This window comes from Oenanthe melanoleuca, chromosome 2 (genome assembly GCF_029582105.1).
Source record: "Oenanthe melanoleuca isolate GR-GAL-2019-014 chromosome 2, OMel1.0, whole genome shotgun sequence".
NCBI classification, from domain to species: domain Eukaryota; kingdom Metazoa; phylum Chordata; class Aves; order Passeriformes; family Muscicapidae; genus Oenanthe; species Oenanthe melanoleuca.
Window position 1 is genome coordinate 74,353,588 of NC_079335.1, and position 576,716 is coordinate 74,930,303.

At 35.3% G+C, this 576,716-nt stretch overlaps 1 protein-coding gene across 5 annotated transcripts; it reads right to left on the minus strand.

The window, feature by feature from the left end:
• Nucleotides 1-6,179: 6,179 nt before the first annotated feature.
• On the minus strand, nucleotides 6,180-485,446 carry CDH18 (cadherin 18). 5 transcript variants are annotated; one of them, XM_056485314.1, is made up of 16 exons: nucleotides 485,259-485,446; nucleotides 381,415-381,512; nucleotides 296,048-296,133; nucleotides 197,855-197,941; nucleotides 184,198-184,274; nucleotides 165,191-165,671; nucleotides 133,130-133,424; nucleotides 126,735-126,854; nucleotides 68,585-68,752; nucleotides 57,472-57,659; nucleotides 53,324-53,577; nucleotides 41,065-41,201; nucleotides 29,360-29,481; nucleotides 22,791-22,908; nucleotides 12,050-12,301; nucleotides 6,180-11,037 (listed from the first exon to the last, which is right to left on the minus strand). In XM_056485314.1, the coding sequence occupies exons 6-16, from the start codon at nucleotides 165,416-165,418 to the stop codon at nucleotides 10,547-10,549; spliced, it is 2,373 nt and encodes a 790-aa protein (XP_056341289.1). In that variant the 5' UTR covers nucleotides 165,419-165,671; nucleotides 184,198-184,274; nucleotides 197,855-197,941; nucleotides 296,048-296,133; nucleotides 381,415-381,512; nucleotides 485,259-485,446; the 3' UTR covers nucleotides 6,180-10,546. The 5 variants fall into 5 exon arrangements, with proteins under 5 accessions (XP_056341289.1, XP_056341288.1, XP_056341285.1 ...); XM_056485313.1 differs by lacking the exons at nucleotides 296,048-296,133; nucleotides 381,415-381,512; nucleotides 485,259-485,446 and adding an exon at nucleotides 234,545-234,726 and having other exon boundaries at nucleotides 184,198-184,277; XM_056485310.1 differs by lacking the exons at nucleotides 296,048-296,133; nucleotides 381,415-381,512; nucleotides 485,259-485,446 and adding an exon at nucleotides 234,545-234,726 and having other exon boundaries at nucleotides 6,180-11,049; nucleotides 184,198-184,277.
• Between the last annotated feature and the right edge of the window lie 91,270 nt (nucleotides 485,447-576,716).

Sequence of the window (576,716 nt, forward strand, 5' to 3'; positions counted from 1 at the left end):
GAAGCTCCTGTGTCTTTTGTTTTATCGTCTTCTGCTTAGAGTACATTTACATACGGAGAGGATTGATTTCAAGAAAACATAAATGAACAATGAAGCCTAATTAATTCCAAACTGGAAAAAAATACCTTGCTAATAGGCATATATTAAGGTATTTTCTTAAGAACAGATAGGGAATCAATGACAGAGACTGGAAAAGTATATATGTTTTTTTTTTTATAGATGCATCATCATTTCTTTTTCATGGAACAAAATTTTGCTTTTAAGAAACAAGTTTTCTTTTACTTTACTGTTCTTATATACAAAATATTTGGCCTTGATTCTATATCATTGCATGTACAAAGAGCTTTCTTATCACTAAAGGAACTGAAGTTTCATGTCCATTATTACTGGATCCCATATGGCTATTCTTCTTTCCTGTGTGCATTGTGTAGTTGTCCTTTATCAATTTCAAAAAGGTGCAAGAAGGACTTTTGCTTATACATACATTTTCCATTGCAAATAACTAGATATATCGAGTCACCCAGAAGCATCAAGTTATTTATTTAACTTCTCTCAAAAATGTTTCAATCTTATCTTTTCCTTATTTCATCTGTCTCTTGAACATCAATTATAAAATATCATCTATTATATTTTTATTCATGTTGTTTCTGTTAACATTTGGACAAGAGCGTTTATCAGCCTCTTGTAGATGCTAAGGTTCCTGAGGTAGCAAATCTCAGCTGGTGTTTATTCAGCAGCTAGAAGTTCAGATCCTTATCATCCATAAATTCTTTAGTTCCACTGCAATCTGGGAACGGCAGCAGTGATATAGCAAGGGTGGAAAGTGGAGATGGGATGTTGAGCTGCATACAGACATAATGCTTTTAGCTAAAATTTGGATATGTCTGTTGTAGGATTACTTGTCAAATCCCCATAGTCAAATTAGATTCAGAATATAATTAGGAGCAGACAGGCATATACTGAGTGACTATTTTTGTGGCACTGCCATCATGGGGGCTTTCTGTACCTACACTGAAGGGAGATTAGAAACAAATTTCCTGTAAATAAGTAGTCACTTACTGCTACTCATGTTTGCATTTCACATTTCCATGTCAAATATGAACTTGTGACCTTGAACTGATGTGCTCAGAGTTTCAAGTTAATTTTTTGAGCCAAATACAATTACCACCATACTCTTATTAAAGCACCTATCTAGAATGGGATGCTCTTGAGCAGTAGCAGGGACCATGCAGGCTGCACCATAAACAGGAACTGCCCAAGGTGCAAAAAGACATTGACCATCACAACCTCTCACATTCAGGACAAATCCTTTCAAGCTGTGATAATGTCTGTCACAAAATGCCTCAAAAACAAGGAGAGTCTTTTCACTTTCTGAAGCCAAAAGTTTTCCATAGTAACACATTATAGCAGCATCTTCCTGGCTGTCAGAATCATGTAGAACTCTACAAGACACCAAGTACTCTTTCCACTCACTTGAATTAGGATGTTTCTATCATCTGACCCATTTTATCAAAAGGTGTTCTTCCTTTCTAAAATATAACTTGTGAAGAGATAGTCTGAGTTCAAGTGTAAACTGCTGTCCCAAGTCACTTGTTTTTCAACTGACACACTGCATCTTTGCACGTACACATTAAAACTATTATTATGATGATCTGACAGCTGGGAATCCAGTGTGCTTAAATGTCCAAGACAGCCTTAGATTTTGACCCTTTTTACTCTGTCTTTTTAGGGATAAAGCTTGGATAGGAAGTTACATATAGCATAAGGTCATGTATGGTGCATTTATGTTTTATGTTTCGTGTAATGTCTATATTTTTTGTGGGTTTTTTTGTTTTTTTGTTTTTTTGTTTTTTTTTTTCACAAAAGCTAAACAAAGTGTGAGCAATGAAGTTATATTAGACTCACCTAACCTGAAATTTTTGAAACCTGTGAAAGAAATAGAACAGCATCAGCACTGGTTTTCTTATGCACATCATAACCACAGCTTTCTCCAATGCCTTCTGGGCTCTGACAATATTTTTTGTGGATACAAATCAGGCAAAAATAATAGATTCCTATACGTAGGCACAGAACTATTCTCATCTGCAGCCATTTGGTAGCTTTTGTCACTGTTTCTGCAATCTGTAATCTTTATTAGAAAAATTAAAATTCTGCTCCAGAAGTGTGGAAGTTGCTGCAATTTTTCATTTGAAAAGTACAGTCCAAAACTTCTTGCAAAACAAACTAAATATTTTCAAAATCTATATCAAATTACCAAGACAAAAGCCTCGGCATAATACAAGTGGGAATCTGTGTGTATATGACTGATCCAGAAGTGTGGTTTATTCACAATATCAGCAATAGAAAATAGGATAACCTGAATAATATAAAGAAACAGATAAATAACTTTTAATTACTTCATTTTCCACTGGATTTTTTTCTGGATTTCCTAACCTATCCCCATTACATATCACATACAACTTATGTTTTTATTAACCTGAAGGAGACTATTCATAAAATAATGCAATTTTAATTAATAAAATTTACAATAACGACTGTAATAGCTCACTGAAAAATCTGTCCTGTATCACTATGTACTTTATTTTGTGATGCATTTCTGATCATTTCTGTGTAGTCACATCTGTCCTGTGGTGTTTGTTCTCTATTCTGCTATCCTTCCTTTCCTCCTCATGCTTCCTATAATTCACTTTTCTCCCTTATAAGTCTTTACTTTGTAATACTGAAATTAGAAATCTTGCCTTTAGAGCACGCAATTACTTAGGCAAATAATATAATTTTATCTGTGACCTGAGACACTAGAGTCTTGGACAATATAAATGCTAAAAACCAGCAAGATTTTTTTTAATTTATATGAAAAAGTTATTTGAATTTTGGAACATCCTATAGAGGAAAAAAGTTAAGAAATTCAGCTCTGAAAACGTCCAATTTAAATGTTTGCCCCAGGGTAAAAAATGAAGATTAGTACATCTGGCATCAGATACCACTGAAAAGTATTTCCTTTTTTTCAGAGAGATGAAATATTCCTAGGTTCCCCTGATATTCTTAACCTCAGTTATTATACTCCAGTGCTTCAAGAACCTGGTGCAAAAAGGGGGCCTGTGAGGATAGGGAAAAATTTAAAAAAATAAAGAAAATAAAAAGAAAAGAAAAAAAAAGAGAAAAAGGAACAATAAAGCAGGATACAAAGTCAAAAATGTATGTCATGTTTTCAGGACCCTTCATCCCCACACATCTTGACAGAAGACAAGAATGCTGTTTTACTGAAAAATAATAATTAAGCCGTCAGTAAAAATTCACTAAAACTTCTAATGCGGGATTATAATAAAGAAATATCTGAACTGAGAGATCCCCATGTAACATCCTGCTCTGAAGTCTGTCTTGCACATCCATGATAAAGTGCTTTGATCAGTTAGTTATTAATTAGCCCATGCAGATTTTGGTGAAAAGTTTTAACCTGGTCTTGGTCTAAGAGCTGTCCTGATGCTGTTTCCATAAAATTCAATGGAAGTGATTTCATGATATTGAGGAAATCAAAGGAAGAAATTTTGCAGTGAGTCTCACTGAAAAAATAAAAAAAAAACCACTATTGATAGATATACATGAAATGGTTATTTGGAAAGGACACAATATCAAGTGAGCATTAGAGGCCTTTTTTTATAGCACTACATGGAATGTAATGTGTTTATGAGGTGTCCTGTATTAAAAGATATGCTAAAAAAATGGAAGAAAAAACTGTAATTTTTTTTTTTTTTTGTAACCAACATCATATGCAAGAAACTTGTTTTTCAGAGCCGATAATTCAATTTGTATCATAAAGAAATATATTTTCAAGTTTTCTCCGTTTTAATAGTTGGAGCACCTAGAGATCAAAAAAGATTTTGATCTCTCAATTATTCTTATCCATGTTAGCATTTCTCAGATGAAGATTTATGTAGCACAAAGCATTGAAACTACCTGGAAAATGCAAGTTAGATTTAAGAAAAAAGTTAATATAGTTTTTAAGTAGTACAGATTATGAGCTGTGTTTACTTCCTTTTGAGAAATCCAAAAGTTGTTTATGTGACATAATCAGGATGTGCATACTTTAATACACCTTTTCATTTCAAGCATAGTTTTTAGTCAATATTCCTACATTATCAGGGAAAAAAAAATGGTTTTAGTAAGACAAACACAAGCACCGTTTGATTTTTGCCCAGCCCAAATCCAATAATGAAACTGGTTGTTAGATGTTTGTGTTTGAGACTTCAAAACAGGGTTGAATTTTAATTGTAGGTGCTTTGTACCCAGATCAGTTCCAGAAGATAAAGGGAAGAATTGCTCTTAAACCAAGGATATTAATTCAGATTTAAAGAAAAAATGCATAACCATAAGAATAAGGTCAAGAGCAATCCAATTTGTTTCAAGACAGTTAATGTGGTAGGTAAAGTTGTGTGTTAGAACTGCAGAATGTCTCAGAATTGTGTTGACACTGTGTATGAGGGCAGACCCATTCCTGCCCAGAAGTCTAGCAGAAGATGTGGCAGTTCTGATATTGGAGCAGTTCACTTATTTATATGTATCTGTACTGAGCTTTGCATTGATCCCACCCTGTATTTGGGCATTGAACATGCATGATGACATGGTCCACTATGGTGGGAGTTCCTGTGGACCCTGATTTTATTTGGCTTTGGCTAGGAATCTATAACCTCCCCAGGTCTTTGTGCCCTACGATCCTTTAGGAGTGTTAATCCCAATGTCCATTTTTGCTTTGGGGGTATCTCTGTTGGATAAGTATATTTCTACATGTACTGACTGCCTACCAGCTTTGTTGCATGTACTTCCAGGACAAACCAGATTAAGAGACAGCTAGTGTGGAAATTCTGTTGAAATTCTGTTGAAATTCTGTTGGGTCTTTGGGATTTCCTTGATGGATTTGTGAGGAGTTGCAAGAGCACAAAAATGTTACATGGAATCATGAAGACCACAGAAAAAGTCTGCTAAACTCACAAGCAAAATATTCTGGCTTTTGAGGACTCTCTCTCTGCACCTAAGTATAAACTATATATTTGCCACATATGTAGAAGTAACATGAACTCCAAACAAATTAAAAATCAATTTCAGAAAAATATAAGATAATAGAAAGCTTTGTTCAGACAAAAAAAAAAAAATCTTAAAAATATTGCCTAAAATATTTCTAAAACTTATTTTTAAAGTTTTAACACTTCAACTGAATACTAAAACAAATACCACAAAACCTCTCTGAATTTGCATTCAGATTCAGGCTGACAATATTTATCTCACAAATATTATCTTACCATAATATTTTTTTTGGGTCTGTGGTGAGGCACATGTGAAAATTGCATAGTATGGTGGTACACAATCTAAATTGACTCATGGACAATAAAGTAGAGTAAGTAGGGTTCAACAAGAAAATTCTGCTTTTGTTTCCTGTCCACCCTATCTTTATGTTTGAATTTTATGACAGTCTGGGAAAGACAGCCTTGCTTGCAATGAGTTTGTTGTGAGCTACAGTATCATTATTTTCTGAGATGTCATTTGTTGATAAAGCCTCTTAATTCCTTTGAAAAAGAAAGACTGATTCCTGTGCAATTTCATTACATGTGCCTGAGTTTGAACATTGTAAATGTCCTTGTCTGCTTCTGTCTTCCGTGTCAGCTTAGGATAATAACCATGGGTTTTATCACCAATCTGGATTAATAGATGTGCAATTCCCCAACTCACTCATGTGGATAATGTATTCATCCTATAACGCTGCATTTCAGTTTCAGTGATGGTTGGAGAGGAACAGTTGCCACAAGTAAAAGCAACGAACCATTTAGCAGCTATAGTGCAGTCTGTTGTAAAGTATCTTTTGGTGTCTCTCTCCATCCCTATCCATCTGTAGCAATAATCATGCAAGACAGTCTTTGAAATAGTGGCACAACCAAGGGATTATACCGGGCATTACAGATCCACTTCAAGTTCCATACCATTTCTGACATTGGCCTCATTAATACAACTGTGTCACACCTGAGTCGTAAAGATGGAGCATCTTTAGATGTTCTGGTTCCTTGGTGAGTGTAGAATACAGGAATAAAGACAAGATAACATGGTCTGGATGTGATGAGGAATACAATAACCCATCACCATAGCAAAGATCACATTTTATTTGAAAAATACGAATAAAAGATTTTGTCCCTTTTGTTTATTAAAAGAAAATGTAACATTTTCTATCAGTAACACTTGCATAAGGAGGTATACTTTACATTACTCTTTTGTTAAAAAAAATATATATATTTTTGGAGACTTTGGAAAAATAAGAATGGCCCAAAACTTGCAACACACTTCTAATGTTCCTTAGAATGCACTGTGCCTTTTATATGTACTGCAGGTACAAGGTCTTAGCATTTTATAATCCACAAAGTAATGCTAGGCAGCATAATTTTATATCCTTCCTTGCATTCAGAATATTCCCTTTGTTACCCTTGTGTGAGCTCATGAGTTTGGTTAATTCCAGACTGGTCCAATACTTATATTTTCTAAAGGATGATTTAAAAAATTCTGAGACCACAAAAATTTTGCAATTCCTTTTAAATACCAGAAATAATACTTTCCCATAGACATTTTCTTTTTAAAACTCAAAAATGTTTGCAGTTATTTTAGTTTTCTAAGAGGAATGCAAAAAAATAAAGTGCATAACAGAGTGAAGTTACTTTCAACTTTTACAGCATTCTGTGTGTGTGTAACAAAAGGTAACACCGATAAAAAAATTAATTTGTTTTCAACGTATGAATCAATCTAACGCCAGCTGAATTCAAGATCTTCCTTGTCTTCAAAGTGTACTAAATTACATTTTTGACAGGTTTTAGTTTGACAATTTAGTTTCACATTTCACAATTCTTATACTGACCATTTTTTCAGATTATTTTGACTTGTAAAGAATACAGCATACTGAGTGCCCTCACCATTACAAGAAAGAGGGTTTATTTGAAGGAATGCAAATAATTATTTTGGTAGAAATGTACTATTAGTTGAATGGGTGTTGTAGAAATCAAATTGTAAATTGAAAAGCCCTTAAGTATCACTTTGCATGTGCCATTTAGCTTTACTCAGTATTTCCAGTTTAAGTCAAACTGGCATTTTTCAGCATTCAGTTGTTAAGCAGCAACAGGATTACTATTTAGGCTAATAGGAAAATATTAGAGAATATGACTACACAAAAGATCCATGAAAGCTTTAAGCATAGTCTCTGTAATTTGACTTAACCATAAACTGAGAAAAAATTTCCCACAATACTTTCACTGAATATATACTTTGTTTAAATCAGCAATGCTACAAAATGATTGTGCCATCCAGTGTTAATTTTCTTCCACTTCAATCGAGTCAACATAGAATTTTTCAAATACAGTTTAAATTTGTTTTTAGGACACAAAGGACCAAAGTAAAAAAACGTGAGATTGGGATAATAAAACTGTAAACCTGTTATTTCTGCACTGTGAGGCCTTCTCCTGTGGCCCTGAAGATTTAATATTCTGTTATTTGTCATGCAAACAACACGACACTGTGATGTGCATTTGAACAAAACACAGTAAGCACAGCAAGCATGCAGACACATCGTGGTAGAAAAGCACATTTGGGATCACTGTGGATAGGACCTACTGAACAGGACACACTGCAGCAGCACAGAAGCAGCGTCTCAATAACCCTGCAGGGCTTTAAAGGATTCAGGTTTCCTGGGGGATGATGCAAGTGCTGTATAGTAGCAAAGACAGCACCAGGGGATTGTTATTTCTCTGAGATATCATTAACTTAGACTGACCATTAACGTAAGGAGTGACTATTTGCTTGTGTCACTGCTCTTGTGTTGCCTTTAAGCTTGGACGTTCTGTGATGGAAATAAAAAAAAAAAACAATAGCACAAACACTGCCTTAAACACAAAACACAATTGATTTTCCCTGCTTTGGTGTAGGGCCAGAGGGAATAGACGTAAAGATAACTAATACCTAGTTCTCAAAACTATAATACAACAACGAATGCAATTTTCATGCAGCTGTGATACAAGGTATTATGGTAGTAGTAATGCTGAAACATTTTGTTTTAAACACGCTACTCATACAGTAAAAAAATTTAGATGTTGGCATAAATCAAATGTGATCTAAACAAAAAGGAAATTTCTTCTAATAAAATTGCATACTACTAGTTGCTTTATTTGGGACAAAACTGAAACATATCATGGTTCTACCCCCGAAAAATAAAATAGACAACCATTCTCAGCTCGTGTGTAACTCTTACTGCATCTAACTTCACTCTACAGTAAAAATGCCTCCTTAAAAGATTTTCTAAAAGATTCTGTATTTCATAAAAAAAAAATTTAAAAAATTAACACAAATTATTAAACTGCTTTCAAGCTATAAGCTGAATATCTTAGGGTTCAGGTGTTTTTTCCCTACTAAATTTTCCTGTGGGTTCAGATTCAGAAAGAAGAAACATTACAAATTTTAAACAAAATAGTGTACCAAAAAAAACAGTTCTGGAACTACTGTACAACTAATCATTTTTAGAGTGTAAAAATTGCTTACAAAGCTACTTGCTATTTTTTCCAGAAGGCTGTTTAAACCAAAAGCAGTCAACTATATCTCAGAAAAAAAAAATTTAAAAAAAAAAACCCAAAACCCATAAAAACATTACATTCAAAGTAAACTGATCAGAAATTTCAGCCATATCTAGGACCTATCCAACCATAGAGTAAAGAAAAGAAGGCTTAATTATCTAGTTCACCTGCGTGGCTCACAGCAGATCAGCAATAAATATAGACTCTTCTTTACTAAGCTGAACATAAGTGGCACCTAAAATGCAGAGGGAGGAATGTAGTGCAGCATACAAATCTCTATCACTCTGCACACCAGAGCAGAGAGCAAAAAAAAAAAGATACACAGCTTCTACTCTGGATAGTTTTCCAATAAAATTCATACTGGAAGAAGTCCATTTCTCTAAAGTGGAGCTACAATTAGAAGCAGAGGACTGTTAATAGTGATTGTGAGTATTATAGGTCATAATCTCTCATAGGATATTATGAGTTCCTGGTCTTCTCACAGTATTATCACCAGAAAGACAAAGAAAAGATTAAAATTCCAAACAAAGGAAAAGAAAAATCAGAATCTGATAGATGAAGTGCTAAGCAGGCTTCTATGTAAAGCAGAGCTGTTTAGCAGTTCTGCTAAAAAAAGAAAAAAAAAATAAATTGCTGGATTAGGTGTTAAGCAGCCTGCTATGTTAAAGAGAACTATCATTTCTGCAAGGCTACAAAGTCACTAATGTAAGAAATCAATTTATTTAATCCATAGGAACCACAGTAATGGTATATTTTCTTCACCAACTTAAAATGCTCCTGTTTTCATGATGCTTGAAATAGGGAAAAACCATCCTGTTCTGCTGTGGTGGCAATTACTCTAAAAGAAGTAAATATCAGTACACAGAACTTAAAAGAAAAAGAGCCTTATCATCTTATTCTCCTTGCTTAAATTTTTGCTAACCCAATGTCTTACCAGCAGCTCTATTTTGCTTTTAGTCACACGCAGAAACAGAAAAACATTATGATTAAGAAGCCTGGGTTTTAAACAGACTGTTGTAGCTTCTGGAGTCAGACCAGCAAAAGATTTTAAAAGCTTCAGCTCTTGACATAAGTAAAGCACAGTGAACCAAAAAGCTGCATAGTTTAATGGTGCTGCCATTGTTGTTTTTATTGAAAGAATCTATGCTTCATCTGCTTCGCTGCATAAAGAGTACTTTGGGCCTATTCCATTTCGATGAGTGATGTTCCCATGAAAAGACAAAAAGAAAAACACTGGAAACAACAGTTCCTTCAGCACACAGTAACAGAGCAGGTCTGGGGGTATGGGCTAGAGCTGTGTTTGAGCTACAGATAATGGTGCCCTCCATCTGTTATCTGGTTATGGGTGACAAGATTATGAAGGACATAATGAAATGACAGCTTCTCAATGCAACCTGCTAAGTCAATAAGATTAAATCATCAAAGGACCATTTATTTAAGAGGATAGGTGTGGCTTATCACCTCTGTAAGGGAAACAGACTGGTAGCACTTCTCACACTGATGGTAAACCTCATTGTCTACCTCACCTTGGGATCACAAGGCCTAGAGCACAGCTAGAAACACAACATCACAACCACCTGCAAGAGATTTGATCCTCTCTCAGCTCTCTTCTTAAACAGACATGACCATAAACTTACTGCAGCTTGGAGCTGTTAGGCATATTGCAAAAAAAAAGTCATTTCTTGGCTTTAATTTAGGTATTGTTGCAGATAAGGTACCAGAGACTTTAATAAGCAATTAAAAAAAATACACAAGGGACAATAGATTCTTTTTTCTGTATTTTCCAAAATTTGACTTTCTTCCAATTGGAGAACCCAGTTTCAAATATGAAAAGGGCACTTGTTCTACAGTAACTGCATACAACTTAGTTCCAAGTACTGTATTCACGTTTTTGTTACCATTGTTGCCATTATCTGTCCAGTTGTTTAGGAACTTCTCTGTCCTGGGAATTACAACTAAGTTGTTCTTTCCGGTTCTATTTCCCCATAGAGTTCAGCTAGCTTCTTAAACTCAGGTCCCCAGTCTCCAAGGTAATTATAATCCTGGTCGGAGTGTGTTGTTGCTGAGTCCAGGGAGCTGATAGACCCAGCTTCTGATCTGTGACCCTCATAGGCATATGTCTGCAGGGAGTCATACGGGGGCACGCTGGGGTCGAGATCAGCCTCTGCCAGTCTCTGTTTAATGAACTCCTGGACATCTATACTGTCCAGGCTCGAGGAGAGATGATGCCTGGACAGAGGCTTCACTTCAGGGCGCACATCCCTCCGGTATTTTAGCTCTTCAGCAGCAGATGGATTCCGCAGTGCTGTGATGTCAAATGCTTCTGTGTCTTCCTCTCCACCGCCCTCATCATCATATGTCACAACATTTTCCCGGACATCTTCTTCTGAAATGATCAAAGGCTCCTTCTTGCTACGTCTCAGGGTGATGAAAAGGACCACAATTGCTAAAGAGAAAACTGCAGATATTAGAGTAGGTTTAAAGTTTACATCTGAATATGTTTCAGAAATAAAAGACACTAACTCAAAAATACAGGCAATAATATTTACAGGCCGGTATTTTCAGCACTGGTATTTGGGATCATCTGCTACTTATTTTAATGGGGATTTCATAAAGGAGATAAATGAAGATAACATTCTTGCAGGTAAATGAAAAATGAGTAACTAAAGTTGGCATTTTTCAGAAGAATAATCCAGGGCTTTCAGTGCTTCATTAAAACCAATGTTTAGCATATAAATTGAAATAATATGTAAAAGGTTTAGCTTTTCTCTTATGAATATTCAATTTTGTGTAATAAAACACAAAATTACAAGATAAATATATAACTATATATTTTAAAACAGCCTTCTGACAGGAAAATACTGAAGTAAGATATAAGGAAAGTAGGTCTTAGAAAACGTAGTCTTTGGGAAAAAAAATATTTTGGTTACACTGCAGTTATTATTATTTGTTGCCATCTCTATAACGATGCAGAAAGTCACATGAGTACAGCAGTATGCAACAAGTTGTGTTGCTGACAGGAAAAAAAACCCAAATCAAAACCAACCACAGTATTAACTAATGGGTAATAGTGGAATTGGCCTGGGAAAATAAAAACCTAAAAAGAGTGAACTTGCAATGGCACTAATCTTATGAGTCTGCTTATAGTCTCCCACATGCCTTGTCCCCTGTGGATTATGTTGTGCATTGCTATCAGTTTATTCCACAAAGTTAATTAAGAAATGGCTTTTCTGCAGTGCTAGTGATACTTCTTACAGCATAATGCATATCAAAAATCTTTGCCCCTCTTTTTTCTATATTTTCTCACACTGTTCAAGACATGAAATTAGAGTCAATCTCTTTTTGAAATCTTTCCAAATTACAGAAAAAAAAAAAAAAAAAAAAAAAAAAAAAAAGACCTGCAGTGCTAATTACTCGATAACCTCTGAAAAAAAAAAAAAAAAAAAAAGTGTACTCACCGAGCAGGATGACGATGCAGAGCAGGATGGCGATCAGAGCTCCCGTGCTCAGGCCGGCCGAGGAGAGGAACGCCTCGGCGTGGCAGGTCCTGACTGTGCCGTGGCTGTCGCAGGCGCACACGCGGACCGTGAGCGTGCTGCTGCTGCTGAGCGCGGGCGCGCCGCCGTCCGACACCAGCACCGGCAGGTAGTACGTGTCCTGGGCGGCTCGGCTGTACCTCCTGCGCCTGGTCAGGATGCTGGCCGTGTTATCTGCAGCAGCACAACCACAACGGCGTGAAGTGAAGTTAAAAACGGGGAAAAAAAAATAAAAAAAAAAAAAATAAATAAAAAAAATTACTGTTAGTTTCCCATCAAATGGGAGAACGGCGCGTCTTAAAATTAATGTGTGAAATGCACAACCTACAATCAAAATTTATCAGGAAGTCTTTCTAGCAAACAGAGAAAAAAGAAGAAGTGGAAAGTAACTAACATTATATAAATGAGAGTATTTAAAACTCTTGTATTTTATTGGAATATAAGTGAATTTTGACAAACATTTTGTTTCTCACAATTTACAAGTGTTTTTCATCCCATGTTATGCTGTTGGTAGCACATGGACCCTTGCCAATTTGAATACTTGGAGTTATGAGGATATCTGTTGTGAAATTTTTGCACAACACAAAATCCTCTTGATTCTCAGAAGAATATTAAAATTTCTTTAGTAAAAGCTAAAATAAGGCTTTCATGTTTTAGTGTTTGCAGAAAGGGTTTAAAGTTTAAGTGAGCTTTCAGAAAACATTTGAAAGTACAGTGAGCAAAGATACATGCTTTGGAGTGCTCTGGAGGAAGAGGGAAGGCAAAGGAAGAGGAAAAGAGTGGATATTACATATTATAGACTAATAGAGTTTAAAGATAAATAAGAAAGGGGGAAATAGTTACATAAGATTTTGTCACCCTTCCATTACCTACAGGTCCTAATAGGCATAGACTGACAAGGAAAATCTACTGCTTATTACACACACATTGAAAGAGCATTTGTATGTACTAAGGAGAGTAGGAAGTTGCCACAGATATCCTTTTAAGCCCAAGAAATTAAGAGGCATAAAGAGAATGCAGGGGAGTAAATGCTACCACAATACATAGTTATAGCTAATGTTCGTATGTGTAAAATTTATTTTCCTTTTGTTGCCACTGCTATGAAATTATTAGCCTCTGAAGAAAAGTCCAAGATAAAACAAAAAAAAAAAAGAAAAATTGAAGACAATGAGAATTTGAAACTCAAGCAGTTATGGAGAAAGAGAGATGGGGACTGATAAATGAAAAGAGACATAAAAGAGCTTTCTTCTTGTATTGCTTGTCATGGTTTTCAAATTGTGGGATTATGAAATTGGAATTTTTTAGCAAACAACAAAAGGGTGATAAGTACTAAATATATCTGCCAGGTTTCTCTTCTTATTACAAACAAACAAGAAATTTTCTTATTTTCCCTTACTACAGTATTAATACTACAGTATTAAATGGCTTTATCATAGCCTATGGAAAAATGAAATCCATGTCACTCTGTGAAAATGTTGTGTAACAGTACAGCCAGTGTGCCATGTATTTGCCCATAGGACTGATGCACGCATATTTGAGTGAAAATTTTTTGCTTAAACTGGATAGAAGATCTGTTTCAGATGATTACTTTTTACTCTATACTTTCTATCAAGCTCTGTGAAAATTTTTTAAACATTCATTTAAGCCCACTATTGTCAGCATTTTATTTTGCATCTCATCTGACAGTGATATTTAGAAAAACTGGTAATATCATCCCACATCAGCATAATAACACAAGATAATATATTTGGTAGCAGGTTTCACACAAGGAATAGATATATGAGCTGGGAAGTAATACCATTGCTGCCAAGTCAAGATTTAAGCACTGAGTCCTTTAGCTTTACCTCCTCACATAAGCAACACCCACAACACACCTGCACACCTCTCCACACCTCTCCACACTCCCATTCAGTATTTTGGAAATACTGAGTATCCAGAATGGTGAGTTTGCTATAAATTCTTTAAGTGCTGTTCTTCACGCTTAGAGTGGGCAAGTATATAGGAATTTATTAATTTAATATATGTAGTCCTGCTTCTACAAATTTACTTCTACAAGATTATGTTTTGATGACTGATGACATTAGTCACTTATTATGCTTTTTATATTCATTCAAGTTACAGAACCTTACTGGAACCAGAATGAGGTGAACAGATAATTCTTGAATCTGTAAAAGTTGTGACAAAACATAAGAACATCATGTTGTGGAAATCGTACTTCCAAAAAGAATATAAAATGTCCATGATATAACATACTTTATAAAATTATTTGTTACACATATCCCCTGTTCCTAACTGGGCTAACTAGGACTCTCACATAGTACCCAAGCACAGTCACTGTTATTAACATACACCAGCAACCCATCTCAGGCACTATGGGCAAGAGTGCACCAGGTTTGCTTCCCACCTCAACATTATTTCATCAGTCTGCAGATTCTTAAGCCTAAATAGGCTCATGCATGCACCATGACATACTGTGGCATATAAATTCCTTTTGCAATATGATAACAGTATGCTGTTGAGCTGCAATACAGATTTCACATTATTTTGTAAATTCAAAAGAGGAAAACCCCTTGATAATGAAATCTGGGTGCCATTGGGTTCTACACAGAGTCAAGAGGTGAGTGCTGTGCTTGTTGCCTGTGACATAAATGTTAAAAAGAGTGAATGATCTAGTGCACAGCTCCAGGAGCAGTGATGAAAGTGCTGGCTGACAACAAAAGCATCAGAGAATAAATACAGTGAAGAAAAACTGAGGACCCTTGATCAGGGATCTTGCAGTAATGACAGAATTTTAGCACAGAGACTATTGGAAAAAATATAAAGGAAAGAACATGGAGATGTGAGAAACTATGCTATGAAGGTAAATGTGGAGAGATGGGAGGAAAATTATGAGTAAAAAATATTAAAGCTAAGAGAAAAAAGAAGAGAAAAAATATGAAGAAATGGGGAAATTATACAATTCAATGTTACAGAGAAAAAATGTGAAAAAAGCCAAAGAAGAACAGATATTTTTATACTGTACAGAATAAATACAAATTTTAAAAATAGACTTTTTTTTCTTTTAATGTTGCATTTGTTCATTCAATATTAAATTGCTTTTCATGTTCTGTTAACATTATACAACTAAATATAAGATACAATGAAATATTGGTAAAAGACACACTTAAAGGAAATAAGGAAACCAGTACAAGATTTTTAATTTCAAAGAATTGTCATGGTGAATTTCTCTTGAGTAGTAAGTAAATTTCTGTAGAAACAGATGCTATATGACATACCCAGAAGTTTCTGTAATCCCATTCCCAGTGATAATCATTCTCAATGAAAGAGTGTAAACCATTTCCTTCAATGAAATTTCACAAATTTTAACACAAATAAAAAGTATGACCTTTCAGACATTGGCTTGGAAATTTTCTGTTCTCAATATCATTAGAGGTGTTAGTTCTCATTATTACTCTATCACAGATTTAGATACAGTAACTTAGTGCATTGTGTTTACATATAAGCAAAATACTGGAAAGTATCCGAACACTCACATACTATTTTTTTCTCATTAAATTTCTTAAAATATTTTACAAATAAGATGTCTAACATTTTTTCGAAAAAGGAAAGTCTCTCTGCTTTTCCAAAGGTCACTAATTATCAAGAAAAGCTGAAAATTATCAAAGCCAATCATGTTGCTATAACATAGAAATTACATTTCTGATGCTCTAGTCAGAGCTCTCTTCTTGGGGACAATCATATGCAAAGGTATGCCAAAAGAAAGAATGGATAGAAGAAAGTTCAGCCAAAATACAATATTGACTGCATCTTGACAACTATTCTGGTATTCTGAGCTTTCAAATTTTAATTGATTTTGTTTCTTATCAAAAAACGTTATAGGAACATGTTGAGAGAAGAGCTAGAAAAACAGTAACTTTTAAGACTTTGCACAGAATAAAAAAAATCTCACAATCTCTAAAAGCTATAGGAAGCCACGAATAAAGTCTGACACTGATGATCTAGAAAGGAGTTTATTGAAAAGGGGAAAAAAAGTTATATCAATAGTACTAGTTTGAAAGGGAGCCAGGGAGTTATGTAGTGAGAAATTTATTCGATATCTGCAAAAAAAGATACAGCAAATTTTCAGGGAAAGGAAGGGTATAGGATAGCAGCAACAGCAATAAGATGATGAGAGCTACAGATCTCATTCTTCTACACCTGGAAGGAAAGACTTTTTTATCTCAATAGACTTAAATGGTGAACTTCACCCCTGAGCAGTATGATAAGAACCAGGACTAACTGGAGATTACAGGAATGACTGCTAAGGAAAATTAACAACTCCGAAACAGAGAAATAAATATTTATCTGATACCTCATGTTGTATATTTATCCATTTAATGATCTAAACTTTCTAATGATCTAAACTTACTCCTGTTTGGGCTGTTCTTTGCAAATATGTCAATTAGAAGTTAAGATTGATCTTAAGTGAGTTTGAGGTTACCCATGGGAAATGCTGAATGGCTGTAACATAGCAACTCTTCACACTCTGAAGATGTCATGGTTTACTAAGCCAGGCTGAACACTGTATACAAGGCTGTTATCAGTCTTTTTTTCATAATCTCTGCCTCTTTATATTGAACTTCTGATCTAAATAAAGAAAGGAGGACTCAGAAAAATCAAGGAAGCAGAAATACAATGGTAACCCCATGGAAGGTGACTGCTGGAACACATTAGAGGATGCTCATTTATTATTCACAATTTGAGAATTCCTTTGACACATTATACATTAAAAGCGGAGGCAAGAGAAATAGAAGTAAAAAAAAAAAAATTAAAATCCTGTTTATATCTTAAGGCATGTTTCAATTTCCAGTTCTGCTTGTATCAGCAGTTCAACTACGATAAATTTTCTGAGAAGTCATAAACTAATTAAAACCAAAGAAGATATATTGGAATGATTTGCATTTCTTACATTTCTAAAGTTGGAGCTGTTAATTTGTTTATGTGAACTACATGATAGGCATTTCTGTTTCATTTCTTTATTGATAACTCTTGTAAATATTTTTTTTCATTTTTTGCTGGCTTCAAAGCTATTGCCAGTGGGCAAAAAGCTATTATAAATTTCTAGCTCAGTGGGTAGCAAAAACAGAAAGTAACATAGAACACATTTATGTCCTGAAATATAGTTATTTACTGATGGTTGTTTTTTTATCACCAACAAGTTGCAGCCCAGTAAAGAAATGCAAGATCCTCTACACTATGCACTTTGTGATCAATCTTAGAGTCAACTTTTTTAAATCAAAAAATTTTCAAAGACACTCAGAGGCATTCACAGGCCTGAAGAGGTAAAATGTCCTCCCTCTACAGTAGCTGGTCCTGGTTTTCTGCTATACTCATGGTAGAATTTATTTTTAACTTCCATATGTTGATTCTGCGATAATGCTTACTCGGACATCCAACCCATTTACAGTAAGAGTATTTCTGTGGGCTGTACCTACAGTCATCATGTGTGATGCTAACTTTGCACTTCCTCAGATATCATTTCTCTCCAGTTACAACTTGTCTTCCTTGCAGGATGATATTTTACAGAAGGTCAGCAGTAACTCACAGTGCTACACAACCAGAACAAGCACGACTCTGTGATGTAAATGAAAGTGGGAACTATGTGGGTGCTTTCCCCTTGTGATGGGTTTCAAAGTGGGGGCTTCAATCCAACCAGTTAAAATGACACTTTAGATGCTCTAGAACAACTAAGACGTGGTCTGGTATCTGGCATACTCATTTGCAGCTTGAAAGCTCTGCAGTTAATTTACAGACACATTTTCCAATATGATAGGAAATAAGAAGGGCAGAGTCATAGAGAGAAGGTTCTGCAAGAAATTCACCCTGGGATGGGATCAATTACTCTCTGGAGGTTGTTCTCATTCTAAATAACAGCAATGATAAGTAAAATTGAACTTTATTTTTTTTACTATTTTTTTGATTTGTGACATAGGGAAAGGGTTAATATATATCACAGGCATGGGTGGATGAATACATTAAAAATTCATTTTATACAGATTCCATTGAATTCATTGCTCTCTAGATATTACAGAAAAACCTAACTCCACTTCTGTGGGTGTTAATGGAACTTCTGACACAAAATTAAGGAAATGGAATCTCCAGAATTATAGTATCAGAAAAATGGCATACCTTTATTCCAATTCCAGAATACTCTCCATCACTGGGAAATAATCAAAGGGCAAGATCTTTGAGATAAGTGGGCAGAGGGGAAAAATAAATTTCAAATACTTTTGTGATATGAAACCATTGTCCTGAAGAAATAAAAGAAGAGGAGAACAAATGCTAAGCATCCTCTAGGGATTTGTTCTTCATTGAAAGTAAGCTAAACTTAGTCTGCTACCAGAAGTCAGTAATCTCAATTTACTGATGTAAGAGAATGCACAGATCTTACTGGCAGTGTTGGGTGAATGTGTCAATTATCTGCATAAACCCTTCTTGTCCAGGAAATGTACAATACCACTAAGCATCAATGGCAAACTGTATATCTTGTGTTAAAAAATAGCACCAGCAAAACAGTGCTTTACAGTGCAGAAATTTCTTAAATATTGTAAGTGAACTGTTCTCTGAGGGTTCAACCCTTTTTCATCTCTTGAAAAATACTATGCAAATTCTGAAAGAGAAGTTTATCTACATATTAATGCTTGGAAATATGATAATAATGACATGTTCAGATGCATTTTTCATCAAACTAAAAAACTTTGACAAATATATCCACAGTTTTTTAAGCATCTGGAAAAATATTATTTTTATGGTAAGAAAAAAAAGTACAAGTCTAGAATTCAATACATAAAAAACAAATCTATTGAATAGAACTTCTGTTGTCCTTATTCTGGTTTCCCAACAAAAGATGGTTTTAGCCCCATATTATCCTGGGGAGTTTTTAAGATATGCAAAGATAAGATAAGTTTTGAGATATGCAAAAGTAGATATTTCTGATTAGGCAAAAAGTGTAAATTTGTGATATTAGAAAAAAGGATTACAAAATTATCTATGACAGTATCTTGAAAATGGAAGTGAGGAGAACACAGGCAACAACAAAATGAGTTATGTAGAATCTGATCTACAATATAAAACACAGAGGAAAAAGTGCTTGGCTTCTCAGGTTTTAATAGAAATTGTAACAATTTTCTAGGCAGACTAGATTGTAAACAACATTATTTTGATGAAAAGACCTTCATAAGTACAATTCACAAGCAAGAAAAGAAAGGCTTCTTGTCTTCTTTAGCTTCTCTAAAGCTGCAGAAAATTATTAAAACTTAATGCACTTCCTTTATATAACAAAGAATTTCTTTTCCAGGTCTTGTTCTTCCCAGCTTACATGAGCACAGATACTGCATCATTTTGTTGTCTGTCCTCTTGCTCATACTTGCAAGCCTTTACTCTCTCTGAACAGTGCTTTTAAAGTATGTAATAAAACTTAAATAGCAACAAAGAATCTTGTGTGCCTTTTGAATACAGTAGAGAAAAACTAACATATTCTGTATTTTCTTCTCTTTTTTTTCTTTTAAATGAAAATTGTAGCACAAACACACTACAGAAAGGGATTCAAGGAGCTCTTAATTTTGCTGGAGGTTTTATTTGGTAAAGCCCTGTGACTATCCTGACGTACATTTACCTCAAGGTTTTAAGTCCTGCATTATGAGGGTGAATATTCCACAAATGGAGATTTAAAACTGCGGAAATTTTCATTTAGAAAATTCACAGGTTCAGGTCCAAGAGATGAAAGTTTAACTGGTCAAATGACCAGTTATATTGACTGAGGCTTTAATGCCTTTTTAGTTTGTTGAAGCCATAGAATATTATTGAGCTGGATCATGAGCATGCTGGGATTGTTTATTGCTGCAATCTATACAGGTAGGTAAGAACAAACTGCAGAATCTTATGCTTGTACAAGCCCTAGATTTCAAAGTGCATAGACACAAGCATAAATATTTTAAGATACAGTGCACTACTGTGGAGTATACAGACAATAAATGAATAGGGGTACCTTCATGCAAAAGTCTATTTGGAATCCAAGAATAAAACTGTTGTTTTGGATTATGAAAATGAAGGGAAGAAATATCTACTGATAGTTTTATGAAATTGAACTTTTTTCCTGAAGAAATAAAAGGAGAGGATGACTGAATTAGAAGGTGACTATAAGAGAGATATAGGTCTCTAGAGACAGATACAGCTACTACTGACTACTATTTTCTACGTGAAAACAAGAATTTGGGTTTTATCATTCTGTGAAACATTACAAAAAATTCTCTTAAGGCAATTTTTGTAGTTTTTATCTTTAAAAACATAACAAAAAAAAACAAATTAAAACCTTCCAGAATGCCAGCCTTTATAGAATTTGGAATCCAGAGGTAAAAATAGCAGCTGTCTTCTGTTCAGAGCATTCTGATTATTTTTAATGCCTGATGCTCTAAAACATGAGTTTTCAAAAGTGCAAACTTGTCACAGATATAAGAAGAGCCTGTTCTGCCCACCTCCTTTCTGCTATTTCTAAGAATAGAAAACAATAGAATATCTGTTTTTGAATAGAAATAGATGAGAAATACGAAAGTCATAAATGCTAAATAGCTGCATATTGTGCATGTACTTCATAGATGTTTCACTAATATTTTATATATAGATTGTGTCACAAAGAAAAGGTCCCAATAAAGGACAATGTTTAAACAATAGATTCAAAGTCTTTTGTACAAAATAAATTTGTAACTCTGCATTTGCTTTTAAGATAGATTTCTTGTTATGGTTTGAGTTAAGCAGCCATTTTTTAATTATACGGCCAGTTTGGAAGTTGCATTTTTGGAGCCTCTCTATGTGTGAGAAGTTTTATGCAAGATGCTGTGGGAAGTGCATAATTTTGTTCTTCCTTAGGTGAAATAAAAACATAATGCACAATAGGCTTTTACCTTAAAAGACAATTTTTTCAGTTCCTTCCTCTACTTCCCCCCATAAAATCCAATTTAGAGTAGTCCAAACACTGCCTTCAGCTGTTGATTGCTAAGTCATTGCTCACTGATCTTGGGGAAGTTAATAAAAGCACCAAGTGCTTCTATCCAAAGTTAAATATTTCTATCCAAAACACGAACATGACATTGCTGCATCAAATAGTTTTTAGAAGTTTATGCCCACTTATAAATCTGTGTAGTTAAATATCTTCTGTAGCAATGAACACAGACCCAGCTTTAAATATGTTCATAAAATATCTACTCTACAATTAACCACAACTTCAGTAGAGCTATTAAAAAAAAAAAACAACAACAACTTCTTGATATAAATGTCTTGTACTGAAATGAACATGTGAACATGCACATGATTTCACATGAAATCACAGTCTAATGCTCAATGACTTCATTGGAAATACAGACTAAAATACAGAAATATGTAATGGCACCCCTCCTTCATTCAGAAACAACAATTTGGCTTTTTCTATAATGTTCCATCACAGTCTGAGTGGGATTGATATATTAATCTGGGAAAGTGCTGGAGTTTCACTTAGGGAATATTTGTATATATGAATTTGCCCTTCAATATTTATGATTATTTATTAATATTGATATATATTTATTGATCTGTTTTGGAACTTGAATCTGAAATCTATTTGTGAATTCCAAGTAACTAGCATGATTTTTTTTTTTCTGCTGTAAGTATAGTTAAACACTGGAACAGATTCTTTAGGAAGATTATACAATCTCCTTCCCTGATCAATTTTACAAACAGATAAAAAGTCCATACAGAATTGCTTCAATATCACTGTATGTACCAAATATACCAATGATGGAGTTAATGCATTACAGAGGAATAGAGATCTGTTAGATCTCAGAATGTATTCCACAGCAGCACTACAAATATATAACTGTAAAATAAAGCAAATCCCACTTACTTGCACACAGGCATACAAGGAAAGCCCCACAACACACACATACACAAAATCTCAAGAGGAAAATTTAGACAAACGTTTAAAGTTTACATGAAGTTTCATAAGGTTGCAAAGTGGGGACCACAAGGATATACTTGATCAAGAGCAAAGGTGATTTTGGTTTGGGTTATGGAAAGATTAGACAGTGTTCTCACTTAAGAAATGTTCAGAAACACTTGTTTGGGAGACTGAGGGCTGTCTTCCTTCTGAGTCTATCTGTTGTGAATTCCTGATTGTAATGTTTAGACACACTTTCTTAGGAATGGCATGAAGCAATAGACTATCATCCAGGAACCATAGAAGGACCTGCTCTTGATGTCATATCTGTAAAAGTAAGCACAAACTCCAATTTTGATGCCCCTTCATTTTTTTTCACCTTTAAGCAATAAATGACAATAACTTTGACAATATCAAATCAGTGCTATTTCACCTAAAAGTAGTCCAAATTTACATATTTTTCATTAATCCACTTTTCAAAAACTTTCCTGAAAGTATGAAGTATAAATGCTAAAATAAAGTGGAATATAAATCCAAAATGCAATATCTGATTATTCATAGTTTGCAATATGTTGTGTACACATATCCTTGATACCCAACAGCTCAGTCATGACATATTACAGTTTTCTGCTTCTGTCAGGAAATGCATGGAAATTTTTCTGCTCACCCCAGACAAAACAGAAGTCCATTTCTTTGAGATTTATGTAATTGTTTTACCTTCATTGTTCCTTAGAGTGAAGTTAGGATTCAAAGAAAGCCCTTCATCAAGAGAAAAATGGAACCTTGCACCATTTGCAGAGTTATCTTTGTCAGTAGCAGTGATAGTCTGAATTACCTGAAACAAAAAATTAACAGTGAATGTGTTGAAATTTGAACTTGACCCCTATAGTACCTGACCTCAGCAGGATGCTCAAGTTTACCTTATTTTAATTTTCTACTTGACTGCTGCTGAATTCAACAGATGAAATAACTGGGTCATTAACTCAATTTCTCTAGCAGGAAATATTTTAGGAACCACACTTCAAAGCCAGGTAAAAGCATCTACAGGATCTATACTTTCTGATGTTTTGGTACTGTCAAGACCTGGTATAGAGATTATCACCACCTGCATTGTATCCTGCTGACTTCCTGAATTACAGGTTTAGCTAAATATCTGTTTCTATGGAGGTAAAAGACTGAACCAGGATGGTCTATGTGAAGTGTCATCTGCCTGCTGTCCTAATAATTAAATATACTTCCATATTGGTAAGGAAAAACAATTAACTAAAATATTTCTGCTAACCATATTTCTGCTAAAAAATTTCTGTTAAGAATCAGTTTTAAATTGCCAGAGAACAGAGCAGGAAGAACAGCAGCCACTCCTGGCTTTAGTTTAGTTTGCCCAAAAAGCAATAGAGCTGGATGTAGCCAGAACCATGCCTAAGAAAGGTATTTTTGAAAGGTAGGACCTTTGCCTTAGAAAGCTCTGGTGGTTTTTAAATTTACTTTCAACTAAAATTGATCTAAGCTCTTGGAATGTGGGACCGAACAGTATTTCTACCTCTGCTTTCATTTTCATGCTGGGTCTTGAAACTCAAGTGCTAAAGTGGAATCCAATAAAAGCTGTTCCTGTGATATAGGCAGTGAAGCCCACACAGACTGCTGCAAAGAGCTGATAGATATCCTGAGGGAAACATAAAAGGGGGAGGGAAAGTACTCTTTTCATAAGAATTTTTCTGTTCAGTGTTCAGCTGCAGTCTGTCTGGACTGAACCTGAAACATAAACAGTACAGACTGCAGTGGCTTGGTCTGTTTTAAAACTGAAAGACATCACAGAGTTCTCTACCTCCATTCACATAAGAGAAGGAAAACAAACATATGTTCTGGCTTGGGCTGGGGTAGAGTCAATTTTGTTCACAGTAGCTGGTATGAGGCTGTGGTTTTGATTAGTGCTGGGAAAAGTGTTGGTAAACACAGAGATGTTTCTGTCATTGCTGAGCAGGGCTTGCACAGAGTCAAAGTATTTTCTGTTTCTTGTACCACCCCACTAGCAAGGGCGTGGGGATGCAAGAAAAATTGTGAGGGGACACAGCCAGGACAGTTGTCCCCAACTGACCAAAAGGATTTTCCATACTGTATGATGTCGTGCTCACTTATAAAGCTGGGGGAAGAAGAAAGAAAGGAGGAGAGGTTTGCAGTGACGGTGTTTTTCCTCCAAAGTCAGCATTGCTACATGTGATGTTGCTCTGCTCTCCAGGAGATGGCTGAACACCTGCCTGCCCTTGGGAAATGGTGATTTCCTTGCTTTTCTTTGCTTGCACGTGCAGCTTTGACTATACCTATTACACTGCCTTTACCACAAGCTCTCTCACTTTCCTGATCCATCCTCTTCCCCATCCCACCGGTGGGGGAGTGAACAACTGGCTGTGTGGGGAGGAATTTACAGCTGGAGTTAAACTATGGCAACTCAACAGGGTATAATGTTTATTCCATTTACTATATACAGTCAAGTACATTGCATTGACTGTACACATCTGAGACAATTAATAGTACTTGTTATGGTTGCCAATAATATTTTACTAGTTTGTCATAATATTTTTTCCTGAAGTGGAACAGAGTAAGATCAGTCTGAAAAAATCTGAAATATCCATAATTATGCATATGACTTTTAGTAAAGTCATGGCAATACTGGTTGAAAATTTTGGCAAAAGCTAATTTTTCACTACTGAATTTTGAAAAGATAACAAAACTGTTAGTGAAACTACCATGTAAAACCAGAAATACAGGATTTTCTCAGCTATCTATATATTTAGTTTATAATGTTGAAATGATATTTGGCACAGCAAGGCAAAAATAGGGGTGATAGAAGAATATGTTCCAAAGAATCAATTTCTGTTATTATTCAAATACTAAAAATGCCATTAAGTACCAAACACATTTATAAAAATGTGAGGTAAGACTATAAGAAAAAAATATCATTTTATTAAATATTTTTTTAAATACTCAGAGATGTTTCTCAGTGAAATATAAATCAATTTGTCATGCAGCTTCAGCTTTTATTTGACAGCATGGTGGATAAATTTTCATCCTATTTCACTATGCTACATAAAACATTCAGTGACATTTTACAGAATGCTGCTTCAAGAGCATGTCATTCTGCAACAAAAATACCTTTGATCAAGGCCTCAGTGACACATGACTAGTGTAAATATTATTTGGTTTTAAGTCTAACTTTATAACTCAGAATCTGCTCTCTATATTCCCTGATTTCACACATGTAAATTCAAGTATTCTCTGAATTCATGAATGTATATAGAAAGTATAGCACCTCATGGTATAAAAGTTATGCTTTTTCTCATAGAAAATTAGTATTGTATTTTTAATTGGATAGGTCAAAGCATTTTTAGAGACCTGTTTTGTTTTTAAACAGAAAGTTCACATATTTTCAGAAAAGATCTCTAGGACATTCATACAGCAGTTAGAAACAAATGTATGTATCATCCTGACACCAAAATCTATTATTAACCCTTTTGTAATTAATTGGCCAAGTACTTAATAGCCTATTAGCAGACATTAATGTGTACCTTGCCAAGCCTGATTAAAATAAAAATATTGACACATAATCTGAACTTCAGTAAAGCCCAGCTGACAACACTGATAGGATGAACCTGAAGGTTCATGATATTTTTTTAAAGGCAAGAAATGACAAGAAAAGAGAATTTCAAGATTTGAGGAGAACTAATTGGAGAGGACAGAGAGCAGGTGCTAAATTCTACTCAGAATCATTTTAGAATTGAATCAATAAACGAGCAAATATACACATGACAAACACATAGCAGAGGCATTCCTTGCCAGCTAACATTGATTTCCTTTTTGGAAGATGACAAAATGTCATTTTCCAACATTGGTTAAATTTCACAGTCATTCACAAAATCAGTATACGTTAAGAAGTCAGTATCCTCCTAGTCTGAATGTCATCTAAGATCAAATCAGAGTTACTTCATCTTCTTCAATATATAATATCAGCCAGGCTTCACTTGGAATCTGTTGCAGATACTTAGTCTATCTTCTCAACTATATGATTACTAAGTGACTAAAGCTGTCACTTCAGCATGGAAATGATGATCTCTTCATAATCATTTGCTTTGATATGCTTTAGGTTTGGTCACTTAAGGCTTAAGCATTAAACACTGAAGCCCTTTTTTTGTTTGTTTGTTTTGTTTGTTTATTTTTCCTTTTCTTTTTTTTTTCTTTATTTTTTTTTTTTTTTCCAAAAAATAGAGCAGTGGAGGGAAAAATGACAGGAGACAGGCTCTGCAATTAGATTATACTGTGATTTCACTCCATAGAAAGGTCTTCTGATAATAAACAAGCAAACACAACAAGTCTTTCAATTACTATATCCTGGTTAGTTTATCTCACACATAAAAATTTCAAAATAGATGTGCTGAGGAAAGAAATGATGAATCTTACAGGACAGTGCAACATGGAAGCCTGTCATGCACATGTCCCCAGCAGTACAGAATTTGTCATTTAGGCATAAATCTTACGAAACATAGTCACAGGATGGTGCATAACTCAAAGGTATACTGCCTTTTCAGTGATTCAGAACCACCCAGCTGGAAACCCTTTTTAGCATATGGAATACTTGCATTCTTTTGCAATCAGTTTATTTGCGCCCTCTCTCTAATAGTTGAGCACCCTCTTACTTTTTTCTTTCCTTAGACTAGATGGTAACATGAGCAAAAGATGTGAATTTTCATGGGTTTTTTTGGCTTTTGCTTAGTGTTAGAATTTTTCTGAAAACCTTGCTGTGAAATGCAAATAAAAAATAGTTCATAACACATATGTCAAGGAGCCTGTTAGTTGAAGAATGTAACATGTGAAACAGTAACTCAAGGAAAAGTACAAGGCTGACCTAAACAGTGAGTAAATTCTATTGTATACCTTAAAGACCTTGACCATAAATTATCATTTGTAAAACTACTATTGGAGAATTAAAACTTTGCTAGCAATATTAGCTATATACCAGAAACAACAGCCCCAGCAAAGAACATTTCTGTGATAGCTTCACTGCATGCTTACCTTATTATTGGTTATAATAATGCAACATTTATTGTCAATCTATATAATTTTAGAAATATCAGAAAAAGTTGAAATTATTTGCAACTAATGCTTGAACGAGATTGTTATCTTCTTACATAATTTTTTACAAGTTCTGATTTTTCTATATATTTTCCTTTATTTTTCAGAATATAATTTTTTACTTTAATAATCATTTAATAAGAGATATTCAGCTGACAGACAGACCTACTGGGATTTTCCAGTGTCTCAATAAGAGCACTGAAGAACACTATACAGTCATTAGATAAGAGGGAAGGTCCTTGCACACGTAACTTCTCTAAAGAGAGGAAATAGGATCTCTTCTATAAATTGTATATTACAGAAGGAGAGAAAGCCACAATGATTTCCTGCTTATGCTGGGCCACTTGTTGATCAGTGTCTTAATAATAAATAATTATTGTATATTGTATTATATAATTATAATAAATGTCTTAAAAAGAGTATGATTATCAGCCCACCAAATCTATTTATGATAGTGAATTGTTCAAAGAAGAAAAGACGAAGGGCTGACATTAAAGATCTCCCAATACTCAGCAGCCAGGCAATACAAACACAAATGAAATTCATTGTACATAGTAGTAAAGTCTTAACTTCACACACAATGGTGATCTCTGATCTGACTATTATCTTTAAAGATATTGGTGTTATGACAGGGATAATTTTTTTGCATTCCATGCTTACTAGTGGTTAAAAATCAAAGTCATTCTTAGAAATTGCTATGAAAGTACTAAAGATCAAAGCAGAGAGCATCACATTCTATGAAGCACTTTGTAAGAATTATAAACCACTGCATAACCAACTGCACGTTGAGTCTTGATTCTACCTCAAGGTGAAGAGAGAGGAATTGGAGAAAGTTTAAAGGAGGAAAAGATTAATGATCAAAAGTCTGGAAGGCTTTTATCACCAATTACCCCAGTTAAGTAGGACTGACCCAGTCTGGACAAGAGACAGCTAAGGGACAATGTACAAGAGATTAATGCATGTCATTTATTAATGCAATAATATATAGAGATCCACTGCACTACCTTTTTCTCTCCCAAGGGAACTAGTATTTATTGGTTGAAGACAGTATGGAAAAATTAAAAAAAAAGTTAGGTCTTATTGAAGAATGCAATTAAACTGCAAAATTTCTTGGTGCATGAGGTAGCAGATATAAAAAAGTTATGCTTACTGTAGGAAAAGTTAGACAGGCTCATATGAGATGGTTATTAAAGAATTATTAAAAAATACACAAACCACATTTAGATCAGGAAATGACCTTCAAATGATCTGATACCAGGGAAGTATTTGCAGCATCATACACACTTGCCAGGTTCTTAAACTGTGCTTCAGGTGCCAGTTTTTGGCTACTGGTGGAGTGAAGATAACTTTGACCAGGCTACAGTCAGATGACGTATAGCATTTTTATAGTCTCAGCTTTAAAAACAGAAATATATCACTGTGCATTTGTGTACACTTTTTTTAAGGATTTGATGAAAATAATGCTATTGCTAGTAATATATTCTTCAGGAAAGATATGAGCTCATAACTGAAACATACAACCTGTGCAATAATGCAAAATAAGCACCGTGTTGAGAATAAAACTCAACCTACGCAGAAAAGCAAAAGCACTTGGCAAAATTGTCAAACCCTGGGCTGCAACAATGTGAATTGATCAGAGAAACAGTGGCTGGAGCATGATTCAGCTATTCATTCGCAGTTCTGGCCCTCCCCATGCTCACAATTGTGAAAAACCCATTCAAGATCTTTTAATGACCCTTTATAGACAAGGGCACCACCAAGCAAAGAGTGAGGCTGTGAGCCACGCTCACCAGCCATGGCAGAGAGCTGCCTTGGAAACATTGCTGCTATGTGGCACTCGGATGAGAGGTGTAAAATATGCTTCATTCCCTTGCTCAGGATAGCGGCTCGTCAAATTCTATCCCTCATCTGTCGGGATTGAAGTTTTACCTGTCTTTACAGAAAATAGCTTGAGTATATTTTTTTTGCAGCAACAAGAAAGAGATATTGAACAAATGCCAAAATTTTCTACCTTTTGCATAAAGCAATTAAAATTTCAGTCAAATGCAAAATGCTAAAATGAAATCAGAAAGAATTATGATATGTCCCAAACTTCAGACATATGGTACATTAACAAAGTAATTGTTCTTTATCACTGGAAGAAATATAGCTGTGAGAGTTACCTGACCAGGCTTTGCATTTTCACAGACGATTATATCATAATCTCTGGCAAGCTCAGGAGGATTGTCATTGACATCCAGGATTCTTACACCAACTGGAACGTGGCTCACTAGCCCAGGATTGTCTGCAAAACACACAGGATGCTATTAAGCCTTTTGAAATACTTAATACTGCATGTCATCCTCAATTTAAAAGTGGTTTATTAATACAATAACTGGATGAAAACTGTATTCAGCTCCAGAAATTTGGGTAACAACATGCTAAAAGATGCTTGTCATGCTTCATTAACTGTTTTGAAAAAATAGCAGTTAAAAAGAGTGGGAAGTATGGCATGAGTCTTAAGTCACTTAAATACAAGCTACTCTGGAAATGAAGTGGGAGGAAGCTGCTGGACTTATACTGTCACACTGTATGCTAAGAAATGATCCATTTCTTGGTAATAAATGTTAAACTGTCATCACAGTATTGAATTAAATCTAATACAAAAAATATTAAAGCATTTTTCTTTTTCACAGTTCCTTAAAGAGTTTAGAAAATAAAATGCAAATATAGTAATAAAATGCATAGGTATGTGTAAGCTTTTCCCAAGCTTGAGTTCTGGTTTCTCATAAGTTACTATGGTATTTCACACAACAGTCATTGAGTGAGGCTTTAGCAGAAGAAAAGAAAGAAAATTTAGCAGAAGTGAGTCTGGTTTTTGCACAAAGAAAACAATGTTTAAGTATTAGAGCCTTAAGCTATGATCAGTACTTTCATGAGAGCTCACCCTCAGAAAGATTACACCCTCAAAAAACCACAATAAATAGAATCCTTTCAATAAGAATACACTTTCCATGATAAAATGGAGAAAAAAGCCCCCACAAACAAACTCAATTCCTTTCAGTCCACAACACCCTTGCTCTTACTTCTAAGTTAATTTTATTTTGTTGAAAGAATTATGTATTTAAACTTTTAATAATTATCTAATACATGCCTTCTGGATTCCGTACAAGTACCAATCAGTTAGATGACAAACTTCATCCTACATTCACCAACTAAATGAGACTATCAGTAGAAGACAGTAAGTCAATCTTTTAAATGGAATAAAATGGAAGAATGGAGTATTATAGATTGACATTTTAAAAGTTCATGTCCCTGTATGTTCTCATAAGAAGAAAAAAAAAAATAGAAATATTAGTAGCCCAAGCTTCATTCATGGTGGAACTTCATTCATCATGGTTATTTTGATCAAAATTAATCCCTACCATGTGTCTGTCAAAAAGGGTAATTTGTAAAATGCCTTGTATTTGTCTCACTTTTAATGATCTCTGCTCAGAATTCTGGAAAGCTTTGACTAGACACTAGCTCACAATAAAAGAATATTTGAGAATGTTGAAGTTTATTTGACAAGTGGAGAAATCTCTCTTTCTGTTTCCACATGGGATACAAGCCAAAGCACTTAGGTCTCAGAAGTTCCCTCAGATTTTTCACATTCTGTTTTTTAACTAACATTAATTTTCACACAATGATTTTAATTTGCTTTTGAAACTTAGTCGATCATCCCCACAAAATGTTAATAGAAAGGAAATAAAGTCAACAGAAGACTTAACTAGCAGAGGAATGCTATTCCCAATTACCATTAGCATTAGAACTTAGAAGAACATGCTCAGAAGACATTTATATGCTTGAAAATTCCATTATCTTGCTGAAATTTTGCTTTAGTGGCCTTTTCTTTACAACTTTACAGATTTACACTGAATCTATGAACATCTCCGTAAGAGATGAACTAAGAGACTAAACTGGACTATCTCAACTGTGTTTATGCAAGAATGAGGCTTTCTATTGGTATCTAAAAACACTTTTAGCAAAAAACTTAGAGGCAAGTTAAAATGTTGGAATATATAGTAGTGAAGGAAGAATGACACTTGGCTGCCCACTAAGTATTTGGGAGAAGGGAGCCATTTATCTATCTTTGCTGTTTTTTCTGAAGGAAGCAATCTTCTCTCCAGGACATGTGGAGTATGACTATTAATACAAAAAGATATTTATTCCTTTCCTGGAGGTAGGTCAAAATATTGTACAGAACAGCACAGGCTGTATAGATTTAACATTTCTTACTGCTCACTTAAATGTAGCTTACAACTCATTTAGGTGGTGCCCTCTGTCAATGTAATCAGACAATTGAATTTAAAAAATCCTATTATTACAATTACAGATTATTACATCTATGGCTCAAAAAACCTTTGGTCTTGAGGCTTTGTTGTGGAGGTTTTTGAACATAATTTGTGAGGTGTGTGGACTAGAAAGTGGTATAAATGAAAGGAAGGACCACAATGCACATAAAGAGAGAGCACATAAAGCATAATAATGAGCTAGAAAGCAGGGATTACTGTAAAGGGTTAAAGATTAATAAACTAATTTTTGAGGAGATTCAGAAACTATAACAAAGAATTTTAACACCTTAATACTACAGAAAACCTGATGGAGTTTTATCAAGAGGGCAACAGAAGTTGTAATTATCAGATAATCATAGGATCACTGAAAAATCTTGGTTGAAATGGAGTTCTGGAGGTCATTGGTCCAGTTTCCAGCTCAAAGCACAGCCATCTTCAAAGGTGTAAGGGGGCATAATATGTCTAAGAGGAAGAGAACAAAAAAGCAGAGAGAGCACAGGGCAGTGGGTACCACTGATAAAGGACTGCTGTGTAGGACTGGAATAGTTACTGGGGAAGAAAAAAAAATCACACTTCTTGGTCCAGTGTGTGACAAAAAGAGTTAAATATTTTGTTTCAGTACAGGGCTGCAGACCTCTTTGCCCCACCTTGAATGTGTCCTCTTCTGTGCTTGTCACTACTACCCAGAGCAATCTTAGTCAGGTACATTTGCAGTCATTTTGCAGAGAGATTTTATGAAGATCCAGAAAGTTTATCTTTGTTTCTTCTGCAGCTGTTTTGCAGTAAAAATAATTTATAAATACCTCATCAGTTCGAAAGAGGTCTTTATGCACAATGTAACAATATTAGTAACTCTCTGGAAGCCAGTACCTCATGGGATCACTGAATTTTGCAGGCAAATTTCCATACTGACAGACTACTCAGTACAAAATGCTAATGTACAGTATTAACACCACTTACCAAAACAGTCTTGAACAGTGTGCATACAACATAAATTTGCATGCACAGCGACAGAACAGTTTTAATGAAGAGAATGAGAAGGAATTGAAGGAAATACAAGGATTTTTTCCTTTTTTTAAGGTTTTAATCTTCAGAATCAACATATACTCCAGTCTTTTTCAAGAATACAGTTCACCTTCAATCTCCAAAGTGATCTAATAATTGGCACTTTTAACAGTACAATTTTCTTAATTAGACAAATTTCTTGCATCAGTTTGGCAGATTTCCAATTTTAAGATAATCTGTGTTGACATACATTTCAGGTCTGTGCATTGCAAAATATTCTGTGTCCTATTAGCATTATGCCTCAAGAATATATTTTTTTAAATGAATGCTCTGTGTTTTAAGAGGTAACTGAAGCAGAAACATTGCTCTGTTTCACCTATGCTAGGGACTTACTTTCTTCTGCTTCAGACTTTTCCCAGAATAAATAGTTCTTCTTCCAGAATACTAAACATCTGTAAAGTAAATCAATTTCATTAGCAGATCCTCTATGGACAAGTCCACTCCAAGTATACAGAAGATCCAATTAACAGCCAATGTGAAGCCTTGAATCTCCTCTTCTATTAGTTTCTGTGGGCAAACTTTAAAACCCCTATTTAAGGAGAAAGATTTCTAATACAGTTACTGATGTCTGAGACTTTCTTTTCACACTAACAAAATTCCCATAGACGTTATGAAAAAAAATTCTACCTGAATGACTTTCAGAATAGAAGTCCTGACACCAACAATCTTTCATGGGTTTATTTGTTTTTTGCTTGCTTTGTTTTCTTGGATTTTTTTAATTACTTTTTTTTTAAGTTAACTAAATCTAGACTGGTTCATAACTGTTTACTATAAAAGCCCATTTTGACATCTTCTCAAGACCTTACAATGCAAACCAATATCTAGGAAATTCAACTAGCTGTGTATACCATTATTTTTTAAAGAGAAATACAAAGGACCCATCACAAGAAAAACTAAATTTTCTACGAAGGAGAAAATTATGCAGAAACTAAGAATAAGTGTAAAGTACCAGTCTTTTTTTTTTTAAGAAAGTGGGTACTTCTAAATAATGTCACCTGGAGATGGATAGCAAATGCTTTTATTTTTTTCTTGTAGCAAAATTTACCTTTTTACTGAAGGCACTGCTCATTTCTCTTGTATTACAATAGTAATAATGGCAGCAGAAGCAATAGTAATAATCATAGCACTGCACTAGACCAAAAATATTTAGAGCTTTGAAACTGGAAACCTTCTCTTGCCTAAATGCAAGCAAAATTCTCTCAGACGATGTAGGTGTTGACTGACTGATTAAAACAGGGCACCACAAAACATACTGGTTCTGTGGCCAGAAATGTCCATTTTGAGATTTCTGTCACAAAGCTTCAAATAAATGCCATATGATTCCAAATTCCATCCCTTCTCTGGGGCCCCACCTTGGTAGCTAAGAAGAGCCATATCCTACCCCATTTTCAGATGATAATGTAAGAATATATTCATCTTTGCTTTTCCCAAAGAAACAGAAGAAAATCCAGCATGCCTGGAATCCAACGACTAAACCAATATAAATGGGGAATAAGCATGGAAATTTGAATTAGAAGCATCATTTCTTGAAAAGGATGGAGAAGTAACTGCCTTTCAACTGCTGAATTTTTAAAATAGCTTTTTTGTAGGCTTTCTGTATTGCATTGATAAACACATTTAAAAGAACAGCAGATGCTGCTATATCCACATGATTTTTGAACACTTCCATGAGTTGTTATTCTGCTGCTTCTCTGGGCAGCTTGTTCCAATGCCTGGCCATCCTGTCAGATGGAAATGAAGAAATTTTTCCTAATATCAAGATGAAATTTCCCCTTGTACAACTGTGAACCATTTCCTCTGTCCTCTCAACCCCCACCTTGCTGCAACCTCCTCTCAGGCAGTGATAGAGAGCAATAACATCTTCCCTGAGCCTCCTTTTCTCCTGGCTAAATGGTTGGATTCAATGATCCTAGAAGTCTTTTCCAACATTAGTGGTTATATGATGCTATAAATTCATATTGTTGTGATGCATTAGTAGGCAGCTTGCCAAGCCTGGAAGTAACCAGTGTCATTGGTAGGTTTGGACAGGGTACCAGTACTGTGTCCAGCTCTCACCAGTAAAAAGACAGCAGATATCCAGGTCATTGTCCCTACACCATGACCAATACAGTCTCAAAACTCAGATAGCGTAGTTTTGTTTTTAAAATCTACTTTAATCTCCTTCAGATTCAGGGAAACACTTTTGTGGCAGATTCCGTTGCCTTGAAAAATAAAGTAAATGTTATCTTTACTGAAACTGAGCTAGCAGGCAGAATGCAAGTGGGGTCAAAGATAAAGAATGAATGTGATTTTTTTTTTTTCCTTGTTGAAGGCAGGGTTTCTGGTAACAATTTGATTTCTGTTTCTGCAATATACCTATAGAGATAATCATAAATATACAAAACAATACAAAAGAATATTTCCCTCTCATGATATTTTTTCTTAAAAAGTAGTGAATTTCATTGCTTAAGTCTATTCTCTATCGCTGACAAAAAATATTAGTTTTGAGGAAAAAACTGAGATCGAAAATCACTATGAGGACATTTTATATCATTGTAAGAAAAAACTAATTTCAAATGAAAATTGAGGCACGAATCTAGAAACAAACTTACTGGTATTAAATAATCATCCTGCTGTCCTCCAGATACAAACAGTTAGGAGTTTATCAAACTGCAACAGCATTTTTTCCTGATTTAGATTACTTTCTTAAAGATATTGTAAAGGACACATTTACTAAAAACTAATTATTTGACACAAGCTATTAGAGTTATTCTTGGTTATGTGGAAAAATTTAAAATGAGAAAATAGATTGACACAAATTCTTGTTCTTTTCTTTTAGTGTTGTATGCCAGGAAGCTATTCTTCCCAAGCCTTACTTCCTTCAGGCAATGCATATATTTCTTTCATGTGCTTACAAAATAAACAGAAATTAATTGTGTATTTTTGTCTTTTGATTTCACTTTTTGGAAAATAAATCAGCTTGCCTCTAAATAGCATTAAGAGAAATACTATGTATGCTTTATATCTCCCCTCTAGCTTCAGTTATCCTTCTCCATATGACAGCCTCATGTAGTTTTATCAGGAGTAATATATTTTAATAACCAACCCAAAACTTAGTAATTTCTTTTCAGCAAACATAAAATGTGGAAAAGAACTGACAAATTATTCTCATAACTTGCTGTTTAATGATGGCAATGTGGGTAGTAATATCTCTGTGATTCTATAGAACAGATATAAACACACCTCAATATAACAATACACTTGATCTGTCTATTTAATGTAATTATAGAACTTTCATTACTCAGCATCTCAGGGGGTTTTATATTTCACTGCTGTATATTATTAGCTGTCTCTGTGAACCTGTTTTCCTCTGAATTATGTAATTGTATCTTTCTGTTATTGTTTTTATCAAGATTTATTAAAAACTACTTATGTTCTAATTAGAAAAGGCATTTCAATGCTTTTACACTAAATCTTTTAAAATAACTGTTTCAAACTTTTCTTCTTGTGAGTTATCCTGACTTTCCACATATTTAACTTCTGAGCAGGTTTGCTAGCACTCTATTAAAATGAGTCTAAAAGTTATTCTTTGAGTAGGTTTTGCAATTACTTTTTCCTGGTATCCTTTCCATAGCACAAAGGGTATTGCATAGTTTGTCAATGAAGTACTGCCCTAACTCAACACTTTTGGTATTTTTTGCTCTGAAGTTCTCTAAGGAATACACATAGCAAAATAAATACAGATGTATAAACAGAGAAAAATATATTTGTTTGGTTGGGCTTTGGTTTCGTTTTTTTCAATATCTCATTTTTTAACACCGTGGAGATTTCTGTTTTTTTGTGTTTGTGGGTTTTTTTCTGTTGCATTTTTTTTGTTGGTTTTATTTGTGGGATGTTTTTTGTTTGTTTGTTTTTGTTTTGATTTTTTTTTTTTTAAATCAACTGCATAATGACATCTTTTCAATATTTTGATTTCTAATCCATCATGATTTCAAAGGTCTGTATACACAGTATCCTTTCACGTGGTCATTTTTTGCTGTTTCTTGACAGGATTTCATTAAGTCTGGGGGATCTGACAGAACCTGGTATGAAATACCATTATTTCAGTTTTTCTGTTCTATACAGCCTCTCCACAACTTTTTTTTTTTTTGCTTTTAAAAATCAAATTTCTAATTAGAAGCACAATTATCCATCTAAATGTTGATTATTTTACAAACTCCAATAACCTTTTGATTTACCATCACCTGGAAAACATATCAAGAAACTGGTTAGCTCTGTTTTCTTCTTTTATTTTCTCCTCCACATTAAAAACACAGCTCAAGAATCATTGATTTTGAAGGTGCCTATATAGATCTGCAAGTCCAACTCCTCTGCTCAAAGCTGAATCTACAGTGTTCATTTCTCTGAGTTCTGAATGTCTCCAAGACAGAGAATCCACACTCTCTCAATGTGACCTGTTCCAATTTTTGATCAGTCTCACAGTAAAACTATTTTTCTCATTTGGTTTAAATTGAATTTTCTGTACTTCAATTTGCAGACATTGCCTCCTGTTATTTTACCGGATACTGCTCAGATGAGAGGAAGGACCACCTCTCTCATCCTGCTGACCACAGGTTATTTCATCCAGTGCAGAATGGCATTGGTCTCCTTTGCCAGAAGGGCACATGACTGGCTCATGTCCAGCTTTCACCCACCAGGATCCCCACCACATCCTACTTTCAAAAGCTGCTCACCTGCCTGCATATGAACTGGTGCATAGGTGCATTATTCCTCTCCAAGTGCTGGATTTTGCATTTCCTGTTATTAAACCTCTCTGCATTTCCTGTTCACCCATTTGTCTAGCTTGTTGAGATCCTTCTGGCTGCCAACATGACAGACTGATGTATCAGCCTTTACTCCAGTTTTGTGTAATTTGCAAAGAGAGTGAGAGTGGCTGAGACAACACTCTGCTCCACTTACCACCTCAAGAATGAAGAGATTAAAGAGCATTGCATCCTGCATAAGCCACTGGGAGTACTTCCTAGTGACTGGACTTCAGGCTGCAGTTTGGGCTGCTAGTTACAGCCCTTCAAACCTGCTATTCCAGACAATTTTCAATCCACTTCACCCTTCATTTACCCAGCCCATCCTTCTATGTGTCTTGTTCTAACATGAATCTCTCTCAATCTTCCTTAATTCTTACCAGCTAGGGAGGTAATTTTGGAGTTTGAATCACTGCCTATCATTGTGTGCTACCATTATAATGAATTCTAATTGACAGATTCTACACTAGTCCTTAAAATAGTTCAGCCTTAAGTTTTTCCACTTCCAAAGGGACAGACTGTATTCTCGGTATTACTGTGACTGTATTTCTTTCCTCTAAATTAGTGTTTCACCTGTTATAAAACACTGTGCATTTGCTCTGTACTTTCCTATTCTCATTTCTCTTGTCAAAGACTTGTTCAAAAACCCTTACTAGAGTCAAGCAAATTCTATCTTCTCTCTCTTTCAAATAGACTTTTGTAATTTTTATAAAAGAGTTTCTAAGAAGTCAATTAAATGGTAACAATTCTATGTGAATCTGTATTTTAAAGTATTACTACTGCTATTACTTCTACTATTCATTCCCCTAGCCCTAGATTTGATCTCTATATCCTTCAACATAAAAAATAGTAATACTTTATCATCTTATTCCCTAATACCACAAAGAGACTTTTAGGAAGTGCCAGTAAGGAAACAATCAAAGTAGATACTTCTGGACATGAAAATTCCACTCTTTCTCCCTGCATGCTGCTGTTTAAGAACAATGAATGTTAAAGAAAGAAAAGGATTGCCTATCCATTCTTATAATAATGGTGTGCTTTAAGAAGTAACAGAACAAAACCATTTGATTATTACATCAGCATTACTCCCACAGAGCAAAGGAGTAGGACTTCCTCAGATTTCAGACAGGATATTTGACCAATGCAGAAATTATATATCATATACAGAGATTAAAAGTGGAAGTAAATGTCTTATGAAAGGCTCAGAAAGAATAAGGCTGAAGCATGAGGATATCACCCATTTGGGGTTAGAAATATAATGTCAATTCTAAATTTCATTTATGTAAAACAAGACTGGTTACAAATAGTGGTCAAAAGGATGATAGGTAGAAAGTGAATTCTATCAGGGAAATGCAGCACAAAGTCGAGAGAGGAAAACACTTCAAGAAACTAACTACAATCAATATTTTATACCCACAGAACACTTCCTGCTGTTGAAGAAATACAATGTTTATGGTCCTTGCAGGTTCTGCTCTGTTCTTGGCCAAGTAAATGGTGTCAGAAACAGCAAATGCCTTCTACTATGTCAGATAAATTTGAGGAATACCACACCCACAAATGAATAACACTTTGGTCATATCCTTTGACTGCTATTTCAGCTTTAGTCTTAGTTCTGCAATACCTTGTTCTTGAACTTGAAAGCAAAAGCTGTAAGATTATATATGGGATATGTAGCAGTTAAAAGAAGAGCTTTGGCAATACACAACATATGCTTCTTACTCCACATAGATTCAATTATTAGGTTCACAATGGATTTGGAAGAGAACAACAGTGTTGCAATTTCCAAATTACTGCAGGTAAGAAAATGACTGAGGAAGTAGTCACAAGGAAAGGCTGTCTGTCATTTAGGCTGCCTGTCAGTCTGTGTGTCGTCCATCTCTTCTTCACTACTGTCTCTTCCTTCTTCCATAAATGAATTGTTTTGCCAACTGATACTATAGATTTACTTATTTTTCTAACCTCAGCTTTAACAGTAACAAAGGCCGTGCAAGGGACAAAAAAAATCAGATCTCTGTTTTCCTGTAACAAAATGCACCTGAAACAGAGAATTCTAAGCAGAATATCTAAAAAACAACAACATCAACAACAAAAACAAAGCAAAAAAAAACAAAACAAAACAAAACAAAAAAGAAAAAATATAATACTTATAATTAATTCAATTCTGGTTTAGTTATAAACATAATCCTTTTTCTTCATCCTTAGCATGATATATGCACCAGCATTTTTTTGATTATGTAAAACAAATAATATGGAGAAACCTATGCTTAAGTTTTATGCTATTGAGATTTCTTTCTGGAAAATAATTGCATTTCAATGGTTTACAGAAAAGGACTCATGACTACTCCTTTTTTTTCAGTGTCCCAATGCAGCTTTTAAACCTTTTTTTGAATTAATAGTGTTCACCTGTTTATGATTAGGCTTTAATTATATTTCTTTTCATGCTGAATTGAAATAGCACATTCTATATATGACAACACTGTCAAGCACACAGGAGTGTTAGTGTTTACCTTTTCAAAGAGCTAATCATGAAGTTCTAGATCCTATTATTTACTATAGAAAAGCACTTAGCCCAAAATGTCAATTTAGTTGTGAGTGTAGGTACAATAATAAGAAACAATTTGTTCCCTTTATGAGATACATTCATGCTGTTTATTTTGTAGCATGTGCTAGTGCTGTAGTGGCTGAATAGATTAAATTTTAACCTAGAGATGAAACAGATGAAAGCAGATGAAAGCAGATCAGGCTCAATAATGTCAGTGCAACCTGTTAGAGGTAAAAACTGCAGTTTATAACAAAAAGAGAAAAAAAAAAAAAAAAAAAAAAAAAAAAAGAATAAATGAATATATACAAAAGCATTTTACAGTTTTGGTCAAAATCGCTGCCACTGTAAGATGGTATCACGAACAGTGCTTAGAAGGACTGAATCTATCAGTCCAGGATGGGACTTTTTCTCTCTTCATTTGCCTTGTTGAGTTTTATAAATTTAAAACTTTGATTGTGGAAAAATAAAAGACCCTGTAATAAAAAGGTTAACTGAAAAGCTCTTTAAACTCTCCTTGCCTCAAGTAGAAATATTTGTCTCGGGCTACTCAGCCAGATGATTTTTAATCATTGCAAGGCTTATCAGAGGCAATGGAAGTTCATCAAAGTTAGAGGACTTTCAAATGCACAGGTATTTATTGTATCTTTACTTGGTAATTTGCCTATTAAAAGGCCAGAGACATAATCAGGAGCTACTAGGCATTTGTGAAGTATAAATCAGCATGGGCACACAATTAGCATCCAATTTGCTAAAATGGTTGATAGTAGATACAAGAAGGAAAGATTCATTTCTCAGACAGTACTAAATAGTCTTAACTTCTTAGACATAAGAATTGTGGAACACAAATGGACAAGGTGCTGGTTTTAGGATATTGAATGCTTAGAAATGTTGCTGGGTAAGTTAGCAGCCTTATATCCCACACAGAGAAATGTGGCAGATTTACACAGGTGGAATCACATAGGAATGTGTTCAATTTTGTTCAATTGTTCTGTGGAGTTAGAGTACTCACATACACACAGAAAACTCTCCTTTACCCAGACTAGCTAAAAACCCACTGGTGCTAAAAAGAGCATAACATATTAAGGTAGCCTTTCTTAAAATCTGAGAGTGATTATTTTCCTTTCGAATTTTTATTTTTCATACTACGTGCCAAATAAATTATTTACCTATCTCAGAAGCAGCCACTGTGATGTTGTACCAAGGTGTCTCCTCTCTGTCAAAGATCTTGGCAGTCTTAATGGTCCCAGTACTAGCATCAATCGTGAAATACCTATCTTCTTCTGTGTTATGATCAATGAAATATCTATGAAGAAATATAAAATAAATATATATTTATTATAGCATATATAATCCAAAGTAACAGAAAGCTATATAAGAATATTACTTTAAAGCTTTTAAGATCATAGACATTTCAAAAAAACACCTAAAAAATCTATAATTTGGAGAAACCCAAAGTAACACCATATTTCATTTCTTTCATAATGTTTTATTTTTTTTGATACATGACAATATTTCCACCACAAGTCACAAATATATAAATTGCTAACAGGTGGTATTTGCACAGCAGTATACAACTCTGTCAAAGGTAAGATACAGATGTATTTTGACTAAAAATCATGAAATAGAAAAGCAGAAAAGAAAGCAGATACTAAAACATTATATTTCAGGTTATTTGCCTGTCACTGCAAACCAGTGTGATCAGCCTTGATTCCTGTTTTGAAGCATGCCTTTCTGCCATGAAGTCAATGACAAGATGACACATAAGCCATTTGGAACATAACCTTCACAGAGTATCAGAAACATCTGGTTCCCAGAGCAGCCATTGGCACTACCCTAGAAGCAAAACTAAACTTCCCTACTTTACCTCCCTTGGCTTCCAGGCACTTTGCCTAGCAGGGAAAGTAAAAGCCTTGAAGTGGGTAATGGAAGCACAGGGAAAGAACACAAAAGAAGAGACTGACGAGACGTTTTTCCTCAAAGCTGGAATCATTTACAATGGCTTTTAACAAACGAAGCAATTACAGAACCCTTCCAAGCATTCTTAACTAACTCCAGGGAAAAAAAAAAAAAAAAAAAAAAGAAAAATATTATTTTATATACCATAACTAATGTTCCCAATAATTTGTCATTCCTGCTTTCATTCTGTGAAATTCCATATATATTTAATATATGGAAAGCATATAAAGATCAAAATTATTTATTTGTCCCAACCAATTGCTTTTATTTTTACATCATCAGAAGTGTAATTCCTAGCTAATAAAAAGTGACACTCATAAAAGTTGGCAAACTCAAAACAATTAAAAATGTTTTATTTCTTTCCCAATCCACTTATTTATACCAGTTCTGTAAACAAAAGCAAGCAAACCAACACATATTTAATTGAATGATATATTAAAGGCAGAGATTATGTGAAAAAGTAAAAGAAAGAAAGCACTTAGTAGGGAAAGCAGAAATCTGAGTGAATCACCTTAACTGGTCAAAGGATTGGACACTCAGTGGAAAAGCTAGATGGGATTTGGTGACTTTGGGTAGATCTTTCTTACTGGAGAGAACTTGAACCCACCTCTCCTACCTGCAAAAAGTTTTTACATCTTCCTTACAGTATGCTATCTTGCCTTGTGGAACTCCAAAATTTTTTACCATGCCTCAAGTATTTCCAGCAGCTAAAGAACTATAGTTCAGTCGCTGGAAATCAAAGCAGCCAAAGCTATAATAGAATATATTTCTTTCTGCCTGTTGTCCATCTTTCCTTTCAACATAATGAAGAGTGAGAGCCCTGCTGTATGACTGTGGGAGTTGTTGGAGAGACAGCAGACCTAAGTTGCTGCCCATTTTATGTTTCTCTAGAAAAACAATTGTCCTTGCTGTTTCCCATAAGCTAAGTCAGAACCTCTTGTGCAGTTCATTATTACCAACATTTGAGCATATCTCATTCCTAAATACACTAGAAGTACCCAATAATGACATTTTGGATGTGCAAGATGGCAGCTCAAGTTGCTTCAAACAAGTGGAGTAACAAGATCTTGATTATATAGGTGATGGGGCAATTTTTAAGAGTTTAAGTCAGGAATATTTTTTTCAGAGGACATTATTCACTAACTGAATGGAAAAAAAAAAAAAAAAGCCAACAAAAACAAAAACAGTAATGTTGCCAAAAGAAGGACCAAAAATATTAGTGAATTTATACACAGCAGTCATTGCAGACACACTTCTGAAAGTTGGTGTGGTTCTCTGTGCTTGGTAAACTCAGGAGAGGAATTAAAAGAAATGATGAACATTCATCAGTCACTGATCATGAAATGCGTGATGGCACAGAAACCCAACGACATTTATTTTGCTTTGAGGAATATTGGAATCCTCTGAGGACACATCACAAAAAAGAACAAAAATGGACCACACAGTTATCCTTTTGGCATTATTTTAGGTGGCCCTACTTGTACAAGCTATAATCACCTCTTTAAGACTGTGCCAGTTTCAGTGGAGAAGGTGTATCTCCCACATCCACAGATAGCTTTATCTTTAACTATTTACAAAATCTTGGAGACAGACTGGTCAACCTCTAAAAATCCATAAAGCTGTCCTATTTGCCATAGTCAGCTTACATCTGAACTTTATCCAGAAGATGCATGCTTCAGGTGAAGAAATGCCCCATAACTTACACCTTATGCTTGGCAGTGTAGGAAAACTGAGCTAAGAAATGTAGTTGAAACATTTTTATCATACTACTCTTAACACAGAAATAATGAATGTTTGGTTGTATTGGGCAAGATACATACACAGATACACAAACACCTTTTACAGGAGGAACTAGAAGGTCAAGAGAGAAAGTATGGGAAGCATAGTAGTCCTTCAGTTTTCTCTGAGGTGTTTTACTGGTAGAGCATACATCAGTTATGCAATAGTAAAATTTAATTACTTCTCTCCTAGTATAGCTTTCTTTTTCTTGACTCTAGGAGACTCCATATCAAATCAAATATTCTTTTCTGACCTGTACTTATGGAATATGTACTGCAAATCCATATCAATTTATAATGCAAGAATCTCAGACCTGCAAACATTAATTACTCTGGACACTGTTTTCTTATTACCAACATCAGGCACAGTGACTATTCTGTTAGTCACTATTGCGCTGACCACAGAACCATAAAAAAAGGGCTATGCATTATTTGTAGACCGTATCTTAAAAATAGATTGAATTTTATTTTGGATTTCAGTGAGAAAAATCTTAAAGCAATATGAATACCCAGCTGATTTTTTTTTTGTGTATACAACTTATAAAAAAAATTACCTCTTTCTCTGAGCAAAGTACAGAAAAAAAAATCTGGCCCATAAATGAAGCTTGTGCAGAAAAACTGATATTTGATTTGCCAATGAATTGTGATCATCTAACAGTTCATTTTCATAAACATATTGCAAAAGATTTTTTTTTTCTTTTTAATATGAACATGATTTTCTAAATCAGTTATTAAAGTGTGTTCCACAGAACCTCTAATCTCTCTTTAAAGAACTTAGGCTGGGATTAATAACTTGAATTGCATTTTCTGTCACTAATGAAAACAAAATAATCCTGTAGTAACTTACTCTACTAACACATTTACTTCCAATGATGATAGAATAATAATTTTTTTCTAATCTTTTTTCCTACTGTAGCACTTCAGTTTCATATGCTATCTTTTGCATACAGTTTGAAATATTCACAGATTTACAATTCTTTTCTTCAGCAATTAGTAAATAAGAGAGTGGTACTTTCTTAGGTTTTCCCATAATTAAAATTCTTCCTTAAAGTTGTTTTGTGCATCATATCTAAAGCAGCCATTTGCACTTTTCTGTTCCTAACCTTCATGGATCTGTCAGTAAAACAAGTCACAGAAAATATTCCCACGCAGAAAAAAACCTAGGAATGCTAGCTTTGCTTCCAACTGCTTTAGAAATATTTTGTACAAGAACTCTCTTGGTAGAGAAACTCATTTTTGTCATATGAAAGGGCATTTACAATAAGTCTCATTGTTTTTACAAAATACTGAACAATTTAGACCTTTATAAATATTAGTCACTCATTTATCTACACGCTGAGAAATAGATCTGATATATTTATAAATAGAGGACATTCTAGAGCCAATGATTCTTTACTTAAGCTTCTGAATTTACTTCATCTGTTAAAAAAAATTATTTTCATCTGAGAATAGTGACACAATCATCCACTCCTGCTTCTACCCTTCCCTCCACATCTAATGATCTGCTTTTTGATGCTTTTTCTAGACCACAAAAAGATACAGTGCAAGTTTTGAATTTCAAAGAGTGATTTCAGAAGAGATTTTTCACCCTAACTCAGTTGATGGTTTCTGCCTACTTAGAATGCATTAATTCAAAAATTAATTTAAAATATCCATTTGAGATATTTATTTATAGACATTTACTCATGACAATGCCATGTGACTTAGCACACTTATAACCACTGCACATTAAATTAGCACATCAAAGCTGCATGGCACATGTTAATAAAGAGACTTAATAACAAGACATGCCTAGATAAACAGCTCTCCAAAAACTGTTTACATGCAAACCAGAAATAGAAACCAATCTGAAAGAAACTTCATTTAAAAGTATCATGAATATAGAAAATTTAATAGTCATACTATCAGAAGATAATCTGAAGGAAATTAAATACCAAAACTGAATCCTACTAACACTGGGAAATTCAACATGTGCCACATTTTTATTAGGCAGTGTCAGTGAATGGAAATGCATTCCCAGCTTCATCCATATCCATCTGACCAAAGCAAGCCACTGGCTCCTCTGGCTTTGTTCTTCACTTCCTGACTTTTAGTGATGCAGTGGGACAGTGGTTACAGGTATTCCCATCATTTTTAGTGAAAACTAAAAGCATTTGCATCAATTAGGAAATAAAGAGAAATATATATGAATGATGAGTTTGAGTTTGAACTTTTAAAACAGAATTGAGGTTATAAGTTGTCTGCTTCTGTTTCTAATCAAATCTTTAACTTACCTTTTCATTGTGCTATTTTTCATTTATTACCCTATTTATCAATTGCAAAAATGAACTCTGTTACATATTTCTACCCTGGCTACAAATCTCTTTGATAATAAACTTCCAAAGACAAATTTCAGCCAGATGTGAATCCAAAGATCACAGTACTTCCTTGAACTTCTATTTTGAGACATAAGCAAATAACCAGTTCTCAAACAACAAGTGAAACTAGTTACAAAGAATTACTAAAAAAATTCCATGAGAAGGGAACAAAACCTTGTCCAACCAATTATATCTTTGAAGACTTATCAGTTAAAAGTCAAATGTCATTATAAGGAAGCCAGGTAAAGATTTAAGCAAGAAGCTTTCTCAGAAAAAGGTAGATTTAAAGTACAGAACAATTTTATTTCATTATATAAAATATGTTAGAAAAGGAAGAGCAAGGAACTTCATAGAGTGACAGAAGAAGGTACAATATGACAAAGAGTAGGAAAATCATCCAGCTGCAATTCTCTGTGTTTGACCAGCTGGAGAACAACAAGAAATGGCAAATGCTGGGGCATGCCTTTGATCTTCTCTCTGCCTCCTGACAGCAGCACTCATGAGCCTGGGAACCAGCAGCAAACCCTTGAAGCCAAATGAGATGGTGGGGAGACATTCTGTGGCTGTGACTCTTTTGAACTACACTACCTCCATTCCAGGGCCAATTTATTTCCCTATAGTTCAAACAAATTCAGCCAGGAGAGAAAAGCAATTGTGGAGTGAGTCAGAAGTCATGCCAATCAGCAGGTAACCAATTTTCTCCCTGCAGCATGTCTGGTACATTGAGGAGACATTCGATGTTCCAGAGCTCCTTGGCACAACACTGCTACTGAGAACTACAGCCTTCAACTGTGCCTTCCAGGTGTGAAAATTAAATACATTTGAAGATAGCTTGGAGAAGGTTATCCCTCTTTTACTGCTCCTTTGCTTTCTTTTCAAACAGCCATAGCATAACTTTGACAAAGATACTGTTCCTCTCAACATTTAAAGGAAGTTGATTTGATATGCTGTTCCTACTGAGTTATTTCTGGTGCTGGTGGCCAGCTGACATCCATCAGCTGATCAGCAGTACCTTGTTGTTTCAATACAAGACTCCTGACCTCTCATACTGAAACCTCAGCTCAGCCAGAGTGGCAGCATTCCATGTCCTGGTCCCAGAGATGTGAGCTGTGGGATCCCAGGGGACACAGGGGAGTTGACAGCAATGAACCACTGTCTCCAGAAAAGCCCCTGAGAGGCAGCCACTACTGCTTTGAATTTTATGCAGAAGTCAGCTTCCTGCTCCAGTTCTCATTCCCATCCTCTAGCACACTGCTCACCTTGGACACAGGGCATTTGGAACACTGTTCATTTGAAGGAAATAAGTCCTTTGACAGTCATCATTTCTAGCTGGCAGTTTCTGTCTGCATGTGTTAATCACTGATCATTTTTCCAGCTAATTCTACCAGTCAGGGTAGGCTAAGAACAGGCCACATCCTACAAGGCATAATTCAGAATTCAAAGCAAGATAAAGCTTTGTCTTCTTTTCATGACTTTATGAATTTCTTCAGAGGATTATGTCTGTCCAAAAGCATTTCGGGATGTGCTGATGGCAAAATTATATCTTATTATATGAAACTTTCTTGTTATTCAACTAGATTAACATTCAGATGAAGAAATAAGAAATAAGGTGCAGTGTTACATGAGAAACACTTTTATTTTCCCCTACAAGCTAGCTACAGCTACTTCTCTACAGCTACACCTACTTTTCTACCTACCAATTAAAGAGTATTCTAATTACATACTATCTTTTTCTTTTCTGTACATATTATACACTAAACCAAATAAAACCAAGATTGATAGATAGATTTTTGCCTATTTATTAGAGTTGCATGATCCTATCAAATGACTGCACTCTAGAGAAGCTCAAATATTAAGGCTGACTCTAAAACCATAATAGAATGTTAAGACTTGAGGCATTCTGATGTCAGTGGAAATTACAGAAACATAAAGATGATGTTCTGGCATGAAAAATCAGTCTTTCATGGTCAAAAAGTTGATCTATCTGTGTTTTCTTTCTCAGCTCTCGGGGTTGGAGGTGGTTCTGGTTGATGTGGGATTTTGACCCCTATCCTGAGCTGGATTCTTCCTAGTCAGAAGAGATGTTAGAACACCTTACCAGTTCCTGCTAAAAGGCATGGACATATTTGTTACTGAGAGACCTAGGAAACATAACTTGACAAGAATCAAAACTAATTTAGGCCTCAGGGAACAAAACAGCAACAGACCTCTCACCTCAAAACTATGAGGAAAGGTTTTAAAATGTTTTCTCACTGTGAAGCCAGATGGAGAATTAGTGAAGAAATTGTAGAAAAAACCCCATCTCTCTCCAGCCATTAAAAATAGGGTGTCATTTTTCTGTCTCAGTTTACTGACAGTCTTAGAGAGAATACTGGAGGATTATGATCGTGTTGTGCTTTGAGGAGGGCAGATTTTTCCCTTTGTCTCCAGCAGCACAGGCATGGTTCTTGAAAATCTCACATGTTCCCCCACAGGCATATGAGGGAGGAATGGTCATTCTACATGATCTCAGCAAGCTGCCCTAAGTACAGCCAACAAAGAGTCAATTGTTATAATCATGTGCACCTGTAATTCATTAACTTTGTACTATTCTTTCTGAAAGAAGGAAAGAGAAGGTTGTCAATTTAAATGAAAGTAGGACAAGGGCACTATGTATTTGTTAGAGTCTCTACATGCCAGATGTAGTGCTGGAAAGCAAGTATTAGTATATACATGTATTATAACCATTATGCTATATCATCCATTTTAGGGAAATCACATAAGACCATTGGAAAAGTGGAAATCCAGGATCAAAGCTGAGATTGTACTTTTATTCTTCACCAACTTTAAGCACAAAATTAAAAGTCAATTTTTAGGACAAAATAAATTTTAAAACATATTTTTTAGCACAAAATTTTAAAAAGAAAAAAAAAACCCCAAAACAACAATTTTTTTCTCACTTCTCTTTCCTATGGCTGATCAAACCATGTGAATAAAAAACATTATAGTAAGATATATATTACAGCCTGATTAGGGTCCAACAGAAAATTGACTCGAATTCCAACATATTAATATAACACATCAATACTCCAAGAACCAAAAAAAATACAAAGCTGTTTTTAACTGAGCAATTGTAGACCTTCTAAAAAGGGAAGATGCTTATCTTTCTTATAATTTGAGAGAACTGTCACAGGCAGAGTTCTGATCAGGACCTGTACCTCATTCACCAGAAGTTTTCTGTAAGATATCAGGAAAGGAAAAATTCTTCCCAGAAAGGTAAACAACCTAAATTAAACATAATAAATGGGTGCAAAAACACGACTAGCAGGGGCAGAAGTCCTATCATTAATGCTCAAAACAGTGATTTACCTTCTGTATCACTCATGACAAAGTAGTACTCAAAGAAGTGATCTGATGTTACAGTATTTCTATAGTGGGATGTCTTATTTCTCAAACACTACTCTTAAATGTATAAGGTTAATAAAGGCTTTCAGTTCTTCACAATACATTATCAAACTGGGAAGTTACTCTGGGGGAACTGGTGCATGTCATGGAACTACTTTGACTATTATATCAGAGCTGTAGGCAGTGTCATGATTTTAAAACTACGTCTTAGCTCTTTTCCGAATCACTGCCTTGGAGGTGGCTTGGGGAGCAGCAGCAGCATTATGTTTCTGAAAACCATTCCACTGGCAGCAGACCAGAGGTAGCTGGGAAGCTCCAAGGATCATCTGGAATATGTGCTGTGGCTGGGAGGACTCCCCAGCCGAGGATCACACCTACAGGAAGATGGAAGGGTTTCAAGAGGTGCTGCCCTGCCTTGAGGCAGCACTAAGAGCTGCTCTCAACACACATAAGTGCCTTGCCAATTAAAAATTGTTTCCACCCCTATCTCCATGCATATCTTATGTGAATGATTTCAGGAGGAAAAAAAAACCATAATTTCTAAATAGATATAGAGAGATTTAAAATGAATAATGGCCTAAGAAAAAATTGTAATTAGAGCATTTAATAGTCATGCTTTCTTCTGTATTGTGTGGGAAGAGACCTTTCAAGACCCACTTGCACACAGATATTATTATAAGACGTGACTTAACCCTGACCTTTTCAAGCAACAAAAGATATAAGTATGGAAGGAGAATACTTGACACAAAGCAATGAAAGGGGATTAATTTCTCATAAATGTTCCAACGAAGCAGTAAAGTGAATGAATTACAAATATGGATCTTTTCTGTTGATTTAGAAAACAATTTTTTAGGTAAATTTTTAAGTGATTTTCAAACTACTCAAAAACCCTTTATATTTAAAATTAGTACAATGAAGCTTTAATACATTTATGCTTTCTGTTATATCTTGCTTTCCATATTTCAGTAGAATAATAACTCTATTTTAAATTAGAGTATTTTAAAAAGTTTCCCTGAAAATGGCTTTCTACTTTTGAAAGAAAAAAAAAAAATCAGTCAACTTAAAACAAGAAATCCTTTAGAACAGTCCAAATTGCCAATCACATAAATACTGAATAAAAACACCCCAAAGCTAATAGGCACATTTGTTATTATGGAGGTTGTTCTGCTGAGGTTTAAGGACTAAAACACTAGTAAAAGCACTGGCAAAAAGTCAGTGCCCTCTGAAGACTCAGGAACAAGGTGAAATCACTGCAACGAAATTACAGAGAGGAAATAAGGACAAAACCCACTTTGTCTCCCTCTACTGATAGCAATAGATGCTGCTATTTATTTTTGTGTTCAGCTCAAATAAGTTGAAAATATTTCAGCACTGTTAATTACCTTAACTACACTTCCAGCCATTATTCTGAATACAGGAGTGGTTCTTGCCATCAAAATAAACTGTTACTTAATTGGGCAGTGAACAAATCACAGCACTGTATCTCTTTTCACAGCTGAGCAGCAAAGTGATATGGTTTCAGCTGTGTGTGCCTAAATGCTTCATCAATCTCATATACAGCAGTGAGTGTCCTCATAAAGTGGAAAGGATGCACAAGTGGATTAGGAAAGACTGATAAGCAAATTGCTGCTCTGTATCTTGTCCTGTAACATCACAGTATTTGGAGTTGTAGCTGAGCCGTTTGGATAAGAAGTGCTGTTCTGTTACACCCCTGCTGCACAGTGATCAGAAGGGCAAGTCCTATCTGTACCTATCTTCCCTGGAGATTGTGACCTCTGCCTTCTAAGAAAGCTACACTGAATCTTCCTGGTTACATTTTTATAATCACTATTTTCACTTTCAATTAACTAGGAATTGTGGGGAAACAAAGAAGAGACGTGACCTCATTTCTTCTGACTGTCTTTCAGACTCACCGGGGTTTCTGACAAACAGCAGAGACATTTCCTGCAAAGCAGCACAAAAGGCCATAAGTGCACTGCATGGAGGCTTCTGAGAAGTACAGCCACCTCTGAGTGGCTCCTTTGCTCATCACCCCGAGTGGAGCTCGGGGCAGGACCCTGCCTCCAAGCCGAGCAGCAGCTCAGCCCATGCAGTCTGCCCCACTTCTCAGGTCACACCTCTTCCAACCCATAGCTTCCCAAGCTGCACCAGATCCTGAAACAAAACAAAACCCCTCTGTACTACATCAGCGTTTCTGTGTGATAAGAAAAGGGTATTGGAGCTGTCCATTCCCAGACCTGCATTTTCTTCAAGGAAAACTTGAAGTCACACCAACCCAGCCTGGTGTCTGTTTAGAGTCCCACACAGCAACATGTTAGTTAGGGCCTTAGAGAATCAGCATCTTCATAAAAAGCACACACTCTCAAAAATGACATTCACTGTCAGTTCCACTAAGATGGATAAAGCCTGACTAGAGGGTGGACCCAGTCACAATATAATGCCAAGGATATCTGATCTGTCACTGCCATGCCAAACCCCACCAACCTGCAACTGAGTGAGAACTGGCTCCCTTCAGATCTTCATGGTTTGGTATGCTATGTTGGAGAGACACAGAGATATGGAAGGAACAACTCAAAAATATATGTCAATTGAAAGGAAAACATGATAGACAAAAGTAAGAATTTTTTTTCCCTCAATTATATGAATAATATGGATACTTAACATTCTGTCCTCAATCACTGGTTACAAATTCAGGTTTGGGGAAAAAAAAAAGAGCAAATACAAAAAGCTCAATATTTGGAAATATTTTTCCTTCTGATCCCTCTATATCCAAATTACTGCCTGTTTCACTCAGAAAACCTATTTTTGGCCTTCCCAGCCTTTGTACAAACTGCTGCTGCTTCCCTTTTGCCAGAGTTATCTCATTCTAGACAAAACTGTTATGGGCAGCAGGTAGTTGAATGATGAACCAAGTCAAATCTGCCCTTGCCCTTCCTACTCCAAACTTCCACAACAGTAGTTGGTCTGGCTGTGTTAGCAGCTTCAGAATCATGGTATTAGAGCTTCAGGCATTGGGCAGCTATTTTTAGCAAAATTTTGTTATGCATGTCATGATTTAGGCACAAATACCATAATGGAAATTTTTCAAAGGCAATAACTTGCCACTAAGAAATTCCATATATTGATTCTCTGACACAGAAAATTTTGAATCTTAGCTATTATCACAAAAGAACCATAAAAGCCTGATGGTTTCATTGTTCTGAAAAGATTGTTTCATCTTACTAAGACTATTACACATACCCAGCAGATTTCAACTCAGTCAGGAGACTAAATATACCTAATTAGTTTAAGAAAAACTGCTTTCCAAGGATATAATCATACGATTTCTACAAAGGCTATACCATTATGTCATGGAAAGGAAAAGCATACAAATGTTTTTGTGGATATTTTCTGGAAACTTTTAAAATCTGCTACCATCTTTGACACACAAAGTTTATATACTGTTCCACAAAATTCATTATTATACATATTTGATTCTTTTGATACTCCACTGAAGCTGAAGCATATTACAAAATATTGGGTTCATCCTCAACCAAAGTTTTGCAAAAATGATCCTGCTTGTCTCTATAAGGAAGACGTATGTAAACTCATTGCTATCTGCATAAGAACCTGGGGCAACTGCAGTGCAGCAAGTGTGAAAAGGGCCAATGCAATTCTGACAGACAGGGGGAAAACAGTTCTATGATATTTAACACATTTACAGCAGGATACCACTGGAAAATCAGACCTTTGCTCAAATTACGGGAATTTTAGTGCAAACCAAATAAAGTTTGAAGGTTATGTTACTAAATCTAACCCATACAGACTGATCGTGACATTGCTCCAATCTATGCTTCCCTTTATATACTAAAATAAAGTCTTCATACATTCCAGATCTCATTAACCCTTAAGCTTGTGAAATTCAATGTCACAATTGACTAATTAATCCATGTAATTTGGATTTACTATACCTCACTAAACTGTTTGCAGCATCAGGATCGTGCGCCGTTACGGTGCCAACAGGAGTCCCAATCTTTGCATTTTCATAGACTTCCATGACATAGGAAGGCATAGTGAAGAGTGGGGGCTCATCCACATCACCAACGATGATCTTCAGCATAGTTACATCTTTGAACGGGCCCAAGTGCGAAAAGCGAAAATCCACATGAGTATTTGCTCCTTCTATGTTAAGTGTGTATGATTTCTTTTTTTCATAGTTGAGTGGCTGTTGGCAGAAAAAAAAAATAAATCTCAGAGCCATTCTGTTCTCCAGTTTAGCTTGCTAGAAACTCAACATTTTTTCTGCTTAACTTCAGCATATCTTCATGTTACAGGAAAGGGATGATATTCTTTGGTATTCTGGCAGCCACTGCCATACTTTGTGTGTACAAGGATATAAACAAAGCAGGATGGTTTCAATTTTTCTCTACAACAGAATATTGGAGAGAATACTAGTTTTGGAAATAACCCAGGGTTTAGAATGAGCCTCAGATTCTACTTTCATAATAATGTAGTGTCTGCATTTTGCCACCTTTTGGTTTTAATCACTAAATCCTAAATTCTGAAAAAGGTAGATACATTCAGGATGTATCCTGAATTAAAGTAACTCCATATCTTTAACAAAAAAGTTTCATAGCAAAGGGGACTCGCTGTTTATGAAAATAAAACATGATTGAGCATGTCTTTTATCCTCAACTGAATAGAAGCAACTTCTTTCAAGAAAACAGTCACTGTAAGGGACAAGAACTTTTTTGACCAGGTGGTCCTTCTAGGGAATGAGGGCTAGGCTACAGATATAATCTGTCTATTTCCAACAGTTTTAAAACACAGTAATATCATTAAAATAAGTTGCATATGCCTGGACTTTTTTTTTTTTTGAACCAGAATTTTTATTGCCATTATGGAATGGCAGAATTCCACTGATAACAGAATCATTCTGTGGACATAACAGTCTGTCCAACAAAAAACCTTCATCCAAGTTTAAATTGGTATTTCCTGTCACCCCAAGGAGTGGCAAAGTAGTATGTTAGGCAAGAAATATGAGAAACTCAATATATGCCTTGTCACTGTCAGTGTGTGTTTTGCAGATGAAATGTACAATAAATTTGACTGATAATGCATATGAAAAAATGTCAGGGCATATATAAACTCTATATATTTCTTTGATTTCTCCTCTGTGTGCTTAAGGATGACTAATTTATTCTTTGAACCCTAACAGTATAAGGCTTTTGTGACCCTCACATTCTCTGTTTCCCTTTCCTAAATGTAAAAATAAAAAGTTTTAAAGGCATGGAAATTTACCATAACTTTGCAAATCTATTACTATGCTAGGAAAAGAGCAAGTATGCTACTCATGTCAATTCATAAAGAAATATAGTTTTAATAAATTCTAACTTAGATGTTCATTAATTTTTTTTTTGTTATGAGCAGCAAAATGCTGAATAGTGATTTTCATTTCTCTGCAGCATGTAAACAGTTTTAAAATAGGACTGCATCTTGTATCTTTGATGTCTTTCTGGAAAACTCAGTTTACACTGACAGTGACTGAATTAACTTGTACAGGAAAATTAATTTCTCTCAAAAAACACACTAGGAATGACACAATGTCTTGTAGTAACACAAACTCTTGATTTTATCTAGTTCTTTGATCAGACAATAACACTATTAATTTTTAAGGGAATAATCTATTCAAATAATCAGAAAAAGCTGATATTTCAAATATAGCCAGAGTAGTTTTTTTGCTTTGATTTGTCTTTTTTTGCTTCCTATAACACCTCAATCATTAGCTGTAGATGCAAGGTGAGAGAGACTTGTCTTGTGTCTCTAGATATACATAATTTCTGTATTCAGTTAAAATTATCACAGCACTGAAGATCATTGTCTTCCCCAGAAAGAAAGCAAAACATTTACATTTTAGATGAGTTAAACAGAATTTTTGTTTATGTTTCTTATTTTCCCAATGAATAATGTCTTCCCATGACACTTACCAACATACCTTCAGTATGTATTCACTGGCTGTTATCATTTTAATGTCAAACTGAAAATGCCAAATGTAGCTCAAGTGACCAGTTACAGGGCTAACTGGAAAGTGCTGCTGTGCATTATACTGAGGTTTGAGTTTCTAATATGAGACTCCCAAAAGGAATTACTGTAACTCCCAAACAGAATTTTATGAGAAATAACTATCTTTTTATTCAACATTTCCAGTCTCATTATAGAAAATGGAAGAGACATGAGCTGTTAGACACTTTTTCTGGGAAGCCTGAATGATACTTGCTGACTTGAGGTCGGGAAGTATCTAGCATATTTTCCTGAAAATCATGACTAAGGGAGAGCATGATGGCCATTCTTTTTTTTAAAGGATATAGAGAGTAATAGGTTTTACTGGGCTATTTTGTCTGGGTTTCCTCCAATTTCTTACTCAAACAAGGAAGTGCACGAGGAAAAGTGGAAATGCTTCATCATAGTTTGCAACCAACACTTTGTCGAAGGATCTTTGAGATTGAAGAATGGTTCCACAGGTTTGTCAACAGGAAAGACAATGAAAGTACTGAGTGTTTGGGGTCAGCCCAGAATGACACTAGAAAAGATTCTAACATTCATAGCCTTTGCATACATGTTGAAAAGACTAAATGGAGGCACTGAAAAAATTTATTTTTCCATTAGAATCTCACATAAGGTAAGTTTTAATATTTGATGAGGATTTCATTACATATTTCATTACACAATATTATATATATTTTTGTCTTTTCTGATGTGCCTACTGTAGTTTCTTCTGGAGAAGTGCTAGAGAACAAATCATTCTATTCTACTGTTTTAGAAAGCACTGGTATCTGATACACAAAACCAAAACAATGCCATTCTTAGCTTAGATTATTTATTTTCTGTGGGTTATCAAAAATTCAGCCTGAAATTAAATTAAAAGAAACTACAGCAAACAAAATATAATATATTTATTAAACTGCATACAAGATCTGAGTAAAAAAAGAGAGGAAAAAAAACCAAAGAAAAGCAATATCACTTTTTAAATACCATACAAAGGGATAAGGTATCCGAGGAAATAATGGAAGTATTATACACAAATTTATGCAACTTTTAAGTGCCAAATTTCTGCTCAATTGGAGTATAACATTACCTAAGTAAAATGTACCTCTTCTTATCTTGATATAAAAATTATTTAAATTGTCGTCATGTGTATGTAAAAGAACAAGCAAGATATGCTTTTGTGATATTCTAAATCATAGTGAAAATTTTTGGAAGCCATTCTGCCAAAAACAGTAAGAAAGGCAATTTAGCAGATTTTTATGTGTCTTTCATTTTGTTGCAAATTCTTGCTTTCTGCTTCATGTTTTGAATATGCACAAATGTTGTAGCTAATGCACAATAGCCATGGTGAGAATACAATGCCCATTTTGAAGAAGAAATAACATATTATGGTTTTAATTACAACAAGGCCAACAGGAAATAAATTCAGTGGTATAAAACAGTTTACTTTTATGTGGTTGAAAAAGGTGATTATTACATAGCCTTTACCAAAGACACTGAGTTAAAGCCTTTTAAGATACAGAAAGAGATATTTTAAATACTTATGAATTATAAAAATAATATTTTATTGAGTTAGAAACTAATTTTAATAGCTAATTTTTAAACTTTCTAATATCTAAGATACATATATATAGATATATTTCCAGAAGCAAAATTTAATTTATTCTTTTCTTCCACATTTTCTCAGGATTTCATTTCTCCAACCATTAATCAAGATCAGAATACATATTAGCAATTTTGAATATATACTCAGTTTTAATTGTTAGGATCAATGGATATATATAATTGATATCTACAAGACCCGATAACAACAAGCACACATGAGAACTCTCAACTGACTGGGACAAATATAGGAACTATATACATACAACTGATAACTGTGTGATAGTTTGACCAGTAGCATTTTAAGAATAATGAATAATTTAAATACCATGTGGAAAGTAAATTAAAGAATAAGTCTATGAAAACTGAATTACACATTCATTGCCACAGATAAACTTTCTATGCCAATATTTAAGTACGTTAGGGACAAAAGTAGAATTTTCACCCAAATTTGTCATCTTCTATGGCTTACCTTCTTCAGAGAGAGAATTCCTTCCCTTGTTTCTTTGTCAGTAGATATGGAGAATACCCCAGAGCCATCACCATTTATAATTGTGTACTTCATGTCTGCATTTGAACCAGTGTCTGCATCATTTGCTTTGATTTTGCCAACTGCTGATCCAACTTGAGCTGATTCAGGGACATACAGCTGATAATGTTCTGAGGGGGGAAAAAACAACATAAGAGTTTGGACATTTCCTGGTCAAACTAAATTAGAGAACCATTATCTGCTTGATAGATGTCCGAGTCAATGGAAGAGTATTTACATATTTCTAAAGTGAGAAATAGAGCTATTAATTTATTTAGACCCCTGAAAGAAAAAAAAAAAAAACCCCAAATTTAATTTTGCTCGGGATGTCTTCATTCCCTACTCAAAATCCAAATTACCTAATGTAGGATTTTTGTTTTCACAGTTATTGCTGTACATCACACAATATAGAATTACTTCATACCAGTATTTTTACAAGTTTATATTCTCCATAACCAAAATAAATATATATATTGCCAATTTATAATTAAATGCCTATGCATTATATATTAAATTACCCTATGCACAAAAAATTTAACTGCCATCCACAGTGAATGAAATTTAACATAATGGGTAAAAGAAGTATTGCACATTTTTGTCTAGAAAAATGTTCCTTTACAACTATTACCTCCTTCCAGTGTTTTTGTAGCCTGTTAGGTTAATAATTAGTAAGTGAAATATTTTTTTAAGATAATTTTCTTAACTGTCTCTATGTTTTTGCATGAAATTTTCTAAAAGATAGAAAGTTTTCTGGTGGACGTGAAGCTGCCACAAGGAAATAAAATGGCAAAGAGACATAATGTCATCACATAAACCTCAATCTCTATCTGCAAATAGGCCAGAAAATCAGCTTAAAGAAGATTTCACCAGTAATGCTACCCTTATAATACAGCAGGGTGGTGAAATCTACCAGAACTGAAAAGAATAATTCACATCCAATAGAAGGTGTGCACAGGCCAACAACATCGTCATTTCCCATCTAAAAAGCCTCAAGCCTAACGCCTCCCTAACAGTCTGCAGAGTGTATATCACAGTCCAACCACTAACACAGGAAAAAAAGCTAAATAACCTCTGTCATTACATATCTTTTGAAACTCTACCACGTTCCTTTCATGCTCCTTGAAGGCATTCTTGGCAGAGTGCAATAGTGCAAAACTGAGTGGCAGGATGGTGGACCAGCAGATTTGAAAGTGGACATGTAAAAGTTAACAATTTGTTCTGATTTGCTGGGTTTAAGCCAGGTAGCATGACTGCTGAGGAACCCTTGGTAAGCATGTAGAAAAAGTAAGGCAAAATTTAAATTGGATTCAGAGATTAAACCTGAGGTGTGGCAGAAACCCACTACTGGTTGGATTGACTGAAGAAATTATCAACCTACAGAAGCTTCAGTTGAAAAGGGAATAGATACCATCACTAAAATATAGCTGCATTTACAGACATCTGCTAGAAAACATATTTCATTACAAATTTGTCTAATTCCTTGCACAACAATTCCTAAGCCTATTTTTTGTTTTGATTTTTTTTTCATACTAGCCCATAGTATTAGTAAACAACTAGTAATGTGTTAAGAATGGAATAGTGCACTAATCTTTGTTAGTCTAAAGGAAAAGAGAGGTTTCATAGGAAAACAAACAAAAAACACTATTATTAATTTTGGAAATCTTAAGGAAAATAAGTAATGTCCCACAGAGCAAGAGAAAAGTTACAACTTAACAAATAAAAAATAAAATACCAATACCTATGTAACAATTACTTAATTCAATTAAAACTCATAGTTAATACTTTGATGAAATTCTTTGATATGCATGTAAAAGCCACCTACACAAATTTTCAAATAAATGCCCCACAATGTTTTGTGCTTACAGATGATATCAACTGACATTTTTGTATTGCTGGTTGCTTTATTTCGTACATAAAATTATAGTAATGGGATGAGATTAATTTTGAAATTTACTTAGTGTTTAAAAAAATGCAAAATATGTTTTTTTGACACTTTTGCTCTTCCAAAAAGGAAAAGGTTAAGGCCATTAAGAATATGATATATAATTAAGCCACTTCAGGAACTGGACCTGTTATAACTCATATGATAGGGTGAACTAATTGGAGACTTTCAAATAGTTGAGCTTGGTCAAATATATCTATCTACATGACACTGTGCTCTGCTTTATAATCACATCCCACGTGTTAGCCATCTGTTTCAGAAAATTGTTCTACTGGTACCCGCTTCAGAAACTCTGAAATACTAAAACTTCAAGCAACAAAAAATATATTTGAAATGACTCATGAATTCTGTCAGTTTTTGTAGAACTGAAATGTTTAAAAAATTGATTGAATTAAAAGAAAGCTGATGAAAAAATAAAAACTTTTAGATTAGAAGGTCAGAAATGTCTCCCAAGAAGTATTTAACCATTGCTTCACAGAGAGAGCCTGACAATATCTCATACAGGCATGAGCCAAATAGATAAATACAAAAAATACTATCTAAAAAAACAAAGCACAAGAGAAAATAAAACTCAGCAACATGAAGGTTTAACTATATTACCAACATTTTTTGAGACTAGTGGTGAAACTGGAAATGTTAAACACTAAATCATGGTAAGCTTTACTGTTAGTAAGAGGAACTGATGAAAGGCTCAACTGAGCACTGGAACAGGCTGTCCAGAGAAGTGGTCACAGCACCAAGCTTGCCTGAGTCCAAGATGTGTTTGCACAATGCTCTCAGCGACATGACTCCTTGGGTGTTCTCCTTTGGGACTTAATTACTAAGATGAGTCCCTTTAAACTCAGCATAATCTTTGACTCTGATTCTATCAATGTTTCCTTGGGCACTGGATAGAGAAAGTTTAATAGGACACTGTGAAATACGGGTTGTGCATACTGTGAATTTACAGTTTTGCAAACTATTACTCTGTCAAAACCCTTATGTCAAAACGACTTATGGGGAAGATAGGAGCCCTGAGGATCGGGTATGATCACTCTATAGCAAAACTTTTCCACCAAGTATGACCATGTTGAACAGATTTTTCTAATGCTTCCAGCATTGCAGGCTTTTAGAAGCTCTTGTGAAGGAGAAATCCTTTGGGGATAGTCTAATTTTATCTAGAGGAGCTGGCCTCTTACAGATCAAGAATCTTGGCTGATTCAGTTCTCAGCTTTTATCACATTCACTCACATGCATTCCCTTTGCTCATGATATGAGGAAATTAATACTCTTTTCCAGGTAAGATATTCTATAAGATACCACTTTGGAGGACTTCATGCTAATTGAAACATTTTCCAAATTCAGATATAGGGTATTCATCTTTCAATAAACTTTAAGAATTATCTGTCATTATAGTACAGAAATAATTTATTTATCTTTATTTGTATACTATATACTTTCATTTCAATTAGCCTACAGGCAACCTCCAATCCTGTGTCTTACTCTCAGAAAAGTAATTTCTCTGTCTGAACCTCTCAAAAAAGAAGTGTAACAGTATTTACTGAAAATCAGTAAGCAAATTATTGTAATTATTGTATTTATCAATCTATTCTACTCTGTTGATATTTTCCACTTACTTTTACAGGTTACAATGTCTTCTTGAACAGCAGACTATATTACTATATTTAACAATGAGAGGGTGAAGAAACAATTCTGAACACCAACTTGGGAAAACATGTTTATTACACTGGAGGGCACGGCTGCTGCTCAAATGGACCTGGACATGCTGGAGAAATGTGCTAAAACAAACCTCATGACATTCAGTGATGACTCCAGGGGAGGAGTAATGCCATTCATCAGTACATACTGGGGCCAGCCAGTTGTAAAGCAGTTTTGCAGAAAGGGACCTAAAAATGCTCTTTCAAGGCTTTACTAGACAAGACTCTCAGTAACTTGATCTAACTGAACCAGCTTTAAGCTGGGCTTTGGGTAAGATTACTTTTTCAAGTCCCAAGTGAGCCTATGATCCTGTTGTTTAGGAAGGTATGCCTCATGTTTTACTGCCTTCCATCTCTGATAGAACTAAAGTGGAGCTTCAACTGTGGACTGTGTTCAATCTTCTTTGATGAGTCTCTTTGAGAAAGCTATTCTTCATTCACAGAGCTGCTTGTTTTCATTACATGTAATAGGTTATTCTGGATTTCTCTTTTGAGACTGCTCTCTTTTCAGAAGCCTGTTTGTCACAGTATGTCTTGGACATAAGTCACATATTCCTTTACTATGCTTTTTTTTAATAAATTAAATCCAATTTTAATCCATCATCATTATGAGTACAGAAACTTTTATGATTGCAGAAGTTCAGTCAATTTTATATCTACTAATTTTGATCTGAATATTCTTTTAGATGGCAACATCTCTCATAAAACTAAACTAAGAAAATTTTAAGGGGTAATCTTGTTCTCTGGCAAAAACCCCAATTTATTGCACTTTCTAAATGTATTTGAATTATAAGTGAAGTTGCTTCTTATTTTCAAATATGACAATCAAAAATCTTCAAAACTCAAACCCTTAAAACTTTTGCTCGCCTTGAAAGTGTGAAGAACATAGAAACCTTGGGTCAATTTAGAAAAAAAAAAAACCATCCCAAATGTTCCTCTTTAATGCAAGAGAGTCCTTTGGCTGAGAAAAGACTTGTACATCCCAATGTTCCTGCTTTTAACATCTCAGTGTAAAACATGAGTTATGATTGAGATTAAGAATGTAATCAGTGATGAGTTCATGTTCCAAGGCACTTTGCTTCAGAGATAATAACTAAAAGTTCTCAAAATCTTCCTGACCTCAGAATACTGAACTTCCCATCTTGGAGAACAAAAGCATTCTGACTTCTTGTACAAATTGAGATGTTTATGTTGCACACAGGTAAAAGGAGAAACATAAAGAAAACTGGTTTTCTCCTGGACTTTCAGATTCACTACTTTCCTGTAGGCATTGAATCCCCAAATACGTATTTTCTATGCAAATGGCATGGAAAAAAAAAAAAGATGTACACTCCATAATAATCACTAATGAGGAACCTAATTGTTGGGTGTGATCTGCAGCAGTCTGTAGAGGTTTTGCTCTGTTCAGCATATTTTATACCATTTAAAGGGGGACCATGGCTCCATCAGGCAGTTTGGGTAAAGCAGAGAGCAACAGCAACACTTGCAGAAGGGTTAAACTCCATTTGGTCTGTGTTTGTTTTGTTTTTATGCTTGTTTTTCCCTGGCACTAGCACAGCTAGGATTGTGATCACACTGGGGTTTAACTTCATAAAGGACATGAAAATCAAAGCTTTCCTCAAAATGGAGTGGTCCTGCTCCCAATTCTCCACTCTGAGAGAAAAACAAACAACATTCCCTCATTCCCAAACCCATTACAGTCTTATTCAGAAACCATAGAAAGACAAAAAAATAAACAAACAAAAACCTGCACTTTTGTTTTTCTGTCTAGAGTGTTTTGAAGTTGTTTTGATATGTATGATATATGTAATTCATAATGGATCTGGTACACAAAAATCCTTATGGACAATGCTCAATAAAATGGAATAAGACTCCATGGTTCTGTTACAAGTAAAGTTGATGCACCTAGGTAGCACTAAAACTCAGTATGTAGACCACACATCAATTATGACTTTGGCATAAATATATTTTCCCCCAACAAACTTCCTGTAATATTTGAATTCCATAAACAATGCTGTTACCAAATTTTATTGTCATAAATTTTCATTAAAGGAGAGTTTTACAATAAGATATTTAATACTCCTGAAAAGCATTATATTTATTTAATTAAATTTCAAAATAAAAACTGATTACTGGTATCACCTTATTTTGCTCAGGAAACAGAACATCATGAGATTTCCTACACGATCAAATATTGTTAAATAACTCACATCAGATTTCAGTGATATATGAGAGAATTTGGTAGATTTAGCTTCAAATATTGTGCAAATGTCATAAGACACCATTCTTCTCACAAAAAAAAAGGTCAGGGGCCTTGTGGTAATCCTCTGTAAAAGCAGAAAATCAGTACACTGAACACCAACTGTACTCACAAAGGAAGTGTCACTCACTAGGCATCCACTTTGAAACCTGAGCAATGACTTCCAAACCTGAGCACACAGTTTAAAACCTCAATCAATTCAACATAAATCTACCTTTAAGAACATGTGAGAAGAAAGATATTTTTCAGCACTACAATTATGTTATGCAACTATTACATCAAAATGTAATAGTCACACAGATGGGAAATGATGAGCATTAAATAAGGACAAGATATTAGTCTAATTATAATAAAAAAAAATCTTAATAAATAAGCAACCTTTGAAAGGAAAATAATTTCTGGACTGAAATGCTTCCTAATACTCCCTGGATACTGGATCATTGCTGGACTCATCAACATGTAGAATCATAGACTCATAGAATGGCTTGGGTTGGAAGATACCTTAAAGACAATCTAGTTTTAATTTCTCTACCATGGACAGGGACACCTTTCACTACACCAGGGTGCTCAGAGCCCCATCCAACCTGGTCTTGAACACTTTAAGGGATGGGACATCCAAAGCTTCTCTCAGCAACCTGTGCCAGTGCCTCCTGATACCTAAACTTACTTCTGCTAAAAAATGACCTCCCTTCTGATATCATTACCTGCCCATATAAAAAGTTGCTCTCCATCTTTTTTCAAAGTCCTTTTTACATACTGAAAGGCTGCAATGAGGTCTCTCTAGAAGCTTCTCTTTTCCAGATTGACAACCCGAGCTGTTTCAGACTGTCCTCACCAGTGAGGTGTTCCAGACCTCTGATCACCTTCATGGCCCTCCTCTGGACACACTCTAGCAGGTCCACATCTTTCTTGTACTGAGGACTCCAGACCTGGACACAGCACTCCAAATGGAACCTCACAAGGGCAGAGTGGAAGGGGACAATCACCTCCCTTGACCTGATGGGTGCAACTCTTTTGACACAGCCCAGAATGCAGCTGGCTTTCTGGGCTGCAAGTGCACATTGGCTGTTCATGTCCGACTTTTCACCCTCCAGAATCTCCAAGTCTTTCTCCTCAGCTTTCCCTGACTTCTTCTAGTCTGTTTTCATGCCTAGGATTGCCCTGACCCAGGTGCAGACCTTGCATTTGGACTTCTTGAGCTATATTAGGTTCTTATGGTCCCACTTCTCATGCCCATAAACGGCACAATGAACAGGATCTACATTATACAAAATATGCAAAAAAATCTAATTTAAAAAGGTACAGTTGATCAGATGTCAGCAATCTTAAGAGAAACCAGGTATCACGTCCTTATCTTGTTTTATTTAAAATCTGAGTTTCCTGAGGACACAAAACTTTTGCATTCCTTTTAACTCAATAGTCTCCAGTAATTTTTAACCCTTGTCCAATATCAGACAAATCTAACAGGAGGACAGAGATCTAAAACACAATATGATTTTAAGCAGAAAGATCTCCTGAAAAAGCAATCAGACAAAATTTTGCTTTCCTAATCACCTTTGGCAGGAGCCAAATGGTAAAAGAGAATGCAGACAGCTCTGGACTAGGGCTATCCCCAGCTAGGACACGACAGGCTGCAGCACATGGCAGTGGGGAGTGAGAGGGTGCTGACAGATCATGACAGGAAATCATGAGAATTCCATGTACTACATGGAATGGGGGATTCAGAAAGAACCACACTGGAGTATGAATTTCAAAAGAAAATGAGTAGCAGATACTTTTACACTTAGTTAGTGAATGAGTTATATTAACAGACCAAATAGTGAATACCTTACTAGTACTTAACAGAGTTAATGTCTCTCTGGGATGTGAGTTTACATTTTCAGAACTAACAGGAGCATCTTCATATTACATTCCTATTTAAACATGGCTGTGTACTTTTCATAGAATGATATTGTAAAAACAGAGGGCAAATTAATTATGTATATACATAATTTCACGTTCTGTTTACTATGAAACTATCAAGCCTCAAAAATCAAGCTTCATAAAAATGTTTGAAGTCATGAGCTGTATTTAAAATCTGCTTTATCCTAAGGAACTGAGCTAGACATGTCAAAAATCAAAATCCATTAACTGGAATCTAGACACATCAACTACTATCTTCTACACACTGGCCAGAATGTAACAATTAGCACTTGATATGCAAAGTATGTCAAAAGAAGCCTTTTCCTAGTGTGATGATCTTGATATTATCAGAATCTCTTCATACTAAACAAAGCAAAACACAGAGAATTTATTAATCTTAAGCAATACCAGAGAGAATTAATGAAAGAAAAGTATACAGAATATTCTGATGTAACTCAAGGCTGATAAAAGTGACATTAGAAGACTAATGTCTTCTACCAAATTATGAAATAAATTTATGTCTATGAAATTAGGACCCTTAGCCATCAACCACATGGATCTATCAGTGGCAAATCTAAGAACTAAGAGATGCAAAAATCTTGCCACGTAGATCACTGTCTGTCAGCATACATTGAATAGATAGTTCATTTATTACTTGTCTCTCAAAAGAAAGGAAGTTTATGATGAAAAAGATAAAGAAGTCAGTATTACAAAAGATGCACAAAAAGTAATTGATAATAAAAAAATATGTGAGGTTTCAAGCTATTCTTCTGCTGAATTCACAACCCCTTTCCTACTTTTGAGACATACTACTGTTTTGAAATCAAAATTTTTGAGCTGTGTTTCCTCTACCAGAAACTAGACTGATAAAATTATGCAATCCTGTTTCATATTATTCCTCCTGGAATGTTTTTAATGTATTTTGGAAAACTGTTGCTCTTCTGTTAGGACTTCCTTTGAAAGAAAGCTCTATTTAGAATGAATTCAGAGAAAAACACAATAAACACTTTCAAGCAGATAAATTTACTTTATTTCTAAGTTTTAAGTAGGGGTTTAAAATATTTCTTTAAGGGGAAAAATCCTGCATTTTTCATGACTAATGAACACTGATCTACTCAAGCCAGAAAACTGCCTTCTTTTAAATATACGCAACAGAATATATTTATAAATAAACCAAATAATAACAGCATCAATCAGATGTACTTCCTAGCACATTCTCAAGTAAGATACTCATACAGTTAGATTCAAAACTCACAAGTATGGTAACGGAGAAAAGGAAACTAACCAAAAGAATGTGGTTTAGCTGAGGCTCAGCCTGTCCCAAGGGTTATACACTCGATATAGGCAGTTTTGGTTAGCACTTCCCTTGAATTCAATTCTGAATGTGACAAGCCTCAGCAAGTCTCATTTAGCATTCCGTCTAATAAGGAAATTGAAGAGAAATTTAACTGAAAATCATGGCACACAAAGGAAACAGAGGAAAAATAAACAAGTTACTAATTTTAGTGTAAGACTTGTGTATATAGTTCATGATGGCAAAACGGCCTTTTCTAGATCAGCTGCATTTTCATTCTTTACTACTAACATGTAGCTACTGCTCTTTTGCAAAGAGCCTAAAATATAGTTCTTGAAAAAGAGTAAAGAAATAATGTCACTCATAACTGTGTATAGGAATCTTCTGTAAGGAAAGAAAGCAAATGTTTGTATTCTACAAGACCTGTGCTAGAAACAATATTTTATGTTAAAAAGATTAAATATTAAAATACAATTTTATTCTGCCTTAATAAGTTTTCATTGAATGTGAAATATTTTGTCATTTTCAATGATATTAGAATCCTTTAAAACATATAAATTATAACATGAATATCTTTTATTTCTTTGATTTCTGAGAAAACATTAATACAGATAAATACATATACTAGTGTATATTTCTGCCTGCCAATCAGTTTTCCGTGTAAACCCTTCCATTCAAAATAAAAGAGGGCAGGTTTTGAAACCCAGTAGGTAAGGATTCATTCCTGCATCCATTGATTTGCAGGAAGCTTAGGACAGTCTTTCTTTTTAATTTAGCTCTTGTTCAAAGATAAGCCTTACCTTTTGCCTTTCCAATAGTTAGGAAGTATTAAATAGAATAATGGATGCAATTAAGAATTTGCGGAACATAAAATTGAATACATTTTATTTAAGACTGTGTTTCAAAAGTTTTATGTTTTCAAGTCTTTGTGAGGCACACAGAAGTTACTAATTTCTACAACACCTAAATAAGCCAAACTTACTGTTTGGCCAGATTTTATACCATGTGTATTTGACAGGGAGCTTTGTTTTTCCTTGGAACCTTGTGATGTCTACAATGGTTTCTAAAACTTTTAATTCAAACAGCTTAATGCATTTCCTGGTGGATGTACCTAGAGGTACCAGACCATTATATTTTACAACAATGTCTGAGATCAGATTACAATATTCTTGTTGGTCTTGAGCCAATATGCAAGGAAAATGCATTTAAGTTCCAGAAGATTTTTAAATAAATTGTCAACTGAATTCAGAATTCCTACAAGATCCCAGCTACTGTGTCAGATCAATGTGTACCCAATGAGCTGTATAGAAATTAACTTCTTATTAGTGGTCACATTAAGATATTCTATTCTGGAGTTTACTCTTCATATATTCATGTGATAACATTGTTTGAAATCAACACCAACAATTCATTTAACTATGATAAAGTCAGGCCCCACCGCTGGTCAATAACAGTGAGAAACATCTTAGATTTTGACCATCTGAATTGTAATAATTGATCTTAAAAGTTTAGTTTGGTACAAAAAAATCAGAAGAAAAAAAATTTGATAGATGCATACAGAAGCAGCCAAAGGTGTGTTGGGTTAAATATTTTAATTAATTGCCTTATTGCTGTTGTCTACCATAAGAACACCATAGTTCCCTCATGGAACACAGTTATTGAAATATGCACTTAACAAGGGCTGCAGAAAAACCCCCATATGAGAACACTATAACTTTGTAATCCATCTCAATATTATGCAGTGGTTAGACTGAAATACATTTTTACTGGTTTCAGTGTTTTAGCTGTGCCATCTCTGTGCTTTATCTGGAAATACTGGAAAATTAAACAAATATTGGTGAATCCGAATGCTTCCAAGCTGCCTTTTCCCCACTAATTTGACTACTAACTGCATTTTGCTAATAGCTTCTTACTCCACTGAAAATCAAAGTGATTTCCAAACATGCCGAAATTGTACATACTCTGAGGAAACCTGGGTGGATTGTCGTTGACATCTGTAAGTGTGATATTTACAGTTGTTGACCCTGACAGCCCTCCGACCTGCCCAGCCATATCTTTGGCTTGAATGACAACGGAATAATGCTCTCTGGCTTCCCTGTCCATGTTGTGCAAGGCAGTCCTGATGACTCCTGTGAGGGAAACAAAAGAAAAAAAACAAACAAAATATCAGAATTAGCTTGTTCAAGCAAGAGCAAAGGCTGGGCATAACCTTCCTTTAAAGAAAAGGTGGACCTAAGTTGTTTTCAGTTGTTTGTGTCATTTATATACATATATAAAACAAAACTTCACATGCTCTTAGACAAGAAACCTGCTGGATAATATGAAGAAATTGAGACAACATTCATTAAATAAATTATTATATTATTAAATAATTAATCTTATAACATTCCTGACCCAAAGTTACATTGCCAAAATAACAGTGTTTTCTCATACAAGTCTTTAAATAGCTACTTAATAGAAAAAGTAATGAAATGAAACTCTTACCCCAAGGAATAAGACACAAGGTGTTTTCAAACAAAAGGTAATTTCTTAATTAATATATCACATATTTATTAAAACTACCCCTAAGCTAGATTTTCCTATTTGACAAATCTCAAAAAAATATTTTTGTTTTTGTACATGCCAATCAACATAGATTTTTGTTTAGGCTTGACTTAATTAATAATTGTAAAGTAAAATATAAGATTTTTATTGTTATTATGACAGTGGAGAGAGAAAAGCAAAATGGAATGATCCTAAAATTCTATTTTTAATCCACGATCATTGAAATATTTTTTCACATTAAGTTACCTTTACATGTAGAAGCAAAGATTAAAATAAAACTAGGGACAGACAACTCTGTGGGCACAGCTTCAATTAAGAGACATTTCTCACCCATGATAATAGCCATAAATTAGACCCTGCTAATTTCTTTGATCACAGACTGACAGAAAAATCGTGGAATTCACTAAAGAGAAGTGTCAATTGCATGACAGGGAACCAGTACATGCTGTGGACCGACTAGCTGGGAAGGAGCTTTCAGAAAAGAATCTGGTGTGGTCCTCAAGTCAAACATGAGCCAGTGATGTGTCCTTGCAGCAAACAAGGCCAGCATCTTCCCAGGCTGCATCATTAAATGCACTGCCAGCAGGCTGAGGGAAGGGATCCTTCCCCTGGACTCATCAAATCTGGAATTCCGGGTCCAGTGAGTTCTGGGACTGGAGTGAGTTCCATAGAAATAAATAAAGAAATATGTAAAATGCCCAATTTATTAACATTACATTTTTAAAGAGCTAAAATTTTAGCTTAACTTCTATTAGACTCTGAAAGTGAGCTCTTGCTATAACCAGTAAGTAAATATACCATAGCATCATCAGATGGTGCTTCAGGATAAATTTTAATCATATAATAATTACCAATGCAAAGAGTCTTAAGAAGTAGAGCCTTCAGGAGAAGTTTATGCACAGCATAATTCTCAAGTTTTTTGGTTCCCACAGTTTCAGGTGATGTAACAAATATTTTCCAGAGTATTATCTTTCTTGTATTTTAAAATTACTTTCTTTCCATTTCTTCAATAAAACCATTTAGCCATTGCTACATGCAAAATGGAAAATTTCATGTAGCTTATACCATTGTTTCCATTCTCTTCTGAAAGGGGAGATCTATGCAAAACGAATATTTGTTAAGCATCCATGAAGGTTTAAAATTATTTTAACACTGTTTTGCACTGTAAGTTAGCTTCCATCAGAAGTGTAGATTTGGAAAAAACTGGCTGGAAATAGTATACTAGTCTGGTTTAGTTCATCTGTGCTTTTTTCCTTAAAATGATACCGTTTGAAAGAGAAAAGTTTTTTTCAGAAATTGCAACATGACATATCAAAAATAACCACAACCTATACACATTCTAAATTTAGAAAAGGAAATTTACAGAGCCATTTAGATAAAAGAAACTGAAATTTAAATATGCATTTTCATCAAAATAAATATGATTCACAACAACTGGTGCTGCTGTTCTGAAAAATCATTTTACTGATAAATAGGAATATGGGAATATACTAGAACTGAGAATGTCTTGCTTTGACTTTTCAAATTAATTGTTTTAGTTTTTTTACATTGAAAATAAATGTATCATGCTTATGCATATGCATGTATCCCAAGTATGGGATTTTTTAAAAGAACTTTCCATTTCAACTCGTAACAGACCAAATGTAACATGGTAGAATGTCTTCTACACAATCCCTCTTAGTATTAGCCACTTGAATTTTTAAATTATTTTTATAAACAGAATTTCCCCTGATTTATGCTCATTTCCCTTTGTTTGTTTCAAGAGGTGTGATGCTGAATCAAGGCTTGGAGGTAGTTAATAAGGACTTGTGGATGACTAATCATGACTAATAGTTTCATCTCTCTCACTTGCAGCAGATTCCTCTCCTCTGAAAACTGAGACAATGAAATTGGGCAGGTTCTTAATTTCAAAGCCTTGTATACAAAGTTTAGATTAGAAAACTAGTTTTAAAGTTTTGATGGGCTGAAGGCTGAAGAACTATCAAATGGCAAGAGATTTAGTTCCTTCTTTTTCCTGTGTTCATACACATCCATACATTCTGGAATCATATCACCACTCTGAGGTATGTAACTGCTGAGAGGACCCTAATGCTCTGTCCTTGTCACTAGCAGCACCACCAGCAGTGCAGCACTAAAATCATTCATAATCTCAAGTTTCGCTTTTGATCCCAAAATTTGTAAGGAGAACCTAGTTACCTTTTTTCACTAAGATATTATTAAATGCTCCAGCAACTTCCCTTAAAGTAGAAATTGCCCCTGAGGATCTTCTGTATGTTTGACAAGGGTTGCTATACATCCCACAAGAAGACAGGAAGTTAATCATAAGGAAGATATTTCCCTGACTAAAACATTTACCAAAAAACCTTAAAAAGAAAGCTGTCACAGGTTTTTTAAATTTAAACACAGCCCTAATTTTGCCTCATGGTTTTTAGGTTTCACTGTGACCCTGTTAACCAAGTACTTTTCAGCTATGCCTTCAGTATTTCTCCATATTTGGAAGGATAGGAAAACAAGAAAATTAAAGAAAAAAAAGATGTTGACGTCATTACAGGTACACCCCATACTGTTTCTGGTATTAAGGAAAGAATTTTTATAAAAGTTTGACTGCTATGTAAAAAATCAAACACAACATATGGAAGGGTAAATCTATTGGACTAGAGCTGAGAAGAACACACAGCTTTGGATCTCTGCCCTGTCATACCTACTTCCATCTTAAAATTATAAGAGATTTTTTTTTTCCCATATGGAAGGCTCTCCCAAAAAACATATTTACTTCTAACTCCTTTTCTAAGTTTACTCACCTCTAAAGCACACCAAGTTTGCTAGGCTTTTTAAATTTCAATTTTTTTGGTTTGTGTGCTTCAACAGTTTCAACAGTTTTGAAAAGAACATTTTCCAATTTGAATTTATCGTTCTTGACCATGTACAATGAGAAACCTACTTTCTTTCCAATTAAGATTTTAATACCACCTTTTAAAATTGGGATATTTTTATTTTTCATATGGAATACATTACATTGGTGATTGATCTTTGATTGACTAGTAGACCCCACGGCATTTTCTTCGGTGACGTTTCCAAATTAATGAGACCAGAATTACTGTAGAACCATAGAATTTCTTCCTGTGAATAGCATCAATAAGGATCAAGTTCTAGCCCCTGCTACTCACAGGACTAAATAAAACGAAAAAATATATCTTATAAGCAATTTTAGTCTATAAAGTTATTAAACTTGGTTATTCTTTTCTTGTTCTTGCCCATAACCACATAAGCTTATTTCTCTGTACTGACATTTCTTCACAACCTTTTGCAATCAAGGTATTTCTTCATGATGGTCCAGCATTTATCCTCAAAGTATCAGATAAAACTGAGAAAAAAGAACACTGAGATAAAAGATTGATATATCTACTATTGTGGATATCTCCTTTTCTTTCCTTTTCCCCAACACCTCTGGATTTGAGAAAGCCCTGAAAATAACTTAATTTTTGGCAAGTTTTACTTCCCTCTCAGGTGCTCTAAATTAATTTCTGTCACTGAATAGCAGTCAATACCTTTTTTTCTCCCAAATTTTCTTAAAGATACTTCTGTGCTCTGCAGCATCTGACAATGTTTTATGTTGTCCTTTTTAGCATTCTGTGAAGAGCTATTTAACTTACATAAAAGAAAAGCTGCAACAGAAGGACCTACTGAGACTACTGTAATCGAGACTGAAAAAATCAAGACTTTTTAATTCTAGTGCAGACAAATACTAAGAAAATATCTGCCACAGCAAGGTGCATAGCTATGCATTTACTGAAGTATTTTACTATGTACTTACTATTAGTCTGTTACTTTTGAATTTATCTTATTACTTACACAAAATAAGAACTCATTTAGATCAGTAACCACTGCAGAATTTTAGTCATCTTTATTTTACAGCCTACTCTTGCATGATGTCTGATCTGCTCCAGATAAAGCAGGGTCTTTTTTAATATTTTGAGCTCACAGTTTTTCTGTCTACTGGGGAAAACAAAAGGAAAACAATCACAATACTCTACTTCAATGGCAAAATATTTTGTCATTGGGAAGTATTTTTTTGACTGGAAAATTCCCATTCTGTTATTGGAACATGAGCGTGGTCACTAGAGATTTGCTGAAGGGCCAGTAGCTTACATTTGATCCCTCATATTTTAGTTTCATATATATCTGTCTTGCCATGATCATAGACAATTATGATCCAAATGCAATTTAAAATATCTATTTAATAGCTATCTAAATGTGGGTGTTTACAAGTTACTGAGGGATTTGAAGTGTTGTGGATGGTAATTTCATTAATATTCTTTCTTTTGCAAAAAACCCACTATTTTTATCACTGCTTTTTCTAGGGTATAAATTTAGCCTATTTTATTGCAACTTAATATTCTGAACATATTGTATATATTAAAACACATTTCAAATTCTAATATTATTCTACCTTGAAAAAGAAATACAATTATTTCATTTTAAGACAAATACTAAAAAAGTCAGCAAATACTTTTTTTCCTTAAAAATTTAAAACAAAATTTAGAACTCAATAGATGTTGACTTGAATTTGTGATTTAGTTCAAAAGAGAACCGTAAACAGAAATCTGAAAAAGAAAGTTAGGGTCTTATTCTACATTCTTAATTCTTCTATAACAAAGATGTTTTTTTAATCTAGCCCTTTGAATCAGATCTGCTTTATATAACTAACACTGTTCCTTCACAGGGACACCTACACACTTCATGGATGAAGGTCATAGCACTATAGAAATTACAATTAGTGGTCAATTTTCTTCTCTAAAGAGAAGACTATAGTACTGAAAGACAGTCTATCCTTCCTTAAAGAAAATTGGCATTGAAATGAAATACATGACTCCAAACATTTAAGGACAACGGCCAAAAAATAAAAAGTACTGAAATATAAAAATATTTTTAAAAGAAAATAGTAAACATTTTAAAGAAATAGGCTAGAATAGCCTTCATTTGCTATTAAAAGAAGGGGTGGATTAACCAGACTGATTGTACTACAATGAATAACCCCAGGAGAAAAAAAAAATTAAATAACTATTAATAAAAATAGTCTTCTCTAAAATCTTTATGAGGAACAGACAGAAATTACAAAATGAAGAAAAGTATTTTGCTTATGACTCCTAAATTAAGGAATCTGAAGAAATGTTCACTAACTGAGTGGAAAATTTACCTATTTATGTGGCTGTTGCATGGATACCAAATGTAACCACAGCACCTCCCAGTTGTCATAAAGGGATAACCAAATTAATTAAATTATAAATTTGCTGCCATGACACTTCCAGAAAGCAGACAACAAACTCAAATGTGCAATATGCAAGCTCTGTAATTAAAGGGATATCTATCATAGATATAGTCATCCAAAAATATTGTCAGTGGTATTTTTTTGTTCACTTTTAACCAGCACAGGAAGAAGTTGAATAGAATTGGTCTTACATTGATCCCTGTAGAGCTCTAGAGGAATCTCTTCCTTTCATGACAATTCTGTCTTGATGATAACTTTTTTCCTACCTCCCAGGTAGCCAGTTCATAGCCATTTAATATGTGCTTTGTTGCTACTACTAATTGCTATCTAGTTAACTAGCATGTGGCAGGGCAATTCTCTCTTTAGATACAACCAGCCATTTCATAGAACAAAGAAATCAGATTTGTTTAGCATGAGCTATTTTCTGGAAAAAAACATGGAAGGGCATTATTACTATTCCTATTTTTTTTAATTGGTTAAATTCTTTGTAGCTTCTCTACTTTTTTTTTTTTTTTTTTTCTCTTTGCCTAAATTTGTCAGCCTTATATTGCAAACTGGTTTTGCTTGGCCTTTCAGAAAACTGACACACAGTTAAATTCTGCAGATTTGCTTATCTACTTTACTCAAGGGGAATCTACAACCCTTCTTAGATTTGGGACTGGACAATAATTATAGTTGCCCCATTAATCTAATTCTATTTACAGAATAGTCAACAATTCAGGGTGAAGAAAAGTGGAAATTCTGCCCTTTTTTTTGTGTGCAGATTCTGAAAAGACTTCAAAAAAGGGTTAATTCCTCAGAAACTATTTTTCAATATGTTAAGTCCTGAAAATGTGAAAGTAGTTTCTTTTGAAGTACAAATTGCACATAAGTTCCTATGATTTTTCAGGCATAAAAATATAGTTAAGCATTCTTTCAAGCAAATCTCCTACCTGAGCGGTTTCAACCTCTTCTAAAATTGTTTTTTAAATTTTTGAACACGTATTTTCTCCACACAAAATTGTTGGAGATGTGGTATGGAGAAGCAGAAGGAAGCCTTAAAGACAGAATTAAAAACATTCCTGTGTCTTGACAACCTGCCACTACATAATAATTCTCTGCATAATTGTGCATGATTAAATAATTCAATTTTGATAGAAGACATCTTGTGCTTTTGCACAGACTCATGAGCTCTTTGGAATTGGAACCTGAATTACTGGCATTTCTTTAGTTCTGAAGAAACATGTGGCTAGGAGCCAAAATGGATAAATGGTCAGATCCTCCACCTTGACCAATATAGTGATCAAACTTTGATATGTTCTGCTCATGTAGTAGGCATGTGTGTCAGATAAAGCCCGCAGAAATATGATGTTACTGCTCTGTTGAAAATGTATTTTTCAAGAATTCAGTGAAAGTTATTTAAAAAAACAAAGAAGAATCTGCATTCTAAGGGAGGGGGAACAGAATAATTGTTTGTTCAAAGATGGTAACAAGTGACTGCTGGTTGTATAATGGAATGAAATGTGAGGCCAAGATAGCAATGGAGCCTACCTAGATAGAGATATAGGTGGGTAACACATATCTTAATGCTGTTTAGATATTGAGGCATTTTCTACAACAGTTTACTTGTCAGATATGCAAGCGGAGGAACCAAGCAAATGTGAAGGCTAGGGCAAAGAATGTTGGAAGAGATTAAATTGCTCATTAAATACAATTTCTTTAGGTATAAACTTCTTACAGGTGTATTTAATCTTTTGTGAGGAGGAACAAACTAATGACACATGACGAACAAAACAATTAAGTAAAAAGGGGATGCATTCAGTAACCTCTGAACATAGCAGATGGGAATTAAGTACATGAGTCTTCTCAAAGGAAATCACATTTGACAAGAAAGAGCTTAAAACAACCTCAAAATTAACTACTTATATTCACAAGCTTGGAAATGCTGCTGTCCTAAAATAGAATAGACTGCTAGTATTGAATATTTCTTCATTCCCTTTCTAACCGGTTATCAAATAAATTTATAAATAATAAATTTCTAACATTTCCCTTCATAATAAGTTCAAAAGGGTGTCCAGCTAATTGGAAAAAAACAAACAAACCAACAAAAAAAAACAAAACGAAGCAACTGAATTCAACATATAGTCTTGAAAAGATTCCCACCTGCACAAAATTTCATCTGTTGAATAATTTAATTAAAACTGACTGACAAGGTCAAGGCATGTAACTCATATTATCTGTTAGTAAGAAGGCCTGCTTAGCCAACACACCAAGCATTTACTCATTGGTTCTTCCCTTTTCCCCCTGTGGTACTCCTTACACACCCACGAGCATTCTGCTGAACTGGAGTGCTTCACTGGCCCTTGCACAAGGTGACAAGGACATTACAGCAGTATGGCACAGCATTTAATTTATATATGTCACTTAGGGTGCAACCTTACTGAGCACTTCAGCATGCTTATCTGCAAAATGTGAAAGGAATACACTGAGACTTGTGTCAATATGAGAATGTGAATAATTCTTGCATCTATCCCAGGTACCTGTATTACATTACAAGGAAAACAATTATGTTAATGTTCTATGTCAGCAGCCATGCAAGATAATACCTTAAAAAAACCAAACCAAAATACCAACAAACACTATTAAATTCAATAACCAACAAAATACCATCAATAAAAAATCATTCTTAATTGTGGGGAGTGCTTTAGTGCTAGATTTAGTGTACCAGAGTGTAAATATGTATATATGCATATATGATACAACAACTACCTTAAAATATGAGTAATTGGTTTCCTTAGAGGTCTTTGAAAGAAAAATTCTAGAAAAAAATATTAGCATACTGTTCTCTTGAAAAGCAAAGTTAATGACCAAAAAATTTACAAATTCTTTAAAACTTCTTACTTGTATAAAAATCCCAACCTATTCACACAACAAAAATATTAGTTCGAACTCTGCATAAGAGAAAAAAATATCTAAGAACTGTACTCTGGATAAAAAGAAGGCTGACTAAGGAACCATGGCAGATGACAAATAGATATTTTTGAATACTGAAAATGTGTCTTTGGTAGCTCTAGGTGAACTGCAATTTACAGAATTTTCTTATGGATGCAAAACTGATGGTGATATATAAATAAAATTTAAAGGAATCTTATCGTAAAGAATCTGACACATGTTCACAAATGTTATTTTCTTTCTTAGACCAAACATCCACAAAATCTTTGTGTATTAGGTGACATAGTAGGTAGCTATTAACTTATCTTGAGATTTAATCAGGAATTATTGACCTGAAAGTCAGATAGATCTAGTCAGAGAGAAGACAAATCTCTACCTGGAAGTTCAATAAATCTTACAGTTGGCTGAAAACAGCAGTTTTTGTTGCTCATTTGTTACAGTACATTGCTATTAAGAAAATGATTACTGGATTACTGAATTATGGGTGTAACTTGGTGAAAAGAGGCACACTACAATAAAGTAAAAACTTCAAAATAAGGTCACACAAAACATAAAATATGACACAATTCAATTTTATACAGCTGTTTCTCTTCCTAATTTGAGTGAAAACATTACTCAACAAAGTGCTTAACTTCTGCTATACATATTAGCATTGAATACCTCTTGACTTGAAACAAGTATTGTCTGCATTTGAAATTGTTCTGAATATAGAGAAATCACAAAATTGAAAATATTAGCTCTGACTCTGAAAAAGTCTTACTGGAACAAGGCTTACTTAGGAATAACTCCACATACATATTGTTATTTGTCTTGGAAAAATCATGACTTTGTCCCCCAAAGCGAGGGAAATTATACAACTTCATGCATCAAATCATAAGTACCATAATTTCCAGCACCATATACTACATATTTCCATGCTGGATTCTGTAAGAAAAAAATGAAAAGAAAAAAATTTCTTCTTTCCTTTACTTCTTCCTACTTTAAAATTTAAAATTACTCAAAAATGCAACAGTCTTTGTTTTGTACCTTCAGGTTTTAACTTTCCCTATGAGAAAAGAACAAAACCTAACAACTTAAGACTCAACTTACTTGCTCAGTCATCAATAAGCTTAACAAAGAAAGTGCAAGAAAACAGATCAATAAAAGTGTCAGAGAGGTTTTTTCCTTCACTGGAGTTCTATTGTCCAAATTCTTGCCTTCTGAGGACCTGGAAAGACTTAAAGTGGACCTCAATATCCTCAGCCTATCCTTTCCCTAAGCACATAAAATTTTCAAAAATTATTTTCAATTTGTCCATTTCATGTAAAAAAAATCACAGTAGGACAATACAGATAATAGGCCTACCTTGGTTTAAAGTTTGGTACAAAAGGTCAATGATTGCTCTAAGTGCATGTTCTAAATAATGGCATGAAGCTTCATTGAAACTTATTAAAATGTACTTGTAAACCAATCATTAGAAAATAATCTTGCAATTACAAAAAGCAAAGTGGTCTTCCTTTACATGCTGACTTTGAATTATACTATTACTGCAATTTTTAAATATAAATAAAAAATTTAAAAAAACTTGTTTCCTTAAGATTTTTTTCTTAAAGTTCATAAGGAGGAAGGCTCTGCATTTAAGATCCAATCACTCACTTTGTTTAACTACTCTTGTCAGGCTAAATTATTATTCTTGGCCTAATTGTTCTTGAACACCACACCACAGGCTGCATAAAAATACCCTGTTTCTTATTATAATGACAAAATGAAGCAACAATTCTGAGCAGTATACAAGTTATCATTCTGAATTCTTCTTTTTCATTCAGCATTCTTCTTTAATTGAATGAAACAGAAACATTTTTACCCAGTGTTTTCTTTATATATGTCTGTATAAGAAGTCTGTCCTCTAAATTGAATCTACTATAGTAAGCATTTCTCTGAGTGTGTTGCTCCATTTTCTAAATCTCTACAATGGTCTGAAGTAATATGAAACAGCATACCTAAATAAGTTTACATGTATCTACATTTCTCATACGTAATTAAAAAAAAAATAAATCTCATATACTAGGAAAAAAACATAAAAAATCCATGGTACCAGGATGAATGGGGAGTCCCAAACAAGGTGGACAGGAGTTTTTCTAGTGCAGATATTGCAACTATTATCACCTACCATGTTTGGAATTGTCAAACACTTTTCTTGTCCATCCTCCTTAAGATCTTCTTATAGTACATACCTGATGAGGGTGAGTAGGACCTCATATTGTCAATCTTGATGCAGAATAAATCCAGTTACTTCATATCAAGGTAATGAAGTTATGCTGATTGACACCAGTAAAGAATCTAATCTGTTATTTTTAGGCAAAAAGCTTCTTAGTACGATTAGGACTAAGTTGTCAACCCAGTCATCTAGTGGATGAGTTTTTCTCTCCACAGGTGTTACTACTGATGAAAGCTCATATCAGAGAAGTATCTTCTATGAGCAAGATTGCTGTTACAGTTCCTGAGAATCTGGCTAATAATTACATCTTTTCTATTAAAAAATGTTAACAAAATCACAGGTGAAGAGTAAAATATATATATTTGAATCAATATTATGAGGTCAAGAGCAGGATGCACAGACAGCATACCTGTTTGGGCCATTTGCTTCCTCTTGGGAACAGGCAATTAAATTAAAATCTCTCTACCTCTCCTTCCCATATTACTTCTTACATTTTAGACTCTCCAGAGTCTTCTACCATTTTGTGTTACTGGAGGGAGTTCAGCATGCAAGTGAAGCCCATTATCTGGTACAGAGTCACACTGATGTTCCAATATAGAACATGCAATAATTACAGACAGAAGCTTAGTGAATTGTATACTTATACCAATGAAATTCTCATGGAGAAACTTAGAACTGCATCTTATGAGACAAGATTTAAGTAAAAAAACAGTATGAAATAAAATTCTGACTTCCTAAAACTCAGCTATTGTAAATTCAATCAGATATTGAAAATTAAATAGATCTTAGTCAAGAGATAAGTACAAAGAACTATTTATTTCCTGGATCTAAGACAGTAATTTGAAAAAATTAGTTGTGGTTATCAGGAAACTGAAAATTAAAACAAAGCATGAGTATTTTAAAGAATTTCACATTTGCACAAATGCTATGGGATATTTTTCTGCTGTATTTAAGTAGCTCTGCTGTTTCTGGAGAAGAAAACTTCTAATATATAGTTGGTCATGAATTGAAAATGGTGCACAGTAGCCACTTTAGCGTGAGTAGATGTCACCCATTTGTGTCAACAATAGTTTCTTAATTTTGATTAGAAACTCTTACACTTGTAAAATTCTTTTTTAGTGGCAAACATTCACCTGTGTATGGGAAAATTTACAGCTTCACCTCAGAGGATATACTGTCCTAATACATCATTTTAAGTACTTCCAAAGACATAACAAAAAGTTGCATTCTGATTTTCAGGAGACAAAAATGTAAACCTTAAAATTTTATTTTGACATGCACAAAACTTTCACATGGTGATCCGTAACAGTAACACAATATCATGTAGGGTTTTCTGTGAAATGTATTACAGAAGTCATTTACAGAAAGATTGAAGAACAGACTCTTAGTGCCCTTTTTTAAAGATTTCATTTGTCAAAGGAAAATGACACCTGTATCCTCAGGATCTTAAGATGATTTAATGCCCTATATATGCATAGTTTGGAAAAGACATGACTATATTGCTCTGCTCGTACAAACTGTTTCTCAAAAATGAGATATTTGAGGTTTCTAAAAGTTGTTGCAGAGCATTAAATCTATTTTTGTTCTAATTCTGAAAAAATTAAAGCCCTAGCAAGATAATTTTCTTTATATAGGAAGATAATATAGATGAAAGGTGCAGTTTTCAACTGTAAACACTTTAAAATGGTCATTTAAAAACATGACCTGCAATTAAGCGTGCCCACTTGTCTCTGGGAAATCAGCCCTGACCCTGGACAATGAAATTTCAAATAATCTTCTTCACCTTTAATTTCTTGTATCTATAAAACTGATTTTCAGAAGAATAAAAAGGATTCAGTCTTTCTGTGCAAAGCAGGGGACAGTGATTAGATTAGGGAGAAAGAAGGGTTTGATAATTTATTATGTCCTGGATAATAATAAAATGTATGATTGCTTGAGGGATATTGACCAAATGGCAGAACATTTAGGACCAATGTCCCAATAGTCCATTGTTGGCCAATTATTTGTCAGTCAGTTCATCTTCCCTACCAGTGCCAGGTGAGAATCAAAACTGCCATGTCCTGGCAAATGAATGCATGTCCAGGACAAACCCAGGGCTCCACAGACCAGCACATGAAGTGACTACTTGGGCACACACCACTGACTCACAGCTTCTTCCAATTTTTATCTGCAATACGTATCATGATTGCATTGCAGATATTTAGGGATGATTAGAAAGCAGCCCAGGCCAGCTGGCTCCAGAGCAGCCCCTTTGACCCACAGCAAAAGTCCCATTGTACTTTCCAGTTTCAGAAAGGTGCTGCTCAGAGTATGACTGCTGCATGAAGTACGTATATAATTCAGACATAGATTACCATTCCATTTTGATTTCAGGAAAAGTGCTGTAGTTTAGTGTCCAGAGAGACACAATATCTTCCCTTGCACTGTCTATGATTGCAGCTCTGTGCATTTTGCAAGTTCTCACTATTTATTTGAGCTTTACAAATACAGCACATAGGCAACATTTTTTGAAGTCATTCCAATTCCACATAAGTGGTCTAAGATACATTTTTGAAAGCTATTTCTAGCGAAGAACTGAAGATGTCTGTGTATGACAGTCCTGAATAAACATCATAAATTCTCATAAATCTGTCAAAATGGATTTTTTTTAAATTTCCTTTTTTGAGACTATTGTTATTATAAAGGCATATAAAAAGACTGGCTTGTCACACCAGGGGTTTATGAATTAAATTCATACTCTATAATGGCATAAAGGACATATTGATAATTATATATGTGTTTTATTCAAAGGGACATATTGAGCAAATAGTGAGAAATATATGAAGAACTTAACCTTTTCTCATACCTCAAAAAGTATTTTATTTTTTTATAAACTGCCAGCCCTTGCAATTATGTAGTCTGAAAGCTACACAATGCAATTTTGTATTTGTGCCTCATTATTAAGGCTAAACTTTCTCTGGAGGAAATACAGTCTCTTTGTAGTGGTGCAAAATTGAAAACAAGTATATCAATACACTATACAGATATTTTAATGAGCAATACAAACCAAATGATGATATCTGATGTTCTAAAAGTACTTATGGAAATGCCTATGAATTTCCACCAGCTTTCAGTGTCCTTCAGCTTTACACTGAACAATTCTCAAGGAATATACCACATTTTGAGAAATACTCTGAAATATTCTAAGCACTTTAGTATAGATGTTTTTTTTACATAAGAACTCTTATTAAGGTTATGTAAACACTGCACTACATCATCAACTGTGAGAATTCCTGTACTGTTAAAAGGACCATTTTTCTTTTTTTTTTTTTTTTTTTTTTTTTTTTTTTTTGTTTTGTTTGTTTGTTTTTTTTTTCCTTTACCTATGTTAGTTTGCAACAGGAAGATGTTCCCACTCCTCTGCTTTTAGATGATACAATGAATTTAATACAATAAGCTTTTATAATCAAAAAAGAATATTGGCTATAGCATAGAAATGCAAGAGTTGTCAATAACTTGTCCAACAAGATCTCAAATAAAAAAGAAAGAGGGAAAGAAAATAAAAGAAGGATATTTCATGCTCCTTTCATGCAGTCCATGCACATGTGTGTACCTTCATAACATTCAATTATTCCTCCTTTTGAATTGGAGAAACAAAGCTTATGAAAAGGATACATTTTTCATGTGACAATCTAGCCTCTAATGTTCAAATCTACATAAATTAGAATCTTACACTGTAAACAATGGTGTAAAACTATACAAAAACTTAGACAAAAAAAAGAGACCCAGTTTCTAACCAGTGTTTCTACCCATCCTGGGGTTTTTTTCAAGGTACATTCTGTATAACATGTCCAAAACTTTATTCTGACAGGCTTTAATAATTCTGTGCATTTTCCCCATACACAGCAGATCTAATAAGCTGATACTCCCAGTGAAATATATCCCAGTTTAGATTTACTACTGAGGAACTAAACAGATGATAAGTACCTACACAGCCAGTGCCATGCATCCAGGGAGTAAAGAGATCTTCCACTGTAAATTGAGTCTTTAGATGCTCCATGGTTCAGTGCATCCTGAAAGTAAAGAACTTCCTGACAATGCACAGAGCAACTGCAGTTTGTACATACAGGTGTCTAATACAGATGAATATATACTTCTGGAAGTACCAGACAGAAACAGGAGACTCCTTCCTCCACTGAGTGAGATCTGTGTTTACTGTCTCCTAGTACACCTGTGCTTTGTTTTTTACCTACTTCTCCCAGAAATCCATTCAGCCCATTAATTCAATGATAGCTCAGGAGCAAGTATCTTCTTTCTAGGTTAGGGTAACTCTTGCATTTTGAGAGAATAGTCATTAATCTCTAATCAACCAAACAGCTCTTGGTTGATTTTTGTCTGATATGTTGTAGATTTAAAAAAAAAAAGTTAAAAGTTTGAATTTCACATTTTTAATGAAACATTGACATTTTCCCAGAAAGGAAATCTCAAACAAAATTAGTTGCACTTTTCCTCTGAGATGAGAAATATGCATTTCAGTGTGAAAATCACTCTGGAAGCAATGAAATTATTCTAGTCTTTAACATCCCCCCTCCAATATATTTGGCCAACCTGAATTGATCTTTAATTTCTACATGAATACAATCTACAAGGATATCAGTTTAAAGCTCTAAATCTTACTTCTGTAAATGTATCTGCCCAAGTATAAAGTAAAAGAATCACAGAGAAATGGGACTTCCCCTCCTCATGATGGATCAACTGTATTTGAACCACTATTGGCATATGTTGATCTAAAATGTTTTAAAGACATATTTTAAGAAAGTTGGACTTTCTTAATAGGAAATGCATTCTAGTGCTTCAAAAATCTCATTATAATTTTTCCTAATGACTAGCCTAAATGTGTCTAGTTGCAGTACAAGTACATTGTTTCTTGTTTGATTTTCCTTGAAACTGAAACTCAGTGAGATGCAGATGGGTTAAAATACACATTGCTGATTATAAATATATTTTGTGGGTTTTTTTGTTTAATTATTTATTTTCATTTTTATTTTAAAAGATATTCACAAAGCAGAGCCTAAGTTTAAGATAAATACCTTGCTAGAAAATCTATATATAAGCATACTATCATTAGACAGTATTACCCTCTTTTTTAAAAAAGTTATTTAATGAGAAGAAAAGCTACTTTTATATTAAGCTATTTCTTATTTTACAATGCACTATCTATGGCTATATTTCATCTCATTCATGGCTGTGTTAACTGACAAGAGTTTACTGCACCATACACTACAATGTCATATACAGCTTTTGAGCAACATTGAAATAATTTTCCAGACCATTAGGTGCATTCCCTGCTTAAAAGACTGAGATGCTTATAGCAATGCAGAAATAATTCAAACAAGTACACACAGCTGCAAGCCCATCAAATGGTGAAACACTGGAAGGAAAATGGGTGTTCAGTCATCACTTATAATCCTCTGTTTCAATGCAAAGTTTGTGTTTAGTATACGTATTTCCTCATCAGCTGGCATAACATTGCCTGACAACAATGAAGTATTTGCAAAGCCCAAAGAATGAAATAAAATTCTAGTTAAATAAATTGACTTAGGAAGGAATTTTTGAAGGGAAGTGAAGGAGGAGTCATCACATTTTTTCTAGTCTAAATTATATGTTTTCTCTGTTTTTTTTGGTAAATTGTCAGAATTGCTATGAAATTGCTTTAAATCAGTAAAGAACTGATGATGTTTCTTGAGGAAAAACATGAGCAGAGCCCCTCAGTGATCTCACACAAGGCTCGGACAATTCCTTACATTGGAAGGATGTCTGGGGTGAAGAAGAAATCTCAAAGCCTCTCAGTGAGGTACAGAAGAGCAAGATATCTGTACCAGCCACCAGCCTCACTCTCCCTCACTGGACACCACAAGACTTGTAAATCTGGTCCTTCACGGAGATAAGAATGCTCACAAAGACATTCTGGAGAAGATCAAACAGTCTTTACAGCTGCCTCAGCAGGTAAAGGAGTAACAGTGTCTTTGTTTTACCTTTGAACTATAAATTCTGACTGAAAGTAAATAAGCAAGTAATGAAGACCCCCATTAAGCCCTATTTATGTGACAGTTTTCACAAGAATGCAATTGAAAAGACAAAATACCTTACATTTATAAGTCACAGTCACCAAAACCCCACCTATAGCTTGTGATTGTTCCATCCCTTTGGGAAGGGCCAAAAATTGTAATATAAAAGAAGGCTTTTGGGGTAAAAAGACAGAGAAGGGGAAAAAATAATGTCTGTGTTGGGTCAGTATGAATTGATGGACTCTGTCTCTCCCCCTGTCCTAAAAGAACAACTTTATGTGAGCTTTGTCCCTCCAACTGCGCCGGAAAAGACACAGGATACTTGTCACATACATACATACATTCATGCATATACATATAAATACATACATATATATATCTATATATATGCATGTATAATGCTAATAGATCTGCTACTATATTTTGTCTCAAAACACTCTGTAGTTAGTACATTTATCACCAGCAATAGTCACCCTGCCATTCTGTTGCTTCAATGAACTGCAGCATTTGTGAACCTGGATTCTGTAAGTTCTCATTGAACTTGGACAGACCTATGACATCAGATTGGCAAACAGCACTTTTGTGAATCTGTGAGCACAAAAGATTCCTGTTGTATACAACCACACCAGTAGTGACAAAACTGCAGTATTTGTGAATCTGTGGTTGTGAAAGCTCTGAGACTTACAGTCCTAGATTGGCTATAATCAGAAACTAAGCCCAGCTTCATACAGCCCCTCTGATTCCTGAGAACCAGCTGAAATGCAAAAGGTTTTATTTTCTGCTACATTTCTATACCCTTAATGCAAGAGGTATAAACCATATGGCTATTTTATGTGAATAAATGAATAAGAAAGTAAATAATTTGTTTCATGCACAATTATGGCTTTGTGACATTATCTCCATTCACCTCTGCAGTGATTTAAAACATGAGAAGGAAGTGAAATATCTTGACAGAAATGCTAATGAAGAAACAAAGCAGCAGCACTCAACTTTGAGTATGTCCAAAACGATGAGGAGTAAGAAATGCCCAAAAGTATAACTCTTCTGAAGCTTTCTCAGAGGGAACATGTACTTAAGCTGCTTTAACACTAGGGGATTTACAGATTCCTCTAAATTTCTGAAGATCTAATAATTCATGTGCAAAACATCCTGATTATTAATTTGTAAGAGATACCACAGCAGTTGAAACACTGAAAATGTTAATCAGAAACCTTAATTTATGACTTCCAAAACAATTCCTTAAAAGTTAAAGAAAAAAAGTTTTTAATAACTGTAGCCTTTATTCTCTTGTTTCATGTTATCATTTCTGCTGTGTTCTACAACTACCTGAAAGCAGGTTCTTCCCTAAACCGTAATTTAAAAATACAAATGGAGCTGCCTTCTATTCAATTTAATTATTTCCTGCTTTTTAGGAAAAATGAAAAAAAAAAAAGTTTGCTCCCAGATTTGGAGTACTTTCAGTCTTCCTTTCTTGTAAAACCTTTGTATTAGTTCTCAGTATGCAAGTATGTTTGCATTAAGTCATTAGCTAGATATGTCAGAAGCTGTGAAAACATCAGTTATCCATACTTCAGTTACTGACAACTAATCCTTTGTTCGCATTGAAGAAACATCGGGAAAAAGTGTCTGGCTAAGACTCCTGATGCCCTGTCTGATATATATCAAGTGTATTTTAAAAATGTTTTTCAATGTCTGTCAAAGTGTGAAACAGCAAAATATTTACCCATTCACAGCCAGGTTGTAAATAAAACAGCTTCATAATTCTTTATGAGAAGAAAAAAAGACTAAAGATGACTAATATTGAAGACATTCATTTTAAGTCCTTTTTTTTTTTTTTTTTCAAATTGGATTCCTACTTACGGACATAAAAATAAAATATTACAAAGACCTTAAAAAACCTCAAATAAAAACAACTTCTTCACAGTAAGAGTGATTGGACATCAGAGTGGGCTGCCCAGGGAGGTGCTGGAGTCACTCTCCCTGGATGTGTTTAATAAAAGGCTAGACTTGGCACTTAGTGCCATGGTCTAGTGGACAAAGTAGTGCTAGGTCATTGGTTGGACTCAATCATCTCAAAGTTTTTTTCAAACTAGTTAATTCTGTGACTCTGTAACTGTATGAAATGTTTTGATTTCAGTTATCCAGGCTTTAAAAAAAAATACATATCTTCTAATATAATCATTGTCAACTGTGATGGAAAATTGTACATACCTAAAAGCTTGAAAGGGATTTTTTTCTTTCATAAAATCCTAATTTTTATGACTTTGTGAGGGGGAAAAAAAAAGTGTGTGTGTAACTAAAATGCTTGACTATTGCAATATCCTGCCAGAGGTAACTGTTGGAAACTGTACAAGTTTTTTTATATCTAGTACAGAATATAGCATGCTGCTGTTGTAATTCAGTATTTGAGGTATAAGAAATTATATCAAGGTATCCTGTAACCCCCTTCCTGCAAACCCCAGTTCCTGTCTTCCTTTCCGGTCCTGTGACCTTCCCCTGTGTCCTTGTACCCACTGGGGGGTCGGGTATTCCGGCCCCTGTCCCGTCTGTGTCTTCATCCCATTGGCAGCTAGCCAAGGCCACTCCCATTCCCCTCTCCTGATTACCTGTTCCCCAGAGAAACTCGGCCTCTTTCCGGCCATACCATCGCCCAGGAATAAACTAAGACTGAAAGAGCGTCTTTTGTATCCTTCTCCATCCATGATGCGATACTGTGTCTGATCTTAAGTAATTAGGAAATAGACACAGAATAACAGCATCAGTTGGCGCCCAACGTGGGGCTCTCAGTTTTAGACCCCATTTGGCTAAGAAAGGCCCGTTGAGCTGTTCAACTACCTCTGTGAGTCGGAGCGGCTTTTTGCCAGCCCCGAACATAGGAGGGTGAATCGGATAACTTCTCCGAGATTGGAGGAGCCGGTTCTGGATTGGAGCTTTTGCAGAGTTACGGCGAGACCGCACTCCGTCTGAGGAAGGTAAAAGATCCCTTCGGGGAGGCGGGAACCCCTAACTAGCCCCGAGGTACTGGGGAGGGGGGAGTTTTTAGACGGAGTAGCCCCAAATTCGCGGGGGGAGGTTTGTATCCCGCGGGGGCAGCGGCGGCAGTCCCGCGTGGAGTGGTGAACACGTGGGCGGTGTTGCGCAACCCCGCCGGCATTTTACGTGTTCGGCCGCTCCACCGACGTGTGCTGTGCTATTGGCGTGAGCACGGGCGCGGGGAATTCCCTTAGGAGGATTTCCCCGGGACCGCCCGGTGCTGCCATAGCGGCAGCCGCATGTGGTAACAAAAAGCCCAGTACCCCCACACCTGGGTTTGCAACGGACTGCTAATTTGTAACTTTCTGCAACAGTAAGGGAATCGTGCATTTGTGTTTATAACATCGGAATGGGGGGGAAATTTTCTGCACAACAAAAGAGCATTATTTCTCAGCTTAAAGAAATGTTAGATGCGCAGGATTTTGTAATTTCTAAAAAACAGATTAAGAAATTTGTTAGTTTGTTGTCTCGAGAAGTTATAGAATTTGAAAAGCAAGATGTCACTTCAGTTTTATTTTGGGACAATGTTGGAAATTTATTAACTTCTAAAATACAGAAAGGTGATACCAAGGCTGCTTTATTTTTGCCTATATTTCTAAATATTCACCAACACTTAACGCAATTAGATTCGGAATCTTCTGTCCCTAAATTAAACTCCTCTTTGCCTAATTCGGAATCTTCTGTCCCTGAATTAAAAGAGAAATCAGAAATACCTCAAGAAACTACTAATTCTAACAATCCTCCCAGTTATACAATGTTGCCGCCTGAAAATTCTAATTTAGAAAATCACCTTTCTTCAGTGCAAGGGGGAAAACCTGTACTAACTTCAAACAATATGCCTTTTTCTTCCAATAACCCATTCCTGCATCCAACTCCCATTTCTGCTCCATATCTTCCCAGCTATGTAAACCTATATTTCCAAGCTGCTGTTTCTATATCACCTTGTAACTATCTTTCTAACACGGGAACAGAAAACAATAGTAACTCCGTAAGAGCTGAGACGGGGGGAGGGGCAGCACGTGTTTCAGGAACGCAGGCAGAGACACAGAACCACTTAACCCCTAACTTGCTGACTAACCCTCCTCAGTTCTTTGATGCAGCTCCGGTTAGTTATGTGGGTAGAAGGAATGGTAGGAGAAGCTACGAGCCATTCTCATACCAAGATAAAAAGGAAATTTGTAAGGTGCAAAGGGAATTTGGGAGGCAAAGTGAAATATTTAAAGGGATGCTAAGAACAACTCTTTTGTCTAATGAATTAGTTCCCCAGGATATAAAAGACCTTTTTATGTGTTTGCTAACTCCAGCTGAATATGAATTATGGCTTAATATTTGGAAACGTTCTTTAAGCAGTCTTTTAACAGAGCTTCACAAAAACCCTGAGCATTCCAAAGATTCTGATGATAATGAAATTACATTGGATCATTTATGTGGAGAGGGCGAAATTCACTGCCCTGAAAAACAAATTCGGTTATTATCTAAATTTATTTTGAATAAGGTTAGTGATGCAGCTGAAAAGGCCTTTATCAGTTTGCCAACACCTGAAGTAACTACTAGTTATGTTCATATTAAACAGCATTCTTCTGAGAGTTTTTTAAGTTTTATAGATCGATTAAAGACACAGGTGGAACGCCAGGTGCAAAATCCAGCCATGCATGCAGAACTGATTAAGGAATTAGCAGAGAAGAACGCCAATCAAGCATGTCGCAGAGTCATCTCAAGCTTACCACTCTACCCGGAGCCCAGCCTAGCACAGATGATCGAAGCGTGCACACGCAAAGCAGAACTGTTCAGTGATCCTGAGAGAACCCCGAGTCCAGCACCTCCTAAGCCTCCAGCTCCTCAACCACCACAGATGAAGAAGCAGCACATGTCATCACAGCAGCTAAAGAAGATCACCTGTTTCCAGTGTCAGCAGGAAGGACACTTTGCTAGGGACTGTCCTCAAAACAGGAAACAGAAGAAAATCAGTGGACCAAAAAACTAGAACTGAGGCGCTGGCCTGCCATAAACACCATAGAGCGCCAGGATATAAATTCTGCAGGCCATACTGTAGCAAAAGCCTCTCTCTTAAAAACAAAGGGGGAGGGTGGAAGGGACAATGTGGGGATAACAGATGATATAAATGTTAAATGTTCTCTTAACCAGGTCAGGCAGTCCTGTGGCCGTGTTAGGCTCCAGACTACCAAAGGTTTTCATTTCAGATCTGCTGAGTGGACCATCATTACAGTGGACAACTCAAGCCCCTTAATTGACATGACGGTTTGCCACATGGAGAGTGAGTATTTTGTTGTGGGAGACACTGCACACACACCTTTAGAAATTGAAATAGCTCCTATGATCATGAAGGGGAAAATATCCAGTGTTATAATATTAGCCCGTTGCTCTCAAGCACCTTTCTATTTGTGTGAGGGGCAAGTACTGGCCCAAGCCTTTCCTATTCCAGCAGACATCACAGCAGATGATAACTCACCAGAGGTTTACTGGGCAGAAACAGTAAAGGAGGAAAAACCTTCTCTAGCATGCAACATGACACATGGAACAGATCACCTACACGTACAGGGTGTTCTGGACACGGGATCAGACGTGACCATTATTCCTGAAAAACTTTGGCCTTCACATTGGGAATTGCAACCTGTGGCTGGGCAGCTCCAGGGTATAGGAGGAGTTAAATTGGCAAAAATATCAAAACGCATTGTACAAATTGAAGGACCGGACGGCAAATTAGCCAGTGTTCATCCGTTTGTAATTGATTACAAATGTCCCTTGTGGGGGAGGGACTCCATGTCACAGTGGGGAGTTAAAATGATAATTCCAAAAACCCCTCAGGATTTTTTGGAAGCGGCCACTGTAGACTGCCAGGTCCAGAAACTAACATGGCTAAGTGACACACCTATTTGGACAACACAGTGGCCGCTCAAAAAGGAAAAATTACTGGCACTTGAAAAACTTGTAGAGGAACAATTGGCGAAAAATCATATAGAAGAAACACTTAGTCCCTGGAATTCTCCAATCTTTGTAGTGAAAAAACCAGGGAAAGACAAATGGAGATTGTTGCATGACCTTAGGGAAATAAATAAAGTAATTCAGGACATGGGGTCTCCTCAACTTGGGATGCCTAGTCCTAGCATGTTACCTAGAGACTGGCAATTGGCAGTTTTAGACATCAAAGATTGCTTTTTCCAAATCCCATTACACCCTGAAGATGCTCCCAGGTTTGCATTCTCAGTACCATCATTGAACAGAGAGGCTCCAATGAAGAGATACCACTGGAAAGTGCTTCCACAGGGCATGAAGTGTAGTCCTGCTATCTGTCAGTGGTATGTAGCTTCATTGTTGTCTCCTGTGCGTGCACAAAGCAGGGAAGCTATAATCCTACACTACATGGATGATGTGCTGGTGTGTGCTCCTGACAATTCCATACTCCAACACACGCTTGACCTAGTAGTTAAAGTTTTAACCTCTGCTGGATTTCAATTACAGGAAGACAAAGTTCAAAGGATGCCACCTTGGAAATATTTGGGCCTACAGATTACAGCCAGGACCATTGTTCCACAGAAATTACAAATTAATTGTAACCCTAAAACTCTTGCAGATCTTCACTCTCTGTGTGGGTCATTGAACTGGGTAAGACCTTGGTTAGGCCTCACTAATGAGGACTTACAACCCCTTTTTAATTTATTGAAAGGGGAGAGGGAGCTACTGTCTCCCAGAGAGCTGACACCTGAGGCAAAAGCTGCAATTGAAAAGGTACAGCAAGCTCTGTCTGAAAGGCAGGCTCACCGCTACCAGCCTGAACTACCTTTCAAATTCATTGTTTTGGGAAAACTACCACATTTACATGGGTTAATATTTCAGTGGATTGAGGGGCAGAAGGATTCACTCTTAATCATAGAGTGGGTCTTCCTCTCCCACCAAAGATCCAAAACTATCACACAACCACAGGAGCTTATGGCTCAGTTGATTCAAAAAGCAAGAATGAGGCTGCGTGAACTGTCTGGGTCTGACTTCACATGTATTCACCTGCCAATTAAACTTTCTATGGAGGGAAAAAACTCTCCTGAAAGGCTAACAAAAGAAATGTTTGAGCATTTGTTACAGAGCAATGCCAGCCTCCAGATATCTCTGGATAGCTACACTGGACAGATATCTGTTCACAGCCCAGCTCATAAGTTGTTCAATGAGGAATTCCACCTCATCCCTCGTGAAAAGAGAAGCAGGAGACCGCTTCAGGCACTCACAGTGTTCACAGATGCATCGGGGGCCTCCCATAAGTCGGTGATGACTTGGAGAAATCCTCAGACTCAGCATTGGGAAGCTGATGTTAAGTTTGTGGAGGGGTCACCCCAGATTGCAGAACTGGCTGCAGCTGTGAGAGCCTTTGAGCAGTTTTCAGAGCCTTTCAACCTGGTAACAGATTCAGCTTATGTTGCTGGGATAGTATCCAGGGCGGAGCAGGCAGTGCTCAAAGACATCAATAATGAGCAGCTCTTTAGGCTGCTGTCAAAACTAATCTATTTGATTTCACACAGAGAACATCCTTTCTATGTAATGCATGTGAGGTCACACACAGAACTACCAGGTGAAATCACAGAAGGGAACCGGATGGCAGACACCCTTGCAGCTCCAGCTGAAAAGGCACGTCTTCCTGACATTTTCCAACAGGCAAAACTGAGCCACCAGCAATACCACCAGAATGCAGCAGGTTTGGTCCGTCAGTTCCAGCTAACACGGAGTCAGGCCAAGGCTATTGTAGCCACCTGTCCCAGCTGCCAGCTCCAGGCCATGCCATCGCTGGGTGTAGGGGTTAATCCCCGGGGCCTAGGCAGCTGTGAGGTGTGGCAGACAGACATCACACACATTCCTAGTTTTGGACGCCTCAAATATGTTCATGTGAGTATAGACACATATTCAGGTGCAGTTTATGCATCCGCACATGCAGGGGAAAAGGCTGTACATGTAAAACAACACCTAGTACAAGCCTTCTCAGTGTTGGGGATCCCTAAAGAAATAAAAACAGATAATGGACCAGCATACACATCCAAGGAGTTCCTGGAATTTGTCCAGCAGTGGGGACTGGGACATAAAACAGGCATCCCCCACTCCCCTACAGGCCAAGCAGTGGTTGAACGCACACACCAGACACTCAAACAAGTTCTAGCTAGGCAAAACAGTTCAACTGTGTGGATGTCTCCCCAGCAAAAGCTCTGTAAAGCTCTGTTCACAATCAATTTCTTGAATTGTTCGTTTGAAACCATGACACCTCCTGTGGTCCGTCATTTTAACAGCAGTAAACAGTTTAAATTGTCTCAGCATCCACCTGTTTTGATTAGGGATCCAGAAACATGGGAAACCAGGGGTCCCTATGAGCTAGTAACCTGGGGAAGGGGCTATGCATGTGTGTCAACCCCCTCAGGTCCTCGATGGATTCCCCAAAAGTGGGTTAAACCTTTTGTTCCCAAAACTCCAGCCACAGCAGAAGGAGATGAGAAGCAAGTAACCACTGCTTCGAAAAGAAGACGCCGCAGAGGGAAAGGAAACAAAAACCTCATAAAGGAATACCCTCTGGCAGAAAAGGACTTATAACATGTTCTAAACTGTTTGTTTTTCCTTTTAGAAGAAAGCTACCCTCCAGTTAACCCTGTGTCCTGTTAGCTTTGAACAGTTTGGCAGCAGTGTGGATCATCCCTCAGAAAACATATGCCTGTCCACTGCAGCAGCAACAGACCCTGTGTCCACCTGCCTGGGATGCCAGGAATTTGAAGGACTTTGCTGCATGAACCTGACTGCAAGAGCTCCTAAATGTCCACGCTGCTCTGCAAGAAACAAAGGACTGGCTTAATGGACTGTTCAAGGGCTGGGGGTTTTCTGGGTGGTGGACTTCCACAGTCAAAACCATTATGTAATTTGTTGTTATTCTTTTCCTTGTAGCGATAGCATTTGGTATCCTACGTCATTTAATATTTAAAGCCATTAATGGTATAATTTCTTCTACCTCAGCAGGCAATCATATAGAGATGGCAAATATAAAACAATCTAACTCTCCTGCTTATCACAAATGGTAAGCAAAATCATAAATTCGGACTAGAATTAGTTTAATATCATCCCCCTACTTAAAAAACAAAAAAACGGTGAGATGTTGTAATTCAGTATTTGAGGTATAAGAAATTATATCAAGGTATCCTGTAACCCTCTTCCTGCAAACCCCAGTTCCTGTCTTCCTTTCCGGTCCTGTGACCTTCCCCTGTGTCCTTGTACCCACTGGGGGGTCGGGTATTCCGGCCCCTGTCCCGTCTGTGTCTTCATCCCATTGGCAGCTAGCCAAGGCCACTCCCATTCCCCTCTCCTGATTACCTGTTCCCCAGAGAAACTCGGCCTCTTTCCGGCCATACCATCGCCCAGGAATAAACTAAGACTGAAAGAGCGTCTTTTGTATCCTTCTCCATCCATGATGCGATACTGTGTCTGATCTTAAGTAATTAGGAAATAGACACAGTAATAACAGCATCATGCTGCCTTGAAAAACTGTTCAATTATCATGCCTGTCTTTCAGGCTGACTGCCTAGAATGTGGTAGAATAACTTTATATTGTTCAAGTTATTTTTTGTTAAAAGCCTTTGATAGCATAGCCCCTAGCAATCTGTCATACTTCCTTCTTGAGTCGTGTCCTGAGAAGGAGCTATGCTTATATAAACTTGCTCTCCACAGATTGCAGCTAAATCTCCTACTGTATAACAACAGGTGATTTTATCTGTGCTGACACATTTGCTTAGATTTGTCACTCCTATCAGTTCCACTTCCACTCACCCTTCCTTATCTTACATTTTTTGTTACCAACCACATGTATTTTTTAATTAGCTATCTTTGACACTGAAGTGTCCTGATTGCCAGTTTTGCTTAGCTTTTAAATGGTTTGTTAAAACAGTAGAGTCATTGAAACATTTGGGTTGGAAGGGACATTTTAAAATAATATAGTCCAACCTCTCTTTTGGGCAGGGGATCTTAACATAGATCAGCTTGTTCAGAGCCCTGTCCAAACTAACCATGAATGTTTCCAGAGGTAGAGCATTCACCACTTCTCTGGGCAACATTTTCTGGAGTTTCCCCCCTCTCATTGTAAAAAATTTCTTCTTTATATCCTTACATTCCACATCTACCCTCTTTCAGTTTAAAATCATTGCTACTTGTTGTATTGAAAGAGTATCTTCTAAGACGTTTCTTTCCCTCTTTCTTATCAGCTTTGTTTATGTACTGGAAGGCTGCTATAAGTTTGCCTTAGAGTCTTTTCTTCTCCAGGCTGAACATCCATATCTCAGGCTTTCCTCATTGGAGAGTTGCTCTAGCCCTCTGATCATCTTGAAGGTCCTCCTTTGGACTCATCCTGACAAGCCCATATCCTTCCTGTGCTGGGGATGCCAGAGCTGGATGCAGTACAGCATTTGGAGTCTCACCAGAGCAGAACAGAGTAGCACTGTCACCTCCCTTCATCTGCTTTTTGGGCTGCAAGGGCACACTGCCAGCTCATGTCCAGATTTTCACCCACCAGCACCCCTAGACAGGGATTTGTTGTCAGTAGAAAATATTTTTCTTACTAGAGGTGAGACATAATAGGGGTTGCACTGGAACATACAATATCGGAGAAATATAAATTCATAACCAGAACTTAGCTTTGCAGCTAGATCCTATTACTGTCTCTGATAACAAATACATTTCAAAGCCAGAGGTCCAAGGCACAGTTAAAACCAAGCTGGTGCAATACCTTTCAAAGTGATTCTATCAGGAATAAATTCAGCATAAGTACACAGATGTACAACTATGTAAGCCTGGAAAAATGAAGCAAAATGAAAAATCACAGTCTGCATAAGCTTACTGCTTACTGCAGAACTGGACACGAAGTGCTTTATAAATGCAAAAGAAAAGACTCTTCTCTGATCAACTTAAATACAGTCTGTAGAAATTAAACCATGTACAGGTTTCAAGTGTGAGGGAACAGACCTGCAAAGCCATTTTATCTTGTTTATTCCATTATATAAGTCTAATTTCAGCAACATTTGGCTTTATTTTAACTTTACTCTGCTTTTCTTCCTACGACACTAATGTCTTTACTCTAAAATCCAGTAAGTTAACCAAAGGCAGACACTGGCAGATACATTCATCATACTAATTATGTGTTGCATGCTATGTTTCTCCCATCAACTGCCTCCCACATATTTGACAAAAACCTTTCAAATCAAGAAGAAGAAAAATGAAAATAAGTCTCAAAGCCAAGCTGTGTGATTGAGAAAATCACTTAACCTAGTGTCACTGAACTACAAAATCAATTAATGTCTTCTATCATCTTCAGAAAGTGCTATCTAACAGGCAGCCTGCAACAAATGATACTGGATTTCAATGGAAGTAATTTCTTCCATTTAGGATTAGAATGTATGTAAATTGACTCTTCCTCTATATGTTCACAGCATAAGGAAACAGGTCAGTTTTCTTCTGCAAACCTTTCAAAGAGATTTTGAATGGCATGCTAGAACAAACCAAGGTGTAATTTCAATTCTGGCTCAGGAACCCACAAAGGAATATTTAAAGAAGGCATAATTTCTATGTAAAGTAAATTTCCCTAGATGCATTATTGCTACATATAATTTAGTTGACCTTGCATCTAAATGGATTTAAAGAAAAAGTCAACTCACACAGTGTTGTTTCAAGTAAACAAATCTTCACAGCTATTTCATTACCATATTTAGTATCTCTGTTCTTTTTCTGCTTTGGCTTTGCAGATGTGAACAACCATATTAGTATAAAGTAGATGTCTGATTCCTTTTTCACACCACTTTGCCAAAATTTACCTGACAGGGTATCTTAGCTTCACAGTGCAAACCATATTTTATGGATTATCCCTTGTCCCTTTCCTCCATTAGTTTGGAAATATAGTTCTTTTTAGAGTTAGCAGAAGCAAACTTTCATTATGTCTTTAATGAAAACTGTCTAAAAGTCAGGCAAAAAAAACTTCATTGGACTCTCAATGGTGGTTTGTGTTCAATGCTTAGCTCCAAATTTGATCATGGTTGTACTTCTATTTAAATTCCATTTTTGTTGGAAGTTTTTTTGTTTCTCACTTGTTTCTGAATGGAACTGAAGCAGATAATTTTTAGCTATAACTCCTCACAACAAATGTACAGACCATCTTAAGGAATACCTGCTTTTATGTACTATTTTAATTTGCTAAATTATCTAAGATAGCATTTATTAATTTGAATGAACATCTGAAGTTAAAAACTGGTATCTTTCAGTAGGAGATCTTGACTGAAAGCTATACAAACCAAATGTAGTTTTGCTGATGCATATAAAATGCTGCAAAGCCACTTGACATAACCATTCCAGGTTATCTAAGACACTGATTTCTAATTTATGCTATGAAGACAATATTCTGTTTTGCAAAAGAGAAAATACTTGAGCACTGACTTCTTTGCATTCCTTTCTTCCAAACAGGACCTACAACTTTACTTCTTGCCAAAACCCATTTTCTTTCAGTCACTTCTATATGATAACACTTATGAGATTGCCACTGACAGATTTCATGAATGATGTTCTTCATTCTTCACTCTCTCTTAAATAAGGAGAAAAAAAAATACCATGGCTCCATACCTTATCTTGGTAGGCAGGGCCAGGAATAGAATATGGAATATTTCTTCTCCTGAGTCCTTAAATGCCACACATGGAGATAGCTTTAATATATGATCCACTCACACTGTATATCTTTAAATTCATTGTTAAATATGTAAGTAAACCAGTCGGTCTTGGATTAGTTTTAAAGGGACAGCTACCTCACTTAGATTATCTAAACTGTGAACAGTAAAATTATTTCTAATCATTTCTAATATAATAAATTTGCTAAATATCCTGATACAGCTCAAAATTACATGCAAATAGGTACAAATTTAGCAGACAGAAGGACACAGAAAAGACAGCAGATTTCAGAAACCTTTGTACAATAATTTTGGATATGTTATTTGTGCATTTGGTGTGGGTTCTCCATTGTGAAAACAGGACATTACTATCCCAGGAATGGAATATCAGCAGAGCCAATACAACTTAAAAATTCTGACAGCATTAGATAGTCTTGAAAAATGTCAGAGGGGAGAAAAAAAGAAGACTGTATCCAAAGGAAGTGTAAAAGTGCAATTTTTGGTTTACTTCAAAAATAAGCAATGGTTTATGGAGCTCTGTAATTCCTCCTTCATTCTCCTTTCTTCTGTCCCAGAGGCCCCATATTACTGTGACCACCATCCTAGATAAAAGAACTTTGACACAGCTTCAGGTGTCTGCCAGAAAAGGATGCTTCTGAATGGCACAGAGTATTCCCAAGCTGCAAGGATAGATTTGATTTTTCTGCAGTAGTGAAATTTATATGTTCAAAGGGGATTTGCTGCAGTGGAAGAAGGAGGGAAATACTGCTATGCATTTTTTTTTAAGATTTTTTTATATTCTGTCAAAAATTATATTCAGTAATCTGAATGAATCAGTAAAACAAGTGCATTTCAATTTATACACAAGCTCTGTTCATTCATTTTAGTCCCAATCACTCCTGCATGAAAATCCTGTCATTACATTCCATCCTATTTCAAGCCATTGCATTTATTCTTTACATGCATATATATTTAGACACAAGTCTCAACATACTTCTTTTCCTTCCTTTTGATACTTTTAAGAAGTACCGTCTATAAACCTTTGTAAGTATGGAAGTGTGAAATGGTAACTGCGAAAAAATTATATTAGGATTAAATTTCTTACATTTCTGTGTTTTCTATGAGAACATCTGCAGGTATGCAAAAACAAGGGATATGAAAAGTTATGATTGATTGCTTAACTGTGAAGTGGATGCCACCCACACCAACAGTTGGCAGTAAATTTATTCTTAGTGCAAATAGCTTGTAAGTCACATTTATGTTGGGCTGCTTCCTGTGTAGACAAACACTGTGCTGAGCTGATCTTGTTTACCAAGACCCAGTGCCCCAAAATTTGTTTGTTGTTCACTGTTTGATTTTTGCTTTTGTTGTTTCCATTTGTTTATTTCTTTTCCTTTCATTTTCTAAGCTATGATAAGATACAAAGTGACACAGTGGAAATCTTTATCTTAAGAAAACACTTTTCTTAGTCAGATGAGGCTCCATCTTTTTGAGAATTGGCTACTTGGCACATTCATGGCCAGGAATGAATTCTTTACACACAGGGATATACACTAGAAAAATCAGGCAATAAATCTAATGTTCTCTCTTGATGTAAAGGAGAAACAACTGAGTATTAAAACGCTGGGGATTTTACTTTTGTGTTGTTATTACTGGTAAGCACATGCCTCTTGGATAGATTAGCTCAAGAGAACAGTAGAGCTTACTGGTCCTATTTTTTTGCCAGTGAAGTTCTGGTCTCTAGTAAATAAGCAACAAATTGACAATCTCATGATGTAAAACTACTGGATAGATCTTTCATTTTTCCACCACGCTGATGGAAAACTTATTTTATTACTCTGAACAAATCATCACTGAGAAAACAGAAACAAACATAGATTTATGAACTGTGTTTAAAATGCCCATTGACAGAATACATTCATTTTTCTTAGAAACTATATATTCAAATATTTATGTGGCCATACCATAGAACTGAAATACAGACACAAAATATCTTAAATTTCCCTTCCTGCCCTGCCTTTATTGGTATATGGCAAGGTGTGTAACACTGTAGGCTGGTGGGCTTCAGAGTCTGTTCAGTAGCAGAACTGGCTTCTGCAAGAAAACCCTGAGCAAAGAGACATACACACTCATACTGTGAGCAGGTCAAATACTTATTCCAAGTAAACGTTTCCTGTATTCTTATGGCAGCTCAGATAAGCCTGGAGGAACTATGGCATTACACATATTAGTAGCCTGTTTCTCATTTCTAATGCTGCCATTTCATGTGTTGCCTCATCATTGCTAAAAACACTCCTACTGTCAAGCTATGTAAACTTCATACAATAAATAATGCACTTGTTGAATTTATTTAATTTACTAATCTACTTTCTGTACTATTTTCTGTAATTTTTTTAGAATTTTAATATGTTATTCTCAAATTTGTTCATGAATATTCTTCTTAGTCTGTTTTTCCTATCAATGCTGATATTACTGTCATATTTATTGATAAGTTTAAAAAAGTTTACGTAAATGTCAATTGAAATTACTTCTGTAAAGAGCATGCCACTTTCAGCACAAGGTATTTATATACAGTTCTTCATAGTTTCCCCATTGCAACTATGGGGTTTCTAAAAACTGTAGCAGCGTGCCTCTTAGCTACTCCTTTACTCTACAAGTACTAAAATCATAAAATCATTTTGGTTGGAAAACACTTCTAAGAGCACCATGTTCAACCATGAAGCCAGCACTGCCAAGTCCACCACCAAACCATGTCCCTATGTATCATACCTACACGTTTTTAAAATACATCCAGAGATGGTGACTTGCTTGGTGTCCCTTTCAATGAAGAGATTTTACTTAATGTCCAATCTAAACCTGCCCTCATGCAACTTGACATCATTTCTTTTTGTTCTATTTTTTATTACTTGGAAGAAGAGACTGACTTCTATAACCTTCTTTCAGGTAGTTGTAGAGAGTGACAAGGTCTCCTATCAGCTTTTCTCCAGGATTAACAACTCCAGCTATGTAGCTTGCTCCGCAGTTCCCCCACTAGCATCACTTTGAGCTTGTGTGCTGGTTTTATCTGGGTTCCAAACCCTTTTGAATAATATGGATAGCTTGGATACTGTTTGGCTGAGAGGATTTTCGTTTCCCTGTAAAGCCTAAGTTGTTGCTGTGGCTGGTTTTGAACTTTTGCTTATTTGATTTTTGTTTTGTTTTTGTAGTATGTATGGCTTTTTTTGTTTGTTTGTTTGTTTGTGGGGTTTGCCTCTTTTCAGCTCACAGAGCCATAGAATATCTTGGGTTAGAAGGGACATTTTAAAGGCCATCTAGTCCGAGCCCCATGCAATGAGCAGGGCATCTTCATCCAGATACTGCCCAACCCGACCTTGAACGTTTCCAGAGATGGGGCATCCAGCACCTATCTGTGCAACCTGTGTCAGTGTTCTACCAACCTCATTGTAAAAAAACCCCCAAAAAACAACAAAACAAACAAAAAACAAAACAAACAAAAAACCACCAAACCTTCCTTACAGCTAATCTAAGCAAAGGATGACATTTAATGAAATCTGGCAATCCACATTAATTAAGAGTTCCATATGCAACAGACAGAAAGTAATTTTCATTTTGCTACAGTCATTTTTCGGATATTTGAGGACTCTTATGATTTATTTGCCCAGTCACTTCCTTCTGAACACTTCCTTCTGAAGGCTCTCAATATGTCTTTTCAGGAAATATTTTCCCTGAAATCTTTACTTGTTAGATTGATAGATAATCATACTTGTTAGCTTTAATGGACCCTTATAGCCTCTATAATTTTTTGAGTACCAAGAATCTAGTACAAGATTCAAGCTGAGGATACACCAAGATTATTATAATGTGTCTTCTAGTCATTTAATGAAAGATCTTGGTAGTGGGAGTGTTACTGCTTGTATGTTTGCTTGTCTACTAGGTGTAAATGCTACACTGGTCTCCCAAGAGAGAGCAGGAAGGTGAAGGGGAGGAGCCAGCACTTCATGTTGCTATCAGGGATGTAGAAAAGTGCAGAAGGGATGCTCTGGTGGATTGCTCATGGCTTCACGCCAAGGAAACTCAAGTCCAGGGTCTGCACGGACAACTGCCAGGTTGATATACAAAACCTGAGATACAGGTAGGGATTTATGGTCTCACTAAGTGGACCATAGTGTAGTAAAGGAATAATTTTGTAAACTGGAATTAGGAAATCTTTTGAGACAAGAGAAACCTGGACCGAGCCATCAGTCTATGCTTTCATAGTAATGGAGACAAGCTGCTGGCACTTGAAACTAAAAAGATCACAGAACACCAACTCCTGGAAGAAATTCTGTGAAAACTTACAAAAACCTGGGCAGAAAGATGAAAGATGAGTTTTAGTGCAGAGAAAAGGTACAGTAACACAGTACAGAAAAAACTACCTAAACTCAGCCTATGCATACTTTTGGTTAAAACTAAGGAAAACAAAGATTTTAGTTAATGTTGGAAGTTTTAGATCACAGGAGTAATGGCAGCTGAAAAAGAATGATATGTTCAACATATTTGTATATGTTTTATGAATAGAAGTGAGGATGATATTGTGCCACTCATTAAATTTAATGTGTCCATATTTTGAGTACTGGAAGAAGTTCTGGCCTTCAAGTATAAAAACACACATCTTGCAGTCCAAGCAGAGTTAATTCAGAACAGAAATGAGCCAGTAGATTGATTGTTCAGTGTAAGTACATTACAAGGAGGAACTAGACATTCTTTGATCTATTGACTGAGAACTGCAGGAATATACACTCAAGGTTTATGAATGAAGAAGCTAATGCATTTTGCTGCTAGAAAACTAGGATAGTTAGATGATTTTGTTTGCTTTTTTTATTGTACTATTATTCAGTATTTCTATCAAGAACAAAGGAGTGTTCAGTGAAATCCCAAAGTAAGAAGACAACACTAAGTTCTACTGGGTAATAAAATGTAAGATAAAATAAACACTAAATTGTTGTTCAATAAATTCAACATTATAATTGAAGACAACAAATGAAACTTCTAAGAGAGGCTGGTTTAAAAGAGGTAGAAATGCAGGTAGTGAACTTTTGGAACTTGTTACCACAGAAGAGTATCAAATTCAGAAATGGCCAAAGTTACAGACAACAGATCCATAAAAAGGTATTGTAAAGACTAGGGCCATATGACAAACCCTTACAACCCTAATGCAACATTTGTGGATGCTGGGAAAATTTTATAGGAGAAAAGGTGCCCAAGTTACCCTACTGATACTGTAATCCCTACTGTCAGAGGCAGGACACTGTGCTAGATGGACCACTAACCCAGAAAGCTTTTATAATATCTTGATTAATTAATATTGCTTTGTTCAATAGTTTTTTCTATTTTACATCTTCTCAGTCATGACTGAATTATTCATGCATTCATAGTTCAAGTAAAATAAAATCAAATATATTGAATAAAATACAGGCTTAGGTCTGAGAGGTAAATTCAGTTATAAGAGATTATGGCAACTTTTGCCAAAGGCAAGACTTACATACATTTTCAATTCCACTCACTCAGAAATCAAAAACTCTGTGATGTTTTATAGTAATGTAAAAAAATACTAACAAACTACAAGATAAAGGAATACAAACATACACACCAAAAAGACAATAACTGAAGGTTTAAATGTCACAAGTGGGCAAATAAAGAGCACTAGAATACTAGAATACTAGAAACAGAGGACAATCTATAGAGAAGATTTGATCTAACTGTTTCCCTTGGGTAGCTATTACTTGTGAAGTGATAACCCAGGAACTTTGTTTTCCAGAAGCTGCAGAAGCTGGTACAGAAGCAGTTGAGAATAAAAATGCAGTACAAAATTACAATAAACATAGCAGAGTTATTATATATTACTTAAACACACAAACAGTTATTAATTTTGTTGAATGGATTTTCTTATTTAGTTCACATGTATTTAAGTCTTCCCTCTGTCAATAATCAATGCAAAAGAGAGCACCCGTTTAATCAGAAAGAAATTACTTTAGCTGGGGGTGAAAATCAGAGTGTGAAAGGATATTGAATTCAAAATATAAATGAATTGTACTCTCCTTCTATCCACATTTTTTTGTTTGCATGAATTAGTGCAGTACAATCCTATTATTGGGAACTGAAATTTCAAAATTGTGTTTTTTAAAAAATGTTTTGATTCTAGGGACCACTAAATTCATAACTTGAAGCAGCACAACTTTCATGAAGAAAAATCCTAGGATTTGTCACATTCTGCAGTTCAGAAAGTGGGTTAATGACAGAAGCTAAGAAAAACTGTATTATAAAGAATAAATACTAGTTCAGGATGATTGATTTGCTAGGAAATTACTAATTTATGATGGCTAAGACTTTTTTATGGAGTACTGCATCCAGTTGTGGAGGTCTCAGAACAAGACATGGACCATGCTCCTTTTGGAGCAGGTCTAAACAAAGATCATAAAAAATGTCAGAGGGCTGAAGCACATCTTCTGTGAGGGCAGGCTGAGATCTTACTGTGGCCTTTCTTGAAGGAGGCCTAGCAGAACAGTGAGGATGGGCATTATAGCAAGGGCTGTAGCAGCAGGGCTTACATAGACATGGCAGTTTAACATTTTCACAAATTCAGAAGAGAATAGAATAGACTATTTGAGTTGGAAGGGACTTGTAATGACCTAACTGCCTGTGGTTCAGGGTAGACTAAGTTAGAACCTGTTATTAAGGTCATCATCTAAATGTGCCTTCAATACTGACAGGCTTGGGGCAACGACCACCTCTCCCAGTCTGTCTTTCCACGTCCAGTTTTGAACCATTCCCACACATCCTGTCACTGATTACCAAGGAGAAGAGCTCAGCACCTTCGCCTCCTCAGGAAGATGTAGAGAGCAATGAGGGCACTCCTCACCCTCCTTTTCTGCAAACTAGAAAAATCAAACTCCTCAGCTGCTCCTCGCAGGACATTCCTTCCAGCCCTACCAAATTTCTTGCCTACCTCTGGGCACACTGAAAGACCTCTACATCCTTCTTAAATGGCGAGGCCCAGAAGTCCTTCGATATAAAATATTTCATGAATAGAAAGTGGAAAGGGAATTTGAGTTGGGACTTCCATCTCGTGGGTATATTTCAGTCACCAATTACAGAACATTTTTTGCTTTTAAAACTGTTCTAGTCTGTACGGGAAACTGGTAAGTCAATTTAAATAGCAAATAAAATTTAGTAAACAAACTTTTAGGCAAACTAATTTCAAAATGGAGTTAAAAATTTTCTTTCTAAAGGAATCAAAACAATAATTTTGCACTGTAGAATATTTTCCTTAACTTCTGGCAAAAACAATAATTTCCACTTTATTTCCTGAAAGTGCAGCTAAACAGTAACAGTCTGGTCATTTTAATGATATCCTTAATGTGCAAACATAGGCTCAAATACCCTAGCAAAGGAAAATATGAAACTCTATGTCCTACCTAATTGTCTAGATAAAATGGACAATGAAATCATCATCTTTCTATTGGCAGTAATTCCAGTCCTCAATTTCTCAACTTTATCATGAATGCACCAAAGTTAATTGTATATTTGGTGTCACAGGCACTGAACAAATGACTGAACAAAAACATTTGATGGTTTACTTCCACTGAAGAATGGTGTTGAAAAATAATCAGTTTGACAATAATTTCTTCCATCTATTTCCCAACTAATCCTGCAATAAAACAAAATAAACTTAAATTCCTCAATGTTAAATTATCAACATTGAAAGGACATATTTTTTTTCAGGGTCAACTTCAATGTCCTGACATTTCATTAGTGGTTACACTCACTGCTGATGTAATCTGGATGGGCTAAAGAGAGACACATGATCTATGCAAGTGTAAAAAAATGTAATACATTCTCTTAGAAACAATTGCACAATAAGTAGCTAATTGAAAGAGAGAACAAATAATTATTTGCTTCTATTGACAAAGCAGTCAAACCAACAGCCATCACAGCAGAAAAGCACTTCATAGCTGAGAAAAAAAGGTTTGATTCAGCTCCAGTTTGCACTGCTGTAATACTTCTCAATTAACACATAAGCTAGAGTTTTCTCAGTATGACATCCCACTCCTACCACTTGGGATGCACATCCCAAAATAAAGAGATTTCTTCATCAACATGCAGTGATAGCAGCCAAAATCACTGCTCCACAGAAGAGCAGAAGATTTTCATTATGTTAGTGGTATCAATTCCAAATGTGTTCTCTATTAAATAATTTTGCAGAAGTGCAAACACAACAGCATTTATTATCTTTACATCAGTGAAATAAGAATCAACCAACAGGCAAGCTAAAGGTATTTATATATCTTCATACTGAACTACAAAACCCCTTGAATCATAGAATCATAGGATGTTAAGGCAGTGGAAAGAACCTTAAAGATCATCTAGTCCCAACCCCCGGCGTGGGCAGGGACACCTCCCACTAGACCATTAATAATTAGACCATTTTCTACTTGACACAAAAAAGACCCACAGTAAGTGGGTAAGTAAGAATGATGATGTTCTAATACACCTTCCAAGAAATCAATAATCAGTGTGTTCTTAAAATGTCAGACAAAATCACTACCTGGGTATAACTGATGCAATCTACTGTATGTTTCCAACCATACAGAAACTTTTCCTGACCTTCTAAGATGCAAAAAAAAGTATGCAATTGCTCATAATCAAAGAGAAGTGTATCATGTCCAACTAAGACCATTTCTGAAGATATAAACTTTGAATTAATATTAACAGAAAGGGGGAGCATTTATATAACTTCTTTAGCAAAAAATGTACTGGGATTGTCAACAGTAACACATAAGGCAAGTGTCTGCAATAAAATAATGGATGCTAACACGGGCCTACCCACGTTACACAACCAACATTACAGCGTCCTCTCACACAGCAAGAATGAAAATGGGGTATCTGGATTTTGGCTATGTATTAAGTATACTTCCTGTCATCAGAGAATAAGAATACGTCAGGAAATAAGATACCAGAACATTTAGCACGATTCACAGTCCACTTTATGTCCCTAAGTGATGATACCCAGAAACAAGAAGAAAAACATTTTTGGTGCCAGTGAGATGTTTCTTAGGAATAGGAAAGAATTTTATGAGGCCAAATGTTTTCAAAAACAGAGAATATTAATTTCAAATAAAGATGTTGCTGATATACAGTCCTAAGGTCCTCACAGATGTAAAACTCACACACATTGTAATGAAATCCTGAAAATAATAGCTAACTTTTTCAAAAAGTATTAGATGCTTTTTCCTATCTTCCTATTTCCCAAACACCATTTTATTCTTAAATATGGTCATCTTGTTGCTGGCAACATCTGATATTCCACCCTTTTGAAAGAGCCTTTGCATGCTTTTGTACCTTATGGTTTCTTTATTTTATAAAACTCATTCAAAGTGTTTTATCTCTTACTAGTAGATAAAAAGAAAGAAATTTCTAAGTCTAATGAAAAAAAAAAATCACCTTTCAGTAGAAAGGTATCAAGTCTACATGAGGTGTAGGAGTTCACGTGCATAAGACTACAGATTGAAACAGTTAAAAAATCCATTTGCATTATCTTAATCCATTTCATACACATTAGGGCATTAGCCAATATAAACAAAGGCTATTATTTAAGCTAAGTGTGCATGTAACAGTTTACAAGATCAGAGCTTTATCTTGTAGCTGCAGAAATTAATGCACACAAGGAATAATAGAACAAAAAAAAAATCTACATTTATCAATTCAAATATGTCTGGATTATGAAAGTCATGAACTATGATTGTGTACCAATGATAATCAGAGCTACTGTTTAATATATTTGTTGGTTTATTCTATCATGCTGAGTATAAATGCAAACACACAATCTCATTTGAGAGAGTAGTTCTAGGCAGAGATTTCATAGTAGATCATATAATCACATTATATTGTATTGCACAGTCTCTAGTAAAGCCCTCTGATTACTATCTGTTATTAGCTGTTCAAGTTGGCAGCATCAAAAAAACATAGTCTGAGGGAAATCAAAAGAGAATTCAGGGCTCTGAGATGATTGGTTGAAGAATCAGGAGCACAGATATCCTTTAACAAGGAATAATATTGATAGGAATAGGCAAATCCATCAGGTCAATGTGTAGCTCTGAGGCTGGTGTAGGCAGAAAAATTTGGGCGTTTTTGACCATGGGATGATAGATTCAAAACCAGTCTACTGATAGCATGTGACTTTTTTGGAGGAGGAAAACAGTTCTAGCACAGGAGTAGCAGAGCTTATTGACAGAGCTTGGAAGGGCAAAAGGAAAAATACCAGGCTTGCCAGTGGTGAGCAACAGGATGTTGTGCCAAATCTTGAGGAAATGAGCACTAACAGGATACCTCAATCTGCTGTACAAGGTGTTGTTTACAAAGTACCACACACAGTAATGCACACAGCATGAAGAACAAAGAAGATGAGCTCAAAGCTTTGGCCCAGTCCGAGAGACTTGATATAACTGACATAAGTGAAACCTGTGGGGATGAGTCCAGTGTCTGGAGTGCCCTGCTGGATGGTTACAGGCTCTCCAGGAGAGAGAGAGACAGGGCAGAAGAGGTGGAGGGCTGGCATTATATGTAATAGAAAGGTTAGAGTATAGGGAGCTCACTGTTGGCACTGGCACAATTAAGAGCCTCTAGGTAAGAATCAAGGGGCAAACAAATAATAATTTGGATGTTTTTGTGAGAATCTGCTATAGAATTCTTAGCTAGAACAATGACACTGATGAGTTAATCTTTGAGGAACTAAGGAATGCTTCTGAGTCAACCTCCCTTGTCCTTATGCTGGACTTGAAATCAAGTGGGAGCATCACAGGGCTGGTGCAACCCAGGCCAGAAAATTTTTTAAAAATCTAGGTGACTACTTTTATGGAACAGGTCCTAAGGGAGCCAATTTGGAAAGATGCCCTTCTCGACCTGCTGCTTGTCAACAGAGAGGCCCTTGTGAGTGAAATGATGGTTGGCAGCCATCTTTGCCACAAAGAAAACAAGTTTAAAATCTTTGTTGACAGGAGAAAAAGTGCCAGCAAAAGTTCAGCTCTGGATAAGAGGAAAACTGACTTTAGGCTGATCAGGTAACCAGTGAGTAAAATCCCTGGGAAAATGTTTTTGAAGGTGCTGGATTTTATCAACGCTGGTTACTTTTTAAACATCACCTCCTAAGGGCACAGGATCAGGCTATTCTCAAATGTCAGAAGTCAAGCAGATGAGGCAGAAGGCTGGCTTGGCTGAATAGCAATTTTCTCTTGGAAATTAGATGGAAAAGGAAGGTGTATGTCCAGTGAAAGCAAGGTCAAGTATGGAAAGAATATAGAAATACTGCTTGTCACTGTAGAGAGAAAATTTTTGCAAAAAGCTCAAATGGGACATTAAGATGACCACAAATGTGGGGGGCAATAAGAAAAATTTAACGGTGAAAGGCAGTATAGAAATAACATCTACCCATTACAGGATGAGAATGGTCACCTCACAAATTGGGAGAGGTTTTTAATGCATTTTGCCTCTGTTTTAAACACAGATGACAACCAAGAGCATCTCAGTGCCTTGAGCTGCAGAACCATATTTATTGTGAACATCAGTCACCATGAGCCCAGATGGCCAAGAAGGCCAATAGCATCCTGGCTTGTATCAATAACAGTGTGGCCAGCAGGACCAGGACAGCAATTTTCCCTCTGTACTTTGAATCTTGTCTTCAGTTCTGGCCCCCCCACTACAAAAAAGACACTGAGGTGCTGGAGTGTGTCCAGAGGACAATAAAGATGGTGAAGAGTCTGGAGGTAATATGAGGAGCAGTTGAGGGGACTGGGGATGTTTACACTGGAGAAAAGTAGTCTGAGACCTTATTGCCCTCTACAACTACCTAAAAGGAGGTTGTAGCCATGTGGGTTTTGGTCTCTTCTCCCAGGCAACTAGTGACAAACAAGAGATAATGGCCTTAAGTTGCATCAGGGGGTTTAGGTAGGATATTAGGAAATTTCTTTATGGAAAGGGTCTTCAATCTTGAGAACAGGCTGTTGGTTGAATCACCAAAATAAATGTAGATGCGTCACTTTGGGTCATGGTTTAGTGCTGGACTTGGCAGTGTTATGTTAATGGCTGGACTAGATACTCTTACAGATCTTTTTCAACCTAAAGAAAGGTATTATTCTAAATAATAATAAATATATATAATCAGATATTAGTGTATTTCCTTTTTGGATTTAGGTTTGGATTTTTTTTTCTTTAACATTGGGAGGAGAGTTATTTTGAGCATCTTGCAACTTGAGAAATTTTGTACTGGGTAGAGTCTGTCTAAATTTTTCAGATTTATTTCTAATTTCTAGAGCTGACCTACTGCAGTTTCTGTCATTTTATCCATAAAGGCCTCCAAGAATAGCCTTTTTTAGATCTTCTCAATAGTAAGCCTATAGAAATAACACAATCACCAGACATAACAGTTATATAATAGACCATTTCAGTTTAAATGATCAAATGTATCAAAGACTATTTGCCTCATAGTGGAACTATTACTTAACCTCAACTATAGGTATTGCTATCAGCTCTTTTCAGAATACAGAACAAACAAGCCCAAACATCTGAAAGCTGATCCTTTTTTCCAGTTAGCAGAATTTGTACCTTACATAATTAATTCAGAGTTAACAGCAGTCTAACCTACCACCTGCCACTAGCAGTTTCTAACTTTAAACATGTTACTTCTTATGTTATGTTCTCAGTATTACACCCACATTTCCAACAATCAGAATAGCAAAATTAGATCATTGCATATTACTTCACCAACAGCTACTGAATCATGGAAAATAAACTAAAAATATGTATGAAAATGGATTTTCTATACTGACAAGTAACATAAGAAATATATTCCAAAGTCAAACTATGAGTTTGTCTGAAGGCTTTTGGCAGAAATTATTTTTCAAAAATAAATGCACTTTCTAATACACAAGGGTGCTTTTGTGCTTTTTGTTGGATAGGAAAGCAGGTGGTTGAGTGGAAAAAGTTCTTTCTTCTCCCTTTTCTGCTAGACAGGACTCTCATCCACTCAATGTCTTACACTAAACTATCTAAAAAAACATTCTGACTGCCAATCTTAACAGAAATTTGTGCAAATCAGAGCTTTGATGCTGGATCAGACAAACTATATTTAATTATTTCATAAGTGAGAATTTACACCTGCTAAACACACCACTAACAATTCCATTTTGATTCAGAAAAAAAAAATTTTTTTCACCATTTCTTGTAAATAGTTATTCAAATTATCCTCAGCAATAAATAAATAAAGTTATTTTCAGCTATAATTATAAGGATAAAAAAACCATACCATAATATCTCTTAAAATATGTTATCATATGATATTTACAAAGAGATGGGGAAAAAAATGAAGGCTTTAAAAAAATACCTTTATTCTTTGAATAGACATGACTTTTTTTCTATCTATTGGTATTTCTAATGGCAGTAAGGAAACACTACCAAAACCAAACCACATGTAAAGACAAAAAAGTAGTCAGATCCTGCATTTTATGTCTTAATAATTTCTGATTCAGTACTGAAAGGTAAGACTTCAGAAGCTTAATATGAATATTACTGAATAGCAAAAGAAAATCTCTTTGAAATGAACAGAGTTTAATTAGTTTTCCTACCACTGATTTCTGTTACAACTAAGTCACTGAAGTAGGCCATCAATGGGCAGTGAAAAAGCAGCAATGCCATCGTATTACATTTTGGATTACAGTACAGCCTACTAAGTCATTCTCTCAGAACAGTATCATCCATCTATCTATCTATCTATCTATCTATCTATCTATCTATCTATCTAATCTATCTAATCTATCTATCTATCTATCTATCTATCTATCTATCTATCTATCTATCTATCTATCTATCTATCCATCTATCCATCCATCCATCCATCCATCCATCTATCTATCTATCTATCTATCTATCTATCTATCTATCCATCCATCCATCTATCTATCTATCTATCTATCTATCTATCTATCTATCTATCTATCTATCTATCTATTGCCGTGAAATTAAATCTATATGAAACTGATTTGGTCTGGAAATCAGAAGTGCTTCCTCTGGAACCAGATGACATTACAGTGCTGCACAGGAACTAAGATGATTATCACCAGAGAGGAATGCAGAGAAAATGTACAGTAGATTAAAAAAATCCTAAACTTAACATGAATATAAAACCACTGCTGCTTTTTTACCTATTGCTTTTTATGTTCTTACCACGTAGTACAGCCCTGTTAAAAATGAATTTTTCACTAATAATTTAGGATCTTTTAAGTATAATGGCTGACTTAGGAGAAAATGTAAAGGAAATTTGGTTTTGATATGTTATTCTGCTTCTGCCAGGAATATGTGTCAGCAGCTACACGAATCATTTTTAATTTCAAGGCCTTGAAATTCATCCTGAGGACACCCATCAGAAAGAAAGGATCTTCAGAATGAAAAGAAGAAAAAATTAAAAATACCATAATGTTGTGGCTGCCATTTGACAATGGCTGTTGTATTATAAATTGAAAATTAATCAAGAAGAAAAAATTTTATTAGATTTTGACAGGCAACTTAATGCAGTACTTGATGAATACAGTAGATAACCCACAACAGAGATTTGTGGAGGCTAGGGTGTTCCTAAAGTCTTGCCAGGTGGACAAAACCCCTGTGAATCTAGATTAATCCACTTTCAAATGAAATATATCTGCATGTCTTTCACCTCACCTGGAGGCCATTCCTATGAGAAACAAGACATGTTAAACTCTCCAAAACTTTAAAGAACAATGCAACTGAATAGAAACCATGGATAGTAAATATGTATCACCACATACCATTTTTTTTTTTTTAACAATGTCATTTTACATCTGCTCTTTTCTGAAAAGAAGCAATTCCAGAAACTGATGTTTCAAAATTTATTAAAATTGACAGATGTTGATTTTATGTATATTTGTTTAATTTTTTTCAGCAGTCCAGATTAAAACATCCACTTGCAAGACCTCTATTATGGAAAAATTATCAGCAAAAAAAGAAGATTCTATCTCAAAAAAAAGAAGAAATACAGAATTATAAGAATGATGAATATCCAAAACCTATGTAAAGAAACAGTATTTTAAAAAACTGTTACACACAAGCCAAAATTACTGGTACTACAAATGCTTCATATTACATTGTACTCATACTCACTTTCCTGAATTAACAGGATATTAGCTGAACAAGAAGGTGGTGTCTCAAAATAAATAAATCAGCATGTTAAATACAAAATGGAGCAGTTTCGTACTTTATGTATATTAAAATTTTTGACAATAGCGTAGTGTAACAGTAATCTATCACAATTAGAAAAAAATGCTTTTCCAATACTTATTTTACCCTCTTTCATGAATGAGGCACAAATAGGGCTTTAACATCAGCAATTTATAGCTTTATAATTAATCATTTGCAATGGCAGCAATTACAAAAAATAATTTGAAGATATGTGTTATTGCATTTTTTAATGCATTGTATTATTTCTAATAGCTCAGAATACGTTGCAACTTGTTTTAGCAGAGTATTTTGAAACTCCTGGAGAATGCACTGCAATACACAAATCTGAGGTTAGAAGAAAATAATTTGAGTACTTAAAAAAAAGATGTATGGCATTTTACATTGATTTTTTTCAGAATCAGAAAATGCAATAGTTAATATATATTATCAGGCTAATTGAGAGTCTCTTGGAAACAGTATCACACCCAAAACATATCTATCTAATCTATTTACTAATCAAGAGGATTAGAAGGAAAAATCCAGAAGCATGGTTATATAGGAGAGTAAAGTTCTGTTAGACAACAGGATAAGCTTTGCTTGATTTTCCTAATTTAAAGCACTACTCTTTTTTTTCTCTTCAAAAGGTGAAAGCAAACCAGATATTGACTATAAAGATGTCCACTTTGAAAATGGACGATTCCTCTTTAAAGCACAGAAGAATATTTAAGCGAACACAAAGGGTTACACAAGTAAACAGACTTGTGTGCTCTTTCACTGATGCAGTTATTTTTACAGATGCTTAATCCATTTCACTATGAAAGTAACTTTTAATCAGAACTGATTACAATTAGAATAAAGCCTAGGCTTGGGAAATCCATTCAAGTGGAAGGATCTGCACAGTGGTACCAGCCATTGCCATTTCATGTTGAAGATAAAGAAAATAGAGAAAACCTCATCATAGGAGAGATTTCTGAGGAAGAAACAGCTTCTGAAATCCCTCACTGTATTTTCCTCTTCAAGTAAAGTGAAGTGAAGTCTAACTGGCACGGTGGTTAGATATATAGGGAATTGTTGCATTTTCTGTTTGAACATTTTTAGATGCAATCTATTGATCCAAAATGTATTTCTTGAAAGAACAGCTTTGGAGAGAATAAAATCTCATTTAATCTACCTGCTTCCCTTAGGATTGCTCCCATGACAGCTATATCTGCTTCTGGGACTGCCAACGCTTTACCAAATTCCAGGCAGGATTCTACTCTTGCACCTTTCCTAGTGCTACAGATGGAATTGAACCTTTCCTTGCAAACTTCATAGGCATGCTATGAAAATACTGTGTAACAGAAATACTGAGAACTAGTATTCAGCAACTAGTATGCAACTTTAAAATATTTGAATATTGAATCGTGATCATAAACATAATAAAAAATTTCATGCTGTCATCCTGAAGAATGTACCAAGAGAAAAACAAGACAAAACTGTGTGAAAAGAAAAAAAAAAAAACAAAACAAAAAAAAAAACCAGCTTCCTTTTGGACCTAAATTATAGGCTGCAGAGAGAGCTTCACTCCTCTGCCATGGGTAGTGAACACAGATCTGCTTCTGCCTCTTCTAAGCGTGAGAATTTTCAGGGGTTTTATTTAATGCTTAAAATATTGCATAAGGAATGTACTGACTGCAAGTTTGAAAAGCTCTGGGGTTTTTTTTGACTGAGGGATGGGATTTGCAAATGGTTTTTACAACGTGAAGAAAAACACATTTTACAGCATTTTGTTGACAAGAAGACTTGCAGCACTGTCAGGGCACCAGAGGGGCTGGCAGCTCCTCGGGGCCGGGTGACAGGGGGTCCTAGGATGGTGATGGCAGGGTCTGGCAGCCTCAGCTTGTCCCAGCCCCAGCCAGGGGCACTGGAGCAGCCCCAGTCCCAGGCCTTGACACCTCCTTGGGAGCAAGGGGATGGGGACAGACCACCTCAGCCAGGCTGACACATGCTGACTAATCTAACTCTTGGAAAAAGCCAAACCAACTAACTAACTCTTACTCTCATTCAGAAATCAACTCACAGAATGTATGAGTAAGCAAAGATAAGAAGAAAAAAAAAAAAAAAGAGCAAAACACCAGATCCTCTACTGGAAGTACAGTTACAGGGTCTCATGAGGTCTGGTTATAGTCTCTGCTAAATTTTAAATTTAAAAATATGATCGCAGCTCATGAAGGCAGATATGCAGATATACAAATATATGCTGGTTACTGTTTTTGATCAGCGCCTATCTTCAGCCTTAGAGCTTAGAGAGCAGGGAAAGCCTACTTGTACTGCTACTGCTGCTGCTCCTGGTCCTGACATACTCAGCAAGGGAATGAAAACACTCTGAAGCACATTCAGACCACCTAAGGGAAATGGACTAACTTTATTGTGAGGCTTTGCGTTCCCCACTCACACAGGCACTGATGGTGTGAAGGTGGCAAAGTTGAATATTCAAGAGAAGACAAATCCTGTCATACATTGGCAAATGTTGAATTTCCTGGATAGATCCCAAGTTTCTTGGTGTTTTCTGAAAGTTTTTTTTTTTTTTTCCTTTCTCACCAGATATGAACTAAATTATAGCAGTCCCCAAATATCATTTTGATTGTTATCACTGTAAAACTGGTGTAAAAGTGGTTTATATATATGGTGTTCCTCTTTGTTCACGTAGATGGTCAGTAGATATGGAAGTTGTGTTAATTTTATAAAGTTTTTGTTCATCTTTTCTTGGGTAACATCTCAAGTGGAGATGGATTATTTTTGCTGGCAAGATTTCTTCAGGAGCATTTTCTTTATACATTATATTTTTGGCAAATAATTGCCATCATACTAGTTGTTCTATATGGTTTATTACAAGGCTAGATGTTATCTGACACTTATTCAAATTGTAACTGAAAATGTATGCATTGTTCTAAGAGATGAGACTGATGGAAAACCAGATGCATGAATATTTATTGATCTAATGTAGGTTACTCATGAATTCTGAGAGTAGCTATGTTTTAAAAACACAGTATTTGTGAGTATTACAAAAAATTTAAAAGTATTATAAAAATTATGTAAAAGAAAACAGTATCCTCAATCAGTTGTATATTTGTAATTTCCTTTTCATATGTCTACCACTACTGGTCTTGTCCACTCCAATGTGAATTAGTATAGAATATCAAAATATGAAATGCAAAAACGTGACCTTACTGAAACTTGTCATTAAAGCAATAACATTATTAGCACAATATATCTGAAAAAATAACCAACAAAACCACCCAACAAATAAACAAAAAAAAATTAAAGTAGCATAAACCAGAACTGCAAGAAATTAGGCTCTTTAAAAAACATATAACCAGTGTATCATCAACCATAAGCAGGCATTTTAACATTATCAAACCAGTAGATAACAGCCCCTGGAACAGAGCCTCAATGATTCTTTGCCTCATTTTCACTGTAACTGCAAAATTTGTCACCTTTAACTGCATTTCTAAAATTATTATCCTCAATTATAACAATATCCATAACAGTTTGTGAAAAGGAAAATTTAACTGGAAAAGGGAAATGTGGATCAAGAAGGAGAGAGAAGTATGAATTAGGACACCCTTGAGAAATTCAACTTCGTGCCTCGTTCTATATCTTCATTTCAGTTCCATAGCCAAATTTTTAAGGATATGTGTGGGGACAATTTTTTCAATGTCTTGGTGATTCTTTCTTCTAGAGCTGGAGATAATAATAATCCCTTGTCTAGAAAAAGGACATCTGTTAGCTGAATTAAAGCCAATAAAGTCACCGCTTTATTTCACAACAATAAAGACTGATTTGAAAAAGTATTGTCAGCATGTGGACTGGTCCTTTGGGGTAGAGCCTTTAAACAGTCTAGTGCATTAATCTTTTGAGTCAGTGTCCTGGTTCTCACCCCAGCTGAGCTAAAAATTACAGTAATGTATTATTTGCTTTAGGGTGAAATAATTTTCATTCCCTTTCCCTAAAGCTGAGCACATTCTATCACACATGTAATTTCCATACTTTGTTTGGATGAATAAGCCTTCCTTGTTTAAAAATCAAGAACTTAAATTATTGGTTCATATCTCTCTTGTGTAAAGGTCAAAGACACTGAGATAAATGTGTTCATAAAAATATTTCTACTCTAGAAAACAGACATTTTACAGGCATTTGCAATGTAATGCTTTCCTCATACCAAGATCTTTTTTAGATCAAGATTTAACTTTTCTAATAGATAGAGCATGGCATTTTAGACCTTTAAAATAGCACAAACTCCTTGCAGTCCTCAGTACCTCTGAAAAGATGCAAATGTCTAGAAGTCTGAAAAGCCAAGCTTAACAAACAGTAAGATTAGGAACCTTTTCCAATGTCTAATAGAAATGAAAAGGAAAGACTTTGAACAGAGAGCAATTTTATATCTGAGAGAAAGACTGGAAACATAATCTATCCTATATGATAGTGTATGTCTCACTGTTTTCAAATCAGGACTTTCAGTCTGGTAATACAAAAGAAATTACTGGTACTAATATTGTGGATTGGTCCTAACTGGGATAGATAATTTTCTCCATAGCAGCTCATGCTGTTTTGCATTTGTGACACAAACAGTGCTGATAGCACAGGGATGAATGTTTCAGCCTTGCCAAGTAGTGCTCACAGCAACACAGACTTTTCTGCTCTCACACCACTCCACCACTGAGAAGGCTGGGGGTGCACAAGGAACTTGGAAAGGGCACAGCTGGAAGAGCTGACCAAGGGACATCCCATGTCACATGAAATCACAAAGAAAGGGCACTCAGAGTTATGGCATTTGTTGTCCCTGGTCACTGTAACGTGTGGTGGAGAGCTGCTCTCCTGGGGAGAGCTGAACAATTGTCTGCCCATGGGAAGTGGTGAATTAATTCCTTGCTTTCGTTTACTTGTGTACATGACTTTTAGCTTCCCTGTTAAAATGTCTTTATCTCACTTGTACCACTCCTGTTCTCTCCCCCGTTGCATTGCATGAGGAGTGAGTAAGAGGCTGTGTGTGGCTGAGCTGTCTACTAGGCTTATTAGGATATCATTATGTTTTAAGTTGAAAAATATGTGTATTTACAGATGAAAGGTTAATATATATATACATATATAAATAAAAGCATGTCTACCAACAAAAAAACCACAGTACAGTAGTCCTGGTTAGGAAGCCAAGATGATATTATAATCTGGGAATTTGCCAATTGCCAATTAATGGTGGGGTTTGTTTTTTTTTTGTGGGGGGAAGGGCTTGTCAGGTTTTTTTTCTTATTTGACAACAACTTGTAGATGAAGAGCAGCAAAGATTTTCCACAGTAGTTGTTCACACCACCAGATGGGGAAAGAATAACAAGCACAGAAACAAACAAGGGAGGAAAAACCAAGGAATTGTTTCTTTCCTGCTTCTGAACTCAGTCTCCAAAATACATGGTTCCTCTCATAGGAGAAGAAAAACAAGATTAGAACATCAGGCAATCTTTTTTTTCCTCCCGCTTGTCAGCTTCCTATGCCTGTTCTTTTCAATTATATGATGGATGATGGGAAAGAAAGTGTTGGTAGCTATCAAGCAAAAAAAAAAAAAAAAAATACAGTGTCAGAACACTGTTCCTGATGAGTGACCAACCCATCTTGTGCCCTGCAAAGCCTGCTCCAGCAGGTACACCACAAAGCTTCCTGGAGGTGGATGCTGAAAATAAGGATACATAAGAGGGGTGATGTACCAGCAAATATTAGTCACCCCAAGGGAAACTGAGCTAGGTTGAACAGAACTTTTGGCCCCTCCTCTTTGTACACTTTTTATTAGCAAAGGACTTCCTGCATTGTTTCAATATAATGGAAAACAAGATCTAAGCAACAAGGTTTTTAGTTGTACCAATGCCCTCTTAAGTCCAATGGAATCCCTAGAAATCTAAAAGAAACAGTAAATTTTTCTGCCTGTCTGATGGCCTCAGTTATTCTTTGAATGACTTTTGGGAAAACTTATAGAGTATATCAATATTTTGAACACAAAAGAGAACTGTTAGAAATAAGTCCATTGTTCAAAGAAGTTGTTTTTTTTTTAAGTGTCAAAACTGTAGGTGTAGAAAATCCAATATTTACTTAGAGTTGAAAGCAAAAGACATTACAATATTTACTCTTAGCTGAGAGCTGACAGATGACACTCTCAAACAAGTGTTCATGACAATATTTTTAGAGGAAGCACATATTTCTGTTCCTTCAGGAATGGAGGAGTGCACTGTACAGTACCTGATGGAATTAAAAAAACAAGGAAAAACTTTCAAATTTTGAGTTAGAATTTCTAGTCATCTTCTTGTCAGTGAAGTGCAGACATTGGAAAAGGTCCATACTAGAGATGTAATTTCTGTTACAACATTTCAGATATTCCTTGAGGGAAATCAAACATATGAAAACCTGAATATGAAATACAGTTCTTAAAACTTCAAGATAAAATTTCAGTACCCATACACAAAATCAAGTTATTTCAATCCTACACACATTTAGAAAAATGTATCACTCATTAAAATAACTAAACTTTCAAATTGATTCTTGCTGTGACCTCTACTTGATACTGAGTAGAAACCAATCACATATAATTAACTTGGAGTTTTCACCAATAGCTATAAATAATTATCCTGCAATACAAGCACATGTAATATTCTGAAGTTTCATCACAGATATTTCCTTATCTAGCTCAAGCAGAATATGTCATTGACAACCCTTTTGGTGATGAAATTTTTCCTAATATCTAACCTAAACTTTGCCTGGCCACTTTGTGGCCATTTTCTCTGGTCCTATGACTTGTAGTAACAATTCTACCTCCTTTCAGCCAGCTTTAGAGAGCAATACGGTTTCTTCTGAGTTTCCTTTTCTCCAGACAGGACAACATCATCTCCCTCAACTGTTCCTCATAACACCTGTGCTCCAGAACCTTCACTCACTTCACTGTCCTTTACACACACAGTGTACAATTGCAGTTTAAAAGTCTATGTGCAAAAACTGTGATAGATGAGCTAAAGTTCATTTTAAGACCACTACAGGAACCTGGAAACTATCTGCAGTGTCTTAGTTGTGGATTTTGGGGGTTGTCATGAGGCATTCCTTCAGAGCAGAAGCATTCCATTTACATGAGATACTGTTATAACACTGTAAGATCATTTAAATAATATTGGAGCCTCTGAGCAGAAAGCAGATAGTTAAACATATTTCATTTTCATATTCACTTAGCAGTCCAATAGGGACTAACCTGTAGTTCACCAGGGAATGACTCACCCCAGTAAACATGCTCATTTTAAACAGATTTCACTAAGAAAGATATTTCAACTAAAAAGTAAGAATTCTCAATAGGAAAAATAAGGATGCTTGTTCAAGAAAAGAGGCAGAAATTGATTTCTGAAATATTTTCTTAACTGATATAATTTTCTATGTACACAGGGACATATGGTCATGGCATATCGTTATTTCAATTAGAACAGTAGATTCTTACGAATACCATGACAGGCTGTTCTACTAATGCATGAAAAGACTGCTCTTCTTTTTTGAACTGAAAAGTTTATTCAATTTGTCTTTATATCAATATAAATTTTCTTCTCTATTTTAAGGAGATGCAGTAGGCCTTAATTCAGTAAACTAATAATTACTATCTCACCAATAAAATAACTTTATTTTAAAAGATTAATTACTCAATAAAATTTTAAAATATTCATGTTTATTTAGCAGTGAATAACTTGATAAAAAATATTTTTCTTCTATCGCAGAGTACACATGCAACTTTAAAATTGCAGTCTAATTAATATAATGCCACAAAATCTGCCATTCCCATATGAACTTTTAAAAATGTATGAGAATAGTTACAGATGTGGACATGGTGGTAATTGGTGTTTATGAGGCTCATCTCTATGTTTGGGAGCATCTATTCAGCCATTGGCTATGTTTATTTATAATTTTTATTGTTCTCTAAGTCAGGAATCAAACTAGATAATCAGTGAATTGGTAATTTCTGGTAGGGATTCTTGAAGCTATTGTTGATATCTTGTGAAGACAGAAAGCAGAAGGAGATTGACACTCATCTCACACTTCACAATTAGCCTGGACTAAAAATTTGCAGTGGCATTCTTTGATAAATAGAAATACATATTTCTTTACTATTCAGTATCCTAAAGTAAAACAAAACAAAACAAAACAAAAACAAAACAAAAAAAAACCACAACAAAAAACCCAAACAATCTTATACATGACTAAGATCTTTGTAATATTGTTGCTGCAACAGCAGAATATTATAAATACAAATACAAATATCTGAGGTTTCTTCCACACTCAAATCAATGACAAATGCATGTCCCGTTCTGCCAATGTCTACATTTAAATTCAAAACTGCAATGAATGAAGGTTTTATCTCTTATTTCACAACAGTTGCAGCAGATTTAAAAAGACATATGCCTTGCAGATTACTTAACTGTATATTTGGTATAGAAAGACAGATTTGCCTGGGAAGAGCTGTGTGGAACTAACATACTCCAGATAGCATTTACCATGTAAGCAGTGGAATTAGACTACAGGTTTCACTTCCATTCCCAAAGCATATAGCAATAGAAAGTGGGCTGCTATAGGTGCAACAAAAAGCACATAGTCTCATTTTAGGTTTCCTCAGAAAACAAAAGAGCTCCTGGGGTTGGGTTACCTGTCAAATGTTGGCTGTTGCTGTTTGATGAGCCACACCTGACATAAGCAAAGAACAAGCAAGGGTTGATCCTAGATCAAGTTTGTAGGTCAAAAGACCTCATGGTTTGGGAAAAGTGGAATATTGAATTTGTGGTTCAAACTTCCAGGAAAAGATCTCATGTGTAGTTGGGCATTTCAAAAGATGCCCCAAGTTTGAAGACAGGTAGTAGGGGGATGTATATGTGAAAAGGTGGGAGTAGGAGAAGGGAGAACCATATTAAAACCCTAAGTATCTGAATAAATTATTTGCTCTACTGTTCACTAAAAACCTCACTTTCTGTTTTATTTTCTCTTTACAAACAAGTTAATGTTACTCTAAAAATATAAGTATTTCATGTTTTCTGGGGTTCCCTGAATATTTTATTTAAGAAAATGAACAATCCTATAAGCATAATCTTTGCAAATATACATAAGACCTAGACATTGACTCCTTCCCTCTCTTTTGCCAGCATTCTTAATACATTCTTACTTATAAAATTTCAGTAGAGTGTTTTTATGCAGCTGGGGAGGAAAACAAATAGTAATCAGAAGAGGCTATTGCAGGTAATTATTAATTACATAATTAGTTACTATTACACTCCCCAGCTAATTACCAAAAATAATTAATAAACACAAATACAGAGCAATTCATAGAAAGATGTTTAATATCACAGGATTTTGAAAGTCTTAAAACTTTAGGTTATGCATGGAAAATAGTTTTGACATTCACAGCCAAAATTGCATATTTGCAGCAAATTTCTATGCAGAGAAATAAATTTTTCCCTAGGGGAGAACAAAACAAAACAGAGGTCCTAGAGCCAATCAACTGATAAACTAGATTGTTGGTAGCCTGATGGAGATGAGGCTGCTGCACCTCTCTATTTTTAATCCCTGATTTAGAAGCAATGTGAGGTCAAGCAGAGTTCCCACAAGGCACATACCCAGATGCAACACGCAACGGGTGACACACAAATAGGATGGCTCAGCACTCAAACACAAACAAACAGCCTCCTTCTTCTCCAGCTGACCAGAAGGAAGGATGATTTATATTTGGAAATATGCTCACAAACTCAGCACGGATTGCTCCTGTAATTTGCTGTACTAGGTCTAGCCAGTAGCCAACACCTGGACTTTGCACTTGGTGCCATCTGAACATTAAACTCTGGAGCCTGCAGCAGCCCTCCAGCTCCAGAGACAGACACTCTTTTTATCCTGGACATAGTCACACATCTCCTCTCTACCCAGCACACTTACTGATCCCCCACAGCCTACCACACTGAGTACATCCAGTAACAGTACCTGGATCCCTCGGGCCCTCAACTCCCCATGTCATCCAGCTGGCTCCTGGCTCCCTGGTCTCCCCTTGCCTCATGCACAGAGACACACAGCCACAAACAGGGCTCTCAAGCCACACACCATACAGTTGCTCTACACTGGTCTTGGCTTCTCTAACAGCTGGCTCCTGACCTTTCTGGTCTGGACTTTTGGCCAAATGGACATCCATCACCCAAGCCACTCATCCAGCTTGCTGGCTAATGCAGCCTGAGCCCCTGTAGTAATTCCATACTGGCATAGACACCCTTGTAACACACACACAGTCTGCATTTCCCAGTGTGCTGGCACCAGACACACAGACCCTTTGACTCATTCTCCTGCTCCAGCTGCTGGCACTTCAATCTCCATGCACACATGCACACAAGAGAGACACCTTTTCCTCACAAAATGGAGTTAGAAATAGAGCATCACAAAACACAGAACAGGCTGCTGATCCAGGATGGGGCATGGCCAGATAACAATGCTGAGCAAAGCCTGTTTGCATATGGCTGGCCCCTTTTATCCTTTCACCTCTCCATTTTCGTTTGCTTTTCTCTCCTTCCTCCATCTCAATCATCCCTTTCCTTGTCTATGGTCTTCCCTCTAAATATCCAAGAATAAGTCTACATGATCCCATTCTTATCTACATCTCATAATGTGCCCCATAGCCCTGCAGGCAGTATCTTTCTCAGTATGAAGTGTAATCAGGACATGTCTCCTTTTGATTCCTCACGATGGGTTTCAGCCCTGGCCCATAGGGCAGAGGCTGTCCTGGGTCAACCCTAGGAGGAGCTCAGGCTCCATTCTAATTAGAACAGGGGGTTGTACTCTCCCTGCACTGCACCTCTGCCCCACTTCGAGTGTGCAAAGAGCCTTTTATTAGATAAGCTGAAAAAGTTGTTCTTCTTTCAAGAGCACACTTTTTTCCTACTTTGGAATTTGTAATTTGGTGCTGGTCCCTTATTATACCTTAAATTCATGAATTCTATAGCCTTATTCTATAATCTTGTTCAAACTATTCTAACCTAAGCTTCTAAAAATCCATAACATTAAAGTCTTCAGATATTAAGTTGTTTAAAACCATGTATAGGCAGTATTAAGCTAGAAGTAGCAGACTTCTTGAGTATTCACACTAGAGCTTGACATCTGTTTCTGATAGCTTCAAGAAACTTTACTGATCATGATACAAGATCTTTAGGCTTCATAAACAACATTCAGTTATGAATTTTGGGACCTTTCCCTTTTTCTCTATTTTGGACCTTCTTTGTTGTAAAGGAAGCTTGTGCATGTAAGTGCAAATTCAGAAGACTTTCAGATAAAGTGTAGTGAAGCTGGAATTGAACAATTGAGGTATTAGGAAAAGTAGGTCACAGAAATACGTGCAAATTCAGAAGAGTGGTGTTTTAAAAAATGAGTCTTAAACACAAAAAATACTAAGAGAAATTTCATAGTGAAAAACACTATTCTTCAAGACTTTCCCATCTTTTCCAGTATTCTTCTTCTTCCCATTTTATCATGCCAAAATAAATTAACTGCTATTCTACAGTTATAAAAAGGCAACTCATAAAAGCAAAAAGATTTTTCCTGTTTTTTCACTGTTGCACTCTTTACCTCATTTTCACATTTTCATAGACTATGGTATAAGAATAATTTTCATAATCTAGACATATATCAAAAAGAGTTTAAGTTCATAAAACATTATTAAATCCCTGTCAAAGTCTAAGACTTGAGGAGTGAAAATAACTACCATCTGTTGTTTCATTACAACAATACTGGTTTTTTTGTGTGATAGAGACTTAGTACAGAGAATATCCATTATGACTCTTCACTGAGTGAATAGCAGCTCCAGACTACAAGTTCTACCACTATAAAAATAAAAAATTCAGCTCATTGCCTCAGAGTGCTTAAACAGGTTTAGAAATATGAACTAGGGTTACATTTCTAAGTATCATAAGGGCAAGGGGAGTGGGAGGACTGTACCACTGATTTTCCATTCTAGGCCTTTCTAACATGAGATCACAAATTCATAGAACATTTTAGACTGAGACAGACCTTCCTCTGAGGGTCACAGTCTGGTCTCTTAATCAAAGCAGCACTAACCTCAAAGCTCTCTGAGAGGGAACAGATACACTTCTTTTGTAATGAAAACAGGGTACACCTCCAAGTACCACAGAGAGCAATGTACACAAGCAAAGAGACTTAAATGCAAAAAAAATAAAATGAAAACTATTTACACTATACTTATTTCACTGCAGGACATTAAAAAAGCCATTATTATTCCCTGCAGTTAACTAGGGGAAAATACACTGTTCAGTGTGTTTTATTTTTGCCCCTCAATATTAATGCTTTGATATAGACATGGAAAAAACAGTTTGAAAATATATAATAAAATATATTTTCTTAAACCATATTTAAAAATTATTGAGGACTTCAAATGCATACTGAAATTGTATATATCATCATTGTTAATATCATCATCATAATAATGCTCGTAAAAAAATAACAAACTAGTAACAACTCCCATCCTCAAAAGAGATTTCTCCTCTCTTTAAATAAAACAATTTGGATACATTATACATAACTTACACTTTGTGGAAAAGGAAAAAAAAAGGGTGATGCATTGAATTTAAGCATAAATATTTCAGTTCATTCTACTTCTCAAATCATAGAAAGAATTTTCAGTTAAACAGCAATCCTGCAGTTTTATAAAAACACAAATTATAACAATTTATTTTGGTATATGTATTGAAGCACACATCCAATAATCCTCTCAAGCCTATCTTTCAGGCAAAACAAAGCATTGAAAATCATAATGTGTTAGGCATACTTGAGTCCCTTCCTAAACAGAGGCTTGAAAAGATGAAAGAGTGCTATTTCAGTTTGGCTGAATGGTTCACATCATGGCATGATGCTGAATTAATTCTGTACACAGCAGGCTCATTTTAGTGCTCAGCAAAACATAGCAACTTATAAATTTCATAGTGCCAAAGCAAGAAAGAGCATACAAAAACAATAAGAAAATGAAGTCCACATATCTGCATTGTGTACATTTGCATTTCACCTACCAGACTTAATTAACTGCAACATATTACCTAAATCATATCAACAGAAATACAAAAAACCCACCTGTTTTAGGGTCAACAGAGAAATATGGCTGTCCCTGAAGAATACTGTACACTACTCTGGCACTGTTTCCATATGTGGGGTCATCTGCATCTGTGGCTGTCACCTGTAGAACAGATGTACCTGTATATGCAGGAAAATAAACATTAACTTGCAATAAATAAAATTTTCTGACAAATATTTTCAAATACATTTTAAAAAAACCTCTAAAGTCTTCACAGTCTAAAACTTCTAAAACTGAGAGATTAGTAACATTTTCTTTGTTATCATCATATATTTTTTAAGGAAAAATAGTTAAACTAATTTGAAAAAAATATTCTCTTTATATATGTATTTGGTAATTGATTACATACATACAAACTTAAACAGAAATTACAGAGATGTAAGCATAAATAGTAACTACATGACATGCATATTTATATATGTTCACATACATAGATCCCAAGCTTGGATATTGACTTCTTAGTAACACAGATTTATGGACTTCAGAATTCTCTTCATCCACAATACAAATTAATGTTGAAGTATTTAAAATAACTTGTATTAATGCCCCCAAATGAATAAAAGTTGCCAAATGAATAAAAAAATCCAGCTCTTGGAAGGAATCAAAGATCTGAAAATGAAATAATTACTAGAATCTTGTTGGGGATGCAAATGAGAAAGATGAGTTCAAAAGACAATTATTTTTTTATGCTAGTAATAAAAATCACTAGAAGAATAAAATCACAGTTTCTAGCATATTACTAGGTGGAATAAGTAATGAGCAACCCTTTTGAGAAAATAAAATGCTTAAGTACTGTACAGATAGAAAGGAGATAAGTGATTTTTTCACTTTAGTGTCTTTTTCAAGGCATGTAGTGATGAATCTTTACTATCACTGCCAAGCACTTCCTATAAGGAATCAGTAAGTGTAAGATTGTAAGTTAATAAAGGCTCAGACTTCATTCTATGTGTTAGTCTTTATGCAGACACAGTTTTCCACAGGCTCCTTGGTCCAGCATTAAAATACCATAATAATAACAGAACCGGCTGCTCTCATGTAACTCTGCATCTGAACGCAGATTCTCATCTAAATTAACCACTGAGCTATCCACTCTGGGGCATTCAATTTCACATTTAGTGGAGAGAAGTATGTTTTTAAATTGAAACCCTTGATCTCCTTCACTTGTTGCACTTTGATTTGCCTTACAGAACCGTTTCAGAGCATGCTAACCAGATTTCTTCAGATGCAACTAAACCACGAGCTGTGCTTTAGCAGCGCATCTGATTTATTCTGACTGCTAATAGGCACGTAGTCTCAGAGACCAGGCAAGAGCTAATCTAAAATAAGATTTCCTAAATACATATGCCATGGACATCTGTTTCTCAGTTCCAGTTATTCAGGCTCTTAGATCAATTTCTATTGCACAGAAGCATTTGTTAATGTGCACACCCTCAATGTACACTTGAATTAGAAGGATGTAAATTCATGGAGTCTCACTTCAGCTCCAGCAAACTAACCATGCAAACATTTAAAGATTTGGTTTCTACTCTCTTTGAGAAACTCTTCATTCATTTGTACCATGCTAACTTGGACACCAAAAGCTGATGTTTGTATCTCTACTGGAGACTTAGGAAAACTGTATGCAAAGGTGTCTGCATACTTAAATACAGTGTCATCTAGTCTCTGAAAAGCCCAAAGTGTATAGATCTCAGAGATTAATGTATTAACAAAGCAAGTATAAGAATACCTGGACAACTTTGAAGTTGAATATTGTAATAAAATCAAGCTGGAGCTAGTTGTATATCCAGAATTATTTAGATGTTAATGATGAAAGTAACTAAGCTACTGTATTTGTGCTCATGTGGAAAGGTAAAGAAATGTGAATCAAAGTTTGTGGATTTTTTCTTAAAATGTTCTAGCAATCAGTTCAGCCCTATTTATTTGCTATCTAAACATAGAATAAGAGGCCACTTCCAGGAACAGACATTTCCCACTACTAGTCTGTCACATTGAAATACTGTAATGAGATATTTCTGTAGCCCAGATTGTAAATAATTTCTAGCTTGAGCGGAGCTTGTATGGTTCAACCTTGTGGAATCACTGCAGATTAATAAGTTATAGGTGTACAATGATTTTATTCTATTTTTTAGTTGCGTAAAAAAAACTCATATCCATTCAATTGGTATAGTCAGTCACCTACCAGAGTTTACTATCCAGAATGCTGGACAACCTCTGCACCTTTTTGTCTATAGTTTTTCCTTTTCCCAGGAAAATAGTTACCAACTATTTCCAATAGTTACCAACAATGGGAGTTTCCATTAGCAATTTCCCCCAGAATTCTAGGAAATCAAGGTATGTCTTGAACTTGATAAATATATATTGGCTATTTCAGAAGAAAAAAATAGAAATATTGTGATTTCATAATTCTCTCCTTCGAAGACTTTCTTCTTTCTCCTTATTTTAAAATAATCTTAGTATACTTATAGAACTCATTGATGTGAGAGAAAAAAAAAAAAAAACCAAAAAAAAAAAAACAGAACCAGTGAAAGGCAGCATCTCTCATAAGCAGCTGACAGGTCATTTTAGCCTGAATGGAATGCCATTGTATCCTAAAATTTTCCACAGTGATTTTCTAATGCAACTGCTTCTCTCTCCCAAGAAGCACCTGATAATGGCAATTTAGTATTGAACAGCAGCAAAGTGTTCTCTTTCTACCTAAAAGAACCCTTAGAATCACAGACTTTGACTCAACTCCCACCCTAACTCTCAAACTCTCATTCTGTGGAATGCAGCATTTCAGCAGCTTAACTTCTTCACCATCCCACACAAACACTCAGCATTTCATAAGATATCCCCAAACCAGCCTTTTGCCCGACTCTTGCCTGATTTGCTGAACACCAAGGAAAGGCAGCTTGTGAAAGCTGCAGGTTAGAATGTCTTGCAAAGAAAAAAGGCAAAGAAGGTACTTTTATCTTCCAACTACTCCTTGCAAAGCTAGCATTATTCAGGCTCGTCTGCAAGACAGGCAAATGACAATTCTGGATACATTGGTATCATTTAGACGCAGCATCATTGTTCGTTGTTGAGCTATGTGTAATGAAGGATTTAGATGGACAATTACACAGTACTGCTCACTTGTTTTAAATTTTAAGAAGTAAAAAAAAAAAACCTCAGTTTTGCTATGAAAGAATTTTGTCACTCCAGCAAGGCAATAAAAACTACTTTTTTTTCCCCAACTGGAGTATCTGCTTATTCAGAGTATAACTACCATTTCATGTGCTTTGCCACTACATTTCAGAGATTACATTTTGGGCATTCTCTTTTCTTTGTTAATGCTTTATAAAGAGCTGTAAGACATGTCTGTATGCTCTGAACACCACTTTGTAAGCTTTGTCATTTTTTCTGGTAAAAATAAAAAAATTATTCAACTGGGGAACTAAATTTTATTTTTATTTAAAAATATCTCCACTTGTTTTTTTTCTTTTTTTTTTTTTTCACAGTTTGCAAGAAAATTTTTGTGAAGTTATATCTCAAAGAAAATCTGAAAGTGAATATTGCAATCTGTCTCTCTGATGACAAATTTTTAATGTTTAATGAGGCAGTTCCATAAAATATGTCTGTTGAGAATGCAAATTTTTATGCATGACTTTCCATAATTGTCTGTACTATTAAATCTCAAATGGAACAATATTGAACAAAAAACTTAAAAGAAATTATAAAATAGTTAAGTCTAATAAACACAAGGATAATCTTCCTAACTAAAGTAATTCTTAGTACTGCCTGAAAACACTAACAAGTCAACAAAATGTGATTTAGTTTCCCAACACATGAAGTTAAATAGGCACTTCTAATAAAAATCATCGTTATGAACAACATTGTCTTCCAGGTTATCTGAAATTATTACTACCTCACATTGGAATACTCTCAAAAGAAGTTCAGAAATGTCTACTGTGCCTGTTAATTTCGTAAGTAGAATTTATTTGGAATACTCTTCTTATCAGAGAATCACAGAATGATTATGGTTGGAAGGGAACATTGAGGTGATCTAGTCTCACCTCTAAACGACCTCAGCACTAAAGATTCAACATGGAGTGTTTGTCATTTTGCAGCTAACACATATGGTAGTCTTTTACTGATTGAAAAATTTTCTTATTTTCTTTTAATTTGCATAAATATGACTTTCATAAACCTTAAAAAGACCACAGAGATTTCAATGTAACTGAGTTTTTCATAACACAGAATAAATAATTTCAGATATAAATCTTGGTTCTTGAGCCAAAGTTTAGGAATATGCCTGCCTTCAAGTTTCATTGAAGGCAAGGAATAGGCATTTTCTTTCATCTCTCCCAGAATAGTACCTAAAGCATAAACAGTATGTTTATTTTGTGTCACAGTGAAAACTGTGATCTAATATTTGCCGAAAAAAAATTAATAAAATTTTCCTGTACTTGCTTGTCAGCAACTTGAAAAAAGAAAAGCCTTAAAGATCCTACAGCTTTTACAACTAGATTAAGTTCCAGTTGTGGGGAAAATATCAGCTATTATCTTGAGGAGACAAACAAGAACCTGCTGCTGAAACTAAGCAAAATAAAGGAGATCAAAAATCCACTTAGAATAAGAACTGTTGCAGAGCAACAGGAACTTTAAAAGATTTTTAAATGATAATGCAAAAATCAGAAGGAATATTCAGAGTGCAACCTCCTTAGAAATCCACAGAATAACATCAACAAGCTCAGTTATGTATAGACTTCACTGCTAAATGTCAAAAAAACTGTGCTAATTTTAGAACTAATAAAAGGGACGGAGTTATCTCCATCATTTGACACAAAGAATGTATCCTGTGGAAGTAGTAACAGAATTAGTCTTCCTGAAAGTGCAGACAATAAAAATGCTTTCAGAATGCAACAAATACAAAGAAATCAATAGAAGAAAAAAGAGAATAGAGATAATAAATTTGCAATGAAAATATAATGTATACCTACAACAGAATGCCTGTATGATAGGATATGAAAACTCAGGTTTATTCACACAACACAAAAGCTTTGTGGAATAGTTATTGTAATGATTTGCCTCAAGTACAACCAGTAAAGTGTTTGATTTATAAAACATAAGCATCAATTCTCTATTTTTCCAGTAAAACTTCATTGGTTTACCATCATCCACTCTGTTTTACAACACAAAGTACCATCCCAGATTATTCAAATCATTATTTGGAAAACAGTAACATGTGTGATGCAGTTGAATAGTAATACCAGATCCTAATTACTGCAGAATTATGACTAATATTTATGTAAGAATGCTCAATATTGAGAAGATGAAAGAAAGCAAAAAACTGTCTTTAATATAATACAAATAAAAATTATTGTATTAGCTACTTTTGATTTTGAAGATAATATTGATCTCTTTCCACTATCTTTCCTCCTTATGCAGAAAATAAAATGCCTCTAAAGATGAAGGAAATAATCAATTAAAGTGGTTTCCATTAAAGACAAAGAAAACCAAGAAAGAGAAAGATGGAGTTATGCATTTTTTTTGGAAATGGTAAAGGAAATGAATTACTCATTAAGACAGCCTGCGGTGTAATGGGAGATAACTGAGATAAAAGCTTAGAGGATACTGAAATGAAATGCTACTCTTTCAGTAAAATTTTGTGCTACAGTGAATTATCAAAGACAGCTGAAGAGGTTTTGTGCAGTCACAATATCCTTACTGGAAGCTCTATGCACTCACTACAGTACTTCACACAAACATGTATTGTTTGCATTGTCCTAGATTTATGATATTAGTCACAGAAATACTGTACTTTAGTCCTTGTAAAAAATTCTGTTGGCAATTCCTCTATTAGAAGAAAGCTAAAAACTAATTTCAACACCAGAGAAGTATTAAATAAATAAAACTGAGAGCATAATGCTATCTCAAAGAATAAGAATACCTGAACTATGTAATAGGGAAAACCAAAGATTGATACCTTTTGGAACAGCAGTTCACTATATAAGAAACTTGATAAATATGTCTAAAATAATCTGGGAAACTACTGTTCCTTTGTCTTTAATTCTGTGAATTGTATAGACTGCTCATGTAGACATAAGAGAATGCCATAAAGTGTGCAGTTGAATGAGGATATATGAATACATCTTGTTCCTAGAATGGAAACTACAATTTGCCAAAAAATGTATGTCAAAGTATTCAAGATTAAGAGCGACTCTTCTCTTACAACCAGCATATGTGTGTGCATACTGTTTTCTTACTATGAATGTCACAGGTACCATACGGGTTGTATTTCACCACTTCTCATCTCTTCTTAACTCCAGTGTATTTAACATATACTCAATGATGTGACGATAACTTTGACAAACAGTGTGTGGCATTTGCACTCCTTAAAAGACTCTTGAGTGGCACGGTTTGCCTTCCTTACCCATTTCAGACATCTCTGGCACAGTAACGATGTACGGCCCATCTGTGAATTTGGGCGCGTTGTCGTTGATATCCTGCACCTTGATAATGAACTCGGACTCGGGCTCGAGCGGCTTGTTTGTCCGTCGGTCAATAGCTTGGGCGTGAAGCACATAGTGAGTCTTCTGCTCTCGATCTAGGCTTTTGGTTGAATGGATGTCTCCAGTTGTGTCATCAATAATAAATATAGTCCCCGCCCCTTCTCCAGTAAGAATGTATTTGACTGATCCATCACCTTTGTCGGAATTGGAATGCAACTAGAATAAAAACACATAAAATAATATAAGATTAATTGAATTACATTAAAGGTTATTGCACATAAGATATAAAAACTGTGATATTACTGTCAGCAGCCTTCTGTTTTGTTCTCACCCTTCCCATTTCTTGCCATAATTTCTCATATGCTCTTTCTGGAAACCCAGCCATTTTGTGCAGGGCAATTTTCCACCCAGCATAGTTAATTTCTTAAACTAGGATTTCTTAGGTTATTCATCCACATTAGAAAACTTCCCTAAGTCTAGAAAATTCTAGTAACTATGATTTTTTGTTTTATTTTGTTTTGGATTTATTCTTCCTAGTAGTTATTTTACAGCATTCATTGCTTGAAATCCTGCCCTAACCATTTAACTGGATGCATTCCCACTGAGGATTGTCCACTGCAATGATAGCAATTCAGTCTCACCTACATATTCCTCTGTGGCCTCAAGAACAACATCATTTACTGTGAAAGGAAACGGCACTGTGCCAGTGGTAGAGGTTTGTCCAGAATTACTCTATCCAACAACAAAACATAGGCATTTTATTTGGATTTTGTTTGTTTATTTTTAGATAGAAAGTTATCTAACCTGCTTGTATTTTAATTATTTATAGTTAAGTGATGAAGTTTGACATAGAAATTTCGCATTTTTGTTGTTCATAACACCTTGCCCATTAAATATATTATACTCTTCCTTTAAAAGTTTCAATTTACTGGGGAGTGTTGGGGGGAGGAAGGAAAACCCAGTAAGTAGATTGGTGTGTTAAAAGATAACATGAAACTGCTTCCCACTGCCTCACTGTTCCTAACCTGGCTTTAAAGATTTATGTGTTTAGAATAAAAATGAACATGTGTTCTTTGATCAGAAAGGATGACTTTTATATAAACTGAGAAGTTTTGTGGATTTGTTTTTTTTTTCCCTTTGAAACAACTTTGTGAACATAATGTGTTTATTGAGGAGCACAATAAGAACAAAGTCATAATGCAGAAATGAACAGCCTCAGGTATTGTGCAGTTATACTGTGATGTGAAATCAGAAAGGAAGCTTTCTTATTTTAAGAAGATATTCAGTTTTATCCTTATCCTACTGCTCTGAATATTTTTCAATATCTGCAGTGTCATTACTAAATTTTGATACAGAATCTGAGGAAAGCAGAAAGAGAATGACAGATATTTTGAATCCGTAGGATGCACAATGTTACTTTCTTGTTTTCCTTCTCAGTTTAAAACCCATAAAGGGCTGGATAGAGAGAAAATAAAATCTGTATGATAGAAAACTTTTTTTTTTTTTTTACTTAAAACACAAGATACAGAGGTGATGATATTTTCTCACACACTAGGTGTACCTTTTCTTTCTAGGTCTTTGTCTTGCCTTTAAAACTATCTTCCTTGTTATTTGTAAAAGGAGTAAGTATATGCTGCTTGATGAGATTTTTCATCTTTTCTATGAAATTAATGAAATTATGCTGTTGCACATAATTTATATCTTGTAGGGTAGGGGGCTTGGAAAGGGGAAATTTGATAAACTGAAGGTTTTTAACTAATATAAATTTCAACACAAATTCAGTCAATGCACTTATCTGAGTTACATGAAGGACTAAACAACCAAAAAAAACTGGGTCACTGCTGTGGACCCCTTTTTTTTTCTTTCCCTTAATCAAAGAAAGAAAGAAGGAGCAAAAGGGCCTTCATGCCTTTATAGGGCAGCAGAAGTCTTACACATTTCATTTTAGTAGTCATTGGCAAAATTAGTCGCTTCCTATCCTTAGAGTAACACTGTACTCCATTAACAAAGGAATTCATGCTATGTAAAACATCAAGAATCCAAACTTCCTACAAAGGCAAAATGTTATTTGAAGTGATTTATTAATAAAAAAAGAGTAGTGGGTATTCTGATATTCTAGCATAGGTTTACTGATATTTTATTTCTTTCAAAACCAATTAGAATTGTAGGATCTTTTTTGGGATAAAATGAGCCCTCGATGCTAGTGTTTGCAAATGCTAACAGCAACATTACAAATTTGACAAGTTTAGGATGTTATAAAGAGCTCAAATCTAATCCAAGCTGAAAAAAGACCAGAAAGCTTTCCATCATATTTCTCTCCTTTTGCCTCCACAGGTGTATATGTAAAAGCATATATAAGTATAACAAATAGAGATCACAGCAAAAATCACTGCATCTATAACTGGTATTATGAATGTATAAATCAATTTAAAAATTGCTAGGTAAGAAATACACAGAATAAGGAACTGCTGTAGAATATAAAAAGTAAGATTCTCCAAAACACCATATATCATCAGAGAAGTGCCATTCCAATACAATACTGCAGAAAGGTACATTCACAAATTCATTGTGTTGGCATGAAATGCACAGACCATTTGGAAAATTAGTAATATTAGCTATTTTTTTTATTGCGAAGAAATCACTCTTTGTACATGTCATCAGTGAAGAAAATACAGATGTATTTTGAGTCAGTGGGTTTGTACATCTAAAAGTAAGAGAAGTTTAAAAACTCAAAAGATACTCAGCTGATTTAATGGTCAACAATTTATATGCAATTCCTGCTAAACATGTTATCCAATAAAATACAGGCAAGAATATCATCAGAGGAAAACTATCTGCATATTAATAATCACAGAAAGCCATCCATTTACAGCTGGGCCATTTAAACTGCAGTTGTAAGGCAACAGCTGGAAAGAAGTAGAAGCTAAAAGAAGTTCCTACTTTCTTACTTCCAGATATGTCTTATATTGTTTGAAATATAATACTTTGATTTATGGCTTTTAACTGCTAATGCTGAATTTTAAACTCACAGAGGAGGATTTTGCATAGCAAAATGGAATTTTCTTTGTCAGTTGTTTATACTTTAGTTTTCCTGCAAAGTAAAGATTAAAGAACTGTTTGTCTTCTTTAATTCTTCCTTCTTAGTACAAATTGGTCCAAGTAGAAAAATATCAAGACTTCTCTCAATGCTTATTTGCAATATGTGTTGTGCTGAGAGAGCCCCTGGGAATCCCTACTTAAGACAATCTCTACTAGCTTAACAAGAGATTTATGTCCTTGAGCATGGTGCACTGCTTTCTTTTCTCTCTGTACTATGAAATCATCTCCACAACAAGAGATTTACTCCACAAAAGCATTTCCAATTAGAATAGATGTGATTCACCTCTTAGTTTACAAATGCATGGCTTAGGAGAATGTATTTCTTCAGAGCTGCCTATAATAGTTTCTAAAAGACATTGAGGGAGCAAAATCAAGCTGACAATAGTGGCCTTTCTCTCTGCTTGGGACTGCTATAGCTATTTCTCTTTCAGATGAATTTGGCACAGAAGAGAATGTCACTAAGCAATGAAAATGCAAGCCAATCCATGTTTTGTTCAGATCTAATTCATGTGTCCTGGGGAAGTTATCTCAATTCAGATCCCTAGAAAGGTGTGGACCAGTCATAACCCTCTTGGGGCAGTCTCCAGGGTCCCAGTCCCAGGGAATTCCTCGCTCTGCTGATCTCTGACAGCAACGTCTCCAATTCTCCAAACTGCACTCAGCGCAGGCTTCTGAATTCCCTGTGGAAATGTGGACTCTATTCTAAGTGATGGGCTGGCTGCTGCAAACATTACTGCTAGTTTGGTTATGCTTCCAACAAGAATATATCTGTTTAATATTCTGAATCTGTCAACAACCAGAAGCTGCCAGAAGCATTCAATTTTTATCCTCTTTGGTCACTATTCCTGTCTTTATTTCTCTGATTTTTTTTTAGGGAAATATGAAGCTGAAAACAATAGTGAATGAGCATGTCTTGAACTTCCTCCTTTTCAACTCAGTGGCCTATGCTTTTTGACATATTTAATAGCAAGTTGCATCCAGGAAGATTTATGATGGTTCCTCAATCTTTAACTAGGCTATATCAGCAGTGTATGACTGATTTGGCAGAACAGTTACCAAGGTGTCCCTGTTTTGCTAAGACTTCAACATTTTTCTTCCATCAGTCCATTTAAAAGCTCATTTTCTTTTAGAATTCCTGCAGAAGCTGCAGAAAAGCTACATTAATCAAAGGCATGATTTGCAGATACTTGCAAGTATTTCAGTTAATGAGTTTTCCTTATATTGTTATATTAATTTTGATACTATGAATCTTTAAATCCTTTTTTTGATGCACTAGCATATTAACTGCTATAAAATGAATTCACAGATTGGAGGCTAATTGCCCACTTAGTATAGTGTTGTTACTGTTTGTAACTGAAAGATGATGAAGTGGCTAAAGCCTAAACGCAATCACAAATATCAGGTGGCTGCTGCTGAGATACTGGCCTTATTCACTGCCAATCAGCTCCATACATCTGCATTGTTTTAGCTGATGCTTAGCCACTTCACACATCCAAATATTTGAACATATCTACTTGTCAAGTAACTGACCACAAATAGGCAGAAACTACTGGACACTAGGAAAGAGGCCCAATGGGAAAAAAAAAAAAAAACAATTGGTACTATAAAACCAATCTAAAAATTGAGAAGAAAGCCAACATCCTAATTCTACTGGGAATGTGAAATGTTAACAACTCACAGTGATCACGCTCCCCTGCACTTGCCTCAGGAAAACAAGTTGAAACCAGGAAATCATCCATGACCGGAAGAGAAAAAAGCCTGGATAAGAGGGGCAATTGTAAAGTAGAAGAGTTGTCTATTAGTGATTTAACTGTGTGACTGCTTCTTCCTGCTTGCTTCAGTTGAAAAATCTACATTCTTGGAATGTTGTGTGGGTGGCATTTTAAGTGGATTGCTTATGATTTTTACAGTATTTTTAATTGGACTACCAATAAATTCTTGAATATGAATATGTCTTGTTCTGGAAAAAAAAAAAACATTATGAAGATATTGCCTTATATGAACTAAATCCAAATCCAAGGCTGATTTGAAAAAATCAAGATCATTAGGTTGCACTAACCTAATAAATTTAATCAGATTAGAAGTAGTTATGTACATATACACTTAAAATATTTTGAAATAACTGCTGATAATACAAAATTATTGTTGAAAACTAACAAAAAAGAAAAAATAATTTGCACAGGTTTCCAAAAGCTAAACCTGAATTATGGTAGTGACACTACAATTATGTCTTGAATAAGTACTGTGTTCAGAGAGCACCACATTCTTTCAAGGAAAGCAGCAGAATCTCTCCTTCTTAATTCAGTTGTCACTGTCAATCTGTTTAACTTGACAGGAGGGACCCAGCACAATACTACTGCAGTAGAATCTACCATTGAGTGCCCAACCCAGGGGAATGACAAAATTATGCCCAAACGTGTGAGCTTTGGCAAAACACAGAGGAATGTATTGTTACTTTGCTTTTGTTGCACAGAACAGTTTATTGCCTCACTAAAACATCAAAATGTAGAGAGATATATAAAGAATTAATGGTAGAACACTAAAACACTGAGTAAAAAGTATTTTAATCTTCCCTCTAATAAGAACTGCAATCATACTGACTTCCCTTGATGTTTATGTAGACAAAACATTTAATTTAAAAGAAATGTTACAGTAACTTACTAGTAGTAAAAACTGCATTAAAATTTTTCTTGATGGTGCACACTGCAAAAGCAGAGTCTAGCTGATACTACTGAAATGTTCACTGTGTCTATGCAGTAAAAACATCATCAGATTTGCTGCTGACTTGCTTCCCTTGGTCTGAGCTATAATATATATTTTAATGAAAGACACTGCTCTGGGCAATGTCACACATTTTGATGGAATTTTCAGAGGGAATCATTAGCCCAGGAGATAACCGTACTATCCATGGCAGTGTCCACAAATTGACGAGAAGTTATTCCACACCCTTGTCAAACAGAGGAAGAAAATAGAAAACCGCAATTTCCCCCATCTGCTGAATGAGTTCTCTGAGATAGAAGAAAAATAATTGGATTGCAATCATCCAGGAAAAACACAACTGAAACAGTATTAACTTCACAATATAACAGTATAGCACACAAACATCTGCTCTTGCAAGTGGCTTCTCTGAAGTCTGCTCCTTTGCTGCAGCCATTAGGAAGGCTGTAATGGCAGAAGTATGCAGGTGCATAAGCAATCACATCTGAAACAACATCAGGCACACTAAAGCAGCCACAAGCGGTCAACATTAGCTTCTATTTTCTCTCTATACAAAAGGACTCCAGGGAATGAAAAAGAAAAAGGAAAAACAAAAGAAAAAAGTGATTCTAAAACAACAAAATAAATTTTTATATACAAAACTGTCATTGTGTTTTCAAAGAACAGTATATATTTTTAGAGAAAAATAGAATCCCAAATTATTCTTTCAGTGTGTCCATACTATGCATCTTCCATATGGAAGAAAACTAATTATACTCTAGTAAAGTTTTCATCTGAACTCCCTTCACAGCAGTAAGCTTTCATTTCAGACATCTTTTACTTGAGCAAGTGCTGTGATGGGCATAGAAGATATTCTTTTTTCCCCAGAAAGTAGGATTTACATAGTATATGGGTTTTAGAGGCTTTTCAGAGTTTCACAGACTTGAATAGAAATAAATTACTAAGAAAAAAGAAAAAAAATCATATTTGGTCTTCAGTTTTCAGTGCCTTTTCACAATTACTGTCGCTAAATCTCACTTTAAAATGAATAAATCTGTAATCATGGTGATAACTTAGATTCCTAGATCCATTTAGGAGGACCATAAATTTGACAGTTTGAATCCAAGAGCCTTGATGATAACACTGTTACATATTAGCCCTGACCACACATTGTCTCCATTGTAAGAATAATGTTTTGCTTCTGATCATGTTAATAAATCATAGTAATGTGGCAGCATAAAGCACTTCTAAAAATCTCACCATTCCTATAAATGGGCACAAGCAGGAATGGGAACATAAAAGCTTTTCAGTTCATGGAACTACTCTTGGGCACAGGCCCTGCACCTCTCACTTAGACCACTGAACCTCTGCTTTGTGTGTAAATGCCTCAGCATTCAGCTACACAGTCACAGATGCATTACACCTCAAAACTGTCAAAAGCAGTCCCAGGTACCAGTGTCATAGCCTGCATTACCTGCTTTCATAGGAAAGCCTGATCTCATATGAAAGGATGTTTTCTTAAGACATTGAAAAGGTCAAGGTCAGAAAAATGGTAAGTGCACATGTTCTCTGAAAAGACCCAAGAGATGCAAGAGTTCAGGGCTTGGAAACTCACTGATCCAGTGAAAAGCTACTCTTCATTGAAACATTGCACATTTGTGCCAATGATGGAGTAAAAACGTGTAAAAACAATGTGCTTCCACACACAGATTCTGCAGACTTTCTACAGGTGCTTTTGACCTTCATTTCTGGTGCTTGTTTGGTCAAACTACTCACATTGCACTTTTTTTTTTTTTTTTTTTTTTTTTTTTTTGGTAATGTATACAAACTCTTCTTTTTCTTTCCATTTCCAGTAGAGAAGGTAAAAAGGGAAAACATCCCTTGTAATAGGGTCTCCCGAAAAGAAAAGATGCAGATCTTTTTCTGAACACGAATGCCAACCTAATGATTATTTAGGATTTTTCAATATGTGAAAAAGCTATCAGTTCTCTGAAAGCCTGATCAACGAATTTTGCACTATGTGTGATCTCCAATCTCAGAGCTTCTCCTGATACTGAGAGGGAAAGAAATGGCTCACTGCAGCATAAAGCTGTAAGTGTAATAGCAGTCAAACTCTTTTTGAAAGTACCATTTATTTGTTTGCTTGTTTGTTTGACAGTGCTACAGCTAATACTGTTTACTCTAAGATCTGAGGACAGCACATTAATTTTTAAGCTCTGGGAAAACAACTCTGCTGTGTACTCATGTGATATTCTAAATTACTTCTTTTTACTTTGCTGTCCCTAAGAAATACTGTGAAGAGAAATAATACGTGTGTGATTTTCTGATGAATTTGTGAGCCATGTAAAATCAGCTAGAGGAAATTTCTTGCCAGGGACCTGATTACTTACTCAATTACAGAGTTTGATTAGGAAAAAAAAAATATGTGGAAAAGATCAAGGAGAGATAATTAATTTACCAGCTCCTTTTATCACATCCCTCCAAAAAACTTTCACACATTTTTGAGTTTGATGCCTTTGAAGCTAATTTGCTAAGAAATTTTTAAGACTGTGTAAAGAAAACAGGTTAGCTACTGTCCAATGGCTTCTATTTCAGGTGAAAAAGTTGTTTCATTCTGAAGAAACTGAAAAGAATGCACTACCATGTGTCATTAAGAACTGCACATATAATTGTTTAAAAAGGATATAATCTCCATAGTTTTGTGAACTCCCTATCAAAGCATATTAATGCATTTTCCAGGTAAAATAAATACATGTTTTCATTATTGAGATGATTTTCTTTCTTTTGGTCACTTTATTTGTTAAGATTTTTTTTTTATATACTTCTGAAATATTAGGAAGCAGTGTCATAACACTGAATATCAGAATATTCATTTATTGGGCTAGTGATTCACTGCTTATGCAGTATTAAACCCTTAAAATAATTGTTCTGGTTCTGCATCTGGATTATGATTTCATCTCTTTCATGTGGTCTACAGCTTTTCTTCTTCTTGGATGAAATTTATATTTGCAAAAAACCTGCTTCTGTATAGAGTTTCCATTACAACTCTCACAATTGATTGCCCTTTTTCTGCATCTCTCTTAGAACAGAGTATCATCTTTTTTTCTGATTACAGACATTTTCCTTCTTCCTCAAATGTAGAACTTTGCCTGATTTTTTAGAAACAAAAAGTACATGACACAGTAAAAAGGCTCCTCAACATCATGTTGAGGGAATATTTCCACAATTTTTACCTCAAAATCCATTGATAGTGAAAAATGCCAGCTCTACTACTTTGAACATCTCTGTTGTGTAAGTCAGAAGGTTCATGTTCAGAGCAGAAGCTTATCACCAGCCCTCTTCACAAATATGTCATGTAATGACTGCAATAACAGAGTGACAAAGTGATCCTGACTGTTACAAAGGTGACTATACTTTCACAAGTAGGAAAAAAAAAATGGAAACATATCAATGCCAGTGAATAGGAATTAAACAACCTTCCTTAACTTTATCATACTTTTTATGGGCTGTTACAAAAACTTTCTGGATCTCATATGAATGTAAACTGGAGAAATTTAAGAATCTTTTCTGTGCATTTCCCTACCTCACACAAGCATTCCCAAGAATAAATACAATTTCTGAGCTCAAGGTTTTTAATCAGGTAATTCTTACTTACTAGCATAGTTTGTTCAAAGGGGTACAGTGCTACTGCTTTTGACTTTCTAGATTTACCATGACCCACTGCAGTCCATAAAAACCTGAATTGCCACTAATGCAAGTTTTTAAGACATAACAAACCCCTCATTTTTCACATTTACTTCAGTACAGCTTCCAGACAGATAAAACACAAGCTCTGAAAATGTTTGTACAATAGTTTTACATCACAATTATTGACTGACTGGTGTTTTGAAACAGAACTAGTATAGAGGCCTGGTGTAATGTGTAAAGTTTTGCTGCATTTTGCACCTGACAATATACTTGCAAGTGCTGCGTGATAATTTTTTTCAGCACAGTATGGACAATTTCCATCTTTTCATGGACAACTGCCATTTTTCATTGTGACTGTCAACACACAGTCTAACAATGAGAATAGGAAAATATGCTAGGCTTTTGAAATAGCAACCAAAGAGACCAAGCCATCCAAATTTCCAGAGACTCACTGCTAAATTTGAAATATACTTAATTGTTACTGTGTTTAATCCATGAAATATATGTTTTTAAAAGCAACTGTAGTATATTTTTCTATAATGGGATGTACAAGAAGTATCTGCAAATGATATTGTGATGGAAAATTGTGTAACATTTCGTATTCTAGTATTGCTCTAGTAAAAGCAATAACATTTACATTAAAATTCTCCCAAGTGCAAAAAAACATGGAAAGTGTGCAGAAGAATTTATCTTACATAGATTTAGATAAATGCATATTTTATAATGAAATAATACCTTCTTCTCAAAGTTCTACTTTTCTCACTGAAAAATATTTATGTTCTTTCCTGTCCATTGTAATGTCAAGTATGTTTCAATGCTCAAACTTCATTTTATTTTTCTGTAGGACAGATATATAGGACCATGGAATTATCTTGAATTTAACACAAAAAAGATCTAGTTGAGAACTATTTTTTTCCAGTTGACCTTTGACAGTGTTTAACTGTCAAAAAAAAGCATTTCAACAAAGCAAGTCAGAGGCTTATTGATTTACTAAAATGAACAGTAATGTAATCTGCATGTTACTTTTAACAGAAAAATATGTTTCTTTTCTCATTAAGAAATAACTATGCTATGTTCACTATCATCTAATTCCAATAAGTAGCATCAATATTCTGTTTCTGTACATATAAAGAATCTCAGACATTAAGTTTCCTTTACTGCTATAACTTACTAAAGTAAGGGATGAAAAAAAATCTTTTAAAATTTGATATTTCTCCAGGACCAGTATCCAAACTATATTAAAAGCCAGAAGCATACTATTCACACTTCAAGGCAATATATTCCTCTCCTTGGTGTTTCTTATGGGTATGGTGATACATCAATATAGATGGAATTTACCATGAACATTTTGATGATTTTTCTTTTAGAGATGCTCTGACACCTTCTCCCTTCTCAAAAAATGCTCAGGTAAAAAAGGATTACAATCCCTAAAGCTACTGGTTGCCAAGAAAGAGGTTGATACAAAGGATTCTTTAATACAATATGTGTAAAATGAGAGGGAAAGTAAGATAAAAATAGTTCAGTCAGGGAGGCCATAAAATGACCATTAATGGATGTAGTACTACACATTCTTGGTAGCAGTACAAGACTGAGTCAATACAGAGCACATACAGTCATCCTTGGGTGTATAGTTTATCCATTAACACATTTTTCCATAACAGACTGTTTTCTTTACATTTAAGCACCTCAGGAGGAAGTGCCCATATGTCCCAGCAGAAGATCCAGGGTTATGATTCCCAGCATATTTTTTTCCTAACCTAATACTGTGAAGTCCAAAAATATTTATTATTTTTCAGGAAAATATGAAAATAATAAAAGCATATTGCTTGATATTTCAAACACCCACTGAATACAAGTTTCCACTTAGCCATCCTAAACTGAGTAAATATTACTCATATTGCTAAAATCCTATTTATTCCATGTAAGGAATAATCTAGCAGGTTGCTATGTTCAGTGGTGCTATATAGTCCTAACACAAGAATTCAGGGCAATAAAGATGACTACTGGTTAGGCAGCAAAAAATAAAAATCCTGTTTTGACAAGAAGTCAACTTTTTTATTCCCCCCTGAAAAGACAACTTTAAAATCACTTAATCAATTGGAAATATGTTAATTCCGACCTCAGCACTGCTCTGCTCTTAGAACTAAAGAAAACCCAGACCAATGATGGGAATGTAGTAAATATCACATTCTCTGAAAGCATGCTCATGAAAACTCTGGATAAAACCAGATAAAAACAGGAATGCCTGTTGCTTCCCACCTCTTTTGTTAATATAAACAAAAAATTTGTGCAGACACAAACTCACACTTTGGAGAATTTTGCATGTGCACAAGAGGAGCAAAGTACAGAATAAGTTGTCAACATCACAGCACTGCTGACAGTAGCAGCAAAACAAGAAAGACTGCATCAAAATAGTTCCTCTGTAAATACCAACGATGTATATTTTGTCTTTCCTAAGAAGAATCAATTCTTTGCTTGATCTAACTAGCAGAGAAAAAAAAAATCTACATTCTAAAGAACAGACACTTACCATTTCCTTTAGAGATTAGTAACGCTGGCACTGAAGTAGCTTTACTTTGGAGCAACTTTTTTATCTCTCTGGCTCACAAATAATTCCAAAATAAATTATACTAAAAATATTACATATGTCTTCTATGACTTGTCATAATGTGTAGGAGATCGGCTTCAAAACTACATTTTCTTTCATTACTTAATGCCTGACTTTTTGTACAATGCATAAAATCAGAAAAAAAATGGAAAATTACTGTATTTTGAATATGTTTATTTTTATATAATAAAAATCATACTAAGAACTTATCTGTACAAATATCCTGTGGTCTGAATTACAAAGGTCCTTTTGGCTTGCATAGAAGACAAGAGTTTTTCTAGACCCAGGTTTAGATTCAAATTGCATAAAAATAAACAAAAGGAGATAATGTATCCTATTCTGAAGATGAGGCCCATTGAATCAACATTGAATCAATCAGTATTGTTCCTTCAGCTTCCAACAACATCTGCAGACATCACACAGTCAAAACACTGTTAGGCAATATGTAGTACAAGTCTCCAAAATTTTAATCCACACCAGGTCATGTGTGACAGAGTAAGATGGTTTTCAAAATATTAAATTGCTATTATTTTATTAATTGCTGATTTTATTAATTGCTTGCTCAGGCTCAGCTGTCTGTGTAAGTAAGGTCAGGGCAGAAGCAGTGAGCTCTCAGGCAAGCTGCAGAGTACTCAGCAGTACAGGAGATCAAAGGGTGAAGCTTTCTGAAGACTTTAGATTTTTCAGAGTGGAACTACCTTTTTTTTCCTTTTTTTTTTTTTTATTTTATTTATTTCATAAACTGGAAGTGGACTGTTGTATTGAACCCTTCCTCCAAAGAGGGAAATCCTTATCTGATCAAGCTCTTCTCCTTGGGCTATCTTGCATCCCTCTATCTTTCAAAAAGTTCCATCATGCTTCTTCACTTTCCCTCTCTATGCTCTGTTCTTGTATGCATCTTAGCCTGCAACACTCCTTTTTGCATGCTCCACGTGCACTGCAGTTTCTACAATCCTACCTCCAGCAACATTCACACTGAATGCACTGATAAACTGTCATGTCAAGGACATATGAAACTTAAACATAAGATTTTGGCATTTAAATTTTTTGTTGAAAGATATGAAGAATTTTGGAAGTATGACCAGCTGCAAAACTCTGCAATGAGTAGAGAGTTATAGAAACATATACATATTTTCTAAGTGAAATAAGTCCAAAACTAAAGTTTTTTGTTTTAGAATTAGGGTAACCAAAGTGGAATTTTCATTAAAGTAAGTAATTCAAAGTTAAGGAGGTCTCTGTCTCAGCACCATCTGTCTTTCAGCCTTTCCTAAACATATCCAAAGGCTCCATTGGCAGGCAAAAAATGCATTTTCAGTTTAAAAACACAACCTGCCCCTTCCCACCAAAATATCCACGTTTAGTTTTGTGAAGACAGGTGTACACATATTTATATATACAGCATAGACACAATCTCAGTAAAGTTGAGAAAGAGAGATTAGAAATACAAATATTTTAGAATACTCCACTCACATTTTGCATTTTCTTTGGAATGAGGAATTAAGACATTTTCCACAATTCTACATAAATTTCTAATATAAAGAAGAAAGCTTCCAGCAGTCATCTTAAAGCACATGATGTGGCTGTGATAATAGCTTTGCAGAAAGACACCAAGGACACATTCAGTAAAGCATGAGCTTGCCTGCCATTTATTTCCTCACTGGAAGTGGGGCTTTCAGTATCATGCTGTTATTCAAATTAGCAGGTGAGGGGAATAGTTGCTTGCAAAATTCTGAAAGTGCTCAAGGACAAATGAAGGCTTCTGGAAGCATAATTTAATTAATGATAAAAATCCAGAAAGTGGTTCCACAGCCCACACTTGGGATTAGTACACCTAGTTTCTGATTAATTCCATTTATAGCTCACAGCAGTAATGTTGCTTTACATCTGTCTATGTAGTTTTTACTTCTTACACTGCACACACCTTGTGCTTTGTTTTGTGAATGTTTAAATTTTTTTCCTCCTCATGTAAATAATTATTCTTCAAGTTCCATTTCATCTTAAAACTTGTTCCAGGGAAAATTGAAGGCCTGTGAAATAGGAACAAAACACTACCTGATATTAAATCAGCAAATTTCTTTCTAGTGAATATGAGTTTTTCACACTTACTCCTGACCAGCAGCAAGCACAGCTTACTGTATTGAATACATCTAACAAAAGATTTTTCATCTGGCCTTCAATGTCTGGAATTGTCCAGTATGTATTTAGTAAGCAATGCAAGATTTTTTTCAGACTAGTTCTAGCCATGAAAAATACCAATGCTGGATAATCTTCTACAATATTAATAACAATTTTGACAATAAAAATATTATTCTTTATGATAGAAGAACAAATTTTTTCACATCTCTGCTCCCTTGACTCATGCAAAAGGAGGAGGGAAGTGATATTTCAAAACATTAGCTGGTGAGGTATTTGGACTAGATTATCAAAAATACTTCCTAATAACCAAGTATTTAAAATAAGTTTTTTTCTGACACTCCTATAGGAATTCTCCAAGGAGCCTCAGCATGGAAGAGGTACCTCTCTGGGCAAAAGATACATTGGCTCAGGGGCTCCAGAAAAAAAAAAACAGTGGGCACTGGAATGTCCAGCATGCATGATATCACACCAGAGAATCTTGGGACATTTTCTGATGTCCTAATATTAACTATACACTTAAAAATCATGCTAAGATAGATAAAAGTTTTGATATGATTAGTTCTGGATATGATTCCATTTTAGTTTGCGATGGTTCTGCTTAATCCCCTCAAACATCCCCAACTTGATAATGTTCTTGATATCCAAGTAATTCTGGATTATGGAAAATTGTCTTAGACAAAACAAACAAAAACCAAATTAAAAAAAAAAAAAATCACAAAAAAAAAACCCCAAAAAAACAACAGAACAGCCAAAAGAAGCAAAACCCACGAAACAATAACCCCAAAACTGAGCAAAAAGCAGAACAAAAACCCTAGCAGAACCCCACACCCCCAAAAAAATCCCCCCCTCCTGCACACAAAAATGAAAACATGCAAGAAAATGAATGAACAAATGGATAAAGAAATTAACAAGATGATGCAAAAAAGTACTGATTGAACGAGATAGAATAGAGAAAACTATTAGAAAAGGTTTAGTCATAGCTGGTCCCATAGCAGGATATCATTATGGAATGAATGATCTTTTGGTGCTTCTTCCTGACCTAAAATTCTTCAGCTTTCTAATTTTTAGAAAGCATTTTGGCTATTTCGTGTTTAAATCATCTCATTTCAATCTGTTATCCTTCCTTGATTAGGGAAAGGTAAAGGTTCAATTCTATGAATAAATTATACACCAACTTTTAAAGGTAGCATTTATAAAGGGTAGAAAAAGGGTCCATTTTTTTCAAGGAATCATTATTTCATTACACATCACAAACACTTAATTTATCTTGCAGACAGGAGTGCTGAAATAATACCACAACACTTTTTCTTGAATCAAATAAAATCTGCAAAAAACCACAAGCATAGGAACAAGGCAGGTTGTTTCTTGTTCAAATTTCTAAGGAGGTGTCAGGCTTGAAAAATAACAGATTTATTCACCTTCTTATATTTAGGGTCAGTCCCATATGAATAAGGGGTTAAATACAAAAAGAATGTGTGATCATACCACACATTAGAGAACTTATCATGTGTTAATTATTTGTCTTTCTTAATCATATTTATGTACACATAACAGAGAAATATTCTGCTGTACTCTTCAAACACACAATACAAGGTCATCAGAAGAAATTCATCACTTCTGGAAAAGACAAGAGAAGTTTTTACTGATGTGACAGCTATGAAAGAACTTTTAAATAAAATAGCATATTTTGAACTGATAAATTAAATACTTATTTGTTATATGTGTAATTTTATCTCCTGCCCATCTTTTCAACAAAGTGGTGAGATTTTCCTAAATGCTTGGTCATCCTCCCATTTAGGGAAGTTTCATATTTTCTCATTTTTAAGCAAATAATGACAAAAGTTTCTTTCCCCTTTAAAGCTACAAAGTAGAACAGAAAGGAAAAAATCTAAAGCTCTTGGATACTTGTACACTGCTGGATACGCTAAACCCAGTATTTTAATTTTTTTAACTTTTTGTAAAAAGGCGATGCTAAAACTGTGGAAGATAATGTCAGTCAGTAGAACTACTAAACTAATAGATACTATTGAAAAGGGAACAGTACTGACTCTTATTTAATTAAAAATCCTTTCCATTGTTCTGACAATCCAAAGATCCCAGAGAGGTGAGAGTGTAATTTAAATTAGGATCATTCATTATGGTTCATAATAGCAGTGGGTAACTTAATAGTAAATAAATAGTGAAGCCAAAACTGATTAGAAGCCTTACTGTCCTTTCACAATCCTCATGCTTCCAGTTCTGGCTGTTATTTCCATCTTGTCACATTCTTTTGCACATAATTGTTCCTTGTTCTTTCTACCTGTCTTGTGTAATGACTCACTAGTGATCAATGTGGTGCTGTTCTGGCTGCCCTGAGCTGTGAGAGAATGCACTTGTGCAGTGCTCCTTATGGCAGTCTGAGACCTAAGAGTCTGCTTAGGGACTTAGCAGTACCCTTCAGCAGTTTTCCCTGCTGTTCCACCTCCTGACTCCTTTGCTGCCCCCCTCCACTGCCACCCTGTACTCAGAACACCAAATAAATCCTCAAGGCAGAGGAAAAGGAAAAAATATTAATAGGCAGTTTAACATGATAAGCATTTGTGAAAACAAAAGAGGAAATAATAATAGTAAGCATCCAACATTTAAAGACATTAATCCACAAAATAAAGTATCAGATCCAATGTAAAAATGTCATGTCAGAATCTGACCCATAAAAATATTTTTGACACCTTTAATAGAATGAGACACCTATATAGAATGTGAAACTGGCCTTCGTTTTACACATTTCAGTTTAAGAAGGAAAAGAAAATCTCTCCTCCTAAAATACACATTTAATTTTGCAGTCATATAGTTAAATTCAGAGTTGAACTGGGGCTTATTTCTCCTCCCTCATGTAGAGGTTTATAAATATGTACGAACAAATGTCTTTAGTTCTCAATTTCCCTGCTTGTCAGGAAACTAAGTTCACTATTAAAGGCCATAAATCAAGATGTTTGCACTCTCCTAATCAACAAACATGGTGGTTAATTAATTAATCAAGTTCTATTTGTTGTATGTCTCACATGCACAATTAATCCACCCACATAGCTTCTCAGTGTGTCCTCTGCTGGCATCCCACCTCTGCAGAATGCCTGAGAATTGTTCCTTTGCACTCCTTGAAACTCCCAGTGTATTCAGATATATACATTCTTTTATCCATTAGCTCATCCAGATCCTGCTACTGTCACATAACAAAGACCTATCAAACAAAAGTCAATTCCATATTTAGCTTCTGATTGTCAGTTGAATGTTAACAAAAACCATAAAGCATTTCTTCAATGCTTAGGAAATTTTCTGAAGTTAGGGTTCTGTGAAATTCTCAGAAAGTAGAAATACTGACTTTATGAAGCTCAAAACTTTATTATTTTAATTTCATTTTGTCAGAACTCTAATATCTCAGATTTACAATTCATTTGTTCTAACTTGAAAAGGAACAAGGAAAAAAAAATTATCTTAGTGATCTGCAGATATGGGAACTTCGAAGGAATTGCAAAAATTGTTCTCCATAGATGTTAATACAAGCCATCCATTTTATTCTCGTAGGTAAGCATTTTAATCTGTTTCAAAATTCAGGTATCTAATATAGGTAGCTAATATAAAGCCTAAAGACATCTATGTTTCTGCAAAAGGGACAGAACTTAAAACACTGACCCAAAGCAGGAGGCTTTCAAAAAAGTGATGGAATACCTTAACCAAAGAAGTTCACTGTAATTTCATGCCTGAAATCTGGCTGATCTGAGATCACTCTCTACAGACACACAATAGTGGCCACTTGCACTTTGTCTTGCTCCTGTAAGCTCTGTTATGTATTTCCAATGCATTTATGCTCCACACGTGATATTATTCAATGACTAACAGAAGAGAAACTAAATTCTACATGTCACCTTATAATCCCATATGCTTCCTTAAACCATCTTACTATATGAAGCTAAGTCATGTTTTCCCCTCTGGGAGAGCTTCACACACTAAATTCATTACTGGTTTCTGTCAAAAAGTCATCAGAGGGTGAATGAATCAAACATCAACTAGGACACAGATTTCAATATACAATTACACTGTATACAATTCCCTACAAATATGTCAAAATCATCAAATACAATTTAGAGGAAAAATCCAGTGATTTGCCATTTACATCAGATGAGAAGCCAGTCTGTGAAATTCAGATTATTGTCACATTAGTATGGTTTGCTAGAGTTTTCACAGAAACCCAGTGTAACAGCATAGATTTCTACAATATGTTAATGTTACAGTAGATGTTATTAATTACCATAGGAGATACACCTACTCTCAGGAAAGCTGCAGATCTCCAATACTTTAGTGCTTATGTTCTCTGAACAAGACAATAGAGATACAGATTTCTCTCTGCACAAAATCTGCACAAAGAAGAAGAAAACAAGGAAATGGGAGGTGCAGAGCTCCCTTTTATACTGCATGACTACCTGTTAATTATAGGCTTCAGCGGAGTGATGAACACTTCAGGGTAAAACTCTGCTTGTTAAAGTCCCTTGTTTTGTGTTCTTGGTTTATGCCTTCAGATATATTTGAATAGACACTGGTGGCAAGCCTGCATCTGTCTGATGTAAAATACATTTGTCTGTCGTGACAAAACCCAGGAAAACTGACAGCCACTCTGTGTGTACACATTTTTAATACCTTTTTTTCTTTTAATTAATATATGCTGGAATGGGGAGAAGGAATTTCTTGATATGTGGTGAGCTAATCTTAAAACTAAAATTCAGAAAAATACTGTGAAGGTGAATTAATTGATATCTCCCAAGAATCTTTGGATGCAAGACTGAAGGCAATACAAACCAAAATCATTCACATTTTTCCTATCTTGCTCCCCATTAGCAGTACATGTAGCTGTAATATATTAATGTAAAATACAGTCTTGAAACATACATTATATCCCTATTTAGTATTTTTCAGAATGAAAGAGATTTGCAAAAAGGTGCATTGGATGGCTTTCATTCAGCTTCTAGTGCCTGCATACATAATGCTCACATATTTATATAATCTTTCATAAAGTGCCAGTGGAGCCCAGGTAATGTGAAGATTGAATCCTCTTAGCCTCCAAAGGAACCACAAGAAGGTAGAGCAAGGTGATCTTTTAGAGTTACAGGAGAAACAACAGAAAGAAAGATAAGAAGGAAATGCAGCCAGAGATCACTGGAAATGGAAACTACAGTGTGAGGAATTTCAGGAAGTGAATGGAATCCACCTGAAAAATGAAGACTGAGGAGAAAGCATTCCTGCAGATTATGAACAGATTTTTAAAAGTGTACCTCCACTTCCTTAATAGTACTGATGATGGAGGAGGTATGCAAGTGTTAGAAAATACAGTAACTGACAACAATTCAACAGAGCAGAATACCATGAGAAATTAGGATCATTTCCAACGAGGTTTATTCAAGGTAAATCATATGGGCTGGCAAACTGGAACATTCTCCCACACAGAGATGAATCCTTTTCTGCACTTGGTATTCAAGAGACTGAAACATTACAGATAATTTTTTTGGAATAAGATTATTGTCTTATTATAATTTTATATTCTCAGGTTTTTGTTGTTATTGTGCGTTGTTGTTCTTTGTGTGTGGCGGTTTTTTTTGGGGAGGAGGAGGGGGGAGGATGGGAAGGGTACTTATTATAGATATCAGAAACGGGTATTTCAATTTTCAAAAAACTTTAAGTTAACTTACTACTCAGTATCTACTAGGCCTGAAGGGAAACTTCTACATTCCCTCTGGGATGCCTGTGTGGCTTGATACTAATATCACATTCCTACCTAGGGCTTTTAAAATCATGGTTTGCTACAAAGGGTAGACATAGAAAAATATTTCTACTCAACAGTATGGTTTTTTTTTGGTAATAGAATCAGAAACATTACTCTAATCATCTGATTTCCACTCAAGTACATTTGTATATGCTGTCTAATTAAGTCACATGACTGGGCAATGAGAGGCTGGAGCACAGTGCCATGGAAAGGGGACATGAGGGCCCTGGTCCATGGCAAGTTGACCATGAGCCAGCAGTGCCCTGGCAGCCAGGGGAGCCAACCCTGTCCTGGGGGCATCAGGCACAGCATCACAGCCAGGCAAGGGAGGGGATTGTCCTGCTCTGCTCTGAGCTGGGGCAGCCTCACCTCCAGTGCTGGGGGCTGGATTGGGTGCTGCAATGTAAGAAAGGCATTAAAGTATTAGAGAGCATCCAAAGGAGGGTACAAAGATGGTGAAGGGTGTGGAGGAGAAGCTGCATGAGAAGCAGCTGAGGTCACTTAGATGATCCTAGGGGGTCCCTTCCAACTCAGCATATTCTGTGATTTTATTAACCAATATCCCTATTTAAGTTAGGGAACTACACTTGGCGGATGCAGAGGTGTCACTTTAATAAAAATTATCACTTTCTGCAGTTGATTCTCAAAGAGAAAAGTAATACATAATAGATGAAAGACAACATAGTCCAAGTAAAAGTTAACAGCTCTCTAAGTAAGAAAGTGGCCACAATAAAGAGCAATTACGGAATTTTCACCTAATTTCACCTTTTTACTTTTTAATAAGTACATAGAAGAAACATGGGTGTCACTGGTTTAGGGTTCACACACAGAGGCTTCTCAGTGGGATCTGGTTTGCTGACAGTATCTGGTATCTATACCTTAAAGTCAAAACTGGAAAGAAACAAATTAGACAAGACAACAATATGATTTAATTCCTAAACGGTGCACTAAACTGGAACTAGTATCACTAGCCACTTGTGACACAGAAGAGGTTTTTTGGTTTGGGTTGGATTTTTTTCCCCACAAACTGTAGTCAATATTTAAAGAAATACTACCTTATACTGCACATTTTACAGCTTTTACCTGGAACCTACATTCAAATTTTACATGATTCTTATGATTAAGAATTCAAATAAAAACAAACTTAGAAAGAGTAATTCTAAGTTGCCAGTTTTCTTTAAATATGAAAACTCTTGCTTGTTCTTGGAAAGAATCATATCACTATGTTTCCATGCAATACAGATAGAGACTTGAGAAACTATTTCTTCCAAATAAAGTGTAAAATGAGACTTGCTAGTGCTCTTTTAGATATGTAGAGGAAAGGCTTTCTAAGAAGGGAGTGTGGACTGGATATTCTGAATTCATCACTGATATTCTCTGACACAATCAAGTTTGCAGTAATGTTCAGTACACAACAAACCCTTGTGATATAGGTGTGTGACAGAAAAAGCGATTTTTGTTAACATTTATCTGAGCTGCCTGTATTTGTGGACATACAGCTCTGATTTATTGAATGCATGGCCTTTCTGTCAATACGCCATAGTTTTTACCTGCTGAATTACCTCAATTCATTATTGAGAGGCTAATTAGGAGCACTGATGTGACATTAAATATCAAATAATGCTATACTAAGCAGTTTCACCAATTTCGTACATGAACAACTGCATTGTTTTCTTTGTTTTTGGTTTGTCAACCTTTCTTTTTTAGGTTGGTAATTTTTTTCTGGAGGGGTTATGGTTTTGGCAGCTTTTATGTACAACTCCTACTGCTAGGAGAGAAGGGAAAGAAAGTAAAAAACCATTCCTTGTTCATATTACTCAAAACTATCTAGACCACTGCCCAATCCACTCCTTTTTTTTTTAAGTCAGAAGAGTTCTCTCCTATTCAGGTGTTCATTACACTACTTCCAAAGCCATCCTTTCCCATAAAAAATCCTGTACCCAGAAAGACAACAACTATAAAAGAATATAGAAAAATCCAGAAATTAAGTTGTTAATTGAAAATACGGAGTTTATCAAATAATGTGGCTAATAATCTAGTTATTCACTTCTCATACAGAGACTGTCCTGTACATTGCATCAGCCTAGTAGCTCTTCTCTGAAATATTTCTTTTGCTAGGGAAAGAGATAAGAAAATTGATACATTTTCGTTTGAGATATAGGCACACAGTGATATAGAGATACTATATAGAGATATAGAGATACTAGTTGGGTTTTTTTTCCCATCCCAATGATTTCTAATATTCAATTTGTCCATTGGATTCTTTCCAAGCACTTAGCTGATGGAGTTTTATCTTAGAGATCACAGAACCTCACAGTCCCTACAATGAGTGGCAACTGTCAACACAGTTAAAAGTACTCAACTCCATTGCTGCTCATGTGCCTCATTCATCTTTATTGAATTTCAGTCATTCTTGGAAGATCTTTCTGCTGGACTTCATTATGATTGGTCTTTCCCTTTTTCATCTAGCTTCACATAATTAATAAAATTTGTCACCTAGCTATTCACTCTGCTTCCTACAAATTGTTTAAAACGCTAACACATTAAATGCAAGTTTGGGGGATTTTTTGGAGATTGTTTTTTGTTTGTTCACTGTGTTGCTATAACTGCTCTCTTTGTGGGCAGATACCAAAGTAGTTTTATAGATCTATATACCAAAGTTATTTGGTTAGCTATTTCTTCCTGGATTACTGCAGCAGGTATGTGTGATAATTACTGTTCACTTGTTGATTTGTTTCACAATCTCTCCCACAGTGCCTCAGTTTGAGACTTCACCTTTGATAAAATAACTGTTCAAGATCTCCTGCAGTAAAGAGATCAAAAAGCACTCTTTTAGCATACCTGCAACAGTCTTGTTTTGTTCTGTTTAGACATTTTATGTCCCAGAAGTGTCTTTTGTTACAGCAGCCTGTTTCTGTTACAGATCCTTGTGTTTCTCAAGGATTTTTTATTGCCAGGTTTTTCCTCAAAGTCGTTTTAATAGGTTATTTTGCTGTACAATTAACATTTCAGATTTCTCAATCCTTTCTATTTCTTTATTTGGAAATAGACTTTTATCAAAGGCTCTGCCTTTATTTGCCCTCACTACTGTAGGATTTGGTCAACCCAATCTCCTTTAGCCCTTCATATATTTCTGTTGGATATTTTGCATTTACTTAAGTTTAGATTTAGTCCCTCTTTTTTCCTCCTTTTTTTTCAGATTGATGACTAGATAACTAATGAGGCAGACATTTTTTTTTGCTTATAGCCTTTTGATATTAGGGTTCAAGATCAATGTAAAATTTACCCTGTGCTCCAGGGGGTGAGTGAAGTCTCCCGTCATTGCTGCAATATGCCTGTCTTAGAATCTGCTTGAACACACTCAACACACCATCACCAACTTTGTTATTTCAGTCAGCAGAATAATGATGATGCTCTCATAGTTTTAAAATTGCATCTGAAACATCCATGCAGATTTTAGGTGCTCTTTGATTTGTTGAAAGTTATGTTGCCATGATTTCACCCAAGGTATTTCGACAGAATGTATTAATATACCTAGAGTGTGCAAACATTGCTTCTGTAATACTTCCAAATCAAAAATTATACTTCTTTAGGCTACTGTTGACTTTTACAATTAAGACTTATAATTAATCCTAAATAGTTATATATATGTATGTGTGTGTGTGTATATATATGTATATATGTATATATATATGTGTGTATATATATGTGTATATATATATATATGTGTATATATATATGTGTATATATATAGCATAAACACTTATAAAAAAGCTTACTAAAAAAAAGCAAAAATGCATCATGCATTTCAGTGTGGATTATATTTATATTAGTCACAAACATTTCTATTTGCTTTGCAAACACGTACAGAAACCCTTTCCTGAACAGGCTTTCTTAATGCAAAGGATGGGGTTTGTTGGTTGGAGAGCATCTCTTTTATCAGTATCACAAGAATGTCTCAAGTGGGACCTTTGAATATTATGAAAAGATCTCTTCTTTAGAATTGTAATTGTCAGTATTTATTTCATATTAAGCTTTGAAAAGTTGTCTTTTTTTTATACTGATAGCTTAAGTATCAATTATTATAATTCACAGGAAGACAATAAATAAACACATTTTGGCAACACAGGTTACACAGGTCTGGTTACACATATCTGACAGTAAAACAGACAAGGACATGCAATGATCTCATGCCACACAAAATAATTATACTAAGCCTGACTTAAATCCAAAGTGTAAGTTTATGAATACAAACTATAAACTCCAATGATTGGAATTATTGTTTGTTTGTAATCTGATGAAAATTTTTTAAATATTTTAAGAGGAAAATTGAAGACCTGATACAAATGTTCCAATATAGAACAATTCTTCAGTGCAGACTTAGGACAAGATCTTCTCATAAATTTATTCCCAAAACCCTTTAACAATACCTTTTTGCAGAGACAATTCTGTAACAGTCCTGTCTCCTGTCTTGAACAGCTCCATACAGGCAACCTGTCTTTTAGAAAACTCAATAAATTCTGGAGAGAACAGACTTTTTAGCAAATGGGCCCAAGACAACAGGAATACAAAGATGACTTTAAAATTATTCTGCTCTAATCTCAGATGTAAATATTTATCACTGCTCAGGTTCTTGACTGTAAACCATTGTGCATAATCTGAGTGAGGACATCACCTCTGCACTTTCTTTCCAAACAAAGATGCTTCTGTTCTTCTTATTGTTATTTAAAGTATGTTTAAATTGCAGATGATAAACTTGGGGGAATAACTATTTAAATGAGAACTAACTGCTTGCCAAGAACCATCTAGAGCTAATCCAGCTAGGCAGAAAAACAAACAAACAAACAAAAAATCCCATTCTGAAATAATGCTTTCATGTTTTTACAGGCTGGAGTTTTCCACTACAATAAGGAAAAATCCTTGTGTATTTTAGAAATTAAACATTTACAAATGTATTTCATCTCAGTATTCATCACTATGATTTTAGTTTCATAGACTGTATTATAGGATTAGAAATGACAGAGAACTTTTAGATTTTAACTTGATTTCTTCTGCTTTACTTTTTATTGTCCCACATATTTTTATTGCCATTAAGATATATGCACGTCTTCTAGAACACAAAAAAAAAATAATTTGGGCATTAGATATAAATTTTCTATGAGACTTGAAAGATAACATCTAGCCAGTGTAACTCCTAAGGCACAGAAGCAATTACTGAGAAGGCACCACATTCAAAATCAACAAATCTGAGTAACTATCTTTACAGCTGTACAGAATAGGGTAAACAAATCACCCTTGGCTACTCCCACTGAGTTTAGGAATATTGCAGTCTCATATTCACCTTCTTCTCAGACATTTCGAGAGTAATTAATAAACCACTAGACCTGAAATTCTTATTCTGTTATAGCATCTTCACCTTAGAAAAGCAGGCCAGAAAAGCATGTTTTGCATGGTTTAATTTGTCACACTGGTCTAGATGAAAAAAGACCTAATTTTGATGCTCAATTTATTTCATCTTTTTAAAATTTTGTAACTTGTTATACAGTAAATGGAATTATTTAGACTCTAGTTTGAATCATTCAACAGGAGTGTTCCTGTCAGTGTTTAAACAAGGCATGTCCAGATAGTATTTCATTTTGCAAATAAATCCTGAATTTGTTATCAATCTTGAATAAATTCATAACTTATCTTCAATGTGTTTATCAAATTCATGACCAAAATAAGAAAGAAAAAAAACAAACATAAAGGAGAAAGCAAGGCTAGGTAGGAAGAAGGCTGAATTTCATCTCAAAAAATTACTGCTAAATCCTTTAAGTGAGAAATGGTAGTTCCACACAAAAGATGTTGGTTTAATTGCTGTTGTCATTCAGTGTAAAGAAGATGTGAAAGTATTGGAATTTGGCTGCCAGTGTGGCAAATTCATGAAAGGATAAGGAGTAAAAAATATATTTAAATAAATAAGTAAGTAAGTAAGTAAGTAAATAAATAAATAAATAAATAAATAAAGTTTTGTTCTGAGTTCTTCAGTCCATAATAACTTCAGGTAAGATTAGATCACCTTGACAAAATTATTTTGAACCATTAATTTAAATAACAGTCTCTATCCACATAGAGAGCTAATGTCCTGCAATACAGAACTGACAGACTCTATAAAGCCTCCTTACAAAAACAGTTATTACTTTGACACACTAGATTTAATGTAGCTGTTTTGACATAAAAGAGCCAGTTGCTTTTTGGCGCAGTTTCATGTTGACTTAAATGAAGTTAAACAGGGTAAACACTCTATCCTACATCTTTGGACTAGTACTGAACTTCAAAATGTTCATGCTTTTCTGTTTCTTTGGATGGTCTATCAAGTCCAAATGCTCCTGTCAGTGCTATGCTTCAGGAAACCTCAGATATAGCTGGACACAGTGGAAGGAAGTCAGACTGATTGGGCTGATGAAAACTATCTCTTCTCTTGAATCTGATTTTCCCCCAAATAACCTTTGAATATTTAGAAATTCCACTTAAAAAAAAAAAAAAAAAAAAAAAAAAAAAATTGTAAAGGTCCACAGCATTTTATGACTTGTAGAATTCAAGCAATGTGCCCTCAACTTTTTAATTTGAAGCCAAATAACACTTATCAAATGAAGATAGGAGGCAGCAAAGTTGTCTGTGCAAACAGAACTCGGGACAAAACAAGTACATATGCATACAATTTTATTTGGGAAAGCTTTGGGGTTGGAAAGAATATTGGGTTAGCTTTTTGTAAAAATTACAGTAGAAAAGAAGATGTCTAACATGATATAGGCCCATATAATGTTGTGCTATACTGATCAGGCATATTCCTCACATTGTTCTTGATGGTACATTTTCCTTAGGTATAGAAGAAAATTATTTTATATAAATACATTATTTGTGAAACTAGTAACCTAAAAGGTAGAAAGTGGGATGCATGTTATTTACGAATTGCTTTTGTTGCTGATGCTGCTTGTCTACCTTCTTACAGAGGTGTGAAAATGTCTAATAAATCATGTGCAAAATATTCAGACTATGTCATCTACACTTTCCTTTTAATTTTCTCTACTATAAAATAAAACTCCTTTTTATAAAAAAATTTTGGAAGAAATATGTTTGTGATAAAAATGCTGAAACATCTGACATACTTTGTTTTATGCAAACCCCTAAAATGGAATAAAAGTGCTTTAATTGTTAAACTTCCATTTTGTTTCTTCCTTGGCACTTATTCTAAAACATATATAATTTCCCTTACTGTAATTAAATCAGAGATGGGAAATTCTCTTGACATGGTCAGGGAAGATTAGATTCACTGTCTTGTATTAGAACTAACTTATTGCAATGACATGTCACATATTACTTTGAAAAAATAATTTTGAATGACAAGTCTGTTATGCTCTATTTATGTTTTCAAGAATAAAATGATAAATTAAAAGAATTACTATCTTGTAGATCCAATATAACACCTGGCATTACTTTCCTAATCTAACTTTCAGTACAAACATTTCAAGACATATTAAAAATTGTTACTTTCTTCTCCTCCTCCCTGTATTCTCACTCATTTCCAACTGTTCCATACTTCCTTATCTCCTAAATCAACATAAATCTGAAACTGTTTTTGAATTACAGCTAAAGATGCAAAAACAGAGTAAAGCACCACCCCCAAATTAGGGAAGAAAAAAGCAGTTAAAAACAGATACAGATCTGAATACCTGAAGAGTCATTCCTATTTACTCTTCAGAAGACATCTGAAGTGGATTAAGAGGTATAGGTTTGGTATTTCAGATATCCAAAGGGTTCACAGATAAATTGTCAGTCTTGTGCATCACATTGCTCTGCTATTCAGTTTAACAGCATGACTCAGCCCCAAACCCACAGTGATCTTCGTTTTATTACTGCTTATTTACTTCCCTCTCCAAAGTAAAAAGCACAGCAAATGTGCAGTTATTACTTGTTTCCAGTGCAACTGATTTTTAGAAATATTCTTTTAAGAAGGAGCAGACCCTCTGGAGAAAGAGGTGTGAGGGTTCAAAATGAAGAATGTTATGGACTGAAGCATGTAGTCCACTTCACTTCTTTCCTAAAATTATTTATTTGCTATTTCTTCAAATGTTGAGACATGAGTTACCTAACCTAGAAACATGCAGAAAATGCAAGGGAAATGTAAATTATGCCAGTCATGACAAATGAGAAATGTAAAATCTTACAGAACTAGCCCAAGTTTTTCTAGATTTCCACAGGAAAATCTTCATTCTTCTGAGCTGGTGAAGTAGGTAACTGCCTCATCATAATGCATTTGCTAACCCTGTCCCTTTCTGCACTCATGGCCATTATTTCATTCAAATAATTTACATCAGAGATGCACACAAGACAAGAAGTCTCATATAACTGAAAGCTCAATCTGTGCATTCAAGTTATTTATCTGAGACAAGGATATTTAATCTTCCTTATTCAAATTTTCACAGATTCTGCATTGCAAACACACTCACACGTGCACACACATACTTACACCTGCAGGTGAACAGTCTCTCTGAACTAACATTTCCAGATACCACTGATTATTCAGAAGTTTTACAGAAACCATCCACAGATAATAAAAAAAAAAAAAAATTGGTAAAAGAAGTCACTGTGTTTTTAAACACTTAAAAATACCTTTTTGAATACAAAACTATTTTTTTGGTTCTTTCATCAGTGAAATATATCCTGAAACACTGAAGACTTACCTCAAGTGCAACAGCAGGGAACCAGCTCAAAAATCTGAGAACCACAAACAATATCTGCAAAAGGATCGTTTTTCATTTCTATAATGAACTCATTTTTCCAGGACCTGTGCCTCACCATGTTTCTAGAAAAACCTTGTGAATATGTTTAATAAGGATTAATTCTATACAGATTTCAACTCTCCAAATTACATTTTCTTAGAGAAAAAGAATAATGACTGAGGAATGGGGGTATGCTTGATATTAAAACAATGATAATTTGTGGTCCTAACACTGTTTTTATGATGATGGAAGTGAATTAATCCATCCTCTTGACAGTCATTTCACACTAAGAATGAGGAAGCTCACCATTTTTATTGCAGGCCTACCCTGTTCTTGTTCTCACTATGTATTTCCATGACAATGACTGTGAGCATTATAACATCATTGTACATAATGACTCTGCTTTCTGTGATGTTACTTCCAAATTGGGTGTGAAATATGTGAAAGGACAGATTTCAAATAGCAAAACTCTCACCAGTGAAGCAGAGTAGTCTACAGAATTAATAATTGACAGAATTGACAGCATGCTGCCACCCAACAGAAGCCTGGAATTAAAGGGCACTGACTTCCTTTATAACTGAGGGACTTTGTGTGAAAATTACTTGTCAAATTAAAGGCACGTAAAATGAGACCTTAATAAGGTGTGTACAATTAAATGCAGTATTAGCAAAAAATCTATTTTTCTAAAATATCTGTTTTTTGTGTTAAAGGACCACTACTGAAATTTTGCAAATTACTAATATTATGACAGGTTCATAATGTTATGAGCCTGTCATAATATAACCTCAGCCAGGTCTCCCCCCCGTTCTTTTTTTTTATTATTTAAAAGTATATGCCTGAGCTAATATAATTGATCTTTTCTTCAAATCAGGTCATCAGAATAACCACACCAAATGGAAAATAGAGTACAGTTGCTTTTAAGTTCCACAAAGCTTTTACAAAGATAAGCCTAGTAATGTTGTGAAGTACTCACAGTAGAAAATTATGAGCACCAAAGGGAATTATTTGAGGAAAATGGGAGAAAAATTGGCAAGTGGAGAGGGAGGAATGTCCTCAAACAAGGCATGCAGTCACATTTTGACCACAAAAGATTGAAAGAAATTCTATTCATTGATCTCTGTAAATGTGGCATTAATAGAGTGGTCAGGGGATGAAAGGAAATATATAATAGTATCATAAGAACATAAATTGAAAGGGACCATGCTTTAGCTCACTGAATCCAGGCTTCTGTTCTGGCATGCAAGCATGTCTATAAATGCTTTCATAATGACAATTATGCTGCACTTTCAAAACTCTTCAGCTAATGTTTTCTCTGCTTCTGTTAGTAGCCTCTTTCAGAATCTGACTTATTCTTGTTTTCAATCTAAATTAAATCATGGCCACCAAAATCCTATCTTTTCAAATAAAATTGCAATCAACTTAAATAGCTTTTAGTTTTCATTTCTTCTGAGGTGTATTTATAGAATATTATGTGCCCTCCCCTATTATTTGCGAAAATAATTAATCAAACACAATATTTTATTCTCCATTACTATACCAGTCACAATGTTCAATTCTTCCTGTACAGCTTCACATATAAATCCATTTTTCTCAGCCAAAAAATAACCAGAGTAGCAAACAGGTTAACATTATTTTCCACAATGGCTTCAGTGCTCTTTATCTCTGTTTTTTATATATCAGCTTTTGCAGCTTAGTATCATATTCACCCTCTTTAAGGCATGATATTAGATGTGGTAGACAGATCTTTCTCTTCCTCTTTCAATTACAATAAATCACTAATGTATAACAGAAATTTATTACATTGTTCTGTATTCCCAAGGTTTATTCTTTATTTCTATATCCAAATCATATTAAAAATATCTAGCCTTTCCAGACAATGTTTTGATTCTCCTGCATAGCTTTGCATCAATGATATTTTTGCAAAATTTGTTTCTATTCCAAAATAATTTATGAAAATATTATTCAGTGTAAAGTGGTCTGAATATCTCATCATCCCCATACCCATTTTAAAAGATTCTCTTCTAATGCAAACCACTACCTCCACTTAGAAAGGTCCTTTCTCAGTTTACAATCCCTTCACGTCTCAATAATTTTTGGCATTCTCAAATGCTTAGTATTTTACTAAGTTTGGCATAACAGAATGTTTTTTTCCAGCATTTGAGTTAACAGTCTCTTAAATACAGTTGTTCCACTTCCTATTTTTAGTTCAGATTATACTGCTCAAATTTGGAAGCCCTCACTACCAGGCATCTGTGATTTCAGAAGCTACTGGTTTCCTTGAATATCTTTCTACAATATAATTTTCAGAATTCCCAACTAAAATGAAATCATTCTTTTTCTATGCTCTCTTCCTCATTAACCATCTTCCTCATATTATTCTATGTATTTCTCTGATTTCATCAAGGAAATTAAGACTCATGTAGATTATCTAACAAAACAATTCTATCATAATGCAGTAAGACAGTCTTCAGGGAGAGTAAAACTTCCTCTGTCAAATATAATGGGTTAAAGCTATATACAAAGTTCTGTGTTATTTAATGCAAAGTTAAAACCCAAGCTCTACGGACAGCATTACACATGATGAATCAGACTTCAACTGGCTAGACTTTAGTTCAATTACATTAGTCTGACCTTTATGTCTGTAGCACACTATACATCAGAACAGAAATGCAGGGCTTGTTCTCACTGACTTCTGAGGAACTCTAAAAAGTAACACACCTTGTGTCTGCTTGAATGAAAAGAGACACAGAGGATTTCCTTTTGGAGGAAACCTTTTTCACCCTACACTCAGAGTGGAATGAATACTCTATGGATCTCAGGCTGCATTTGTGATATTCCCTGAAGCAGAACTCAATATAATTCTGAAATAGTCTGGAAAAGCCATTAGCAGTGACCCCATATATTTAGGGTTCTGGAAATTGGTGTAACAGGATCACTCTGTGTTTAGCTGAGCTCAAAAGGAAAATTCTTTTATCACCTTTTAGTATCCTAATCTATACACTTTTATTTATCTTTTTGATAATAAACACAATTTACACAGGCAATTTGCAAGTTCACTGTAAATACATGTAACAATCCAAGATGTGTCTTCCTTTAAAAGAGGAGGTGCCATCCAAGGAGATAAATTATCTGCCTCTTACCAGTGCCACCCTTCAGGAGATGGAAAACACAAACCAAAGCCAAAAGAAAACAACCACCTTACCTTTCCTACATACTGAGGATCTGGTCCCATGTGTTCTTCTAAAACAAAGAACTGATTCCACACCCATCCACGCTTTGGACGATGATGCACTTCTGTTTCGCCTTCTATGTGTTTGGTCTGATTTCTGGTCACCTTGATGGAGCCATGGTGAGCAGCTCCACAACACCTCTGCACAAAACAGAGACAAACTAGGACTGGGCAGATACAAGATGTACTTGTAATTCTCATTGTAGGATAAGATTCCTCTTCAAGGTTCTCTTTCTCTTGTCCTTTTCAGCTGTAATCCTTCAATAAGGTCCCGAGAGAGAAGGTGAAGTCTGCTTCAGAAATACAGTCCAAATTGGGTTTTTCTGCTTGGTCATGGTTTAGCCGCCCATTTGGGAAAGCTCAAAATATATTTACATTATGAAAAGCTGACTGGAAAAATTGGTATTTCTTCTGAGGTCTTCACAATAGAGTTCCACAGCCGACCATTTTCTATCTAATATGAAAAGGAAAGAGAGACACTTACTCATCACTACAACCAGCAATTTTCAGGTTTCTGACCTTAGATTACACTCAGAGGTGTACTAAGCAGTTAGTCAAAGACTGTCATTAGAGCAAAAATTTCTTTTCAATCTTTCCTGGGAAAGCATTTCCTGATTGTTTATGTTAAAATACAGTAAGACTTAGCATGGCTCCCACAAGCTGTGCAAACACTCACATCATTAAAACCTGGATGATTCAGAAGAGGTCCTTTGGCTTTTATCTACTAAACATTGACCTGGTCTGGCAGTAGAACAAAATCACTGCTACAGTGTCACTAAATAATGATCCCTAAATCATTTCACATGAGATTTTGGTGTTCTATACACCACACAGATAAGCAGCAGGATGAAAAATATCTCCTCTATGATGGGTTTTGGAGGAACACCACCAAAATGGGCTTTGAAAATTCTGCGTCAATACTAAAGCATACAGACTGGAATCTTCAGTCAAAATGTTCATTTTTACACCTTGTGCTTTATATAAATTCAGCCAATATTGTCTGGGACATCATAAAATTTTATCACACTGACAGGAAATTCATGTTGTTTTGATATTTTGATATATTTTGAGTATATTGACTAAATATTCTCAGAAAAGGAAAATGTAACCTTTTATACTACAATAGCACAATGTGAATATATGTGGAAGTTGATGTAGAGCTTAAAGCCAAGTACTTTAAAAGTAAAATATTTTTTCAACCTTAGAGAAACAGTTATATTAAGGTAACCATTTCAGTTCAGTTATCTGATGCTGTCAAAGATTATCTCCATATCAGTCAGTCCATCAGGAGTCCAAAAATATACAGTTGAAACTACAAAAATTGGAATCTTCCAATACTGGTTTTCTTTGAGTATCATAAAGCTACATAAACAGAAAAATAAGCTACATAAACAGAAAAAAAATTAAACTAATTTTGTTTCTAGGTTTCATAGGAACCCAACAGAATTCAAAATCCCTAAAGAGAACCAAATGAAAATTTAGAAATCAGACAGAAAAATACTACAGTGGAAGAAAATTTATTAGGTATCTTTTGGCTGCAATTTTTTTGAACTTATGTTTCTCTCAAGTCCATAATAATAATGGAAACCCAAACCTCTTAGCTGAGAACAATTCCTCATCAGAAAAATGAAGAATACTTTAAGACTAATGCACATTAGAACTAAAGGACATATTTTCCATTGCTAGTACTCAGTTCAGGACAGTGAGTTTTGCTGAAGTAAAGAAAGAACTTCAGTCTCTTGTGGCTGGGCAGGAGCTCAGAAATAAACTCTGTATGGCATTTTCAACTGAAGAAATAAATTTTTACACATTAACATTATCCTACTTCTTGCTTCCACAGCACTATAGTCTCCCCTCAATCCCTATGAAGTCCAAGACAGACATCATTCCCTTTAAAATCCGGGTATTCCATCTCAGAAAAGCTTAATACAACAGGAAGAATTATTATCTCTTAGAAGTTCAAATGTGATTTATTAGGTTTTGTGGGGTTTTTTTTGGGTTTTTTTTGGGGTTTTTTTTGGGTTTTTTTGGGTTTGTTTTTTTTTTTTTGTTTGTTTGTTTTTTTTTTTTTTTTTTTTTTTTTTTTTTTGTTTTTTTTTTTTGTTTTTTGGTTTTTGGGTTTTTTTTTGTTTTATTTTTTTGCTTTTTTGTTTTTTTACAGTTAAAGGTGGTATGATGTCTAAGTTAGATTTGGGATACAATTCAGCCTTTCTGGATTTCACATTTGTTTCTGAGTATATTCTGCTTCTTTCTTAGTTTCCTTGCCTTTCTGTATTCTTTGCTAAATCTTGTTAGAAATAATTTTTTTGCCTTGAGGCATGCAGTCTCCATGTATAGATTTCTACATATACAGATAAGCTATTAAAATAGATTAGTCATCATTATACTTCAGATTTACATTAAAACTAAGAAGTATCTAAAAAAAATATTAACACTTTAGTTTTATCCATTCAAGTATTATTTTTCTTCCCTTTGTTTTACATCCTGAGAAATGCCTGGGAGCCATTCACAGAACCACAAGCAGTAGGTAATGACTTAAAAATGGTATGTAAAGTGCATTGAGATTTTTCAGAATAACATATTTAAAATGTATTTCAGATTATTACTGCTAAATTTTCTTTCACAAAAACTGAGAGGATAGTTGTGATGGAAAACTCTTGCCTCATAAAAAAGGGAAATATGAGTGCAGAAGCTACCAACAAATCAAGATTTACTAAACAAAACTTTGTTTCTCTTCCCTCTCAGAAGTCATCCATAGGAAAAAAAACAAACAAACCAATACAACCAAGATGAAGACTGCAAACTGTTATGCAACAGTCACATATAAGCCAGAACAAATATTAATATTATATGTGTATATATATATATGCGTGTGTGTGTATGTGTATAATATAAATAATAAACATTCATATTATAAAATTAAATTTAATATTCAAATATATTAGAACAAGTAAGATAAAAAAGCACAGCAAAATAGGAAGGGCTCTTTCATCTTAAAAATATCTGTTCATCTTAGGAATAACACTAACGAGGAGGCAATACATTTTTATTTAGTAAAACCACTATTTTATTAAATTCAATTAAGATATTTCATTCTAAGCACCTGAACCCAAAATTAAAATTTTAAAATCCTTTATTCTGAACAAACATACTTAGTAGTAATAATAACAACACCAATAATAATACCAATAATAATAATAACAATGACAGCAGCAGGAACAAAACATTACAATGATATCTACTTCCTGTTATAATCATACTTAGAAGTCTATGCCTTCAACAGTTCCTGAATGTTCATGAAGCCTAAAGATTCATTTCCATTAAGTCAAATTTAGCAATTAAAAGAGGAGGGGTTTTAAGTGAAGATTCTTTGAAGTGTTACACCTCTGGTAAGCAGCTTTAAAGCCAAACACTAATTAATGCTCAGTACAAAGATCCTTATTCATCAGTCTCCTATGAAAGGTCTAGAATAAGTGTCTAATGGAAACCTGACACCAACCTCAAAAGAAACCTTAATTCTACCTTGATTATTGCAGTGTGTCTACAGGGGAAAGTTCAAATGGAAACACCTCCCAGTTAACACAGCAGAAACACTAAAAGAAAGACTAGACAAGCAAAGTGTGAACAGAGGAAAAAAAAAAAAAAAAAGAAATTAACTTTCTGCAATCCCTTGAATTGAAGCTAACACACTGAGATGCTGCCTGTTCATTGCTCTTGTCTGCAGCTTCAGTGTAAGTGTCCTGATTTATGGCTTTTGTTATAAGTGTGCATGCAACTGCAGAGTAGAGCTGTGTTATAGCCATCTCCTGGAAGCCCTCATGAAAATGAGTTGTGTAGCTCAAGAGACTGTCAGAGTGAGTTAAAATTAAAATAAATAATTAAATAACATGAGGTGGGAAAGTTCCACCAGCATTGCTGGAAATCATTACAGCACAGTAGTTACTGCTTAGTTTAGGGCACTATCATGAATTCTCAGCAAACTAATAGGAGCCTAGTGATTCAAAATGAGCATGTTTCACCACCATGAGATGCATGCTTTATAACAGGTACTTGCCCTGAATCTCAGTGTCTCCTATCTTCCATCAAATTGACCCACATTTGAATTCTACTGAATGATCAAGTTTTGCAAATGCACATTTAGCACAGTTCAATTTATCTGTAATACTCCCTTTTCACTTCCATGATGACAGAGTGACAATTAGCTATGGAGCTTGTCATAAATTACATTGCTCATATGCTTTCTGACTTCTTTCTCTGCCCTCTGCCCTGTAAATCTCCTCTTATCAAAAATAAACAAAAAAAATATTAACAAACTCTGAACAGCTTCAAATCACTATCATTCTTTACAGGTAAATAATCTCCCAGAAAAAAAAAAAAAAAAAAATCTTACTTCCTGCATTGCCTGTGTTTATTGTTTATTGTCAATGTTATATCCTTCAGCAGTGCAGAAACAATGGTGTATTGACCTGGAGACCAAAGGTAGAACAATGCACTAGTATCAGAAAGGAAAATTGAATGATTTTTCATTATATCCCTTGAATAAGCTTTTGATAGATTGCCAAGAGAATATACAGTATTCCTGAAGATCTCAGGTAACTGGCAGAAAAAAAAGTGACATTTCTAGGTAGATGAAGGAAAGTTGTTCATCTACAGTTGATCTCCATTCTCTTTTCCCAAAGCTAGTAGAGCTGGCCTATGGGAAGTTACAAGATAAACTGATACACCAAGTTCTTCTCATCCTAGGTAATAGAGACACGATGTATAATTAATTGTCTGTCTTCTGCACGTGCTAGTCAATCTGACAGAAGCAGAGACAAAACTATTTTGGAATGCATTTAAAACTGCATTACATATTGTTATCTTCCCTCTGTTGTTTTTAGTTGAAGCTATGTGTTTGAGACTGAAAACTAAGAAAATGCTCTTGAAATAATTTCACACTGATTCCAATAACCAAACATGTTTTGATTGTAGTTCTGTATTGACATATCTTACAGAAATCTTCTGAAATCTTCCCATATCTTCAAGAAAGGGGAAGCTGAACTCTGTTTTTACTTCAATAGCATAAGGAAATTTCCATTAATGGGTAAGAAAATTGCATGAGATATCAAACTCCTAAGTTATTGCTAAATTTATTTGTAGGTATATTACTATTCTGAGACATAGTCTTTACCACTCTGGAACTTGATCAGTTTCCTAAAGAAATAGAGAGAAAAAAGCATTGAATGCCTCTCTCCTTACCTCTTTAAGCCAGCAATTTTAGCTGATGGCTGTACAGTATCAAAGGGTGTTATTTGTTTTACCACTCTTCCCCATTTACACACAGTATTTTGGTAAAGGGCATATCTATTCACAAAACCCCAAAAAGTGTTTATAGTAACTTAGTATCAAGTATTACTTTACATATGAAATTATTATATGTAAACTCCACAAAATAAATGGAAACAACCACAAGAAGAAAAAAAATTAAAGTCATCTCCATCAAAATTAAAGATTGTTCCTTCATATATGGCAATATAAATTCTCTTGTGGGAAGAAAAGGGTGAATAGGGGAATTAAAAAAAAAAAACAAACAAACAATCAGATATTATTAAAAAATAAATAGCATGGGAAAAGATAGAAAAAGATACAAAAGAAATTACTGGAAAACAAATCAAGACAGAGAAGCAGATTGGAAAGTTCAAGTGGAAACAGCTGAAGCTATTAGAATGGATGTAAAAAATCCAGCAGTACAAAGTCTATGAAATGTAAGAAATATATTTAATACAGTTCAAGAGAAAGTTGAATAAAAAAATCATTGGGAATTGGGAACAAAAATCATGAAACAAAATTCTACAAGGAATATAGATTTCTGGGAATTGGTATGCTGAAATTGGCAAGGGAAGTACAAAGCTGGTATATTTTTACCTATAATTTTTATATTCCATTACCCAAAAAGCTCTTCTAACTTCCACATTTTCACATATAACTCATAAATCAAGCCAACAGCTAACATATTTGATATTAAAAAAAATAAAAATATATATTATATAAAGAAATAAAACAGTATAAGGACAACTGTAGAGGCTTAATGATTACAGGTTGTTAGGCAGTATGTGCAAAATGCTCGGACATTCTTAGACTCAATTTACAATCAGAGAAAGACATTATACAAAATTAATTATTTAGACGAGTACATCACTCTTGCTGACACTGCCCAAATGAAAATCAAGAAAAGGAAAAGAAACTCCCCCCTTTTTAGTTTTTTCTGCCCCTTTTTCTCCTATCTACCTACAAGGAAAGGAACAGTTATACCAAAAGCTCAGGAAGAAACAAAAATCAGCAGCCATATCCTGGAATACTATTAAAGAAATGGAAAACACATATTTTTAGGAATTCTAAAACAGCAAAAACAAAACAACAGAGAAATTTTTCACATGGCTTGGCAAGTTAGCTGGTCCTCTGAAAAGAGCTTACATAACAAAAAGACTTTTTTTTTTTTTATTACAGATGTGGGTTTTACATGCCCCAATGTTGTAATTAGATATCAAAAAATCGTCACTGCAAAGGTAAAAATAAGTTTCTCTCCCCACTGGATTTTTCAAAGGTAACAGTGGCATTTAGCTGCAGAGTTAGAATTTAGTCATTTAAAATTATTTCAGATAGCAAAATGTGATGGATTTCTCAACACCATCCTGATTGGCATATATATATCAAAAAATCCATACTTATGAGACTCCATTCCTCCTGCTGGCTTGGAGCTCCACAGAGACAATGTCAGAAGCCTCCATTAATTCTACAGGTTGTAGCATCTAGGATTTCTTCCAGAAGTGCTCACAGTCCAGGCTATTTTTGGAAGTCTAAAACTTTCTCTTTTTCTCTTTCCAATTTTTCTTTAATTTGAGGCAGATACTATTTGCAAATATTCATTTTACCTTTAGTTATATAATTCATAAGAATTATTGATATATTTCTTGTTTCAGTAACTCAGCTCCAGTAGTTTTGAAGGAACAAAAACTGGTATTTTATTATTCTGTAAAGATCACAGAAAATAAAGCTTAGACATCTTTTTGGATTAACAGCTGCTGAATAAGTAAATAGCTTTTAATTATTTCAATAGTTTTCAGAGGGCCAATTGAAAGTTAGTGGGTTTATTCATATTTCTATTATACATTTGGTTTTAGACAGTTTGTACCTAAACCTTTAACCCAGCATAAGTGTGGACTCTTCTTTATTTCTAGCACATAAGGTTAGTCAGATCTTTTCCTTTGTAAAAATATTATATTATGCTAATAATATCTTGAGACTGAAAAATGAAGAAAATAAGACCAGAGATGACTTTCCTTTCAGCATTAACACATTGAGTCTTCTAGGGCTTTTTTTTTTAACTTCTCTTTTGTCAAGATGAAATAGAAAATTTCAAACTTTCCTTTAAAATCCTAGCTGCAGCCCTAGCAATAAATCAGCATTAGTTTAATTCAAATCCTAGATAAAAGTTAAATTTTCTTTTTCTTTTACTTTTATCTCTGGTATAAGAAATAATTACACTATTCAGAGTCTAGACTGCCTGTTAAGTTAGAAAGCATTTAAAAAATTACCTGGTTGGCTGGAACAGGTTGCATCAGCTAAAGCTGGGGTCACAAAAGAAAATAGACATCATATGAATAAGAGGTTTGCAACCTCACTGCTGTCTACAACTTCCTCACTGGGGGAAGCAGAGGGGCAGACACTGATCTCTCCTCTCTGCTGACCTGAGAAAATGACATGTACTTGTGTCAAAGGAGGTTTAGGCTGGATGTTAGGAAAAGGATCTTCACCTAAGGGGTTTTTGGGCACTGGAACAGCCTCCCCAGAGAAGTGGTTGCAGCATCAAGCCTGACAGAGTTCCAAAATCATTTGGACAATGCTCTCAAATACATGGAGTGACACTAGGGGATGTGCAGGGCCAGGAGTTGGAGTTTGATGATCCTTGTGTCCGTTCAAACTCAAGATACTCTGTGATTCTACAATTATTAATAGAAGAGGTGTCACACTCCTTACAGAAGGAGGCATGAACTGCAGTTCCAATTTTGTTATGAAGAGAGCTGTAAGGACAGCCTAGCAGCACCTGCAATTAAAAGAGCATAGAAATGCTGAACTAGTGCAAGTAGTTCTGGCCAAACACCTTCCTGCCTGGTTTAAAGGAGATTAGTTATGTGTTTTATCTAGATGGGCTTCACTGGGAAAAAGCCCCACTGGAATCCTACCTAACTGTTCCATGAGGATGAACACAGTGTGAAAAGCTGAAAGAGGTTTAAAAGATCAAAAGTCACAAAAAAACCCCAAAAAATAAAAAACCCAAAAAAAATTCAAACAAAACGAACAAACGAACAAACAACATTTAAAATGTTTAATGTTGCTTATGGCAAAAGAAACTCCTGAATATTTACTGGGTTAGCATCTGATTTATCATTCCTTTTTTTGAAAAACAAAATAGACTATTGTGTACCAAGGAATTTGAGGAATTTGTAAGAATCAGCTTCTTCTGAAACTGTGCATAGCTTATCACTAAACAGAAGTTTCAGTGGATGTCTGAATGTATAGCATCAACTGAAGCACTGCTCACAAAAAATGAAAACCAGCCACATTACACTAGGTGACTAATCCAGCACCTTATATGGATAAAGTGATTCATACTAAAGGATTCAAATATGGATTCTAGGCACACTGACTCCCAATATGATACAAAATGTAAAAACAAAACAAAACAAAACAAAAAAACTCCTCTATTTTTTAAAAAAATATTATTCAAAGGTTTTGTTTTAATCAACAACAACAATAATTTTTTTTAAAAATTGCAGGGGGGTCTAACCTTTTTTATGTAGAAAAGTATTCAATTTTTATATACAAACCATCAATGCCCCATAACAAAACCCTATCAGCCCTTGAAATTCTCATTAGAACAGGGATTATCATTGCCAGAATACAAAGAGATGTGTCATGTAAGAGCTGCTGAAAATTTATCAGAACCACCATGCAATCAAAATTTTATTGTCATAGCAGGATTTTTAGAAGTTTATCTAACTGATGATTTGGTCAGATGATGTGCAAGATGGGCTGTGTTCTGCTATGATGTCTTTTACACTAAATGTGAGCGTTTAACTCTAGAGATGACTTTAGGCTCTGATATTTGAAAAAAAAAACACTGAAGATGGTTGTTAGAAGATATTCTTATATTAATAAATAAATACAGGAAATTATTAAACACTACAAACCAATAGATTTGGTACTCTGTTGACCAAAGACATTTTATGAAAGAGAGTTAAATGAGTTATGAAACAGATCCTTCTTGAACAAAAAGGGATCTGAAAAGTTTTCAGACAAGAAAAAGTTCTTCATCTGACTGCAGGTACACAGGCAACTAATGCTACAATGAACAGATAGTCTAAACATGACATTAAAACAAGATTAAGGGATTCAGTGCCATCCTCAGTTGGCATACAAAACTATTTTGCCTATGATAAGCAGGGATATGGAGACGACAGGATAAGAGAAATGAAATTACAGAACCAGCGATTGAAGAAATATTTTTGCAACTATACCATATGATTTGCACAGAGAGTGACTGGCAGAAGCACAACACAGTAACAACACAATTAGTCAGATAAAATCCTGCCACTGTTTCTGTAAATATAATTGCACACGTTGTCATGCTAGCCATTACCTGCTGTGAAAGGAACAACTGTGAAACACAGAGAGATGATTCATTAATCTGACTCACGTCTCTCTTTTCCTCAACCAGAGAGCAATCCATCTATATTTATATCTGAGGTCAATGTAGCTAGTCAAGGGTAATACAGGTATGCAAGGCAGTGCAAAGGTGCTTTTATATTCCCAAAGCAGCAGAGGGTTTTCTTCTGTGCTACTTCTCTTCCCAAGGAACTTGCTAGCACAATAAAGATCTCACTGATTTCTTGAGTCATTCCTCCCATATATTAAGGTCAGGTCACCCAATCAAGGAACAAAGCAAATACATGAGACACTGATGAGCAATTACTTAGTTTAAACAGAAAGAACTTGCAGTAGCCCACTTGTGTATAATCCACATGTACTGTTTGTCCTAACGAATTATTTCTCAAAAATGAATAGCAAGAGCTCTCTGAGTAGTATGACAGAAACCTATTGACTAGCAAAAATTAAAGAAATGGAAGAGAGATGTAATGCAAATGTTTGAGGCTTCAGAAGCAGTTAAAGAGATTTACCTCTTGTTCTTTGTTAGCAGTTCAGCTCTGCACTTTTAACTCCTTAAAATTGCATACACTATTAATAATATTATTGTTACAGAAATCTTAATACATAATGTACAGTATTTCTATATTTTTTGGGTTTCTAGGCTGCACACAACTCTTTAACTGCAGAGAAACTTGTTGCCTGAGTTAGGCTAACTGAATAGGTGTTTAAAAACCATCAAATATGGCAAAACAGCAGGCAAAAGAGAAGTTAGAGCTATAAGGAATATCTCAACAGACACCTGTGACAGAAGCAGCTGAATTTCACAGATCATTCCAAAACCATATAGGAGCTCTTTTGGAGGGTGAAGTCCACAAAGTCCATGCTGCCCAGATGATTGAGTACTACTCTTTAAAGCTGAGACTACCTAGGTAGTCTCACTAGGTAGAGACACAGAACTTGGGTACTTGTAGAAAAACAAAGACAAATAAGGAAAAGATAATTATGGGCAGTGATTATCACATCACACTTTAACACAAAGGTGTTTAAGTCTATGATTGCTCCTGTGACATTTCTTTGGCCAAACATACAAGAATCACTGTTAACCACACAACCTTGCCACTCTGATGTCTCCATGCAGATATGCATATTGTATGTGTGTATCTGTATGTATGTATGTATTGTATGTGAACAAAATTTCTACAAGCTCCCATCTTTCAGTAGTTGTACCGGTCTGTTTAAATTTTTAACTAAGTCTTCCCTGATTAATTAATTTTTGACCGGTTTTCCATTTCCAGTACTCAAAGTTACGGACAAACAACCCAAAAAAGCAAACAAAATGTCGACAAAAACAAACAAACAAAACAAGAAACCCCAAACAAACAAACAAAAAAAATTAAATAAATAAATAAACAAATAAATAAATAAATGACAGAACAAACTACCAAAAAATCCCAACAAAACAAACAAACAAACAAAAAAGAAACAAAAACAAAAACAAACAAACAAAAAAAACCAATGCCAAAACAGGAAAAAAACCCCAAACCCCAATCATTAAAATCTCTTTATAGATACTATCAACAAATTTCAAGTCAACAACTGAACTCAATTTTTTTTAATCTTAATAATCTGAATATGAGGAAGAACTTCTTTACTGTGAGGGTGACTGAGCACTGGAATGGATTGCTGTGGAATCTGTTTACTCTTCTTCCCTGGAGATATCCAAGAACCATCTGGACACAATCCTGTGCAATGTGCTCTGGGATGACCCTGCTTGAGGTGGGAGGCTGGACCAGATGATCCAGTGTAGTTCCTTCCAACCTGGCTCAGTCTGTGCCTCTCTAATCTTACATTTTTTCTGTCAGAAAGAATATATGGGTGCTGATTTGCATTGTAGGTGCACATGCATATTTTTTTCTTTCTTTAAGGGGAAAGGAATCCATAAACAGAATGAGTGGAATGTTTTTTTCTGTCTTAAGAAACTGTGCATTACACAACATGATATTTGTAAAACAGGTAAAAATAACCATAAAAATAACAGTGTACTTTGTTAAATAACAATGTTCAGCTATAAGTGCAAGTCAATATTGACATGAGGAAGATGGTTGTATTTTCTTATATTTGTCTCACTATTTCATACCTTGTTTTTTTCTTACGTCTATGTATATTATCACCACTTTTATTGTCAGGATAGCAAAAGGACATCAAAACAACAACAACAAAAAATTCAACTCTTTCAATTTTGATTCAAGTAACAGTATCTTTGAACACATAATATTTCATTATATTAATTAATTAATGTTGGTATATTAAAATACTTTTCAAGAAATTAGTTTTGTGCTAATACTAAAACACACAAAGTCTCACTCATCTTTTCAGAGCAGGAAGACTTATTTTCATGTTTTTATTTCAGATTGTTCTTTACTGTTTTTCCTAAGCTACTTTTCTGAGGAAGTGAGCCTGTCCTTCATTCCAGCCAGGGTAGGCTTTTCTAACTCTTATGTTAATCCTCCTTTTTTTTTTTTTTTTTTTTTTTTGGTCTAGATCTAAGTTACCTCAGTTATTCCTTGAAAAGCTTTCCATTATACTAGAATAGTGATTTCTAATTTAACACTCTAAAGATTAATTTGAGTTACATACAGTGGACAATTTTCACAAACTATAGTTTATTTTAAGGTTTAAATAGAAAACTGTGTTAAATATACTAATCCCACTGAACTGACACAGACTTTGTATATGCAACTTTTTTTCATGCTTGTGAAAATTTTAGCTTTCATTTTTGTCTTGACTTCACAGGAACATATAAACAGGTAGATAAACAGAGATTTAATGTTCAAGCCAGCAAATCCTCAGAAACAGAAGGGGAAGGAGAATCTAGGTTAATCAGTAGGATCTTGTGTGTCTTAGGTTCTGGCTGAGCAAACCAAAAAAGACTTACTTAGCTTTAGGCCTATTAAAGAAAAGCTCATTCACATGAATTGGATTGTCTGACTAAAACTTAGCTTAAAACAGAACATTTTAATATCATGTATTTGGTGTTTTAATGGTGCTAGAAGAACAGCTTCTGTATACAGATAATATCATATGTATAAATTCACCAGGAAAACTTAAGAATGCAGAATTCAAGTTTCAAAATATGCTTGTCTTCCATTATCACAATAATAATCTAATGACAAGTGAAATCTTGTAAGGTAATTTGGTATTGTTCCTAAATAAAAGGTGTGCTATGTTATACAAGACTTTCTTCACTCTGGGATGAAGATTTTCAAGAAATCATTCACCTTGTGCCTAATAGGAAAAAAAAAAGGATTCTTTGCATCCAGAGAGAGTCTTAAACTATGACTTACACATTTTCTGGAGTTAGCTTTGTTTCTACAAGTGAGTAGGATGAGGGTTTAGAGATGTTGAGCATTACTGAAAGAGCATCACAAAAAGAACTGAAGGACTAGCAAAACGGCACTCTCACTTTAAGATGAAAAGCATTTCACAGCAAGGATCCATATCTAAATCAGGACTTGTATCTCATTCTCATTTTGAGCCTTAGACAGTTCTTACACTGTGTTCAGAGTACTCTATTCAAGCAAGTCATGAAAATCGTAGACTAAGATACCTAAATAAACATGAAAATTACCTTTTAACAAATTGGAATAAGTTATATCCTACTTATGAATGCAATCATTCAATAGAGTTACTAGAGAGAGAATAATTTAAGGAGTGATAGAAAAATGAAAAGGAGATTTAAAGTGCAACAGCTTCCAGGTTTGGTTTTTATTTTGTTTTTTGCTTTTTTTTTAAATGAGACTTAGAATATATTATGAAAACAATCAAGATAAATAATAACTAAAATTGTGTACCAGTAATTTAATCTGTAACCTGCTACTTTTGATTAGAGTAAATAAGTATTTCACTGTTAAGAGTAGATGAATTTCCACATATTCTAACATAGAGCTACTGTTACTAGATATAGATTGGGCTGTTTGTGAGACTACTAGCAAAACTTCATCAGCCTTTGAGAACAAAAAGGATGCAGTTATCAACAAGTAAGAATCTTCAGCAGAAAACAGCTCATTATAAAAAAAAACAACCAACCAAACAAACAAAAAAAAAAAAAAATTAAAAAAAAAACCAAACAAGAAACTACCCACAGTGATTGGAAAAGCTTAAAAAGCTAATAAAAGTTCATAATCCTGATCTGATGAAGATATAATAGCATTAAGGAAGCTTTAGACCTCTTTTTTCTTCATAGAGAAATTGTTTGCACAGGAGGCTAAGGCAACTTAGCAAATAGGAGACTAAGAGACCGCTCTTTAACCCCAGCTGATCTTTAATCCCAGCTGATGGTTGATGGAATAAGAGCTTGTATAGCAACATGTTCCATCCCAAACCTCATCCTATACTGGAGAAACAGCAGTGAAATATTTTGTTTGTTTGTTTTCTGAGGTGACATTGCTTTTCAAGGGGCAGATCAAAGCTGCATTTTTATTTTTCATGGTTATGAAATCACCTCCTACACACCATCATCACCATCATCATCATGCAGCTTGCTGTAACTTTAAAACTTGAATGTAATTTTTATTTCTAAAACTCTGAATTGGAGGTGCTGACATATTGGGTTTTTTGCATACCTTGAGACTAAGTAGAGTCTGTGAAAGATACCTGTGTCAGATTTAAGCAACACTGACAGGTGTTAAACACTTGTGCCTGCCCCTTGCATGAACATGAAGGGCTCTTATTATGATTATTGCAATAATGCAGACATATGCATGAGAAGGAAAAGAGACATGAAAAGATACATACACACAACAAAATATCCAGTAAGGGACGTCACATTCAGTGCTTAATCCAACTCAAAGATAATGAAAATAAGAAATACAGTAGAATTAACACAATTCTGAATTGACATTGGTGACTTATTGGAGTCATCACAGTATACCACAGTATTTTGTGGTATTTCCCCTAAATAGCAGAAAGCAAAAAAGACAGTCATCTGTTTTACTATTCCAAAGAGTTAAATATTCTTTGTTTGCAATCTAGAGAACCTATTTATATAAGGTATGAAATTTATAAAATAGTGAATTCTAAGTTGTATAGATTGCATTAGCTTTTGTAACAATTTACCTAACACTTCCTACCACATTTCATGGACCTTGGTTAATTATATAAATAAAGAGAAAATAGTAAAACATAGTTCAATATTGTGCTGCACTACAAACATTACTCTTGGAAAACACTGGGGAAAGGACTGAAATTCATTAAACTGCAGTCTTATCTTCTGCAAATGTTTTCATAATCAATTATGTTCATCAGTTTGGACTCCAAAATTTAAATTAATAAAATGAGTGATCTGTGGATATTTTTTTAGCTTTTATATTTCAAAATCTGAATTTATATTTTGTTGAGAAACATACAAAGCCAAGTTGAATTACATAATGTATATATAATAAAAAAGAAAAAGGGCAAAAAATAAAACAAAGAGGAAAAATGTAATCGAGAACACAAAATGCTTCCAATACAACTTCTTGATGCTTACATTTCTAGTTATTCTGTCTGTAAATGGGAAATATATATCAGAGCAATTCTTTTTGTGAGCAGCATCTCTCCATCTCTGACAGAAAAGGACTGAGCTTGGGCTCCACAGCATGACCAGGCATTTGGGTTAAAGGCCAGGGCTGCCTGCCCAGACACCACATGTACACTCATACATGTGTAAGCCAATTTTCTAAGAACTCATCCCAGGGTATTTGCACTGCACCAGGGATATTGCCAGTCAGGGACATCTCCCTCTGTAAAAAAAGGTCAAGAACAGACCAACTTGTTACCAAGAGGCAGAGTTCAACCCTGTACATTCCAGCATGTGCTCAAACAAATGTCAGAAATATGGCCTGCTATGAGGAAACGAGCTTTAATGCGTGAACAAGGGCGTTTGGTAAGTGGTTTTCTCACTTAAAAGAGATTATTAAAGGATAAAAATATTCTTTATATATGCATTGAGATGTCCTTAACATACCTGGGATAGAAAATCATCAAAATATGCAATCTTCATAGACTACCTAAAGAAAAAATTAACTTATTTCACCTAATAGATAAAAACAAATGCAAAGCTCTGATATGACTCAAAACTATTTGGTCCTAAACACTACCTAGCCACTATTTCTTCTACTAAATATGCCATTAATTTTTACCATACCCTTCAAGTCTTTTGTCTTATACACATGAAATAAAGCCAATTCTCTATCATCAGTAACTAATTTTTGCCAAAACCCCAATTATATTGTAGGGGTGTTTTTCCCCCCTTTTATCCTCTGCCTTTAACTATTTTTATTATGTGGACTGTAACACATCAAAATTTTTTTAATGCAATCTGGTTATGTACACATACCATCTCATTCTAAACACAAGCTTTCTAAATACAGGAAAAAGTCTCTATGCATTTCTAAAATTTGCTTTCTGCTGTGCATCTATCTTTACAGCAAAGAAAAAAAACCAACATTTCTTCATGACCTATATTTTAGAATAAAAAAAGTTATAGACAGGTGGAATTCCATCTCATCCACTACAGCTGCTTCTAGCAATAGTGTTATGAAAGTAACACACTGGAGACCACACTTTTTTCTAATTCATTTTTTACTGCATTTTCACCAGGGAGAAAGGAAATGGGACTCCAGGGAAGCTGACTACACATGCTAGTGGTAAGACACAGCCTACAAGATGCAAATCATTCAATATGTACAAAAATAAATGACTGAAAGCAAACAATTTATGAGACAGTTGTACTTTTATCTATTTTGACACTCGACCATAAAACCCAATGCATCAAAAATTTACCTGTCAAAATAGCATGAACCACCAGAACAACATCAACACTCAAAAAATCCAACTCATTTTAGTTTATCAGTATTTCTTAAATAAACACAGTAACAGCTATGTGCTACTGATGTCAATATACTCCCACTCTGCACAATTACAGACCATTACAACAACTGTTCATCACTGACTGAACACTCTCAGTAATCATGAACCTTCTCATATGCACAGACAAGGCCCTGAACAGCTAATGTCAAAGTAATCAGTCTTTATCCCTGACACAAACTCACTCAAACATGTTGCAGTTGGGCCCAGAAAAACAGTCTTTAGGGAAATACAGGAGAAAATATTCTACAGGCCCATAACACAAGCACTTTGTCCCATCCCTTCAATTAAATTCTTTAAAAAGAGCATGATTAGTGCCAAGTGCATAGAAAAACCCTTAGGTAGCAACCCCTCTGATCTTGCTAGACCAGGTAATATTTTTACAAGTAACCTAGAATCAGAATCTTGTTTCTGAAAATAAGATCATCAGCTATTTACTGACCACAAAATTCAAGTAAAATTATTATAAGTCTTGCAATCTTCATCGTTCTCTCCAACATCTTACTCAAATCTTTTAGTTTTATTTCTATGATATTTGCAATTCAGTGACTGCTGTCTACCACACAGCCTTGACATTGATTACTAATACAGTATTGCAGCTACATCCCCATGGCAACTTGTTTTCAGATAATTTCTCAAGCCATATTTCTACCAGTCACATGAGATGTCCTATAATATCATTCCCAAAATATGTAGTATTTATTAAAAAACAAAGCAAAACAAACCACCTATTATTCCATTAAAACCCCACAACCCTTTTAGTTGTGTAATTTATCAATTTTCTCACTTTTTTAGTTCCGCCCTTCCTCTTTGGCAAACCAGGATTCATTACTCAGGAGCTGAAGTTAGCTTCCACCCAAAACCCAAGGAGACAGCAGAGGAAGGTGTGCAATCCTTTAGAGGCAGGAGTATCGAAACTAAATTTTGTAGATGGAAGAACTTTGTGGCAGTGCAAGACAGATTATTCTCTTCAACACTCCGAAGCTATTGAAATTTGTGGTCCACTTCCTCTGGTTTTCCTCTTATTTCCTGCCATCTCACTTCAATCTAGCTCACTTAATGGACAGAAAACCCTTCATCTTTTTGGCTGAATCAGTCTTTCTCTGGCTATTGTGCTGCATCTGACTTTCCAAGGAAATAAATGTGCATCAGACATGATACAAAAATGAGAAAACATAGCTGAGAGCCATGCATATACTAAGAGTGAAGAAGAAGATTGATTTGACTGGGTCTAATCTGTGTCCTAGGTACAACCCCATAAAAAAAAAAAATACTTTGTGCTCTTTCCAGCTAGTCCTATTCCACTAAAACATGACACAGATCTTTTACTTTCCTACAGTGCTATTTGCTGCTCTAAAAGGATCAATATTCTGTGTATCCGAAAAGCTGCAGAGAGCAGCTTGGTCTACTGTCAGGCAGGTCTTATGGCATTCTCCTTCCCTGAACTTGTGTATAAAAAAAATACACTATATTAAAGCCATTTTCATATTTCCCAAGCTAACAAAAGTACAACCTAGTATTGTGAACTTGTGCCTCAGCTGCTGTAATATTTTAATAGCAAGAAAAGCAAAAAATTCATTTTAAACTAATTTGTTGAAGCAATAAAATTTTTAACATATTATATATTAGGTGCAGAGTTTAAATATTTTCTTGTGTGACTGTCTTTAAACAACAGCTTAAGTGCATAATACACTCATAAATATGTCTAAAAATTTCTAAGGCCAAGCTTCATATATTACTATTCCAGCTCAGCTTCTCGCATCCAAATCTATCCTGTAATATTCATTATTATATAGTGTTTTTTGCTACAGAGATATTTTCTGCTGTGAAGAAAGCAGTTAACACCTGCATTTTGAAATTGAAATTTTAATTTGACATGAATCAAAAAAGCATTAGCATTAACAGACAAGCATGCTGCAAACAAAGCTGACAGTCATTTTTAGTATAAAACAGAGCAGTGTTTTTAATAGCATGCAAATACTGTTGACAGGCATGTCTTTATTCAATTAGTTCCTAGTTTCCAAGGGCAGAGTTGTGTGCACACATCCCAACTGCATTTTCTAATTTTAGAAACTTTGTATATTGAATATTTAAAACTACTTAGTATCCGAATCAATTTAACAGAATGTCACGGAAGGTACTTTTCCGTTTGGGCTCTCAATAATTTACATTGTATACCTCAACAAAGCTCATGACCTGATCCATAATTACATCCAAGCAGATCTCTTGGCCTCCTTTTGGAAGTACTTCAGAGCAGTTATACTTCTAGGTGTGCACACTTTTTTGTGCCTCTCAGAATTATAAAAGTTGCATGCCAATCCATCTGCATATCTTATTTACTTCCTACTTTACTTATGGCTAAAATAGCAGGTAAAGCTGGCACTTACTGTTCAATGGTTACAGGACACTTCTCCACTCCTCCTTTTCCAAATGACTTGCCAAATCAAACCTACTGCCTCTTTAGCTGCTGGGAAACCAAAACAAAAAACCCACACACATATCAGAATTCAAAGAACTAAAGGAGAGGACATTTTACTAAAAAAAAATCTCTTTCAGGGAAAGCAAAGAGCAGTGTAACTGTGGTATTAACACTTCAATTCTTTCTCATAACAGCTAACAAGAATTTCTGAAGAAGAAATCCCTTCTCAGGAGTGCTGTGGTGAGACACAGAGTTAAGATATTTATACAACAAGAACCAAAAAAATACTAGAAAAAATTATATTAAAAATAAAAAAATAAACATAAACCTAGCTCAGTTGTTTGTGTTTTTACCAAACTGTGAACCATCAACAGTCCAACAACAAATTATATTTTCTAATGTATTCTCCACTGGTCAACTCTTTTAAAGGATTAGCCAAGATTTGTCTACCACCATATTAGTTCCCTATTTTTTTTTTTTTTTTTTTTTTTTAATTTGCAAATACAAAGTTTAGCCTTGACACAGAAATAAGCTTACTTGAAAATATTTTTGCTTTATTTATTTATTTATGTATTGAAATATAAAACCTGCAAATTTCCACTGGAGAAAATGCAATTTAAAGAAAAAGGCAACTGTAAGAAACTTATTTTCTGAAGTACGTGAAAGCTGCTGATTGTTTAGCATTCCCTAAAGGTGCCAGTAAGCAATGCAGTGCTAACATTGGCTATTCAACAGAGTTATTAATAGTGGTGATTCTAGTTATAAATAAAATGTTCTGGAATTATTCCTATAACACTAGTGGGATGAAGCACCTACAATTTACAGTAAGCCTCATTTACAAGACACCAGAGAGCATCTTAAAAAATTAAATTTTAAATAGTCCTTTCAAAGTTAATATATATTACACATGCCACTTTGTTGAGCACAATTCAGTTTCCAAGGTATGTAAAATTCATGATGACTAAAACATGAAATATGAACAGTTTGCTTTCTGAAAGTCAGCATCACTCTCACAACTCTTGTCAAGACCAGGCATAGTTTTTAAATGACCACCAACAGCTAGAAAATGTTTTTCTATTCCCAGCAGCTGGTGATGATACTGAGAGAAGACCCCTGTCACACTACAGTCACTCCTTACACCCTGCAAGGAGACAGCCCCTCTACTGCATAGGTGGAAATGCATTATAAAAATTGTTTTTTAAGAGAAAACATTCCTGGATGAAAAGGGCTATTTTTTTCATGTTACAAACAGAAAAATTAGGCATGCCAAATTTCATGAGGTAAATCTACTTGCAGGCAGCACTCAGAGAAAATGAGATCTGAACATCTGCCTACTCTACTTGAGTAACTTTGCACAGGACAGAAACACAGATGAGCTGCTATCAACTTGTTATCCTTGGAAGGCTACAATTAAATTTTTATCATGAAAATATTTTTTTTATTTATTTTCATTGGGGGTAGCATTTTTTTAAACTTCCTGTTATTCACATTTGTATTCTTTCACTGCAGGACACCTGAATTTAGAGATGAGAGATCCTGTTTAAAAAAAAAAAAAAAGCCTCTGAAGATAGAGTACTTAATCAAGGGCTTAATTTTAATTTGCCTTCTTCACCTATTTCAATTTAATGTCATCATTCTCATTTCCAGAATGACACCTGCCAGTACAGCTGTTTTACTTGGCATTTCTGTGTGTGTTCAAGTCCTGCAAAAAGAAAACAGCGTTGTAGTCAGGACACAACAGAGAGGGACAAACCAGGACATTATTGGGGTTGTTCCATCCTCTGATTCCCAAGGCTATTCCAGGAAAAATAGAATATTCTTGCTACAATATTTCAGAACACACCTGGGAAAAAATGTCAAGGAATAGATAGGGAAAAATGCTATCTTCCTTTTTAGAACTCCTACAGAGAAAAAGGTGAAGGGAATTGCAAATCCCTGACAGAAAAGTAAGACCATGGGGCTACCAACCAGTTTTGCCATTAGATCACAGGGAAAAGCACAAGTGAGATATGCTGCAAGACTCCTGTCTTCTACTGTGCATAACACAGGGTGATCATAAGAAAGGTGGTAGCAATTTTTTTTACTAGGGCCTGTTGATATATGACAAGAGATCATGACTATAAACTGAAAGAAGGCAGATTTAAACCAGATGCAAGGAAGAAGCTTTTTACAATGACATGGTGAAACACTGGAACAGGTTGGTCAGAGAGGTTGTCCCACCCCTGAAAACATTCAAAGTCAGGTTGGATGGGAGTCTGAGCAACCTGATTTAGTTGAAGATATCCCTGCTCATTTCATGGAAGTTGGACTAGATGACCTTTAAAGGTTCTTGCTAACTCAAACCATTATAGGATTTTATGATTCCATGATCTCTGTGTTTACCCTTAAGGAAACACTTAGCTAAGGGACTGGATCTGAAAATGCAAAACAAACAAACAAATAAACAAAAAACAACAGGAAAAAAAAAAAAAGAAGAGCCATCAAGAGTTATCAAAGAGATCAGTAGCATGTGAAACAGTATGATATCAGAACAGCTCAACAGATTTAGAGGGCCAAGACATATTGTTTAAATGATAAACTGTAAAAGAACAATCTGAAAAATCTCTCTTCAGCATTTTGGTATTTTCTTCTTGTTTTATATCACCAAATTATGACAACAGAGTGGGCTAAGCAATCTACTCAATAGAATCAAGCTGTTAAAACTCAAACTCCAGTGTCTCTACTGCAGCCACTTACACATCTGCCACCTCCTGTGTTCCAAATAGTGGTGTGTATCTTTTGCAGTAAGAGGGCCTGAATGAAAATTAATAAGCAATCTTTAAACTGTGTAACCTGTTCCTCTTCAGCTTTTCAGCAAAAAACACCACAAGGTTTATTTGGCAAATTATTTTTAAAAAACAATCTAATATTGGAAAAATAGTAATAATTTTAAAAAATTATGTATTTATGTATTATATATTTATGTATTTATGGTCTTGAACTCCAGTAAAATAAAGCATGCCTCATTCAATCAGTTACTGTAACTATGCTTATTTCAGTCAAATAGAGAAACATTCACCTTCTCACAGTGACAGCAAGAGATATGAGTTTATAACTTGGTTTACAAACATTAGGGTAATTCCTGCAGGTTTTTTGGGGTCAGTAATTTATCTGTTCCTTCTAAAATGAGAATGGTCTTCACAATTTCTACTAGACAGTACTGAAACATTAAGCATAGTCTGTCCACTTATTAGAAGAACCCACTAACTTTGCTTATTTCTGTCTGTTCTCCAGCTTGCTTTCCTCATCCTGCATTCTTTCTTTGTTGTGTAAGAGTTTACTGATATTATAATCAAGACTAGAAACTTACACTCCAGAAATGGCTTAGCTTTACCGGTGCAAATTTTATTTTTAATTATATTTAAGAAATAAAAATATTATTAAATGACCAATATACCAATTACTTTATTTGAAAACACCCATGTACAGTGTCTCTTTGAAAATGCTGAATGCTTTGTATTCCTACAGATGTCCTTCATAATCTTGCAATTTGTGTAATTCTTAATGAAGAACATAGTTAGTATGAACTATCCATCTGCTTTAGGTCATTATTAATATTTTTCTCAATTGTTCTGTTGAAAATTACAGTGCAGCATCACAAATCCAGTTAAAATGCACCTAATTATAGTCTCTGCTAACAGAATGATCCTAAATGATCCTCTGGAAGTCTAAAATATTTATCAAATGTGGGCACAGGAGAAAGGAAAATAGTTTAACTAACAGTGCTTGTTAAGGAAAGGCTGTTTATATATTAATCACTCCTGCCAGTGGATGACAGAGGAAACTTTTAGGAATCAACATCTGGGAACCAAATTAAACTGCAGAAATGCTGTTTTTTAAAGGGTTATTTAAATTGCTTCTTAAGTACCTCTCCCACTATACAGAAGTTATTATTACTAGGGAGAAACAAACACTTTATGTGTTTATTCCTTTCATTTATGATTAAAGAAAAAAAGAAGTGTCTGAAAAAATTTAGTACATCTTTTGAGCAAGTGCTGGACCAAATAGGGTGCAATCAAAGCCTTAACTTCAACTGTGAAAGGCTTCATCCCTTGAGTAGCTGCAGTAATTGCAGTGGGCTTACCAGAGAAACAGGCTGAAGCTCATTGTACAGAGCACAACACACAGCACTAAATTTTGTGGTCTGCTACACACCCTTGAGCAGAGAAAGGAGTTATGTTTTAACTCATATTTCAACCATGCCAACAAAACAGCTCCTGGCAGATTAAGAAAAGAAGTAATGTTCAACACTGCCTTCTGTGTCTTGAAGAAAACACAAGCTACAGATAACAATTTAAAATAATAAGACATATATTATCAATTAAGTTTGAAATGAAAAAGACCAGCTTTTTTATTTTTCTCTAATTCTTGCTGAGATACTGCAGCATAAGATCACCAAGATAATTTGCCTTTAGCAAAGCTTAAGGTTGGAAGCTTTCAGGTCTCTGTTAGGTGCATACATCCCCCAGTGTGATGTTCTTGTTTCTATACTTAGCTGGAATCCCACTGAGCAAATGGATTGCATGTGCAAGTGCAGAACAAAATCAGACTTTTAGTGTGACAATTTTTCTCTCTACACAAGCTGGGAAAAAATAAAGGATATTTGAAGTACAAAAGAATAAATATAAATCATCTCAGAATCTATTTACCAGGCAAATGTGGAGCAGGTTTTAGAAAGCAATTATCTAAGGTTTACACATAATCAACAATTAACTGAACACTTACACAACATAAAACCATTAAATTTCAAGAAGTACAGGAAATAAATAAGTCACTTACAAGCTAAGTAACTCACTTAACTCTCTTTTCATTTTATTTAGTCACTGTGAAAACAGAACAAATAAAATTAGCTACCATCTGACATCATTATTTCTAAATTCTCAGAGCAAAAGAAAAAAACAAAGTACATGATGTAAAGTGCACTGTAACCTCCCAAACCTTCAGGCTGTCCTTGAATTCCATGAACAGAAGCACAGGAATCTTAAAACCCAGTGGCACTATGGAGCCTTATGCCCTGACACTGAGACATGAACACATGGTGTAGGCAGACTTCTAACTCCATGGATAAAACACCCACATGGCCTGGACAACCTCTGATTTACAACACTCTAATAGAAATTCAGGTAATGGTCTACAAAAACTCTCTATGAAATGACTCAAAACAAACATGTTTCTGATTAACTGTTTTGTCTTGAGGTACTCAATGACTTCTCCACCTCAGTCTCTTTGGAAAAGTAGTTTTCAGGAATCACAGGCCTCTTTGTCCAGTGGCAAAGTCTGGAGTAAGGAAGATGTTGGTGGAGGAGAATCATATTAGGTAAATTTTAAGTAATCTGAACATACATAAGCCCATGATGCTGGACAGAAAGCACCCACAAGTACTGTGGGAACTGACTGATGTCATTGTGTGGCTATCAGAAGAGGTTCTTGAAGACTGGAAGAAAGCAAATACCACTTCTATAATCAAGAGTGACAAGAGGAAAGATCCAGGAACCTGCAGGTTGATCAACCTCACCTTCACCACTGGGATGGTGATGGAATGTCTAATACTGGAAAATATTTCCAGAAACATGAAAGACAAGAAAATTATAAGGAGCAGTCAGTATGGATTTATGAAGTGGAAATTGTAGGTAATCAACCTGATTCCCCTCAATAATGAGGAGACTAGCTTGGTGGCTGAGGGAGGAGCAGTGGATGTTGGTTACCTCATCCCCAGGGAGGCTTTTGACACTCCTGTAACACCTTCACAGGCAAGCTGATGAAGGATGGGTTATGAAAGTGCAGTGAGTTGGATTGAAAACTGGCTGATGGGTCAGGCAGAGAGAGTTGTGGTAAGCAGTACAAAGTCCAGCTGGAAGCCAGTGCTGTACCCCAGGTGCCAATTTTGGGGCCAGTGCTATTTACTTCTTCATAAATGACCTCAAAAATGGGACACAGTCCACTCCTCTGGGGATTGCAAATGATATAAAACCAGGGGTGGGAGGGGAGTGAGAGATGAACCAGATGGTTGTGCTGCCACTCAGCAGAATGTCAACAGGCAAGAGAAATGGGTAGAGACTAATGTCAGGAATTTCATCAAGAAAAAACACAAAGTCCTGCAACTGGGGAGGAATATGTTCACACAAATGACAGATCATTCACAGAAAAAAATCTTTAATGCCCAATTCCCCCAGGTAGGTGCACAGAAGTGTGATATATGCTAGAAGTATGCTAGATGGTCTCTTGTACAGTCAACTGTTATCATGCTTGAATTCAAACACAGGCAAGTAATCTTGGTTTCTGCTGTTCTCTGATTTTTTTTTTTGTCATATACTGAAAGTTTACAAGTGAGCAAAATCCCTCTGGCAGTGAATGCTAATGAATATAATGATTGATGTAATGACGTGACTTAGTTTTACCCTTCAAGAGCCAGTGCTGCTCAGTCCATGGACCAAGCACATTATCTTGATACAGAAATTGTAACCTAGATGTGCAGCCTAGCAGGGAATTCTGGGGACTTGTCCATGGATAACATCTTCTATATAGCTCTGATGATGCAAACCCTTAGTGAAAAATAGACTATATGGCTGAACTGAATTGATTTCCCTATATCACAGATATTAGACCTTCAAGAAAATGTTGCAACAAGAAAGGGATAGGTGAACAGTTCTGATATTAACAATGGACAGTAGTACAATCAAAATGCTTCAGTTTCTCTTTGTAACATGCAAACATCCCAACACGGTTCAGACAGGCATTTTCAGCAGCAATGCTAATAAATAAGCACAAAATGGTAATTTATCAACTTTTTAGCACATTTTTGTATATCATGAACACTTGGTGCTGTTTCCTGTGCTCCTGTTAGTTAACTTTGGCATTATTTCTAGGGAGGGGTGACCTCAGCATGTAATACATCTGGTCCCAGTGGAATGTTATCATTCAGTTATTCTACAGAGATCTTTGTAGCACACAGTTTTAAAGTACAGGTTGTTATACAGTGTTAACTCATATGTAATGCACTGCAAGAGGCCACCAAGTGTGCTTTGTAAATTAGCTAACAAAACCTTTTGAGGAAATGTAATTTGAAGACAAGAATAATTTAAGACAAGCAGGAACAGTGTAAGCCTGACTGCCATTCTGACAATACAGATATAATTCACCTAAAGGAGTGAGGAACAAATAATTTGATGCAAGGCTTGTGCAGAAAGAATAACTGCAATGCCTCTCACTTTAGCCTAAGAAATGTCTCCAACTGTGTGGTCTAGACTGCTTTGAATGCTATAGACAGACGCTAGCACTTGAATTTTACCTTAACTTTGCTTTAGTTGAGTTTGATTAGCAGCAACTGGATAACAAACTAGCCCTAACCTAGTTATGTCTAAAAATCTGTGAACTGGATCCTGGAACAGCCTAACAAGAACCCTCTGACATAGATTTCTTCATACTTCTCTAGGCTGCAGTGAGGATGGATATAGAAAGTTGATACTACAGGGCCAGTGGAAGCCGGAGCATCTCCTGGTGACTGCTTTTGACCTTGAGGAATCTCTGGGACACAATAAGATTTAAAGCCTCTAGCTTCATAGAAGTATAACTGCAATGGATCTCGCATTGAGGTTTGACATCTAGATGTTTTAGAGCAAATAACAGAATTATAAATGGCAGTAAAGGTTTAAATCAGCTGCAAACATTATTCTTTTACCCTAATCTCTACTTTCCTTAAAAGAAGATTTACTTCAAAGAACTCAGAAAAAGGTAAGCAATGACTTATTAATGGAGAGAGTCAAAGCTGGCTTTCTAAAATCTTTCAATCTCAAATGCACAACTGTTCTGTTTATAGAAGTATTTCTACAAAAAGCAGATCTGACACACAAAAATTAAATATTATCATTCTTGTCTATATAGCACGAAAAAAATATTTTAAAACATTTTTCTTCAGGGGTGTAAAGTTTTCAAAGATCTTTGTGTAAGTCCACAAACCATACACTTACAGTCTCAAAGTTGTTGCATTCCACTTTCACAAAGGCTGCAATGCAGAAAAAAAGGACTATTCATATCAATTCAGGCTTGAAAAAAATAGGGGACAAGCTCTAAAATAATTCAAGATTATTTTAATAAAGATTACTTAAATAGTAACTAAATAATATTATATAAGGTGAAGCTAAAAAAATGCTTTCCTGTTGCTAGAAAAGACCATCTGCAAGGGTAGTTAACTCACAAGAGTAGTTAACTGGGATAGTTAACTAAACACAATTATTCATTAAAGAGGTTAATTTCTCTTAGTCCCACTTTCTTTTTTTCCCTTTTTATTTTATACTGTAGCACATTTTTCCATCAAACTAATTTTCATTAATTTTTCAGTGTTCTCCATGAAGTCTTAAAATCACATGAAAAATAAAAATCTGCAAGGGAGATGGTTCAGTGACTTGACATGGTGTTCTTCAATGGCTGTCACCATTCCAGTCTTGTGGATGTGAAAATTCAAAAGCTCTCATTTTCTGTTAGGAAACTGCCATTTCAAACAACGGATGACATTCCTCATATATTCACTGTATCCTTTCCTTTGCTACGGACATGACACATCCTGCTCCTCTTTAAAGATTGTGCAAGTCAGATGGAGGAACCTGGTAATAAGTTTTCTTTTTAGCTGAACATAGAGTTGCAGTTGGGATGCAAATGAAATATCAGTTTGAATCCACACCTTGGAAGTTAACCCATCCTCCCTCACATTGTATATTCTAATGTAGCAACAGCCCTCAGAAAAAGCACATGCATTTTCCTGAGCAGTTTCCAAAATAAGGATCTTAAGACATAATATCCATAATTTATGATCAAAAAGAAGGGACAAAATGTTGATCAAAGACTTGAATAGCCAGTAACAATATGCATTGGGAAAAGAAAATGCAAAAGAATAAAATAGTTACTTTTTTCCAATACAACTTCTGTGGTGCTTAGAAGAGAGATATCTACATAGGTATCCCTAAAAATTAAAGTACACATAAAAAAAAGAAAACAAATAAAGAAAATAATAAAAACACTACGCTGCAAATAAAATACTCTCTTTAGTATTTTAACTCCATCAACAGTTTACCCCCAAGCCTGAAAAAAATAAAACACACAAAGTTTTCTCCAGTTCTCTTTCAGTCTGGGTGGGTCTCCCCATGAAGTGATTCTCCAGCACTGAAATTCATCACATATTCTATGTCAAGTCCCAGAGACTTATAACTCAAAAGAGTAAAAATATTTTAATCTTAATTTCCTTCATAGGACAGATTCTACATTTCTACCAGAAATGTAATTCTTTCTGAACCTGAAAATCATTCCTTTCCCTCATCTTACATATCCCTCAAAGCCGGACATGCCCTGGAATTGTACAGCCAGATTTTTGCATCTGTAACTGAAATTCCTCAGGAAAAGGACTTGACATACTTTTTGCAAAAGCCAGAGAGGCTGCTGGTTCACACAACATGAAGCTGACTTGAGCATAATGAGAAAATCATCTGCCAGTTTCAAAATCTTCCCAACCATTGACTAACTCCTCCTCTCCACCCCACCCTTAATGATTACTGCAAAGTAGTTCAGTCAATCAATCAAGTTTAGTCTTTGTGAAACCACCATTTTGTAAGAAGTTATTAGAGGATTCTCAGGTACACCACACCCTGATTACCATGTCTGAAAGTCATTAGCCTGCAATGCTTTAAGCAAAATAGTGCAATCTGAAAATTGCAGAATGCATAAGAATAAAATTGTAAAAAATAATTATCACATGCTGCTTCATGTTAGAATAGTCCTTCAATATATATAATTATAAGACTATTTCTTGTTTCATCTATGTTTAAATTATATTCATCTCATGGAGGATATGTTCTAAGAAAATTTCCATTTACTCATGGAACTAAGTTTCATTGGCTTCAAAGTATTTATTTCCTCTCAACTATATCATTACTTTCATGTAGCTGTCAACTGAATATGCTCAAATATGTAATTTTAGGCTGTACTATAAAGAAATCTGTGAATAGGACATCTTCCCAGCAGATTTTAAACTGACAGCTAATGGGAAGTAAAATTATAGCTACAGTCAGATCCTCTGTCCTGTAAAAAGTCTTACAATAAATCTCACAGAAGGGTCACCTCCCTCAGTCCATCTCTAGGTAGAAAACAACACCACCACAGCTATTAATGTGTCTCTGGCTATAATTTTGACAGTCAAGCTTCTAAGGTTTATCAAGATGCTGTTGAAGCTGCAGTTAACAACATATAAAAATTTATGTCTCCACTACTTCAGTATCAAGAATTATCAAGAAATTCCTATAAATACTGCTTTCTTTTAATTGGCATAAATAATGCTTATACTCCCTTACTGACATGATGTAAGTACATATTCATGCCCATGTATTCCAGCCACATTGAAAGAAATCAGGTTTTATTTCTGAAACTGTGAAAGGCTGGAGACTAAGTACAGTACAATCACTACAGTTAAATAGAAACAGTTACATTTTGTTCTTCATTGACAAATAAACCTCTTGTTTTTATTTATGTATTTCCTTAGAGCCCATAATTCTTGGCAAATTAAGAGCAATGGAATATTTTGTCCAGATAAGAGTACTTTACTCAGTTCAATGGATTAAAAAAAAAAAAACCAACAAAAAACACAACAAACCAAACCAAGAAAAAACCTCAATGCATCCATTAAAATCCATGTCAGCCTTAATTACTACTGGGAGTTCATTTATTTATATCCTCAGATATTCAGATATTTTTACTAGAAGCAGAATACACTTTTACTGCTGCTGGAAATATTAGTGACTAATATTGCTTACTTTAAATTCATTTTCAGGTTAACCACGAATATTTTTGTTATTTCTTTCTGTTTAAATAGTGCAGTGAAATGACAAAGTGATATTAAAGTCCTGGCTCTACTTCCAATAAAGTCATAAATTATTTTAATAAGAATGCAGGAAATGGCTTTTACTTAATGATGTTCTGACGTAACAAAAATATTTGCCATACAAAAAGCTGTATTGATCTTTTAGCAACTGTGAAAAATCAAAATATGGTCAAAACCCAGCACTGCATGATTGGGTTTTGTTCCATTTATTTGTGGACCCATCATAAACAATTAACAAATTTTGAATTTTTTTGACAGTAAAGTTCAATTCAGATAAAGTCAGAAGCATCTTCAGTGCTCATCTTAATACTTCTGCATACAGCCTTTTCTAAAAGTCAGAAGGTAAAACTCAGGAGCTCCTTACAAGATCTTTTCCATACACCTTTTATTATTTGTGCCAGAAACAAACTGAGAATGCTGCATTTCAGTTTCTATCTGGTTTCTCAGAAATATAGCTAAGTTTTACATTCAAACAATGTAAACTTCAGGATTAAAAGTTAGTTGTTTTAATATTTATTTTATAGTCATGAAACTTTGTTTTTTTCTTGTTGTTTTTTTTTTTTTTTAATGATCTATCTTATTTTAAGCAGTGATTATAGAGCAGTAGAATTATGTAGTCTCATGGGACCCCCTTTCAAAGTAAGGACAAGGATTTCAGGTTATTCAGGTACTCATCCAGTCAACTTTAGCATGTCTTTAATGTGGAGATCGCACACCACACTGGGAATCCCGTTCCACTATTTGATTGTTCTCATTATATTTATATTCTGTTTTTCTGACCAAAATTTCTCATGCATTAGCTGCACCCATTGTATTTTGCAATATTGTCATGCACCATGAAGAATCCATCTCCATTTTCTCTGTACGCTGTAGCTGAAGAGAGCAGTAAGACCCTCCCTGCATCTTACCTTCTTAGGACTAACAAACCCAGCTCTCTTAACCTCTCATTCATCATGTACTCCAATCCCCTCCACAATCTCACTAGCTTCTTCTGCTTGCTCCAAGACATCAATGTATTTTATGTAAATGGAGTGCTCAGACTGCACACAATACTCCAGATGCAGTCCCACAAGTGCTTAATAGAGGAGGAGGTTTACTCCCCTCAGCCTACTCGCTTCTTTCTTACTAATATTGTGAGAATGTAGTTGGCTTTCTTTCCTTGGCTTTCTTTACCAAGACCTGCTCATGACCTTCTCTGCAAAGATGTTTTCTGCCCTGCTGGCACCAAGCCCCTACTGCTGCATGGCAAATTATTCCAACCTAGATGCAAGACTCAGCATTCACCTTTGTTGAAATTCATGAACTTTCTGTCAGCTTGACCTTTTTCATGTCCTTTGTCATTAAATCCTCTGCCCCACTGAGCAATGGGCTCAGTTTCCCTAGGCTGCCTTTTGCTGCCAATGTTGCCACAAAAGTCATCCTTGTTTCTTTTATAGTTCTTGATCCAACTGAGCTACTGATTTCCTAACCTCACCTCTCCACGCTCGGGCAATGCTTTTGTTGGAAATAACCAGGAAAGCCATCCCAAATCCCACCTCTGTGTACATTCTAGTTTTGATTATCTTCAATCAAGTTCCTGCTGTTCACCATTGTGAGTCTTCTGCAATACCTGTGTGGCTTCTTTCTGCATACTGGCATAGATCACTCTAACAGATGACATTGTCCTTGAAGGTCAATCAACTCCCCGTGGCACTTCTGTTCCCCAGTTCAGACTCCTATGAGAACCTGCCAAGAGTATTCTTGAGCAAGGCAAAGCTCTTTCTGCCCAAGTCCATGTGATTCTATTTGCCTTGCTAATTTTATTTTTTTTTCAGAATTTTAAACTTCAGAGTCTTGTTGTCACTGCAGTTAAGGGACTTTCCTATATTTAAAAATGAATATACATTTATATATGCATATATATATACACACACAGTTCTTCCCTTTTTTCTTGGGTGAATAACAGGTCTGCAGAACATCTGCTCTAACTGGCCTATTGATCACTTGTGTCAAGAAATTGTCTTAAATGCACAACAAGAATATCTTTCTACGCTTGCACTCTCATGTTATGTTCTCCTTCCAGCAGACACCAAAGTTGGTAAGATTACATGATTTTTCCAGTAATTTTCCAGAATTTATCTGCTCTCTCTGGGCATGTGGTTTGCAGCAGATACCTTGCACTATGTAACTGGGGGTGGTCTGTCCCAGGACCATCACTGATGCCATGGGACAGCTCTTTACTGGCTTTTAACTGCACCAAGATGAAGCTCTGTGAAATCAAACCACTCCTTAGCACAGATGATTACAGTGACTGCTGTAAACATAAAATGTCACATGCTCATTCATTATGAAAATAACTATTCCTGCATTAATTAACTTGCCTGAACCTCAAAGACTGTGCTAGATGCCAAGCACTTTTGCAACTCAAACAATTAATTTTAATCCTACAATTCTATGGGAACAGCAACCTCAGGTGCTGGGTTTTTTTCCTTCTTTTTGATCCACAGATTAAATACCATGGTATTACATAGATTTTTTTTTTTCTTGTTTCTCAATGGATAAAAATACCAAAACTTTTAAACCTATTTTACATATCATATGACAAGTAGCATTTTACTCAGAGGTGGGATAAGATTACACACAAGTGACACATTTCTATTCCCTTCCATATATGACTAAAATATACAGAAATATTCATTTAATCTAAATTGGTTTGCTAAATCCTACCAAGTAGATAACTTACCTGAATCGACTGGCTTTATAAAATTTGTTATACCACTTTATTTTCTTTTATTCACTCACTCCCCTCAGGTGGCTTGCAGATGACCACCTAGAGAAATAAAAAAAATAACAGAGATTTAGTTTTGGTGGGGGTTTTTTTGTGGGTTTTGTTCTCTTTTTTTAAAATAAAATATTTTTCAGTATATATATAATTGGGATGACAACTTTGGATTTGTAGAATGCAAGACAATAAATAAAAGGCAATCTAAACAGCAATAAAAAATGCACCATTGTGCCTTTATACTGTCTCATACACTGCATGTGCAGATATTTCTCACAAGAAGTGCACATAAATACTTTTTTTTCCAGCTTATTCCTTTCTGCATACTAATTCAAAAATACTGATGCCTTTTGTCATAAAAATATGGGTTATCAGGATAGTGACTTTTGTTTTGATGCCTCAAATTTTTAGTAATTATTACAGGAGCTAAGCTAAGTGAGAGCACTAAATTATCAGAGGTCAACTTTGGGAGAAAAAAAAAAAAAGAAGACTACTTTTAATTTGGTTTCTGAGACTGACAAGCTCAATGAAATAATGTTTTAGATCTTTCTTGCATGCTAAAGGAAAAATCCTCTGATTTTTTTTTAATTTTTTTTTTTTTTTTTCGTTTAAAATTTGAAGTCTGGAATTTTAAAATAAATTTTTCAGTGCCAGAAACTGGAGCTACAGGGGAAGAAAGCATTTATGGAATGCTTTTCTGTCACACACTTTCAGGAGAAGCTGACTAGCCTACAGGCCAAATGAATCTTCCAGAAAAGATCTTTTAAAATAAAAACAAGAGGAAGGAAGTGGCAGAATGGAAAAAGGCCACAAAAGAAAAAAAAAAAAAAAAAAGTTTGTACAAATGTATAAACACATCAGTTCCTCCTTTCTTCTCATAGTTGCCCCATATTTAATTTGCTGTCCACTCACCTGTGCAGACTGGAACAAGCTGTTTGCTTATGTTCTGCCTTGGATGACCAAGACACCCTGAATATGGACCTGCAGTTTGTTGCCATACAAATATTTGGTCTGTGGACTGGACTTTGCCATTGGACCAAAGATAATGAGCGTGGCCACATTTTAACTGCACCCAAAATAGATGTTTAGAGCAGAGAAGTCTACTCTGAATTCTAGATATGGAATATAAGGTGTATTTAGAGCAACTACAACCCTCCCTGGGGCTCTCCAGCACCTTCAGAGACATTGTCAGTGGATAAGCATGAAGATCACAGCTGGGGAAGCTGGATTGATTCAGCTCGAAAATTTTAACTAGGGAGAGAAGGATCACTACAAGTTAGCTCAAATAAAGCTGGAGCTATACCAAGAATAAAATAAAACATATTTTGTACGTTCTTCAGTGCACTTTTTTACTGTATCTGCTAAAGACATAGCCATAAGCAAATCACCTCAGTCACTTTATTGAGTCTACAGATCATCCTGTCTATTTATAATGAAGGTAACTTGCATGACTTTAAATGTTCAGTAGAAATAAGTGAGCAGTAGAAAGCACACAGAAGGATATAAAATTGTCTCACAAATACATTACTTGATGAAATACATTGACTTTTTCAAATAATAAGGAAGCTACTCAAATGTAAGATTCAAAGTGTAATAACCCTGCAGGGAGGTCAAATAATGTAAGCTTAGCCCTCTGCGTGTTTGTTTCCTTGGACTCACTCTAAATTACAGAAATAAAAATTAATAATTTATTTAACCTATACAGGAATACAAGTTCTCATTCACTAAGCTAGCATGCACTTCTTGTGGTTTTCTTTATTTTGAAAAGGTTTATAAAATATTAACAAAGGCATCAAAAGAAAATATAAAAATACCAGTTTTATTTTTAAATCTTTAATATACTCACTTGAACACTTCACAATAAATAAAGAGTAATGCTAATCATGTTTTCCCTACTCAGAAAAGATCCACAGTGACTTGGGGTATCAGTAAGAAAATTTTTTGACACCATATCAGTAAGAAAATTTTCCCTTACTCTAAAGGCTCGCCAATATGGAAAATTTTAGGAAAAATAGTGTTCAAGGCTTCTTTAAGAACAAATTTCACAATATCCTCCTTTCATAATTCCAGAAACAAGGTATATGTAAAACAAGAAATTTCATTCAAGAGGTAAATAATCTTTTTTTTCTTTATTTTTTCCCCAGATTTCCCCTTTAACAGAAATAAATATTTATTTTGTCATCATGATATCTCTGTATCATCTAAGTCTGCATAACAGCAGAGTAAACAACCAAGCTGCAGGACAACACCCAAAAAAAGATTTTGTTCATGTATTAAATCTAGCTCACAAAACTGAGTTGAAGACAAAAAATACCCTCCATCATATAACCCATCCTCTCTCTGTAGCTTTTCATATGTGCATTCTTCATATATAACTTTAATTTGTGTGATAGCTGCTATGAAATGAGGTTATTGGAGAAACATTCTCAAAAGTGATGCTACTTACTGAGGGAAAACAGTGGAGTTCTTTTGCTTATTTGGACAAAGCAAATTATCCTGTGTGTGTAACAATAATTCACCAACATTACAAAACATAGATATAGATAACTATTTGTTTGGATTATTGTCAATTACTTGAATGGGCTGAAAGAGTCCTTCAGATTTGGCTGTACAGAGAACATTGAATCAAACGAAATCTCTGTACATACAACAGCATCTCTCTCCTTGTTGTATATACACAAAATAGGGGGAAATATGGAACTGGGAGAAGGTCACAACAGAAGGAAAAAGTGCACATTTTAATAAGCCACTTATTTATATCTGAACACACACAAGTTTCTATCCATCTGTGCGTATCCATGATATATTCTACATCAATTTTATTCAGGTTTTGCCTTCAGACTGTATTTATATTCCTGCATACAAATAGCTTTTCTGTGCCTTAAAGTACTATTCTCAGTGGTCTCTCTCCCATTTTTTTCATTCAAATAGAGCAGAAAATATAGGGGCACTCTGCATTTGAATTGGAGGGCTCAGTTACAGGAATATGTAATTGAATTAAAGATACACTCTTTCTAGTTAATTCTGATAAAGTGGTTCAGTTGGGACTGCAGTCGTGTGTCTCATCTACAGTGAACCTTGCTGTACCTTTCTCAACAAAAGAGTCAGGACAAGGTTCCTCCTGCTTCCTCAGAAAGTTGAGTCTTAAGATCAGACCCCTGCATCAATAGAGGTTCCTTCCACTGAGATCCACTATATGTCCTTTGTCAGTCATTTCAGGAAGCTGAATGAGGAACACAGATCCTTAACCAGCTTCAGCAGTGACCCTTTCTATGAGGGTGTGGGAGTTATTGCTGCAAAGGCAGCATGGTGCAGACAGACCTCATCCTTTAGTGCAGGGAAGACTTTTCCAATGTCCTTTTCTCTCCATTAATACAAAGCAAAGCCAGCTGCTTTCACACTAGTTTAAAAATTGAATGGCTTTTGAAATACTATATATTACTACTACAACTTCACCTTTTTTTTTGCCCCTGTGACTTAATATTTTAAGATAATTAAAAAGTTAGGATTCCTTTTCTACAAGTATATATCAAGGTCCAGTAGAAAAAGGTCTTTCTTCTCCTCAGGCCATTCAAACAAACCCTTAATGTTTGAAATGTAAATGGAATCAACAAATTCAAGCATAGGTTCAGTCAGTATCTGACACTGTCCTTCTGACAAAAGGATCTATGTAAATCACATCCTATAAAAATATCTTTGCTGACTTGTGTGCTGAAAGATTTAGGGTTTTTGATTTTTGCTTCTTTAAGTACCAAATCTAAAATACAATCAGATAATCACATAGGTAGCAACTAATTCTTCAGTTTTCCCTGTTTACAAATACACATTGCAGTTTTTCTATAGTCATATAAAAAGTAGCAGAGAGAATAAAAATGGGAAAATGGTGATAAATAAGGGTCTGTGAGACTCAGGTTTCTACACAACATAAAAAAGCCTCTTCATGCCTCAATATCAAAGAATCACAGAATGGGTCAGGTTGAAAAGGAACACATGGGTCATCTGATCCAACCTCACTGCTCAAGCAGGGTCATCCTAGAGCACACAGCACAGGATTGTGTCCAGACACTTCTTGAATATCTCCATAATTTCCATAGTTTCTTGGATGGAGTTGTGGAACTGCAAACTCTGGACAAATAATTAAGGCAAAATAGGGTAAATAGAATCCCAGTGATAGTGCTGCCAAAAGACACAAGCATCTCTTTAATGAAGGGGAAGAGCAATCACAGACAAACTGAGGTGACAGCTGGGGCTCTGATGCCTGTATTACAGGGGAAAAATGCATGTCACATGGTAATCAGTTTGCTTGGTATGATTGGCTTCAGTAACGTTAACTTAACATCCCTGTCTCCTGCAAGTTTTGTTGTTTTCTTCCTCCCTCAAACAAATTCTGAAGAAAGAGCTCATAGCTTTTTAATAAATGGAGCGGAAAACACACATCAGAAAAAAATATGTGACTTGGTTTGTAAAGTCCTTGATTCCTTCGAGAAAAAAAAAGGCATGCAGACAAGGACAACCCCCTACTTTGTGCCAGTAAGTGTGGAAGAAATTTTGTGTGTGAAACTCTGAAAATATGGTATAAGTGCAAATAGCCAGTGAAGCCCTACACATTTCATGGGGATAAAAGGAACAATTTTTGTGATTTCTCACAGTTGAAATCCGTGCTTTCTCTTTCAGTCATGCTCACACTTCCAGGTGGTCTGAGGAGGGAATAGAAGGGAGGGAAAACTCCTTATAGGCAAAAAACCCCATATACAACATGGTTCCTCAAAGTTCTAGGTGAAAGGGAACTGTTCCTGTGATGCCAGAAATCATGGCTGAATGTCCATTGGTCCCAGGAATTTTGGAACTTACTTTTGGTTGACAAATAAAAAGGAGCAAAACTCAAACCCCACTGTAACCAAATGTTCTCTTCATATTAACCAAGATGGAAACCTGCCTATACGTTTTCTTCCATAACAGGTCGTGCAACTACTTTATCACACTATGTGTGATTTCAAAAAAAAGGAGGAAATGTTCAATGGAGCCTACTCTAATGAGCTCAAAGCACTTGCATACAAGTGAGCTGAGCAGATGGAATTTCAGCTCTTGGCTGAAGACAAAATTTCAAATCAACGGTCCTGCGTTCTTCAAATGTTAGTCTACAATATTTACTCTTGTGGTTCCCTGAATTGCAAAGAAGGTAACTAAAAACATAACTCCACAGCATGCATAGAATTTTTGCACACACACATATAACAATAATTCATTACTTTTTAACTGCATTGTACCTTTTCTTTTATCCGCCTTGAAATATTTCTGATTCAATCTGAGTTATAAGGATACAAAATCCAAAAAAGAAGCTCAAAGCATTACTATGTAAAACAGTAAAAAGTACCTACTTTCAAGACAAAAAACTGCTTCATTTTGAATTTCTATTCCCCCTTTCAACTGCCTTATTCCTCACTAACACATCAACACTATTCTAAAATTGAAGACTATGTTTTTACAGAAAGAATAAAAAAAAAAATGGGTGAGGAACACGTTTATATAATTAGCAGTTTTATCATTCTATTATGTTGAAACCTGTCATATTCTCTAATAATAAAAAATTATTTTAGTATTAAGTGGAGGCAACTCTTTCTGTTGTCCACTCATAGCCACAAGCTGAATCAGGTCAGAATGTTTTTGTTGTAAAATGCTTAAATTCTGTAGAAAATTATTGTTATATTCATCTACATGAGAATGTCACTGTCTTATTTTCAATTTTTTTTTCCAAAATATTTAAAAATATATTTTAGTAGTCATATTTTAAGCAAAAAAATCAACCATTTGATGATTTCAATGACTTGAAGCTAAATTTTCCAGAATTTCTCATTTTGTTCTAAAACAATATTTTCCCATTTTGACCATAAAAACAGAAAAAAAATTAAAAATCCAAAGCAAGAAAATTCAGATTATAGATTTGACAAATAATAAAAAGAAAAAAATCAGAAGTATTAAATTATAGCAAAAAAAAAAACCCAAAATCTCCATAGTATTTCAAATCTCTTTTGCTTGGAAAGCTCTTTCTCATTGAAGTCTTATAATACCAAGTAGTTCTTTTGTCACAGAACAGCAGCAAGGTAGTATTTATTTATTCAGTAATGCAGAACAAAGTTCATTATTTTTCAAAAAAAATTGTTCTATTCTGTTTAGACCATTGAAAGTCAAAGAAAAAAAGCAATATATTATTATATGGTGGGAAATACATAGTCCATTGTAGAAAGTTATTGCTGCAAAACAAAACTCTATTACTAGGAGATGAATAGTCAAAGAAAAAAACAAAAAATACTATCTACCTACTTTGTTGTTTGTATTTGAAGCAAATATTTTACAGACATATATAAACTTTGGAAAAGAAATTATCTTCAAATATCTTTTCTATTCAGAGCTGGGATGTAACATTATAAGAAATTTTCCAATCATATTCCTGTTCTGATAAGAGAGAAATTTGGCTTCTATATGAAAATTATGCAGCTGTATATTTTTGTCAGGTTGCAGGAAAACATCTCCTTTTTCCATGAGTGACTCTAGCATTGACATTAGGCCCCTCTACTACAGCTTGGGATTTTGATGGTGTTCAGAGCAACCTACAAGAACCCACACTGCTCCATGCTCCAGAAAAAGTGGCCCAGCTGGACAAGTGCCCAAAGCTTAAGGTATCTGTTTTCTACCTTCATGATTAGTGACAAGGCATAAATTGAATACTTAAAGGACTGCAAATGCTCTCAGACTGACTCTTAGTATGCAAAAATCATCCTACTAAATTATCTTCTTGGCTGACGTGAAATGTGTGATCTGGCAGAAGGTACAGCTCTAGCTTTGCTTAAATGAATGCATCAACTTTCACAATGTTGTAGGGATGGAATTACAATATTCTGTGATGGCTCTGAACATAAAGTGTGTCAGTGTCACCGTGAGTTATTTCACGCACAGGATGAAAAGAAAAGAACAAGGCATTTGTACAAAGTACTCAGTTAAATGCAGAAAAAATCCCACTCCTCAAAATAGGACAGATTATTTAGTATGTTTATTGAGGAGGCAGATCAATTTTACTGCTGTGATATATTTCACATTTTCTCAAATAATAATTTTATGAAGGCATTATGCTTGTTCCCACTGCCCCCATTTTGCTTTGGAAGGATACATATCTGTACAGAACCATGCACTTCCTATGACATACTAACAGTCATAGCAAACAATCAACTCAGCTATGGATAAAATTGAGTTGCACAATGAGTTCCATTAAATGCATAGTCCAAACAATAACTTTGTTTAAACTTGAGAAAAGATTCACAGCTAGCATATATTTACAAATAAATATATACATTAAAAACCAAACCAAAACAAAAGCAACAACAAACAACAGCAGCAACAACAACAACAAAACTAAACCAAATTGAAAACAACAAAGTGAGTAAACCTCTGGGAATCTTGGAGAGTTTGAAATGTTGGCTATTCTCTGCAGACATTGTGGGTGAGAAGCCTTCATAAAAGCCTGAGAGAATGTGGTAAAAGTGACAACTACAAGTTGTCCCCTCATATTTATGAAAGGATGTGATATATATCATTTAAAAAAAAAATCCACACAGAAAAATATCACCTTGTTGATATCCATACTTCACTTAAGAGTTTCCATTGTCACTACAAGGTACACGATGCAGATTACATTTTTGACTTAGTGTTAGCTTGGCTACCCTGTCACTCAGTAGAGCGACAGTAAATTGATGACAGGAGCTTTTCAAAATTTAGTTGAAGTGCTGCAGTGAAGGCAGAGTAGTTGATGATCTTAAAAATGTAGCTGAAACACTTCTTGTACTTAATCTTTCTTTTCTATGTTTGGTACCACATTTCATGTAATACAGGACTAGCACCGTGAACTCTCTCTTGAATCTTCTTTTTTCTCACTTTCAATATCAAGGACAATAACTCATAGAAGCAGGAAAATTTTTCTTTTTCTACAATACTGATAGCATTACAAGAAGTACTGAGAAAATTAATCTGTTTGGAATACAAAAAAATTACATTTTTTTAATAAATGTGCATTTTATAGAAAACCATGTTCATAGCAAGTATTTAGGATATGAGGATTTCTCTTACTTTTCTTTCTTTTCTAAATGAAAAATTTAGTTAAACTCATTTGCAAGTTAAACTCATGAGCTGCTATTACCTAAGACATACTGCAGGTAAACATTTATTTTTATTGGTTGCTATGAAAATTAAGTGGCAGGTTCATTACGTAGTCCTTTCTGTTTGTTTGTTTCTTTTTTTGTTTTTGGTTTTTCTCTTAATAAGTCAATTGGTCATAAATTACAACCATTTTGCAAGCCATATTTTTTTGCATGGTGACAACCTATGGGTGACAGATAGAACCTGCCTATTTGCTTGTTTCAATATGTCCATTTAGTTATGCTGAACAAAAAAAACTCCAGCATATCCAGGACTATTCTCATACTTATTTTTCTGAATACTAATTATTGTCGTTTCCTAGAAAGAAATATCCGACAAGACTAATACTCACACGTATCCTCCTATCATACTCACTTGCTAAGTGAGAAGTTTCTATTTCTCCCCTTTTTCTTACCCATTTCTTTTTCTTTAGTTTACCCATTTATTACCCTACTTACTTCAAAGTAGCTCTCACTAATCTATCTTTAAAATAGTGTGCAAGTACAAATCCAACATCCATTTCTCACTTCCTGAAAACTACTACTCAGTCTGGTTAAGTAGAAATATAAGTTCTTTAATAATGGCAAAGGGAGGAAACTGAGGGCTTTATAATACTTTCAAATGATGAGGAGAAAGATACAGTCCAAGATTTACAAAAAATTACTTTGTTTCCTAAAGAAGTAAGAGTCTCATAAGACCTGTGGTGGCTACAGATACACAAACAATTTGTTGATCAAGGGAAACACTTGCACAAAACTCCTTTTCTGTAATATCTTGCAGTCCATTGCAAATTTGCAGAGTAACTGTGTCAACAGTCTCAATAACAGAAGCTTAAACTTTGTGAGGCATTAAGTTCAGCACTGTAGGATTCAGAAAGTATCCCAAATGTAGATTCAAGTGCAAATGTATTTTGATGAATGATAGCTGGATATGATTCTGAAAGATTGGGAAATCACACATGCATAATAATGCCTAACAGCCATTATGCTGTTTTGTTTATAAATATATACATAAATAAATATGAAAAGCATAGTCACAACAAGTTTTTTCAGGGCCCCTTACATAGCAAACCAAAAATGTAATTTACATAAACCCATTTTCTTTCCTAAGACATAGAATATGAGGATTGAAAGCATGGTAAACTACTAAACCTAAATAATTTTAAAGAGCTTTAAATGTATCTGTTAAACACATCAGTAGGGTGATAATGAGCACTCAGGTAAAACCTCAGTAAGTCTGTCAGACCCTACTGAGACAGATTGGAGCTTTCAATTGAAATGTACCTACTACCAAGAATTCTGTTTATCTTATATTCTCCAAGCACTTGTATCATGTTTGTCAAAGCTATTTAATGTAAATCAACTCTTCAGGAGCCAAAAGCACAACCAGATAAAATCTATAATTGTACAGGCAGCAATAGAGTTACACAGCCACTACCTCAGTATTTGTAATTCAAAGTTGTAATGAAAGACTTAAAAATTAATTTGAAGATATTGTTGTTGCTACATCTGTAGTAAGAAGAAAAATATGGAGCAATAGAGAGATTTGCTGAACAAATAAACCCATGGAAAGCCAAGTTCTTAAGGAAAACCTGAGAGAAAGTATGTTCTGTCCACTGCTTTGTACATTAGACTCATTGTTTTCTCCACAGCAGATGATCCCAATTGCAGAGGCTATTCCACCTTTTACAATGCAGTAAGCTCTTAATGCATAAGGAATAGCACTAATAGGCAGCAGGATTTGATGACCTCTTCTCTCTGTTGTCTGGTGATCCAGTATGAGAGAATGGCATAAAGCTGCATCATGGAATGTTCATACTGGATATCAGGAAAAAGTTCTTTACTGAGATGGTGGTTAAGCACTAGAACAAAGTCCCCAGGAAAGCAGTCATGGCCCCAGGCCTGTAAGTATTTAAAAAAGAGTTGGAAAAACCTTGTAGGTATGTGGTTTAAGTTTTAGGGTGCCAGCAATATTTTCTGTTTAGAGTCAGGAGCTGGACTTAATAGTGTCTTCCAACTCAGGATATATTCTGATTCTGTGAAAGATAATGATTTTAAAATCTTATACTTTCTTCTCTAAAATGCCTCATGTAGTTGATAAAATTTTGTGCTTTTAAGACCTTAGGTTGTTTTTTCCCAGATACACTTTTCATTGAAGACTTTGGAAAATAGTCTTATTTCACATGAGTAGAAAGCAATATATATTCATGTGGTAAAACACCTTAATTATTTATGTAAGCCTCGTGAACAACCAGTGTTGATACATTTGATTAGAACAGATGGTTCAACAATTGTTGTTAAAGCAATATTCTCAAGATGCTAACATGTTTTACCAGTAACTTTTTTTTTGTTGTTTATTTACAAAAACATGCAGTTCAGGACTAGAAAAGAAAGTAGGCAGGTGTTCCATTTCTATTCAGACTGAAGTGATATCATTATGCAAAGGGCTAGTTGGAGATTCTAATGCAAAACATTCTAACATTTTAATGAAAAACAATTCCCAAAACAGAGAAATAAAATAAATTATCACAAGGACATTTTGTATTCAAGGTTTCTGCTTCCTCAAAAACAAACCACTTATAACCAAAGAAAGAAGTAGTTGTTGTCAAGTACAGTGAAAATCAAAATTGATAAGTTTCCAGGTATTTACATACAAAATAAACATCATCTTCACCTTCTGGCTTAGAGAAAGTGCTGGCCTATTGAAGCTAGTTACAACAGAATCAACATCAACTGGCCATTCACCAAAACATCTAAAATTTCATTAGAAAGTATTTCCTGCCTATATAATTTAATTTCAAAATAATGAGTAGCCATGAAATTTTACATTAAATAGGAAACGTTCAAATTTCTACCCTAGTTAGGAAGATAAATAAATTAATAAATAAAAAAATAAACAAATAAATAGCAGTGTTAATACTGGTAAGATTTACATATGTGAAATTAATGGTGGAAGATGTTTTTAAGAATGCAAAAATTAACTAAGTCCTGCTTTCAAAAAGAAAACCAATGGCTAAATTATTCTAAATTATAAGTTCAGAGCTTCAAATTTTTCCAAGGTCTGATACTCTTTACTGCAAGCACAAATTCAGATTAATGCTTTGCAAGTATTTCTACACTGAAAAAAACCCAAAACAAACAAAAAAACAAAATAAAACCCAAGATATTTATAAAATCTTATTTTTACAGCAGAAGTAGAAGAATGCATCATTTGAAGTCCTTTTAATTGCCAACCAACTTAACTTTGAAGACTGTCCCTTTGTGATGCAATTAGCACCTTGTTTCACAGCAGCCCTGGAAAGATCAGAACTACATAGCTATATCATAATATATAGCTAAATCAAAATAACTCAAGTATTTTCCTGATTGTGGGATATTTAGTGGAAGGTGTTATCACACAGCAATCTTTTCTCCTTGAAGCTGTACTTATTTTTGTAAAATTGATAGGATATTTTACATCTTTAAGCCTTCTAGCCATCTGTGAAACTTGGCAAGAAGTGGCCAATGGTTTAAAATGCTGTTAGCAGTGGAGGAGGGCAGGATAACAGACAGACATACAGACAGTATGTATTATTAGATTAGGTGTTAGACCATACCTGAATTAGACCATGTGTGTTAGTGATGGTTTGATTTCTTGAGATTTTTCCATGTCTGTTAGGAATCATCTCCACATGTCAATAAAAAGAAATTTTAACTAAAATATAGATTACATCTCTTGCATCTGACTGTCACTGTATATGTTGTTCCACTCTTTACAGAAGAAGCTCAAAATAAAAGCTGTAAAAGGAATCTAATAATATTAAATTATCTCAGCTCAGGTATGAATCAAACATATGGAGCATGCAGCCACACTGGTTGAACCAAAATTGAGGTTAGGTCTTTCGTATGCATTCCCTGTACTGATAAAACACCCTCCTGTGCACAACTAACTACTGTCTGATCATTACAAGTGCAAAATAATCAGAGTATTGCTAAGAACTGCAATACTCAATGAGCACCAAGGATGTCTGGTACCTAAAGCAGTCTGTTACCTACCCAGTAAAGGACCTAATTATGATTGTTATTATGCACAAGCTGCTTCTAATAAGTGACATTTGGAAGTGGGATTACCTAGGAAATTTATATTCAGATCCTTGCCAAGAAACAGGTTCTGATGCTAGAAGAAACATCATTTGAAATCGTATTTCAATACTGCAAAATAGTCAAACAATCAATAATACTGCCTCACTTTGTTCACTAGCAAGTACAAACCTCATAAATTTTATACAGTTATTTGAGCAATCAGCACACACTATCTCAAGTTATAATTATCCACTAGATATTAGAAGTTTCTCTGTTCCAGGCAATTTAATTGGTTGAATAATGTTGGCTCTCTTGCATAGTAAGGATTCACAAAAGTTCATCAAAATACTTTAAGACAAAGTCTGTTGTTCTTTAATTTCCAGGACAAAATGTAAGAACGTAGTATAAGGGGATTACCATTTTTCTATTTCTTAGGAGTAACATATAGAAACATATTGTACATATTTGACACCATACTACTGACAGCACTTCTTTTTTAACTAAGAAAGAAATCATAAAAGTATAAATTGAATATTTTAGAAGTTATTAAGGGAGGGTTAAGTATGTATGGTTCTCCTCATAATTCAAGTCAATATAAAGATGCACAATTGAGTGACTTGGTATGCCTAACAGAAGTTAGCATTGAGAGAGAAGAAAAAGTGGAAGAAAGACAATCCATACTGTATGGTGCATAACCCCAATACAAATTTACACACACAACTTCACTCCAATAAACTTTTTATGAGCTATGGAAAAGCAGGGCTATAAAAGAAAATAGGTTTTTCAAGGGTGTCGAGCCTTCAAAATTTCTCAATACAAAGATATGTTGAATCCCAAGATTCTGTAGGGGTCAGGAACACTGACTTCAATGAGTATCTGCAAAAGGCATTAAACTTCCCTCTCAAATGCCATTTCAACAATATTTTCTATCTACTCTCAATGAGAAAATATTCTTTGAAATAAACACTGTACAGGGTCATATATAAAAACTTTGCAGAAATAGCAACTACAGCAGAGCTCAGTTAATAAACTGGATGCTCCTCACACTGGAAATGATTTTAAGTTTACACTTTCATTTTCCATTTCTGGAAACTGACATAATTTGCAAATTTCATCTGTGAGAGAGCCTGTGGTGCAACTCTTCATATAGCAGCATTTGTCACAATCACAAGCTTTTCAGGCAAAAAAAAAAAATAAAAATAAAATCCCACCAACAAAAACAAACTCCATTCGGGGTTACAAATAATGGGATATTTCATGTGAAAAATACATTGGAAATCACTTCCTTCTTAGATCTGATGACTCACAGGACACAACACAAAACCTTTTCCCAAGCATAGGGGACCCAGCAAATGGAGAATAACCACTTTGAAAAGGCGCAAATTAAGTGTTTTCATTAAGATCTGCTCATCAGAAGTAGCACACTACTACATAGTAGCATATATTCTGCATATCATTTAATACATACTCAGTGTCTTTTCATAACACACCAATCTCTTTTGGAAGATAACCAAGGATAGGACAAGAGGAAATAGGCTCAGCTGCACCAGGGGTGGTTTAGACTGGATAGTAGGAAAAAGTTCATCACTGAAAGGGTAGTCAGACATTGCAACAGGCTGCCCAGGGAAGTTGTGGAGTCATCATCCCTGGAGGTATAAACAGACCTGTAGATGTGACATTCAGGGAGATGGTTTGGTGGTGGACTTGGCAGTGTTAGGGCAATGGCTGGGCTCAATGACTTTTTGAAGGTCTTTTCCTCCATAAATGACACTTTGACCTTTCAAGCCTTTCTCTCAGAAGCTCCACATGTACTGTCTGTGACCAGAGGCAACACAATGATGAAATATTTTCAATTAAACAAAACAAAAAAGCAAACAACTTTTTTACCATCATCTCAGTTAATTCTCCCATTCACATTACAAAATTCTTTAAGGTCTGTCTTAAGTGGTCAACCCTTTCACAGACACTTTTATCCCCAGATCAGTAAAAGCTAGCCTGATCTTTTCACTTTAATTTTCATTTTAATACTATGTTAAGGATGGTACCTTAAGGTATCATGCTGACAAATACAATTTATTTTCTGTTACTCCTGATTCCGTTGGTAAACATTTGTTTTCCGCACTAACTATTATGCAGGTGATTTGTTCTCACTCATAAATTTTCTTTCAAACTCAGAAGAATTAGAATTTTGATTCATTTGATCTCTGTGCTGTAATTATGGCAATGATATTAAGGCCAAATGAAAGCATTAACAAAAGGAAATGAGTGGAGTTTTAAGTTTTCAGTTGCATTTTATCTTCCCAGCAAAAGAAAAACTAGCAAATGAGGCAACATGGCACACAGGAATTAAATTATCAAGAAGCCAATATATAGCTTTCTGTAAGTCATTTTACAAAGGATGTGTTGGAAACCTGCAGAGTTCTTATTAGCAGTAATGTGGCTGTTTATGAATATTGACATTATAAGCCATTCATTAGTCTCAATACTAGGAGGGTGTGAGATCAAATTGCCTAAACTTACTTAGACTGCAAAATTTTGCTAAGAATTTTGCATTAATTAATTCTAAGTGGTGTCTTTCACAGCTTTATAAAAGAAATTATCTTCTTTCTTAGCTCCATTAAAACATATTTACTGAGTTATGGACTCCACTGCATGAAAAATTTAACTAATTGAGTAAGTTCAAATTACTAACTATTGATTTCTCTTGACTTTGAAAACATGGTGACATCTGTGGGAAGACATTTTCAGCTTGGTAATATTTAAAGTGGCCCTGGAAAAAGAAAGACAAAACTGTAATATTCCATCCCCGTTACAGCTTTGTCAATGTGTTGCCAGTAATGTTGAACGACCTGATCCTTCCTCTCTACAGAACACTGGAGTGACCACACCCAGGCTCCTGCATCCAATTCTGGACTTCTCAGTACAAGAGAGACATGGACATATTGGAGAGAATTCAACAAATGACCAAGAAGATACTGAAGAGACTGGAGCATCTCCCCTACAAGAAAAAAATGAGAGAACTGGAACTGTGTAGCTTAGAGAAGAAAGAAATACTTAGAGAAGAAAATGCTCAGGTTAGATTTTACCAAGGAGTATAAATATGAAGGAAAAGAACGAATAAGAGGGAAACAGATTATTCTGAGTGCAAGAGACAACAGGCACAAAAGGAAAAACAGGAAATTCCAAATGAACACAAGAAAATACATCTTCACTGCAGTAAGGTAGGCTGTCAAGTGAGGTCATAAAGTCTTGTTCTGAAAAAATATTCACCATGCAACTGGACATGTTCCTGGGCAAGATATTGTAGCTGACCATGCTTGAGCTGGGGGAGCAGACTAGATGCTCTCAAGAGGTCCTTCCTACCCACATGAACCTTTGATTTCCTAAATTTAAAACGTCTTCTATCAAAGGTATTTTCAGGCCACCAAGCATAACAACATCCCACTAAGAATTGTATTTGAATAACAGATGTTCTAAAGAACCATGAGACACAGCAATTCCAACAAAGGCATTTTAATTTTAATTCCATCAGTACATTACCCCTCTCCATACATTATACCAGCAAGGGCCTCTAGGTGGTATCACAGTGCAAACAATGTATAAAAGAAAATATTAATGGATAATATTTAAAATATTATTTAAAACCTTAAATTAATGTCTTGGTCAGTTTGCCATCTGCCTGTGAATGTGTAAAGGCAAAAGTGTATGAATGTAAGTTTTTACATTTTGAGTTTTCTAATTTTTTTAAAGAACATCTCCATAAATCTCTAAGCAATAATGATCCAATGATTACCAACATGCAGTACAGTGAAAAGAAAATAATCTTAAAATTTCTTCAGTATTATGAGAATCCAGGTGAGATTTCTGTAAGTTTGGTTGGCACATGTCAGAACTCTTTCAAGCCTCACAGACATGGTTTAGAAGTATACTTCTGCACAATAGTTAACTGTACCACAGATAAAGAAAGCATCAACAACAGCTCCTTACTGTGAGCTCCAGGCAATTAATAAGCCTGTGCCTTTGGTATAATTAGCTCGTTAGACATTGCAGAGCAGTTGCACTAAGACTGATGTATACTATCCCAGCCTAACAGAAAAGGGATAATCATTCTGATAAACCTGACTCTTCAGACAAAAAACATTCCTGAGGTAAAAAAAGGCCTACAGTCCCAAGGAATCTGTACATTAGACAGTTTGACATAAATTTTTTCCCCTTTAATCTCCTAGATTTCAGGCTCACACTTGCAGCTCTCCTCCTACTTCTCTAGAGGAAGACCTAGATTTCATTTTAATCAAGTGACTATCAAATCCTATCTATAGTTTGGGCAGTAAGTGATACAACAAAACAGAACAACGTTTAAAATAAAGTGGGCGCACAGTAAAGATGGTGAGAATTGTCTGAGATGTCTAGATGTGTCTGAGATCTTTTGTGACTAAACAAACTTTTTTTTAGCATAAATATGTCTCTGTACAATGACATTTCCATATTTGAAAATCCATGTAGTCATTGACATAATTTAACACTCTTTTTGTGGTACCAATCAAAAAAGACAAGAGGTTCAGAAGTTGACTCAAGAATCTATGTAAATATTTTACTCTTGAACTGGATAAATTGAATCATCTCAGACATTTCTGATCATGAACAAACCCACTGTTTGTCAATTAAAGTTTTACTAGACAGGAGGGCTAAAAAAAGTCCATATAATTGCCATAACTACACTTTCAATCATGTGAAACTATAATTAAGGTTGTATGTTTATGCAGTTTTATTATAAAGCCACTTCAAACATGAGCAGATTTTCCTCTTTGGTGGGGAAAAAAAAATTAATTAAGTAAAACAGACAACTTACTTAGGTTACCACTTCTACCCACACTTGCACAAAGGCCACTTGCTGAATTATTAGAGTAGTGCAAGATATGTGCTTATTTTCTGTCTTTTTATGTGTACACAAACACTGCAGCTCAGACACCATTTTGTGACAAGAACAGATAAAGGATGACATGAAGTGTCAACAGCTTTCCATATGGTATTTACCAAAAAAAGATATGCTATATATATATATATATATATATATATGGAAAATATATCACATATACACAGACTAGATTGTTCTTCAGCACCAGCAATTAATGGGGCTGAGAAAATCTATGCACTTTATGTGTGTATGCCTTCCTAATCAGTAGTAAGAAAAAGACCTTGCTGACAACATAGAAGATAACCGGGCAACAAGAAGAACGCAAATTGTTTAAAAAAAAAGTTTCAAGGATTAATAAAATGTGCTTCAAAAGTCAGAACATGTAAACAAAAGCAGAGTGATTAACAGAGATTACATTGAACATTGGATATGGACTGCATAATTTTGCACCAACAAGGCTCAAAGCACAAAGTTCTAATCTTAGTTTGTATATTAAAATACACCTTTTTTATCTTACTGTTTATCTAAACTCAAAAACATACTGTTTGCAACTTGAAAAAAACAGGTTTCAGATATAAGAACACATCATTGCACTTTTGAGAAGACATAGTCAATTATGAAACTGTTAATGTGTTCTACAAGTTGGGTAAGAATGTACTAACAAACCACATAAGTGGCAACAGATTGAATTTAGACAGACATCCTTTCCAAGTGTCAACTAGTAAATAACCACAGGATATAATATCTAGTATGTTTTTCACTCAGAAAATGAAAGCAAGGTGCACTTTTGAAAGGTCTGTCTTTGGCTGTACAGCACGTAATTCAAAATAACTATACTTAAGACCTGTTCAAGCAGAGAGGTAGAAAACGCCATAAACTATCACAATTCACAGTAGTATGCATCAAACGTCTGATTAACTTCATTACATAAATGCTGACTGCTTTTCATTCCATATTCTGTTCATTTCCATAATGGAGTACATCCATACAATGAGTAAACACCACATAAGATTACAGAAGTGTTGACATATGCTACTGAATTGCATCAGAGCTAAGTGACACCAACACCTGAGAGTGTTAAACTAGGTGCTTGCCTCCTGTATCTCAGGCTCATCTGGAATATCCGTATCCATATCCATATCCATATCCATATCCTTCCACCGGCTTTACCTTTCCTTTTATACACGAAATAAAAAAATCTAAGAATGTCCACAGCCAATATAATTCATAAGAGGTATTTATTAACCCTCAAGTTAAGATCTCCTGACAATATATGTATGACTTAAAATGCACATCCGAGTTGCAAGTCAAAATGTTGCATTCCATAGTAAAAGGTGTAATTCCTTGTTTAGACGTATCTAAAACATTTAGTATTAAATTCGCCTTCTTTATTATCATAATGATAAATTTTCCAAATTTTTAAAACAGTGGTGGGTTCTAGTTACTCAGAAATATAGTTTGAAGACTTTTGAAAAAAATTATCAAATGGTTGGACTTAATCTCCCAGTTCTAGATTCTATCTAATGCATTTCTAACAGTGAAATGGTCTGACTAACCAGCACAAAAAAAAAAAACAAAGGAAGAGATATTTAAATTAAGGATTATCCTTGTGATATTGAAATGTATAATCAGATCACTTATCATTAATATAAAATATAAAATATGAAATATGATTTTTTTTTTTTTTTTTGTAAACCATTAAGAGTTATTTGGGGGATTTTTCTGTGGTTTTACTTTTGTTAAAAGTAAAGTATAAGAAGTGTTTCACGCAGTTATAAGAAAATAAATCATACATTGGTATTTCCGCTGTAAGGGCCTTGCACAGCAAGTCCTAAGGCCTACTCTAAGACTGTAACTAAAATATTACAATGTCATATCAAAATTTTATTCCTTTTGACGTAGGGCATTTTTGATAAAACAAAAGTAAATCAGAAATATACTGCAGCCAAACCTTGAAATAATTACTGATTTTGCAATACTATGAAAGGAATTCTTCCATGTATTAAATTGCTTTTATGTAGCAGTGAGAGAATACAACAAGGTTCATTTTTCTCCCTTTCCTTTTCTGATTCCTTTGTTGCTCTTACTGATACTGTGTAATATATACTATATTAAGAAAATTTACCAAGAAAATTTTTCTAATTTATTGGTTACTTTACAATTTTGTGACATACTTCTCTTTTTTTGCTCTTTACACAGCATTAAGTTTCAAGAATTTGGGGAATTTGAATTTCCTTCAGTGCTAACCTTAATCAAGACATTTGTTTTTCTTCAAAATATCCTATATCATAAGACAAGGAAAGCATACCCTAGACAACCTATGTCCTAATGCAGTGAGCCACATTCCTTTTTCTTGTCCACTTTGACCAAAAAATTAAGACAATGGAAATGGATATTTGTTTAAACATTCAAAGACTCTATCGAAATGTCAAAACCTCTTCCTAGGTCCTGAATACTCACACAAGTTGTTGCATGTTTTGCACATACTTAAGTAGCCTCTTAATAGTCAGTGCAAGACTTTTTTCCCCTGCTAATGTTTTCATACAAATTCTGAAAGCAGTCTATGTGAAGTCTTTTACCTTTGAAAACTCTAGAGAGATCCTTTCTTATAGTAATCTGCAATCCTGAGCCAGGGCAACACACTCAACAAATCCAGCTTCTTCTTTTTTGGTTTTACTTTTTCAGGTAAAACCAAAACACAACAAACCCAACAAACCAATAACAATAAAACTAATTATAAACATTGTACTTTTAAAAGAAAAAATGCTTAACCTCTTTCTGATGAGGATAAATCTGTACTACAGCTGACTTGCTTTAGGCTCTTCTTACATTGCTGGTTTTATTTGTCAGACAAAACCCTGCTGCTGTATATAAGCACTGCTAGTTTTCACAGCCAAACTGTATTTTCAACTTAGATCCAACAGACCTAATTTCTTTCCGTTTCAATATGTACTCTTGAAAATAGCTCCTAACCTATCCAGAAGACATGCTTGACATCTTGACATTTTTCACTCTTTGGCATTCCTTTGAGCATTGTTTCACCTCTTCAGAAGTGACTTTGTTAGACAAGGTTATCTTACAATAATAATCAGCCACTTCAGGATTTGTGATAATAGAAAATGAAAAGAAAAGCCTTTCTTCTAAAAGATATAACAACAAAAAGATCTCCCACGGTGGAAAAAAAAAAATCAAGGTTTAAAAAAACATTTTTTTCCACAAGTTTTAGTTGCTAAACCACCTATAGTCAAAGAACCATCCTTTTGAGAAGAAAATATGACCTTCCACTCTGTGTCTTTTATCTTGGTCATGCTTTGTGGGTATTTTTATAGATCTAACAACTGAACCTTTCCATTTCATGTCAACTGTGTCACATAAATTGTAAGGAAAGAAGCTACAACATTGAGTCTTAGATGCTCTTTTAGCCTTTGTCACCTACTTGCCAGGAGGTTACCCAATTCTGATTCTCTGCAGGTTTATCCTGATGTCCAGCATTACAGACTCACTTATTCCACCACTGGAGCAGAATTAGACACACTACATAAAGTTAAGAATCCGTGAAAGTAGAGATCAATACCAGATCTTTCTCTCTCTATGATTTTCTGTAAGTCTGTAACACTAAACAAGTATGATCAGTAATCACTTTTACAAAGGAAATCGCTCAGATCTCCTTTTTATCTTCAAAAGTAAGTATGCATTTCTGAAAGATGTGCCAAAGAACATTTAACCATATTGCTACCCCCACAGCAGTGGAAGCAACCATGACCAGTGCCTCATAACTTCCAGGGTAATATTTGACTAGATAATTTTTTGAGGAGAAAAAAAGGTACATCTTTAGACTCAAACAAAATTATTTCAACTGCACTCTGACCTACAGACAAGACAATGATTTTGGAAATGAGACTGAATTTCAGGTAACATCAGGAATTACTGGAAAGAATTTAAAAAAAAAAAAAAGAATTCTGAAGGGAGATTTCTTCCTGAGTTTACAAGCTATTTCAAAGTTGCATTCTATGCAGCTGTTTTGACTTCACTGATGTGGCATCAGGAATTAATCAGCAAAATTTCTGGCTCATTATCTTCAGAGTTAATTTTTGGGAGACCTGTTCATTAAGCAGGGCTCTTTCCTCAGTTCTCTAAATTTATTTAAAATAAAAACTAATATCATATTCAGGCATCACTATCCACTTGCTCAAGGGATAAAAATATAATGTTACAAGGAAGAAAATTCTCATTTGGATACAATCACAGAAAGAAAAAAAGCAAACAAGGAAATCTAGAAAGAAATATTTTTATCATCAATCTATGACATATTTTGCTAGTTTTCCACCCATTTTTTCACACTTCTAGAGCTACACAGTTGTTACTAGCTTTCCTTTTGGCTGACAGTGAGTTGTCAAAAAGCAAAAAGTTACCATTCACATTATGCCCCAGTTGCCATTAGCATCTTCTCATGGTGCTGCTGCCCCTCAGGTCCACTAGCTCAACTTCATGCACAGTCAGAGCTGGTGCTGATCAAAATGTTTAGTGTCAGATTAAACTTTGCTTTCAAGTGAAAGATATTTGACAGACACACAGTAAGGAGAGGTTACAAATGCAACTCTACTGTCAGACAGGTGGCTACAATAATTTCTGGCAGAATGTAGTGAAGAGCAGCTGAGGTATGTTTGGAGCTGTAATCTTTCCACCAAGCTCAGCAACAACCAGATCAGCAATTCATACCACAGCCTCAAAGTTGTGGATGAGAGGAAGAAGTGGCAGATTATCACAGACAGAACATTAAACACTTTTAGAGACTGGCGATGGCTTTAAGAAAAAAAAAAAAAACAACCAAAAATCTCTGTCTTAAGAAGTTAAAAAATGAGAACAAAACTCCTCAGTTTTCTATGCTAGCTTGTGTTTATGTAATAACCAAAACCAGTAAAAATATGAAACCATGAAAATTCTCACAGGGCATGTGGCAGCATGTGATGAAACTATATCCTTACATGATAAATTTTTTTCCAGGCTTGACTACATTAATAGAATGCTACAGGAAGAGGCTGATGTGAAGGGTTTACTGAGCCCAGCAGCATGTAAAATTTACTATGCAATTCTTCCCCTTCCTTGGTCATCTTATGGTTACAAAAGCTCCAGACGCGTTGGGTACATGTAAACCTGTCTCTAGGAATCCAGTTGTTGCTAATTCCCACAGACCCTGGGTAAAAGTTAGGCAGGGGTTCAGCCCCTTTAGATATTTATCTAACCAAGACCAATCATTAAACATAAGTAAATGTTGACTGCTACACAAGCTAAAAATTGCTCTCTTGCAAGTAAGGAAACAGCTTCAGACCCATGGTCTAGCCAAAAGTATGTGCTTCCTCTCTGCTTACTTCAAATAAAATTTATTCTCTGCTCATTTCACAACATTTAGAAATAAAAAAGGAGATCTTACTGAGACAGCATTGGAAACACTCATTTAACATAGTCACTTTCCAGAAACTGGACTGGAGTTGTTTGTATTCTTGTCTCTGAACAAGAGATCATAAATTCCAGATGGGAATATCAAAGGCACTTGTGAAGCAATGTTACTGATGTTAACTCAGTTATATTTTTCAGCCATGTTAACCATGTTAAGTTATGTTATGTTAAGTTATGTTGACTTATGTTAGCCGTGTTTCCTTTCTCCATGGTCAGCAGTCTGTAATAAGTTCAAAAAGATAACCCACTGCTTCCATGGAAAAGAAGAAAAAAGTAAGAGTGAAGCTTTTACTTTTATAATTTCTGTCTGGATAGAATAAACTCTGATTTCTATGCTGGGAAAAAACCCAAAAACCTAATTTACCTTTCTCATTCAAAAAAGTAGTAAAGAAGTCAGGTGTTCCTAAGAGGCACTACAACATCAAAAATCATATACTTTCTGTGCTGCTTCCAAGAAATAGAAACATTTGATTATTTTAAAGTAGCTGGCCAGAGTTGGCAGTTGAACTGAATTATGATTCCAGCAGGTGCCAGCTAATATATTCAATATCATTTGAGAGAAGATGAAATATAGTAGCCCATGCAAATCAGAATGGAAAGTCCTCCCTCTAAGCTGATGGTGAGCTGCACCTTGCCCATGAGTAGGTCGCACATTCAAGATAAAACAATCTAATGCATTAAAGCTAATGATAAAATCAACTTTGCAGAATAGTACTGTTGTTTCAAAAACACACTCCTGCAGAACTTAAAGAAGAAAAACATGTAACATGCTATTATTCTCTTTGTAAAAGGTCACGAGTTATTAAAAATATTATATTAATGCAATGTCTGCATTATTTCTGTGTCCATCTACAAGAGACCTATTTTGTCTACACTATTTAGCATATGCTGGGAAGAGATAATAATAAGGTTGTTTGAGATTTCTCCAAAGGTTGCACAATGCACTACACATGTAACATTTATTCAGGATTATCAAAAGCTGCAGTGAAAATTAGGAAATTATTAAACATATACAGAAATGGAGCAGTAGAGTTGGTCCTTTAGGGTGGCTGATGCTTCCTTATGCTTAATGCCAGCTAGAGCCCAATCCACTGAGAAAAGCACTACAAAAAGATTAGTATTTTCTGCTAGGCCATGCTGTAAATTAACGCTCTTAATTGTACTGGCATGGTGCTCAAGGGGAAAAACTAATTCTAAACTCAGAGAAATCAGAATAAGGGCTTTAATTCTGCTCTACTAAGCAAGAGGGCTATCTTAGAAATTAAGGAAATATTTTAAGCACACAAAGAATGCTTCTGACATCATTATTTTCTAGAATGATCTGTTGTCCATCTGAGCAATTTTGTTTCATAAGTTTAAACTTCTTTCCTTCAGATAGTACTCCAGTGCCAAACAAGTCTTTGGTCCTCCTGGCCATCATTTCCTGGCCATCATTTTCCTTCTGTAGCTTACCCCAAGATGACATAAATATTTTGTTTCACCTTCATAGTTTTGTATTTTCCTTTGGCCTCAAAGATGTAAAACTACAAATCAATTCTGCTCTTGCCATTTTGATATTGTCACATTGTGCCATTGTGTTACTTATCCTTCTTGTGCATCAAGTCTTGAATTTTTTAATTCACTTATGCTCTTGACTCTCCAGAAATACTTATACCTCTCTCAAGACTATATATTTTTTGAAGAATGGTACTTGCTTTAGCAATCAGTGCATGTAAGAAAAATATTCTTTAAAAATGGGTCTGTCTCTCTAACCTGGTTTCTCCAATTACTGAAGTTTGAAGTGGACATTCGCATCCAAAGTGACTAGAAATGAGTACTTAATAGATGCAATACATTCCCAAGTCATCAATATGCACTTTCCCAAGTCAGCTGAAGACTTGGAACTGAATTTATCCCTGTGAAATCATCAGTAGCTCCACAGAATTCGACAGATTGCTATTTCTAAAAAATAGCAAATTAAAAAGTCTACACTGAAAATAGGACTGCAGAGTGAGCAACAAGAGTAAAAATGTAGGTCAGAAGGACTTTTGGGGATCCAAAAAGCCCAGACTCCTCCCAAGGCATGGCTACCATCTAAGTTTTATTGGGTTGCTTTGGCCATGTCCAGATGAATTTTAAAAACTCTAAGTCTGGAGATCTCTCTCTAAGCAACTTGTCCTAGTGCTTAACCTTGCTCCTCTTCAAATCCAACAGGAGTCTCCTTCATGGACACTCGTGGCCACTGTTCCCTGCCCTGCTGCTGTGCACCTTCCAGAGGAGCCTGGCTCTGCCTCTACTGCTGCAGCCAGCTCCCTGCAGTGCCCTTTTCCTTGTCTCCTGGCAATGCAGCCTCCAGAAACCTCAAGGCCTCCCACTCATCACTATATTTTCTTGACCTCCTTCTTGTTTTGGAGAACTGCAAATTTGGCACAGCCGCTGCAGTGCAATGGAAGAGGAGAATTCTGTGTCCCAACCCTGCTGCTGTGCCTGCCCTTCCTGGCTGTAAGGGCACTTTCCACCTGTAATTCATGGCCCACCAGATCCCCAAGCCCCTTTCCACGTGGCTATTGGAAGCCAGGCTGCATCACTGCACTGAGTAATCCCAAATTAGATGCAAAACTTCTGCTGAGCTGTCAGTGTGAAGCATGCTTATACAGAGTTTAAGACAGACACTCCTGTCCTAAGAAACTTAAGCCTAAACTAGGTGAGACAAGTAAATGAGACTGGAAAAAAAACCAACTGCTCAAGAAAGACAAGTCATTACAAAGAAGGCCAGTTAAAAGTTTTGAGATTCAGAGGGACCATGAAGACAAATGCAAATTCAGGAGCTTCTGTTCAAAATATGGGAGACAGATAACTGAGAGACTCAAATGCAGAAATGGGTGAGAGAAATAAATAAAATAATAGTATTAGAAGGCTACCTGACTGAAAGGCATAAGAATACAAGAATGACTGAAAGAAAAATAAGATTAAGTACAACCTTAGGCCTGCTGCTCATGTCTTCATTCAGCTATTTATTTTTTCACTTCTGAGATTCCAATTAGGCAAACATCAAAGATACCATAAGCCACTTCAGGTACAAAAAGGTCTTCAAAAGGAAAAGTAGTACTTCAGTATGTTTATACTACCTGACAAGAAAGAGTTCAATAAATCTCTACTGCACTTGAACAATAAGGAGTGAAAAGTATAACCTTAAAATATAAGTGATGGAAAGAAATAAGCATGTGCCTGAAAGGAAATCTCAAATTCATCAACCTAAGCTTTCAAAGACAAACTTTAAACAAAATAGAGAGAGTTGAAAATACCTATTCATTTTGCTTGTGAGAAAAAACAATCTCTCATGCCTTTAGGCAGTACAGAATTATGTGGTCTTTTGAACTGAAAAAGTGCAAACTGTAGAGGATCAGACTGAAGAAATGTTAAGATACCAGTCTCACAGGGCCTTTGGGGATCTACTCAATAACAATATTTTTGAGATGTCAAACACAGGAATGGTGTATTTGTTGTAGTTATATACAACTTGCAGAGTAGCCAAATAAAAATGAAAGGATGTGTATGCAACAAAGAATAGAGTCAAAGACAAGGGAAATATCTGCATGGGAATGTGTACCATATAAAAAGACCCATCATTTTAAGAAAAATTGTAAAGAAAGAAGGCAAAACAAGCAAAGAAAAAAGTTACAAACAGCCCAAAAAACCCCCACACCAAACTGATAACTTTCAACTGGACTATGCTATAAGAAACACTAAGTGGAAAAACATTAATATCCTTCTAATGTTGAACAGTTGGTCCGGTTAGTAGGGCTCTTTCCTCCAGTTTATGTAAAGATTTGATATTCAGAATTAATTTAGTTCTTATAGAAGGAAGAAATCTCATCATAAAAAAGGCAGGTGCTAGCAACTGGATGAGGAACAGTTTCCTAAATCTGTAAAGTTGATTGCAGCACTACTGTTACAGCTGTTGCAGAGCTGCAGATAGGACAAGAGCTGTATCCTACATCCAAAAATGAAATGCATATATATGTCTGAAGAAGGCTTTTTGTATATGTCCTCATGTTTACCCTGTTGCAAAGACCTGCCTTCCTGAAGACAAATTTTTGGTGAACTTTATTCAGGCTACAAGAATGGTGGCAGCTGTGCAGAAGCCCTTTGATCTCTATGGGAAGGTTAACACCCAGAGAATCCACCTCCATTGCAGAAGTTCCTTCTGTGCTGTAAAGCAGAAGTATCAATAAAAAGCTGAGGCCCTTGGCTGAGGATCTCAGTATATCTCAAGGTTGAGATCCAAGTCAATATGGAAATATATTTTGCCCTGGTAAGCCAAAATTAGGCACACGATAGGTATAATTTTCAATATCTAGTATATTGCTTATAATATCATAAAAACTATTTACAAACCCTGATTAATTGGTCTAAGCCTGTAATCCTCTTTAGGAGGAAGATATCTACTGCTTAAATACCTCCTTGAGAGGGAAAAAATCAACTTCTTTATGTGGAAACCTGTAAAACTAACTACATCTTCTTATGAAAAAAAAGAGATAAGAAGGCATAAAAGGAGCTGACTCTAATTGACACCTTTCCTACAATAATCTGGAACAATATTTCAAGAAGAGCAAAAAACAGGTTTAGTCATGCCCTTCTTTTCTTGTATCATATGCCAAAAAAAGGTTTCAATCTCTTTCTTAAATGACATACTTTTACTTCCTTATTGAATTCTTTATTTTGTCTCTTTTATCCTTTACTTTCTAGCCTTTTTAATCAATTGCTAAAATTGTTCAGCAGAATTGCACATCAGGTACACAACACTTCCTTTCACTGGAATGAGATGGGAAACAGGAGCTCAAAAGGCCAGTCATTATATGCAGTCCATATGCTATCATTTCCTGCAGACAATATACATTCACAGTTATAGCAGGAATGAGGCCAAATTTAGTTTAAACTCTCCATTTGACGTTCCTTGTTTCTGCAATTATTCCAAGTCCATCCTTGTTCCAAATATAATGTTCTCTAATGTTAGGACAAAAATGAAGCAAAGAACTTGGACATTTAATGTAGCTACAGCTAAAATAAAGACAGAAGTGAAAATATAGAGTGGGCAGAAATGAAAAAGTCATTAAAAAGTGTAAAGACATAAGGGAAAAAGTGAGGAACTGGGAAGACAAGAACTCAGCAGGAATAACAACTGCCCCATCCTCAGATGCCATGGAGGTTCACAATTACTTACCTGAGTGGTAGCTCTCTGGTGTTCAGGGACTCAGCAGGATCTCACATTGAAATAATCAGGCATTATAACATTCTACCTGGGAGAGCTTACCTATCTAATGTTTCTATAAGAAAATAAAAAATTGTTGTGTATTCATAAATTGAGTAAATTTCTTCTTTCGAGTCTCTGGGAATGGTAAGAGTTGTTCAAACAAAAGTGACACAGTACAGAAAGAGTATAGAAAAGAAAAGAATGGTTTGATTAAAGAGTTATCTATTTGTTTGAATTTACTAACACTGCAGTTTTTAGAATAAGAAAATGAAGTTGGCCTTCAGGATTTTCAAAAGATAAATAATTTTGCCAATTCAGAAAATCAGTTCATATTTTTAAATCTCAATGTTGATAAAACTGTATTTTTCAAACACCTTCCTCATTTTGAATCTGACTTTTGTGGTAACATCATGAAAGCATAGAGAAGAGCAAAGTGCTTCCCTTAGGGTATGTGGATATTACAGAAATGTCATTACAAAAAGCTTTGGTGTCACTGCAATATCACCAGCAATCTACAAAGATTGACTAGACAGACTGACAGGCTAAAGACCTTGTCTACAAGTCAATTTGTGTGACATTCTTTTTCCAGTTCTCATTTTCCTGAACACAGCGTTGTTGCCATAATGTTGATGATCTTCAGAAGACAAAAAATAATTCTATATTGATGTGTCTCTAATTGCTTTGCAGATGCCATAAACCTACTTAAATATTGACTAAAATTTTTCAAAACACATAAACCTGAATCTAAAAGGTGCAGAGTTAGAGGGATGAGTCAAGTACAAAATGACATTAATTCACGAGCTTTAATTTTAATGAATCCATCAAAGTCCAGAACAAAAAATTTACAAGCTTCCTTTTTAATACAAGAGTATTTTAATGAAACCACTCATCTTTTATCTGGTATAAAATATGAATGCTAAATATATAAGTATTTATGGTTTTAGATTTCTCCAAAGTTAAGAAAAGTAATGTCCTGCTTTCAAAAGCAAAATTATAGCAGTATGTTGCAAAAAAGTATGTGCTCACAAGTCCCAAAACTTGTAACAAATCCACTTAAATTAATCATGTGCATGGAGACACTCTTGAGTTTTGCTCTGCAGGGGAGTCACAATAGTCATTAAAATATATTAAGCTCCACAATAAATACAGCAAGTGCTCATTATAATATAATGAGTAAGTTATCACACAACAGTCCTGTGGAGGAAACTCACTGCATTTCAAGTATGTTATACCTCTTTTTCATTTAAATAAAAGAAAAGAAACAAACAAAAAATCCAAACAAATATAAATGAGGACATCTCCCGTTCAAGTTCAGAACTAGAAAAACTTACAGGTATGCTGGTATGACATAGCAACACTCAACAATAATGTAACAACATAAGCCAAACAGTAGCACAGTAGGCATTAATAGCCTTAGGAAATCAGTCTTCACCTGACCTATATAGTCTGAAAGAGCTCAAGTTCATTAGCCTTCAAGTCACAATGCAAGGCTACATAGTCAATTGTCTTCCTGCTGGCTTTACTTGAGAGGTATTTATAAACCTCCTGAATAGGTTTTCATCTAGGAGGCTACTTTTCAAAGGTTCTTACAAAGGAACATCCCTCTGGTCATCTTTTCCATTCATCTGTCTCATGGCTAAAGAAAGATTATTAAAATAATGGTGCCTTATTTTTCTTTCCTTGCATCCAGCGTGTTGCTCCCCCAAATTCCTCTGCTTTAGATCTGGAACATGACAAAACTTCCTAAAAAATGTCATAGCTCTCTAATCCAGCAGAAAATTAAGCCAGGAAAAAAAAAAAAATAGTCCTAGGGAAAATCAGCAACTTGTTGGCTGAATAATTCTGCATACATTCTCCATAAGGTCCTTTATGCTCTCTGAGGGTCAATTCTCTGGGAACACATATCTATCTAACAACTCCTTCACAGAGCAAGAAGTCTCCAACATGGTGTTTTTTCCTTATAATTTTAAACATGTTTGGTATTAGAGTGATGCAGTTTGAGGGGGATCTGAGAAATAGAAGGGCTTCCCCTGGGAAAATATTCATGTAACACTATCACTCCCCCTAAATCCTGTAAACCTAATGCCCAATTTATAGTGCACAAGTGGCATGCACTGCCAAGCCGATGCATTTATGTCCCAGCAGCAAGTTGGGGACTGAATCACAGCACTTGGTCAGCTCTGGGGATCCACTCCCTATCTTAAAGCTGTGCAAAGTCTGCATGCCCATGATGTGCCTTCTAAACACTGGGGACAATTATGGTGCACCCACTCTGTAAATGCACTGGGAAGGAGCTGCATGCCTTGGAGAGCTGTCCTGAGATACAGGATGACAAATAAATCCGGTTTAGGAAACACTAGACCTTACACAAATCAGCTGTTACTGTGAATACCCTGGCAGTCTTTACCTAACACTGAAAGAAGCTCAGCCAACTGGAAATGTTGAGTTCCACTTGAAAACACGTCAGTTTTCCAAAAACACATGGTTTTCCAAAACCACTTAGAAGGGTTTCTAGTACACAGGATTTCAAAGTGTTCATTGTGAATTCATTGAAAATGAATGAGTATAGGAACAAACATTATACTTTTTCACCAGTTTTCTAGAAGTAGTTTCTGAGAGGGTTCATAACTTAAAAGAAAAAAAAAAAAAAAAAACAAACTAAACATACAATGCTTAATCAACTGATAATTTTACACCTTCCCTCCTGCAAATAGAAAAATATTTAAGATCTCTCTAGTCTGAATAGTCAAGATAATAACTCTGAGCTCAAATTCAGTAATATGAATGCACGAATTCATGCTTTAATGAACAGCAAATATATAACAAATTTTCTTCATCAGTAAAGTGTGTGGAAATTGCATGTAATAAATGATGCGTTAACTTTTTTCTTGATTTTATTACTCCAGTAAGAAAGCTTATTATTTATTGAAAGACCAAATGTAAAACATACAAGAAATAATGGTTGAGGCCTGTAATCCAGACATAAATTATTTTCCCAATATTTTAAAATATTGGCAGTTGCCATGAGCATAATGGCTAACACACTACAATGCTCATGTGCCCCAGTTTTATTTCATCTCTCCTGAAAGCCAAGATTTTACATTTAAAACAGTCAGCACTTCCCAGGTTCTAATACAATACATCAGTGTTAAAAATACCTTTTTACAGTCAAATTAAATCTTTCTCACTATTGAATGAACTAAAGGAGCTACCTCCCTTTTAGCAACTACTCTTTCCTTCAAATATGCACAAACACATGCATATGCACACCAACACCCCGAAAATTAATAGCAGCATTATTAGCCTGATACCATGGCCAACCTATTAATTTTTCACTAGCTGTAGGAAGGTTCTCTACTGAAGGAGCTCTTTTATTTTACATATAGTTCAGGACTACAGTCTCAGACCTGCCTGAGTATCTCAAATTCTTGTCTTGCAATTATAGAAGTTGTATTCATGTTGCTATTTTTCAAAATTGTTTATTTTATCAACTGTCATATAATCAACATCAGAACATGACTGAAAGTTTGACTGAATACAAGCCTGAGAAATTTCACCCCAATATAAAGTGTCATCTTAAGCCTCCTTCATACAGTTGCCTAATACATTAATGTTTACAAGTAAAAGACACATGATTATTTTCTCTGGGCAAATATAATTACTGAAAATGAAAGCAACAATTGTCTCTTGAACCAAAAGGTTTTCCTTCACAGCTTTCATGCCACCTAGCAAAAGCAAGATGTAAAATATACAAAATTCAAATTCAAGTGTATGACTTTCGTAGAACATCTTACTGATTTGCTTAAGTTGACTAATCATAGAATTAAAATAATTTCATATAATAATGAAAATACACATTCCCATCTGTGAATATAAGAGAATTTGGGCCAAAATAATTGCTCAGTCAGTGCCATCAGTAATTTTTACATGCTTTTAGAATACCAAATATTGCATTTTTTCAAGTTTATATTCATTTTTTTTGTATCTTCTCAAAGAAAAGTGTGTATACACATATCATATATGCATCCGTAACTGTGCTGTAAGAGCTTAATGGAAATTAATTACCAAACAACACTGTGCATGATGGAGACACTGGAACAAGGTGCCCAAGGAAGGTGTCAATGTCCTGCAGAGCAGGCTGGATTACATGTTTTTTCAAAGGTCCCTTTCAACCCAAAACATTTCAGGATTCTATGATACACCTGAAAATACCAAAATGAGGAGTCAACCAAATAAAGAGTTGGTTATTTTTTGTAGGAATACTGCACAGGGAGAAGACCTGCTAGGGAGTACTTAGACCACCTGTACTGAAGCATGCACTTCTATATCACTAGCAGGGAGAGGAAGATTTCTCCAAATAATGGTTCAAAGCAATTGAAGTACATGAAAATCTTGAAGATATCTGATGTTCAAGTGTCCAGTTCATTGTCCCCATCTAAGAGAGGACTTGAATGAGGAAATGGCAATTCCCACTTCTCCATCCAAGAGACTGTCCTAAGGAAAAGCCTGCTGGTCCTATCACCTCACTCATCCCATCTGCTAAGTCAAGACTATGTGCTGGATCCCTCTTGTAAAGTAATTTCAGGGTTCAATATTACAGCAGACTGTGCAGTACTACAAAGAACAAAATCCTCACAGATCCTCACTACAGTCCTGTGGTGGAAATGCAGCTGGTACCTCAGCTAGCTTGGGTATTTTTGCACCATGTTTCACAAACAGCCTTGAAATTTTGTCCTTGTAAGCACTGGATAAATTATACTGAAACCTAGGTAAGGTGAAATGAGAATGGTATCATTTGTCTGTGACCTAAATATCCTCCCTTTTGCAAGATCTCTTTAAAAGAAGCAAGCAATTTCACAGGGAGTGGGGAGTAAAATAATGCTTTGTCTTTTCTATGATGACAAACCCAGCTTTAACTCTACTCAGGTTTGAATGAATTCCACAAAAATATAAATGACAATTGCCATCAAGAAAACTATATTTCTCACAGGCCTCAAGCAACTGCTGAATGCATTTTCATTATATAAGGACTGCAGATGTGCAAATGCTACCAACTTGCTTGTCAGTTACTTATAAAGCTGCATGACTATATTATTCTGGTTGTGTTCAATCCACAAAGATATTATTTTTTAAAAAAACCCAACCCCAAATCCAACCCCTGAAGCAAAAACTTTCTCCACATAAACACAACCTCAAAATAGGAGATCAGCCTTATTCACTCCTTTCAAATCTCAAACTGGTTTACTGGTTTATTTGAAATTCTGTTGATTCTCTTTGTGCATATTAAAATCAGTCAAAAAAAAAAAAAAAAAAAAAAAAGTAATGGTACATTTTTAAAGCCTTCTTTTAAATATTACAGTATTAACTGTTTACTGATAAAACCTGGCTTTTGAGGACAAAAATAATCTTACCCTGCCAATCTTTGTTCTCCCTTATATGATACCTGATTTGTTTAGCCCTCAATTCGGAAGTTTCTTAAAAATTCCACTTCCATTCTTTGAATTTCCAAATTTCATGTAGCTTCATTTGCTGGAAATATGAAATTGTGTATAATTCAAAGCTGAAGGAATAGAGTAATAGAGACAATAACACTTCAGTACTAGCTAGGTTCTATGATATTTTTTAAAAAACAGTATCATGCAATATTCATTCTTCATTCTATAATTATTGTGCAATGGTCATGTCACACAGAAAGTTATAGAGTGCTTTAGGACTTGTCCAAGTCTGCCCATAAAGTATATGATGAAGTTTAAGCACTTCACCCTGATTTATCACCAGACTATACACATAGTATTTAAACTGCAGCTCAACTGATCATGGAAAATAAGTTTTCCACTATAATTAATGCTAATATGTCCTCAATTACATAGACCCTTGTAGGCTGTGCTGGGGTTTTCATATGGAGTTTCTTCTTATGACTTTTGCACATGTATCATCTTCCTCTAAGAGAAGATGCATAGAACCTCTTCTATGAATGCAATCACTTTATGCTGTTGCAGGGGTTTGCTATGTACTTTGTCCCCTTCCTGCTCTGTCAGTTGCCACCTTTATTTTGCATTTCATAAGTAATGAAACTGTGCCCCATGGTGTCATGATGGCTGATTTAGGCCCCTTTGCAGGACAGGTCTGCCAAGGCTAACTAGCTGTTAGCTGTCCAAACAGGAGCTCCTGTTCATGTTCATGGAACAGATGACTCACTGGTGTTTAGCTGGTTTTATTCAATCTGATAAGACAGATATTTTTCAGCACTAATTGTATTAACAGAAATGCAGCTTAACCAGGAGCAGGAGCTATAGTTAACAGAATTTTTCATACCTTTCAAGTTTCATTTATCTGACAGAGATAAAGGTTGAAATCAATCTTCCATACAATCTTATTGAGAACTAGTAATTTAATTGCTCATGTTTGTAATGTTTAGAGCTCATATGTTAAATGTTTAGGAGTTCAGAGACAAAATTATTGAAAAAAAAAAAAAAAAAAAAAAAAAGAAGTCACTTTTAAGTACAGATTATTCCCTGAAGGGTATTATGCAAATTTCACACACCACAGGAATGTCAGTTCTGGTGCAGTAACAATTGTGCCTCTCTGGTGGGCACACATGCACCCTCATACACTAATTTTGGATGCTGAAGACATTTATCCCCAGTTGCTTTATAACTTTGCACATGTTCATCAGAATGACTACCATGAATTAGCACAGCATGCACCAACAAAGTGTCTGAGCTACAGTCTCTGCATTGCAGGATAAAAACAATAAACATCATTTTTAATGTAGGTTGTAAAGGACAATGCTCTCAAATTAAGCTACTTGAGGAATTAAACAAGACAAAGTATAAAATCTTTGACTGGAATTTTGTCCTAATAGCAGAAAGTCTTACAGGACCTTCAGTACCTGCAAGTGGAAGGCATTTAGTTTTGGATCTCACCTGTAAATGGTTCAGTCAGCAGCACACTGCCCCCTAAGTCATGCCTGTGCACTAGATTTGCTCCTGTGTAAAGTAAAGTGCTGTCTGACACAATATTTCTCCAGTCCATTTTTAGAAGCAGGTAACAGTGAATGTGTTGATTTGGTTGTTTTCTTGATTTGTTTTGTAGGGGTTTTTTTTGATTGTTTATTTGTTTTCTGTTTGATAGACATTTTCTAAGCAGAAATGACAAGGTTATTTATTGTAGTCCTTAAGTAAGATGATTAGTAACTTTAACTACAAAATAAAATTATTACATTGTTTCCATAGGTGCACATTTTAAATATTTTTAAAAGGGCCACACCTTAATTTGTATTAGGTAACTATACCATACTATGTCTTCTTCAGAAAAGTATGAAATGAAATAAAATATTCTGTCAAAGGCAGTGAAGTAGGTTAGGGAAGCATTTCAGGTATTTCTCTAAATCTTCTTACCTTTACAGTTAGGCAAAATGCCAAACATGTGCCAAACTTTTAAATACAATTTATATTTGCCCTGAAGACAAACATTTACTATCATTCAGTAGAAAGACAATTTATGCAGAAGGCTTCAGTGTTTTCAACAACTGTGTAAGGTTGACTGCAGCACAGAAGTAAAGATTTGAAAGGAAGGAGCTATTCTTAGTGTCTTGGAATGAAAAATGCATTCTGTACCTTGAATATAGGGAGTGATTTTATCACCTGTGCTAACTGAAGTAATAATTTTACCTGTGTTTTCCATTGTATTTCTTTTGATCGTGAAAAACTAATGGGGCATTGATGCACATGAAATTGAATTTATCCCAAGCCCTAATCTGAATGATGAACTACATTAAAATAAAAGAAATGCTCATACTGCTTTACAGAGATCCAGTCAGAGAAATACATGCAGGCATCTACGTTTGCCACGTTTCATTGACTTCTGTACCCTGTCCTCCTTGTATCTTGTCACTCATGTACGCAAAACAGCCTCTCACAGGCACACACACAGACACACACACACACACAGGTTCAGGACTATGCTGTTTTCAAATACACGCATTAGCAAAGTCATCCTAAGGAACTCCTTGCTTGCCAAAACACTCGGTTTCAGACCACTGACAGTTCCATCAGTCAAAATGTGGTGTGAACTACAGGCACACAGTAGTTTCTGTTCATTAGGAAAGGAACTGTTGGGGTGGGCTAGGAGGAAATGAAGACAGGACTTATTTCTGCCTGTGCATTATTTACAGTGCCCTTTACACAAAGTAAAGTTAGGTGACTGCTTAAGCTTCAAAAAGCAGCTAAAGGTAAATCTGCAGGAGGTCAATTTCAATCCTCAGTCATCATATATAATGTTACAAACATGGGGGGGGAAGGAGGGAAGGAACCCAAAACCCTGAAGTTGCTATTCAAATACCAAGCTTAATGTTCTTCACATATATTTCAACATGGCATGCGGTTTTGTTGCATTAAAAGGCTCACATATGTGAGTTGAGGTAAAGAATCAGCCTGCCGTCACCATTAAAATGCATCTGCACATTACCCCCATAAGTTCAGGAGCAGAACTGTAGGTATTACGAACACGGTCACACACAAACACATACACAGAGCGCCGCTGCCTTTCTATGCCTGTATTTTGCAGGTCCCTGTGCAACTGCCTCGGATAAGCAAACACGTTTCTACAGCACCACAAGGGTAAGGCTTGCGTACCAGCGGCAACTTTAACACAGACAAATTACAGGTTGTGCACCCACTACGACAGCATTATTGCACAGAACATTTTGCGCTACTTAGAAGCTTGTGTTAGCGGCACCGCTGTCCAGAAATATCCACGTTGCCACATATTAAAGTGTCATTTTATTTAAGCCTTACCTTGGCTGACTTGCCCTAACTGGTGACAAGGCACTTTAATTTATAAGAAGCAAATGGGGACTTTTCGCAGCGCTGGCGGCACAGCTGCTCGCCGTCCTCAGAGAGGCACCGGGCCCGGCTCCGCATCCCGGGGAGCCCGAGCCCCGCGCCGCGGCTCCTGCAGCGCCGGCACCCGGGCGATTGGCCGCGCCGCCCCCGCCCGCTCCTCCTGCCCGCCCCCGGCTCTCCCTCCCCGCCTTGCTTTCCCCGTCCCCGGCACTTGGGGGACGCGGGCACCCTCCTGCGCGCAATGGCAGACCCGGGCTAGTGCCGGCTCTCGGGCAGATGCGCGATTCATCCATCCGCACACCGATCCATCCATCCATCCACCCACCCATCCGTCCGTCCGTCCGTCCTCCCGTACCGACCTAGCCGGCGCGTTCGGGCACAGGGATATCTTTGTCCGGTAACTGCGCGGCGCTGCGAACCCCCCTGTCGGTGCTGGAGGTGCAGAAGAAGGACGGCCCCAGCCTGGTGACAGCGAGCCCCTGATTTCGGTGCCGGGAAGGGGGGCCGGGAGCCGGGAGGGCTGGGCTGCCGAGCGGGGCGGGAGTGCACAGAAGGGGCGCACCGCCGAAAGCGGGCAGCACGGCACTGCTGTGGCAAGCCGGCGATAAATTTCCCTATTTCTGTGCAAAGTCGTCACAGCCTGCTAAACGTTCCGCTGCCGGCTCGTTCTTCAGCCGTACGCATGGTCCGGCTGTAAGATTCAGACTGAATGATGCCCCTAAATGCCTCCTTCCAATCCTGGTGGGGCACAGGAGGTGTCACATTAGCAACCCGTTCCCTACCCTATCAGCCCCACTCCTTTAAAGATTTCCTGGCCCGTTACACCCCTATATTCATATCACTACACCAGTGACTGTAAGTTGGTGGATAATTGTGCCATTTCAGGCTTGTCTGGATCGAGGCAGGCTGGCTGATGCAAAAGTAATTCAAAAATCTGGACCTTGTATAACATCTTTACTCCAAACACACCTTATTCAGAATTAAGATTAATGGCATTCTCCTGATTCAGGGCTTCAGGAACGGGGCAGCCGTGTCAGACTCTGCTTACTCAACCTGCTAAAGCAGCGTATTAAAAATGTAATTAACATATAAGTGAAAGCCCAGGCACATTTCCTGCTGGTGCAAAGGAACCTTGCTTCCAGCCGGCAGGACATGTACCCTGGAGTGAGCCATGAAACCAGAGCGTGCTTGAGTCCCAAAGCTCCAGCAGGAAATGACAGGATGAAAGAAAAGAAAGCTACTGCTTTTTTTTTTTTTTTTTTTTTTTTTTTTTTAATGTATTATGGGTCAGAAGCAGCATCTGAAGTATAAATGATAGGTACCCCATGTACAAATGATCTAGATTTGAAAAGCAGAGCTGAAAAGAATAATTCTACAATTTAACATAACCAGAAGGGAAGCTGTTACACCAGATTAGATGGAAAGAACAACACTGCTCACTGAGATCACTTGGACTGCTGGATTTTGAGAACTTTTCAAACAAAATTGCTCTGAGCTGCTCAGCGATATACATTAAAAATGATTTTGCTAGCAGGATAGAAGCAGCTAGTTGTTTGAATTTGGGGGATGCAAGCTTGGAGAGAATGAAATAGAAGCTATTTCAATTTGCTATTTCTACGTCCTCTGGCTTGCAGCTGCAGCACATATGAATCAATGCTTTAATACACAGTCTTCAGAGTGTTCTCTCTCATGCAACTTCTGTTAGGTTGTGCATAGCTCCAGATTCAGACAGATCTCATGATCTGGGGGATGGGCTGCTTATATCCAGATGCTTTACTATTTTACTGCACTATGGCAGAAGCAAATTTTTAATCTCCTTGCAGGGAAGTGGTTGTATTAGTAACATGGAGGGGGGAAAAAAAAGGAGGGAAAAAAGGAGTTTCCTTTCTTTCTCCTAAGGTCCAGACAATTTAACGTGAAAACAAATTTATGTCAAAACATCCTCCAATGATTTCCAGTGCATAAAGTGAAAGGGATAAAATATAGGGTTACCTTTCAGCCTATCTACCCTTGGATGAAATGCTGCTTAGGTGTAAAAACCCAGGGATATGGCTGAAAACAAAACACTTTATTTTAAGGTCTTTTCTCAGTAATTTCCAGTGAATAAGACAGAATTATGAATATTCACCATATACTCAGAGAATATGTCATCAAATCATTTGTTTCTGCAATAAGATATTTGACAAGTAGAGGGAAGTCTTGATGCTTCAGAAGAGCATTTAGAAGGTGAAAATCTTAAATTCTTTCTTCTTATAATATAAAATAAATACATGCACATGCATTTGTATTGACATATTTCAGGGACTTCTCACAGGCAGGAGTAAAGAATATCTGTTTAAAGAGATTATATGCAGTATTGTAGGCTAATTTGATATACAATGATCAAAGATTTCTTAAGAATTCAAAATTATGCCATTTCAAGGAAAAAGCTGACAGTTTTAAAAAACTAGCCTCAACGAACTCTGACATTTCTTTTAAGCCTACATTTTAAGACTAAATACTGAGATTTGGTGTTATTGATGCTAGGTCAATCCTTTCATCAGTTTGAATGCTAAATGAATTTGAATTTGTCATGGGGAAATAAAGTCTGATGAAAAGAACCACAAAATGGTTCTGTCTGGGACTGCAGCAGTATTCCCAAAGTAATTCTAGAGAAATTTGGATGTAATCCCTGAAGTCATTGGATGCATGGGTCTTGTCTTAAGGAATCCAGCAAACTTACACAATTCCAGCAGTATATCAAAATACAGAACTTTGTCAATCACACCCATTAAGTTCCCTTCCTAGACTCAAGAGTTTGTGACAATGATTACAGGAGAAGAAGGAAAAAACAGGCCCTTTTTGTCCTTTCTAACTTGTGGACTTGCTATGTTTAAAAGCAATACTGGAAAGGACATAGACTAATTATGTAGGAAATACATAGCTGTACCAAAAGTAAACTAATTTCTACAGTTTACAGAAAAAATACTGTTTTGCTGCTCCAGTTAATAAGTAAGTTACAGAACATGCTCACAAAATCAGTCTCTCTTTGGGGGTGCTTAATATGTTCAACATGGATTGATGGTTTTGCAGTTGACTGCTAGAGAACTAATCACTCAGATAGTATTCAACCAATTAGAAAAACACTAAGTGGTTCATTAATATATAAAGTAATGAAAATTCCAGGTCATTTATAGATTACAAAGTTCCTGTACACAAGACAGATAGATGAGGAATGGCTAAGATCATATTGAGATAAGGATGTTGCCAAGCTTAAGTCCAACTCTTTCTTAGACATGTGTACTCTAGTAGCTGCAGTTGAAGAAAATGAGCTCAGTGGCTGCCAAGAACCTCTGCTCACACACTGAGAGCAATTGCACTGGGAATTTTCATGTTCTGGTTCAAAAGCACCAGGGAATAACATAGTAACCCCTACCTCCAGGGGCAACTTCTCAGTATACAAAAAATTACAAACACCTTCTCTTTTCCCTAGATTTGAAAGAGTGAATACAAAGGATTTTACCATTTCCTGACACAAATTTCACATTCACAAATCTTTATTTTTCTTCTCAGCTGCAGTGCCTAAGAACCAGTCCCAGCCTATGTCTGAAAACATTTGCCACTCCCCACCAATATCTGTTTCTTGCCTTAGTAGATGAACATTTTTATTTGCTGAGTTATTAATAAACATTCTAAACAGCTACCAATTTATGCAGAAATGAATTTTCTTTAAAGTTTGTGTATGATTTACTAATGACAGCTCTTTAGAAATTATCATCCAAAAATATATCAATAAGGCCTACAGCTTAAAAGCATCATATGTCAAGCTGAATATAAAAATAATGTATATAGTTTGATGATGCATCACAATGGGACACAGTTGACTTAGCACACTAATGCCATTTCTTTTTCAAAGAGGACCTAAATGCAGTAAAATATAAAAATGCAAAAATAATTTTGACATCAAATGCGTTTACAATGTTGTTACATTTCTATCTCTAGATAGCTAACAGAAAATCATACCAAAATAAATTATGGCAGTCAAAATTTTCATTTTCTGATATGTAACAGTGGGACAGAAATTTTTAACTTGTCTAGTAAATGAACATACAGCTGAGCTATCTTCATGTTGCTAATGAAGACTCTCTGGAGGTTTCTCATATCATACCTCTATATTTTTATTCTAGTAATGTGAACAAATATTCGGAGGAAATAGGATAAAGTCGATTTATTTTGCATGTGGTCTCTCTGAATATTCTGTAAGGCATGAATTTTCTCTAGAAAATTTAAATAGTTGTTTATGAAAAGTTAATTTTTTATATAGGTTAGCAAATTCTACACTATATTAATTGCAGAGGGAATGGCACTGCTGATACTTCCTTGGCTCTTTCTACACTAAGCATCACTGGAGTATTTTCTAATAAAACAACAACATCTGTTCCTAGATATATGATGCCAGTAACAGTTGCCAGTCACAAAAAACTTGTGATAATATAGTCACTTGCCTTTAGTATTCCATGAAACAGCAGGCAAAATACACTGACAGGACTTGGAAGAAAACAACATAATGCCTGGCATTTTGCTACCTGTTACCATAACACTCTGAGCTAATCAGTCCCTTTCTGAGTGCAGGAAAGATAGGAAAAAAAAATGTATATAAAGGACCATAACAGAATAGCATGGTGTGTCAATCTTTCAGTCTCTGCATGGAAACAGACAAGGAAGAAGACTCAGCTGAAGGCAGTGAAGTGATTAATTTGGACATTAGTAGATCTTTCTGCCCATCCCATGAAATTTCACACTAACATTTATGGTAGATACCATTCAATCAAGAAACTTGCTTAATTGGGGTGTTTCCTAGGAAACTAATACAATTGTGTAATTGAAGATCTTGCACAGACCAGTGTAAAATGGAATACGACCTGGTGACTGTACAGTGTTCATGTGTAATGGGTTGCATTTTTGTAAGTTTAAAACTGCCAATGAAATTATCCTGATGTTTTTGAAATTAATGTAGGCAAAAGTAAACTTTTTTCATACACAGACTGGAATCAAATCTTCACTGCTCAAGGTTCCCTGAATTGTTGCAAATGGTTATTCAGATACTCTGTATAAAATGTCAGATACAAATATGTCAAATTATGAACATTACATATATGTTATGAACATTACTTTATGTTCAAATCAGGAACATTACATTTGATGGAATTTGGCTCCTATAGCTAGTAGTGAGATAGAACCTTCTTTCTGACTGTAACAAGAGCTTTAATAAATTTTTGCTTAGAGGTAGGAAAATGCTAACAAGCAAAAGCTTCTGGGAAAATATAAAGACAGATTTTCATAATATCATCCAAAAGGACATTATTTCTGGGGCATATTATGTATTTTTTCTCTTTACTAGGATAAAGAACTTGCTTCTCTTAGACTCAGCATTCAGTAGGCTAACAGCAGATCAAAAAAAGGGAAATGTAAAATGTCACAAGAGGATGATACAACTTCTACTGAGGCTGGAATATCCTTTCCCTTGAAACCATAATGCTGAACGATGCTGAGGATATGGAAGGAAAAATTGTGTAATTTTTTTATAGAGAACCTTCACTGAAACTTAGCAGTCCTTCTGAACCTTATCCTGTACTCCCTGTACTATAGTTACATGCCTTTCCAGTTGCTCTTTTTTTAGCACTTCTTCCAGTATGAAGATATTTACAGATATTTTTTTGCTCCTTCCAAACAGCTACATGACCAGCAACATATTTAAATATAGCAGTATATGATTATAGCTTCATGCACCACTGAGAGGAGTCTGGTTTCCTCTTCCTTACCTCCCCTACTTCATCAGGTATTTTTACATTTTGGTAAGACCTGCCCAGGACCTTCTTGTCTCCTGGCCAAAGAGCCCCAGCTCTCTGCTTCAGCTGATATGATGGGTGTTCTGATCCATGAATAAGGTACACAACTGTTTGCTGCACTTTCTCTAGTACATGCTCATGTATTGGGTCCTGGGGGAGGCAAGAATGGGACTCAGCACTCCAGATGGGTCTCAGCCAGGCAATGGACAACTTCCCCTAAGCTGCTGGTAATGCTCCTCTAATGCAGCCCAGGATTCTGCTGGCCTTCTTTGTCACAAGGGGAAAAATTTGCACTATATTTTAGTAGTCATGTTTTGTAATTATAACGAGCACTAATATAGGACCAAAGCTGAATTTTGAAATTTGCTGAGCTTTGTAGTAGAGCTCCTAGTTGTTGAATCACCTATAATTTGTGGGACAACAGTGTTTAATACAGGGCTGTACAGTCAGTTAATGTCTAATCCCAGTGGTTTTCTTAACTGGATTAATTTTATTTCCAATTAGAGTAGGAAAAATGATGTTGCTGAAAGAGGAAGAAACTAAGGGGAAGTGAAACAAAGGATAAACTTTTTTCTCCCTTCCAAATTCTGAAAGCCTAGATTGACAGCATTTTTTTAGAAGTGTCAAACGAGAAAACAAGGGTAAAAGCCATATAATGCCATCCACAGTGGCACCCTTCAGCACTGTGTCTGATGGTTGTTCTCCCCCATAAGGGTTAATGTGTAGGCACACCATCCTTCCTATTCTGCAGTGCCTAGCCTTGTATGCCTATACCCCTGCAGTGTGCTTAGCACAAGTAGTAGATCATAGGATTTTATTGAATTTATAAAAGTTCCAGTGGTGGTAATTCTCCTTTATCACCAAGGTAAAAGCCCCTCCCTGCTGTCCCTCTGTTTCATTCCTCTAGCCAGGCAATAAGACAACAGAAGAAATGGAAATAAGAGTCAAGTAAAATGCTGATTCTTGCTCTCGTTATTTTTTCATAAAGAATATTGCAGTTTCACAAGCCAACTACAGTCCTCCATGTAGATAATGTCATGGCTGCCATTTAATTAATAAAACCACCATCTACTGGAATGCTTCTCAGGATGTGCTTTTCTTTTGCCATTTGCTTATTAGTGCCCACTGTAACTAATTTAAATTAAGAAAATTAAATTATTAATTAAGAAAAAGCAAGTTTATGACTAGTATGATCTGTTTAATAGGCCAAATAAGCAACAAGAAATAACCTCATGTTAGATGGTGACAAACAATGAAGCAGAGACATATGTTTGTTCTGTTCCCCAAGCACAAACACAACACAGAGTTTCCCTGACTAATAAATTTACTTTCATTTTAATTAAAATGGAACATTTAGTTACATTTCCTCTGTTCTGTCAAAGAATTAAATAGATAAATGGCTAGCAGGAGAAAAAATGACAACATTTTCTTTAGTGCTCCAACTGCACTCATAAGCGATTACTACCCATCTGTTCAGTAAAGGTGTAGGAAAGGCATATCATATAAAGCCTTATTCCCTTAAAAAGGCTTGCTAAAATATTTTGAGTTTGATCCTATATCTTCCAAAGTGAAAAAAAGATTTTCAAAAAGTAGAATTTGTCTCTTCTGTCTTAGTATAACATTAGATAGATAAGCTGTTGTCATTATTTTAGTCTTCTGATTCCACCATTAAACCAAAGCTCCTGGAGAGTGGCTCCCCTTGAGGAAATTATTGCAATGGCAATTCCATGGATTTTTCTAGCCAAGAAAGAGCCATTAAGTAAACAGTCACATGCAAGACAAAACAGAAGACTCCACTCACTTTGTCTGGTAGTAAGCCTAACTACCAAGGTTTGATTGATGTGTATAGTCCAAGAAGGTTCTAATCTTGCTTTAAGAAAGTGCAGAATTGAATTATCAGCCACTTGGTATTTTTATTTTCTGTTCTTTAACGGCTCTTGTATTTGGTAACTCAATTTACTGGCTTTCAGGAATCTTGAAGAAAATATATTCCATCTAGCAATAAAATGCCTCATTCTTTCAGTCATTTTAGAAATGTGTAGTAAACAGGAGAAATAAAAAATGGTACAGGATACACCCAGCAGTGTTAAGTGGAGTGAATGTCATCATTGGGGAAATACTCCCTGCTACAGAATAACTGAAAGTTTTGAGCTGGATGAGACCTTTAAAGGCCATCTAGTTTAAACCCAACTTCCATGGGCAGGCACACCTTCTGCTAGATCATTTTCCTCAAAGCACCATCCAAAATGGACTTGAACACTCGCAGCAGTAGGCATCCACAACTACCCTGAGGAACCCATGCCAGTGCCTTACCACCCTCCAGGGAAGAATAAATCCAGTCTAAATCTACCCTCTTTTATATTAAAGCCATTGTCCCTTGTCTTACAACATGCCCTTGTCATAATTTGTAGTCATCTTTACATACTGGAAGATTGCAGCAAACCTCTCCTGGCTGAATGACCCCAACTCTCTCAGCCAATCTTGACAGGGGAGGTGCTTCAGCCCTTTGATCACATCCTCTGGACTCACTCCAACAGGCCCATGTCCTTGTTGGTGTGCCCAGAGCTGGACTCGGTATTCCTGGCAGGATCTCACGAGGGCAGAGCAGAGGGGGAGAATCACCTTCCTAAACCTGCTTGTCATGTTTCCTTTGAAGCTGTTCAGGATATGGTTGGCTGTCTGTGCTGCAAGTGTACATTGCTATCTATTAAACAAAGAGAGAAATTCTTTAGCAACCGAAAAATGGCAAATCATGTTCATCTTCCAAAAACAGTAAGAAGAAAGATCCACAGAACCACAAGGCTGGTCAACCTTACTTGCATCCCTGTATAATTTATAGAGCAAGCCATCCCCAAAAAGCTTTACAGGGCAGCAGCCTGTCTTGGATTGAAAAGTACGGATTCACCAAGAGAAAATTTTCCCTGACCAACTTGTCTCCTCTGATGAAACAACAGGATGTAGAGAGCAGGCCAAATACCTTCCCTCAACATGAGTAAAGCTTTTCAACACATTCTCTCCCAGTATCCCCATAGTCATACTAAAGACTTCATTGGTTGGATGGAAGAACATAAGGTAGTGAAAGTCTGGCTGGACTGCAAGACTCTGAGAAACACATATCAAGAGTCTGTATTGGTCTAAATGCTGTTTAGCATCTTTGCCAACATGAACAGTAGGACAGTATGCAAGTTGACAGATGAAACTGCATTGGAGAGTTCTTTGAAACTGCAAAACTATGCTAAATATCTTAAAAACCAGACCAGTACTTCCTTTTCCTTTCCTGTATTGACAATAGCAAAAGTATTTTGCATGTTAGTCACCTATAATAGCTTTGCCTGCCAGTCACCCAATGAACCAGCCAGTTTCATATCTCACGTGATAAGAAATTCTATTCTCAGTTGGCTGTGATAAAGACCAGCAAGTCAAATTCTTATAGATGTATAGAATCTGCAATGAGGAAAAAAAATTGCAGAAATTGTCATGTATTACTAAAAAGGCTGGACTTACCTATACAGATGCAAATAACAGACTATGCAGTAAGAAAACTACTGGTTTTACAATATTCATTTTTAGAACAGCAGAAAAACACATTTAAAATTATGATTGATAAAGAAGAGTTAACCAGTTGTTCCTTAAATAATTTTTAAGATAAGAATATTTAACAAGATTTTCAAAGCTAAAAGTTTATTTACTCTCCCTTCCTAGTCCTTTTTATTATAGGGCTATAGATCACTGATCCTTTCTAATTCTTCTAAATTATTCAATACAAGTCGAGCTTCATTGTTGTAAATGAAAACTCAGTGTACACTATGCATAAATCTATGTATTTAACATTTCACTGCCTGTATTTTAACACTTACCGTATGTGGACTATTGTATATTCAGATGTTTTAAGCTTATACTAGGTAATATTAATTTCATTTAATATTAATTTGATTTTGACCTTACATGCTCTGTTGTACCACATCTAAAAATATTTTTATCAGTGGCATTTAATGGAATCAGTATCACCATACCCTAAATGAATAGGCAAAAATCAATCTCCAGTTCTGTTCTTTTTTGTCCCAATGCAATATCAGTATTAATAAACAGACATTATTAAGTTCCAACACAGACATTATTAAATTTAAGATTTTATTTTCGTGTCCAAGACTTAAGTCCTTTAATAGGCCTTTTAACTATTAATGTATTTTTTAATTTCTTTGTTTCTGCTGAAATGTGTTTTTTTAAGCCTATCTACTGTAAAAAGATTCATAAGTATCCCCAAAGTTGGAAGATAAACCACTCTTTATCTAATGTTAGTCATTAACATGCTTCTGTTAATTTTATGGAAACCTAAGTTCAAAAAGCCTGTTACAGAACATACATTTTCAGAACTAGTTTGGGGACAGCTCAGACTTTTCTGCCTGGAAAGTGTAGATTTTCTCTGAAGTCCTCATATAACTAAGGGGAAAGAAGGAGAATCCTAAGCAGAAACACTGCTTGAGAGCAACTGCAACCTCTCAAGGTTGTCCAAAACCTTCTCCAAGCCCAGAGGGGGAAGCCAGATGAGGTACGAAGAGCATCAGCCATCTGCACTGATGGGATCCCCGGGGGGGAGCTGCACACCTGAGGGCAGCAAGGCATGCAGCAATCACACAAACTGCTGCCACTGCATGCCTTGCACCAACCACCACAGGCTAACCCAGGAGCACATACACAAGGGAAGGACACTTGAATGCCTGTAGCCTGTGTCAATAATGGATAGACTGAAATTTTCTTCTATTTTTTTTTTCTCTTTTTTCTAAACTGGTCACACTTCTACTTCCCGTGAGTAGGCTTAGTTCCTCATTTTTTACAAGGGGAACCAACCCCTTAGAAACCTCTTGCTGAGTTAGATTTACTCAGTGAGTTCAGCAGTAGTACAACAGAACAGGGAAACAAGCAGCCCTTAGCACCTTTAAGGGTGAGCAAGCACTGGGAATAGCTCTGGAGCAGAGAGCACATCAGAAGGCAAAGTCATCTGGCTTTCAGACCAGCAAAAGCCAGCTCCAGAACTGATAGATATAATAACTTTAAACTGCTGATAACAGGGAGAAGCATTCATATAAATGGATGAATTAAAAAATTACGGTCAACTTAAAAAGCCTTGGTAGATCTTTTAGAAGAGTTAGGAAAAGGGAATTTGATTTTTTTTGTCTTTTTCAAAAAATGTCTAATTTCTTTCACTACACTCTTCCATCAAATAAAACCAGTGATATATATAAAGCAAAAAATTCCTAAATAAAACCAAACTCTAGCTATCTTTATATAAGAGATAATAATATTTTATTATTAAAGTTACCATCATTTAAGCATTTAAAACATCTTAAATGCAACTTAAGCAAAGAAATAACTGTATAATAGTTACACATAAACTGGAAAATCAACAAATAAAATGCCCCATTAAATAGTTTTTTAAAAATTACTTGTTTTTCAACAAAAATTCACAGTAATACCTGAAAACCAGGTTTTCTTCCTATCTGTACTTAAGACAAATCTTAGTTGTATTCTGGAAAGAAAGTCAATCATCTGCATACTAAAATTGGTTCTGGTTTTGAATGTCTTGTATGTTATATGGTTTATCAAAATAGGATCCCATGTCTCCACTGCTGTTGTGATCTTGTGAGTTTTCAAAAAAAGTTTCATCAAATAGATCTAACTAAGAAGAGAATGAGAAAGAAGTGATGTTTATTGATGCATAATATGCCAAAATTTAGAGATGTTAAATTGATGACTCATATCAGTCTACTGTGACTAAAAAATGTTAATTGACTTGTAGAGTAGATACTATTTCATAATGTCAAGGAAATACCAAGAACCAGTCATGACTGATTATTTTTAGAAATTCAAATCTTATTAGTGCCTCAAAGATACCAAAATTTTTGTGCACATTGAAGTTTCCTGCCGTGCAGTTCTTAGGTAAACCCAAAACATTTCCTGAAAGACATTTCTGGCATACCCTAAAGTAGATAAAGTGTCTTTGTAATGTGCAGCAGTATCAATATAGTCTGTCTTTTCAGCTAGCACATTTTCTTGAAGACTAGCATGTTGAACTGATGTTTTGCACAAGAGGCTCTTGAGACAAACGAACAAAATGCTCTTCATTCACAGTCTTTTAAAGAACAAAACTGGAATGATTACAGAGATTACAGATTACACTCCTGGCTTGCCTGATGAGTTGGATATAACTGCCAGTATAATAAAGTTTAGTCAGTGTCAATGATGACATCCCCAAAATTGAAGACACTCTCCAGCTTCTTTCATAGCTGCCTGATGAAAGATGCACTATCATCAACAATACACTTTTGCTTTTTGCTATTGAAATAGTCTACAGACGAATTCTGAAATCAATTTATTTCTTTCCTCTGAATAAAGAAGCAGGCAAAACAGATGGAAAAGCCTCCTGTTATGGAATTCTTATTTCTATAGTACCTTTAGTTTCATTATGACCCTCTCCTTATTTTGCCCTTTTCCACTCTTCAGTTTCTCAGAATGTGGGAAAATGTCTGGGAGTAAAATCAGACAAAAGTGAGAAATTATATTCACACTCTAATAGGAGTTATAACAGTACAGAAATTTTAGGGTGAAATGCAGTTGCATCCCAGGATAGGATGTAGTCATCATGCCTGATTTCCCACCACAAGACATGCTAAGGGAAATGAAATGGAGGATGGAGTAGAGTAGAGACCCTGCAGAGAGGCTTTGATAAAATCCTTGCAAGAGAGGGACCTCGGTGGTACCTCGTAGTTGATAATCCCCATAACAGTTGTTAATCAAGGGAGAAAAAAGAAGATATCTTGCTGTTGAACCATGATGAGATCACAGATGTCACACTGATGAACACCTCCATCCCAAAGCTACCTGTCTCCAAGGTTACCACCACCCCTCACAGAGAAGCATTTTATATTTTATTGACTGTATCTTAGAATTTTACACCAATCAGTGACACCTTGACATAAAGAAATAGTATAAAATTAAGAATTTTAAGAAAGTTAGGGAAGACTCCATTGTAATTGTTGGGATGAGACGATGGGCTGAACCTTTCTTCCCCATAGGGACTCATATCAGGTAAGAGCCATACTCTTATGCATGCTGAATGATTATCTCAAGGCAGTTTGTGTTAGGGGTTAGAGCTTGTCAGTGTATTTCTTTGAATACATTTTTTCAGTAACAATCTGCGAACCTTAACCTGTCATAATCTTATTAATAAAGAGTGTTCTGTAAACTTAGTGTGACTCCTTCAGGGGTGCTGGCAGTCACTGTCCGAAGGCAGTGTACTCAAATAAAGATATGGAGACCTGGGAGGGGTCCCAGGGGACCCTGACCAAGTCAGTCCAATCACTCTCTGATCCAGAAGGCTGTTCAGTGTTTGGTGTTCATCCCATAACTGGATGCTGACAGACTGGTTGGGCACAGGATCTCGGCTTTCTTGTGAGGCTGACTGTCTTTATCAACACAGGTTTAAGGAAATCCCTTTTCACATGATACAATGTCTTTGGTATCTCCTGTACACCTTTGCTTAATAGCAAATGAGAGCTTGAATATCAATTTTTTCAGTGGAACACATGGTCATTATTTTATCACTTTGTAGAGTTTTGTATTTTCTTTCTTTATGTTCCACTGAATTCAGTGCTACCATATACCACAAAACTGGTTCTTTATACAATTTTAGTTTTTGTCATCGTTATACTAGATTAGTCCCTGGATTCTAAGAAGATTCATATGCATGACCTAATTATTTTAGAGTGAGCAGCTTCCATGTTTGCAGTGACTTTCCATGTGCTTGCATGATGTCTAAAAGGTTTCTGCTGATCTGCTTCGATAGTACAGTTTTAGAACATTTATATAGTTTAGATTTAGCAAATGTTATCACAAACTTCGCATATCACTATTTCTTAATTAAATAATGTTTTCATATTTATCAGGGATCACTTGTTACAAAACAAAAGTTTTTGTTGGAATCTGTGTATTTCCTACAATGCTAAAATAAAATCTCCAGCAACAAACTGGGGTTCATTTTGTAGTCAACACTAGAGGTACACTAAAATAATTTTTGTTGAATATTTTACAAATTTAAGATCAAGTCCAGTATGTTATTACACTGAGGAAAGCCATAGAACATTCAATTCACTATTAATTTCACTGATTCTACAATAAGTGAGAGCTTGCCAACCCTTTACTTCTCAACCAAGATTTAAATCATCTACTTTGAACTGAGTCAACATGATTAATTACAGAAAGAACTCATTAGTGGGACCTCTTAAAAATACAGAGATTAATGGAATGGGAATTGGGAATTAAATTCTGCTACTGTTAACAAATTTCACTGTTGTTTCCACATGCCATTTACAAAATTACATTATAGTTGCTGGCCATCTAACAGTTGGATCACTATAGAAAGATGCAAATGTGTCAGCAGATTAAAGACAGACAAAATAACACATCTTCAGCATACTAATTGAAGGTAACATAGTCCTACTGTGGGAATTCATTCTCTTTATGTGAAAAGCATTACAATGTTCTACATGTTCTAGGAGTAAACAATTGTCAGACAATGTAGCTCTACCAGGATACGTATGTATACATCTGACTGCCAAATAATGAAAAAGATATTTGAGGACCATACCAGAATAAAACGAAGATATGGGGATGCACTCACAAAAGTGACTCACTGAAATGATTCAAGGTAACTTCTCTTTATATCTGTCAAAGGATCTTATACAATATAAAATATTTAGGGTTTTTTTTCATTATTTCTTTCTTATATCTAGGGTAGGAACAGAGATATATTTGTATTTTATTCCCTTGAAAAAATACCCCATTCATTTCCCTAGCCTTTCTTATACAGGTTACTTTTTGACAGAAATAGTAAAACCTCATTTTTAAGTCTTTTTGTTCCAGCTCTTGCTGGAATTTCAGTGAACTCCGTATGCCTTTAGTATTAGAATTTCATCTTTATCTTTCAGTATTGATGTTTTTAATAGGTGTTGAATAAAGTTAGGTTCAGAGCTTTCAGGTATTATTTTTATTCATACTATATCCTCTTTTCTTGTTTTTAATGTCAATATAAAATTATTATTATTATTTTCTGCTAAATTGCTATTTTTCATTCTTTCCTGTTTGCATTTTTCTCTTTGTTCTCAAACAAACTTGAAAATATTTACTGTTTTTTTTTTTGTTTGTTTTTTTGTTTTGTTTTGGTTTTGTTTTGTTTTGTTTTGTTTTGTTTTTTGTTTGGGTTTTTTTTTTGTTTGTTTTTGTCTTTGTTGTTTTGTGGATATTTCTTTCAATTTCTCTCACATTTTGAAATTCACATAACTTCTTACATGCATTTGTATTACTGGCACATTTTTTACCTTTTTTTTTTTTTTAGGGCTGAGTAAGGTTGCTACAGCATTATGTTATTCCTTGAAGACCAAGAAAAGACCTCTTTTAGCTATAAAAGTTGTGTTGGAATAAAATTAATATTTTGGGCTCCTTACCTATGCTCTTCCTTTTCAAAGGAATAGGTAGATTAAAAAGTTAAAAGAAAAAGATTCTATCCCTTTTCCCTCTTTGTAATTGTTGCTTCAAACAATTGTTGCTGAACACCAAGATTCTTTTAAGTTGGCTGTACTGAAGAGGAGGAGAATGTGATTGACAGCTTTAATCCCCAAACACAATGGCCCATTCTATTGCCAAAGAACAGCAAGTTCTTTGTGGTCTGTGCAGAGCTTTCTTGAGAATTGATGGGGACCATAAAGTGAGCTACTGCTTTTATTACATTGCACTTCAAATGCAAGATGTATTTCTTCAGCCTCATCTTCTCCCATACAAATACCAACCTAAATTTATTTGTGCATCTCTACAAAAACATCACACAACTGCCTGCAAGATAATGAGTGACAAACAGCAAGAATGAGTGCTCTTTTTGGCATAAGTGCAGGCTAATACAAACATAAATGCTTCTGAAATTGGTTTAGGGTGACTGGTCTTTGGGAAATGACCTATCAGAAAGGTATAGAAAAATTTGCATGAATTCAAAACACATTAAACACAATTTTTAAAGGGAAATAATTTACTGATGAGGCAAGAATTATATATCTTTGTTTCACAAGAAAGAACAAAAGTTTTGTTTAGGATCATTTGAAGAGACAGAAACAGATGAAGCCATCCTACAGGAAACATTCTCTAAAAAAACCTAGAAAAAAAAATATCTCCGCCTTCTCCAACATTTTTTTATTGCATCCGTTTTTCCTGAGCCTGACTGACTCCTCAGACTTGAGTATGTGTTGCTCAATTTACAGAGATATAGAACAAGAAAGATAAAAAGTTCACAATACAGGAAACTATTCTAATTTAAATTAAATACTGAGAGATTTGACCTTTGATACTGTGGTATACCATGTTCTTCAAATGAAATTATGCAAATCAGATGTTTTGGATATTTACTATCTCTTATCTCTGGATATAATACTAAAGATCATTGCTTAAAATAAATGGAATGTAAGTATTTCTTTAAAATAAAATTAAAATTCAATTTTAAAGAATTGATGAAAATACATTCACATATTCTCTTTTTAAGAAAGTAAACCTAAGGGAGGAAAAAAGAAGAGAAGGAAAAGTAGTTTACAGGAGGTTCCTTCATCAAAGTGAGTGTTAACTCACAACTAGTTAGACAGAATAGGAGCTGATGAAACAGCAAAATGGTAGAGTGATCATTAACATGATACAGTTGTACTTTTGTAAGTAGATCCCATTTTCTATGTTCCAAAGCACTGGAGCCCAAGGCTGTCTCATCAATATACATACACAGTCTTGAAGGGAGGGTACAAAGAGGAGGGTGTGGTCTGTGTCCTCCTTGTTCTGATATTATCTCCCTCCCTAAAGTGTGAGGCAAATCCTTCAGAAAGTATTCCACAAAAATTGGTAGCTGCTGCTACTTCCTGACACTTCTCAAGTCTTGAGTTTTTCACCACGTTTGTACACCACTGCTGTTTTTTCAGTATTTTTTCTTCTCCTTTTTTTCTTCCTCCATTTCTAGCAGCAATTACCCATCAGTTTCCCTGTAAAATGCCACTGCCCTCTTCCTTTCTTCTCCAGTCATTTAAAAATAATAGGAAAACCCAAAATTTAATCAAATCCGTGTATCTGTTCCCATACTGTAAGTGAAATGCCAATACAGAAGTTATTTTACAGGGGGAATCTATCAAGTAGTGCACTAGTTGCAGCACTGGGGCAAGGAGGGCACAAACAAACAAGGCTCTTCATTTTAAGTCTGAGTAAGCTAAGCAAAAGTTTGAACCCAAATGTTAGAGGTGAAACCCTAATTGTGAGTTTATTCCCCATATTCTGTCCTACTGACCTGACGTTAAAAAACTCTGGCAAAAATTTCTGAGAAAGAAAATTGTTCTTGAAGTTTCACTTTTGTTTCAAGGTGCAGACATTTCCCAGTCTCTCTCCTCAGGATTGCTACAGACAATTGAAGCTGTCAATTACCTTTCAATATTTAAATATAATCTCTGACCTTTTTCATACTTTATGTATCCAATTTTTATAATTTTCAGATATTTTAAACCTAGTTCTATATCTTCTACATTATGATAGAACAAAGATACTATACAAACAGTAAACAAGATTTAGGATAAAAGATTTAAAAGGGATTGCTTATTCACAAAATATTCAATTGCAAACATTCCCTCTCATCCAGCTGTTGAACAATTCACCTGTTGTGAAGTTTACACAGTCTAAAAGGACAAAGCTAATGAGATAAGTATTTAAAGGGGGAAAAAAGGAAAAAATACACGAAACAGACAAACAAAAAACCCACCCAGAACTCTCTCCCAATGCCTCAAATCAACAAAATGTACCAACAAAAGGCTTAAAATTTCTTTTTTTGAAACATGCTTCATCTTTACAGTAGTGATATGCTTTTTATTTTCCTTACCTTTATTAATTGGGTTTCATTAATTTTCCTGACAGCTAGAACCTGTATATTAGTGAAATGGTAATTTTGGACAACTTTCAAACAAGCACATTGTCACACTTTGTCACCAAGGCTGATAAAACCTGTAATTTTTAGCTACCTTGTCCATTGACACTGTTCCTGTGTCTAAAGATCATGCTGGACTAAATTGAACTCTTCAACACTCATTTCAGGGGACTTATTTTTCTCATCTTGGATAATTCTTTTACCTTCTCTTTAGAAGCATCGCATGGCTCTCTTCACATTTTTTGGCAGTAAAATGACCTGAGATATGCATTATATTTTAATAGTGGCCTTTTTCTGTGTGCATATAAATAATATCACTTTCTCCTTTTTTTTAACTTTTTTTTTTTTTTTTTTTGTCCCACTCCTGCACATTTAGGGGCAAATTGAGGTTTTTTTTTTTCCTTTTGTCATATTAGGATATTGAAATTTATTTTTGAGGCAATTTTCTGTGATGATTCATTAGAGTTTTCCAAAGAGAGCAATTTTCAGAAAAAAAGTGTGCCATCATAAGAGAAGACTGGATCATGAAAGAACTTAATTTTGGAGTATTAAATTTCCTTCTGTTGAATTGCTCTGCTTTCATTAGGAGATAGATAAGAGGATCATTCTACTAGCTGTGGCTTGCCTTTCTCATAATTTGCCATATAACCAATATATATTTCACCTCCATGCTCTCCCATTATTTATTTGACCTGCAACTTAGGAATGCAAAATTATGGACAAACCTTAATTACTCAGACTTCTACTAAGCATTATAAAGTTGCCTTGATTCTTAAGTAGATATATTTCTTTCTCCTCAAGTAATCCTGAAGTCACCCTTTTAATGAACAATTTTACAATTTCATTTTACAATTTCATTTTGCAATTTCATTTTTGAATCTGCCTAATATGAGATGACACATAAAACCAATTTTCTTAAAACACTGGTGATAAAGCAGACAATTTAGAGAATTTAAATATGCTGTATACCTAGAGAGGCCAATTGGAAAGGAGGCTAGACAGTATTAAAGGAATAAAGCAGGTATTTATTAAGAGGCCTTTTAAGGATACACCTTGGGCAGTACAAGAGCCTGGCCAAGGCTACACCCAAGATGGATCACACATTTTCACACTTTTATAAGTTTTGGCCCGTTTACATATTGGGGTTAATTGCCCAATTACAGCTCCAGGTTATGAAGACCCATCCTCCCAGATTGCTCTCCTCAATTTGCTGTTATTTATACTTTTGGGGCACGAAGCTGTAACAGTTCTTAGGCTGCAAAGGATTATTTTGTCTAACTAAACTGTGAAGAAAACATGCTAACACTTTATATGAAGTTCAAAGTTACATACTAGTGCAGTACAGAATTTGGAAAATATGAAAGCTAAAACTTAAGGCCACAGATGAACTCAAACCCATGTATCAATTAGATGTTTGACATGGATACCATAATATCTTGTTTGTGAACACATAATTTATTCAACTAAGCTGGGTTCACTTTGATGAAATGCAGAATTGCCTAAGCTGCATTCTAACACTTAAATTATTTCTGAGGCTCTGCATCAGACTAAATAGTCTATACAGATCCCAAAGCTTTTTCTATACTATCCCATCCTCTTCTAAGTATTCATCTTGGTCAAAAAATAATATTAGCAATTTAAAATCATTCAAAACAGTCTTGAAAGACATGTCATCTCAAGTTTCTCATGGATTCCTGTTTGAATACCTTTAATTTCAGCTGATGTTATGTCCTCCCTCACTACAGGTGAAACTCTTCAGTCATTTGAGAAAGAGGGAGTCTGTTCTGTTCACATAGTTTTCTGCCTAAAAGGATGAGCAGGGGAGTAGTCTACTTCTGACTACACTGTCTACATAATGATTGCAAAATCAGAGCAGACTGTGGGTTTCCCTGGGTCTGTCCAGTGCCAGTGTAGCAAAGCAAAAATTAATTCTGGCCTTAAGGCAGGGAAGAAGACCAGCTGTCAGTACAGAGATGGAATAAGCATTTTTAAGTGGGAATCAGTTCCTCTTCTGCTTGAAGAAGGCTGCTGTAAAAATATCCTAGTCAAATATATTTATGTTCCAAGAATATATGGTATAAATTTTAAAAAGAATCATCATATGAAATTGAGAACACGTTTTTTACAAATTTAAGCTGGCAAGAAAATAATGTAATTAGAATATACATTTAGGATAAATTTTATGAATGTTACATTTGTTTTCAAAATATGTTGACACTTTGCACATGCAAATTAAAAATTGAATTATCCATATGTATAAAAGCTACATTTAGGTAAAATATACTTCAATCCAGAATTCACTGAATAAAGTGTTTCTTTCATAGGCTCCTGAAGTAATGCAGATGTAAGAAGCTGAAATGAAATTTACTGACGTCAAAAGTCTTTTCCCCGTGCAAGTAACAGAAAGCAAAATATTTTTAATATGAAGAGTTCTGTCATTTTTTTAAGTAGAATTCAGTTCAGTCTTCAGTCAATCAAATTATGTTTAAAGGCAGGATATGCAGTAATTTTAAAATTATAATTAAGTTCTACCTAATAAAGATTGTATGTACCAATTTTGAAAGAAATTAAGTATTAGTCCTATAGCTACAAAAATGCTACAAAAATTGAATGTGACAGACCAAACTGAGGGTTTGTCTTCTTACTATTTGTCTCCTATAGGCCAATTTCTGCCTGCAATATATATAGCAACCAAATCCAAATAATGATACATGACAGAGATCTCAAGAGGAATGCTGGCTTGCATATTGCTAAGTACAGACTCAGTTCTTAGAGAAACTCAAACTTAAAAAAAGTATGTATAAACTTGGATTTTAGCAACAGCTTTATTTTATTACAGCAATTCTTAAGACCTATTAGTCTCTTCCCATAATTCATTTTCTTCATAATATCTCACATTTTAGCTTCAGAGTTATTTTGCTATTCTGTGTCTTGTAAGGTATAGTTACTTTCAGGCTAATTGGTTTTATACAGTTTATTTGGTAAGATATACCATTAATTGAAAGAAGGATGTGGGTTCCTAATACTAACTCTTCAGTAGCTTGTGAGGTTTCCTTTGGTAGATTCAGCTTTGATTTTTATGATCTGAATTGTCTTTACCTTTAATACCTCTTTGGTGCCAGCATTTTTATTTCTATTTAAGAACAGAAAACACAGCTATACTAGATGACTTTTTAGAGCTCTTAAAACCCTGTACTTTTTATTGCACCAATCTAGTGTCTGAATGTTTATTGTTACTATTATTAATATGAAAATGCAATAGAGGGCAGGCTAATCACCTCTCAGCACAGGTAAGGGTGGTTGTTATATATTGTTAAGCACTAGATGGTAGATGACTTTTATGTTTGTAGCCAAGTGAGAAGCTGTTAGCAGGACTGGTTCGCTAGGAAGCACAAGGTCTGTCTATCACTGCAGCGAATACCTTCAGACAAGAAGTAACACTCTGATTCCAACTTTCCCACTTAGGTGGAAAAGATAAAAGATAAGATGAAATTTCCATAAGGTCTACAGAATGCTTTTACTAAACTGTTCTGACCCAAGCAGAAAGAGATAGGAATAGGATCCAAGTACTGAAATATTGCACACATGGCAGAGCAGTCATAATGCCAATGGGCATGCATCACATCTCACACGTGAACCTCTGCACTACAATCCCATTAGGCTTGCTAACATTCTTAATATAAGTTTAATTCTTCCCTTTTTCTCCCAAATTCCTGGATGCTTTTCCTTCTGTTACCTTGGAAATGTAGAAAGAAGTGAGTAAAGGGTATACCGTGTCATCTCAAAGCAAGAATTGTTGCTAATGTAACAGCAGTAAACACATGGTAGTTTGGAAAAAGACTGGTGTGTGTTGTTTTTGATTGTACTTCTCTGGATTGATTTTGATTGTGTTCTATGTCAAAAAAATGCTGAACAATGGAGCACAGTTTTTTTGGTTTTGATCAGTTAGTTACTAAAATGAAAATGGAGGGCTTTGTTTGATAGCACATTACAATTGTTACTCCCACTTCCTTATTATAAGCAAGATTTTCCTAATTTCCAACATCTCAGCAGATATTCCCTCGGAAACAGTCAGAATCAAAGCAGAGTCAAAGTGAATATGAGTTTAGAAATAAATCCAAACAGAAAATTCTTTTAGACATTCATTTAATCAGAAAACAATGTTCATACTACTTATAGGCAGAGAAACCATATGATTTTTCTAAGTTCTGGCTAGAGACACTACACTGGTAGATACATGAAAAAATGAAAACCAAAACCAAAGACTTTTCAAGTGCTAAAGCTCAGCTAAACAGCAGTAGTTCACAATTAAATAAAACAATTCAGCATATAACCCCAATTATCCAGACATCTGGAAAGACATAAGAAAACTTTAGATAATTGGAGAAGTCTGCTGGCAGGCCTATAAATTCCCTGATCCCAAACACAGAGTTCAAACTTGCTAACAGCCTCTGGTGCTTGCCAAGGCTCAGTGAAGGAAGTTGCATTTGACTCAGGAGTGCGTGTCTTGGATCAAATTCTCATGTAATGACTTAACTCCTCTATGGTCGTGTCTGACTAGTCCAGTCTTATGTTCTGGACTAAAACATGAAAACCTGATTTCCTTCCTACAGATTCTTAACATTTCGTAACATCCTGGAGATTAGGAAGAGGTCAGGAAATTAAAGAGTTTAGGAAAGCAAGAGGGTGCCAACACAATACAGCCAAAATTATTGTGCTTAGTTGGTGTTTGTTCTGACACAATCTCCAGTGAAACTGAGATTCCATTCCTGGCTATTCCTACCATAACTTAACTGCAATAAGATTTCCAGATGTGTCAGATACCCACTCACATCAAACACACTGATATACACATGATCCCTATTTCCATGCACTATCTACTATCCTTGGAGTACTCTATGTACCCTCATTTATGCCAGTCTCTTTCAGCCTACAAAGTTTTGCCTGTTAAATTCAGTATGGAGGGAACTAGATGGCAGAGGAGTGAAGGAAAGCAAGCCCAAGGGTCAAAAATAAAACCTAAGGAGATACTGTTCAATCCCCCAGCAAGCCCACGAGTCACCAGTTTTTAACAGAGACTGCTTAGCACCTCCTAAGGCAGATGGCTGCAGAAATGTTAGCTTAAACTTAAAGTTTTCTTTAAAGTATAACCATCCCAAGCACTAACTTTCTTTCAGTTTGGTAAATTTCCTCTGAGTTTCAAAAAAGCCAGGCTCCTGCTAAAGAACAGAATTCTGCAAGCAAAGGTTTTTCCCCTCCTGAAGAAAAGCCAGGGCTTTAGTGTTCCTCAGCTACTATCCAGAATTGATTTAACCTTAAGCCTCCTTTGCTCTGTCTGAATGATAACTTTTGATTTTACTTAAGTAAAAAAAGAGAAAAAAGAACAAAAAAGGAACAAAATGTGATTGAGTGATTGATAGTTATGTAGGTTATTTCATACCACCAAGTTAGGATGTGACTTTTAATCTTAATGATTTTATTGTATTAAAATACAAGGATGACAAGTTACCATATGCACAGCACGTTCAGTAAATGAAATATCAGTGCATGCTGATCTGTGCCGCTCAGTGATGAGCACATTTTGAGCACAAAATGCCCCCCTTCATATGATGAAGATGCAACCCCTATGCCTTGATACAGTTATGGGCAGCCAAGGAGATAGGCTGCATATGACATTTGGAGTTGAGGAATTTAGAGAAGGCCACTGAACTGTGTTGGGAATAAATGGGCTGATAATGTTTAGCTCAGAGGTAGAAGCAGGAGGCTAAAATCCCTTTAATTCCTTCCTAAATTATCTTGTTCAGTAAAGGTACATCTGCATACAAGATCTCAAACATGAGACAATGAAGAATAAATGAATATCATATTACCTAGGTTTGTTCCTAAACACTCCTGGGATCAAGACCAGACAACTGCCATATCCTTTCCCAAAAGACTAGCAGACTTCAGTAAATCTGTCAAGTACAGCTTAAATCTATGTTCCTTTCTCACAATTTTTTTCTTAAAGTGACTGAAATCCATCAACTATGACTGAATAATGTGATTTTAGTAAGAGTTAAAGAATTTAATAGAATTTTCTATTAATCTGAATCTGAAAATTTGCAAGAATATTTTTCCATCCTCTTGCTATTTTCTTGCTATTTTTATAGTCCTGAAGTTGGTAGAAACAACCCACTTGATGTATTCATTGTGAAGCTCACAGTCAATATACTTGGGTACAACTAATACTAAGAATTACCACTGCCAGAAGATATCAATCAAATAACAAAGAACAGTATGTACAAGATGTGATGTCTTGCTAGCACAGAAACTTCGTCACTGGACTGAGCCTGTTCCTGCTATCACTGGGGGGACCTGAAATTTAACCTGTGCCAAGTACTGGAGAGGACTACTTTAGTTTTTATAAGGCAAACATCAAATATATTTTAAGATGCAAACTGTCTGAATCAAACCAGAAGCAATGATCTTTTTCTTCCTGCTTGACTGGGTCACTGTCAGGGTTAAGTGAATTAAATGCATAATTTATTAAATGGTCTCTCTGAGCACTGAAATCTGTCAGAATTTAAAGAGATTCAGTTTGCCATCATTATATCATGAGGAGAGGATAATTTTAATAATTTTCTTCCTTCTTCTGTTCATCGCTGTCCACAGGATAATTTCTACAGACATCCTTCAACTGCTCTTTTGTGAGTGGAAACTGAAGTGTGTTTATTCCTAGGACACAAGATCCAGGTTTTACAAATCCTACCTCATAAACACTTGAGGCATGAGGTCCCAAACACTTTGTGGGCATCATGTATTGATTGTCTCATTGATAAATGGTTGTATGCTGAAGGATGAGGTTCAGAATTTATCCCAAATCCTTATTCTAGCCAATTCTCAAAATCAAGTGATTGTGCTACTCCAAAACAGAAAAGGAAACTTCAGAGGAAAAACTCTTGCAAATCTATAGGTTTCACACTAAGCACTATTGACAATAACAGTGACAATATTTAAGAAAATGTGAGGATGGCATAATTCACTGAGCCACAAATTGTTTTGATGTAAACACCCCCTCCACGAGACAAGTACTGCTCTTATTCTTAGTAAGAAAATGAAGATAAATGTTTATTACTGGATTTAACTTCTCTGAGATTACTTTCAACTTACTGTCATGTAGGTAGACGTGTCTTCCCAGAGAGGACTCCCTGCAGAGTTGGCATGCTGGGATCAGCTGGCAAGAGAGAAAGAAAGAAGGGAAGCACACTAATTCAATTAGTGGGGGCACCCAGGAGGGCTGACGTTGCTTTCCTTTGCTGAAATATGTTTTTCTTCTGTTGGTCTTTTGCCACCTCATCTGTTGGAAAGCAAAATTATGACCTCAGATCATTCACCTATTTTCTAATGTCTTAAAGGAAGAAATAGACTTTTGATGTTTAATGCAGCTGCTGAAAAAAGGCAGATAGTTTGAAATTAAGTTTTAAGATTCTTAGGAGCAAGTTCTAGCTTGCTCTTAAGCATGGGTATGCATAAACCCATACTATGTTATTTTTAAAGAACAAGAAGGTCCCGTACACATTTCAAGATAAAATTATTCTATATATGAAAAATGCATGTGAAGAGAATAAAAGTGAAGTTAATATTTGGTGTACAGTTGACAGATTACACAGCTGTGTTTTCCTCAGCATATTTTAAAGAAATGGTTTTAAAGGCTGAAAGAACAAAGAGCAGAGGAAGGAAGACCAAGGGCTGAGGAAGGTGCCTTCAGAGGTTGTGTCTTTCTTTCTTTGGGCTTCTATAGAGCCTACTTCCATCATCTGCAACACTTCTAACTGTCCTTATTAATGGGACAGAGCCAGTTCTAGAGTGAGGAAAAATGAACTTTGTAACAGCTGCCTGGTCCTCTGAAGCTCTATAAATCTCTCTTAAGGCCAGCCCTCCATCCAGAGCTTCACAGATAAAAAATTATCCTTGAAGGCATGATGTTTTTATGACTGAAGCAACATTATCTTGCTTTTCCATTTAGAAGAGCCACATATTCTGCTCCTGTTGCAAGAGCCCTACCTTTAATGTTTTGTTCTTCTTAATATGATGAGAATAAAATTTGAAATTTCTTATCATATTATTATCATATTGATTAAAAAAACTATCTACTAGGATTAATGATTAAGAGGAGGCGAGGATAGGAGGAAGGCAGAGTTGTGGGATTTCTTCTCAGTTGTTAAAACTAGAAATATATAGAGCTTTGGAAAAACCCAACAAATTTCACACTTGAAGATGAAAGCATCTCAGCTTTATGACAGCTTGCCAATTATATAGAAAGAGTAAAACAATATCATGAGGTTATATTTAATTGGCTAGCATGTAGTATGTGTGCACAAATAGTAAATAAACCAAAAAATTATATTAAGTGATTTTTCATATAGGCAATTTGTAACTATTTATATCCTATTTAATTCCTCTACAGAGGACAGCATCATATTTTATGATCTTGTAGATCAAATTGAATAAATTTATTTTCAATAGACAAATAAATAACACTTGGCCAACAAAGTATATGTAATAGCTTCTACGAATGAATAGCCATACAAAATGTAACATTTACACAGGACCCAGTCCTCATCTCAATAAGAGTGAAAAAGATGCTTCCTTTTAATACTTTTTTTTGTGATAAGCACTTTTATGCCATTAGGCATTCATCTCTACCACTATTTTTACATTTATGCTCTAGATGCAGGCAAATGCTGTTACAATGCTTAATTAGAACCACAGCTGTAAAGTGATGCAGTAACCAAAAGTACAATTACTGCTAGAGCTAGGGGTTACTGTAGTCCATGAAATTTGCATCCAGACGCTGTAGCTGTTAATGAAGACTCTGATTACCCATATTCTGCTTTGTTTTATTTTATTTTTTTTTGTGAGAAGCTGACTGCAGCAGGAATCACATCTTCGCATGTCTCTTTTGCTCATTTATCCTATCCCAAAGTCCCTTCCTTCCACGCCCTCCAATCCTGTAGGATTCTAAAACAGTAAGCAAATTGTGGTTTTGTTCAAACAAGTTTAACTTTTTAAAAATCTTTTGAGACATAGTGTTACTATGATACTCTTCTGATAGCATTATAGAAATGCAATGCTATTATTCATTTCTACTAAGAGCATCTTGTTGAACGTGAGTAACTTTACAGGTGTTTTTCAGTTTGAAAAAGGAATACTGATTCACAATAGGGTTTAGATATCAGCAGTCTACTTCCAAGATTAATGAGAATATCAAATTAAAGATGAACCAGTTTAATTAAGCAAATCATGCTTGCTGGTTTTCTTCTCCACTTCAGAGGAGAGCACGGTTGTCTTGCTTAATTTAACTACCCTCAACTATCCTCACATGGTATTGTCTCCAGCACACCAAACCATGCTCTGATATCAGGTCCATCATATTACCCAATACAGTACAAAATAATTCTACTGCATTTAGTGATCCTTTAGTAATAGCAGATGTATGAGTATCGATACTACCAGTCCATCAATTTCCACGTCAGACACAGGCCTGCCCTCTCTTCAGATACACAGCCCTGCCCATTGTAGAAGCCAAACTTCCAATTGATTGTTTTAAGACAAAGACCCAGTGCAGTGCTGGTGAAACCACTGAGAAAAATCGACACCGTGGCAGTTGCCTTTGACCATGACTTTTTGAATTTTTAATACTTTAAGCTTAATAGAATTATTTAATTAATGCTAACTTGCTGCCCATCTGCAGGACTACTTTTGCTATCCATTTATACTTCATTGCTGTGAAAACTACAATTCTCTACCTAGGAAAGGTATGTCTACAACATAGACAACAAAATTTAGTATAACTTATGTCAGACATCTGACATGAAAATGAAATTTGAAATAACAAGAATTATTCTAAGAAATCTGCTCAGGAAGCCCTCCAAAAATGAAATAGCACTTTACCACATAATTTGTATGATGGATTAATAAACAATTGGTCCACTCAGTCATCAGATAGCAGGAAATCTGAAAATTAGCCATCAACTATTGAAAGTGAAGAATTATTAAAAAAACAATTAATATAACACAAATGATTCCCTGAACCTTCTGTGGTATTAGCATTAGATGTACACTGACAAACTGAGAAACCATATTAAATGAAGATGAAAAAGTTGGCATGTTGCATAATAAAATTACAGAGTAACTGAATCTCCATCCAATGGATCAGTTTAGCTGTTTTAATCACATTTAAATAAATAAATGAGATTTTTGACCATAAGTCAGTGTTTCTATAAAAAAGGGTCAGAAAAAATTACAAGAAACAAAAAAATTCAGGCAATTATGTATTTCAAAAGTACGGTTTTGCAAAACATCCATTTTTTTAAGGTGGACTGGTTATCTTCTATGTAATATGAATTCCATAGAGGATAAAGACGATATTACACAATCAATTAATTAATTCTCCTTTACATTTTTTTTGCTTGTGTGTTTATTTAACCCAATAAAAATTATTGATGTTTACAAAACTGAATGATAATAAAAATATTTTTAAAATAGTGTATACCCTTTAAGATGCAGCAAAAATTTCCGATATCAAGTAAAGCAATAATACTGGCATGAATTTTCATAGACATTGATTCAAAAAACAGCACCATTCTTCAGTCTGGATATTCTGGATATTTTGGTTATTCTGGATATTCAGCACTACAACTATAAAATTAAGCAGTGGAGGTGTAACAGGCTTTTAAATTTCCACATATTAAACCAATGGAACACTCTTCAGAGATATCAGAATATGAAGCTGTGCCCGGTGAAATTTAAACTTTAAATAAGACTTGAGCAATTTCAATTGCTTAGACTCTAAGGCAGCACCACAGTCAATTAATTTTCAACTCAGAAAACTAAATACCTTTTCCAATCTAAGAAAACACTGAAATAAATTCAAAGCAGCAATTTTGTAATTGAGATAAAATATACTGATTAGCACTCTAAGATTCCATTTGGCAGCTTAACATAAATGGTCAAGATTTTTTAAGGTCCTTTCCTGGCAGTCCATAATCACACAGAGGAATTATTTTGTTGTCAAGGAAATTGTTATCCTTGGATTGTTTCTGCTGTTCTTGGGTGTCTCCTGCTATCCAGTTCTCTCTCTATTTTTGCATAACACTCAACAGACACTATCTGCACCATTGTGACCTAGTCTGCAGAAATAATCAAGGAAAAAAGAGCAAAGGGGAGTGGGAAGGGGTGAGGGAAGGGTAGTAGGTTTTAATCTCTTTTCTGTTCAGCATTTTAAACTATCTCATTGTGGTGCCAGAGGAAAAGAAATGCCAGCATTGAGGAAAGCATCACAAGAGTGAGAAGGAGAATAATAAACCACTCTTTTTCAGCAACATCCCACATTTCGCTCTCAGTTGTACTGTAAAAGTACACCAGAGACTTTTCAAGTACCAAGAGGCACATAGAGAGGAAGTGTGAAGAGCTCTTTCATCTTAATTCCCATGCTTTTAGTATGTCATTTTGCCATAATATGTTGCATATTTCTTTAATTTTTAATTGTCAGACTGCCATATCTTTGCATTGGTAATTTAATTTCAAATAATCACAGTATTAAAAACATAAAATTATCTATATTACTGTTTAATTACTTCATGCTAAGTAAAATTTAAATACTCTGAGTATTAAGACAAGTATAACTGGTTTGAAGATCTTGTATTGCAGTGCTTTATATGAAGTTAGATATGTCAATTTTTCATTTTCCATACTAATTGATTGACATGACATACAAAGAAGAAAAGTTTCATAATAAATCAGGTGCAGCAACTGCATTGTAAGAAAAGAGTTAGCAAGCTATGACTTCAGCTTGCAGGGACTTGAGAAGGGCACAGCCAAGGTTTACTAACTCTTACAGTGGTAAGTTGAACATACAGCTCTTAGTTATGCTATCCTGACAAAAGTACAGTATGCGGTGCCTGAAAAAAACTGTTTGGAGATTGCTTTATGTAAAGAGAAGGATGTGCCACTCTACACAGCAAATACAGAATGACTGAAGTGTGGAAGGGAAGGCTCTGATAGCAAGCTGCATTGGCATTCTCTAAAGAGAATCTGACAGAGCTGGCAGATGAAATCAACAAGTGTTAACAGCAGGAGAGCACTGGCCCACAGGAGGTGGCCAAGTTCACCTCCTTCCCCCTCTTGCCTTTCCAATATCTTCTCCTACCACCACTAGGAGAGCAGTGGTTCAGGAGAACATTTAGGCATTTCCAGCAGTTCATGGTCCCATCCTCAGGAGGCAAAGCTCTGGGATGAAAGGAGCACTGCTCTGACAACTCACAGAAATCCTGCCTTCTCATCTTCTCCTGCAGTGCTTGCCACTGCACTGAATTACTCTTTAACTGTTAGTTTTCCATAATGCTTGAATTTGTAGGTGTGACAGAGCAAAGGCAAAGGTTGCTTCAATTATTTTTAAGTCAAAGAGTAAATTTAAAATTTTCATTGCAAAGTTAAGAGCATTTCTGCATGATATTTTTCCTATTTGCATTTATTTAAGTAGTTTTCTACTTTCATTCATTGATAAGACAGTTATACAGACTGATAAATTATGGACTGTTTTACATTTGTGTTTTTCACTGCAGTGCCATGCCCTGGACTGATATTCTCTTCCACTGCTTTAAAATGAGATAGTTCCTTCTAAAATACAAAACTAGAATACCATTACTGTTTTCAGACAGTTATAATTTACTTATCTTTCAACGCTGATACATATTCTTGTACAGTACCATTAATTTACTACTGGTTTTCTTAAGCCATGATAAAATGGAAAATATTTATAGTTTTACAGAATTGATCTGCCTATTTATGTATGTGGAACTTTTTAATGGAATATTGGCTGTGTTTTTTTTGTGTGACAACATAGACTGTTACTTTCCAGAGTTGGGTACTTTAAAATTAGAGATACCTTTTCACTACTAAATTTAAAATGCCTTTGGAACAGTTGATTTGGTAAATCTCCCAGATGAATTGGTAGGTAATTCTAATTGTTAAAAAGGAATATTTTTGCCTGATAATTTTTGTCCTAGGAGTAATTCAATAAGCACACAAAGATAATGTGTAAGATCCCATTCTGATCCAAGCACATTCTTCCAAATTCCTTCAATCTAAAAACATGGATGTGTCAAATCTTCTTTCCACAGGATAGTTTTCTTGGTCTTCCACAAATACTCAGAGCACTGTTTTCTATAGGCATGTTTTATTTTTCTCAGGTATTTGTCAAAGGTAAACAGAATCGAAAGTTTAAATTGTTAAAAAAAAGAACAAGGTAATCTTCTTAGAAAGATTCTAATATATTTTTGCCACTTAGTTGATCTATGAAATTCTTAGCAAATATAGGATGTATAGTGATTGAAACAGGGCGCTGTTCTGTGAAAGTCACACCAGAAAATGAGTTTAATTCTGACAAAAGAAAAAAAAGACTAGGAAAAGTGAAAGAATTTGTTTAATCATGTTTTATCCTCCAAGTCCTAGTTCCTAAAATACCTGGCCAGAGAGAACACAGCTACATTTTTGTTTCTTAAAAGGAGTCTGCACATTGATTGTCTGCATAATTTTCAATTTATGTTACAAAAGTAAAAATTCTGAAACATTATTTATATTCATTGCAGCAATAGAATGATTGTATTTTTGTGCCATAATTGACTTCTTTGACAATAATTGAAATCTTTAATACAATTTTATAAGGAGCATTTGGCTCAGCAATATGAATGTAGACCAAGCAGGATCATCAGTAGAAGAGGGGGAACTCCAAGAATGTAGTTTCTGTGCTTTCTGAAGTATTTATACATTATGACCACTGAAGGGTGTTTCCCCCCTTACTTATTCCTCAGTGATATTTATAAGGACTATATGTGTCCAAATCTGCATAGCTCAAGGACTCTGCCATAGGTTAAGAATTATTTCTGTAGCTTATCCTTGACTGTTTTAGAGAGTACACTTACATGAGTTGCAAAATGCAAATTTCTATGAAACCATAGAAACTATGACAATCAAACTCTGTCATAAATAGAACTCATGAGATGAATGTCATCACCATAAACGATAGCTGAACATTTGAACCTTCTTTCTGTACATATTTTTTTTTCCCCTGTCTTTGTTCTGCAGTGAATTATAGTACTCAAGAAGATAAGCTGGAAAACCATGAAGCCCAAAGATAAAGTCTAGAAAATATAATTGAAGCAGACATTCTTCCACGTAAGGTTATTCTTCTACATAAGGTTAACCCATATAGAAAATCTGTCTCCTTTGCTCTATGTCCCACAACAACCACAACAGCACCAATAGCTGCACAGTAGAAATGGAGGCATTCATATCTGTCTTGCACCTCCTTAGTCTGCAGGAGAGGGGGAAGGTGGGAAGGGAAAAGAGGGAATGGAGATGCAAAGGAGGGAGCAACACACAGCACATCACAATATATTGAAAAAAACAGTGAAACAAAAATTTACTAGCAGGTTCAGCAACATGACTGACTATACAGCAGATGTGCTGATTTGACTGCACTGATTTTAAACAAAATTAAAAAATAAAATTGCCAAAAGACACTTAGTTATATTCCCGCATGTTTAAAGAAATTTAAAAAACAGGTTTATTACCACCAGTCTCACTGCTTAATAACTATGCTTAAAGATGTCCAAGAAGATTTAAATATTAACATCAAAATGAAGAAGGGCTTTTTATCAACAAATTACCAACAAAATTGCCTCAAACCCCTGCAGACTTCTGGTTCCTTCTAAATAATTAACAAAATACATGCTAGTAATCTCACATAGTTAATGGCATAAAAATATGTTCAAAATTTTATAGCATTTTTCTGAATATTGCAATAAAACTAAGAACACTGATTTCTGATGTACCAGCCAAAGTCTGTTCTTGCTGAGCTCTAAAGGCAAGTATTTGATTTCCATCAGTGTAGTGATTCTGACTATCAAAGAAATTTAAACCACACTAAAGGAGATCAGAAAAACTACTGTCAATGGCATTTCTTTAAACTTGTATTGATGTAACAGGATTAATAAATCCTTGGGGATATGATCATACCAGCCATCTTCCACAAAAAAATATCCTAAGCAAGGCAATAAGCATGAATCTAATACCATCTGAGAGGACTGAATTGTCCATTACTGTCCATTTTCTTCTCGCTCTCCTGCCCAAATCACAAAACTGATTTCTAAGAGATGATTGCTAAAATACAATCTCCTGAAATGACAGTCTATCTCCCATGAAATTATATGAATATGCCAGAAAACAGCATGTGAAAACTGCATGTAAAGCAGTTTGATGCCAGGAGCAATCCATGCCTTCTCTGTCATCTTCTGATTCACAAAGCTCTGTCAGTTCACATCCTGTGATTAAATCTCACCTGTAAATCTATGGCTGGATACACAACATGATCTGTCTGATCAGTTTACATTTCCCCATCATCTTCTTTCTATGGGGATCTCTGTGAAACTGCATTCTCCATCAGAGAACCGACCAAAACATTTCATTGCAATCAGCACAGACACCTGCAGGCACCAACAGTCCTTGATCACCCAGACCTTCCTCACTGGGACCCTCATTTGTGCACATGGCTCTGGGGACATCTGGACCAGGACTGAGCCAGGTGCACTTCTCACAGGTACAACTTTTCCCTGTCCTGCTCCTGGATGTTCCTTCACTGTCAGTAGAATTTTCCAGATTAGCTTCAGGCCTGATTTGCTAACTCAGCTTTTTTTTTTTTTTTTTTTTTTTATTTCTAACTGCTGGATTGTCTTGCCTGTCCACCAGTGGGAATTCACTCTCAGATTCCCCACTCTTGTGGACCAGCCCTAAAACCCATATTGGAGCAACATGAAGGTAGCTGTCCTCCCAGTAAACCAGCCTTATCACCCGTCTCATGAGACCTTTCTTATTTTCAGATCCTTTTTCAACTTTACATGTAAAAAATCTTCCAGGAAAAGAAAGGAAAATGTACATTATTTTCAAATTTGTTAAAATATGGTTTTCATCCTTACTTTACATAAAGTACTGATTATTGTATATGACAGCAAAATATCATACTTAAGTCCTTTGAAATTGCAGAAGATGTTTAAAGTTATTTTTAACATAAATCCAAAATGAAAAGGTATTGTAAATTATTAGTGATCTTGTACAAATGTGCATTAAAACTTTTCGTACAAACTGCATAGATATTACAAAGAATTATACCATCTTAGAACTTTTTTTCATATGAGCATGTTTATGGATAGCTTAAGAATATCTATATTCTACCTTCCAAATTAATTTTTGGAGCAATAAAGTTCTAGTGAAAGAAAGAAAAATCTACTAGTATTTGCTAAACTTGAAAACTGTTCTTGTCCTACTTCCCCTCATTGCAAGTATTTAATGTTACTTTTAACCAAAACTAAGAAAGACAATACAATCCTGTAAAGATATAGAATGAATCAAATTTAACTCTTAACAATTTTTTGCACTAATTTTATATTGTTTACCAGAAACTGAAGGAGAAGGGAAAATATAGATAAAATTGTTGAAGCTTGATGTCATTGCACTCTGTACAAATACTCCTAAAATCCCTGTATGTTTATCTGGGTACTTCTGTTGGAAGCAGAAGGCTGGGACCAATCTTTAGAGAACACTATCTTCAATTGCACAGGGCAGTTTCTTAGTGCAATCAGAATCATAGTAAACTTCCTAATCTTTTATTAGGGACAAACAGAAAGTACCACAGAGTAAAGTTTTTATATCCATAGAAGAAAGAGCATGGACTAAGTAGGTAAAAGAAAATTCACATGAAAAATGAATGCACTTGGATGCTTACATTTCTTGGGAGGATAGAAGTGAAGCATATCTCCTGTTTCTATCAACTAATGAAGGAATACATCTAAAATTCTAGGAAAATATAATGCTATATGGCCAATTTATGTTTTCACAGATGTTCTAAATACCTGAGGGCTTTTTTATAAACATGTTTGCTTAGTATGCTAGGAGCCGTAAAAAATTGGTAAGATTTAATTAGCATTTAAAAACATCCAGACAGTTTATTTGAACTATATTTTACAGGAATGGTAAGGGACATCTCTGAAAGCATAGACAGCAGCTAGGTACCTTGTTCCTATTTACTGCCTTTGTAGATATAATGAGTATTCTAGGGAACTAAAAAAAGAACATCACCCTGCTAGGCTGAAAAATTCAAATTAAGTGATATCTATTACCATCTTATCACAGTCTAGTAGCTTTATTGCTCTTCAATCAGAATTTCAGTACTAATTTTTTTTTAATCTTAACTGAGAATGAGAGAAGTTGAGATGGTCAAAAGTGCCTCAGTAAACAGATTATCCTTTCTCAAGTCTTGCTATAGTTTCATGCTTAAAAAACTCAAATAATAACTCTACATGAAGGTATCACAGGTAACAGAACCTTTGCATAGAGAGCTTTTACTGGAATTTAGGTCAAAAATAAGAATTAGTGAGCTTTGGAAGGAGAAGGAAAATAAGAATACAAGGATGTAATGAAGTTATGCAGGGATAAAACTAATATAGATAAATACCTAAAGGCCCTAAATACAATAAAACAGTTCTGTAAATTCTGTAAATACAGCAGCAACAAAAGGAGAGTTAGGGACAATCTTCATTCTTTAAGGGATGCAGAGGGAAAAATAATGACAAAGAATGAGGAAAAGGCTGCCTTCTTTCCCTCAGTCTTTAAATGTAAAATATTTGCTCTCAGAGTACACAGTCCCCTGAGCTAAAAGACAGAAACAGTGGGCAAAATGAAGCCTCCATAATCCGAGCAGAAATGATCAGCACTCAGACACATATAAGTCTAAAGATCTGGGTGGAATCCCCCCAAGGGTACTCAGGAAGCTGGCAGAAGTGCTTGCAGGGCCATTTCCTATAATTTGCCCTCAGTCTTGTCTAAATGGGGAGGTGCCAGGGGAGTGGAGACTGTCCAGTGTGATGCCCATCCATGAGAAGGGTCAAGAGGAGGGTCTGGAAGCTACAGGCCTGTCAGCCTGACCTCAGTGCCAAGAATACGAGGAATATCACCTAGAGTGTCATCACACGGCATGTGCGGGACAACCAGAGAATAAGGCCTAGGCAGCACGGGTTTGTGAAAAGAAGGTCATCCTTGACCTACCTGTTCTCTTTCTGTGACAAAGTGACTGGATTAGTGGATGATGAAAAAGCCGTGGATGTTTTTTACTTGAACTTAAGCAAAACTTCTGGCACAGTTTCCTGCAGTGTTCTGGAGAAACAGGGTTCTTGTGGCGTGTTAAGGTCTGCCCTTCACTGGGAAAAAAAATACTGGATGGCTGGACCTAGAGTGTGGTGGTGACTGTAATTATGTACAGTTAGCAGCTGGTTAAAATTAGTATTCCCCAGGGCTCAGGTAAGGGGATAGGTATTTTTAATACTTTTACCAATGATCTGGATGAGGGAATTGAGTTCATCCCACGTCAATGTGCAGATGACACTAAGCTGGGCCGGAGTGTCTGTGTGTTGGGGAGCAGGAAGGCTCTGCCCAGGCTGGATTGATGGCTTGAGGTTGTATGAGGTTCAGCAAGGCCAAGTGCTGGGTCCTGCTCTTGGGACACAACAGCTCCAGGCAGCACTGCAGGCTGGAGGAAGGGTAGCCGGAAAACAGTCAATTAAAAAGGGTCTGGGGGTGCTGGTCAATGGCCAGGTGAGCATCAGCCAGTGCGTGCCCAGGTGGCCACGAAGGCCAAAGACATCCTGGCCTGTATCAGCAATAGCGTGGCCAGCATGGCCAGAGCAGTGATTACAGCCCAGTACTCAGCACTGGTGAGGCCATATCTTGAGTCCTGTTTTGAGCTCCTCACTCCAAGAAGGACATTGGGGTGCTGGAGCATGTCCAGAGAAGGGCAGCAAATCTGGTGAAGGGTCTGGAGCACAAGTGTTAAGAGGGGCTGCTGGGGAACTGGGATTGTTTAGCCTAGAGAAAAAGAGGCTTGAGGGAAAACCCTATCTCTCTCTGGAACTACCATAAAGGAGGGTGTAGCCAGGTGGGGGATAGCCACTTCTCCCAGGTAAAAAGAGATAGGATGAAACATCCTCAAATTGCATTGAGGGAGGGTTAGATAATATATTAGAAAAAATAAAATTCTTCACCGAAAGGGTTGTCAGACATTGAAACAGGATGCCAAGGGAAATTGTTGAATCATATCCCTGGAGGTACTTGAAAATTTTTAGATTATGTACTTGGAGACATGGATTAGTGGTGGAGCTGGTAGTGCTCAGTTAACAACTGGACTCAGTTGTTGTTTAAGGCCCTTTCCAATCTGAGCAGCTCTACGAAAAAACACAAGAGAGTGAAACGAAAGTCCTCTTAATCACTCTTTTTTTCTTTGACCTTCAATTTTTTACTACCTTTTAAGCCACACTTTCCTTTCATTTTTAGAATTGTTGAGTAGTTTCTGCAAGATTTTTCCAATACTACCTCCAAGAAAAAGTTGAGAATCAAAGCATGATTTGTTCTGCAAAGTTCTGAATTCTCTAAGTCCTTAACTTAGTCATAGCACTATAAAAGCTGAGAGGTTCTTTCAATTTTTCATCTCCATAGCTTCAAACATCAAAATGACACTGTAGTGCAGCAGTGAATGATCAGCAAGAGACCTTAATGTACCAAAGTCAAGCTGACCAGTAAGTGTCAGAAATAACTTGTGCAGCCATGCAGTCACTGCCACAAATAGCATCTTTATCACCCATTAATGAAAAAGATGCAGGATAAATCAATTAAGCATTCTACCAGTCTGGAAAGCAGGATGTGATTTTCAAATAAACACTAGATACAGATAATCATAAAACAATGCAGGTTGGAAGGGACCTCCTAAAATCCAACCTCCCCACCCTAGCTCTAAGCAATATAAAATGATCACAATTATTAAGAGAAAAAGGGAAAACACATCATTTAAACTCACACCTTGAAAATGCTATGTTCCACTAAAGTAAATAATTGAAATGCAAAATTCGTCTCGCTTATTGAGTTATTAAATTAAACTCCTATCTTTATCTCAATTGGTTACCCCTGAGTGTAAAAGCAGAGTGCACTGCACTCTTCATCTTCAGCAGAACTAAACTAAAGAGTGGATCAGACTCTTCCTTGGAGTGCCAGAGCCAGCTAAACAAAGAAAGATAATCCCAATGGAAATGAAGTAAATTCTTGCTGTACTTGATATTTATGTGCTATTCCCAGTCCAGGCTGCTTTTGATTTCTGATATAGTATCTACTGCTGTTTAACTTAAATTAAATTAAAACATTGTAAGAATTAATGGATAGTTTAATAATGGATATATATTTCTCACTAATTGACAATATTAAAATGCTATGTGGCTATCAACAGTTAAGACACTCCAGTCTAAACTGGAGATTTTGAGACAGCTAGTGCTTCAGTTTCTTCCTTATGTTCTTATTTCTTCATCATTCATTAGATTTCTAAACATGGCATGGGGTGGGACACTGGCTGTCTTACTGGTATCCCTCCAACCTCATTTCACTTACTGAAGAATTGCCTTCTGCTACTTGATAATGCACTTCAAAACAGCATAAAAATAAATTAAAATTCCAATTTTTGATGCAAAATCTTGAAGAAGTTAAGAGGAAAACAATATGATTGTTTAGAAAAAGGTTTTAGATTGCAAACATTCATCGAGCACTATTTGCAATTCTCAGTATAAAGATAATCAGAACACAGAAACTTTCCAGAGATTTGTTTCTTGAAAATATGTCCAATTTCAACTGCATGCAACATGAAAGCAAAATTGGAATGCTGACCATTCCTGGTGGCCCAAACAATATTAGAGAAAATAAGAGATAAAATCCCCAACCACTACCAAAAAAAACCTCACTCAAGAGCACCTTGAAATTTTAATTGTGTGTTAGCAACAGTAGAAATTCAAAACACAATTCAAAATACATTATTATTCTCAGCAAATGAACAATCATCACTTACAGTATAACTTCGTAGTTGCAAATTTATATCAGAATTATATTTTGAAGAGAACAACACACAAGCAATACTTGCAAGCAAATTAAAAATAATAGAACCTCATTGTGAGTTTGAAATTAGTCTCTAGATATTGATAGAAATGCTTGAAGAACTTTTTGCTATTTAATGCAGAAGACTAACCTTGTTAGATCTACTGGTTAATACTATTGATTAAAACTGCCATGGTTACATGACAGAGGGTCATTTTTACTGTAGCACAGATGTGCACATCTCTAGCTGAGGATCACAATTACTTTTTTATCAAGCAGAAGTATCAAAATACAGTTAATCACTCCAAAGACATTTACATCAAGAAGTACACAAGCCTTTTAGTTTTTTTATATGAAATGGTTAAATAAATGAGCAAATCCAGAAAAACTTGGTGCAGACCAATTTTTTACAATGCACTTGCACAATGTCCCTGATGTCCCTGTCTCCAATGTCAGGAAATGATCAAGGTCTACAAAATGTAGTTACCACAACTTGTCTTTTTACAAAACTACATTTCTGTCTTTCTGCTTGAAGCACAATGTCTTATCATGCTCAAATTCCTGTATCCAGGAAACAGAATAAAACTATCTCAAATTACACATACATTGTGATTATAGTGTTCTTTGATGTCTATAAATCAGAACCATTTTCTGCAGCAATTTAGAAATAGGGTGGTTAGGACAAGGAGACAATGTGAGTGTTCGGGCCAATGAAAATCCCCAAGTGTCATAAGAAGGAAATAATCAGCTTTTGAGAGTTTGCAGCTTTATTTACAGACTGCACGCTACATTCTTATGTTCTAAGCTCTCCTGCTTGCAGGGTACACTAGCAGCAACTTCAAATACTGGCTACATTAGTAAGTGGAGTAGGAACAGATTACAGAGAGAAGTTGTCAGTGTTGTGAACTCTGTAACCACAATGCATATTTTTGATGGGACCTACTTCTAATTTCATCCTGTAATGAAGTACCACATAAAAGCTGCAAAATATGGGGCCATGTGTTTCCAGGGAACATCTTCCATTTTATTCTTCTCTAAAATGGAATAACGCTGAAATTGCTCAGTGACACAAAGCAAAAAGTGGCAATTTTTAAAGACAGAACTGTTTCAAACACATTCCCATAGATATTTTGCAAATAAAAAAACCAGGTTAAATTTCAGATTGAACATATGTAAACCTCTTAAATTTCAGAGTCAGCTTCTTTAACCCTTATAAAAATGTATAGGTAGGTAAGAATGGTGCCTTCCTTGACTGGCTCCTGAATGTCTTTAAACAGAGCTCAAATCTCTGAAAAGTAAACCAATGTCTACCTTGAAAAATTTATCTGAAATTAGAAAACTGATGCTAATATTTACTTAAGAACAAAACAATTCCTCTCTAAGAACAGATCAAGGGTTACCAAAAGTATACATGTTCTTAAATTCTTAAATTTAGTCATCTGACCCTGAAATGATGAAATGTTATTTAAAATACTGCATCTTACCAGGTAGAAGGTTTGCAGATTTTCTACTCTGTCCCTGAGAAGAATAATATAATAAGTAAACACTGTCAATTTTTGTAATAAATCCTGGAGAAAGATTATGAAATATTAAGAATTGCTTTCCTGCATTGTGCTTAGGCACAATAATAGATTTATCTGGGTTTTCACAAAAACTGAACATGCAAATGTTGCCTAGAGATCAAAAATATCTACAGTAGGAATTTTTATTTTTAACAATTCTATACAATTTTGTGGGTTGTTTTTTTTCCAATGAAAAGTTTAAAACTACTTTAGAATACAACACTCAAAAAAATAAATTTCTTATGCAACAGAAAATTCTCATTTACTTTATCATATACCTTTTGCTCTTTATAAGCTAACCTTGAAAGAAAAATGTAGAAACTGAGATTATAGCTTATTATGCGTGTCAAAGAAGTTCAAAGAAGATCCAAGGGAAGACAATCATTTCAAAGCTAAATTAAAAATTCTCCAGAATTCTTAGAAAGAGAAGAATAAGTCACAGAGAATTTCATTTCCTGAATTATTCAGTTTTGTCAACAGTAACTTCAGAGGCATTTTCACTTGCCAAAATTATGCATCAGTATATTTTCGCTGGTCAATAATTAAAAAAACCCCAAAACTACCCAGCTTTGCAAACCTGTTTTCACTGCAATTTTACAAAACCACAAAACTTTATGCATTTTATATAAGGTTTTTCACAGTTATTTGTGAAAAATAGGCATTTTCACAAGTGAAACAGTGCCATCTTGTGTATTATAGATTTTTTTGCTTGTCAAAGAAATATTTTTCCCAAGGGGCATTCATGTATTTTTTTATTTCCCCTGAGAATGATACCAAGTCCCAGAGATAAAGTTTGAAATTTACTGATCAAAATAGTTGTTCAAGTTGTTCAGCAAGCCACATTAAAATCATGTCTTCCATTGAAGCCAGAAAAATGAAAACCAGTTTTCAAATAAAACACCACAGGGAAGTTAGATTCATTTCTTCACAAACACATTTTAATCACGTAATTTCTTTGACTGCAGTCTCCCTGCATAATGGTTTAGATTAGGTTTTATTAACAGATTTTAGCTTTTATTTTTATGGAGTGGATCTCCATTTATTTGATGTCCCTGACTACCCATGCAACTCCTTATCATACAATTTTAAAAGTATTTCTGACTATCATTTAAATGTAAAAATAGCAAAAAAATTTCTTATTTTTAGTTTATAGGTACTATTCTAAACTTCTAGGTTTGTAGAAACCTGGAAATACTAAATTGGTACTTTAACAATATATCATATACAAATGAGCAAGTAACAATTTTAATTAATACTTCCTATTTGCATTCCTTTGAATGTCAAAAAAACCTAAACCTCACAAACAAGCCCACTAAGAAAACTGTGTTTAACAAATCCTAATGTGGATTCAGAATAATTAATAACTCTAGAGAAGCTCTTGATGAGTGCTTTCATAATTTTAAAATTGTGTGGTGACATAACTGTCTATAATTTGGGTAGTTGTCTTAACAGTTGACAATTCAATGCTTTTTTAATCCATAAAATTATTAACTGCTGCTGAATAACCTTGTTCAGAAAAGCAAGCTGAAGGACATAGCCATGTATAGTACAAGATATTCAGCAACAATTATAAAATTAATATATCTTTTTAATGGAGCTAAATATGTCACCTATTTCCACAATTTTTGAAATTTCAGTATTTCTTAAACTTCTTGTAAGTTGACACAAATATTAGAAAACTTTCAAAACATAAACACAGTTTTGTAATCACAGATAAACACACTGCATTATCCAGCCACACACCTCAAATAAAAACAACGGTTGTCTGAAAGGAAGATTTCTGGGGAATAAAGCACTAGAAAAATGGCAAGATTGAATGTCATGAGTTAATATGTACCCAAAAGGTAATTATAAACTGAATCATGTTTAGATTAGGAAATAAAAACTGTCTATCACAGGCATAATCTCAGGAGTACTCCATGTCACACTTTTAACTTGCTGTGCTGAAACTGCTAGAAATATAACTAGAAAAATTTGTATTCAAAGACTGAATATAATTTGACACATTGCATATCAAGGAGTTTTACTGAGATTAAGGAACAAAGAATAGAAACTTTTATGTCTTCTGTCTATTTCCCATGCACTGCATAATATGCACATTTCCAAACAAATGAAACTAAGGCAATCAGGACTCATTTTCTGTTCTCACTTTACTTGCAAATCACAGCCCTTAAGATATTCTAAAATTTTCAGACAAGAAATCTAGCATCTCACTAAGGAAAGTAAGCTCTCAAAAGGTTTAAACTGATATTAACACATTTCAAAATATTAAAGATGTCACTCAGCTCCTAGAAGCAATCCTGGTGATGTGAGTCCCAAGCCCCAGAACTACAGAAGAGCCCTGACTAGAGAGATGGGATTTCAGATATTATACCAACTAATTCACTCTTCCCTGGGCACAGGTTGACACAAGGGCTAAAAGGTACTGAAGCAGAGTAACACTGAAATGAACAGTAGTTGCAGTTAATGGGGGAGGGTGCTTGCTGTAGGTACATGAAATTTCTTTGCAAGGAGAAGATTTTGAAAACAAGTGTCCCTACATGAAAACTTAAGTCCCATGGGCTTAGTTATGAGTTTTGCTAAATTTCAAATGTAGAAATACACTTATAAGACCATATGACATTTATGCTTTAAAAAGATGAAGTTTTAAAAGTTGCTTTGCATATCACTAAACCAAATAAAAAAATGATTAAAAGAAACCAAAGCACACCTGTAAGTTTGGTTTTGCTTTTAAATCACATTCCAACAATTTCTGCAAAAGTCATTTTGCTGTTAAAATGCAAAAAGAAATCTTTAAGGATTAAAAGTCAACTAGGTAAACAATATAGATTTTATCTAACTGTACTGCATGTAGTAGAGGTCACTACATGCTGATATACTCCAGCTTCTTTACATAGAATAAAAAAACCCCAAAACACTGAACTTTACAGTCACTCATTGTTTAAAAAAAAAAAAAAGCTTTGCTTATTTATATAAGTTCAATATTAAATTGCATTTAAAATTTAAAATTGCTTGTGTAGTTTGCATGTTACTGTTAGGAAGATGCAGAAATAAGAGTAATTCAATAATCTGATTATCTGTGATGAGTAAGTTGACACACAACAGGCATACATTTGAAAGAAAATAGGTGCTACTCCATAAACATATAGTGACTGTATTCAGATTTCAATCAATCTCCAAGTTATGATTATAACAAACAGTGTTTCTGCATTAGCAACTAAGATCACACCAAATAATAAGCAGTAGACTATATTTTAAGGTTTAAGAAACATGCAAGTGCTACTAGGACCTCAAATGTTTGCATACCTCAGGTATTATCTTAGCTCATATTCAACTTGGTGGTTGTGTACCTGGGATATTTGCAGTGACAGGCATCCTCTTAAAATAAGTAAAATTTTTAAAATGAGTGTACAAGAACTATTAGGAAGTTCAAGATCGGATCTTAGCTTTATAATTGCATTATTTTCCTTTATGTTTGTGTATCAAGACTTCTGACCATATATATTAATTTTGCAGTCAGAGGAATTTGTACATACTTGCATTACCAAGGATGACTTATTAGAAATTCCTAGGTCAATCATTCACATATCTGTCTAATAGTCACAAAAAAAATATTTTTTTTCTAGGATGTCAAAGTTGATTTTAAAAGAGTTGTCAAAACACTGCTACTTATTTCTTTACTTTTCTTTAGCTTTATTTTACATCTTTTAAAACATGATGATGGCCAGAAAATTCAGGAAACTTGGAAATAGCCTGAAATAAGAAGGATGCCTGTCTTTTCTCAAAAGTAACAACAGGACAAGAGGAAATGGGCTCAGATTGCATAAGGATGGTTTAGACTGGACATTAGGAAAAAAATTGTTCCCAAATGAGTTGTCAAGCACTGGAACGGGCTGCCCAGGGAAGTGGTGGAGTCACTGTCCCTGAAGGTATTTAAAAAATGTGTAGATATGACAGTCAGGACCTGGTTTAGTGATGAACTTGCCAATGCTGGGTTAATGGCTAGACTTGATTTTGGAAAATCTAAACAAAATCTAAAAAATTCCATGATTCTATGATACTAAGGTAAGATTAGGCAAACTGCACCCTTTAAAAAATAAGAGTGTGCTGTCTGATTTCTGTAATGTTATCTACTGTATCTCTTCATGCCATCTCATATATCTTATGTGAAGATTCAACACAAGCTGAAAAAGTGTGGCAATAGAGAAGCAAATGAGGCTACACAAGATAATAGATTAAATACTTTGCCTTAATTTGAGTGGCAAATTGTTGGTAGAGTACAATTTAAGTATGAGAACTATCAGGAGAAATTCTTTACTTCCAACTAATTTACTATCTACATACATCCACTGTGTTCATTGCCTAAGGCAGATGGATGCTCTATCACACATTTTCTAGGTCTAATCTCCAGTAAAAACAAATTTTTTAAAAGTAAGATTTGGGCAGGAGGTTATTGGGATGGAATGGTAAAATAATTTTTCCATGTAATGAAAATATGGTCTTTCAGTCACAGCGGGTAAGAGCTTGGTTAACAAAATAATATAGCAGATATTGTGAAACCAGATTTCAGTGCAGGCTGACAATGAGCCACACATTTCAGAGGAAATGGTATAACAACACTGAAAACCACAAGATTTAGAGGAGAGAAATATTGCCTGTAATCTCACCTGCCAGTAGATAAAGAAGTGGGTCATATCCTAGTGTGACTGATTAAAAAGCTTCAGCTTTAACTTTTAGGTTTGGTTAATTATTTACTAATAACATTTCTAATTCTATTATTTGCCAATGTTTTGCATAAACCATGTCTTGAAATGATTTTGTAGCCTGTGAAATGATGGCAACTCACATACTTGTAATAAATAATGCACCTGTAAAAAATCATTCTAAGGAATCTGATTATTGGTTGCTTCAATATTTTGTCAGATACAATAACCATTGAGAGGACTCCTGAAATTGCAATACAACTGGAATCTAGCTTCTCATATATGTTTCTTCAATATTTACTTTTCTTCCCCTTCTTACAGACCATAAAGCACCAAGAAAGAATTAAAATCTTGCATGAAAACCTTATGTGAACTAATACTTTTGACTCAGTAATGATTCTGCTGCACCAGATTATATCAGTTGGCCCCATTTCATTACCCATCCTTAAAATGTGTCACCATCTCACATAAAATCAGATCATTACTCCTTTAAATTTAGCTCACCATTCAGAATTAATGTGGGTTTTTTTAAATTGATAATAGAATCTGATGAGTTGGAAGGAATCCACAAGGATCACTGAGTCCAACTCCTGGCCCTGCACAGGACACCCCAAAAATCCCATGATATGCCTGAGAGCACAGTATGCTCTTGTTGGCCAAGCACTCTGTCAGGCTTGGTGCTGTCAGCACTTCCCTGGGGAGTCTGTTCCAGTGCCCAGCCATCTCTAGGTGAAAAACTTTCTCCTGACATCTAACCTAAACCTCCTCCAACTCAGTTTCATGCTGTTTCCTCGAGTCCCATCACTGGTCACGAGAGTGAAAAGATAGTTCCTGCCCCTCCACTTCCCCTTGTCAGGCTGTTGAAGACTACAGTGAGGTCTATTCTCAGTCTCTTTCAGGCTGAACAGAACAAATGGCCTCAGCCACTCCTTGTAAATCTTCCTCTCCAAGATCTTCACCATCCTCATTGCCCTCCTTTGGAAGCGCCTTAACAGCTTAATGTATTTTGGCACCCAAAACTGCCCACAAAACTCAATGTGAGGATGCCCCAGTGCAGAACAGAGCAGAGAGAGAGGGACCAGTTTTAGATGGCTCTATTCCCAGAAATGGTTCCCAATAATTATTGCTATAATGCCAGTAGAACAAGAACTGTGCTTGAGTTGGAAAAAATTGTACAGACAGTAATAATTCACCTAGAGAAGTACCCAAAACAAACAAACAAACAAACAGACATCCAAACAAACCAAAATTCTAAGAAAACCAACAGAGATATTCTAGTTTGAATGAAAGTTCTGCCTTCAAATTTGCTGCTTTTTCATATAATATTTTCCCTCAGGAATAATGACCAAGTTGTTGTCATAACTCCAGTATAAACCAGTATAAACTTTTTTATCAAAGTAACATATGGAACAAGCTATATGTCCTTGCTGTGTTATTTATCAATGAAGACTAAGTGTGTGAAAAGCAAGTGAACACGACAAATGAATACTGGGAAGACACACTTGAAGAATTATCAGTCATTGTGATATTTAGATTGCAAGAGGGAAAGACTGGCAGCACTTGCAGTACTTTGCTGGTGCAGGGAGATGACTGGGCCTTCCTAAAGAACACTCATCTCAAGTAGTCCACTATGTTTTGGTGAAGAGGACAGTACTGAGTTTAAGATAATGTCAAGATCCTCTTATTTTTGTTAGCCAGTTTTCCACATAAATATCTTTCAAAATGCTGAACAATATGTATGTCAACCTAATTTTCTCTTTTTATCTGTGTTTTGATAACACAATTATCAGCCACTGCTATGGTGCATTGGAGCTGGCATTTTAAGGTGATTCTAATGAGACACAATAAAGCTTAGACACTGCAAATGATAAGCATAACTAAGCCAATATTTCCAATATCCTTATCTACCATTCACTACATATCATGTGCAAAGATGGAACAGTGCTACACATACAAGTGAAGTACTTGAGATCAAATTAGTTCTCAGAACAAACACACATGCAATTAGAACAAATGCACTGATTATTGGAAGAACATCTGGGAAAAGAAAAAAAAAAAAGAAATAAAACTCTAGGAAATTAAATATTTCAAATATTCATGGCAGAGGAAATAGAAAACATAAACACTAAGACCAGCACTGCTGTTGACTTGAAAAATCTTCAACCCAGACTTGTGGGTTATGTCACTGAATATATGTAGAAACAGTATATTATAGTTATTATCATTAACTTTGTATTTCATAAGGAAATTGCTGTTTAGACCTTATAATTAAGATAATGACCTACTTATTTTAGAAACAGAATGAAGAGGGAGTAATCATAGTATTTCTACTCTTACTGCCTAATCTTTGTCTTGTGCAACTATGATACTGGTCCAGTTTATCATGAAATAATATAATCTCATTAAATTAGTTTCTCTACAAACTTAATTCTAGCCCCATCACTCATCACAGCACATTTCCTGAAGAATGGTGCTTGAAGAATATTTTCTCAAAAGGTGTTTTTTTAATGGAAAGACAGAAATATGAAGCACAAAACCTTAAGCAAAGTGTTAAGGGGGAAAAAAAGTGATTCAACTTTTATATTAGAATTAAAGAGACTAGAAGCTCCGAAATATAGACTGCAACAAAAGATGTAAAGAGCTAAATATGCTTCACAGTGACACATTTAAACTACTCTCCTATGACACAATTTTATTCACTAAAGGAAAGTACATTAGAACTCTAGCTGATGTTCAAGTGCACCTTTAAAATGGGATGTATGCAGTGTTGTCATTCACATTTTTGCAAAGGTTCCAATGTCTTGCTCTTCTCACTTTATCCTCTTCACATAGAATTTTTTTTTGTGTGTGTATTTTACTGGACATTGTTAATAACATAGGCTTTTAATATACCCTAATATTCAAGTTCTGAAAACATATTGAAGACCTTCAAAGGTGCCATAACACAAATTATCTGTCCAATTGTTCTACTTAGCAAGTAAAAGGGCTTCAACTATCTCACACAATATAGCAACCCCTTTGGGAGAAGCATTTCTTGATATTTAGCTCTGCATCTCCTATTTCTGCAGTGTGCCTCAGTAGTTAGTGAGACTTTAACATTCCAGGAGTCCTGCATGTTGTAGCCTTTTATTCAAGTTAATTCCTGTTAATAGTCTGCTATCCAAATACAGATGCCTAAAATCAACCTTATTTATATAATTTATGCTTTAGACAAAGGACTGCTGTCACTGGAAACACATAGTAGGTACAGCTTTAATGAGACATGGTGAAACAAGTCCACTCATTCATTAGGATCACTGAAAATCAATTTTACAATTCCCTGAAGTCTCCCAGCATGTAACAGAATACAAAATCCACCACTCTATGTGATGAAGATGGCTTATCCAGAAGATTAGAAAATAAATTCCTCAGACATGTTCTGACATGCTTTATCATAAATATATGTTTAGGTGTAATAATCAGAGTAGAAACACACTGATCAATTTTATGAACTAAGTTCCTGACTAATGGAATCTTTCATAACAGTATTTCAGGATCAGGTAAATTTTGCAAATACAGGCATTATCACCTTTTGAGCTATGCAGCATGTCCTATAGCAACTGTTCCATCTGGGGCACAATCACACACTGAACTTTTGTTTTTTTTGGTATCTCCATCCCCTTTGTGGGTGTTGAAAATCAAGGGTGCCCTGAATGAGACACATTAGTAGCTGAATGGAGTCCCAAGTGCTCAATGCACTCAAATAGTGGTGAAGAGAGCAGTGAAGAAGAGCCTGGCTCATCTCTGTGGGGCCCAGTGACAGGCCAGTAGATAATGGGCGCAGATTAAATTAAAATAAAGTATATTGAAACCTAAGAAATAACAAAATTTTTCATTATAGAGGTTATTAAACACTGTTACAGATTCTGAAAATATCAATATCCTTGGAGATATTCAGAACCTGAGTAGACACAGCCCCTGACAAAACTTAGCTAACCTAGCTCTACACTTTCTACTACAATTTTTTCTCCTCCTTATCCTTTCTGTGTTTTATAGTGACTCAAGAGATTTGGGCACCAGCAAATGTAAAAGAAAAAAATAGTAAAGGAATTCCTTGCATAATATCAACTACTGAAGCAGTAGGTTACCCTTAGCCAGTGTAGTTATGTTGCTAAAGGACATGGTCAAAGTAGTGAAACAATATTTTAGCACTTCTGCACAAAATTTCCAACACTGCTACAACATAATATTCTTCGGATTGAAGAGCTGTAAATTTAGATGGCATAATTCTTGATGACATAATTCTTTGCATACTACAAGTGCTTGTCAGTTAATATTTGCCTTTGATCTTTCTTTTCTCCTTAATACAAGAAATCAAATGTCATTGTTTTGAACCTGAGCTATTAAGAAGGTTTATGAAGAAGGCTATGGCTCAAAGAAAGGTAGAACTTTCTTCCTGAAGACCTTTTTAATTTTCATTATTTTTAGGTTTCAATAATCTATCCTTAATGAGGGATAGCTGAGGGTATGACACCTCTGCTCACCACTGCTTTGAAGACTGGCTAATATTTAAAATGTGAAAAACAGCAATGTATCATGTCAAAAGGACATGTGTGTTGAACACTGCTGAGAGGAGTGCTAGGTCATGTTTTAATTAAATTCCTCATTACTGATCTGAAAAAAAAAGTTTATAAAGACCAGGCTAATGAGAGTCACATATCCAAACTGGAAGGTGCCTTACAAACCAAACAACACGAAAGAGTTTGAAATGTCTCAAAGGAAAATATCTTGTTGATTTGGAATATTTTCTATTTTCTGGCAGATATTTGGAAAATCAAGTGCAGAAATGAAATTTTAACTCAGTGGCTTTGGATTTTCTTTTGTTTTTATTTTATTTTTAACCGATGTTAAAATGACCAAGAAAAAAATGGCAAATGAATAGATAGATAATTGAGATGTAAGAAGAGGGTAAAAAAGTGGATCCTAGATTTAGACTGACATTATTGAACTAAGAAAGTTAATACCAGTCCAAGAGGAACTCTATTACAGATTTTCAAGGTACTTTTTCACTTACAGGAGAAACATCAGTTAATTTAGGAATTAATTCTTTGTTAAAATAGGTTTGAATCCCATAATGAAAAAAAAAACGTTTTGGGAACAGTAAGAAAATTTTCCAGGGTTAAGTGAAAAACATGTTTCTCTCATGCAGATGTATCTAAGTAAATGTTTAAACCAAAACCAAAATATTTTTAAACTTTATGTTAGAAAATAGGCCTTTCATGTTTTCTTATTATCATATTATATTACTCAAATACTACTAAAATTTCTGTTGAATTTCAGCTCTACTGCAGTCGAGGGCAAAGCATGCTGGCTCTTTGATTTCTAAAACTTTCTGAAAGTGACAGTTTAGAGGAAATGTAAAATTTGGCACTAGAAGTGATAAAAGGTTGCCAGTTTTTCCTGAAATACTGGGCAATTATCTTTCAATTTAGTTCACTTTAAGAATTTTCCTTCTAAAAATGAAATTTGAATTAAAGTCCATGGCAGTTTCATAAGTGTTTGCAATCATATTAACTGTTATACCCAAAAAAATAAAATACATTACAAAATGCATGAAAGTTATATTAACTGTATTGATTCATTAAATGCATTTTTTCTTTTGCCATTGGTGTACACAGATGACGAAAATTAATTTTGAATTTTCTTGTCAGTTACAGTTAAAGAAATTGTAACATTCCTTTAAAATTCATGGTAGAGGAATGTGGTAATTTTTGTGCTTGATTTACCTTAAGCCGAGGCTAAATTTCTGTAACCTTTGCAGTTCTGTTGACACTTTTTCCTACTCAGGAATCTTAATGAATTCCTCTTTCTATCACCGAATTACATGGATCTACATTTAATATGAGAGCACATACTAGATGTAATAGAGGATAAATGAACTCTCATTTAACCTTAACACCACTTGAAAACCATAGATGTCAAAGATGAGTAATAAGTGTTTAAAGCTAAAACCTTCTTTCTTTGGAACTGATAGGGCCACTCTATCAAAAAAAACCATAGTTAGACTGGTTGGATTTGGCAGACTATGACCAAGTTACTTCTTGTTCCATAGATCATTGATCATGTAATGTAACAAAATGTAAATTATACAGGCAATTGAAAAGTACCACATCAGAGAGTTTTCAGATCACCTGAGGAAGACCTTGTGGAAGGATAATTTTAATTTGATCCATGAAATGGAAGCCTGGATATTATATGTTAATTAGAAAACTCTCCAGCAAGAGAATAACACAGAATTTTGAAGAAGTGATTTCACTAAGCTGATTTAACCTTCAGAGGCTGTCCTTAGTGCACATGCATTTTCTCTTTTTCTTGCCTTAGCAGTACATAGCAAAAGACAGAATTTAGGAAATTCAAAGTACGCCAGATAAGGCAGAATGAAGCAATGCTGCTGAATACGAGGGTTTTAATTAATTTTGTTTGTTTTATCTTCTTTAAGGTATTTATTGAATTCTGTATCATCTTCTGATTGCAATTTATAGGCATTCCAGTTAAAAAAAAAAAGGAAAAAAAAAGAATGCTGACCAAACCAGACACTCCTGACTTGTTACACAAACAAAAAGTCAAATATCATTGACTGAAGCATCATACTCAAAGTCAATTTCTAAACCAAATGACCTTATAAAGAATTTTTTTCTGAAATATACAGATACTTACAAAAAGCTATTTATATACATAACATTCTATACATTTCAAATTTAATATAAACAAGCATATGACAACATGTTTCCTTCAAATTCTGATCCCTTCTAAATGAAATTCTTCAATTTTCAGGGTGGGGAAATAGGACTAAGGAAGGACTTGGTGTTGTTCCTGGAATGCTACCAAGCTGCATGTTCCCAAACTAAAGGAAAAAAAATCCAAAAACAACAAAAGGAAATGGAGATGTAAATGACACTCTCTTCTCAACCATTACTCTCTGGAAGAAAACTTACCTATATTACATTGTCCCTTTAAAAGAATTAGTTCGATGTTACTTGGAAACGGTGATTAATACATCACCAAAAGATTTCTGGGATGGATGGGTTTTTTCCCCCTTCACATGCTTAACTGCAATGTTCAGTCAGCTGTCAATTACATATTGTTGAAAACATAAGCTAGCTTGATTACAGAAGGAGTTTAGGTATGTTTCAACAGCAAAGTCATGTGCATATAGAGCGTTGAGTGGGTGCTTGCTTGAAAATGTTTACATTCTAGCCTCATCTGCACCAGTGACCTTCTGTTTCCTCAATTAAATATTTCATGTCTATTTTTAAAACCTCTACTAATGTGTTAACTGTCCTTTTTGTTTTTTAAACTCACTCCTTTATTATCTTTTAGAATTAAGATTAGTCTCCCCAAAAATAGTCACTCAGCCTTTCCCCCAGAACAATAACAATTGTAAGATGATATATAAATTGCCTTGGACAATAAATAAAACACATCTGCTTTGCCCATTGATAAGTTGCATTAATTTTATTTTTTTAATTTACTGCAAACTTTCAGAGGAAAAACAATTTTGCATCTCATTAGGAAATATCCAAGAATAATTATGTATTGTGAAATTTAGCAATTCAGATTTACTCTACAGGATCATATCTGCTGCCAATGTTCAGTCTAAATCTATTTAATAGGGATAATACATATCCATCAATTGTTAAACCCTTCATATGTATTCATATAATGTGTTTCTTTTTCAAATTTGGATAATGTATAAGGCTGCTTCCAAAAAAAGCGACTTCTGTGTATCCACTTATTTTCTTATATTGAAACATTAGGTCCAGTTGAATTCAGTGGGACTGAGAAGAGGGGCTAAAAGCTGAGCAGTTGTCTTCTATTTTCCAGGTATCAGAAATTATTTCACTATATGGCATATTTCAGGGAGTCACAAAGCTTCTTAATTCAGACATTTTGAGGAATTTTGAGATCTAAATCACGAAGAGCTAAAATACTCCATATGTTCTGAAAAAGTTTAACATGAATGAAAATAAAAAGCTCCTCACTGCAACTATTTACACAAAGTGTAAACCAAACTGTTCATGAATAGATACCAGATTACCAGATTGCTTAATTCAATTAGAAAAATTATTAAAATATTCAATGAAAATTTTTGCATGTAATTTTTCCAGCATAGAATTCTTCATTGCATCAAGGAGAAATGGATTAACCTATAGACAATACAGAAACTTAATCAAAGCAAAGCCTGAGGTAGTCACATAATTATCTTAAGATAAACTCTTACAAGAAAAAAAGAAAAAAAAAAAAAAAGAAAAATCAATATGAAAAAATAGTCACAACTATTGCAAAGTGGTCTGTCAGTCAAAGGGAGTCGAGAAAAAACAAGGATTTCTAAGAGACTAAAACTCTGTGCTGGGACTTGCTCTTTGGAGAGCAAGTACTGATACCAGCTAAAGTCAGCAATGATGAAAAAACTTTGGGATCCCTTTAAAAAAACTTGGGGCACTGCTGTAGAAAGTGGGTTTAAAAGTGACATGTACAAAGATACACCTAGACTGCAGCAAACCTAAAAGCAACTGGCTGCCTAATTTATTTCTGAAATGTTGGTACAAGTTGTCCTGAATAAAAGGTTTGAAATAGAACAGTAAAACTTGTGTGAGCAGACCAGCAGATATTTACTGGTAGTTGTCAATGATCAATGATTTTTCTCTTAGTTGACACATGCTTCAGGAGTGGAGGAAGGTGAGACTGAGAAATCTCCCATCCACATGTTTTAAAAAATTGAGGAAAAGCATAGAAGTTTCTTTTTTTTTCATTTGCTGTGTTTTGTGTTTGGGGGTGGTAATGTGGTTTTGTTCTTAGATATTGTTTTGGTTGGTTGAGTTTTTTTGTTTGTTGTTTTTGTTAAAGTGATCCTGCATACTTCTGAAAGCGACAGGAATAGAACTAATGATGACACACACCTATCTCTTCATGTGAATATGTCTTCACAGACAGCATAAAATAAAAATGTCCAAATATTTATATTCATCTCATTAGACTGTATGAAGAATCAAGCTTATATCTCTTTTATCCATTCAAACTACTGTATGGCTGGAAATTCTGGGCAGCAGCTGTGTTCACACTCACCACTCAATTTCTGCTCACAGTTTTAACTCTGGAAGCAAATGAGATAAAACCTCTGCCTAATGACTAGTAAGATGACTAGTCAAGGGCTGTTAGTATCCACTACTTTCTTTTTAAAATTATAACAGTGATTTCTAGAGACATATTTTGCACAGAAACACAAGCAATTTTAGAAGAGACTATGTTTTGAAGCATGCGTGTTTACTTAAATTAATTTGTAGATTCTCTCCCTCTACTTGATGAAAATGACAACCTATGAGGTTTGATGCATTCAGACCTATTACTGGCTAACAGACTAACAAAGAATAGAGTCTTATTTGAGATTTGCACTGAGAAGAAGGCACTGTGGAAAAAAATTATTCCGATGATTCTAGCCTTAACAATCAAATGGATGCAGGTATTTCTTTTAAAACTTTGAGATATTCATCATATCTAATTTCTGCTTCTTCCCCTGTCAGATCTGGTGCCAGTAAGCCATTCATCTTGCTCATTACATCTCCTGTATAACTTTGGATTAGAGCTTTCAGACTTGGATTAAGTCTATTCTTAGTGCTTCTAAATCAATGTATTTGATTTTCTTTTTGTCAGGAGCAATGCTGTAGCAGAATTTCATAGGGTATCCCTGCTATTTCCTACATCAAACATGACACTAAGACGTCTCAACAGAAATAACTTCAAAACTAACAACGGTGTTAATTTGTTAGTACATTTTATGACACTCAGAACTTACAAATGGCAAATAGGAGATGAAAACCTGTATGTATGAAACAGCATAAAAATGTTATTTACACAGTGTTTCCTAATTTATTTGAAAGCATATATATATATAAAAGTCCATTTTTACTTCTTACAGATATATGTCTGAGGACTCTTGCAAGATATCAAAAGGAAAAGCAAATTTTTATACGTGCCACTTGTGAGCTAAATTCTTACAATTGTAATAGAAATGTCTGAGATTAAACTAATTTATAAGTATCATCTACCAAAAATTTTACAAATTTTTCGTCTATTCTCACAGCCAGGCATTTATTTTCACCCTGCAGCTTGCTGATACAATCAGGTGTGAGTTCTAACAGCCTTGTCTAACCTTATTCCTTATAGTCCTCTCAAGATTAAAGGTAATTCTATATCAGTAGGCAGCCTCGCTTAAGCACGAATATCTCTTAAGACACAATACTAAGAGAAATATACTTCCTTGCTTTTTTCATTCTTAACAAAAAAATCCTGAAATCTCAATAATCATGTTTTAAATATTTCATCCTATAAATTTAAATCAATGTGGAGTAAATACTGTCTCCAAAAAGTAAAAGAAAGTCAGATAAAGAAGACGCTTCCTAGCAACAAAATAATAAAAAACACTAATGATTGCATCAATCTCTTTCAGCTTCAACATACAGCACCTTAATGATAATACATTTTTTAAGGATAAGTGAAAGGTTCTTGCTGTGTTTTACAGTATTACACAGAGGCATCCTTGTAAGTTCAATTGAAAACACAGCAAATATTTTTAAATTAAGAACCATTCTAATCTGTGTCCTTTGCTGGATTTAGGAGCTTTCTATGTATAAATATATAAGTCACCCATCTCATTATTTCTTTCTGTTGATCTCTTTGAATCACATGCTCTTTGGATCATGATCTCTGTCCATTTGACCATGCATTATAACAGCTGTCTTCTTGCTTAATCTTGAAGCATCTTGCCAGTATTTTGATTTAGCTTTTCTGCGTAAAATTTTTAAATGAACCGTCATTTTACTCACAATGGGTCTTGTTACAGACTAGCTCTAAAACAGTTTCTTTAAATTAGACTCCTTCAGACACATAGACTGCAAGCATGTCTGTTTTTTCATGTGCTCTGTGTTCTTACTTCCTATTAGTCTCCACTTGGAGATATATCTGTGTGGATATATTGGTAAATAATTCAGACAGTGTCAAGTCTATAGCTTATTTAATTAGTTACTTTTCCCAGTCCAGGAAGCAGAATTTTCTATGTGTCCACATCTTAATCTCTATTAGGTAATGAAGAAGAGGGTGATGTCACCTAGGAAACTAAGTGCTGATATCAATCAGCCTTGTGACCTAATTACAGACCCATTAAAACTGACATAGAATACAGAACACAGAGAGATGCTCTGTGTATAGTATATATTTCCTTTCTGGTTTTCCCTCTTTTGCCTCAAGTTAATTGTGTTCTATCTATAGACAGCTGGAACATTATTTCAAGAGCAGGGAGTTAGCAGCCACAGCTATCAAAAATTGATCCATTAAAAATAAATGAAAAGAAAATCCCCAGAGCGTGGGCCAAATCTGGACACTGTGATTTTAGAGTATTAGGAAAAAATAAAGCTAGTCCATATTCCCTTTCAGGCAACCTTACAGCTTAATTTAAACACTATTTTGTGTGAACTTGAATGTCTTTTAGAATTAAACTCACTTCACCATAAGAAACAGAAGGACCAACTACTCTTTCCATTGGAAGAGATTCTTTTTTAACCTGTATTTCAAAAGAGTTGTACTACACTATTTAGCTGTTTCATAAGAAAGCAGCGTAAAACCCCCCAACCATAACTGTAAAAAACAAGTATCAAAAAGCACAAGCAAATATTTGTTGGAAAAAAGACCCCTTCATATTGCTAGCAAACCCATAAAACTGGAACACAGTAATAGTAAAATTCTGGGTAAAAACTGACATTTGTGGATTTGTATATCCTAGAATTCAAGTCCTATTAGTGGCATTTGCTAAACAGCTCCCATGAGTTCTGAAAGAAAAAAAAAAACATATCTGTAATTTTTTCACATCCTGCAATTTCCCTGGAGCAGCTGAAAGCCAATAAACACTTTGAGTTATATAGGTCAAGGGAAAACTGGTAATAGAAGTCTGAATGTCTGTGTCTTTCTGGATCTGTTTAAATAAATTTAAAATAAATTAAATTATTTTAAAAATAGTTTTTAAATAAATTCTTTAAACCAAAGACTGTGAAAGCACAGACAGCAAATTAGCATGTTCCAATAGTGGCCAATTAGAATCATACTCCTGTATACAAGCTGACCCCTGCTGATCAGATCACACCTGGTGCACACTTTACAGGTGAGAAACAAGCCTACCTTTCACTCTCAAGCTGCCTCCAGGGGTACAGCTTTGCAGAAAAGCCCAGTCAAAGCAGTGCCCTATTGCCAGGGGCCAGGATGGGACCCTGGATCACCGCTGGCTGCCCTTGGCAGCTACCTCAGCCCCAGTGTGGTTAGGTTGCACCTCTCTACTTCTGCATGAAGAAACACCTCTTCTACACTGGCAGGTTGACATCCTGGCCCTTTCAGGTTGGAATCTTATGCTACTTCCACCAACTGAAGTGATAAATACAATCAATCCTTCCCCTCCTGCTGTTACATTTCACGTGCAATGCTCATCTAGACTTCTGCAGTGGAAGTACCTGTCACAAATTTACTAAGGAAATAAATTATTTTCTTTATGACTCCAAAAAGGAGCACACAGGCTACTTGAAGCAGTGACTTCACTAAATACCTAGGTTTTGTACTTTTAAACAAGAATGATTGCACATAGGTTCCAAGTAAACCAAAGCCTAGCTCAGTCTAGTCATAGAAATGACTGACTTTTCACTAAGTTTTGATTTAGTGTTTAGAAACTTGCCTTGAAATCCTTCTAATATATTTGGTTGAGATGGTTGAATATCTACTATTTTCATGATTTCACAAGAACACTTGCATATTGTGGTTGTTACACAATCAAATTAATAATATTTTCTGACACACATAAGCAAGCTGAAATAGTCTCAAAATAATTTTTCTTTTCTCATTTCTTACAGTGTGAAAAATTATTTGATTAATCCCTCTGCCTTTTACATTATTATCTCAAATTAAATAAATTATTTTTAAATTAGAGAATAATTTGGATCATTTGATACTGATTTTGAAGCCAGAAATTATTTTGAAGAGCAACAGAAATTTTTTTCATCATAATTTCAGCTTTATATTACTTTCAGAGTGGAAAACCTTGAAAGCTTATATATTCAACATTTAAGTTGACAGGTTTTTGTACGCTTCAGTCAACTTCTTGCTTTAAAATATTTTTCAACTCCATTTCAGAAAACACTCAAAACATTCTGAAATATTTTTGAATTTTCAGGGAAGTGATATACCGATTAGTCTTGCACTAGGCTAAACTCCAAGGTTGACTCAAAGTACACCAGTCTAGGCAATTAGTTTCTTGTTTTATATCTTGAAAAGTAAGACCAACATATAGCAACACTTGTAAGAGCACTGAGTTCCTTTAGCCCCATCATAAATACATATCTGTCACAAGGTAGGTCTGAAACTTTCATTTGCATGTATCAAGTCAGACTTTTACATAGACATGAAGATATAGGCTGCTCCATGTATAAACTATTTTCATGTAGTAATTTTGAAAGGTAAATATATCAAAATAATATAGTATGCATTTGGTGTTTTAGCAAAATTTTACATATGTTTATAACCATATAAAAAGTCAAAGTATGCATAAGAACACTGGGAATATCAGGTAACTTTATTCTAGATCAGAAAAATAAAATTTGATATCTGGGTTTGGAAAAGATAAATCTAATTTAGACAATTAGTCATGGAACAACCTCACATATATATATATTTATATATTTATATATTTATATATTTATATATTTATATATTTATATATTTATATATTTATATATTTATATATTTATATATTTATATATTTATATATTTATATATTATTTATATATTTATATATATATATAAGCTACAAATAGAAATATCACTCATCTGGTAGAGACCCTCTGTGGCATTTGCAAGTTTCTATTTACTTAGTTCATTAAGGTTTATTAAATCAGTAAGGCAGACTCTTTGAAAAGCACCAGCATGAACTCTGTTAGTAGTTCCTTGCATTGCTTGCTCAAGAAGGTCTGTATCACCAGGAAGAGGTTTTGAAGTTCAGCTTCAGATAACTATAAACTCATGCCTTTAACTCCAACATGATATATATGTATACACACGTATGTATATATTTGTATATTTATATGTGTGTTTATGTATATATGTATGTGTATACATACATGTGTTCTCCAATTGTTTGCTACAAAAACTACATCTCCCTTGTTCTGATTATTACACAACAGAAAGGCTCTCGTGTGGGAAAGTCAGTCTTCTCTGCCACCAAGGACTATGTTTACCATTCTATAAAGGGTCAGAAATGTTGAACTGCAGATTAAATAATCCACTCAAAGTCCATCTGAAATCAGATGGCAACCTGTCCATCACATAATAGTCTAAAATGACAGAAATATTAAACTGAGCAATATCTGACAGATGGAAAGAGAAAGGGCAGACATGCTTTGCTTCTTTTGTTTTCCTTCATACCATACAATTTTTGTTTGCAGTTTTACAATTATTTCTCCATAACTCAGAGAAAGTAAAGATTCCATAAAGGCTTAAAAAAATATGAAAACAAACACTGCATTCATGGGAGCACAGAGGGATAAGGCTAGACCAAAATACATCAAAATCACAAATACATCTGAAGCTAAAGCACACTGATTAAAAATGATTAAATATGCTACTTGGTGTCTTGTTTCAGCAAGACCCAGTGAAGTAAGATCTATCTTTTTTACACAATTTTCCTCATGACCCAATATAAAAATATTGCCTCACCATCTTCTGAAAGCTACATGTATTTAACATGGATATGAGGAGCTTCTATCCTTAGACTACAAATCAAATACAATCTGCAAGACAAATTGTGCCCTGAGGAACAAATATGTATCTCAATGAGAGTCAGGAAAAGGCCAAGGAGATTTTTCATTTATTAAAAAACATTTTTGCCAGATGTCACTGGCACATGGGTAGAGTCTCATCAAATTTTCAACAACAGTTTTAAATTCCTTTCTCCAATACAAAATTTAGGTATGCTGACAGATAAAAGAATAAGAGGGTAAAATGTGTGAATATTTGCTGATTTCCCTCTTGTTGTATATTTCAGTACTTCAAATATTGTTTCTCCAGGGAAAAAAACTGACAATAAAAGAGAGGTATTTGTGGTTACAACTGCTAGGAGGCAAAAAATCTGAATCTATTCACTGTGAATGATATTATACAGAGAGTGTACAGAACTCAACTTCTCAATTCCAAAGCCTTATCAACCACGAGATGTTAGTGTCATTAGCCAAACTTTTACATGCCTCTTCTATCAGGTCAAATATGAATAAAATTACAAAGATCTGGTGGGAATGTAGGGAAGACAAGAATGTATGGTGAAATACACTCCTGGCAAAAAGAAGGAAGCTCCAGGTGAGGATTGAAGTAATAAAAGATAGAGGAATTGCAGTTTTACTGTTGTGAGAAAATACCTCCTCTAAGAGAATAAAAAAATCCTTTGAAACTCAAGATATTGAATGAAACAAAGAACCAGGGATGGAAGGCGTTCCAGGAGAGTTAAATTACAGAAAAATATATCCCAAAAGTAATAGAAAAAATGCTTTCCAGGCCCCAGTATTTTTGAATGTAAAAAGACATAATTTGCCGTGTTTAAGCTCCTGAACATGGTAAGTGATAACTAGACCTAAAATGAAATTAACATCAGCTCCATTTCCTTGGTTCCCTACAAGACTTTCTGGTACATTTACAAAAATGGAATCCAATTTACTGAGATCAAACATTTTGTAGCTGAAAAACAGTGTTAAATATACTCTTTTTTTAAACTTGTGAAGAGGCAGTGATGAATTTCTTTAGTTTATCTTCCATAAGTCTGTCTACCTACTGATGACTTTCTATTGTCTCCCTTATGGAGTCATTATTAATTTATTTCTATACATGCTTTTTAATGTCTCACTGATATAAATGCTTATTGTAGTTTTTTAAAACATAGTAATATGCATTTCTTATGAAATGTTTTACAGCTTTTTCCTGAACATTCTTATTTGGAATTTTTTCTCAGCACCTACAGCACATAAGGAAAGTAACAACTGTTAAGTCAGAAAGAAGGTAGAACGCTTCTAGATTTTTAACTGTGCAGGTGGGTATATCTAATTTTATAGGCAGAAAGATAGTGTTGCATAAAACAGAAGCAGATTTACAACTAATTCCCAATACTTATATATATATAAAAAAATTGAGTTCCCTTTCAAATGAACTACATCTGAGAATGCAAAAATAGTCCCTGATGTTCAAAAGCACTCACCATTACTCTCATGCATAGCGTCAAGATTAATAAATAATTAACAACATTTCCAAAACAAACATACCTCAAAGACACCAGTTTCTTAATTCTTCAGGAGAATTACTACCTCAGCTGCCTTTTTGTCTTCTGGTCTTGAATTTGTTTTGTAGCCTAGGAAAAATAAATCTCAGCTTACTTTCAAACTGAAAGCATAAGGCTAGACCCATGGAAAAAAAAAAAACAAAACAAACCAACACTTAATAGCATTGCAGTTAATTCTGCTGTAATCCTACCTCATTATCTTAAGCAAATAAATCTCTAAAAAGGATTACCTTTTTAAAAGCAAATTAGAAAACTGAACGTCATCTGTACAGGGAGACATTCTTTTAAAATGTAATCAGCAAGGAAGCTCATAAATAGGCCACTATATAAAAATATTCCTATCAGGCAATCCTTAGCAGATTTTCAACAGATGTGTATGTAACTATGATTTCACAAATTCCTAAAATAAAATGTGTCGACATCGCTTACCACAAACTTCCAAGAGTCTAAAAAAAATGTACTCATTTAGATTCTAGAGAAAGAACAATATCATAAAGATATGTTCTTTATGTATCTTCAACTGCAAGTGCCCTTGCCACACCACCCATGTCAAGAATGTAAATGCAGGGATTGAGAGAATTAAAGCCCTAAGCCCACTGTAGGAGAGGGTCAGGTTCAAGACTAAGGAATGTCATTGTTCACAAGTCCATGGAAGCCAATTAATTTGCAGGTCCTGAGGGAGCTGCCAGAAAAAGCTGCTAAGTCATTATCCATAATTTTTGAAAAAACATGGCACTCAGATTTGTGCTTACAGCCTAGAAAGCCAATGGAATTCTGGGCTGCATCAAAAGGGATGTTGCCAGTAGACTGAAGGAGGTGATTCTCACCCCCTCCTCTGCTCTTGTGGGACTCCATCTATGGAGATGTGTACAGTTCTGGTGTCCCCACATTATGACAGACATGCAACTGTTACATCAAGTCTAGAGGAGGGCCACCAATTTGATAAGAGGAATGGAGAACCTCCCCTAAAAAGCCAGTGTGAGAAAGTTGAGGCTATTCAGCCTGAAGAACCGAAGATAATGTGGAAACCTCACAGCAACATTCCAGTATCTTTCCATACAATGCAACTGGAGAGCCACTCTTTGTCCAGAACTGTAGTGATGGGATAAGGGGTAATGGGTACAAACTGAGAGAGCTGAAATTTATATTAGCTATTAGGAAGAACTTTACTGTGAGTGGTAAGATGCTGGAACAGGCTGCCCAGAGAGGCTGTGGATGCCGCAACACTGGCAATGTTTAAAGTCCAGCTGGACAAGGCTTTTAGCAGCCTGGTGTCGTGGGTGTTGTTGGGACTTGATGATCTTTAAGGTCCCTTCCCACCCTTTAACACTATATGATTATATGCAAAACATAACAAGAGTAGCTATTTAATTGTCATACTTCCCACTCCTGCACGCCATTATAATTTTTGATTTACTGAAGAGAATTTAAAAAACCCACATAGCAAGTAAAGTTGTTGTGTTTTTAGTTTATTTCAATAATCATATAAAATTCAGGAAACACAGCCCCTAGGTGCCTCTTAACACTCATCACACATTTTTAGAAATGCACATGGAGTATATAAGCAGTGAAGAAGCAACAGATGCTATCAAGAGAAATCAAACTACTGAAGTCATTTTCATTGTTAGAATGTTTTAAATTTCTCAGAGAATTCTTACCAATTTTAAGGACTTTTTGATATATTTAAGTTAAAAATAAAAACCTAAGGTAAGGTTTTCATACACCTGAGGAAAAAAATCAGTACTATTACAATTTTCTTTCTCATTAAGAAACCAATCTGTGATTCTGTGACAGCTTTATTATTAAACTAAAACAACAGACATTAATAAAAAAAAAAAATTTGCATTTTTAGCTTCATTTGTATTGAACTTATCAGTTTCACTTTAAAATATAATCCTAATCATCCTGTGAGTTACTTCTTTCTTCAAATTATTTTATCTGTACCAACACAAACAAGTTATGTTAAATAAAAATAACACAGAAGACAGCTTGCTTGAAGGGAATGCATATATAATAAATGCAAGTGAACTCAGCTTTGGAAGTTGATTGTGGTATATATGGAAGAAGAAACTAATGAAGAAAGTATTTAATGAAAGTAACAAAAGCTACACAAAGCCAAGACAGAAATAAGAAACAACTAAAAAGGGTTAATCAGAGTTTCATTTGTAACCCATAAGACAGCAATGTAGTTAGGCAGTGAGAGAATTATGCACTTCTAATAAATAAATAAATAAACAAACACACTGCTACCATTAAAGCAAATCTTGATGTATAACTATTTTTGTCAGAGTGGCCCGTGACTTGAGGGTTTTGTATTACTTTTTCAACAGCAATGTAATGGAGACTCATACAATTTCTCTTATTTCTCCTTTGTTAACAATTTTTGAGACTTGAAAGTTTCAAGATTAACTGATGTCTCTTCATCCAAAGTCTATTTTCATCTGAGTGCTAGAACATTTTCATGGTACATTGAAAACAAGATAATGGAGTGATAATTGTAAGAATAGGAAGAATATTGCTTGAATATTTTAATCAATATTTAGGTGATAAGTTGTAACAAAGCAGCTATCTTCATACATTTTTCTTTTTATTTTTTAAATACTAAAAGGATTGCTTCATTGAACAAGAGCACACATTTAAAAGTAGTTTCATAGTCTCATAGAAAAGCTTATATCATTGTATTCCTACAGTAGTTGGAGTATTTTCATCTGGTGTGTTTTATGGTGTTTGCTGAGACTTGAGAAAAATTATTTTAGTTCTTTTAGTTTGCTATTTTTTTCCCATTTTATTTTCTCCTGACTTTGGTTGGTGGTTGTTTGTCTGTCTGGGTATTTTAAAGGCTCCCACTAAGTCACCATTTTTGTGCTCATGTATGCGTTGGTTTTGCACTATCAGGTTTTTGGTGGTGGGGGGCAAAGCAGGGGGCTTCAGTCAGAAGCTGCTGGAAGATTCCACCATGTCCAGCAGAGCCAATTCCTGCTGGCTCTGAAGGTGGACATGCTGCTGGCCAGGGCTGGGCCAACTAGAGATGATGATAACACCTCTGTGATGACAAATTTAAGAAGAAAATTTAAAAAAAGTGCACAGAGTTTTTTTTCTTTTTTTTTTTTTTAACCCAGAAAGAGGCGGAGGTGAGAACATGTGAGGGAGACACCATGGAGACACCAAGGTCAGTGGAGAAGGAGGGGCAGGATCTGCTCCAGGCACTGGAGCTGAGGTTCCTCTGCAGGCTGTGGTGAGACCATGGTGAAGCAGCTGTGCCTCTGCAGCCATGGGAATCCACAGGGGATGCAGAGATCCACCACAGCCCATGGGATCCATGGGGATGCAGAGATCCACCCACAGCCCATGGGATCCAGGGGGATGCAGAGATCCACCCACAGCCCATGGGGATCCAGGGGGATGCAGAGATCCACCCACAGCCCATGGAGATTTTTTTCTCCTCAGTCCTGCTGTAGCAGGGAAGGGTAAGTGAGTGGCTTTTGTGAGTGCCTGGTATTTTGCCAGTGTCAAAACACAGCAGAGTATTTGTTCAAAACTGAAACCTGATTTTTTTTCTACTTTGCTGTGCTTTCAAAGATACAACTTCTGCACCACATGCATCTGTACTAGCCAAAAATTTAAAGAAAAGTATAAAGAAATTATTCTTAATTATATTAGATTGAAAGAAACCCATGGATTTAATCTAGTTCCTCTTGACATTTAAAGATCCATATTTACTGTCAGAAACATTTTGCCCTTGCAAACTGACAGTTTTAGTTTCCTTTGTCCAGTCATTTTATTGCAGTAGTGCACAATTTCGTGAAAGATTAAAATAACGAATCACTGATCCATTTGTACTCTAACATTCATAGAACTTGAATTTTAGTGATATCTAGCTCCCCTAAGGGAAATTTCTACCAAATGCACATACTAAGTGCAGTGATTAAAAAAAAAAAAAAAAAAAAAGAAAACACTAAAAACATACAGAACTGAGTTAGTTGTGTTATGAAGTACAGACTCATAATTTCAAGTGTCATTATGGTACTATGTCCTTGTAAATCATCATTTACAGGTTTCAGTAAAAAGAAAAATGAAAATACTTTCTTTTACAAGTTCTCCAATTTCTTGTATCCTGTGAAATGTCAGTTTCTGGCTTCTAAGTTAGAAAAATACTATGAGCAAAACCGGACTGATTAAATTCATAATGAATTTATGTCTACAAAGCAAAAAAAAACCACTTTAAACAACAAAACAGCCAGAAGGTCAGAAGGTAATGTTAATCAGACTATGGGAGTACAGTTAACTTTTTTTATTATCTTGAATTTGTGAGATCTTGCTGGCCTTAGTGTCATCTACCCTTTCATTAAATCTCTGTTTGTTTAAGCATTGTGAATGAGGACTATTAGCTACTATTTTTTTGTGTTGCAGTACACAGATGAAAAGGATATCTGCAAGCTAACAAAAACTAAAAAAGACAACTTTAAAAACTCCACTTTCTCTTGAAGAGATCTCCTAAAGAGATCAAAATCATAAATATCTTGGCATATCTTCACCTGCAGAAAAAAGCAAACTTGGACACAACAGAGACAATGACTAAAGTCTTCAGTTTATATTTTAAGTCTTCAGCTATTTCTTACCTATAATCTAAAATCAATAATCAACTATTTGTTCTCAAAAAATTCAGGGTACAACTAAAACCAAAACAAAATTCAATTTCTGTAGGCAGGAAACTAAATAATTTTGCTGCCAAATTCTTGGTTTGTGACCACCTGGAAAAGGAAAAAGAAGAGCTGAAGAACAGTGTTTGTATGGCGGCGTTGGCATCACTTAGATGTCTATATAACTAAACTAACCAAAAAAAAGGCAAACGTCTTAAAACAGTCTGATGTCGTAAAAGAGACGATGAAATAATAAAAAAGAATTAAATTCCCTTCAAATGTCTTTTGAGCAATGACATATGCTAACCAAGACAATGACAGGTAGAGATGGTTGGGACACTTTCTCAGTCAAAATGCATTTACAGGATAATCTCCTGAATTAGTCTATGTTCAAAACAGTAACCTCACAGATCTGAAGAGGATTTTAAGTTGAAGATGTGAAACGTACAATGGTTGACTATATAAGCATTTTGTTCTTAGTTTCTTAGCTGGAAAAGAAGCCAGTCAGCCCTTTTTTTCTCCAAACTGATCAAGTCCAAAGTCCTCAGCAGTTCCTTTCTTGTAAGGCATTCCTTCCATCCCTTTCACCAGCTTTCTTTGCACTAAATAACCTATAATGTATTTTTAAAATTTTCCTCTTGTTTTAGAAAATTTTATGAAATGGAAATTATAAATAAATATCAAATATAAATTATAAATAATATAATATTTCTGTTATATATGGAAATTTTATTTCTCTTCATAAAATCTTATTTAGATTTTATCATTCAGGACATGCATTTAACAGGGGAAATTCCACATACCTATCATTTGATAAATATCTAATTTATAAGGCATTAACATCTGTGTGGGCATGGAAGCCTTTGAAATGGAGAAACTGACATTGATTCTATTTCTTGACTGAAAAGGAATACAGCATTCAGAATTTTTACTGGGAAGTATTAATGTATTGTTAAATATTCATCACTAAGAAAAACAAATAAAGCAAATAAATACTCTTGTTTTACCATATCTAATCTTTGTATTCACTTCTAAAAAGGCATTCTTAATTTTTTTTTCTTAAGGATGCTTCTGTAAAGATCCATATAAATTCTCATAAAATATGAAAATTAACTCTACCACTACACCAGTTAAGTTTAACTATATGAGATCAGGGCCAAAATGTTGGTGGATATAAATGCAGCTATGTCACTGAAGCAGATATGTGAATATAAAAGGCTCTTGAAAACCACGTATAGAGCAGATCAAGAGAAAAACTGTGTGGGAGTCGAGTGGATAAACAAAATAAAAATATTTTGAGTAGAAATTAGACCTTGAAAGTATTAAAAATATTATTTTTAATGTAATGAATTTAAGGTTATAGAGCCTTATGTACCTATTTATTCACACAAACTAGTTAGAAAAGTGCTACAATACTGAGATGTTCTTTTCAGCTAGATTTTTTAGAACCCAAATCTTTTCTTGGCAAGAACATAACCTTGCTTTCTTCCAATTTTTGATATAATTATTTCTCTTTATATTGTACATATATATGATCTGAATTATTTGGAACCAGTGTAGCATCAAAATCTTCCTAGACTAAAGAGCAGTGCAGTTGTTCAGTGAAAGAAGAGCAAATTATAGCCTGAATTCTGCCTCTGCCACTACTGTGGAGAGGAAAGCAGCATTAATTTTTCTGTTTTGTTCCCATACATGGACTCAAATTTATATTCAGAGGTGTGCAAAGGAGAAAGGACTTGAAGAGTGAAGAGAGCAAATGCAAATGAGTGGTTGAGTCACTGTGCCTGGAGATATTTAAGTAGATATGATACTCAGAGACATGGTTTAGAGGTGCATTTTACACTCCTGGGTTAATGGTAGGACTTGATGATTTTAAAGGTCTTTCCAACATAAATGATTCTGTTAGTCTATGTAAATATTAATTAAACATGACTGTTAAAATGTTTGTCCTTCTGAACAAACATTTTCTTACATTTTTAGTGCTTAGTAGCATTTTACTGTTTACATATTAATTCTAAATATTGAACTTAAAATGTCACCTATAGATTTAAATGCACCTATATTTTGCTTTGTTTATCATTTAATGTGATTTCACGACCTGAATGAAATATGCTAAATCCCACAGTCACTTAAACATTTTCTTAAAAGAAGTTGACCACTGAAGTCTATGCTATCAAAAACAATTTGTCATGGTCTATCTAAACATCCCCTGGAAGTGAAAAACTGGGAGCATAATGTGGGAATAGGCAGCAGTGTTCAGGTGTCTGTAGTGATGACAAAATTTACTAGAATAGTCCTAAGGTTATTTGCACTTGTTCTTACTCATATGCATAATCTGAAAAACAGCATTTAGAGATCGCATTAGAATTCCATTGGAAAAAGTGACCCTTCACTTACTAAAGCATTACATCTAATTTACAAGGAAGCCATACTAAATTAGTTATCTAAATCTCTGGCTGAAACAGATCATAGCTGTGTCTTACCAATTAACCTTTCAATGCACAAAACTCCAAACGGTTTCTAGTGATTTTGTTTCCAATTCATTGTAAACGGAAAATGTTCTCAGACATGCAGTACAACTCAACTACTGATCTCAATTAATTAATAAAAAAAAAAATTCTCCACTTAATGAGATGGAAAGGAGAGAAAACATATTTTACTATTTTAAATAGAATTTCATTCACGCATGTATAAATAATCACCAACAATTTTTATGCACCTTAAGTCCTTAATAACAAAATCAGATAAAAATAAAAACATTCAATACTGGTATGATCAGAACTTTGGACCGCTTCCCAAAACAAAATTTGTTCAAATTCTGTGAAGTTTCCATACACGGTTACATTTTCTCAAATGTATGGATGAATATACTCTGTTGATAAATTCAAGATTTGTTTACTCTCAATTCAGCCTTAGACTTCTGTCTGCAGTGACATTTTAATTTACAGTACCAAAAGGACACAACTGAATATCTAGCATGAACAGAAAACCAGACTCACTAAAAGGCAAAACACAAGAAAATGGAATATAATTGTATTAAGCAGAAATACAACAAAATAGAAAGCAGAGGAACAGCTTTAGATTCACCATAGCAGCTTCATTAATTTTCTTCAGAGAATGGTAGTGAAAGCAAAAACTGGTATGAGTTTATTTTCCTGTCAAGCAATCAAGAGTGATAGAATATATTTTCCCTTGGATATATGGAGGCAAAATCTCTTTTTTCCTTCAGACTGTTTGAAGTCTGATAATGTTCATTGCATGGAAAGAAACATCCCAAGATAAAGGAAGCAAACACTTTTTTTTTTTAAGCCATGACTTCGAAGATAATTTCTGAGCTCACGGGAGGTCTCACAGCATATTTTAAACTACACATTGACATACATCTCATCTTCATAAAGTGTAATTGGGTCTTGGTCTGTTCAGTGAGGTTAAAACACAATTTTTGATTTCCCACAAATTGACTCTATGTTGAAAACAATCTGTAGCTTGAAGGAAAGGAAACAGCTTTGAACTTTGAACTTGAAACAGCTGAAGAATTTATTTAGGGTATGGCGCTGACTGTAGTTGTCTGCATATCAGAGAGCAGAGCAGCCTGTGCCTGTCTAGGAGCAAAAGGAAAGAGATTCAAATACAACAGTCCTTGTACTGGGAAAACATTGAAAAATGTTTTGTTTTCCTCAGGCACATTCTTTATATTTCAAAAATACAGTAAGTAAAACTGTAAAGAAAAAATTAAGAATTCTCTTAAAGAGACAAAATTTTGAGGTGAGAAAACTCAGGGATGAATACCCTGATTAGTCATTTACTGCTGCATGATCATGAGTAGTTTTGGTAGATGTCGTATCAGTTTTCTAATCTATCAAATGTGAATAGCAATTTCTTTTCTTTTGTCTTGTATTCCTTTTTTTTTGTTTGTTTGTTTTTGTTTTTTTTTTTTTTTGTCTCATGAGGTGGACAGACTCTTGCTTGGGGCTTGTACGGGGTGACACTAAAAATCTATCCTTGGAATTTCAGCACACCAGAATCAGAAAGATGTAACAAACAAAAGATGATTGCCTATTGTGACAGATAAAAAGACTCTACTCAAGGCTTAAATGTTTATTAAGTCAAATCTGAAGATTGATTAAAAATAATGTTCTACTTCAATCTGACATATTCAAAGAAGAAAAAAATCTGCAAGCCTGAGGCAAGACATTTTTCCATTAGAGACATCACATAATGCCTAAAAATGTGAGAAAGAGAATCATAACCAGGGAGATTCTTGTATTATATAATAAGCATGCCATCCCACCTATATTGGGAAGTGCTCTTGTCTTATTTGAAAGAAATTCAGGTGAAAGAAAAAGAATTCTGTAGTAAACTATAAATTCACTTATTTTTCTTGGAATTTTCTCTCCTTTACAGCAAACAAGATGCACACTATTCAGAAAATCTGAATGGTCTTGGATGCTATCTGATTTCTGAAGTTTACAAATGCCTCCAATAAACTCACTGAAGAAAACAGACATCTGGGAAGAAAGATTTCTCTCCTTTCTGCTAATATTATTGAACAATTGTACACCTTCATTTCTTCAGCTGACCAAAGAAATGGAAAAGAAAACTCTTTTTTATTGAGACTCTACATTTTCTAGCCTACCTTTTCTCTTTTTATTTTGAGACAGCATATATAAGCATCTGCACTCAAAAAAAATAGACTTTGTCATGAGTTCTTTTCAAAAAAATTACATAGATTGTCAAGAGATCACTTTCAATACCACTATGCACATTTTTGGACAGGGTCAGAAAGATAAAAAGAAATAATTTAATTTTAGGAGACTGATAGTCTCACACAAAAAAGATATGTCTGTACACACAGAAAAAGATATGTCTATATACATAAATGATTAAAACAAAATCTCGTGGATCAATGTAAATTAAAAAAAAAAAATAAACCTCCAAACACAGATAAATATTTTTTTAAGAGAAAAAATTCTTATTCATCTTTAAGACAGTTTTTATTTACTCCTAATGAAACATTCCATTATTGCATGCTTCTGTGATCAATGGAATCTCCTGTTTGTTCCTTTCTCCCAGATAAGCTTTATCTGTTAGCTCTGCATCCTTTCATCTGCTGGCTTTCTATTACTTTATATCTATTATTACACAGTTCTTCATATTGATCTGTTTATTCAGGTTGTCCAAATCTGTTGTGCAAGTTACACAATTTATCTGTAACAACACTGCTAAAGCAGCCCAGGGCACCATCAGCCTTCTTTGTGTTTCCCATTGTGTCCACCAGGTCCCAGAGTTCCTTTCCTTCCAAGCTGCTTTCCAGCTAAACAGCCCCCCCACATTTACTGCCTTGCTACACTGCTGTGGTTTATTCCTCCTCCTGTGCATGACCTCACATTTCCCCTTGTTGAACTCCATGAGGTTCATGCCAGGCCATTTCTCCAGCCTGTCCAGGCTCTTCTGCATGTTATCACAACCTCTGCTCATCCACTCCTCCCTGTGTTGTGACAACAAACCAGCTGAGGTTGCAGTCTGCCCCATCATGCAGAACTTTAAAGAAGATGGTAAGAAGGGCTGAACCTAGTGCTGATCTCTGGGGTACACTGCCAGCTACTGTCAGCTTCTCTATGAGGATCTTACAGGAAAGAGTGTAAAAACCTTGTGGACACCTGGGTAGCCTTACTGACTGCTCACTGCTCAGGATTCATCTACTGAGACTCTCATTTTCTCATGAAAGTTTGTCAGTTTGGTCAAACACCATTTCCCATCACAGTCCATGTACTTATGAATGCCCTGTTTGCTTAAATATTCCCTGACCTGATCATCTTCCACAAGTAAATTTTCCTTGCACCAGGCTTTTCCATGCCTTCAGTAATTAAGATTTCTGAAGAATGGTTTTGCCAGTTAAAACTAAGAGGAATTCAGAGCCTCAGCCTTTTCCATGTCCTGTGTCAGCAGCTTCCCTGCCTCATATTTTCCCTATTCTTTCTTTCATCACCTCTAGACACATAGAAATCCTTCTCATTGTCTTCTGTTATCCCTGAGCAGATTCTGTTCAATCTGGGCTTTGTCCCTCCTAAAACAGCATCTCTGCTCAAATGCTGCCCCAATACTCCTCTCAGATCATCTGTCCCTGCTTCCACATGCTGTATGCTTCCTTTTTGTGTTTGAGTTTGCTCAGGAGATCCTATCTGTGAACTGCTCCTGACATTTTTGGATGTCCTTCTGATGTAGGTCTAGACTGAGAAAAATAAAATCTAAGACAGATAAAGTATTTATCAAATGGTCTACTCAACAGTGTAACCCATGGGTGATAAATTCACAAAACTATGCATACAGCTTTTAATAATATTTAAGTAAGACATCGAGGAAGTCACATAGGCTGAAAGTAGACTCTATACTGGTAGTACCATCCTCCTTTTATTCTAAAGTCACTGTCAGAGCCAAAAAAAAAAAAAAAAAAAAAAAAAGAGTGCAGCTGCTGAAGAGATTAGGAAAATTTAATGTATATATGAAATACATTATTGTTGTATACAATACAATGTTGAAGTGTTGCTTCTTATGTCTTCTGAAAACTTTTATCACGGTACTTCCATGTCACTTTTTACTGAAAAATATTAAAAAGATCTCTCCAAGGACTGATAGAGTCCAACATGTGAGGCTTCAACAGCTGTTGTACCATCATTCGACCCAAACAGCTAAGAGCTTTCAAAAAGTGCATACTGAAAAAGCTCTCTCTTTATTAGTAATTCACCTTTGCTTAAGTGCACAACTTATTGCTTTTCAGACTGCAGGTAGTTAGTTCAATTCCCAATAAAGTGAGACTTTATGTACATTCAAGAAGTACTTAAACTAAAGCAACTGATTTAATGCTGCTGTCTGAATCATTAGTGTGCTAGCAGGGGACTCCCAAATCACTAGTTCAAGAACTGCTACTCAGTCATTAAGGAATTTTTCAAAGTGCTGCACCAGCACTCAGGGAACTTCAAAGCACAAAGAACTTTTTCTGTTCCCAGCAAGCTACTGACACTTTTCAATTACTGTGACATTTTACACGTATTTTGCAAAAATGCGAGAACTGCACAATGTAAGGAAGAAGTAAATATCAAGCTTTCAGCACTCATTGAGTTTTTTTTAAATTATGTATTAAGTGTTGCAAAAACTGCAGTTACCCATATTATTATTCAGTTATGAACCAATTTTTTGATCCCCCACTCAGGGATATGCAATATACCAGTGGAGCGATGGATTATCACCTGGGACAGGGTGACAAATCTGATTTGTGAAGGATATGTGTTCAAGAGGAGCACAGAATACAGCTAGTGACTGGCTTCTGACAGAGAGGACATTTTTCATTTTACTATTTCCTCTCTTGAAACCACATTACAAACATAAACAAGCCAAACAAACTGTTTTCTGTTTACATCCACACACATTTTAAAACATACTCCCACACTACATAGACAGCATGCTCATAATTTTGAATGAAACGGTTGTGTTCTTAGCATTCTTTCATTTCTGTAGGTAGCACGGATTTGGCATCAACCTTTACTAAAAATCTTTTGTAAAATAAAAATCATAAAAGCTTGGGAAAAAAACATGGCAAAAAAATTTATTATCACCACCACCTGCTGCATTGAACTCTCCCATTTAAAAAACATAATGCCTTCAAACAGACATTTAAATTAATAATTATCTAATTACACCTTCTTTGTCCAGAGTTCCAAAGTTATTTGATATTGTTGACATCCCTAATGTCATTTTTGCAGTCTCCCTAAAATTCCTGTGTGCTCTGGAAGCTGGTCATATCTTCTCTGAAATAAGAGCACACAACTTCCAAGCACAAAGATTCTAAATCATTCTGCGAGTAGTATGACTGTAGAGAGAGAACATATTTAGTAATCTTTTTATTGATTAGCAAATCTGAGTTATTGTAAAAACTTCAGTTTAGGATATCTTCTGTCCTTCTACTGTTGTGCTTCTAGAATACCACTAGCAAGTAGGAATAAAAGTTAGGTTAGTTATTAAACGCAATGGTCTTTCTGAAGAACTTCTTAATTTTCTATGGAAGAATATAAAAATTATAAGCCAATAACTTGTTACTGTTTTGCTGTTGTTTTTTTTTTTTTTGTTTTGGTTTTTTTTTTTTTTTTTTTTTTTTTTTTTTTTTTTTTTTTTTTTTTATAATGGAGTAAGAACTTACTGGGATAAATACAGCAATATAGTGTAAATTTCATCTGCATGTAAAGGGGATGCTTTTCACCTTTAGGACTGCCAAGACAGTGGACACCATAAGAAAACGAGTAACATCTGTTCTTCCCTTATCCCACGACTATGAAAACTATCAAAAAATAGAGTTTCAACTGGAAAAGGTAAACAAAAAGTATGAGAGAACTCCAAAAATATCTATTAAGAAAAGCAAGATCAAAGTCTAGATTCATTCTGGTTTTACTAAGGATGTATAACTCCCAGGACACAGTACTGCCTGCAAGCTCACATAACTCAGGATCATAAAGTCTTGTAAGAGTCAGTGTCTCAAAGTTCTCACTGGTACTGAAACAATGGAAAATATCTGTACAAATCTTCACAAAAAAGGAAATTTGAGTGATTTTTTCTGATTCCTCTAGTGATTCATTTTCTTGCCATTATAGCTACTACATTTCATACTGTGTTCATCTTAGCAAGCCATTTCTTAAATATAATCTTACTAAGTACCTGAATTTACCCATGACATTGTTATAAGTATTAGCACATTCAAAAGGTTTGGAAAATAGAATGTGATAGGAGTTATTTTTACACACACACACTTTCAATCACCCTGAAGTAGTTGAATAGATTGAAGAAGGATTAATCTGACAAAATTTAGACCTTTAAAATGTGTCAAGCAGCTAGTCATTGAGACCCTCTTTAGGGTTAGCAGAGGGAAACAGATACCTGTAACAGGTCAGACAAATTGCTTACATCTGTTCATCAAATATAAAGGCTATAGCCAGCCTCTCCAACAAAAATGATTTTTAGGTAAACATTCTAAACATCCTCATGCTGGACCCCGAGCACCTTTTTAACCCGTTAAGCTAAAGTTCTAGCTCTGCCTCCCAGGAATTTACAGAACAATGTTACCCCTACTGGTATTCTGTATTGCTTCACAGTAGATGAAAAGGTTCCAGAATTGCATAGGTGAAGCATATCCTCTTACATGCATTTTACTGCAGCTGAATTCAGTCTTGGAAGGCAAACCAGACATAGATAAATTCCTCCTCCAATATTACCTATCTTCCCTGCCTCCAAATGACACATATTTGTAGAGGTTTTCATTAGGTACTGATTCCCCCTTCTTCAATTTTTCTTTTCCTAGAATTATATTTTTTAATGTACATTTTAGGGTTTTTTAAAAAAATACATCTCATACTAAAAACTTTGCATGAATACTTAAAAGGTATTTCAGAAGAAAATATTGGTCACCTCCCCATTATTTAAGATGGAAATAAAAATTTGCTATGGCATGCTAATTCTGTAGGCCTGTTTTCTTTAAAAATTACATGGTGTGTCCAGTGAAAGCACAGGAGGCTTTTTGATGCCTCTACATTAGCAGACATCACCACAAACACAGCATGAACAAGTTGTTTTACAGAGAAAAAGCATCTAAATTATTCTTCCTACAGATTTGTATTTGTTTTTATGGAAATGACTTCAACTCCCCAATATCCCTACCACATATCCCTTCTGAACAAAAGACTGCACATGCTGTGCCTGCAGCTATTTGTGCACTGAAAGGGTAGTTAGAAAACTACAGCGACTGGTTGATTAGCTGCTACAAATACAATGTGTGATGCTCAGGTCCTGTCCTGTCTGTCCTGCCCTCAAGGGAAGAGCAAAGCTGCTCCCACGTTCAACCCATTAACCAGTTTCCCCACAAGCCAGGAACAAACATAATGACCCTCGACACTTCCTGACTTTGACCTTCGCTACATACTGGCAAATCAATTCAGGAGGGACTGGCAAACAGAAGCAGGCAGCCTTGCTAAACCACATTTAGAAAGGAAGAATAACCTAAGCATGCAGTGAAAATATAGATGAAGGACTCATTTTATATAGAAGTAGTAAAATAGTCGTTATAAGCTGGGGGACAATACACACTGATGGAGCGTAATGGCTCTGCAGATTCTGTTCTGCCACTCTGCCAGGATGGTGTCGATTGACTGAGCCTGGTACAGCACTGAGAACTAGTTGCAAAATCGTTCTTCACACTATGCTTGCCATATGTGCATGCCTTTTGCTTAAATAAGCTATATGAGGTGTCAGTACAATTTTAGCACACTTGAAAACAGAATGCAAATTCAAAGCCTACGATTGCATCCATGTGACCATATGGTCATAACTGTAGAATTTATGGGGGGGTGAATGCAGTAGGTAATCAAAATTTTTCTCCCAGAACTCTAACATTGTTTTAAAAATTAAAGTTAATAATTCCTTACTTGAATTTTTATCATTATCTTTTTTAATGAAATGGCACATGAGTAACATAATAAATCAATACAGTGCCTTAAGTAACAGAAAAAAACCCCTAGAAAACCACCAGGTACAGATCTTACTGTTGCTCAAAGAAAATCTAATAAATCACAAAGGTTTAAAAGAAAAAAAAACCACCTACTTTTCCACTTAAGAAATCATCACGATTCTTTTTAAGGCATCTATTTAAATTTTTTTTTCCCTCTACTGACTGTAGCTGAATTTTATTCTATCATAAACATTTAAAGCAATATAAATTATTTCAAATGATGTAAGATGAATATGTTGGAACACCATTTTCCTCTAAGAATTCAATCTACAAGGTAAGAAATACTTATAAATTAGAAACTTAAAAGATTTTCTTTCACTTGAATAATTTGCAAATTACTTTCCTTATTTAAGCCAATACAAAGTACATTTTTAAGTGACTGCAGGTATACCTGATCTGAAATCCTCAATAATAAATATATAAAATTTTTCTTAACTTTTTTTCCTAGCAGTAAAAAAATGTCTTATATGTTTGATCCATCCTTGTAGAAAAGTTTATAAAATCTAAATGATGGCATTGGAAGCTAAGTTTTTAACTAAAAATAAATAAAGAGAATATATATATATTAACAATATTCAATAATATGTTAATTTATCTAAAGAAGGTAATTATCATCACAAACTTACAATAATAAAAGTGAAACTAAAGAATTGGCTGAGGCTAATTGGCTGACTGAACTAAAATAGAAATCTAGGAAGAAATATCTTGGACAACACATCAGAATATAACATAGAAATGCAAAAATGCAAAAAAAAATACATTTTCAATATATATTGGAAACTTTAAAACAACATGCTTTTTGATACTTCTAAAATAAAAAATACTACTTTTGAGATCGATACAAATATATCATTTTACAGTAGTCAAATTCCAGTTAATTATGAATAACATTTGTAGACTGTGGGAACATCCTAGAGAAACATTTTTAAAATTACATACAATTAAAAATGTACTGATTTATTTATTTTAAAGAGTTTATGTTAATAACAAATAATGGAAATTACTCTTCACAACCACTAAATAATCAGCATTTTTCAGAAAATAGGAAGAACATAGATTTAATTTTTGTGTGATGACAGAAGTCCTACTCAAAAAATATGACAGTTTTGCATTTGCTTGTTCTTGGTCTCATCTCATAAAAGGAAATTTCTCTAAACTGTTTCCCACTTCTTGTTATTAGACCAAAGGTGAAATACTGATTCATTTTCTCCTCCTTTGAGTTTATAGCACTTCCAAAAGATAGCTATTTACCTCACTAGACTGTTTAGTCAATTCATTGAAACAAAGTATCTTAGGTGGTCTTCTGATTCTATAATAAGAAAAATACAGTTTGCCAAACAGTCTTGATTGTCTTGACTTTATCAGCTAAGCAAATTTTCTCTTTCAGTTCCAAACATATTTACATCTATTTTTTAGATGTCACTATTGCAGCATCCTTCAAATTTCAGGTGCTTCTTGGTGAAAGATAATTATCTTTTCTGTTGGGAAGAGTATTTCATACATCATTATCTCACAACCTTAAAATAAATAAGTAACTCACAGTGGTGAAGGGAAAATTAAGTAGAAGAAGGAGCGCAGCTATTAAGAATGACAGAAGGTCAAAAAATAAACCAACATACACAAACCCACAAAGAAAACCCACTTGTATCTTGAAACCAATCCAGAAAACTGAGTAGCATTTTCCCCAGAGACAAGCTATGGTAAGGATAATGAATGCAATTAAACCATCTCATTATCCACCCAAGTACTCAATTTTCCAAGATGTGATACACACGTGCCTATTCAAGTCTAGAATGAACTTCAAATCTATGGCTTAGATAAATAACTGCATTCAAGGTGTGGAAAGCACACCCTCAATTATGCTACAAATGATGCACAGCTGGCAATGGGATTAGTAACAGCTGCAACCAAACTGGTACAGGCCATGGTTTTACTTTATCTTTCAGATGAATCTTACTTATAATCTAACAGCTGCAACAGTTAGATTCTTTATTTTGTACTACACACCACCTAAATTTCAGTTTCTAAAGTTTTCAGTAAAGAGTGTGTGTTCTTGTATGCTTGGCTGAAATTTATCAGCATAAAATACAGCAATAATTAAGTGAGTGAAGCCAGGGTATTAATGTCAATAGCTTGCTTTCTACATACTGTAGTCTCATGAAGGAAACATTAATGATTGTAGTCGGTGAATGACTGGAACTCAAGTAACACCATGGCCTTTGAAAAAGACAAGCAAAACATCCTCAATACCTATGATCCATCTGATTATATATAAGGCTGAGTCAGAGCAGTACTAATGGATCACTTTCCTTGGATAATTAGTTGGCAGAAAGGTAGTGCTGGGCAAGATACTTTTTTATAAAACAAGTTCTTCACTAGAAAACACAATTTAAAAAAAAATTAAAAAACCCCATAAAAGACAAAACCCGAAACTTATTAAGAAATTAAATGGAATAGCATCAAACTCTCCCCTTTTCCTCAATAACAGCAAAAATTGCTTTTGCATTTCTTGCTGTTGCTTTGCTCAGTTCTGATCACTTTAAAATTTAATAATATATCAGTGAAGAGTATTTCTTGAGAATCAGTAATTTATACTTATTTCATTTTATTCCCAATTTTGAGATAAGGTGGGAAAACCATAATGCCAAGTTTTGATAAATACTTCTATTCTTAACTTCAATTAACAGGTTTCACTGGCAGTTTTCAGCCTTTTAGCTGCTTGACTAAACATAGAACTAGTTTGTACACACAGCTGATTATTGTTACTCTAAAGCTCCTCAGGCACAAGATCTGGATGTCTAAAAATTCGTCATATAGTCTTATATAACAAATACTGGCTATTTCACAGATAAATCAATTGATAAATTGTATATTTTACTAATTTATTTGTCCTCTCAGGAAATTAAGAAATAAACAAGCAATCACATGTAGCTTACTGAAATCCCTTGTACCTAAGATGTACTTATTTTTTTTTTTAAATATAATTTCAAACCAGCTTTTGGAACTATTGACTTCAGTTTTCTAATACCTATTTTCCAACTGAAGCTTTGTTTAACATACCTAACTTACCTAAAAAAATTCTTACCCTTCCAGCCAAAATTATGAGGTTTGAAGAAATAACATGGTCCCAAATTTATATCTTTAGTGTCATTAATTTTTCTCTAGTTATAAATATTGCATAGCCTCACAAACACTTACATAAGTTGAAAGATACTGGGAGTCTACATCTCCAAGTTAATTTGAAGACCACGATATCCTGTCCTGTTCATCATAGGTACCAACAGTTATTATAATAAATATCCATAACCCCATCCAGCAAGCAGAAAGCTAACACAGAATTCTTCCAAGGAAAGAAACACTCATTTTTGATGATCTCTATGTAGGATGAAAGGGAGGGGATGTTATAGCAGCTTGTTTTGCTGTCACACAGGACACTGGGGCTGCAGAAGACATGCCAAGGGGAGCCTGCCACCCTACACTGCTCTCTCCAAACTTTCCTCATCTGGGCCACCCACAGGAACTCAGCCTCAAATGCACCTCAAATGTCATTGCACCCAAGCTGCCATCACAGTTAAGTGATCCACAAACTCTACAGCCCCAGGGTTGAAGGCTGTTTGCCCTAGTGTCCCCAAATCTGTAGGTTTTGTGACTCTCTGAACCCAAACCTAGTTCGTTTTAAATTACAGGTTAATTTACATGGCTGCTAAACAATCTTTAAAATAATCTAGAGAATAATTTTTAAAAATAAACAAAAGATAAAACTAAGAAAAAACCTCAACATAACCCATTTTATAAAAAACAAATTCCCTGCCAAGTAAATTAGAAAAATATGTTTTACACATTCATAGATGTTTGAAGACAATAAGAGTGTGAAAAGAAAAAAAAATTCTATAGCCAAAATAAACATGACTTTTCTTCTCCTAATCTTCAAGTAACTCTCACTTCACAGTTTATCACACTTAAAGATCTTTTTCTAAGTATTTTAGGGACCAAAATTTTAAAGCTGTTAAAAGTAACTTGTGAACCAAAACAGGATTAGTTATCATTTGATTAGAAGAAAATTCAAATAATTTCTTTAGATAGTAGCTCACAATTTAATTAATTCTAAATTTACCACCTGTAGACTTTTTGAATATGCCCTAAGCAATCTGTTCAATTCATCAGTCCCCATTTCTCTTCAAAGAGCTGTTTGCTTATTGCAGCTACTTCTTTTTCTGAAGGCAGTGACACTGAAGTTCTTTTAAACCAACAGTGTTTTGCCACACAAATTTCTGGTGGAACAAGCATTCCTCCTCCCACATTTTTGCCTGTCAAATTACAAAGAGTAATCAACTCTTAAGAGAAAGAGAGATGTTACACTTAAACTTTACAATGTTCATGGAACAGAATGACATAGATTTCAAAGGGTCCTGATTGGTTTTCGCAAAAGAAATGCCACTATTGAAAGAAAATTAAAGGTCTGTATTTTATTAAAAAAACTCCACAAAACTACCAAATTGAAACAAAAGGGTACATAACAAAACCAGGACCAAGACTTTGAATGAGTTTATAGGTCAGTTATGTAAACAGGAAAAGAAAAAAAATTGTCTTGCATGACTCTTCTTAACCAAATACAGATTTTTTGGAGTTCATATTCAGTCAGATAAAGTAGTCTAGGAACTTCTGAGAGAAGAGCAAAAATAATAAAAATAGAACTTAAAGCTTTCCACTTCTGCCTATATGAAGAGTTTCAGACATATTTATTCAAACACTTTGGAATATTTAAGTGTTTGTATAAAGTAACATAGGGGTCAGATTAATGAATCCTTTATGGAAATGATTAATCTTCTCTCAAGCCCATTCACATCATTTTGATACACAACAAACTGCCTCTTCCAATCTAGTCTTTTGAGGTTCATATATTGTCCTGGTTGGACCCCCAACACATATGCAAAGCAGTTGCAATGACAACACAGAGCTGTATATCAGCACAACACCAAATCAGTGACCACATTGCTTGCCCTGATGCATAACCTGAAGTCCTGCAGAAATGAGCTGGATAAACAAAAGAAGAGAGACAGACAATTAAGCAGAAACCAGCTACTCCAGTGGAGGCCATTCTTTATTTTCTTTTTCTGATATGAACTGAAAAAACTTACTGAATATCTACTACAAGACATATTTTAGAAATTACTTAGAAGAGAAGTAAAAATGTGTAACTTTCACTGTGTATAAAGTAAAAAGTGTATAAAATGTGCATTAAGGAATAAACACTGATGATTTTTCACCAGTGTTTTGTCTAGAATAACCTCTAATGGTCAATCTGTCCAACACATTTGAACTCAAAGAAGAGCCTAGAATAGCGAGCAGCATTTTAATGGAATTGCAGGGACTTCACATACAAGAAAACGAAAAGAACTTAAGAAAATCAAGGCCAAGAGGGAAATGATTGCCCTTCAGAAATTTGTTAAGTGGTACAGATTTGGGACAGAAGAAAATGACTCAAAGTAAAAGAATTTGAAGATAGTTAAAAGTAATTTTAAAAATAGATTTTAAAACTCCAAATGTCTCACAAACAGAATCTTCCAGAATTCTACACGGACAATTTCTGGCCAGCAGCCATAGTCCTTAATGTCAAGGTATGTCACCATAATGTACACTTCAAGTAATCCACTGGCTAGGTAAACTACTTGGACACGTACAAACAGCATATTAGTGCTCTTCATTAAAGTGATATAGTCCCATATCCACCTGAAGCCACATCTAGTTCAGACTGGAGCATTGACTTCACAGGTTTGGGCAAGGGTTCTCCCTGAGGCCCGTGTCAGTACAATAATGGACTCATTTCCTCAGCATCTCTTCCCTCTCTTCCCACTGGCCTTGGCATACAAACTTTGCTGCTCACTGCCTCCAGCACCACAGTCAGACACCTGCCCTGCCTTTGGGAAAACTGTGGAATCTACCCAGTGTGCTCAAGGCAAGGCCTTGAGCCTCCCCAAGGCTGCCCACGAGAACCTGGACACAAATTGGCAGAAGAGATGAAAGAACGGTAGGTGTTGCTATCACCCTCAAAAAGGGTCAAAAAGAACAATCCATGAAATCTATGGGCTCCTGAACTTCAGTCTCATCCCTGGAAAAAATCACAAAGAGTGTCCTCTTCTTCTGCAGTCCTTCTTCAGCCCTGCAGAGTGACCATTGGGAAACCAAAGGGCAGGGCAAGGACAATGAGAACATCAGAAAAACGGGTACATTCTTGGAAATTTTGTATTTTTCTCATTTTTACAGAATATACTGAGCTGAACCACAAGTTTTAGCATTACCATAACTAGGGTATTATTACTATTATTATTTTTATTATTTTTTATTAATACTACTACTACTACTACTACTACTAATACTAATAATATTTATAATAATTATATCAATAAATATAATATTATTTCAATAATGATAATGATAATAATAATAATATAAAAATTAAATCATAGTACTCAGCAACACTGTCTCCAATTGATGGAAATTGAATGAAGCTAATCTGAAACTCGGATAGGTAACAATTTTATACATATCATTTTCACTTCCCACTCAATTGTCTTCTTACAGAGATAAAAAAATAATTAAACTAAGTAATAACATGACAATGTTGAAATGCTTTATCTATATCTGATAACTTCTACTTTTGTCTTACATTATTTTCCTCTATCAATGCTTCCCTAATGAAGACCCTTTCCTTCTGATAAGCTAAGGACATATTTGATTTGTTATAGCATGTAATAAGCAATTAATTTAAATACTTCTAAAATGTTGATCATTACTAACTGTCTTATCATACAGTCACTCTTGCATATTTGTTCCTATGCTGCTCCAATTGCTTAGGGAACTAAGTATGTGGCTATACTGGGAGGTGGAGAAAGTCAGGGTTCCATTTCAAAACTGGCTCACACAGGGAAAGGGTACTGCTAATAAGCTGAATGACAAAAGCTGAAGCAAAAGCTTGAAAATGGGATAGAGGTATCCAAACATTGATTGCTGTATTCAGAAATCATGAGGACAATGTGCTGCCTAGGGCCACTTCCTGACAGATGCAAGAAATTCTTGGTGGGGTGACTGCATTTCCAGGAACTTTGTGGATGCAACTCCTCCTATTTTTAATAGTCACAATGAGTGAGTTATTTTCCATCACAGAAAGAAATAAAGTCCCACACAGACCAGTTCCCAGTCATGGTTAAAGCAACAACAACAACAATAACAACCAAAACAAACAAACAAAAAATCCAAACCCCAAAACAAGAAAAAAAACCCTCAAAGCAAACTAAAAATCTGGGAAGGATAATATGATCACAGTTCAAATAATGTAAGGATGAATACATACATTTTAAATGCGTAGTCAACTTTCATTTCATCTCTTGTTTTTATATTTTAAAAAGTCAAGTATCAGAGTTCACTGAGACTGAACTTTTTTATCTGGCATCTGGTGTATATTGTTTGGTTTACCTCACAGCTGCATACAAGAACAAAATCTCTCATTTTTTACATTCAGAAGCAATAAGACTACTGTTAAAAAAACCAATTTTTTCTCAATAAATGTCATAATTTTTCACTGGGGGAGATTCCTGTATCTTCATACTAATTAAAAAATCCCAAACTAACTCAGCAATATCTAACAGCAAAAACACCAAACACATTGCTTCAAATGAAATTATGAAAATGCTCATGAATATTTCAGGCAAATTTCAGTGTCAAGGGATAAAAGTTCATAAAATTTCACAGCCTGAAGACATGATTAACTTTTAGAAAATACTCCTCTTTACTAAAACACAAGAGATCAATTCAGTGCTGCAAAGTAAGGACCTTTAACGTGAGAACTGGGCTGTCCAAATTACAGAAAGGTGCCCCTCTGAGATCACTAACAAAGGCAGCTGAAGCCAATGCATGTGTCATGTCAGTAGTTAATCCTTCACTAACAGCAATTATTGAAAGACCCTACTGAGGATACAGGTTTTCAGGTTTTCCACCCTCAATCCCTATCTCTATGGAGAGAAACCCCGATGTTAAGCAGGTGTTTATCTCAAATCCTCTAACACTACTTTCAGAATTTAAGAGGAAAAATATATAAGCAACAGAAAACCATCACACCAAGCCAACACTGAGCTTTAGGTTTATAAGGCAGTGTTAAAGGTTATCATCTTCAAATAGAATTTGTAATGGTTGTGCTCCATATGAACAGGGACACAATGAAATTTCTGCAACCTGCTTTTTTGGCAGCAAATGCTGCAGCCCCTTGAAATAGTGACATGATAAGGAATTTGGCAGCTATGAACTCAGAAAAATCAGACTTTTTCATACTGGAATAAAATTTGCTGGTTTCCTATTTTGAATTGAAAACAGCAACAACAACTGAAAAAAAACAGAGTGAAAAACAACTAATATTTCCTTACATATGCTACTCAATAAAACTCTATATGTCTAAACATCTTCACACCATAATGTTCTTTTTCCATTTGAGGTTGGTCTCTCATCAGAAACTTCAATAAATCTGCAACTAAAGAAATGATCAGTGCCCCTGAAGAACTGTGATTCTTTCACAGTTGAACAAGGCAATTTATTTTATTATATGCATGTGTAGGCATGAGATTTAAAAGCAGTTTGGGTTGCAATGTTGATTTTTTTCCCCTCCCAATAGAAATATATTTCTCCATTTAAGTGTCACACAATTTCTTTTCTTCATGGATGTACTTTCTTCTGTCCTGAGAGATTCTTTTAACAGATTTAAATAATTTGGTTCTAAAGTTTAGATTTTAACTCTAGCTTTAGAATGTGTGTGGAATGTAGAAAGCTAAATTGAGCATGCTCAGGTACGATGTTATTTTTTTTTCTACTTTTGAAGTGTATGCTATATATAGAGAGACTGTATTATTGATTGAAACAGATGGCAGTTAATTTTCCCTTTTTGATGTGTTAATATTTTTATTACAATTATAAAGTAAGACTTGCTAAGTAACTCTTTCAAAGAGAACAAATAATTTTTAGGCACAGAAGTTCACAATTTGTAGGAGCAAACAACAATAAATTTAGCTATTTAAATTATGATAAAATGTTTTTTAACACCCATTACCAGTAAATTATCTGTACATACATTTAAAATAAGTAATTTAATACCTACATGTTTATTATAAAACGATTACTTTTACAATAAAATGTAGCTTTTAGAAAATAAGTCCAAACTTAATTTATTGAGAGAGGTTGTTCTTAGTAAAATCCATGAAAAATCTTTCCTTTTTTTTTTTTTTTTTTTTTTTTTTTGTAAAATTCCATAACTCTTTTAGTTTTACTCCTTGTTCCAAACACTCAGGAATGTGTTTGAGCACCCTAATGGAGTTAGTTAAAAAGGAATATATGCAGTTTTGGGAATTAATCTTTAAAATAGCCTGTCCTGCTTGAAGTGTCGTCATTAATAAGTACTTTTATAGCTAATGATATTCCCATTATTCTCCATTTATGGTTCTATTGAAATAGTAATTTCTTGTGTTTTTTTTCTGTACTGGAAAACAATAGTGCTTATTATATTTTCTCTGCTCCAGAGAAGAGCTATTCTCTGACATGAGCTAATTCAGATGAAATTTCTTTTCTTTATAGTGATTTCATTTTAGATTTTAGGATAATTTAGTATTAGAATCTTTTTTTTTTTTTTTTTTTTTTGGTTGGAAAATATTCAATCAACAACTCTCCATGTTAACATATAACTGCAAAAGTAAAAAGTAAAAGATAAAGAGCACATAAAATGTAGGAAAAATGAAATCTAATTGATGAAAATAACATCCACAGAGTGGCATTACAGCCATTTAATGGCACATATATGATGTTTTAAAACAAATGGAAGGTGAAACACAGCTCAGTTGTGGTGCTGCTGTGTTTGTTTTCTTTTCCTACACACTGACTCACGTTCCACAAGAACTCCAATCCAATATGCAGTGCCAGTACATAAGATGTGAAATCAAAACCCACATTTCACTGAGCTTAAGTATTCTTTTGAGGCTGGGCCAAGATGCTTTTCAGCTTAAATTGATAGAATGCCAAAGACCCTGATGAGAGGTGGACAAAATATTTTTCTACAACAGCAATCATGTGCTTTATATGATGGAATATTTTACATATATTTTGAAAGTTATTTTAATTTAAATATCAATTTAAAAATGTCTTGATGAGGTAAATCTTCCCAAAAAACTCACATTTTGTTGAAGTGAATCTTTTATCTTTCTTTGAACCACTCACTCATTTAAATGGCTTTCCATTTAAAAATGTGATATTCTTTCCTAAAAGTAATAAAATCACGAATTGTTCCAATTCTTTTCTTCTCTTGTTGCAATCTCTAACTAGAATTACAATCTAAGTGTAATAAAAAATGATGATGGTATCCTCCAGGAGCACAAAACACAGCGCTGATCTGTGAAACACTCAGGGAGGAGTAAATGAACATAGGAATGACCACGAGGTCCTAAACAAGTTTTTGATTAATTCCTCCCTGAATTGACAAGATGCATTTTTATGCTTTCTTTGTGTGAGTCCATAAGAAGCTCTCCAAACTCTTTTTTATTTATCTGTTATGATTCAGTATTCAAGAAAGGTGTTTGGTAGAAAACACTATTTAGACAGAAAGACCAGGGATGTGAGCTGATGTATTTCATATGCTTTGTTTGAAATTCAGAGTAGGATAGTGTTACACAAACAGACATTGATGTTCCATGAAAATGTTCCCTTTGCAGAGCCAGGCACCACATTGGGCAGGCTGAGCTGTGTTTCTTCTCTTCACAGTGAGAGCAGATAAGATAAGAATTGGGGTAAGTGCCCTGTTTCCCCATGAAATTCACTATGAAATAAAACTAACCACATCATCATCAGAGGCATTTCAACCTAAAATGCATGTGCCAGACCCATACAGCATACAATTGCTGAATGGCAAAAACAATGCAAGTTTACAAGTTCTTAATTAAAAGACAACGAAAAATTATTTTTAATTTCTCTTCAATATAAAACCTTGAGTAAAAAATAAAGATGGATTCACTTTCATCCAGATTTCTTTCCTCTCTTTTTACCAATGCTTACTTTAAGATGTAAGACCTTTCCATCAGATTCATTTTCATTCAGTAACACCTTTCCAATCATCCAGCATGGAAGTTATGTAATACTCCACCAATTTTCCTCCCTTTTTTTAATACTCATTAAATCTTCATTTCTTAGTTCCCTATAACTATTTGTCTAAAAGCAAAAGAAAGTATATACTACTTTTTTAGGGGCTCATAGAACACACATCAAGAACTAGAAGCAGCACTTTATGAGAATCTAAATTCCTATGTTCTACAGCTGTTATAAAATTATCCCCTTATTGTTTAAATTATTTTTCAACCTCATAAAATTTATTTATTTTATGCTTCTGTTTTATTAAGTATGAAATCCCCCTAAATAACTATGATATTTTATAACACATATGTTAAAACATATATATCAAACCCTGGAATTTATAAAGCATATTTGAGAACCTTGGAAGAACAGATCAATCTCATACTGGGTTTATCCTCGTTATCAAGCTGAAACAATGAAGCTGCTCCAGAAGAAACTGGGTAAATCTGAGGTTGCCAATATAGATCTCATTGCCACAAGATATTGAGGAGGTCAAAAGCATAGATGTGTGCACCTTGACAAGGACAACACTACCTTTATGGGATTGACCTTTTTCATAGAAGCCTAAGAATGTATGAACTACAGAAGTTAGTAGAAGCTGATTAGTAGAAGAAGACACCGTACAAGGACGATCCCTGAGTCCCTGTTCTTTCTTATATTCTTCCATAATCACTACAACTTGTCACTGCCAGAGATGTGGTAGTTGCCCACATGTAATATTAGTTTGACAGTGTCTGAAAAATCTTATGCTGTATTCCTACTCCTGTGCTCGTGTCATGTCATGTCATGTCATGTCATGTCCTGTCATGTCATGTCATGTCATGTCATGTCGTGTCATGTCACTTTCTTACAAATGTTATTCAGCAAAATCACAGCCCCATATACTTATAACTATTCAAATAGAAGACCACCACAGGCACATTTACACTAGTTTATCTCCTCCCCAGGGTAATAAGTTTGTGTATCTCCAGTGTTTCAGAGATCTCTGAAGAAAGCTCACATGCCCAAAACATATTTTAGCTTTGCAGAGAGAGACACACTTTACAGGGAGTCAGATTATGATTCCATCAAGGAATATGTTGGGTTTTTTTCCCCTGAAAAATCCTCTTCAGTGCTCATCAGCAATAGTGAAAAGTTAATCATAATCCAATTCTATAAAAATAGGATTATCAGTCCATAAAAATTGTCAGCCTTAGATATTCTGTGATCGGTAGGTGTCCTCATTTTTAAAGTAACCAAAGTTTTCGGACTAAAGCCACAGATCTTGTCAGCAAAACAGAAAAGTTAATTTTACTGCCAAAATACTCAATCTATGTACTTTAAAACAGACATCCAAAGATGCTTCTAAAACATCCTATTACAAAGAGAAAATAGCAATATTATTTGAAGTTACCAGTCTATATTGTCAGAGCAGTTGGCAATTACAATCAAATTAGATTTGACAATCAGGATTTCAGCTGCAATCTCATTTTGAGTAATTAATATAATTAACAGTCTGAAACACAGAAAACAATGTATTAGCATCATGAACATATTGTTTGCTCAGATGAAGCGTTTTCACAGTGCTGTTTAATTGCTGTGACTTTTGCTTCAGATACACTACAATAACTGTATCATGTTACTGATAGGGCAGAGGGAGGAAAATGTGTCTAGATTACTGTCATTTTTTTAAAGGACAAAAACATAATTAACAGTTATAAACACTCACTGCTCAATAATGTGAAGAGCTACACACAAAGGTTGAGCATCTGCATCTAAAACTCTCTCATTTTGACATGGAAATACCAAAGCTTGATCATATGCCAAACAACATGTGGCACATACAGAATATTTCCACAGGTCTTATTGTAGACAGTAAAGCCTCAAGGATTGGCAAGGATAATCACCCTGTTGCAAAAAAGAACATTTCCTAAGAGAAAGGTTCTTTAAGAGACATAGGATTCAGGAAAATGGAACAAGAACTCTCTTGTATAGAAATGATTACAAAGGCACAATAAAAGTTGTTGCCACTTCATTGCTAGTCAGCACAAACTCAGAGAGTGTGCTAACTTAAAAGTGTAATGCAATATAAAAAAAAAATTAAAATCTGTATTACCATAGCACATTCTTTTTGTTTCCTCAAGAAAGGAACATAAAGTTCTAGGTAAATCATATGAGGAGCACAAGTAAGATTTTCTTCTACAAAGGTCTTCGGCAAACTTTCAAAATACTGTGTCTGTTATCACTACCCCTCACTCCACAAATCATCACTGGGAATAAGTCATTGTCACAACACACTGAACATCTACAGTTCAAGCTAAAGAAGTTATCTCTAGAGATCCAGGATTTTATCATCATAAAGGGCCAGGAGACAACATGATCAGATTAAATTAATTTATTCTGACCAAAACACAGTTTTATTTTCTAGGCAAAGGTCACGCAAAGTACTGGCAGACTATTGGAAGAAAAGGAAATTGCAAAACTGAATGGAAGGTTTTTTCTTCTGAAAGAACAACCTCCAGTATTACTATTTCAGTGGTTCCTAAAAAGCTTAAGTGCTTTTCCCAAACATGGATAAAAAACATTTATGTCAAAACTGTTGATTTTTTTTTCCCTCCTCAATTCTATTATTTAGTTGCCTTGGCTGCTGTAGAAAACATAGACGACAGAAGAAAAATCCAACAAATTAAATTCATTAAATGAATTTTTTTTTTTTTTTTTTTTTTTTTTACAAGGAACTGTGAACACTCTATGTATTTTTCATTAAATTTCAGAGAATACACAATCTTTTATTCTAAATCCAAGTGCACTATAGAAAGCATTTTCAGCCTGGTTAATATATGGAATCTTTCAGAATTTCAGGGATCTTTGTTGCTTTGAAAGAGTATTTCTGTGGGTTTGAGTGTCTAAAAAGCTAACAAACTGTGTCAACACTAACTCAAGAGAACACTGCAATGCTTAAATATGATACTATTATTTTAATGAAATCCTGAATTTAACAATATTTCCGTTTATAGAAGTAATCATGCAAACTATTACAACACACCATCACTCTGCAACAGTCTTTTGGATGGCCTTCATTGGCTTTGAATTCTATTATTATGAACAGGAAGCTGAAATTAGTTATAAATGCAGCTATCTCCTTACAGCTCTACAACGTGTAGCCTGATGCCCTTGGTTGATGGCTCAGCCCCAACATTGTGAAAATCTGTCCTCATTTCATGCAGCAGGAACCCTCCCTTAGGAGGCTGTGCTGGAGCAGCTTACAGGTCCATCTCAATTTCCTTGCAATAGGTATTTGCTATCACAGCCCTCCTTGTCACTGACGTGTTCCACTCACTGCAGAGACCCCTTCTGTGTGCCCAACTAGCTCTGCATATTGATGATGATGACTTCAACCACCCCAGTCTTTGATCTCTGCTCTGATGGCAAATTCCATTTGGAGATTAAATACTTTGCTGGTCTGAGTGAACAGGTACAAAAAGAGCACTTAAAAGCTACTTTGAACTACATGAATTTGAAAGAAACCAGTGCAGGTGAGGCAGGATTCAAGTTGATATAAATGATATAAAATGGTTGATACTTGGAAGACAGCTAGTTTTAGTAGCTGATCATTTGCAGAAAGCAAAAACTAAAAAAAAAAATTAGTAACTTAAAACCAACAACTACAAAACTATTTTTAATTTTCTATAAAACTGGGGATTTGCAGCAACAACAAAATGAAATACCCTACAGGAACTAGAGAGCTGAAACACTAAATTGGCTTTCTCCAATGTTGTCAGAAGCTGATTTTCATCTCTTTATTTTACTGATAAAGAAAGGGTAGAAATGCCTATTGTTTTCCACCCACAGCTTGGAAAACAAGGCAATTTGAGACTGTGAACTCAGTGATTTTTCTTGCTATCACAAATGATCTATAACTTTCATTACTCTATGATCTTTGAATCCTCAGGCAGAAGTTCTGCTACATAAAATAAGCCTCCTAGAAACTGAAACAAAACCAGGCATGCACAGAATTCCAAACAAACACAAACATCTCAATAGAAAGCCTTATTGAATTTTTTTCTACTTATCTGAGCTCTGCCTGTAGAGCTGCTACCCCTTGTCAGCTTGCCAGCAGGTGCTATACTCATACAATTTGTTCATTCTCAAGTGCAAGTACTTTCCTCAAAAGAAAACAAAACAAAACTCAAGCAAAAAAAAAAAAAAAAAAAAAAAAACAAAACCCCAACTCTCCACAGCGAAGAACCAAACAACCCAAACACTTCCCTCTGGCAGTGTAAGCCATTCTATTTTCATTGGCTGATGTGCTGGAAGCTGGTTTTCATGCTCCTCATATGCTTGTTTTCTTGTTTCACTGGAGAGCAGGCACAATGATGCAACTTAATGTAGATTAAGGTAAAAAATCAAATATTTGTTATTCTCATTATTGAAATGTCATCATTAAAAAATGGAAATGTTTAAAATCTTGAGCTGAGCTGATTATTACAAGATACTTTTATTTCACTGAGGCCTCATTCACATGTCACAGTCATGATTAGTAAAGTAGTTAATTTATTGTTCTTTGCTCTCTAGGGATAAATAAAAGAATCCAATAGTTAGAAACACTTAGATTGTAAGTGTAACACCCTATCTAGTGACAGCAGAATCACAAGGAACTGTGATTGCTCCTACACTGATTTTGTTTTCATAGTCTTTGTCAAGTTATACTTTGTGCTAGTAAGAAAAGAACTTCTTTTAAAGGAAAGTATGAGAAGGTAAAAATATTGAGGAGGAAGGGTTCCTAGTAACTCAGATTATAATTTTAGACATATTTCCATCACTAAATGGAAAACCCTCCATGTAGCAAGAGCAATTTTGATAGATAGGAGGAATACTCAAAATAAGCATACAGGGTTTGGTGGGTTTTGTTTTTTTTTTCCTATATCCTGAGGTAGCTCTAAAATTCAAGGCTTTTTTTCCAAAAAGGGAAAAAAGGAAGAGAAGAGAAGAGAAGAGAAGAGAAGAGAAGAGAAGAGAAGAGAAGAGAAGAGAAGAGAAGAGAAGAGAAGAGAAGAGAAGAGAAGAGAAGAGAAGAGAAGAGAAGAGAAGAGAAGAGAAGAGAAGAGAAGAGAAGAGGAGAAGAGAGAAAAAAGAAAAAAAGAAAAGAAAAGAAAAGAAAAGAAAAGAAAAGAAAAGAAAAGAAAAGAAAAGAAAAGAAAAGAAAAGAAAAGAAAAGAAAAGAAAAGAAAAGAAAAGAAAAGAAAAGAAAAGAAAAGAAAAGAAAAGAAAAAGAGCTTCTGAACTTTATATTTGTAAGAAGCACAAAAGTGAAGCAACTCCAAAAACTAGCAGGGTTTTTGGGAGTAAACTGTCCTGCGAGGAACTCTGATTTCAAACAGCTGCCTGCCTCTTTTGATATACCAGATTCCAAAGGCATTTCCATTCCTTTGAGAATTTCTTAATCACTGGAACATAAAGTTACATCTTTTTCCTGATTATTGCTCAGTATAATTATTATAATGCTATACAAAATGAAAAGGCCAGAAGCAAGAACAGTTTGATGGAAAGAGCAGAGTATGAAAATAAGAATATGAAAATGAAAAGTTGGAAAAACCTCAGGTTCTGATCCTCATTCTCTCTGAGTTGGAGTATAGAACTTGAAACTGTCTCTGAAATTCCTGACTTAAACTACTCACTCGTTTTTTGTGTGTGTGATTTCCATCTCCAACCTAAAACATTGTGTCCAACAAAGCCATATTTCTCTCTCTGCTTTTTCATACTTTTAAATAACTTTTCCCATGTATTTATTTTATCTGCCTTTTGCCTACCAATTTTCTTCCTGAAGAAAGGGAAAAAGGAGGAAAAAGGAAAAACAAAAAAGACAACAAAAAATAAAACAAAGCAAACAGCCAATTCTTAGGTATAATGCAAAACAAAGTATTTTTAGGATTTTTTAAGAAAATTTAAATAAGACTTCTTGCAATGAGATATAAATTATAATTCTAAATATCCAAGTGTTCATCTGAAAAACTTAAAAACCCAACCAATCAACCAAGTTTCAAATGACTGTAAACATTGCACTGAATTTTACGACAGTATCTGTACTGCATAAATATTAATCTAGAAATAAACAATGACTACATTACATTCTTTTTTCTACTGATATATAGGAAAGAAAAAGGAACCTGGACACAGATTAGTAAATTAGAATTCTGCCTCTATAGTCTGCTCATAGAGTCTACACAGGACTTAATATCAAATCTAACGCTACTTTCTTATTTTAGCTGCAGATTAAATCAACTGAACTTATGTTTCAGTACTTCTTATTTGAAGGTGGCATTCTCTTGGTCCTCCTCACAATCACTTGAGAAGTTTTCCTTTAACCCTATTATTATCATTTTTCACAAGGCGGTAAAAATCTTAATAATCAGTCATAACAATATACAATTATGACATGAATACAAACCCTCTAATTTAGAAAAAGAAATTGCTTTTCTGTCAAAAGCTTCATGATCACTTTATTCAGGCTTGACATGCTCACTGTGAATATACTGCTCTTTTACTATTACTACATTATAAGAATGGCCAGCAAAAGTTTTTCACAATTGTATTTAAATATTAACACCACAAATTTTTTTAAGTGCTTACATTCATATTTTAAATTATAATTATTTGAAGCCCTGAGTAAAATCCTTTGGAGTCTAATAAACTATTCTGATATTACTTTTATTAGTAAAAGAAGTGAAAATTTAACTCATTTTGTTAAATTTAATAAAATGCACTTATGCAAAGAAGATGCTGGAATAATATTGCATTGTGATTTTGTGAAGCACAAGCATTACTCAGTTTATATTTTAAAAATTAATTCAGAACATAGCACATACTCAAGAATACCTGATAAAATAGTAGAGATAATATTTCCAAAGGTTCATATATATGAAAAATCTTCCTTGGGCAAATGGCATGTATGGATGCCTGGTGCAAGCAACTTGTGGTCCATAGAGACACAGTAATCTTTTGTGAAGTGAGAGCAGCTAACTGCAGAAGTGAGGAAAACCAAGCCCAGCTGCAGAGAGGTGGGCAGGCAGTGCTGGAGAATGAGAGAAACTGTAAATGGACAAGTTCACCTAGAGACACCATAAGGTCAACATACAAAAAACACTTTGTAAGAGCAGAAAAATCTCACAGTAGTGAAAACTGAGCTCTTGGGAGAGCTGTTTCACCAGAAGACAGTCAGGTACACACTGGACATCAAAGATGAACACTTAGAGATTAACTTTCTTCCATTTTTTAAAAGTATTTTTTATTTGTCTACCATTCTACTACTGAATGAAAGAATGAAAAGAGACATGAAAATCAGGCTGTACATCATAGTAGTGAATCTGGAAGAAGTAAGACTTTGCACAAATTTTCAACAGAAATAGTAATAGGATTGAAGCAGAGCACATCTGTATCCATAAACTTGTAATATTTCTCACAATCTCTAATCTATGACTATTCAGTGGAGATTTGAGAACCCAATTTCCAGCCATAAGAGGAACTGCAATCAAGCTTTCTGTACTCAGTACTGCCAGATAGTCCCAAGATTTCACATAGTTGCACACCAAAAAAAGAGATGTCTCAAAAACTGAAGAGTGTAAAATTGAACTACCAAACTATTTATGTCCTCTCCAGTGCATCTTCTACAATTAAAAGAAATCAACTAATCATGTGCCCTGTACAGCTTTAAGTCAGATAAATTAATGATGGGCAGGGAGCTAATCTTTCCAAAACAAATTACCTACAGGCACTTTTGGTAAACTGATCTCCTTTAATTAAGTGTAAACCTCTAATTCACTAAATATCAATCCAATATTCAACTAGTCATCCATTTTGGTAATTTACAAGCATATGACAAGAAGTAAATTCTCGATCTTTTTGAAAATCTTCAAAACAAGAACAAAGACTGATAATATGATGCAGAATTTTTAAATACAAAATATATACTCCACTAATTTTTGTATCACATTGTGTTGAAATCTCATTCCTAGATTTTCTATTGTGACTGGCAATTTGTCAGTTACAGAGCAAAAATGAGCTAATTCTCTTAAAAATGTCTTTATGCTTTACATCTGTGGAAGACTAGGGCAAGGAAATAAACACCATCAGATGTTCAGAGTATGGTTTAGGGGACATTTTCTATTTTGTTTATAAAAACATCAATAAACCAACAGAGCAAGAACCTATTTTATATAAGATATCATCTGGCTCACTCAGTAGTAACACCAATTTTACCACTTATTTACATAATTTCCATAAAAGCTGGGATGTGAGATATGCAGTATAGGAAAGATCAATAATGCATATAGTACTGCAAAAATTAATAATACAGAATAGTTTCAAAAGGTAATGGTAGGGAGGAGTCTGTAATGCATCCAACAGCCACACATATTTCTGCAGCTGTAATCTCTTCCAGATAGCAGTAATGAAGAAATTTATCACTCTCCACACAAAGACTGGCACAAGCTTTTTTGCTTTAACTCAGGCATGTTCTCATATCTAGAAATCTACTAGGTGTTATTACCTGTGACAGTGATCCTCCCCCCAGGTCATTTTACATGCTGCTTAATGAAATATTATCATTCACTTGAAATATGATATATTTATTGGAAATTGCCCCACCAATAAAGTATAAAAAAGGGAACTTGCTTTATGGAGGGTTTTTTTTGGTAACAAGAGATCTTTTGAAACATGGCTATAGCCTCTGTATGAAACCTACAGTATTTGATATTTCAATAATAATTACAGAAGTAATATTTTCTTAATTTTAAAAGTCAGGAAAAAAGAAAAAAGAAAATTACTCCATTTCAAAAAGAGTCTCTGGGCAAATACTTTTCAATGAAAGAATATAACTTCTATTATGTGAATTACTGTTTGAGATATCATTATATCCAAAGTATAATCATCATCTGGGGGCATGTGTCATTATTTTATGGCATTCAATGTTTTCAAAATGATATATCTCCTGAAAAATTTGTAACTGTTTTGGCAGGTAGGGAAAAATTATTGAAAACTTTGGTTACACAACCTTCAAGATCAAATAATGAATTATCTCTATTGAGTATCATAGAAATTGAGCAATTAACTGTAAGCAAATATCTATTATAGTTCTCTGGTAATTTATATATGGAGTAATTTCTTGCAAAGTCAAACATATCAGTTTTATGCTGTGATCACAAATCTTATTCATATTCTCTCTATGCTTTCTTTGCTGGCTTGAAATTTTTAACCTATATTTCAACATAAAATAGTCTTTAATATTTTGGTACGTTTGTAGGAAGCATCAGTGACATGAAACAAAAGTATGCTCTTTTTCAGCCAAATCTGTCCTATTTTTGTAACTAAAAGAGGTGTTAACACTCAGTTGGTAATGCACAAAGCCATTTCTCTCACATCCAGCACCACCAGAAGGCATGTCTTTCCTAGGTAAATGCCAGCAACCAAAACTAGTTGTTTTTCCACCTCAGTCAATCTGTGGATCTGTGACCATGGATCATACTCTTGTATGGCTTAATTGTGTCTGCAGAAGATATCTTATTTTCTGCATTTTCACATTTCTTAGAAACAACTGTAGCTTTCACCATTCTTCTATTTTAAAGACACACCAGAATTATTTTTATTAGCTAAAGTCATCTTATATTCCACAATGCTGACTTCTGGACAAAGCACAGAAAAAGCCTTAAAGAAGCTACTGTTTTCTTAACTGATCTACTTTTTTTTTTTTTTTTTTTTTTTTTTTTTTTTTTTTTGTGGTTTGGTTTGAGTTTGTTTTTTCTTTCTTTTTTTTTGAAGTAAGATTCTCATTGCTACATTTTAAGTGATAAAAGCAGATGAAAGAGTGGAAAAACAGATGGAAAGGAAGATGATATGACCCATTCACATAGAAATGCAACTTAACCAATTAAAAATGGGTAAGTTTTGTACTCAACTTCAGTTTAATATCACAGCAGTAAACATCTTTCATGCTGTAGGATAATACAAAGCATTTGTTTGTGTTCTACCACACAAATACTTATCTGTGAAAAACATGCAGTATAAAATAAAAAGCCTGATCATAAAAAGCAATCCTAATTACTATTCTTCCATATGAAAATTTTTCATTTCATTTAAGGATTGAAAACACTTCTCCTTGAAGTTTCTGATGATACACAGGAATTTTTGGTTTTAAAGCTATTTTGTAAGCATTCTTTGAGGTCTAGGACACAAGGTGATCTAAACATGAGCAAGAAATTCTTAGAGCAAAATGGCTCATTTGTTCAAAAATCCTTCAGAAGGGGTAAAAAATTATAGCACTTTTCTTCTATTTCTTATTTGCTAGTATTCCTATTTCTTTAGATCACCACCTAGCTTTTTTTCAGTTTACAAGCAAAGTGCCCTCTTTAGAGCATGAATCAATCTCCACCAGTTAAGCAGAGAGTCCTTCAACTCATTCTTTGATGCTTTCACCAGTTCTTAAGCTGAAAGCAAGGTAACTTCTTTTCCCAGTTCTACTCTATGGCTTTAACCCCCTCCTACATAAAGAACTCAGAAAACATTCAGATCACGTAACAGGGATACAGGGTAACATCCTTCTGCATTGATATTCTGCTGAGACTGAAAGAAATTTCACAAAGAACTCTGATAAGACCTTCACCTGGAAAATTCCAGGGTCTGCTATGAAGATTTGAGTTGCTACCCACATTTAAAATTCCACTCATGAGCACACTATTCACTGAGCTTAGTGTCTTTATGTAGGAAAGTATTTATTGTTTACATATGAATTAATTTTACAAAAGAATTTTTTTCTGGCATGCCATGTCCTTCTCAGGCAAAATGAAGCACTCAGAGGAAAAAACATTTTAAGAGGCAAAGAATAAAACCTGAAGCCACTGCCATAATTTTATTTGAAACATAAAAATTGGGTTTTTTGGGAATGTTAAATGAGAACATTCTCCTCATTTTTTTCTCTTTGCATTTTGTGAGTTGTATGATTTGTTAACAAGAAGTTACTTCAGACATAATTACATGCAGAAAACCTTTTTCGATCAACAATTACAGTGTTCACTGTCCCTCTTCAAAGACTTGATAATCAATACAGCTTTCCCTTGCTTGTGAAATGGATGAAGTAAGTAAGTTCTGTTTTCTAAAATGAAAGACACCTAACAGAATTGAAGAATTTGACACTCATCTCAGATATCAGGAAGAAAAGTATTGTTTCAGCAGATCTTAGGCCTGGGATGAAAGGAAAAGGCCAGAAGGTGTTCCTCAATTCACTAACAGAAGAAAACAAAAAAAATTTACTAAGCTCTTCAATTTTTCTGCTTTCTCATATATAAAGTCTTATACTGTTGTTCTCATTTAAAAAAATCTACTTAATGAGTTCTCAGTTTTTCTTCTTCCCAGTTCACCCAACTTATTGATGGTATTTAGAGTTCTCTATCATTTCCCAGATACATCAGATGCAACTCATTTTCTGATGTCAGTCTTGTCCAATACAAATACAAATTATTTCTTCCTTTCCAAAGGCCAACAGGCTACATACTCTCACCTCACTATGCCCTGTCTCATTTACATCCATATTCTATTTTATTGATTTTTTTATTCTTTTGTGTGAGCTGGGATTTGACCAGCTTTTTTTTCAGAATATTCTCGCTCCTCAAAAATAAGAGCTGAAAGCTAAATAAAATGTAACTCTTTCAGACCAGATTACTTGTTAAAATTAATATACACAATAACTTTTAAAGCAATGAAAAATTAAATAAAAAGAGAATTTGCGTGTTACAATATTAATTAAATAGTAATTAAAGTAATCATAGAATCTGACAATGGTTTGGATTGGAAGGAGCCTTGAAGATTATCTAGTTCCAGTGGCCCTGCCATGGACAGGGACACCTTCCACTCGACCAGGACATTCAGAGCCACATCCAAGCTGGCATTGAATACTTCCAGGGATGGGACATCCACAACTTCTCCAGTGTAACCTATTCCAGTGACTTGCCACCCTCACATTAAATAATCTATTTCTGATATTTAATTTAAATCTACCCTGTTTCAGTTCAAAGACATTGTCTTTTGTCCTAGCATACACACCTTTGTCAAAAGTCCCTCTTCAGCTCTCTTGTAGAGCTGCTATGGGCACTGGGAGGCTGCAGTAAGGTTTCTTGGAGCCTTCTGTTCTCCAGGCTATAAGAGCCCAGCTCTCTCAGCCTATCCCCATAGGAGGGGTACTCCAGTCCTGTGATCATCTTCATGGCCCTCCTCTGGACTCACTCCAGCAGGTCCACGTCCTTCTTGTGTAATGGTAGGCTATGATACATCTCAATCAATGTGCTCATATTGCTTGCAAAGTTGTTTCAGCCTTTGACTAAAGTATTTTCATAAAACAGAAATAAAATCACTTAGCAAGCCATGAGTATTGCTGAATTCTTTCTCCTTACTTAAAGCAGAGAATTCTGTTCTCATTTGTCACAGCTCATAAACTCATCACTTTCAGGATTAGCTTCTGTCCTCTGTGAAAGTTAGTGAGAATTCATTTCAGCTCAAAGAGTATTAGGACATATTGGAGGACATAATTGTTGCTTGTTCCTTCTGATGTGAACAGTCTTTTGTTATTTATGTATAAAAGCCATTTATAATAGTAGATTCCCAAGTACCTTCTTCCTCATTTGCAAAGCTACAATAGACCATTCAGGTAAACCAGAAAAACCAGGAGAGATCACAAATTGGCAGCTGTCCTATGGACAGCTGGGCAGCACTGCTTCACTCAGCAGATTTCCCAGTGGCTCACAATGGGTTATTCACTCTACTTTCTTTAGAAAAAGATGCTTCTGAAGTTATGTGCTATTCCCAGACAAAAACATTGTAAAAGGCTGGAAGAATTAATAGACTCTGTCATCATTAGTACTGATAAAGATTTAAGAGGCTAAGTTTCGGAGAAAAAGGTAGCAGGGAGTGGAAAAACTGAATAAAACTGTTGTGGTTCCTTCAGTTATTTAATAAAGGGGACAAAATTCTAACTTTGATGGTCATTGAATATATCACAATGCCTAGTATTTATGTTTCTCCTGAATACTTAGTTTTATGCTATATATATATATATATATATATATATATATATATCACTGAATTTAATAGTATTTCAAAGTATTGCCAAAGCTGCAATCAAAATCAATTAGGTATTTTTCTAGCTTGATGCTCTGTGATGGATTGACCTTGGCTAGCTGCTAGGGATTCACACAGTCACTCTCACTACTCCTGCTCAACAGAACAGGAGGAGAAAAAAAGTTGGTTACACTCAAGGTATCAAAAGAGAGAAAATATTTTACCCCTTTGCCATCATTTTTCTAGGCTGGATAATATAAAACTCAACTGGAAAGACAGAAGTTCAATTCATCTGATAATCATTTTACAATTGACTATAGAGATAGTAAAACCTAACTTGGAAAGGAAGGTAAATATTGTATTCCTCTAGCTTTTCTGCTGATACAATTGACTTTTCAAAAATGTGATTTTTTTCTAGTTTCAAAAAGCAGAACTTTTTTTTCCCCTCTTATTCATTACACTGTAATTGTTTCAAATCAAAGGTTATCACTTTTCATATGATATTTAAGACCAGATTTCTAGCCAAAATATTTGAAAATATTATACGAGTGCTTGTTCACATTTCTTGTTTTGGATGCAGTCTTTAAATAAATTATTAACGATCTCCTAAAAAAGGAACAATACTCTTAACTTCATTCCAGAGATGTTATTCTGAAAGCATAACATATTGCCTCACCTTTAGCCACTTCTATCTATTTTTCAACATTATTACAGCATTCTTTTTCTTACAAATTGTTTCCTATGGTACATTGCATGAAGTGCATTGCTGACATAGATTTCTAGAATTTCCTTCTAAGTATCAGAAGTCAACATCGTGTAAATCTTTGCTACATTTAACTTGAAAAAAGATTTTTTGCCAACCAATGCTCCACTTTATTGCTTCCAGTTATATCTGATGTTTTGGTGTATATTCATATATAGGGAAATGTGAAAATTTTTAAATTTATGAAGCACATATTGTGAACAGTTAGAAAATAGTATTTTCTTCCCATTGTCTTTCAAATTTTGTCATAGAAGTACACTGGACTATTAAATATAAATTAAAATATTTTCATACAGAGAATATGACATTTTTAGTAAGAAATGTCTTGACAAGAGCTAAAGTTGCTTTCAGTTCTTTCATAATTGGATCTAACAAGGCATTAAAATTTTTTTCTCTTCATGAGTGTGGTTGTTTTGCAAATGAAACTATCAAATTCAAGTCCAGCTTAATGTTGCATGTTTAATAGCAAAAATTCAGATCTGTAAGTTAACTTTGCCTGCATCACATAAAAGCATATTTGGATTTGACTAAAGAACGTCCAATAGTGATTATTAGACAGCAATTGGGAATTGCATTAAAGTTTGGCACAGACAGAAGGTGCTCAGGAAGAGTCTGAAGAAGTAATAGGTAATTTGTAGGAATATGTATCCATTTGGATTCCCTTAGGAGCTCCACAGTTGATGGTTAAATCATTGAGTTCAGAAACAACATCACTTAAATTGGAAGATCAAAGTAAACAAATATAGTCTGATAGATCAAAGTAAAGTGTCAGTCACTTTAGCTTTTCATCCTTGTTACACTTTACAGATCTTACTGAACAGTAAAGATATGTTATGTTTTGGTGCATTTTTTTAAACAGGCAACATTAAAACACCCTTCTCTTGAACTAGAGTTGAATATATATTTCCAAACAAAACAAAACAAACTAATTAAAATTTGCACGCAAAAGTAATTACTTTTTAATTAGGAATGAATTTGGCTCATTTTTCTCAACTCTGAGAAAACATTTGAATAAGCTTTGGTATAATACTGAGTCAATATTAATTAAGGTATTGCTCTATTAAAAAAACATCCAAACAAACAAAATTAACACAGAACAGGTAGGTTGATGATATCTTTTTTGCCACTGATCCCACCATTACCAGAGAAGCCCAACAAAATAATTATAGTTCTACAAATTAGAAAAAAAAACAAAAACCAAAAACAAAATCTCACTTCCTTGAAGAGTGGCTCACCCATTTATTTTTTGGTCAAAACATTTAAACAAATAACCAAAATTTCTACACTGAGTTGTGAAATGGCCTAATAAAATGTCCAGAGCAAAAAGCTCTAAAATTTTCAATTTAGCAGAATATGATTTGTAAAACATTTTAAACAACACTTTGAGTTTCATAACTGATATTTTTGGCAACGTATGCTGAAATTAACACACTAAGTTGATATAGTGAGATATTTTTGCTTGATTTCACCCCATTGTCTCATAAGCACTGAGAATTCTTCACTTTTTGAATTTCAAAGTGAAGAATTTATCAGAAAATACCACAGCCAGCAGATATAAAGTATTGCCACTCAGAGAATGTAACACTGACAGAGCAGATACACAAGAACAGCATTATAAATATTTCACAAAAAAAAAAAACTCAGCATTAAAACTAACAGTCAAATCCCTGCTAATTAATGATTACCAAGAAAAGAGACATTCATTCAGCACCTGACAGTGTTGGGAGTTGTTTAAAATCAGAACAAGATGCAGTTTTCTCTTAAATCTGCCAAAACAAATTCCATCCAACCAAGACTAGAAAAAATATTGAATTACTTTTAGCAATAGTGGAGACATATAGCTCTATTTGTCTTCCAAGAAAAGGCCCAAACTGCAAAATAGTATGAAAACTAGAATAAAATAAGTTTCATGTACATAATTCAAGTGTAAATGTTATTACTATCTGGAGCTACAAATCATTGTAAAATAACACCAAACCCATGAATTTTGAATTAGTGAAGAGAAATACTTGACTTGAATAAAAATATAATATTGTCAATATTGAGTGGATACAGCTCAAAAGTATGTACTGATGTCTTTATGACAATAAATTACCTTTCCAGTAATTGATTACAGATTTTTCCATATAAAAGTGAAAAAAAATTCAGTGTACAGGAATTCCACAATCTGAAGCAATGGGGACTACCATAGTGCAAGAAAATTCATCTGTCATTAATGACTCCCTGTAGTATTTGCAAAATATGACTTTCATAAAAGATTTAACTACAGGGGAGACTGTAAAGACACTTTTTTTTTTCCTATCATGGACTTAGTATATCAAGGCAGCATTCCAGAAATCAGGCACATCATCTGAATTACTCCTAAATGGGATCTGAATATCTGTTGTCAAATAATGCCTGGAGTCATGAGGACTGCAGTGTTTACAAAGGGTCTTTTTGCTTCTGGTATTTATTAGTATTTATTTCACGTGGTCATGAAAATCTTTCTTAGTACTCCCAATGTGTATTTAATAAATTAGTGGTCCCAATCAATTTGCCCTGTTTGTGGGGTCTACTACTTCTACTGCTTCTATATAACCACAGATATTCTTATCTGCTTGAAAAACATGACATTGGGTCTGCATTTTAACAATTTTAACAGTTTTACAGCTTTTATAGAGCCACTGACCCACTGTGTGGGTCCCTTCTGTGTGTTGCACTCACACTTTGAAATGAAATGTGTGGAATTGACTGTTTCCAGTCATATTTCCATCCTATTCACTATGTGGTCAGCATCATTTTCACTCCTTATTTTCCTATGATTACATGCCAGTCTCAATATTCAAAAAGGCCAATTGATATCATTGTGTACATGTCTATAGATGAAAAAGGAGCACCATTAATCTTTATCTAAAAGACAAAGTAATTTTTTTGTTATATTCCTGCAACCACTACATACTTAATATCAATAAACTCATGCATATAAATGTAGACCCCTATGAACACTTAGTTTTTGGGGTATTATTTGTCTGCTACAAAATTACTGTGTACTTTTATGACATACACTTATTCATATTTTACCTTGATTTAGTAAATGGGGATTTTTTCTATTCTGTTAGTCTGATTCTTATCTATCATCTCCCCATAACATATGGCTAAAAATACACAACAAAATATGAATTCTGACTAAAGTCTTAATTTAAACAAAAAGACACAATTTTGAATTAATGGTGTGGTTTATTTTCAAGGATGGTGAAGGTGTCAGTTTATGCGAGTTTTTAGTTTTTAATAAAATGTGTGTCTTTCCAGGTGAGATACATTGTCCATACGTGCCAGAGATCAATCAATGATTGATCACTGGAATACTTTTTTACTGGAATCTTACAGAATTTCTGAAGAAACAGTCTCTTTTTAATGTATTAAAAAAAAAGCATAAAAGCAATGTATAATTTAAATGCTCATTCATATTCTCTTTATATATTTATCCATATGCATACATTTCTCATTTTTTACCCAATCAATTTTATTTAAACTTGGTACTCCCATTTGTAGAAAGAGATCCTCGGTGTTTATCATAATGGACTCTAAGTGCTAGGAATAATCAGCTTTTATTTTGGATAAAGGCACCCCCAACCACATTCCATAGGAAGGTTTTTAGCCATTTCAGGAATACACACAGAAGATTTCACATTATCAAAGAATCTTGGTTGCACCACAGCATGTCTCAAGAGGTAACACTATCAGGAATAATATTAATACTTATGAGGGGGAGCAAATGTTCAGATAAATAATTAAAAGAGGGGACTTTTGCAGACTAAACAGAGATTTTTTTCTTTTTTATGCTGCACACTGTTTTCCTCCTGTCTTAGAACACAATCTTAATAAAGAAGCACACAATGTGACATGAATTCTGACATTTCTGTGTTGCAGTTTTTTTTTAAAAAGTACCATGAGCAAGACTAAAAAACTAGTGTGTGGGAGTTGATTCATGCTTCTGGTGCAAACTCTATGCAAGCCTGTCTGCCACAGACAGCTACGTGAGAAACGAAAGCTGTGAAAGAAATATTTTTACTTTTTACAGAAGAAGGGGTGATAACTTTCAGTTCACAATTTTATTCTTATATGCTTTAGTTATTTAAACAACATACACAGCATGAAAGGAAGCAAAGCATAAATTAGATTTACTAATACACAAGTATTATGTATTAAAAGAGGTAGTCAGTGACCACTTCTTTCTCACACAGTTGAAACAAAAAAAACCAACCAACCAACCAAAAAAAAACCAAAAAACAAAACAAAAAAAAAACAACAAAACCACAAGAAAACCTTTTAAAGTATTAGAACAACTCTTTCCATGTTGCCACTGTAATTTTATTGGGTCATTGAATGAGAACACTGGATGCTACTGGTAAATTTTTGTGTTCTGCTACTGTATTTATTTTCTCTTGCATTTTAAAAACCACTGTATTTAAACAGATCAGAACATAACAAATGATTTATGCTGCATAGTACCTTTTAGTCCAATAGAAATTAAACAAAGCCATCTACATTAAATAAAGGTCGGTTGAACTTTCTGCAGCAGTAAAAAATAATTCTGGCAAATATAGAAAAGGGAAAAAACTGACTAAGAAGCCAACAAAAGTTCTTTGGAGACGTATTAGTGGGGAAAGTGAAGCCAAAATGCTCAAACATGCATAAATATTGCAGTATTTCACATAATTCTGAAGTTCTGATGCATGTCAAATTACATAATGTTCTACGTAGTTGTGTAATAAACTGCTTGAAAACTTATGTACCAACAGGAAATCCTTGAACAGGCTACCAGCTTCAGGAGTGGACTGCATAACAGCCTGAAAACTCTGAATTTATGAGCAGAATGAACCAGCATGACTTGGAATCATATTACAGATAGCTGAAAAAAACAAAGATTTTCCTTCTTTTTTTTTTCTCAGGCAACTAGAGATCAACACTGGACTGTTTTGAAAATATTACTGCCTCAGGTAGTCTTACCTGTGTTTTCAGGTTGGCTTAATGCAAGACGAGGTTATAGGGGAAGGATAAATTTTGGGTTTTTTTAGGTTCTAGAGGTCTGCAAACTATAAGGAAATTAAAGCATATGAAAGTCTACCACCATGTCTTGGGTTACAGTGCAAGATGTGGCCAAAAGTAGGTATTGTATCACCATCTGTAAAAACCAGTTGGGTCAGTGTTCTTTATCTCTTCCATGACCCATCCCTCATAACTCCCTGTGGAGAGGGTATCTTCTGTCAATGGGCTGTTAATCAAGCCTCACTGCATGGCTGATAAAATTACATCATCCATTGTGAGATGCTCCACCCAGGGGAGGAATTAAACATTCCTGCCTGGATATAATCTGAGGTTTAGAACACCATGGCCAGCCTTATCCACTAAATTGCCAGAGGACAAGTGCTCCATAACCACCACTGGACCTTCAGCAGAAGATCCTTCTACAGGATCACTGCTTCAACTGAACTACATCTGTCACTCCAGAGGGACTGCAGCCACCATTTAATCAGACTCTACCAACACCCTGACCAACAGGGTGTCAGGTTGTATTCTGTCAGTATTTCTGTATTATTGCATTTATTTTAAATTACCTATTAAATTGTTTTTCTAACTTGGGATCTACCATTGATCTCGTTTCAAACTAGTACACACCAGAAATCTATCATAAAATAGTATGAAGAAAAAAAAACAAAAAGAAAAACATTTTAATTGGTTACTTAAATGCTTATCTGACTTGAGTTTTAAATTTATTTTCCAATGACATCTGCTGTCTGTAAGAGAATTATATTGAATTATAACAAAAAATAAATCTAATATTTAAAATACTTTTGCCCATATAACCCTGACACTACTTGTAATCAACTATAAAATTCAGTGAAACTGAGACAAAAGAGATGTATTCATTAAACCCAAAAAAATTCGACTAAAAGGGAATGTGAGCATTGCCATGCTACTTAAGACAAGTGAACCAACTGGGTAAATTTTGATCTCCAGCAAAGAGGATTCCAGACAGCTTCTAGATAATGGGAATGAATGTTCATTATTATCATACTGAAAGTTTTCCCTAATATAAAAATAATTTTTATTTGAAATTTTAGTGTCCTTTTATCAGTAAATATGGAGATTACTGATAATTATTTCTTCTGCACCAGCAGTCCTCAGTAGGTTGCCATGCACCAACATGCTGTGACTGCATGCACATGTACAGGCAACCAGAAACACAAGCAGCAGAAATATTCATTTCATACCTACATTTCAAAACATCCTTATTATGTTCAGCTTTAAAGGATTTTTGCTTTACACTGAACAAATGAAAGTCCTCCAACTTTTTCTTAGCAACTGATAGTTTTTAAATACCATTCTGTGTTCAGCTGAATGATCTCTAAATTGCTCTCAGCTGTTTAAAACATAATGCTCTCTTCATATAAACTTTATGGTCTAATTTTCCTGCATTCTGTAGACTTGTTGCCCTCTGAATTTTGCAGTGTATGTAGGCCAAAGAAACTCTCTTTCAGTGCAAGGCAATAATTTAATAGTAGATGAACTTAAAGACTCTGACCAGCTAACTGGGACCATCCCACATTTAATTACTATTATTATGAAGAAAAGACTTCCATTACATAAAAAGACACTGAAATAATGAGACAGTGACATTGTGAAACTTAATATACAGATACTTCTTTGCATTCCATCCCTCAGCCTTTGATGTTAAGATCATTCTTCCCCTGGCCCTTTTGGAATTATGCAAATGGATTCTTCCTCCTCACTCTAGGAACATCTAGGGATTATTGCTGTATGACTTCCAATGTTCCATACACTTTGATTTCTTCACTGATCCACATTTCCCTATGACATCCAAATGTACATTTTAAAGCATATCTTACACACACTCATTACTTTCCTACGTTACATCTCTGGTTTCCAACTATTTTTTTTCCAAACATTTACATTCTTTAAATTATCCGTAATGATCCACTGGTGAGCTTTTCACAGCCTTGGACACTCATAATTTAATATCTGTGCTCCTTTATCCTGAATTTTTATTCACAGGTGATAGAAAAGATATTCTTAATGAAATAACTTTTGTTACTATTATTTATAAACTACAGAAATCTAACTGGATTATTAACAGGAGATGTTTCACCATATGATCATTTAAGGCTAAGTTAAAAGTGAACAAATTAGGTACAGTTATTTGAGTATTAGACAATATCTAACATAGTTAAACCAATATTCAGGTAAGCCTGAAGCACGTCCAGGCAAAGCAAACCTGCAAGTCCTAGTCTACCTCATAAACTCATAATTGGTAGATTCTTTACTGTTGGAATACACAGGGCTGGACTATAATAATCTGAAATAAAAGTTTAAGTTCAAAAAACTAGTGTTGCTTTGATACTCCTCTTTGAGAGGCACTTACCTAAAGGGGCTAAAAATTCCAACAGGGCTGCTGTCTACATAAATGGAGTTTGAATACAAAAGCATCTTTAGAAGATAATAGGAAAACTATTCATTTAAAAGGAAGGCTGTAATGGGTAAAGTTTTATTCTTATCCAGATAAAATCAAAACAAAACACCTTGAAGAAAAATATATTTCATAAAACATCACAGACTAATTTCCACAGCAGGTGAAAAAAACAAACAATTTACTGACTAATTACTAAAAGGAAGAAGAGACATCCTCCCCTAAGCAATGGAGACTTTGGAGTTTCACAAAATGCCTGGGATATGATTCAAGTCCCAAGTGATCCAGGCCTTTGAGACTTGATATGTCCTGTTACTCAGAGTCAAACAGGTCCAGAAACAGGGGCATTAAATGCTTTTGGAAAGCAGGACCAGGAAAAATGGGGCTATGTGTGACTGTTCATCACTTGATACCAGTAAACTTTTATCACACTGATGAAATTGAAATCACAGAGTGTGGAAAATTTTTCCCGTGATTGGTTAAGTGTTGGAAGACAGCACATACATCAATAACAAATGTAGTTAGCATTTATATGCCCTTTATTTAAAAGTAAACTGTTAAAATGCTGGCAGATAGTAGCATTTTCTTGGCATCTTTATGGGTCCCTCACAATCCTTGGCTATCTAGTAGGAGATTTTCAAAGGAATAAAAGTCCTAAAGCAATGCACACAATTCATCATCTAAATGGGCAGTCATAAAGAAAATACACAGACTAATATTAATATGATCTATGCTTCTGTGTTGTATGTGTGACTGACAATTAATATATTAATTGGTTTAAAGAAAACATTACACTTCCAATGAACATTCAGCTATATAAAAGATAAATTATTTTATTAGAGCTATGTGATTTTCATTATGCTTCTACTACAATATTTGACTGATATTTTGCATGTAAACTGACTACTTCTAAATGGCATTTATTGTCCTCTTTATTATTTCTTCTAATTTTAAATGAATTACAAAACATGTTAATTAAAATTGTCCGCTGTTATGGAGCAGACAGCATAACCATCTCAGAAAAATAACTGAATTGCAGCACTGGAAATAATCATTGTTTTCAACAGGGACAAAATATGCAGGAAACATGAAATGATGAATGTAGTACATTCATTTGTGATACAACAGTGTAATTACTTTACTTAGCAAAACATTTCAAGAAGAAGATTTACTTTTTCCTCCTGAATTAAATGTCCAAATGAAGTTATATTTTCTGTAAGCACTTCATTAATTTTGGTAATTACTTACTTTATTAAATTCCTTCAATACTCTTATTTGATTCCACACGTTCAGTAGTGTTTGCTACTTAAATATCACAGAGTAATAAATCTTAAAGGCCAACTATGAAATAGAAAAACATTAAGACTCTGAAGTGTATTATGCTTGTCACAGACCATAGGCAAAGGTCCCTTAGCTTCATCCTCTACCACGGTGGATATTTGTAGATCAAATGTGTTTCTTCCCTCAAATGAAATTAATGATGGAATATCAAAAGGAGACAGTGATATAAAAACTGATAAAAATTCTATGTTCATTATATTAGGTGCAAAGAAAAAGGATAGAGAAGAATATTTTGTCATTTATATCTGCCATTATGTTCAACAATGTTTCTCAATTTTTTCAGTAGAAAACTCCTCAAATTCCATAATGTTAAGAGAAATCATGAATGATTGATACTGTGAAAAATGTAAAAAAAAAACCCAAAGTTCTACTTTGAGTAGCAAATTGAAGAAGACTAAAACTTTGGACAAACAATGTATAACATTTCTTGAATTTTTTGTGTTCCTCATATGTATTAAATATTACTAATTCCAAATATCTCTGCTAGGTACCAATTGATTATGAATACTCACCAAATACTGTCGTGTAACCATGAATACACACTATTAAATCATGAATAGTGAATTATATCATTTAAGTATGAAGAGCTATGGTTGGTGTGAATTAACTACAAAAATAAAACCCACATTCATCTACCCTCCATGATTATTCTAGTGTTGCAATATGCAGAAGTATTGACAAAGTGTTATAGGTTTTAACAGTAAAGAACTTACTCTTTCAGCTATAGGAGGTACTTCCTATTCCTAAGGAACCTCTCCTAAGAGAAATCTCTCTCTTTTTTTCTCTCTTTTTTCAAGTTCAAAAAGAGCATGAACTTTTCCCCTTTCCTCCTCCTCTCCTCTTCCCATCACATTTTCCTTCATCTCCAGACAGTAAAAGATGTGCTCTGATATTCTCTCCTCTCTCCCTTCCCCTGCTCACCCCCCAGCCCACCCCTGGCTCTGGTGCAGGTTCTGTGTGACATTTTAGTGCTCTACCTCCACCACTAGATTTTTCAGACACAGACCAGAGCAGCACACAATAGTTATGATTTTAAACCACCAAAATCTGAAATAGATGTGAAATGATGTTGCCTCATGCTTCTTTACTCTTCATTGATGATGTTCCACATGTTGTTTCCTTCGTTCCTACTTGATTTAGAATAATCTTCTAGATATATTTTCTCTACTAAGTACTTGAAAAAAATAAAATCTATTATGAAGCTGTTCTGGCCAAAGTATTTTATGTTCTATATGACAACAGACCTAATAAATCATTTAAGTAAAAGATCATGCCATATACTCATTCTACATATATTTTATCTTTATTTTTGTGGTTGTAAATTAAAACTCTTTGTTTGTTACAAATTTAACAAAAAATACTTAAGCAAATTTTTTATGTTGCTACTGGGGTGAAGGTAAATCCTCATCTACTTTTTCCCATATGGAGAAAACATGGTGATTTTAAATAATTCATAGCAAATGAGACCCCATTGATTACTTCCTTTCTGCCCTAAGGAAAAAAAAAAAAAAAAAGAACTATGTATTTAATTACTACATTAATGATTATGCATTTTCTCTCCTCAGTATGGTGCAATGACATAGATGCACGTGATGTCAGTAGCTTTAAATATGTTTTATTTTTAAACCCAAATATTTTTAAAGCTACTGTCAGTCTTCTCTGAACTGTGTATGCCCTCACATTTAACCTTGCAATATCCAAAGTTTTAATCTTTAATTGTATTCAAAGAAACAGGTTTTGACAGTAATCTTAATTTTTAAATACAACCAGAGGCCTTCTAGATAAAAATAAAAGAACAGCAACTTCATGTCTTGTGATCTGCATCTTATTTGCTGATGGAAGGAGGTTCATGTGCACATCTGTTCATGTATTCTAGAAAGGAAACTTGCCTTCTGCTCAACACAACATTGTGGGTATATTCAGCATTACAGCAGCCCCAAGCCTTTGATAAATCTAGCTACTCCTCAATTCATATAGGCAAGGTTGAAGCCATGCTTAGAAACAATAAAAAAACCCCACCCAAAACAGACAAAATAAAAACAAACAAACAAAACAAAAAAACCCAACAAAAACAAACTAGAAATAAGCCCCCCCAAAAAACCCCAATCCTCCCAAAAAAACAATAAACGAATCAAACAAAAAATCCTGAACAAAATAACTCCCAGCACTCCAGTTACTGTAGCATCAGCTCTGCTGTGCAGAAAGCTACCTCTGCTTGACACTAGAAATTGAAACTTTAGCTGTGATTATTATCTTCCAGCTGTATTTTAAAAACCATTTTAGGAAATAGAAGCAAAACCTGGATAGCCAGGTCACCAGTGGTCTATTCCATATATCCTATTTACTTAAATTATTTTAATTCTTGAATATACTATTTGGTACTGATTTGAATGTAAATTTGCCCTTTTCTATGAATTTTCTTTTTCTAGACTTAGCTAGATACTCAAACACGACATTTGCCAGCTTTTAATTTTCCCTTTCTCTGCGGCTCCTACAAACAAGTTGAGAAGATTAATTTAAAAACAGCTGAAAAATTAAGGCAAAACTGCCTTTACGAGAATATTCTGGGCAGGTTTCTTCAGCAAACAACCAAAACCTAATTTTTAAAAGTCCACAGAAGCTGATATTTTTTTATCCTGTAAGACAATTTACATACAACTAATTCCAAAGGTGATTGAAAACAGTATTAACATCATGTCTTCAATGTATATTAGTACACCTTAAAAAGCACTAAAATATTATGGAAGTGTAAAAAGATGCAAAACTAGAAATGAAAGTTCAGACATTATTTCTCTGAGCTCTCTTCATACTCTGCAGTTCTTTACAGTAGAAGCTTGAAAGTAATAATGAAATACCAATCATTTTATCTTCAAAAGCATCATTACTACTGTAGAAAATGCCTCAGATGAAGAGGGGGTTGAAGAAAGGGTTTATATATATATGTAGCTCTGTGTCATATAGCCACAACTATTAACTGATCAGGAATCAGTAATGAAACTGTACTACAATTCAAAGATTCCTCCCACAAATTCTCATAAGTGAACACGTGAATAGTGAGCACATGGTTGTACAATCTGGTCCTGTGTTCTCCACCCCTGACCACATTTATGGCCCCTGGTTCCAGTCTGTCACTCTGCTGGAATTGTACCTGATATGCAAGTTACTGAGGAGTAGGCAGCACCCTGAGGCTGGTGAGAGCTTCTCTCTACCTTAAAATCCTGCATCACTCTGTCACAAGAATTTGGGAGAGGGTGTTCTTCGTGTTGTCATGCTAAGTTAGGTGGGTTCTCCTGCGTGAGGAGAGGACACTGAGGCATCCCAGGAGCTGTCCTGGTCTGAAAGATGCATCACCACACACTTCACAAGCCTGCACTGTCATCTGCTTTCACAGTGGATCAATGTGTCCCGGTGGGCTCATCACACAAAATTCCAAATTGTTTCCATTTGCAGTTTGTGCTTTTTCAGATGCTGAGTTTTGACTTTTTACAATGTACAAGTGAGGGAAAGATAGCATTTATTTGGACATTTTCCCAGAGTCTACTTTTTTTTAAAAGTCATAATCAGTATATGAAGAAACCAGCATTTTAAGCAGCAAATAGATTAAGACATAAGGTTAAACAGCCTTATTTCAGTATAGAAAGATGTCTGAATTAATCCCAGGTGACTCTTGAGGCTAACAAAATTGTACCTGAAAGAACTTCATATTTCATCTCCACTTTTACACCTTCATTTAATTAATTTTTATAGAGTTTTCTTTAACATTTTCAGAATAATGTTTGAGAGAACATTCCAGAACACTGTTAGAATCGTTATGAATAATCCTTTTGCCTTAAAAGAAACCAAACAAAAAACCCCAAGGCAATATATACTCATGTAGATCCTTAATCATAACTGTTTTATTCCACAATATAAAATGTTATAGTTCTTTCAATCCAACAGTCAATGTATTGGAAATCTATTTAAAACAAGAAATCAGATTTGCCAAAGGAAAATTTTATATTTTATTCTGTGGACAATAATGAGGATCATAACAGCAGTTACTATAATCTGACTGGAATCATTACTTGGAAGCAAAAGGTCAAAAAAGCATTTAAAATATAAATTAAGAAGCATAAAGTACTTTTTTCTTTTTGAAACTATTTGCAACCTCAGAAACGCTATTAAAATAGTGTGGTGTTTCCATACTAAGTAAGGTTGTTGCAATATAGAAAACAATAACTGACTCAGAAAATATGTAATTTTTCTTTTGTAAGTGAACCCTTAATGGTGTGGGTATTCAGGTAGGAGCAAGCAAAAAAAAAAGCTTGCTAAACATTTTAATAATTTCCAAAGACTAAGGGGAATGCCTAGTATTGTCCATGAAGCTAAATATATCACAATCCTACAGTAATTAGTCTTGTAAAACTAGGATGCTTGGAGAAAACTAGCAATAAAAAATTAGATAAAATAGGGATGTTTCCTTAAACACAAAAGAAAATGGAAATGGCTGCTGAAGGCTGGTAGTTCCTGGCTTCCAATGTAATGAATACCACAGGGACATGAATGCACACAGTTTCACAATAATTTTTCTGGGAAACAAAAGAATGAGGAGTTCTGCCCTATTAGGAATAGCAGGAAATTTTAACTCTATGCTCCTTATGTCAAAGAGGAGTGCCTCAGGCTTATTAGGAGAGCTGCCCTATTCATTAAGAAAATTGCATGAAGATTTTTTAGAGCTGCCTATTGGGTGTGAGACTCAGAGGCAATCAGACTACTCCCTTCCATATTTTGAATCAGCAAAAACTCTACTTTTTTTAGTTCTTAACTGTCCCTACGGCAGAGGGCACTGTGGCAGCAGAAACAAAAAACCCTTTCTGAATAATAAAAACATATAAAAGTTCAAATCAAATAAACATCAACAATGAAAACTTACTTGAAAGAATTTGGATTCTTAAAAATTTCTACTGCACCATAAAAATCTACTTGCTAGGGAACACCATCATGCACAGTGCAGTAAAGATCTCAGGGACACAGGTACTCCACCATTCAGATTTCTTTTCTTTAGATATACAGCAGGAAATTGTGCACTTGGCAACTTTGTCTTAGAAATCTCCAGAAGTAAAATAATTACATCAGGTTCAAAAACTAAAGCCCCTGGACATCCGGAATAAGAACTAGGGCACGTACTGTGTGCTGGCTATTCACAGGTTGGTGTTGTAGAAAAGCACAGCTCCTGAAAGGCCACTATTTCTCTGAGCCAAGTTAAGTTCAGGATGTTGTTCAGCAGTCTCTACTCCACCTCCTTCCCCAGTCACTATCAAAATAAAGGATCAGGTTTTGGGAATGGCAGTCACTCATTCAGCTGAGCAGTAGTGCTGGTCAGGAAGGAGGCATAAAATCAGTGGGGAGCAGGGAATATCCCTCTTTAGTAGCAGCTTGTGTTTATATTAAAATTTAAACTAGACATAGAAACTTGAAGATGATTTATTTTTAGGCAGTTGAAAGGTAGTCCAAATTCTGCTATATTTAGGATGTTATTATTGGTTGTTCACTACTATAATTTTAACACTTTTCTGGTAAATGTCAGAATGGGAAACCTTTGGAGTTATGCAGAAGTTTGTCAAAGAGTTATCAGGGAACAGAATTTTAAAAAATTTTAGACTGAAATGCTTCATTGATTTTGGTTGATTAATGAGAATCATTTCAGAAAGATTCAAAGAGATTTTAGAAGTTATCTTTTCAGGACATATATGATCCATTTGCAGTTCCTCAGCAGATATATCGATTTCATAAAACTGACATGATTTTATAACAACAAAAAAAATATTTCTTGCAAATAACCTATGTTTTTGCTATTTTTAAATTGCAGTCATAATTTTATTCTGTATTCAATACCTACAGCTATGACCTCTCAAAAATTACAGGACAGCTTTAATTTAAAATATAAGATTTTACACAAAGCTACTTTCTTTCTCTTGAATTGTGTTTTTTCTTAACTAGTATTTGTTCATATTTGCAAGCAGCCATAAACTAAAACCTTTTATCTGAAATACAAGTAAAATGGGCCTAGGATCTGAAATTTTAAGACTGTTATGTTGAGGGACTCATGCTTACTCTTGAAAGTTGAATGAAATGTCAGAATTGCAGAATTAAGATGTGTATTTACTTTGCAATGAACAGCAGAGAAAACTAACCAAGCCAAAACCATTTTACGATTTTCTGTTAACATCTTGTGATGATAAAAGCAAAAAAAAATCCATGCATACGTAATTATAAAGAATCAAAGTGATTTAAAATTGATTGCACAAAAATATGAGTATCTCCATAGCAATTACTACCAAGTTCACTGACATTGCACAGATGGCTCAGAAGAGGGCAAAAAATTATTTTCTTTCCCATGGAAACCAAGAACCTGTAAGACTTATCCACCATTTCACATTAATTGCATGTTTGTGAGACAACCAAGAAAATCTGCAAGAGTTACATGGCTAAAAATCATCCTTCTAAATAACAAATATTAATGTATGATTAATTAATCTATCATGCAATTATAAATGCAGCTAAGAAAATTTGATTAAGCTGTATATCACATGCTTGTAAAAGTCAAATATTTCCTCCTAGGACTGGTGTATTCTCTCAAGAATTTTTTTCCCCCAGCTCAACAGTTGCAATAGGAATGAGAAGGTAAAGATGTCAGTTGAAGATAAATTTTGTAACAATGAAATGGTATCACACACTGTAAAATCAGTGACTGACAACTGAAAAGTAATTACATGTTGCATGGTGCATAACCAGAATCACAGTCTTTTCCACCAATCTTCCTTGACTGGAACAGGGAATAACCACTTGCAATAATAAAAGTAATTTTTGTATCTTAGCTGTTTTACATCTGTGCTTATCAGATGTAAACAGATTTTTAAGTATTTGATACTATGGTGTTCAAATCCTGCTAGTACAGATTTAACAGAGAAAAGCATGGGGAAAAAAGGCTCATTCATTGCAGAAGGCTGTACTTTTTGCACTCAGAATTTGTCATGTGTTATTTGCAGTAATTTAGGAAAGCAAGGTCTGTTCCCAGTGTATATTACCTTAAAAAAAAAACACTGAGCACTGAAAGTTTAAAGAAAAATATCCAAAATGTATTATTCTATGATAAAGAAAATATAAACCATATCACTAAATTACCTAAATTAGTAAATGAGAGAGAAAAGAAAATGCACAACAAAGTGTGGAAGTCTGCTGTTGACACTAAGTTACCCACATAATTAAGACAAGACTTGACTGCAGAGAAATGCAAAAAGACTGTGAAAATCCCCATGATTACCACAGAACCAAAAGTGAATGAGGAGAAATTTAAAGTGCAAGTAAAAAAAAATCAATCCCAGTGTTACAAATAAAATTATGGACCCTGATTTACTCATTAAAAATATAAGACCAAGTTCATGAGTTTTTAATAGAAAACTTTCCAGGAAAAAGTTCTCTTTTTAACAATTATTCACAGTTCTACTTAAACTAAAAAAAAAAAAAAAAAAAAAAAAAAAAAAAAAGGCTACAAAACATTATGATTTCTTCATTCATGGGAATTGTGGATTTTGTAAAACTATAGTGTTCAGTTTTGGTCCCCTATCTTAAAAAGAATGTAGTAGAACAAGAAAGAAATATGAAAAGGATTATTAAATTCTGTAAAACTTTACACAGAAAGAATTAGTTTAGACAGATATGCCATACAGTGAAATATGTGTATAGCTTTTAAAGGATAGATAATGACTGATTATTCAGTCTTTCAAGAAAGAAGGCTTATGAAATGAGTCTTTAAGGACTAGACTCCAAAAATATAAAAGTAGATGCTACATGGAGTTGGCTTAAAAAAAAATGTAAAAAAGAAAAAATGTTAGATTTATAAAATTAACATGAACTTAACAGAGAAAATAGAAGAGAGATATACTGATGGTTACAAGGCACCTGAGTACCACCTCTGAGAACTTGAGGCTGAGAAATATTAGAAAAAGTTTCATTTAGGCTGATCCTATTTATGTATTTCTTCCCTAAGCATTTGCTTGCAGGCAGCTCTGGACACAGAATACTGAGCTCTTGGAACTTTGAGTTGTTGACAGAAGTAAAAACTACAAGAAAAATAATATTTTTCATGTTACAAAGTAACATCTGCTGAACTTTAAGCACACTTACAATTATTACATTCTTTGGCTCTATGCCAAAGGGCAGTCTGGAAAAAAAGATATTCTGCTTGATCTATTTAGTTCAGAATTTATATTACAAAATTTATAATAATCCTGTTCTCCTCAGTAATTGTGATGACTTCCTTAAAGTATTTGTGTAGAAAATATCAGATGTAAAAAATACAAGATATGAATAAGAAATGTCAGAAAAGAGTGTGTCTGCTTTAAAACATAACCTTAATTTGATCCTAAATTTCATTGTATCAAAGCATTTTCACTCATCATCTCTGCAAAAAATTCAGACATAAAGAAGGATGATGCTCTGCAAACTCCTAACCTACTTCATGTGAGAAATATCTGATTTCTCAGCCCAGGTTTTGTTTTGTGTTATCAAGTACCCAGATTTTCTGGTTTTAAACCAAGATACTGCACAAATACATTGATGAAATCAATATATTTCCACAGAACTTTTAAACTTTGTAGAATCAGCTATTCAACATTATAAATAGCCAGAAATTTTCTTCCTAGCCTTTCTCAAGCTATTACCTGGTATGGTTGGATAAATACTTCTGCAGTACATAATTAAATTATTGTAAGATAATACAGACTAACATGATCAATTGAAAGTCATGTAAATACTGAAAATAAATACTTGCCAAGTCTCATGTCCTTCTTAACTTTTTGCACTGTACTTTGGCCAGAATATGAAAAACCTTTATGCTATTAAAAGTCGACACTTGTATGCATATCTAACATTTCTAAATATTTGCTAAGATAAGATTTTTTTGTGGTTCTCTGCTGCAGAAACCTATTCCAAGCCAGTTTTGTCAAAATAGAGACTTCCATCATTTACACCTGGATCTAGTTACTTTTAAAGAATAAGGCTTGATATTTTAATTCAATAATATATAAACAGGTAATAAAACCAAACCAAACCAATCTACTGTAAAATCAACAGTTTCTCAGCATTTCAACAGTTTCCAGGAGAAAGTGGATTAGATGAAAAGTTGGTTTCCACACAGCTCAGAATCATGTATTGTTTAACAGATGACACCCAACCTAAAAATTCAGTTCCTTCTTTCATCATGGTGTCATCGTTACTTTACATTGCATACTTCATAATGAAAATTTTAAATTCAAAATGCTAGTGCATGTACTTTCTATGGAATACCTATATTGTATATGGCATACACTGTGTAATACTTCTAACATGGAAGCCATTTGATCTGTTCAAGGAAAAATTTCTGAAGAATACTTGAGAAGTGAACAGCAAGCACATAGTACTATGAATTTACTATCTTTTTCAACAGATCGTGTTCAGCCACTTTTAGTGACTCTACACATATCAAAATGGCCTTGAAAACGTATGTTCTCTTTACTAGAAAAATTATTAACACTATCAAGGATACCAGTAATATAATAATAAAAAGTCTAAAAAAGACTAACAGGCCTTACATTAAACATACCAGGCCTCCTTCTCTTGCCTTTAAAAAAAGGCAAAAAACTCAAAAGAAGCTAAACATGTTATCTTTAAATGTGTCTACGTTGACATGAGAGAATTTAATTTCATTAATATCTTTAATTATAGATTAGAATCTACCCAATATAATTCAAGTTACACCTTCATGAGCTGTTCTATCATGTTCTCTTCTATCAGCTACAAACTCTCTCCCCACAACTTTTCCCAAACAAGACTTTTTATATATCCCATAACTGAAAAACAAGTAGGACTAATCCTCTTCATAAGAATGGCTAATGAATCATGGTTAGGAAACTGTAGCTAAATCTCCCTTTTTTTAAGAGATTGTTTTTTGTATTATGTATGGTACACATGAGGGAAGCTAATTGACTCAACTCTAATTCTAAGGAAATTATAAGTATAAAAGATCATAGATATTGTAGCCTGCATTATGAAATAATACTACATGCAGCAAAAGTGCTATGGTACAAACAGAAGCTCTGATCTATGCTTAAAGTTGAGTAGAAGTCTTTTAAGGATGACTGTAAAACAAACAAAAAAAATTGATAATATTAATTTATAATTAGAATCTTAATATTGTAATTAGAATAATACCTGTGTTACTGAGGCATGAGTACTGATGATATTTTTAGAAATGTTCCACTGCGTGTAATCAGGGAAAATTCTTTTCTTCATACTTGTTTGCGAATCACAGCCAATTTTTTCATTTGCAGAGACTTACAGGTGCTCCCCAGAAAGAACCACATTTTCAGCATAGTGGTGCCAGTCTCTTTCTCTTACTCTGCCCAGGCCATGTCTGGTGGTCCTTTTGATGCACCTCCACCAATCACTCCTGTCTGGCAGGCAAAGGATGCAGCATTAAGCTGTGACTGAGATGGTTGTACCTGACAGCAGTCCTTCCCCTTCCTCTGGAATACATGTGCATACTCACACACACTGGGGAATGCATGTCCACACTCAGGCTCTCCCCACCTGGCTCAGCACAGCAGAAAGAGAGATTCCAGGAGCATGTAGTGCCAATTCCTTGATAACATCTTACCTGTTCTTCATATCTTTTATGTCATGAGCCAGTGCTTGGAAGCTGGGCAGTGGAAATCAAAGGTCTGAATCACGTAGTTCAGAATCATTAAAATAAAACTTTCTAAAGCTTGTTATGCATTCCTATTTTTTCAGTCTGTGTTGATGTATTATATAATATGAGCCATTAACTGACTGGCACAAAATTTCTCTATTTGGGTTTCCATTAGCAGAAGATGATGATTGAACCATATTGGTCTGCCTCTTCCTCTTTCTCAGTGAATATGTTAAGTAATTTTCATTAAAGATTTTCATTATATCTTTTTGCAAAGAGGCATGTTCTGAACTGTATACATTAAAATCTTTTTCATAAATAAGGCTTGGATAATAACTTTTTATTTTTGCTTTTTTTTCCTATAAACACCCTACACTTAAGAGTTGAAGTGCTCATGAAATATAATTAGCCCATATTTTACAGAGAAACTGGAATGCAATATTGCAGTTAGATCAAATAAAATAAAATATAGAAACATTTTTGCATTCTTAATGTTCAAATCTATTCTGTGCAAAGCAAGTCTTTCCTTTTCATTTCCTAATATTGCATAGAATAAGATGAAAACACTTAATTGCTGCTCTTCTCTTTTTTTCTTTCAACCTTCTTTCCAAGAAAGTCTAAAATGTAACATTGCATGAGCATGCAGATTTTCTAATAAAAGAAAAATCAGAGAAAGTAATGAGAGATATTAATATATATATATTTTAAACAACACTGATAAGCATAAATTTTCATTTGAAACCAACAGCCATTTACATGCAAACTCTACTTGCCACAGAGAAACATTTTGCTGGTTTTCATAGGCAAATATAATTTTGCTGTATAAATACGTTTAGTCTGAAAATCTGAATAAGTATCCAAGCCTTTGTCTTTAAATAAGAGGAAAATGTGAATCCTATAGCTTGGAAGCTATAGCTCATGCAAGAGGGACAAACAAAACCTAATTTACCTAAAATTTAATCTACTCAAAACCCATTTCAATGCATGGCTTTTTCTTTTGTGAGACCTCTCACTTTATAACTGCTTCAAACTAAACCAGATACCCGAGGTTTTAATTAACTCAGAATATTTTATAACAAAGTACTTCAGAAGAAAACAGGTTCTTTTATGAATTAATAAAGCTTAATTATCTATAGATATGTTTTCTACATCTCCACAGTCCCTTCCCTTGCCCAGGTCAGCTCACTCCTGGCAGTTTTCTGGCTCCTCCGAGGAGGCAAGCAGTGCAAGTGGTGGGGCAAGGCAGCTGCTCTGTGTTGGCTGGTTCAGCTGGGTGATTAAATTGGTGACAGTCTGACATGGCATCAGGTTTACTGAAAATGATGTTCCATTCTTGCTGCGTGCCTTTGCTCATCTGGTCTCATGACAGAAATACTGTTAAACATTCAACTACATAAGAATTCCCTGACTGCAGGCACTTAAATAGTCCAAAAGGCATCACTACGTTTGTCTGTCACACTGAGGTTTTGAGTTCATTCTGGAGGGGACAAGAGTGGGGAGAAAAGTCTGAAAATCAGTATTGTTGCAATTTCCTAAGTAGTTTTAGCAAATTGAGGTAAATTGAGATTTGACTATGCCAAAAACTCCAAAAATTACAAAATACACCTACAAAAGCAGAATGGTAAATGTTCTAGCACTAATTTTCATTAAGTGAACTAATCATTGCATATGCATTAAAAAAAACATTTATTGTAAGGGAAGCTAATGTGGGCAGACATCTGAAATATTCACTCAGTATTTTTAGAGTCTGATACACACATAGCGTATATGAATTAAGATTATAAAGAAACACTGAAAACCTAAGCATGCTTAGTTTATATATAGAGTAATTTATCTAAGTTTGCAGAGTAAATGACTGAATAATTTCAGGTAACAAGGACTCATTCATGTTAATGGACACTAAATCAGATACCAATTATGATACTTTAAATGTCAACATCATTAACCTTGTTAATTCTTTCACTGTCAAAGGAAGGGTAAAAACAAGAATGTGTCTTATTAAGAAGAATAACAAAAGCTGCTCTTGCAGGCTGCTCTTTAGGGACAGCTTTTATAGTTGATGGCAGGGCTGAAGAAGCAGGTACAACATTTTAATTACCCATCCTTAATTTTCAAACAGTCTTAAAATATTAATATTGGATTGAAAGTTAAAATAAATTTGTGTCCAGAATTCTAATCAGAAATCTTACAATTGACCTATTAAGGGGATAAGTAGACTCATTCAAGGAAAATCCTGTTTGTCCCAAAGAGAACAACGTGCTTCCCACTGTAAGCAAAGATCAGGTTCATGACCACCTGAGGAACCTGAACATAAATAAATCTATGATGAGATGCATCTCAGAGTCATGATGAAATTGGTGGATGTAGATACCAAGGCACTCTCCAGGTTATTTGGAAAGTCATGGCAGTCAGGTGAAGTTCAGGTGACTAGAAAATGGGAAGATTTGTACCCATCTTTAGAAAGAAGGACCCTGGGAACAAGTCTGGTGATGACTTGTTGATGGTCAGCATCACCTCTGTGCCTGGGAAGATCATGGAACAGATCCTTCTAGAAGCTATGCTGAGACACTTGGAGACAGAGGTAATTCAGGACAGCCAGCATGGCTTCATCAAGGGCAAGTCTTGCCTGCCCAACCCAGTGGCCATCTATGATGGAGTTGACTACCTCAGTGGACAAGAAAAGGTTGACAGATGTCACTTACCTGGACTTCTGTAAAGCCAACAACATCCTTCTCACTGTACTGGCAAGAGATGGGTTTGATGGGTGGCCTGTTTGGTGGATAAGACATTTACAGTCAGTCACCTCCAGAGGGTAGTGGTCAATGGCTCAGAGTTTCAGCAGACATGAGTGACAAATGGTGCTCCACAGGGGCCCATACTGGGACCAGTGTTATTTAATAGCCTAATAGATGACAAACCAGTGGCATCAGGTGCACCCTCAGCAAATCTGCAGATGTCACGAAGCTGAGTGGTGCAGTTGGAACACCTGAAGGACAAGATGGCATCCAGAGGGAGCTGACAAGCTCAAGGTCAAGAACTGAGAGCACAGGAATCTCATGAGGTTGGTCACAGACCAAGTGTGAGGTGCTGCACCTGGGTTGGGACAACCTGCCACTATCAGCTCAGGCTGGGAGATGAGCAGATGGAGACCAGCCCTACTGAGAAGGACCTGGGGGTGCTGGTGGGTGAGAGGCTGGGCATGGCCTGGCAAAATGCACTTCCAGCCCAGAAACCAAACGTGTCCTGGGCTGCATCCAAAGCAGGGTGAGGGAGGGGATTCTGCCCCTCTGCACTACTCTGGTGAGACCCCACTGAGTGCTGCATCCAGCTCTGGGGTGTCCAGGACAGGAATGACATTGACCTGTCTGAGCAAGTCCACAGGAGGGACACCAAGACAATAACAGGGATCTCTCCTGTTATCAATCTCTCCTACAATGAAAGGCTGAGAAAATTGGAATTGTTCTGTCTGGAGAAGAGAAGACTTTGGGGTTACCTGACTGCTGCCCTAAAGTACCTGAAGGTAACCTACAAAAAAGCTGTAAAGGGACTTCTAACAAGAGCATGTAGTGACAGGACAAGGCTTGAGTGTACAGCTGCAAAGATTTATCCTCTGAAATAAGAGTGGAGAAAGCAGAGCTGTCTGTTTCTTTAGATCTTGACCAGTGGACCTAAACAAGACACAATGGAAGACGAATAAAACCAGAAAATACTTGAAAGGCTATAAAAGATGGAATGTGATGAACCCTAGCCTCTCCATGAACAGTATGGACACTGAACAGTGAGGCTCCCAATACATCTCAGCATTCAAATCTGAAAGCCCTACATCCCAAGTAAGCACTTCTCTGGGTAGTTGTCTGGGAGAAGCATGTCATGCTCTGGGTTAACAACAATAAGAGATCAGCTAGAGTGATAACGTTGCAGTGCTGGCCTAAATTACACATAAAAGTTATTTTCAAGTTTTTGAAAGTAACTGAGCCTGTAAAGAGACAACTTCTGTCTGTGAAGAATAAAGAACGACAGGGTACAGTTTTATAAGGGAAAGATAACCCTATTCTCTGTTCCTAATTTTCAGGGAAAAAATGTGTTTTAAAGTATTACAAAGTTGCTCACACTCATAGAACAGATATCTAATGCCTCAATTCTCGGTGCTGACTCTCTATCACTGGGTTTCCTAGTAGGAAAGAAAATAACCTCTCAGGATTCTCAAATCTACTATGATAAAACAGAGGTTTTAAAAAACATATCCTGGTATTCAACCTTGTGATTTCTTCTGCCCCCAAGTTTAATTCTAGTGGTACACTCTTGCAGCAGTTGATTGACCAGATTATACTCCAACGAGGTAGCAAGCACTAGACACTACTGCTGTAATCAGCCAGATATGTAAGTTAAGTGCCTCATTTCTTAGTTTATTTAAATACAAATCTTCTGTGAAATCTTGATTTGTGGTACACATTACAGCTATTGACTGTGGAGCCTTTCAACTTAATCAAGAATCATTTGATCTTCCAGCTCTTCTTAGCTCCATGTCCAAAATTCAAGAAATCTTTTCAATCAAATGGAGAATGGAACTAATCTAAGCCCTCACAGTATTTCTGCTGAACCTCATTGTTTCAGACACAGCACCAGCGCTCAGGCTCTCTGGCAAAGTGGCAAGGAATTCCATGTTCTTCAGTGCCTTTCATGCCTCCACAGGAGACATTCTGATGCTGCAGCACACACCTGGAGCCACCCATATATTGATAACCAATTTACACAGAGACACCCTCCTCTCAATATGTTCCCTCTCTTATGAAGCTGCAATTTATACTGTTGCTGGATATGATTCATAGATAAACTGAGGGATGTCAAAATATAAAAATGGAAGTTTCTGTAGCTGCTTGTAACCCAAACTGCCTGACACAGACAGGGATATGTTGTTTCTGGTATCCTGCTGCACCCTCCTAACCAGGACTTATGGTCCCACTCACGCTATTTCTATGCCAGTGGGAATAACAGTGAGCACAATTCCCCCTACTAAATTCTAGTCTGTGTTACAGCTTAAGAGTGGGAGAGAGAGTGAAAACAAAGCTGCTGAATACATGTGGTTTGTAAACAAGCAGACTGCTGGAAGAGGACAGTTTCTGCTAAGGCAGCTGTTTACTATTTAGAATGTAGAAAACAAAATAATATATCTTGAAACATTCTTTCAGAAAATGTTTTGTTGTTAGACAATTCAAACTGTGCCACAGTACATAATTTCTTCTATTAATTTGTAGCCAAATAAATATTCTTAATATAGCTAAGTTATGCAAAGCTCTCGAAAGGAAGTTCTCCTAGAGGCTGCAAAAGCTGAATCAGGAAATTACTTGTGTAGAGATGATGACATTTTCCACTGAGAAATTGAAGTAATGCAAACATGACAATCAATTCCCTTTCCTATACAGTTCCAGTATTTCAGAATCAGGGAGTGATTTAGGTTGAAAGGAACCTCTGCAGATCATCTGGTCCAACTTTCTGCTCAATTTGACTCACTTGGAGAAGATTTCTTAGCACCACATCCAGTCAGCTTTTGGTTGTTTCTTTCCCAGGATGGAGAATGTACAACCTCTCTGGTCGCCCTTTTCCAGTACTTGGTCACTTTCACAATAAATAAACTTTTTCTTGTGTTCAGACAGAATCCCAGTGAGTAGAAAAATAATGATATGGTAATACATTTTCATAGATTAATTTGAATTTTTTCAGGAGAAAAAAAAAAAAAGACATTGGAAGTTAAACAATTCGCAAATTACATATCATTAAGGAATTTTCCCCAGTAGATCCAAGCTTGATGGCTAGAGGAGATGATAATCTACACTTATGTGATTCACTAAAACTTCCCTTGTATGTATTCAACAATAATGAAATCTAATTAACTATACACAATCCAAGGTTTATTTAAGGTTTAAATTAAACAGAATAATCTTTTCTTCAGCAAGATTTATTTCTGTTGAAATTTATAAATCAAGCTCAGACTACCACAGCATATCCAGACATTGAACAGTAAGAGTTCAAAACTAAAATAGGTTGCAAGAACTCACTTGACATATGAGCAGCTAAAGACTTATCACAAATAGCACCAGGTAAAATTCTGAAGAGCAAGAGCTGTTATCAGGCTTTTCTAATGTGCCCAATATAATCGTGCAGAATGTAGCACACACTGTCCCAGGATGGATCTTCCCTTCAATTCCACATTTGTTACATAGCCACAATTGCTATTTAAGTTTCATGCCAGCTTAAATTAAATGACAAAAAGAATGCCTAATTATTAAAAAGTGTCTCTTCCAATGCCTTAGCTTGACATATGCAACAGAAAAAGGTTTTCTGATCAGAAACACAATAAGTCATTTTTTTTTTCTTCCAGATCTAGAAATAAGACATAACTGAGAAGATTGCTTTTGCATTTAAAACAAAGTAGATATGTTAATGAGGTTCTTGGAATACTATATAAGTTTATCACTCCTATTTGCAAAGGAGAAAAAAAGATTTGGTCTACTACTGTAGCTGCTAGTCATGGCATATTCCTTCAGCACAAAACAAAGCACTGCAAAATAGTAGCATATACCTCATGTATGCTCAGCAAAACTGTAAGATGGAGAGTGGTGAAGGTGAGATATAGTTAGCTTGTGAACAGTAAGAGCTGGCAGTTTTGCAGACTGAAATATTCAATCCACTAAGAGCAGAGTTCCTCCATTAACTGCACCAAGGAAGGTTTCACTAACGCTTGCAATGCAAATAAACACTTTGAAATGTGTGTTTCCTGTTAAAGAGTGGATATGTATCCAAAAGAAATGCTATCCACTAAAATATTCACACTGGTAAAATGGTATCAGCCTACACCTAATATCTGTATGCCTGTATTTCACAGGATAATTTACATATTTCAAGGACACCCATTCCATAACCAATAACTCTGATTAGGAGAAATCAAGTTATTTGAAACCATGTTACAAAGGAAATTGCAACCCATTAATTACATCCAAAATGACCTTGGTATTACAGATATACTCACTATCCTCTGTGACATTCAGATAAAGTTGACTGCACTATACATCAAGGACTGTGATACTCTGAAGTGCAGAGTCATAAATCTGCACCTGTTTATGTATTTACTGACTCATGCTAGAAAACCCAAGTGCTTATTACTTCCAACACTGCTATGCATAAACAGACTCTGATGAGAATGCATTTATGGTGGACTGCATTTAGTCAGTGAGAAGTCACAAAGGAGAAATAAAAGGTTGCCAGAAATCATCCTGTCTGCCTACAGGACATGAAAGTCATTTTCTTGTGGACAAAACAGTATTTTATGTAGACCATATAATCCCTATAAATCCTTTCACAGGGAAAATGTAGTGTTTTATATGCAAGATTCAAAAGTCATTCTACAAGAAGAAAAAAAAACAACACACTGAATTATGTTCTAACAATATAGTGGTAAAGGTTGTTGTTAATTCTGTATTAAAGGCTTATTGGTCCCCTCTGAATTCTTCAAAACAGAGGCAAAAACATGTCAGGAAAAGAAAGACAAGAACAAAGCATAGCAGTGGTAAGACAGTTAAGACAGCAGCAAAGGTAGAAGAAGACTATGACCTTACACAGACTGGACAGCAGGTTCTGAAAAGGCAATATATTACACAGAAAAGCCACCTAAAACAAATAGTGTAACAGTTGAAAGTTATGACACATCTGCATTTATGAATTATTTCTTTGTATTAACTTACAATAGGAAGCCAAGAGGCAGGAAAAAAAAATACAATTATGACGCTAAAAATCCAAAATCCACCTTTTCTGACATAATTTGGTAATGAATATGAATGAAGATCATTGTGCTCCCTTTATGATTCTCCTTAGGATGTAAAACAAAATAAATTTTTCAGCACAACTTTCTGTCTGAAGGCCTAAACTGGTTTAAAAGTGTCACCACCACCATATGGATTAAGAACACAAGAGCTTTATTTGACTTCCACAGACACTAGTGGAGATATTTCCCACACAGCAGAATTCATTAAAGACTACAGCTATTGCACAGTTGTTGACATTGCATTTATTAATTTGAGCAACTGTTTATCTGTAAAAGATTCACAATCAGGCATAGTTTATAAATCTCAGAGCTATTAACTTGCACAAACTACATGTGTATTCCCAGAGAAAATGGTTTATTTTCTAAAGAAAACAGAGTAAAAATTTGTCTATATTTCTGCTAGTTTACTGTTGGAAACAAGGCTGTAGGAACCAGTAGAGTCCTATTTTGGAACTGAAGAAACACCTAAGATTGAGAAGAACTCTTCCATTATGCCCTTCTTTTTGTTTCATCATTACACCACATAATTTCTTCAAATAAACGATTTATACTTCACAGCAAACAACCCAGGTTTTGTGTCACTCATTATTCTAAAAGCTTAATCAAAGTAACAACACAGTGTAGAGGAGTAAATGAATGAAATAAAATAAATGTGTTCAATTTAGAAGTACCAACATATATATTTAAAGAATGAAAATTTACAGCAGATATGGACCAATATCCAGCTCTTCAAATGCATGTGAAAATGTGCATATATGTGTATATACACATGCATGAATGTACACAGACACATATATTTTATATTTATATTTATTTATATTTATTTATATTTATATTTATATTTATATTTATATTTATATTTATATTTATATTTATATTTATATTTATATTTATATTTATATTTATATTTATATTTATATTTATATTGTAAAGGAATGTTTTTCTATTATCAAAAACACCTGAAAAGCAACTTGGCCCTTAGGCTGTTTCCCAACAGCAACCCATGCAGTTGTTTACTGACTATGCTCTGCTGTCATTTATCTTCAGAAAAAAAAAAAAAAAAAAAAAAAAAAAAAAAAAAAAAAAAAAAAAAAAAAAAAAAAAAAAAAAAAAAAAAAAAGCTTGTATTACATAACTCTATACCTTTACCTATTCAGCTAATAATATTTTAGTCCTGTGTTCTACTTCTGTCATTTACCTGATGCTCATCTGACTGTTCTGTTGCTACATGATTGTGGTTGCTCTGTTTCCATTTATCTTGCCATTGTGATTATTCTTTTTTTCCTTCCCTCCCAAGTTCTGCTCTTCCATATGGGTTGTTGGGCAAATTTAAGTAACAGTGCAGTTTTTAGAGCTATTCACATTTATTTTTTCATTGTTTCCAGTCAATAACAACTAACATATTTCCCTACTTTCTGTCTTTTAAAGCTGTAAGTCATCTCCCTCTCTTTCTTCTTCTTACCCTTCCTTTTTTTGCAGTCTAAAATGCAAATCCTTTATCACTCCTTTATTACTTGGACTTGAGAGCTGTTATTGCTTATATTTTTAAGGTTTTTGCCTTGACACTTCTAACTGAAAGTAGTAAACAAAATCAGTACATATTTCTCATGCCTTCAGCAATAATGCTTCTGTCCATATATATATATATATATATATATATATATATAACACAGATTCCCAAAGTTTAAGCTACAACCAAGCTGAGCATGATCAAAGCTACTTTGCTGGAGGGAGATAACTTGCTGTTATTTCCTCAAGGGCAAAGATCTGACACCTGCAGTTCAGAAATTACTGGACTAATCTGCACATGCATAACTTCCAATGTTTTGACACAGAAATAGTACTAGTAATAGTAATAATAAATAAATAAAACACCCAAGAAGTTGCTACAGCATGGCATGCTGCCTTTTAAGCCCTGGCAGCAGCCATATGGCAGAGACAACTCTTCCTCTACTAGCCTGGCTGAGGATTCTTTTACTGACCAACCTCCCTGGGTGCATACTAAAGAAAACACTGAGATCTGATCACTTTTGTAAGCAGAGAGACCCAAACCTTAACTTAACATTAGAGCTTTACTGCTTTTATTAAGCTGTAGCACAAAATTATATTTGTAGCAATCTATTAGAATTATAGAATCATTTGGGTTGGAAAAGACCATTGAGATTTAGTCCAATCATTAACTCAACGCTACCAACCTAGTCTTACAGTTTACTGCTCTTCTGCATTATATAATATTATATATAAATAAAAAAAACCAAAACCCAAAACAAAACCAAACCATGTTCCTTTTTCCTTGTTGTACTTGTAAGATATAACCTTAGCAATTGTCAGGTAATTTTGTTCCTAGCCTTAGAGTAAATTATATCCTCCTCCTGCTATTGAGTTGCATGATCCCTGCAGTGTGGGTGCTTATTCTCTGTTTGCTATTACAATGTACAATATAGAGAAACATTGAGAGAAAGCTTAGGAAATTCAAGCTCTTTTTCAACCAAGTTTATGACATTTTTTAGTGTGGCTGAAAACAGACAGAAATGGGATTTTGCCAGTGTTGAACAGACTGATGTAGGCAATCTGAGATGCCAACCATAACAAAAATTCCAATTTACAGTAAACACACATGAGGAGATCGCATGGGACTCTGGGACACTTAAAAAATGCCATTATTGCACACTATTGGAAGAACAGTTTATTCACTGGACAATAATTTCACTCTTTCTTTACAGCAGATACAAGGCAGTATTGCACATTTATACTAGCAGCTCTGAAATTATAATGCAGCAGCAGGATTGGGTTATTCCCCACAGATTTTTTATTAGTCTGCAGAATAAAAGAATTAAAACTAACTTTAAGTGTTCTTTTTATAGCTAGAAGCACCAATCTTTCCTCAAACATGAAAGCCATCTGTCTTATGCTTGCATTTTTTTCCATTTAGTTGCAAACTTAGTAAAAAAATACATGCATAATACTATCTAAACATTTATTCTTTGAAATTAAGACTAATGTGAGACAAGTAATATGATGAAGTACCTCTGAAAATACCTAGGAGAATCTCTGCTGGCACACTACTGTAAATTCTGACATTTCAATTATCATGCTAAAACGTACATGTCCCCTGGAAAAATTCACTTAAATGAGTATAAGTTTACTTTGAATACATTTAAATATTTAGAACAGAACCATTCTGAGGAGTTTTCTTCTCTTTATTCCCCTAAAGTAGTTCTGATGCAAGTCTTATGACAGTAGCTAGAATATACTACAATTAGATGTAATGAAAGCAGCTGAAGTGGTAGATCAGATAAAGTTCAACTTCTAAGCCACATCATGATTAAAGTGAGGTGGTTAAAGCAGCTGATTGAGTATGAGAGATTACTTTTATCATAGAAAAAAATCATGGAATGGTTTGGGCTGAAAGAGAAGCTTTAAAAATCATCTAGACCAACCCTCCTACCACGATAAGGGACATCTTCAACTAGATCAGGTTGACCTTGAATGTTTCCTGAGATGAAGCATCTGCCACCTTTCTGGACAACCTGTTCCAGTGTTTCAACTCCCTCATCTTAAAAACTTCTTCCTTACATCTAGTCTGAATCTAATCTCTTTTAATTGAAAACAATTAACTCTTGTTCTGTCACAACCAACTCTGCTAAAAGTTAAACTCTGTCTTCCCTATAAGACCCCTTTAGGTACTGGAGGTTGCATTAAATCCTGCCTGAAGTTTTCTCAAGGCTGGACAAATGAAGCTTTCTCAGCCTGTCCTCACAGGAGAGGTGCTCCATCCCCTGTGATTGTTTCTCTGGCCCCATTCCAGCAGGTGCATGTCTCCCTCTTGCTGGGGGTCCCCAAGCTGGATGCAGCGGTCCATGTGGGGTCTCACGAGGGCAGAGTAGACAGCAACAATCTCCTCCCTAGACCTACTGGCCACACTTTGTTTTCTACAGCCCAGGATACTGTTGGCTCTCTGGGCTGAGAGTGCACATGGCCAGCTCATGTTCAGCTTCTCACTCACCAGCCCCTCCAAGCCCCTGCCTGCAGGGCTGCTCTTAAACTGCTCATCCCCAGCCTGCATTAGCAGAGCAGCTTGCTCTGACCTGGGTGCAGCACCTTGTACTTGGCCTTCTTGAACCTTATGAGATTCCCCATTTCTCAGGTTTGTCCAGCCCATGGATGGCATGGACATCTCTGGATGGCACCCATTCCTCAGGCATCTCATATTTCCCACTCAGCTTGGGGTCACTCACCTTGGTTTTCTGCAGGCAAATAAATGCAATAGCTGTTGTTTGCCATTGTATACAACGGTAAACATGGCATACAAATGGGGTTTTTTCCATACATTTTTAACATTTTGCTAACCTTTCATCAAAGCGTCATGTTCTAGTTTAAGTGTGTTGTTCTAAGTGATACTCTAGGTTTCTGTCTGGTTTGAATTCCCCTTACCTCCCCCAGTTTATAATTGGCTCTTTTTTTCCACCTCTGTTGGGTATTTTCTTCTGAAGTTTTCATCAGATATTCAAGGTCACTGTGACAGGTTACCTAATCTGCATCTTCTTTAAACTAAATATTTTATTGTAATCCTTTCTAATCACAGCAAAAGTCAAAGAAAGGAAGCTGAAAAATGAGTAGATTGTCACTACAATCCCTTGAACTAAAGTCTCAACATCTTCAATGGAAAGAAGGAATACCCTGTCATTTTTACACCTGCTTTCATCTGCTCTCTCGGGTTCTTCCTGCTGTGAACACCCTGAAGGCTATTTCTCCTCTGAGTGCATAGATCTCTTTTTAGGCTGCCATCTTATACACTTAACATTCTGTGCACTTGAGTGCACTTACCATTTGCTTTTTGCTGCAGCTATAAGTAATATTAAGAGAATATCAGTGCTGAGGTGTCTTATCCACATACATGCAACGGGATCAGCAGGTTTTACAAAAAAATTATCAACTTAACATTTGGAGTTTTCACTCTGCTTTCATTTGAAAAAGCAAGTGCTGCTACAAATGGTTTTCTCTAGACAAAGTGGTATTCAATTATTCAAATTACTTTAGGCTATAGTAGTTGTACTAAGAATTGTTCATTTTATTAATGGTGAACACTGTTAACATCTTAACAGTGGTACTTTAATTCACTGCCTAGACAAAGATTTGTGAGTAAATACAAGAAAGTAAACAAGAAGATATGGCTAATTTCTTGAACAAATAATATGCATAGCTTGTTAAACTGCTAAAGTCTTACTTGAAGTGAAATAATTATTTTGCAATCTAGACCACACATTGTATAATATAATTAGATGATAGTGATTAAAAACAACAAAAAAAAAAGTAATTGGCAAAACCCTTTTAAAACAAATATTTTCTGTAGGGGAGAGAAGGATATTGCAAGCAGAAGAAGGGAAGAAATCTGAAAGTTAAATCAAAGGTTCTGTGTCTTGCCTAAAATGGATTTTCTATGAATCTGAAGTCATATCCCTCGTACCCTTCAAGACGCCCTGGACTTTTCTGCGAAATTCAAACAATAAACACATTTTTAGTATTGAATCTCAGTTTAGGTTGTGGTAAGCCCTATCTTAAAGCAATCAATGCATTTCTTAAAGTAGTCTAAGTTACCCATGTTTTAGATTTTACCATATATACTCAGATGGTAGTACCTTATGCCCAGATACCTGGCTTCTGAAGTCTACCGATTTCTGCAGAGTCTTTTTAATAGACCCAAAAAACAGCTTTAATTAAATGTTTTGCTTGATGTAATATTTGTAGATCTTTCTGCAATTCAAAATAAAACCAGTCTGTGATTCGAAGGAGACTTTCAAAAAATGCCTCCCATGGATTTCTATAATTTATACAATAGACTAATCGCCTGGCAGGTACCAGGCTTTTTGACTGTCCATTTTATTTCTTGAGTGTTTTGAAAGAATATGAGACTTAAAGAAGCAATGAAATCCCCATTTTCCCAAAAGATTACATTCACACCAGTATAAAGAAGAAATGAAGATGAATAATAGTATACAAGAAATTAGCTGACACTGCCTCCTCTTCCCAAAGGAATGAATGAACACCATATTTTCATTTTTTTCTCCAGATTTTTACCCGTCAAACAGAGGCTTACAGACTTCAATATGTAATCTTCTGAATAAAAATATTAAATATATTTAAGTATATATTTAAAAATTGCCACAAGTCAAGTTGAAAAAGCTCTAAAATACAGAACAGATGATTAGCAAAAATCAAATTGTAGAGAAATATTTCTTTCTATTATATGTGTGCTTATACTAAAAACATGTTAGTAATGCTTTCAATAATGCAGCTAGTCAAATAGTTTATATCCTTGGCTGCAGTAATAACCTGATATTAAATTTCAGTTAATCCTCCTAGCTGTAATTATCCTGTAGTTTCAAGTGTAAGGACTCTAGCCTACTCATTAAAAAATAAAAAGAAAAAACAAACAGACCAAAACAAACAAACCCCAAAAAAACCCCAACCAAAAAGCAATATTCTGCACTCATTCAATCATTATAGTAATTTTCCAACATTTTTCCTGACTGGAGGTGTTTAAGACCACCCATTGATTATTTCACTAAATCAAGATCCTAAGCAGATTTAATATCTGTATTTATTTTGAATCATACAATCAGGTGTAGCTGGTAAAAAAATGTCATTCAAGGACAAGTATCTAGAACAGATTACCCTGCATGTGTTTGCTGATTTTATCAATAGACACAGTGGTATTATGAAATAAATGACAATGAGAAGTGTGTCCCATAAGAAGCAATAGAGGAACAGGCTTTAAGAAGAAAGTCAGTGGTGACATGCAGCAATTTTATCTGTGTGAGGAAGTTCCTTTACAGGAATATAATGATACAGATAAGATTTGTAGAATCGCATAATAAAATAATTTTTCAACCAAAAAAAAAAAAAATATTGTAATTTCTCCAAGTTAGACTACTTAAGGAAATTACTAATAGTAGCATGTTCTCCCAAATCCTGACACAAGAGTTGCATATCCATGAAATTTTAGCCTGGGAAGTCTGCCCTCAGTAAATGTATTTAATGTGTGGACATGGTCTTCTCTATGCTTTCACACATAGCCATCTGCTATGTGGGCACTGTTCCCATTCACTAGTGAATTGGAAATTTTCGTTAGAGTATTCATGGCAACAATAAGCCAAGGCTTTCCACTTCTACCAGAATTACTTTTTTTCTGCTTATAAACCACTGTCATAAAGGTCTTAGAACACTGAGGAAGTGTGTTCCAGAAAATTTCTGAATAGTAGAAAAACATAATGAGAATCAAATTCCTGCTACCAAAAGGTTTTGTTGCAATGGCACTGTAGAAAATAAAAATAACCACTTCTGGTGAGAAAATATATAAATAAGAAAGTATCAATATAATAGGACATTCTCCACAAGTAAAATTCTATGGCAGAAAATAACATTAGAAATAAACTTTGTTCTAGAGATAAGGGACATTCTTCAGAGAACAGGTATGAGTACTAGTGTTTCCATAAATGAATTTGCTATTCTGAACTCCATGTCTGTGTAACTGGATATCTTTAATTAGATAACTGTGTAATTAGACCAGTAAATAGATTCCCAAGCACCTTAGAAAGCAGCATCTCAAAATAAGCTGAGTAAACTAAAACTATGGAAAATAAAATAAGCAGGGATCTGCTTGTGAAGATTTTGGTTCATATGATCACAAACCAATAGCTCTGAATTCACCAGGGAAGTTACAATGAGGGAAGTTGAAGTTTCAGTGGGTATATGATAAAAAAAGGAGCTTATGGGAAAGCAATGTACCTTTCTTCCTCACATAGAAAAATACTTCTATTTTCATCACTGTGGAGTTTTTGATTCTGTAAGAGGATGATGATGACAAATCTTCTAATTTCCATTGCTTCTGTCTTCTAGACAAAATTAATTCAGTTCAGAGAACGAATTATGATTAACTCAAGGGGGCAAAACTGAATCTTCTCTTTTTGGAAAGAATAAAAAAGAGGTTAAATTATCTCTTGGTAATGAAGGAGTACACAACTGAGGCAAAACCAACTTATAAAGGCACAATGATGGCTAGGAAACAAACATTAATATACATACTAAAATGGTGCTGTGGGAATTGGTTCTCCAACAATGATTTGCTGGCACAACATTTTCATTGTCTAAACTACATACTGCCTTCAACACTGTTCCTACTTTATTGAATTTTATATTCAAAAGCCAAGCAACTTAATTCTCATAGCACTGAAGAGGAAAGCATTACTAATGTTAATACTGTGACAGATTATTTAAACCAGTTTCTGCTTCTGGGAGTCAGAATAGGCTCATTGGTTTTGGGAAGCTTTGCATTTCCAAATTGACTCTACCCCACACAGCACTGTATGAAATGAAATGCATCTATGCAAATGGAAAACAAAAGGCTATTATTTCCCTCCTTCCTTCCTTCCTTCCTTCCTTCCTTCCTTCCTTCCTTCCTTCCTTCCTTCCTTCCTTCCTTCCTTCCTTCCTTCCTTCCTTCCTTCCTTCCTTCCTTCCTTCCCTCCCTCCCTCCCTCTCTCCCTCCCTCCCTCTCTCCCTCCCTCTCTTTTCCTTTCACCCTGCCTCTTATATAGATTCTACTGCTTTGGGTTTAAACTATAAGAAAAGGGACTAGCTTATACCAATTTCCACGTTGTGCTTACAATGTATTAATAAAACTTTGTAAGTATTTGTGGAATCTCTGACTTTTGTTGTTGCTTTTTGACTATGGACATCTACAAATCTTGGGTTCTCTTTTCACGTTCAGGGTGGAATGTTGCAGTACCTACTGCTCATTACCATGCAGCATCTCTTAAAGGATAATACTAAAAACACGGGGAAAAAAAGCATTTTAACATGCATTTGGGAGAAACCAAATATAGAAGGTTAATGAAAATATGTTTGAAATTAGGTCACAGCCTTAAAGCTGAATGTTGTGTTCAAAAGACAGTCTCTGCAGAGAAACAGGACTCTGAAGTAAAGCATATATCCAATGAACAGAGGGCTTTGCTTAGGAACTATTCGTACACTTAGGCCTGTGCATGCAGTCTGGAGTGAGTCTCTCTCTTAGTAAATCACATCTCATTTACAAAGTATCTTGCATGTGGTATACATCTCTAAATAAATGCATACCAACATAATGAAATAATTCTGGAACTTCTGTCCATTTTTTTTCTGTCCCATAACTTTTCAAGAACTAGAGTGCTTCTTATTGTAAATCAGAAAAGGGATTTACCAGATATATTTTGCAATTACAGTCCACATAGATAAGTTAGATTATTTCTTCAAATCTTCATACAATGTTTAGACATTGGATGGTACCAATTTATGTTTTGGAAGCATGACATCTTTAATATGCTCTCCTGGAGTGACTTTCTGATGCTGAACTGTATCCCCATTCATCTGTTTGGGCCAGAAATAAGTTTTGTACCTTTAAAACTGGATCTGAGAGTGAAGGGGGGTAGAAGAAGAAGTGCTGGAATGTCTGAGGCAGTTGTTTTCAAACACATAGTGATAAGAGCTTCAGCTTTCCTTCTCCTGGACTGTGCTGTCTGCAGCACAGACAGACAGCAGGAGAGAGCTCTCCTTTGCTTTTAGTTAGGCTTATTTTATCTAGCTGAGGCACAGAAGTTCCCTGGACTGTGGTTTTTCTTTTTCTTGGAACAGATCAGCCCTGGTCTGAACTGAAAACCCAGAGCACTGGGAGTTCACACCTGTGTCCCACTGGGGCTGGGACATGGAATTGTCCAGCACAGGAGGGACTGATAAGGGACTGAGCCAGCTGAGATACATCCCATGAAAGGGACTTTCTGAATTTTCCATCTCTTCAGAACAGAGAGAAGTTTGATTGCTTAATATAAGTTATATTTTAGGCTTGTGAATACTTTGCTTGTGAAATAAACAGTTTTTTCCACTTTTTCTCCAAAGTAATCTTTTCCCAAACCACTTGGGGGAGAGGCCACTAGAATTTGCTTTCTAGAGGGACCCTTTTGGATGTCTCCTCCCAAATACGCCTTAAACCAGGACATATGTATATTTATATATAAGGACTAATTATTTTCTTTGCAAATGTTTAGACAAAGCTAAGCACATATTACAGTGAGCTGTAACAATCTCACAAGAACATTTCGAGCAATTATTATAACTAGATACAGCTCAGGAGTCCATCAAGGGATATTTAATTGGTTTAAAATAATGATCTAATCATAAAGACTGCAAATAATTAATAACAAACAGAATCTGCAAATAGTCAGCTGTATCTCATTAATCAGTACTGTGCAAATAATCTGTATCATCTAGTTATGCAAAAAATTGTGTGAAGAGCCTGAGGAAATGACAAAATTTTACAGTGACTTCTTGTGCTAAGTACTCCTTCAGAAGCATTACTCATTCAGAAGCATTGAAAAAAAATCCATGATGATATAATGGTGGTTAGGAATAGTCCCCATTCAATAGTAGTAAAGGTAGAGTAGTCAAGGTAGAGTAACTTAGCTCACTTCCATACTTGTTGCATTCTTCTTGATTATCCAAAAAATCCAGCCAGCATCAGTGCCAGGAGGGACAACAGTGGCCCTTCTTTACTTGAAATTCTGTAAAACTCTGTCTGGAGCACAGAGACTCACAGGGCCAGAGAAAGAATGAAAAACCAAAGATGTAATGAAAAATATGCTGATTTATATTTGGAGTGATAAATCGAATTTTGTCCTTCTGTGGGTTGTGGGGGTTTTTTGTTTGCTTGGGTTTTTGGGTGATTTTTGTGTTTTTTTTTTTTTTAATATTTCTCATGGATTTAGAGAAAATGAGATCAAAAGAGGCAGATATTCCTTAGATACGCAAAAAAACTACAGGAGCAGATTTTGCACCTTATTCACCTACTTTGCTCCTCTATTTTTTCTAACTCCTGTAATTCCTCTTCTCTTGATTATGCATTCTAGAAGGAACATCCTATTTTTAACTTCACAAAAAAACTAAACAAAACAACCTCTTCAAAAACCCCTAGAAATCTTCTTTCTGCCCTCTAAATGAAAAGGCAATACAGTTATCATGCTTTAATAACCACACAGATTTCTGCTAATCCATTTCTAACAATTGTTTAAAAATATAGAGTATTCTTCACATTCCTGTAGGAATGCATAGCTCAGACAGTATTTTTTGTCAGTAAAGACAGAGGGAATGTTTTAAATAAGCAAGCAGGCTTTTGAAATGCATCATTTCCCCACCCCAATGCACATTATGAATCTATATTCATTCTGTGTTTTTCCCACCACATCCTCTGAACAGTGTTCAAACAATTTTTAATGAATCCTGCACTCTATACTTATTCTCTATGGCTTTCTTTGTATATCAAGAAAGGGACACAAGACTGAAAATTGCAGCAGACAGAAATATAAGGTGTGTTAGGATGAGATAAGTTACTTTCAGAAAAGTAATTTCAGTTATTACTAACAATCTGTGCTGGTGTCACTCTGTAGGCTTCAAAGAGTACTTGTAAGAGCAAAGACAATGTTTTACACACTGTCAGCAACTGTAGCTATGCAGGAATTAGCTGATATGAACCATCACAGAGATGAAAATAGCATTTATAGGGAGTGCAAAAGAAAATGAGATGCTCTGTTACCTAAATTAGTTGAATTAAATTTTCATTGGCCTCACTGAATATTAATCACCCACACAGTTTGTCTTCATATTGCTCCCAAAATCTTCTGTAGTTCTTTTACATATATTTAGAATAGTATATCACAGAATGACAGAGTAAGCTGGGTTGGAAGGAACCCCCAAGAATCATTAAGCTAACTCCTGGCCCTGCACAGCACAAGCCCCAAGAGTCACTCCATGTGCCTGAGAGCATTGTCCAAATGCTTTTTGAGTTCTGTCAGGGTTGGTGCTGTGAACACTACCCTGGGGAGTGCCCTGTTCCAGTGCCCAACCACCCTCTGGGTGAGAAGCTCTTTCTAATATCCAACTTAAACCTGCCTGACACAATTCAGGCCATGCCCTCAGGTCTTGTCACTTGTCACTAGAGTGAAGACCTCTCTTCATCTTCCCCTCCAAAGGAATTTGCAGACTGCAGTGAGGTTTCCCCTCAGTCTCCAGGCTGAACAGACCAAGTGACCTCAGCCACCCCTCACAGGGCTTCCCCTCAAGGCCTTTCAGCATCTTCATTGCCCTCCATTGGATGCTCTCTAGTAGCTCAATATAAACTGCATATATTATTCAAGGTGAGGCTGTCCTGTGCAGAGTAGGGTTTTAGCTTAAACATGATACATTCTAAAGGAAGAAAGAATGATATTATCAAAGGTTAGAGAATACTATAGTATATACCATTGCAATTTACAATTCCAACAGACCTTGCACATTGGAGTTTTACAGAAAATGTTAAACTCTAAGCATGAAAGTGTTTTCCTAAGTGCAAACTTTTTTTCCTTCTGTTTAAGTCAAAAAACCAACACTCAACAAGCCAACCCCTAATTTAAACAGCACATCTTTAGAGCAAAAAAGTTGCAATATCTGAAGAGTGAACCTTATGGTAGAGAAATTCAATGATATTTACTTTTTAAAAATTATTTACTGATAGTTCTTATGAGTTAAAAGGTAGAGTTACCTTCTCAAACACTGTTAACACCACAGAAGGGAGGAATTCATGATAATAAAGAGCTAATTCCAGGCCTAGCAGAGGTCTGGCAGAGATCTTGTTAGCTCATCCTGTTCAAGGCATTCAGAAAAAAATTTCACCCACTAACAGACTGTGAAAAGAAGCAACTGCTCATATGCATGTCAAACAAAGATCCCCCAAGTTATGGGAGAGAAGGCATCTGTGACCACCAATGACCACAACAACCCCCAGACACGCCCCTATGGATACGTGGAACTCTAAATAGAGGTGGTACTGTTGTCCCACTGCTGGCAAGAGAGATTCCATGATCTCAGACCTAGGGGGAGGTTAACAAAGCTTGGAAAGAAGGATATGTGACTGATAATAGGTACAGAGAATGCAAAATTTAGGGGTCATGAGGGCATTTGGCATAATTACCAAGAAAGAAACTAATAAACCAGCTCAGCAACAGTGCTGAAATCACCTCTAGCTGAGTAAAAGGTAATTACAGCAGAGGGAGATTGTAACCACTGAGTAAGGGACCATCGACCTAAGAAACTCATTGACTCAAGAGGAAGACTGAGCATGTGGATTAATTAACATTAGAAATTAGGAAATCATTTAACCAATAGAAGATAAAATACTAGTCAATAAGGAAAGTATGCAACTTGTAGCCAACAATAATTATTTTCTTTTTTTGCTAAAATTTGTGAATAATGAAAAGATTTTATAGTGATGGACTCTGTGGACCCAGCAACACTTTCTGAGCAGAACCTACTGGGAGAAGACTGAACTAAGTCCCCTTCATCACCACCAAGAACCCTAAAGTGATGGAGAACACCTCTCACCTTTCCCTCCCCACTTCTCTTTTTCACACTTCTGTGCCTCCAGCTCTCCTGCTGCCCTTGCTCTCCCCTCCTACCCTGCCAGCTCTTCTGCCTTTCCCTTTCCCCTTTCCCTTTCCCTTTCCCTTTCCCTTTCCCTTTCCCTTTCCCTTTCCCTTTCCCTTTCCCTTTCCCTTTCCCTTTCCCCTTTTCTACTTTTCCGTCTCTCTATCACACATTTATTGTTAAAATAGTCCATATAGTTGACTTTGGCATATGGTCTCATTTGCACCTTAATTTGAGCAGAGGCATCTCCTGCTTGTTGGATTTTAAGATTAGTGAAAAGAAAAATTCACTCTGTCGTTTTCTATACATCTAGGTTTGTAAATGATAATATTTGGCATCTTAGTCAGTTCCTTTATAAACGCTTATAGGCCAAAATCCAAAATTGTACTCATTTTTCTTTATGATTCTTAAGAAAGTGGCAAATTTTAATGGATGTCAAGCATGGAAGTTGCTATCCATTACTTCTGTGGAAGAGATGATATCCAAAAAGTAGTGCATAGGGTTCAAATGTTGATCAGAAACTATGTTAAGTCTTCTTATTTTTTAGCCAACTGGAAAAGTTTAGTGGGTATATTTATTCAAAGCTTAAGCACGCTTTTACTAACCACTTTTCTTCATGACTTCATTTGCTGACTTTGTAAAATCAACTGATGAGTTTTGGGCTGTACCTGGATCTTGCAGTTCATCATCAGAAAGAAGCAAATTAGAAAATCTCTGCCTGCATTCCTTTAATGCTAACTGGTTGTGCGTCTGGGTAGGAGCTAATTGTCTTTTATCTCTGTTACACATATCATTCAATTAAGTCTTCACTATGCTTCTGTGGAACTACTATATTTTTAAAGATACATATTTATTTCTAGACATAAGATTCTTCATCTCATTTGTTTTAATATACAACAAGGTACCAGTCCCTAATGTAGCATCCTATTACACTCCTTTGATGAGTAGAAAACACATATAACAAGTGCTTCCATGTATTTACAAATCACCCCATGCATTTTATTTTTTTTTTTTTTTTAATGCATGTTGCTTTTTGGACCACTTACATTTCTTCAGGAGCAGAGCAGCTGAGCAGCACACCATTCATGGCAAGATGTCTTAAAGAATCTCAAACTATCTGAATCAATACCAAAAAGCCAAGCTGTCTCCAGACCAACTCACCCTTCCTGGTCAGTGGAGGTGCTTCAAACAAAGATAATATAAAATTCTTGTAACCATAACAATTATTCTGATGGTAATGGAAACATACACCATAGAAAGTTGTTTTCACTTCATTCATGGCCCATTGCTTTCAAACTGAAATGAGTGAATGATCACCAATAGTTAATTTTCCTTTAAGTTCAAGAATTTCAAGTTCTGCTGTATTGCAGCTGATGCTTTATTTTCTCACATTTTGTTATAATATTTTACTTAAATGTAAGAATGCTTTTACTAAAACAGCAAATATTTGTAGGAGATGGATTCTTTCTTTCTTTCTTTCCTAAAAGCACAATGGCAGATATTTACTGAGCATGTACAACTTATTTCCAGTTCACTGAGTATCATATCTGTAAAATTCTGTCCTAAAATTAATAACATTAATATAAATTTTAGCACCAACTCAAGTGGAATTTGTTTTGTTGCTTTTGCAACCAGTAATTCAAGGTCACAAATCCAAATGTTCTTTTTTTCATCTAAGTAAAAGGAAAAGATAATATGGACCAAGGACAAAATAGTATCGAGGAGATACTGAAAATTTATGTTAAGTGTTCAGGGACTCAAATAAAGAAAGAAATTTGTAGATGAAAATTAAACTGCTAGGACAATATGAAAGCTTAAACTGATTACTTATTACATGCTTCATTAATTAATTAATCCACTACTTGCCTAAACACACTGTCAGAATACATAGCATGCCATAATGAAGGTGATCATGGTCTGTTTCCCTCAGTAAAAAAGTATGTGAAAGGAAGCCAGCTAAATCTTATCACAGAAAAGCTTGTCTCCTGCCTGACATGAAAGGGAACTGCACAGCTAAAGCTCTTCTAAGCCTTTGAAGATGTACAGCATTGTAAGAGTAGTCAAAGAGACTGTGAATTTGGGAGTGTGTCATCTGATGGGTCCCTTATAACAGAATGCCTTTATTCCACCTCTCTGTATTACTCTTTAACCTACTCAAAGAGATCATGCCAGTGTCACACCACTCAAGCAGCAACATCTCTAACCATGAGTCACTGACATCAATCACTCTTGCTTTTTTAGCACACCAGAAAAAAAACCAAACTGGCTTTGTTCCCTATAAGAGATTTTTCACTTTTATGTTAATGTGATAAAAGAAAATACAAAAGCAAACCAAAATTACTCAACATTTAAAAGAGTGTAAAAAAAAAAATCATGATATTCAATGACATTGAAAAAAACACCTGTAGAATTCACATCTTTAAAATATTCTTCTCTAACTTGGCCGTACATAACTGATAAAATGAACACTGCAGTTACTAAGACACAGTGTGAACAAAATAATGGGATATAGGATGAAAAATTTAATATGATCCATATTACTCTTCCTCATCTATGAGCAGGAGTGACAGAATATGTTTCCTTTTTTGAACATTTAAAGATGGGGCACACGTCAGCATTTTGTGCAACCTTTTGAATGACACAGATGTGCACTCTAATAGAATAATTCTGCACTTGTAAATTGAATTATCTTGTTACGAAACAAGAAAAAATATTTAACTTATAAATCTATATGTTCAGACTTCATTCAGAGCCTTAGAGGCACATAAAAACCCAAGTATCTCAAATTAGTCTAGAGCAAGACAAGCTGTGCAAAATTTTCCAGGCATGGCAGCTGGTTCAAAAACTTAAATTTTATTTCTGTGGTTTCTAGGACTTGAATCCTGTTTCATTTTTCACTGAGTTTAAGTCTAATTTTTCTTCCCAACTTTAGGTTAAATATTGCCTTCTTCTATGACTTCTAACTGAATTAAATATTTGAGTTTCACCATCCTTCCTGACAATTCAATCATTTCAATCAACATCTATTTTTATTAGGCTAAATTCATAAAAGAGCACCAAAATGAGGTTATAATTCTCATTCTCTTATTTTATAAGTTAAACAATATTGAATGACACAGTCAGTCAGAGCTATCAAATTCTAAAATAAACAACCTTGATATTTGTTCCTTACAGAGAAATACATCTTTATTTTTTGATACAGCCAAGTGGTGAAATAAGATTATGCTATTGGACTGACTAATTGGAAATTATTTCCATTGCAAAAATTGAATTTTCTATTTCATCAAAGAGCAAATAAATAAATAATCATTGCTAGTTTTCATGGACTATGATTTTTTAAAGCACAGAATATTTTGTAAATAGATTCAAATACACATTTTTGAGACCAGTTCAAGCATTGCCATTCAGACTGATGCATTTTTTAACTGAAAACTAAAATAACATTTTTACATTCTGTGAAAAAAATAAAAATTAATATCATCACATTTTGATGAGAAGTAACACAAAGACTGCATCAATTCTCTAATCTCCATCAGCATATTTTTTAAAAGGTTAAATCTGTAATCTAAGTAGAATGTGTAAAGTATCATTTAAATGTTACAGCTAGCTTCCCTCTACTTTTCTGTTTTACAGTTTGTGTTTTTTATTATAATTTTCCTATTACAAATGTTCTCCCATCAACCCGATTTTCTTCTTTAAGTTTAGAAACAAAATGAAAGAATAGGTATGAAAAATCAATATGCCAGACATCAGGTATAAGAAGATGACAAAGGGATCTGCTTTAACTGAGTCACTCTTTATCTAATTGAATTAAAAATATTTAAGACTATATTTGTATGAAGAACAAAGTATGTGATATAGTAAGAAAAATGAGATAATCAGAAAATCAGTCAGGTAGATGATAATAACAGAACCTGGCTTTTTGGGTACCATTTAATTGGATTTATCTACTTTAGTAATTGATTCCCAGACACCATTCTTGACCACTTTTACCAGGCTAATGGCACAAGATATTTAGATGATCCCATCAATTCTTAGACCTCCTTAAGCTTCATAGTTGGGGAGCAATACAGGTCACAGAACAGAATTCTAATAGATGGCGAAAAGGAAAACTGAGAAAACTTCCCTTTGTTTCTTGTATTTTTTTTTTTTTTCTAAAATACTTATAAATACTGACTTAAATGGTTATAGACTGCAAAGGAGCACTAAACATTAGAGAAAAATGTTTTCATAGAAAAGAAAGTCAAAATAATGGTGAAGTATTTGTTATTTACCTAAACAATATAAACACTTCATTGGACCTGAATGAAAACTATACAAAAACACAAGAAGATACTTACTTGACGACTAACCAAGACCTTAGAAATATATTTTCCACCACACAGTCTTGCAAGCCTCCACTGAAGATACCAAAAACCTGATAATTCAGTAGCTTTCACTGAAACAGAACAACAAAGTTTTGAACATGGTCAGAGAACACTGTTTTTCTTTGCAGTATACCTAAGCAAACAGCAAACAGCATAGGCATTACTTCCCTTTGCAGAAGAACATGTAGATATTAAGATGTTTACCCTGGTAAATCTATAGAGTCTGTACTACAGTAATGCACAGATTTTTATTTTTAAGCAGGTGCTCAAAACTGGAACTCTAATTTAAATAATTGGATGTACAGCAATGGTGTTTTCAAGGTTTGTAAGTGGCTTGGGAGTAATACATAAATTCATATATCATGCCAAATACAGGAAAATGAGCTAATTTGAAAACCTTTTGAGTACAATCAAATTAAGAGAGAGACATTGATTCTGAAACTTCAGAAATCACTAAAAATACTCAAACAACAAAAATAATCTAATCCTGGTTTTGAAAAATTTAGAGCTAAATTTGTTGTAGAAAATATTTTTCTTTATTTATATAAGTGACTTACCAACCCTTCTCAAATATGCCCTACATAAATATAATCTTATTAAACACTTTTCTTAGTTATTGTCACCTAACTAATCTCACAGTACATCATACTAATAAAAAGGAACACATCATCCAATAAAAAGTTAAATAAAGGTATATTAAATCACCAAAAATTTTTTTGCACTACTTCTGTAAGGACCCTATCAGAATATCCAATGATATGTATGTAAACTTATAGTTAATGTGAATCCATAAAAGGAATCTAGGTATACAATATAAAAACTATAAACTTATTAATTTAGTTTTTTTTTTACTTGGTAAGCTTTAGTATCTATGAATCTATGACCCTGAAACAATCTGCTTTACAAAAGAAGTTAGTTTTAAAAAAGCATGTGAGATAGAGAATTACTCACTGTACTTGTAATTCTACCAGTAAAATATGTGAACTTCCTTTACCAGGAAGCTTTGTTAGCTTTATTGAAATGAGCTACTTGTTTTAAAATACTCATGAATCATGCATAAGACATAGGAAAACTACAGGCAAGCCTAACCCTTGATTTCACACTCAGGTGTTTTGTTTTGCCCCACAACAAAGTATCATTTTTCAAGAAACCTTGCTACTGACAAGCAAGTTCTCACATATACCCTGAACAAATGTTTGGGTCAAGGTATTATCAGAAATTGCAGAAATGGCTCCACAATAATATCACTTTTACTGCCCCTCATTTGCCTCCTTGTAATATAACTGCTAAGTATCAGAAATCTCTAGTAAACCCAGAGAAACTACAAATAGCAACAGCTAGAAAACCAACAGTACCTACATGGCACAGTGTAAGCCATTTATAAATAAAGTGTCAGCTGTTCCAGAACAAGGCTGCTGATTCTTGGTTACAACTGAAATCTGCTATCAGCGACATGGCTTAATTGCACATGGGCCTGTAATTCTTACATTCAACAGAAAAAGTATCAGTTTGGATGAGCTTTTCCTTTTAAAGTACTAGAAGACTCACAGTCTTAATCTGGGTTTGTTCCACATTCTCTTACTCAGAATTTGTAAATTGCTCCATTGCTAAATTCTCTGTTTTAAACTTTGTTATATTTTTCTGCCTTACTTCCACTGATCTCCCCCTTAATATTTCTTTCAATATTTCACCTGGATAATTGATCTCTGGCTAGGGTTAAAATTACAAGGACTGTTATTTATAGCTTTATAAATTATAATTCTATTAAGAATGACAGCTGAGTTGTTCTTTGATCCTGATGTGGTTCCTATGAGTACTGAGGTTCTGATTAAGCACTGAGATATTTAGAAGTCATCATATAATTATTAATAATATATTAAGTTCATTTGATTACCACTGTGATTTTAAGTAAAAAATGTAATAATATTATTTCATTGTTAATATTAATATTAGTAACATTAGTATCATTTTCCATACTAATCATCAATTGCTGTTGTCATTATTAATTGTTTTAGAGCTTGCTTCCTCTAAGCTACAGTATTCACAGTGAGTGGAACCCAATACATTGAGCCATTGTGATGTACTTACTTTGTTACTTTAATTAGTGTGTTTTCTTGATATACCAAATTTGCCCAAGAATTTTTCTTACTCCTCTAGACTGTTTCTGTGAATTCATGGCCAATTTTTTTTCTTGATGTGATGTGTAATTAACTACCTGGTATTGCACTGGTAGTGACTTGCATGAGCCCATTTTTTTTTCTGTGTTCGTAAATGTTCTGCTCAATGGCATAATAAATAAGCTTAATATGCACTATAAATACTGAAAAGTATCATAATATGAAAAAAAAACCAAACTCTTGCTATATTGGAAATTGCAAAATTTTGGTTCAAAGGGCAAATAGACATTAGTGGCCAGCCACCAACTTCTTTTGGACAGACATTCAGAGTGAGAGCACAATGTAGGTGAGACTGGCTAAATATAGATGCCTGATGACATCCAAATGGGACAGTCAGATATAAAACTGGATTCTACAGCTGACCTTTTGAAACGGTCTTTTGGCCATGAGTAAATATCACAAGACATCTAACATGACATTAAGACAGCTAAATCCCACTCAGCTATGTGGTGATGTTTTCAAACCAGATTTGAGATGAGTCCTGAGTATGCCAAGAGCAGTGAAATGAAATCACTGGAGAAATATCCACCTCCAGGAGGTGGAGTGGTACAGACTCTCCAGAGGAGATTAAAAAAATGACGGTGAAATGCTTGAATACAAAAACATTCTGAGACAATGGAAAAAAACCCAAGAAACCTGAAAGAAGTAACCTAAAAACAAAAAAAAAAACAACACCCCCCCCAAAAAAAAAACAAAAAAAACAAAAAACAAAAAAAAAAAAAAAACAAAAAAAAAAAACCACAAACAAACAAAAAAAAAAAACCAAAAAAAAACCCAAACAAACAAAAAAACAAAACAAAACCACCAAAAAGCAACCAAGGAACCTTGGCACAGCAAGCATGCTTTCCCAGAATAATTTCCCCTTGATTACTCAACTGAGTAATATGCTGAGCCCTACTGCTAGCTCTGCACTCTGCCTGCCTAAACCCGGTGAAGAATGCAAATCTCCAGCTTTAGGGTGAGCTGTGCTTGCCTTTTAGAGTATGGGATACAAAAAGACTATCTTAGATATGTCATAGTGCAGTAACATACACAAAAGAACCTGTGACCTGAGAGGATGTATACAACCATAGACTTTGTAAATTCTCCCTCCCCATTCTCTTTGAAGTGCTATATATTTGAAGATATTTTTTCTTCTAGAGTTCTTAATATTAAAGGTGATACTTATCTAGAGAAGACAGCTTAATTACAGAGAACTCATATTCCAGGATTATTTAACATTATTCTAAAAGTAAGTGAGATTAATACTAAAGAACACACAATGGATTTTTTTTTAGTTCTGCAAAACACCTACCAGATTTTTAAAGGAAAATTAGCTCAACACTTACCAGTCGCAAGCAAAGCAATTCTCATTGTTTTGTAAAATTCCTCATCAAGAAACAGCATGTATGTTCAAAAATTGTTAATAAACCAAGGTCATAAAAAGTTATGTAGCGAATTCCTGGTTGCACACTTCAGCCTGTAAAGTTTATTTACCCTTGGTGAGTATTTCCTCTAACCACACTGCCCTGTAATGCAGTGCTGTCATTGCCATTAGGCAGATAACAAGCCATTACCTCTCCACACAGCCTGTGCAGTCTCCATTCCTAATGTTTTTCAAGACCCCATTTTTTTGATGGGCTCAGCCATCTGCTGTCAACCAAGTGATTTGAGAATCCTGTTGGACTACATTTCTTTGATATTAATACAAATAAAATGCATACATATACCAGGCCACATAATATTAATCTTTCTGTATTTACTTATTAGGGATGATAATAACAAAGCTGTAAATATATTACTTTTCCTTGTTTTATGAGTTTTATGGCTGAATTATGAATTCCATGAAACTGGATGGACAAATTCCCCGTGAATTTCATGTGAAGAATTTGTATCCTGTTTGCATTAGACAAAACACAAGTGGAAATCAGGATTCTTAGGTTTTGATCACATAAGTTCATGTGATTGCTTCTGTGATTTTAAGAAAATGTTTCCATAAGCACTAAAGCATGTACAGGCATGCCTAAACTGAAGCATGTCGTGTATCTGAACTTTAGTAAAGCCTTTGAAGTTATCTCCCACAGCATTCTCCTTCAAAACAAATTTGGGAGCAATGGCCAATACCCTAGAGTCCTGTGGAGCCTTTCAGAAGGACCTTGGAAAGTTGGAGAAATGGGCAGAGAAGAGCTCTCTGAAGTTCAACAAAAGCAATTGCAGGGTCCTGCACATGGTGGGGAGAATAATGCCATGGGCCAGGACAGGCTGGGGCCTGACCTGCTGGAAAGCAGCTCTGTGGAGAAGGACCGAGAGTCCTGATGAACAACAAACTGTCCAGGGACCAGCAGTGTGTCTTTATGGCCAAGAAGACCAATGGTATCCTGGTGTGCATTTGGAATAGCAATGCAGATCAAGGAAGATGATCTGCCTTTCTACTCAGCCCTGGTGAAGCCACTTCTGGAGTGCTGTGCCCTGTTCTGGGCTCCTGCATACCAGAGACATGGGGCTCCTGGAGCAGGTCCAGCAGAGGGCTATGAGGAGGAATACAGGATTGGAGCATCTCTGTTATGAGGAAAGGCTGAGGGAACTGGGCCTGTACAGCCACAAGAGGAAATAACAGAGGGGACCATACACGTCTGTATGTATCTGAAGGGAGAATGGAGCCAGGCTCTGCTTGGTGGGGCCAAGCAAAAGGGCAAGAGGCAGAAATGGATGCACAGGAAGTTCCACCAGAATAAGAGGAAAAACTTCTTTATTGTGCAGATGACTGCACACAGGAGCAGATTGCCAAGAGAGGTGGTAGAATGTCCCTCTCTGGAGATCCTCAAGAGCAGTCTGGATGCAACCTTGAGCAATGTGCTCTGGGATCACACTGCTTGAGCAGGGAGGTTGTATGCCACGACCTGTGGTCTTTTCCAACCTGTCTTATTCTGTTGTTCTGTGAAACTGGATACTTGTGGCTCAATTGGGACCACTCATCCCTGGGTAAAAGGCTGAATGTCTGGGAACAGAGAGATGGTGAGTGGAGTTGCATCCAGCTCGTGGTTGATCACAAGAGCTCTGTAGATGAACCAGCTCTGCCTAATATCTTTATTTGTGATCTGAACAAGGAGATTGAGTGCATCCTCAGTTTGCAGATGACACCAAGTTGCACAGGACTGTTGATCTGTGTGAGGGTGGGAAGGTTTTGCAGGTGGATCTGAAGAAAATGGGCTCAAGTTGCATCAGGGGAGATTTAGATTAGATATTAGGAAAAATGTATTCAGTCAAAGATTGGTCAGGACAAGCACTGGCAGGAATAGGCTGCCCAGGAAAGTGGAATCCTCATCCCAGGAAGTGTTCAAAAGATGTGTGGCATTTGGGGAGATGGTTTAATGGTGAACAAAGCAGTGCCTGATCTTAGGGATCTTTTCTAGCCTTAATAACTATGATTCTATATGTAGATGCCTAGCACAAGAGAAGACGTTAATACACTCAGCATTAGCTTTGGGATGAACTTGAATTCAACAGCAAATGATTCAGAAGTTTTATGTTTAAATAAAGTTCATATTAAGAGATTAGCTAGAAAGCAGAGGTGTCACCTTCTGACTCATACCACAGAACATTTCAAATGTTTCTAGTTTCAATTCTGTATCATGTAAAACAATAAAAAGTCAGTACAGACAAAATAAAAACAAAACAAAACAAACAAAAAAAAAACAAAAAAAAAAAAAAAAAAAAAAAAGAGAAGTTATTGGCAGCTATATCTACTAATTCTTTGCTAAGGCTTTTGTTTCTACTGTCTCAAAAGTGAGTCATCTATTAGGTCAACATTAGAACTCAGATCTCATTTGTATATGTCTTTCTTTAAGACTTGAAATCAGAACAGGCCAGTATAAGCTGCCCTATCTGCAGGATATAAGGAATTCTCAGTACGTCTCTAGCATTAACATTTCTCACAAAGCATCTACTGACATCTTACAAATCTTCAGTGCTAAAGGTTTACTAAAGCAAAAACCATAATGGATTTCTACATGCATTAACTTTTAACTCTTCTTCAAGATAATTCTATTATGTGGGCAATACTCTGTGCTTGACATCTTAAATACTGAAGAAATGGTGCAGTGTAGAGCATTTGACAGCTCAACAATCAGAACAGGTCAAAACAGTAATGCTCAGAAAGCTTGCTGAAATAGCTGGATGTGCTGTTGTTTTGTTTGTTTAATTGTTGTTTTAGAAGTCTTATCAGAACAGAGAAAGAAGATTGAGTGACAGAAAAAATGGCCCTAAAAATGGAGGAAATGGCAAAATTAGAATGGGCTTTGTCTATATATCTATGTCTATAATGCATACATTCTCATCCAGGGGAAACCTGATGAATGTTATTTAGGAATGGAATTAAACCTAACAGAGCTTACATACCAGATATGATTACAACAGTTTTTTCAGATAGGTATCCAAGAACTGAGGAGAAGAAAGGAAGAAATTATCGCAAAAAGGTTGGGAAAAATGGCTCCAGCACAGGACAATAACAGTTTAAAAGAAGATCCCTTACAATCATCTGTCTGACAGACTCAGAAAGGAGATGTTGGCAGATTCACAGCAGTTCCCAAAAAAGTAAGTCCTGTTTAAAAGGTAGCAATTGGACAACCTGCAGATTAAATCCAGAAAGCAGAAGGGCACCTGATCTACTAGAAATGTGTAAAGATTAAAAAAAAAAGAAAAAAGTCTAAAAGCTTTAAATTGCCCTATAAATTATAAGTGTATTAAGCAAAAAAAAAAAAAAAAAAAAAAAAAAAAGTGCAGTAAACTGGAAGATACACACAGTGGAGCAATACAAACAACAGTGTATTTATATTTTGCAACATTGTGATAGCATAACCACAAAACAGGAAAGCATTTTGCTCAAGCAACTAATGTGTTAATTAATCAGAAGGAATTTCTTCACGGAAAGGGTTATTGAGCACTGGAAAGGACTGCCCAGGGAGGTGGCGGAGTCACCACCCTGGGAGAGTTAAAGAAATGATTGGACATATCATGTACTGCTTTGGTCTGCTTGGCAAGGTGCTGACCAGTAAAAGGCTGAAATTGATGATCTATACAGCCTTTTCCAGCCATATTGATTCTGTGATTATGTACAACACTGAAATCAAAGATCAATGTGTTTACCTAAATAAGGAGCTAAAGAAGTAAAAGTGACCTTTGATGGCATTCAATAATTCCTATAAACTTGAAGCCACTATATGATAAAGATGCAAAATATAATTTATAGGAGAATATGTAAAATTCATCAAAAGATCAGAAAGCAATCACAAAAAGGGGGCTTTTCCAGACACAGACACTTCTACCAAAGATTGAAACAGGTATGAGTAGTAAGAACATTCAATAAACAGAGATACAAATTTTACCAGAATCTAAAATTATATGAATATTAAATTTTAATCACTAGAACAAGAAAAGGGATCTTAAAAAAACAAACTTAATGGGAAAATAAATGGATCTAGAACTAGATTAACTGCCAGCAGGGAAGACAACATTGCTAGTACAGAAAGAGGGATTTAGGCTACTGGTAAACCTAGGGTAAATATCAAAGTGAATCTCTCTAAGAAAATATATATTGTCAAGAAAAATAACACATAATTTCAAGAGTTGTTTATACCAGCAACTTAGACAATATAATATAAACACTTTAAATATTAATGCAAGACAAACACACACAGAGGCAGAAAAAGAGGAAAGAAGAAAAAATAGCAAGAATATAAATTAAAAAACATGGTGCAACTGCAGTGTTACTACAGCATAGTTATTCAATTACAAATAGATAAGAAAATGAAAACCAAATATAAATAATTATTATGAAATAAGAAAAGATAGTGTGGAAATATGGATTATGAAATTCAGAATAGTTCATATGGACAGAAAAATCAAGCGAATCAAAGTAATTTCAGAAGGAAAAAAGAGAGTTTTATTGGCAGCTGAATTGTTGAAACCCTCCCTGTCCCATTTTTGCTTTGGATGACTGAGTGTTCCCCCCACTCCTTCCTCCTGCGTTGTGTGGGAAGCAGTGCAGCCCCACACAGATGCAGCCATGCACTCTGGAGGCTGAAACAACCACACAGTCATCTTGCCAAAGCAAACAGGGCCCAAGCTTTAGACTTGATTGCAGCTTTAATGGTTACACTGAAAATCAACACAGTTACCTGAATTTTTTCCAGTGATTTTTTCCCAGGAAATGGAATTTCTTGAAATACGTCACAAAGTTCCTTCATCTCTGAAAACACCTAACATTTTATTTACCTGTAAATCACCAAAGTAATGGGAAATATTTTCATAAGTGATTTTGAAGAGGATGCTAAGAAATACTTGAATATAGAAAATATTTCCCCAACTGCCTTGAAAGTTTGAAGGGACTAACATTGTGAGGGACATTGTGAAGGACATAGTCCCAGTGCCTAGGTCAAACATCCTTACATCTCATCGACAACACATTAAAATACGCCAAATATGTGTGTCAAGAGGATTTTTTCAGACTTTTTCAGTGGTGCCCAAGGACAGGACAAGGACTAATGACCATAAATTAAAACACAAAAAGTTTCCCCTAAACATGAGAAAGAACTTTACATTGAGGGTGGCAAAGTACTGCCAGGTTGCCAAGAGAGTTGTGGAGTCTCCCTCTCCTGAGATATTCCAAACGTACCTGGACATGCTCCTGTGTCACCTGCTCAAAGTGACCCTGTCTTGGCAGAGGGTTTGGACTAGATGACTTCCAGAAGTGCCTTCCAACACTAATGATTCTATGATTTTGTGACCTCAAGCAACAGTTTTGTACTTGCAGAGAGAGACACTAAATGAACTAAAGCTTAACTGTGTATCAAATTTGAAAAAAAATCATCCCTGGCATGAGAAACCATAGGTCTAACGTAAGCACTTTCAAAAACAGCGATAAATTTTGCAGCTGAAATAAAAGCAAAAAAAATCAGAGGAAAAACTTGAGCCTCATCAATAATGACAGTAGAGTACCAATTAAAAGCCATCTATGTGCTCCAAAAACTAGATTGCACCTGGTCTGTTTGAATACAATTAATGAAGGAGACTACTATTATCAGCAGGAGCCAGCAGGAACATTGCAAGATGAAATGAGTACTGAAATTACCTAAAAAGGTTCTCCTTTTCTCATTCCAGAATTCTGAAAAAAAAAATACTGTACTAATAAACCCAAAATGGACTGTATTATTTTATCCCAAGTTTCCTTTGATTAGGCAATTGATGTTTTTAGTGGAAGAAGTACAGTTGGTCTCACCTATCTAGATTTTGGTGATTAGTGTGATGAAATGTTGTTAGAAGTTGCTACTTAAATGGAAGATTATGTGTATCACTAAAAGAATTTTAAAATTATTAAGAAAATGGTAAATAGACAATATTGGATTAGTGGTGAAAATTAAGGTTGGGGAAAAATTCCTACTATGCTATCTCAAGGATTTCTATTGGGACTTGTATTTTTCGTTAACCTTGTCTCAAAAATCAGGATTTTTTAATGAAATGCAGTTTTAATGAGAAGTGCAAGCAATATATTTAGGATTTACTGTCAGAGGACTGGAATGTCATACCAGGAGATTTACACAGCTGAAAAAGATATTTCTCATCCTAAAAAACACATTAGGCTTCTTTCTACTACAGATTACTTAGTTTTTTTAATTGTTTTATCTTCAGTTTCACATTTCTGCTTCAGAACAAATAAAAAAAACCTGAAGAACTGCCTTACAATGCATCTACAAATCCTATCTCCATTTTTGGCATATATCCCCAAGAGGTTATTTGCATTTTGTAGTATCTATATCCCAGAACTGTGCTGGGTTTTGTCCAGCAATGAAATTACCTAAGAATTATGACACTTTATCCACAAAACTACACAGACTACAGAAGTACCTAGATAGGTGACATGACAGGTATGTTTTCTTGGGGAGACCTGTCAACAGCATTTTTCACTTCATTTTGCATACCCTTGCAACATTAAACAAATTTTAAAAAGAAAAACCTTCAAAAGGGATACTGTACAAAGATGACATCACTGTTCTACTCAAAATATTCTACCATTCTGTTGCCATTTAACCAACCTGCAAATGAAAACCCAAGATAATTTTAGCAAAGAGGTAATATAAAAACCTTCAGGGGCAGTCATGGAAAAATGTCCACACAAGCTCACCCCCAGGGGTGAGTACATTTTTACAGGTTTTAGGAAATCAGCATAATCGATAAAATGTCCCAGTTTGGGAGGACGAGTGGTGATGCAACTCCTGCTCAGGTCAAGCCCCTTCTCTGCATCCCCCTCAGCACTAGCTGTACTTTCTCCATGAGAATGGATATCCAAGAGTTTTTCTCATCCTTGGTTCCCAGGAATAACCAATACAGCACTGGGGCTTTGTACCACGCAGGGCTTGGAGCTCTGGAATTTGTTTTCTCTTTCTGCCTAGGAAAAAGCTGTGGAAAATTACTGGAAAAACTGGCTACTAATACAATAGGCTACAGAGCTACAAGTATATGTGTGAAGAATACAGAGAACATACTACAGGAAAAAGGCAAAAACCAAATAGCATCAATTTCAGGATTAAATCACTTAGGGAAAACAAACACTTGGTCAATAGTGATGTTTTTATTTTAATATGGCAATGAAATGTTCCTGCTAAAATTATTAATTATGAGTAATGGCAATACTGGCTCATGATAAATTTTCATTACCATAATATTTAGCTGTATGCTATAAAAAATTGTACCTACTTTTATAACTAAAATCAATATTCCTCTCAACTAGAAAGGAACAGCAATAAACACCTGCAGCACTTGCTCAAGGACGAATGAAGCAAATCAAACTTATTTCTTTTAAAATGTTTCAGAGTCTAATTTGTATGGTAAAGCGGCATCAATCTTGCTAGAAAACACATTCTCTGAACAAGTATAGCTGACCCTTCTTAAAAATCTGAGATGGTTTGGAGTTTTTACAGTTCTTGGTCATAATCTCTCACACTGTTATATAAAGACTTTCAGTAGCCAACAAACGCTCATGACGTAAGTTTAAAAATATATTTATGTATGTCTACGTCACCTGAATCTATGTATTTCCATGTACTTGGAAATATTCAGGTATTAGAAAATACCAAGAAGAATTGTGTCCTGAAACATCATACATTTTGCCTCCTTATTAACCAAATGACAAACAAAAAACCCAAACAAAACCAAACACCCACCCCGCAGTATCTAAATAACACAGTAATTTTATTTATTTTATAATTTGTTAGAGAACTTAGTAAAAATTTTCCCTATGAAAAGCTCTTAAAGCAAAAAAAAAAAAAAGGAATCTCATTAATTGGACTATATAAAGAAAGGAAGAAATAGTTAAAAATGTGATGAGGCCCAGTGTTATTCAAAAACAAAAGCACTGTTCTCCAAGAACATTTTTCATTGTATAACTAAATTATTGTTTGCTAGACTGACTAAATAGTAACATATGACAGAATAAGTGCTTTTCAAACTGTTAGTTTATAGAAACAGAGCATTCATGTTGATTCTTACATGTGACACCCACTTATTTACAGAAGAGAGCCAAAGATCAGTTTTCCCCTTATCACTGTTTCTTCTTCTTTCATGGTATGATCACTATAAATTGCTATGCAAAAAGAGAATGGAAATTCAGTTGATATATTTACCAGAAAATTCTGCTTTGTACAAATACTCAGGAGCAGCATCTACTACCAATAGGCAGGTGGATAAACCACAATCCTATTTTTTCCAGGAGTGTAGTAATGAGAGTCTGAGTGAACAGTCCTTGCTCAGACAATGCTCATTTCAGTGGTAATGACAACAGGCCTTATAAAAAGTTAGGTGAATTATATGAGTAGGCTTGAGTCCCTTGTGAATAAATTACTTATGTAATTCACCCATATAGTGAAGCTGAAGCCACCAAAACTGCTGAAGACTGTGGAAGAAGAGAGACTCCTTTCTACTGGAAAGACTATGATCTTTCCTCTGATACACCATCCAAGGAAAATAGCTTTGTGCCAGCGAATTGAAAAACAGAAACTAGCTGCCCTCCATATTTTAACATATAAAGTAGTGTCTGCTGACTAAGCAAATACCAATTGTTCTAAAAGAAAATTGTTCTAAAAGAAAAAGAAAAAGAAAAAATATCTCTCAAATTACATTACCAATATATATCCTTACTCAGTGTCAAGGAAATTTCAAGTTTCCTCTATAATATGGCTCCATGGCCACAAAAATATGGCTTCATTTTACTTCCTTAGGTGCAAACATTTACTTTATAGTTCTTACAAGTTCTTTGTAGCACCAAGAAGAATTGTCATTAATTAATTAAAACATTAGATAGAACAACTCATATAGAATGGCACACAGAATAAAACCCAACCGAACAAAAACATGAATAATATGCAACCTGAGTAATTCTACACATGCAAAGAGAAGAAACCTCTTTATTATTTTACAAATTATCTCCTCCCTGGTGTCTTGGAGAAGGGTCTGGTTACCCTTTTTTTTTCAAAAACAAAGGAGTTGATAAGGAGAAAGGAAAGCAGGTCATGCCCAGACTCCCTTCTCTGATTTGGAAGGCTCAGGATTGCAAGGAAACAAAAGCAATTACTATTTCTTTTATTAGTTAGTGCTATCTTTATAAGAATATATAATAAAATAGCTCATGTTTTTATGAGAAACTTTTTATATAAAAATTAAAATTGTATAGTTAACTAGATTTTTACAAATTATCATTTAATGACACAGGATTTCATTTAAACTGCACAGAGAGTAATGTGAGGCCTTGTTGTTCCTTATTTGTTACCATGCTGGCTATGACAATTATCTTAAGGAGTTTCAGGTCAAGTTCTGGTTCTAACTGGATCTTTAAAATTTTTTTGTTAACCTGCAACTTCCTTTGCAATTTAAATATCTCTAATTGGTAAGGTTTTGATGACTACTTGTTATCTTATTTTCCAAATGATCAATTCACTGCTACATAGTCAGAAAATAGTCTATGTGTAGCAAGTAGTCAAATCTATCAGTATAAAGTATTATAAGCAAAATAATTAAAACACTAAGCTGTAACTATGAAAGTTATTAGAAAATTAGCTTAGGAAGATTGTCCCACAGTACTGATACTATCCTCATGTTAGAAATTTCAGCTGACTTCAGTGGGAACTACAGTCATTGAGTTCCATGTACAATTAGACAAATTAATTTTAAATGCAGCATCAATATTTATTTTAAAATACTTCAGGAAACATATGTTGCACTTTGACAGAGAAAAATGCTAACGCATCTGTGCAACAACTGCAGAGCCATCTGGAAGATCCTGTTGGTGCTGTAAGCATGCACATCTACTGCACTTCCACTGCCTGATCTTTCCTTACATAGAGCTGCAGCTGCTTCACAGCTGCTGAGGCAGCAGCTTCATCAGCACACACAAGGTCCCCAGAGGTCTTCACCTGGTCTCATCCGTGTGGCATGTTTTATTTTAAAGCCTAGGGGGAATGCTGTTGGCACCAAACTCTGTGTCACCCACACAGTGCTTTCAGACTGAATTGGCTTCCACTTTCCATTACAGTGATCAGAATGGGAAACCTCTTGGGCCTTTCTGCTACAAAGCTGTAAAGAAGCCTTTTGATTGCTGGTGCCATAAGCTGCTGATAACAAGGCTTGCAACCTACTAGCAGTCCTCCTGAAATTGCACTGTTTATTCTCCTCCCTGCATCAACATGAACTTTAAAATATGGGATATCTTGAGTGCCTATGCCTAACAACAAGTCTATCAAATGTATTGTGTGTGTTCCTAGTTCCAAAATAAAAAAGAAAAAGGAAGCACAAGCCATTTATTGACATACATACATATAGGGGCTAGGTTTTAATGCAAAGATGAAATGCCTGTTTCTAAACTTGATGGTAAAAGGTCTATGTCCAAACTCTGTAATTTCTTATTGTGCAATGGTCTGTGAAGTCATTGTTTGTTCAATTCTCTTTCAAGTAACTTACAGTAAGATACTCAACACCAATATCAGTGTTTGGATTAAAAATATCACTGGAATAAAATTGTTAAATTTTAATTAGAAATGAAAATCATAATAATCTCATGGATTATTATTATTGTTGTTGTTGTTGTTGTTGTTGTTGTTGTTGTTGTCGTCATAATTATACATTACTTATCAGTTTAGCAAACTACATCATTATATTTTCCCTCTGCTTTTCTGCATTTTATTCCAGGCACAGCACAAAGTATCACCTTTACGTTACTGTTTTGGGATCCATTTTTATGGATCCTATGGATACTACCTAGAGATCTGCAGTATCAGGAAAATACTTCATTGCAATGTATTTTATCACAAATATTTGATTAATTTAAGCTGATGTTTAACAGTTTGACCGTTTTTCTCTTTCCTAGCTCAATCTGGATTTTAGAGTGCTGCCTATGGTGCTCTATCATTTAAGCTGAAGTAATGGAAATATTGGTGATACATATGATAAATCAGACAAAAATTGTGTTTTAGACAAAATTTGTTCCAAAATTGATATGGCAATGTTTTCTCTAATCTTCCTATTAAGTGAAGGAAAAAAACAGCTTAACTCCAGACAGTTAATTCCAATTTACTTCACTAAGCAGTAATGTGAATGAGTAGATTAGCTTACAAAACAAAGAAGTAAAGAAGAAGCCATCAGAAGAGATTAAAGAATAGGAATGTCTCATGGTATCATCATTAGCTTAAATACAGACTGGAATAATGGCATCACAACAACAGTTTAGACTTGATTATACAATGGGAAATTTCAAAGATTCAGAATGAGTTGAATTGCCATGTCAATTTCCTGATTTTATACCATAAAACCTGACTTAATTTAAAAATAAAAAATAGAAAAACTTACAGGCCTTTGAAACTTTAAATATTTAGGTAAATATTAGCATAGAAAGAAGAATACTAAGCCATGGCACAGATTAAGAGACAATTAATGGTTATAAAAATTACTTTTAAATTGAACATGTATAGAAGAAAACATGAAGAAGACTGTATCTAATTCATAAAATAAAATCATACCTCTAGAGTAAAAATAATTGCAGAAGTCTGTTGATAACATAACTTGAAGTTAAGCACAACAAAGACTGCAGTATATTGAAATTAAATCATCAGAAAAAAGTTTAAAAATTTGAAACTTGAGTACTGAAGTCCTAACTAATTATAAAATCTTCTTGTATGACACTGAGGTTTAATACTATACTAATAGCCACAGAATGTTGTACAGCATCAGCCAACAACATGAAGTAAAACATTCCAAAGACTTACTGGAGACCTTTCCAATTTTGCCAACATAACAAATCTGTTCAATCTCTGACCTGACAGATGGTTGATGAGTTATTACTAAAAAAAAATCAAACCTAACAAAAAGCCCAACCCAAACCTAAATACCTACAGAAAACAACACACAAGTGTCAGGAAACAACACAGCACAACCTGCCTAATCAAATAAACCTACTTTCCTGTTAAACTTGATACTTACAGAAGACTGATTCTAGTTACATCAGACAAAATGCAGAGTTTATTCTTTCACAGAATCACAGAACTGACTAGGTTGGAAAAGACCTTTGAGACAATAGAATTCAGCCCATGAACTAACACCATCTTGTCAAACAGACCATGGCTGTGGCGATATCCAGTCCTTTCTTAAACAGCTGCAGGGACAGTGATCCTACCACCTCCCTGAGCAACCCATTCCAGTGCCCAATGACCTTTTCATTGTGAAGAAAACACAGACACAGAGCCCACATAATTGCAGAATTTCCAGAAGCAAAGACAACCAGAAATACTAATGCAATTACAGATTATATGTTGTACATTTCTAAATAAGAGACTACATTCCACAGTGTTCCCTAGTGTTCCCAAATCAGAATCTCTTCCCCATCAACAAAACACAATATCACAGGATATCAACAATTCATCTTTCTAATCTGTGACTTGTCAGCTACAACTAACTTGCCATTAAATTCATTATAAAGATAATGAGAAATGATTTTGGGAACAAACTGCAGGTATATCCAGTGGACAGGTATTCTCTTAGGACAATAGCAAATGAAACATATCTCAGAGATGTACCCAAGACTCAATTCACTGATTTTGCAAAACCAAAAAGCAACTGTGTCAGGTAAATTTATTAACGGTTGAACTGAAAACAATTGTACCTCTTGTACCCAGCCTGCCCATTTACCTGTATACTACAAGAAGCATTCCATAAGAGTGTTCTGCAGAAACCTAAAATCACCTGGTTTTACAACACAGCAAACAATAAAATCTGTGACAGATGAAGAGTGGGAACAGTCTTCTTTCTTATTACTTTCCTGGTCTTCCTTTGAGACAAGGAGACCTTGAATCTCCTTGTGCCTGCCTCTCTTGTGCCTGCCTGAAAGACTATTGCCTTAACTGCTCTTGGCATTGAGTTGAGCTAAAGAGTTCTGAAGTGTCAAGTTTGAAATATTGCAGGGCATTTTCATTGCAAAGACCTTAATAATGTTTCTTCTTGGAGGTATGAATTAGTCTAAATCACTATCTTTTTTCCAATTTATTTTCTTTTATTCTGTAGCATGTAGATAAACCTGACATAATAATTCTTGTAGAGATTAGAAATAAGACATAAGGTACAAGAAAGGCACATTTAATTGCAGGCGCAGTGAACACAAAAAACTGAACCATCAGATTACATGCAGGAACCAAAAAGAAGCATTATGTAAATCTCTGGATAAATAAGGGGCACCAAATAGAGTAGAAAATAACAGACAGTTTATGAAAGCAGTTGGAGCTCTAAAATAAATAAGACAATAAAATTATTGGGAGGACAAGTTACCTTAGAGACAATTCTCTCTTGCTGTGAACCATTTACAAGAAGGTTAAAACTAGGCAAGGTGAAGTAAAAGGCAGAACAAGATCAATTTCATTTCATTTCCACAAAGTGAAGCAACAATTCAAATTGTCATAAACCACTTGTTGTTAATTTCCATTATTGATCACTTTAGGTATGTGGCTGTGTTCCAGATAGTCTCTTCTACTCAGCTGTGCTGTAACAGGAGACATGCTTTGATTCATACATTCTTAAATTGAAACTGAGCCCCACATTTTCAATGTTTATGTACTATACCTAGCCCACAATTAAGGTTTTCTTAGCCCAGCTGTTTAGCTTCTCTCCACCTATCCTGAACAAATGTTACCTTCCCTATTTAGAATAACTCACAGTGAAAACACAAAAAACCACATTCGGTTCTCCCTTTCTTGGGGGCATTTTGAAGCATCCTAAAAATTGATGCCTACAGCAAAAAGAGTTGACAAGTCAGTAATAACATTCATTTAAGAATGCTTTTCTTCATGGAAAGTTGCTTTGAATTTTTTTAATTATTTCACTTATTGATATACAGTGGTAGAACTGGAAGGATACAACATCTTTTTTCTACTTGATCTCTAGAAGCTAAATAGTCTTGGAGATGTCAGAAGTGCTGCACATTTTCATGGTCTTTCTGAATACATTAATACAAAGCTCAGGCAATGCCTGAGTCAAGATCTTTAAGAAATCAGTCTGACCAAAGAGACCATACTGAGTTGAAATTTAGATATGCATGCAAAGCTTAAACATCCAACAAATATCAGGTAAAGTAAACAGAACACGCAAGGCTTTTATGATTAAAGTAAAATTCACACCAAGTATGTTATCATTATGGAGAACATGCTTGTGCAAACAGAGCACATTGCAGTGCTGGTTATGAAGACATTTAAATACATGCTGAGATACTTGGACAGAAATCCTGTCTTGGATTGAAGACAAAAAGCAGGGCAAAACCTATAAAAAGGGGCATTGACACATGAGTAAAGGAACAGCTGCTAGGCGAGGTACACATCCACTAGTAATCTACTATGGTTATAAGAAAAATGCATTCCATTCAGATCTGATTCTGCAAAACAAGACAATGTCACTTGAGCAAGAACTCAACATAACACAAGTTACTGAATATGTTTTTTCCTATGTAAAAGTTAAAAATGAGTGTAATTCTCAGTGGTAAGACTGAAACTACAAAGAAAACAGGAAAAAATCATATATTTCACTAAAAATACTGAGCAATAGGCTGCTCTCTAATTCTAGCATTCTAGAGTATCTGAGGAGTAAAATATACATTTTTGGTTGAGGACTTATAACCATTTTTAACAGTGAAAAAAAATTTCTCCTTCAAATATTTGTGTAAAAATTGTATCATATTTCTCCAAAGTAAAAGAAAACATACACCTGTCACATAAATCTAAGTGTGTAAGATATTTTTATTTTGGGGTGGGTTGACTTCATGGCAAAGTCAGGTATGTTTTGTATATCTTCCCAGAGTAGTAGAAAGCCTTACTAACCCTAACAACATCTCTCTTAAAATTTCTCACAGAGTCATATAGCTGCTGCAGGCTAATAGGTGAAGAAAGATTACAGATGAACACTGACATGCTGGTGTGCAAGGACAGCTTCTACTCTGTGTCTCTACTGAATGGCAAACAGCTCACAGAGCTAAGCTTAAGTTGTAAATTTGTACTCAAATTACCAAAGCTGCTTTTGCCACAAGCAGCTGTACATACCTAAGAGCTCAGTATCTCATCTCCAGCCTAATCTGTAACATACCAGAAGAGGAGAATTTAATCTCATGGTTCCAGATATAACAGAAATGCAAGACTCTGTGAAGCATGAAACCTGACACAATGGAAGGACATCTCTTCAGTAGATTAGGATTTCATGCAGAGGGCTTCATAAGGACTAGATTAAACTACCCATTCTTTGTTAAATTATCCTATTGCCATGCATGGAAACAATACTGTTCAATAAAGGTTATTAGTCTTCATCAGCTTAAAAAACCCCTGAAAATCAAGTAGGGACTTTAAATTTTGAATGTAAATGAATAAAGATTGCTTACAAAGATGTTAGTCCCAATTTATATAAATAATTCTAATCAAGTCCTATGCGAAGCATTTCTTTCTCATCTTTACATCTTTAACATCAAAGACAGTGTGAGAATGTGTACAGATTGTCTTCATCAGGAATCAAAACATACAGATATACCTTCTTCAACCACATTCTTTGCTGTTTAATAACTTGAACTCAAGCTGGCATTTCCTCTTCTGCTTTCACTGTGTCACACAGAAAGCTGTGTATGCAGTGCACAAGCACACAGTGAATCCAACATCTTTAAATCCAATCTGAATCCAGAAGCATTTTATTTTAATTCAGAAATATACTCTGTAGACTAAATGACTGCAGGTGTCTTCTCAAGATCTTCACTTTTTTTTGATTTCTAATGCACAAATAATTTAATTTTTGATAATATTGAGAACAAAATGTCTTTGCTATGTTTGCTTTTCCAGAGTAAAGGAAAATGTTGCCATATCACCAGTATAAATGAGTACATATATTTTGAACTTTCCGATAGCTTCAGAGTTAAGAGAACTCATTGCAACACTGTTACCAGGACACCATTTACATGCGAGGGAAAATGCAGTTTTCAAGTTAGTGTCAAACTGGTTTTAAAATTTAGTCATCTAAATGCAGTTTTCCTCTAGTCTTTTACTGGTAGCAGTGAATTTCAGAGCTTGTTTTGTAGGGTTCGGGTTGGTTTTTTTTTTTTGTTTTTTTTTTTTTTTTTCACATAAAACCAACCATGCCTCCCATTTTAAGAGGAAAATGAATTTTTATTCATTCATCATGTATACGATATTTTTTAAAGTTTTTATTTTTAACGGGGACATATCAATTACCAGACATATAGCTGTAATCCATGTACTGAACTGAATAAGAAATATAAATTTTTCCCTAGTTTCCTGATGTATTACAAGTACTCTTAAGAATTGTTTCATAAAAGGGAAGAACAAGGTTAAATTTCTCATTAAACATTAATTCAAGATTTAGCTCCTGAATGAAATAATTCTTGATTCTTTAGCAAATTTGCACAGTACCCCTGAGGTATCACAGCCCATTTAAACTAGAACAAGCACTAATAGCTTTATGTGTATATCTGCATATCTATATTAATATGTTAAGGTCAAATTATAGTATCTCAAGTGCTGTTAGTAATTAACTGTGGTCCTGATCCAGCTCCTCTGAAGTAAACTCAATTCTTTGGTGATTTAAACAGGAAGTTGAGTGAAATAAAAAGTTTAGGATAGATGTGCACCAATCACACAAACACAAAAATAAAAATCATTGTGCTTGAATGGATATAGAGATAGATTGGTTATAGGGATAGATTGTCATTGTAGTTACTTTGTAGATACTGTATGAGTTTTCCTAAGGTGTATTATTATTCAAATACAAAAGCGTGTACTTTTTATTTTCAAATTAAGAACCAGAACTATCAAAGCTACTATTAATCCCTATTTCATTTTATGGCTGATTACTCAGCCTCAGCTGCAAAACACAGCATAAAACTACTCTTCATGTGCATCCTTATTTAGACTGCCTTGTTCTCTAAGGATGTTGCCCATCTTCCCAATCATCTGGTTTTCCCTTTTATTCTTCAAACCCTGTAGAACAGATAAAGTATCTCTTCATTCAGGAGTGAAAGAGTGACACACTTGTAATTCTCATGACACAGCATAAAACATTAACATGCATAACTTCAGGATGATTTTTCACCTATTACAACTTAAGCAGGTCACAGTGAATTCCATCAATACCTTTGCATAAATATCACCCATTGCCATTTTAGCAGTGGTATGTTCTAACCTCTAGCAAACTCTCTCACATGAATTTCATTATATTCACTCAGCCTGTGGGCATATTAAATGTGGTGGGTGTGTTGCAAATGCACTAATCACTGTCTCACTAAATCACAAATGATAGCAGACAAGTGTGAATGCAGTCAGGTGCTAGTTCTGTCCTTGTGTCAGCAATTTCTACCTTTCTTTGACACTGAAGATGATGGTGAGACAAAACAATGCCTGAAGCCATCATCCACGCACTTTGCAAAGTTCCTGTTCTGGTTCACTCAAATGTTGTTTCACCATCTCTGGGAACACAATACCATAGCAGCAGCACACAAAGTGGGGGATAATGTCAGGCACCCTTACAGGCATCCAGGAAAAGAACAGTTAGCACACTTAGCCTGCTTTTCCAAGTACCAAATCAAGAGCATCCCAGGTCTTCAATGACTTGGAATTATTTCAACCTCTGTAAAGTTACAAGACTGTGCATTGGATTTTTATTAGTAAGCACTCTGAGCAATTGTGCATTTCAGTACTTACAAGTTTACAGAGCTGCAAAGATTCAGGCTCTTAATATAGAAAGTATTTGAGCTCAATTACTAATTTTAGTGTGCTTAGCTTAAGCACAGGTCATTCTGAGAGGTTTGGTGAAGATGGAGAATAGCAGATTTCTAGCCCCAAAACCTGTCCCAGAAGACCCTGAAGTTGTGGGCTTTTTGGTTTAGATTGGTTTTGAGATACAAGCCCTTTTAAACGAAAATTTTGAAATCAAGAAAAAAAAAAAAGAGAAGAAATAGATATCATATTCTACCTCATACTCTATTTTGAAGTGTTTGTGGCTTGTGAGCACCTTTGCTTGTCTGTTGTGAGAATTAAAAACTTTTTGAAGTGTACTGTGTACATGTAAGGGCTTGTTAGCCAGTACCTTGTGAGTCTAAATCAATAGGCTGGCTGATGGGTTAAGGAGACTGTACAATAAGAGCCTGACACATGTCTGGTGTCTTTGTTCAGTCTGAGAAGAATTCATAGTGAACATCACATCCTCTAACGAAGAGTTATGACAAATACTATTGAATCATATAGACTTCCTTATTTCCTTAAACAGAACCAAATTTGCATCTCAGACTAGTGTTCTCTAAGCAATTTATTACAAATAATTTCAGGATCATAAGATTAAAAGATTTCTTTTGGAAAGATTTCTTTTTGCTCTGCATTATATCTTTTACATACCATAAGGGAAGAGTATAGTGGTATTTGTGTGTCTGCAGATATAAAACACTTACATACAGGCTGCAAGAAGTACTGTACCATTTTTTAGCTCAGATTGTGTGCAATACTCCATTCAGAGAGAGAGAGATGACCAAATGTTAGATTCTACACACCAGTGGCAGTGAGGTGCAGGTCTGATTCCAACCCCTCTTCTTGGTCCTTCATAAGGGACCAAGACAGATCAAGCTGTTACAGCATCATAGTTAGATGTGGTGAGTTGGGGGTGGATTTAAAGTCCATTAGAGGAAAAAAAACCCTAATTTTCACCACTGAGATTCTAAATCTTTAAAATAACAAAAAAAAAAAAAAAAACAAAAAAAGGGAAAAAAAAAACAAACAAACAACCAAAACAACAAAACAAAACCCTTTCCTTCCCATTCTCACAGGCATTATAAAAACATGACACTTTATCCTGTTTTCCTTCAACAAAACTCTTAAATTAGGAATGGAAAAAGTTAGTTCAGCTTGCTTATTAGTTCAGCAAACATGACAAACAAGAGTAACTGGATTGCACTGAGTTGAAGCTTATTAAATCCTTAAAATAAACCTAGTTATTACTCATATTGAACAAAGAAGTATAATTAAGCTCATGTTAATACAAGAGGGTAAAATTAATTAATTATATGTTATGGAACAAATTTTTCTTTTTATCTGCTAGAAAACTGTCTATAGCCATAATTTTTGTTAGAGCCTTTTCTCTGCAATAATTTCTTGACCGAAACTCATTTGGAACACTGACTTTTTAATTTAAGGGGCTTTTGTCTGGATAGAAGTCCACACAGGAGGTCTGTTCTCTGAATGAATGATACTAACTCTGAGAATTGCAATCCCAGTGTGACTACTCCAATTTAGAAATGAGAAAATAATTTGTGAGAAAACGTTAAATAATTTCTCTATATTCACTGTGTTTAAAAATAATCGAAACACAACCAAAGCAAAAAATCGAAACAAGCAAAAAAGCAAACCCGAAATATGTTAATGTGCATGGCACATTTTAATTTTAGATCATGTATATGGAACATACACTGTGTCTTATTCTGTTTCTTTAGTTTGTCTCATTGTCTACAGCTTTAGAATACCTTAGGAAAAAATCCAGTTGGATGAAAACAGTCAATAATTTATTAAGGTACCTCAACCCTACACTGTGAATTCCACAAATCCAAAGCAGTGCAAAAAAAAATCCAAAAAACAACCCCAAGACTTGGAAAAATTACTATTTTTTCTTCCCATCAACTGTCTGCATAGAGACTATTTTTTAACAGATATTTTTCATCCGTGTATTGCATGTTGCTCAAAAAATACAGTTCAAGTTCACACTGAACTTTGTGAAACACCTGCATCTGCATAGCCCATTAAAACTACAGTTGAAATGAAGGTACAAAATATCCTTGCTAACAAACAGCTAATATATTGAATTGATCTAATAAGGAAAAAACAGGTGGATATTGGTAGATAGGAACCATGAAAGAGGAAGGAATTAATGTAGTTTTGTGTCAGGAGCATACCACTGCCCCACAGCCAACATCTGACATAGATGGGAGCTTCTCCCATGTCTGGCAGGGCCAATTCCAGCCAGGCTGGGCTCATCAGTGACAGTGGTAATGAAAACATACTTCAGAAGGGGAAGGGAGTAACTGGGCAAAAGCAGTTGCAGCCAGAGAAGAGAGGAGTGAGAACTTGTGAGAGAAGCAACTCTGCAGACAGCAGGGTGAGTGGAGGATGAGGGCAGGACGTGCTCCAGGTGCTGGAGCAGATTGCCCTGAAGCTGCTGGTGAAGTCTGTGGTGAGACTGGCTGTGCTCCTGCAGCCCACAGAGGTCCACAGTGGAGCAGAGATCCACCTCCAGACCCTGGAGGACCCCACACTAGCCCAGATGGATGCCCAAAGAGGCTGTGACCCTGTGAGCAGTGCTAGAGCAGCTCCTGGCAGGACCTGCAGACCAATGGAAAGAGGACCCCACGCTGAAGCAGCTTTGCTGGCAAGACTTCTCCATGGGGTCCCGTGCAGAAGCAGTCTCCTCCTGCAGGACTATACCCTGTGGAAGAGACACATGCTGGAGCAGTTTGGGAAGAGCTGCAGCTCATGGAAAGGACCCATGCTGGAGAAGTAAACAGAGAACTCCCTCCCTCCTGAGGGACCCCTTGCTGGAACTGTTGATTGATGAATTGTTGATGTCCTTGTCTTCTTTGCCAGGAAAGAAAAAAAGAAAAAACAAAAAACAGACACACTCATACTGTTGAACTTTCTCAGAGCTGTTTTGATTGTCAGGTGTTCTCATGATAGTGCTACCTACACATTAAATTTTCAGCTTCATTAGCTACTAACCAAACTCATATAAAATACATTTTCTACCTCAGGACAGTACTCATGAAAAATTTAAAGCATTGGCCTGAGGTAATACCAGCTAAACTATTCTTCATAATTAGAGTTAAAATTGGCTTATACTGTGTAATGTAATACAACAGAACATTTTCACCAACAAATTATTTGATCATGTAATCACAGTGAAAAAAAACCTTACTTTCAATTTGTAAGTGTACATGTGTAAACAAATTGGAAATGTCTCCATTTGATTTTTCAAAAAATTGCTTGCATACTAAATAAAGTGAGGTCTTTATACAGTCAAAGGTAGGCAATCTACTGAAAACCATTAACACTGAAAGGAATAACCTACTGTTATGAATATAGGGTAGTTAAAATTCTGAGTTAAGCACCTCATAAATAACTGCAGTAGCAATGGTGATCCCTCCATAGTAGCACCAGCTTTGGCAGTGACATAGATTTAGACAGGCACAAAAAGCATTACATTACAGCATTCCTTATATAATTTTGGCACCAATGACTGAAAAAATTAGCCACTGCTGGCCTTAGGATAGAGATTATGAGTATGACCCTATCTGTTTCCAAGATGGACAGTTCTTTTTCCTCTGAAGGAAAATGTTGGGTTTAGGTCATTCTGTAATATACAAAATAGTTACAATAATTGAAGATAGTATGCAATTCTGGTAAAACACATTTTAATTTTAAAATATGTTGTTCTTTGTTAAAAAAATATATTTATTTATTTGCAAATGTTTTTGTTCCTGGAGCTTGGAAAAAATGATAATGTTTGCTAAAAGGTTTTTAAAACATTTAAAATAGATATAACTTTGAAAGCAGTCTAGCTTAGCTGAGACTTTTCAGTCAGATCAAGTCATCAGTATTAAAAAATGAGACTGGCGCGAGGATGCTTTGGTAATTATTTTCATATGTATGATATGATGTCAATAATGGCCAGTAATTTCCTTGTGCTCAGTTACAGGACAATGATACCATGTCATTTAATATCAGTACTTGTATAAAAGAACTGGACACCTATTGTACATGTACTAATATTCTGCAAATTAATAGAGAAAAGAGAACATACTGGATAAAAGAACACTTGCATAAAGACTTGAAAACTTATTACCATTATCAGTATTTCATGGGGAGATATCAGATTAGTGCTTTTAAGGAATAGAACCCAAAGGAGAATTTTATTTTACCTCTCTTAGTGTACCTTTCATTGTGTTCAACTGCATTTGTATGTAGTGCCTTATTATTCATGATAATCATGGTCACAGTGTAGCATAAAAAGCTTACAAGTAAATGTAATAATTTCAGATGCAATGAACTGCCAGTGGTCAGGTAAAGGGAAAGTATTGTAAAATGAACTTTGATAAGGATGAGCCGTGGTGATGCCAAAAGTCTTCACTGGTGTGAATGTCTTATCAATGGGTTCCCAGACATTTGGATGGAAAAGCCTTTCTAGAAAACATATATTCTGAAAAGGTAGTTGTGGAATGACTGATAAATTCTGCAGAGTAGCAGCTGAAGCACAGTGCTGCAGAAAGAGCCCTGGGTGTGCTGGTTCATGGCAAGTTGACCATGAGCCAGCAGTGCCCTGGCAGCCAGGAGAGCCAACCCTGTCCTGAGGGCATCAGGCACAGCATCACAGCCAGGCAAGGGAGGGGATTGTCCTGCTCTGCTCTGAGCTGGGGCAGCCTCACCTCCAGGGCTGGGGGCTGGATTGGGTGCTGCAATGAAAGAAAAAAATTAAAATACCAGAGAATGTCCAAAGAAGGGCACTGAGGATGGTGAAGTGCCTCGAGGGAAAGCCATTTAAGGACTGGGTGAGGTCATTTGGTCTGTTCAACCTGGAGAAGAGGAGGCTGAGGGGAGACTTCATTGCAGTCAAAAACTTCCTTGTGAGGGGAAGAGAATGGGCAGACATTGATCTCTGTGGTGGCTGGGGACAGGAATGGCCTGAAGTTTTGTCAAATGAAGTTTAGGCTGGATATTAGGAAAATATTCTTAATCCAGAGGGTTGCTGGGCACAGGAACAGGCTCCCCAGGGAAGTGGTCAGAGCACCAAACCTGACAGAGCTCAAGAACCTTTTGGACAAAGCTGTCATGCAGCTGGCATGACTCTTGGAGCCATCCTATGCAGGAACAGGAGCTGGACTCAATGATCCCTGTGGGGTCCTCACATGGCAGCATATTCTGTGAATCTGTAACTGTTGATTCAATATGTCACAATAATCTAGCACTGATAACCTGCTGAATTCCTAGAGGGCCACAGCACACCCTGTACCAACAGTAGGCTGAGTACCTCAGACCACATTCAGGAGGGTTGTAGCTTCCATATGCACATAAGAATTGCAGGATTCTATATACCTCTGATGAAATAAAGGACTCATTAAGGGCCATTTTGAATATCTACCCCAGAAGCCACTGGTGGCTACTGGGTTCCATCTAGCCTACTTCTGTCCTACAGTTTTCTTCAGAGTATGTAGCTGGGGTTCATCTTCTAGGTAAAGAAAAACATTAACTGATGTGTGAGCAACCATTTTAGAGTGACTGCAGAGTGACTAGTGATGCTATTTTGACAGCTTTATTCCACTGATAGAAGCAGCTTTGCAAATATAAAATGTTCATATAACTATCAGCTGCAATCTCATCTTCCCCAACTACTGCTCCCTAAACCATTAAGGAAATGCAGAAATAATGACAGAATATTATATGTACATATATATACATACGTACATACGTATATGTATATGTATATGTATATGTATATGTATATGTATATGTATATGTATATGTATATTTATATACCTTCTTACAAGTTCTGCAAAGAACTACCTGTGCCTGCCCTATCCCAAAGCTCATTTCAACCACATGTGCAATGTTCAGAGCAAACATCCAGTCTTGATGTCACTGCTCATTTGGAACAATCTTGCTCCCACTGGCTGCTGTTAGAATAGTTAAGTAGTTTTAGAGAATAGGAGATGTTGTTTTTAACTCCAATCTGGGACTGAACTATCTGCCACAATAATTAACAACACATATCTATTTGAGAAGGAATTATGCATTGACTGTGGTTTGGGGAATAAAGTCTAGTTTAATCTCAGGAACACAGAGGTGATAATCTCATTATTTTTTATTCATGGCTTCAGGTGTTTTCTTTAAATTTCAAGTAATTTTTTTTTTTTTATTTAATAATAACCTGACATGCCAAGTTCAACATACAAACTATAACTGGATTGTTTCAAACTTTTAAATATCATGCATATATGTAAAGAGAAAATCATTCCCCTTCAGACCAGTTTAAAACAACAGAAGACAGCACAGACTCACACAGAATCATAGAACAGGCTGCCTTGGAAGGGAATCACAAGGATTATTTAGTTCAACTCCTGGATCTGCATAGGACTACTCAACAGTCCCACCATGTCCCTGAGAGCATTGTTCAAAAGCTTCTTGAGCTCTGTCCGGTTTGGTGCTGTGGCCACTTCCCTGGGGAGCCTGTTCCAGATCCCAATCACCCTCTGGATTAAGAACCTTTTCCTAATATCCAGCCTAAACCTCATTTGACAAAACTTTAGGCCATTCCCTCGGGTTTTGTCACCAGTCAGCACAGAGAAAAGATCAATGCCTGCCCTTCCTGTTCCCCTCATAAGAAAATTATTGATGCAATGAGGTCCCCCTCAGTGTCCTCCAGGTTGAACACACCAAGTGACCTCACCCACTCCTTATATGTCTTCTCCTCAAAGGCCTTCACCTTTTCTGCCTTCCTTTGGATGTTCTCTAATAGTTTAATGTCTTTCTTACATTGCAGCACCTAAAACTGCCCCAGCACTGGAGGTGAGGCTGCCCCAGCTCAGAGCAGAGCAGGACAATCCCCTCCCTTGCCTGGCTGTGATGCTGTGCCTGATGCCCCCAGGACAGGGCTGTCACTCCTGGCTGTCAGGGCACTGCTGGCTCATGGTCAGCTTGCCATCAGTCAGGACCTCCAGGTCCCTTTCTGCAGCATTACTTTCCACCGTCCCATTCCTCGGTCTGTACACACATCCCATTAGTTACCTCATTCTGGGTTCAGAATTTATCACTTTCCTTTGTTGAACTGTCTCACTGATGGCAAGAAGTGAGAGGTGGAGGACAGGATGAAGGGAGAGCATGGAGAAGACAAAATTATTAGCTTTGCTAAATTTTCCAGTTAGCCACAGGCTAAATAAGATGAATTTATGTTAAGCAATATGTTAAGCAATATGTTCCAAAATGTAAGCTGAAGGACAATACTCATTCCCTGTATTAAGGGATAAACTAGAGTCTAAATGGGATCAAATATCTTTGTTGCCAGGTTTGTTTCTCCCTTTTAATCAGGATTATCCTGTTTTATGTATTTTAGTCATTTTCATGACCTCTTCTACTTTGGGACTTGAGAATCTCATAGCAATAAATAAGCCTGTGCAAAAATGATGTAAATGTGGCAGTACTAATAAATGTATTTCACAATTTGAAAACTGTGGTTTATACAATTTCCTATAGACTGTATGCAAGCAGAAAGGAGAACTGACCTCTAAATGCCACATAGATCAGCAGATCACCCATTCTCTGTATATTGTTAGACACACACCTCTAAAGGAATAAATATTTAAAGGCTAGTCTAAAGTGTCAATGAACTGTAGTCACTACCAATCTGATCCTGTGCTTCTCATGTACTTGAAAGGTCCTTAACAGTCCCAGCCCCCTGAGAAAACCCAAATCTTGATTCCTTTCATTCCTGCTTGCATACAGGTCAGACACATCTAACTAGACATACTTTTACCAAGCATACACAGAGCAAGCCTTCAAGCATGGACAATGCATGGACAGCACACAATGCCACGTGTATTTCACCCACAGCCAATTTAATTGTATTACCTTCATTTAAACAGCTTCTAATTAGAAGTAAAGAAAATTGCATCAAGGATGAAAATATCCACAACATTTCATTAGATCTGAATGGGTTGCTAACCTCCATCAAGCATGTCAGAGACACTTCCCATTTATCTTTTATGCAAAATGACTTGCAGGTAATTGCAATCTCTTCAATTAATATAAAAGTATTTTCACTAGAACTACCAATGGTGACAAGGGCATCATGCTGAAAAATTATTTTTGACAGCAATTCAGCATCACTTTGAGAAAGCAAACTTAAAATAATCCAGAGGCACTGGTAGAAAGACAGAGTTAGAAATACTTAATATGAAGCAGTCTAACATTCAACTATGAAGTAAATGCTCAGGAAAGATAATCATGAACAGATACACATCTATTGTTTAAAGCTAGTGACAATTTCTTATTGATTTCAGTGAAAGAAAAGCCAGATCAAAACCAATATCTTCAGTAGAAATTTGTCTGTACTGCACAAAAACAAGTCCCATAAATCAGAAGCTTATACAGAACCAAAAAGAAAGCAACTTTTCAAGCACTGTTGAGAAAGAGGTGATAAAACAAATTCACCCTACTCGAGGGTACCTCCAGTAGGACTCTGGACACAAGAGATTACTTGAGAAACCTCAGTCTTGGCTTCATTTTTCAGAAGGTAGATATTTTGTCAGAACATCTTATCAGTAAATTTCAAAACTGGCCAAAAATGTTTAACAAATATTTAACAAATCCATCATGTAATTTAATTTTTAAGGTCAGTGAAACTATGCCTAGTTTGAAATCCTCTCCAGGTACTGGGAAACAGGGAAAAAGATAATGGAGATAACTTCCACAGACCTATTCTGTGTTAATTCTGCCCCTATTATCCTGTTGCAAATTCTCAGTTTATTAACCCACATTCTCAAGTGTTTTCTGGCCTGTTTTCCTACTGAAGCTTCTCAGCTTTATAACCCTCAGTCTCAGCTTCATACAAGAGGATGGAAATGATGCAATGTTTTTTCTGGTATCTTAGAAAGAGCTGCACCACATAGTGGAAATTAAAAAAAGGTTCATGTGGATTGGGAGAGACAGAATAGGCAAACATTCCTTGCTTTTTTAAAAACAGGGCCAGTGCTAGTGTTCACAAAAATTAAATTACAGCTTTTATTAGATATTTAATAAACCACTAGGTTAAGGTCACTCTTAGAAGACTAAATTTTAAAGTATCTATTAGCCCATTTAAGTTACAGTGAAATCCAGTTGAGGTCAATAGAAATACTCTAATAGATTCCAGTGTCATTTGGCTCAGATTCAAAGCATTTTTCTACTTTCTGAACTATATGCTATTGTTTGGTTAAAATGATTAATTAAATAAATCTTAGTGAAAAGTGGTATGTTTTTCCTCTTTTTATGGAAAGTTTCTTTCTCAATTTTGGTTTCACTGTTAACATATAAAAAGCCTGATTCACACAAAAACAATACTTTTACTGTCACCTTAGGAGAAGGCACAAAGTACAACTACTTACCATGTAATTGTGCGGTTCCAGACTAACAATTCACATACAAAGATACATTGGAAAGCAAATTAAATGGTGAAGCAAAATATATTATAATACTAGGGAAATACTTTTTCAATTCAACTAAATAACCACTGAATACTTTTAAAATATTTCCCTGTTTCACCTGAAGACTCCCTAATTGGTTTTAAGTCAAGATACTGTGGCATTATGTGTGAACAGCTACCTCATCAAAGTGCAGTGGGAGCAGAAGTGCTTGCCTTTCACTCTTCTCAACTGATACCTCGACTGACTTCTATTCCACTTATTTCAAATCTAACACCAACACTTTAGAGGCAAACTTCAAATTAGAATATTCTACTTTTTGAATCCTATGTGCTCAACTATTTCATGTTCTTACACATGGCTCTTTCCACTTTGGTCAGATTATATAGGTTTTAGGGATTTTTTTGGCTGGTTTTTCACTTGGTTGGTTTGGAAGGATTTGTTGAGTCTGGTCTTTGGCAAGGCAACTACAATTTTGCACTTCTTGAAATAATGCAATAATCACAATTTTTTGGAAAAATCCCCATCTTACATGTTTCTAAGATGCAAGTCTATTCTTCTTCTCATGTAGTTTATGAGAGTGAAAATGTTAACATTTTCCAGTAAATAGAAAAAAATGACAGAAGTTGACACCTGTCTAAGCATTTAGGAGATTTTTAGAAAAATGTGAGTTTCATTCTTGTTACATGCATTTTCCTCTTTATTCCAACTTTTTGTTGCATTTTATCTACTCCTAAAGTATGTGATGTTATTCAGAGTGAAGAAATGAAGGTATAACAAAGACTACAGTATGTATCAGTGTTTCCTCATTTTATACTGTACAGAAATTTCTCAGTAGGCAGATTCCTGACTTATTAGAAGAAATAATAGATTCATTTAACTGGAGCTACTAGCACTACTTAATTTAATGAAGCAAATATTGCCCTGGGGGAAAAAAAATCTGTGAGGTTCTTAAGAACAGCCATGCAATATCTTGTACATCCATAATAAATCTGGGTTTCAGGAGAGTTAAATTTAAGCCTTTTGAGGCTCTTCTTGGAAGAATCCCATGGGAACAGGTCCTGCAGGGAAAAGGGATCCAAGAAAGTTTGTTGATATTCAAGGATCACTTCCTCCAGACTCAAGAATGATGTATCCCAATGAGCTCAATACAAGACAGACATGGAGCTCCTGTAATGGGTCCAGTGTAGGGTGACAAAGACATTTAAGAAATTGTAACATCTCTTGTACAAGGAAAGGCTGAGGGAGCTGGGTCTGTTCAGCCCTGAGGAGAGACAACAAAGAGAGGAGCCTATCAATGACTATAGGAATCTGACAACGCAGTGTCAGGAGGATGGAGTCAGCCTCTTGGTGCAGCCAAGCAATAGCATGAGAATCAACAGGCAGAAACTGGCACAGAGGAGATTCCACTGGAATAAGAAAAAGAATTTTACTGTGCAGGTTCCTCTGCACTGGAGCAGACTGCCCAGAGAGGTGTAAAGTCTCCCTCACTGGAGGTGTTCAAGAACCATCTGGACAAAATCCTGTGCCATGTGCTCTAGAATGACCCTGCTTGGGTCAGGAAGTTGGACAAGATGACTCCATGGAGTCCCTTCCAATCTTACCCAGTCTCATCAGAATCTTTTTCCTGAAGTGAGTTTTTCCATATACATGGAAAGATACTTCTTTGACATATTTTACATTCTGAATCTAGCTGTATGTTATGATCATTCATTTAGTAAATGCAAAAATCAGAACTAAACTAACAGAAAAATTTCCTCATTTTTTTCCCCAAGAAAAAAACCAAAACACCAAAAATGTTATTACAGCTTCCAGACTTTTTGGAAGCTTGGATTTTTGCCCTTTTCAGTATTAACACTCGGTATAAAGTATGGCAAAGCACTATGATATTTACTTTTTGAGTTGATGGGAATGGCCAATTTATCTTCAACAAGAAAATTGATGTAAACTTTTTCATAGTAAAAGGAAATCATATAGAAAATAACATAGAGGAGAAGAGAATTCTCCCTTCAGGCAGCTCAGGGTAGAACCATCTACCAGTCTGTTACTGTGACAGAAGAAATACAATTCACTTTTCAGGCTCTGCTTGGATTTTGTAAAGTACTGAATTTCCACCTGGTATACATTTGAATAGAAGACAAAAACAATAATGCCTTGTCTTTAATTTTGGGTTTTTTTTTTACTTTCCTCTCCATAAAACTGGACCAGTTAACTATTCTGATATTACCTGAGGGAGAATAAACACATAAATTTCCAACAGAAATCTTTATTTCTGCTCAAAATCACAGTGTTCTTAGACATAGGTTTTAAATATGCTATCAGACTGAAGATTGAATGAATGCCACTTCCTTGCATTCTCCTCTATTGCATAGTAATGATATCAAACTCATATTTAATGCAGCACTGTATTTTACAGATTTCTTCCCTAAGAAGGGTTCTTTTCTGTTATCATGGAAAATTTTGTAGACTTACCCTTTTTAAGTCAAACATTTCATCTAGGTTCAGTATCAATAACACTGTACATGGTTTTGTCTTGTGACATGGAATTCACTATGGAGACATGCTGTTTTTTGTCATTTTCACCCTTGTAACTAGTGAAATATTTTTAGGAAATATTTGCTAACCTTAAGGATCAACGATGCTTAAAAGAGCATAGATTAAAAATGGGCATTTCAACCCTTTTGTAGAACATCATAACATCCTTTCTGCTCTTCCCAAATACTCACATGAAAAGTCCAACCAATTTGAGAAGTATAAGCTCCACTGTATCTACTTTATCTTCTTGCAGATCTATTTTTGAATTGTAAGAATCAGGAGTTTCCCTATATAGCAGTGCTACTGATTTTAAAATTTGATTTTTGGGAAGAAAGCCCTCTATTATACTTTCCACCTCTTCCAACAAGTAAAAAACTAAAAAGACAAAACAAATGAATAAAGTAAGCCCAACAAATAAAACAAACAAAAAAGTATTTTTCTTTGAAGACAACTATTTAATTTTATGATTGATATTTTGCAGACAGTAGTTTTATCTCATCCTGAATATTTTTTACAAGTCATATATGCTGAATGACCATAAAGGTTTGCATAAGTATTTCAAAAATTTGACTTTTCTATTTCATTCAAAAAAATTTGGAACTGGGAATTCCCAGTAAATGTTGCTTGTAAATCAGTATCACACATAAGTTACCTGGACGTTGTCAGTATAATATTAATACAATGAAAGTTTAACTTTGAAATCCTGCTGAATTCATCTCTTTTGTAATATACTTCTTGAACTGAGTCAGCAGAAGTCAGTTAATTGTAATAATTACATCTCACAGCATAGACTTAGTTGGGTCTCCAGAGAAGGTAAGGAATGAAGAAAAAAAAGAAAGCAGATAACTATCCCTCTGACCTCACATTCCTGAGAATTGTGCTTGTTCAGAAGTTATCATTTTTTATCCTGAAGCATCACTATATGGCAACAGTGAATTGTAAGAATGAATAATTTTATCAACAAACGTATCTTTTGAAGTTCTGATATGAAATCAGCATCCACTGTTTCAAGTCTACTTCATTATTAATTTAGATTCTCCTCCTAATTTTTAAAAACTGCCTAAAACAGATAATTTGGGTTATAAATCAAGTAACCAACACTGGGTTCTTTAATAACAAGAGTATCTTATATTTAATCTGTTTTCATTATCTTTATTTAGGCAGAGTTGTGAAGAAGAAAACTCATTTTGTATTTATTACATTTCATAGTGCCTTCATGCTCCCCCAGGACAATAGCTTCCAGATAAGTGGGAAAGCTACAGTCACCCTAAATATCTTTCTTTTTGAGTAGCAGAGTGGCCATGGCTGGAAGACCATTACACATCAAGGAGTCGTGATCAAGATACCATTTGAGTCATCCCTGGCTCATGCTGTGCTACATGCACAGCCTGAAATTGAGGCCATATCCCATGGGCACAATATAAACTCTAGCTTTGTTGGCAAGAGAGGAATCTGTTCACAGCTCTCTGTTACTACCAGTGGTTCCATTTCCTGATGGGAAGCCCTTTCAAGGCAGCACAAATTAGGGTTACAAGTTCTAAAGGGGTGTAGTATTATTGATACTATTCTGTCTTTATATTTTTATCTCTAATAAAAGAGATTTTAAGCATTTTATGCAATACCTTACAGAGTCATCTCACTTGGATGCTCTCTGGAGATTATCTAGTTCAATTTCCTTGCCAAGGCAGTGTCACTAATATCAGGTTACACAGAGAAGTGTCCAGCTGGGCTTTCAGTGTCTCCAGAGATGGAGATCACATCAAATATCTGTGTGATAATGGTATTGGACATGGTTTGAAGGAGGGAAAAGAAGGGCTAACAGTCCTTTTTATTCCTTCTCTTCATTTAGAACAAGAAAACTCTAAGTATGACAGTTTCATGTATGGGCCAGGTTGTTTCTATTTTTGGAGGCACCTGAAAAAAAATGTCACATGAGAGAAGTCAGAACGATAAAAGATGTACTCATACTAACAATATAATGAGGAATATAATGAGGTTTAAAAAAAAAAAAAAAAAAAAAAAGAAATCTCATGTTACCATGATGTTAATGGTCATTAAGAATGGGATAGTGAAGACAAATATGACTGGAGTTTCAGGATTCCTTAGTAACAACAGAACGGGGGGAAATTGCACCAACAAACACCTCTCGCCTGAACTTTGAAATATAAGATTGATCTTGCCAGTAAAATTCTCATTGCTGTTTGTGTCACACAAGCTCCCTCCTATGAACACAATATCTTATTTCTCGTTACCATTTTTCAAGCAGAAAGCTTAATCCAAGTGCCTTTCCCAGGGGCTGGGATGAGCCCTGCCATGTAGTGTGGCATAAGGCTGTAACAGTCAGTCCCAAGAGCAGACCTCATTGCCCCCAGGCTTTCATCATGTAATCTGGCTACTTAGAGTTTATTTTTAGTGACTAACACAAATGACATCTGATAAAACATTATTCATAAATCATAAATACTACAGTTAATATGCTGAATGAAAAAATTAGGATTAAAATGCAAAACAATCCCAAAAATTCAACATGAATGTGTGCTAAGAAAGTGTTATCAACAAGATCCAACGTGTGTTTTCAACATCAGTGTTCCAAGGAATTTACTAGCTATTATAGTATTGCAAAATATTATAAATGTCTTTTTTTTCTGGCATTTCATAAAGCTGACAAAGTTTTATCATCTGTTTTGGAAAACTACGCATATAACTTTTCTCTTTTACAAAACACAGCAAACATTTGCAAACAAGGTAATTGCAAGTAAAAAACCCCCAAGTAAATTAATTTTTTTTATTCAATAATTGAAATCCTGGATAGAAATTAATTCTTCCAATTATATTTAAATTCAAGATGATTGCAAATACCTGTAGCAAAGCCAATTTCACAGGACATATATTTTCACCTCACAAGCAGGGTGATATTCATAGAACCACTGAATATTGGAATGGCTTAAGTTAATAAAATATTTCTGTCAGGATCCTACATAGCTTATCCATTCACCAGTTCAGATCTTGGTTTTTTGAGAATACCACCCTGCCCTCTTCCTCACTAGCTACCCTGGCTTGAAATTTGTTAGCAGGTGCTATCTCTGCTAGATACAGAATGGAGAACAAGTTTACATAAAAAATATATAGGAAAAAAATAGTAAGAAGGGAAGACAGACTACAGTAGTCAGGCACAGAACTTGGCCTCACAGGCAGACTGAGCAGTAGCTTGTATGCTTATATGCAGCTGGCAGTTTTTCTCTCATGTCCTCTCCTTTTCTTGCCCTTTCTGATCCAGCCTGGTTCCTACTTTTCCCTGCCTTTGACCCTTCTCCTATAGATCCTGTAATAGTTCTCCACATGAACACAATGCTCTCAGAGTATACCTAGAAGTTTTATAAAATCCCACAAACATCCTCAAAATTCCCATAAAAAACCTCTTTTCTTGGAGGCCCAATAATTAACTTGTTTCCCTAGTTTCTTCCTAACTACAAAGTCCTGGTTGAACTTCTTCAAGGTCCAAGGGGTTTCTTCAGCTGTCATTTGAACAGTGACCAGAGATATGATCTTTGTTATTTTCTCTGTTATCTCCTCTCCCTTCAGGTTTACCTGTCTGTATATCTCATTTATTACTTATCCTGTGTCTTGTCCCTGCCTCTTATACTGATGAGCTATCAGCTATGTATTCTGACAAACCCCATATCCTCATGTTATCCTCAACAGACTAAATTAGTCAGCTCCACAGAGTCAGACTTTAACTATAAATATAACTACAAAATTATGTATTGCAAAGTTTTTCTAACAGAAAAAAACAAAATGATAATGATATACACATCAGTTAAGTGCAAATCTGTATGAATCAAATAAGTTTCACTTATGTGAGTATAACATAATACTTCTGCTTCACATAAAACATGCAAATGAAAGGTGCAGTCTATTGCTTTGTCAAATCTTGCTTTACTGGCATGAAAAATTATTAATTAAAGATGAAAAAAATAATCTGACTGTTATTTCTACTGTGTAGCAGTGTGAGAAGGCAGAATGTTATCCTGCTCTTAGACTAGATTCTTAAATACATTAAATATACAGGATTTTTAAGTTACTCAATGTACTTGTCAGAACATCAAAAGACACATGGGGGATTTTGGAGTTGGTACAGCACAGGATAGAGGTGAAATGAAGTTAATTTATACCAAAATAAGTTCAATTGGTTTTGAAGATCACAGAATTCATCTCCAGTTAACAGTCATACTGAGAAAAGACCAAATAAAAGCAACCAAAGAAACATACAACCCAAAGAACCCCATACAAAAGAAACGAAAATATAGTCCACAAAAACCCCAAACCAACCAACCAACAACAACAACAACAAAAAATCCCAGCAAACCAACCTACAAGGAAAAAAAAAAAAAAATTAACACCACAATCTCCCCTCTCTGCCCCCAAAATATTTCTTCCTTTGCACATTTATCTTGAGGGTTTGTCTTAGTTTGTGGGAGGTAGGAAGGGATTTGTTTGTAAATGGTTAAAAATCTCAGTGTAAGTTATTGAGTTGTTTATTAACCACAAATTAGTAAAAGACAACATAATATCCATTTCCATCAACTTCATTATCACTCAGCCTCCAACATTCTGAGAGATAAATCCAAGCATGTAACCCCTCTATGTACATCTACAAAGGCCTTTTTTCTGCAGCATTACAGTCCCCTTACCTTCAACTACAGAAAGGGCAGAGGAAAATAAAATAACAATGTCTTCTTATCATTACAAATACAGTTGTTTCTTCTCTGTATTTGTACTGAGATATGCAAAAGGTGACACAAAAATTCACTTATTATGTAGCTGGCACAATAAAGAATCCATTGTCAGAAATGTCTAAGCGCTAAAGGAATCAAACTTTCATTTTCCTTTTATCACCCGGAAAAAGAAAAAAAGTGTCTGCTGTCATGAAGTATAAAATTCATTGTCTGATATGATCTAGGTCTTTAAAAGACCCAGCAGCACATTTCACAGTACACCACTTGGTTTATTCAGGAAAACCAGAATCAAAATATGTAATATTTGTTTGAGTGCATTCTGTCTCTTTTGCTTACAATGATGAAATGAGATCTAGATCTCAACAACAAATTTCCTTTTCCTGTTTAAACTGCCAATCTTTAATGAATTGTATAAGGCATTGTGCTTGAAAGTAAAGAAACAAATCAGTGTAACTTCTCAAAGTCCACCAAGTTAAGACCCCTAAGGTAAAACATGTCCCCACATGGAATTTTTCAGAAAAAAAGACATTTGAAATAATACAATTTTTTACAGTTCTGCAGTTATATATCCTGAAGCTATATTAGACCAAATTGTGTTTTTAAAAATGGTGGCTTTAGCAGCATTTGAAGATGTTTTAAGGATCATATTCTGCAAGATCTTGAGGTACCTAATAAGGCATTCTCATCTAGGTAGTGAGAATTCTTTGGTAAGGCTTCTATATTTTGGGAATGGGACTATGAAGCATTTTGTTTTGTTTTATGAAGTACACACATATTAAAATATAATACAGTACAGAAATAAAAATAAATTGTGAATTTTTCAGCAGACATTTATTAGGTGATGGATGTTAAGTGGTTGCAGCTATTGTGGCACTGAGTCTAACAGACCTACAGAAGTCCAAATCACCTCATGAGTCACTTTGCTCTGTGTGGATTTATAGCACAAGATTATAGCAATGCCATTTGTAGTTTTGTGACATTTCTCTCGCCAGGCTAACCTCTCTCTCAAGAGGCCTGAGACATGATCCACATGATGTCCTACATATTATATTCCCCTGGCTGGCCTTGTCTAGACAAGCCCTTGCTAGTAATAGTGCCTGTTCACCTGAAGGAGCAGCCACATCAAGACACACCAAAAAACAGTGGTATCTGCTTTATTTATCGACACAAACTTACCCAAATTATGCTATTCTGTAATTAAGCACAGATGCTGTCTGTGCAGAAAGCTGAAATGAAAGTGCACAATAGAAGAAAAATAATGTTGCTTAGCAATTTGCAGCGTTAAAGAGAAAAGTTAACCAGGCAATATAGAAAAATTTCAGCCAAAGCTGCAGGCTACAGTAAAGCTCAGAATGAACAGCACAAATTATCTTCACACAGAAAACAATTTGTATGTAACATCTTCCATGATATGAAATGACCAGCTTCAGAAAATATTAACATGTAATCGGCAAAACATACAACAACAGAAATGTTGATATGTCCTAAAACTGTTATATTTATAAGTTGGAGGAAGTACCAGATTTTGCAGAAAACATTCTTCATTGACTTTCAGTTTCATAGGAGTTCCATTCACACTTTTCAGTCCAATCTCAGTCTCTTGGAACCTCTTTGTAATGGGGTAGTACAGCAACTTAGTTCTGCTCTTTATCTTTCCAAGGAGTCTCTCCCAGGAGAAAAAAAGTGTTGCCTTCCATTTCCTGTATTTTTCTAAGTGAAACAGACTTACATGAGGTTGGACTGGTCTTGCCAGTTACCTGCATGCAGTCTTAGTGCTGCCTGTAGCACTGTGTTATTTTGATGGGTGCTGTGGCACAGACACAACAAAACAATTACAAGGCAGTACCAAAGAAATCCATTACAGCTCACAGAGAGGGACAGTAACTGCATAACTTGTTAAGTTAAAATTGTAAAGCAACTTGAAGCCTGAAGACCATGCCTTGGGCACACAACTCCCAGAGCAGACTGAGAAGACTTCTTTAAAAATACAGTACCACCTTTGAAGGGACATACTGGAAATCAGAGCCTGTAGCAACAAGGGGAGATCAGCAGCTCAGCCTTATGAAGGTGCTGCAGGCAGCAATGGAGGATATCTGTGCATGAGGAAGACAATACCTGCACAGTGACCTGAAACAGAGCATTTTGGCAAATGTCAAGGTGAAGTTTCAGCACAGTAGCAGCACGACTGGGCTCAGCAAGGAGGAAAGATATGGCACACAGAAAAGCACAGTAAGGCACCCTGTCAGTGGTGGGTGATATATTATGCTTAAATGAGTACAGTAAGCAGCAGACCATGCTCTGTAAAGAAGACTCAGTTCTGATGTTTCTACTGTATTTGTAAAGAACCTTGCTTCAATTCCCAGACCTGGCTTACTCTTTCATGCACTTTGACAAAGGCATATAAATGACATATTTTATACAGGATAAATCTGGAGAGAAGAGAAAAAGAATTTTTTCTCATTTTGCCTCTTTCTCCAGACTTCTATTAAAGCTAAGAAAGATATCTTCTTCTGTCTAATTATTTCATATTTGATCTGAGCTGGTTTGGAATAAACTCTAAATATTTAGAAAATAAAAACCTATTCTCTTGCTTTGTCATTCATAAAAATATGAAAATGCTGCAGTAAGTTGGCAGAATCCATTGAATTTGCCTTACTGTGCAGCTATTGAGTGTAGAAGAAATTAGCCAGCCAAAGGAAGTCTACATGCTTTATACAGATAATTAAAAAATTCGGTGAGGAGAACACACAGAATTCTTGCTGGGGAATACCTTCAGTGCAGACAGCTCAGGGTGCAGCTGCAGTGGGATTAGGAAGTTGTGCCCTGGGTGGGCCCCAGGCAAGAAGCCAAGATGTGCTGACCCTCTGCAGAACAGAGGGCACCCATGGCCAGCCAGGGCACTGGACACTCAGAGATGGCAGAAGCCAAGGACACAAAGGATTTCCCACCCTTGGACTGTGAGGGTAGAAAAGCCCAGCGCTTCCTTTGTTCTGGATCCCTCCTCAGAGGTACCAGATCAAGCTGTTATTTCTCTATTTTGTTACTTAGTTATTGGACCAAGATTAAATCATCTGAAAGATCTGGACATCTGAGACTCTGCTATTGGAAACCTGCTGTGCCTCTGAGTGTAGAATGTGTAGCTGTGAAGGGACCTCAGTCCCAGCTCAGGTGCTGTGAGTGTCTGCCAGGATGGCTCCTGAATGGTCAGGCAGAGAAATTTCCTTAACACTTTATCATGTCCTAGCACCAGCGTTTTATGGTCACAATTTCTTTTTAACCCAGGAAAATCTACCTCTTTGGTTTCACACTCAATTTTTTAAGTAGTTACAAATAAAAGTTCAAGGATATTCCATGATATTTTGTGTAAAAGTAAGGATGTAAACTTTGCTTGAGACTTTCAGGAAAAAATATTCCTCCACACATAAAAGCAACCTAACAAACAAAAACCAAAAAAGCCCCAAATGGTGTACTGATTATTATAATTTAATCAAAATTGAAAGAACAGTGTTTTACTGAATATAAAAGCATTTATTTCAAGACCAGTAAACTCCAGCTAGCTAATCTGTCTCAAGTGTGGATACCTTTCTGGCTACACAGAGACAATTATGTCAAAGAGACAGCAGAGACCATTCTGCTGTAATCACTTTAGTGCCCCACAGCAGTGTGTTTTTTGCAGACTGCATGGACTGAATACCAAGTGAGATCTGATGCTCTAGATACCAATGGTGTGGAACAAGAAATGGATTAGAATAACAAAGTAAAACCTTCTGGCATTCAGTACAAAATTTATTTTGCCCACGTGGCCACATATGGTTCTGTCACTGAATAAGAAAGAGAAGTCAATTCAATAGTAATGTTAAAATTATTGTCATGCATGCTACTGATTAGGTAGGAATAATATATCCATTTTAAACTTATGGTGTTTCCTAATCAAATTACTCCTCTTTATTCTAGGACCATTGAAATAATGGACATAAAAATGTAACAAACCTTGCTAGACATACTACCAATTCTGATCAGCACATGCATTATATTGACTAAAACATGTATGCCTTACTAGGTGTGGTACAAGCACACTAAAAGTGAGTGATACACTTATTTCATGCCCAGTACACTGAAATATGGCCTTTACAATGGCTTGTAAGAAGTAAATCACAGATCTGTAAAAGTGTACTGCCAGACTTCACCTTGGGTGAAATTCCTGCTTGGAAGAAACCATTATAAATAATTTCAGTATATTTTTAAATTCCTTTGCAATCCTTGTTAAAGATAAGGGAACAAAAGCATTATCAGTAGGTCAAAGGGGATATTTTAGATTGTCACTTAATAATATAATACATATGAAAAATTTGGAAATAAATGTATTCTTTCGGAAGAACAAGGAGACATATTTCAAGTACTTTTTGGCTATGAATATGATTTTTGGTTGGCAGAGGTAAAATAAAATATTAGGAACAAATTATTTCAGTTGAAATTAATCTAAAGTCATTGTGATTGCACAAGTGTATGCTGGAATGGTAATGCCAGCAATGATTTAAATCCTAGTGCTGAGCTGAAGTTGCTCAAGGACTAAACATTATGATAGTGTGCATCCTCTGAACTTTAAAGATATAACAACTTTGAAGCATATGAGCAAGATAAGATAAGGCTAAAACATAATGTCATGGAATTTTTTGCCGGTTGGATCATGTTTGAGCAAATTTCTCTCTTTTTCAAGGCAGGATTTTTCCTTTACTATTACAGAGAAATGGCAGCAATCATGCTGATAAACACATTATGAAAGATGAGCCCTCCAGAAATGATTGCTAATTTTCGAAAGAGTTCTCCAACTCTCAAGGCTAAGTACTTCTTAAAATATAAAATATTGTGAAATGCCTCTTTTCCTGTTTCACAGAAATTTTTAAAAGTGTTCATGAAAAACTGGAGAAGCCAGAAGAGAAGTGGAGGGGCACAAGAACAGATGAGTGAGGTAAATCCCTGTCAGACTTTGCACTGCTTTTAGGGAACCCCACTGAATAGTCCTCACTTGGTCCAAAACAGTCCTTTTGAAACTTTTCACCTGAAAGAACATGTTGCACAGGCAGAACTGGAGGTTTCTACCACTCCTGTGAGACACCCAGCAATTGATGAAATGCCTACAAAAGGCTACATCATTTGCAAGGAAGATTATAGCCAAAAATATATTTTTTTTTAATGTAAAAATTTTCACAAGTTCAACTTTTCCATCTGCTTTGAGCCCTACACCAAATGAGGTGAGTTAAATAAATCATAGTCTATATTGAATTAAAAAGGGAAAGAGACTTACAAAGTTATTTCTTAAATTAATAAAGGAAATAATCTTAAAAGCACAATTCTGCTCTTTGTTGACTTTGAAGAACAGTATTTAAATACTTGAAATATAATTGAAGTACTAATCGATGTGTTTCTATTCTGAAGTAGACAATGGGTTTGATACAAATAATCTTTTATTATTTATGCCAGACTAAAAAAAAAATACTGAAAAAGTTACATTGTATTTTGAGTTCTCTTTTGACTAAACATGCACATCCTGATTTTATGTTGGACAATTCCTCTCAATTCATATCTTACCAGCTGAGAAATAACACGTCAGACTGCACAGGGAAAGGCATTTTTTAAATTTACAAATATCCAAACATACAGAGAAAAATTAAGTAGATAGAATGGGAACAACATTTGAGACTGAGCAATTTTTCAAGATACTTTTAGAATGAAGAGCAAAGAAAGTTAAGAAAATTGTGCAGTGATTATAAAGTAAAGAGCCTATCTGCCTATCAAAAACCTGGGATAATGAACAGGTCAATGTGAAAATGGTACTACTTGATAAAACAGTGTCAGGAAGAGCAAAGAGCAATCTCTGAAGAAAACTGGCAAGGACACTCTCAGTGTAAAAGTTAACATTATTTTGTTTTACTACTGAAATGTATGGTGCCTCCTGTCTTCAGATATTTATCTTGGAAAAGACCAGGAAAATTAAAAAGATACTTGAAGAAAGATCAATATTGATCATGTAGCCATAGATATTTTTGATTATTGATGTCTGCTGTAAAAACAGCCTTTCTTTGCGATTTTATTTTTACTTAACTTTGAAAAATGGATCTATTGAATTCACTCAGTGATAATTTAATAGATTTATATTTTGAGCTATTATTATCCTGCTAAGTTTTTCTGTACATTTATGTATCATCATTCATTGGAAATAATTTCATTCAATTAAGCACCAATTGAACAACATTCTCATCCAAACTAACAGCCAAAATAGGCACTTATAGTTTTCACTTCAATGACAGGACTGATTAGCTTAAAGTAGTCAAGTCGTTAATTGCTAAATATCCAGCTTTCCATGTAATATAAAGTACATAAATGTACATTTTTTATACATATTATACTGTAATGAATAAAAGGAAGATCTCAAAAAGGTGGCCCTGTTACTGAAGGAGGGTAACCACACAGAGAAGACTGAGGTACTCATTGCCTTCTTTGCCCCCGTTTTCAATGCCACATTTTCCTCAGATCCCTCAGGTTACTACACCAGAACACTGTGTTCCAAGTGTAAAAAAACCATTGAGCAGGCTAGCTAGCATTTTGAGGTTCCTTTCAACCTAGATTATTCTGTCATTGGAAACTTCAGTCATTATAATACACAGGGTTTTAAAGTGTACACCTGAACTGTTGAACAAAATCTGTAACAGTGGTGGCAACCATACACACATTTTCTGTTATAAATGACCACAGTATAAATTGTAGTATTTATTATGAATTAGGAGAGCATCCTTAGTGAAAGAGCTGAGCTTTCATTAATGTTGGTCTGACATTTGCAAAATTGATTTATTTTGACATTTAGAGCACTTCTGTTGTAGTGTGGGCTCATGTCTGACATTAAGCAAACGAAATTATGGTGGTTTTGCTTAAAAGCTTCCCATAAAACACTGTTATTTTACAATAGAGATGGCATCTGTTCTAGCAGAAGCAGTCATGTTTTACAAAAACATAGCAGGTATACTGACTTATGTGGAAACAAAATCCTTAAATGAAGAATACTCAAAGCATTAAATGTTGGCCGCTGAAGATAAATGAGAACTCACACAACTTGTGAGTTAAGTCATAAAACTTGGAATCCAATTAAAAGTTTGCGGTAATACATCAGAAAACTTATCTGCATTTTTACCTTAAGAGAAAAAAAAATGTTTTCATTTTAAGAAGAAATAGAAATTACCTGAGAGAGTATGGAATAGACTAGTTCAGCTATTGGAACTCTTAATTTAGCAGTATGCAGGTCTTTTACTCATATGGTTTATATTTGTCATACATAAACAGATCAAGTTAAAAAGATGTGGCGGATGTCCTTCTGAGAGAAATCATATCTAAATACTCATTGGTTATTAAATTTAATTCTTTTTTTTTTCTGATGCATTATGTTAATTCAAACGTTATTTTGGATTCAGTTTTGTACTACATAACCAAAGTCTATAACAAATCACTTCTGGGACTTATGAATGAAAGGTAGACAACACAGGACCTAAAAGGGTCATCCACAGTGTTATAGGCTTTTTTTTTAAAAAAGATTAAAATTCTATAAACTAAATTCAAGTAATCTTTATCATTAATCATACATGTATGGAATATTCCAACAAAGAAGAACTATTCCAGCATGCCTTCTTTTTTTACACAATTTTTCTCCTCTCATGGTGAAGGTGGATGATGGCAGAGTAGCACGGCTGCTCCTAATAGTAATCACGTGGGAAACCCCTGCCCATCCCAAGCACAGCAGGTTCCTGTTTACTGGGTACCTCAGCGGGGCACTCTCTATCCATATGAAACAAAACCCTCCATCCCACTTTTCTGTCAGCTCAGGAGTGACAACAAACCCCAATGGAGCCTTTCACCTCCTTTCCTTTCAGTATTCCCTCCCACCTAATGGTACTTGGCTTGTTTTCAGTTACCTGGGATTTCCAGATGGACTCACAGGACTCTGCTAGACAGATTTAATATTGCTTAATTTCCATGATCAATTGAAATCAAACCAGTATGGCCAATGTAGATAGAGCACATGCAGATGTTAAATGTCTTCACTTCTTCCTTTCCTAAAATTTTGGCTCAACAATGTCAATACTACGGAACTCCATGAAGAATTGTGCCAAGCTGGAAATGCACTTTGTTCTATTTCTTTCTTTTCAAAGCTAAACGTAGTGAGTGCCTGTGTGTGTGGTTTTCTTTCACATGATGATCTTTTCCAAGTCTCATAAGTTATCTCTGTTACAAAGTGCACTCATTTTATATGTCAAAGTGGGTTTTGACATTAGCATGCTATTCAAGGTGAAGTCCTGTCATCAGCTCCATGACATTTAATTTCACAGCTGCTTTCCAAAAAATGTTGTCTTTAGTGTTTCTTGTCTGCTCCTTTCACTGAACTATCTGCTTTGACATACACCTCTTTTGAGGAATTATTATAATTAAATTTAAGCAAAAATTTATAAATAAATATAATTAACTGAAATTATTTTTTCTGCAGCAAACTGCAAGCTATTTGTCAATCCTATACACTACCACCAGCTTGTTTTCTTTGCTGGATTTTTCTTTTCCCCTAATCTTTTCCAAACTTTTTGAAATCAGTGCACTTTTTTAAAAGTTATGGCTTCTTTCCTCTTAGCCTATTCTCTTTTTGCTTGCAATCTCTTAAAAGGCTATCTAATATTTAGCTTGTGGGAGCACAAGTTTCATGTTTTTTATTCTGATGAACATTTCTGGGACCTAAATTATCTATAGCCTTGCAGCTTTAATACTCTCAGTAAATGAAATAGAAACATTCTAACAGTATATCCTCATCTAGCAGCCTTGCCTTATTTTTATATCAGTTCATTTGCAGGCATGTACTTGCATTTTAAGAATGCATGCACATAAAGATAAAACTTAAAAAAGAAAAAAAAAAGAGGAAAGACTTGTCCTATTAAAAATTGAAGTGAACCCCACAATTAAATTATTTTTCCCTTACCTTTACTTCAACAAAACCATGATTTAAGCTTTAAAATACACATTAAACAAATTATATTTTAAGCACTGTTAAACCTGAAAATCAAACAAGATCAATCAGATTATTCTTAGATGACTGCGTATTGGTTTTAAAACCTGGCAAACTCTTAAGTTTTGATGATGATGGTGATTTATTTTAGGGATCAAATGAAACAGCTCACAGGCTGAAACACATGAATTTGCATTTTAATACATTTCTGCAAATTGATATGTCAAGCAAAGGACCTGGTACGTTTACTCAGGCAGAGTGAACCAACATTTATTTATAAAATTTCAGTTTTAGAGGAAGAGGACTTCTATCAAAGATGTTTTATGTACTGCTCTTAGTTGATATTTGTCACTACTAGTGACATGACAATAACTGAAGTTCAGGGACAGATGAAAACTTGAATCAACATTATTAAATATCATTTGACAACTCTATTAAATTGACAATTAACTGTGTCAACAGTACCTTAATAAAACTTGTTTTTTTCTTTCTAACCTGTACTTTGCATTGCACACTAAAGAAATCATAAGAAATCAGTAGTCTCAGCATCACTTCCAACAGTATTAAATCATTGTCCTTGAGAAAAAAACTATTGTAGCAATTAATATGTGCTTCTACTGATCTGAAAGAGTAATACCACTTATATTTTCTAATCATGCTAAGAAATCCATAAACATTTAACATTTCCCAGATTATGCACTATTGGTTTCCTTGCCATTTTCACTTCCAGTGATTAATGAAAATCAAAAGCAAAGCAATAATTTGAAAGTCCATAGGTAATTACTTGAAAGTAAGCCAAAATATTAGTCTATGACTTTTACACCACTCAGTATATGATTGCCATTGTTATTCAACACCTGTAGTTGATTTTTCACAGAATCAATAAGACTATGCAGTCTATTAAAATGGGAAAATTTTGGTACCCTGATACCATATAAAATATGTATCAGTAATCTAGAAATTACATATAATTTTGTCTAGTGAAGTAGAATATTTATGTGCTGTAGAATAAATGCACAGTATCTTCAGGTTACTGAAACTAACATGCTGGACTGTAGTCATAATTTCATTGTCTATTGTCAATAGATAAATTTGATTTTTTTTCTTTAAAGTTTTGTAAAGAGTGAAATGTTAAAGCCTCTAGATTTTAAAAAGACCCAACCAACCAAAACAAAACCAAAAAACAAAAAGCCAAGAACGAAGGATATTTTAAGTATTTGCCATTCTCTAAATTCAAACACTTCTAGGAAGTGTCTCAAATCTAGTGGTGCAAATACACTTGAAGTGAGCTTCACATCAGCAAAATTTGCAGCAGCTTCCCATAAATGAACACCTGTGGTGCTTCCAGTAAACAAACAAAAGGCTGAGTTTAGCCTTTGTTTGTATTTGCCATCACACTGATCCTGCCTCATAAAGCAATCTTCAGCACAAAAACCTGTTTCAAATGTGTGTATACACTTTCCACATCAAAACCCCATGGGTTTAGGCTCATGTACACTGCATCTACAAGGGCCAAGTGTCAGAAAGAGGCAGAGGTATTATAGTGTGTACCAAACTGCAGATCAACACCATAAGCTAGTGCACAGTTCTGTATTCACCACGGTTACTGCATTAGCTGTAGAAAGTTTTGCCAAGTTTCTAGAGACCAACTGATCTCCACAAGTACAAAGCAACTGAAACAGGCTAAGGAACTTCAGTAACCCTGCCACAGCAACCTTGCCTGGCTCCTTCAGAGCTATCAGAGAAGGACCAACTGGCCCATTGTCCTGCAGGAACACTAGTCACAATGCAAGAGGTTCTTTTCAGACCACTTTTCAAATAAAAGATGGTTTTGCTAGTAATTTTTCTCTTTCCCTTCCCCCACCTCAGGTTTTAAAAATATCAGTATTAATTAAAGAAAATCAACTGACAAATCAACTGACAGGGATACTCATGATAAAATTCCATTTGAAAATGTGTTTCTGTTGAAAAGTAGAAGTTTGAAAAAATGAATTTACCAAATTCAGAGTGTGGGGAAATTTCAATTAGCTTTGACACAAAGGAAAGTTTGCTATTATTCCCTATCGTATGATCATCGTATTAAAGTGTGATATTTTCATTTCTTCATTTTCCCATTACACTTGCCAAAAGCTGTAATGGAATAACTTCCAATCTTCTTGAGCTATTTTCAGCTAAAACATCTCTGTAATCAGATGCCATACTAAATATTGTCTTAGAGGGATTACCACAAGTTAGTAATCTCCAAATGCACAGAGCAGAGGCCCACATGGATCAACACAGGATCCACACATTTATCCTGCTTGAGCTCCTGAACCTCTTGTCAATTTGTTGAAAAGGGGAGGTCAATTGAAATATCTCCAAGTGAAGAATCTGATAAGAAAACAAGCCCCCCCAAATTACTACCAATGCTACAAGTCACAATATTGTCTCTGGAAAATGCTAGTAGGTCTCTCAGTTCTCCACATCCACTGGCAGTATTCATACTAAGTTACTCGTTATCAAATCATAGCTTATTCATAAAATTACAACCTGGTGTCTAAAAGATCATACAGTCAATACAGACAATTTAATATAAAAAAGATGTTCCAAAAATATGATATAAATTAGTTCAGACACATTAATATAATGGGGGAAAAAAAGACAGGCAAGCTCACATTCTCATTGTAAGACCTGGTCATCCATTAAATATATGTATAGATAAAGCAAGAATGTTCAGTTTTATAAAAGCTGAATGCAAATGGGGATGGAATTCAGAAGGATTTCTGAACTCTCCCTTTAGACAGTTTCAAAAATATCAGTTTCACTTAATGGTTCTTCTAAATGTATGATCAGTAACATCTTGTATACCATAGGAAAAGTTAACTACAAAAAAGATAAGAGACATGAGAAATCAGCAACCAGATGTACTCCACAATGATCTATTCTGCTCTGTAGTATGAAACCTAGTCAGGGACTGCAAATCTCAATACAAGAAAAAATATTTTTAAAAAATCTAATTAAAACTCACTTTTGAACAAAATTATATTGTATTCATTGTGATTATTTATCAATAGAAACAAAGGAAATGTGTTTAATTTGCAACAAAACTTATTGATTCTCACATACTTTCCTTTGGCAGCTGTGTGAACCACTAAAATTGTTGCTCAAAATCTTGCAAGAAAAGCTGCCAATTATGATTACTGGGATTTATACAAACACCAGGCATGTATAAATGAAGTTGCATGGAATAAAAAAAAGTAGCCTGAAAAAGATCTTCTGGGATGCCCAGATGAAAAGCAGTGGGAGCAGCTATTTCCAAGACGGTCAGTACAAAATATAACAGGTCCTTCAATAAAAGGAATAGAGAAGCCATAGTTGGCACCTTTCTGAAACCCAGAGGGTTTGGGTTCATTGTCAGCTTTGTAGGGCATGAAGTGCTAATAGACTTCAGGTATAGCTTCTCACAAGCAACAGCTTCTTTTTTTATTGATGGGCTTCAACAACTTAAAGAAGCAAACAAAACCTGCAAAACCACACAAAAGAAGGTAAACAAAGAAACAAACAAAAAAATCACAAAAAAACAATCACCCTGCACATTGCACTACAAGCCAAAATTATTATTCTGCATTTTGATTGCATCAGATAATTTCTGCTTCTTTCTTGGCACGAGAATGGCAATGAAAACAAAATAATCCTATCAACTCCATATAACTAAAGTTCTCCTACTCTGATGTTGAACCTCAGTGTCAGCAAAATCAACACAATGAAGTCCAATTCCCATATTAATTTTATGCTTTTTTTCTCACCTGAAAATGTCTGCTAAGATGACAACTAGTGAGTATCTCATACTGAATTTTATCATAAAGGAAGACACCATTGCTCTAGAGGGTGTCTTAAGAAAAGAGAGAGGTCCTTTTTTACTTGATAGATTTGCATGGAGAAGAAAATAATTATTTTTTCCCTAGAGAAAGAGAGTAGAATAAACCTATATTACAATGGCTGAAACTATTATAATGATTTATAAAATGCTGATACTTTGTACAATTCAGCATTAGAACTGAAAGTTAAATGCTTTACTGAAAAGGAGGATATACTGACTTGTACATAATGTTCTGGAGGGAAATCTTAACCCATATTTAAAATATACACATTCATAGGAATATGGAAAACTGAGTGAAGTAGAAAGTTTTCCAATTACTATGTACATGCAGGATCAAGACCTTTGGAATAAACTGATCTGATTTCAGCCTATGAAGTTTTTCATCCTAATTTAAATCAATCCATTCAAATGCATTTAATTTAATACATGATATTAGAAGAGCACTAAAAATGCTGGTTACTCTGTCAGAAAAACAATGACCAAAACATGTAACTGAGGAGTTGATTCTAATAGATTACTGTGCACTGATGCTGAAATAAAAAAAAATATATGGAAAAAAAATAATGCATACATAGAATCAGGACTGCTTCAAAGCACATGGAAACAGACAAATTACTATTATGGGAATCCTTGTTTGTCCCGTAAGAAATCCACTCTAAGTGCAACTTTTTTCTAATACATTTTCTGAATCAATCAACCTTCTGTAAATCAGCATTGGACTACCGCCAAAATCTCACTTATTTGCTGACTTTTCACACTCAGCACTTCACTCCAACATGATGCCTATTTATATTTGAGGAATTTTAAAAGATGAACAGATATTTTTAAAGTCACTCAAGAAAGTAGCATAGTCTTTCTTTAATGAAAAGTAAGGTTGCTCTAGAGTCAATGTAAAATGACTGACACTAGGGGCCAGATTCAAAGCCCACTGTTGTCAAAGCAAAGATCACTCTTCTAAATCTTGCTTTGCACCTTTTTAAAACTCAAAATACAGATGTCTCAGAATATGATGGATATATAAGATTTTAGTTCACTTACAAAAATCAAAGTGAAATATTTTGATGAAGATGGTTAAGCAGTGAAAAAAAAATCACTTTGGTAAGATTTTTATGCATATAAATTTTAAAAAATAGTTATAGAAACAACTGAAGCATGGTTTTCTAGAGACAGAGGAATGGTTCAGAGAACCAAAGAATCACTAGATTTGTTCCATTTCAGCAAGTGGAAGTCTGACTGACCACTGAGAAAGAAAACAGTCAAGAAAAAACAGTATCCCTTTTAGACCCTTCAGAAAGGCTGCAGATCTGTCTTCTCAGACTCTTAGGAAGATGTGCTTGTTTTTCTCCTCTCACATTCCAAGCCAGCAGCAAGAACACTAGCCAACCCTCTTCTAAAAAAATGTGCACATGGCTACTGAGACATCAAGGCACAGAAAATATAGTTTCTCTTTCAAGTGCAGTAGCATAGCTCTAGTAATCTTCTACATCAGATAAATCTAAGCAAGCATGATAGCTGCTTCCTTTAAGCCAATGGGCACAAAATTCCAAGTATATACAAAGACTGTGATGTAGCTGATATCTCATTATGTACCCGTTTCCTAAGCCAGTACAAACTATTTATTGCTAAGTGTACAACAGACTAGGATTTTGAAAATTCATTTGATTATGAAGTGAAAATTCTTCATCACCAAAGGCAAGCATGCCCTGCACAAAAGGAAACTTCATGCTTTCCTAACAGCTAAACACAAATCATGAAAGCAAGTCTTACAATGCTTCTGAAGTTCATTAAATTGAAACTCCTACAGAGAACAGCCTCTGGGTATGCTGGCTAAACTGTGCAGGTTTTAACTGTGCTTCTTCCTGAAGTGTCACAAGTTCCTTATGTAACACTCCTATTACTTAAAAAAACACCACAAAACAAACTACAAAAAAAAATCACAATCCAAAGAAGCAAATAAAAAATAAAAGCCAAAACATAAACAAAACAGAAAGCCACTGTAGCCTCAGCAGAACAGCTGGCTTTCTTCACCTTCCCTATATGCATGATGCATCCTTGCAGAATAATGCATGCACTTGGAGCTGCTGGTGTTAGGACACATTGTTAACAGTTGCCAATTATCTTCATTTCCACTAGAGGGAATGGGAGTTGAAAGCAGCTGACACTGCAAAAGACTGAAAGTTTAAATTAGGCATAAATTGCAATGCAGTAGGCAGAAACTGCTATCGTAAGAGCCTTAATAAATACTGGCATGTATTGAAGTGCATGCTACCCACTGCCTTCCACAACTGCAAACAGCCTGGCACTCCCTGGTTGTCATGGAAACCACAGGATGCTCCCATTTTAAATTCTGCTGCAGTGCTGAGGCATCATTTCCACTGCACAACGATATGTGTTTATTATCGAAGAATTCTGCTACCACATCATCATACTGCAATGTCACAAAAATAAGCACACAAAAATTTTGTTCAATTCTCAAGTGTCTGCCTTAAACAGACACTAATGTTAGACACATTTTTGTTAGACACATATTTTCTATAAATAGAAAATTTGCCACCAACATTCTAAATAAAAAAAAAAAAAAAAAACAAAACCCACATGCTATTCCTTCTTTGCTTTTCTGTGGGGAAAGAAAATATATTTTCTGGTCTTTAATACATAAGATTTTATGAACTGAAATGTTCTATAGTGCCTGTACAGTGTCATTCTTGCAGACTTGGAAGAAAACCAGCAAGCTAATTCACAAAATACTTTTCAGAAAGTTACTAAAAGTAACATTGCAAAAAAAGAACATATGCTTATTCTTTGAGACCTGTGAAACCCAGGTATGCAATAGCCAACTTGCCACATATTCTGTGGTCATGAACTGCCTGTGAATGCTTTAATAGAAAGGTGGAGCTCCAAGCATAATATCATCTTAACCTACCAAAGCAGAGATCTTTGGTCAGTGTGCCACTTCTTGCCATCCTGTGTACATAATCTTGATGGTGTACACCATTCATCAGCCATCTCAAAATTTATATTATTTTCTTAGCAAATTCAGGCCACATCCAATTGCAGTAGTGATTTTGCATGAAAAAAACCCCATGGTTTTCTCTGGAAGTATTTCTAAAGCACCATGCATTGCTATTTCAAGTCTTACATAACTATAAAATCCACTTCTGCTACTGAGAGCTAAAATCTCCCTTAGTCTTTCAGACAAAAATATAAATATGTGTGAGGATGTGATTATAGCTTTATCAGGGCTTTAAATTACTTGAATGAGTAGACTGCAATATGTACATGAATACAAACTTGGATAATAAATGCACTGCAGCTATTCTTAGTCCTCCTCAACAATTTTATTTTTAAACACTTCAACATACATATTAGATGCATGAAATGCTTATTTACTAACTCTTTCCAATCTATCCCTGCACTTCTAGTGGGATTTTAATTCCCCAAAACAGTATAATTGAGCTCAAAACATCAAACATTACTAATGTTTACCAATTTGACGTTTTTTATCATCCCTGCACTTCCAGGATACCTCAGATACTTGCTGCTTCTTTTGAGTTCATATGATGTCCCATGTTAGAAGTCACTTTGCATTATAACTTTTTGATGATGCTCCTCAGAGATTAGGAAAAAATCTCCAGACATTCTCTACTTAAACCACCTCAATGAAAAAAATCTAATATCAGTCTTTTAAACAAAAATTATTCCTCATAGAAAAAAAAGAAAAAAAAAGATTAAAAAATTGAGAACAAAAAACTGGCAAATTTTTATTACCTTCTTGGTGCAGGAAAATAATTAAATTCCTCAGAAGAGCAATCCAAAAAAAAAAAAACAAACTAAAAGTGGGATGCTACTTTCACATTGCTAATAAAGCATGAAGCAAACAGATGTGAGTCCTAGAACAGCCCCATCTTCAGAAGCTTGTTGCCTCCAAACCCAGACTTAAATCCTCCTTTCTAGAAAGATATTTTAAAATTCATTCAGAAGCTGTTATATATATGGAGATTCAGATGCTTAGTCAAATGGTAAAAATCCTGGATTCGGATTCATTCTTCAAAGAGATTTTAACAAAGTAGATATTCTACTCTCATATCTAAGGGAACATGATATTTGCTATGGAGGGGGTTCTTTTTACTCCATGATTCGTTTCTATGACAGAGGTAGAATTTTTTGAGCAGTACTCACTAAACAGAGGTCTTCCAGAATTCTTACTGTTCATTTGCACAAAGTTAGCCAAAAATCAGGGCAAATCCAAAGAAGACCATCTTTACACAACCAACGATTCACAGCAATTTTAAAAAAAAAAGTTCAGTCTTACCTGTCCCAGTTTCTAAAAAGGTATAAATGCCCAAGCAAAGAAATAAAATCTCCCATCTCCTGTGGAGGTGACTTACAGGACAGAACACTCTATCACAAGTTCAAATATTGGATTTGTTGCTAATCCCTGCAATATATAAGGACTGCCCCAGCTCAATCAAATGCAGTTTGAAATGTCATTGAAACTTCTCCCCCATCAGAGAATGATGCACCAGATGCCAAGGTTCTGAACACCAGTCTGCAATCAGCAAAAGATTAAGTACAAAGATTCACCTCTTATACACACAAGGGTCTCCCAGGATGATTTCTCCCATTTCTCCACACTATCCTCTTCCCAATACACTCCCTCATGCCAAAGAACTCTGGCCATTTGTCAGGTTAAGTGTTAATATCAAGATGGTTTCAGAGTAGAAAAGCTTCACTTATTTCTCCAATGTGGAAGATAGAAAATTATGATACAAAATTGTCCATCTGTATCACTGTGAGACTGACTACTAAAAAATAAGGGTAATTTCTGGCAAAAAGTAACTTAAATAAACATGGAATATTAGCCTCGTAATGCCCTCTAATGCATTCATTTTTGATGAATTATCATATTCTTAGTCTGCTACATTTTTTATTATTAAGAAAAATCTTAGAACCTGAAAAATTGTTCCATCAGTTGTTGTGTTCTGACATCCAAGACACAGAATTTTTCCTGTCATTTTCTAAAGCAAACAACAGTGATTCTGCAGTCACTGCTCATGGGATAATTTCTATAAAAGAACTACTAAAAGATTATGTTTTCTAAGACTGTAAATGTATTTGGTTATGTATGCTCTAATTATTTTTATAATGCTGCCTAGGAATGTGATGTTCACAGCTTTAAATGGGGAAAAAACACTCAAAACTTATTATGCATTCAGTGTTGGCTGTTCACTAAAACAAGAATGTGTCCCTGCTGATCCCAAACTTTGAGTCAAAACTTTCAGAAAGATCTTTGACATGTTATGCAAAACACTCACTGGTACAAAGCTAACATCCCAATTTGTGGCCCCAATTGATCACTGTTTTTATTTTGAGACTTCAAGTGGAAATAATTCACTTAAAGGCTAACTGCAGGTTACCTTTTTCTACATGCTTTTGTCTGTAAGGATAAAATTCAAATAAGTTGAAATAAGTTGAATGCATATAGTGATGCAAAGGCAAAAAATTAAAAAAAAAACAAAAACAGACAACAAAACATGTCTATGAAAGTGAAAATGTCCTACTGAACTACTCGTCCAATGTATATATGCATCCAAGAGTTAGAACACAGTTATCTAATTAGGTAATCACCAATGCAGCAGTTTATCTTAAGGTATCTTAAATTTAATCTTAAGCCTCTTAAATTTACATACCTTCAAGAACTTCCACATATAAAGCACATCATACTTGCAGAGACTCTGCAAATAGCTGCCTGCTAGAAAGATATAAATAAGCACAATTTTGTGTGTGTTTCCAGCTACTTGAGAAACAGCACAATTATTTCAAACACTAGGAATGTCAGAATATATATCTAGCATTTTTTTAGCTAAGACAATAGGCATTATCAAGAATTTTTAGGTTTTATTCCTCTTTTTCAAAAGTACTCATCATCACTCTAGGATTTCTATAGCACCATCATTATCACATCATAGAAAGTAAGTATACTCTGCTCCTTTAAATCACTGCCTCATATATGCTTCTGCAAGACAGGATGAAAGAAGCAGACAAAATGTATTTATTTAGTTTATCCTCAGCTTTTCTCCCAAAGGAAGAGAGTATGTCTATAAAGGTGCCAGATACAGGGAAAATAGGTGCATGCACCAATCCTGCAATGAATGTGGGCCACTGTGGGAGATACCAAGCAGAAGAGACCAAGACAGCTTTCACTTACCTGCCAGCCCTCAGAGCTGTATCAAACACAACAGGCATGTTCATGGACAGAGAGTAAATCTGCAGTAAACTACAACACCTTCAGCTTCTCAATATTAATTCACCTGATTTTAATTCACCAAACCCTGCATGAGCTATCAAAATCTTGGCCATAAAGCTGGCCTGGGATTGGTCAGCTTCAGAGACCCCTTCTGCCCCTGAAACCCGTGCACACTATCTCAATGTAATACTGGCTAGCTGTTCCTCCATGTTACTTTGTCTGCTTTCCTCAACCAAAATATCTCATCTCTACTGTCCAGAAAGAAAGGAAATCTGGGGAAAAAATCCACTTCCTAGAAGATCTTTGATACCCAGGACAAACAGATGGAGATGGAAATCTAGGTGTGAGCTGTACTGATAATTGTAGCAAAGTATTAAGTTTAATTATGCAGAATCTTGCACAGAATTTACAAGTCTCTGTAGATCAAATGGTTTTATAGGAGCTGTACACATATTTCCTCTCACAAAGAAAGAAGTAATCATTCAGTACCTCCTGTTTCCCAGAAGAGAAGATATCTTCCCTCAGCTGCTTCGATGTCCTCAAAGTCAACAACACAAGACAAAAAGTATCATCAGGTCTCAGCTGCATAGTCGCCTCCCACCTGAAGAACTAGCTTAATTTATCCAACAGAACAAAAGTGACTAAACAATTTTCAAATGAGACTTAGATATTACATACATGTGTTGTACATTAACAAGCATTAGTGTGTCCAAAGTAAGTATTTAAATGTCCTATGATGAAAATTACTACATGGAATCAATGGTATACAATAATCCTTTGGAAGAAGCTGGTACTTATTCATTGCCCTATACAACTTATTAAATCATGACCCATCAGAATTCCAAAATAATTTTTTTCTGATTGGGACTAGTGTGAATCTCTATGTCATTCAAGCCAAAGTTATACACAAAGTGAATCTCTTTATTTATTTCTCTTCCTCCTTCTAAAACAATATTTAACTATAACGTGACTTACACATTTTACAAAAATTTGCCTAATATGTACTTAACTTCCCTGAATTATTTTCTAAAAATCACTGTGAAGTAAATACCTGTTTAAAAGACCTTAACACTTAAGCTTCCACAAATAAAACAAAAACCCTATTCTTTGACAAATTTGCATGCAGTTTCTATACAATTATTAAATAACAGGCATTTTTTTCTATTACATATATAAAACAATTGAAAAATCCCATTAAATAATGAGGTAGGTCAGTTTGGATGGTATCAAAACAAAAGTTGTAATATTTATAGGAGTTCATAAATATTTTAAGCATTCCCATTGACTGTCAAGTAAGCAAGAAGCAATGCAATAATTACTAAGTTACAAGAAAGTTAATTTCATAGAGTTTGATGTCAGTTGTAGTAATCATTAGTTATTCACTAAGATACTAAAACAACAAGATTCATATCTGTCGCTTGAAAGTGTAACAACGTGAATTTTTGCAGAACTAAGATTTCCAAGACAACAGTACAATAGCTACAATAAAAAATGTATAAAAAGTAGACTCTGTAATTCCAAATTGCGGACTGCTGATGGAACTAGTTTTGGATGCTGTCAAAAACAAACTACTTTTCCTTGTGAAAATTTCTTCCACACTGTATCACACACTGCATAGTAATAGGCTGAGTTTTAGGTGAGAATGCAGAGATGGAAAAAACAGCTTGAAGTTCTTTTCTAGTCAAAGAAATTGTGATTACTCTAGTAAGGAAGAAAACAAAAGACTGGCAGAATTCATTATAAAAGTCATGCTGCACTGCAAAACCATTTTATGGTGTGCAATCCTTCATATATAGATATCTGTTGTTCAGAATATTTTAAAATACATATACAAAGGGAAAAATAAAATATTTAATAATTTTTAAAATATGCAGTTACGGCCTCAATCTTGCATCTATGCTCAGTAAAAAGGAGAAAGTTGACTTGCAAGTCTGCGTATGATCCATATGATCATAGGGAAATGATCAATAAATAAATTTTGAAAAATAGCAAAACCACCTGGGAGTATGATTCCAAACAAACAGAATGTTTCAGGTCTGTATTTATGGCCAATATCACTGGTAAAGATGTTCATCTGGTTTCCTAGGTTCTTCTCTGACACTATAAAACTCACAGTACAACCATTTCTTCCAGTGGCAAATGTAGATAATAAAAATTCACCAATGCACTTAAATTTTAATTTTAGCAGGATTAATTTAGCATTGGGTTTCTGCTGTAATTTGTTTGAAATTAGACATCTGTGTTCCCACATGCAGCATTAGACACTGCAGTAAGTTTACTTATTGAAACTTCAGGCCAGTGGTGCATTATATCACTGCAGTGCCTGCTTCCCAAATATGAAAAGAAACAGTGTGAATACTCTAGGTAAAGCAAGACACAGGTCAGCACTGCAATACGTGATCTAGCTAGTCAGCAGAATTTTCTTATTTTCTAGAACTGAAGAAAATTCCATACATTATAGTAAAAGCTTTCAAGTTCATACTGTCCTTCTTACCAGTCAGACAGATTTCTCATTTTACTTTCTTTTGCATTTTACCAAATACATGTGTAACTGTTGCATGGTGTACAATCATTCATATATTGCCATCTGTTGTTCAGAATATTTTATAATGCATATGCAAAGAGGAAAAAAATTTTTTTTTTTTTTAACCTCAGCTATTGCCTCAGTCATATTGTTTTGCATCTATGCTCAGTAAAAGAGGGAGAAGGTTTGACTTGCAGTTGTGCATAGGATTAATTTTCTCCAAAAGAAGTTGTAGGGAAGTGATCAATAAATTACATAAGTGGTGCACTTGCGAGTATAATTAGAATCATATTTTAAATGTAATACTGCGGTGGACACTATATATTCAGGAAACAAACAAAACCACTGACACACTTCACAGTTAAAAAAGCAGCATCAGGTTCCAGCACTTCTGCAAAAATATTAGAGAATTCTGATGTAGCTAATTTTTTACAAGCAGTAAAAAATGTACTTCTTATAAAAGTGTACTTATTATAATTTACTACCCTCCTGCTGTTGTCTCCTCTTATACATTTCACTCACATCTTCTTTACAACTCTTTTTCTTCCCCTGTGGCTTATTTTAAGCTATTAGTGTGTCCTACTCTTCCCATATCACCACTGACAGCTCTTGTACAGTCTTCAATTATTACATTATTTTTAAAAGTCTGAAACACTTAACCATAATTTAAAATTTCCTGTTTTAATTATTTATCTGTGATAAACGCAAAAATTATACAAGACATTATACTTCAAGAATGCCAAAAGCTTTTATGCACTACATTTCTTATTTGGAGTTTATCTTAAAGTAAAACTGCCCTTAAGAAGTCTTTTTTACTTCTACTTAACTAACTTAAAAGGCAGTAGAGATATGACATCCAAAATAAAAAATGAAGGAATGATTGACAAACATATGGAAGTTCAAGATCAGGAGGCCATTTTGATCTGTTTCAGGCAGCAGCAAGATGCATCAGCATGCTGGAAGGTGAACACACTTGCCAAAGGGGTTTCAGTATAACAAAATCAGATTTCGGTCTTCCTGAAAACAAACTTGTCATCCGGGTATCCAAAACAAAAAAAAATAAAAAGAACAAACTGAAAAAAACCCCAACAAAACAACAAAAAAACCCCCACAAAACTAAACAAGAAGCCCAGCATTTCACAAAAAAACAAAAAAACAAAAACAAAACAAAACAAAACAAAACAAAAAAACAAAACAAAACAAAACAAAAAAAAGAATAAAAAAATTGAATAAAAAAACACGTGATGTGTTGCATGGGCTCCCATCCCGGCATTGTGTTGATATTACAGAGGTGATTCTGTTATTTCTGAGCAGAGCTTGCACAAAGCCAAGGCATTTTCTGCCCCTCACACCATCCCACCAGCAGGGAGACTTGGGAAGCACAGGCACTTGGGGGAGGGACACAGCCTGGACTGCTGACCCCAAATGACACAAGGGATATTCCAGACCACATTGGTGTCAGGCTGAGTATGTAAACCTGGGGAAAAGAAGGAGGAAGCAAGGGACATTTGGAGTGATGCTGTCAGTCTTGCCCAGTGACTACTACATGTGAGGGGGCCCTGTTCCCCTGGAAATGGCTTCCTGCCCATGGGAAATGATATCCCATGGCTTTTCATTTACTTTTTAAACTGGCTTTAGAAGTGGAAAAACCTGTGGGTTGAGCTACTGTTCTTTTTCTCTCCCTCATCCTGCTCGTGGGGGAGTGAGGAAGCAGCTGCGTGGGGCTTGGTTGCTGTCTGGGGTTAAACCATGATACCTGATCAATTGCCTCATTATTTATTAAAGCTCCCAACTGAACTCAGTGCAATATTTACCTTGAGTTGAACAGGGCTGCTTTTCTCCTGAAAGTCACATGCAAAATTTAACACATATAAAATTTGGGAATAGGAAATCTAAATCCATTGAATCTAATAAGCTATGACCCCACACTTTTGTAGCTAACCTTTTTTGTGCATTTGTAGCTCTGCACAAAAATAGGCCTTTTCTTGCCCAGGGAAGCCTCAGCTAACTTAAACCAAAACAAAAGAAATTAACAAGATGCACATTAATCAGAATCTTGTAACAAAAAATACATAATGATAAACTGCATTGTTCTTTATCATTCTGTGATGAAAATTGCTGTATCCTTATGGGAACTGTTCACAAATCTACAATACAAACAAAGGACAGGCTTTCTGCAGTAAAATAATGAAACATAGACTAATATACTTCAACCTTTATCTTAGTAAAGATCTTTCTTAACTGTTTTGGGTTACAAAAACACCAACACATTCGAAGGCAAGCATCTCTGGGCATTCATCCAGCACATTAGTCCATGACAACCATCAGTATCTTCCATCAGAGGCCCTCATTACTGATGCCTATGTGAAACAGACAATTCAGTTATCCCATCCTATTTCTTGATATATACAACAATCCAGGATCTTCTGAGTGATGGAGGAGACTCCAGAAACTCTGACCACCAGTTGTGGAAGTTTGTCATTATCACCTAAATATAGCATAGTAATTCGCCCTTCTATCTAAAACACTACCAGCTTTTCAATAGAAAAGATTATTCCCTTGAGCTATAGACTATAGTATTTGCTGTTAAAATTTCACTTTTACAAACAGTCACAGTGGTTACCACAGAACTGTACACAAAAATATCCAATTATCCCTCTAGAATGGATCAAATTAAAATTAAATCCTTTACAGACCTTCCACCCTTCAGCTAAATCTTCCAGGTTTAGAATAATTTACATACTTTGTGTGTTTCTTTTTAAGCAGATTCTTCACTTGGGAACGTTTAGGGGAAAAAAGACACATGCACAATGATGACTTGATATGTCTAAACCTTTTTCTCTATTCAGAGAATTCATACTTGACAGCATTAGTGAAACCTCAACAAAAACAAGCAAATCCTAATCCTTGTGCTGAATCAGTGGCTATTGATGGGTTCCAAACCCATTAGAGGACATTATGATATTTCAATACAGCAGGGGCTGAAGTAAGCCTTCCCTAAGTTGTTTTCACTTGGTAATGTTGCACCTGACCTTTTGTGTCCTATCATATAAAAATTTTATTTGGATTCCTTCAAATTCTACAGATTTTTTTTTTTGTTATTAGAGCATTATTAAAATCCTTTTATAGAAAATTTATCCCTTATGGTCATTAAAAATACAGACATTCTTAAAGCACACATCTACCTATGCAATGAGTCATACTTCTGTAAAGTGATTTAGGAAGTGCCCCCAAGGAGTAGAAAATATTTTTTTATTGTGCAAAATCTTTCACTGTATATCCAACTGTATAAGTAATTTCTTTTGAATTGCCATTTCACTATCAAATCTTTATTTTTCATGAGTTACAAAAACATTTGAAGTTATCATTGTTGATGTATATAATCTATTCATTAAGCAGGAAAGTTCAGAAAAAAACAGGGATTCATATTTCATATGAACTGGAAGAAACAGCTTTTTGCATAACATCCTCAGAATTCTGAAAGATCATGACATATGGGTTACTGTCATGTACAATATTAAGAACTGGTAACAAGTTATGTAGTAGCTGCATCTATGTAGAAAATACCTGTTGTTATTTGTCTATGTCTCTAAGCCACCATAATGCAGTTAATCCAAAAAATATATATTCGATATCAAACATTTAACAAAATCTATTTTCTAATATTTACATAATAGATATTTTGATGATTTAAGGCATTTTGTAATATATTATGCTCTAAAAATGTGATAATCTTATTAAATAGTTGAGAAGGAAAAGAAAGTACTGAGCTATAGAGCTTGCATAACTGAGCTTACACAAGTCAAACACTTCCAAACACAGTGTAAGTTCTGATACAGAGTGTATTCAAGTATGACAAGAACAAAAGGTTGTCAGTGATATTTAAAAGAAGCAGATTCCATCACACACAGTACATCCTGTATCTGTATAGATGCTCTTCACTCCTTTCTCTTTCAATCTGTCTGTATGTATATATATATTTGTGCCTTTACTGACTTTGAAAGGAATGAGAAACTCATTCTCATTATAAATTTGAATTGAAGAACAGCTTCCATGACTCCTTTGGACTAACATTGTTTTAGGCACTAAATCACAATGTCTCTAAAAGATTTTCCACATTCTTACCATGAGATTATACCCCTTTCCTTGAAATCATACAGAAGTTATGTTCTTTCCCAATATCAAATTTATTAGTTTCAAATTACAACACAATTTTCTACCCTCACACTTCACTCTTAGGCTACACAATCAATCTGCTGTGTCTCCAAATAAATACGTGGGTACAGTGAGCTGCAATACCTGGGTTCAGCAAGCCATAGAAAAAATGGGTGAGCTAAGACTTCTGCTATTATTGGATTAGATCAATTTGTGTTAAGCTACCATTTTGGCTTTCATGTTAGATGACTGCTTCTTCTGCTGCACTCTAAATATAACACATCTGGTATCAAAACAGAATGAGGTGTAGCATTCTAGAAATACATTAAACAGAAAACTTAAAGCGCATCATTCTCTGATGCAGTCTAATACTTAGCCTATCTCACCACTGTGACAGCTGACTGGTGATCTAGACATTGTTATCAATTTTTGTAATAAGAAGGACCAATTTCATCAAAATTTTTCTTATATATTGCTGTTCATTGTTTCTTGTTCTTGTACCATGATTTAGAAACAAAAGAATTATGCTTTTATTAAATTATGAAAAGACGAGAAGTGCCTTGAAACACAAAATACATCAAAATATTTTTATATTGGGAGGGTTCCAAGTGTCAAGAATTAAGCCATGTTAGATCAGAGTTTAACACATGCACAATAGTTGTTTCACAATCTAAACTTCCTTCTCCAATCACCTCCCTTGAGAAATAAATTGATAAAATAACTAAGCATCAGCTTAATGGGAAGCCTACAGAGTTAATGAATGGGCTGCTTGGTTATCATATCATAAACTCATCTAAATTAATTTTTCCATTCTGACAGGCCAGTGAAGAGCTGATGATGAGGGGTTTGAGGTAGTGCTGAAAGACTAGACTTCTTTGACTGCAGAGAGGGATAGGGCATAATTCCAATTGAGACACATTGCAAAAGTTTTCCCTTCAGTAAAAGAAAACCAAATCCACGAAGAGCGCAAAACAAAAACCCACCTCTCCTGGTGATTCCTGGATTTCAATGAGCTTCAAAAGCAGTATACTGCATTATACTTCCAGATCTCACAGAGTGGAACACCATTATCTTCAAGTAAATGTGAATTTGTTTTCGTTAAGTTCCCACAATTTTATAAGGTATAATGAAACTACATATGAAAACAACTAAAAATTCCTCCAGAAAATTTCAAGAATAAATAAAGGAATCAGTTTACTACCTAGAGACCACAATAGATATCAAATTAAAGAAAAGTTGAGGTATTTGGTAAGCAATATTAACAGGATGTACACAATTTACTGGAGAGTTCTGAAAGAAAACAACACATGCAAAAGACTTTTTTTTTCACTAGCAGATTACTAGGGCTTCCAAAACAGTTCTATACAGAAATATTATTTCATCTTTAATGGGCAAAATCAATTTATTCTGGGTCTTCTATTTTCCTGCCTGTGAAGAGACAGGAAGGTGGCCAATGGGGAAGAAGGGTTGGGAGGAGGCAAATCACTCAGATATAAACAGGTACAAACCACGCTGAAGTTCATGTTTGCTGCCTACCTCTAATTAAAACAACATTTCTTTGAAGACTTTTCTTTCTTCTTGGAGCAAAACCTTTGGAAAGAGACATCAGTTTTGTGCTGGACTGTCATTACAGGTTTGTGGTCTTATTGTCAGCAAAAATTAAACTCAAATCCCAGCTCCCAGTAATGGCATCTTAAATTTGGAGCTGCACCCCACCTCACATGGTAAACTAATTGCTCAGTTTGCAATTATACCGGGCAGGGTCTTGGATTTCAAAGGATTCACATTCTTGGAAAATAATTTAGTCTTATTTCAAACATGAAAAATTGATAGAGAAAATTATCATTTTGTTGCTTTTCTTCCTAGGTATAATAACAAAAAATAGTGGATTCTTCCAGCATGATATAGACTTCATTTCTCTCATCTCTTCTTTCATTCTATTGCTGCTGCTTACAATGAAAATAACTATAATGTAGAAGTGTCTGGAAACTGAAGGATGCACAAACTGCAATCAGATTTTTACAAGTCAAGTTTTTCCCAACTTTCCTTTGTTCAAGTTAATGAATTCACTTACTATGGAAAACAAGATGCAGTGGAATGAAGTGTGCAGGAGAGTAAAAATTATTAAATAACTGGAGAAATTAGTTTTTCATAGCTTACAATGCTTTACCTTAGAAGAGTGCTAGTTTGCTAGTTTCATATTACTGGAAAATACTTCACAACCTCTTTGAAAATAGACAACTATATGTAAAATATTATATCTGTTGTTGCTTAAGAAAAGAAAGATGTTTCATAAGACAGAAATATGACTACTAACACTAAAGACAAAAATCTTTGAGCAGAATGATTAGGCAGGAAATAATGTTTTCCATTTTGGCATATGCAATGATATTCTCTTAAAAATATAACGATGAAACAAATAAATTGATTACTTTGTTCTCCAAGATGGCACTGGCCAGCTAAGTCACAAAAAACACCTCACAGATACATTAGAAACCAAAGACAGTCTTACAATTAAGAATTAAATTAGCTGTCATTGTAAGAAAGTAGAGATAACAGCGAGAAAGTCTCTAACATTGACAAATTGTCCTTGAGATATTTGCTGACAACCTTCAACAGCAAAAAAGTCTCCTTGGTTCTTGAAAAATGTTAACTGCATTTGTATACTTCCTGCCTCCAACCTAATTAACAGTACCACCTGTGATTTATCTGTATGGGGGGTAAACTCAGCCCAAAGGTCCAATTTTCTTTGCTGTGGGGTTCTGCTCTGTTTTTAAAGTGTTTTTAGTTGGGCATAAAAAGATTTTTTGTTGGAGGGGTAAGAGTGTGTTAGGAGTGGTAGTTATCAAATACCATTACGAGCACAGTTTTTTTTATATTTCCATATATATTTAAGGACATATATATATATGTAATTACCTATATCTTTTTCCCTCCAGTATGCACAAAATTCCTTGTAGAAATTCTGCTACACATTGTTGTAATTTCCACATGGTAAAATAATTCTTAGGTCAAAGCTTAATTCAGTTATGTAAGGCAAATTAAAAAAATAAGAACTGCATTCCTTCCACATGAATTAATAACAAGAGCAGAATGGCTTCTGTCATCTGGAGAAAAATATAAAATTCTATTTGCCTTCAAATTTACACATTACATACAAAGAATAATTTATGCAATTTAATAATTTACAGCACAATAATGATTTGTAAAACTAAATCATTGATGAAAGAATGTTAGTCTTTAAAGGAATACTAAATGAGAACATTCGCTCCTGCATACAGCAGTTTCACCTTATTTACAGAATTAATACTAGAATCAAACCTCCTCTTTAAAACAGTAATTACCCCAGGAAAATGGTCTTCTCAATAAATAAGGGACTGTAGCTGCCTGTAAAATAATGTCTACTTACACAACAAAATACATAGTACACAATCTTTGTTTTCCTTTTCCTACTCCCCAGTGCTCACCTCCTTCTGCTGTTACCATTGATGTTTCTTGTTCAGATTTGCTCTTTACACTGCACTCCATGCATTCATACAGCCCCAAATGAAATAATAATTTACCCTACTTTAGAAAAATAAAGTTTTCTTATAGATTACTTGTGATTCAGTTTGCCACAAGATCATATGCATCAGAAACAGCAGAATATAAAAATTCACTTCAGAACATGGACAAAATGTACGTGTTGGCATGTATGGTCATGGCACCATGAATTTTATCTTTGATTAAAAAAAACAGAAAATATGCCTTGTTCTGGAATCACCATCTCTGGGAACATTCAAAAATTTGTGTACATTTGAACTGGGGGATATGATTGGGCTAATGGTTGTACTTAATAATCTTAGAGGTCTTTTCCAACCTTACCAGATATATGGTTCTATGATTCAAAACTAATTTTCTGGTTTGGAAATTTCTTTTAGTTCTTGATATGTAGTCATTTATATGGTTGAGGAAATGGTAACACAATCATGAGCTGATGCATCTCCCCATATCCAAGGAATGGAAAGACATAAGCAAAAAACTCTTTTAGAATAGGATTGCTGGGTGTTTCCTCCATCTTGTCCATTCTGTTTGGTTTTGTTTGTTCATTTGAGAGAAGACTACAAAGGGAAACAACAGCAGTATTCACAGATTTCCCAACACAGTCGAGTCACAAAAAACAAAACAAAACAACAAAATACAAAACAAAGCAAAATAACCAAAACAAAACAAAATTAAAAAACAAAACAAAACAAAAAAAAAAAAAATAAAAACAACAACAACAACAACAACAAAAAAAACCAGAATGTATCAATGTCTGGGTTCACAACATGCTCACAGAAGTACATTAAACTAAATATGTACTGGCCATTTTTTCTGGGATTTTTCAGGAAAGTACGTATGCGCTAATGGAAAGATAAATGAGGGAGTGTGGTAGAATCTGGTTAAAACAATACATAAATGTAAAACTACATTTACTGAATCTTGAACAAGGTTGTAGCAGGAAAGGTGTCTGCAGTCAAGGATGAGCTAATTAAGCATTTAGTTTAAAAATATTCATTAGGTAGATGGTAATATACAAAGGACATTTACTTCCCTTCCCATGTGCTATCACATGGTGCCCAAATATAACAACTAAAAAATAAACCAGATTGCTGAATTCTATTTTATGACTTCACTGAAGTTTTATTTTACCCTCCCACCCTTCTTACTGAGCAAAAATAATCCATCTAAAGAATGGATATGAAAAAATTATCTTCTTGTAATCAAAACTTACATTTATAGTTAACTACAAAAGTCATTCTAAAATGTTTTATATTTTCGTAACTCCACCATTTCTGCTTTTAAAGAAATACATTAATTTCATCTTTAATGCAGCTAGATGAGGATGCTAGCTCCAAATGACTCCTGATTTAATTTTCGTCTGTCCCAGAATAAAAATCCTTAGCAACTGGGCCAGTGGAACATAAACTAAATTATTTGAGTATCCAGAGAATGCACTGCACAGACCACTGAAAATCAGACTGCTTTGAAAACTGACATCAATCAGGCTCTAAAAGGAAGAAGAATCTTTCAGGAAGTTATCACTTGAAGTGACTTGTCCTTCACCATTTGTATTGCCCACCCCTAACATAGCACTGAGGAACTGAGTAGGAATGAAACAAAATTAACACTTGATATAGTCATTATCTCATCATAAGCATCATCCCAAAACTGTCAATGCTAAAACATCTCCACAAAACTGTACTTTCAAATGCATTTTTCTGAGTAAATATTTTCCCACAAAGGATTCTTCACTGAATCAACCAGTTACAGCCAGCCCTACAAAGGGTGAAGTCACAATCTTCCTTTTTTGCTCTCACAACTGCTTTTCCCCTGACACATACAACCCTGAGTGCATCAAGCCCAGGGAAGCAGCACCACACAGCAGCCTGTTAGATCATGTAAACATAAGAAAGCTGATGATTAAACAGCATGCCCTCTAACAATACAATTACATGAAAGAGTAGAGTAAGCATAATATTTTCTCTGCCTGAATGATTTATAATTGGAAGCAAAAGAAAGGGAAACTTCATTTTGTAACCATTATATGGTCGTTTACAGAAATGTCGCACTACACTGGCAAAATTAATCTGCAATTTTCTATGAAAAGACATCTTTCCAAGAGGTCCTGAGCAAGGTGATAATACACAGTATAATGAGGAACAAATGATTTCAGGTACTTCTGGAGGGACGAACACACTTCTCCCTGTTCCTAAGTCAGTCTTTACCATTCAAAGTATATTCAGACCAAAATAGTGTAAGCATACTTTTAGCTGCTGGTTTCATCATGGAGGTGGAGGGTGTACTAGAAGATATTGGTGAATATTAACACATGGATCTGTTATATAATTTTTTTTTAAGTGTAGAACTTATGAAAACATACACTGTGAGCAACGTCTTAACTCTTCAAAAAATCTCTCAACACAAATTCAAAAGTAAAAGGAACTAACCAATTCTGAATACATTTGCAGATTTCAAAGTATTGTAGAATCACAGAAAGTCTTAGATTGGAAGAGATCTTAAAGATTGTCTTCTTCCTACCCCCCTGCCATGGGAAGGGACACCATCCACAAGATCAGATAGCTCAGAGTGACATCTCTGCTGGATGGCACAATTGAGTTGAGAAAGAAAATGAAGACACAAGAGGTGCAGACATAACTGACTCCTCTGATGTTGTCTTCTATAATACATTTAGGTATTCAGGTGCAAGTTTAGTTACTAACCATTTACATACAGAAGTAGATTATGGATGCTCTTAGGAAAGATAATAAACTGAAGTTGCACACAAAACCATTTGGTTAAAGCACAGAGTTTACAATTCTGACATTTTATGAGCTATTTTAACATCCTGTTCTTAAAATTAACACATAAAAGTCTCCTCAAGATGACCAACCAGAGATTTAATTAAGAAGCTAAACATTACAAATTTTGAGACCTGAATCTAAAATATTACAACTATCCTGTCAATTCAACTTCAACCAGGCTTTTTTTTAAAGCAATCTTTATAATCTACAAACAATAATGTCTATATTTTCTTATCATCAATTCCAATGTACAATTGAAGACTCAAAGTCACATGAATTTCCAGATGGCTGGTGATCACACAAAATGAGAGGTGTGACTGCTAGGCCAGAGGTCATGTTGCTGTCCTAAGGGACCTGGACAGGCTAGAGAACTGGGCTGACAGGAACCAAAAGTTCAACAAAAGAAAGTTCAACAAGACATTCATCTGGAGAGGAACCCTACATGCCAGGATAAGCTGGGGGCTGTCCAGCTGGAAAGGAGCTTGGCAGAAAGAGGGACCTGGAGATGCTTTTAGACACGACTAGCAATATGTCCTTTTGGCAAAGCACATCAGTGGCATCTTGGGCTGCATTAGGAAGAAGAATGTTGTCCCCAGGTTGAGGAAGTCAATGCTTCACCTCTACTCTGCACTGGTGATGCTACACCTGGTGTTATGTGTGCGCTTCATAGAACCATACAATATTCTGGGTTAGAAGGGACCTCCAGGTTCTCCCTAGTGCAGCAAGGACACAGACAAACTGGAAAGAATAAAACTAAGGTTCACAGATGACAAAAGGGACTGGAATATCTTACTCATCATAAAGATAAACTGAATGGACTTCCCGAGGTCTTAACTCCAAAAGTTAACTGGTACTGAAAGTAAGCAGCAAATATATTCTACAGGACTTTCAAATTCAGAATCACTGTCGTGGGAGGAGCAGAGGACATCTCTAGAACCATCAAAACTACCAAACACTCCCAAGAGATTTTTTTTTTTTCAACCATCCTATTTTTCAGTGGCCAGGCAAACTTCTACCCAATTTGTATGGAATAGCCTACTCACTCAATAGAAATGTTAGGTGTCTTGAATCTTCATTAGTTACACACACTCTTACCTCCTCTTCAAAAATTTAGAAGGGGTTAGAACAATATGTAGTGATTATGACTAGTAACTTTGCAGACATAAGACTACTAAAAATCATAATAGCAAATATCTTAATATTTAGATGTAAAATAAGCATTAAGTAAATTATAAATATGTATAATAGGCATTCATGCAATTGCAGATATTTACATCTTGATAATACACTCAAAACCTGTATTAAATTCCAGATAATCTTCAAATGTAGCTTAAACTGCCAAAAAAATGGAAAAAACTCTGGTATTGATCTTGTTTCTAACTACAAGTGACTTGTTATTTTGCTCAAAATAGCTTGCCTTGTCTAAAAACACATCAGGTATTCCAGATGCAGACAGCAAGACTGAGTTGATACATTTTGAGGATACATTCTTATTACAGTCCTTAATCTTGAGAAAAGGTGCTGTCATTTCACAATCTATGACTAGCCAAGAGCAGCAGAAAAAATACTCTCCTAGTGCTTCATGGAGAATTGTCTAAATTCATTGTTTTCACATTTCATCTTTTCCTTTAAGATTTGAAACACAAATAACAACTGATCATGGTATGAAACTTACATAAGTAATTTGACATGTTCCTAATAGCTACAATGATATTCCTGAAGTTGCTTCTTAAAGTCCAAGACTACTAATTTGCAAGAGTTCTTTCTCTAAGAGATTCCTTCAAAATACAGAACACATTTAGGTAAATTTTACTCAGTTCGAATGCCACAAATTTCAGTAATCCAAAGCTGCACTGAAAATCAGAATTTATAAGCACTCTTTTTTTATTTCTCCCCTCAGGGGGTAGCCATAGAACTATGGTATTCATGTGTGGTCTTTGATCACAGGATAACAGGAACTGCATACTGTGCTAAGAAAATGCATCAGAAGGAAGCAGTGTGCTGCTTCCTCCAGCTCTTTGATCATTTTGATAGATTTCAGAATTTAAAAAAAAATTATTTGGAAAAAGTCATTGCTGACACCAAACACATTCAACTGACTTCATTAGCAAATAATGACTAAGAAAACACATTGGAAACCTGAACAGCAACAAAAAAGAAAAAAATATATTAAAAAAATGTTGTAAAACCTAGGAAAGACAAAAGAACATTCCTGTTTGCTCGGGTTTTGGATTGTTTTTTTCTTTTTGGTGTCAGGTTTTTTGCTTGTTTTAGCTTGGACTATGGTTTAATACCTTTATCACCTTAGAGTACTGCAATTCATTAGTTCTGTTCATGGTTTAGTTTAATGAATAAAAAATACTGCTGTACAGGAAGAAACAAAGATAACACTACATTAAAATTGTCATCCTTAAGAATTTCTCTTAAGAATTATTGTTCTTTACAAGTTTTCTTTTATCTACTTCAAATGGAAAGACAAACACCTATGTTCCTTTCTTCAAAGCCAGTAATGCAAGGATCTTACTCTTCACATACCCTATCCTAAAACATGTCAGGTCCCAATAGATGAGCAACTTGTGATTAATTAATCCAAACAATTTTTTGATCTATTTCTACATGTACTTTGACACAACAGGTTATTTTATCAGAGACATATATACATGCATTCACACACAAAATATCAGAAAGGTCTCACTGCATATATATGCTTTAAACAGAGAAATATGCACTGCTGCCATTTTTGAAAACAGCAACTTATTTCTAGGTATGTTCACAGTCAACATCTTCATGCAGTTCCCTAAATATTTTATCAAAAACTCTTTTGCTATCACCTCTACCTGCCTGAGTGACTCCTGAGCTTTTTCTTTCTCAGCTCCTCGATTATGGATAAGCTCAAAGAAACAGATTGCTATTCATGCTCTAGATAAAGTCCAGATATGGTTCAAATGTTTACAAAATGTGAGCAATCTTGTGAAAGTCAGTATTTTCTTTTTTATAGTATCCTTTATAGTTTCCTCAAGGAAACTTTAGGCTATTTTTTTTTTCTGAGCCATAATGTACAGCAGCTATAGCAGCTGAATTCAGATGCTTCTGAAGAAAATACCTGTTCTAATATTTCCTGTAATCAAATTAATACTTACAGAATTTAAACCATTTATTTGAGATTCATTGGAGCCTTTGTATTGAAACACTGCACCTCTCATTTCATTGACCTAAAATGAAAAGTCCTAATTTTTACATGAGTTAAGAATATCTTCTTACATAGAAGTCTATCTCAGTGAATGCTATATAAAACAGTTATGTATGAGTTCACAATTCTACTGATATTGTTTTTCACCAACACAAATAAGCAATTATTTAGACTTTATACCTCTCATGCTTGCATCTAACAACAGGCTTGGGAAGTTACTCAAACACTCATATTTACATTTAACCTTAGGTGGTGTCACATTTTCCTCTGAGTACAGGGCATTTTATTTCCTCTACTCTATGTCACCCCAAAACTACATGTTCAAACATCATAGCCTTTGATCCCTTATTTGCTTTCCAGACACCTTTATAAGGCGTCAGCTGGAATTCCTAGGTTTGGTGTTTCTCTTTTCAGCAGTAGGAAAACCTGCTCCCTGGACTTATGCCAGGAGTGTGACCTATAAGTTTTGGTTCTTGTCTAAGTAAATTTGCTGTTGAATAAAACAGAAATTAACCCAGACTCCTACAGTAAAATTCTACAGTGTAAACATTGAATTGCTTAATGTTCTGAAGAAGTAATCTAGTGTTTCCACACTGCTCCTTCTCTTAACTCCTCTAGGAAGATCTCCTGTAATATAATCAAGTTAAATTTCAGTATCATTTTAATATCAGTGCTTATAACATTTGCCACCAAATTTAGTACTTACTGATATTTAGATGTTGGAAAAACAAAGAAAAGATGACTGTCTTTTACTAAAGGCTTTTTATTTCCCTAATTACATTTATTCAAGTACTTTTAATAAGGGAAAAAATCTTTTTTAACTAACCAAAAAAAAAAAAAAAAAAAAAAAGCTCCAGAACTTTCAGTTATAGAGTTTGTGCACAGCAAGTACAAAGACCTAGACTTGTGAATTAGGCATTCTCTGTGACACCATAACTCAGAGTACATATCACATTTCTTTAATAATAAAGCTTGATAACATATGAAATTCACTCTTTTTAGTTTATTTCACAGCCTATTCTTGCTGCCATGGAAATCACAAGACTGGGCTTTAGAAAGGCCAGACAGGCAGAAAGGTATGAGATGAAGAAGATGAAAGTTAAAGGTGGGTAAAAAACAAAAGAAAATAGGATCAGAAAGAGAAGGAAAAAAAAACCAGTGTGGGGGGATGAAGAAATAAGGCCATGCTCATTTGTGGTCTTTATTCTTATACTTTATCTTGTAAACTTTTAGTTATTTATTTTATTTAAAAAAATACTTAGATTGGAACTATTTGCCCCATCTATTACATGTTAAGTAATCTGGTGTGAACTTCAAGTTTGGTTGCTTTATGAGTTTTTGGAGGTTTCGTATTTTTGCTTAGCTTTTTTCTTTTTTGGCACAACATGCAGGTTTCAGGGCAAGTTTTGCTATAGCTAACATAAATTCAAGAGGAACAAAGCAGGATAAATACTTCAGCAAATAGCCACTCACCAAGTATTAACATAATTGACAGGACTGGTGTTGTCTCAAGCCAAAATTAGAACAGGACAGGTGCCAATTAATAATTGTGAGCTAACAAAGTCCCAGTAATCCAATACTTTAGCTTTCCTCCCTGAAAAACATGAAAAGTTGTATCATCCTAATAGTAAACATGATATCTGGAAATTCACAGAGCTTCTATAAAGTGGAAGAAATATTTTCAGTCTTGAAATGTTTTTACTCCTCAAGACCAATTTGATCAAGTACACCTAAGAGATGAAAATGGATTTGGAAATTAAAGCCATAGCTTTATCCCTAGTTCTCTTTGCTGTCATGTCCACTGACACTCACTCACTTTCTTTCGTAGTGAATAGTTTATCAAACACAACCAAATTTGAAAAAGCAATAAAAAAAAATCAAACTGCTTTCACTGACAGCCATTGACTTTGAGCAGTCTAGAGGTTTTGAGGGTGTGAATGATTGTATCATTTAACTTCATTTTCCAGAGTAACAGCAGATTGATAGTATTACAATTTAAAATTGGAAAATTCTGCACTATCATATTTTTCCTTCATATTAAATACTTTATCTTTTCTGCCATGCTTAATATGTGGGGTGTTGCAAATATGAAACCTTTCCCAATCATCACTGAAAACCCTGGCTCATCTGCTTTTTTTAGTCATAAATAATGAGCCAGTTTGCATGATTAATACAGGAAGAAGACTTTGTACAAGCTGCATAGTTTAATTGAAGCATAAATCATGCAGCTGGTTATAACTTAGAACTATTATAATAATAAATGATTATATTTTCTCTACTTGCTTTGCATGCTTAATATAAAACTAAATTAATGCTCGTCTGGTAGCCACTACATAACAGTGGTTGTAATCAGCTGCCAAGATGCTATTAATCTAACTGACAGGTGGTTCAGAAAGTTGAAGTACTTATGCTTTTTAGAAATAATTATTCGTGAAAATCTACAGAGAATCCCATGTTCAGTGAATAATTTCAAATCTGTGGTTAATTCTACACAAAGTACTCCTTTTGTTTCAGCATTGACCCAGACACACACCTAACTCCCTCCCACCATATGCTTAGAACTTATTTAATGGTTTGGCAAAATATACCTATGACTTAGACTTGAAATTTAGTTTTTTGGAATCAGCTATATTCACTTCCAATTGAATTGATCTATTCCAATTGAATTGGATCTATTCTTGATCCAAAATCTACCACAAGGTATGTTTCAAAATAGGCCCTACTTTCTGAGAGTTTAATAGTGCTTTTTTAGCAATTAAAAAAAAAAAGTAACTTAACCACAAACAAACCCATACCAACCTTTCTGCTCTGGGAATTGCTAAAGGAGAAAATTCTTAAAATTCACCCACTGTAGTGCCCAGTGTCTTAGCAATGTTTTTTCTAAATGCAGGCATCTCATATATATCAAAAACCACTGCCTTTACAGAATGAAAAGTTTCCTTCCTTGTACAGCTAAGCTTCCACAGCCATGCAAAAAAATCTTGTTCAGAAATATGTTAAGAACAATTTTTAACTTTTTGAATAATTACATTCAAGTTTCACACTAAAAACCCCAAACCAACAAAATGTTTTCTCCAAAGCATTTTAAGTTTTCATACATGTTCATACATTCATTCATAGTGTGTGCTTGCTGATGCTGCCTTATTGGCTCCTGCAGCCAATCCTGCAAGTTAAGTTTTTGTCTTCATCAAAATAACATCAAAGATTTTGGACAGGAAAAATCTGAGAATTTTAGAAAAATTCCCAAATTTTTCCTCTTTCAAGAGGATAGGTAAGTGAACTAACACTGTGGTATGTTGACCTTAGCTGGACACCAAATGCCCAACAAACCATTATACCTCTCACCTCCTCAGGAGGATGTTATGTGGGAGGTGGAAGAAAATAACATGGAAAAATTCTCTCGTGGATCAAGATAAAGACTTTTTACTAAACAAAACCAATGCTTACATGTATGCAAGGAAAGTGAAAAAAAAAAAAATTCTCTATTTCCCAGCAGAAAGGAATGTTTGTCCACTTGCTGGGAAGCACAGTTTCAGAATGTGTAGCAGGTGATCTGGAAGGCAAATACTGTAAGTATTGAATGCCCCACTTCCTCCTCCTTTCTCTTAACTTTTGTATTTGAACTGACATCACATGCTATGGAATATCCCCTGGACTGACTGGGCCAGCTGACCTGGTTGTGTCCTTTCACAAGATCTTGCCTACCCCCTGGACTACTGGCAAAAAGACAGTGCTGGTGCTGTGCCAGCACTGCTCAGCAGAAGCAAAAACAGTGACATTCATTAAAATATTTCTAGCTATTAACACACAGGATTATGAGGGATCCTGTGTACCAATGTTAGTAATAATACCCAATTGAATTAGAAGTATGAAGTCCTATTTAAATGGCACAGGAAGAAATCTGAAATTCTACAACTGCTAAAAGAAACATTCTACATTAATTTTGAGGACTTGCTCTCCTTTTTTAACATTCAAGTTAGGCTGGACTGCAAAGGTTAAGTAAGACCAATTCACATTTAAACACCATGACTTATTAACTGCATTACAATACAACCACCAAATAACACCTATCTTGATCAGCTGGGCAAAATTTTGCATGATTTCTGCAAAGTTCAGTTTTTGCCCCATGACCATCAAAATAAGCTGAGAAAGAATGGGTGGCTACCCCTACTTTCTAGCTTTTGATTAAGGTACTTCAGACAAAAATTTGCTCTTTTAAAGACAGCATCCTTTTGCTTCAAGAAGCATTAAGAAATGCCAGGAGTTCACCTTAGAATATCTTGCAAGGATTCTGCCGCTAGCTAGGACTGAGTTGTCAAACAATGTGCTGCATATACCTCTCCTGTCAAGGAAAGGAAAATAAAAATTAAGCCCCCAAATCATTAAAAACTTAGAGTATATCTGCTTCACCACATGAATCTCAAGTCAGAGATGAAAAAGGGTTTCCTTCCAATATTTTTAGCATCAAACAAAAGTTTCCCAGTGACATTTCTCACATTTCTGTAAAACTTAAGAGCTTCTGTTACTACTCCTTTTACAGGATCACTAAGAACCATTCACAGGGTAACTGTCCACAACGAGCAAGCAAACCTTTTAACTCTCACTTGGAGACTTCTTTCCTCATAAGCCTAATACATCTTAAATAATTCTAAGCCTAATAAATCTTAAATAAAATAGATTTCATTGACCTTTTCAAGGCCTTTCTAACCCCATCTCCAGGTTATCATTACATGAAAAGTGCTGTCCAGTGAAAGAACTACCTAACTTCAGCTTAGTGAGGGAAGACTACAAAAAAACCCCAGCAATGAAAACAAACAAAAAACCCCAACAGAGTTGTTTATCAAATCTTCCTATGAGTACAGTTCCTTTTATGAAGGATTCTTTGGTAAACCATAAGGACTTGGTTCTACTGATTTTTATTCCTTTTTATCAAAGTTGAATAAAACAATAATATGAAGTAGCTAAAATAATCCAAGACTCAAGAATGAGATAAATAACACTCTACACACAGGTCAAAAATATCTACTATGTCATAAGTTTAACACAATAATTAGATAGAACTAAAATTACTTTGTTAAAGTCACATCCTTCAGATATCAGGATCATAATGCCAACAAGCCACTTTCTAATCACTTTTTCTAATCCAGCTTTTTAAATACAAAGAGAGATAAAGGAATATTTGATGAGTGGACTGCAATAGAAATATCACAGACTTTTTTATGTACTTATAAAACAACCAAAGGGATAATTTTATAAATGAAGTCATTATTATGACTAACTTATTAACTTCTAGAAACACTGAAATTGATGAATGTGGGAAGTTTCCACAACACATTTCCAGAAGATATTACTTTCCACAATTATCTTCAGCTGTAGGGGCAAGAAAATCTAGGACAATCACTTTTGATTTTCATCTTATTTTGTCCAAACTTCCTAATGTTATCTGTCTATTGACTGAATAATATCTAAATTATAATTACAAATTTTCAGCTTTCAATGTCAACTTTTTGAAAACACTCATGGGCATAGTGTCTATTAAATATATATTTTCTCCAAAAAACTAAAAGAATACATGCAAGTTTTAAAGTTATCTGTGACTAGAATACACTTATTTCCAGTTTATGTACATGGAGCTGTACACAGTGCATAACAAACAATGTCCTCATATTCTCAAAACCAAATTTATTGAGCTATGATAAAATTTGTTGAACCTGCAAGTGAATGTTGCATATATAAACCCTCATGTCAGAGTTTTTGTGTATTAACTTTTTAATTTGTTGTCACTTGATACATCCTTCTTAAGGAGTAGTCACAAGAAATATGGCAACATTTTCAAAGCACCTATCACCTTCTCAACTTGCATGTAAGATTCATCCTATCTAGCTATTGGCCAAGTTGTGATATATCTAGAATATCCCCTCACAAAGTAATTAATTTGATTTTAATATTTCCAGAGCCACAGAATTTACTGTAAGTTGTCCCAGTCTTTATTGACACAGGTAGCCCAGATGAACTCCAGGGGCACTGCATGTTATATTGGAACCTACCAAATGCATTAAGTAGAACCAGGCAGGATTCATCACAGTTCAGATTATATTCTAATAATCACAACAATGTGAAACATGCATTCATTATTTCACTCATCGAGTTGTACTGATTGTCTAATCACTTAACACTGTAAACCTGTGCCAAATGCATGTTAACAAATTATTGTCAAAAAGGTCAATCTTGTATAATAAATTAGGTGATATTCCCTATAAGTGGCACTACTTAACCAAATTCACTTGGATGGATATATATTTACAGGCTCCTATATTAGGAAATGAAGTAGTCTCATTTTTATTGAGAGTCCCTAGATGATGACTTGTGCAATCAGACTGCTTCTTTAAGCAATTAAACTTTAATTTGGAAGTTATCTTTTGGAATGTCACTTTGAAACACCCTGGTTTGCATGCAACCACCTTGCTGGGCTTACTCAAATGGACAGGTCATCTGCTAGTAAGAGGAAATGGGATTTTAGATATAGAATTTACCTTTTCAAAAGTTTATCAGTGCTCCTAGCTCTTTTTCTGAGAATGCCAGCATCGGCAACAACCTCTTTTTCTTCTGTGTAACAAGGCCTGAATAATTTCTGCCAAGTAAGTCTCTTCAAATACTGAGTGGTGATCCTAACTTCCAAGAAGAAAGAAAGGGGAGCCAGAATTGCTCAAAAAGTTTTTGCAAAATCTTAGCAAGATGAGGTAGAATTAACTAATGTGAAATAGCTGGGGGGAGGTAGGATGAGAAAAAAGTTTCTCTTATACTATAGAGAAAAAGGAAACAGTAACAAAAGTCAATACAATACAAAAAGTTTTCCTTATCAAAATTAATTCAAGCTTCTCTGAAGCATGTTACATACAATAATGTTGATTAATGAAAGCTCTGAAGCTTTAAGGGCATACTTCAAAAACAAATTCCTACTGGAGGATTAAATCTGCATTCAGTGATACAATAGTTTTTATAAAGTGTCTTCTAAAAGTAAGTGTATTAAAAAAGTAGAAATTATAATAATTCTACTGTTGGATAGTACCTTTGGTCTATTCATTTATATATTAAAAGTCTTAATCAATCCTACATGAAGAGAAAATATAATTTCAAAAACATTGTCTTTAGGTTAAGAGACAAGGCTGTACCAAAACATTACCATCCCCAAACCCCTTTTTCTTCTGAAAAATGGTGGCAGCAATATATTGGAAATAAGGATAGTTCAAGGTATCCTGGAAGAGTTGATAACCTGATTAAAAATACATTAGATCATCTTTTTGAAGTGCAGAAATCAATGCTTACTTTTCAAGGAAAGAGCCTATTTCAGCATAAACCCAAATTTTGTAAAGCAGTAGCTGTAATAGACAACACCTTTTTAATGGAATTGTAAATTGCTTATTTCCCAAAATTTATGCAGGTATTTAAATATTTATTATTTGTATAATTAAAAACACTTTTTGTTTTGTAATAAAAGCTGCAAAAACCCACAGTATTAATAAAATAAAATAATGTAATAATTATAATAACATTGCAAAGAAGGGCAAGAACAAATTTTCCCCATAATTTGATTGTGTAAATAAATTAAATTACCATATAAAATGTACTTGCAGGCAGAACAATTGCATGCCAAAGAAACCAAGGTATTTGGCTGTTGATTGGAGCAATTCTCCTATGAAGAAAGGCTGAGAGAGGTGGAAAAGTTCCATTTGGAAAACAGAAGGCCTCAGGTAGACTTTCAGTACCTAAAAGTGGGGTTTATGATATAGGCACAGACACCTTCTGTCAAGGCTGTAATGACAGCACAAAAGGCAACAGTTCTAATCCATTTATACTGAACATAAGGAAGAAAGCCTTTCAAGATAAAGGTGGTGATAAGCTGGGGAGGTTTCCCAGAGAAACTGTGTTCGAGACCAGGCTGGATGGGGCTCTGAGCAGACTGGTCCAGCAGAAACTGCTCTTTTCCATGGCAGGGAGCTGGAACTTCACAGCCCATTCTGACTCAAATCATTCAACCATTCTATGACTTCTTGTAGTAAAGAAGGGATTATTTTATTTTCCCAGCTAAAGACCGAAAGAACATGAAAAATGAGCTTTCTTAAACAGAGTAACTTAACAGATAGTCTCTTAACCAGTTCCCTATTAAGGAAGCACCAAGGAAATTTGTAACATAAATAAGATTACATATAAGACTTCAGAACTTTTAAGACTTTTTTTTCTTTCTTTAGTCCTAAAACATGATTAATTTAAAAAAAAAGTTAATCATTCTCTAGACATATTCTGTGGCAATTTGTATGTGAATCACAGTTCAGTTTTTCCTGTTAATATGCACTCTGATTTTTGAAAATTAGAAATGTAATAAGCTATAATCAAGGTAAAAGGTTTTATTTCTATTTATGTCTGTGGTGGTGTGACTTTGGCAGACCACCAGGCCCAACCCAACTACTCTCTTATTCTTCCACCTCAACAGAGGATGGGAGAAAATAAAACCAAAAATCTTGTGGTTCAGAATAAAAACAGAAAGATCACCATAACACTCAAAACCAAAGAAACTTGAGGAAAGCTAATTTAATTTACTGACAACTAAAGATAAAGTGGGATGCTGAGAAAAAAAAAAAACAAACCCACAAAAAATGAAATAACATTTTCTCCTCCTTTTCACCCCCCTCTCCCCCAACAAGGCAGAACAAGAAGATTGAAAAAATCTGGATGATTGAAATTGGAAGGGACCTCCTAAGGACCTCCTGAGATCATCTGGTACAGCCCAACTCTGCTCAGACAGGGACACCCATAACAGGATCATGCCAGGCAGCATTGAGCATGTCCAGTGGTTGATGCCACACAACCTCCTCAGGAAACCTGTGTTCAGTCATCCTCATGATAAAAAGTGTTTCCTGACGTTCAGAGAAAACCTTCTGTGTTGTACATTGTGCACAATGCCTCTGGTCACCACTGAAGAAAGAACCAGTCTCTGTTGCCTTTGTCCCATCACTTCAGGTATTTCATGTACCTAAATGAGATCTCGTGCAGTTTTCTTTTCTTCAGCCTCAACAGTCCCAGCTCTCTCAACCTTTCTTTGAGGGCAAGATGTTCCAGTCATTTTATCAATCTTGTGGCCCTTTCCAATTAGTTCATGTCCTTGCTGTTCTTTGGAGCACAGTAGTGAACAAGGAACCCCAGGTGCAGTCCCACCAGTGCTGAGTGGAGGGGAGGATCACCTCCTTTAACCCAGGGGCAGCACCCCTCTTACTTCAGCCCAGGATGCACAAGTTACACATTCAGCATTTAAAGTGCATTTCTGAAAAATACAAAGCTAAAGGTCAACCTTTAGCAAGGTTTTTAGCAAGCCATATGGAAAAAGGCATATGTGCTTAATGTACCATCTTATCTAGAGTAATGACAGAAGAATCATTGGGGCATGAAGCCGTAACCTCTAGAGAGTTAATCACCATCATTAATCACTGCACCACATTCTTTTTTGTTTTCTGCTTTCCAAGATGGAAGTGCTGACAGAAACAGATTTTATTGTTTGTTTACTGCATAAATTAAGTTCAAAACACCATCACACCTAGTTAGTGATGGGGGAAGAAAGTCTAAACAGTTGATTTTACTTAAAGAGTGAATGTTTCACAAATGTGTTTCATGAGATAAAAGAGCATCTCAACTCAAGGTTGCCAGTTGACAGCCAGATTAGACCAGCTAGCACCTAAATTTATCATTATTCCACACTTTGAAAGTAAGACTGGTGATGAATATCCAGGTCATAACAGAAAGATGTTCTAGTTGACAAACACATTCTTTAACTTGCTTAGTATTCTTACTATCAGCAGCAGAGGACAGGAAAGAATAAAAATGGAAACCTTAACATTCCCCTTGACAGGGGTGAACTGACTCTACAGAGACACTAAATTGTCATCAATCTTGCTATCCTGTTTTGCAAATAACAAAATGAATAAACTCCATGCTATCTTCGCATGGTAAAACAAAAAAACAAACACAATTTAAGCTTGCAATTTCTCATCTCTGCCAATAACGACCTAAAACAAAAATTTACTTAAAAAAAAATATGCATGATTCTATATAGTAAGAAGATCTTTGTATAACTAGTTTTAAAAATAATGTCGTTATCATGCTCATGCAGTTTTAAAAATGTGCTCTCTTTAAATTTCAACTTTAAAAGTTTTTATTTTATGCAGCATGCAGTGGAACTTACAAAACAAGAGAAAAGGAGATTTACTTTCTTTTAGGCATAATAAGATTGCTAATTGCATTGCATGAGTTGTGGGAGTTGAAAGCTTCATATGGGCTGTGAACACCTTCAGAAAAGGGGTGTAGGGGTGTGTGCAGGAGTTATGGGGTGTGTTGGGTTTGTGGGGTTTTTTCCTAGACAGTGCACACAGCTAAATAACCATAACCATCTAGATACATTTTATAAGTTAAGAAAATATCTTTGGATAATGGCTTTGCCTAGAAGCATGCCCTCAGTCCACCAGTGTGCCTGTGTTTTGAATAAAAAAATGAATTTCAGGTCAAGCCTAGGAATCAGCAGCACTGCTTTTTTTAAGTCAAGAATGAGATACTGCAATACCCCTTAGATCACTTTTCTTCCTCTCAAACTGTCACAAATATTTCACTCCCAAATTCCTCTTGTCTTGATAAAGCCTTCTGTCTCTATGTTCCCAAAGTTACAGCACCCTTTCTTAGTAGATCAACTTGGTCTATTGTTTTTTTTTACTAAGCAGTATCCCTAAGACAATAGCTGAAGGAGGATTCAAAATAATTTTCCAAACTGAATTTAAGCATTAGTGCTTCTGTTGACAAGTAGCTAGGAAGTAAAACTCCCAGTGTTTAGATGCTTAAAAGTGGGCCTAAAGCTTTTTCCTGTTATGAAAACAAACTGCAGACACTCATCACCACTCCTTTAATATGGTTTAGTAGCTTTTTAGCACTGGACAGCATTTTTCTCCCAGTACATAGCAGTCATTCATGAATTGGCTCAAGAGACTGCAAGATTAAGACGACTGCAGCCCTCATCTTTGTTAGACCTTTCTTAAAGGTCAATAATAAACAGAGGAAGGACAAAACACTTCTTGGAGCTATGGTTTCTATGGAGTTCAACCAATCATATAAATCAATAAAGATTTACACTGCTTAGTATCAAAAGTCATGCATTAATTATGACATCTTCAATATATTTAGCTTTTTGTAATGTTTATATGAGGTCTGAAGAGAGATTACAATTCCACAAACATGTTACATCTATGGCTAATTTTCACTAAATAATTATGATAAAAATCAGATAGTTCCTAACTGGTTCCTCCAGTTCCTTAATTATTGTTTACATTTCTATTTTTTTTTCTTTTTAACTTTAAAAAAAGATTTAACATCCATTCCTCAACAGTGAGTTATACTGCTCCATTTTGATACTGTTTCAGTCTCAGCTGGGGAGTGGGGAAAGGAAGCTAGAAGTGGGAAAGAAAAGCAAATAAAATAATCACAATTCCTGCTACATCACTGAAACCTTAATCTAATTAATGTGTAAAGGATATACAGAGGACAAAATAGGACTTACATAATTAAAGGCAGATTAAATGCAGGCTGTTCAAGATGTCAGTGATGTCTGTTTCCAGTTCTGAAGGACTTCCACAGAAAGAGGAAATCTGATTTTGTTTAAGAACATACATTTGAGTTTTCCAGATGGAAATGTTTATGTCAGTTAAATATTCTTCTGAGCAACAGGTAAACATGAGCTTAACAGAATTGTTTCACACTACATTTCAAATTTAAAAGTGATATCTCTGACATCGAAACACCACATAGTCTGTGAAACATCCAGAATTCTGCAGTGGGTTTCTAAGGACTTTCCACTGACTGCATGTCACAAAGCACAGGTATTTCAGAAGACAAACATGAATATTTGTAAGACAAGTCTCAAGTGACAGGAATTAAAATGTTGTAATTATGAAGGATGTTCATTCTCAAAGGATTGAAAATTGAGTAGGCTACAGTTTCTTAGAAATTATATTAAACATACAGAATACCATTGGACATTTGGAATGGTAGGGCATGGATGTGGGTCCAACACGCAATACATCAATAATTTGAGCTCTAAGAGCTTTTCCAAACCATTTTCCAAACATTTTCCAGATTAGAGCAACTAGAGACCAGATGAGAGCACGCCATTGCAAAAGAAACAATAAACTGCTGCTTAAGTTTATAAATAAACTTTAGAGAATCTGATAAATGTTTGTGATTAAACTTGTCTTCAGATTTACCATAAGGAAGCAATACTCTCCCAAAATCTAACAGTATGTTTTAAGCATTTTCAGTTTTCATCTGTACCACAAATTTCCTGAAATTATCTAAGACTTTTACCCAAGACACACAGGCTACGTTTGAGCTTTGCTGCAAAGTAATACAGCTGCCTTTTACAGTATCTTCCTTTAGCCTTCTAATTTGCTGCAGAGCATTCTGAAATATTCCATGATTTTTCATTAACCCTGTTAGATTGACATCTCTTGCATTCTTGCTTGTGGCACCACAGGACAGGTTGATACAGCAAGGTCCATATGACAGCAAGATGTGACTAAACCTCCAGAGGACTAGTTCATAACAAAGGAAACAAGCCATCTGAGGATTTCCCAGTTTTCTGTGCTCTGTATCCTATGTCAGATCTATGTCAAGCTCTAAGTGATAGATTTTTGAGAAAAACTGACACATTATTTTGTGATTTTTTCATGTTTATATACTTACTAAGGCAGAAGTGTAAAGAAGAAATTATTGCAGAGCTCCTTGCCACTAGAACATTATTAACTGGTATTCACATTAGCCACTTTCAGCCCTCCAGGCACCATCCATGGGGTTCACAGTGACTTGCTTTGACAAATGAAATCCCAGCACCTCAATGCTGATTTTGCAACAAAGAAATTAGTTTCATCAAATTTGTCAATTAAGCACAAAATAGAAATTTTTTTCAGTTTCAGGAAGTTACATTTCATATTTTAGCATCCATTTTCTGCTCTCCTTATTATATAGGATAAGAGGAAGTAACTGCACAGCTCTGCAAGTGGAAGCTGGAAAAGCAGGCTATAAGGTACAGGTCTACTGCACTTTTCATACTCCCTCCCTTCTATTCTCATCTCCTAGCCATGCTAGTCCCTTTCCACACTGTTGCCCTGACACCACAAGTCACCTTTCTATACATGTACGTGTGTATGAAGAATTTATCAACTCTTCCTAGAAAAAAAGATTCCACCTTTAACAAGAGGGGTCAAGATTCACAAACATATGGGAGTAGAGAAAAAACTATTGCAGCTTGTTCTCTGCAGCAATAGAACTCTTTATTTTTTATTTCTTCTCTTGTCTTCCAATTTCCTTTTGTCACCTGGGGTTAATTTTCTTCTAACAATTTTCTGCATTTCCAGAATTTTGATATCTCAAGACTTGTCCCTATGAAAGAAAACCATCTAGGGAATATGTAATCTCAGACTTGTAAAAGCTGCAACTGTTACTTTATGGTGAAGACACAATTTGCTGTACAAAAGTAGTAAAATGTCTTTGAAATGGAAGCAAATAAAACCCATGGAATGAGTCAGGGATCATAAACACAGGGACAGCTTTACTCACACACTGTGTGTGATTAATTTTGTTGAGAACTGACAACATAACCTGAAAAGAAACCTTTTCCCTTTCAACAATTGCTGTAGCATACCTGTTGCATTATAAAAATGCTTGGCTATACATTTATAGTACTTACAGCACAAAGCCATACCAATAATTTTAAGATTTTGTTTCTTTGTGCACAACTCCTCTGCTTGCTCTTAATTACTCCAGGTGGTGCAAGGCTTACAACCATAAGAAATATCAGGAACAAAACACAATATCACATTTATGAATAGGCTGCTGCACTCAAATGCATCTTGCAAGTTTTCCTCCCTGTATTGTCATTTCTGGTGGCATAAACACACTTGAGAGAAAGAAGTGCTTCAAAGAAAGCCAGTTAAGTCTACCAAGAGCATCTGGCACAACTTATGCCCTTCTGCACCCTAAAGATTAATATAGGATATCATCCTATTTTCCTTCTATGTGATTATAAATATGTTTTTTACCTACCTCTTAATGGCCACCTTAATTTTGCCACAACATTCAGGTGAAGTTCATGTCTATCTTATTAGCAAAAAACCCCCATATTTTCTTTTTTGAAAACATATATAAACCATCTACTTCAATGATACATGTCATACAAAGAAGAAAGTAGTTATTTTATGGTGTAGTCTCATCACTTATCTAGATTTGAAAAACTCCTGAAAGACAAAACAGCTTAATATATTTTTTCAGAGCAAAATACTTTTTTCCCCAGTAAATTATGTAATTTTTTTTCTCTCAAATACTTGATATCTGCTAATGCTAAACTCCAAAGAAATATTTTTTAAATTGGAATTTTCCAAAGAAGTCCTTCAAACACCAAGAGACAGTCATATTCTCATTATTTAGAAAAAATATGAATAATTTTTTTTACAAACTACATTAAACAATTCCTTTAAAGAACAAACAAGTCTACTTTGACAAAGGACTCTATGTTCCTGGTTTCCAACTCAGTATAATCTGTCATTCTGCCAATGCAGCTTTGCACATGTCTTCAATTGCCCTCCACCTTCAAGAAAATGGTATGATGTGTTGATATTAGAAGTATATTGCATTACCTACCTTCTATGAAAACAGAACTCATGTGTAACTGAGGAATTACAGGTATGTTTTTACTGTCTACAGAGATATTCAAGGGCTTGTATATTCTAGAATTTTTTTTACAGCTTTACTGAGCTGTATTATTTATCCTTATATCCTATACCCCAACATTTTGTAGTGTTAAATGTTGGCATCAGTACTTGGCACCTCTGGTTGTTTCAAACTGACTGAAACCATCAGCTTATTATCCTGTGGTAAAACCCTGCTTACCTTCTCTCTGTAAGCTTCCCAGGCAGCCCCATGCAGCATTGGCTCCTTCTCTTCTTCCTTCTACCTCCTTCTTCCACATGCATGACTGCCTGACCCTTCTTGTCCCTTATACAACAACCTGACCTTTCCTCCTCACAGCACAATCAGCAAACTCTCCCTTCTCTTCTCTCTCCTCCTAACTCCTTATACCTTTCTTTCTCACATGCATAACAGCTGCATGCCCTTTTACTCTTTTGTAATTGATCAATTCCCATCAGTATTCCATGATACTCACCCCATTAGGGATGAGGTTAGACCACAGCCCCATTCCTAATCTTCTACAATCTATTCTCTTACAGTTAAATGCACAGTGTAGACATTTATGTTTATTTTCTTCACACAGAAAAACAGACATGATAAAAAAAATCAACACTTGACAGAGACTCTGAGCTACCAATCAATTTTGAATCCACACTCAGTCTTCCTGATTTTGAAATGTGTACTTCCTGTGTTGATAATCTGTCTTGTTCCTTTCTTCAGGCCATAAAACACTGACACAAGCAGCTGAACAGTATTAAAATATGTGTGAAAATTTTAATCTGATTCAATGATGCTTTTAAAAAATCCTGACTGACACAGGATGGAGATTAAAATACTATGGCATAAGAAAAAGGCATTAATAATCACAGGATTTAGGAGGAAGACAGCGAAGATCATAATGATTAACTTGACTGATCCTCTTACACAGCATAGAACCAAAAACCTCAAACCAACCAGCCAACCAACCAACCAACTCAGAGGACTTCTTTCTGCACACATTACCCAGTATTTACTTAAACTGTAATATTGAACTTGAAAGGTATTGTCGTGTGATAAATAATCCTTCACCACAGAAAAGTGGCTTAATTTTAAGTAATAATAATTAGTGTTATAGTTCCAGTGTCAATACATGTTTCCATATTTGTATTCTGCACACAACTCAGACAAGGTTTGCTCCTAAAGATTAATCTGACTGTACATTCCACTAATGCTAATACCAGTGACACAATAGTGCAGTTTTGCCTCAGAATCAGTGTTAATTTGCCAAATTTTCAGTCCTCTCTGATAAAGAGAAATTTGGAAATGCAAACCAGCAAATGTTAAAAGCTTGTATCAATATTAATTAAAAACCAGCATCTACTCCAGATCCCCTGATTTATATAGCATAATTCAAAAATTATACTATACTGATATAGATTAGAATTTAAATACTAGGTCTCTTCACCATCTTTGAGTTTGCACCAGATCAGAATAACTCCACTAGTTGTAGGGAATTGTAAGCTATTACTTGATGCATGTGCAATAGAATATTCCATAAGTACAGACAGAAAGTTTCAAGAGCATATAAAAAAAAGGAATCAGATTCACTGAGGTAATTTTTCTAAATAACAGCTGCTCTTCTTCATGCACATTCACACTTCCTACTAACTTGCAAAGAAATCCTTTATCTTCCATAAAGCTTTCTATGCATGCAGTTCAGGATTCTCTTTTGTTGGCTGCCTCTCTGTATCCCAGAGAGGAAAGCAACACCTGCAGAGCAGTGTTACCAAAATATGCTGAGATTTAGCTGGAAAGAAAAAAGGAAGTATTCTACAACACAAACAAGGGCAAGACTTCAGAACAGAAGAAAATTATAAAAATGGGCAACTGTATAAGATAAGACATAATATGGATAAACAACAGCTCCTACACTGACCATGCCTCACTTGCAATTTTGTTGGCAAAGCTCTACATATTCCACCAGCATTTGGAAATCATTCACAAGGTAATTTTAAAAACTGTCATTCGAGTGCTGGGTTATTATATTAAAATCCAGTAGTAAAATTAAATGCTCTTAAGAATAAATTCCTTTATCATTTGGCTCACAAAAACCTCCTAGACTGCTGGCTTTTTGAATTCAGTGAATAGCTGTACATAAGAGCACTTGTTAGTGAAAAAAAATAAAAACAAATCCATACAAATATTTTGACAGCCTGTAAACAATACTACAATGCAGTAAAATTCTGCTCTCACCTGTCAAACAAAAATCAAAGAGCCACAATTTATATTAAAGTTATGGAGCCTTTGCTATATGAAGTTGAACTGAAAAAACATATTCAGAGAGTGGATTTTACATTCAGCCCAAGGTAAGAGATGACACCAGCTCAGAAATTTCAGCTGGTTGTTGGTTTTGGGTATTCTTTCTTTGATTAGGTTTGGGGTTTTTGTCTTTAGAACAAAATAAGGAATTTAGCTTCTTTGATTTACCTAAATCATGGTGCTTTCTACAAATATTGAGTCAATTTGAAATAAAGCAATTATAGAAAGTTATGGATTTGCATGTATACTTGAAGAAACCTACAAAATGCATTTAAATGGCAGCAGAGAGAAGAGATTGTGTTTTTTCTAGAAATCACCTATATATTCTTTCACTGTCCCATCACAGATACTTTTTTTTTTAAACAGAATTCTTTATAAGGCCTTGTTGGAAAAAAAATAATTGGAGAATTTTGGTGATCCAGAAAAAAAAAAAATTAGAGATTTTAAGTCACATATACTTGTAGGTGACTCAATAAAGACAGGAAGCAAGGAGAACTGGAATACATTTTGTGCACCTTTTAAGTGGTTTCATCACTGGTCCATAAATCTCCACTTAGAGGGAAACATGACAAAGCTGTATTTTCCCAATGAAATAATCCTAAATTCCACTGGGAACTAGTTCTGGCTATCTTTTTTTTTCAGTTTAACATTTGATAAAGAGGGTAGATTTGTACTATGTGTGAAAGCTTATGTGCAATATAGGTTTATTTTTTTCAGTTATCACAGTTCAGCTGATGTCACCCAGTATTTTAAACAATCATTTGAATAAAATACAGAACTTAGCTAGTCACTCATGTATGAGTCTTAGGCACTAGATTTAGGGAGTGAGAACATAAAGAATGTTGCTTTCATTCCCATTATACAATTTAGCAAACAGTATTTTCACAACAGTTCAAATGGCATCAGTTATGAGTTCATTAATTCATTATCAGCCTTCCTGGATCCTTCTACCTGAACCTGGGAATTGCAGGAAAGCTCTTTCTCAATGTAACTTTTTTGTGATCATTATTATATTTTGCACTAGAGAAATGGGACAGAAAACTAAAAAAAAATTAAAAAAACTTGAAGTAAAAAAAAAAAAAAAAAAAAAAAAAAATTGGAAACCAAAGACTTCTGAAAAAAGGTGATCATGGATAGTTACCAAAGTGTTATGGGAATTTTCAGCAACAGTAGTTGTCTGGCAACAATGAGGAAGGACATCTTGTTTGAGGGTTACTCTGGCCACTGTCAATGGGATTAAGCAAGGCAAAGGCCAGAGACTCCTCCATCTGCCAGCAGCTTGGCTGAATTAACTCAGCATGAGTCCGTGAAACACGTGTCAGCTGAACATCTCTCTGAGGCTCTCCTGATGTTGTTTCATTTGGATTTGCACACTGAACAAATAGCACTCCAAGTCTGAAACACTCTGAGTAGACAGGTTTCCATTATCCAGAAGTGTCCAAGGTTCAATACAAGCCCTCAAGCCAAGGATCCACAACGTGGCCTTATTTAGCAAATAGGATTGACACCTACACTCTGATGCTACTAGTCTGGTCCTCTAGCACCCCTGCATTCACCACCTCCAGGGTCTGCCTCTGCCTATTTCCCTTTCCTCCTAAATCACTTCTTATCTGAAGCTAACCTTGGTGACTGGCATCTCATCCACCACAAACAGGTCCTGGTTGCAGTTTCTCAGGAAGGTTTCCCTGAGGTTTAACTCCCTGGCTCTGGAGATTGCTCCCACTGCCATGCTGTGGCACAGGACTGCTCTCCATCACCCTGGCCCCTGCCCAGCTGTACTCCCTGGCGCCCAGCTGTCCTGGGCATGGTACCAGTAGCTCCTTCCCTCACTAGCAGCAATTTTCCAGAAGGTTCTATAGGCATCCCCAGCCTCGACCTCCGGCCCCAGCCTCCAGTTCCAGCCCTGGCCCTGACCCTCAGCCATGTCAGGGTGTTACTTGCCCCACAGAGAGCCTTGGCAGGGAGCATGGGTGAGAAGTCCATATTTTGGTCTCTGCTTCAGTAGAATGCTGGCCATCAGTTTGTGCATTGCTTCCAACACATTTAAGGGAAGTTGTTTTCACTAACTTGAAGCCGCCCTAACAGCAGCTTCTCGTATCATTAAACCAATTATGTTATTGATGAACACATCTATCAGAGTCTAGTAGGTTAAAAAGAGATGCTTCTTGTTATTAAGCTGTATTCAAGCACAATCAGCTTCAACTACAGCCTCTCACTTCTCTGTAAGAAGAAAATGTTAGAGAGGCTGCTGTTATAGAGGATTTTCAGTTTGTTTGGTGGATATTTACCAACAGGGGAACAGATTTCCTCAGCTAGAAGAAAAGAGTTCATCTCCTAGTTGGTCCAGAAGGGTGATCATTGTAAATTACCTTATTGACTGATGGCTTTGCACAGCATCTTGTGCTTCAGTGGTCTGAGTAATCAACATGCAGGTGAGGGGGTAATTCACAGCAAAATCTTACTGCTGGACAGGCCAGCCCTTTTATCCTGATGCACATTTTGTTTCCATTTCAGTTTTCTTGGTGGATAAATTTTAATTTTTAGAGTCCTGGGGCATTGGGACTTTTCAATTTTTAGACAGAGTCTTCTGGATTGTGGACATTGATATCTACAACTGCAGATATCTATATGTCATCTTGTGATTATCTGTAAACAAATTGTAGCTGTAATTACCATAGAGGTTATATCTTTTCATGTCAAATGCCGATCTCAGGCTAGATAATGCATAAGAAAATAGGCAAAGTTTAAATTAAGGCATCTAGAAACTTAGTTGAATTTGATTAAGATTTTTTATGCTCACAATATATTAAGGGGACTATTATCTAGATTGTTCTAAAGTTATCCTTCAATAATTCATTCTACAATTGGCAAAATCACTAATGTTCAAAAGAAATTTAAACCAAGTCTTCAGATTTTATATTTAGCAATTTTTAATGTAAGTCACTACATTGAGAAACCAATGCTGCATGATAAAAGTGGATCATAGTTATCCCTACATTATTCCATAGTTCAAATTTAGACCTTGAATATTTTATTGGTGGATTAAATCCATACTTCGTAGTGTGAAATAAATCTTGCATCTCTCATGACATATTATTTCACATCCTGAAACTTTTATGCTATTGTAGAACACCTAATACTTCTAGGACAACTTTCTTCCAGAGAAGAGAATGGGAGAAAGAGGGCAGAAATGTCAATTAATACAAAAGAATAACATGTAGATTTGTTAGAAAATATAACAGAGATTGGAAGATGACATTATATTTCTTTGGTCCTCGGCAAAATTAACAATCCTATGTGTATGATTTGTGTTAAAGAAATTATTTATTTTAAAAAATAATTATTTTAATAGTTTTAATATCAAGCAATTAAAAAAATATAAGGCTTTCTTTACATCTGGCTTTCCATTTCCTAAACAAGGAACTTTATAGAGATATTTTTTTATTATTTGTTAAAACTGTGTACAAAATTGTTAAGACTATACATCTTTTTGAGTCTAATATTGTGAATAATGCATAATGTTAGGTACAAGGAACAGCATCTGTATTCATGATGATAAAAAGACAGTGCAAATACCTCAGTGTGGTACAAAATCACAAAATTAAATTACTGCTGGCTTCAATACTTTAAAATATAATGAACTAAGAATAATTAAAAGTTATGGAAATTATCATGACAAAATATCATCTGACATATAGTGTATTAACCAAAAATTATATGCCTCTTTATGCCAGAAAAGTTTTGCTAGCTCAGAGGAATTACCAACCTGTTTTCTTGGAACACTGGAATCAAATTATGTTTAGGATCTGATTTCAAGACAAGTAGACTGCCTGTGAAAATTAGGGACTTATTTAAGTAATTTAATCAATGACTTTGATTATTCATGATATTTTTTGAAGGATAGGGATGAAATTTCCAGCAAGCTCTGCATTTTATCTGACATAAGAGTGGTGGATTTAATGACTGATCAAGATGGAAATCAAAAGGACTGATCAAAAGGAAATTCTGTAGTGACTCAGTTGTACATACAAAGGCATCTGAAATGAGAGATTTAAAAACCTGCCATGTAAAACAATAGCTCTTTATCTTACTTAGCTGCATGATAGTACTACCAAGACAACATTAATTCTTAAATGTGTTATAGTTTTGTTTACTGCTGTTTTTTTTTTAATTTCAATTTCATATTTTAAGTTGAACATTATAGTCTTCCAGTTCATCCACTAGCTATAGTTTTGAACATAGTTGAGTTTTTTAATTCCCTGAAGTTTATACTTTAATGTCCATAAAACTTCACATACTGTATTTCCAGACAGATATTTCATTACTGAGAGTAGAGAGCATTGTTACACTGAATTTTCCTAATTGACACACATTGAGAAAGTGCAAAAGTGCAGCTAAATCCAGAGTGGTTCATACATAATCTACTATAAAAGCATGCTACAGGGTGACCTAATTATATTTAATTTCATACCCAAGTTGATGATTTATTGAAGGGTGTGGAAATTAAACAAATTCATTATAAAGTAAAGCTTTTTCAAAAGGCAGAACAGCATATTCTGCCCACATGAAATATTTATCTGATCAAAGTGTAGAGCACCTTTAGTGACTAGAGAGTCATCAGCTAAAAAAAACAATAAAAAAAGTCTTAAAATAGCCATCTTAAGCAGACAACACTTGAAACTATGCCATCTAAGAAAATGCCAATTCTCTTCAGCACAAATTCTAGACTTGTAAAATTGTGAAAAATCAATGGCAAAAGTATCAGGGACACATAACCTCTCCAAACACCATGCAGACTAGAATAGTTGATGCTGTCAGTGTCAGGTTGGTTTTTTTTCTGCTTTCAGATATATAGAGATTTACCACATGGAATACTTTCACATACCATACAGTATTTATCTCTGGATTTTAGCATAAATCTAAAACATCTGCAGCTATCTTATGGAAGTGAAGATGATGAATAGTTATAGAAGTAGGAAAGATTGTCATGATATTCCTGAGATATGCATAGATAGTAAGATTGGTCCACGAATCACTGTCTGAAAATGTTCATGACTAAAAATATTCTTTGATTCCTCATTCTAGAGAATGAGTTAATCTATGACAGAGTCAAAGAAAATACATGGTTAAACCAGAATAGAGATTCATAGTATATAATTTATTTCTTGGTAAATGTCTATAGGCATACTCTTATGCCAAGAATTATGCAAAATAATGAAAGACACCTCTCCTTGGTGAAACTGTTTTGCATAATAAAAACTTGTGCACAACTTAATCTTGAGGTTCTGTAAATCTTGACATGCACTCTTCCAGCACTCTAGTGTGGATCAACTACACAAAGTGACAGCATTTATTACAGTAGAGCTTCTCCAAAACTTTTAGGCAGGAACACTTATTTATAAAAACAGGTTAAGAAGTTATTAAGTTTCAGATACATGAATACATATATATGAACATAAAAAAACCTGGTGGAAATCTGGATGCCTGAGAGAATTATAGAATCACCAGAGAAAGGATTTTGGTTTAGATTAATATGTAATATAATTGGACAGGTTTTATGCATACATCTCTCTCTGTGTAGTATAATTTCATTTAATTCTTTAAAATTATTAAGAAGTATGATATGTCCCAGGCATTTTGCATTTGCTGCACTTGGGCAAGACATTGAAAAGATGAGCTAGAGTTGGGAGGAGATTGCACCTTATGTTGGAGGCAGGTATATTTAATTATTTAGTTGTTCCCCTGGAAATAAACCTACTAAATTGTGCCATTTTAGAGTAAAGTACAACTCCAGTTTGAACAATTTTCCTTAACAGTACAAAAATTGTGACAAGAACTACTAACTGCATATCTTCATCATTTTACAGACATTGTCTTCCTGATCCCATGTATCTGAGAGTTAGTCAGGTCAAAGAGCTGGAAGCTGTTTTTCCAAGGTCTTAGAGATGTGGCACTGAAAAAATATATGGGTACAGAGTGCAAGAGAAATATTTTTCCCAGAGTGTTCTCCCTGATCTTCAGAATAATGTCCATATGATACATCTGCTGGATCATGCTCCTGGTCCCGCAATTCAGGGACAATTCTCCATTTTTGATGGACGCTGTAGAGCTTTCACACTTTGCTCCAGCTTTGCTAGTGAAAACCACCTCATAACAGCTGTAATCCTGGGCACTGATATTTGTTTTATTGGCATAAGGTAATTAAACTGCATGTCCTGATGACATAGCATGGTAATTTTGGTAGTTAGAGTCTGTACATGTATACTGATGTATGATAGTGCCTAGAATTAATAGATAAACATCTGAGTCCTTTGAATATCATCAAAGCTTAACTGAAGCTGCTTCAAATTTTCTGTCTCAAAATAGGGCAGGGAACTTGAAAGTATGTTTCCCCATCAGAAGTTCGTCATGATTCCATTTAAGAAAATAGGTTAAAATTCTAGTTCCACATACAGTATAAAAAAGGTATAATCTGTTATAAGTTACATTTTTTAAAAAACTTGAAAGATATGTTTATAGTAGTTAATTCAATTCAATAAAATGCACCAGTAGGAGGAATTTTCAGATGAGTTTGTTTTTATTTACATTTGAAATCTGCAACATTAATTTCAGAACTGCCCTCACACATATCAGTACAGATGTGATGCATAGAATAAGGAACTACTAATGCATTTTAAGAAGCTGGGAAGAACAAAATACTACAGTGTATTTTCAGTAGTTTTTAGAAGCTGGTGAAGTCTATGTACCCCAATGAAAAACAGACTTCTAGAACTGAAATTTATAGAATTTAAAGGAATATCTTATAATTTTACTTTCTGGCAGACAATATTTTCATATGGTCTAAAATATTTATACTGTCATTGTTAAGTATTCTGAGCCACAAAGAGCTTTTACCTTCTGATCATTACATAGTATTAAGAACAAAACTATAGTTTCATTGTGTCCAACAAAAAAATTTATCATGGTTTACTAATTTTTGACAGTTCATTAACAGCTTGGCCAAAAGTGGATTTGACAAGGATATGGTATGGGATATTTTTGGGGTTTTTTTTTTTTTCATTTTGTTTTGGTTGGTTGGTTGGTTTTGTTTTTCTGTTTAATATCTGGTAATTGGAGGGAAGGAACAAAGCCTTCTGTATTATATCCAAAATTAGTCACAAAAAGTTCTGAGGGAAAAAGAGTATATAAATACTCAAGATGTTACCATAGCTTTGTCACTGCTGAAAGCACATTAATTATCAGTGTTACAGATCTGCCAGAGGACAATGAATTGCTTCTCACTATCAGCTGCTCTGCAGAACTTTGTTCACTCACTTTGCACTCCACAGACCAGTGTTAATGGTCGCTGATCAGACCAGGATTTATCCATGTCTTTTTCCAAACCCAAATGTAATCAGTATTATGCAAAGCAACAACATTTTTGGCTCACTTCTAAATATTTTGAAATTCAAGCAAACCCAAAAATTTAAAGAGCTTTTCTCAAATCTGTACTGTGTGTTTTAATGGCATTTTGTTGCATTCTGCTCAACAAAACCTTTCTGTTGTCACATCACAGCATTAAAGCAGATTATGTGAACAAAAAAAAAAAAGTTAAAAACAAGCAAAAGATTCTGCCTTTCATTATATTATGATGTGTATTTTTGATTACATTGTTATTTCATCTCTTTTAAATATTTTGACAGTACGTATAAAAACTGCTTTTACAAACTTCTCTACTTATAAAAGCTAGTCATTGGAATGATTCTCTTAATATATTATAGAAAACATGAAATAAGGGTAAAAATTAAGTATTTCTTATTTGATTATATGTCTGAAGAACTGTTTTTTTCTGTCTTTAGATGATCAGAGTTTATTTGTTCATGCTTAATAAATTACCCCAGACTCTTGCATCTGTCATTTTTTGAAGTGACTTCTGTCAACTTTGAGTGACTTCTGTTTGCCATAATAATACTTTACATTTACACAACAGTTTTCATTCAGAAGTGTTTCAAAGTGCTTTGCATAGTGTGTTTATAAAAGGGATAAATTAACCAACCAGTAAATTAGAGTTACCTCTGGAGTGAAGCTCTGCAAAAACTTTGTGCCAGAATCTTACATGGTTAAGTGTAAGATTTATCTTTTGCATAAAATTTTATTGATTTCAAGGAAGCAAAGCATAAAATTAAATTAAACTGTGTTTTATAGAGGAGAAAAGAGTCTTACTTCTAGGGCACTTGACTCCAACCGAGAAGTGGTCTGTGCTCCTTGCTTCTGCTACACACTTCCTGCCATTCTAGCAATTTACTTGGTCTGATTTGAGCCTTAAATAAAGTCATATGACCATAGAATATCCTGAGTTGGAAGGCAACAAAAGGGATCATTAAAGACCATCTCCTATCCTTGCACAGGACAACCTAAGAATCCCACCATGTGCCTGAGAGCATTGTCCAAGTGCTTCTTGAACTCTGTCAGGGTTGGTGCTGTGACCACTGCCCTGGGGAGCCTGTCCCAGTACCCAGACACCCTCTGGGTGAAAAACCTTTTCCTAATATCCAACCTAAACCTCTCCTGAGAAGGCTTCATGTCATTCCCTCAGGTCTGTCACTGTCACCCCAGAGCAGAGATCAGTGCCTGCCCCTCCTCTTCCCCTCCTGAGGAAGCTGTGACTGCAGTGAGGTCTCCCCTCAGCCTCCTCTCCAGGCTGAACAGACCAAGAGACCTCAGCTGCTCCTCGTATGCCCTCCCCACCCATTCATCTTTCACCATCTTTGTGGCCCTCCTTTGGATGCTCCCTAATGGCTTTATACCTTTTTTTGTACTATGGTACCCAAAGCCGCACACAGGACTCCAGGTAAGACTACCTTGTGCAGAACAGAGTGGAATAATCCCCTCCTTCGATTGCCTGGCAATGCTGTGCCTGATGAACTGCTAACAATAATGCCATCTCAGCTCTGATGACTGTTCATGTGCACATAATTACCTACTTGAAATGCAAGCAAATCATAGTTAACTTTAGCCACCTTTTAGTAATGAATAAGCCCTTTTTTTATGAACAGAAAAATAATTTGTATGATGCTGAATGCAATGTGCAAATAATATACCTAATGAAGATCATCTATAAGTTTGAAGAATCAGTTATCTATCTCAGAAATAATACTTGATTTATTCAATATTTTTAACAATTTCATTATGTTATATGAACCCCTGTCTATGCAGAGTGATAAACAAAATGTCTTGAGGTCCTTGTTGGAATTCCTAGATGCTGTTTAGTAGAATAAAATTCTACATTGATATGTCATAATATAGTAGCTATAGGAGGATGCAAAAATAGAGAGATTATTCAGATGCATAATAAAACCAAGAAATAACATTTTTTTATCTTGATTTTTTTTTAATTTTTTTTTTAATTTCTAGCCATCTTAGCTAGATTATACTCCTTCATCGTGAATTTCAAGCATCACAAAATATGTTAGTCCTTTGTATTTTGTTTTTTTTTTTCTTGAATGGAGTTGGTAGTATTGGAATCTCTCCAAGCTAAACAATATGAAGTAACAAGTTGGTTCAGGGTGGCTAAATAATTTACCAGCCTGGGATTTTTTTTATTTCAAGGATGGCAGGAATAAACAAATTCTTCAAAACTGGAACAGGGGAACAATCATTTTGCTTGTCTTTTGACACCTGTGTTTCTCCTGGCCTCACCTCAGCATGATATTGCAATATTTGCAACTACCTTGCTGTGCTGTACAATGAATTAAATTCTGTTCCTTAATCTGCATTAGACTATTCTATAGTTGTTTCCAAGAAATCCTTCAAGTAATTATATAAAGTTTACAGCCTCACAAGAAATAGTACAAACTTCACACTGATTTCAGGTCCTGTGGTGCAATGAATTTACAGAAGCTAAAGAGCAGAACAAAGATGTTTGAATTTGGCTCACAGTAACTTCAGTGTAGTTGCTCATATAAGTACATGTTTTCAGAATTGAAACTTTTTCATGTTGTGAAATAAAGTGTGATCCAAAAACCCTGGTCACATACTCAGCCCTTCTGAATGCAAGCTGTGTAAGGGAAGAGTATGACACCTCTAGATATTCTAAGCTCTTTTCAGTCCAACATAACAATGCTCAACAGATTATTTTTGGTTTTTTTTTTTTTTTTTTTTTTTGTTTTTGTTTTTTTTAATGCTGGTTGCACCATTATTCACAGTTATTGGAATAAATATGTTTTAATTTCTTGGACATAAGTCATGCTTTATATTCAGGTTGTTAATTAGATTTAATAATCTCAGGCATTACTTCCAAATTTTTGCTGAACGTGTTCCCTGCTTCTCCTTTATGGGACATAAAGTAACTTCTAGACATAACCATTACTTGTCAGTAAAAGTTTTCAATAATGTGCAATAAAAACACCCAAAACAAACAGAACAATATACAAAAGAAAAATAGAGAGATTGTTAGCTGCTCTGTATTATTAAAATGGTCTACACCCAAAATAAATTAATTCAAGAAGAATTTTTTGGTAACAAGTTTAGGAACTAGATGTGTCTTTGTATTGCAACTTGCTATGTGATATCATAGGAGGAAAGAGCCCCCTAATGGCTTTAAGTTAACTAGGAAAATAAAAATAAATTTCACATTCTGTGACTTCAAGTTGAAAAGGAATGAAACATTAATTTCAAAAAGGTCCAATTAATCTTTTGAGGAGAAGGTGACATAACTGAATCAGTTTAAAGTGTTGCAAAAAGTCCAGAATAACACTAAACACATCAAAGACCTGAAAGAAAATGTACAGTTTGTAATATGTAAATTCTTTATTATTTGTGGTTTTTATGTATTTTTTCCTGGATATCACAAAATATAATGCTTAGAATAGTTAATGTGAAAATAAATAACATATCTTATGAGTAGAAAAATATGAGTGTAAGCTTAGCTAATTTTTTGGGTTTCTGATTCTCTTTTGCACTTAAAAAAACAAATTTAAGGGTCAAATGAAATATTCCCTTGCAAAAATAAGTACTTTTTACTATTATTTGGAGTTTCATGGCTTAGATGTAACCTGACTAGTAACAGACACTAATCTGGAGGGAAAAATATTGCTGCCTTTGAAATCACAGAAATGCAATAACTTTTTTTCCTAATCAGAAAATTATAAGGTATATTTAAAGAGCACGAGTATAGTGAGCAAGACTTTTCACAGAGAAAAGAGAGATTAATAAGAGCTATAGGAAAGCTTTTAAGCGTACATAAAGGACTTTTTTGCTAGTCAAACTGCACATGAAATATACTGAGGCAGGCCTTAAGCTTTGTAAGAATAAAAAGTGAATTAGACATTCAATTATCTTAGCTCCTTATAAAATACTGGCTAAGCTTGGTAAATCTAGGTCTCAGTACCCATGTCTTTGTCTTAGTGTTAAAATTTTCAGTCAAGTAATTAAAATATAAAGGGTTTCTTTCCATCATTTATGATTAGATTCTGCACTCTGACTCCATAGTCAATGTATGCAGTACTCATCTTTGGCAGCATTTTATGGAGTAAAATACCACTCAATAAAGATATGATGGCAAAATATACCCCAAGAGAATTTCTGACTACCTGGAAAGAATATCAGAAGGAAATATCAAAATTGCTGACATTTGTATATATGAAATAGCATAAACACTATTCATATGGAAGATACAAGGTATTAAAATAGCACAGATGCTATAGTCTAAGTATGCCTTTAGTTTGGGGTCATCAGTTTAGTTCCTGTTTTGCCAGTGTTTATTAATATGATACATTATAGAAGACAAAGCTTTCTCTTAAGCATTGCATATTGTATTCATATGGTCACTTAGATACTCTCTTCAATCTATTGTTAGTTTGTAAAAAAAATCTCTATATACCCAAGGTCCTCAATTTTTATATGTCTTTTAAAAATTTTGACAACTCCTGTCTTTTGGATTTTTAAGAAGTAATTAATTTTTTTAAGCATGGTATTTTATGGAAATTTATTTAAAATTTCTTGCTAAATGAAAAGAAGGACGTGCTTTTCCGGACTTGTGATTCTTTAGTCATTGGATAAATTGCATTACACATAAGTCCACCTCCTAGGAGCAAGACCTTGCTATAGGCAGTTCCTTAACTGGCCAAAGCATTGTAACACTGTACTTGGCTGGGTCAAAGTCTATTTGAATGCTTGTATTAATAGATTGGTGTCTCTACATCACCCGGAGGGAATAATCACAATATCTAGCATATGAAAAACTCTGCAGTTGGGAACCAGCAGCAGAGTGCACAAACTGATGAGGAAGGTGGTGCATGCTGTCACAGCTGAAAGGAGTGTGCTGCTAATGAAGGAGCTGTCTTAGCATTATGCTCCCGTGGCCTCTAAACTCCCAGTCAATCAATTTCCTGACTTACTTCAAATCAAAAAGCTGGGTTATTTCAGATATAGTCTATCACCTTCAAAATCACATCAATCTATCAGAACCTATCACCTATGACAGCAAAACCACTCAAAACACAGCTGAAGGAAATACATAGAAACTTTATGCAGAGCTCTGCAGTTAGGAGACAGAAGAGTCAATGTCATATCAAAACAGGCAATCACTCCATGGGATGGCTGCTTCCAACACACAGCACGGTGTACCAGAACATCCTAGGTTTCATCTTTCAAGTCATAAGCCTTGATCTTTTCTTTGCAGGCAGAATGCTAGCAATAACTGCTATATCTATAAAAATGGCAGTCTGATGATAAATTATTTAAGACTGACCATATTTGCTCAGCAGTGGCAAGCTTGCAGTCGAAAGACAGATACTATTTCAAACTAGTGGCAAGCACTGAGAAATCCTTCAGGTATATAATCTCTCTACCTGGCTTCACAATATGCACACTAATGGATTATTAATATGGGAGAGCTTGTGTACCATTATTACTCCAGACTGTTTAGCATGTGTGGGACAAGTTACATTAAAACATCATCCAAGTAGTTAGAAATAATCTTTTCTGTTTGTTTCATTCCATTCACCTAAAGGGTTAAGCATGATAAATGCAATGCACAAACCACATCCTGTTAATTCTCTTTAGGTGTGCATAATAATTGATACACATAATTTGTGACTGAAAGAAATACAAGTGCAAAAAATGCATTCTGAGAATAAATGTCAAAGCTTGTATTTAACATGCAAGATCCAAAAAGAATAATGCCTTTTTTAGCTGCTCAGAAAAGCAAATGATAATTTCCTTACCTGGAAAATCAAACTCTGTATATCATCAATAATAAGTGAGGTAAGGGGAGAATGAATTTTTGTCTTCTGTAATAAGCCTTTCTTCGGAGCAGCAGAACATGAGAGATGTGATTGTAAGTGAAACGAACTATTCCAAGATCCAGTCTGTCATCAGTTGCACTGGCTTAGAGCTGGCATCCTCTTGCAATCGAAAAAAGGGTAGCTCAGCAAGTTCTCCACTGAAGGAGCTCGGTGTCAGTGTTACCAGGCACCAGCTGTCACACACTGATGCTACAGTGGGTACAGCCTCCCTCTATTGCGCGCCTTGCCTCGCTTGCTCTCCCTCTCTCTCAGCCTGACGTTCACTCAGCTCCGAATCTGAGCTCCTTCTGCTGCTGTATAATCAATCTAGCCTGTCTCAATCTAATAGGCCTCTCTTTAACCAGCCAATCAATAGCACAGATTCCACTGCTGCTCCCCAGGGTCTTTACCAGGGGTGGTACGAACAATAAGAGTTTGGCCAGCAGTTTAACTAAATATTTTTCATTATTTTATCTCTGTTAAAGAAAAATTGTTTGGAGAGCCCAGGTTCAAAGCTATCTGTCTCTGTGTTTTTCATGCTGGTTATATAAACACACACATTGCACTGCTGTAGCATTCTGTAAAATTTTTACCCATCTAACATGTTTTAGAATGCATATTTAAAAAGAAAATAAACATGCACACAGTCCCCCCACAGCCCAGTCTAGAAATGAGCCCACATGCCAAGCCTCAGGCTTTGTGATCTGAAAAATCCAGTGTGTTTTGTAACTGGAATTGTTTATGGCAATTGTGGAAATTTAACATAAGCCAAGAATCAGGAGAATTGGGCTCCAGAGCCTGTGTTCCTAACCCCTGTCAGTTTGAACTAACTTCTTTCCTATACTGTCTCTCTTTCACTTTGTGTGTCTTATGGGAGTTTATGTGGGTTTTTTCCTTTGTTTGTTTGGGTTTTTTGTTTATTTCTTTGCCTGCTTGGAGGTTTGTTACTGTTTGGGGTTTTTTTAAGAATTTTTATGGAAACATCATAGATTCAGATATAAGAAGTGAAGATAGAATTTCTATTCAGCAAATTCACATGGGACAGGTGGAATAGTGGTCAGATTTAACTGATAGCAGTAAATATCTGCAGTATGCTGCAAGCATGACTTATCTTACTCTGCACTTCACTCCTCACATATGCAAGAAATAGACTGTCCTTTACTAGGTAAAAATAAAATTTCAGGAAGCATATTGTGCAGAGTAAGTATTTTTACTGCAACATACTGGCAGTCTTTTTCCATTTTATAAAATTGAATTTTATTTTATAATTCAGGGACAATGAATCATAAGGACATTGATCCAAGGCCTGCTCATTCTGGTTGCAGGTGAAAATTATGAACCAAATTTCATGCTCAAGCAAACTGTGGTAAAGTACTGACCATCCTCCTAAGTCCAGAAGGTAGGTTGCATCAGTCACAGGTGTTTCTACATGACACAATATTGACACTACTGTATTTCAGTTCTTGATTCAAAACAGCAACTAAAAAACATCATGAGTTCAATAGATTAATTCAGTGGTTTTCTAGAGAACTTACTGTCCTATCTCTGCCCATGTATGATTCTTGCAGAAATTCATCTGAATCCAGAAGCAAAATGACGGCTTGGATTTTCTACCTCTTCAGTGTTTGGACAATCCATCAGTCTAAGGATCTCTTAATAATTTTATTGCATTAAGATCTTGTGACAGAGGCCCTGTCCTGAGAACAGAAAGTTGTAATCCAGCTGTTTCTTCCATGGCTAAAATTACCTTCTTAGAGAGCTAGCATAAGTCAAACCTTTTACCAAATATGAGCAATGTAGTCTAACCTCAGAGTCTGGCACAAGCATAAGCAACTAAGTGTAGTGATAATTACATAAGATTTTCTTGTGACAACCTGGTTGATAGGGATTTCTACTTGGCCCATGGGATTTTTTGTGTAATCTCTTAGAAGTGGTTGAAAAGGGTTGCTCCTTTCCAGTCCCTTTATCAAAAAAATCTCCCACTAAAAAAATTTACAGATTCATATCAAAAATAACCTACCTAGCAGACTATCCAGACTTCTTGGATAAACAAAAGCTGTTGCTACTAAGTCTTCAATTTTATGTGTCTTGAATTACTATCCTGAAAATTCTACTCAAAGACTGACAGGGAAAAACAACAAGAAGAAAAAAACCAGCTATTAAACTGGACTTTGCAATACAAGAAGGAAATATGCAGTGTTCATAAACAATAAGAGGTATCTCTAAGCTCATTCAGAAAAACAGAGATATCAGGAAAAATTTCTGTTTACTCTGAATGTTCGCATAAGAGTAGGTGTAAGGTCATGTGATGACAGAAAATAACATATTTATGCATTTGAATCTCTTTTAATGCACATACAAAAAAATAAAAAAGGAAACAACCAGTGAAGTCGTATTATTCACAGCAAGTTCAACTCATCCATTCTTCATGTGAAAAATCACAGTATCATCTAACAATCTCTGATTTCCCAGATGCATATGGAATACCTCATTAATTGCAGCCCACAAAACACATTTAACAGATGTCTCAAGTGTTTTGAGTGCTCTGGATCAGCTAAGTGATTTTCATGGATAGAGAAAAGATTAACATGAGAAAATAAAAGCGAAGATCAATAGAATTATGGTCAAAGTATTGTGTGAATGTAGAAGCAGTGGTGAAAGTGTGAGAACCTGTACAGGCCTGAAGGGTGGAAAAGGGACAATTAGGGTGTTCTGCCCTTGAGGGAGAGTGGGAGCAGGGATGTGTAAGACAGTGCACAGAGTTTCGCAGATCTCAGAGAAAAGGGCACAATAACACATGATGCAATGAAATAGCTGTTTAAACAGGAGATTATAAAGAGGACTGTAGATAGAGAGTACACTTTGCATCCCTTGTATCCTGACAACCAGGATGCTGCACAGTTTCACACAGCACAGACCAAGGGTAGACTTTTCTAGAGCACCCTGTGCAGATCCCACCTGTGGAGAGATCCTTTTCTCCCTCCCATGCTGTTGTACCCATAACAAAGAGAACCACATACCATCTCCTGACATTTTGTGATGTTATCTCTGTCATAACACCCACCAGCACAGCACAGACTGATGGGGAAATGCCAACAGGGGACATTCTCTTGAAGCAGCTGCTCACACTAACATTTGGGCTGCTCAAGCCCTAACCCTGGGGGCCAACAGAGCAGGCATGGATTCCCCAGAGCCACTGTGTGGAATACAGTGTTATCCACAGATGGGAGGAGCACTGGTGCACATATCAGTGTAGGAGCTCACTTTCCAAGTACCCCTCTGATATTTTTCCTCCTGACTGCTTTCTGCATCTAATCTATCAATTTCATGCAAAGCAAACAGTAGTTATATGTGAGGTACTATCACAAAATTGTGCATTGTACAACTTGATATTTTAGTGTCTGGTTTTTGTTTTCAGGCAAAGGCAGGATTGTCAGAGTCACATTTTTACAGGATGACTGGTAATCTCAGCAACTGAACTTTTATATAAACACTAAATTAACAATTTAAAAGCCATTTAATGAAATATTAATTATATTTTTAGGGTGCAAATGTTATCACAGAGTTGTCTAAAGGTGGCTTTAAATTCTACACACAGTCCATGGAACTTTCATTTGTATTGAATGTACGTGGGAAAATCTCTTTGGCCTTCATGTCTGTAGTGAAGTATGATAAATTGTTTCAAGAATGTATTGATATAACATCACAACATGATGATTTAGAGCTGCATTAATTTATTTTTAGTGGATAAAAGAAATGGTTGTTATCTAGATAAATATATGTTTAATACATAAGGGATTAATGTTGAGACCAGTGTTTAGACTTGAAATACTGAGTAAAATAATATCAAATTTGGAAAAAAGGCACACTTTATAAACTCTGTAAAGAAGCCCTGAGCATCCATATGGTTTTCTTTTTATTTGCCTTGCTTTGGGGAAAATTAAGATGCAATTATGTCATAGAACACTTCACTTTGCAAGCACCATGTTTTTATATGTTATCAAGTGTAATTCTGTATGAGAAATTCTTTTTTCACTATTTCATATTTAATTCACAATGAGGAAATATATGTGGTTCCTACACTATGATTCCAAAAATAACCAAGGTAGTTCTTCTGTATCCAATGATGAAAGGAGAGTCGGAATATGGAATATGCTTCTCCACAAGACTACACCTTGTGAACATCTAATAATGAATAGCAGATCTGCCTATTCATAGAGGTGCCTTTGATAAACTCCCTCAAAGAAAATAAAAAGTCAGGATTCAACAGTTTACACCTTTCCCAGGAAAGAATTAATTAAAGGGGCTTTCTACAGTGCACCTAAACACTGATTCTATTAATTTTACTACTGCTGAGTGCGTCATTCACGTTTCAAGTTCTGGAAAATCTTAACACACACACATTCTAAAAATGCTCAGGCTATTCACAGGCTTGAAATTAAGTATTGCCTGTTTGGCTATTCAATGTAGAAACCTAAAATATTATTTATTTTTACTGATGCTTAAAAAAGTATTTTTTTTTGACAGATGGAGGAAGAAACTAGGTATAAAACTTGTTTTAAATTCTTGAATGTAAATACAAGAATACTGAGGATAGATTTTGTCAATTTCATTTCATATTTCCTTAGAAAAATTCTCTTTCAGATCTGAAAGGGCATGTTTAGTAAAGAAGCTAAGGTACAAGCTCTGAGAGATAAATAATGATATTTAATTTCTTGTATTCTGTATAGTATTTGTCATTATTCCTCAGTAGTGTTAAGCAATAAGACAAGAGACAATGGGCAGAAACTCATGAACAGCAAGTTGCACCTGAACATGAGGACAAATTTCTTCATTGTGAGGGTGATGGAGCACTGGAAAATATTGTCCAGAGAGGTTGTAGAGTCTCTGTAAGTGGAGATATTCAAGAACCATCTGAACACAATCCTGTGCCAGTGCTCTAGAATGCCCCTGCTTGAGCAGGGAGGTCAGACCAGATGACCCTCTGTGGTCCCTTTCTTCATAGAATAGGAAACTATGTTACAATTAAATTAGATTCCTTTTTATATTTCAAGATATAGAAGATAGTATTTAAGTTTTGAAGATACTCAGTTTTGGTAAACACGCTGGAGAAAAAGAGACAGTAAATATCCATCGATTAAAGACTTTGACTTTAATCATGGCAGTTATGTATATGAGCATGATATAATGGAATACATGTCCATAAATCACAATATACCTTATTTTCTATCTGAATGCTTTAGTGAACTTCAGAGTGAACATTGTTATAAAAGTGCAAATCAATTTAAATGAAATTATTTATTGTCATGTAATATTATTGTTTTTTTGGTCAAACAAATAACTCACTAGGAAATGATGCAAAACTAAATAAGGCTATATTGGTTTTGTCTGTGCAAATCCAATCCAAATTTATAAACATTTCTCTGGAAATTTACCAGATCTATTTAAAATTTATGTTTCTCTATGATCTATTTAAGACAAGAATGGGTCTTTTTCACAGAATTCTGAACCTTCAAAGGGCCACACTGATGTTAGTGAATGAAAGAGGCTGTGCTATTCTCCAAGCAGGAAATGAAAAAGCTCATGACCAAAAACCTGGACATTTGTCTTCCTCAGCAAACACCTAAATATTTTTCTTCCTCTGAACATCATGGCCACATCTAGTCCACTTCTTGGAATGTTTGTAATAATTTCTGAATGTTGTGTAAGCATTTTTTGGTAGAGTTAGCCTAGGTCAAGGCTTTCTCAGACTTTCTAGACATTTAAAATACAGGCAATTATTGAATTCACCTGTGCAGGAATTCTTGAGTCCCAGGACAATAGAATTAAATTTCTCTGAGCTTTTCAGTAAAACACAGAAAAACTAATGACTGTATTTAAAAATGAAAGGATCTTCATGAAAATTCACAGTTGCCATAGGGCCTGTAGCTTCGAAGATTAAATATTTGCATGGAGACCCAAATCTCATTGGAAATAGTTTCTCTTCCCTGAAACACTGATAATAGTGAAGTCTGAAAATGACTTATATATAGAGAGAGTAACCTATATACATCACTAAGATACATCTAATCCACTGGTACAATCTTCAGCCACTGACTGAAGTTCCCAGCATAACTGATTTTTGTTTGCACTTTTTTAAAGTTCAGAATGTTGTTAAAGGGCAAGAATTAAATGCACCCTCTTCCTGTCAATCTTTTACCCCATTTCTTGTTATTCCAAGCCTGAATTTTGGACCCTCCTAGGTGTCCACTTCTCTAGGCTCACTTGAACTCTTTTACATCATCCTGGCATAATGTTAGGTCAAAAAGATCTAAGTCTAAACAAAATAACTATTTGAGGCTACTGTGCCTGTAAAACTAAGCTTGTCCTATTTAAAGGTAAGTCAAAGAAATTAGCTGGGGAAAAAAATTCTGCAGTAGTTAGCCTAGTCTAAATAAATCTGAGGTTCAAAGTCACACAAACCTCAGTTCTGAGGAGCAGAAGTTTGATGTGAATTCTGAGATCTGCCTCTAGCAATAGCCACAGTATATGTTGGGACTGCCAATTACAGAATTTATCTCACAACCCATATTCTGTAGTTTTATTTTTCTTGATACTGAAATCTCGCAAATTACAGGTAAATTAAATGTGCTGTTATTGTATTCAACATCATCTCCCCAATGCAAGTGACACACAGTGAAAAACCTTTTTCTAACACAAAGCATGGTGCAGCAGCCTCATAAAACTGTAAACTTCAGGAGGGCAGCAAAGTGTATTTTCACTAAGGGTCAAAAGATGGAGGGTCTTTCTGTGACATTATGCTAAGCAACATTGTCCTGCAAGGCTTAGAAGGACCAAACTGGGAACAACTTTGAAAGGAGAAACGCAACAGTACAAATGTTAAATTTGCTGGGAAAGTTGCTTTTCCTGCAGTAGTATTCACTACTGGACTGTGTCCTACATCATCTTGAGCCATTGATGATGTTTGCCTGCACACACTCAATTCTTCCCTATTATGGGTTTTGTCGTCCAAGAAAGATTATGTATTTTTGATTAAATTATTGTTATTTGGAGCTTGATAAGAACTATTGATTTGTTTTGAGTAGTGTTTTATGCACATTTTCATACCTTTTCACAAAAAATAACAATATATTTGTAGAATACATGGCTGTCAGTGCTTAATTTTTTCTGTTTTTAAAATGCATATCATAGTTTATTCTGCATAATGTATGGAGATTAAATTTCAGAAGAAAATCTATATGGAGGAAAATGCTGCTTTAAATTTCTTTATCTTTTATTATTATTAGTGGCACAGCAGTAATGGTAGTCAGGATGCTATGCACAGTACAATGCTTATTTACAATAAGTCTAAAGTCTAAATGATGATTTTAAGTTGAAAATGTGCTTAGTGCACACTGAGGAGCAAAATGTAGCTAGTGTTATAGCACAAATAATATCCCTCCCTATGCTTCTGTGAAATGTTTATTACAATTTGTCATTGAATTAGTCCTGCAGAATTTTGCCTATGTACATTGAAAAAAACAGATACTCTAAAAGCTTTTTGGTTGGGGTTTCTATTTCTTGCAAACAGGCCTATTGAAAAGATTTAGCTTTAGCCTGTGAGATTCCTGTCATCCAATATTTAAACTCACAATATCCCAATATTTATCTACTGAACAATGGAGACAATAGAAAATTCTCCAGGCACAAAAACAAGAGAAGATGATAAAACACAGCTAATACTCAGAATTGAACTCTCTATTATGTGATCAATTTGAATAGGATGTATGATTTTTCTGGTGTATGCCCAAAAAATCTTAGAGAACCTAAACAGAAGCTATAAACTAATGTAATTCTTTAAAACGGATTTTGAGTTTATTTCTCTGTCTTGCACAGAGAGAGCCCAGGGAAACATTACCCTGAATTGTTAATGGATGGCAGAGTTACACTACTGTTGAAGACAAGGTTTAACATGTGAATGCCACACTTGTAGTGAAGCAAAAAGATAACATGCAGAGAATCCCAGCACATTTCCTACTGCAGGAAATTATGTGTCCTGTGGAACAGAGAAGTCTGTAACCAAATGACACAGGAGAAACTCATCCTCAGCCATGCTTCATTGCAAATACTGACTGACTTCTTTACTTCTTGGAGTCATATTCATAATCTTTATGATTTAAGGCAGTTTAAGTTTTCCTTGGAAGTTCACTGGCAAAAAAACCCCAAAACTACAACAAATAAAAAACCACCACCAAACCAAATCAAATTCAACAAACAGAAAAAGCCTCAAACAAATGTAACATGCTAGTTATCTTCTAAATAGAAATATAAGGTTGCAAATACATCTGAACCGCATCCAGTGACCGCTGTCATTGAACCTGAAATACAATTAAGTGTAGTGAGAATAAGGTTAACAGGGTTTTGATTAGTAGACTAATTTTCAATCTTAATTAGTCATCATGCATATTTATTGTCAAATTTACCTGTATTACATAATCAGGAATATTCAAAACAAGATTAAGAATTGCCCATCAAGAAAACTGGAGTTTGATAGAGTTTCTGAGCTGCCTAGGAGTCTCTCCAGGATCTAAACCCTACTCAGTTATGATGGATTTAGATTTTGACGTAATTAGAAACAAAAATACTTCTTCTTGTGCAGTGAAGAGCAGACTGTTAATCAAACCAGATGAATAACTGGGAATAAAAAAAAAAAAAAATAAGAGAAGTGTAAAATAAATGAACTTCTCTATTTCTTCCTTGGAGACAAAGAAAATAACTAAACTTTCTTTTATTTGATTTTGAGTCTGTCTCACCAAACTCTACTCAGCTACATTTTGCCTTCAGAAGGTTAGGATATGTTTTCTAGGAGAGTTCATTCCTTGTCTGAAGAAACATTATCTTAATGAGAATTCTTATGTTATGTGTTAGGACCTGGAATTCACTTCCCTCCTTCTAAGAATTTAGCTGACTACTAGGTTGTCAAGTAGAAAGTGCTGTTGTGAACAGCTGGAAGAAACCTCAGCAGATGTTCCATTCCACCACCTTTGCCTGGGACCTGCCTGCAAGACCTGCTGAAAGCTGCACTGTGCCTGCTCTGGCAATTCAGATGCTTTTATACAGCCCTGATCCTATCCTGTAGACTTGACTTACTTTCCAGTCTTGACTTTATCTCCTTCCTGTGATCTTACTGAGTGATTGCTGATCCTGCATGTTGTCTCAGAGCTTGCTGGGGCGCTGTGGACTGTGTCCATGCTGGTGAGTGCACTGCCCTGCTGGCTGTGAGAGGGTTCTCTGTGCCTGGCTCACCTTGCTTTGCATCAGCCCCTTCTTATTGCTCTGTGACAGAGAGCTCAGGTGAGAGACAAGAACAAAGACATCAGTTTATAAACAGTGCCTAAAAAAGCAGAGCTGAGGCTCCATTGAGGTTTTTTCTGGCTTTTTGCAACAATTTTAATCAGCAAGTTGATCCTGAGTCCAGCACGGTAATCTTGTAGACAGGGGAAAGTGCACTTCTGGACCTGGCAGTATGTGTTACCTCATCATTTCACTGGAGACAGTAGCAAACAAATACTTTGTTGCCAAGATTATTTTTAAATTCCTTTTTTAAAAAATTTTATTTTATTTTCAGCTTTTTTTACAGTTACAAATTTTCTTTTTCTTCATGGAGGTTACTAAAAGGTTCCTTCTGCTCTCCTAGTCAAGTCACCTTAAATGCATTAAGGTGCCATCCTTGGTGTGTTGTTTTGTTTTGTTTTGTTTTGTTTTGTTTTTGTTTGTTTGTTTGTTACTTTGGTTTGTTTGGCTTGGGCTTTATGTTTTACTCCCAAAATGAGAGAAACAAAAAAACAAGGAACAAAATTACTGTAAGAGTCTTATAATCTCCTTTATTTCCTTCTTGTCCCTCCCCAGCCCTCCAAGGCTCATCCTCTGAAGACAGAGCAGTCCCATCTCTTTCAGCCTCTCATGCAACAGAAGCCTTTAATAATTTTTACACTCCCTTCCCAGACACACTCCAGTATGTCCATGTGTTTTTTCATACTGTGACGTCCAGGAATGGGCCCAGAACTCTAGGTGTGACCCCACCAGTAAAGCAGAATTGTCACCTCCCCTTGACCAGCTGACAGTACTCCTGTAGTACAGTTCCAAATGTTGTTGAGCTTCCTGCTACTGGAAATACCAGTGGAACATGTTAAATCTGTAGTCTTCCAGGACCCCAATGTCATTTTCTTCCAGCCTTTTGTCCTTCAGCATGTACTGCTGCAGGGTCTGAACTGCCCTTGTGAATGGCAGCAAAACCATGGTTCATGAACAGCTCCCTAAAGTTTTGAGTCATCCACAAAGCTGATAGCAACCTAAGTAATGAAAAACAGTATTGTCCCTTTTGTTAGTCCCTGAGCCACATTGCCTCTTCTAACCTAATCCCAGCAAGCTTTGACAATGTCTTTATATTTAGCCTAACTCATGTCCCTGCTTCCATTCCTTATATGCTTTATTTTTACATTTGTGTTTTGTTGAGAGCCCATTATTTATTCATATATGCATTTAGTTTACATAATTGTTGTGAAGGTAAAATCTTGGCCTGACAACTGTGTCTTGTGTTTATTTTTCACGTCTCTTTGGTGGAGATGGTACTGGTAGGAAAGGGACATTTGACAGGGCTGAAATGCATTTTATTTTAGGGTGAAGCAGCTGATCCCAGGGCAAGAGGCAATGTAGTAATTTGGAATTCAGTGAGAAGAGCATAGTGCAAAACATGAATTTACCACATTGCCTGGAGTCTGGAGATAAAAAGTCCATGCCTTAACACTAAAATAGTCTTAGCAAGCTTCAGGGAGGATGAGGGAAAGAGTGCTTGAGGTTCACTTGCAAGACCATGTCTTTTTGCTAAATTGTGATTCTACAGGACCTCATAAAAAAAAGGGCTGTTAAGTCACTCTGTCTGATAACCTGGTCTGTTAAGGAGGGAAAGGGCATGTCTTTGTCTGATATATGCTCAATCTCACAGAATAGTCCCTTTTCTTTATTGCCAATGGTAACTTAATCATTTTCTTTTTTCTTGTCTCACTGTAAAAAACATATAACACACTTCTTGCCCTTCTCCCAGCTCTCTACTTAGATTTCAAGATGATACACAAAAGCAGGGTTAAATGTCTACTATGTGAGGTCCATGAAAATACATTTTTGTTTCAAAAGGGACATCTTTCTTCACAGTATTTCAATTAAATATGAGGAATTGCTAGAAGAAAGACACTTTAAGACACTTCAAAGCTAACTTGTTTCTTCTTTTAGCTAAAGCAGTGATACTCTGCAGTGACTAATATGGTTTAATGTAGATATAGTTGTGAAGCACAAAAATTGGCAGTAAGTCTGCACTGTGAAAGAATTATCAGTCACAGTATGCCTGATGGCTACACTGTATTGTTCTCTAATTCTGTCCTGGGGCTTCTTGGAGTTCCCTGTCAAACATGTCCCTGTGTTATATCAGGTCATATAATACTGAACCTAAACATTAGAGAACACTTTAGAGACAAATTTACAAGAAGACACTCTGGAATGAGTTGTCTCCTCTAAAAGGGTTCCAATAATCCCCTTCCACCAATAGGAAATGAATAACAATGGATGAAAGTGAAAAAACCCCAACAGCCTATTAATAAACAGAACATCCACAAGGAAAGTGGAAAAAAAGTAAATAAATGCTAGATATTAAAAACTGTCAGATATCAAACCTTACCCCCCCACACACAGGAAGAAAACCCCAAAATTCCAGGCAAAACATACCAGCTTATGCCACACGGTGGAAGATGTCACCAGTGTCTGTCTCAGGGGGAAGAGAACCAAACAGGAGCTTCACTCAGCAGTTCTGGCAACAGATGAAAATGTGGTGAGTCTCTGGCATCGATTTCCTCTCCAGATGAAGCAGCTGGGCTGGAGCCTCTGGGTGTGCTTTTTCTCTCCGAGGCATGGGGGTGGAATGGAGTGTCCCCTGTCCTGCTGATCCTGACTGACCCCTCTCCCACAGGTCCCGTTTTCTCTGGTCTTGGACTAACAAACTGTCACCTCAAAAAGTTGCAGAATACCTGCTGCATATTCTCCAGGCCAGGAAAGGGAAAATCTTCTTGCCTGGGCTAACAAAACCAAGCCAGCCAAGCAAATCTCCAACCTCACCTCCTCCCTGATGCCTGGGAGTGAGGTTTTGGGAAGGCAGACAAAGGGTCTAAATCACTCCTCTCCCTGGCCACACCATTTTGGTGCATAGAGCAGAGGATCAGGGAATAGACTAAACATCATAAATCACCCCAGGACGAACATTTAGACAAAGTTGACATCCACAAGTTTATAGGCCTTGAGGGGATGCATCCAGAACTTCAGAGACAGCTGGTGGGCATCATAGATGAGTGACAGTGGTCCTGCAATGTTGTCAGTCAGCCTCCTCAGAGCTGCACCCTTCCTCACCAGCTGCACCCCATCAGGGAACATGGACTTACCTATGTCAAATTTGCCTAAATATTCCCTGACGTGATCTTCCACCAAGGATACACCTTGGCGTTTGGGTGAGAAAGATGCATGATTTTTATGTTTATATTTTTTTTTTTTTTTTATATTTAAGTAATTCTAGCATCTGAGTTGTTTTTGTATTAATATATTTTGGATAAAGAAATTCTACCTGAGGCTTCTTCTTGTCTAATTATTGGATGCAATATGCACTTGTTCTAGCTTTCAGAAATACTTCCAGAATTCTGAAAATCATTGAAAAAATGTCAATATTTTGATATCTTAAGGAAAATGCCTATTTACTTGAGAACCTGTGAAGACCAGGGTCGAAAACTTCAATATTATAAAACATATACCACCATTTCTCTTGGGTGTATCTCTTGAAAGAGAGCTGCATCTTTCAAGATAATTTTTTGAAGTGATTCCATTACTTAAATTTTTTGAAAAAAGCTTGTTGGAGAAATTATTCTGCTCCTATTTACCAGAAATTAAGAGGTAGCAAGGATATTGGCTGTATTATTCACGATTTATGGTACTACTTCTCTATACATTTGACAAGAATAACATCACAGTACTACTAAAATTTTTTCCCTGGCTTTCATGCTCCAGTGTTCATACAACTATTTTTATGCCAGTGTCATTAGATCAGCTTTTTCTCAGCTCAGTTTAGGCTAGTCAAAATTTGTCTTCCTTATTGTCCTTTACTGCAATAATTGTTTTCCCCTTTGGGTCATTTACTTTAGAGTCATATCATATTGCTGATGACATAAAGCACACATACAACAACATCCCAAGTGTTGTTTATTTATTTATTTATTTATTTATTTATTTATTTATTTATTTATTTATTTATTTATGTATTTATTACATTGCATTCATTAATATTATTCTGCCCTACCATTGTGTTGTAATTACTGAGCAGTGTATTTTAAAGTATAAATAGGAGAATTTTTGCAGGTTCTCTCCATGCTTTGCCATTGCCATTTGTATTTTGCAAACATATTCAAACACTTCATATAAGGAGATTTATATTCTCCAGTCTACATTATATAAAAATCCTATTTCTGAAATCAAAGGAAGCAAAGAAAGTGTAAATTGTCTAAACATATTGGAAGAGATGAGAAAAAACTGTGATTTCATTTTTGCTTAGAAAAATCCAGAACATTTTATCTTTGAACACTGTCTTTCAAGGATTATTGAAAATATCAAACTTGTTAGAAATAAAGGTTAGAATTTTATTTTTTTTTAATCTAAAATAACCTTCATACATTAGAAAGATACCAGTTCTTTACTGGAGCAAGAGACCAAGAAACTAAGTGAAGAAGAGGGAGGGAGAGAACAGTCAACTTAAGAATAATAAAAGAATTGTCTGCCTTCAATTTTTACAATGAAAAGGAAAAATAAACAGAAAGAAAGTTAGAGTTTTTGCTATTGAGATGATAATTTTGGATAGTATTACACTAATGGTAGTTTACAATAATTTGAATATGTTTAGGCAGCTGGCGCTTCAAGTGTGAAAGAACCACATGTTACTCAGGTTGGGAAGGATAGAAATCATAACATACTTGAAAAATATTTGAACTATTTCTGTGACTGTGTATCTTAGAAATTACTTATGTCTTGTATTCTCAAGAAAAAAAAAATTCTGAAACGACTTCATCTTAAAATTGGATCAGAATAGCAGCCTTAGAATTGGTCCCTGTTAAATGTTTGCCAAGTGCTTTTACTCACAAGGCAATAATATTGTGCCAGTTTTCAGAGGAGACAGAGACAGTAGCAATGCACAAATTCACACTGCAGAATTCTGTTCTTACAGAAAAAAGGTTAATGCATTTCAATGCTTTTCTCTGGCAAATGTCACAAAGGTAGTGATAGGAATTCATCCTTTTTTTTTCTGAAAAATGTGTGACATGGCAATATCAACGAGAGCTCCTGAAAATATTGTGTCTGTGAGTGGTATGAGGAAAGAAGGAAAGGTGAAAAAATACAGAAGGGAAAGATACTCTGAAAATTGAAAATTATTTTGCAGACTCTCTCTCAGGTGTGGTTAGGATAGTGAGACTTAGTAAGGTTTTTTAAATTTATTGAGGAGTTATTGGATGAGCATAGTTCACATTTTTGTCAGGCAATGTTTTGCGCTACCTACTGCAGGAAGAGGGAATAGCAGAGAGCCTGTAGTGAAAAGACCTTGAGGATATCAAGGATTCTCTCTGAAAATAATAGATATAGAAGGCAGAGTGCTGCTGACATTCCTCACTGGAGTAAATTATCAAAGGACCAGGCACTGTACAAATTGTACCTATCCTCAAAGGTAACAGTAGTGTCAGGATCCTCAACTGGAGAGTTAGAAATGTTCACAGGTTTTTAAGAAAAATGCTGTGAATGGGTTTTGTTGAGATTGTTGTTGTTTAAGAAAAACTTCAGCATGTTGAAGTTTTCCTAATAGCTTCTCTGAGAGAATGATGAACACTAGAGTAGTGCTGATGTACTCCAGCCTGAAAAGTACTTGATATTGGAAAAGAGCATTCTTCTGATTCTTCAGAATTTACCTATTCTGGAGTATATTAGCCTTTCATTTCCTGAACTATCACATCTCATTAAAATGAGTTTTTATTGCCCAGCTTTTCCTGGCCATCAGATAAAACAGTAACTGTGAGAAACAAGACACACTTTTGTGACCTGTCTCCTAGTCATACTCTCATACATAGCACCCCTCCAGGTAACTGAACTGTGGAAATCATGGACTCCACAAATTCAGGAATCATTACCTCATGACATTATTTTCAGTAGGCAGAACGTAACTCGGTCGTAGAAGTGGGTTTGTTACAGATTTTGCAGCAAAGACCATTCAGTAAAAATCTGATTTACATATTTTATTAACACTGTGCAACCTGTTCTGGGGGTAATATTAAATGTAGGCCTATGTGAACTATGCAGTATATATCGCTTTAATGTGGCAGTGGAACTTACCATCTCTCTCTGAATTGCAGTTGCAGTTGAATATTTTTGCTTTTGAATTAATTCTTTTAGTGACTGTAAACACAGGAAGCATATTTCACTTCATACTCTCTGAGAGAATGTGCTTCAAGAGCTTAGCAAAGCAGAGGGATTTACAAAGATTTTTAAATATATTGTGTAGTTTTTAGATAGTGTATCCTCTTCTTGGCTCACTTAAATACTTCTCAGAGTATGACTTCTCACAGTTCTTTGATGGGGCAGTACCAGCTGGAATTTATTGATAAATATTTTGATGTTGATTGATAGAAAAATGGAGCTGAAGAGAAAAACAGCAACTTATTTTCATGAACAAACACTGAAGCAGTTTCTCACATTCTTTGTTCAAGCCTTGCAGAAAAGGCATATGAAGTAGAAATGGGGACAATACAAGTTTTGAGTATCCATAACATATTTGTTCTCAGAAGGAGCCAGGCATAGGTTCTGCAGTATAAAGCTGGCTGAACCCCAGGGTGCAGCTGCTGCACTGCAGAGAGAGGAGTGCAGCAGCAGCAGAGCCTGTAAAAATAAACACATGGGAAGCCTAAGCTGACAAGTGCTCTGAAGATGATTGCAAGTTTTATGTGGCAGATATAACCTTTGCCTTGGAGCTGTTAAAAAAAAGAATGTCTAGCAACATCACATGCCTTAGCAAGCTATTTGGAAGGCCTGAGATGGAACTACAAATAGCAATTTAGATAAATTATTTCCTAGCTGAAATGAATGGAGGCAAAATGCATAATTAGTACATCCTCCTGAGACAAAATATGATCAGAACCCATTGAGACAACTAAAAGCTCTTTTCCTGTCAAATGAAAAACATTGACTTTGATTGCAAGTGTTATTTTCATATTTGTGTACTAAGTCATTAATACTATTTAGCATTTTTTACTGTTTGCTTTTGTCTGGATTTCCAAACACTGGAATGAAAGAATGGCTCTGGAATCCCTTTTTCCTGATAAAGCCACTGAATGATTGTGTGTAGTTTCTTCATCTGTTGTGTGATACAAATTTCTGACAGAAAAGTGAAAAGACACATGCTTTCAGGATGATGTCAATTAAAAAGACACACTTTGGGTATTTTTCTCAAATAATTATTAATTCTTTTTTTAATGTTACCTTGTAGTATTCATGTAGATTTAATTTGATATTTATCAGGGTTTTTTTTAAAGACCAGAATAGAAAGGCAGAAAATTAAAATTTCTGTATGTCAGTAGTACTTTGTTTTTTTACTACTTACCTCTCTAGCTGTCTGGATTTCAAATTACTATACCCCACAAATCAGAGTACCATGAACTTTAAAGAAAATGTCTTTAAACCAGCAATTAATTTGTACATCAGTATGCATTCTAAAAGACTAATTTACACATACAAATAGATTTTAAAAAGGATTCATGCCATTGTTTTCTGAGGGTTTTATAGAACTGTGAAACAATTTTTAAATTAGTCATAATTCTTCATTTTAATCAGAAAAATTTGATTCCAAAAGGAATTTGGAATCTCTGTGACAGCATGTAGACAGATAACTTGGTCTTTAAAGATTTTAGGAATAAGAGCAAAGGTATTTAGTTGCATGGATAGAAATACTGATTATTCTTTCCATCTTCTCAAGGAACAGAGTTTAAATATTGTTGATAATCTACTTGTCAATATGGTATGACTGCAAAAGACATGGCTTTAAGAGGAAAAGGCACCAAAAAAGTAGTCGCTTATATTTATTGTAAAGAACTTATGAGGTTTGTTACAAAATATGGATCAAAGCAGGAACAAGTTAAATTCAAAGAGTCTTCTAAGTTTACAACTTGAAAAATTTGAGTTTAATATCTTCTACAGCAATGCAAATCGAAATAGATTATTTACTTTTCTTTGACTTTAAGAATCCTTCACTAGTCTTAATATTTTTCTCAATGTAAATTTTTCTGCTTAACAGTCAACATGTGTTTGAAGGGTAGCATAAATTCAATGTGAATTTCTCTCTGTTTCTCTGTTTCTGGTAATTGAATGAACATTTTGCAAATTTTAATGAGCATCATAATATCAACAAAATAACCAGAGTGGTTAATAAAAAGCAACTTTTTAGTAGGTCTTAAAGAAATCACCAAGCTTAAGAGTACCTCCAAATTTATGACTATCAAATATAGGAGACTGTATCTGGAAAAAATAGCAAAAAATATAAACTTTGGGTTTTTTTAAAAATTATTCTTTATCATGTGTATCATAGGATTAGAAATGAGTCATGTTTTCAACTGAGAGAAAAAAATACCAATCATCATCCAGTTTCTAGTTACAATCTGAAACTCTGTAGTAATTTTTTAGATGGAGGAAGATATCCTGAGAAATTAAAAATATGCTTTCAGATTTGACGACTCTATTTTGAAATTTCCGACTGATTTTTGGTCGGCATCCTTTTCTACAAAAATTGCAATGCATTAAATTACTGTTAAGAAGAAGAGAGAGATGGGCAATGCCATCTTGTCCATTTGTGGACAATGTTTATAAGACATCAATTTCACCAACAATAGATTAAAAATATGGTCATCTAGTGTAGCATCATGCTTTGGGTCCAAATTCACAGTTATTTCATTATAGATAAATTAGAAATTTTTTTTGTTTTTATCAATCATCATAATGAAAAAAAAACCTCAAACACATGATTATTACAAAACTCAGGCTCTCTACTTGCATATAAACTAAGAATTTTTGGTCCCCATTTTGAAGGCAGCCAGAAGCATGCTGAGCAGCCTTTACAAGAGTATCTGCCAGGCTGGTGCTGCGACCACTTCCCTGGGGATCATGCTCCAGTTCCCAGTCAGTCTGTGTGAAAAAAATTTCCTGATATCTGACCTAAACCTCCCCTGACACAACTTCAGCCCATTCCCTTGTATCCTGTCACCACCACCCCCAGAGAAGAGATCAGCACCTGCTTTTCTTCTTCCCCTCATGAGGAAATTGTGACTTCCATGAGGTCTCCCCTCAGTCTCCTCAGACTGAACAGACCGAGTGACCTCAGCTGCTCCCCATACAGCTTCCCCTCCAGGACCTTCACCATCCTCATTGCCTTCTTTTGCACACTCTCTAGTAGTTTGTCTTTCTTATATTGCAGCACCCAAACCTGCCCCAGCCCTGGAGGTGAGGCTGCCCCAGCTCAGAGCAGAGCAGGACAATCCCCTCCCTTGCCTGGCTGTGATGCTGTGCCTGATGCCCCCAGGACAGGGTTGGCTCTCCTGGCTGCCAGGGCACTGCTGGCTCAGATTCAACTTTCTGTGGAGCAGGACCCCCAGGTCTCTCTCTGCAGGGCTGGTTTCCCCAGTCTTTCATTCCCCAATCTGTCTGTACAGAGTTGCACGGTCCCAGGTGCAGAACTTGTTTTTATTAAACTTCCTATAGTTGGTGATTGCCCAGCCCTCCACTTTGTCCAGCTCTCTCTGCATGGCCTGTCCACATCCAAGAGAGTTCATAGCTCCTCTCAATTTAGTATCACCAGTAGATTTAGTATAAAACTTAGTATAATTACTTATTATATAAATATCGTTTTTATTTTCTACTTTCTTTCCCTCTTGAACTGCAGTTAGTCTGTTCTTAATATAGCAGAATAATGACTAAAACATGCTTGCAAGTTCCATTAAATGATGTTCATACCTTCCCATGGTTTGTTCTGGAGGATAAGTATGTCCAAGTGTTCTTTTTTTTTTCAGCTCCTTTTTTATGTCAGCTATTTTAGAAGTCACATTTCTGTTCGTGGCTTAAAATACCTTTTCTTTAGTTACACATCTCATTAAATTTGTTTCCTTCTTCTCTCCACAGATCTCTTTCTCTCTATCTATCATTCATGGGTGAAAGCCAATTACCTTACTGAGTATTGGCAAGATAAAAACTGTTTCAATACCCTCTGATTCTTTGTCTTTTGTACTGACTTTTGAGTTCCAGAACACACGGTCTTTTTTCATGTTTTAAGAGTGTCAACTGAAATCCTAACTGCATTAAAACCTATGTCACATTGCTCTACAATTTAAAAGATGACAGAGATTTTTCTAATACATTGCAAAAGTACATGCCTTGTGAAATGCCACTTCATTATCCTCTATTGTCCTGAACATTACTCATGACGCCATCTTTTCCCAAAGAGTCCTGCAATCTTTTAAATTCTATTCCCAAGTAAAATTCCTATAATAAGAAATACAATGTGCTACTGGATTTTAAATGCATGTTTATGGTATCTAATAACATTATTTCCAGTCAAAATAAAGTATTGAAGACAATAGTGGTTTACACAATGCTTTTGACAGATTCCTGGTTTTATTGGACCATATCAGATTATTTGTATCCTAAAATACTCAGATGATACCAACATTTCCAGCAGCAAGAAAATATAGGGGAAAAATTTAAATGACCACTCATTATTGAGGTAAAGAAATATGGGAGAACCTGCAGGTTTGCTGTCATGGAAAGCAATGGCTCTACATTTTTCCTTGAGTCACTGATTTGAGGAGCATTCAGCCTCAAAACTCTATGATAGTTTCAGTATCTTTTTTTTTTTTTTTTTACATGGAAATGTTATAAAGAAAAAAAATTAAAAGTTAAGCAATCAAAAGAAATTGATACTGCAGTTAGTCTTGGGTACTCACTGGCGACTGCAGCCTGATAAAGTACATGTTAAATGCCAACTATTAAAAGGAAAGGCTGTGTGTTTTTTGTTTGGTACAATGCCTAAATAAATAAAAAAGTTTGCATTCAGCTTTGCTTTTTGGGACAACTGTTTTATATTCTGTGATGTTATGTTGAAATATCATGAACACAGAAAACTTAATTAAATACAAAAGTAAAATTAAAACAAAAGAAACACTGAGAAAATTTAACAGAAAAGGGAAATACATTCTAAATAATATCAAGTGATCCTAATTTTCTCATGGGTATGTACAGTGCAAGGAGAGATTTGTTGTTTTTTTTGTTTGTTTTTCACTTGCTCTCCAAGTGGAGTCAAGAACAATGGACAAAAACTGAAAACAGTTGACATCACTTTTCTGCTTTGTACCTTTTGATATTTAAGCTTCATGCATTTAATTACATCTACAGGTTGTCCTTGGTTCTAATGTAAAAATACACATTTTCTGTAGGACTAGTTAAAGATGCACATAAGCATTGAATAACAAGCATGTCTCTCAAACCAAATATGAAATATCAGGACTATGTGGAAGACGTGTTTTCTAGATCTAGCTCCCATCAGAATATATTTGCAGGTGTCACTGCAACAACTGATTATCTACTAGATGGGAAATCATTAATGTCTCATTTTCTAATTCATTTCCTGATTTGGATAATTTCTTGCATTTTCATCCACCTCCTGTTTATCTTCCTCGTACTCAGAATTTTAATTTCTGTTTCAAATCAACTTCTGTTGAAGTCAGCACATTCCTAAATAAATATAATTCCTTTAAAAATTGTGTTCCTTCTAGAATCAATTCTGATTTTCCTAAAATATTAAGACAGTAAATTCCTTCATCTGTGTATTTTGTAATGCATTTTTAACTTAAGACTTTTGCTTCAATGTATCGGCAGTATGTAAGGGTCGTTGCTATCCAAAACCAAGAGTAAATTTCATCTTTAAATACTGATACATATTTTTCGCTTTAGATTTTTAAAGTTATTCAAGACAATCTAAACTAGAATGATGTTTTAATAATTATTTTGTGTTTCTTTTCTTTTGAAAAGATTGTTAATAAATTACTAGTTTCTTTTTGCTAACCCAAAAGTTATAATTCAAACTCCCGTTCTAAAGAAGACAGAAAATGTGCCTACATTAACTTTTATTGATACAATTTATTTTTCATTTATTTGCTAAAATATATTCTTAGTTCAATTTAGGATCTCAAAAGTACTTGAACATATCTTCCTTAATGGTATTAGTCAGCAAAATTCTATTTATGACAAGCTTGGATTCTGAAAAAAAAAATTACATTTAGTGCATGTTTTAGATTCCAGGCTTGGTTCTTATTTATTTCTTCTTTTTCTTTTTCTCATCATTAATAATGACATTTGAAATTAAGCCTCATGCAAGGCTTAATTTCAGATGTGTCTGGATGTTTTTTCCTGTTTGCTTTTTGGTGCTTATTTAAAATGCTCATCACACTGCAGAGAAGTTGCAAAAGGAAATGTATGCTCCTCAAAGCTTTGTTTTGTTAAAATGAAAAATGAATCCGTTTTTTTTCAGCATTCTGGTAATGTCATTACAGAAGGAAAACCATGCAAAACTAGATTTTAAGATTAATCCCTATAGATCCACAGTTTTGAAACACCATCCCTCATCGTCTTGCTCCCTAAAATTAAATGGCAGGCTTTCAGCAAATTCAGATCTGTGTTTTGTCATTTTTTGATATTCTGGCATATAACAGGCAAATTAATCAAAATAAGGTTTGCATATACATAAATCTTATCTTTTTCTTCAGCTGCCAATATCAATTGCACTTCAAACTTACCCTCATCTTTTTTGGCACACTGTTAATTTTCTAGTCTTTAAGATGATCATTGTCCTGTGTTACTTTGAGAAATATTTTCAGTGCCTCTAACTGTTTGTACATATCTCAAGTAGGTTTTTATTTGCCAGGTGTTTCATTTTCTATAAATGATAAATGAACATTCACACACTGTGTTCTTTTTAAGACAGACAGCTGTAATTTTCAAAATCTTTTGATGCTACTTTCTCACAGTCTTTGTTTTTACTTGGTGCATTGTGGCTTTTGTGTGCAGTGTCTTGCAATATTTCACAGCCAACTGAATATAAGCCAACTGAAATAGCTGACAATCATATACATTTGTAGATTGTGCTTGTTTTTCCTTTTTTTTTTTAATTAGATATTCTTTGGTTTTTTTTGATTCTCTGTAGCAAGACAATATGTCCTTGATTCCTTGTGGCCTTCATGTCTTCCTCCTCAGTCTACATAAAATAAATAAAAAAAGCAAACATTAGATATTCAGTAAGTCCAAGTCAAATTATTGAGAAAGTCTTGAAGCAACAGCAATGGGAAACCAATTAAAAGTTATTTAACTTTCATGACTCACATTGCTAAGGCTGATTTGTCCTCTTTGGCCTTCCAGCCACAAGGTCAATAGCATCCCCCGGGGTCCCGGCCCTGACTGGTCCCCCCGCCCGGCCCCGGCTCGGTGGGGCTCGGCCGCAGCCTTGGCGTGGCTCGTCCCGGGGGGCCCGGGCCGGCATCTCGGCCCTGCGCGGTTCCCGGCTCTGCGGGGCTCGGCTCGGCTCGGCTTGGCTCCCCTCAGCTCCCCTCTCCACGTGGCGTGGCCGAGCAGGGGAATGAGGGAACCACCAAAGGCTCTCCCTTCCCCACCACCATTCTGAGAGAAGAGGCCTCCAGCTGCACACATGCCTTCTTCACTATCTAGATACAATTTTAACTCTTTTTAATGCCTGGATAAGATTCTCGATCTCCCGAGCTCCCCTGGATGAGAAGAAATAAAGCATGGAGTCTACAGAAGTCAGCAAAATGAAGATAAAGTTCCTGGTGGGAAGAGATTGAAAAGATGCAACTGATAAGTAGCTGAAAACCTTTTTTGTGGGGATCTAAGGGGATTGTGACTACACTAAAATTCCTTTAAACTCTGAAATATACTTGGGGAGGTTTGGATGCTTGAGAAGAAGACTTTTTGCCTCGGGGAAATGAAGCTCTCTGTTTTGGAACTGGAATATGAACAGAGACATTTGACAGAGAAGGAGATGAAGAGAATTTTGTTTTTCAGCAACCTGTCTTTAAAAGTGGTACCTCAAGTGTGTAACATAACCCATAACACAGCTCTGAAGGGACTGTGAAAATGAGAGGAAAGTCATAATCTGCAATATTTTCCCGGGCGGATGTACATTGTGAAGGTGAAGACACCCCCTAAGCCATAACTAAAAAAGGAACTTTTCTCTCTTAAGTGAACTGAAATGATTATTTGGGTGGATAACTGACTGAAGTGTTCTCTGTATGTTGTTGTTAAGGAATGTGGAATGAAGGGAGGAGGGAATAATCTAGAAATCTTATTCTGAATTTTTTTTGTGTTATTAATAATTCTCTTCTTATATCCTTTTAAGTTTTAAGCCTGCGTTGTCTTTACTCCTAAATTCTATCTCTAAAAGAAATTAAATATATTAGAATTGGCAAAACCCAAGTCACACCGTGACATATGTGAAATCAGACATAGGCCTGAACTGCACTGCTTGCATTCAGATTGGAATTATATGAAATAGTGTTAAAGGTTAGGTCTGCACTAGTATGTGAGTTTCTAGTTTTATCATGCATTTTGCTTAGACACATTATCTTGCAATTTTTAGCATTCAAATTATTTGAACTACTGAAAATATATAAAAAGTAAGTATTTCAGTGAATAGATATATTTTCTTTAGTTGAATAAAGATTTTTTTTTATTTTTGAGAACTGCTTACAAGATATCTGAATCTACTTCCTCTGAATTTTTTTTGGGGAAAAAAATAGCATGGCACATAATTCAGCTTTGCACACTCACATAGTGCCTAATGCTAAAGACATTTAGCAGAAGAAGACAGTTTCAGGCTTTTCTCCTGAGCCCACAGAACTGTCAAGGCCAATTGTGCACATAGTAGGATTGCCCTGTGGTATTTCAAAGCACTACTACTTTCTCCTGGTAACCTGACATTGATTTTAAGACACACACACTATTATTTTATCACTTAAAGCAGTGGCAGTAATGGGCTACCAACCAAGGCATTGCTAGTTTAAGCAAAAGATTCATTCATGAGACTGCAGTGTCTCTAATCCTTTCAGATATTTATACTGCTCCCATTTCACTACACTTCAACTTATTTGCAGCATTAATGAAATAATTCTCAAAATATCCACAATGTTAAAAATAACTTACAGTGATATGGCGCAAAAAGAGGACTCAAGATGAAAAGAAATTAAGACTTCCAAAATTTTCTGGCCTAAACAAATAAACAGATCCTTCCTGGGGTGTTTTTGGTGGTTTTTGTTGTTGTTGTTAATATTGTTGGTAGTATTATTTTTTTATTTTGTTTTAATTTGGATTGGGGTTTGTTGTTGTTGTTTTCCTTTTCTTTTTTTTTCTCCTTCAAAGAATCAAAGTTGGCTAGGGACCTAAATATACTTCAGATCTGATTAGCACCTTCATGTCCTCCATAACCACAAGACAATTAACACCAGTGACTTGAATACTCATTGCAAACTCACAGTGCATATTTGCTTGGTATTAATAAACCTGGTGGTGGAGTCTTAAAAATTAATCCCTTGACTGCTAAGAAGAAAATGAATATTTTTCAAACCTGGCTGAGAAATACATGGAAGTGAACAAGAGTATAGGCCTTAAATCTCCTCAATCAACACTGAAAATTTTTAATTGTACCTCATAAATTTCTATTTTAAAGTAGGTCTGCCATAAAGTACAGGACAATATCTAGCTCAGTGTACAAAACTAGGTACAATATATTTAAGCATGCCTGAGCTGAAAGGTATCCAAATCATAGGAATTAGCATAAGAAGGAGGCTAAAGCCGTTGATTCTATGACTTCAAGGGCGGAAGAAATGTGCCCTTATAAGAAACATAACAAAACATGGAAGGCAACTATATTTTCTATGCTGTTTACTGTTACCAAAGCCCCAGAGAAACCACCATTAGCAGCTAGTGATTAGTGGTGATTAGGCAGAGCTGGTAGTGGAACAGAAGTGGCTATTCCTGCAGTGTGGCAAGGTTTTGCTGCTGGGCAAGATCTGGGACGGAGCACAGCAGTATTTAATTTTTTTTAAACAATTCTAAGTAAATTTTGCTGTTGTACATTATGGAATGAGTAATTACGTATTGGTCTGTTCATTTCCCTTTTTATCTTTTCTTCAGTAAAGTTCTGATTTAATCATGCCTGCAAAGACCAGTCTTTGTGATTTATGAGATGAATTAGTAATTGCTAGGTACCATTGCTGTATGCAATAGTGTACTGTGGATTTTCTGGGATGACTATGCTACACTTTATTTGTTAGCTGTCCTGAACAGCTCTGCTCCCAGAACTTAAAGCCTACAGACAGCACCAGAGTATCAAGGTTGATATGGAGCCTCTCTTAAATTTACCTGCCATTGATTTCTCACAGCAAGTGGCCAACACTTAATATTTGTCTGCAACATGAAGGAATTCCTGCTGTTTCATCCAGTAAGTCACTTCATTGGGGTCACAACCCAAGGCCTCTAGGTGAAAGCATGCAGCATGAAGTACAAGTAAAACAAGTTAGAGATGTGCACACGCCTACAGAGCTATGATCTTATTGGCATCACAGAGACATGGTTGGGTGGCTCCTGTTACTGAAGTGCTGGAATGGGAGAACACCAGCTTTTCAGGAAGGACAGGCAGGGATAAAGAGGAGATAGTGTTGCCCTCTCTGTCAATGACCAGCTGGAATGCATGGAGCTCCTCTTGGATGTAGACCAAGGAGCCAGCCTACATCTTATGTATCAGGATTAAAGCAAGAGCAGGGACAGATGCCACTGTGATGGGGAAGCACTACATTCTGTTAGGATGGCTAAATGGATAAGGCCCTCTGTGGAGCAATAGGAGCAGCCTTGGGTTCACCATATGGGGGATTGATACTACCCAAATTATCTGTTGGAGGCACAGTACTGCTGGGCATAAGCAATCTGGGAGGTTCCTGGAATGCACTGAAGATAAATTGCTTTTCCAGATGATAAAGAAACCAATGAGGAAAGGTGCTGGAACACAAGGAGAGACTGGTGGGGAATGTAAAGCTCAAGGACAGTGACCATGAAATGGTCCTAAGATCCTTAGGGCAGCAAAGAGGGTTCACAGTAAGCTCATTGTGCTGAATTTAGGAGCATAGACTGTGGCCTCTTCAGGACTCTGCTTGCTAGAGTACCATGGGATAGAACCCTGGAGGGAAGAAGAGCACAGGGTCTTTAATATTTAAGGACCTTCTCCAAGCTCATGATGAAGAAGTCAAGCCACCAAGAGGCCTGCATGGATATGTAAGCAGCTCCTAGAAAAACTAATAAAGGGAAAGCCTACAGGGGTGGAAGCAAGGACAGGCAGGATGGAAGGAATACAAACAGTCAGGATCTGGTTAGGAAAGCTGATGTCCTGCTAGAATTAAATCTTTCCAGGGACATCAAGGACAACATGAAAAACATCTATCGATACATTAGTGGTAATAAGACTAGAGAAATGTGGCCCTCTTACTGACAGAAGCAGAAAAATTGATTATCTGAGACATGAAGAAGTCTGAGGTAATCAAGTGCTTTTTTTGTCCTTGGCAAGTGCTCCTACCAAGTCCCAGAAGGACTTTCCCAGAAGGAAAAAGCACAGACTGAGAATGAAGAGCTGCCTACTGTAGGAGATCAGTTTCAGGACCATCTAAGGATACAGGAGGTGCACAGGTCCTGGGAACCTCATGAGATGTACTTGCAGGTCATGAGGGAACTAGTAGAGAAAGTGGCTAAGCTACTATGCATCATATCTGAGAAGTTGTGGCAGTTGAGTGAAGTTCCTACCTTGTGGAAAACGAAAACTTCAGTTTTCAAAAAGGGAAAGGAGAAAGACTCATGGAACTACAGGCCTGTAAGTCTCATCTCTGTTCCTGTCAAGACAATGGAAGCAATCCTTCCATGAATTATACTGAGACATAAATGAAATAACAACAGTATCCTGGGCTGCTCAAAAAAAAGTTCAACCAGGAGGTCGAGGGAGATGATTCTCCCCCTCTACTATTCTCTCATGGGATCCCACCTGGAGTATGGCATTGAGGTCTGGTGGTCCCAACAATGGAAGGACATGGACCACAAAGATGATTGAAGGGCTGAAGCATCTCTCTTATGAGGACAGGCTGAAAGATTTGGAGTTTTTCAGCCTGGAGAAAAAAAGGATCCAAGGAGACCTTATAGCAGCTTTAAATTACCTGAAGGGGGCCTACAAGAAAGCTGCAGATGTATTTATAAGAGCATATGATCATATGATAGGGGGAAATGGCTTTAAACTGAAGGAGGGTTGCTTTAGATTAGATGTTAGGAAGAAATTCTTCACTGTGAGGGTGATGGGGCATTGGAAGGAGCTGCCCGGAGAAGCTATGGATGCCCTACCACGGAAGTTTTCAAGGCTGGTTGGATGGCTTCTGAGCACAGAAAGGTGTAGGGAAAGGTGTCCCTGTCCATGGCAGAGGTGTTAGAAGTATATAATCTTGAAAGTCACTTCCAATTCAGGCCTTTCTATGATTCTATCAACTTTTGGCTTAGGCATAGAGAAGGAGTTAATCTACAGCAAATTTAACTGTTTTTGCAACCAGAATTTCTGCCCTAGATAATATTGCTTTTCTGCTTGTAAGTCATGGAGAGTTCTTTCAAATTAAAATCCTATGTGTCAGCATCTATAAAGGGACAAAGCTGCCTCATATGTGCAAAAAATTGTTTCATTTTCAACTTTTGATCAAAAGCTCTGAGATATACTTTTCTTAGTTTACAAGTGTAAAGTTTCCATCTGCTTAATAACAATTGGAGTAAATGACAGGCACAGAAGTCACTATCTACTAAGTGTGTCATCACCATCCCAGTTATTTAATGTACAATAGATTAATTTCAACTCTACCAGAGCTGCAATTAGCATTTATTTGTATTTAGTTTTACACAAATCTGGGCCCAAATTCAGAGTTGTAAGTTAAAGGGGAGTTTCCAGAAGAATAGTATTATGGCTTCATCATGTTTTCCTTAACAGTCTGCTAACAAATGTTAAATCATATTTGATACTTATTTATGGCCAACTCCAATGTAAGTGGACATCTGAAGTGCTGAGATTCTTCTGCTTTGCTTTGTTTCTGCCCCCCATCATCCCAAATTCCATTCCTAAATTCCATTTCATATAATGTCAACTCATTATGGTACTGTATACAAGGGTTGTAACCTGAAGCTTGAGGTGGCAGTGGCATTGTTAGAGGTACAGTATTTAATACCTGAAATTCAGTTTATTGTGGCTGAACATGAGCAACTTGCATTAAAAAGATAACATATTTTAAAACTATGCCTAATGTGGTTCATATGCTTAAATTCTAGTTAAGAGATATGGGAGTCATGTATGCATGATAAACAAAGTGGTAGTTTTTACTGGACAGCTAGGAATTACCTCTATGCAGTCTCTTGTTTGTAAAAAAAAAAAAAAAACAAAACAAAAAAAAATCAAAAACAAAAACAAACAAAAAAAACTTCAAATGATGATATTTCTCATAAAACACTGTTATGCAGCACTTCCTGGAGATTTTGCCATGGATAGAAATGTTATTCTCTATAGTGCTGCTGAACTATGTGGACATATCTCAAGCATATCTCAGCACAAACTGGCAACATGAAAACATTTATCTTTTATCTTTTATCTTTTATTATTTTTTCTAAAAATAATTAAAAATACTACACACTCCCAGTGATGTCTCAGAGACAAATACCTGCACAGGCATCCTTTGTTTTATTGCTTTATGTTTTTAGATCTTGTGGTTTGGTTTGAGGATGATTAACACAACAACTAATGCACAATGAGGTATATATAACCTTTCACATGACAATTATTCCAAATGTCAGTTCCCAGCACTTCCAGTTCAAACACCACACTTATCTGTTTTCGTGGATTTGTGTGTCATAGGTCTCAACAAAAAAAAAATCCATTGTTATATAAAAAAAAGAAAACTATGGACAGAATGATACAGTTAATAATTTAAATGTCTCGAACCTATTTATTTTATCAGCTTTTCCAGCATGCACCAATAGCTGGTTTATACAAAAATAAATAGTGTTTATTTGTTTGTGGATATCTATTAATATTTTTTTTTTTTTTTTTTTTATCATTATTTTGGATTTGCTAGGAAATAGAAGAAAAAGTATTGAAAAAAAACAGCATAGCACTCACAGGCAGAGCAAAGTAACAAAAGATAACTATCGGGAGAAGTACTGTATCAATATTTATCAATAAGATCTAAGAAGGAGGCTTATTTCTTGAACTTGATATACAATGAATCACTTTCTTGAAAATAGTTACTTACATGGCCTCAAACCTTGTTATAATGCATGCCACATATTGCCAGTAACATAACAGCTAAACCCACAGAATAATACAAAGCCTTCCGAATTCACAATGTTTGGCTGTACAGTGAAGCTAAAATACCACAGGAGAAAGGTATGAAGGGAGGACTTAATGCAGGCTGGCAAGCACATGAAGGATTTTAGTATTCTAGCCTTTCAGAATCTTTCCAAGGGACTTGCCTGCATTATATACAAAAAGAATCCATTATACCCAAATAATCTCTGTAGAATACTGCTAATTTAGTAATAAAAAAGAGAAGACAGATTTCTTCCTAGAATACCTTTACTATGTTTCAGATAATTATTTCACAGTTTTGTTTATGTTAACTGTTCTTGGAATTAACTATTTAATCAAGGAATCATAGAATTGTTTGGTTTGGAAGGGACCTTTAAGAGCATCCAGTTGCAACTGCCTTGGCATTGACAGGGATACTTTTCAATGCCCAGAGCTCCATCCAGCTTGGCCTTAGACACCTGGGGATGGAGCATCCACGGCTTCTCTGGGACAGGGTGTTCCTGAGCCTCACCACCCTCACAGTAGAGAACTCCTTCCTAATAACCAATCTAAACCTACTATCTTTCAGTTTAAAGACATTACCCCCTTGTTCTATCACTACATGCCCTTTTAAATAGTTCCTCTCTATCTTTATTTTAGGCCCCATTCAAGAACTGAAAGGCTGCTGTAATGTCTCCCCAGAGCATTCTTTTCTCCGGGCTAAAATATCCCAATTCTCTCAGCTTTTTCTCATAGGAAAGGTGCTCCAACACTCTGATCATCTCCATGGCCCTCCTCTGAGCTCCCTCCAGCAGGTTCCTGCACCACACTAAGGGCTCCAGTCCTGGCTGCAGCACTCCACCTGGAGCCTCACTAGAGCAGAGGGGCAGAATCACCTCCCACACCTTTTGATGCAGTTCAAGATGCAATTAGCTTTCTGGGATGCAGCCACACGTTGATTGCTCATGTCCAAGGCAAGGTGATATTAATTATATTACATTTAGTAAGTTTCTAGTTCATGGGTGCAACAAATCTATGCACTGTCTGCAATCTACATGCATTATCTCTGTCCTCTGTTCCAAACACACTAATTATTTTCCTAAAATTCTGATCAGGATTGATTTTTCTGTAGTGCTTCTCTTTAAATTCTTTTCTAATCCTACTAAAAGCATGTCTTTCATTTGCAAAATCTAGCTTTTATATCTCTATATATATTTCATGGTTTTATGCTTTAATTGCAGTTAGTCTCAAAAGTAGCAGTGACTCCAGTACTTCGCATTTCAGTGTTATATTTTACTAAGGTTCTGAGTGTCAATTATCAATTATTAATTTTATTTTTTTTAATTTACAGGTAATCTTCATAATTATCCTGTGAACTTCAGCAGGTAGTCAATTTTACTGTCATAAACTATTTGTGATAATTCAGGACATCATCTTACACTCCTAAGAATCAAAAGTATTAGACCAACCCCCAGCTTGCTTACAATAACTCAGAATCCAGCCATCTTCACAGAGTTCAATTCCCCAAGGGAATCAGACCTGGCTCACAGACCAGGACCTCATAGTGTCAGAGTTCCTTAGTGCTGTTCTGCACAATTTTTGTAAAACTTTTTATTAATACATAGTTTTTAAACCAGCGAAAATGCTAGTTACAGTTTGATGGATTAGGCTTTGAGGCCACATTCATTAAATGACTGCTAAGTGCTAATTAAAGTCTAACTAAGGTTTTTTCCCATAACACTAGAGATTCGTTGATTTTTTTCTACCTCTCTCATATATGAATAATTTTTAAAGCAAATAGGTTTATACTACTGGTGTTTGAAGAGTAGCTTACTGAATACTAAGTGCTAATTCTGGTATATAGCTAAATATTTCTTCAAAACTCCAGCAGCAGAGAATATTGCTGAACATCTGGCTTCCTCTCAACTGGCAAATAATTTACTACTAAGATCCTGAGCATCCTCCAGTAGAAGAAACTGCAAGTCAAATTTCTTTTCAAATGCTTGGTATTTTAAACATATTTGTAATAAATTGCTTTCAGAAAGAATATTTACTTTAACAAGCTTAACTGAAAATTACAGATGTTCAATTCTGCTTTTTCTGAATCTATATAAATGAAAGCCTTGTAGGAAAGTAAAAATTATATTTTACTTCATACATATTTTGCTATAAATATTTAGCAATAAAAGTAACATGATGACAAAATACACTTTAAAGAATGAAGTTTAATTGAAAATTTTCCTCCTACATAACATACACAGGTATAAGCAGAGAAAGAAATGTTAATTATTTTTTGTAGTGACATTAAATATCCCAAATAAAATTAAATTCTCCCTGTTTCAGATGCATATAATCAGGACAAATTAAAGTCTCTGGCCAGAAACAGATTTTCATTAAGAATATGTAAAAGAGAGATTTTCATAGATCTCAGAATGAAAAAAGACATTGTATTCTGACAAACTACATAGGTGATTACATACAATTTCAAACCTGTATAGAGGCATATTGCAGGCAATAATTTCAGTTGAACATACCAGGTTAGAAGCATTTCACTATCTTGTGACTGATGAGGAAATAGCTTAAATGATTTTCTAAGTTCACATGGTAACAAATCAATAAATGAACACCGGTCTCCTGAACATTTCAGCATTTAAATAATTTTTCTCTAAATATGTAACTTTTGCCTAACTCTATACTATAAATGTAAGTTCTGAAATTGAATTCCTTTTGGCATAAATCAAACAGATGTTGTTTTCTTTTTTTTTTCTTCAGCATCTTAGAAATATGTGCAATGCCTTGGACAGTGTCCACACAAAAATGAAAGCCATATTCTCTTACAGACAAGTTCTATGAACATGAAATACAAAACTTTTAAGAGGTATGTTTTATATGCAATGTTTTACTCCTTTGGAATTGGTTCCTTGTGCAGTATAGGAAGATGTTTGCTGTTGCTGAGATTGATTCTTACTCCTTTCCTATGATAATGACTCAACAATACTTGATGGATAATAGGGGAGTTAAGTGACTTGATGTAGGATTTTTTGTGGGTTGATCCTTTACTTCCAGGTTTTTCTTTAGTCAGCTCAATAATTTCCATAATTTCCCTTTCCAACCTAATTTCCATCTAAACCTGTAGAACCTTCTCTGGAGCCTAGGAGGAATGTTAGCCAAGCTTGGCCATCTGCTGCCCTCAGAAGACTGTGCCTGCAGAAGACTGTGCTAGTATGGAAACTCTCAGATCTTCTGAGACTTTAGTCTTTTTACCAGATATCTGGCCAAGTGCCTTTGACTGAACTTGAGACATCTGACTCCCTTCCTTTAACTGGCAGATCCTGGGACTCCTCGAAATTTCTCTGCTTAGAATAGATTTCCAAACAAATTTTAAAGCAGGGAATGATGTATTTTCCTCTCCTTTCAGGGGCACCACATGACCCAGCACTTTCATAACAAGAATGACCATTTATGACATAAACAGTTGAGGAAAACAATTCTTAAATATATTTTGTTTACTAAGTGGATGATTTCTTGATTTAGAAGTGAAAGAACTGGGTTAATTCATCTTCTGAAAGGCAATATGTGAAGTGTTGTCATCTCAAAGTTAAATTGAAATCTACACAGTACAAAAGGTGGCAGACTCTGAAGCAATACTACACATGCTTCTTTTGCCTCCAGATAAGAAACACATCTTCTGTTTTGAGGTTCAAATGAATTGACAGAATTAGTATGGACAGCATCAATTTCATGCTTGCTCCTTTTTTATTTAGGTGAAGATATTTCTAGTATCATTATGAAAAGCAATTGTCTGAACCAGAATGTTGTGGGGTTTTTGTTTGGTTGTTTTTTTCATTTGTTTTAGTGGGTTTTTTTTGATTGTTCCTATGTGGATTATTCCAAGAAAGATGTTCCTATGTTCTGTGTTGGCTCATAGTAACACAACTTTTGAGGGAACCAAACTGCTTGTGGAAGATGAGTGGGCCCTTAGGCTTCCCCAGAATGATTCTGACCAGTATGGGTTACCAAAGGGCTCTGCAGGGTAAGTCCAGTATTAAGAGGTCAAAAGTGTATTTCCTGTGGGATTTCTGTGAGAAAAAATATTATTTGATGGTATTGTACAGACAGAAACCTCAATAATCTCTGGCTGGTACCACCTAAGATGTGCAATCTAGTTCTAAATAGACTAATTTGGGTGTAAGAATCAGTGCAGCTAAAATGGTTCCTAAATTAAATTTGCTCTTTCAAGAAACAAAAGAAGAAGGTACTTTCTGAGTAAAAGAGAGGGAGGTTTCCTGTCTCTGTGGCCATTAACTCATCATGAGACTAGACTCTGTTGTTATAGATTAACCCCTTAAATAGAGGCTTTGCCTCTAATCTTTTCCTACTACATTTGTGCAATCTGATTTTGAGGTTTTGAGGAATATAGTTAATTGGGAGCCTTGTCCCTGGAATTTCTTTCCCTTCGACAGCAGTAGCCTTTTCAAGAGAGAGATATATTTTGTCTTAGAGCTGGGGAGCCTATGAGTTCTCTTTTAGTTTCACAGTCTTCCATTTGATATGAGATTAATAAAAATACATTACAAAGTCAATTAATGTCAATTTTAGTTTACTCCAAATCAGCTCCATTTATTCAAGTCTCTTGTATTCCATGACCTTAATTTTATTGAACATTCATGGTTTACCAAAATAAGCATAAATAAAATAACATCAATATTTTTGTATTTTATTTTCTGGCAAAGTAATGTTGGTAATCATGCCTAATATTTGACCCTATTACTATACGAATTTCATCCCATATTTTCATCTAAGTTTACAAAGATTTAAAAAATTACATAGTTCTCAGTCTTGTTGAGGGCCAACATATGGTTTTGCTGTGGTTGCCTTTTAAATTTATGGCCCAATTCTAACTTAAAAACATTACCTTGTTGCTTAGTTGTTTTTTTTTCCCTTTCTGAAAATCAATATTTTGTCCATATGTGTGTTTTAATTATGATTTTATTATTTCATCTGATTTCTGATTTGTGATTTATTATTTGTTGATACACTGCATCAGTAACTCTGTTTTATTTAGCCAAGATCCTGGTTTTTACATTTAGAAATTTTATTTCCTTTTTTCCTAATCAGTGCATCTTATTCCCATGAGGATTTAAAATACCATATTATTACCAATTATATCACCTACCTTAGTACTAGATAAGCTGAAATTACCCATTTGTTCACTTCCTTTACCTTTGTGACACATTTTAAGAGAATAGTCCTGCTTACTGTGGATTCAGACCCTTCTATGACTGTCTTCCACTGTATTGAATTTTACCCTTGATCCCTGATAGTGAAGCCTGATGTAACAAGCAGAAATTTAGATGGATTCTTTTCCATTCTTTTGGTTTATTTTTTCCATTTTCACTTTCAGCTTGGATTTCCTAATGTCATGAGGTATGTCTCCATATACCTGCTGTGATACAGGTCTCAAAGTGTTTTTAGTGACTCAGGTTACATAATTATATAGCTGCTAGCAAATTTTGAGGAACACAGAGATCTTTCAGAAGATAATAGGCTTGGGTGATCATGTAGATTCTGCAAATAGTGTCTAGTAACATTATTTTATTTGAAATATGGCTGCAGGCTTAATGTAGATTTGGATTTGGCTGCAGGCTTGATGTATTCTGACTAGTACATAAATTTATTTTTCCCTAAGGGCATACCGGTATAAGTAATTCAATTGCTTTTTCACACTTTGCATTGTTTCCTTTTTTGTTTTGTTTTGTTTTCACTTGTTTTTTTGTTTTCTTGAATTAGTCCAAGTAGAATGACAACTTCTGCAAGATGTTAAACAGAGTTATGCTCTGGCAAACAAACTTCTGTAATCCTGTTGTTTTATTTAGGGCTGAATAAGACCTTTTTAATAGTTTACTTCTAGAATGTTTGGTATTTCTCAAATTTTCAAAGCTAACAAATAGATTCACATTCAGGTGGCCACTTAGGACACCACCAAGCCACAGCTGAAAATGCAAAGAGCAGATTTATTTCTTTGCTTTGCTAATAACACTGGGTCTCAGAGACACATGGGGTCACAGGCTCCATAGGTTTAGTTCATCCTAAAGGCTGGGGCAGGGAAGTCCACTGCCTGCCCCTATATAACAAAAGGCATCTGCAGTTAAACACAAGGTGGTGCTTTTGTGATTTCTCTCTCCAAGCAGAAGGCTCACTCATGTCTGTGAGAGTGCATTGCCCCTACACAGGAATTCTATCTCTCAAAATAGGCAGAGGATGAACAAAATTGGGCATAAGAAATGGAATTTTCCCACACCAATATTATTATTGTTGCCAGCTACAAGGTCATTATGATTAAAACGTCTCCCCTCACCAAATCTTCCGGTTTTAACCCTTTCCTCTCAACAGCATGGAAACAGAGAAAACTGTAGGTTATTTTGGGAAGCAGTGCTGAACTGTGGAGTCATCATAGAGGGACAGATGTAATGAAGAAGACTAATCGACCTAGAAAGCAAAACTATCCCTTGTAACTGGGTGAGAGTCTGTAGATCAGGCTTTAGAAAGCTGCTTCTATGAGAAAGGTTGTCCTATATTTTTCTACCTTGCCTTTTCTTGCAGAAATACAAATCAGAGCTCTTCTTTTTAGGGTTTAAGGGCACATTTACGTCCACAGGGCAAATGCTTCCTAATAGCATACAATCTTCTAAACCTTGAGCTTTACTTAAGCTCTGTTGTGTATGAAGTTGGAGACCTAAACTGACAACAATGACAAAAAATGAGCAGGGATGATGGACTATCAAGTCTGAACAAAGTGAGTGCTCTCTGGTGCTATTATAAACTGAAACAAATCCTTTGTAGGTGTTTGTGTCTTCCAATGCCTAGGGACTGCAGGGCATCCATAGGTCAAAGCAGCAGTCCACTGCTTTTCAAAGCACTTTGCGTTGAAAACTGTTTTATCTGCACTAGAAAGGGAAACTGAAGACAACTGACAGAGGTAGTGTTTCTACAGAGAATACATGTCAACTATAAAATGCACCACTGGTTTAAAATGAAAGCCTATATTGTTCTATATCAATAAATTGATATGTTTATCAGGGACGCCATTCATCACAGATGGGGCAAAAATGATAAAGTGTCTGTCGAACTGTTAAAACTCAGGGCTAGAACAAAAGCAAACACAAAAGGTAACAGCAGAAGAGGTGTGAAAAATAGAAACTCAGAAAAGAAGCACTAAAGTGACTCAGACAATAGAAAATGGGCCCAGTTACTAAGGCTGATGGAAGGCAAAAAAAGAAAATCAGTGTATACCAATTAATGATTAAAGCATGTGAAATCTGAACACTGTAAGAAAAGAATAGTAGTAATTTCTCTGACCACTGGTAACCCTATTTTGTTTTGATAACACTATGTGAAAGAAAGTAAGAAATGCAAAGGGTATAAAGCTGATGTAGCCTGAAGGAGAAGATATGTTCCTGTCTTTATTGTTTAAACTCATAAATTCAACTGCTTTACATTCGCTGTAAATCTGGCAGTTTCCATAAGTTTTAGGGTTTAACACATAATTTTAACACATAAAATTATATATATATATATATATATATATATATATATATATATATATATATATATATACATATATATATATGTATATATATATATGTATGTATATATATATGTATGTATGAAAAATAATTACATCATTATAATTTAGTCAAAGAGAAAAAAATGAAATTTAATTAAAAAGATTTCTAAAATATGTGTTCTGACAAAAAAGACAAATCATTATCTTCTGTAAAGAAATAAAAAGAGCATACCAAGAATCTGAAATATCCAGATTTGATCAAGAATTTTGAAACAAGGAAGATAACTTTCCTACATGCACACAATTTAACCATCAGAACAATGACTATGAAGCAAGAAAGGCCTTACTTGCCCTCTGTTTCAGTAGAAAATAAGCTGCAAGGCTCCAAATGGCTGAAGTACAACCTATGTCATGCTTAAAAATTTAGTTTGACTAGAAAGGAGTAATTAGCTGATACAGTCCATGCATCAAAGAATGAAAACATGCATTTCACTTTAATAGAGCTTTATATGTTTTAAAAACCAGCAAAGAATGTTAGACTCATGTTCACTTCTAAAAGCAATAATACATTCTGTCTTTTGTTCTCTCTATTATTCAGGGAAAATGAAAAGCTGGAAATTGTAAGCAATTCATTCATGCCCCTAGGGAAATAAAAGAAACCAATGTAAATAGGGGTTTTAAATTAGTTTATGTCCTGCTTGACCTTTGCAAAAAAACTCTTACTTAATACTACCAGCAGAGATTATTATCAAATAAATTAGATTTGTCCAAACATAGTTGCACAGTTTTGAGTTCCATGTAATTATAAAAATAAGATTCATTGTTGCTAGTGACTGGTGGTAGTAATGCTTAGTCTAAATCAAATCCTCTACTTTAGGCAAATATGCACCTTATCAAGAGAGCTTTCTTGCCTTGAACTGCTTACAGCCTACATCCCAGAAACACTTATGTGGGAGATTAGCTGCGTGAGTCTGTGTAGTCCCACTGTTCTTCTGATTTTGCACTTGGTTTCATTGTAATCAGATATATTTACATTTACAACATTTGGGTTCACATAGACAGGAAATATAAAGAGCAAGGGGAAAAATATATTTTCCTCCTTATGCAAAGAAGTAGCTGAGAAATCACTCAAGGCATTAGGTTATGGTTTGGCTGTAATAATATTTCCAGTAAATTCTTGGAATAACTGGAAGCCAAATGAAATTATTGCATGTAACAGCCTGCATCTGTTTTGTATATTCGGGTTTCCTTTTTAAGCCTGAAGCAAAAAAATAGCTCTGTCGTGTTTGTTACAGAGAGGGGACCAAGCACCTGATTCCAGGGCACTCAGAAACTACTGGGTATGGTAATTCAAATATTTCCTCTAGTAGCTGAGGAAAGATTATGAGTCACAGCCTCACCAAAATGTCTCTCTGTATTTTGTGTTCTGGTGTTTAGACCCTGGGAATTCAGAAAGTGGATTTAATTATGGAATTTTACAAACAGTAAAATATACACAGTACAGTAATTATTTTCTGTAACTTTTTGGGTTTGGTTTGTGGGGCTTTGTAGTTTTTTAGGGTTTGTTTGTTTTTTTGTTTTTCTTTTCTTTTTCTTTTTCCTTTTTTTAATCTTTAAAAATGTTGCACAAAAAGAAGTACCAACTTAGTAAACTCTGGAGCTGAGAGAAGAGGAATGTGAGGGATCCAATTTAGCTAGTGGAAATCAAATGATGAAAGCTTTGGAAAAGAATGGAATTTTTACCTAAGACAAACTCTCTCCTTAGATATGAAAAAAGGTCATCTTTATGTCTGTTTTATTTGTCTCTAGTAAAAGTAGCAGACAGGCTGTGTTGCATATTGGAGGGAGTTTGGCCTTGGAAAAGCCCTAAGCCCTCCCCTGAAAGCATAATTTAGAGTAGGTGCTTTGCTTCTGGTGGGCTCAGGTTTCTTCAAATCGCTTCATAGGAACTCTAGTGCAATGATGTTAGCACAGCTTTGAGGAAATCGAATAGAAATCAAATCTCTAAGCAGATGTGCACTGAGGTCCAGATTCCACTCCAGCTGCAGTGCCCTTCTATTGACTTGCTTCAGATTTCTAGAAGCATTAAACCAGTAGAAGACTGCTGGAAAAATCCCCAGGTGGAAATGAGGCCATCTGAGTGCACCACAGACTGCAGGTAACTGCATCACAGCTGGTGATTAATTCACTGTCAAAACCCAGCAGCAAACAGAGAAAAAGCATGAGCTTACTGGTAAAGGAGAAAGTGAATGTAGAGAGCACAAAAGATGAAATATTTTCTTTTATCATACTTGCGTGAGGCATATCACTTGCTGAGGAAATATTATTTGGAGCTTTATTTAAGGACATCATGTCCATAATGAATGTTTGTATCCTTTCTACCACCACGGATAAATATTTGGCTCTTTTGTCTCCATTTCATCAGGTAAACACTCAGTGAATAGAAGAAAGAAAGAGAAATATTTTTGCCTTTCCTCTTGGGTGTTTGATATTTCTGTGGTGCACTCACTATTGAGATCTGAGGAACTCCAGGTAAAGAAATTGTGACAAATTTAATTCTAAGGAACAAAAGATACACTTGTAACTAATTCATATAATTTGCCCGTAACCGAACCTGGATATTATCCTTACCTTTTCAATTTTCCTTCATTTTCTAGCATTTCCAGCATTGTTCTTAAGTCTTTGGAAGAATGTGAGTCACTTTTGAAATATTCTAAAACAGAAGTATGAAATCATAGCTCGCAGAATGAAAGCGTTTGGAGGTTTGGAAAATGTTTCCAGAGGTCATCTGTGATTAAAGCTGCACCAATATATAGAGATTTTCTCAGCATCAGCCAATCTCGGTTTTTTTTTTTTTTTTTTTCTTCTTCAAAATACTATTACATATATTTCCTTCTGTCAGAGAGTTTATGGTCACTGCATATAAGAAGAAATGCTAACTGGATATTAATATCAGGAAAAAAGTGAGAGACTGGCTTACCAAATGGAATACAAACCTGTGCATCATCAATATACAAAGAATTATTACAATTCATAGCTGTGTTTCTGAGGCTTGAACAGGGTCTCTGTCCTTTCTGAGATGAAATGTGGGAGGGTGAGAATGGAATACAATAAAGTTTAAACAAATAATAAAACCTGCTAGATTAAACCAGTAATTTTTTTGCAATTACAGGATATACTCGTTCTTCTTTTCACTTTTGTGCTTTAAATTAAGGAATTATTTATAATGTACTGGGGAAAGAGCTGTGGAGAAACAATTTTGTTTCACTTTTAGTCACACTAGTGACTCGATTTAAAAAAATCTTTAATGCTGTGGAATATTACAATCAGATACCTACTTCATCAGGTGAATTGAAACCTTCAACATGAGAATATGTTTGAATGCAGCAATACCATGGCTTTTGATGACTGTCTGATATACACATGGAAAAATAATTGTTTCAAAGGTAAAATATTTTTAGAGAGCATCTGCATTTTGAATGGAAGATAGCAAGGCATGTCACTTCTAAAATGCTTGGCATCTTGCTACCTGTATGTTTCAGTTCCAGCATCAAGGAGGATATAACAAAGCTATAGAGGTAATATGTATAAGGGTATTAAGGAGCTGAATAAATAAGCCGAGAAGACTACCTTAAGGCTGATCCCTTAAATGTAAATTATGAAAACTTTCAGGTTTCTTGTGATCCTAGAGAGTTATCATAGCAGCTGGGAGATAATAAGGTACTGTACAGGTTTTATGTCCCCTACTTTTCACAGTAGAGTAAGTAGTACTTCCTAATCTGCCATAGTTCATGGGCAACCATATTGGAAAGGTATCATACTGGGTGCAATACAATATTTTGGTCCTCATTTTGTTTGAGTTCCTTCTTGTTATTCTTTTTTGGCTGTTGAGTCTAGCTTGTTTATAGTCTTTGAGACTGGGATCACTTTGATCTGGAAGTTATTCTTTTTCTCTACAGTTTCAACTAGATTTGTTGAGATTGGTATCTGTGCTCAGTTATGTCTGCTGGAGGGCAATTATGAAGTAGTGGTGCTGTGCTAAATTGAATCCTACAGCCAAACAGCAGTGACAAAAATCTACCAGTTAATTTAAACTGTCTCTACATACTTAAAAAAAAAAACAACAAAACAAAACAAAAAAAGAAACTCAAACCAAAAAATGGTGGAAAGATAAATATATTTGTCAAGAAATTAAGGTTTCTTCTCAGCTTCCATACAAATTTGTCCTTGTTCCTTGCTTGGTGTCACCTCTTTGCACTGATCTCTGAAAAAACTGCATACTGATTATTTATAAATACATTGGTATGTTATCTATGTGTAAACTGTAGGATGGTTAGTTGTGTAACAACTGTAGGATGTTACATAAATATTTATCAATAATGTACAAACACACTTTAAGGAACACCTTGAATGGTTGCACATTATCCTCTGGAGGTAAATTATTTACTTTAAAATATTTTTCAGCTGGAGAAACAAGACTAACTGCTCACCAACATACAATAATAATTTAGATTTCTCAAACACCACAAACTAATGAGATCTAATTAAGCTACCATTACCCTACAGAAATCTTTTAAAGAGTGTTATGGTTTGACCCTGGTTGGACGTCATGTGCCCACTAAAGCCACTCACACCCATTCTAAATTCCACAGGGGAGAGAAAATATAATGAAAATTTCAGTGATTGAGATAAGGAGATAAGGTTGAAGTGGTTGAGATAAGATCACTCAGCAACTACTGTCATGGGCAAAACAAACTCGAGGAAATTAATTTAACTTATTATCAAGCAAATCAAAGCGGAGAAATTAAGGAGTAAAATCAAATCTTAAAACACTTTCCTCCCATCCTTCCCTTTTCCCTGGGCTCCACTTCACTCCTGACTTCTCTACCGTTATCCCCCAGGTGGCACATGTGCATGGCAAATCAAATTTGTGGTCAGTTCATTACCTGCTGTTTAATCTACTCCTTCTTCCTCATACTCTTCCCATGGTCTTCACCACACACTCTCTTTTGTGTTTGGCAGCTTTGTAAATGTTTTTTGTATTTTCAACAGCTTCTTAATTAAGTCAAGCCATTAAATGCTTCTTTAAATACCCATGTTTTCTGAGCAGCTACAGCCATTTTACAGATGTAAAATGACTGAAAGACAAATAAAAATCTAGTATTGCCCTTAGTTTGAAAAAAACCCCATAATAACTAATCGTGTACCCATCTATTTAAGTTATTGTGAATTCAGTTGCAAAAAGAATTTGGAAGTGTTCGTATTTATGCTGTATGTCAGAAAAGTCTCACTAAAGTGTTTTGAAACACTAAGAGAAATTAAACTAGACATTTCCCACCATTTTGAGGAAGGATTGGAAAGATCGCTTGGAAATTTTAAAATAAGAAAAGAAAAATCTAATTATGATGAAAATGTATGTAGTAGAAAAAGAAGAATAATTTTTTTTGGTATATCCCTGCAAATGACACTAAAGTCTATTTCAATATTTCATAATTGGAATCTTTAACAAAGCTTTTCTCAGTTTTATTGTACCTGATTATATATTCATCACTAACACAGTGCCAAGGTAGCTTACCATGCTTTGCTTTCCCATAAAGGAGACATTCTAATTACTTTAGAATTATCATATTTGTTCCAAAGCTTGTGTATCCCATAGTATCCCATAGACCTCTTTCGTTCTTTGCCTTTAAGGTTTTTAATTCATGCTAGTATTTAAGCTTTTTTTTGAAATGACAATTTGGAAGTTTTTTCTGTACATATAGAAGTTTTGAGATATTTATGCCCAGAATTATATCCATGTTATGCTTAGCATAGAAGAATGGACTTACACTTTAATTTTAAAAAAAATATTTGTGGAACAAGAATTATTATTAATTTATATGAGATAGTTAAAGCACTTTTCCTCAATTTTCAGATGAAATTTCTTCTAAAGATAGTTGACTTTTGAGCAAAAGTAGGCATACTCATTGCTCCAATTTACTCAAGACAAAACAAATGGGTGTAAAACATCACTAAATGTGTTAGGACTTTTGGCTTACTGTTGAAGACCTCTACTGTAATTATATTTTATTACGAAGGGATTTTTTCTACATTTATATGAAGCTAACTAAAGTTGCTAAACTGTGGCAAAAGGTGGTAGAATTCTATTATTCTTGAGCTGCCTCTTAGGTTCACCCATCAAACACAAAGTTAAGAAGGATGTGTTAAAATACTTCTTATTAGGAAAAAAAAACAAAAAAACCCCAAAAAACATAGAGACATGGAAGTTGAAAGATCTTAAAATCCTGTGGGATAGGTATGTCCAGGTGAGGCCCCAAAGAGATTGGTGCTGATTTGAGCCAGTAGGAGACATTTTGGCTGGTGTGGCTGGTCCAAAGCCACTTTTTGCAACAGCATTCAGAGACAAAGTTAAAGTCTCATCTATCTCTGTCTTACAGACACAAATTTAGTGATTTAGTCTGGCTGCTAGGAGGAATAAGGGTTCCTTGTACTTGGTCTAAGCAAACTTTCAGAAATGCAGTGGGATAGTATGCCTTATAAAAAGTAGAATCACTTTAATATACTTCCATGCATATCTCCTATAAGGCAATACACCAGTTGTACAGATTAGTCATATTTAAACCAGTTCAAATTCAAGGAAAGTGGTTTTGGAATGTTACCTGTTTCACTTAATTCCATATATAGAATAACAAGAAAAAGAGAATAACCAACTTAAAAGGTAATTATAGAGAAATGAATCTTTAAGAAAAGTTGTGGTCACTGCAGTCCATGATTTGGTCCTTTCGAAGGCCTGAAGCTTCCATCTGAGTAGCTGTGGTTCATATGCATTATTTTTTTCTTGAAACTAGACTACAAGACCCAAATTGTGATTTTTCTAGACACAGATCCAGGTTTTCTAATTTGTAGCCCTGCAGGCATCTGTCATTGAGAGCCCTATAAAGAATTCAAAACAACATCACCTCAGGGATGTTTCATCTTGAGTAATTTACCTGAATTGGAACTACTTGGCTGTTCTTGCTGGCTCCAACTGCGCTTTTCCTGTTTGCATTCAAGTTGTATAATATCTGAAGTAGAGGCTAAACACCTGTGTGCTTCCATATTAATTATAGACCAGATGAGAAACCTCACAAATCAGCTAGCCTTACAAATCCAGTAAATAGATTAATACTACTGAAAATTAGATTAACACGTAGAAATAGGGGAAGAAGGCAAGCTATTTTCACCACACATGACATGGCCGGTAGAATTTTAAATTTCTAGCAGATTCTTCAGTTCAGTGAAGGCACTGAAAACACTGAAAGTGAATTGCTTGTGTGTATTATGTTCAATACATTTGCAAAAGCACTTCCATAATTTCTACCAAGCTAAAGATCTTTTAAGTATAGCATGTAAGTTTCCTAGCCTTGCAGCAAGGGAAAAAATTGCAAACCAAAGTAAGAGGTTCAGAATCATAGTATAATCCAAGGTGGCCCAAACTGCCCTTCAGACATAATAGCCAAGTGCTAAGCATTCCTTAAAGCTACAGTTCAGCTCTGTGAAATAAACAGTAATAAAAATATTGGCATTCCTTATTACTGTCTTGTGCTAAAAGTCTCTGGAAGTAAAAGTGTATATTTGCCTAAAAAATGTAAATAATAATGTGATTTTGTATTAAGAATTTTTTTCCTGTTTCAAATTTTCATTTTAAATATAATTACTCCCCTTTTATTGTTTAATTGAACTTTGCTTATCCCTACATATTCCCAAATGAGAGTTTCTCATTTGTTGCCATTGAATTGGTGCTATAGCTCTTAGAGCATTGCTGACTTGAGACCTTAAGCTTTACATGGAGCAAACAATACACTATATTTCCAGAAGTCTAGTCATTGATAAATTGATAAAATAGAATATATGATGCTGGAAGCATTTCAGAGTAATGAGAATCTTGGTTCATATTCATGGTATCAAAATAAAATGTGTGTGATGACCTGATGGAACATAATGGATTGTAATAATAAGCGATGAAAACTTCATTTTTTAGAGGTCATGTTTTTTCAAAATAAGCTAAATGTTAGTGCTACATAGTTAAAATTCTAAACCAGTTTTCTCTTTGGAAAGAATGCAATAATGCTCTGGAAATACTCCAAACACATAATAATGCATTTGACTAGTGCACCTGGGAAATGATGCTCAACTACTAGTCAGTGAATATGCTGAGATGAATGCCTTTTCATAAGCTACCTCTGAATGAATTATGATACTTTTATCTAAGCCCATATATTGTATAATTCTAAAGTATATATAAACACATATCAAGAATTGAGAATTTAAAATAACTGTCATGCTTGTATTTGCAATTTGGCCTTTTTACTGCCTTAATTGTTTTGAGCATCACAACACTTTTGCTTCCTGTCTCAGAACCTGTCTGATATCCCACTTATGTCTGTATTGTTAAAGATACATGTATCTAAAGGCTTTTATTGCAAATCCTTGATCTTCAGAGTGATTTAAGCAGATACTGGAAGATTAATAACAAGTATGATCTTAAATGAAATTATCAAGCTGGACCAACACAAGAAAGACTTGGACCTGTTGGAACAAGTCCAGAGGAGGGCCACTAAGCTGATCTTAGGGCTGCAGCACCTCTCCTATAACAGGCTGAAAGTGTTTGGGCTGTTCAGGAAAATAGAAGGCTTCAGAGTGACTTTATAGCAGCCTTCCTACACCTGAAGGGGGTCTACAAGAAATGTAGAGATGGAATTTTTCACAAGGGCATAAGTCATAGAACAGGGGGCAGTGCTTGAAGATGAAGGAGGATAGGTTGAGTTTAGATATTATGCATTGATTTTTCTCTGTAAGGGTGGTGATGCACTGAAGCATTGCCCAGAGAGGTTGTGGACTCCTCATCCCTGGGGGCATTCAAGACTAGGCTGGATGGGGCTGTGAGTAACGTGGTCTAGTGGAAGGCTTTCTGTCTTTGGCAGGGGTTTGGAATGAGATGATTTTTAAGGTCCCTTCCAACACAGACTGTTCTATGATCAGTGATTCTATGATTCTATGATTCTATGATTCTATGATTCCATGATTCTATGATTCCATGATTCTATGATTCTATGATTTTATGATTCTGTGTTTCTCTGATTTATAATTAAAGTTCACATTCAGCCTGTTAGAAGGGAGAAAAATATTGAAGGCTTTCCAGACTTTTGTATAAGTACTAAAAGACTTAAAAAAGAAACTTAAATTTACAGCATGCTGAGGGAGTATTGGACATGGGGAAGGGGCTTATTTCTGAAATACTATTAAAACTTCTTGTTTAATTTTCAATTATGTGTTAGTTTCCACCACCTGAAAAAACCGGTTTCATTGCTTCCAAGAGTTTGAATTTATAATACAGGAAGACTGACATTCAAAAAGAGTACAAGTTATCTTAATATAAACTAATTATGACTTAAACAGGTTTAAATGCATTCAGCTCTATTTTGATCACACGGTGCTTTATTATCTCATGTGTATACTATTCTTGTGTAAAAACCATTTCACCATGGCAGCACTTTTAACTGCTTTATCTTAATGTAGAAATCAGTCTGCTTTCCACTCACTTGGGAATCATTACCAGCAAACTGGTAGCTGCTTAGAAAAATAAGCATTCTCCTAATGAATTGTTGTGCTGTAAACAAGTGAAGAAATTTCCCAATTTGCCTTTTTTAAACATATTTTCAACTTTCCCTGAATCTTTTCATTTTCTCGATAGGTTATTCATTTTTGCTAAATAACTTCACATAATTGTCAGTAATCTTCCTATGCTTAAACAGCAGTATGTTTGTCATATTTTTACGTTTCCTCCTGAAGAAGGGCCTCATCATAGAATCATTGAATGGTTTGGGTTGAAAGTGACTTTAAATATTTCCTAGTTTCACTCCTGCTATGGGCAGAGGCTCCTTCTACTAGACCTGGTTGCTCAAAGCTCCATCTAACCTGTCCTTAAATGCTTCCATGGATGGGGCATTCACAGCTTCTCTGGGCAACTTCTTCCAGTGCTTCATGATGTGAAGCACTAATGTGAATCTACCCTCTTTCAGTCTGAAGCCATTCCCCTTGTCCTATCACTACATGCCTTTGTAAAGTTTCTCTCCATCTGCCTTGTAATCTCTCTTCAGTTACTGGAAGATGATAGGAAGTTTCCCTAGAACCTTCTATCCTCCAGGCTGAATAATCCAAATTCTCTCAGCCTGTCTTCAAAGGAGAGGTGCTCAAGCCTGTTGATCATCTCTGACACCCTCTTCTGGACTCAGCTGAACAGGTCCATGTCCCTCCTGTGTTGGTGATGCCAGAGCTGGATGCAGCACTCCAGGTGGAGTCTCACAGCTACAGAGTAGAGGGGCCATTCCCTCCCTTGCCCTGCTGGTCACACTGCTTTTGGAACAGCTCAGGATGCAGCTGGCTCTCTGGGCTGCAAGTGCACATTGCTATGCCATGTTGAGCTTCTCATCCATGAATATCCCAAAGTATTTCTCCTAGTGTCTGCCCCCCATCCACTTTCTGCCCAGCCTGTATTTGTGCTTGGGATTGTCCTCACCTGGGACTAGAGCCTTACACTTGGCCTTGTTGAACTTTGTGAGATTTTCACAGGCCTACCTCTAGAGCCTGTCAAGGTCCCTCTGGATTTTACATCCCTTCCTTCCACCATGTGGACTGCACCCCACAGCTTGGTGTCATCAGCAAATTTACTGAGAATGCACTCAATCCCACTGTACATCTCACTCACAAAGGTGTTAAATGGTGCTGATCCTAATATCAATGCCCAAGGAGCACCACTTATGGTTGGACTCTACTTGGATATCAAGCCATTGGCTGCAAATCTTTGAGGATGACCATGCTGCTAATTTCTTGTCTCATGTGTGCTGTCCCATCTGTCAAATCCATGTGTCTTCACCTTAGGGACAAGGATGGCAAGCAGGACAACATCAAATGCTTTGCACAAAACCAGATGCATGACTTCAATTTGTCTTTTTGCATCCACCAAGTTTGTCAGTCATGACTTTTCTTTAGTGAAGCCATGCTGAGTGTCCCCAATCACTTCCTTATTTTCCATATGCTTTCATTGTCTGCTGTAATATGTACAAAGCAGTGACAAATCTTCCAAATGCCCATTAAGTAACTCTCTGTCTTAAACTTTGTTCAACTGGGGGCACTGCAGAACTCAGCAGAACTTGTCAATACAGTATAACTGCAGAGACTGGAAATTTAGAGTTCTGTCACTGGAAACCCATTTCCTTTGGGATTTTCAATTAATAGTGAGTGAACTAATTAAGTTTTTGGACATTCTATGCTTGCTAGAAATCTACTCTGATTTAGTAGCACTGACATGAAAGCTAATTTTCAACTTCATATCACAGAGGAAGAGTTATGTTTGCAACATATTTAATGGGGAAACACTGGCAGTATACTTTATCACAGCAGTATTACAGATATTTTTCCCCTTTGGGCCTGACAGAATGTTGTTTTTAATCATGGTCTTATCAAAGTGAATAAGGAAGGATTTGTCATATATTTCAACAAAATTGCATTTGGGTTCTTTTTCTGTCTTTCCTGTGCTGCTGTATCTAGGAGAGATTTCATCCCAGCTATATCAAGAGTAAGAATTTTTTAGAAGTCTTGATGGGTTGAAAGTGTGGACTTTGTAGTAAATATAATTTATGATATCCCATATTTTTTCAATATAAATGAATTTTCCTTGAGGCAAATTATGTTAAGTATCTGGGGAGAGGAATAAGAATTTCTCTTTCCAGTCTTTGATATGACATGCCAAACAGTTCAGCTTTTATTTTCTTTCTTGTGTGTTGATTAGGTAATTGTATCATTCACTGAAAGACATTCCTGTGCAAATTATGATACTTTTCATGCTCTTCCAGTGATGAAATAACCATAACTTCATTTCAATATCAGGTATTTTCATGTACTTTATGAGTACTTCCATAATTTACTTGACTGAAATCTGTTACTACATGCTTTTTAACTAAAATCTCTAGTTTGCTGACCTAACTGAGTCATTCTCATAACACAGCTTCTCTGTGTCATCAGCACAAAATCATTACAGATGTACGGATGTCTGTTGACTCTCTTGCTTTCTCTGTATGAACAATTCTCAGCCTGGAAAGACAGCAGAAACATTTTAACACAATAAAGTAGAGACAAATGGGAAAATAGTACAGCACTTACTACAGAACAGTAAACTGGAGTAATTTTGGTTAGCACTGTTAATGTAAGTGAAAAGCAGTAGGATATGTGATCCAAGAAACACTCTATTGGTACTTGATAAAGTTTATTCACCAAAGTAGGTATCAATATATTAACAGAACTAGGGACAAAACTAGGGGTAGAGAGCTCAAATTAAAAAAAAATAAAGTCTTACTCTGTCTTCATTTTCTGCTGTAATACGTACAGTGCAATCAGTGATAAACCTTTCAAAATGCCCACTAAGGAACCAACAACATATCAATAGTTAAGAGGAAGTGGATGAAATCCACAATATTATGGGATGAAGAATTATATTTTGGTCAGAATAATATTCAGAGCAGCTTCTTCAGAAGGAAAGTATTGCCTAACTGCGGCAAAACATTTGCAAAGTTTCTGTTTCTTCTGCTGGTACACCTCACCCGAACAGGCTGACCTAGATCTATTGAGGTTCTGCTAGAATGTCATTAAATTGCAGTAATTTCCAAATCTGGAAACACATTTCTTCAGCTTTCATGCCATGTTTGCTACTGTGTTACTCTTCTTTATGCCGTTCTCAGCTTTAAATGTTTGTCAAACACAGAATAATTAATATAGTTGCTTAAGAGTGCTTCTATGCTTTATATTTCAAAGCATTTTTCCTTAAGCTTCTTGGAATCTATAAATATTTTGTTAGTCTTGATTATATCTGAATATAAGCTACATTTTAAGTCATTCCATGCCTTCTGTTTTAATTCAATACCATATACTGAAGCTGTATTCAGCATAACTGAAAATATAAGTATTCCTAATAAATATCAGATTTATGAATTTATGCCATGGAATGGAGAATTGATAATTTTGATTTTTTTTCTCTGAATGGCCAAGGGGCTGTTTTGGATTTTTCACAAATGGGAATAAGTGGTCCAAAGGAAATTGTCAATGAGTGATGAAGAAAGTAAACAAACAAACAAACAAACAGCAAACAAACAAAAAGCAAATTCCACCACCAATTAAAAAAAACAACAAACAAACAAACCCTACCTGCTTGTATAGGATTTTATCTTCTCTTTCAAAGTACCCTGAAAAAAATATGAGAAATGTTCTGAAAGTAAATCACAGTAACTCTTCTTGAAATATTGTAATACTGTATCTGGAGATTTTTGTAGTACTACCACCACTCCAAAGATGCACTATATTTTCTTTGAAGGTCTAGGTTTTTGACTCCTTTAAGTACAGGTAAGTATTATCTTTTCTGAGCAGAAATATAATTTTAAAACCTTTTTGCTAGCAGGCAGGGTCATGACCCAAAGCCTTTGATGCAATGGCAACCTTAAATTCCAGAGTTTCTGTAAAAGTTTCTATTAAAAGAACAAACGGTCAGATGGAAAACCTTTATGACTGCACATTAAATAAATTTAAATTAGTGGATTTTTTTAAAAAAATATGGATCAAATCTTCATCCAGAGGTGAAATGTGGTTCCTGAGAGTGAAAAGCAATAAGCAGGATTAACGCTTTGATTTGTCAAAGTATTTCTGACAGCAATCCAAAACCAGCTATTCTAACAACCTTTTTTGGTTTTTTTGTGGCACTCTGGCACTGAATGAAAACCTCAGACAGTTTCCTGGGGATATTAGCAGAGTTAGTATGGAGCAAGGATAATTAACTCAGTTTGTCATATGCAATTTCATTAGTCAGACAGAAGATGAATGGAGTCTGAAGAATGTTATATTTACTCAGGTAGCAAATACATTGAGGTAATGAATGCACTACATAGAGACATTCTTCTGAAATATATTTTAGTCTGACTTCATCTGCAGAGACTCATTTAATTAGCTTGTGGAATTAGCTTCTTTTTGATGTGTTTAGTGACAGTCTGTGTATCCTCTCTCTCTTTAAGAGATCAGTAGGTTATTGCTTCTTGTTTAACAAGCAGCATTTTGTGAATCCTAAGAAGACTCTGAAGGATCATCCTATAGCATGGATAAATAATAAGAGCTTATGTTGTGTATTAAGAAAGCCATATCAGTTCTGGGTACAGAGCTCAAAATTAAAGTAATTAGATGTCCTTTAATGACTTCCCTCTTGCTTCAGTATACTTTTGTACACACATTGTTATGTTTTTTCCTAGAATAATCCATGAAGACATCATACATTCTAACAGGATCCTCGCTTTACTACTTACTGATAACTGCTGCAAGATATTGATCTTTAGTTTTGGCCAATCACTTTGCCTGCATGGCTTTTCCTGGATAAGACACCACTATCATTTTACCATTCTAGAAGTTATTACCACTTCCTAATAAAGCAATTGTCCTGGCTGTAGTAAAAGCAGTACCTTTTAATCTGTCAGAAAGTAACAGAAAATATGGAAAAATAATACCCATTTAATAGATGAAGAGTGAAGGATTGGGCAGGCATGAACAAAGGGTAGGGGGCAGAGGTTCTATAAGCCAGTAGGCAGAGCAAGTTCATAATCTGCTTTGCTAGTGCACAGAGAGTGAAATAAAGACAGGCATGGAAGAAAGAACATATATAACAGGGTCTTATTCCACATTATCACTTTGAGAAATAACAGAGGCATGAAACTTGTCACATTCCCATATAGAGCAAGCTATAATTATTTTACTGTTCTCAGACTACCTTATATTTTAGCAAAGTACTTATAAGTATCTTGGCTAACACTGCCACTTTTGACACTGATACTAAACCTCAGAAGGACTTTAAAGTTAAATTTGGCAATAATTGCTTGCTGAGGCCACAGAGAGCTGTTTTTGTCATAATTTAGAACTTTGTGGTTGCATTAAAAATGTTCATTTTCACATAAAAGCTTCCATTAGGGAAACCTAGACCGTTTTCATGAAATAGAGTGGTCTTTGCAAATAACAGAGAATTTTATCAATTTTACCAGCTTGACATTGGATCAAATACAGTCATGCAAACTACATTCCATGGATCATTTTGCCATATAAGAATGCTTAGTACCTTTCAGTTAAGAATCTCGTAGAGAAACTGTATGGCCTAGGCTTTTATTACCAGGTGATATTAGATCTAGAAGTAGAATCACATTGTGTGATCTGCTGCTCTGCACTGAAATTGCCTTCTGGCTAGTGTGAAACCCAAGAGCATCAGAATTTGAAAGAAACTTCACTGTAATACAATATTTAGATAACAGTATATTCCTCAGTGCTGTAGGCATTTTACAGTGAATTGTAGTCTCAAAAGAGGCAGTAATTTTTTAAAGAAAAAACAAAAATCCCCAAATATTTTTAGCAACAGAATGTATTGCTTCTCTTGAAACTGGCAATGCATTTGAATTCTGTCTGTCCCAATGTGTAAAATAATTTTATTTGCTTGTATATCTCTTTTCATCCAGCTATCATTGAGTGTAGCAGAACCTGGTATATATCTATATATGAGTAAAGGGGAATTAAAAAACAAAACCAACACCAAAACTAAGATCTCTTTTACCAGTGGGCAGTAGATTGAGAAAATAAAATTTTCCTTATTTGCTTGTTTAATCTGTGATTATGCTTTTTAAAAGATGTTTCTGAGGCACAGAATTCTTATTTTCCTATAGCTCCAAGGAGGATGTAAATGCTTGATAATGTCATTCAAGTCTTGGGAGGCAAGACATATTCTAATGTTCAGAGTGAATTGTGCATGTGTAACTGATAGTTCCTTTCTATATGGAAACTTTTTATCTTGGTTTTGCTTTGTTTTTGGGATTTATATTTTCTGATATTTTTTCTTTGTTTTATTTTTATTTCTGGGGTTTATGCTTTATGATTTTTTTTCTTTGTTTTATTTTTATGATGGGGTTAAAGGGAAAAAAGGAATGCATGTTGGGAATGCATTTAAATGCCATGGTGAAAACTGGGGAAATGTAAATCCTATTAATCAGGCTTTTTTGGTTTTGTTCTATTTTTGCTTACATTGATTTTGTTTTTCTGAAACACAGGAGGAAAGGAAGTAAATTCTTCTTAAGAAACATGTAGGGCAAGGCCAAAACATAGATGCATTTAATGAGGTTTTATGCTGGTTTTGACTGCAATAGACTTAATTTTTTTCAAGAGGCTGGTATGGGGCCATGTTTTGGATTTGTGCTGGGAAGAGTATTTATAATTCAAGGCTGTTTTAGATACTGCTTAACAGTGCTTGTACAGCAGCAAGTCCTTTTTTCTTTCCCGTGCTGCAGTACTGGTGAGGAGGCTGGGGTTGTGTGGAAATGTGGGAGGAGACACCTAAAGCACTGTACATAGTTCTGGGCTCCAACATTTCAACACATGTAAAGGTCTGGAAGACAGCAACAAAGATGGTGAAAGGACTGGAAGAAATGTCCTGTGGAAAGCTGTTGAGGAGTTTGGATTCACTCAGTTTGGAGTAAAGGAGGTTGAAGCTTTACCGTATTTCTCTCTACATCTTATTGAGGATGGGATGTGGAGATGGATTGGATGTGCTGATCCACATCATAGCCAGTGACATGTGGAAATGGCTCAAAGGTGTACTAGGCAAGGTTTTGACTGAACCTTAGAAAGCATTTTTTTACTAAGAGGGTGGTCAAACACTGAAGAGTTGACCAATGCCCCAAGAGTGTCAGTGTTGAGCTGGCATTTGGATAATGCCCTTCATAACATGCTCCAGCTTTTGATCAGCCCTGAAATGGCCAGGAAATTGGACTAAATGATCATTTTAGGTCCCTTCCAAATGAAGCCATTGTATTGTATTGCATTCTACTCCTATTCTATTCTATTCTATTCTATTCTATTCTATTCTATTCTATTCTATTCTATTCTATTCTATTCTATTCTATTCTATTCTATTCTATTCTATTCTATTCTATTCTATTCTATTCTATTCTATTCTATTCTATTCTATTCTATTCCATTCCATTCCATTCCATTCCATTCCATTCCATTCCATTCACCATGTTGTTCTCTTCTACAGGACTGGAAACAAGTATTGATGCTTTTATGCTTATATATATTTTTCTCAAAATTTTGTAGGAGAAAAAATTCTAGAATTTCAGTCGTAAATGTTTAGTCTACAGTTCTCGGCATTAATATGACTTGTTAAAAAACTTGAATGCAAAGCCTGTCCTAGGAAACAACATTAAAATCTTTTCTTGGATTGAAACTGAAGGGATCTTGTACTAAATGCTATCCAGGGGAAACCTCAGTGTACTTAGGCATGCAAACTGATTGACCAAACTGAACAGATAATGGTCAGTTATGAGAATAAAATCCTTTCAAATAAATATACAGCACTTGAAATAAAAATGTTTCTGCAAAGCAATACACCAGCTATGAAAATTGAATATATAATTTTTCTTTCTCCATAGGAGATAAAAAATGGTGAGTCAAACCCTCATAAAATGGCACAAGAATCCATATTTACTGGTCAGTGAAACTATTTGTTGCTAAATCCCTTCTTTATTTTCCATGGGTACAAACCAAAATGAGAAAAACTATGTGTCTATTGAAGTTAGGTACTGTGAAGCCAAAGTAGCTCCTCTGATTTTTTTCAAACATCTGATTTTTGAAACAAGTTAGGAGCATATGTTTTTGTTTCTTGCTTTTGTTCCAGGCATAATCTTATCCTGCTTTCACTGCTGTAACCTTTGAGCGGTTTTATACAGTGCATTAAGTGGCAAGAGTAAAGATTTCCCGTATTTGGTTTGATCTTCTCTTATTTTATGACATGTGTTTGTTTCATATGCTCCACAGATGTCACATGATGAAATCCTTTTCCAATTTTCCAGCATTCCATTTCTCAAGACTCCACAGAAATATAGTAGTTTTGAAGATAATTCCATATGGCTATTTTGGATGAGAAGATGATTTCCTTTCTATCTCTCTAAAAACATAATTTAAGAAATACAGAAATATGCCTTTATTTTAATACTGCTGTGTAAATATTTCAGAAACTAGTCACTAAAAATGTTGGGTTTGGTCTTTTGATTTTCAGTGGTGTGAGGTTTTTTTTCACTCGGTTGGTTGGTTGGTTGGTTGGTTGGGGCTTTTGGTTTTTTGGGGGGATTTGGTGTGGGCTTTTTTGGTTTTGTTTTTTAGGTTTTTTTGTTTGTTGTTTGTTTTTTGGAAGCAGATTACAGTGACACAGTCACAAAATCATAAACAGTTCTGATGTTTCTTCCTTTTTTGTTATGCAAATGTAGGTTTTGAGCACTGAAGAGTAATTATAAATTAACCTTAGAAGAGGGAAAAATAGCTTTTTGAAGGTATTGTTGAAAATACCAGTCCCAATAAAATCTTAACACAAACTCTAAGGAATTAGAAGGCCTGTCAAGGCAATTAGCCTTCTCTGAGTGCACCAAATCAGGACTTTATGAAGTCACCACCTCTATCCTGCATGCCTAGTGTGCCTTCATCTCTCCAAAGAAACTTGCAAAATTGTCCTTTACCTTTAGGGAAGGTTTGTCCCCAGGTGAGTGCCTGTGAGTGTTTGAGGCATTTTTCTTTTTGAGTCATCCCCTTGATCCACAGCACACTAATGACTGTGAGAATTAAACTGGACAGTACAGGGTGCTCTTCATGATACATTGAGTTATTGTCTGAGGAAATAAATTTTAAAGCTGAGAAAAATCACTAGATCATTAACCTGTTTTCACAGTGCATCACAAGCATTACATTTTACCCAGCTATCCCCCTAATAGATTTCTGAGATTAAACATTGATAAAAGGCAACGAAGTCCCACTGTTCTAGTTGTGAAGATCTTTTTAATACAGATAGTGTCTGCCTGGTCCTATTCAACTTCTCAGTTAGGAAGACTGTTTTTTACAGCATGGATCGAAGTTCTAGTTCACACAGAGCAGACATCCATAGATGCTAATTAAAAGGTGAACAGACAGTAATAAGCTGACATGTTCTTTAAGCTAGTCACTAGTTTTTTATAAACAATATATTCTAACTCAATTAGAAGTTTTAAAAAGTATTACTAGTGGAACATTTTCTCTGTTATGTGGAATATCCTATTAAATTATCATAATAGTTTCTTTGGCTGTAAAAATAGAAGCAGCTGCAACTTCTGTTTTTGTTTCTAGGACAAATAAATATGTAACTTCTGTTCATTCTCCAGGACAAAAATTTAAATACAGGCTAAATAAGCTGTAATCATTTTTATCTCCTTCAGTAGCAAGCTAGTAATGTTAAACCATATGTTCACAGTTAGTATATTCAGGAAGAAAGTTGCCTTTATCAGCAGCTTGTACATCAGCTGTACTTGTGCCATGTTTTGCCACCTTGCTGGGTGAAGAGGATGAATAAAAAGAAGACTCATCTAAAGACAATGGACAGCTGACTAAGCATCAAGTTTAATGAGAACATTGAGAGCTATCAGCAGCAGTTGGAAGGGGAAAATGGCACAGATGAACTCATCCACTTAGCTCCAAACTAACTGTAACAGTAAATCAAAAATAAAGTTGGGAAATGGTTAGACTATATACCTAGAAACAGAAACAAAAATGAAAAGACTAAAAGACTTCATGGAAGCTAATATTAGACTTTGTTTTGCATTTGTGCTGGAAAGAGTACATATAATTCAGAGATGTTTTTGTTACTGCTGAGCAGGGCTTGCATAGAGCCACAGCCTTTTTTTGCTTCTTGTATTACCCTCCCAGTGTAGAGGCTGGGGCACCACAGAAGGATGGGAGAGGAAACAGCTGGGACAGGTGACTCCAAAGGATCAGAAGGATATTCCATACCATATGGAATCATACTCTGAATATGAACCTGAGGGAAGAAAGAGCAATAAGGAATCATCTGTCATGATGACATTTGTCTTCTGAAGTAATTTTTACCTTTGACAGAGTCCTTGGGTGATGGCTGAATGCCTGCCTGCCAGTGGAAAACAGGGAATGAATCCCTTGTTTTACTTTACGTGTGTGCATGGCTTTTGTTTTCCCTTTAAAACTATCTATATCTCAATCCATGAGTTTTTCCACTTTTCCTCCTCCAATTCCCTTCCTCATAGAACCAGTGGAGGGGAAGCTGTGTGGTGCTTGATTACTAGCTGGGTTTAAAACATTGCACGCTGGTCTGTGTCTGTGGTTATAAATATAGCTTGCATTTAAAAATTAATGAACTTGGGCTAGAATTCTACTTTTTTTTTTTTTTTTTTTCTTTTTTTTTTTTTTTTTTTTTTAATAATTAAGTCTTTTAAAAGCATTTAGTTTCCAGTTTGCTCCTCCTCCTAATGTCCTTCCTTCTATCTTACCTGAAAATTCCATCGCATGGTACACTACTTCTGAAATAGGGGACTAACTGTGCAAAACACTACCATTTGAGTTTGTGAAGTTACAGAGATTTTAGTTTGTTGAGTTTTTGGTTTTCTGTTTTTGGTTTTGGTTTTGTTTTTGTTTTTTTTTTTTTTTACTTCAAGAATGAGAAAGAAAATGTGTGCTGATGAATGTAAGATTCCCTCTATGTTATCTTGATAAGCTCTTTTTCCAAGTGGTTTCCATTTGGTCTCTTTTCATCTGCAGTTCATCCCCAGGCTCATCCTCCTTGCCTCAGTAATTTTCAGACTTTTGTTATTTCATTTTGCTTCCTCCAACTTCTTGTCTGCTTTTTTAACTTGCATAGGTTAGTTTGAGAGTATTTGACATATTTCCCTTCTCCCCCATTCCACACATAATTTCCTTTAAATTTCTCATGTAGTTGTTCTTGATATAGTTTCTACCCTCCTTATTCAGGTCTCATCAAACAAATATTTCCTTTGCTTTCTTCATGTTTTCTTAGCCTGGTTCTTTGTACAGCCAGTCCAGTCCAGCTCCCAGCACTATCTTCTTTTTCCCAGTGATGTGTTCTGATATAGCCTAAGACCTTTTTATCAATTTACCCTTGCCCTCTTTCTTCACATTAATTATTCCATATGCCTTCTTTGGCATGTTCCTTAGTCCTGAGAGAGGAAAGTATTCTTAGTCTTTTTTGAGGTATTTAGACTATTCACAAAATGTACAATTTCAGCATTTAAAAGGAGTTTCTAAGTGGTTATATTCCTGAGCATGTTCTTGTGCAGCAAGTATAAGGCAGAATAGTGTGAAATACAGATAAATTTAGCAAACCATCAGTCTTCCACATGTTTTTTTACTTACCTCTATGCGGTTTGAGACTGTCTTATAATAGGTGGTGGGAGAAAATGTTACATTTTCTAAATCAAAATTAGATAAAACATGTATTACAATTTCTGTGTAGAACATTTCAGTCATATTATGTGGGATTGAAAATTTAAGTCCTGTTTCAAATTTATTTAAAAAATGAAATAATCATATATTTAAAAAGTTGTTTTAAAGTGATGATGTTCAGTAACATCTAATTGGTGTTTAGTTTTTCTTTTCTGTGTTCCCTGTTAATCTTAGTATGGCAATCGATATATTTATAATATCCTGAAAACTATGACTCTGTGTGGATGTGTGTGTGGTGGTGTATACTGGTGCCAACTTGTAAGTGATAGGACAAATTCTTACTAAATTAATTTCAGCTAAACTTGTATCTTATATTCTAACTTAATACTTTCTTATATGGTCTTTATTATGTTTTAGTTCATGAGAGGAATGGAATTATCATTATCAGGGATTAGAAATTAAGAACAATATAAATGATTACCAAGACTGGCTATTTTAGAAGTGGCTAGTGGAAATCAGAAGGCAAAATTAGAAAAGACACAAGTAATCCTCTAAAGTGAACTATGCAAGGCAAGTCAGAAGGATCATTCATGAAATCCTTGTTGTCCTTGTAGTCCTTGTTTGCCTCTTCTTCCAAAAGTGGTAAACTCTCTTTTATTGCTGCGTTCCAGCCAAAACTCTCTGTGGAGCCAGGATGGTTTTCTTCATTGCCAGCTTGTTTTTCAGCACATGGAGAATACCTGTTCCTGTATTTCCTGACTTTAAGATTTCCTCCATGAAGAATATTCAGCTTTTTGGACTCCATTGGTCTTCAGGGATGCCTCTCAGTGGTCACTGTCTCCTAAGTAGTCTGCCCTCTGGAAGTCCAAGGTAGCAGTTCTGTTAACCAAAATCTAACCCACCATGTCCCGACTTAAATTTTAATGGGATTTTTTCTACTGCATTCTATTAATCCGTAGAATTACTTATTTGTTTAAAAAATGTTATTCAACAGTTATTCTGAAATAAGATCTAAATGTAATATATTTACATTTATAAAATTTCTGAGAGAAAGGGATAGATATAAAAACATGCAAAATTTCCTGATGTGAACCTGTATCTGTAATGGCTGTTAAATACATGAAGGACACAGTAGCTTCATCCTGGCTTTTTTTTTGTGTAATTCACTCATTGTTTTGTGATGGTTGACTATCATCCATATGTGTTAATTGTTGCTATTACTGCTCAATTATTGTAACTACAAAACATATTTTTTAAAATAAACAATCATCTTTATTATAAATAGGTTAAGAAGTTGATTCCTTAGATAGACTAAATTCTACTTTCACTAGAATTGACTTTCTCAATTGCAAGCTTACTCAGTTTTTATAAAAGGATGAACATGCCTGCTTAGACTGCCTAATGCTTAGGGATACTATTGTTCCATGCTTTGCTTTAGAAATAATACAGAATAATATAAACTAATATTAAAATACTTATTTGCGGGAAAAACTGCAGACACTTTTTATTCAAATTATAAAGTTTTTTTTAGCTACAAAAAAGCCAACCAAAATGTTTCTTTTAATGTGTTGCATAGAGAGAAGAAGCAATATGCCTTATAGCTTACGATACTATATTCTGCTAAAAGCCTGTGACTGAGATTTCTCCCTCTTTTCCTTCTCCATAGTGTTATGACATAATACTTATGTTTTGCTCCCAGGTATGAGTAAAGAATGTTCTATTCTTGAGTGAGTTGTTGAGGACAGACTGCTTTAACTGCACATATGTTTTGTGCAGAGCTGGCTGGAAGATCTGATCAATAGCCCAAAACATAACTGGCCGTGGGAGAGGGTTTGCCCTGAAGAGTCGGATCTTGGCGTAGCCAGGCTATGAAAAGAAAGGAGAATATTCAGAAAATCAAGTGATCTGTGAGGATAAATGCTAGGACATAACATATAAAGTCACAGCCAGGTGATTTTCAATTCCATTTTTTATGTTTAATAGGACAAGAGGTGCACATTTTTTAAAAGGTTGTTTTTCAGTTATAAGTGAAGAACCTATTCCAGAAGTTCTGTCATGATTTTTTGGGTGTTGGCTCAGTTATGAAGCTCCAACTTGTTCTAAGTTTGTTACTAAACCTAAACGTTTTTAGGTGCTGTTGTTTTACTTTCAGCTCTTGTCTTGTATTGCTTGCTCCATAATAGGGTGTTGTATTGTCTGTTATTATTCAGTCTCTGTGAGCTGAAAATTTATTCCCTTTAGTAAAGCAGCAGGTATGGTTTTTCAAGCTGAGATTGACTTGTGACTGCTAATAGGAAAACATTTTCCTCTTCATCCACTTTTCTTCAACAACAACAACAACAAAAAAAAAAAAAAAGAAAAAGAAAAAAAAAAAAAAGAGTTTGTCTAAAAAGAGATGTGAAAATGAAAGGTTTACTGTCTATAAATAAAAAGGGACCGATGATACCTTTTGTATTTACTAACATTAGCAGTGTGCAATTTCTCAATCTTTTGTTCTCTCTGGCAAGAAGAAAAGCCTTGAGCTCTGCATGGATTGGAGCGCTGACCCTCATCTGTTTTAGTGGGGCTTTGTGCAATACTGAGGATCTGTCTTTATAAAAATGTTTTATAGAACTGAAATCTCAGGTCAAGGAGAGGCTCCATTCAGCACACTTCACAGAGATGCTCTTACTGCTATTAGCCGATTTTGAGTCCTCTTAGATATGAATTCAATATTCTGTCACTAATTATACCTAAAAACTGTATTAAAATTTAATTTTTTGGTGGACTCGTGTTATGAGAAACACCAAGGATAATAAGGTCAGATATAATGTGTCTTAGTATGACAAGAAATGTCCTGTTTGGGAAATAGACAACTTTATTATGGAATCAAGAATATGCTGATTTGTGAGGGACCCACAAGGATCATTGAGTCTCACTTCTGGACCTTACCAGGACAATGCAAGTGAAACACCATGTGCCTGAGAGCACTGTCCAAATGGTCCTTGAGGTCTGTCAGGCTTGGTGCTGTCACCACTTCCCTGGGCAGCCTGTCCCAGTGCCCAAACCCCCTCTGGGTGAAGAACTTCTCAATATCCAACCTAAACCTTCCCTGACACAACTTCATGCCATTGCCTCAGGCTCTTTCACTGGTCAACACAGAGAGGTGTCCAGTGTCTCCTCCTTCTCTTTCCTTCATTGAGATCTCCACTCAGTTGCCTCTTCTCCAGGCTGAACAGACCAAGTGACCTCAGCTGCACCTCATACAGCTTCCCCTTCACACCCTTCACCATCTTTGTTGTCCTCCTTTGGACACTCTTTAAAAGCTCAATGTCTTTCTTATATTGTGTCACCCAAACCTGCCCCAGCCCTTGAGGTGAGGCTGCCCCAGCTCAGAGCAGAGCAGGACAATCCCCTCCCTTGCCTGGCTGTGATGCTGTGCCTGATGCCCCCAGGACAGGGTTGGCTCCCCTGGCTGCCAGGGCACTGCTGGCTCATGGTCAACTTGCCATGGACCAGCACCCCCAGGGCCCCTTTAACTGCACTGCTTTCCAGTATCTAGTTTCCCATGTTGGGCAATGGTTAATTGTCTCTATTTGCAGTGGTGGATTTAACTTATGTCATAGTATGGAGTTGCAGAACGTGTTTACAAATATCCACAAGTCTGTTAAAAGACAGCAAATGAAAATAAAAGAAGTAATATGAGCAATTTATTACCATAAACAATGAATACAAATAAAGACTCATAAATAAAATTCTCATAAATATTCACACCATGCAAAACCTATCCTTCCATCCATTTGATTTCTACTAGGGATAAAAATCAGGCTTTAAGAGGATGGATTACTGGTCTCTTTTTTAAAAAATTAATCCATTAGAAGACTCTGTCTCAATTCAGGTCAGGTTAATCAGGCATGGCCTGAATTATGCTGTGGTTGTGCCCGGGTCTGATCTTGTCTCAAGTCCTCCCTGAACAGTCACTGAACTTTCATGGATTAACCTCAGTCCTTATGTGTTGACTTTGCCTTTGCCTGAAGAGCACAGGACTGTCGTTGGAACCTGTTGCTCTTGCCATCTGATGCTGCTTATCCTGCCCAGGAGCTGCAAGATAATGCCCTGGCAGTGAGGGCATTGCCTGTGCTGTCATAGTTGGCTCCTGCCTTGTCATTCCTTGAAGTGTAACCTCACTCTAGCTCCCCTCTAATAGAAGTTTCCAAAACCAAATCCCAAGTACCCTCCTCTGCAATGAAATCATTAGCTAAAGCTCATGAAAGTCAATATCAGAAGGAGGAAAAGGCATGGACAACAGTCTGTGACCTATTCCAGCTTTATGGTCCTCCTGTGAATAGCTTACTATACGAGTGGTGCAGCATTACACTTGGCAGATACCCACAAATTCAACTGAGAGGCAGTGCAGGACTCTAATACCCTCTGATCAGGCCATTCAGTATATATCAGGCATGGAGAAAAAAGGGTTTAACTTATTCAAAGTCAGTGGTAAACAGTGAATTTTTGAAACTTAGACCAAAGTGATATTTAATTTTTGAATTAGTAGAGAATTTATAGGGTGAAATTTTGGTGAAAGAGAATTTTGAAATAGGAAGGAAAGATAGTGGCAGGCAGTGTCCAGGTTTACTGAAATGCACAAACATGGCATAGACATCTTTCACTTGGTGTTCCACGTAGAAGTTAATTACAGCAGAGTCTCAAGTCTTGGCAAATTGTCCTGGCAACCTTCCATGCTGAATGACTGATATTTGAATAATTCTGAAGCCTGCAGTTCTGACACCACTCTATACAAGCAGGTTCTGGTCCCAGTCTTTCTTGAGTCCTGCTCACAGAGTGATCTGAAAAAGATGGCTATGAGGAATTCAGTATCTCTCTCACCTGTGACACCTCTTTTGGTGTGGTGGGTCTGATTTTGGACTTCTCAGTGCAAGAAATACAGTGACCTTCCGGGGTGGATCAAGAAAAGGGCCACAAATATGGTAGTGGGCAGTAGTATGGCATGAAATTCAAGACTGAGATAAATGAACTTGTCCAATTTCAAGAACAGAATGTGGGGAGGAAATTTTAAGCCAGACTACGACTCTCTGTTGAGAGACCATGTTGAATACAGGATCAGACTTTCCAAGGATGTTCACAATAGAAAGATGAGATACCAAAAACACAGGTTGCAAAAAGAGGTCATACCTTCTTGACGTAAAGATTTTTTTACCAGGAGGATGTTCAAACACTGGAACAAATACCTCAGGAGGTTGTGAGATCTTTAAAATTCAACTGAACATGGCCCTGAGCCACCTTCTCTGACTGGTCTAATTTTAGCAATGTCTTGGACAACGGGACTTCTGGAGGCCCCTTCCAATCTGTGGGATTTTAAACCCATTTCCTTTCTTGGAGAAATGCCACACACCAGAGGCTTATTTGATGTAAATTACAAACAATATTATTCTTAAAAGGAAGAACTTTGAAGAATTGAAATTAGGAAAAGTTTTGCCTATTTAATAAATTGTGTGATTTGTAAAGATTTTTAGTCTCAATAATGGAAAAAGAGACAGAGTTTTAGGGGGCGTGTTCATCTAAGATGAATGCATTGAATATTTAATATATTTAAAACCTGCAATTTTAGTTTTAGTAAGAGTAAGATGCAATAAGAGCAAGCTACAATAACTGTGTAGGGTAAAATATTATGGTTTTCTTCAAGAAGCAGCTATTTTATTAGTCTCCACAAGCTCCTTATAATTTTTACATTAACTGAATTTATTCTTCACTTCTCTACTTACTATATACAAACCTTAGTTTACATAGAATGCTTTAACCTGCTTTATCAGAAAAAAATTGTATGAACCGAGCTTTTTTTAAAGCCTTGTGCTTTAAGAATAATGATGAAAGTGAAGAACTCTTCATCAGTTACATGAATACTGAGAAACAGTCATGTCTTATATCAAGTAAATAATTTACTGCAATATAAATATTCTTTTGATCATGTACTTTTGATAATGTACTCCATTTCTGATTTGCATTACATCAAACACAGCTCTTAGGAAATAATTTGTTTTACTATTGAGAAATTTGTGTATGCAATAGTAACTAAGAAATATTACATTTCAGTGAAGAAACTCTTAAACATGGGATCTTAAGAATTTTGTTGTGAGGCAATTTACAGCATTTTGTGACAATGCTAAAAAAAGGAAACTGTCACTTTTTTTTGGGAGGGAAAGTGCAGACTAGACAAACCATTTTAAAAAACAGCTTTTGCACAGTTATCTCTGCTGCAATGTTTTGAATGTCTCATTATGTCAAGTGCAGTGATTTACTGAACAAATATTTACATTTTTTTCATCTCTTTGCTAACGACAGCATATTAAGTTCTGATTAGCTATTCTCTATTGTAACAGCTAAGAGAAGTTCTACTTCCACTATTATCATGTTTCAATGAGAAAGACTTGGTTGGACTATGTAAATCAAGAAAAAAGAGAAAGAATGATTAATTTATGGGTCTACATATTTCTCAGAAGGAAAATTTCAGACACCTTATGCAGAGTATTTATTATTTAAGTTTGAAAGATACATAAGAACAAACTGTTCAAGTAGCTGTTCAAGCAAATTCAACAACAGAGTTTATATTTGTACAGTCATGTTTTATTTGAAATCATGACTACTTTACTTAAAGATCCAGTTGTTTGCTTATGTACCTTACCTAACTACCAAAACTGTGAGGCATAAGAGTATTGTAAGCAAAATGTTGATATTTCTGTTACTGATTGCCATCACAGGTCTGAAGAGTCTTAGAATATGTCATTTCAATCTTCAATCTAACTCTGAAGCTCCTGTCTCTGATTTTTTTTAAGAATAGATGTGATAAAATATTGTGTTTTCACCTATCTTTTTACAACCTTCTTCTGGTATTTTCTCTCAAAAGTAATTATTGTAAGTACTAAAGAGGGAAAATTAGTCATGTAGTAGAACGTGACTGAAATGGGACCAATACTTAGTGAAAATTAGAACAGCAAGCTACTAGTGGATTTCTACTCTAGTGTAAACAATATATCTACATGTTGTACAGGCTTGGATTCTATATATTTCTCAGAAAAAAAGTCTGGTTTGAAGGACAGGTGCCTGCCAAGAAAGGTGCAAACCTCCCTTTGAATGGAAAATGGGACCCCCTTCCCTTCACATTATTATAACTTTGAAATTAAGGGTCTTTCAGGAAAATATTATGGGATAAGGAATAACAATCCCTTACTAATAACTATGTATGTATAACATGACAAAAACAACAACAGCAGCAACAACAAACAGAACCAGAAACCCAGTAAAAGCAGCCTTTTCTCAGCCGCGGGCACTTTCCCCTTTGGTGCAGTTCCAGTCACAGCCGGCAGGGGCACTGGTGGCTCCCGGCCGGGCAGGGAGGGTGCAGTGATTCCTCCGCAGCTGCAGGGGGCGCTGTGAGAGGGGCTCGGCCATATCTCACATGGACAATGGCGGGGAAACCCACGGGAGAGATGGAAAAGTGGCTTCTGTTACAGACCTCAGGGGGAGCTGGTCCCAGTGCTGGTCTGTATGGTGAAATGGGGTGTAGCAGGAACCTCAGAGCAGCCGCTGGAATGGCACTGGGGAGCAGATCCCAGGGGATCTGCAAACAAAATGTAGCAGAAGCTCCGCAGCCATAGCAGGAGTCACGGGGGATCAGGCACACACAGGATTGGGTTGAGGTGTAATGAAAAACCTGAAGCAGGGGCAGAAAACAGCAGGGTGGTGCAACAGCAGCCCAGTTCCTGCAAAAAGCTGTGAGATGCTCCCCGGGAGGGGGTCAGGGGTTGGAGTCCCAGGCTCTCCGTTGGGGCATCCAAGTAGATGGTGAGGTTCTTTTTTGGTGAGATCCGTAAGGTCCCAGTTCAACTGCTGCTCTTACAGGCAAAGCCTCACTCCCAGTAGGAGAAAGAGTAAAAGGGCTGAACTCCACAGTGGGAAAGAATTCTTCCCACAGCAGCAACAGCACCATCTCCTCCTCCAGTGCTGAGAGTGACAGAGAGAAAGGAACCGAGCCCAGCCCTCTGATCCACGCCTCCCACCACCAGCCAAAAATCCCATGGTATCTCCGCCCTTCCCAAGAGAAAACCCTCAGCCAAAACAGTGCTACCAGCTGCGCCTGTGCCCCCCACCTTGGACACTTTTGTCTCTTAAGAATTGCTTCTTCCCATCACCTAGGCAACAAATGGAAGAAAATTCCCTGAGAGAAAAAAAAGGGAAAAAAACTGGAAAAAGTCCTAACCCCCAACAATACAGTAATATGAACCTTGTGGCAGGCATTCATGTACTTTTCTTTGTCCCTATAACTGTGTAATGATGATCATTAGAGGTGAGCCATCAGCATCCAGACTCCTCCACCAGGAGCAAAGTGAATGTCTTACATAGATGCTGTGTAATTTTGGGAGGCTTCTTACCCTGAAAACTGTTTTTGTCAACTCCTATGATTACATTCCTTTAATGAGCAGTGAAGGACCATTGATGGCTTATTAACAGTCATCAAGTCTCCTGTGTTTATCTCTCTTGCATTAGATTCTAGGGTCATAATAGAGATTTAATTCCACACAGTTTAATTAAGTGATTGTCACGCCCTGAGCACAACTTTTTCTCTCTGCTTTCCATGGCTTTTGCCAGGCTTTTTGCAGCCTGGCCTCAGGTTTTGGTGCAATTGCATAGCTTAGCACCTGCCTGATGGTGAAAGGACTAATTGTGCAAATATTCATGGAAAAATTTGTGCTGGGGAACCATGTTGGAGCCCCACCCCATGGCTTACCAGGGCTGCCCCAACACTTGTTGCATAGTTAGTTGTATGTGCAACAACAGCCCCAACATAATTGAGAAAGCCAAGAAAAGGCTAGAAGCATAGAAGGGTAAATTAATCAAGCAGTGGTTTGAAGATTGCCGTTGCAGATAGAAAAACAAAGACTTGGCTACAGACAGTCTGAGATGAGTCCAAGTGAGTCCTGAGGGCACCTGAGGTCCATGAGCCTGACAAAAGGGTTGTGGTCTCTTACTGGCAGGGTCATTGCCATCCCTCCTGGGCTACCTGGCTACTCTGCTCTGCTCATCTTTTAACACCCTCCCATTTATTGATCTTTACTATATTCTGTGTCTTTTCTGTTAACCAGATAAAACACATAGTAAAGTGCTGTGAAGAAAAAGAAAAGGCCATATTTGGGGACTCCTAGAAGAGTGGTTACCTTTCCTTTCTCCATGAAGACTAGAATTATAGTACATTTTGACCTTTAGAAATACTATTCCCCTGTTAGAAAAGGAAAAGGAAAGAGCTACACTGTCATGTCTATCTTTAAATGTCTACGCAGACTTCTATTTGGATTGATCTCAACAAAACCCTAGGGCTCATTTCATATATTTCATACATTTTCCAATGTTCTGTTCAAATAATGGTCGTTATTTTTCCCTGAAGTTGATATAGTTATTTTTCCATTTTTCTCTGTATCAATATTGTTGACAAGTGATCTTTTCTCTACAGCTCTTGCTGTATTCTCTCATAAATATTTTTTTCAGGGTTAAATCTAAAAGACAGAAATCCCAGATAAATACATCCTGTGGCTTCACAAGAAGATCTTAATTCTGATTTGAAATGCATCATTTTCCTGCGGATGACTATTAAAGTAACAAGAATAGTAAAGGTACACTTTAAATTTGGCATATTAATTCTCCTATTTCTTATAAGTGTTTTAAAACCTTTCAGAAAATTAACTAATGCCCTGACCTACTGAAATTTTAAGTAGGTGAGTAAACATCCTAGCTGGTGCACAGCTAAAATTACTTTGGGAATACTAGTTATTGCAAGTAGAGTTTTTGAAACATGGTTATGGATATACATGGTTATGGATACACATGCCATTCAGTAAGCCACTTTTATTTTTCAAGATCGTTCATGAGAGGTCTGTTGTTACCCAATGTGAAAATCAGTTTGAACGATGGTTTATCGGTTTCTGGAGCTACTTTGATAAAAAGGTTTTGGCACCAGTACATGCAGGTCTGTATGATTTGCCTTAGTGCACTCTGAATGTGTATTCTCCCTTTTCTCTCTTCAGCAGCCATGCACATATTTCAATGTGAACATGTTATCTGCTGCATGTCCACCACAGTCTTCACTGCAAAAAGCTACACCATTCAGTCTTTCCTTCATTGGCAATTCTAGGAAATGTGATTCTATTGATGTTTTTCACATGGGTTTATCTTACCCAAAATTTAGATTTCAAAAGTATTCAAAATATTATACCTGAGGATATATAGTACTGTTTATTTTCCTAATGTTGCATCTATCTTGGTTAGAACACTGGAGCAATACTGACTTCAATTAGTCTCATGTCTTGCTATCATTCATAGCTTCTCTTTCCTGAACAGCTGCATCCTAGGATATTGTTCCTTATCCTATGATCATGCAGCTGACTGTTCCTGCTTGAATACAGAATTTGGTGGTACTAATGAATTTTATATAGTTACTTTTACTCCTCAGAAATCTGAAAAAGAACCCCTTCTAGACTCACTTTTGTAGTCATATACAGGGAATTAGACCAAGCTATTTTGTATTGCTCTGCATGCCCAGTTTGACATGCTTGAACTTTCAAGGTTACTCAGAACATTTTAACAAGTTTTGTTCTCTTGGGAATGCCTATTCCTATCGCAGCTTGATAAGCTTCCCATGAGGTTATCTGCTTCATATTTCTGAAGAATGTATTCCCCTGATAGGGTAGTGGTTCCTTAAGTCCCCTTTTTCTTTGGCTGCAAAAATCTGAGATTCTATAGTTTTTATAAATGCTTATGTTGTGTATTGGCAAGACACAGGACAAGTCTGCAATCAGTTCAAAGAAGTTGCTCATTTGCTTTGTTTTCAATTTAAAGTTAGGAATGATGAGTGTTACAATGCAAATTTTTTTTTTTTTTGCTTTTCTCTAAATACAAAGTCTTGCTGAGATCTTACTGATTTTGTTATTCTAGGTTTTTAGGTAGTCATAAGAAAAAACTTTTCAGCTTATGCACAGTACCAGTTTCCAAAAGTTTAATGTGTAATATTTTTTCCTCCTTGTCCCAATCATGTAACTGTAAAAAGTTCCAACACAAATGAATGCAATGTTTTCTCACCACGTATCTGCTGAATTGCACTTGCCAAGTGCACTTGCCAAGTCTTTGCTATATGAGAAATTTTTGATTGGTTGTAACACAAGATCTTCCACAGTTATCCAGTGTTAATGTTTAACAAGGATACTCCTTTTTGTTTCAATACTTAAATTCATTTATGTTCAGTGTCTTCTGAATATAGCCAGAGGCCTTGACACTTCATTAAAAAAAAATTTCCTACTATACAATCTACTAAAATAAGTAGTTTTGTTTTAATTATAGATTATTCAGAGTCCTTCCCTAACCTAATTCTGTTTTTTGAACAGACTTTTGGGAAGGTACCACACACAAAAGCTTAGATTGACCTAATACACATTGGTTAATTATGAGACCAATTATAATTATATTCATGAAACCAAATAATTCCAGTAAGACATGAGACATTGAAAGCATGATATTATCACCACCCAAGCAAAACCAATTGTATCTGTATATGCTAATTCTCTTCTTAATCATGGTTACTGTAATTTCCAAAATGTTGATTTATTGTTTCCTTTCTTTCTGCAGTGAACTACTTTTCCTAAAAATATCAACAACTATCTATCCATACATTTAGCAAGAGCATCAGTTTAGCTGAGCCTCTTGCTTTATTTATTGTTCTGCTTTATTAATATAAGGCATTGTCAGACCTCTTAATTTTGGAACTGACCAACTCTGTTTCTCGGAGAATATTGATTTATGGTTATTACGTGCCTGATTAGCTTCAATTCCTTCAAGAAATTGCATAGTGTTTCTCCTATTTCCTTCATAACATTTGGAAGACTTGTGAACATTTGGCCAATGAACCTTTGTGGAAGGAGTAATTTGAACACAATTGATAATTTTATGTACTTTTAAGTTTTTCTTTTCAGAGCCAAAAAGTTGTCTCTCCCAGAGAAAAACAAAGGAATGTCTCAAAGAAGAAGTTGTGAAAATCAGAAGTAGATTTCTACACTTTTATTTATAGATCACCTCCTTTATATCAGTCAGTAGCAGCTCACAATAGCTTCTTCAACCAGCCACGGGATGGAGGTATAATTGAGTGCACTTGATCAAAGTATGTCCAGAAGTAGGAATATGGATTTTACTCTCACATTTTATTGCAGCTCTGCCTGGTTTTAAGTGCTTGTTTTTGGCCAAATCTGGGATACAGATCCTTTTTTACCTGTATAGGTGTGAAAACTCTGGCAAGTAATGTCAGAATCTTGGTTACTCTACCATGAGAGTTGGTATTCTCTGTCATACTTGACTTCTGGAGCACACAGGGGCATGAGATCTCAATGAAACTAGGCAACTTTATGATTTCAATAGTTTATGGAAAGGTAGTTCAGTAATACAGTCCTGAAGACAGTTGAGCTAAGTATTGCCTGCCAAAGAAAACCATGTCCTTCACATGATCTACAAGTAGTTATTCATGTCTGGGAGAATGAAGAACTTCAGTTTTTTTCTCAAAGACAACTCCCTTTGCAATTTATGTATTTCCTTTTGCCATGGAACAATAGTTACTGTTGTTAGAGGAAGTTAAACAAAACACTGGTGTTGGTCTCTCAGGTGTCTTGTCTCTAGAACTCTTGGTGAAGTGCTTGGAATACTTTTGAGAGAGTGTCCTGGTTTAGGGCAAATTTTGAGAGGAAACCAAACTAGAAGCAAAGAAGAGCTCTCTCCCGCTATCTGTGCTGCACACAATGTGCACTGAGAGAAAAGGAATTCTGGGGGAGTGAAAATGAAGCTTCTGCACATGCAAACTGCTCACCACTGCTTCCCCCTCTTCACTCTCAGATCTGGTTTTAAAGGTGAGGAACTTATTTCTGGGCTAAACAGACAATTTGGGATAAAATTCAGCATCATAAAGTCACCCCAGGACAGAGAGAAATACAGGAAGTAAAGAATCTCCTGTAGGAAAAGTGATGACATGGTTTTAGTCAGCCATTGAGGGACCAATGCACAATTCCTTCATTTTCAGGACTGAAACTGGATGCAGTTTTCCTAGTTTTGTAGTGTTTTAATGTTCTGAGAAGAAAGAGAAACTACAGACAGTGTTAGAAGGTCCTCCAGTTTGGAGCCATTGTACTTTTGTAAAACCAAATGGTTGTGTGTTCTTCTTTTTACATCCTGACAATGCTCCTGGGTTTTGGAGAAGGAGAAATGGAGATAAAAACTATGCAGCACATGTTCACAAAGAAAAACTATATATTAAAAAAAAAGGAAGAAAAAGAAAAAGAAAGCCTTCAAAAGAAAATTCAGTTGACTTATGGTGGTTGCAAATGTTGTAATAGATAACTTAGAGTATAAGTAAGATGGTGAAAAATAGCTAAATAGAGTGTGTGTCTGAAGATTCAGTTAATCAGAATGAAGGTTTTGGAGCCTAGATACACAATGCTTTTATTGAAAACCAGGATTTGATAAAAGCTGAAAAATAGGTTTATAAAGCATGAATCAAAATATAATTTAAAACTATTCTTTAGCTTTATAAGTGCAAATGATAATCTCATTTCATATTTTGAACTACTTTGGATTTGCTCCATTCAGTTGCTCTTTCAACACCAATTTTTGTATTCATCTTTCCTAAAGAACTGAGGTCAAAAAACTGTAATAGTATTCTTAGATGTATGACACTCGCATCACCTTTGGGAACTTTGGAATCTACAATTTTGCTATTAGTATGTGCATTGCATATACTATTCTTGTGTGTATTCCTCTGGGGTTTTCTGAGAGGGAGTATGTGCTCATTGAACTTTATGGTATTTCTTGTTTGCTCTTTAAGAAATTTAGTAGCCATAATATTATCCTGGTTTTGTTGAGCATAGAAATACACATACCCATGATTTTTACCTGCAGAAGGAATTCATCCAAGTCAGGGCAGTACATTTTAAAAATTAATACAATTGTGAGCAAGGTATATCCAGCAGCAGGTTGAAGGAGATTATTCTTGCACTTTTTTCAGAACTCATGAGACCACCTGGAATCCTGCATACACCTCTGAGGCCTCCAACATAAGGAGGAGATAGACCTGTTGGAGAAAGTCCAGAGGAGGGACACTGAGTTGGTCAGATGTCTGAAGCATCTCTCCTATGAAGATAGGCTGATCGATTTGAGGTTGTTCTACATGGAGAAGAGAAACGAGACCTTATAGCAGCCTTACAGAACCTAAAGGGGTCTACAAGAGAGCTGGGAGGGACTTTTGACAAGGGCATGCAGTGATATGGCAAGGGGGAATGTCTTTAAACGGAAAGACTGTAGGTTTAGATGAGGTATTGGGAGGAAATTATTCACTGTGAGGGTGGTGAGGCACTGGAACAGGTTTCCCAGAGAAGCTGGAGATGCCCCATCTGTGGAAGTGTTCAAGGCTAGGATGGATGGTACTTTGAGCAACCTGATTGATTTAACACCTTGCAAGATCTCATCTGGACTAAGTTCTCAAAAAAGTAGAGTGACTGGCTTTCCTATCTTCCTTCTCTGGCTTTCCTATCTCTTCTCTCTGACATTCCTTCTTCCTTCTCATCTGAAACTCCTAGCTGAAGAACACAGGAGCAGTAGTTATCAAGTTCTTGTTATAGAAAGGATATGTAAGAGGAACAGCCTGTTTTCATCTGTAGGAAGTAAAAAATAATAAAAAAAAAATAGGCAGATAGACATTGCCATTTCACTGGTGCTTCTGCTGGTGCTGACTTTCTAACAAGGGGTCAGGGAGATATTTCTGGTTTTGCTTTACCCAGTTGCAGCATCTTGTTGCTGGTAGTTGCCAATCTGCAAAGATTGGAGTTAGGTGATTTCTGTGCACTATGAGTGTTGGTCCCATTAACAGACAACCTCTATTTTATGTCCTCCACCTCTTGTTTAATTGAAATTCTAAGATGTCTGTCTGTCTGTTATGTGATCCCTAGATGTCTTCATCACTAACTCTTTAATTTGTATTATTTTTGTGCTTTTGCATGATTTACATATAAAACCTGTGACTTTTTTTATACTTCAACAGCCATAAACCAATGTTACAATAATAAAAAAGAAAATCTACACTTGCTGAATGCTGATTTAAGCATACTTAAAAAAAATTCATAAACCACTGGCATGCTGATTTGTTATATCAGGCTGTTGACATATTCAAAGCACACAGAAGAGAAATGAAGGTGAAAAGAAGAGAGTGTTTTTTCTTGAACTCGGCATGAGGGACATAATTTTTCTGTTAATCTTTCAATGAACTACTGACACAGTTTGTCACTATGAACTTTGAGGCTGAATCCAAATAATAAAAGCATTGACTTTGAAAAGACCTAAACATGCAAATAACTTTCATCTCATGAATACTACTATTGATTTTGATGAGACTGTAGAAGTTCATAAAGTCCTGTGGGTGCATAGGATTTAGGATCCAAGCCCCAGGCCAGAGATGATCTCATTACTTTTGTGTGATTCTATTAGACAGCAAAGAACACACCTAAAAATTCAGTTCACATTTGTCTATGGTGCATTCTTTTTATTATTTTTTCTTTCCATGTATAGAATTTCAGTTTTAGTACAGAGAGAATGAAAATTGGCATAGGACCTAATTTTGCCTTTGGGTAAGAAATATAATGAAAATGAAAAAAACTTTTAGCCATGTCAATACAAGTATGCACATGATGAATATGTCAGAATATATTAATTGTGTACTACCTAGAGTATTGATAATGAACATTACTAATGCTGTGATCACCACTTGTGGAAAAAAAGGCATGAATATCCTTTCAAGTACTGGGGATTTCTGAAGTGAAACTAAGCTGTCTTATGCTATTTCCTAATAATTTAAGTACCTGTGAAGGCATTTGCATCAAAATCTGGTGAGTTACACTACTTTTTGACCCTGATAAATCATAATCTGAAACATATCTATCTACTGTGTGACTCAGTAATAGCTGTCTAGAGGACTTCATCTTGCTCCTGAATCATAAAATATAAATGAGAGAGGGAAGGCACAGGTTTCCTTGACCTTAGTCAGGTTTTGTAAGAATCCAAGGAACTCTGTATGTATAACTGCCATATGTCACTGTCTCTAAGTCAGACTTAATGGCTGGCAGGTCATATTTATTTATGATACCTAAAAATACTGTGCTAGATCAAAATGGGCACACTACCAAAGCATACCTTAAGTGATGAAACCTTGATATTTATTTCTTATTTTTGTCTTTGCTGCATCAATATTGCAGTAGTCTGTACAATTAGATTGTCTAAAATATGGAAAGGGAAAATAGAGGCATTTTTCATACATTTCATATGGCTTCCTTGGTGGTTCATTGTGTCAGTTTCCAAAATCAAATCTGGTAATGTGAAATCTGAAGTGCATTTGGAGAACACAGCTGGGTAAGTATGCCAGAAGACTATCTGCAAGTGTCAGTATGAATTTAAACTGGCCTTGGCCGTGTCTGGATGAAGGTGATGGGACTTTTGGAACTTGTTTTCATTCCAGAAATTTAAGAAATACTTGAAATGACTGCCACGAAAGTCTCACATCCAATCTTATACCTTAATGAATGCTAATCAGAAGAGATTGTTTTGTCTGAGTTCAACTAAAAGAAAGCTGTTTTCCTACAAACCACTCAAATTCTTTACTTGCCTTTTTTACTGAAATGACTTGATGCTGTTGATGTAAAAGTTGTTCATGTTTGTTGCTTTTTTTCCCCTTATGAATAGTCTTTTAGTAAAGAGACGACACTATAAAAGCTGGCAGAATTATATGACTGAAAGGTAAGATTTTGAATTTTTCAAAATTCTGTGGTTCTTTTTAACTCTCCATTTGATAAAAAAGCAGCAATATTTACAAGTTAGAACAAATTCTTTATATTTCTTCTATAATCTGAATTAGAAATATTAAAGTAGTTGCCAAAATCACATACTTATTCTTCTTGTACTGAAACCTTGGATTCTTATGTATCATTGTTTTGCTTAGTTTCAATGATTATCAGAGTTTTCAAGACTCATGGTGGAAATCTTGCAATGAACTGTTTTGCCTCCTCTTTTTCTACATTGCTTCTATTTTTAAAAACACTATTACCATTTCACTTGGTGAGAATTCTTATTTTCATTTGACCTTGAATAAAACCATCAAGCACATTTCAAGTTGGTGACTGAAAATTAATACCTTAATCCCATAATTGATAGGTAAATTAAAATGCTACAAAAAAGTTGGATACAAAAACTACTGCATTTTTCAATTTGAATACTTCATTTTCTTTGTCATCTAGTATTGGGAACTTGTTGTACAGCCTTTCTTCTATTTGCTTTCAAACACTTTCTGCAAGTTTTTACTGATCTGAAAGCTGTTTTCCGATTTGATGGGTAGCATTTAGCCACACTTTTTATTATCCCACATCTTAACTCTGTGTTTCAATGGAGATCATACCCTTTTCTCAGATGAACTTTTGCTGTTTTGTTGTTCAAATAGGTTTTTTCCAGATTTAATTTGAGTTCCTGCAACCCCTTGGTGTTTAGCAATGATAGTTTTTACTGGTTCAGATACACATTCCTAAGAAAATAACTTCTCTGCATCACAGGTCACAGAAAGTGATCACTGCAATCCTTGATTTTAATGCCTCAGGTACCCAGAACTGCCTGAAGAATGCATGTTGAATGTATAATGAGTACAGGGAGAGAGAAAAATCAAAACCACAGATGGAATGAGAAACTTCTTTCATAGAAACTTCTTTCATAGAAGCAAAATAAGAAAAAATATCAAGTTTTACCAAGACAAAGAAATCAGTCTTCCTACTGAAAATCATATGTGTTTCGATGAAGGCATTGTAAACCCTAAAAAGGAATCATTAAGGTTCATGAAACACAGTATCAAAAGGAATGCTATCAGCAGGCACAGACAGTATACATAGACATGTGTATCTGCATTAATTGACCATCTCTTTCTGCTGAAGTAGAATCAGGCAATTAAAAGATTAATTACAACAGAGAAGGGTAATGTATTTGAAACTCCTATAATAAGAACCCCACATGGATGCTGAATTCTTTGGATGCAAATTGTTAAGCAGCACAAAGAAATAGTTGCAATAAGTAGAAGTCAGGCTGCTGACCTTGTAGAAGATTAAAAATATATCACATTTGAAAATGACCTATTATAATATGAAAAAGAATGTGCATGAATTAGACTTCATAAAATTACTTTTTAAAGTATTTTGGTGTGTGCTCTTCACCCAGCATCCCTCTCCTTAATATGGACATATCAACCTAGTGTTTATTAGCTCTCATTTTGGACTTCAGTTTAATGTACTTTATTAAGAAACATTCAGTAGCTATAGAACGACATGAATTTGTTAGCATAATTCAGTTCAGATTGGAGTTGGCCTTCTCATATATTTTGCATATTTTCTTTTCTTCATTATTTTAAATGTTTGGGGTTTTTAATGCAACTTAAATTTTCTTCATAGTACTCATGTTAAGCATTTCTTTTTAGCATTTTATTAATTATCAGTGTAGCATAGCTGGGAAAAAATTCTAAAAGTTCCATATGGATTGATTGATTTTAGAGCAAGCTTAATCCATTTTAATTTCCTAAGTTCACCTTTCACTTCAGCACCTTTTAAATGTCTTATACATATCTTGTTGTAACCCAATACCAGAGGTATAAAGAATTCCTAGGTCCCTATCCCATTGGCAGAAAGCCATGGGGGCCTCTTTCCCCCCTCATCTCTCCTGTTACCCTAACCTTGTGTCCCTATCCTGTTGGCAGAAAGCCAATTCCCCTCCCCTGACCCTTTCCCTAGAAAAGGACTTTTATCTGAGACCCTAGCCCTCTTTGTTCCCTGAGACCATCATGCAATAAAATATGAACCCTGAGAAAGACAAAGAGCTTCTTTTGATCCTATGTTTATCTCATGTACAGCTCTAGCTCCCTCTGAGTAAATAGCTAGGAGGGAGTCACAGTTGTTACAATATCTGCCACTATATTTTTGCAAAAATATTTAAATTTGCATGACTTGATGTTAATTAAACTCCATCTCTCTTGAAGTTGTTTATTGGTTTTGGCTGGGATGAGAGGTAATTTTATTCACAGCAGCTACTATGGTGCTCTGTTTTTGATTTATGGCCAAAACAGCATTGATAACTCAGGAATGTTTTAGTTGTTGCTAAACTGGGCTTACACAGAGTTTCTGCTCTTCACAGTCCCCACAGCAAGGAGGTGGAGGAGCACAAGAGTTTCTGAAGTTTAATGTGTCAAAACGTTTGCCCATTTGTGGAGGCACCAGGGTGCTTTGCTGAGGGCAGGTTTATATGTTCCAGAGGGAGGAGGGGACTTTCTGGATATGTAGTGTTTGGTCTGCATAAAGACTGAGGGGGTAAACTGGTGTTGCCTCGAGGCTACAAGCCAGGATTTGAGGTGTATGACAGGCAAGTCCTGCAACCCAAGATGGTGACTCTTTCATGCCTACTGCCCTCCCTTATACAACTCAGCTGTAAAATTTCCCCCCTCCTATCTCCGGAGAAGGTCAGATGGGGCATAACTGCCTCAACGGCACTGACACGAGAGGCATCTGTCGTGTTTTAGCTGTTGTGTCTAAAAACCATCACAGGCCTCCAAAGCACCTCCAGACTAATTTCTGAGGCCTTGCACCAGAGGACTGAAAGCTTCTTGCTCCTAGAGGAGGTACCAGACTGTTCCAAATTTAGCCTGAGTGTAGCTTAACTTGCCAGACTTTGTATTTTGTGGGCTTCTAACCCATGTCCTGATGGACCACCACTTCGAGCAAGGAAAAGCTAAACTCCAACAATCAAGTCTTATCAGAAGATCAGTGGGTGGTGATTGTGTATTTTTCTACTTATATCCTTTCCTTTCCCTTTCTTATATATTTTCCTAGGTAATATTTTTATGTTTCATATTGCTATATTGCTATAGATAATAATAACCAAAAGGCTACATAACTGCTTCCCATTGCAATCAAATAATTCTAAAATAAGCCCTACATGTATATATTTACAAACACTGATCATTCAGTGTCATTTTGCTTTAATCCACCCCCAGGGATCTATTAATAAAAACCTGGGTTGCCCTCACCATTGTGGGGATGGCTCAAAACAGGGAGGGGATGTTCAACGTGATGGCACTATTTCCCAAATCATTGTTTCATGTGTGATGGCTCCCTGCTCTCCTGTGGATGGCTGAAGGCCTGCCTGCCTGGTGAGTGAATTCCTTACTCTGCTTTATTTGTGCACTTGGCTTTTACTTCTTTTTATGTCCATCCATGAGTTTTCTCACTGTTACTCTTCCACCTCACTTCCACATCCCACCACGACTCAGTGTGTGAGCAGCAATGTGGAGCTGAGCTTCCATCTGAGGTTAAGAAAGGACAAGCTGCAAATGAAGAATGAACATTTCAGGCTTTGGCTGTAGTAAAAAATTAATTGGATAAGGTTAAATAAAAATCTGTACTTGATTTGCGGCTGGTTTTTTAATTTTAGATAACTTGACGAATTACTAAAAAAATTGTATACAAAATCATCCTTGTCTTTACTACTTCTATTCATACTATCCATTTTTATGAACTCACTGAATTTTGCTTCAAAGAAAAAAATAATAATAAAAACTCCAAACCTTTTGTATAATGAGATGCTTTTATTTTTCCTATGAATATGCTTATGACATAGGAAACACCTAAGGGCTTTCCTACAACTCTTAAGTATGTCTGAGGACTCTTTGATTGAATCCATTTTCTGCAACTTTATTTATAATCACCATCAAAAGAAGGCATATAGATGTCTAATCTTTAACTGTCAGTGGAAGACAATAAGTTTAAAAACCATGCCAAAAAAGTCCTAAATAGTAAAAATGCATTACTAAATAGTCTTATTTACTTTTAAAATAAATTACTGTCAATGAAGGTTTCTTCAGTTTCATAGCACATCACATGGCTTTTGCATCTGTGGAGCAGCTAAATCAAAAAATTAATAGCTTTGCATGTTAATGTAATTCCTTATCCTCATTTTTACATAATTGCTTTAATTGAAGTTGTTCTTTTAGTCTATGAAAAGATAAACACTAGGTAGTGTTCATCTAAGGTCATGGCAACTTTTTAACTACTTGAAAAATTTGAAATAGGGACCTGCACAATTAAGGTCTGAATAAACCTTTTTCCAAATAAGCAGAATAAGCCTAACTAAAATTAAAGCCTAACTAATATTCCCTTAGATTAATTTATTCTGTTGTCTCCCTTACATACATGTTCAACACATCTAATGACCCCTTGCAAACATGCAGGTTCCTCAAAAAGTTAGACTTATGAATTATCTTCAGTTCTGTTTATCTTCAGTCCTTCATGTGTTTGCATCACAACAAAAATAAAATTAATAAATGCAACATTTTAATGAAAAAATACCTGTCTTATTAGCAAACAATATCTAGATTAATTTTGATGCTATAACACAAGTATATGATATCTTGTAAAACTCCTTCAATGTGCTAATCAGCCTTGCCACTTCTCTTTGTTGATTATTGGTGAGGAAAAGTAAACCAAGCAATATTAAGCTAGCAAGAACCCTGGAGTAATGTATGTTTTGTACATGAATATGTGACCACTGTATCTCTTGGCTGTGATAACAAGATATCCTGCCAAGTCACTGTGTTGTTGGGAGTAGCATTTTCTATCTCTAGGAAGACAAGTTGGTGAATTTATACTTCTGGTCTTTATTCCTTTCAAATAGGTTGCCTTAGTGGTTACTGCTTCTCTGCTGCCTGTGATTCCAGAAAACACCTGAAGTGCAGCATATCTTGTATCTTTATTAGATATTTTTAGTGTAAATGTTCTTTTCAGTAATGCTTTTTTTTTTTTTTCTCACACACTCGTCCCTACTACCACACCCTTAATCTGAATAAATTACAAGGGATGTCAAGGGCCCAAACATAGACTATCAAAATTTCACATCTCTACTTGGCAGTTCATAACAAATAAAATCATTATCTTTTTAAAGACAGCCTAAGGAGGAAAAGTTCTCTGCTTTGTTTCCTAATGGCATGTTCAATGCAGAAAATGAGATTTGTATTAAAAGCTATGCCTCTGAAATTCTGAAATCATATGCCAGAATTTGAGAAATTTAAGTCTTTTAGCAGAAGCATAATTTCACATGCAAACCAAACATGTTTTACAAGTTGTAGAAAAAGGTAAATTGAGAATGATATATGCAGTTCTCAGTTCATATTATTGCAGGGAAAATATATTGCTTAGGTGCAGCAGTTTTATATCTTCATTTAAAGTTCTTTAGCATATGGAATATAAAGTCACAGGCACTTTAGATGGAAAATTTATGTTTTTTTTCTCTGAAATTTGAACTTTCTGTAGAATTCAGGCTTACATCCAGCTTGGTTTTATCATGGTCCTGACTTTGGCAGTATGTCCTGAATTCTGTACTGTACAAAAATAAAAACTATGTCTATGTAGAGAAGTAAATTCACCATACTGGCACACAGTGCTGAAGAGTAGCTCTTTATTTCATTTTGTTCTCTCTCTTTGTATCAGCACAGATCCAAGAAAGAGATGGATTCCAAACCTGCACCCCCCAAAAAAGCTTTCTGTGACCTGCTTAAGATGGTGCTACTTAACCATGTGCTATCTGGAAACCTGTCTATGACTTCTGTACCGTACACATTACTGAAAAACAAAACTCTTTTAAAATGTTATTATAAAAACAACATGATTGCTGCTTTTTACCTCTTATACTCAAAGGAAACTATGATAATTTTTCATGCACTACTGTTAAGCTTGCTACTTGCTACGACCTGTCTGTATGATTAGTCAGCTTAACAAACTGCCTTACTAGCCAATAGTATAATTCAAGCCTGCCTGAGAAACAATTAGATGACTGGAGGTTTTATTTAATCTCACCAAGTAACCTGGCTAGAAAATATGTTCAAATTTAAAGAGTTTCTCAACACAAGCAGCACAGGCACTCACAATATGTTTGAAGAAGTCAGAGAAACCAGAGATTCAGTTGCCTGCACTTTTAACTGCTCACTTAACTTCTCTCCCTCTCTGGTTTTGGAACTGTGGAGGCAGTTCAGCTTTCTGGAGGACAAATGAAGCATGTCTTCACCCTTCAGGATGTTTATCTTCCTCTTAACATGTATCTGGATTCCTGAAGTACCATCACCTTTTTTTCCTGCAAAATTGATACTTGAGATTTAAAGCTAATACTTCTTACGGTTTATCAAATTCAATAATTTTCATTAAGGGTTTCTTTATTTCAAAGTTTTACTAAAACTTTTTTTCCCTTTAGAGGATAAAAGATGGTGCAGAAAAAACATATTTTAAACTTTAAAAACTATGAGTTTTCAAATTACCTGTGATCTCTCTGCAAGAGCATGCATGAAGGAGCAGAATTCTTCATTGTGGGCAGTATTTCTCCTTCTTGAAGTCATTCTTCTTTGGGTTTATTGGTCCTGTTTTATAGAAAATTATTGAGAGATAAGGTAAAAGAATATAGGTTCCTGGGCTTTCTGTACAGATGGCATTCCTGTTTATCCCTTAGACCAATCCTAGTTTTCACAAAGTTATACTGGAATCTGCAGTTTCCCAGAAAATGAATGGAGGGGAGGGAGATCATGGTGTTTGAAGGGAAGAAGCTATTTGTCACAAGATTGCTACATCAAAACTCTCCTGCTTCTATATGGTGATCACATGCTGTTAGTCAAGACTGCAGAAGATTTTTTGATATCTGTTCTTAACAGATTTTAGACTGGGCTCGTATAGATAGTTGGTTCGTTTGGAGGCTGAAATAAAAAACTTGACTTTTTTTTTTTCCTTTTCTTTAAATCACACGGATTACTAGAATTGACCCAAATTAAATGTATCATTTCAGATATTTTACATTTCCTATGTATTTCTTCTGTCAGTCAGCCACACTTTCAGAAGTAGTTCAGATGACTTTCATTTGGAGAAAAGAAATTATTAATCTGAAAATTTTCTCCCAATCCTGGCTAGCATTACACAATATAAGACTCCTGAAGTCCAAATATATTAAGTTTGATTTCTTTGATTCATATCTATTGAATAATATACACTCCCAGGAAACTGCTGGGTAGAAAGCACCATACTCCTATTTTTTAACAAGTAGAGTTTCTATGGTGGTTGAAGTTCTTTTTACTTTGCTTTGGTGTCTCTCAAGGAACCCTGGGGAGAATTCTCTCTTTAATATTCAAAGCCCTTTATAGGACTAGACTGTGCCATTTCAGACTGGATAACATTCTCTTTTCCTCAGGTTAACCCTGATTATTGGTGTGACCTGATGATAGACGGGTAGAAAATTGCAGAAATATTGTGATGAATGTTAATTTTGGCATTTCTTCTCTACTGCAATAGTCTGTCTATTTTATTAAGCAGAACTTGTGAAGGCTGAATAATTTTCAGTGGTTATAATGAATAAATGCATGCTATTTGTTTGATTTTGCTTATGATATGCAGGTAGTGCTCACAATATCTCAGACAACCGTCAGATTTTAACAACTTGTCACAATATTAGGGAGAGAAGGTAGTAAAATATGTTCTTAATTTGACTGCTTAGATATCTTGATATGTTATCTGGAAATTCAAGCAAGTATTCAGTAATTTTGTCTTTCTTTGGAATATCAGATCTATTGGAAAACAATAGGAGTCAGCTGCATTCCCTGAGGCTTCTCACACATCCGATTTCTCTCTCAGTAACCTTTCAAAATCAGTCACAGATGGTCTTATTCTAGATTATACTGGCATCTAACCTTTGTAAACTTGGACACTGGAGAGAATTAAAAAAGCAAAGTGTAAAAAGAGATACAATCTTCCATTTCAAAATGTTATCATTTCTGAAAGCAGCAACAATTTCATGACCTATAAAGTTCAAAGTTGTGCTAGCTTACTCTGCCCTTCACTTCTCTATTCTTTCAGCCTTGATTGTTGTTTATGCTTCTCCATATTATTTCTTAATGTCTCACTTTTAAAATATTCTTAAAATGCAGAATAAATATTTAAATGTAACTTGAAATGTTATGAGTTCGTGGACAAAGAATTCCACAATATTAGTTATATATAAAGTCCTGTGTGCTCTGTTGAATTACACTGAACTACTCTAATTAACAGTGGGCTATGTGGCCCACTACTACAGTTTAACTTGAATCTGGTAGATTTGGTCACCATAACAGAGTTCAATGTCTGATTCTAAAATCACTGGCTTCCTTAAGCAAAGGATCATAACAACACATCATATGTAGCAGATAACAAAAAAAAGAAAAGTTGAGAAAACCTTCTGTGTATTCTTAAAGATGCTTTGCCTATTAAACTGTGTTTATCTCAAGCTGTGAGTTTTTCCACTTTTACCCTTTCCATTCTCTTTCCCATCTCACTGAGAGGCAGTGAGTGATCAGCTGGGTGGGGCTGAGCTGCCTACATTTGGACAGTAGTCCACAACACAAGCCAAGGCTGCTGCCATAACTACCAAAACGACAGCATGTCCAAAACATTTAGATGTCAAAAACCCCAAAACCTCAAACCCCAAACCCTCAAAACCCAAATCCAACAAAATCCTGCTATAATTGTTAGGTGCTCATATAAGCATTTCAAAGACAAGACTCTTGTGCAAGAGTCTAACACAAGAAAATGTGTCTTCAGAATTCTGCCGAATTGTAATTTTCCCAGAGAAACACCACTTGATATATACTTAAAAAAATAAAACCCACCACAAAACAAACAAATAGCCCCTCCCCAACAAACAAATAAAAAAAAAACACCCAAACCACAGGCTCACTTCTGTTAAAAATTTTGCTTGGAAAATAGGAAAGGAACACAAGGCAGATGGAAAAAACTGATTTTTCTTTTGACTGGATTCCATTTTGAGCAGATTCATCTCTTCCTGGTAGCATGGTCAGCACATTTAGAGAGTAAGAAAGTAGAAACAACTCACATGAGATTGAGATTAACTCCTCAGGAAGGGACTTTCTGAGCTTCCTGTTGCAGTGTGTTACCTGACTTTAAAGGTCTCTCTGTCATCTTACAGCTATATCATCTTACAGCTATACTAGTGCTCCCTTCTATTTCATACAGTAATAAAATGGGGAAAGAAAATGACTCAGCTGGAGGATAATACTGTGGGTAAAGTCATACCATTATTGCAGTGTTTATACAAGCTAGAGAAAGCCTGCCTTATTTCATGCTTTCTTTTCCCCCTGCCCCCTTTTTTAATTGCTGCTTTTTAAAGTGCTGCTTTATCCAATTATTGTCATGCTTTCATGAATGGTCCATATAGTGGACAAAGACCTACCACATAACTATTTTTTATCTCTGAATATTTTCTTTCTCCTTTCTATGGCTTTTCTGTAGCCTTCATTCCAAAGTTTAATCCTATCATGAATGGGTCACGATGAGGAGAGGGATGGAAAGGACTGGGAGAAGGCAATCTTACACATGCATCATACATCTACTGCTGCTTCTAAACTTTCACTTTAGAATTCATTTGCAGCATCTTCTGCAATTCCTATAGAAGTGGTAAATGATGTATGAAATGAAATATTTTTGTTGACTGATTGTACTGAGAATTCAGAGAATAATGTTATAGTCACTGCTGAGGCATATTTATCTTATTTGCAATAATGCTTGATATCAAGACAAGCTGTCAAGAGTTTACTTGACTAAAAAGTGTTAGAAAATGAGGGCAAGGCAGTTTTAAGACAAATAGACTGTTCTCAGAAAAATCAAAAGAAAAGAAAATCAGTATTGTCACTGAATAACCCAATTGATAGATTTCATCTCGGAAGTAGGTCACTTTTTCTGAGGGAACATGAGATTGCCCTAGAGACAGAGTAATGTAAGGTTAAGACAATGATTCAAGTATTAAAAATCCTTATTAGAAATAAAGTTAGCACCTATTATGAGTGGCAGAGATCAGGGACTATAATACCATGTAGTAATAATTACAATTACAAGAGAAACAGAATTCAATGAGATGAAGAACTTAACGTTCATTTGTTATACGTAAATCTGTGTTCTGTGATTTATCTGTTTCTCTTGAATTAGACTCTGAACGTTTTTCTTTTGAAGTGCTGAAGACTCAAAGCATCCTATTAGCAATAGGTTAGCTTGACTTCATCAGCTTTTTGAACTGGTAGGGCTAGAGTGCATGAAGAGTAGGTTTAAAATCACCATTTTGCAGTAATCTTACTCTTTTAAATAGTAACAAGAATGGCAAAGTATTTTCTGTTAAGGTGAGTGAATAAGCACATGCAAAAATGCTGACATCTACAATTTTGTGATTTCACTTCATCTTCTCAGCTGCCCTGACCAGTGTCACTGCTGCTGAGGTCCTTAACTTACTGGTCTAACTTGGGTTCTCTGGTGCTGCTCCTTTGACCTCTGCAATTGAAACTGCCAGCACTGAGAACTGACGGAACTACAGTCAAACTCTTATTTATCTGCTTTAGAAATGCATGTCTTGCTCCGCCTGTTTTTCTAATCTCTAATTTAGAGACAATAAGAAAAAATAATTACATCACAAGCATTGATGCTGGGGTATTTTTTTCCCTTTCCTGAAGATTTTTGGTAGAATTTTGGTGACTTCACTATTGTGTCTTAAAGCTGTCAATAGAACTTACCATGTTTTAATGATACCTTGAATGGCTTTTAATGCCTTGAATGGCTTTTTATGCCTTGAATGTGGTAATTGTCTACCAAGTTCCTTGATTTCATGAAAAATAATTATAAGATAAAAAATATTGTAAAACAGAGAAAGGTGGGAATGTTCCATTCTAATTTTTTATTGGGTTGGGTTTCTGGAAAATGCTCATTGCCCATCATACATATTTTTGGGAGTCTCAGAGTGTAAATTGAAATCTACCATCAAAGACATGGTATATTATTCAGAAGATGGTTTCCAATTTAATTTTTTCCGGTCACTTTTCATAAGAAAGTGAAAAAAATATATAGACATCTACCTTTAATAGTTCTTAAATTTAATACTCAGAACTGAAAGGAAAAATGATTTATGAATTCCTTATTTCTCTTATGTAAACAAGCAAACTTTTTAAAATACAGAAAAAGTACTCACCTTGCCAAGTAACCAAACTATGATATGCAAATTTATATAATTTTATCAGTGATGAAGACATAATTACTAGGAAAGAAATTAAAATGTTTTTAGTTTAATTCTTCTTGTTGTTCCACAGTTTCATCTCTCTTTTTTTTTCCTCTTTTCATTTTGAGGCATATTTTTGCTGTTCTTCACTTGGTAATAGCTGATGCTGTACTTTGATAAACTTGGTCTCATTAAGTGTCAGTGTCTGGTGCAGCCCCAGTAGCTCTCAACAAGACTCATCGGAGGCACAGAGCAGATTGAAAAGCAATTAGCATTCTGGCTTGTGATAATTACCCACAGTATGGGAGGCTTATCCAAGATGTAGTTTCCACTGTGTCTAATAATAGGATTCTTTAAACACTGATATATTTTCGTGGACACACCAGTGCTCTCATTTCAATTCTGTCACTTATCTCAGAGAGGGGAAATAAACATCCCTCACACATTTTTTTCCATCATAAAGAAAAGTACGCTGCTGCTCTGACAACTTGTAGTGTCACCTAAAAGTCACCTTGAATCATGTTTTAATCAACTGGAACAAGGCAACATCTCATTTATTTCTGCAGTTTCCTTGCTCTGCGATGCACTGATTGCCGAGACATAGAAATCCAAATTGAGCTCTGATTAAAATGGAATGAGGATGCAGATGCTGCTGTTGGTTCAGAGGGGCACTCTGCTCTGTGCTAGGAAAGGTCAAGGTGATTCGAGTTCCAATTAAAACAGAAAGATTTGCTGCAGTTTGTGAATACTTTGCATTGAAGCAACTTTTGCCGTGACAGGTTGAATAATTTCTGAATCATTTGTCTTTGATCTATTATCTTTTATTATCACAAGAACTTGCTTAAAAACAAAGTCAGTATTTTTTACATTCTTCAATAAGATCTAATCCTGTTCTCATGAAAGTATTGTTTCAGAGGCTTGAAATCATCTATCACTTCCTATGTGTATTCTGTACTCTAAAGTGGTTTTACATTTTTGTCAATTTTAATTTACTGCTGGTTTTTAACATCTGTATAAATAAATAATTAGTTCAAATGCTCTTATTTTTAAATGAATCAAAGGATATCATATATAAATTAATCAGTAGTTGTCTAGATGGGCTAGAGATGAGACACCCATGTTGTCTTTAACTCTTAGCCTAAATATAGCTAAAGGTGAAGTGATTACAATAATAATCCACATCACACTGAGATTTTAAAAATAGACATTGATGTTTGAGTTGCAGTACACTGAAATTATAACCTGTTTGTATACCTGGGCTGTATCAGTCACAAGAAAATCTATTTTTTGGTAACATTTTACAATGGATAAAATTGCCTATTAATTGAAGCGCACTTCAGTAAACTCCATGGCCATAAATATGAAAGAAACATGATATTATTCTTAGCTGCAGAAAGCATGTTTTAAGTTTTGGGAGAGCAGTTCTGCCATATTATTAAGCTAGAAAGTGTAATAACACTGTCTGTAACCTTCCAGGAAGTAGTAACAGGGAAAGGCTAAGGAGTGAGCTAATTTAAACACTGATTCTACTTGGACACTAATATGAACACTCTGGAAAAACATGGTAGATACTTAATAGTGTTCTTTTTTTTGGAGAATATTGACAATACTGACAATATTGTTGTGGGGCATTTTTCTGAATTAGTAACTGACATGAACAACAGCACAGTTTCAGTGCAACTCCTTACCCTTACACTGGAGGAAACTACACCAGACAGTGCTTCACAAACTGAGCATGAGATTTGATGGCATAAGTAAAATATGGGCGCTATTCCATTTGGACTGAATCTATGCAAAAGTACTAAGCAGGAAATTGTCGGGAGGAAAGAAAAGATCTTGTTGGAGACACTCAGGGGAATGAATTTCTGAATAGTAATACTTACTGACAATGCCACTGTGACCCAGTTACAGCCAGTGAATTCTGAAGGAAGGGGTGTTTGCATGTCACAGCATGTTCCAAGGGACTCTGTTCTCCAGGCAGCTGGGAATCGTGGCTTTCTGACAACCTAGCAGTGTATCCACAGACCAGCCATGTGCACCCCTGTCCTTGAGAGGGGCGGGGAGGCTACTTAGTGAATGAATGAATGGAGGCCCTGTTAACCTCACTTGCTCTAAGGATATATTATAGAATTTATTTTTCTCCCACTCTTTATACTTATTTGCTGTTTTCTTTCTGAGAATGTGCTAGATCAAAGGTTCAGTCTTTCTGTATGACTTTGCTTGTTATGTTGCTTAGCCTTTGTAGACTAGGTGTGGTGAGATAGCAGACTTTGGCTCACCTGTAGTTTCAGTCCTCGACCTACACTGTTATTCAAAGAAAGCAGTATTTATGCTGTGTTAGAAAATTAAGCTTATCCATCAAGCATTTGTTGAGTGGTCTGCCATTGACACAAATCACAGTCCTCAAATAAAAAAAATAAGCTCTGGTCTCCATAGGCTTGGGAAGATAAATTAATATAAGTGAAGGAGGTACATGGAGGTAACAAGTGTTCTAATGCCCATTGTGCCTCTGGAAATCTTTCCCTTATACTATAACTATTTTTTACTATTTTTAACCATTTTAAATGTCTTAAAATATTTATGAGGATGTTAAATTAGATCTCATTTTTCTAGAGGATGATATGATAAAAATATGTTGCTTGAGTCTGCTGACATTGGCAAGATGAAGTCCACCTATTTTTTAAATAGATGGGTTTTTTTTGCTTTACTCAAAATTTAAAGTATTTCTCAGCCCTGTTTTACAATGTCAGTGAACAAGATTTACCACACAGGCATTAGTATTAAATATTTCTATCCATTTTTGAATATTGCTAATGAAAAATGATAAATGAAAAGTGTTGAATATTATTGATAGTGACCAAATCAAATAATCCAAACATTGACTAGCATGATATCTGATATTTTAATAGAATTTAAGAGCTGTAATTTTGAGGTTGACTTCATACTCTTTATAATTCAATAGAACTATCTGTTTAGCCAGCTATTTTAGTGGTTTTCCACTTTACTGAGGCTACAGTTCTGTTAGTAAATGAAGTTGTCTAGAATTCATTTGCTGCTCCTGACAGCAAGTGACATGCTACCATTATGGTGTGCACCCTTTCCATGCTGCATTGCTTTGGGTTCATATGTGCACCCTCCTATCTTATTGCATGCAAAGACCTTTCCATGTTACAAAAGATGCTGAGGGATGTGTCTGCTTCCCTTAGCCCCAGAGGTATCACCTCTTCACCTGTCCTATTTATCTTAAATTCAGCTACCCTTTAGATGCTCTGAATTATAGGAAGTTGTAGCTCTTTGGGACAGTAAAATATTCTAGAGTCTTACTTTGTAATTTGGCATGCCTTTGAGGAAAAAAAAGTATTGGTACTAACCAGGCATCTTAAACAACACTTGGACTAACCTAACTCAAAATGTTGTTGACAGCATATAAAGCCAGGCAGAAGATATGAATATCTGACAGGGGTAGAGAAAAAAAAAGAAGAAATCATGCTTGATCTACTTGCAGTAAGAAAGATTTCTCTTTTCCTCCTTCAGATGACTTTCTGTTTCCCTGTCTTAACTGAGGCTGACCTTGCTGCTAGTGAGCCTCAGAATAGTGGTGCCTTTGAGGAATCTTTCTGAGCAACTTTTTTCAAGGAAATCATAATTCTGGCTTCAGAGTTTAACTCACTTCCCTTAAAAAATCAGGCAATCTCCTCCAGGTAGGCTGCTTCCAGAGCCCCTGGCCCATGTCATTCCCTAGCCTTTGTACAAGTGTTGTCTTGGAAGGTGCTAATTTGGTTTGCTCCATGCCAAGGCACAGGCAAAGAGAAAGACAATATATATGATGATATGTCAGCACACATAGTTAGGACCTGGGCAGGTACAGTTTACTAGCAAAAGAAAAGCTTTGGGGTACAAGAAATGCAATCATTTCTATATCACCCTGGAAAAGCAATAGTGTTATATTTGGAAACTCAAAAACCTTGTGGTTGTTGCTGTTTTTCTTAAATGTCTTTGAAATATGTATTTTATTTAAAGGATTTATTATATTCTGCCTCATAGCCTGGAAAAAAATCCACTGTCCTTCAAATACTGTCATTATCATTGGCTATAATCAAGGAGGGATTATATGGACCAATGACACTCTGAGTTTCTTCAATATGCTTGTTTGAAAAAGAATATTTCATTCTGTATTAAACATTTTGTGCTTTATTAGCTAGCAGGAAAAGGAGGGCATGAAAAGGTTGTCTTCAATTTTACTTGTATTTATTATAATTAAGTCTGGATAATCTACTTTATTGTTGGCTGTACTAACAATTAGTGTCAAGCTTATACACAGATGGTGCAGTGCTCCTCTGCTACAGAAAGGACCCATATCTGAAGAATTAACAGCAGCACTGATTTCTTATATACTGAATATTCAAAGTTTCAGTTATTTAAGAAAGATTATATCGAGCTAATTTTACTTCCAAAAAATTGCCTCATCTACCACTCTGCACTTGATGCTATTTTATTTGCAAAAGCTGAATTGCATCTTATAAATTAGGAAGCATAATTTTACTTCCCATAAAAAAGATTGTGAACTAAAACTAGTTTACTCAACGTTAGTTTAGTAAAAGTAGCTAGGATAAAGTGTGTGTTCAATTGCACATTTTGGATATTACAGATTTGGGGTTAGGAAGCACTTCATTCCAGATCCTCAGATGGCTTTTTTGTGAATCTTCACTGGTGAAAGTTAAGTTTCTTC

Bases quoted from the DNA above. Each gene is read 5' to 3' on its own strand.
- CDH18 (XM_056485310.1), bottom strand. From the start codon at position 165,418: ATGAGAATTACAAGTACATCTTGTATCTGCCCAGTCCTAGTTTGTCTC. The intron at 133,425-165,190 runs GTAAGGTGGTTG...TTTTTATTCTAG, and splicing joins ATCCTCAGTATGTAGGAAAG to TTGCATTCCAATTCCGACAA. The intron at 68,753-126,734 runs GTGGGTTTTTTG...TTTCCCTCACAG, and splicing joins CTCTGTTGACCCTAAAACAG to GAGTCATCAGGACTGCCTTG.